General features: G+C 43.2%; 10 protein-coding genes and 3 long non-coding RNA genes across 26 annotated transcripts; 7 read left to right on the plus strand and 6 right to left on the minus strand.

The window, feature by feature from the left end:
• Positions 1–30043: 30043 nt before the first annotated feature.
• On the minus strand, positions 30044–39030 carry GKN2 (gastrokine 2). Its single transcript, XM_043502913.1, has 5 exons — positions 38926–39030; positions 32518–32571; positions 31597–31728; positions 31073–31183; positions 30044–30376 (listed from the first exon to the last, which is right to left on the minus strand). The coding sequence occupies exons 1-5, from the start codon at positions 39028–39030 to the stop codon at positions 30215–30217; spliced, it is 564 nt and encodes a 187-aa protein (XP_043358848.1). The 3' UTR covers positions 30044–30214.
• A 1641-nt stretch (positions 39031–40671) lies between these two features.
• LOC119848572 (gastrokine-1-like) lies at positions 40672–42798 on the plus strand. The gene is made up of 3 exons (XM_038384539.2): positions 40672–41062; positions 41897–42007; positions 42640–42798. The coding sequence occupies exons 1-3, from the start codon at positions 40895–40897 to the stop codon at positions 42796–42798; spliced, it is 438 nt and encodes a 145-aa protein (XP_038240467.1). The 5' UTR covers positions 40672–40894.
• Positions 42799–49872: 7074 nt separating this feature from the next.
• LOC119848622 (gastrokine-1) lies at positions 49873–58694 on the plus strand. The gene is made up of 6 exons (XM_043502914.1): positions 49873–49950; positions 51349–51402; positions 54056–54193; positions 54436–54546; positions 57148–57289; positions 58458–58694. Exons 1-6 carry the CDS (start codon positions 49873–49875, stop codon positions 58556–58558), a joined length of 624 nt encoding a protein of 207 aa, XP_043358849.1. The 3' UTR covers positions 58559–58694.
• A 142-nt stretch (positions 58695–58836) lies between these two features.
• Positions 58837–69628, plus strand: LOC122457519 (gastrokine-2-like). The gene is given in 7 exon segments (XM_043502915.1): positions 58837–58898; positions 63478–63496; positions 64618–64771; positions 67003–67079; positions 67902–67953; positions 67956–68024; positions 69537–69628. Coding segments are annotated over 7 exon segments (525 nt in total).
• Positions 69629–77305: 7677 nt separating this feature from the next.
• On the plus strand, positions 77306–246629 carry ANTXR1 (ANTXR cell adhesion molecule 1). 4 transcript variants are annotated; one of them, XM_043503029.1, is made up of 18 exons: positions 77313–78538; positions 94632–94703; positions 95688–95759; positions 101678–101759; positions 103456–103489; positions 105163–105242; positions 106539–106607; positions 108802–108882; positions 119532–119592; positions 126793–126891; positions 144242–144311; positions 146277–146355; positions 171494–171589; positions 181635–181676; positions 196988–197083; positions 199841–200008; positions 205235–205315; positions 244113–246629. In XM_043503029.1, the coding sequence occupies exons 1-18, from the start codon at positions 78387–78389 to the stop codon at positions 244383–244385; spliced, it is 1707 nt and encodes a 568-aa protein (XP_043358964.1). In that variant the 5' UTR covers positions 77313–78386; the 3' UTR covers positions 244386–246629. The 4 variants fall into 4 exon arrangements, with proteins under 4 accessions (XP_043358967.1, XP_043358964.1, XP_043358965.1 ...); XM_043503030.1 differs by lacking the exon at positions 244113–246629 and adding an exon at positions 210585–210864 and having other exon boundaries at positions 77316–78538; XM_043503031.1 differs by lacking the exon at positions 244113–246629 and adding an exon at positions 206025–206366 and having other exon boundaries at positions 77316–78538.
• A 5520-nt stretch (positions 246630–252149) lies between these two features.
• LOC119848623 lies at positions 252150–289568 on the plus strand. Its single transcript, XR_005290294.2, has 3 exons — positions 252150–252588; positions 287598–287706; positions 289243–289568. It is a non-coding gene; the product is annotated as an uncharacterized LOC119848623 (long non-coding RNA).
• Positions 282164–338993, minus strand: GFPT1 (glutamine--fructose-6-phosphate transaminase 1). 4 transcript variants are annotated; one of them, XM_043503028.1, is made up of 20 exons: positions 330392–330513; positions 313843–313950; positions 313331–313438; positions 308682–308807; positions 306473–306531; positions 304473–304607; positions 302972–303033; positions 301803–301882; positions 301641–301694; positions 296256–296361; positions 294970–295133; positions 294452–294547; positions 293985–294082; positions 292407–292527; positions 289563–289720; positions 286624–286738; positions 286106–286233; positions 285198–285365; positions 284381–284542; positions 282164–282979 (listed from the first exon to the last, which is right to left on the minus strand). In XM_043503028.1, the coding sequence occupies exons 1-20, from the start codon at positions 330396–330398 to the stop codon at positions 282935–282937; spliced, it is 2100 nt and encodes a 699-aa protein (XP_043358963.1). In that variant the 5' UTR covers positions 330399–330513; the 3' UTR covers positions 282164–282934. The 4 variants fall into 4 exon arrangements, with proteins under 4 accessions (XP_043358963.1, XP_043358961.1, XP_038240582.1 ...); XM_043503026.1 differs by lacking the exons at positions 301641–301694; positions 330392–330513 and adding an exon at positions 338443–338993; XM_038384654.2 differs by lacking the exon at positions 301641–301694 and having other exon boundaries at positions 330392–330528.
• On the minus strand, positions 299290–300434 carry LOC122457548. The gene is made up of 3 exons (XR_006277120.1): positions 299997–300434; positions 299463–299747; positions 299290–299428 (listed from the first exon to the last, which is right to left on the minus strand). It is a non-coding gene; the product is annotated as an uncharacterized LOC122457548 (long non-coding RNA).
• A 758-nt stretch (positions 338994–339751) lies between the features above and the next one.
• On the minus strand, positions 339752–362688 carry NFU1 (NFU1 iron-sulfur cluster scaffold). Of its 8 annotated transcripts, none has more exons than XM_038384849.1 (8): positions 362558–362688; positions 359610–359716; positions 355514–355649; positions 352702–352768; positions 351018–351132; positions 348922–348985; positions 343194–343368; positions 339752–341948 (listed from the first exon to the last, which is right to left on the minus strand). In XM_038384849.1, exons 1-8 carry the CDS (start codon positions 362605–362607, stop codon positions 341901–341903), a joined length of 762 nt encoding a protein of 253 aa, XP_038240777.1. In that variant the 5' UTR covers positions 362608–362688; the 3' UTR covers positions 339752–341900. The 8 variants fall into 8 exon arrangements, with proteins under 8 accessions (XP_038240777.1, XP_038240776.1, XP_038240778.1 ...); XM_038384848.2 differs by lacking the exon at positions 362558–362688 and adding an exon at positions 360002–360490; XM_043503035.1 differs by lacking the exons at positions 339752–341948; positions 362558–362688 and adding exons at positions 346600–346981; positions 360002–360587 and having other exon boundaries at positions 343244–343368.
• A 5500-nt stretch (positions 362689–368188) lies between these two features.
• On the minus strand, positions 368189–485624 carry AAK1 (AP2 associated kinase 1). Its single transcript, XM_038384645.2, is given in 27 exon segments — positions 368189–373102; positions 383694–383798; positions 386892–387002; positions 388776–388877; positions 389744–389845; positions 399818–399913; positions 404197–404313; positions 404905–405062; positions 407228–407457; positions 410955–411150; positions 411152–411177; positions 412957–413201; positions 413884–414029; positions 416060–416139; positions 418258–418276; positions 418278–418317; positions 418320–418355; positions 419775–419907; positions 424046–424127; positions 426013–426134; positions 433520–433662; positions 435322–435328; positions 435835–435872; positions 435875–435938; positions 438570–438688; positions 484556–484913; positions 485112–485624. Coding segments are annotated over 26 exon segments (3822 nt in total). The 5' UTR covers positions 484719–484913; positions 485112–485624; the 3' UTR covers positions 368189–371960.
• A 21136-nt stretch (positions 485625–506760) lies between these two features.
• On the plus strand, positions 506761–534445 carry ANXA4 (annexin A4). Its single transcript, XM_038384796.2, has 13 exons — positions 506761–506936; positions 514855–514912; positions 516853–516940; positions 518324–518418; positions 521378–521491; positions 524859–524949; positions 527268–527347; positions 528319–528375; positions 528700–528793; positions 529580–529675; positions 530643–530701; positions 531027–531149; positions 532273–534445. The coding sequence occupies exons 2-13, from the start codon at positions 514904–514906 to the stop codon at positions 532330–532332; spliced, it is 966 nt and encodes a 321-aa protein (XP_038240724.1). The 5' UTR covers positions 506761–506936; positions 514855–514903; the 3' UTR covers positions 532333–534445.
• LOC119848686 lies at positions 534104–536223 on the minus strand. The gene is made up of 2 exons (XR_005290309.2): positions 535787–536223; positions 534104–535697 (listed from the first exon to the last, which is right to left on the minus strand). It is a non-coding gene; the product is annotated as an uncharacterized LOC119848686 (long non-coding RNA).
• Positions 536224–536321: 98 nt separating this feature from the next.
• Positions 536322–569100, plus strand: GMCL1 (germ cell-less 1, spermatogenesis associated). Its single transcript, XM_038384799.2, is given in 15 exon segments — positions 536322–536633; positions 538683–538806; positions 543833–543929; positions 545027–545124; positions 545641–545753; positions 546580–546645; positions 547900–547984; positions 549997–550087; positions 550661–550801; positions 557622–557691; positions 564076–564151; positions 565719–565799; positions 565801–565865; positions 566096–566183; positions 567630–569100. Coding segments are annotated over 15 exon segments (1506 nt in total). The 5' UTR covers positions 536322–536451; the 3' UTR covers positions 567759–569100.
• The last annotated feature ends 7616 nt before the right edge of the window (positions 569101–576716 follow it).

Here is a 576716-nt window from a genome sequence, read left to right on the forward strand (position 1 = left end):
AAAAGGTCCCGTTTTTTGACTGACTTGGTTTATGCAGAACACTGGGCCCTCACCTCTGCCCTCCATCTTTGGCAGTCTCTTGCTGCAGTCTTACCTTCTTGCCATGCCCTGCTTTTTGTATCAGGATTTATTTCAGATATATCAGATGTGGTCAACACCAGGGGCCATGCATAGAATTTGTCAAACGCTTGAAGGCTGCACTGATTTTGCATATAAATGTGCATACATTTTGCAAGGAGGTGAGCATCTACTGAGAGGTAGTGCATGCTCTCAGCTTCCATTGAAGTCAAAGGGTGTTGAAATCGCTCAGCACCTCACAGGACTGGGCCCTAATTGCCCTTATCATCAGTACATGGTCATATCTGGCTCTTTCTTGACAGATGGACAGAAATTGCTGCTAGAGTTCACCAGCAGCAAAATGCAAATCTGCATTTCAGTACTGGGAAGTGTTTGAATCTACGGTTTTGCTCTGACCCATTACAAAGACAGGACTTTGCCATGAGATTCAGAGCTAGAAGTGGGATTTGTGTGTGTGTGTGTGTTTGTTAGGAACCAGTGTTTTGGTTTAGTTCTCACTCTATGGCTGTGAGTTGTGTTTTATGACTCCATCATTTATGACTCTATCTTTGGTCTTTGGCCACATATTGGAACAAATTCTTCTCTCAGTTAAACCCTGCTAATCCAGAGTTGCTGTAGTGGAGTCACTCCAGATTCTGTAGAATAGAATCTCTAGCTTACAGTGCAAGTTTGGTTTATTTGGCTATAAAATCAGAAAGCATGACAGTGACCGTCACATATCGCAGCCAGCAGACACCATAGACATAAGTAAAGACTGGAGTATACAAGGTAATCTGACATATATCTCTGAAATCTATAAATGTGCCGTCTCTCATCAATACCTTGTTACAAGCAGAATTACAGCTCAAACATTCTTGCATTTCCCCTCTTGTTTGAGAGCTCTTTGAACAACTCTCCTAAGGACAACACAGCCTACTGTCTTACACAAACAAGCCACTGCTTAATATCTTAGCTCAAGTGGCTTAGCCCCTGTACAGCTGTTGGGGGGTTGCCAGATGTACAGTACAACTACATGACATCTGGTATAAAAAACAGTTCCCTGTTTCCTTTGCTTTTCAGGATGAAGAATTTAAACCATGCAGCTCTCTTGCTGAATTAAAAGGCTGGATTGCACAGCCTAGAAATAAGGCTGTTTTATTTCACTTTTGCACTTAAAAGAATTAGTTTTTTTCTCATATGTATTCACGTCATATGTGTGATAGAGGTGATTGGAAAAGGAAACTTCCTTTGAGCTAAACACAGAAACCTATGCTAAACAGATTAAGAAGGCTAGCTGGAGAGGGAATATTACTGATCCTTGCTACTATTACCTTTATGGCATTAACAGTGTGCCTGTTTATGAGCAATAAGTGACGTGACAGGTTGGCAGCATTGTAGGAAAGAGAGCATGCATGGAGGCCAGTGTTACATACAAACTAGGCTTCTCCTGCAACCTGAGTCTCCTTCATCTAAAATCAGATTTAATTTACTTTTTATGTTAGTGGTAGCTAACCTGGACAAACACTCTAAGGCACCGTATGAAAGTTCAGGTGAGGGAATAGTAAAAACAGAAAGATTATTTTAATTAGCACTCAAGTGGTAGATATAGCTCTGCTCTTTTGCTGCATTTAATTAACAGGTCATTATTTTGGGATTAAAGCAAGCCAGTGGCATCTCTGCAAACATGGGGCCTGATCCCACTCCCACTGAAATCAATAGAAAGATACCCATTGACTTCAAAGGGACTTGGATCAGAGTCATGGGGTGGCTGATAAGTTCCATGTAAATTTATAGAACTAGCTACATTGTATTTTTATTATTAATGATACTGTAAATTCTCTTTTACTCTGATGTCAGAACGCTTTCCAAAGGTGTATTATGTGATGTGACTGACAATCCAAAGAAGGATGGGATAATTTGTAGTTGTGCATGGTACGGTATAGCGAATGAAATCTCAAACTTCTTTCTGGGCTTAAGCTGATCACAACAGGGTCAGGGAACAATGTCTCCTCAGCACTTGTAGCGTGGCTCATTTGACATTATTTAAATAATATTTTGACCTTCCCTTGAAGATATTGTCCTTTGCCAGAGATAGGATGGGCCCCTGGTCCAATCTGATATCACAGTTCTTATATTGCCATGAAAATCTGGGAACCTGGAACAATCCATAGATGACAGAAAGGATTTCCCCCCCTTTTACTTGCTGAACATGTAAGAGTGATACTGTGCACCCTTAACTCCAGTTGACATCAGTGGGAATTGAAGGTGCCCAGCTTCCGGGAGCAGCTCTGTTTTTCAGAGGGTCATTCCATAATGGAAGTGGCTCCAAAATGGAATCTGATCTCGGGTTGCCCCACACCTTCTGCTTAGCAGCAGCCTCTTTGGGTTTCTTCTCTCAAGAGGCAGTGGAATTGCAGGGGTCTCTGAAGGAATGTGTGAAGCATGCTTGGTGCTGAAAGGCTAGAAAAAGAAGCAGGGCTTTTAAGAAGTGTCAAGGTCGATGATATGCTCTGATTGAAAGGGTGTGATCCTTATTTGTGCAAGAGGAAGTGGGAAAGAAGAATGTGAAGTGATTTTTAATAGGGTCCTACCTTTCTTTAGTATAATTATTTTTAAGTGACGGTCACCTGTTCTTATTACCCTGCCTAGAACTGAGCCTCCCCTGGAGAAAAAGTGTGATATTGTATGTGTGCTATCAAGTTTTGGATTTGAACTTGTAGGTAGTTCTTTTTCAAGTCTCGTAGTAGGTATAATAAGGTCTTAGGTCTTTCTCACCATATGAATCCCATAAGGTAGATTTTAGATATGCAATAACTAGTTCCTTTAGAGAATTCTAATAACTTTTTGCATATATACAAGCTGCTCAGGACATTACTTTTTTTCTTTACAAGATTTTGTTCATTTTTGTTGAAATCTTTCTTTTTTGGTTGTCATCAAAACTCTGAAAACCTGAAAACCAAAGTCATTCAGTTTTCAGCAACTGTAAAGCTATTTTTTTCAGTTTTCTGACAAAAATCTGAAATATTTAAAAAAATGATGCAAAAATTTCTATTTAATCAAAAAGGTATTTTCCAGAAATCACCACCACCACCACCACCACCACCACCACCCAACCCAAATCAAAACAACATTTCAATGAACATTTTTTGATCACCTCTAGTATGTACCACAGCACCTTTCATCCCAGCTAAGGATGGGATGTGTTCAGGTCCAATCCAGCTCTAAACTTTCCCAGAGTATGACAAGGATTGGATCCAGTGTGTTCTCATTGGAACCTTTCTTGTAGAGCTGAGATCAAGAGGCAAATTCCAGATCCAAATCCCAAACATCCTACAAATCCAAGGAGGTTCAGAACCAGTATCTGGTGCATACCTAGCTCCAATCGAAAGATCTCAAAGAACTGTCGCAGTATCATTTAATTAATCCTCATACATTTCTGTGTTATTGTTACAGCTGCTCGCATTTTTCATTGCAACTAATATTCGTTGTGCATGGAATTCATTTTAAAGGTCCTCCTTCTGTTCTGCTTACAAATTGCTCATGAACTGACCCATGTTTCTATTGATGTATCTATTATTTGTAAGTATTCACCATATGAACAAATATTTTATATTAGTTTTTATGTGATAAAAATGCCTAAGGTCCCCAGTTGAGACCAGCACCACATTGTGCTAGGCGCTGTATACATAGTGAGAGGCAATCCTTGCCCTGACGAGGTTACAATATAAATAAGCATGATAGACAAAGAATTGGAGAAAGGAAATATTAGTATCCCCTTTGAACAAATGGGGAAGTGTGGCATTGAGAGATTAAATGACGTGCCCAAGGTCACACAAGGTATCTGTGGCAGAGCCAAGAGTTGAACCCAGCTCTCTGGGGTCCAGCTCTAGTGCCCTGCTTTAATCACTAGCAGATATGCTCTCTGTTCCCAGTTCTGCCTTTCAATACAAAGCACGTTTTGTTTGTGCATTAGGATGTAGCAGCAATTAAAAAACCTCTCACTTTCAAGAATGAGTGCCTTTTCAATGAATAACAGAGTGCTCTAGCTCCCAGTCATGTTGGGCCTTTTCCACTCAAGCAATGTACGATTAATGAAGGTGAAAAGTGTGTATTTTCATGGGACAATGTGCATGCCTCTTACTTTCTGAATCAGCATGTGCAATATTTCAAGGCCCATGATGCCAAATACTGCTTGTCCTTATAAATCCACTAATAAATCTCCTTCTGAAAAATACACACATTTTATCCACTGCAGGATAAAGGCAGATAGAGGATGCTACGATAGCATTCTATAACAGTGTTTGGGTCAGATCTCAAAATCCACATTCAATTCCTTAGCCCAGCCAATATAAAGATAAGGGCCAATTGAAAAGTTCAGATCTGGCAGATTTTGCACATTTCCTTAAATCTGAGGGTGCTCAAATGCAAGGATTCTGGTTCAAGGTCCCTCTCTAATTGGAATGACAACACCTGTGCATGTGCCATTCGGGGAAGTGATGGAGCAATGCGACCCATGCTGGTCTAATGACTGCAGTGACATGTGGTAGGACGTTTTCCAAAATATGGGTAGGAAATTATTAGGAAAATTCCCTACAATGGTCTCCATCAGAAGATGGCTGCGGCATGAGGTAACTGTTGGATGTGATATGGGAGATAAAAAGCGTGTGACACTGACAGTGTGATGAGCTTGCAGTGGAATAACTAAAATTAGTTTCCAATCCCACATCTCGCTAAATCATTATTCCCGTCTCGGTTCATGGCTGCTCTTGGGTTCCTTTCCATAAATGGACTGTTCCCAGCTGGTTTCTGATGTCACTGGAAATGCATAAGATGGTGTTAAAAAAAAAGAAGTCCAGAGGGAGAGAATGTGACAATGCCTAGATATTAAGGATATGCTTTGGCCATATGCAAGTCATTGGGCTCAGTGCGGGGGTAACTGGGCGAAATTCTATGGTCTGTGTTATACAGCAGGTCAGGCTAGATGATCTGATGATCCCGTCTGGCCTTAAACTCTGTGACTCTATGAAACAGGACCACAAGATATCATGAACCCTCCAACCCAGGGAGAAGCAGGAAAATTGTTGTGGGGCCATGTTGGCAGGGAGGGATTTGTGCAGCATGCTATATAACATGATCTTGTGGTGTCCCTTAGAAGAGAACATTGAAACATCCATTACTAGCTTTATGTGGGAAGCCTGTGGCACATCTTCATTTTCAGCTGGGTTCTATGCCTCCCTCTACCACTTAGCTGCGTGACCTTGGCCAACTCATTTCACGTCTCTGTTTAGACTGAACTCTTCAAGTAGGGAATGTCTCTCACTATGTGTTTATGCAGCACCCAGTGCAATGGAGTCCTGACCTTAGCGTGGGACACTAGTTGCTACTGCAGTACAAATAAACAATAATAACAAATCCTCACCCTAGCATAGATTCTGAACAAATGGGTTATAGGTACCATGGGCATGAAAGGAAATTCTAAGAGAGATAGTTACATTAACTGGGTTGTTCCATGGAGATGAGGCTGGGGGATTATGCCGCGATGACAGGGCACCAATGGAGACTCCATTCCTTCTGTGATCCCATAGGTCCCCTGATTGCTATGTCCATAGTAGATTGTAGGTACTTATGGGATATAGATCTGTTGTGTAGGTTCCTGGAAGCACACTGGCTGCATCAAATTCATGGTGTTCGGTGGCTGCAGAGAGTGGGAGGTAGAAGCTGTCCCGCACCGCTGATCATGCTGAAGTTTTAAAGTGCCATGCAGTTATTAATAAATTTAAAATATAAATATTAATCTTTACCAGAGTTTGCAAACAAACAGAAGAAATGGGATGAACTGGGAAACCCAGATTGTGGAATGGCATAGAGGATTTTTTAAATTGGTTTGGCTACGTGCTCTCACTGTCACATGCAGAGCATTCAGTGCAAGCATATTGCTTAGCTGTTATACACAGAGTCCCAGAAAGCTCCCAGGATGCTTGTTTCCATCATAGTTATTTGGAAGAGCAGCTGTTTTGTGGTCTGCTTGGTTCTTTTTTATTACTGTCAATAAAAGGCAACATGTTCTAACGTGGCTCCATTATACATTAGAGAAATCAGCCTCCCAGTGGGATAATGGTGCAGCTAGCACCAAAGCACGGTGTTTGAAATATACAAACAAATCAACATGACCTTATAGAGGAATGACAAAGCAGATCTATGCAATGTCACTCCCTTCTGTAAGCTCCAGCATTAATTTTTCTCCTTCAACCTTTTAGTCCTTTCTTGGGCCCTAATACAGCAAAACATTTGCATATGTGCTGAACTTTAAGCCTGTGACCATTCCAAATGAAGTCAAGTTAAGTGGATGTGTAATAGAGCCCTCAGAGGACCAGGTGGTCTAGTGGGCAGTGCACCCAGTATCCCTTCTCAGAGTAAAAGCCTTTCAGTCCAGTTCCTCCCCCGAGGATGGGGTTAGCTTCACCTTAGGTTGCAGTGACCTTGCCTGCTTCTTAGCAGAAGAGGAGTAAGACTGGAATGTGCCTCCTGCAGCAAGGGCAGTTAGGAGGGGAGACCAGGCCCTTCCAATCCACTGGGCTCCAACCCCAGGCCCTATGAGAGTCAACAGTGTCTGGCACCCTGGGGTGCCCTTGGAAATACTCTCCCTGGGTCACTTCCAACCATCTGCCTCTCCCCCATGGCTCCAAGTCCAATATAAGGTAACCAAAGAAAATGAGAAGACAATTAAACTTTCACTCCCAGCTGGGCTCAGCGTGCGGTCCTGAGGCTTCTTTGGCACCCTTGTCCAGGAGCCCTCAGGGTAGGTCTCTCCTCCTCCCCAGCCGCTCCCTGACTGAACTGGGTCGCTCCCTTGTAATCTTCCTCTCCAGCTGGATCATGATTTGCTGGTCTGGAGGGGCGGGGCTACCTGGGCCCAGTATTGTCCTTTAATCCTTCTGGGCCCAGTGTGGCATTTGTCCACCCCATCACAGGGTGCTGAAGTTAATTGCCAAACTGGAGACTTCATCAAGAAATCGAATAATTGTCCTCAAACTCCTGTCATGCATGCATGTGCGTGTGTGTGCGTGGATGCTTATACCACTGGAAAAGAACATCATTTAAAATTTAGTACCTGCAAACCCTGAAAAACTTCATCTTTCAGCTGGGGGCCTTTTTCTATTTTGGCAAGGGAGGCTGCGTGGACATAGGGCTTAGAGCAAAATTATTGTCGCTACCTGCGTTACATTGTGTGGCCATGGGAAAGTTGCTTGAGTCCTGACTTCTGTAACATAGATCTAATAATGTGTCCATCAGGACACTGTCAGATTTAATCAATTAATATTAGTAAAGTGCCAGCTAAAAGGTGGCAGCTTGCTGTATTGCGAAGTTAACTCACAGCACGGGGCATGTTATTTAATACAACTGTGGCTATTCCCTCTCCACTTCCCTGGGTCAGCGCAAAGTCCTAAACCAAAAAGAACTGTGGGAAGTTCTCATTGGACATGTTTAGAATTTTCTCCCTCATCATCGAGGTCTTTTGTTATAATGGTTGGGTGTTGCATCAGACAAGTCCTTGGGGAGCTGCCGTGACATTGACAAAAGCAAGAAAACTGACCAAAGTCATTTCACAAATTTCCAACTTTGTTCCAGACTCCTGTTCCTTTATCTTCCTCAGCTGTGTCCTGGGGCTATTTCAAAGAATGTCATACTTTTCCTTAATGAGAATTCATTTAAATACTCGATGAACCCTAGAAGGACAAAATTCCAAGGAGCAATTACTAAACATATCCTGTCCTTTCTTAGACAGCTGTGGATTAAAAGGCATGGCTGGAAGAAAACGTAAGAGACTAAAAGTCTAATAAAGAAATTATTTTGTTGATAACTGTAATCCTCTGAAGTTATTTAATTGATGACTTTGATACTAACCCAGGGCTTGATCCTGCTCCTACTGAAATCAATCAATGGCACTGAATTTGGCCATCAAACAATAACTACAAATCTTAACAGCTCACAAGCATCTCAATGAAACTAGAATTAGCAAAAGTAGACAAATATGTCTAATATTTATTTTGATTATTTGTTATATATTTTATTTAACGGTGGGGTTTGGGAGGAAAAAACACAGGAGAAGTAAATTGTATGGGCTGATGTAATATATTGATCAAATGTACACAGTAACCATGCAAGTTCAGCTGCAAGAAGCCCTAAGAACTGAATATATAAAGCTTATACCTTAGGGCTTGTCTCTATGGTCATTTAGTTCACAATAAGCTGGGGTGTAAATCTACCGTGCACTAGTCTGCACACACTAAATGTCTGTGTGGACCCTGGTGCCACACACTGACAATTCCATAGTTCACTTTGATCTATCCCAGTTTGAAATGGGAGCAGATTAAAGCGCACTAGGGAACATTTAGTGCGCAGCAGACCAGTGTAGGGCATATTTATACTCAAGCTTGCCATGAGCTAAGTGTGAGCTAAGTGTTCATACAGATAAGCCCTGAGATTCTGGAAACTGATGCTTTAGAGTCTATGACAGAGAAAAATTAGGGCGGTAAGCTGCCAATTCTCCGTTACCCTTGTCTATCATGCAAGCTAATTTAAAATTTCTCCTTTCTCATCTTCCTAGATAGAAATGTTGTAGAGAATTTGACTTATCTCTGGCTTAAATCACAGAAGTTGATTCAGATGTTACTCAGAACTTTCATAAAGGCTTCAGATGTTATTCTGAACTTTTTATCCATCTTACGTTCACCATGTTGTTTCCTTCTTATGTCTTTGTCTAAAACAGGACAAAAGATCTAGTTTGGAGTTATGTTTATTATCACTGCAGGTGAAATGGGTTAGTTAATATATTGCAAATGAATGAACGAGCTGGGTTTGCTGCTTGTCTCATAAAATTGCATGTAGAGATGTTTGAAAATTGTACATCGAAACTTTTTTCAGTGAAAAATGGCTTTTTGGAATGGAATGGAAATATTTTTATTTTGTCAAAGACTGCATTGTCATAACCCTCCAAAAAAACTTTATAACTGAAAACACTCAGTTGCTAAAAATGGAAAAAATATTCCATTTAGGGAGTGTCATTTTTCTTGTCAAAACCCCGAAACATATCGAAGAAAAATACTGACAAAAACAATTTTTGTGTTGTTTTTGCCAAAATTTTTCACAAGGGAAAAAATCATTTCCTCATAGCACGAGGCTTATTTTCGCTCCTGATTTTGGAAGCTAGCCAAAGTGGTGTCCCACTTTAACAAGGGATGGTGATCATGAAGAATATATATTGGTCAGCATTCCTGTGTTATTGGCTGGTCATACACCAGTGCATTAAGAATCTCCTCCATTCTCTTCATCAACATTTATTATAAATGATAATAATTACTACTACAGCTATTTAACATGTGTAACAAATAAATCCTGTATTTTGAAGGCCTTCCCCAGATTCACCCCATTTAATTAGTGACACCAGAAGAGTCTAAAGCTATAGACTGGGCAAATCTGTAACGTGCTTTACATCAGCCTGCACATCTCCCCGCTTTTCTCAGCGTCGCTTGGCAGATAGGAGTGTCTTTTGAGGCGTGGATGGCAGCTTATCTTACTGAGAGCATGGAACAAGCCCCTAGCAGTCTCTGGTGTTAAAGGGCTCTACTTATCTGCAACTAGTGGCAGAGTGCCCTGGCTTAGCTCTCACTGTAATGCCCCCAGGGACCTCACTTAATGTGTTGCTGTCAAACACCTCAAAACAGGCTCAGAGCAAATTTCTGAAGCATGGAAGTTTCTTTAGGGGAAAGCTGAACCCATTTCACACAGCACGAGATTAAAAACTCACTGGCTACCACTAGGGGCTCAGCCCCAGCCTGAGTCAGCAATGCACTTGCACGCCTTTGTCTAAAATTATGCACATCTCTAAATGCTTTGCTGAATAGGGATGGACTTAAGACGCAGGGCGGAAATGATGTGCTGAATAAGGATTTCAGTGCAGGAATTACTGGACTGTGTTAAGCAGGTCAGGGTAGGTGATCATAACAGTTCATTGTGGTCTTAATACCTATGGGCAAGATTCTGTGCGGTGTATCTAAGAGCTGGCATAACCCACTAGTGAGAGTGCATTAGACGTCCCTCTCTGTGCTGAGGATACAAGTTGGTAAAGCCCCTGGCTTTAGCTCAAGATATCGCAGCTTATGCTTTCAGCTCTGGAGGGCCCTAGTTCAGTCCTTGTATGTTGGCACTCTGGGAGACCTATAACACTTGCCAGTGGATTACAGTACAGAGTAATGGCAATACAGAGCTCGCAGCCTGGGGACCTGTGATGGCTTTAGCTTGGATTCTCCACAGTGCTGCATTCTTACCCCGACATGTCCCCCGTGGTGCAGCCCTACCCCTGCACACCTCCTTTGCTAGCGCTTGTGATGCTGTTTCTGCAGTGCCTGGGCCAAGGGGGAATCCTCTGGCCACAGACAGGGCTTTGGGGGACCCTTTGCGCTATATAGCCCATTTCGCCCAGCATAAAATGCCTGGAGCAGGGGTGAGGATTTCACCGTACGACTCTATGTACCCAATGCACTTCTCTTTTAATGGGAGTGCATGAAAACAAAGCTTTCCACTGAAATTGGAGTTGCTGAGTCACTTGAAGGCTGGAAGCCATGTTACTAGAAGTGAGGAGGTTGGAGCTGGAGGACTAGAGGAAAGGAATGGCAGGACTGGAAGAAAGAAGATGGTGGGAAATGAATGAGGGCATGACCATGAAGAACCCTAAGGCAAGAAGTGCTTTTTTGCAAAGGATAAAGAAGCAGATAAGGTGCAGGGGGATGAATAGGGGGTGTAATGGAAATGGGTTTATTTGTCTAATTTCTTTTTCCTCCATCTGTCAGTTGTTAGTGGGTGACTATTTTGAGGCCCTGTGAACAGAGCAAATGCCTGGGACATTGATTTCATCTGTTCTATTTCCATCTCTGCTATGGCAATGTGTTTTACCTGGGGAAAATCACTTAATTTCCCCCTGCCTCACTGTACCCTTTTATAAAATGGAGATGATCCAATTTAATTTACAGGGATGCTATGAATTTTAATTAGTTATAATCCTAAAGCACTTTGAGATCTTTGGATAATAAGCCCTGGGTAAATGTGAAGCTTTATTGCAGGATAATTATTAATGATTATTTATTACAATACAGAAGTGACAATTGTCCAGGGGTTGAAAAATTTGGGGGGATTCACTGAATTGAGCACTTTCACTTTAAAACAAACATCTCAACTGTATTGAAATAATAAAAAAAATAATTTTGATACCCTGCATCCTGACCTGTGGTTTACTTCTTGATTAATGTGTCTCAAGTTGATCAGATAGTAAAGGTTTTTTTTTAATTAAGTTATGGATTTAATCTAACTTAGTTTTTCACCTAAGCCAATAAGAGCAACACACCAGCACTGACTAATAATAACACTGAACTTGGAAGTGCAATTGAGGAGCATCACTGCTTTGATTACTGTAATCATTTGCCATCTAGTGGTCAATTAAAATTACATCAGTAATTAGTTCCTGTTCCTGGGCCGGACTATGTGCTGTGGAAAGTTCATTTCAAATGACACTTGAAGGCATATATTTATTTAAACATGTAACCTAACAAAGCCTAATTAACCCTCATCTGAGGCCGATATATTCAAAATTGGGTGCCTAAATCTCAGCACCTACATTCAAATTTGGTAAATGTCTCCACTCTCTCTGGAAAGTTCATCCTTTTCTCTCGAACATAGATCTTGCATAGAGAATTTAAATGCAGATGAGACCACCAGACCAGATAGTCTGACCACCTGTATATCACAGACTACTAACACTATCCAGCCACCAGCGCACTAAACCCAACAACCGAAATTAGATCAGAGTATTACAGCCCACAAGAGATTAGACTATCATGTGCCACAGGCAGAGAACAGGAGGTACTGACATGCACCAACGTCCAAGGCCTCTGCATGGCAGGGAATTGATTACATGAGATATACCCAGATGATCCTGGCAACTGGCCCTTGCCATGTCATTCATACCTTCATTGTCTCAAGGCTAGACTGTAGCAAGTTGCTCTTCACTGGGCTTTTTGCAGGCATAGCAACCCATTCAAAATTTGTTCCTATAGTTTCTTTCCCCTAAAGTTTAAGTGTCTGGTATTCTCTGCTGCCTTGAATTCGTGTGATCATTTTACACTTTTGCAAAGAGAATATAAAATGCTATCAAATCCCAAAGATTGTGATTCACAATCACTTTGCTCAGGTTTAAATGACTTCAAAAGGTGCAGGGCAGTGGTGAAATAGACTCAATATTTTAGTTATTAAGTATAACCTATTGGATTTGATTCCCCATCCTGCCTGAGTTCTGTCTACAGTGAGCTTTATACTGGTGGAGATAATCCATACGCAGGTGAAATTCTCCAGTGCAAATAACCAGCTACTTTAATTGCATAGTGCAAAGTGTATTCGGCAGATTGGAGAATCTGGCCCATGTATCAGATGAGATAGGCCCAAACCTGCAGTCTTTACTCACTTGACTAGTCCCATTAATTTAAATGGTGTTCCTCACAGGAGTAAGGGCTTCAGGATCAGCCCCCCAGTTCTTAAAACAATTACAATTGCCCGACATGTTATATATAACACAGTATTTCATATATTGTCTCATATATTTTTATAAACATAAGAGCAATAAAGAGTTGAATTCCACATGATGCATGAGAGAGATATGGAAACTGGACAGGGGGAGTTGTTGTGTATGGGATGGGATGAATACTAAAAAGATCCTGGATTTCTCCATGGCATGTGTGTGTGATTAGATAAATACTTGTGCTTGGCAGTGGATGACCATAGACCTTTACTGCCCCACAGATGAGCATGGAGATGGACAAAGGTTAAACGTAGCAGAGCTTGAGAGATGAGACTGGAATTTGTGCTAGTTCCCACCATGGAATACTTGACATATTTTAAGTGCTTGTCAGTGTGCACTGAATGATACCAGCTCTGGGATCTCAGACAAGCTTTTAATCACCATTCTGGTTTTAATAAGATGGAAATCCATTCTCAGTATTATGCTGATATCTTGGTCTGGGATTAACACCTTCATTAATTAGACCAGTAAAAGCTGCTTGAAAACAGTCCTGATGGGCAAATTCACATACATACACATGCTCTCTCTCCTCTATTATAAAAATAAGTTCCCAAAGCTCTGACATAGCATAGGACTGGGTCAGAGTCAAACTAAATTCAACTCCCTATTGCATTTTGATGGAAGTCGGCAGTCGGCAGGGCTCTTTAAGATAACTCGCAAAGAGTAACAGCCCTGCTATCTTCTTATCCTTGCTTTTCTTTCCAGATTCCTTCCCCAAACTCCTCTTAGTGTTTCCACCTATATGCAATTGCTCACGCCTGCTGTTTTCTGTCTGCCCTGGATACAGGTTCAAATCCTGGTCCGACAGACTCAACCCTTCATCCCTCCTGATGTAGATATATGAACTACCATGCAGTTTTCACTGTGCAGATCTTCTCATTGTGGGTAACAAACCCTCATGTCCTGTGTGCTCTGTGCATTGTTTACATTGAAAATCCTTTGGAAATTTGGGTACGAGTAAGGGATCTCCTTTGTCGAGTCTGAACAAAACTTCCCTCGCCCCACCATTGTGGTGTCTGTCATTTGGTGGTTGCCAGCTGTTCTCCACCCAAAAGGGAGCTGTACGCTGGTGATGGTCTTGGGACCCAGAATCCGTCTCCCACTGATGTAAATGGGTCTCTTTCCATCAACTGCAGAGGAACTGGTTAAGGATCTACATAGAATTGGTGAAACCGTGAGATCCTGCAGTATGAAGGGTACTGTATACCACTAATATTATTGTTACATCATAAGATATGCAACATCAAATGCTTTTTGTATCTCTTGTTATGAAGTGAAGTCATATGTAAAAGGAGAGAGATAAATTTCTTTAAAGTAATCATCGTTGCTATCAGGCTGTTGTTTCAGACAGCAAAAACCTTGTCAGGTTTGAGTCATTAAAGTCTACATGTGAGCCACCTTTCCAGAGGACAACCCATCTATTGTTCCCTTGATCTATCTCCCGAGCCTTTCTCTTTAGCCCAACAACTGGACCTAGTGGAATCTATATATTTTGGAGACTGTTCCTAGGCAGGAAATGCCAATAATCAACAATAATATCAACTTGATACGCTATCAAAACAATCTTACTTATTTCAGTATTTGCAAGTCTGCTTTTGTTTCACACTACAGCTGGGTGTGCACTTGTATTTGTCTAGGTTTTGGTTCTCCCCAGCTTTGCTCTGCAGCCATTTAGGGCCTGATCCTTGCTCTCCTTTGAAGTCAATGGAAATTTTGCTAATGGCAACAGGATTAGGCCTGAAGTTTGTATGTAGGGTGAGAGTGCTTGTTAATTGGGAGTTCTCAGGAAGACATGCCATGGGATCATGATCAGCTTACCCGGCCTATATTACTAAACAGGTGGGGAGTCCCATCTCTGTGGAAGAGGGATTTAGGGTGACCTGGCATGGGAAAGGTCAGAACCCCTGCTGTTAATGATGTATGATGATGAAACGGATTCACAGTCATTCTTTGTCTCAGATAAATGCCTCACATGCTTAGCTTTACCTGGGGAGATGCACTTCTGCTCTATGCCCTCGTGAGGTCAAATGCCTCACTAGGGATAAGTGAGCTTTAACTCCTCAGACACAATTCAGCTACAGGAGAGGGAGTTGGATTCTACTCTGGCTCATGCGTCATCAGCAAATTGTCCACTAAGTTCTGATTGCAGAATCTCTCTGACTGCTATTGGGGTTAGAGGCAGAAATAGTCCAGTTGAAGTTTCAAGGCCAGAATCTTAAATGGGTTTAAATCTGTGTTACTCCATTGACTTCAACAGAACTACACTGATTTTCCCCCGCTGAGAGCCTGCCCCTCAGCTTTCTGGCAAAATTTGGATCACTGGCTATTAGAAAAATCATCTTTTGAGCAGTAACCCCAGCAAATTGAATTGGAAGATGGCTGACATTGATCAATATGACTCTGCAACATCACTTTTCAGATAATAATACACTTAAGCACAAACCCAAATACCTCTCCAACAGGCCTGATGGGTGTTATTTAAGTTTCAAATAAGAGATCAAGAAAAGTTGGATCAAATTCCTTCCATGTTTGAGTACAAACGGAGCAGAACGCAGAACACTTTATCCCTCCTCTCTCCAACCAAACCAAACGGTAGCATGATAATGTATCTAGGAGCTTTCCACTGAAGCTCTTTGTTTCACGGTTTGCATGAGTTCCAAACACAAATCTACAGCATATACAGCACTGCCTTCAAAACTAATAGACAATGTACACTAAAGTCTTGTTAATATTTAATTGGGCAGTATTGCTTTCTCAGACAATAAACCCCCCTACTTTTGAGTTTGCCATTTTTATGAAGAAAAGTACATTTAATGTCGAGAGGAAAGATTGTCTTGTTAGGGCACTAGATGAGGGCTCGGCAGATCTAGATTCAGTTCATGGCTCTGTCAGAGATGAACCATCAATTGGTAGCAAGTTGCTCAATCTCAGTGGCCTAGATCCTCAAAGGATCTTGGTTTCAGTGGGAGCGAGGCACCTAACTACCTTTGAGACTTTGTGCCACTGTTCTCCGTCTATACAATTGGGATAATAATGCTTCCTTCTATTTAGTTTAGTTCCCAGCATCAGGGGAGTGCAAAGGTAAATTTGATGCTATCTTTGCATGTGTGCTCTGAGTAGCTCTGTCTGTTCCTTGGCTATAACAGAGGGCCTGAGCTTCTGTTGCCCGGCATAACAATATCTATGTCATGGGCTGATTTAGGTCCTATTCCTGAACTTCTCATTCAGGCAAAACTCCCATTAACAGGAGAAAGGAAAGTAGGACCAAGCCCTTTGGGAATATGTATCTGCTATCTAGTGGGTACTTGTGAATTGCAACATATGGCAGATAGATCAGTTATTCAGATATGCAGTGTGACTGTGAACACATTATCAGCTGTGCTGTAAACCCATTTTTTTAAACAAAAGCAATAACATTTCATGTTAAAATTGTAACAACGGGTTTGCACTATTTCAGTTTCCTGCTGTGTCTCTCATAATCCCACTATCACTTGCATTGTCTCCTCCAGGACAATAGGCAAAGAGCAGCTGTCAGATGCAGTGAGATTAGCACAGCTCTTACTGTATTGAATCCTGATCCTGCATCAGGGATCTGAAGGCAGAGATGACACCTCGAGGCAGCCTGGTTCAAATCTTGGCTGTGACAATATTCAGAACGCGCAGCAATTCTGACTATTCTGTGAAAGACCCTGCTAGGCATCCAGAGGAGGCAGAGATGAGCGCACTATTAAAACACAGGTAGACATAGTCCAATCTAGTGTTTGACCAGTAATTAACAGCTGTGGTGAGTCAAATTCACCGCTGGGATAACCAGGCACTGCTCAATTGAACCAAATTCAGCCCTGGTCCTACTGGGATTCAGGAAGTGGGAGGGTGGAAGCCCTGGTGTCAGGAGGAACAACCTCCACTGATCGAGATCCACAGGCAAGTTAGGAACCTAAATACTTCTGCAGATCTGGACCTCACTCACTAAATTTGGCTCCCCTGCTTTCACCAGAGCTGTGACCACCTAGGCCAGCAGTGATTCATGCCCCACTCACTTCAGTCATGTTCTTGCACCATAGCCGACGGTGAATTTGGCCTTGCACCTTTCAAAGCAATGTCATTGATACTGCTTGCTGTAATTTTAAAGTTCAGGGAAAAAAAATCTAAAGAGTAATGAACAAAGCCATACTGAGGTGGCAGGGGAACTCCGCAGCGAGATAGCTGGGGAGCAGAGGTCATGCGCTTCTCTCCCTACAATGCTCCAGAGAGAGAAGATAGTGCTTGTTAACAATCTCTCCACCTTGTTCCTTCACTTCTCTTCTGATCCAGGGGAGATATGCTGAAGGGAAACACTCTTCCAATCATTCCATTTCCACCCTGACATTCCCCAGGTCGGCCCATTGCTCTCAGGGCTTTCAGCACCACGCATGCTCTAGACATTCTTTCTGAGCACTACAAACATCTTGCCTCCCTCTGTGCGAACAAAAACGTTCAGCCTGCAGCTTAGAGCAGATCCATCCAGCAAAGCATCTCAGGACACAGTATAGATGAACAATGGTGCATTGCACTGCCTGAATTTTCTTGCACGGCACTGCATAGGTTTACTTATAATTGGAAGCTATTCGTCTGCCTCTGCCATTCATGATTCTGTGAGGGGCACTTCTAAAAAGGTGGGCTCTGTATCCCTCCCACAATGAAAATGTGTCCCTTTTCATTTTTGTATGATTAGATGGAGAAATTTAAGCCAGAGAGAGAGAGGCATGATGTATTGGGCTGAAAATAGAACTAGAAACTCCTGAGTTTTAATCCCAGCTCTGACACTGACTTCCTCTGAAGACTTGATGAAATCACTTAATCTCCCTGCCTCAGTTTCCCCATCGCCTAGATGGGGATAACTGTGTGCACTTATATGAATCCCCTGAGTGTTATGAGCACAGAGTTAAAGCCTATCCCTTCCTAAGTAAACCCACTCCCCTCAAAACATAGAACTAATATGAGATTTGCACTCTGCTTGTGTGTTATATCCCTTTGCCCCACACCATGGCCATCTTGTCTGTTTAGATTGTAAGCTCTTTGAGGCAGGGACCAGGTATACAAGGTCTAACCCAATGGGCTGGATTGGTCCTAAGGCACTGCAGTAACAAATTATGATCATCAACAACACCGTTTGGGAAGCATTTTGAAGATGAAAAGCGCTATATAGGCCTGAACTGCAAAAAAGTACTGACTGACTCCTACAAGGTGCTACATACCCTCTGCTCCCATTGAAGTCAATAGGTCACAGCTTTACTCACTTTACTCAAGCCACTAATTTATAACAGAGATTTGTCTATGTAAGACCCTAGTAAGTATATTTTCTACCTTTAGTGTGATGGGTATGAGGTTACTCATGGGTGCTTTCTACCTTTGGTATGATGGCTATTAAATTATTACTGGAAAGGAATTGCTCTGCTTTTTTATGGCATTTCAATGCTGGGCATCTAGCTCTAATCAGCCAGAGGGATTTGCAAGTCTATTTTATTAAAGTATATTTGTAGTAAATTTAAAAGGTGCAGCCCCGAGAACACTAACAGAGACTGAAGTCATCTGGTTATCTCTAGAGCAGGTGCAGAAACAACACAAGCTTCCTCTCCATTGTCCTCCCAATGGGCCTCAAATGTAACTGGGAATGATCATCCGAGATGGGTAGTTAGTATCTCAGAACCATCAGGGGCAAATAGTTCAGCCCCTTGGTGCATTCAGTACTTAGGTGCTATGTTGATACTTCCAACAAAGGTGCCTGCGGTAGCGCTGTGGTGGTTATTTATGCAATATAGATGCCTGTCCTCTAGGAATTGGACTGCCGGCTGATTTCACATAGAACCCTGAAGCAAGACTGTATTTGAACTGGTAATGGCAGGTCCTGCAAGATTTAGTGTCATGTGTAATCCTCACTCATAAAGTCAATGAGATTATTCTCATGAATGATCATTACTGACGTGAGTGAAGCTGCGAAGGATCAGACCCTTTGAAATGAAGGGTTCTGTGTTCCATTAACAATCACCTGAGCCATCCAAACCTCATCCCCTAAGAATCAGCATGTCTGACTGATTTCCTTTACACGCAGCTTGTCACTGATGTCCTCATGGATGTAATTGATCATAGATTCCAAAGTCAGAAGGGACCACGGTGATCTTCTGCATAACACAGGCCAGAGAACTTCCTTCCCCAAAACAATTCCTCAACAAGAGTTTAGATTCACACATCTGGAGTAACTGTACTGAAGGCAGTGGAACCAGTGTGAGATCAGAGTCAGCTTTTAGATGGACATGGATGCTGCTATGAATTTATACTGCTTGGGCAACACCCTGGTTCTACAAGAGTCAACTGGTGTTTTTCCCTCCATTTCAGTGGTAGGTAGATTTGGCCCTTATGCCTCCCTGGATGCCCACACTGAATAACCACACAGTAATAATTAAAAAACACTAATGGGATATATACTGAGAATGAAGTGAATGTATCAGTTATTCAAATATAGTATATTCTGTATTGCAACATTATTCCAATGTTATGAATATTGTAACATGATACTTCTGTTTTATTTTATATTGTATATATATTTTATATATATATATATTGTATATATATATATTTTATTTTGTATGTATTGTATGTAAAATCTGTGTATTTTATATTGTATATATATATTTTACATTTTTATGCTTGGGTTGCAGGAATTGTTAATTCTATTATAATTATTATGTTAGTTTATGTTTGAGTCTATGTTAAAAAGAAAGAGGAACAGAAAAGAGAAAAACATGGAAATAGGACCTGATCCTCTGATCATTTCAGGGCCAAAGAAGGGTGAGAGGTGGGAAGTAAAAGTTGCTTTATGATACCTTTGCAGCTTGCAGTGCTGGCTAGGGACAGTTTAGTCCCCAACTCCTCACTCCAGTTTAGAGCAGCCTCAGGACTGCTCTAATGTATACTAGTTGTCTGTGGCTTTAATGGACCATTGTGACACCTAGGAAACTCTGAAGTGGAGGGAGTTCTGGCCACATCATTCTTCCTCACCATCATCCCTATGCCAGGGGTGCACTGAACTAGTACCACAGCTGTACACCACCCATGGATTCCCCTTATGCAAGGGGAACTCTTAGACAGCGGGGTCTGCTTGACTTCTGATCGGTTTGCACAGCCAGTCTTTAGATGAAATCCTAGCCCCACTGACATTGACGCAAAATTCCCACTGACTTCAGTGGGACCAGAATCTCATGATTTGGATTAAGTGGAACTTTGCAGATATACACCAGCTGAGGAGCTGGCCTTAAGAATGTAGTCTTGCTAAGGTTCAGTGTTTCAAAACTGGTCTCTAATTTTGGATGCCTCCCTTACTAAGACTTAAACCTCTTTGGGACAGGGACTGTCTCTCACTATAAGTCTGTACAGGACCTACCACATTGAGGTCCTGATGCGCTACTGTAATACAAATAATAAATAATTCTGAATGTCCAATTTCAGTATCTGACCAGATGTTAAAAAAGGGAAGCAGCCAAATTAGAGACTACTTCTGAAAATATCACCTCACTGGTGACATACATTCTTCACAAGTTCCATACACCACTTAAGCCCTCACCTTAATGCATAAATAAGATTTCAGCAATACATAGGCCTTTTGCTGTCTCTCTGCACAGGGACAAATTTCACCCTTAATTATTTGTAACAGCTGGTTATTTAGCCATGTGAACGTGTATTACTCTCAAACACTTCCAACATTAGATCAAGCTTAGAGTCATTTTGAAAGAACTCTTTGCTTTGTGATGGTCTATGAGATGCTACATAACGTGCAGAAATTCCATGGCTTTACTTTGCATGACTTGTCTCTGTTTCAGATAATCATTGGTGCTCTCCGGGAGTCTGCCTGACTCAGGCCCTGGCGGACGATGTAAGTGGATGCAAGTACTTTTCTTTGTCAGGGCTTATCGAAACAAGTAGTAAAATCAATATTTAAACCATAAAAAACATGAAATGAGCAAAGTCCACAATATACTTCTGATCTAGATAAGACAAGCCGGAGAGTAAATGGACAAATTTTGATCATGTATATGCTGGTGTAAATCTGGAGTAAACACACTGGAGCGGAGTCACTCCAGATTCACACTGGTACAAGTGAGATTAGAATCTGGCCTAAAGTACTCATCTTGTGCAACGGGATTTAATCAGTGTCACAGTATTCATATTGATAGGCAGCTCCATAGAGACTCTGCAGGTTTTCCCGCTGTTATCTAAAGTACTTTGTATTCATTTATGGTCTGGCTTTCCTCCCCCTAAAATTACAATATGAAGTGTCCGAGACACATACTGACCTATTATTTGGCAGGGAGAGGTAAATACTGCTATCTTTTCCAGGGCCATGAAAGGCCCCTTGACAGCATCATCATCGTGCTTCTGTCACCCCAAAGAGATGAGGCACACACCAGGCACCAGCATGGAACAGCCCCTGCCTCCTCTGCAGGGACCCCCTGTCCAGCAGAATGCAGAGGATGGAGCAAAGGGAATGCACAAAGACTGAGGATTTTATAGTGGTTGCTCCTGCATGGTGGGGCATGGGGAAACGGGTTGATACATTGAGTCTCACAGCTCCTTCATGGCTTGGGAAGAGGCTTCTTTCCCACCCCTCACGTCCAGCTATTCAGGCATGGCTGAGGATTTGACCCTTAGTGAATGAATATAATTCCCATTAATATTAATGGGTGATACCTACAGGTTGAGCAAAGAATCTTATGCAGAGCTGACCAAATTCTTCACACAGTTACACTGGCAAGACCCACTCATTTCAATTGGCTGCATCTCATGTATCTGAAGAAGTGGGTATTCACCCATGAAAGCTTATGCTCCAATACGTCTCTTAGTCTATAAGGTGCCACAGGACTCTTGGCCGCTTTCACAGATGCAGACTAACACGGCTACCCCTCTGATACTCATTTCAATTTGTGACACAGGAGCATTTGATCCAATATGTACTCTATTAATGAGGTTCCAAAATCCTTACTCAGACCAAATTCCCATTGAAATCCGGTGGGTTTTACCCTGGGTGAGACTGCAGTGAACCTGTATCATTCTTATTCATGCCGTTCTGTTTCATTTAGTTGGTCAATGAAAACAACCAAGGAAACGGTGCTGGAAACAGCCACCAGAACGTGAACATCAACAACCAAGACCACACTGCCAATATCAACAGCTACAATGGTTGGAAGGCTTGGGATGCAGTCTGGGACTACAGCAAAGTCAGGATATAGTAAGAACATGGGTATTAATAATTACATGGAGAGCTTACCTCACTTGTCATCCAAAGTGATCTGCAAATGGAAGGGAAATGTCATTATCCCTGTTTTACTGATGGGGAAACAAGGCACAGAGCGGGAAAGTGACTTGCTCAAGGTCACAAAGCAAAATCAGTGGCAGAGCCAGGATGGAACCCAGGGGTGAAATCCTGGCTCCATTGAAGTGTGTGGCAAAACCCACATCTACTTCAATGGGATCTGGGATTCCTAACTCCAGGTGCATTGCGATATCCACTGTATCGTGCTGCTCTCTATATACCACAGCTGACATATTGGAATAGACAGAGGTTTACCCCCTACTCCTCCTTCACCTATAGGAGCCACTTGTCAATTTCTATATCCCAAGGAGAAATGTATTCCTGACCCCAGCTATTAATCAGTTATTGTTCTGGGGCCTCATCCAAAGTCCACTTAAGCCGATGTAAACATTCTCATGGATATCAGTGGGCTCTGGATCAGGCTCCTGAAATGTAAGGATGCAGTTTTCCCTGGATCAGTGTTTCACCCCTTATTTTATACATCTGCACTTTATATACTTTGGGCCAGAGGTTGATCAGCCCTCGCATGGACATGCCCAGGCTTTGTGTAAATTGCACAGTCTAATCCAAAGTTGTTTTCAGTCTGTGGCTGACAGCATGTTGCACACATGCAAGTCATGTCGGTTGGACGTTTTGTACCAGTATAACTATTTCTGTCGGGGTGTGATTTTTTTTTCAACCAAAATAGTTATATCACTACTACCCCTGTATGGAAACAGCTATATCAGTATAAAGGTGCCATATACTGGGATAGCTTATTCCTCTTCCTGTACACAAATAGCTGTACTGGTATAAAGCCCCTTTATATCAATATAACTATGTCCACACAAGGATTTTATCATGTTAACTATTCTGGTATAACCTTCTAATGTAGACAAGTTGTTAACAATAAATCAAAAACTCTGCAAAAATATATTCCATCACAATGAATTCCTGGAGAATTACATGCAACTTTCAGATCAGCTATAAAATTGAGGTTCTGACCACTTGGAATTATTAAAGATCCCATGGCATTTGTTTTTACATTAAAATTCCAAGTTGGATAATTCCCTCTTTATTTAATTCGGTTAGATGTAGTATTTTTATTTGTTTCCTGTCCTAAACTGCTATTGTAGTGTTGCTATTAGCAGTTAAAGACCCATTTTATTTTATTCCAGTGATGGCTACATTTTAGTGGCAGGTGAAATAATTTCTATATAGTTGGCATATCAATTTGGAAAGAACTTTGGAATCTTTTAGTTCCATGAAATTTGGTTCATACATAGGCATAAAGGAGCACAGAGTACAACAGAAGGAGATTAAGGCAAAAAAGATACCCACTTTTGTCACAGGAGCAATGTTTTAGTTAAAAGGTGCTACACAGAATCAGATAAGTAATCATTCACATCGATGTTATGTAATATACATGTCAGCAGTTTCTTCTTTGTTTTAAAGGAACTTTTTGCTACCAGGCTGTTCAACAAGAGGGCTTACATTCTTGCAAAGATGAATAAAGATGCATTCCCAAGTCTGGAGAAACTCAGCAAGTTCAAGGACCAGAAGGTGAGAGGTCAATACATATGAGGAAATGTTAGTCAAAACAAACTTTTTTAGAAACAGGGCACAATCCAGCTCCTACTGAAGTCAATGGGAGTTTTGCCACTGGGATCAGCGGGAGAAGGGTTGAGTCCATAGCTCTTAAATTCAGTGAATTCGCATTAGTTTAAAACTGGTGTAAAAGAGGGGAGAATCATGTCCAGACTCTCTAAAATGCTCAATGGGACAGAAAAGCATAGCGATCTGGGTTGATGTGGTATTATATTCCATATATTGGGCCTGAGTCTTCTCTCACTTACATCCATGGAAAGCTTCTTCTGCCCCTCTCCAGGCCTGGGTCTCTTGTCCCTCTTGGGCTCTTTTCCAGCTCCCTGTTCCTGTTGCGGAGTATCACCCCCGGGACTGGCACCCTGGAGTGGGGTTTCTTGTTCCAGGAGTTAGTGCCACTCCTGTGGCTCAGGTCTCCAGCTACAACCCAGCGTGACTACTTTAATCCACAGCTAGCTCCTGACTTGGTTCTCTTAAGCCTTTTTATTATGAGGTCCAAGTTTTGACCATATGAACACCAGACCCCATTAGTCCTGCCCACTCAGGCCGGGATGCAGTTAATTATGGTACAGATGGGGCTGACTCTATTTCCCTTTAAAGGGGTCAGTCACCCTGTAGCAAAATTTGTTTTGATACAGACAAATCTTCACTTACTCAATTGCCCACAAAACAAAAATGAGAACAGTCGTGAGGAAAATCATGCAAAATTCTATTCAGAAGTCACCAAAGTATTGGTAAATTGACTCCAAGGAGACTTAAAAATGTGCTTAAAATTAATGACATCCATAAGTGCTGATCTGCACTAAGGTTAGAGCTGGATGGAAAATTGGTTTCTTTTTTGTAGAGAATTTCAACTTTTTTTTGAAAAACCAAAACTGAAAAATGTTGTCCAAAACCTTTTGGTTTCTGGGTAGAATGTTTTTGGCTTTTAGCCAAAAGCTTTCAGTTTTCAGGTGTTCAATTTTTAAGCAAAATGCCAATTTTTTTGGTAGAAAGTGGATGCTTTTCATGAAAAATTTTGTTGAGTCCAAAACTCAGTTTTCAGTGAAAAAGCAATTTTGATCGAACATTTTCAACCCTCTGTAGTAAAGATGCTTTCCTGGGTCAAGTCTAGACATCCAGGTGACACAAATGAACACTCACACATATCTTAAGGATGCCTATCGATTGTATCGTGCACATTCTGCTATGGTATAGCCAGCCAAGGGTATGCCACCACCACCTTTCCTGAGATTCTCGATCACCAAGACCCGCATCAGGAATGTTGCCCAGTTCGGAAGGTCCATTAACATACTCTGTAAAGGAGTCCCTACATACTACGCACAACAGGATCAGGGTGAGCACTTTTGCCTGAGTGTTTAGAACATGATAATGCATGAAAAAGGAGAATGTAGATTATTGCATTAAATGGGGACTGGATGAGATTGATAATGGGCTAGAGAAACATATATTTCTAGGGCATTGTTCAGCTGCTGTCAGAAGCAACGTTCTCACTAAGCAGTATAATTAATTGATCTCTGAAGTATCCCGTTATATTTTAATCATCTCTCATCTTTTCTTTTTCCCTTAAAGGAGGAGCCCTAATGTTTGAGTCTCAAGGCTGTGCTGATTCTGGAATTCTGGGCTTGTTTGGCATTTACCTGTGTGGCAACATCTCAGGTTGCTAAGCTTAGTTGTTGGTCATCATTCAGGATCCCCATTGCTTTGGGCTTTTTATTTTCTCTTCACCTTATCTGTCTCTTTTGTTCTATTTTTAGAAATACACCATTTCAGACTTTCCATTGTTTGATTTCAAGTCTGGCCTCCAACTGTTAAATAAAGTGCTTTCATGAAAGGGATTGTGCCTAACTCTCCTTTTTCCCTCTGAGTTTAATAAAAAGGATATTGGCTGGAAGTTAAAACACCAAGTTAGTGTCATGCCCCACACTGCTGCCTTGTTCTGCTTTTCATTCTCTGCCTTGCTGCAAAAATATTGGCCACGAAGTATAATGAGAGAGGACCTGTGTACTGATATAGACCTAAATCCAAGGAGACTCACAGACAGAGGTTTGACGTCGTTTTGTTAGGAGAACTGCAGCACCCCACAGCCTTTTCACTTTCACAGCACTAGCCTTCCAGCAGTAGTGGGTTTGCTAGTTGTAACAGCCTGGGAGACTTAAAGTGAGTAAAAATACAGGCAGTAAAAATACAAATCCAGTTATACAGTTAAATTCAGATTAAGATAACCAGATAAATGCAAATTAATTATTTTAAAACACTTTTTTATTAAATAATAATCCTAGACTAATATCTATCTATCTATCTATCTATCTATCTATTATTTTTGTGCATCCAGCACATATCTTAGGGGACTGTGCAGGATAGTTTTCCAAGGGCTTTTTTCACTTTTAGCACCATAACAGATTTTAAACCTGAGCAACATAGCCAGAGACTTATAGATTGAATATCCAGTGTAATAAAGTCTAAATTAATAGAAACAACCAGTTTCTATGTCTTTAGGTGACTGGATGGCTCAAGGAATTGGGAATACGTAGCGGACTTTCACATCTACATTATCAGTTCAAAGACAGTCTGTGTCAGTGGTTATAAACACATATAATTAACATTTGGAGGCTGTTTCATGGTGTCATAAATATAAAGGGAAGGGTAAACACCTTTAAAATCCTTCCTGGACGGAGGAAAAACCCTTTCACCTGTAAAGGGTTAGAAAGGTAGGATAACCTCACTGGCACCTGACCAAAATGACCAATGAGGAGACAAGATACTTTCAAAAGCTGGAGAGGGGGAGAAACAAAGGCTCTCTCTGTCTGTGTGATGCTTTTGCCGGGGACAGAACAGGAATGGAGTCTTAGAACTTAGTAAGTAATCTAGCTAGAGATGCGTTAGATTCTGTTTTCTTTAAATGGCTGAGAAAATAAACTGTGCTGAATGGAATGTAGATTCCTGTTTTTGTGTCTTTTTGTAACTTCACGTTTTGCCTAGAGGGATTCTCTATGTTTTGAATCTAATTACCTTGTAAGGTATTTACCATCCTGATTTTACAGAGGTGTTTCTTTTACCTTTTCTTCTATTAAAATTCTTCTTTTAAGAATCTGATTGCTTTTTCATTGTTCTTAAGATCCAAGGGTTTGGGTCTGTGTTCACCTGTGAAAATTGATGAGGATTTTTATCAAGCCTTCCCCAGGAAAGGGGGTGTAAGGTTTGGGAGGATTTTGGGGGGAAAGATGTTTCCAAACAGGCTCTTTCCCAGTTATATATCTGTTAGACGTTTGGTGGTGGCAGCGATAAAGTACAATGGCAAAAGGTAAAATAGTTTGTACCTTGGGGAAGTTTTAACCTAAGCTGGTAAAAGTAAGCTTAGGAGGTTTTCATGCAGGTCCCCACATCTGTACCCTAGAGTTCAGAGTGGGGAAGGAACCTTGACACATGGCCTGTGTAAAACAAGTGGAAGGTCCCAGTTAGAGATGGTCGGGAATTTTCAACTGAAACATTTCTTACTGAAAAATGCCTATTTGTCAACAACAGAACTGTTTGTGAAATAGGGACAGTTTTGATGAATCTCCCAATTTGAAATTTTTTTGGCAAAAAAAGTTTCAAAATTGTTGAAATGAAAAGTTTTGACTTTTGAAATGAAAAGTTTCAGTTTTTCGTGTTGAATTGACTTTTAAGTTATAAATTTTAGCAAATGTAGACAAAAAAGGGTTTTAAAAGTTCAAAATTGAAATAAAACATTTAGAATTTATCTAAGCAAAATGTTTCAATTAACCTGAACTGTTTTTTTTTTGTTTGTTTGGTTTTTTTTGGTTTGTCAGTTCATGACAATTTTCAAGATTTTTACTTTTTATCCTGATTTGGGGTAGGAAAATTTTTCAAAATCTTGGAAAATTGTCATAGAGCGGGAAGACCATTTCTCACCCAACACTGGTCCCAGGCCAGTTTCTGAAGTACAGCTGTTCACATTACAAATTCCACCAACTGAATTGCTCCTCTTGATGGCACCCTCAGGAGACAGCCGAAAGAGTGAGTGGAGAATGAACTATCTTCTCAGCCTTCCAGGTGGTACTTTCAAAGCAATGTTGAGGCACTTTGGCAGGACAAGACGGGGAAGTTTTCTCAGGCTGTACCTCTTCTGTGGATCAACAGAGGACGTTGCACTCCAAGACTGTCAGTCCTGCACTTTTCACCAGCACTGAGTTCACAGTAAAATATTATTAAATAGAAAATCCTATCTCTTGGAGACACACAAATATTCCTGGATTTAATTGCCAGCCTTGAACCCTCCAGATACATTTTTCCGGATCACCAAAGACCTGCAGCCTGTTGTGAATAGGATTAATTTGTCTAACAGAACAGTTTCATCATAAGAAGATAAAATGCTTCTTTAATAAGTGACAGATGGTTTGATAAGCAGCCAGATTTGAAAATAACTAGGTTAGGAAATTATCCAATTCCCTGGACTCATAAGTATGCTCTGCTCACTGGCAGTCCTTCAAGGCTCAGTAGGCTGCATTTCCCAACTTTAAAATATACATTCCTCCCAAACATTAATTCCCTCACTGAAATCTAAGAGACAGGGCTGCAGCTATGCTATGCTACCTTGCGTCATTCAGTTCCCCTTGCAAGCTGCCCTCTGGGAAAACGTGAAGTGCCTTTAGCAATAGGCACAGCTTTTATAATTGGTGCTGAGGAAAGGGAATCAGGGAAGTAAGCTTTTTGGGGCACATATCTTTTTGTTCTGTGTTTGTACAGCACCCAGCTCCTGGTCCTTGACTAGGGTCCTAGTTGCTACTACAACACAAACAATTATTATTAATAATAATAAAGATGATAAATGATGGTGAGATTTCAAATGCTATAAGTAAATTAGGTAGCCAATTCCATTTGACCTAGGCCCCTTTGAAAATTGCAGTCTAAGTCAGTGAGGAACCTGAAATGCACTGCAAAACAAAGTGTCCCATCCAAACTTTTCCCAAGTTGGGATGGTGTTCACACTCAATGTTTGGTTCATCTCACAATAAAGATAGGGGCTGAATGTAAACGTCCAGATCTAAACTTTCTCAAAGTTTGAGAATGTTAAGGTCTGGGGTTTTGGTTCAGACCCATCTCTAAAAGTAATGTTTAAATAAAACATCCTAAAAGGAGTTCTGAAGTATTAAAGATGTGGCTGCTAGTTTGGATGACATCTATCTATCTATCTCTCCATCCATCTCTCTCAGTATCTCTAGCCATCACAGTTATGGAGTGCTAGTCACTGAAGTATCTAGGTGCTGACTTCACTGGGGAGTTTTGTTTGTAAAAAACCCTGCAAGGTTGAGCTCATATTGTGTATGTCACATTGCATGCTGAACAGATGAATGGAACAAGGACAGCTTTATTTTGTTTTGGAGGGAAGCATACAAACACAAAAATAAGAGGAGAGGGGATTCATTTAGTTGTGTGCTGCTTATTTTGCAAAAGAAAAGCAAGGCAGGTGGAATGTTTCATTCTTTTATTGGTAGATCATAGTTTGCGAGAGAGGCTGATAATGTGGAAGAATGAGATTGATCCCAATTTAATAAAGTTGCTCATGGCTTACAAAGAATGAAAGCACCTGGAAAATAATAAACCCATTCCAAGCAATGGCTCTGCCAAGGTTATGTTTAAACATTGATCTTTCCGCAGATTGAAATGTGCAAAATGCCCAGGATTCCTGACTTAGCACAGCCACCAGCTCTTATGGCACCTAAACAGGAAACAAGGACACAAAATATATTTTCAGTGACAATTCTCCAAAATCAATCAAAAAAAAAAGTACAGGTACAGCACCTGATTGTCAGTTAGGGTCCAGTCCAACACACATTTGAGACTCCAACTGATTTGTGTTGGAGTTGATCAGACTTTTATGGTGCAACTCAAATGGGGGACATGCAAATGTGGCTTTAAGCCACCTTTCTGTGCTTCTGGTCCTGGGCCAGCCATGTGTCAAACTAGTGCTCTGGCATAAGTTAGACTATAGCCATTAAAATGTCAGGGGATCATTAGAGAACAAAAGAATCTTGGCTCCCTCCTCCTTCCCATGGCCACACCCTCTATGCCAGCAGCAGGGTGTAATGGAGGACCAGCAGTAGGGGCTCTAGAAAGTGCTACCTTTGTCTGCCTTGCAAGACAGATCCTGGGCCACCACTACAGCAAATCCATCTTGTTACTAAATTGTGGAATGCAGAATTGCTTTAGCACAGATGAGCCCAAGCTGTCATTTTATATTCAGCAAGAGAGGGAGGACAGTACAGTGATTAGGGTATTAACCTTGGACTTGGGAGACCTGGTTTACTTCCTGCTCCGCCAGAGACTTCCTGTGTGACCTTGGGCAAGTCACTTAAGGTAGGATGCTCAAAAGGAGTTATCCTAACTCATTTTGAGCGTTCCACCCTTAGCCTCTCTCTGCCTTGGTTACCCATCAATAAAATGGGGGATAATAACACTGCTCTAGCTCCCAAGAAAATAAGCTAGAGATTGTGAGGTGCTCAGGAACTATGGCTCACATCAGAACCAGAGATAGAACTAGGAAAATTAGCTTCTTTAAAACTCAGCGCCTTCTAAAGAATTTGGTTTCAGTCATGTTACTCACCTTCAACCTTGTGAACCTTGTAGACGGGCACACCTTTGCAGAGTTTCTCAATGGGTTTACCAAAGATCAACCACTCCTTGATTTCACCAAATATAGAATCACTCGGTTCATATTGCACCCACAGGTGTTTTGGGGAAAATATCTTGTTCATCATCTTAAAGGAGAAAATATTAAAATATAGTTAGCAATACATCTTATTCCTTAATCTTCTGTAACATTCTTGTGAGAAAACCCACCCACCTCTAACAAATTTTCTCTAGCCACATACAAAGCATCATCTAAAGAAGTAACAGATTGTTAATTACAAAGAAGGAAATAGTCACAAAGTTCACTGAAGAGTAATTGTTTACACATAGCAAAAATGAACTGCGTTAATCAAATACTTAATAATGATTAATAATAATATACAACAGCTATATAGTTTTACACTTTGGCAGCTTTCACTTTGTTTTCCATATTCACCCTCCTAATCTGTACAGTTATTATAAATATATTAAGTAATTTTGCTATGAACTTTGCTATGTTACTGTTCACCTGTCAAAAAGAGGCCAAATTCTGAAATTCCCACTCAAGCCAAATCCCTATTGATTTCAGTGAAAGTTTTGCCTGTATAGGAACTTCATGGGTTGGCCCAAGTAAACCTATGGCCAGATGTTCAGTTTCGCAGGCACAATTATCTTTAGTGAGTGCATCACTATAGTATCAAAGTCTCTGTTTTGTTATCACCGGTCTAATAAGAAAGACTCCTAAGAATAGAGAGTATTCCAGATGGCAGTACCCTTTATTTCCATCACACCACCTCTCTAACGTGACTTGCTTGTATAAAGTACATAATACTTCAGAGAATAACCTGTTTCTCGTAAGCAAGCCGTCCAATTTCTTCCAGCTCTGGGATATATCCTTTCTCCATTTTCAAGATAAAGCAGGCCCTCCGGGAAAACAGCCTGGTAGCAATGTACCCCTGTGATATACAAGAGCAGGTTTCTAATTTGAAAATAGTTACTGCCACCCACTTGTTAATCTTCTCTTTGTATGCTGGGCCAAATTTTGCTCTGAGCTACAACGGTGTAAATGCAGAGTGAATTCATGGAGTTACTCTGCATTCATACCATTGTAACTAGGAACAGCATTTATATCTCCTTGTTTATGTCTATGTACAGCTCTAAGGGCAAAATTTATCTTTTCTTTGTTTTGTATTTCTGTTGCATTGCATAGACATATGAAGAAACCAAAGAGATGGATGACTAAAATAGACATTGTTTAAGGATTATTCACGAGGAGGAAGGAGAGGTATCAAGCTAGTTTACTGTGTTTAAAAAGAAAAAAAAACATTCAGATGATTTTGAGCCAAGACAGATTCTTAGTTTCACTTACATGTTTGTAGTCAAAAATGGTATCAGAGGAGCACAACCCAGCATGGACATGGATATCAGCAATATGAAGTTCATTGCTAATAGTCACAGTTTGCTGGACATAGTCATCGTTTGTTCCTGGGAGGCTATATATCTGATTACAAAACACAAAATATGCGATAGTCACCTTTTTCACTCATCTGAAAAGTGCAACATAAAAGACAGTATTTTACCTGTTATGATTCCAGGGCTAATGAAGTCAAAGAATTAAAATGAGTCTGATTTTTATTTACGCTATGGACCTTTTGCATCACTTTGGCTGTACAAGGCCTCTTTATGCTACCAGAGTGGTGTAAAGAGGCCTTACTGTAAAGAAGAATCAGGCCTGCTGCATCTTGCTTCACTAAGGGATGATTAAGGAGGGAGATACTATCTATATATGACATGGTGAAATATTAAGAAAGGGAAGACATTTTTTAGAAGGGAGATAACTAGGAACAATGGTTTATAAAGTGAACACAATTATTTAGGATGTATAAAGTAGCAATAATTTCTTCATGGCAAGATCTATTGGATTGTGGCTTATTTTTGCCTCGGAAATGTTGCGCTCCCAAATATCTATACTGTAGGGAATAATCCTGAAGTGATTTAGTGGGATGGAAGGAGGTGACCTCACACGTCTTTTTCTTCTTCAGGGCCTTATCTAATAATCCTTCCTCAGGCAAGTGTCAATGGGAGTTCTTCCTGAGTAATGACAGCAGGATTGGCTCCTTAATTTATAGGATTGTCTGGTTTGGCGAAGATTACCTTTTCCTTTGTGCTCAGCAATAAGCATTTTATTAACTTCCTCAGTGACTTTTCTTCCTGGTTATCCCATTTCTCCAGGGACCTAATGCATTGCAAATGAATACTAGGCAGTACAAAGCATTGGCAGTCTACTTACTTCATATGAAAAAGCTTGAGTCCAGAAGACTCCCAGCACAGCAATTACTGTAGCCTGAAAAAGAAATAACAGCATTCATATGCAATAGAAACACTAAAAACCACCATGACACATGGACAGAGTCCAGGCCAAAACTCAGAGCTTGCAGAATTAATGAATCAAGGGAAGCTATTTTATTCCCAAGGCTTGAAAAATGATACTCTTTGCATTGCAAGTGGATTATCTGAAAATAATTACATTTTCCAATTGTAAGTTTATCCTGATTACGTTTCATTTTGCTTGTATCACTGTGGAACTTTATAAAAACTGCTTAATCTTAAAGGGAACCCAAAAAGGAATTTTAAAAGAATTCTACTTGTGAACTTGTTTACTTTTTTATGGTATTACAGTATCTATCTATCTAGCTAGCTAGCTAGCTACCTTGTGATTGTTTTGATACTTGTTTTTGTCTTAGAAATATTAGGAACCCCAAACCTACTGTTCCCTAGTTTTGTTGGAGGACCTGTTGGTGGGGTTTCAAAGTACATCAGCTCTCATGCTTCAGGCGAAGGGAAGAAGGTATTTAACAAACACTTTCTTCCTCCAGAATGTTAGTCATTGACATTAAATATGCGTTAACAAAAACAAGCAAAAACTTTTAGATGGTCAGACTAAAAATCCCTGCCCCTTTCCAATGGAACTAGAAGCATATCCAGATTTTGATCTCCCACAGAATTTGGGATATTTATATCTGGTGGGTTGATGATTTCCTAATTGACCTAATTCTTGTACCTTCCTCTGGAAAAAATCTGGTGCTGGTCACTGTCTGAGATATAGTCCAACTATGACCATAGGTCAGATCTCGTATGGCATTTCCTAGATTCCCATATTTGCTTGAGGCCTATTTTACTAGATAAAATATTACAAAGTTCAGTCCAAAGTCTAAATTTAAAAAATGAAACTTACTAAATATTTTCTACCAGACATTAATATTCATGTGCATTTTACCATTCCTTGACTGACTTTGTCTGAAACATTTCTTACACTTTTGTCTGTGTAAAAAATTTGTAAATTCAGTTTTCTTAACTATTTCATTCAGAAAATAACAGAATACTTTTCCTTTTGAGAAGTTAAATTTTTCTTGCTATTCAAAAATTACACTGATTGCTTCCTAACATATTTCTTGATTCCTCTAAAAAATTATAACAAAAATTAGCAATGAAACATGCTTAAATTTGGGCTCAATCCTGAATCCCTTGTTAATGAATGATTCCCACTGATTTCAAGGAGATTATTGCAGCACAAAGAATGCAGGACAGTACCTTCTTATTGTACCAGCAAATGAAACATGAAACACAATTATTCTCAAAACAATGCTAACTTCACTGAACACTCTTGCTTCTCGTCAAAAAGAATTAACATTTTTATATAAATAGTAGCTTCTTAAAATAATTATAACTGCAATAAAGGACAAATATACTCACAACTGTGTTCATTTTTCTTTTGGATAAGACCAAGTTGTGGATGAAATGGAAAAAAATTGCAGAGACCGGTAACTTTTATATCTTGCCATAGGTGTGGGAAACACTGGACAGAAATATGCGTTGCGACTTCAGTGATTCCATATCTACATGCCACACCATGGTAAACTGCTTTATCTGAATTTTGGGCCTGATATGTTGTAAGCACTTTAGTCCACCCTGAAAAGATTAAAATTGCTCACTTTGCAAATATTTATTATGTACTAATGAACTCTCTAGAGTATACAAATGCGAGTTTTAATTTTTCATACACAGACATAATTTCAATTTGTCTTTATTAGCAGAAATGGATATAAGGAAAGACTCTACTGTTCTTTCCTACTCTTTACATTTTCCTTTCTGTATCTCCATCCCCAAGCACCCACATAGCTTAAAGATGAACCTGGACAGAAATATCGATATCCTGGCAACCCACAAGTACTGGCTAAATACCAATGAATAGATCATCTTTCTAGGTCAAAGTCAAAATTCTCCCAAGTCAATGTCTCATTAGGCTCGCACAGTTAATGCATATCAGTTTCATAGCCAACAGAACACCAGAGCCTTATGGGGCCAGCATCACAGGTGACCACCTTTGACTGCCCTAACCTGATAGATCAGATACCCATTTTACAGCTGGGTAAACTGGAAGTGGCCTTTTAGTGTGAGATTTATTGAGCCAAAACCCCATACCCTGCAGGATTTTAGTTGAACACCTGAACCACTCAGCCACTGCACTCACAGTTTTTGGCTACTGCCTCCAAAATAGCCCATTAAATAACTACTATAATTAAGATGACTGATTATTATGTCTTTGAATGCATAAATTGGGTAAGTCTTAGTCTCCCTGATATAAAGATGTATGGGGAAACTAGCACAGAGAGGATGTGTGAATTGTGTGAATTGTCACAAAATGGATCATTGGAAAAGTGGGGAATAGTATCCAGGTCTCCTGGTTCCCAGTTACAACTGTTCTTTATTTCAGCTAGACTTCACCAGACTTCACCAATACAGTGTGGTCGTATTGTGAAAAATTACTCTATAAAAATGGGTAAGTTCCATCTATGTTCTCTTAATGATTGCATATCAGCTAGCACAGGTGAAAATAGCATCATTACCTTTTCTTTGTCTTCAGACACTAGCAGGGGCAGACAACACCCTAAGTAAACACACAGGCCCACCATTGCCAATAATATATCAATTCAAAGGGAGTAGCCCTGTGTGTTTGTGGGTGCATGTGGGGGAAGAAAAGGGCAAGACTTTTGGACATTGCTGGTTTCATGGAGATGCATAAGGGAGAGAGAGAAAAGAAGGCAGTTTCCCCACTAATTTCAGAAATAAATTTGACCAACTAATTATATGTGTTTTAACAGAGTTCATTTTAAGTCCAGCAGGTTTATTGTTTACCCAGAACTGGGTTATGCTACAAGGGGCTAGTCCAATTCCCATCAAAGTCAATGGAAAAATGCCAGAGGTTCCACTGGACTTAATCCAGTTTCCACTGGAATCTTCATATAACTTCAGTGGGCATTGGATCAGGTCGTTCACAAAGGACACATTCTGTATCTCAAAAATAATAGTCTGCAATTTTGGTCTAGTGTCTAAAACTATATTCAAAGAAAGAATTTAAATCCCATAAAATTTTCCTTCCTAAATATTGTATTTCCTTATTCTTTACAATAATCCATTATATTTTATTTATATATATTTTATGTATCATCTTTTTTACTTTCAGCATTCTTTCTTTCTTTGCAGTCTCAGCAGATAGATCAAGGACTGAATGACCAACCGAGACTGGACTACAGTATCATTTCAGTGGTGACGCCTGTAGGTCAGGATTGAGGCAGAGCAGTGTGAAAGTAGTTTGCAATGATACTAGATAAGTAGAGGACAAAAAAGAACTAGATAAGATCATGGTGGATACATCCATCATTGGCTATTAGCCAAGATGGTCAGGTATGCAACCCCATGCTCTGGGTGTTCCTAAGCCTCTGACCACCAGAAGCTGGGACTGGACAACAGCGGATTGATCACTCAATAAATTGCTCTGTTCTGTTCGCTCCTTCTGAAGCAGCTGGCACTGGCCATTATCAAAAGTCAGGACGCTGGGCTAGACGGACCATTGATCTGACCCAGTATGGCCGTTCTGATGTTCTCTATCTTCAGGTTTTTCAGTTTGGCAACTGTGATTATTCTCTTTCCACAATGTATGAAATCGCCATTGATTACACTTCATTTAAGCCTGACTGGGACTTTTAAAAGATGTTTGAAAGCCATAAAGACAGATAAGGGACATCTCAGAAGTCACTCCAAAGTGATCAATGGACCAGCCGAACTATCAAAACAACTGAAGTCAGAGCATGCTCACTTGAGTGAAAAAGCCATCGTCTCACTGAAAAAAAAATATAATCCCATTTTGTCACCTGATATAGCAGTATGGAGCATGAGCACTGATGTTGCAGTGGATTATGCTTATGCTTCGCCCCTTGTATGTTATTCATTTTGAAGGTTTTGTTTGCTGTGTTAGTGCAGTGCAATGAAATTAAATGATACTTTAAAAAACACTGTACTGTATGCTTACATTTTCTGATCTGTAGATTATTTGCAATCTCTCTCTCCCTCATGCATATATGTTTTGCTAAAACTAAACTGCAAATTTGGAACAAATTTCTGCAATCTTAGCCATGTGATAAAGAGACAAAAGGGTTCTGTGCAAATCCATCTCTTCAAAAAAGGTTGCAATGGTAAGAGGAAAGGTAAATACTTAGTCTTACTTCACATTGCTTTCCAATAATAATTAATTATATGGATTTGTCACAAATCCATAGCTATAGACAATACGTCAAGTGTCTGTAATCAGATACAAACTGATGAGCATGGAATAGATGTTGCCCTTAAATCAAAAGCTGCCCTTGTCATCTGTTGTCCAATGGTGCCTAGATACTAAGGTGATGAGCAGATGAAAAATGCTTATGACAGACAGTGGCCAGCTAAACCATGCAAACATAGAACACTGATGATAGAACTCAGGTACCAGAAGCACATTACCCTTCTACCACTTGAACTAAAAGTTTAAATTACAGTTTAAATTAGCAGTAGTAATTTTCATATTTTAATTTCTATGTATGAGCCATCAGTATATCTCTGATGTTCTTATAGCTGAGCACAGTGGTACACAGAATAGTAGTCAATGAGGGAGAATTATAACCACTGAAGACTGATCTCTGCCATGTGACCAGGATGTATCCTTTTGATCCCTGTCACATGACATGGGATCAGAAAATAAAAATTAATTGCTAATAAATTGATTTGTGTCACAATCTTATCCCAAGAACCAGTGGGGAACTCATCCATGTCACTGTCACAGCATCACTTTTCAAACTACCTCTGCACTTTAATTCAAAGGTGAGTATGGGAGTCCTTCTAGGCAGGAATAGCATGACTGCTTGGGGGTATATATTCTCCTTTCGGTGTATGTACATATCTCTCAGCAGCTGCGTGGAAACACACATGTCTTCACTGAGTGGAGGCTATGCTATCATCCTCTGAGTGAATAGGTGAATATTTGATCTGTAAACTAAAGCTAGGTAACCAACTAGACAGTAAGGGGTCATAAACTGTTGAATTTCATGGGCCCAACTCTCACTAATGTCAATTCTCATGCAGAATGAGGTTTTATACAAAATGATCACTGCAGGTCTGAGTATCCCTCCGTGAACCTGATCTTTCAGCTGAATATTCACATGTCCCAAAGCTGGCTTCTTGCCTTGATTGCTTTTGGTCTAAGTAAGGGGGTTGCAAGCTTTTCTCTTCCACATCCCCCAGATCAGCCACTTTTTCTCAGCTGGTTCACTCAAGTTCAAACTGGCGACATCTGCACAGAGAATATGGGAGGAAGGAAGGGAGCTGGACTCAGGTGTTGGGACAAAAGAAAATGCACTGTAAGCGCTTGTAATTTCTTGTTGTGAGGAATTGTCAATCTTTGTTATTTTCATAGGTCCAAGTCTGCCCTTATTTACACCAGTGCAATACTATTAAATAGTTTTAATAGTTACTCTTGAGTTACACTGGTATAACAAAAAGGAGAATCTGGCCCATTGTTTTAGCTCCAGCATCCACTGTAGATAACTTAAACAAAGGGGTCTTGAAAATAGAATCAAGGGAAAATTTGTGCAATTTCATTTCAAGACTGATTTCCAATCATCCAGCAAATTTCAATGCATAAGGCTAACACCACATAGGAAATCAAGTCGAACAAATTAAGATGGAAAAAAATATTGATACTAAAAACTCCTCTGTTGAATCATGGTTTCTTCAGGCGTTTTGATAAATATTTGTTCCACTCAGAAGAGATAAGCTACTTGGGGGAAAAAATGCCTATCACCACCTCAAAAACCAACAAACTGTACCACGCCAGCCTTTGCATTCTTTCGTTTTTGCCTTAGCAGGACTTTATGTAAGGGCTAGAAAACAGGCTGTGTCTGGATTCCTGAACTGACCAGGCCTGAATGAAAATTGCTGCTACGGCCATGTGGTGAACAGAAGATCCATTTTGTAAAGGATTTCTACATTTGGCTTCATTCCAAACCAAAAAAAAAGAAAAGATTTCAAAATTCTCTGTGAAGGAAAATTCCAAATCAGTTTTCACTTCAGGCTATTCAAAATGTTTCATTTTGACAGAACTGAAATGTTTTGTTTTGATTTCAAGTTTTTACAATGTTATGTTATATATATTGCATTGTAATATATAATACAAATAGTAAAGTAATTCTAAATGAAAAGTCATTTCAAAATGAAAAATTGAAATGTTTCATTCCCACAATGTTGAAATGGGATGTTTCAACATTGTCGGAGCTTATTTTAAATTTTTTTAAATTAAATTTGGCAAAATGGACCCAATTTCACAAACCATTTTGATTTTGACTGAACCACACATTTCAACGGAATATGGTTTCACCAGAGTTTTCCCAGTTAGCGCTAGTTGCTTCATTTTGATCACATAATACATAACCATATTGGTAATATCTTGATATTGGATCATGATGTGATAACATTTGCCTACAAGAGTCTTTGTTCTGGGGTTTCATTCCCCAAGAGCAGGGGCAGGTTCAGGTTCAGGGTTCTACAAATCATGTGGTTAGAAAACAAATTACTGGGGTTAGTCCAGCCCTAATTTCACTATTTCTAGTTCTGATCCTGCTTGAAAGGATGTGGAAAGTTGCATGAAAAAGCAGATATATATGTATAAAATAAAGACTGTCTTTGGGCATCAGAAATAGAATCTAATTAACTTTTGGTTAAAGTTGGTTCTTAACAATATGAGTTTCCCTGTTGTCAGATAACCTTTAAGAGTCTGTATATAGACAGAAAATATAAGCTTTAAAGCAAAAGCTTAAAAGATAATATTACAGGAAACAATCTGGCACTGGCCAAGGAAAGGGATCTTGTACAGTTGGATCTTTTCCTTCTCTGATTTCTACCATTCTAATTAGTTTCCATAATTTTTTCTTACAATCAATAAGTCCAGCCATACAAGTTTGCCAAACAGACTATATAAACAATGAAAAGCTGATAGGGGATTTGTAGATTCAGACTTCCAAGTGTGACACACTATCTGTGATGGCCAAAATTGCTTTGGTTATTGGACTCTTGGACTAAGGAACTTTCCAAGTTGTTGCTTATGATACTACAGAGATTAGCTAAATGGCATTACGTAGTTCAGTTTCCTTGATCCCTTTCTCATGACCACTACCCAATTTATTAATGGTCCAGAAAAAAAGAGAGGATTTGATTCCGTGAACAATGTACTGTTCTGTGTGGTTTGGATTCCATTGACGGCACACATATGCAGCTCCATTTGCCATCTGCAACTCAGATAAATTAGAAGAACTGTAGATCATTCAACTCAGCGGTCTATTGGCCTGAGTGGTCTCTACTTTATACCTTGCACTAAATGTAGGATTTTACACCTTCTCTGCCTTCACTTAGCACAAATGACAACTCAAGATGCAAGACAACAGATAATGTTGCACTCTCCCTTTACATGGTCATAATGGTTCAAAGTCGCCTTAGTGTAAATGAGAATCAGGCCTGATGCGTCTAAATACAATTGGCTGCTTTAAATTATCATAACTGCATTAAGGTTAAGGAAGCACATAGATTTGCACCACGGGAAGATCTGACCCAGTTGCTTGATTTCTTAGTTTCACGAAGGCCTCTTTAAATCACTCTGGCAATGTAAAGTGGGTGTGAAGTAGAGCTGTTTGGAAAATGATAATTTTTTAGAGAGCGTTTTAGTGAAAAATTTATCTTTAATTTGTGTTGAAACATTTCAAATTTTGAAATGACCCCTGTGTTTACAAATTAGCTCTGAGTTACTACAGATAATTCTTTCCCAAATATTTGACTGGTGGGTCTTGCCCATATGCTCAGGGTCTAATTGATTGCCATATTTGGGGTTGTGGATTAATTGTGGAGGTGCCTTCCTCTGCAACATGAGACATGGGTCACTTGCTGGTTTGAACTAGAATAAATGGTAAATTCTTTGTAACTTGAAGTCTTTAAATCAAGATTTGAGGACTTCAGTAACTAGAGGTTACGGGTCTATTACTGGAGTGGGTGGGTGAGGTTCTGTGGCTTGTGATCTGCAGGAGGTCAGACTAGAGGATCATGATGGCCCCTTCTGGCCTTACAGTTTATGAGTCCATGAGTCTAAGAACCTTTATGCTTTGGCTCAGATAGTTTTAGAATCGTCCCAGCCACTTCCCAAAGTCTTTTTGTTATAACCCTTTAATGTGATTTTAAGGCCAATGATTTTCCATAGCACTGGTTATGGAAATGGATTTATAGAACTGAGCTTTAGAAATCTAAATACATAAATGCTTGTCTTTAAAAAAAACCAAAAACAGAATGTGAATGAAAACAATCAGGAAAACAATGGCAGAAACTCCCACCAGACTGTAAGCATCAACAACGATAAGCAGGTGGCCAACATTGACTCAAACAATGGCTGGAACTCATGGAACTCCGTCTGGGACTACGGCAATGTAAGTGGCAAACATGCATTTTTGGAGATTCCTTGAGCCAATAGCTCTGCGCATTCTGCTCCAGTAGATTGGGACATCAGTCACTAGTAAGTAACTGCACTGAAAACAATGGAGGTACGCCAGTGTAAATAAGACTCCAAAGAGCCTGATTTGCCTCTCACCACCTGTGTTACACTGATGTCAGAGGAACTATTTTTGATTTATGCCTGTAAAAGGGAGAGAAGAAACAGGCTTGGAAAGAGAATTATTTTAGTTTACATTAAAATTCAAAACTGGTAGAGTAGTTCTCACTGAAGCCAAGGAAAGTATGAGCAAGACCAGTTAGGTACAAACTTTCAAACATACGCTTCACTTGCAATCTAAATCTGAATCCAGATCTTCCACGGCAAAAGAATCAAGCATATGAGGAAAAGATTTTCAAAAGTGCCTGGGAGTGCCAATGGAACTTTTACTCCTAAATCCTTCTGGGGCTTTGAAAATGTCCTGGTTAACCTTTTTACAACTTCTGGTACAATATATGCTGCATCAGCATTATCAACTGAGCATCCATTCACATGCCTGAAACAGCAGAGCATACCAATCATATAGTAGCATTGAAATGCTCATTTGCTTCATCCATGAAAAAATGCCCCCGTCATCATGATAGTATCCCTTAACAAATAAAATTCAGAAACACCATTTGCTTGCACTATAGCAAGTCTCTACACAACACATTTCTCAATACTACTTCGTCTATTTTTTGAGCCCCAAGTTCCATTGCTTATTTCATTTGTGACCAAAGAGTGGAGCTGCTTTGAAACAAAATGCCACTCTCTCTGTAATTTTATTTTGCAGGGTTTCATTGCAACCAGGATACTTTCAAAGAAAGCCTGCATCATTGCTAAAAATAACAAAAACGTTATGCCTGATGTTGTAGAGCTTCCCCAGCTGATTAAAGAAAAGAAGGTAAGAAGGAGGGGAAAGGTGGGGATGATTGGTGGGGGTGGGGCTAGGGAGTTTGCTTGTGAAAATGCATCATCTTTAAAATGGTAGAAAGAGGCAAAGGCTGCAGTAGCAAAAGGCACATTTCTCACCATGCATGGTTTGCTTTATTCTGGAGCCTTATAGCCTCATTCTTTGTTGCCTTGCACCTTCTGCCATCATTTACAACAAAACAAAGCGGGTGTAAAATGCTACTAAACGGATCTGGTAGAGTTCTATACTCATTTTGCGCCTCTTAGCAGTCCACTGGTGAAAGTGACTGCCCAGGGTGTGGGTTAATGGTGAACTGGACCCCTAGTTTGCATGAGTAGTGATGAAAGAAAAATGTTTTTACATGGCAGTGGAAATATTGGCAGCATTTCACTGTTCCAATGACTCTTTTCAGTGCACTTTTGGAGTCTTCAGCCCCTAGTCCTTCTTGGTTTCTCCACTTGTGCTCTATGGGAGAGCTGAGCAATGGAGTTGACTCTCAGCTTGCTCCTGATCTATTAAGCTGTACCCACATTGTCACAAGCTGTTCACTCTTAGGAATGTCACAAAAAGGATCATGATTTTATTAAATGCTGTTATTCTGGGTTTGCTTACTGAATGTTTAGAAGGCTGGCTCTCGAGGGCCTTCCCCAGTGGAACTGCGATTCACCGTCTCAAAAATCAGAGTCAGTGACTTGGCCCTGTATGGGAAGTCTGTTGAAGCTATGTGTAGAGGAATTCCAACCTATGTTGCTCGCGAAGCTCGTGAGTACAGATTTAACTAACATTTCATGCCGCAAAGCCACCCTTTGTATTTACAATATGAAACATGGCAAGTGTATCACTGTCCTAAGTGGAAATGGGCCAGAAGCAACCTGGGGTATTTCAGGAAGGAATCAGGATCTGAACCCAGATCTGGATCTGAATTTTGCAGGCAATCTCTATAAGGGGCTGAATCCAAATTCCAGATCCCACCGCACCTGGATTTTATGGGGTTCAAAATACAGAAAAGAATTTTGCTACTCAGGCTCTCGTCTAAAATTTTAAATGAATACTCACACATCTTTCTTTCCACTCCCCAAAGTGATGGAGAAATGCAAGGATTTCTTTATTCCCTCACCATCCTTGCAATCTCCTTACAGAGCAAGTTTAGAGGCTGTTAGAGCTGCATGTAACTTGTCCACTCTCCACTCTATTCCCTCATCTTGTAATATATCACCCAAATCAATTTTGTCTGCTCTCAAACATTGCAACTGCCTTCCAATTAATTGGACTCTTAAATGAGGTTTGATAGCCTCGAAATCTTTCTCTATAAAACAGAATGCTAAAAATCTGAGGAAGAATGTATTTGAGAGCACTAAAGAAAAGGAGTACTTGTGGCACCTTAGAGATTAACAAATTTATTTGAGCATAAGCTTTCGTGAGCTACAGCTCACTTCATCGGATGCATGCCTCATTCCACTTCAGAGGGGAGCAGGGTCATTTTGATTAAGGAAATGGAAGTTTTCGTAGAAATTTAAAGTATTTAAGCTCTGTAAAAATAATATGAAATCATGTAATATTAAGATGTTGCTTATTTCATAGCACTTGTATGGCCAAATTATTGTGATAAACTTCCTTTATTGTTTGAAACAATGGTGGGAGGAAAATGGAGCTGTCTGTGGAAATTGCTAACACATTCATTTTTCCACCACTGGCTTTTCCTTCTTTGTGCTGAACATTGCTCCAATAAATGATAAAGACTGACTCATGTTTGAAGTTGGGAGAAATAAGAAAAATCATCACATTAAAGTAAAAAACTACTTTTTCCCTGATAGACTAGAGCAACACAGCTGCACTGAAACAAATTATTTAAAGAAATTGTTTGCTTAAATCTGAGTTTTTATTAGGTGGCATAATTGCCTTTGTTTTCTCTTCTGCAAATCACGGCCTAATTGTAGATGGGAAAGTAATTGGTCTTTTTATTTTGATGAAGCTAGGTCATGCTAGCTTAGGTCATGTATGTAAATAGGGCTGAGGATAAAGGCTTATATGCCATTTAAATTCCATTTCAGCCCTTTTTAATAATTTAAGTCAGGCTTAAGAGATGCGTGGAACTCGTGCTGGCTCTCTCCACAAGGGTAAACTTCACCTGGATTTGTGAGGACTTAGATGGTTCAGAGGACAACGTTATGGCAGAAGTATCTCCTTTTTGATTTTCAGCAAAGTGTGTTGAGATGCCATGGTATTGCTCTGAAAACCTCCTAGTCTCCCTATTCAGTAGTGGATTTTTTGGTGGTTTTTTATTTTTTTACTATTGATTGGAATACTCAGTAGTTGTCAGTTTTTTATAATGTGGAAATCCAGCATGACTTTAAGACTTCTACTAAACAAATCATGATTCTTTTTCAGAATTACTTGGCCCTATTGCCCACTTTGTTACTCCCATTTTGCACTGGTATGATTGCACTGATTTCAGGGCAGCTGTATTGAACTAAAATTGAACCAACCCAATGTTGAATCTGGCCCATTATTTCCTTTTGAGTTGAATCTTTGCTACTTATTGTTAGCAAGATTTTAAAGATGACTGTAATCAGTACTGAAAAATAAAATGAAAAAAATAGAAGAAGCATCAGGACATGGAGGGATAAACCATGGAGGGATAAACCATTCTCTGTTGATTGCTGACATCACAGTCACACCTGTGTTTATGCAAGGCACTGAATTTAGCCGTATGGAGTGGAAATCTATCAACTTCATGAAAAACTCATACAGATACAGACAGGCATCATCTTCCTCTCCAAATGCAAACAGATGGACATCATACCAAAAGGACTGAAGGTAAAAAATCCATTACAATCTACATACCACACAGACTATGCTGACAGCTTGTGCCACACACTCTCAAAGAAACTGCGGAACCACCTGATCAACATCCTCTACAGCAAACAGGGAAAGATTAAGAATGAGCTCTCAAAGAATGAGCTCTTAAAACTGGATACTCTCATAAAGAACCAACCTTCCACACAAACTTCCTCGTGGCTGGACTTTACAAAAACTAGACAAGCCATCTACAACACACACTTTGCTTCTCTACAAAAGAAAAAGGACACTAAACTATCTAAACTACTACATGTCACAAGGGGCCACAACAGTGGTTCCCTTAACCCACCCAGCAATATTGTTAATCTGTCCAACTATACTCTTAGCCCAGCAGAAGAATCTGTCCTATCTCCGGGCCTCTCCTTTTGCCCCTCCACCCCCACGAACATGATACAGTTCTGTGGTGACCTAGGATCCTATTTTCGACGTCTCCGACTCAAGGAATATTTCCAACACACCTCTGACCAACATATTAACCCACAGAGACCTTCCTACCAACACTACAAAAACAAGGATTCTGGGTAGACTCCTCCTGAAGGTCAAAATAACAGACTGGACTTCTACATAGAGTGCTTCTGCCGATGTGCATGGGCTGAAATTGTGGAAAAGCAGCAGCACTTGCCCCATAACCTCAGCCGTGCAGAACACAATGCCATCCACAGCCTCAGAAACAACTCTGACATCATAATCAAAAAGGTTGACAAAGGAGGTGTTAGAGTAGCAGCCGTGTTAGTCTGTATTCTCAAAAAGAAAAGGAGTACTTGTGGCACCTTAGAGACTAACAAATTTATTAGAGCATAAGCTTTCGTGAGCTACAGCTCACTTCATCGGATGTTGTCGTCATCATGAATAGGTCGGAGTATGAACAAGAGGCTACTAGGCATCTCTCCAACACCACTTTCTACAAGCCATTACCCTCTAATCCGACTGAGGGTTACCAAAAGAAAATACAGCATTTGCTCAAGAAACTCCTTGAAAAAGCACAAGAACAAATCCGCACAGACACACCCCTGGAGCCCCGACCTGGGGTATTCTATCTGCTACCCAAGATCCATAAACCTGGAAATCCTGGATGCCCCATCATCTCAGGCATTGGCGCCCTGACAGCAGGATTGTCTGGCTATGTAGACTCCCTCCTCAGGCCCTACACTCCCAGCACTCCCAGCTATCTTCGAGACACCACTGACTTCCTGAGGAAACTACAATCCATCGGTGATCTTCCTAAAAACACCATCCAGGCCACTATGGATGTAGAAGCCTCTACCAACACTCCACACAAAGATGGACTACAAGCCGTCAGGAACAGTATCCCCGATAATGTCACGGCTAACCTGGTGGCTGAACTTTGTGACTTTGTCCTCACCCATAACTATTTCACATTTGGGGACAATGTATACCTTCAAATCAGCGGCACTGCGATGGGTACCCACATGCCCCCACAGTAGGGCAACATTTTTATGGCTGACTTAGAACAACACTTCCTCAGCTCTCGTCCCTAATGCCCCTACTCTACTTGCGCTACATTGATGACATCTTCATCATCTGGACCCATGGAAAAGAAGCCCTTGAGAAAGTCCACCATGATTTCAACAATTTCCATCCCACCATCAACCTCTGCCTGGACCAGTCCACAAAAGAGATCCACTTCCTGGACACTACGGTGCTAATAAGCGATGGTCACATAAACACCCCCCTATATCGGAAACCTACTGACTGCTGTTCCTACCTACATGCCTCTAGCTTTCATCCAGATCACACCATACGATCCATTGTCTACAGCCAAGCTCTACGATATAACCGCATTTGCTCCAACCCCTCAGACAGAGACAAACACCTACAAGATCTCTATCATGCATTCTTACAACCACAATACCCACCTGCTGAAGTGAAGAAACAGATTGACAGAGCCAGAAGAGTACCCAGAAGTCACCTACTACAGGACAGGCCCAACAAAGAAAACAACAGAACGCCACTAGCCATCACCTTCAGCCCCCAACTAAAACCTCTCCAACGCATCATCAAGGATCTACAACCTATCCTGAAGGACGACCCATCACTCTCACAGATCTTGGGAGACAGACCAGTCCTTGCTTACAGACAGCCCCCCAACCTGAAGCAAATACTCACCAGCAACCACACACCACACAACAGAACCACTAACCCAGGAACCTATCCTTGCAACAAAGCCCGTTGCCAACTCTGTCCACATATCTATTCAGGGGATACCATCATAGGGCCTAATCACATCAGCCACACTATCAGAGGCTCGTTCACCTGCGCATCTACCAATGTGATATATGCCATCATGTGCCAGCAATGCCCCTCTGCCATGTACATTGGTCAAACTGGATAGTCTCTACGTAAAAGAATAAATGGACACAAATCAGATGTCAAAAATTATAACATTCAAAAACCAGTCAACCTGAAACAATTTTCCCCCCCTATTTTTTGGGTTGGCCACTGTACCAGAAAAAGGTGTTATTCTCACAGCTATAGTTATAACCTTCCATAACCCTGAGCCGTGTCAGGAGACGGCCATAAAATAAAGCTTAAGGGTAACTTTTCAAAAAGCACTCGTGATTGCAGAGCCTACGTTCTGTTGACTTTCAGTAGGATTTATGCTCCTAAATCACTTTGGGTCAGATTTTTAAAAGATATTTAGTCACCAAAAGACAACTAGTGGGGTTTTCAGCAGCACATAGGCACCTAACTCCTATTGGAAGGGAAGTATATAGTATATTGCTTTTTTGCGGGTCAACAGCCATATCTATGAATTGACCAGCAAATGGGCATAGGGCCAATATGAGTAAGGACAAAACTAGAAATATCACTAATAGCCAGTCAGATAATCATCTCAGACAGCAAAATGTCAACTCTGGGATACTGTTGGCTTCCCTGGTTAAATGAAAAAAGAAAAGGAGTACTTGTGATATAAAATCTCCCCACTATATTTTCCACTGAATGCATCCGATGAAGTGAGCTGTAGCTCACGAAAGCTTATGCTCTAGTAAATTTGTTAGTCTCTAAGGTGCCACAAGTACTCCTTTTCTTCATACAAGTATGTACATCCTTCCTAGCACAAATACCATTGCTACTTTGGGGAATAAAGTCCCCATTTATTGTATGCACAATTCATCCCAAAAGCACCAATGGGAGATTTTCAATGAGGGAAAGCCATGTAAACCTCTTTTGATTGTGTAGCTGAATACTTGCTATGTTCATTAAAGCTGGGTAAATAGTTAGACACCAAGGGCCATAAAATTGCCTTCAGTCTATGTGAAACGCTTCCACTAATGTCAATCCTTGTGTAGAATGAAAGCAGCTTAAACTAAAGATGGCAGGTTTGAATATCACTGAGCAAATCTGAACTTTCAGCTGATTATTTGCATTTCCTTTTTTGCATCAGCTGCTCCTGGTCAAAGTCAGGGGATAGCAAACTTTTCCATCCGATGGCTGCAAGATCTGTCACTACTATTCTACTGTGTTATAGTGCTCAAAGTCAGACAGGTAACATCACTGCAGAAGAGAGAAGGAGAGAATGGAGCTTGACTAAGGTGTTGGAATGGAAAAAAAGTTCTGTAAATGCTTTGTAAAAATAGACAAAAAGTTGCAGGAAATTGCCTCTCTCCTAGTTACTTTCAGGGGTCTAATTCCTGCTGTAGCTTATGACTGCAATGACTTCAATATCATTGCAGCCAATGGATTTAACACAGATTATATTGATGTAACCAAGAGCAGAATGTTTCAGAGTTCTAGTCATGTTTGTCTGTATCAGCAAAAACAATGAGGAGTACTTGTGGCACCTTAGAGACTAACAAATTTATTTGGGCATAAGCTTTCGTGGGCTAAAACCCACTTCATCAGATGCATGGAGTGGAAAATACAGTAGAAAGATATATATACATAGTACATAAAAAGATAGGCATTACCTTACAAATTCTAGAGAGACCAATTCAATTAAAGTGGGCTATTATCAACAGGAGAAAAAATCAAGTTTGTAGTGGTAATCAGGATGGCCCATTTCAAACAGTTGACAAGAAGGTGTGAGTAACAGTAGGGGGAAAATTAGCCTGGGGAAATTAGTTTTTAGTCCCAGCACCCAATGTCAATCATTTAAATAAAAGAGATGTGGATTTTTGAAAAAGATAAATTTATAAAATTGTAGTTTGAGATTTTTTCTAATTGGCAAAATTCTTTCATTTCAATCATGCAGAAGCAGGCTAATAACACCTGAAAAAACAGATCAAACAAACTCAGATGAAAAAAAAATTGATACAGAAATCTCCCCATGTGAATCAATATTTCTTGAGATGCTTCTGATGAATATTGACTTCACCCACAAGAGATAAGAGGGATAGGGCCATAGAGTTCTATGCCACCACCTAAAAAACTAATAAAATGTGCCACGGTGATCTTTGCATTCAGTCATTACGCCTCTATTGAACTTTCCACCTAAAGCAAATAATGTGTAGCAGACAAAATGTATTTCTCAGTTCAGTACTTGGGGACAAATTCTCTGGTAGGCTCAGAGGAATTGAAGTGCAACACAGTGGGAGATGGGGGGGCCCAAAGGATCAGATTGCGTATCCCCGATGCTGGGGCCAGTTCTATACTGCTTTCCAGCTCACTGCCCTAAAATATTTGGCACCTATCCTACCATCTGCCAACTGGGTATTGCTGAAGTGCAGGAGTTCTGTAGCCATGTTCTCTCTAGCCATGTCATGTTCCTTCTGCCAGGGCCAGTGTGGGGATGAGTAACAGAGCTGAGCGGGGATGGCGGGGGGGAATGTTGGGTTTTTTCCTCCCACACCCAGAAATTTTGACTTTTAGACAAAAATTTAAATCAGAAATATTATGATTTGGAAATACAGCCATAGTGCTTCGTGCTCCCATTCTCCTTTATGAGGTACGCTCCCTTTCCCCATGATGGACCACAGGCAAGTAGGAATAGAGAGGTTATGTATTACTTCTGTATTTGGCAGAGTTATCCCTAGGGTATGGCAAATCAGGGTGACCGCTCCGGGCCCTGCGCTTTGGAGGGCCGTCGTGATTGGCCGTCGCAGTTGGTCCTGGAAGTGACGGGTCGGTCCTGGAAATGACAAACTCTGACCCTTGGTGGGACTGCCAGTTCCTGGGCAGTAGTAACTGGGGATACTCCTGGGCCACATTTCACCCCAGGATCCTGGCCTTGGGGACTAAGGAAAAGATAACATGGTCTTAGGACATATTACTTTTTCTGCATTGTCCCTGTTCCACCTATTCCTGCACTCAGCATGCCTTGGACCTGCCATTTCCCTCAGTGCAGACTCCGAACACATGGAGATCTCCCTTCACAGTGCCAGAGGAGCCGACACATAGCCATAAAAGCAGCTAACTCTCCCTTTTCATGTGGAGTGGGCTAGGCCCATAGGGGTCCCTGGCACAAAGAGATGACATCATATTTTATCAATACTATGAGTTATAGAGAGAAAAATGTTTGCTGGGCTGAGGCATTTGGCATGCACGCACTATTTTGCCCCAGGAATCTTGTTTGACTTTAGGGATTGAAAGTCTGATTTTGATTAAGTATAATTGACCCTTATCTGCTGCAGGTGACTGACTCTATTAGGCCAGTTTCAAATCCCTTTGCTTGCATAATAATTGCACCAGGAGATAATGCTCCATGTCACATATCAATGGCTATATTCTAGTATGATACATTTACTTTCCCCACCTAATTTTGGGAACCCCCAGTGTATATAAAGTGGAAGGATTTGTATCACTTCCTCAAGCAGATCTTTCACCTCCTCTGCTGTAAAAATGAAGCTCTCTGTGAGTATATTTACCATTTGCTTCCTACAAAATAATATAGCATTAACACTCTAGTTAGTCCAAAAAGGGTAGTCTTTACATATGCAGAAATACCAGACATTTCAATGGGAGCTGCATTGGTGCAAGGTCTGTGGGGTCACTAGTGATTTCAACAGGAAATGCAACAGGAAATGCAACTTATCAGACCACATTAAGCTGAATACGATTTAGATGCAAATTGTATTGTATGCAGAGGGCATGGGGCATGGTCCAGTGTTGATTGATGTCAATGGAGTTATACCAGCAGAAAACTGGTGTAACACAGCGATGGATCAAGCCCACTTTCTGTAACTTTTAAATAGTATAAGCATAATCCTGCTCTCCTTACTCAAGCAAAAAAGTCTTTCCAAAGCAAATATGATAAGTGAGGTCTGAAGAATCTGGCCCTTTAAATAATTTAAATATCTGATATATAAAAAATTAAAGCAATGGAGCTGAATCTGATCTCACACTAGTGTCAACAAAGGCATAAATCCCCTTAAGTAATATGCATCCAGTGTGAAAGCAAAATCAGTTCAGATACTTTACATCAATTTGGAGGAAAGGTGTGTGTGAAGGTTCTTTTTACTATATTTTTAGCCATATCAGCCTTTATACTGATATGCTTTCAATGTTTATTTCAGATTGTGATTGCCAGTCTTCTTGGAGTCTTCCTAACTCCGTCTCTTGCTACTGATGTAAGTATAATGATCAAATACGGTACATAATACTCCTCCTATCAATTTGTTTAATTTATGCTTTATGAATTTTCACATTACTGAAAGATGTTTCTGAAGAAAAATCTAAAATGTCCTTTAGCACATAAAACTGCAATATCACAAGACTGGGTTTGTGCTCTAAAGAAAATAATTATTCAGCTAACCTACTCAGAGAATGATTTTGCTATTAACTTTACTACATTTCAGACCAAACATGAAAGGAAAAATTGTATAATATCTATTGCAATGCATCAATATTGTTCTGCCATTGTCAAAATGTTGTGATTATTGATGGAGTTCCTCGTGGGAAAATGAATATTTGTTCTATCAGTGAATAAAATTCCATTGAGATACCATTGTATATATTATGAGCTGGATTCTCATTTATATTTACTCCTCGTTATGCTGCTGTGGTAGTGTAAATAGTGGTTGCAAAGGGCATATATGTAATTTACACCCAAATTAAGGTCCTTTCATACTGCCAGACTGGTGTAAAAAGGCCTTAGCGTAAATGAGAATCAGACCTTAGGAAACTACTGTATATACTAAGAACGCTGGAAATTTGATCACAAAGATACGTCAATATTTAGGAATGGTTCTGACTGCCCCATAACAATAGGTTAGAACAATGGCAAATGTATGTAACCCAATGGTAACCTCACAAGAGTTTTTTGTCCATTGCAGAAACTTAATTCATTATGCTATTGTCATAAATATAAAGGGAAGGGTAAACACCTTTAAAATTCCTCCTGGACAGAGGAAAAACCCTTTCACCTGTAAAGGGTTAGAAAGGTAGGATAACCTCACTGGCACCTGACCACAGTGACCAATGAGGAGACAAGATACTTTCAAAGCTGAGGGTGGGGGAGAAACAAAGGGTCTGGGTCTGTCTGGGTGATGCTTTTGCCGGGAACAGAACAGGAATGGAGTCTTAGAATTTAGTAAGTAATCTAGCTAGAGATGCATTAGATTATGATTTCTTTAAATGGCTGAGAAAATAAGCTGTGTTGAATGGAATGGATATTCCTGTTTTTGTGTCTTTTTGTAACTTAAGGTTTTGCCTAGAGGGATTCTCTATGTTTTGAATCTAATTACCCTGTAAGGTATTTACCATCCTGATTTTATAGAGGTGATTCTTTTTACTTTTTCTTCTATTAAAATCCTTCTTTTAAGAAACTGAATGCTTTTTCATTGTTCTTAAGATCCAATGGTTTGGGTCTGTGGTCACCTATGCAAATTGGTGAGGTTTTTTACCAAACCTTCCCCAGGAAGGGGGGTGCAAGGTTTTGGTGAGGATTTTGGGGGGAAAGACGTTTCCAAACAGCTCTTTCCTAATAAAAAACCTGGTTAGATATTTGGTGGTGGCAGTGAAAGTTCAAGGGCAAAAGGTAAAATAGTTTGTACCTAGGGGAAGTTTTAACGTAAGCTGGTAAAAGTAAGCTTAGGAGGTTTTCATGCAGGTCCCCACAGCTGTACCCTAGAGTTCAGAGTGGGGAAGGAACCTTGACAGCTATAAATGTGATTGAAAACAACAAACCCACCTCCAAACAAGCTTTTAAGCATGATTGTCCTGATTCATGACTGGGGCTTATAGATGCTACAATAATTCAAAGAAACAGATCATTTTTATTACTGGACAGTCCCTACATAAAAGGATAAATGGACACAAATCAGATATTAGGAATGGTAATATACAAAAACCTGTAGGGGAACACTTCAATCTCCCTGACACACATTAGCAGATTTAAAGGTTGCCATTCAAGAGCAAAAAAAGTCAGGACCAGACTTCAAAGAGAAACTGCTGAGCTTCAGTTCATTTGCAAATTTGACACCATCAGCTCAGGATTAAACACAGACTGTGAATGGCTCGCCAACTACAAAAGCAGTTTCTCCTCCCTTGGTGTTCACACTTCAACTGCTAGAAGAGGGCCTCATCCTCCCTGATTGAACTAACCTCATTATCCCTAGCTTGATTCTTGCTTGCATATTTATACTTGCCTCTGGAAATTTCCACTACATGCATCTGAAGAAGTGGGTATTCACCCAGGAAAGCTTATACTCCAATACGTCTGTTAGTCTATAAAGTGCCACAGGACTCTTTGCCACTTTTACAGATCCAAACTAACATGGCTACCACTCTGATACATTTTTATTATTATTATTATTTATTATTACTATTGGTGATGATGATGATTGAGTTCTCTCCTTGTTGAGCACCGTCAGTAGGATCTGGAAAAGTGCAGGTCTGTCCTGCATAGACAGATGACCCCTTACTTCCATGCAGGAAGGGAAAATCTGTTAGGGATGATCTGTGATTGAATGATCTGGCTATCTTTTAACTAGAGCCAATTGGACAAGTTCTGATTGAGTTCTCACTCAGGCAAAACTCCACCTCTAGATTTGTATCAATAGCATTTTGCTGAAGAAGGGCTGCATAAATTAGAATAAGAGATTTCAGGGTTTGGCATGAAAGCTTAAGTAGCCTCCGTGGGGTGGGCGGCTCATTCCATTACATCACTATAACATAATTTTAAGAGCAATGATTTTCCAAAGCACTTGTGATTATGAGAGAGTTGATGGAGAAAAACCCGAAAAACCGAAATATTTGTCACCTTTTGTTTTTAAATCCAAGAATGTGAATGAAAACAACCAGGGAAATAATGGTGGAAATTCACAGCAGACTGTGAGCATCAACAAGGATAAGCATGTGGCCATCACTGACACAAACAATGGCTGGAACTCATGGAACTCCATCTGGGATGACAGCAATGTAAGTGGCAAACATGCATTTTTGGGAAACCTATGGAGTCACTGATTGGAGTAGTGCCTACATGATTAGTCATAATGCATGCAAATTACTAATAATTTATCAAAATTAGTCTAAATGTTGGGGAGGGGAAATCTGTATTAAATGTTATTTAGCTTCAAAAATTAAACAAACCTGATTTGCGTCTCATTTACTGGGGAGCTGCTCAAACAAAACGTCTAGCTCTTTGTAGTTTTATTTTACAGGGTTTCATGGCAACCAGGGTATTTTCCAAGAAATCTTGTATCATTGCTAAAATGAACAAAGATGTCATGCCTGATATTGCAGTCATTCCCAGGCTGATTAGCGAAAGGAAGGTAAGATGGAAGGGCATGCTGGAATTGATGGGGGGAAGTGAGGTTGCCTTTTTCTAAGGGCTTGTCTACACCCCCACGCATGCTCTCATTCACAGTTAAAGTGGCTTTAGTTCACTGTAGTTTAATCCTCCGCAAACTTGGGCCACTTTCTGAGACTGTCCACACTGGGCGGGGGGGGGGGGGGTGTTAACACACTTTAATTTATGCACATTAACTTCACGCCTTTCATGAATTCATCTTAACTTTCCTGAGTGTCCCCAGGTAAACAAGCCGTAGTAGTATAAAGCTAATTGTGGAAATGAATCATCTTAAGATGCTGGAGGTAGAGCTGTTGTAGGTAGGAAAATGTTCATCAGAGTAGTTTTCTGTCAGATACTCCGGTTTAGATGAAACTGAAAATTTTTGCAATATCATATTGATTTTGACAAAATTTTATTCAGAAAAAATATGAAAAAACTTTAGAAGAGTCCTGTTTTGGCATTTTTGGAACAAATTTTTTTGCAGCTTTATATGTGTGTGTGTATATATATGTATATACACACACACACACATACATATATATAATATATGTATATAATATTTTCATTTTGATCCTGCTGATTTTATATATAAAATCTGGCAGTCCACCTTTATGAATGGGCAGGAAGCCATCCTAACAGATGTGCATGAGTGTATACATGCTAGGAAACCAGTACCTATGCAGCAACAGTCTGTGCCGTGTTATATATATATATATAAATATATATAAATATATATATTTATATAGATATAGATATAGATATATAAAACCAGCAGGATCAGAATGAAAATGAAACATTTTGAATGTATTGAAATGAAACAATACAATTGAAACAATATTTTTTCAGAATTTTATTTAATGAAAAAATTCAAAATTTTGGCTTTTCCTCCCAATTACGATGAACAAAAAATAAAAATTGCAAAATTTTTCACATCAGATAAAATCCATGTTCTGACCAGCTGAAATTGGAGGGGATCCAGCTCTGGAAGAAAAGTCTCTGGCCAAACGAGTGGGCCAGTTTTTCAAAGGAACTCAAGGACATATATTCAGTAGCTCAGAACACACAATTGAGGCTAGATCTTCAAAAGAGCTCTTGTTACAATTCCTCCATAAAACTAGAGGGCTATTTCTCAGTCCTCCCTGCTAAATATGACATAACTTGGGGGCTCATCAAAATATTCCTGAAGAACATACTTTCTCACTCTGGAGAAGACCAGATTGCACCGAGTTAGGGACAGATTTGAAGTGTTTTAAAAATTCCTTATTCCGAGATACCCCATTATAGTCCATCACAGCCTTTAGCATTGCTTCAAATAACTCAAGTTGAAAAATAGAGCTGGCTGGGAATTTTTCAACAGAATGATTTTCTGATGGAAAATGCAGTTGCTGAAAAATTGAAACTTTCTATGGGAAATTTAGTTTTTTATTAATTTATTTTTTATTGGGAAAATATAAACTAAATATTTTGTTTTGGATTAGTTTAACCCAAAATGTTTCATTTTGAGTAAGTTCAATTTTAAACCTCATTTCCTATTGTGGCACAATGCTTCATGGGAGTTGTACTTTCGGCCTCCAGTCTCTTCCATGGGCTTGGCTCCCTGGCTGGACTACATCTCCCATGATGCAACAGAGTTTTTCTTCTGGCTGAGTGCCATTACATGTTATGGGAGTCACATCATTGCAGGTGCATCATGGGATATGTACTCAAGTCAGGGAGCCTGCCCACAGAGGAGAATAGGGACATCAGGCAACCTGATCTACAGTTCCCATGAGGCAATGAGCCAGTACAGTTTAATGCTGAACTGGCACAAAAAGACAGCAGTTTGGGTCAGTTCAACAAACTGAAGCAAAACAATTTGATTCAAAAATATCAAAATGTTCCTTTTTGATCAAAAATGCAAAATGAAATTTTACACTTCAAAATAAAAAATTTTCTGGAATTTTATATTCCTTGAATAACTTCAGTTTTTCAACCTTTTATTCTAATTCATGATGAAAACAAATGTTGAAACATCAAACTTTCTTGAGGGATGGAAATTCCAACTTTCACTTACTTCTACCAAACAATGTGCCGTACTATCAATATATTCATTAGAGTTCTCAAGAACAGGTTGTAAACATTTCCAGCAAATGTGTTTAATATACATGTTCCTGCCTTCTCATTGGTTATGGGAAAATAAATTAATAAATTCCCAGCCCCTCACTTCTCCTATCTACAAACCCATGTATATCTGGGGTATAGGATTGAGCATAGGATTAAGGGAATATTTTAGAGAGAGGGCCCAGGTAAATTATAGACAACCTTTCTCTTTTCCCCAGTCAACTTTATGGAGTTTCCAATGCTCTTCTCTTAATGCATGGTTGCGTCTTCAGTCCTCACCTCCACCTTGTGCCCTGGTGTGAGATCTGAACTGAGGAGCTCATTCCCTGCTTGCTTCTGGTCTGTAGGGCCCTATTCAGCCTGGCACACCCTGTGCACTGTGTCAGAAATGTCAGCTACAGGAACACAAACTGTCATAAATGATTCTAGTCATCAGTTTTATTGAATGACAGTGTTCTGAGTTTGCTTTCTGAATGTTTAGAAGGCTGGAGCTCAAGGGCCTCGTCCGAAGGAACTGAGATTTGTTGTCTCAAAGACCAGAGTCCCTGATCTGACCCCTTATGGAAAGAACATTGAAGCTATGTGCAGAGGACTTCCTACCTATGTGGCTCATGAGGCTGAGAGTGAGTGCAAGTTAAAGTAACTATTCATATAGCGAACTGAGTTGTATTTTCTGCATGGAATGAATGTTACTGTCCTACATAGAGATGGACCGGAACCAAGAACTTGATGTGCTTTAGAAGGGTATTAGACTGGATCTGAATTTTTTTGCCGTCAGTCTATACTCTATAATTGTAAAAGCTCGGATTCCAACACTCCCAAACGTCGCGTTGTTCAAAGTCTGGTGCAGAATTTTGTACCTTGGATCTATCGCTAAGATACGGAAGAGAGACAGTGTGGTTTAGTGGAATAACCTTGGTGCTGGGATTCAGGAACTACTAGCTTCTAAGCCATTAACTGCTGCTGACTTGCTGTGTGGTCATGGAAGAACTGCTGAGGGCTCAAACCTACAGCGAGACTACTCATGTGCCTAAAATTAAACATTTGCTTAAGCACTTTGCTGGATCAGGCCACAGTTCTGAACACCTTGCAGGTTCTTGATGGGAATAACAGCTAGTATTTAGCTACCACATATGATTGTTGAGAGGGTTAATTAGCTAGCATTCACTGAAGAATACTAATTAGCTCAAATTTCTGGTCAGTCATTTTCGAGGCAAAAATGCAATTGGCTTTGTTGATTGTATTTTTATACTTTTATTTATATTTTGTATATTATTTATTTCAAAAACTTTTATATTAAAAAGATTCCTTGACCAGAGTAATAGAAGTATATACTTGTATAACAAATGTTGTTGAACTGTTACCAAAAATAGTAGAGGTTACAAACCATGCAGAGATAAATCATCTACTGTCTGATGTGGATGCTATGTCTTGTCCTACTTGATCGCATTAAAATGTTCTTTGTTCTGCAGGAAAGGAATATTTTCTTTGTTACAGGAACTCGGTGTTATTCAAGGAATTAATCCTGTAGAACAGTGAGAATTTTCTGGGTCTGACTCTCCATTGTCTTGCACTTTGGGCAGTTACTGATGTTTGTGTAACGTGGGCATAACATGTTCCCACTCTGATTGGGTAGCATTGTACACCTACTTTGTGATCACTTTGTGCAGGTGTTAGTGGCTATACGAGGTGCAGGGTTCTGTGTGTCTTGAACTGTAGTGAATGTACAGATCTCCTAACATCCACATCAGGCATCACCTGACAATACTTTTTCTTTTTCTTTTCATTAAGGAGTGAAAGGAGCAAACTTCTTCTACTCAGGAAGCTGTTTTCAGGCTAGCATCCTGTGGATTATTAATATTGCCTTCTGTGGTGAAGTATCATTCAAGTAGTAAAATCTTCACTGCTTGGAACTGGTCTGACAAGGTGCCCACTGATTAGATAAAACCAGTTTTGTCGTTATTCTTCCTGTAACACGCCATTTTCTAGCTTTTTGTCTTTGTCTTCCCTTTATGCTTCATGTGTAGAAAATCCTAGGCTGTTACAATGTGTGTCAATTAAATACATTTAGCACTGGAATCAGCTGTGCCTTGTTTCTCATCTTTTATATCCTTAATCATATAAGTCAGGATGTGATGTCACAAGTAAGGAAAGGCTGGACCAGGTCAACATGTGCGTGCGAGATATTCAAAGAAAACCCAACAAGCTGCAGGAAATGAGGTTACTGATGCAGTAGGTGATGCACATCTTTGGGTCAGGACTGAACTAAATCTCAAGCATGGCATAAGGGAACGCTCTCTCCTTCTCCCTAGGGGTACAACCGTATCCCCGTGCAAGAGTACAGACATGGGATCTCACTCCTCCTTTCTCCCCTGCATGGACATCCAAGGCTGCACTACAAACTGTCTCTAGAGAGGCTTTGATGAACTAGATGAATTAGAAAATTTGGAGGAAGTTGGGGTTTTTTAGGCTTCTCAAGTTAAAGGGCTGTTGTGGACAATTAAACTCTTGAGCAGTGGAATTATTTTTAGTTGAAGCACATCATTTATCTTGCCCAAGCTTTAAAAATGTATCTGAAATATTAAGGAACTTCATTTCTTGCCCAGGATTAGAATATCATTATTTTGTATGATGAATATGATATTGCTTATTCAGCCTAATGTAGCGCGTTGTACCTGAGACAGAGAAGAACTGTGGACAGCCAGTTTAAAGCTGACAGAGAAGAGAATAATTTCCACTGAAAACTGAAAGAGGGGAAGCCAAGCCAGAGACATTGAAATAACTGGTTTAGTGGCCCAGCAAATAGATCAGTAGTTGTCAAGATAGTCACTCAAATGGCTATGTGTACCCAACCTTTTATTTTCAGAAAATAACCCTGATATTGAATAAACCATGTTCTTGATATAGGCTTATTTCTTATTTAGCTTATTTTTTCTGTTTAATTTGGCATCACAAAGTGTAGATGTGATGTGACAAATTTTAAAAAATCAGGCCATGCAAGGAATGGTTGCACTTTGCTGCTTGTAAAAGCCTTGATAAATACATGAGAGACAAGGTGGGTGGGATAATGACTATTATTGAACCAATTTCTGCTGGTGAAAGAGACAAGCTTTCTCTTAAATACAGACACACCCCATCGACATCCATAGTTCTCGAGACAAGCTTTATACAATGATTCATACAGTACATATATGTAAAGGGCATGTATGTGGAAGGAGGTTAGGGTACATGGAAGAATGGCTCTTTGATTCCGATAAGGAGAGTGGATGTCCTGAGGGCAGAATTAAGGTGTACAGAAAGCAAAGCTAAGATTGGTATGGAGGTCGTAAATGAAAAATTCCTGATTTGGGGCTTGAGGGGGTTTTTGGGGGAAGGGGCTTATAATTACATTTTTCATATAAATTTAAAGTCCATGAAAGGGTCCAGATTGACAGTCCAAAAGAGTGAACTCTTCTATCCACATGATACAGCACAGATTCCTAGCACATAGTTGTAGTGTATGATTCATAGATCATAAAGCTTGCCTTATGAACTCATGAACTTTATAATCTATGAAGCAATGAATTCCAGGAGAAAATAGCCGGCCACAGACAATTCCTCCATTCCCAGCACATTTTAAGATTTTTTCTAATCCCTTTGGGTTTTTTTCTTCCACCAGTTTGAAAGCAGACTGAGTTTGCTTGGTTATACCAGCCTGCATTTCAAGAAAAGTGTCTAAATGACCACAAATTAACTCTAGTGCGAGATGGACTTTTCGTTTTTTCTTTTTTACTGTTTGAGCTGCTGTTAGCTCTTTTCTTGTGGCTATTTCACTAGCCTTTCATGTTTAATCCCCATACACAACCCCAATTCTCTTCTTACACAGGATGCTGTGATGCAAAAACTGACAGAAAGAGGCAAGAATCAAAGTTCAGCAGGAGTTTTTCATTTATTTTTAGAGGAATTATGCAGCACCTTCAGGAATCTTCAAACTTGTGCCATGACCTGCTTTGCTCTCTTACTGGTATTTCTCTGCATAACTTCCCCCTCTAGCAGGAACTAGAACAAAGATTTTTAGAAGTATTTATTTTTAAAGCCAAAGTTTGCACAAGCTGAAGAATGGGAGGTTTCAGTCACTTATTAAACCCCAGCTCCAGAGAAATGCTGCTCAGCAACAACAAAACAAAACAAAAAAACCCATTGTCCATCCGTCATCTATTACCCTGAGAATGAGGGCCCAAGTCCCCTAAGTATCTCAAGAAACCCCATCCAAAAGAGGATTTAAAGAAATGTAATCCATCCATAGGCCCTTTATTCCATTTTCTGTCCATGGTTGAAACAAAGATCTCCTGTCACTTTGCCCCTTCCCAAAGTTTGTGTACCTTAATGCACACATACCCGTAGCATATATGCAAATGTGCTTCTTGCCATTTCCAGCACTGGTCTGAAGATGATCATTCTAGAGAGGAGCTGACAATTCTGACACAGTGCACAGTAGGTGCCAGGCTGAATAGGTACCTCCAGATCAGGAGCAAGCAGAGAATGAGCTCCTCAGCTCAGATCTCACACTGAATGCTCTGAAAATTTGTATCATCAAATGACTTAGATAACATTTAGTCGAAAGGGTTTTGAAAATAAGACTATGATGAAAACAGACTGAGAAAAGGGGGAAATTCTCCTTTGGTTGCATTGAACCAAACTCTGTGGTCTATTTAATGCTCATGTTTGTGTCATTAATCCTCTCCAACAGAAGGCTTTGATGAAGACTGTTGACAGGGAATATGTGTTACCCAGCCTCATAGATAAATATATAACGCACAAAATATTTAGTTTGCTCCAGTGTTTCACTTCTGTTCGTAGTGAGAAAAATAAATATTTTATCTGGGGGCTTTTGTTCAAATCCAACCTTGATAAAATATATAAGGTCAGTAACAGACAAACAAATTCATTTTCTTCAGCGTTTTGTGTCAAATCAGCATCAAATCCAGGTTGGCTTCAAAATGAAGACACTTGTAAGTAGTTTTGACAACCTACATTTTCTGTTAAATGGTTTGTATTTTTGTACATTTAGGGCCCAACTCTGGGATGTTCTGAGAGTCCATGGTTCCTATTGAAGTCAGTGGGATAGATAAGATAAGATATAAGAAGATGGAAGGTGGGAATGGGAAGGGACTTAGCACCTGACAAGACTGTGCCCTTAGGCCTAATTTTTCACTATTAGTTGCCACTATTTGGGGTGCCCAAATTTTTTGGAGTCCAACTTGAGACCCCGAGGACCTAATTTTGAGACGTGCCAAGCACCCGCACTCAAAGTTAGTCAACTGGACCGAGATTTACAAAGGTATTTCAGGACCTAAAGATGAAGATAGGCATCTAATGGATGTTACAAAAGCTCCTAAGCAAGAGAGGTGTCTAACTTCTATTGAAAGTCCATGGGAGTTAGGTGCCTATCTCAGGCCTTTTTGGAAGGACCCCAATCCTGCCATAATGAATTAAGGTATAATCCTGGTCTTGTTGAAGTCATTGGCAAAACTCCCATTGACTTCGATGGGGCCAGAATTTCATGCCATACTGTAAAAAGAAAAGGAGTACTTGTGGCACCTTAGAGACTAACAAATTTATTAGAGCATAAGCTTTCGTGAGCTACAGCTCACTTCATCCTGTGAAGCCCTTACTCAGTTTTAACTCTTTCCTTGCTGAGTGATAACTGATGCCCTGATCCTGAGAACCAATGAGACTAGGCACATGAATAAACTTAAGCACATGCATAAAGTGTGGGCAGAAACATGACCTGAGTGAGGACTGCAGGATTTGACTCCAGGTTTTTAAAAAAATGCTCTCTAAATAATCAAGAAAGCTGCATGGATAATACTAGCATGTCAAGCAATTAAATCATACTTTAAATATTTTGGGGGACAGAACATGAGACTTAATTGAGGAAGAAATCCCATAGTTCTGTATGTAGGAAAATAGCTATTCAGTTAAGTTAGAAGCATCCCGTTCTACTTAATGGACCAAATCCCAGTCTCAATTACACTAGTATAAAACTGGACTAACAATAGAATCACTCTGGTGACTGAGATCAGAATCTAGCCTAACAGGTGTTACATTATTAATTAGAATGATCCACCTAAGCACAGTTGTAATATGTAGTCCTTGTGAATAGAAAAGATAAAATAAATGAATGATAAAATCCCACTCAATAATTTACGTGAGTTTGTGGAAAATCAGAAAGACTGGGGAGCTGCTTACTACCATGTGATTTTAGTTACATTTGGCAACTAAAAAGGACCTGCAGAGTGTATAGAAATCTCCCTTAATGTTTTCCATGCTGTATTACTGATTCTGCTTCTTGTCTTTCTGGGTATCTTTATGAATCCAGTCTTTGCAAGTAATGTAAGTAGAGGGCAAGTTTTATTTTTCTTCTTTCATGAATCTGCTTTGCCATATTGTTTATGAGATTACCATCCTTATTAAATCAAAACATGGATCTTTCTTTAAGAGTCATTCTCTGCTAATATGTGAATCAATAACACATTTATGACAATGTTTCCATTAAATTTTCCACACTTCTGCTATTGCTTAGCATGTAAAAATCAGTCTCCAAAAGCAAAAAAATTTGCTCATGTTTTATTTGAAAAACATAGCACTGCCAAGTTATATACAAATAAACTTAAGTTGAACTCTCCCAGTATCTTTCTTCATTATAACTTGGCTCATTAGCGACAATAGTAGGCAATGAGCTTGCTTGCTTTAAAGTACTTATCTATGGTTCTTCTAGCTATTGTGTTAATTAATAAATATGACACTATAACACTGAAATCTCATGCAGGTGGCTGAACACCTTCTATGTGGGTAGGGAGAGACAAGCAGGGGGGTATCCTCTATAAGCTATCTGCAATGAACAGCTTCCTTTATAACGATCCTCAAAGTTTCATGCATTTTATTTCTGCAATGGCCTGAGATGATCTTGAATGGGAAATCTAAGGCACCATTCCTTAGAACCTAGTGGAAAAGATAGTAATAGTAACAAATAGGCTAGACTTCCTACATTTTCACAACCAATTGATCCTTTGGTAGTAGGAGTTAGAGCAGAGATTCACCAACTTTTTCATAACATTGGTCACATCTTGATGGAGGGATTTGTCTTGTGGAAGCCTGCTTCCTTTCGTCATTACACAAACCACCACCCATCCCTGGGGCAACTGCAACATTTGCTTACATGAAAAATTTTAATTACATTTAATTATTTTTACTTTCATTTATGTGGAAATAAGGAAAAGGAGTGAGCATCATATGATCAATGAAGCCTTTGGGTACCAGCAGATACTCAGTAGACCACAGTTTGGGAACAGCTGGGTTAAACCTAACCCTATCCCTAAACCAAGCAGTAATCCTAATCCTAGTTTTAGCCTTCAATCAAGGAATAATCCTAACCTAATCCTAATCCTGGGACAAACGGTAAATATAAACCTAACTATAATCATAACCCTAGACTGAATTGTAACCATAACCATAGGGTGAATAGTGGAAGTTGTTTAGAAGTGGACGTAAATCTGAATCGGACCTTTCCCACTACTGGGTAATCGAAGGGTATGTCTAAACTACACGCCAGATCGGCGGGCAGCGACTGATCCAGCGGGGGTTGATTTATCGCGTCTAGTCTACTCCACCACCGCGAGAGGCACAGGCAGAGTTGACAGGGGAGCGGCAGCAGTTGACTCACCGTGGTGAAGACACACGGTTAGTCGATCTAAGTACATCAACTTCAGCTACGTTATTCATGTAGCTGAAGTTGCGTAACTTAGATCGATCCTCCCCCAGTGTAGACCAGGGCTAACTGAGTTGGACTTTTATGTATCAGCTTCCCTGCTATTCTGATGTTACCATTTTTCTCTGTTAGATGCAATTGTCTGAGAGACATTTTTAGGTTGAAATACAATCTTATCTGACAATAAATCTTTGATTTTAGAATATCCAGCTCATAAATCAGGGAAATGATGGGGGAACTGTCTACCAGACAGTGAACATCAATCATGATGTGACTGTTGCTATATTCAACATTTATTCCGGAGCACCCTCCTCTAATACAATCTTCGACTACAACCATATAAATGTCAAAAGAGGTGATCTGGTTGCTTTGTTCAGCTTACATACTGTTCATTGCAAATAGAATAAAAATATGTACTTTCAGCAGCTTGAAAGATGTGCTTTATTACTCTGACAGCTCTCACTGGAAAGGAATGACATTAGACTTGAAAACGAATGGATAATCCATCCACTATTAAAAGATGAAGCAATTTAGCATTTTTTTAAAATCATATGGAAAGAAGCTAGCTCACTGGTTAAATTCTTAAGATCATTTTTGTCTTCCCCAACAGTGGATATTATTTCTTAATAAATGAACAGATAGGCATGGAAGCTGTGTGTGTTAAAAAATACAAAATTCCATTATGAATAGAGCAAAAGACAAACTACCATTTTACACATGTAAATGGTAACACTTATATCAATGTTCCATTTAGAAATAGTTTATTAAGGGTTAATAAATTATTAGTTTAAGTTTTAGTAAATGGTTAATAAATTGTTATAGATTGTTATAGAGTCCAACAGGTCAATAGGCTGCTTATAATAATCTATAGCACCGTCTAATGATGTGCTTACAACCTTCTATAACACATACTACTCAAGTCTGTAACATGCTTATAACACTATTAATCATTTGTTAACCCTTTATCAATATTTTTTAACTGGAACCTTAACATGCAGTGTGACCATGCTAACTGTAATGCTGGATTTTGCTTGACCTCTATATCAGGGCATAAGGTGGGTGTTAGGAGCTTTCTGTTCTGATGTCCTTCATGTTAAGGACTGTTCTGATCTCCGTGAAAGGACTGCAGAAAAGGACCTAGGGGTTATAGTGGACGAGAAGCTGGATATGAGTCAACAGTGTGCCCTTGTTGCCAAGAAGGCTAACGGCATTTTGGGCTGTATAAGTAGGAGCATTGCCAACAGATTGAGGGACGTGATCATTCCCCTCTATTCGGCATTGGTGAGGCCTCATCTGGAGTACTGTGTCCAGTTTTGGGCCCCACACTACAAGAAGGATGTAGAAAAATTGGAAAGAATCCAGCGGAGGGCAACAAAAATGATTAGGGGACTGGAGCACATGGCTTATGAGGAGAGGCTGAGGGAACTGGGACTATTTAGTCTGCAGAAGAGAAGAATGAGGGGGGCTTTGATAGCTGCTTTCAACTACCTGAAAGGGGGTTCCAAAAAGGATGGATCTAGACTGTGATCAGTGGTACCAGATGATAGAACAAGGAGCAATGGTCTCAAGTTGCAGTGGGGGCGGTTTAGGTTGGATATTAGGAAAAACTTTTTCACTAAGAGGGTGGTGAAGTACTGGAATGGGTTACTTAGGGAGGTGGTGGAATCTCCTTCCTTACAGGTTTTTAAGGTCAGGCTTGACAAAGCCTTGGCTGGGATGATTTAGTTGGTGTTGGTCCTGCTTTGAGCAAAGAGTTGAACTAGATGACCTCTTGAGGTCTCTTCCAACCCTGATATTCTATGAACCACCCCAAAGGGGACATGGAAGAGGCAGTGTGGTCCCTGGTGGCCAACAGAGCTGGCAGACATTTGAGTCAAGTGCATATTTCAGTCTCCTAGAGACCTGTGCAATAGATCTGCAAGCTCCTGAAACATTAAGTAAATAAATGCCCTTCTCTTAGAGATATTTACATTTTCCAAGCAGATTTCTGAGCACTTAGTTCTTTATATTAACTTCCAAGAAGTGAAAGCCAAAATATCTCTAATTTAACTGATATTCCCTACCACCACTGCTTTGGAATTCATCTATTTGATATATGTTCAAAATTAATTCATAGTAAAGACACTGGCTTGTAAAATCATACAAAGACCAGCTGGAATCACATTCTGACATTATTCCAGATTTTCATCAGTGTAAATGTAAGTAGATTTTAGCCCAGGTGTCTTGTATCTCTTGCTGGACCTACCATCTGAACTGGGCAGACTGTCATTTGCTACATAATCCTTAAGGCTGTTTGGAGGTTGCATGAATGTATTTTTAGAAGCAAAACACATTGCACAAATGTCTCTGTGGTGTAGCTGCATTGAAATCCATAGAGTTACACAAGAGAAGAATTTTATCCTGTGCATTGAGCTCTGATTCTTGTCAAACTAGAAGCAAAGTGCAAGTGTGATGCAGCTTGTAAATATCTCAAGTACCCTGATTTGCAAGAGTCTTTAAAATAGGATAAATTAATTGGAAATGATAGAAAAGAAGATTTGCTGAAACTTGTGGTTGTGCTTGACAGGGTATTATTGCTTATCACAGTATGTGTTGTTTCCAGGATGAACAGGGCAACCTTTCCAACATTAAACCAACTTGAGGACATTGTCAATAATCAAAGGGTAATTAAGACAAATAATAGTTATATGTTGTATATGCTTTTACACCTCTTTAGGCTAAATCCCGGATTCACTGATGTCAATGGCAAAATTACCAATGAGCTCAATAGGAACAGAATTTGGCCCTAAGGCATTGTTTCCTTACATATTAATCTCACTTAAAGTGTGTATATTATATTTACACACACACACGGGTTGGCAGCCACTGGATCAATATAATACTGTCTTTCAAATGAGTTGTAAAACTGAGCTCCTACTCACCGGTGGTTTTTAAAGTTCCTTTGGAACTTTTTGTAGAAGTATTAATCCTAGTGCCCTAACCAAATTTCAACTTGTCTAAATTCTCCCCGGCATTTTCAATCAGATGTGATTCTTCACTTCCTGTTCTAAACTATTGCACCATGAGGCCAAAGAGACGCCACATTCCAAGACATAGGTGGCTACATTTTAGAAACAGGTGAAACAGGTGAAAGGATCCTTCTGTACATATAGTTTAGGGTCTGGTTTTCCTCTCAGTTCTCCTGGTTTTATAGTGTAATTCGACTGACCTCAAGGGATTTCTGTTGATTTCCACTGGTGTAAGTGAGAGGAGAATCAGGCCTATAGGTTCCCATCATGCTCAGAAGTTTATCTGCAGAGATAAATTGGCCTGTAGTCTGTGGAGTGGTTTAGGGAATCCATCAAGATATTAGAAGCTATATAAATGCATTATCACCATCATAAGTATTATTAACAATACAAAAGAAGCTGGGAAGCCAGCTAGTTGTAAGGGCTGATTCATGCTTTTGGCCAAAGCAAGTGGTTAATCTTCCATAATTTTTTCAGGACCTGAATTCCCTCTACAGAAGCTATGGGATATCCTGCAACTATGTCACAAATGGACATTTGGGACAGCCATCCAGGCAGCATGCGGAGGACTTTCCACCTACTGGGCTACTGAGTATGACAGTGAGTTCAGCCTCAGTTTAAAAGAAATGTATTTATTAATTATTATGATGATTATTGTGGTAGTGCCTAGGAGCCCACTGTGCCAAGTACTGTAGAACCACAGAACAAAAAGACAGTCCCCCCCCAAAGAGCTTGCAATCTAAATAGATTTACTGAAGGCAGCCTTGAAAAGTGTATGTAATGATTTTCTATGTTTTAAGTTGGTCGGAAGAGTACATTCAGAATCTGAAACAATCTTCACTGATTACATTCAAATGACTAGTGGTCAAAACTTTCTAGGCCGGATTCACCAGTGGCGTTATATGTACATCAGGTTGAAATTTTTCCAACCGAATATTTTTTTCATTGAAAAACTGTCTCACCCCCCCCCAACCCCCAAACAAATAGGTTTGAAAAAACCTTTGGCTTGAAAAATGTTTCGTTCTTTGCAAATTTTTATCATGAGATTGTTATCAAAAACATTATGAAAACCATTAGAGAAACTTCTTGGAAACTTTTTTCACAGTAGCAGCCGTGTTAGGCTGTATTCGCAAAAAGAAAAGAGAGGACTTGTGGCACCTTAGAGACTAACACATTTATTTGAGCATAAGCTTTCGTGAGCTATAGCTCACTTCATCGGATGCATCGGATGCATTCGGTGGAAAATTGTTGGAAACTGTGGCACATAATAATTTGGTCTCCTGTGGGCTGTAATTCTTTGGTCTAACTTCAGTTGTTGAGTCGTGTGCAGGTGCTGTTTGGTGGCCTGTGATACACAGGAGGTCAGATTAGATGTTCTGACGGTCCCTTCTGGACTTCAACTCTGTGACTCTGATTATTTGCAATCAATTTTTTTTTAACCAGCTCTAGTTACGCCAGTATAAAACTGGGCTTAATGGTGCTTGATCAGACCCCATGCTTCAATTAAAGAGGGGTACAGTAGCCGAGTATTTAATAAATACTTATATGTACACAGAAGGCCTGATTCTCCTCTCATGTAGATGGATATAAATCAGGAATCTCTCCAGTGACATCACATTGCAATGTAAAAGAGGCAGAAGTGAAACTTTTCAACATACAGCCTTTCCAGTATTCAAGGGACCACCTGAGAAGAAATGTAACTAGTATACATGGGAATATTTTGAGGTGGTCTTTTAAAGACAGGAAGCCATGTAAGGAAAGTGGCTGCTCATACAAGATTCGCTATATATCCTGGAGTCCATATGCAATGGAAATTGACTGACTTCATGATCCAAAAATTAACTTTGTGCCTGGAGTCTCGATTTCATACAGCCTCAGCAGAGACCTTGAAGGACACCTGTTTTTGCTGGTTGCACAACCATTTATTCCACGAGATCAGGAATGAAGGTGGTTGGCATTTTAGGAGATTAATTTTTAAAAGGTGGTTCATGGTTTCTACTAGAATTGCATTTATTTGAAAAATGCATTTCAGACATTTTTATGAGTGCAAAGATTTTTGAGGATTTTGTAGTTCTTGTTGCTGGGATGACTTATCCTGTCTTTATTTTTTAGGAGCACAAAATGTACTTAGTGGTACTGGCTGCATGGGTGTTAAACTCCTCATTCTGGATGTGAACCTGTGTGGCAGCCTTAAGCTCTTCTAACCAAGAGACATAGCAGAAGCTTATAATATTTCAGCCTCATGACTCACAACTATTTTACTCAGTCTCATTCCAGCGAATGGCTGATCTCTGGCTCTTCTTTGTAAAGCCTATGCTAACATGCAGCCACAGCAAACACTCCAAATGGGAATGGGAATAAAAATAAAATGATGACTGGAAAAACATACGGACCATGGCCAATACATTTCTGACAGCATCAATATTTGGAACAGAGAGTGGAATCCACAGCTTTACTTGTGAACGCTCACAGGTAACAAAGGACCCACACCAGATATCACATTTCACACCTGTTCCCTTCTCCGTAAGGAGCTGAACCAACCAACACCCTTGAACTGCCTCCCACTTCCCCTAATCTGAATACAACAGGCTGTTGGAGAGTTTGAAATCTGAATCTGAATTTTGTGGCTGGGGCCTGTCTCTAGCTGAAATGACATGTGTGTTTATATGTGTCAGAAAGGAAGGAAGAAAAATCTGATAACTCTGCTGTTAGTTTCTACAAATGCTTTGCAATAAAGATTACTTTGGCTGATCTTTCAATCAATCAGTCAGCCAGCCAGTATATCTATATCTATCCATCCAGGTACTTATAACAGCATTCAGTAGCATAGTATCTGAGCTCTTTACTCAGTCCTTATCTGCCTAAATTCTTTTGTAGTCTGACTGCCATTGAACTGAAATCAATAGGAATTTTGCCTGAGCAAAGATTGCAGTATACCTTGCAGTATACCTTGTATTATTAAAATAAATAATTTTTTTTCCTTTCCTTGCCCAGTGCTGTCATTTTGTGTCATCAAGCCTTTTACTATGGAAACATAGTTACAGGGAAATTGCTCCAAAATGACACATTTCCACATCAGTAATCAAAGATTTCATCAAGATAAATGCTATTATTTGAAAACCGTAAGAACAAATGATGATTGCACTTTACAAAACCAAACCAAAACTCAGCAATGCTTAGGATCGAGGGCTCATTTTATCTCAATCATCCAACTTCTGGAGTGGGGTGTTCATATAAAAGTTGTTCGTTTTGTCCCACCTGGGCTGGAGTAGGAGGAGAAAAATATTTCCCAGATGCCTCCACAGGGGAGGTAAAAGGAAAGCAGTTCTTATGAGTGCTTTTATATTGTGGTGATCATTTTGTTAGGTGCTCACATGTAGCAATGTTCTGCAGAGTATAAATGAATTGATAAGAGACAGACAAGGTGGGTGAGGTAAATCGGCCAATTTTTATTTGACCAACTTCTGTTGGTGAAAGAGACAAGCTTTCAAGCTACACAGAGCTCTTCTTCAGGTCTCAAGAAGAAGAAGAGCTCTGTGTAGCTCCAAAATTTGCCTCTTTCACCAACAGAAGTTGGTCCAATAAAAGATATTACCTCACCCACCTTGTCTCTCTAATATTCTGGGACCAACACAGCTGCAACACCATTGTTAGATAAGAGTCAGTGACAGAAATAGAACATAGATCTTCTGACTCCCCATCTTGTGCTCTTACAACTAGACCATGATCCTCTCTACTTATTAGTTTTTATAATTTAATATTTAGATTGCAGTAGCACTGGGACAACCAGATCAGGGCCCCATTGTGCTGGGTGCTGTCCCAAAGAGCTTACAGTCTGAAAGTGATAAAGATTAGTGAATAATTCTTTATGTAGAACATGTTTGTCAGGTTTTCTCCAAGTCTATTTTTACACCGCAGTTTGGAAGGGATGAGTCAGACACCGACAATTGTTTGAACATGGGGCTTCAGGCAGAATAAGGTTGTATTCTCTAGTTCTCACCTGACAGTGGAGGTGTTTTTCAGTCCCATAATTGCGACACAAGAACTCTGTGACTCTTCACAAGCTGGTAAAACATTGCAGTTTATTTTTGCTGTTACAAATAAAATACAGTCGGATTTTTTTCAGTCTCTTCAGGATTATGCAAATTGAAGTCTGTAAATCTGAATGTTTTCTTATAGGCTGGTTTGCTCCCTCTTGCTGGGCATATGTGATGAGTCTTTTACTTTAAATCCTTTGGAACATCAATTCAAAGGACCTAATGCTCATTCGAACAAACAGTGCTTTACTGGTCCTGTTTGCATACTCATGCATTATCCCAAAATTAGATGTAAATTGCCTGGTTAAATGCTAATGCCTTATTTAGACTTGAGCATGACAGGGTTCCTCCTATGTCAACAATATCTCCATGTACCAAACATGGGATATGTAATGCCATATGAATTCACTAATCACTGATATTTGACTAGTGAAGACTGCAGTTAACCCAGTACTAGTTGTGTGGGCTAATAATTGAAAGAGGGACTGAAAGTCAGGACACGTGGGTTCTATTCTTGACTCTGTCACACCTGGATCCTGCCCTACTGTAGTTTGAGGCTGGGGATTAGGTATGGCATTGGTGACTAGACACCTAGAACAAGGCAGCAGTGTGCATACCCAGAACTTAGGCACCGAGGGTATTTTTACAGTGGAAATTTAGATGTTGAGTGACTTTAAGCACCTACAGGGTTTGGTGGGAGCTGAGGAGGGTTTTGTTGATTGCAGCGGTGACTAAAACTGGGACTTAGGTGCCTAACCTCCTCTGTGGATCTGGTTCTAGGTCACTGGGTAATCTTGAGTAAATCATTCAAGCCCGATATCACAAGATGGTGTGCTCCTTTGAGGGTCAGTAGCCTGGGGACAGCCAGCCCTATCTGATTATTAGATCCAGCTCGGAAGGGGTCAGATGATCATAGAGTCATAGAAATGTAGGGCTGGAAGGGACCTTAAGAGGTCCCTTGATCCCTATAAAGGGCTGAGATTGGTTGGTTCCTTCCTTCAGATCTCTCTGCGACTGGCCCTGGAGCAGAGATAGACGTGCCACGGGAAAGGCCCGTAGGCCCTGCAGCCTGTCTTGGTCAAGGGAACATCTTTGTTTGTGTTATTTTGAGAGTGTTGTGTGTAAGTTAATAAACTGTGTATTGAGGGCAGGACCTGAAAGAGACTCAGATGTGGCATTAGTCCTTCTGGGTCTGGAAGACACAGGCTGACAGCCCTACACCCAAATTTGCAAAAGCTGCTTCCAGTTCTGAGTGTCTCTGGTTTTTTGAGTGACCCACTTTAGATGCCTGATTTTCAGAAGTGCCCTCAGTTCCCATTAACTACAGCTGGAGTGGTAGAAGCAAGGTACCAGTAGGAATCAACTAGACCCTAGTGATCTCCATTAAGCTATGCAAAATCAGAGGCACCCAACATTATAAAGGCCCCTTTCGATAATAGTGGTCTTAACTTCTGATTTTCTAGTTTATAAGAATTGCTTCACTATATTGCTGTGATGTTGTGAGAAGGCATGAATGCAGATAAAGTGATTCAAAATTGTTGAAATGGAGATGCTAGAAAAAGGAAAGACCTATGAGACCATTCATTTCATTTCCTGTCCAGGGCAGGACTGTTCTCTATAGTTTATTTTCTAGTGTTTTGGCCAGTCTAGTATTACATTTCTCAAGCAATGTGGCTTCCTCCACTTCTTTTGGATGACTATACCACCGCGTAATGCCTCTCACTGTCAGGAAGACACTAAATATACATGCATTGAATTACTAGTATTATTTGACAAGCTCTAATCAATAGAAAGACACTGGACCAGGGGGCCCGGATATTATAGAAGAGAGGCCAAATATTGCAGAAACAAAGTCAGATGAACCGAATTCATCCAACCCATTGGAACACAGGAATGACCTAGAGGGAAATAAATCCACTTGGCCACTGGGTGCCAGTCTTGAACCATATTTTATTTGAATATGATTAAAAAATAAAATAAAAATTAAACAGCAGCCCATCATGACATGCACATTATGGTCCTGATCCCTAGCTGCTATAAAGTGATGTGGCTCTATTAGTGTCCATGAAGCTATGCCGATTTCCATCAGCGCAGAATCTGGCCCAATGAACCTAAGTAACCACTGAATGTTATTACTGTAACCCTCATCCTTTCTCTCCTTCTCTGCTTCTTTTTCTTGCTCTGACTCATGGCCTCGTGCCTAAGCACGTGGATTTATTTTCTTTTAGCAAATTACTGGCAGAGTCAGGGATAAAGTACTACATCTCACGGAATATGCATGGAATGCAGTCAGCAGAAGTGCACTGCCAAATTCCCATGCCTAAGGTCAGGCCACTGGGTCCCCCCAAACTGCTGCTCTGACATGACACTGTTGCAGGCTAGGGAAAGAATCTGTATGAAAGGAAGGTGACAAGACCGTGCAATTGTGGTCTTTTCCAGTACATGCAGAGGCCCGCTTCCACCTCCCAGCTAAGACCCCAGCTGCTCATCTTCCAAGCAATGATGGCTCTTTTTTCTGCTCTAATGGTGCCAGCGGAGATCCAATCTAAAATGGTGGACTGAAGGCACTGAAAAATAGTGGCAGCCTTTCCCTTCCCCGGCCCCCGGCTCCCATTATTTACACATAGAAATTATCTTCACACACAAGTGGCACCAGCTGTAGCATAATTACATACAGCAGTGCAACAGTTAATATGTGTTAATTCTCTCTCCGTCTTACGCACACACATACTGCAGCCCATGAAATCCACTTTCCAAAAATTATTAGGTCTTTAACAAAAAGCTCTATTATGCTTTTCTACAACGTTTTGTGTCTAGCATTTTTAGTGAGTGAGGGACAGAGAGAGGTGGAAATTCTGACATCCTGCCCCCTTACCTCCCGCCCCGGACATGGTTGCCAGAATCTGTAAGAGAGGTAGGGCTTCTTTTTGTAGGCACAATCATCTTGCCACGGTCACCTGACCACAAAGAAAAAAGCAGGCTTGCAAAGAGGAACAAATGAATGAGAAATAGCCCTAAAGGAAGAAAGCCCAAAGCCAAGCCACAGTAGGAACTGCTTTTCACTTTATCAGCTGCTCTCCCCTTCTCGCTCACTTCTCCAAGCTTTCTCAGATGCCTTATTCACTGGCTTTTTCCCAAGCCATATTGAGCCGACAGTCAGCCTGAATCCATAGCTGCATATAGGGAATATGATTTCCTGCCTTTCCCCTCTTTTTTGTCTGCTAGCTTAGCACTTATAGCCAAATTTATTTTCCTGAGGCTCTTTCAGGATTTTCATTGCTTGCTTTTTCTCATCTCAGGGCCATCTGGAAACGAAGCTAAATACATATAATTTTTTTTTAGTTTTGCTTTTCACTTTAAGCTGGATGCAGGTTACAGGCTGAGGGCTGGATTCCAACTGCAGTCATGATGGTACAAGTCTGGAGCTGTTCTTCTAACTTTGGTGAAGTTACGGTGGTGGCCGTGAGACCAGAATCTGGCCAAAGCTTGTCAATTAAAGCCTGCAGATCTCCAGACAAGGGATTTTTTTTTCACCCTTCCCACTTAGTGGAATTTTTGTTTCCTGTATTCAGATAATTTTCTTCATCAAATGTCTAAACTCATGCACGAGCCAGGCCTCCCTCTCCAACACAGTACTGCACCTACACATGTGCATCAGCCTTTTACACAGCTGCCCGGTGTGTTTTCAAAATCGGCCTGACAGCAGAAGTCACTCAAGTGTATTAGATTTAGAAGGGGTCTCCCAGGTGAGACTTTCAAATGCAAGGTCCTTTCTGCTTTGCATGTCCATATACCCTTGTTACAGGAGCTATATCTGCGCTCCCCAGCACCCGGCGGTTATTGTGGCTGCAGAGTTTTGAACAGCCAAAATGCCACACACGGCTTAAACAATATCTAATAATTGAAAATCTACAACTTAAATCCAAGTCTTTTAATCTTCAACTCAAATGTTATTTCTACCTTAACACATTGCTGTGAAACCTGGGAATCCATCATAGGTACAGACTGACATCTAAATGTCTTTGAAAGCAAATGCCTAAAGAAAATACTAGATATTCGATGGGTTACATTTATAAGAAATTCTGAGATTTATCAAAGAGTTCACCAATTTCTTATCTCTAAAGTTCTCCAGAAGAGAAGATGGACATATTTGGGACGTGTTAAGAACGAAACCAAAGCATCTGCCATGGCAGGTGTGCCATTGGGAGCTGGAGGAACACGTAAAAGGGGTTGGGTGAAAGAATCGCGACACTGAAAAGTACTTAGAGAAGAAAAACTCATGGTACTTAACAACACAGAGGACATGCAGAATGACCCAGGATAGACAGGGATGCTGAGGCCTTGTACGTGCCCTAAGCAATGTCTGATGGCACTGGAAGGATTCAGATTGGTGAAAAAATAATAACTAGTTTAAATGAGATCTTTTGAGAGGTCATTGCCTCTGGAAATCAGTGTTGTTGTAGCCATGTAGGTTCCAGGATATTAGAGAGACAAGGTGGGTAAGGACATTTATTTAGCTGCTGAGATATGGTTTAAAAGCCCAACCTTAATAATCCTAGTTCTTTTTATTTTTAGATCGCTAAGAGCTTTACAAAGGAGATCAGTATCATTACTCCCACTTTCCAAATGGGGAATCTGAAAGCAGGGAAGTGATACGCCCAAACATCCCCAGCAGCTCACTGCCAGAGATGGGAAGAGCGCACAAGTCCCCTGAATCCAATGCGCGTGCCCTAGCCACTTAACTATAGGTTGACCTGCTGCCCGCTAGGAAGCCATTGGTGTGGTCAGAAATAGAACTCTGCTCTCCTGATTCCCATCACAGGCCTCCCTAGACCACAGCTGGGTGAGCACAGAACTACCCAGAAGAGATTTCCCTATTTACCACAAGTAGTACCGTCTCAGGCTCAAATCCAGCAGTGGCAGCACAGCAGCAGGTGAGAAAAAAGCCATTCTCCCCTAGCACTGCACAGTTCCCCCGGGGTGTGCCTGGTTATTCCCCAAGGACTGTGGGACAGTAGGGGCTTGCTTGTTAACTTCCCCCCACACTGGAGGTGGAGTAGGGAGTCAGGGACTCCACAAGGTCAAGGTGAGTGGAGGGCAGGCCTCATGTACATGCGGAGCAGGTTCCGGAAGCATTTAGACTAGTACGTTAATGGGGAGGATACCCAGATTCAAGGGGTGACATATTCTGTGAATATTCGGATCCAGATGTAGGTGCCTGTTGCTCTCTCTTAATCCAGCATTGCCAACTTTTGCAATTTCATTGATTATTGAGGTTTTTTCCTTTAAACCCCAACTCCTAGAGTCAAGATATTTATATGAGAATCTCCACTTTCATTTAAAAATAAGGAGGGGTCTGGCCCTCTTGGCTGCAGAGAAACAGTTTAAAAGCCAATCCCTGCACAGCTAAAAGGCTCAGAAATCAAGGTGAAATAAAAAGGCCCCACAATGTATTATTCAAAAAACCTACACCTCATGATTTTTGAATGCTTGGGGTTGGCTCTACTACTACTGACTTGCAAAGCTATTACAACGTCTGTGGTTTAATCAGGCCTAGCTGATGTTTAAACAATAGCATAACACACAAGTGTAATGATCCCACAGGCTACCTTAGTTCTTTCATAATATTCCTCCACCCCACCTATCTCCCTTTTTTAAAACCAGGCAAACTCCCTTATGTCACTCTCCTTAATGAGCTCATTACAAACACCTGAAGCTGCCCAGCCTGGTTGATTAGCCCACAAGGTTCAGCTGCATAGCTGCTGCTTTGCTAATTCTTGAGAGGAATTTGGTAGATGGAGGTTCATAAGTTATCTTGCTGTGTTGCTAGATTCACTCACTATTCCCAGTGGCGGCTCAGCACCCTGTACTCTGACGGTGACAATTTCCCCTAGCATACAAGAACACAGATGAGCTCAGACAGGATTCACCTCTCTAAACCCACAGACTGCCTTTGTAGATTCCAAGAAACCATTTTGTAGCAAAGAATGTGTGGGGCTACTGAATGTTGCTGGGTTTTCTTGGCTAATCAGCTAGGCAGGAGAAATGCTGTAGTCTCAGGTACTGAAATGAGCTTATTAAGGGAAATTCTGGAAAGGCACCTCCTTGATTAGGTAGGGAGATAAGTGTGCTTAATAAATAACTATATGTTTAACGACTAGAAAAATACACTGGGCCAAACTCCACTCTCATTTACTGCTGCTCATTTAAGTCCAGAGTAACTCTGGATTTACACTTATGTGTCTGACAGCAGAATTCAGACCCCTACTAAATGGATGGCAAACACCAGAAACGTATGTGTATTATGTTATGTAAGTGAGTAGTCCCATGTATGCCTGTGCATGAACGTACGCAAGATGGGTCACATGTATGCAACCAAAATTGCTGCAGCATGCACTTTGTAAGCTCAGGGCATAAGTGTTCTAATTAATATCATTTCAGAGGCTCCAGTCTGTTTCCTCAGGACTTCACCACAAGATGGCATTCTCTGAACTTTCTTTTGTAAGAAAAAACAAAACCCACCACCCACAATAACAATAATAATTAAGAGGAAACACTCCAAACCCTCCTTATAGTTTCTGAAATCTGGGGCAAAGCAAGAATTGTCAGGAAGTAGTTTCTCCTGTGGCAAAACAATGATACTGCTTTCAGAGAGCTGCATGAGAGAGTGACGGAGAAGTCCCTTTAAATAAAAAAAGCGAAATACAGTATTGTGCATCTTGAAATCTGAAACCAAGAAACAGAACTGCAGGGGAAACAAGGGGAAAAAGTCTTGCAATTTCAGAGGACAATTGCTGCAAGTGAAGTTTAAGGAGCAAAATATATGTATATACATTTCAAAGCCATTGAATGGCATTTTTGGAGAAGGCTGTGAAATAAAGGAGCTTTGGAAGAAGAGAACTTTTTTTCCCCCTTTCTGGATATAATGGCCATTGCAAAGCAAAGAGTCTTGAGATTCGGCTTCAGATTTCTCTTCTTCGCAACGTTTGTGTTAGTCTGTGATGGACAAGGTGGAAATAAAGAGAATGGAGGTCCTGCTTGTTATGGTGGATTTGATTTGTACTTCATTTTAGACAAGTAAGTTGGTTTGTTTTTGTTTTAGATGAATCCTTCACCAAGGCATGGAAATTTTATCAATTGGCACTTAAAAGAAGTTTGACTTAGAGTTTATAAAAGACATCATGTCTCCAAGGTACCTGAAAAAGGTCCTACAGTTACAGCTTTATTTTTGTTTTGGTAACTTCTACAGTAGGTACAATATGTTATTCTGCAATGATATATATTGTAGATTTGCCCAGCTTTGTGAATTGAAATGTTTTGTTATTGTGACTAGAGTAGATGCTATAGTTGTTACTTTACAGTGTCTTAACATTGGCAGTGGGGAAGGATGGGAGGGAGGGAAAAAAACCTGGTTATATCTGCTTTTTCTCTGACCTGCAAAGGTTGAGGCACTTCTAAAAGGAGATGGCTGGGGAATGTTACCAAAGGCATTAATTTTTAGCTCACCTCTTTCAGAGGAAATGCTAGTCTGCCTGAAGCGTTACTGTTCAACCATTTTCCCCATTAGATCCAAATGTTCCAGTTTAAGTGACTAGCTGACAAAAAAACAGCTCTTTAAGGGCTGAATACTCTGTTTCAAAGAAAATCTGATTTTGGTCACTGTGATGGAAAATATATAGATTTTCTTAAGGCATTTTTTTAAAGTTGGCCAGTTTTTCTCAGCTCTCAGTCAGATTTTCTTTGTTCCCAGTTAATGAAATGCATATTTTTACTGCTTAACTAACCAATAGTATACAGTGAGGATAAATGCTTACTCGTGTTATTTACCACTCACATGATACATCATTGTTTTTGCATTGGTGGCTTCTTGTTGTAATTTAAAGGCCTTCAAATTGTACTATATTCAAGTCAAAAAGATAGGAAGCTCTCCAAAAAAATGTGGAAAAGAAACTAGTTAAACCCATCTATATTTTGCAGTGGCTCCCAGATTCCATTAGTATAAAAGCCCATTCTGAATTACAATCAGTTATGCAGCAAGATAACTTGATTTTTAAAAAAGGTAAATACATTGGATATTTAGGAAAACCAGAATGTTGAATACTCAAGGGAAAAGTGATTTTATTTTCATTTTACTTAGTCCAACGAAAAAGTTCTTCCAACTTATAGCTTCTTATTGCTTTGGTCACCCCTTTCTGCCATTTGGAATAGTTCCTTTTATCACCAGATTTCATAGCAATGCTTTAAAAAAAAAAGTTGAGTATGTTTTCTATTGCAGATTACTTACATACACTAAGTTTCCCCTAAAGTTAAAGTTGAGGTGGCTGGAGGTTTTTCCCCTCTGTGAAGATATGCTTTGTTATACCTCTGAGTTAGTTTAATTTTTATAGACATTCATCTAAATCGAAGGCATCCTCTTATGACACAAAAAGTGTAACCTGCTAGACTTGCTCAGAGGATTGTGAACTTGGGTGGAAAAGTGAAAATGTGCTCAGCCAGTACAAACCTCAAAGGTAGAAATGCTGCACCAGTGCATGTATATCTCTGGTTCATGTTACACTTCTGTAAGCCTCATTTGGCACTGGTGCAGCTTCTCTATATTTGGGTTTTTCACTGATGTGAAATTCTCTAATGTAGAAAGGGTCACAGATAGGGCCTGATTCAAAACCCACTGAAAAATTTCCATGAGCTTTGGAGCTGGTTCACAGTGTTTACGTACTACCATGTTGGATGCTCTGTGGACCCGATCTTGCAAGAAACTGAGCACCTCTGGGGAGACGGGTGTGATCAGCGCCTCACAAAGGGTGCTCAGCACCCTGCAAGAGTGGGCCATCCAAACACCTTAGATAGAGAGTAGCAAGAAATGACCAAAGCTACCACCTCCTTTATGTTTTGCAAAAAATGGGTTATCTGGTCCCCATCAGCCCTGACATAAGTGGATGCAATTCCATCAACTTCTGTGGAGTTGCTGTCAGGCACAATGGGTCTGAATTTGACCCCATGTTCATATGCTGCCTGTTCTCATCCTATCAGGTTAACTGCCCATATATGTTTGTATGGCTCAGTGATCTGTGGTGTACCTGGTGAACCCCACAGTCTACTCCTCAGTTAACATGTTACACTGACAGCGGTGTCTAGGCGTCGTTTTGTTTGGCGGGGGGGGGAGGGCACCGTTTAAAATGGTATCTTTTCTTCATCCTGCTGATTGCAGGGTCGTTCTTATTCAGCTTCTGGACAAGGTTTAGCAACACAATGTCATGTGGCCCTCTGGGAGGCGGGGGGCGGGGAGATCTCAGAAGGATGGGCTTTCACCAAGTATCCATCGCTGCGAAAATTACAGGAAACCATTACACACCCTCTTAGGATGCGTGGGGGAATAACAACTGGCCTCAGTGATTCCCTAGCAGGGTCACCCCACATGTCTTAGGCAATCAATCAGTTTGTTACTCTCATGTTATCATTCTGGGGCATAAAGACAGAAGGGGAATACTGGGATTATTCTTGATCGTTTGAACGATTGGCTCTCTGTGTCCCTCTGGCCACCATGTGAAATGGTTGATTTGCACGCAGGGTTTCAGACCGTTCTGTCTGCAGCCTGGATGCTTCTCCTGTATGTGGTCTGGGGGAACATGTTCAGTTGAACAGTGTATCAAGTGAGTAGCCGGGACCCCATAACAATAATGCAGAGCCCCCTGCGCAAGGACAAGGCATGATGGCACAGATTCTGAGCATAGTCTGCAATGGCCTTTTTTTTTTTTTTTTCAATGCTCATTGTAAATATCTTTTTTTGCTGTAGCCTGAGGAAAGCTCTGAGAGCCAGTCGGGGTTCTGACATGATATTCTGCCTGCAGTACCAACAACAGCCATGCCATGTTGTACAAGTAGCATGGTTAAAGGGCATGACATGGATTTAAATGGATACTATATCTAAACGTATGCCCAGATAAATCTGTTAGTCTCTAAGGTGCCACCTCCCTCCCCCTACCTCACTGTTCCTCAGACGTTCTTGTTAATTGCTGGAAATGGCCCACCTTGATTATCACCACAAAAGGTTTTCCTCCTTCCCCCCCGCCCCCCTCCTGCTGGTAATAGCTCATCTTAAGTGATCACTCTCCTTACAGTGTGTATTATAAAACCCGTTGTTTCATGTTCTCTGTGTGTGTATATAAATCTCCCCACTGTATTTTTCCACCAAATGCATCCGATGAAGTGAGCTGTAGCTCACGAAAGCTTATGCTCAAATAAATTTGTTAGTCTCTAAGGTGCCATGAGTCCTCCTTTTCTTTTTGCGAACACAGACTAACACGGCTGCTACTCTGAAATAAAAGTAATTAGGCACTGAGAAGTCAGTAGAGGGCTCCAGCACTGCTTGACTTCCAGGGCTGTGTCTCGTTTATTTTTTTTAATATTATTTCTTTCATCCTTGAAAATAGGTTGCTTAATATTTTAATGGATCTCTTCCATCATCAAAATTAACATTCCCTGTCTCAGAACGAAACTCTTTCCCGTTCCTGATAAGGGTTCTTTGTCACTGGGGCTTTAATTATTTTTTAAGGCAGATCCAAATGAAGACAGTGAAGCAGATCCTGATCTCATTGCTATTCACATCCGGGTGCACTTAGAAGTACAATCAGGAACTGTTCCCCATTGCTCTGGACGTTGTACAAACCCACATGAAAACGTGCTTCCTGCCTTGAAGAGTTAAGAAAGCAAGGAATTGGCAGACCTAGTCTCCTGTCTTTGACAGTGGCCAGCAACAGATGCGGTAGAGGAATAAGTGAGAATCCCACAGTAGCAGATGTGGGATAATCTACCCCCTTGCATTACGTCTCATCCTGATCTCTAGTAGTTAGAGATGGGCTGGTGATCTGAAGTTTAATATCCCTTCCAAAATGACGATGATGTTAATTATGAACACTCAGAATATTCGTGATATCTATATAAATGTCCAATCAACTTTTTTCTTAGTTGAGTTTACAATCTAAAGCCCCAATCCTACAAACTCTTACACATTTCTTCTGGTGTTTGAGCCTTTAGAGTTCTCATCAGGTCACATTTTCAAACTTTTCTCTGTAACCAGGAGGGCTGGAAAGTTATTTAACAAACAATAACAACACAGCTGAGGTGCTCCTGTATTCACCTGTATCTAAGTAAAACACCGAATATCATGAGACTCATCAATTGCCAGTGCTGGATTTCTTATAGGCATCTTGCAGAAACAGGTCTTAAGAAGAAATTTGAAGGTGAAGAGGGTAATTCAGAAGAGATGAGGGGTGGCATTCCATGCATAAGGGGCACTGTGGAAGAAGGTCCAGGTGGGAAGCAAGCAAACAGGCAGATGACGTTATCACTCCCAATGGAGAAGGAGAAGAGGATCCAGGATGAAATAGGGGAAATAAGACAGAAGGAAAAGTTGTGAAGGGTCTTGATGATGAATGAAGCTTGAACAAGGAACCAAGGTCAAGCCTGAGTTTGTGCTGAAAAAGAGGGAGACAATGGAGAGATTTGAAGTCAATGGAAAGATTCCCAGTGGGTTTTGGATTAGACTCTTGAAGGCAGTTAGAATGACAGGAAAAAAAGACAACCTTATTAGCTGGGTTTTGTGTGGACCAAAGGGGTACAATGAGATGTCAGGTATGCCAGAGAAGAGTTGTTTATGATAATCAAGACAGGAGACGAGGAAGGCTTGGATAAGAGTTTTGACTCTCTGAACAGCACGCAAAGAATTGATCTTAGAAATATTACAGAAAAAGCAGCAACATCTGGATACAGTTTGTATGTGCAGCACAAGAGAGAAGATAAAGATCCCTTAGGTTACAGATCTGAGTGTTGGGTTCTAATTCACTTAGTCAAAACTCCAGTTGATTTCAAAAGGCACACTCCTGAGACGTCAATGAATGTTCTGGGTGCTGAGAGCCACTTAGGATGTAGCCATTTGTAATATTGCTTGAGAAAGGAGGCTAGGCTTTGCATTAGGAATTTTGTATTAGGAACTCAAGCTTTGGTCCAGGGAGAGAAAAAAATTACTTTCCATCGTGGTTTATTTTAATTCTGATATTTGTACTTCTGCAGCGAAAAAGATCAATATCTGAAATCAGGACCTTCAATATTGCCTGAGATGTTCATTGCTAATGGGGTCTGAGCCCTGTAATCACCTGGGCTGAAGTTTTTAAAGCTGTTTTAGGGTATTTATATCCAGATATTCCATTAGTTTTAATGCAGGATTTGGGTTTAAATCCCCTAGACTTTTTTTTGACAATCTCAATTTATACCTTTTCTTCTGGTTTTGTTGTTGAGAGCGGTTACCTAGGCAAGAAATACGAAGTTATCCCAGCCCTGCAAGTACATACTATCACCATATAGTATGCAGTGCTCATTCCAAAAAGTACCATCAGTGAGAACAACTATTTGGATAGAAAAAAAAGGGAATTTTTGGACTGGCTGGTTTACTGTTTGGCAACGTGCTGAACCAGTCAGAGATTTCTCTGACTTCAAAATGTTTTCCACAGATGTGTGCAAGTAACAGGAACTTCTTTTCATCCCTGGTTTTATGGGGTTATTGGCAAAATGTACCCGGAGGCAGATATTTTTGATTATGCAGCATAAACTGCATTACTGCTCGGTGTAGTTAGAGGGGGCTAATGTTCTTTAACACTGGTATTTTTAGATTGTATTGTATTTCCTTTTCGATTAATTAATTAGATCATGCTTTAGTGGAACTCATGAAGAACTCTCTCCTAGTATCTCATTATGTTGGACCAGAGTATTATGGAAATAAGGAAGCTGGGTGTAGTTATGGATGTTTGTGTGAATTAGTTGTTGGGAGAGCTGAATTCTTGTGGCACATCACCTTTTTATTATTTGAATTGCAGTAATGCCTAGGAGACTCAGTCATGGACCATTGTGCTAGGTGCTGTACAAACACAACAAAAAGATGCTCCCTGCTCCAAACAGCTTACAATCTAAGTCTAAGATAAGAGACAACAGGAGACTACAGGCAGATAGGGGAGCACAAGGAAACAATGAGAAGATATTGGTCAGTATGATAGGCAGACCATTCTTTCTGTTGGTTTGTGCCATTCACTGTTATCTAACAAACCTAAAAAAGTTTCGCAGCATATGATTGACAAAGGCATTTATCCATCCTATTTACAATATGTCCAGCACCAGACTACCTGGGCACCAGCCACTTGAACACTGGCAATCAGAGAGGTGAATAATAAAAGCTGGCACTAATATTTTCTGTGTCATTTACAAGCCCAAGGTTAAAGGCCTTATTTTCAAAGAGATTTCTCAGAACAGCAGGCATTTTACACCCCCCCCACAAACAAATGCATGAAACTGATTTGTCGGTGAATGCATGCTGTGACAGGGTTGGGCCAGATGGCTACAGGAGAGTAATAGAAGGCAGATATATTAGCCCCAGGCTAAGTAGGTCCCTTTTCCCTGGGTAAGGTAACAGGGAAGGTTCCAGAACAATCAGGAACTTTCTGGAGACAATTAAGACAGACAGGCTGATTAGAACACCTGCAGCCAATCAAGAAGCTGCTAGAATCAATTAAGGCAGGCTAATCAGGGCACCAGGGTTTTAAAAAGAAGCTCACTTCAGTTTGTGGTGTGAGGAGCTGGGAGCAAGAGGTGCCAGGAGCTGAGAGTTGGAGAACTGAGGAGTACAAGCATTATCAGAGACCAGGAGGAAGGTCCTATGGTGAGGATAAAGAAGGTGTTGGGAGGAGGCCATGGGGAAGTAGCCCAGGGAGTTGTAGCTGTTGCACAGCTGTTCCAGCAGGCACTCTAGACATCTGAATTCCACAGGGCCCTGGGCTAGAACACGGAGTAGAGGGCGGGCCCGGGTTCCCCCCAAACCTCCCAGCTCCTGGTCAGACACAGGAGGAGTTGACCTGGACTGTGGGTTCATGAAAACGGCCCAACTGAGGGCTGCTGTGAAGCTCCAAGGCGAGCAAATCCGCCAACAAGCGCAAGACCCACCAAAGTAGAGGAGGAACTTTGTCACAATGCAAACAGGTATGCACATGCAAAAATTTGCATGAGCCAGATAAAAAATCAGGTGGTAAGAGAACAGTGGTGAATGGAGGCAAGTAATCTGAGCCATTTCCTGTGATCCTTTCATTGTCCATCCAGCCAGTTATTCTATTTTTAACAAACCGCATTGAAATGAACTCCCACTATTAAAAGTACATTTAACAAATGAAGGGCTAGATCTTTCTCTCCCTTATACTAGCTTTACTTGGTGTAACTCCATTGACTTAAATAACTCCTGTAACTCCTCATTTGCACCAGTATAAGTAAAGGGGGAAATGGAGCTCACCAAGTGACGGGAAGCAGACACAAATAAGAAAAAATAAGAAGCATTTGACGTCACACAGAGCAAGACTGTCCTCCAGGAACCCCTTCCTGTGGGAAGGGGGGTGATTCTTCCCTTGGGAGAAACAAAAGCTTTAGCAAAAACCAGCCACAGAACTTTCTGGAATGGAGAGTATTATTCTAGCTAGTCACCAGAGATACAGGGTCGGTGGAATGAAGACACTTTTGCCTCTACGGAACCAATTCAAATCTGTCCCAGGTCACTTGAGACAAAAGCTTTTTACTGTCTGATGACTGGTGACCATTGTGAAAGGTCTCAATCCAGAGTGTAATGGACTGGTGTCTACACAGTTGGCACAGCTGATGGTTGTCTCACTAGGGTGACCAAGGCATATAGGCTGAGCTTCCTGCTTGCTCCCCATTATGTGTGTTTCTTTAACATGAGGTGTAAGGTGTATTGTCAGGACTGTGGAGAAGCTTGTAGTTCAGCTGTCTCTGTACCTGTTCTGTGGATAAATGTAACAGAAGAATGGCCGTACTGACCAATGGTCCACCTAGTCCAGTATCCTGTCTTCCAACAGTGGCCAATGCCAGATGCTTCAGAGGGAATGAACAGAACAGGTCATCATCAAGTGATCCATCCTCTGTTATTCACCCCCAGCTTCTGGCAAACAGAGGCTAGGGACACCCAGAGTATGGGGTTGCATCCGTGACTATCTTGGCTAATAGCCATTGACAGACCTATCCTCCATGAACTTACATAGTTCTTTTTTGACCTTCATTATAGTTTTGACTTTCACAACATCCCCTGGCAACTAGTTCCACAGGTCGACTGCATTGTGTGAAGAAGTACTTCTGTTCGTTTGTTTTAAACCTGCTGCCTATTAATTTCACTGGGTGGACCTGGTTCTTGTGTTATGTGAAGAGTAAATAACACTCCCTGATTCACATTCTCCAAATCATTCATGATTTTGTACATCTCTGTCACATCCCCCCCTTTAATTGTCTCTCTTTTCAAGCTGAGAAGTCCCAGGCTTTTTAATCTTGTCTCATATGGAAGCTGTTCCATGCCCTTAATCATTTTTGTTGCCCTTATCTGTATGTTTTCCCATTCTAATATATCTTTTTTAGAGATGGGGCAACCAGAACTGCAAGCAGTATTCAAGGTGTCGGTGTGCCAGGGATTGGTAGTGTCTGTTGCCTGGTCTACAAAGGATCAGGGATTGTAACAGATTCACTACTAATGAGCATGGTTCTTTGACTCAAAGTGTAAAGACATTTCCATTTAGCTCTGGAGATCTGCAGTTCAATTCCTGATGTCAAACATGATGGCAGCTGTGACATAATCACAGGCGAACTGACTTCAGTGGAATTCTTGTCCTCTTTCACTTGGACTGCATTTAGTCATAAGGACTGAACTCTGTTCTAATTGCACCTGAGCAAGCCCGGATCACACGGATCATGCATCACACAACAATATTTAATGGCTGATCTTTATTAGTGAGTGGCCTCGTGTTAAGTGCAGCTCAAACAATAAAGTTAAATCACTTTGCTAATAGTGATGGGGTATGTCCAAACCTATTGGCTTTTTCCAAATGTCTCATGCAATACTTGGAAGGATGGAATGAAGCGGCCGGCTCTTCCAATAAACCATACTGATTTCTAAAGAGCGCAGTAAGATGCTGCAACAAAATTTCCTAGGCCAAATTCAGCTCTCCTTGACAGCCATGGAAGGAAGTGGAGTGACTCCAAACTTGCACGGGCATAACTGAGAGAAGAATCTGACCTCCATCAATCTCTAAACCAAGCACCTTTCTTTATTTTGTTTTGTTCGCTGTGGGCATATACATACAAGTAGATATGAGCTTAGATTCATAGATGCCAAGGCCAAAAGGGGCCCCTGATTGCATGAAGTCCATGGGCCTGATTCTGTCCTCACGTACACTGGTGTAACTCCACTGGCATCATTGGAAAACCAGTGGAAGTGTAAACAAGTGTCACTGGAATTGGACACTGTGTGTGGCAGGGTGACATTGACGTAAAGAGCATGAATAATAATTTGGCCCCAATTCAGGAAAACACTCCACCACATATTTAAATTTCAGCATACTTTTAAATAGTAAAGTCAATGGGACTAAAGAACATGCTGAATTGCTTTCCTGAATCAGGGCATTACTGAGCAGTGGTAGAAACTCTGAGCCAGATCTGGTACTCATTTATACCAGTGTAAATCTTCTAGCCTCCCATGGACTTCATTTGGATTTACCAAATGCTAATGTCGTTGATAGTGGAATTTACCTACTTGCTACAGGCATAATGGTTTAAGTCTACTCCAAGTATGCATTTTTTCTGCAGTAAAGAGCGTTCCTGGCACTCTCATTATGATATTTCTTAGCTGTTCTGCACACATACAGTACAAGCCATAAGGTTGCATCATCTTGGCTCATTGATCATTTTGTTTCTCTTGCTAGATCTACAATTATAAACATAACAAATTCTGATGTTTTGTTTTATACAGTTAGGCTTTATAGAAATGCTTATCCCATTCAGACAACTAACTTACTGATTCGCAAAAAGAAAAGGAGTACTTGTGGCACCTTTGAGACTAACAAATTTATTTGAGCATAAGCTTTAAGTGAGCTGTAGCTCACGAAAGCTTATGCTCAAATAAATTTGTTAGTCTCTAAGGTGCCACAAGTACTCCTTTTCTTTTTATGAATACAGACAAACATGGCTGCTATTCTGAAACTTACTGATTGGTACTTAAAAAATTATTATAGCATTTTGCAGCAATGGTGCAAAAGACTGCTAGTAGCATGATCATAAGCTATAGCATTTTGTGGTGTTATGGTTGATTATAACATTTGTTGGGTTTGGGGTTTGTATTTTTTTCATGACTGCCCACTGGTTAAATTTGAGACATGGATCCAAACTGCACCAGGTTTTGAGCTTGCAAGAGCAAAACCACGCTCTTCTCTATTTTGATATGAGCGAAACTGGAACCAAATATCTGAACCTCCTGAAAGTCTGGGGGGGATCAGCTAAATGGGACACAGATCTTGTGAACCCTTCCTGGTTTGACATGTGTTTGTGAAGCAAAAGCCAAAACCATTCACTGCTCTGGCTATTCCTGTGTTCTTTTATTAGATTCGAGAGGTCCTTTCAGAGATAACAGGGTCTTTACTCAGGCAAAGCCTCCATTGATCTCAATGAGATTTCCCTCACCCCCACAGAGCAAGAATAATAATAAGGAGGCTCGGTACTCCTTCCATTGAAGTTAATGGCAAAAGTCATATCGCCTTCAGCATGAGCAAGATGAGGTCGCAAGCAGGGATTGAAGGATTTGACCTTTTTGTCTAAAGGAGAGCCTTGAATTCCAGATTTTGCTGCCTTTTGGGTTTTTTTTTTTTTTGAGGATAAAGAGCAAGAGACAAACAGTGCCAAGTAAGCAGCTCCCAATAAAACCATGTCTGATGCAGCTGTTAGGGTAGGACTTGCCGTGGCTAAATGTCAGGATGAAGAAGCTCTGAGAAGATGAAGAATGGAAAGCAGGGGTGGCTGAATAACTGAGGGTATGTCTACGCTGCAAGTAGACTCCCACGGCTGGCCCGTACCAGCTGGCTGGGGCTTTGGGGATGTTTATCTGCTTCAGCCCAAGCTCTGAGACCCTCCCACCTCACAGTGTCTTATAGCTTGGGATCCAGCCTGAGCCTGAATGTTTACACTGCAATTAAACAGCCCCTAGTCCAAGCCCTGCGAACCTGAGTCAGCTAGCATGGGCCAGCTGTAGGGTTTTAATTGCAGCGTAGACATACGCTGAGAAGCTGATAATCAAAGAGGCTTAGTTGTCATTACAAAATAATACTTGGCCTATGCCTTTCATCTGCAGATATCGCTACTCTTTGTGTATTAATGAATTAAGATTTGCAATGCCCTGGTGATCATCCCCATCTCCATTTTAAATGGAGGCATGGAGAACTTAAGGGGTTAGATTTTCATAAGAGCTCAGGTCCTGTTTAAGCGCCAAAATAAGTAGCCAGGTTTTCAAAAGAGCTCCACCCATTGCATGTACGTTTAGGTGCTGAGCTCCGTTGCCAATCAGGCAGCAAGTGCCACAATGAGGGTTGCTTTTGGAAAATCGGACCTTTCTTTAGTTTCTTGGATGGGAGCTGAGCTCCCTGGACAATCTGGCCTCGGTTGTGAGCACCTGGACTAGAACTTGGGAGACCGGCCTCTGAGTCCCCGGCTCTAAACACAGCTCAGAAATGAGAACCAAACAACAGAACAATATGTACAGGAAGGAGAACAGAAAATCTCCTCACTGATGAGGCTGCTGCATTTGCATCTGTAGACACAGTTGTGATGCCCGTTTGCCTGGCTGAAGAGAGCATACTAATAGCAAACAGAAAAGGAGTACTTGTGGCACCTTAGAGACTAACAAATTTATTAGAGCATAAGCTTTCGTGAGCTACAGCTCACTTCATCACGAAAGCTTATGCTCTAATAAATTTGTTAGTCTCTAAGGTGCCACAAGTACTCCTTTTCTTTTTGCGAATACAGACTAACACGGCTGCTACTCTGAAACCTGTCGTTAATAGCAAACAGTTCCACTGTGTCGTGTGGGCAACCCACAGTCCCAGAAGCCACACTATTGGATAATACACGGGAAGGTGGAACTACAGTATTTGGTACTAATGTCTGGGACTGTGGGTTCAACATTAACAAGCTCTTCAATGCATGCACAGTATAATAGCTCTTGATTGGAGTTTGCTAGCACCATGTAACATACTGGCTTTGTGTGTGTGTAAGTTAATGAGGGCTCGGAGAGAGGGTAAGAGATCTGCTACTACCATTAGATAAAGGACTTTTTGATAAGTCAAATGTCTGAGAACAGGTTGGGAAATCAGCAACTACTGATCTCCAGTCCCAGTTTGGATACCTGCTCTCTCTGTCTCTCTCTCTCTCTCAGGCTTCAAGCAAGTCACTTAACATCCCTGAGTCTTTCCCACATCTATAAAAATGGGTATAACAATCCTTACCTATCAGACAAGAGATGTCATGACAATTAGTTACTTGGAGCTTGTAAAGAGTTTTGAAAGTAGAAACGACTGTATAAGAAGAAGGATGATGTATGCTTGCCATGGAGTAAAGCAAGCATTCTCAACATTTTCCATATAGTGACACCACACGCATACATGCAGCACCCCTTTCCCATCTAGCAGGGACCCCTCTCCCATTCAGCAGTAACTAGACTCCCTAATATGTGTTTGTTACCCCAGTAGGGCAGGGGGCAACCCCCCTTCCCCCGATTGAGAAGCCCTATACTAGAGGCAATGGCATGCGGTCAGTTATATGCAAAAGATTTAATTTTGGGGAGCCAGTTCTGACCTCACAGTGGTGTAACTCTGCTGAAGACAATGGATTGACTCTGGATTAACATCTCCCTACCTGAGATGAGAATCTGGCTCTTTTTTTGCAGGGGGCAAGTGAATTGTTTTTATAAATATCATCATAGAGAGAAGGATAAGAAGCTCTGCTAAACCCACATGTGAAATCTCTGCTGGTCTTGGACCTTGTGCTGTTCTTCCCCTGTGTGTGAATATATGTGTGGGAAGGTTTCATGGAAAAAGAAGAGCTGTAATTTTAGATGTTTGGATTCTTGTTCCAAAGGGATGGGGGGAGGGTGAAAGTGAAACTGCAGCTTATGTGGGGAATTAAAAAGCAGTGCGTAACTGAGAAAACTGCCTTTTCCAAAACCACTTAAAACCAAGTCCAGTGGAACAACAATCACACAGGTAAACATTTAAACAGAGAATGTAGTTTGCTGGCATCTGGCATACAACTGGCTCAAGCAACTGGGTTTTAAGCTCAGTTCTGGCTAAAGCTGTGCTTTTAAAAAAAAAAAACAAACAAAAAAAAAACCAACCACCCCAGGACTTCTCTGAGCCATGGAAATGGCACCATTTTATATAACGACATACATACCGTATGGACTCTGTGGCTGTTTCTCATTTGCAGCTGCCTCACTGTGTTTAAGAAAAAAATTGTGAAAACCAGTTTAGTTCAGAGGCTTCTAATAGGAACATAGGAATACCGGATTGCAACAATGGTCAGTAGATGATGATTCTGGTGGAGAGAGAGGGAGTGTTGCCTAGTGGAAAGAGCACTGAACTGGGACTTGGGAGAGCTGGGTTCAATTCCTGGCTCTGCCACTGACTTGTTGTATGACCTTGGTCAAGTCACTTTGCCTCTCTATGCCTCTGTTTCCCCATCTGTAAATGACCCCCCCTTTTTGTAAAGTGTTTTGATATATACCAATGAAAAGTATTGTATTGGAGCTAGGTATTATTATTAGGGTCCAAATTCTGATCTCATGGAAGTCAATGGGAAAACTCCCAGTGATTTCACTGAGAGTAGAAAGAGGGCCCATGATCAAGTTTCATCTGAAACTATGAATTTACATGCAAGCCTGAAAGCACTGCAGTGTCATTGTCTAAACTGAAGAGCTCACAAAGCCATGTAGCAGAGCTGTGGTTCGGGGTCTCAGAACAAGAAAGTAAATCAGGTTTTTACTGACTTGCTGTGAACAAAAATGAAACAAATCTATGAATAATCCATACACTGTGGTTTGGCTTTGCATTGCACTTAGTCAGGGAAGTGATGTCACTTCATTAACAGCCAGGCCGGACTTGTATGCACCAGCTTCTGCATGTTGTGATGATTTCATTTATGGCTCTCAGTCTGGTTTCCCAGAGAAGAGACATAACAGAGAAATGTTAGATACATTTACCTTTTTTTCACAAGATTATCCACGCCCAGCCCCAAACCTCCACATTTCTAGTCTTTTGGATGATATTCAACTCAGCCTTTAACAGGAATATTGTTGCTCTTTCTATTATAAGACTCTGTAACGGCAGAATAAAGAAAAACCCAACTGAGCAGACTGAAACAATGTAAACTCAAGGAGAGTACTTGTGTCAGTGCTCACCAGTGTTAGTGAGGGTTGCACAAATCTATGCATAGGTAGTAAGTAGTTGTTGCGTAGATTCTCTGGCTAACCTCACTTTTTTGCTGTTTATCAATGTAAAAAGGAAAACTCCTGGCACAGTTCCAATCCAATTAAAATCAATGACAAATCTCCCTGTGAACTCACTGGAAGCAGGATTAAGGCCCAATCAGTGTGACCCTAGGCAATAGACCCCTATATTCACACCCTACCCACTACTGCAATAATATCTTGATGAAATAGGTCCTGTTATGTATGATATGAAAGCTAATAACATGCTGGCTATTAATATGACTGTAAAATGCTGTATTAATATTTATATGTGAAGTTGTGAATTCCCTCTGTATGATGTTAGTAGAACATATTTAAGACAAGACAGTCTAGCGTAGGTAAAGGTGATAAACAGGTCTATCCTAGATAAAGGAATGTGGCTTTCGCTCTGTTTACATGTTAGTTGTAACCAAAGCTATCAAACTAAACCACTGAGGGTTATCCTGCTCCTGAATTCACGAGACAGAGAATTAACATGGCTCTGGTACCTCAGAGAGAGACAGAAGACTGAATCCCCAGGAGGTCTTCTTGACTTGTAAGACAAAGGCAACCTCTTTGGGACTATTAGGAGCAAAGAGAGACTCCATCTTTATACTTCATCTTCGGAGACAAAGAAACCAAGTGATTTGATCTCTGTGGTGAGTCATGGCCAGTAAAAAAGCTGGAAAGGAGACTGTGTGAGAAAGAATCCATCTTGAACAAAGACTGTATCTTGCTAGCTCAAGTTTTAGACTTTTGGATGCGTGTTTTCATTTTTATTTGCTTGCAGCCATCTCTACCTTTGTCTCTTTTACTTGGTATCACTTAATCCATGCTCTTTTGTTAATAAACTCAATTTACTTTTATTATAAACTAATTCTGTGCTGTGTTTGAAGGGAAGGGTATATTTACCCCTGTTAAATTAATAAGCTGTGATGTACAGGCTCTTTTTAACAGAGCAGTTATCTGTTGTCAGTGTACAGCAGCAGGGACTGTGCATTGCAAAAAAAAATCTCTGAGGAGCTCGGGTGCTGGCATTCACTGATTGCCACCTGCTTGGTAAGGTTTAGGCCGGGAGAGCTTTGAGGAGTCTTCTGGTGAAGAAGACAGATGGTATGGCAGGCAGCTGACAGACAGTCTAATCTCCAGCAAAACTCACTCTTGCTGAGGTGGATAGATAACTCTGTGGCCCAAAGCTCTGAGTATCCCAGCAGCGTGTTACAGGTTTTTACCACAGTGCTAGAGAATAAACCAGTTATGGCTGAATTATAGGTCTAAGATATTTTACCTCTCATTGTCACCAGTACAATGGAAACAGTGGTTTAGATTTAGGAATCTTTCCCTCCTTCCAAATGCACTATGTTTCCCAAATGCACTCAAGCTGAAAGCTAGGCACAATGACACGGTGAGTAAGCCAGTGGAATCCACCCAAAATACTTTACTTGACAGTGAAATAGATCAGCACTAACCCTGGGTTGTTTGCTTACTGCCAAGTTAAAGGTCTAACAGAGCTGCCATATATTCTTGTCAAAAAGCAGCCTCAAATGCTCAACTTCAGTATAAATTATATGCTTCCCGTTTCAAAGTTGTGTCTGAGATATGATGCGATTTCCACCCCATCTCCCCTTAACCCCACTTTAAGGAAACACCAAAAAAGGAGTTTTGGTTGAAGAAGTTTAGGTGTAGTTTTAGTTGTAAAAGAAATGATGAGATGAACAGATGTATAACAGTACATTAGGCTGGGAAATAATAAAGCCGTGGCCTAACTATATGAAATTAAACTAATATTTCCTGCAATGATTGTTTTCCCAGGTCAGGAAGCGTCCTGCACCACTGGAATGAAATCTATTTTTTTGTAGAACATCTTGCCCACAAGTTCATAAGGTAAGAAATGCTGGTTTTGCAGATAAACCCAACTGGGTGATGTGAGCTGCGAACTCAGGGTCAGTTCCCATGTGGTACATAAGATGTATGCTGATTCATACCAGCTGACAGTTGGACCCTGGGTCACTTTAAGGGATTGAGTCCTGTTTGCTTTTTTTTATGCAAGATGCTCCATTGATTTCAATGGTATTACTCCAGAGGTGAGCAGCAATTGTTGCAAATTCACTGAGCCCCAGAAGATGGGCTAGATGAGCAAATAAATCACTTCTATCTCTAATTTCTATGGGCCAGAGTATACCATCCTGTGGAAGTACCATGGGGACAGTAAAGCTACCTCTAAGGCTCTCAGCTGCCATGCGGTGGAAGAGGGGGGTGGAGTTTGTCTTTGCAGAAAGCGATCAGGAACAATGTCTTTCCAAACCCCTTGAATGTTCCAGTAGCTGTGGGGAGAGCCTGTGGGTCATGAGTCCAATGTGAGAAGTGAAAAGACACAAGCAAGTCTCCTCCCATCTCCACATAGTGGTAAGGAGACACTGAAGTGTACAAACTTGCTTCTGTGGCATAACCTCATTATGGAAATTATGCAAAGAGGAATGGCATTCACTTCTAGAGGGAACTGCTTAGGAATTTCCATGGTTTTGCAAGGAGGAATGAGACTTCACCAGGCTCCCATCTGCTGATTCCAGCCATCTCTGTTTAGGCCTTCATCTTCTTATGATTACATTATTATTATGCTAGCGGTCACAGGTCCCAACCAAGATCACACCCCCTTTGTGCTAGGCGCTGTACATACATCTAGTGAGAGAGAGTCCCTGCCCCGAAGATCTTACAAGAAGACAAGACAGAGAAAGGGTGGGAGGGGAGCCGTGGCACAGTGAAGAGTCACTGTGAGGAGCCAGAAGGGTAAAGCAAGAGAGAGGAGAAGGAATGGAAAAATGGATTGCAAATCATTCACTCTCATTTCTGTCTGTTCTCCTTCTCCAGCCCCCAGCTGAGGATGTCATTCATTGTTTTCTCAACTAGAGGCTCTACTCTAATGAGGTTAACTGAAGACAGGTAAGAAGAATTTGGGGCAATAGCACAGAGCAATGTCCTTCCTTTTGCACTTTTCCCCCTTTTTCTGGCTAGTGCATTCTGGCTTCATATCAAATGACTCGATAACTTTAAATCACTTGGCTGTACTTAATACCTGATATGTATGTTAGGCTCTTAAAGGAAGAACTGGTCAAAAATTTTAATCAACATTAGTTTTTGGTGGAAAATTCCCCCCCCCCCCCCGATGGTGTCTACTTTCCTTGAAAATTTTTGATTCTTTTCATCAGAAAAGAAAATTGGAAAAACCCAAAATTTTCAGCTGAAACCTGAAGAAGTTGTTAGTTTTGACAAAAACTTCAAATTTTCTGTGGAAATTCCCCCCTCCCCCCCTTCATTTTCTGTCCAGTAGTTTGACTTTGTGTCACAAAACCTGGCTTTTGTTTAGTGTTTCAGAGGCAAAGGGCTAAATGGGCCATGGTGATGGGTGACTGGGGAGGAAGGGGAAGCCAGAAATCCTCCCCCACCCCCCGCCACCATTGAGTCCCAGCAAATCCTTTCCTTTCTCTTCTTGCATCAAATTCATGCTGTTTTGTCCTCTTCTTCAAAGTCTTGTATGGTCTCCCCATAATCTACCCTGCTGCTTTAATTTCCCCCTATTCCCCATCTTGTTCCCAATTCCTACCATGTTGTTCCTCTCTTGCTCCTACTCCCATCTTCATACCATCAGTTATACTACCACTGGCTCTTGAAACTGTTTCCCCTCTACCTGGCAACCTAGGTGAAGTCCCCCTCCTTAAATCTGCTTCTTCTAAGAAAACTCGGTATTTGGGTTGCCTCATTGATTATCCTCCCTCTGCCTTCCTTTACTTGAACTGTTCTCCCATGTCTTTGTAATGATCCCTACCATGGGTTCTCAGCACCTGGGACATTGAGCACCAAAGCACAGACCTCTGACACTTGAGCAAAAAGGAGTAACTCCATTAGTTGGCAGCAGTAGTAGGCTATTCTCTTCTATAGAATATTCAGTTACTGGAGAGGGGATGCTTCACAAGTGTATTACATCTTGTCTTGTCCCTGCTTTCCCCATCTATCTGAGACTGCAGATTCTTCAGAGCAGAAAAGAGGTCTCACTCCAGTTTTGTAAAGCATTGTGTAAACTTGTCGCACTCATACCTGTTTTTTAATAACCTTATATTAATAAGGTGATCCAGTATACCAATCTGCGGTCAGTAAAGCAGTTGAATTGGAAAATCAGAAAGACCAAGTTTGGAGCAATTGTTTTGAAAAGGGTCTTCTTTGTGTGGGTAACTGCAAGAATACCAGTAGGAATTCTATTGGGGTCTTGCTTTCTCTAGAGGATTCTGAGTAGAACTAGGAGTGCAGGGTGGGAGTGGGATCTAGCCCGTGGAAGGGTAAACTCTAACGACTTGCCCTGAGATTTTTCAAAGCTATCTAAGGGATTTGGATGCACAGTTTCCATTGTAGTTAATCCAGATCCCTTCAGGCAGCTTTGAAAATCTCACCTTCAGAGAATAACCCTCCGCTTCAGGATCTTATTCTCACCTTCCAGGACCTTTCATGGAGTTTACTCACCTCCGCTCTAGGGGCGAGACACCAAATGGACAGAACAAGAGTGTCTGTTTGTTTGTGCAAAGTGTGGGAACTACTGTCAATCTCCCGAAAAACATCTGTAGGTGGTTCCTTCACCATTCAAAGAAAAAGACCCCCCCCCAATAATCTATCTCCCCCTGCCATAAACCAGAACACCCTGACAGCAGTTTCATAACAGCCTAATAGCAGAGGAAGCACCTGTGTGCCAGATTTGGACAGCTGAATATGTGCCAGTTCTAATCTGTCTGAAGTGCACATGCTAGTTGCTTGACTTTGAGCGTATTGAAAGGGGGAGAAAGAGAGAAATCAGAGCAAGACATTGTTCCCCCATCATAGGCCTGTCCTTTGATTTCCTTGTCTTTTCTCCATGCTGGAAGGGGAGGAGCAGGGTTGCTTTTACCGCCAGTGCAGAGGAGCCCAGTGCTTTTCCAAACATTATTTTTTCCATCTCCAGTTCACCTCTTTCCAGACACTTTGTTAGGGGTCCCTGTACTATTATGGGAAGTGTCTTGAAGCGGATGGGGGTTTGGAATTGACTCGTGTTTATAATTACTTAGAGGTATTTGTGATGGATATTAAGATTAATGAGAAGCCTTTGCAAGGAGTAAGGAGCTATAACATAGGCAAACTGAGGATCTCAGTGGGTTGGGTGTTTTTTGACCAGGCCAGTTTGTAAGCATAACACTTTTGGAAAGTATTCCCATTGGTCCCTCTTAGAAAATCAATGGGAGTCTTTTCATTGACTTCAGTGTAAGTTGGATCAGTCCCCTTTAATCACTACAGTTTCCCCTGTTAACTTCATTGCCACGTGGAAGAAAAAATATGTGTAACACATGTGAATGCTATATGAATAGCATATGTTTTACATATTGGACTTCTCTGAGATTGCATACCAGCATAGCTCCTGTTTATAAACTAATAGGAAACTGGCCACTTTCCTATACTATAGTCTACATACATACCAGCCTAAAAAATGCTATTAAAACTGGCCAGTCAGAGCATGAAATCTACTGCTCTGCCATTAACTATAACAACGGAAGACAATGAGAAAATTAATGGTATTTAACTCGATTATCAGATGAAAACCCACCCCCATACTGAATGGGCAAGGAGACTTTTGCAAGGCTGCCTGTCACATACATAAGAAGACCTGCTACTTATGTACGTGAAACCTTTGTTCCCATATGGGAATGTATAAGCTTACCCAACAGACCTAGATATGGTGTTGATGTCAGGCAGGATGGTAGTGTGGCACCAGCCAAAATCCAGCGTGCTGGGGGGGTGTAAGTCTTCTGTTTCGATTGGAGGACTGACAGGTAAAATGTGGGTCTGTTGGCATGTATCATCAGCCTTCCTGATGTATAGGTGTGTGCAAAGGCTGTAATTATCAATAGCCTTTTCTTTTACTTGGATTTGTAAAAAATCATCTTTGGGTGCTAGTTTGGGTGAGCCCGTTTGGAAAAGGGATGCTGCCGGTGTGTATGAGGTCTCCAGCAGAAAAAGCGGATGGAACACTGAAGCCCCATTTGCAAAGTGCTGACGCTCTGATTCAGGATATCTTTAAAGCACATGCTCAGCTTCCTGCTAAGTGCTCAGCCTCACCAGTGTCCAAGGGCATCTGGAGGTGATGGACCCTCTTGGGAGGCTCTCGGCCTCTTCTAGGACTGAGCTGTTAACAAGGAGCATGAACCCAGAGAACACGCCAGGTGGCAGGAACCTTAGCATGTGAATTTAAAAATCACAATTTCAAACTGAAAAATTGCTGATCGATATTAATGCAGAAAATGTTTTCATCAGCATAGTAACCCTTGGCTTTGTTATTATTTTTTAATGAGAAAATCTCCCCTCACTCTATCCCCCACCCAACTGCATTCTACAACTCCACTTTGCCTTTAGTGTCACAGTTGACAATGACTCATTCAGCCCCCAGTCCTGCAATCTGTTCCACAAGGGCAGATTTCCCTCACCACCCGGCTGGTGCTCTGGATAGATTAGCCGTGTAGATCCAATTGCAGAATCGGGGCCAGGCAGTGCCATGTATATTACAAATCAAAGAAGCTTTGATTACCTGGGGTTTATTAACCACAGTATGTTATCACCAAAAAAGGAACTTTTTTAAATGAAAACATATAGAATACCTAGTGCCTGTAAGAAGCTGAATCATTCTGAAAATTTTCCTTTTGGAAAATTTGTTTGTTTGTTAAAGGATGGGGAATCCAGTTCAGATAAAATAAGATCTGATGTCCTGGAATTTCCATCTCATCCTATCCTAGTTTGAAAGTGCCTATCAATGTTGAGACAAGCTCATCCTTGAATTAACTCCTTTGAAATAAATGGAGATGAATTTGGCCCAATTTATCTAAAGCCAAACTGAATTGCCAGAAGCTGGGAATGGATGAGAGGGGATGGATCACTTTTGTGTATCATCTTGTGTATAAAACTATTCTGTTCATTCTCTCTGAAGCACCTGACATTGGCCACTGTCAGAAGACAGGCGACTGGGCTAGATGGATCTTTGGTCTGGCCCAGTATAGGCGTTCTTTGGTTCTTAGGAATTTTTTAGTGTATTTAGGACAGATCACTTTTTCAGTTCTTGTTTTTAATTTTTCTGTATTTTGTTCCTTTAAGATCCACCAATAGAAGGGCCATAGTATCCTGAGACAGTCTGTTTTTTTAAATTGCCAGCCTTACTATATCGTATTTGGGTGATTCACTATATCCTAAAACTCATGAAAAAGCCTGTATTTCTGGCTGTAACTCCATAATTTTCAGAAATGAGCTCATTTATCAGAGAATTGCTGTCCATATTTGAAGACTCAAATGGTACAGATAGATGGAAGCATGGAAATTTTATCCCCAAATCCTTTTTGGTTCTTGCATTTCTGGAAGAATCTGTGACCCATACAGCAAAAGAGATTTAGGGCCATGTGGCTAAAAATCTTTGGCATTCAAGCCTGCAGAGTTGGTGTGGTCCTGCATACAAATTGATTTAATCTAGTTCCCATGAAGATAGCATTAGTTCATTCAGAGATACCCCGCATACCACAAAGACTTCATCTGGGCTTTATAAAAACATCTAGACTGTATTCCGCTCTTACACGTTGGTGTCTGCAACTCAGTGAAACATGTCCGTCCCCCGCTTAGCTTCTGATTGATCAGTCACTATGCCTAGGTTTCCAAAAGATTAAATGGGACACCCTGAATCTTAAAGCCTTTTCCATTAGCTCATTAATCTTGAAGTTGGGTTTGGCTGGGAGTGGAAGGCATCATATCCAAATATACTGCTGGAGCCTGCTGGATGATCTTATATTATCGATATCACATTCCTGGCTGTTTGATTCAGTTTGTGTTATCACCAAGCACGACTAAAGAATAAGAGCCAGATGTAAGTCAGCAGCTCCACTTGACTAGCCGCAAGATATACCGGCATTATAAAGCGAGTGTGAGTATGGAGAATTACATATGCCAGAATATCAGATTAGAGGAGATCTTTCTGTCATGATGCTTTCTCCAGGCTGTGGGAATAGCGATGAAAATAGACTCTGGTCTAGTTTTCACACCCCTAGAGAGAGAGGCAGTCAAGTGTTCCCCTGTTACCTCATAAAAATAAAAGCCTTTAATTCTTAGGTTACCAAGACTTTGGCCAAAGTTTGTACTTAACTGCCTGACCTGCCATTATGTAGCCAATGGAATAAAACGTTTTGTCGTTATTTAGATTAGCACAGATACATGGACGAGAGGAGGGAACCAGGGGCATTCCCGAAAGTAGCAATTTTCTTTCTCAAATACCTGCCTTTAAGGCAGGGATTTAGATGCCCAGATTCAGCCCCCTTTGGTTCTTTTGAGCATTCCAGCCTTAAATGCCTTGTTGGAAGTGGGTGCATGCTCCAGAAGCCCTATTGACTTCAGTGGGTGGGTGCTGCAATCCATTGCAGGACCTGAGATGACGAGGCCATGTCTACACGCACAGCACCGCTGCAGTGCATGTGGTGAAGACGCTCTATGCCAATGGGAGAAAGCTCGCGCGTTGGCATAAAAAAACCACCCCCGCAAGCGGCATAAGCTGTGTCAGCAGGAGAAGCTCTCCCACCAATATAGCACTGTGCACACCGGTGCTTACGTCGGTGTAACTTATGTCAATCGGGGGTGGAATTTTCACACCCCTGAGCGACGTACACTTGCTGACAAAGGCTGTAGTAGTGTAGACATAGCCTGATTTTCCTCCATGCATGTACCCATTGCCTTCCACCCATCCGCCCGCATGTCAGATCCTGACCAACCTGACAGTTGCTAACAGATCTAAGGGAGCGTCTGTCTTAATATTTCAGGGATCAGATACGTCAAGGCCTAGAAGAGCTGCAGAAAGTTCTGCCGGGAGGCGACACTTACATGCACGAAGGATTTGAAAGGGTGAATAAACGAATCTTAAAGTGCTTCTACAATGTCTTTCGGCGGGGGGGGGGGGGGGAGGGCTCAGAGTGCTTTGCAAACACTAATTAATTCATGAAGCCATAGAACAGCCCCAGCGAGGTAAGTGGTATTATCCATGTCTTAACGGATGGGATCTTGAAGGCAGAAAGATTGAGGAACAGGGCTATGTGGGGATAGGTGTACATCATTCACCCTGCAGACTTTAGGCTGGAATATTATCTCCTCAGGCTATAGTATCTTCCTGTGTCCCTGCCTTCAGTGTTGGATGTTACCTGTTCAGGAGAGGGATAGAGGGCACTGGACAGCTGAATCCTGTCCATGCAGCTCCATTTGGAGCTATGCTGCTAAAGCGGGGGCAAGCTGCAGGAGACCCTGAAGCCGCAAGGGCCCTTGTGTGGATGGCCTTGGCCTTGAATGGATCCTGCAGGTAGTGTTGGCTAGGTTTGAGAGCTGGGATCACAGCCTGTTCCATGGGGTGGCTAAGCCATCCCACCTTGTAGTCTCCTCTCCCTCTTGCCCTGCCCTGATGCAGAGTCTATTAGCTCAAACATTTGCATGCAAACCACACAGGATTTCTTTATCCCTGTCTCCCACCTTCACCAAACATTTTAGAGGTTTTTGGAAGTGATTATGCCCCACAATGAAGATGAATTGCATTCCTGTAATTCAGCACATGGTAAAATTACAGTGCGTTCCAGGGTGCAAGGAGAGCTAGCCAAGATTTGGTTCTAGCCAGAGATGAGCCTGAAAAAACTCCCAGACCCAAACACCCCCAAACCTTGCAGGGGTACTCAAAATCCAAAGCCAGAACCAAATTCAGCAAACAGAATCCCAGCTCCAAAGAGGAATTCAAAGCCCAGATGCAGACCCATCTCTTAATTCCAAACTCTGATACACACAGAAGTTTCTGACCTCTGTCTTGCAAAATCCGCTTGTTCATGTGTGAAGCATAAGATGCAGACAGAGGAATTTCCACCTGAGATTAGATTAACACAACTCCTACTAGCTCACCCCATTTGGATGAGCTGAATTAAAGTGTAGGGCGCACATAGTATCCTTGTACACCCCTGTCTGTGTGTCTCCCTGCATCTCTTGTCTCTTGTCTTATCCTAGATTGTTAGCTCTTTGGAGGCAGGGACCATCTTTCTGTTGTTTATGTGTACAGCACCTAGCACAATGGGGCCCTAGTCCATGACTGTGGCTTTTATGTGCTACAGCAATAGACATAATAATATTAAGAGCACACTAAAATTAGCCCAGGCATTAGGCTGGGGGCTCCCAAATTCATTACAGTCCATGGTGATGCTCCTGGGATAAATTTGACTGTGACACACTAAGTAAATGATGAGGTATGCTATAATGTCCATCTCACTGGTTGGCAAAGGGAACACAGGTACAAAAGAGTGTCAGGATACATGCAGCGTGAACCCCTGGCTCTTGGAACTGAGCCTAAGCAATGTAAAATTGAAAACAAAATTGTGCAGCAAAAGTTTTTTGCATGCGGTTACAGAATTTAAAGGGGACATTAATTTCAGAATGAATGTTACCGGTGATAAAATGCAGTCTCCAAATTTGGTATCTTGCTGCCACTTCCAGGTTGTTAGCAGGTCAGTTAGGAGCAACCACTAAGTATTATTCAGTTATTGCTAATGCTGCTGTTTGGATTTAATTTCAGGCAAGCGAACAGATTTACTATGAAAATGTGCAAGGTAAGAGAGTGTGTTTTCCCTGCTCCCCTCGCTTTCTGTCTGTGTGGTAGACTTCAGTCCTGGAGCATAAACTTACTACAGGACAAGGGTGCGACTGTTGCTTTTTGCAGGAATTCATGGTTATTCAATTCACACTGAAGAGCGATAAAGGACTTTGAGTACATTTCATATTGAGGACTGAGGGCCAGTTGTGTAAAGAGGCAGATTGGTGTTGTGATGCTTAGTGATCCCTCAGTGCTTAAAGTGCTTGATTTGGTGTCTGGTTCCATATGGCAGAGCATAACAACAAAACTTCAGCGTGCCAGTCTCAGACTCTGTCTGGGAAGCTCAGCCCCATTAACTCCCCTGACCCTCCCCACCATATATATAATCTCACACTGAAGAGGTACAAATGATGATGCAATGTGCAAATCAGTGGAGAATCAGATGCACAATTCTGCAAATATAGGCCTATGTATTTTGTATTTTCATAAGGCCCGGCATTCTGTTTTCTTTGTACTCATTGTCTTTTTCATTGTTTTTCATCAAGTCATTGCCCTTTTATTGTTGCATGATTGTGTGAGAGAATCTTTTTATTAGTCTAGGCTGGGATTTTCAAAGGAGACTAAGCGAGATAGGTGCCCAAATCCCATTGACTTTCAGCAGGAGTTCAGTACTTGGTTTCCTGTAGATGCTTTTGAAATTCACAGCCTTACCATATAACACCCTCATTCATTTCTACAAGGACATTCAGTGTCCCATGAGTACAGACTCCTCGTTCCATCTTTATAACTCCCCAAAGTCAGGAACCCTGGCAGAGGCTGTGTAATAGTCTGGTCACAGAAATAGAAGGAAAGTTTGTGCCTGTCTGCAAAAGCAAATGGACCCAAATGGACCCGTTCCAGAAAAAGTTGTGTTTTTTTTCTCTTCATCAGCACAGACAAATGTACAGCTGTTCATAACTGCAGGAAAATCCTCCTGATGACTTAGGACATTTAAAAATGCTGTTAATTAGCCAGATTTTCACTTTTTCAGAAACAACCTCCAAATTATATTTAGCTTTTTCTAAAGTGAAATATTAATGTTCACGTGTAATGCATGACTGCGGAGCTGTTTTGGATTTATACCAAGCGTCTGTTGCCAGAAACCCAAATTAATTCCATTCAGCGCTGCTGTAAATTTACACAGAAAGAAGCCCATACAAACCTGGGCTACAATCGATATTATAAAAGAAGATTACAGTCTTCTTGTTACAACTCCATTGTCAGTATATATGATTGAAAGGATGAAGATGAATTAAGCTTTAAGGGTTGCCAACTCTGACTGAAGCTATTCTGGGAGATTTTTTCTTCCAACATGACGTAATGTCATTTTCTTAAAATATCCTGCTAAAATCTCCCAGATTGCTTTCAATAGTCACCGGGAGATCGATGCCGATTCCGGGAGACTCCAGGCCAATCCTGGAGGGCTGGCGCAGTAGACAGGTGTTTGTTAAAAATGGTCAAAAATTTCGATTGAAACTTGTGGCCTTTTTAATGTAGAGTGTTAAACAGAAGTGAAGGATATAAAGTTTGGAATATATCACTTCTGAACCTTTCAGCCCACTACTGGCTCATTGGCTAGGTGTTTGGTGCACCAGTTTAGTCCTATGTACTCTTTTTTTTTGTGAAAGATTCTTTGTTTAATTTATTTAGGTTACAGAACTGCTAGTGTCATCATTGCACTGACGGATGGCGAACTCCATGAAGACCTCTTCTTTTACGCTGAGCGTGAGGTAAGAGATTCAGGGCCTGGCTATACTGCAATCACAGGGTTTTAATCTAGCTAGCTTATGTACTGGAAAAGAGAAGCTGTAGCAGCATGGGCTAGCCATACAAGTAATTACCCAGGGTTCTGGGTGGGCTTGTACAGCTCATGTTGAAGCCTGTGATGCTACAGCTTCACTGCTAGAGATATCTGAACTAGCTAAATTTAAAGCTAGCTTGGATATATCCACATGTGCTGGAGTCGCATCCTATGATAGCAGTGTAGACGTACCCTTATGGTCCATGCCCTTGGGACAGCAGTACCCGGGTTTCTGTAATTTCTGCCAAAACAAGATATGTATGCTAAGGATGCATGTGTTTGTAGGGATAAATACTAATAGAAGCAAGATTTCTGCAAGACTTTCAAACCACAAGACTTCTATTCAAGTTTTAAAAAAGCACTTTGAGTGCTGATCGCTTCCAAAAATATGTCTGTAAGTGTCACAGTGGGAGCTGCTGAGTGGTGCTGGGCTCTTTTGGAAAATTTGGCCCCCAATTCTTGATGCTCCACACTTGAAAATCTGGCCATGAGCTCTTTTGAAGAGCTGGCCCCAAAAGTCACCAATTCAGTAACAAGGCCTTGCAAGAGAAGTGTTTTCCTAACAGACTTTGAATACCAGAATACTTATAAATAAATGGGTTTAAAAAGATAAATTCAAAAGAGAAAAAATTTTTTGGTGCAAATTCTCCACCTCCCCTTTTAATGATATTGTAAATAACTACCTGCTATAGCTCTGCAATCGCTATTGTACTGAAATGCCTCCTACACTAAGTATGAGGAGATACCATGGTTATCATAGATCCTAGAAGCAATACATACCATTTTTTTCCAGGGCTTCCACTGTCCTTAGAAATTATATAAACTTTGAGGGCTGAATCTGTTTCATTTGTTTTATACTGCACACTTTCAATGGGCAAATATTGTTAAGTTGGAATGGCTAGAAATTGGATTTGTAGGGTACAAGAATGGATAAACGTTGTTTTTGTTTACCATGCAAGTAGCTACTATGGGAATAGACAAACTTCTGCATCTGCCGGAGAGTAGAATGTTAGAGTCAAGATCTGCTATCGAGATGAGAGTAGATTTTTGGCTCTAAGACTTTTAATTCTATCCCTTATCATGCCCCTAGTCCTTGATTTTGAGGAGGGTTGCGCTGGCAGAATGACAGCAGGATGGAGATATTAAAAATATAATTACAAATGTACAGAAATCTGCATCTGTAACATGTACCTGTTTATTTAAAAGTTTTGCACTCTGGTTCCAGGCTAATCGATCTCGTGACCTGGGAGCCACAGTGTACTGTGTTGGGGTGAAAGATTTCAACGAAACACAGGTAAATGAGTCATTCTTTCCATTTGTTTGGAATTCTGGCAAAGGTGGATTATATGCTATCAGTTCACATACAGCAGCTATGAATGGACTTTTCAACTGAGCCTGGCTGGGGCAAGTTCAGGTGCTATTCATGCCCATATGAGAGCCAGAACTTCAGCTAGCATAAATTGATGGGTACTCCATAGAAGTCAGTGGAACTATTCCTATTTACACCAGCTGAGGATCTGGCCCCTACATATCCCTTCTGAGATCTTTAATTGCATTATCAGCATCTGTTAAACTCCAATAACCTTGGCTCCCCCTAATTATTATAAATCTTTCTAGAGTTCTGCTTCCTTTAGGACTTGCCATAGTCCCCAGTCCAAATACCCAGCACTCTTTCTCCCTGAATAATAAAAATGAATCTTGTTAATGAAGAAAGAGAAACTTATCAAACTCATCTCATTGTGAATTTAGCTACAGACCCGGGCTAAGCTTATTGGAAGGTACAGTGAAGAGCCTGATGGTTTCCAATGAACCGGGGCCCAGGATTGAGTTAATGTGGGACAAGTGGAGGTTTCGTTGTTTTGATGTAGGCAAGGAAAAACTCTCTGGTTATTACTGGTTTCAAGTCTGAGTCTTCGGCTTTTCATTTGAACCTCAAATGAGGTTCCCCTCAAGGCAGCTTAAACCCCATGTCACCGCTGCCCAAAGGAAACACAAAGAAAAGCTTTCTACTAACTCCTGTGAACCAAATTTCCTGAGTATTGCACAGCTCTAAAAACAGCCAGCAAGATGCAGAGATAGGCCTGGTCTGCAATGAAGATTGTGCTTGTGGTTGTATTTGGGAGCAGGGCTGTCGTCCTCGTCCCATCCTTAATGTAAGACGAGGCAAGAAAATAAGAGTGTTTGTGGAGGTGGCGAGAAATTAGATTCCCGCTCTGCGGTCTTGTCAAGAGTGAGGATTTTTGCACGACTGTAGTTGTGCCATGATAACTTCCCCATGGCAGACCCCTAGTGGAGATAGCTCACAACTTTCCCTGGTTTGTAACCAGGGTAGACCTGCAGTGGTACATGATACTCTTTACACCAGTGAAGCACATCTATGTTAGAGGTTTGCACTGGTGCATTTACCCTGGATGCAAAAATCTCCAATATAGACAAGCCTTATGCAAAGGCAAAGGGAGGAGAGAGGACTGACCATCGAGAGGGGCACAGCCTGAAGTTATCAAGGCATTGGAGAGGTTAACTCAAGTTCGATGATAAAGCCCCACTGTTATTCAAAACCCCAGAAGCTTCCAGCAGAAAGACCATAGAGAATGAATTCAGGAAACTATAAATCCACCCATTGACTGTAACTGCTATGTCTTGGTTTATGATCCTGAAGCAATTTAATTATCTTGCTTCATAGTAGAGGGAAGTCAATAGCCTGGGCTGTTCCCTATGGGCACAAACCTGGAGGGTGTGTGTGTTTTGTTTTAAGAGTTGTCTATACGTGTTTATTTTAATTCTGATTATACATAGAACTGATCGACAGGGGTGATGGGGCATGAGGCTTAGAGATGAGTGTGTGGCTAGTTTTCTGCCTCCAATTTGTAAAGCTTCAGGGGAGGCTGAGCCCCAAGCTGCTGGGTGATGTTACTGCTGTTCGAGAGAATTATTAAAACCAATGTCACCATCGTAGCAATAAAACTTGATTCTGCTCCAGCTGCTGCATGGAGAGCTCATTCTTCCTGAGCTGTGCTCAACATTCTCCTTAACCCCTAGCATGCCAAAGGTGAATAAACTTGTCTTTCACCTCCTCCGGTGTGGCATTTCTGGCCTCTCTCTTTCTAGCCAAAGGGGACCACAAAATGCCCATTTGCAACCTGTTCTTTGTTTTCCCCCCTCCTCACACAGACCCACTGCCTCCCACTACCTACCCATTTTCCTATTGCTGCTGGCTCTGTGATCATTCACCCTTGGGCATGTGGCCTCTCACCTGCCAACTTCAGGAAACCTTCTCTGACTCCCAGCACAGGTCCCTTAAAATGAACCAGGCCCATGGTATTAACTGTGAGCTAAGTTCCAAAGAGTTACAGCATATTAGCATCCACACTCCACTGAGTATTGATTTTTATTTGCAAATGGATGCATTTGAAGAACTCCTTTTAATTTCCTGACAGCTGGCTAATTTATACCATTGTTGATTTTTCTATTTTTTGCTGTTCTGTCAGCTGGCTCGAATTGCTGACAGCAAGGATCATGTCTTCCCAGTGAATGACGGCTTTGAAGCCCTGCAGGGGATCATAGATTCTGTGAGTATTAATCTTGGCTGTATGTGTGTGGACGTGTATGCATGTGTGCGGTGGCTGGGGGAACCTGTCTATCATACTCTAAGTGACAAGTCATCGTCATTGTATTGCTTTTTAAAGCTTTCTCTGCTTTAGCTGGAGGACAAATCTGATTCTAATATTACCACATTGGAAGTATCTGGTACTTTCTCATCTGATCTGGTTTTAAAAAAAGGTGTGTGGCGGGGAGGGGAGGAATCATGAAAATTTTTCCTGATTTTTTTCCTTCCCTCCGAATCCCCCAAAACAAAGTAACTGAAATTTCAAATGTCAGAACATTTTGCCCAGCTCTAGTCTCCCTATCCCGTACAAGAATTACTCATTCCCATGAGAAGTTGTAAGTATAGCAAGTTCTGGTATTCCCATTTTACACATGGGGGAAACTGAGGAAGTGAGAGGATTAAGTGTCACAGTGGGTCAGTGGCAGAGCTGTGAGTAGAATCCAGGATCCCAGTCCTCTGGCCTAACCATTGAACACACCTGCTTCCTGAAACGAAGAGGGGCTCCGTTCTGCTTTTCCTCCTGCTGCTTGTTGTGTCCTTCCTTTGTTGGCAGATATACTCCACTGCTCTGAGTTTTGGTTCTCTGTGGTATTTCCCCCCCACCATGGTACAGGACTCTACAGTGATACTGCATAGATGCTAGACTTAAATCTAGACAGGACAAAAACACTAGAAATCATTGTCTGTCTTCATTAAAGAAAGCAGAGCATGAAGATGATGGGGAAATAGGGGAAATAGCATATTCCTAGCTTGCCTGAAGTTCTAAAAAGCCAGCCATTCTCACTGAGATGTTCATGGGTGGGCGTCCCTGCAAACAGGCCATTTCTCTGCTTGGCTATATTTCTCCTCTAGAGTTGTTCAGCTGCCTGAATATCCCATGTGTCAGCTGCAGCGATAGGAAGAAGTTGGGGAATTCATAGAATTATAGAGTTTAAGGCCAGATGGGACCACCAGATCTTTAATCTGACCTTCTGTATATCACAGGCCACCAGCACTAAACCAAAAACCGCACTAACCTCCTCTCAGAGTTGGTGACACTCTAGAGGCAACAGCCCCCGTCCTGTTCAATAGGAGTTTTGCCATGTGCTTCCCTGGCAGCAGTATCAGGATCCAAAGAGAGTTGTAGAAAATGGTAATGCAAACCACGGACTAGCATACCGGTCCCAGGACTAATATACACATCCCAGCTACGCTTGCTTCACTCATGCATATATCCCTATTAACTTCGATGAGAATAGGATTGGGACCTGTAGGGCCCTTCCATCCCTGACTACAATGGTTCTGAGTAATCCTGTCTGACTCAATGCATTTCCAAAGCCTCCCTGGGCAGAGGAGGGACTGTCTGGACCATTAATTTAAAAAAAAATGTAAAATTATTCTGAATGTTCTCTAGAAAAGGATCTATTTGGGGATTTTTTAAAATAGTTTTTTTTTTGCTCACTTGCCACACATAGCTATTCTAATGGATTGAGTTTCCCAGGGCTATGGTGCTGGATGGGGAATCCTTTTAAATGTGTGTCTCTGTCCTGGCCATTTGGTAGGTTTTGTTGTTGTCGTTGTTGATAAAACCCCAGAGCAAGGAAAGACAGCTTCAGAAAAGGGATCTAGGATTTCTGTTTTTTACAGTAGTTACGTGCTATCCTGACCACATGGTATCAAGCAAAAACTATTCTTTCCAAGACAAGCTCTGGTTCCCCAGCTCTTTTTCTTGCTGAAGGAAGGTGATCCCATATTTCTGGTTTCCTGATGTTTTGCAAATGTGGAGCTGCTTTCCCCAAATTTTCTCTTGGATGATCAGGTGTTGGCTGTCTTCTTAAAATCTTGGTTTTCAGCCTGGCATTTTCTTTGCAGCTGTCTTTAATGAAATCCAGAGGTGGCTCTCTGACATTCTCTGTGTGGCTGTATATGATAAAACATGAGATATCAGTCTCGGGAGCCTAATTTTGAGCTAATTCAGTTAAGTGCTGCGCCATTTACCAGCTACACCAGAAAGTATAACTGCTGCAAGAAGTTTGTGGTGGGACTGTGAACAGACAATGATAATCTATCTGCAAAACCATGGGAAGTTTCCTGCCAGGTGATTATGCTTTCCGGTGAGTCCTACTGTATAGCCAGAATGCGCCCCAAATACTACCGAATGCCCTGATTATTCATCACTTTTAATGGGGGCATCACCAGAACAGCAGCAGCATGAAGGTGGAGAACTTGGAAAGGTTCAAGCTGAAGGAGTTGAAACATGACTACAAAGCATGAAGAAGCATGAGAAGACAGGTAGTTTAAGATTACCTTTGGGTTCTTATTGCAGTGTAGAACGTAAAGGCTTTTCCTTTGCAGAACAGAACACTTCAGTGTAAAGCAAACAAACAAGGCACCCGTGGTGGGCTGAAACTTGGCTTTGCTCATGGCTGAAAGGGTGCACCTCTGGCAGCCCGGCAGTGAGACCTAGCACTGTGCATGGGCACTGGTTCAGGACCACTTCTGAACAACAGAGATTGACAAATGAAAAACTATGTGGCTGGGGGGCAGGGGAACACATCAGAATTTTTTATTTTCAAACCTCAGAAGTGGGTTTCTGGGTTTGTTCAAATCTCAGGCGAAGCTTTGGGCTGGTAATGTTGCGTGAATGACCTTTCACCCCGTGACGGGTTACCCCCCACTCCAGGGTGCCACCTGATGTACAGGGGTTCCACTGAGCCCGTCTGTTTCACCAGTCAGGGTTCCCTTATGTTGTCATGCTGAGCCAGGCCCTCAGGCCTCCTCCAGTGCACAAAGGTGGGGACACACCCAGCTGCAGAAAGACACACGGACACTGAAATCAGCTCTGCGTGGGAAAACTCAGCTAGGGAATTGTCTTGTCTTGTGCTGCACAGAAAACTGTATAGCGTAAGCTCATAAAAATCTCCCCCCTTCCCTCAATATGGAGGAAGATATGCACAGCTTTTTGCCCCTCCACCCCCCCCAGGTATGGATACCACAAACTGAGTTCGAGAAAACAAAAATTATTTAAGTGATTATAAGGGATAGCAAACAGATGACAGCAGATTACTGAACAAATACAACAAACACACAAACTAAGCTTAATACGTTAAAGAGACTGGTTACATGTACTAATTTCTCACCCTAAATGTTTTAGGCATTTCTTTCACAGGCCAGACCCCTTTTCCAGCCTGGGCTCAGTCCTTCTCTCCCCCCCACCGCCCTTCTCTTTGTTTCTTAGATGTTTCCAGGGTTTGGATTCGGTGAAGAATGAGCCCTGATTAACTCACTTCCCTGCCTTAAATAGGATTTACATGAGGCAGAAATCCTTTGTTTCCCAGTTTGATCCCCACCCTCATTAATGGAAAAATACTAATAATCCAAGATGGAGTCCAGTACCAGGTGACATGATCAGATGACCCTGCAGTGTCAAAACAGCCAGGAGTCAAAGTTTATTTGCAGCATCCCAGGAAGTTCTCAGGAAGGCGGGAGATTAGCATCTTCAAAGTCCTATTGTTCTCCCTAATGGCCCATCCAGGCTGACTGCATTCTGTCTGGCGGGCATTCCCCAGGTGTAAACCCACTTGCAATAGTTACATAGTCAATATTCGTAACTTCAGAGTCAGAAGTGATACATGCATACAAATTGGATAATCATATTCAGTAAATCATCACCTTTCCAATGATACCTCACATGACACATCTTGTATAAAACACATCTTAGTTATGCCATATTCATATCATAACAATATCTCTCTTAAGAAAAGGAGTACTTGTGGCACCTTAGAGACTAACAAATTTATTAGAGCATAAGCTTTCGTGAGCTACAGCTCACTTCCGATGAAGTGAGCTGTAGCTCACGAAAGCTTATGCTCTAATAAATTTGTTAGTCTCTAAGGTGCCACAAGTACTCCTTTTCTTTTTGCGAATACAGACTAACACGGCTGCTACTCTGAAACCTCTCTTAAGAATGTGGGATGTAGTGTGACAATCCCTTCACCTATATGTATCACTGACAAAGGGATTTTTCTGCCCTGGAAGTATCGCTGAGAGGGTGAGTTTACAGAGAGTCCCTCCTAAGAGCTCTGCATACATGCTTCTTTCTGCACTGCGGAGCGACCTTTTCCCTTTCCTCCACACACACACAGATCCCTAGATGCAGTGGAACTAGCAAGGTCCCTGTCTCTGGGGTGGCAGGGCCAGGATTTGGGAGGGTGATATTCTCTGGGGATGACAGTCTATATATATTTGCAAAAAGAAAAGGAGTACTTGTGGCACCTTAGAGACTAACAAATTTATTTGAGCATAAGCTTTCGTGAGCTACAGCTCACTTCATCAGATGCATCCGATGAAGTGAGCTGTAGCTCACGAAAGCTTATGCTCAAATAAATTTGTTAGTCTCTAAGGTGCCACAAGTACTCCTTTTCTTTTTGCGAATACAGTCTAACACGGCTGCTACTCTGAAACCAGTCTATATATTGTGAAGCAGAGGCAGTGGATCTGCAAACACATGGATACACCTGCCTTTGTCCTCCCCGGAGGCAGCCAGCCTGCAGGAGCCATGCATGGGAGTTTATGCAGCCCTGAGGCTTTGGTAGGATCTGTGAAGAGGTCTTTGCTACTGCCCAGTGAAGATTATTGGAGAAGATGATTGACCTGTCTCCTGCATTGCTCCCCAGTGCACTGCCAAGCTGTTCAGGCTGGGCTTTGGGATCTATTTGATATATGCTGCAAATTCAGAGAGACACTATTTAGTTACATGTAATGCTTCAGAGTAGATACTTGCTACAGCAACAGGAGAGGTTCTCCCGTCCCTGTAGTTAATCCACTTCCCTGACAAGTGGTAGGTAGGCTATGGAAGAATTCTTCTGTTGACCTAGCGTTGTCTACACAGGGGGTTAGGTCAGCTTAAGTACATCTCTCAGGGGTGTGGATTTTTCACGCCCCCGAGAGATGTAGCTATTGCTGATGTAAGCTTTCAGTGTAGACCCGCCCTCAGAATAAGCTCCAGGCAAGTCTGCACTGCAAAATTAAGTCGACCTAAGTTGCGTCCATGTCCAGCCACCTCAGGAATTAAATCGCTTTTGCATGTCCAAACTATGCTCCGTGTATCGGTGGTATGTGTCCCCACCAGGAGCGCTTGCACTGATTAACTATCAGTGTAGGGCATTGTGGGACAGCTTTTGAAAAGCAGGAAGAGTTAATGTAAGCAACGCAACGTCTACACTGACATGGTGTCGACCTAACTACATCGACCTTAGCACTACGCCTCTCATGGAGGTGGAGTTATTAAGTCGGTGTAGTGGGTGAGTCACATTGGAGGGAGCTACATTTTCATGTAGATGCTTACAGAGATAGGTCTACATAAGCTGCCTTACATCAACTTAACTCTGGAATGTAGAACAGGGTTCAGCCATGAGATCTGTCCTCACTTGCCAGTGAAATCAAAGGGAGCCAAAAATGCTCAGCAGCTTGCAGGATTGGGTTTGTACAGGCTTTCTAGTGTCTCTCAAATTAGGATGAAATATTGTTATTTAGAGAACTAATTGATTTCTCACTCCTATTGTCCGACAATCACTGATAAAACTACCACTGGAAAAGCCCGTGTAATGGGGGATTTGAGCTTTTTAAGGAGTAAGGAAAATAAGGCAGATACCTGATCCCTATGAGCTGGACAACAATTCAGAGGAACAAAGTATTTTATAGTTTTTTTTGTTACTGTGGTTTCCATGGGAATTTCTGCAGATCATAACTTGTCAATTTAAAGCAAACGGAGCAAGACTTAGAGTGAAAACTTGAAGCTCAAATTCATCAACTGCTCAGGACTTCTTTGTCTGGTATGAGGAGTGCTCCAGGCTGTGAAATATAGAACATCATGAAAGTTAGGATATGTTACCTTTGTCATCTCCCTTTATAGCCTGTAACCTAAACAGTTTAGTAACACAGCTATGATTCAGAAATAGGAATGCTCCCAGGTTTTTGAAGTTTGCTGCCGCTGAAAACTCATTTCAGACATGGAAAAGATTGTATCTCGAAAACCAAAAATGAAAACAAGATACTAACCATACATCACGGTACAAATTCTGTATGTGAGGTTAAGAAGGCAGCTGTAAAAAAAACAAACAAAAAAAACCAACTAGGGAACTAAAGGCAGAATTATATTAGACTTCTTTTAATCTTTCATTGCATCTAGAAGAGAATCTAATCATCTATAATCCTATTGATTGGTACCCTTCCATAATTTATCTCTCCTCTTTAATTTAACACCCTGCTTGTTCATTACATTTCACCCTTATACCCACATAGGATTTATTGGTCTCTACTGCATTCCTAATCTCTCTTCATATCTCAGCTCTTAAATTTGTTCTGTCAGTGTTGCATTTGCCATAGAAAGTTTTAAGACGGAAAATTAAACTCTCCAAGTGCTGTATGTTACACAGGTATCTGAGCTCCTATAGGAAAAAGGATATACCAAAAGGACAAATCTTATCCCAGAATCCACTGAGTTCAGTGAGAATCTCACATGTGCATCCGAAAAGCCAAATTGTTTGTCCTTTGCCAAATCTAAGATGCATCATTATTTTTTCTTGAGATCATAATGTGCTTTTATGGCCAGCTTTTCAAATGGGCCTCTCAAACTATACATGCAAATGTTTCTTGTGTGTCCACCAACATGTACAAGTTAGATGAGCATGCACACATAAAGATAGTGAGAGACAGTTACCTAGTTTGCAACACACGTGTTCTGAACTTGTAAAATTTAGGGTGTGCATAATTTAGAATCCAGTTTGAAAATTTGGACCACGTGTGTACTTTGTGCATTATGATGCGTTTAATGTTTAAAATTGCTTTTCAGCATGATGTGTGGTCACATCTGACACTTCTTTCCTCTTCCCCCAAATCATCTCTGAAGCATGTTGCTTTTTGATGTACCAAATGCTAGTGTTGCTGGAAAGGAAGTACTGTATAAATAGAATTAAATTGCTGTTTTGTAATTGGCAACAGACTTTGTTTTTCAATGATTCACCAAAGCTTGGGTAATCAGTACCTAGACTCAGACTACAGGTCATTCACACTAACAGACATATGCACTAGCCCTCCTCTAAACTTCCACATCCTGTTTGCTCATTAAAAAGCCTACAGTCAATAAAACCTCCGTTAATAGAAAATGTCCTCCAGCTGCTGTGCCAAAGAAGCCTAGTTATAAACTGGTGGGCCAGCTCACCAGCCGGTGCATCAAATAAAGCTCCCAACAGCATCTGAGTTTCGGTTTCCCTTTCTTCAGGGATGGGTTTATTCCTCAGAACAAAACAGTCCAATGCAAGTCAACCAGTTCCTTTTCCCCTGACCCAGGATCTCCTGCAGATCTCCCTCCCAACTGAGCTGTTTATTGGCCTTGATCTAAGGACCAGGTGACCTACAGGCTATCACCTGATCCCTGGCCTCAGACCCCTCACCCGGGAGGCTGTGGGTTAGTAACAGGTAGGGCTAAGCCCGCCTCTCTTAAAGGGCTGTTCTACCCTGTGGTATGAGCAAGCCATGAACAGTACTTTAAATATCAATCTTCTGTGAGAACACACTATACAATATTTACATTTTCAAAGTTCTTTACAAACATTAACTAACTAATCCCTGTGAGATAGGGACCTGCTTATTATCCCCCTGGAATACATGGGGAAACTGAGGTAGTTGAGGCTAAGATTCCTTATTCAGGAGAGCACTTAAGCATGTGTTTATCTCCAATCACATGCCATTGAAGTCAATGGGATGTATACACTTTTTTTTTTCCCCCTGAGGAGGGATGGACTTAAGTATGGGCTTCCCTAAACTGTAAGAGTGATTTATACTAGGTCCTCTGCCTGGCAACTGACTGAACGCTGCCCCACACTATTTCATTGGCTTGCTTGAGCCAGGTTACCTAATCCCTCCAGCAGCAAAGAGCCTTCCACCATCCTGGAAGGGAGGAAAGCAGCTGACCTCATGAAGTCTACTAAGGCATATCTTACCTATATGTGAAGTCCTTTGATACTATTGCTCCTCATAATGATGAAAGGTGGGGACTGTTGGAATGATTACTTAATGCTACTGGGACTTCATTGTGTTTGTTAATGATGTTAGGGTACTTAGAGTTATGGATTTTTTTATTATTATTTTAAAATCTAAATAAATGCAAGCAAATATTATTATAGGTATTCTAGTAAGCCCTATAGGCCAGCTCAGAGGTGGAAAAAATATGATTTTTTTTGTATTACAGAGTACAAAACAATACAGAAATAAAGCTGGTTTCAAAAGAAAGAAATTTTATTATTTTTAATTTGAATTTTCTTGCAAAAGCGTTTATCAAGTTATAAGATTTGTTCCCCCCCTTCTTTTTTCACCTTTTCCCTTTGTCCTCCATGTTTCCATTTTACTGCTGAAAGGGAGGTGTAGGGAAAGGAAAAATTGAAAACCAAAAGATTTTTTGGTTTGGGGTTCCTTTTGAAAAGAGGTAAAACTTTAAGAAGAATAGAAAAAAGTGTGTGAAAAGTTTCCATTTTTGAAACAGAGCCATTTGTCAATGAAAAGAATATTTTTTCCTTGGAAAAATGTCAACTAGCTGTATTAAGTTGATTAGAACCTCCCCTGTATGAATGGTCAGTGGGGCCACTTGTGGAGTAAGCTAGTACCAGAATCTAGTTTTAGGAATGGCTAGACAGCACCCGTATGGTATCTGGCAGGCGGCATATTACAACACCTACCCACCTCTGATCTTCAGTATCCTTTTTCTGATTCTGCTTTCAGAGCCTTCTTTTGCTTGTCGATTGTACTCTCGACTGTATAACTGCTGCTTCTCTCTCTTTCTCTATTTGTTTCTTCCTTGCAGTTCTATCTGACTGGCCTTGTTGTTCCTCCAAAGCTTCTCCTTTTTCCCATGCACTGTCAATCTGTCAGCAGCTCAGAAGGACCTGGTTCTCTTCGGTCCCTGGTATCCCAGAAGACTTTGGCATCACTGCTTCTGAGTGACTAATAAGCCGTTCCAAAAAAAAAAACAATCTCAGACAAACTCGTAACTATATCTGCACCTTTTGCAAGCAGGTATTTCTGATGCATAGAGCCTTAATTACAGTGAAATCCTGGATTGTCTATTATCTTAACGTAATTTATCGTATTAGCTGTAGTTTGTTTCTTACAGATGTTTCAGTTTAAGGTTGGGAAAATAATTTTGCTGCTGAATAGAGTTGTGGTGCTTGGCCAACATAATCTGGCCTCTCAGAGTTGGCTAAAATTTGATCAGTTTATGTGCTGCCTCTCCGATGTCCCATCCCAGAATGGGGCTGGGCAGTCACAATTCCTTGTTAAGGTCCCCAAATCCTGCAAAGACTTACACGTGATTGTGGAACTACTCGCAGTGTGTAGAGCGAAGCATGTGTATCAGGCAATGCAGCATCAGGGCTGTCATTGGCAATGAACAGCTGGATCAGTTCTAACACGGTATTTGAATAGTAATACTCCCAACCAAGAGAATGGCTGGCGATACGCGCAGCCCAATGTTCCAAAGGTATCCGTAGCTTGAAACTGAACCTGTGGCTTTGGGGGTACGTCTACACTGCAGTTAAAAACTCACAGCTGGCCCATGCCGGCTGACTTAGGCTCCCAGGGCTGTTTAATTGCAGTATAGATATTTGGGCTTGAGGTGGAGCCCAAGCTCTAGGACCCTGCAAGGTGGGAGGGTCCCAGCATTTGGCCTGCAGCCCAAACCCCAACAGCTACATTACATAAACAGCCCCACGAACCACGGTCAGTGGTCTAAGGATGACTAATTGCAGTGTAGACATACCCAGAGACTGTTTACATTCAAACTTGTATTGGTTTAGTTAAACTGGTGCAAACCTGTGTAGACACACTTCAGTTTAGCTTAAAACCGTTTCTAATTGAAATAAGAGCACCCACAGGCACATTAGTTTAAAAACAATCCTTAAGTTAAACTGGTGCAAATCTGCATGTGACAAGCTGTTAGACATAGGGTATGTCTACACTACATCTGTGGCAACGGCACAGCTACGGTGCTGCAGCTGTGCCACTGTAGTGCAGTCACTTCTTGCACGGACGGAAGGGGTTTTCCCGTTAATGTAGTCAATCCACTTCTCTGAGAGGTGGTAAGTTAGGTTGACAGAAGAATTCTTCCATCGACCTATCCACCTCTACATAGTGGGTTATGTTGGCTCAGGGTGCAAAATTTTTCACAGCTCAGAGCAACATAGCTAGGTGGATCTAATTTTAAGTGACATTCAGGCCTTAGACTGCAGGCTTAGGGGGCTAGATTCTCATTTGCACCATTCTGGCAGTGTAAATGGGTGTCGTTTTCAGTGTAAAGGGGCATTAAGGTAAATGAGAACAAAGGCCCTTGGGGTCAAGAGTTATGCCTTATCGTAACTTAAAAGTTAGATCAATAAAGTTATGTCACTCAGGGGCATGAAAAATTGCACACCCTTAGCATTGTAGCTATGCAGACCTACCCCCTGGTGTAGACATGGCTAGGTCGACAGAAGAATGCTTCCATTGACCTGGCTACTGTTGCTCAAGGAGGTAGAGTTCCTACATAAAATACCTTCCAAGATATTTTATCACATTTCTTCTTTCTTTCTTGGCTTCTAGATTTTGAAGAAATCATGCATAGAGATTCTTGCAGCGGAGCCTTCCAGTATATGTGCAGGAGGTAAGTTTAAACCAGCCCTCCGTGTTTACCAGTGCAATTGTTTCTGTCCACCCATCCCTGATCCCTAAGGAGCCCAGAATAATTGAGTTAATTGGAGTTAATTTCTAAAATATTTTGCTACTTTCGTGAAATTTCACAAAATGAGATTTTTTTTGACTCAAAATGAAGGAAATTAAAAACAACCATGCTCAGTTCTGAAAACTAATCTTTTTTTTAATCTAAACTATGACCTTAACTTTGATCTAAATGATGACAACTCAAAGCAGCCCATTTTTCATCAAACAGTGCTAACCTTTAAGCAAAAATGCTGTGAAATTTCAAAGCCAGGCTGCAAAATCAGATCATCTTTGTGAAGAGACAGATTTGGAGGTTTTCAGACTTCATTGTGAATACTTCTTACACTCTGCTTTACTATAAACAGTACACGCTGGCAAGCAGCAAACCCCTCTCAGTTAGCCTCGCTTCATATATTGTCAGAGTATAAATCAAGAGTGGGATTTTTTCCAAAGCACTCAGTTAGTCTCACCCTTCTCCCATTAATGTGAATGCTAAAACTCCCTAGCAGAGGTGGGCCTTGAACAAAAGGTTGCATAAAAATTTTCTGGAACCCCTGAGAATGATTTTAAGTGGTCAGTTAAGACACCATACAGTTTGACTGACATTGAATTGTGCTGATCCCTTTTCCTGTGCTCACTCTAATACAGTTATACCATTTACTTTGAGGACTAAAAGTCCCTGGGAAGTATTTCTGTGTTCAGCAAAATCCAACTCCAATCTGTACAATCTTGTATTTAGCTGTGACACTGAGTAAGTTTCCCAGACCTGAAGAACTACTCCGAGTAAACTCAAAAGCTTGTCTCTGTCACCAACAGAAGTTGCTCCAGTAAAAGTTATTACCTTGCTGCCTTGTCTCTTGAATATTATGGGACCAACATGGCTACAACTGCACTCCATATAAAATTCAGCCTCCTCAGACTGGAGTTTGAGAGATGCTCTCAGCATCGTCCAGCTATTCTCCGTATAATTCCAGATCCAGCTTCTTCCCATGAATTTTGTTAATTTTGCAGAGTGGATCCCAATTGTTTAATGCAGAACAGTCCTCTAGATAGAGGGGCCAGGACCAAAGCCAAAATATGCAGAGCAACACAATGATTCAATGATGAACTCTGCCAAAAAAAAATTCCATTTCATAATTTTGTAGCCCAAATAGGAAAGCCAATTGTAATTAGTTCTTTGTGTTTTCAGTTCAGAAGCATCTGTTCGATTCATCTTTCTTGAGTTTCCCACTATTGGAGTGACTGTGCATCTGCATTGCTAACAATGAATTGATGATAAGTTGAATTTAATAAAGAAATGATTGTGTTTTAATAGTGAAGTCAAGGTCCTGAAAAGAAAATGCCCATAACTTTCACATTCACTTATCCTTACTGTCATTTTTCGTTTTAGTTAATGCTGAGACTTAGTTGATCTGAGTTTATTTCTCCAAGGCTTATTACTTTGCTATTTTCCTCCCCCCCGTCCATTTAAAGCATTCTTGCTGAAAATCTGGACTGCATCAGTAATGACCTCTTGCATTTACAGAGATGCATTCACCCAAAAGGACTACAGAGCAATTTTAAAAATGCTGTTCAAATGATATACAGGAAACTCTCTATTCACCACTGAAATGCAATTGAATCTGGGCTGAACACAACAGGAACCTTGACAGAGCATAGTAACAATGTATAAAAGTTTTGGGAAAGAAGAGAAGAAGAGTACTAGGTCTGACTTTATATTCCATTTATACATAGTTTATGACGGGTTAGTAAATACTTAACAGATGATTTATTAACTGATTCATCAATTGCAATAGATTATTATAGAGTCCATTAGTTACTTATATTCATGGCTTATAACCTGCAACACCTTTTATGTGCTTAGAACAATCTACAGCACTACATTTATAAATCATGTCGCTAACATGCTTGTAACATCTATTAGCCACAGGGAAACCATTTACAAATGGAGCAGCCTTAATGTGACTGAATACTGTATCCCGTTGAAACAGCAGAGGGAAAATATAGGAAGACATTATGTAATGACTCAAATTAGAAATTGTCCAGGATGCCACAGATGGAGTGATGTTAACCCTGAAAACTGCCATGGGACTTTTTACTGAGCACAGTTACTCATCCAAGACCGCAGTGTTATGCCTTTTAACACATGCTGGGTACCAATTCAATAATAACACAATGTGCCAGCAATGCTAATTTGAGCAACAAGTCATTACTGCTTGGTGGGTGAAATGGGGCCCAAATCCTAAAGTCTGGGTTCAGACAAAACCTGTATTGAGTTCAAAGTGAAGTGGGAGTTTTCCCCGGAGTGAGGATTTCAAGCTTAAACTCACAGCTAGTAAAAATTTAAAGAATTATATAAATCTTAATAGAATTAGTTTCTCTGAGAATTACAAAGGGACGAATTATGGCAGCTATAGCTCATGGTCTGTGTGAGAGAGGGCACTCTTCCCCTAGTGCGCTTATGTAGAGCGTGGCTGTAATTTGGCTGCAGGCCTGGAGAATGCAAGGTGGGGGCCCAGAAAGGGTCTAGACTAGATCGGGCCATGATCCCCACACCCTGTATGTATTAGAATGGCATCACTGTGAGGAGGGCTGGCTACACCTTCCTGTCCTCTCTTTGGTACCCTGGAGGATTATGATTTAGGATATGTCGACGCTGCCTCAGGAGACACACCTGAGATAGTTAGATGAAAGCTCGCTCACGTAACAATAGCAGTGATGCTGTGGCAGCATGGACAGCTGCAAGGACTAGCCCCGCCTGCCTGGGAACATATTCCAGAGCCTTGCCCATGCTGCCTTGGCTTTACTACTGTTGTTACTAGAGCTAGTTTTAATCTAGTTACCAAAGCTAGCTCGGGTATGACTACATCTGCTGTAGTCACATCTCTGATGACAGGGTAGACATTACCCTTAGGCTGGCACACTGGCTCCAAACACTGCGGTTTGAGTGCTGTTCCTTGTGGTGTTCAGTGATCATGCAGTACTTAAAGTGCTTGCAAGAGCTCTGCTTTATTCTGTTTCTGCTTCCAACAGGCTGTGCCTAACAAGAGCTTCACGGTGTCACTCCCAGACATTCAGTCTGGGAAGCCCAGCCCTTAAAGGCACAGTCCCCAATACCACACACCTCACCCGCCCCCAGCCTCTGTCAGTTCGCAGCAGCAATGCCCCATTCTGAAAAGTTAGTCTCCATACTTGTTTGGTTTTGCGTAAATATAGAAATGTGATAGTCATCACTGGGCCTGTTAATTACAGTTCCAGACTGGATACATTATCACAAAGGTTTTGTACTCTACTGTACTTGGAATCCCATCCCATACGATTTCCATAATTGCTCCTAAGGATTTTACATCCCCCCACCCTCCAGAGCTCAGCACTGCTCCCCCTGTTCTTCTTGAATGATCTTGGACAATACAAAATGGGATTAAAAGGCAGCCTGCTTGGATAGATGTGCTGGGAATATTTGCAGCTGACCCCTTCCTGGCTATAAGAAAATGAGAACTGGAATAGAGCCCAGATTCCAGAGCGAATATGCTATTCTGACAGCTACAGTGCAGGAGTCCCTCAGGGTAATTAGATAAGGTGGTAGCTATGTCAGCAGGTGAGCATCTCCCACTGATGTAGCGCTGTCCACTCTGGTGGTTTTGTCAGTGAATCTTATCTCGGTCAGGGGGGTGTTTTTTCATACCCCTGACCAACAAAAGTTTTGCCAACAAAAATGCTAGTGTAGATAAAGCCACATGCACGGTGAGACTGATTTACAAGTGTCAGTGGGAGCTGAGTAACAATCTCCCCCTATTATTACTGCAGATGTCAGCTCAGCTGCAAAACTCCTCTTGATTTGATTTTTCTCCAGCTTGGGGCTCCGAGGGTTGCCCCCATGTTATAATTTTGTTTTGTTCTGGGACCGATTCCCTTCTATGATGAGATACCTGGCTCTGTGGATATGGGGAAAGCGGTGGACATGATATAGCTCGACTTTAGCAAAGCTTTTGAAATGGTCTCCCACAGTATTCTTGCCAGCAAGTTGAAAAAGTATGGGCTGGAGGAATGGACTATAAGGTGGATAGAAAGCTGGCTAGATTGTTGGGCTCAATGGGTAGTGATCAAAGTCTCGATGTCTAGTTGGCAGCCAGTATCAAGCAGAGTGCTCCAGGGGCCGGTTTTGTTCAACATCTTCATTAACTATCTCAATGATGGGATGGATTGCACCCTCAGCAAGTTCACGGATGACACTAAGCTGGGGGGAGAGGTAGATACGCTGAAGGGTAGGGATAGGGTCCAGAGTGACCTAGATAAATTGGAGGATTGGGCCAAAAAAAATCTGATGAAGTTCATCAAGGACAAGTGCAGAGTCCTGCACTTAGGACAGAAGAATCCCATGCACCGCTCTGGGCTGGGGACCGACTGGCTAAGCGGCAGTTCTGCAGAAAAGGACCTGGGGATTACAGTGGATGAGAAGCTGGATATGAGTCAACAGTGTGCCCTTGTTGCCAAGAAGGCTAACACCATATTGAGCTGCATTGCCAACACATCGAGGGAAGTGATCGTTCCCCTCTATTTGGCACTGGTGAGGCCACATCTGGAGTACTGTGTCCAGTTTTGGGCCCCCCTCTACAGAAAGGGTGTGGATATATTGGAGAGAGTCCAGCGGAGGACAACAAAAATTATCAGGGAGCTGGGGCACATGACTTACGAGGAGAGGCTGAGGAAACTGGGCTTATTTAGTCTGCAGAAGAGAAGAGTGAGGGGGGATTTGATAGCAGCCTTCAACTACCTGAAGGGGGGATCCAAAGAGGATGGAGCTCGGCTGTTCTCAGTGGTGGCAGATGACAGAACCAGGAGCAATGGTCTCAAGCTGCAGTGGGGGAGGTTTAGCTTGGATATTAGGAAACACTGTTTCACTAGGAGGGTGGTGAAGCGCTGGAATGGGTTACCTAGGGAGGTGGTGGAATCTCCATCCTTAGAGGTTTTTAAGGCCCAGCTTGACAAAGCCCTGGCTGGGTTGATTTAGTTGGGGTTGGTCCTGCTTTGAGTAGGGGGCTGGACTAAACGACCTCCTGAGGTCTCTTCCAACCCTGACCTTTTACGATTCTATGCCATGATACAATATGGCTCTGTTCAGCTGTGACACACAAGGGATACAGAACACAGATTGATCTATTCTTCTCGACCTCATGTGATACAGCAGGGCCAGAGGGCAGCAGGAGAGTGATTGATGGGAGGTATATAAACCCCAGGATGGTCAGCGCCTTATTCCCTGTAGACTAAGGAGAGGTTACTACAGATTAATTAGAGCACCTGGAGCCAATGAAGGCCCAGCCTGAGACCTAACAAACCCCCCTGCTTCAGTCACACAGGAAGAAGAAAGGAGAGGCATACTGGTGTTGATCAGAGGATTAGAATACCAAGGGAAGGGAGACTCTGCCCAGGCAGAGCAGAGGGACTCCCTCAGCACAGCAAACAGAGAGAAACCCTGCCCGGGGGAAAGAGGGCAAGAAGCCTGTGTGCCGAAGGGGCTGGGACCGGAATGGGGGTGAACCTGGGTCCCTTCCCTGCTCTCCTTCTCTCCCCCTCCAGGACACTTGAGGAACCCAAGACTAGGGGTCAGGGTGGTGCCGTGACCCACCACACCAAGGAAAAGTGCGGGACCCACCACAATAGCATTGGCCATTTGCCACACTCAGCTACAAGCCAAGGGAAGGTTTGCCCCTTTTCTGCCCATAGCCATGGGCCATATGGAGCTGCAGAACTCCCTAACTCCACCAAAAGATTTCTGGGAGTATGGACAAGTTGTTGTTGCACCCCTTCTGTGTGCGGACTCAGTTATATTGTTTGGTGCAGGAATATCATCAGTCTTTCCCCTCATTGCTACTGTTGGTTCAGCTCCAGTTGCAGCAACACTGGAAGTAAGATTGTAGCCAGGGATCCAGGAGTCTGCTGGTGTTTTAACCACATTATCCAGCCATGCTTGCTCAAAGCAGGTCTCTGCTCACTGTGGGGATAAAAATGCTGGTGGGGCTTAAAATGTCTAAGCTAGCACTCCTTTTGCAGCTACCCACCAGTAGAGCTGAACAGGTGGTATAATGCAGCGGTAGGAAAAACGTCAGCAAGGCCTTGGGGAGCACCGGGGCTGGGATTGTGACTAGCATGTCCATCCAAGCATGCTAGATTTCCCCACCGGTGCAGGACTAGACACAGTCTAGCTAAGCATTTGTGTCCATCTTTCAAGCTAGTATTGTAGTGTGTGGAACAGACACATGGAGACTGGGACAGTTTTGCAGATTTCTAGGGAAATGGTCAAGATTTGACATATGGAAAATTTTCTTTCTCTGAAAAATATGGTTTCATCAAAACCAAATTTTCCACAGGGAAATGTCAGCTCAGGTGAAAACTTTTGATTTTTCCTGCAGAAGATGTTGAACTGAAAATGTTTGTTTCAAGTCCACTTAAAATGTTTCATTTCAAGTTTTGGGTTTAAAAAACCCCAAATTTGTTAAGTTGGAACAGAACAAAAAATTTCATTCCATTTTGAACTGTCAATTCAAAATGAAAATCTTTGTTTTTTGAATCAATTTCAAACTTGACAGGGGAAAACTGAGAACTTTAGACTTAAAAATTTCATACCAAGGCCAGGCCTACGTCACAGGGTAAGATTGATGTAGGCTGCCTTGCATCATCCTGAGTGTGGAAGTGTCTTCACTTAAATTTGACTCCCGATGATGTAAATGCCTCTCTACGCCAGTTTAGTAACACCCCCTCCCCGAGCGACATAGAGTCATGATTGATGTAGTGAGGTCGACGCCGTGTCAATGTAGATGCTACATTGCTTACATCGATAGATACTGGCTTTTGGGAGCCATCCCAAATTGCCCCACACTGCCAGTACAATCGATGCAAGCAGTACTGCACTGGACATGCACTGCTGACACAAGGAGCAAAGTGTAGACACGCACAAATGATATAACTACTGCGGCAGCTATGTGCCGACATAAGTTAGGTCGACTTAATTTTGGAGTGTAGACATGGCCCAGGACTTCTCATTAGAAATTTCTTTCAGGAAGAAAATGTATGTTGTCTGATCAGCTCTAACTGGTCCCTGTTATTACTGATGTGAGGCAAATAATCCATTTCATCTTTGCTTCAGAGTCGTTCCAAGTCGTGGTGAGAGGGAATGGTTTCCGACACGCCCGGAATGTCGATCGAGTGCTCTGCAGCTTCAGGATCAATGAAACGGTTACTGTCAGTGAGTAGTTTGTTGTTATATCTTCACTAGCGGCTGTTTTCCTCCAAAAGACTTTGACAGTTTAGTCCTTTGGGGGTTGTCATCCTGAGAGGGAGAGCTCTTGAATGCAGGGTGTTGCAGCTCAGGGCTAGTACCTGGGTTGCAATGAACTGAAAGAAAGCCACTTCCTGGGCATGGTTTCATCAGGTATTAATGAGCAGGGAGGTGCACATCAATGAGGGACTTACACTGTTTGGTGGACAGGCAGTGTGAATGCAGAATGTTGTATCCCAAATAAAAACACATCTAAGTTTTCCTGGCAACCACGGCAGCCTTTGCTGCATCTCGCATGGGTGGAACAGAGCTGGCCCTAATTGGATTTTAGAGTTAATAGTTAAGAACTGCATAAATTGGCTCCAGATGCACTGAATAGTTCAGCACTCTTTTCACGGCTGCTATGTCCAATATGGGCAAAAGACAAGACGGCCTGTTCTATTGGTTTAAAAGTTAAACAGATTATGCCAAGCAGCAAAATTTGAGAGACGCTCATCCTTCCTCCCGACCCCAGGCCGCAATCAGGAAAATGGAAATAGGACCCTTAGCCTTCCCTGAGCTCCCATGAAAGATTTGATCCACTCTTAGGAGTTCCATCAGGAAGAGATGACATTTATGTCACAGGATAAACCCAGTGTTTTGCCTGTATAAGACCTGTGACTGTGAGTATCTGAATGGAGACACTTGAATTGTGGGGGGAAAAGATATCCTTGTGTATGTATATGAGGGTTCCTGGATAGATATTGTGGGAAGTGTGAGTCTAGAGTGGATCTGTTTCTCCTCTTGCTTTTTATTATTTGTATGCCTAGGAGCCCTAGTCATGGATTGGGACCCCATTGTGCAAGGCACTACACAAACACAGAACAAAAAGACAATCCTGGCCCCAAAGAGTTTACAATCTTAGACCTGCCTTATACCAGTATAACTCCATTGCCTCAGTGGTATGACTCTTACTTTACGCTAGGAGAAGAGAGAGTTAGACCCAATGTGTAACAAGCAGTCAGTGCTTTGGGCTTCACCTGGGTGAAAGGAGCTATTGAGCCTTAAGATATTTTTATTTTCTGTCTGCTCTGGTATTCCTGTGAGCCAACTAGGCTTTGAGAACCAAATGACGTAGCTCATCTCTAACACCATAAGGGAGGGGAGAATTCATCTTGCATAATGTGGAACCAATGCAAAAGCTGATAGATTGAGAACAGAGCTTGACTCTTCAAAGAACATATTTTTTTCTTTTAAAAGAACCGTCTTACAATACATCAAAGTCAAATGGCTGAGCACTGGACTTACTCACTCTTCTTTGGCACAGTTGCATCAAGCTGGACAGCTTTCCTGACAGCTGAGGTTTCCTGATCCTTGTAATAGCCCAAGTGTTGATGATGGCACTGAATGGCGTTGAGCTAATTGGCTGATTCAAAGGAAATTAACACCAAGTACTTGCACGCAGAACTAATCTGAGCACATTAAAGGTCCCACTTCTCCTTTTGGGTGTCTGTAATTTGCTAGTTAAAGCCTAAGAGCAGCTTGCCATGGCTGTCTGCCTTGCAAAGAATGGGGGTAAGAGGTTAGGACAGGTATGCTTGTGGGTCTGAGACTTAAGGACTGTAACTTGTGTCTGATTCTTCCAGTGTTATATTGCTTGGTTGTAAGCAGAATGTTTGGTTGGTCATAGGTTAACGGTTTCCAACCTGGATTTCTTTTCTCTGAGACAGTAGGAAAGGAAGTAATAGGGCTCAGGTGAGCGCTGTCAGTGGGAAAGCTGGAACAATGAGGTGGGGAAGGAGAGGCAAGCAAAAACACTCATGGGAACAGGGTGAGTGGGGCTCCTTGAAGAGGCAGCTGGTCAGCACACAGATATCAGCATCAGTTGTACCAACTGGCCAGCGATGGGAGCTGCAGCTGCATACTGAGTGCAATAGGTGAGAGGTGGGTTTCAAGAGGAAGAACTGCAGAGCCGGCTCTCGGATTCTTGCTTTCCTTTATGAGCCCCCAAAATAAAACTGACACTTACCAGAAAATCCTGGGCTTTGGATACAGGCCACATGAAAGCACTGAGCCTTGTCTGGCTTCTACCTCAATGATGGGGCTAAGCCACAAAGTTTCCTGCTCAGATCTGAAGTGCTCCAAAGCTCAGGGGAGTTCAGATCAAGGCTTTGGTTTGGGCCCCTCTCTGTTATAAAGTCTCACCTAGCTCTGCTCTACAGCTGGGAAGGAAATTACTTTTTTTTTAACCATTCAGATTTAAAGAAAAATGAATCTTTAGTTTCATTTTTTGCTGAACATTTTCTTAGAATCTTGTTTGGGTTTTTATTAAAAAAAAAAAAGAAAAGTCAATATAAAGCCAAAAAAGTCAGGTTTTGGTTGCTGAAAACTGAAAATTGTTTTAGTTTTCCGGTTTTTGCTTTCAATGAAAATATGAAAAAATTCTGCAAAAACAGAATTTTCTCTGTGTGAAAATTTCCATTTTGTCAAAAAATATTGATGGGGAAATTTTGACTCTCTCTTCGCTGTTCCAGGGCCTCATTCCTGAGCATCCTTTGGGCCTGAGAGCCTTTTCGGAGACCCAAGTCCTCACGGCCCTTTGAGTTTTAGAAGAACAGTCCATGTGAACATGTTCAATGACATTCTAATTTTGGGACCCCACAAGGGGAGGATTTACAAAGTGTGTGCGGGAGGGGGGGATTAAGGATCGGACTGGCTGTTTTGTAATCAAGAGGCAGTTTTGTAATCTTATTCTTCCCTCTCTTCCCATGGCTGAGAGGACAGAATCCTTGCTGTGTTGTAGATTCTGAACTCTTAATACTGCTGGGTCTGAACCACCGCTAGGAATCCAAACCCTGTCCCGAGAATTTGGGGTGTTCATATCCTATGTCCACTTCCAAGTTTTATGGCTTGATCCTGTATGGCTTTAGTCAGTAAGTATGATGGCCAGAATCAAGAAAATCCAGAATAACAATGGGCAGAAGTGTGTGTGTATGTGTGTGTGTGTGTAGGGGGGGTGGGGTGGAGAAAACTTGTGTCAAAACTGAAAGTCCAGATGGTGTCTATTTTATATGAGCCATTTCATCGATCCCTAGTTTACAATAGCATTACCAGTTCCACTCCATCTAGCTTCCACAATGGCAGCAATACAGTGAATTTGCTTTGCTAGTTTCCATAAAAACAAGCTGGGCATTGATTGTGCAGAGCTGTGGGAACGTGGTCCCACTAAGTGACTAATGAGGAAGATTCAGTATATTGAGGGAAGAGTGTTTCCATATATGTTCCTTTCTGCTCTTTTCCCCTGACTAGAGTGACGGTTGAAGGGATTTCAGTTTTGTTTTTTTTAATTTTTTGCCCTGAGTTCGTAAGTTTCTGTTTTGAAACAACCTTCTGCTTCAAGAGCTGGGTCTCAGAACAAGAACCCTGAATCTGCACTACAGGGCAATTGGAAATATGGTCCTTATCTTGATGTTTGGACTTTAATTGTTTTTTGAAATATTGAAGATACTTAGCATTTTTCAGCCAAAATGATCAAAACATCTCCAGGAGACAGATAAGTTTCACTACCACTATTTTAGAGATGGGGAACCTGAGGCAAAGAGGGGGCCATGACTTGCCCCAAAGGAGTCAGTGGCAAATCTAGGAGAAGAAACAGCTTGTGCTGACTCCCAGTCTGATATCCTAGCCAGTGGTCTATGGTGTGTCCCTTTTGAAGTTAGTGTTCAGGTTTTCTGAAACCCTTTTTCCATTCCTAGGAGATATCCCATCTGTCTACCTACATAGCTGTCTCTCTGTGAGCCATACTTGCATGGTTCATATTACTGTAAAGAGCCCATGGGGTGATATTTGTCCTTACAACACCCCTGTAAGGCAGAGCAGTGCTATTATCCCCATTTTGCAGATAGGGAATTGAGGCATGGAGAGACAAAGTGATTTGCCAAGGTCACTGGCAGAGCTGGGACTAGAACCCAGCTTTCTAGAATCCCAGACTGGCAACCTAACTGCTCAACTATCCTTCTTCTCCCAAGTATCTGTGAAGACTCTTCAATAATTTATCCCCATTTTCCTCCAGAGCAGACTGGAGAATACCGTCAGCACTGTCTCACAACAGCTGTGAGATCTATCTCCCCTGCGATGTTAACTGTGACACACAATCTGTATTTTAATCTGCCTCTCCTCTGTAATTGGCTGTCTTGGCCGCGGCTCACTCTGTGGCCAGGCATTCCAGCAAACGTCTGAACGTCTTTTATGAAACTGTAATGCTGTCAGTCAGCTTTATGCTATTCAGTGCATTCTGCCCATTGAGAGATAAAATTCTAGCTTGCCAAGAGGAGGAACCAGTTGAAGTGAATGTAACCTCACTCCCAAACACTGTGACCTAGTAGTTAGATGGCTTGAAGAGGATTTCTTCCACCACTTTTGTTTGCTTGCTGTATCTATCTATCTGGGTATTTATAAGAGCATCCATCGTCATAATATCTAAGCAGCTGCCAGAAGGGAATAACCTCTATTATCACAACAACTCAGGGGCCTACATATCTAACATCTCCTTCCAGTGCCCCTGTAATGCGAAGCCAAAGTCCTCTATTACCCAGAGACCTGGTATAGTGACCATAGAAATTGTCCCCTCCCAGCCAATATGGATCAACCCTGATCTGAAGAGAAGTCCTCTGCGGGCAAAGGGTGTAGCTCAGTCTCTCCCAGGTAGTCCTTGGTACCTTGTGCTATTTGCAGCTGATTATTTTGAGGCAGATACTAGGAACTGGGCCGAGATCCGTCAACTAGATTCTCATAGCCCTGGTCTGGATTTGATTTGGTACCCTAGAGGTGAAAGGTCGCTCACCCCACTGCCAAGCCAAGAAGAAAAGCTAAAACCCCTGAGCCAGCCACCTCCTTGTACTGGGAACTCAACAGATTCTGTCTGGGGCCAAATTCTAGGGCCAGATTCTCTACCAGTGTAATATTGGCACAGCTACTGTAGCTTTGAGCTGTGCTGACTTTTACCCAGAGAGGATTTGGCCTGTTGTTATTTTTAATACAGCACTGCAGACCCAGCCTGCTCTTTTGATGTGTTTTTGTGACACTTGGCTGTAACACGTTTAAAATATGAGTTAACTCAGGGTTTGTCTACACTATGAAATTAGGTCGATTTTATAGAAGTCGATTTTTAGGAAACAATTTTGTACAGTCAATTGTGTGTGTCCTCACTCAGCGCATTAAGTCAGCGGAGTGCGTCCACAGTACCGTGGCTAGTGTTGACTTTCGGAGCGGTGTACCGTGGGTAGCTATCCCACAGTTCCCGCAGTCTCTGTTGCCCATTGGAATTCTGGGTTGAGCTCCCAATGCCTGATGAGGCAACAACATTGTCATGGGTGGTTCTGGGTACGTGTCATCAGTCACCCCTCCCTCCCTCCGTGAAAGCAACGGCAGACAATCATTTCGCGCCCTTTTTCCTGGATTGCCCGCACAGACGCCATAGCATGGCAAGCATGGAGCCTGCTCAGATCACCGCTGCAGTTGTGAGCGTTGTAAACACCTCACGCATTATCCTGCAGTATGTGCAGAACCTGCAAAAGCAGGCAAGGAGGCGACGATAGCGCGATCACCATAGTGATGAGGACATGGACACAGGCTTCTCTCAAAGCTCGGACCCAGCAGCTGTTCAATGCTAGAGGCCGCTGGGGATGGTGTAGCAGTGATCAGAGGAGAGCAGAGCAGGATCTAAAGCCTGCAGTAGGGGGCAGGAATCCCAGTCTCCAATCTCAGGGGCTACAGAAAGAGTTGTCTTTCCTGTCCAGGTCTCAAAGAGCTGGACATTGTTATAGCAAGTCCTAGACCAAGGATTCAGCAGGGGCAGGTTGAGAGCCTTTCACACCTGGGGAAGTTTCACTCTGAGCCCCTAGTGCTATACAAGAAGCTGCAGGTGTTTTCTCATTCCTTTTTCCCCTCTGTCCCCTTCCCTGACTTTCTTTACCTCCCTTCTCCCTATCTCTTACTCTCTGTAAGAATCCTAAAAGGACCATGGTTAAAAAGTGAAAGAAAAAGTCAGTGAAACCAATATTCCAATTGTTATTGCTGCTTGCTGTGTGCTCCACAATATCTGTGAGAGTAAGGGGGAGATGTTTAAGGCAGGGTGGGAGGTTGAGACAAATCGCCTGGCAGCCGATTACGCACAGCCAGACACCAGGGCAATTAGAAGAGCCCAGCTGGGCACGCTGAACGTCAGAGAAACTTTGAAAACCAGTTTCATGACTGGCCAGGCTACGGTATGGCAGTTCTGTTTGTTTCTTCTTGATGAAAACCTGCCCCCTTGGTTGACTCTACTTTCCTTTAAGCCAACCGCTCTCCCCCCCTTCGATCACCGCTTTCAGAGGCAATAAAGTCATTATTGTTTCAAATTCATGCATTCTTTATTAATTGGTCACACAAATAGGGGGGAAAACTCGCAAGCTAGCCCAGGAGGGGTGAGTGAGGAGGGAAGCACTGGGTGGGGTGGTGGAGGAGGGAAGGACAAGGCCCCACTGCCCTTCAAAACTTATTGAATGCCAGCCTTCTGTTGCTCAGGCAATCCTCTTGGGTGGAGTGGCTGGGTGCCCGTAGCCTCCCCCCCCCGCGTTCTTGGGCATCTGGGTGAGGAGGATATGGAACTTGGGGAGGAGGGCAGGCGGTTGTACAGGGGCTGCAGTGGTGGTCTGTGCTCCTGCTGCCTTTCCTGCAGCTCCACCAGAGCGGGGCTGGTGGCTGGAACCCCAGACCGGCAGCGGGCTCAGTGGCTCAGCCCGCTGCCAGTCTGGGGTCCCGGCCACCGGCCCCGCTCAGCCCAGCCCGGGGTTCCGTCCATGCCCTTGGAGATTTTGGCATATATATTGGCATTTTGACTTTTGGAACGGAGTTCTGCCTGCACGGATTCTTCTCCCCATACAGCGATCAGATCCAGTACATCCCGTTCCGTTCATGCTGATGAGCTCACCACGCTGGCCAAACAGGAAATGAAATTCAAAAGTTCCCGGGCTTTTCCTGACTACCTGGCTAGTGTATCTGAGTTGAAAGTATTATCCAGAGTGGTTACAATGGAGCATTCTGGGATAGCTCCCGGAGGCCAATACTGTCGAATTGCGTCCACAGTACCTCAAATCCGGAATGGCAATGTCAATTTTAGCGCTACTCCCCTTGCCGAGGTGGAGTACAGAAACTGGTTTTAAGAGCCCTTTAAGCCGACAAAACCAGGTTGGTTATGTGAACGGATTTAGTTTTAATTCAGCCTAACGCAGCTAAATTTGACATAATCGCATACTGTAGACGATGCCTCAGTTAGGGATTAATGGGAACCATATGGGGGCTGGGTAGCTCAGCTGTTTTGTTCGTTTGAAACCTCTTAGCATCTGATTATATCAGGCAAGATACTTATTTTAAAGATAAGATGAAGCCAGCAGTTCCTAAAATCTTAGATCAGCTGAAATGAAACTCAAAACAAGATGGACAAGACTCACTGAGGTCATTAAAGCCATGGAGCTAATAGATTTCAGTATATATTTTATTGGGATTATACACAGAATCGTGGAAATACAGGGCTGGAAGGGACCTTGAGAGGTCATCAAGTCCAGCCCCCTGCTCTGAGGCAGGATCAAGTAAGCCTAGACCATCTCTGACAGGCGTTTGTCCAACCTGTTCTTAAAAACCATCACCACCTCCCTCAGAAGCCTGTTCCAGATTTTAACCACCCTTAGAGCTAGAAAGATTTTCCTAGTATCTAACCTAAATCTCCCTTGCTGCAGATTAAGCCCGTTACTTATTGATGAGGGATGATGGTGAGGAGAGGTGAGAGAATCAACTTGTAATATTCATAGTTACAAGATGAAAAATGAAAAGGGAGAGAAGAGGAACATCCGCTAAAGTTGTGAGCGACCGGCTGAGCTGGACTGTGATCAGCTGTACATCCACCAACAGGATTTTTCTGCATCTGGCAGGAACAGTTAGAAACACTTTCAGATTGTACGGGCTCAAATGGATTTATCCAGAGAGATTCTAATTACAATCCACCCGAATTACCTGTGTTGTCATTCGTTCTTATTCTCCAGGATCGTCTGGATGTCCCAAACAAATTCAATGGACTCATTGTTCAGGGCATTGTACATGCACATAGCAAGAGACGGTCCCTGCACCAAAGAGTTTACAAGCTGACTAGCCAGACAAAGAGTGTGAGGGAAAATAGAGGTGAAGTGACTTGCCCAAGGTCACACAGCTGGTTAGTAGCACAGCCAGGGGTAGAACCTGTGTCTTTTGATGATTAGACCAGCACTTGGCCCACAGGACCAAACAGCTCTTTACCTTAATGCAGCAGAGTGAGCTAGCCATGGCGTGGCACCGGCAACAAGGAAGGAGAAAATATCTCAAGGTACAGACATGACATCCTGCTTCCATGCGTGCAGTTGGCATCAGAAGAGAGGCGAGAAACAATAGGAACAGGACCACGCATGTATGTGCTGTGTACCAGCAGGGAGTGAGGTTTATGGTCCGAACTGCACAGACCAGCATATTCACCAGTTCCTTGTGCAATTCCTCCTGACTTTCTGTCTTCCTGCCTTCCCTCTTTCTCTGGCTGCGTCACACTCACTCACTCTCCACAGCTCCATGCAGCCTGGCCACCATTAGTGCAAGAGCCGTTTGCTCTGCAGCTTCTGTTTTCTAATCTGTGTCTGCTTGGTGGACTCATCATCTCGCTTTAAGCCTTTAATGAATACGTGTCTCTCTTCCCCTGCCCAAGCCTCTTAATTGTCCTCTCTCTCTGCCATGGCATTGTTGAACTCTATAATGGTGTTGTTGAACTCTATGAGCAAACGCCATACCGTGTAATGGGATCCAGGTTGTCTGAACAATGCTATAGGAAATGCAGCTGCCTTTCCCAGGACAGATTACGCATGCATGGAGTTATGGTATTTAGCTTGGAGTAATGCACCATGTCAGGACAGGCTGTGGATAGAGTACCGTCCAGGGTATTAGAAAGTCAGGGCTTGGCCACTGGTCTGCTGTGTGACTTTGGGCAAGTCAGTCCCTCTCTCTCTGTTTGTCTGTGTAAACTCTGGAGGGCAAGGACTGTCTCATGCTCTGTGTTTGTGCAGTGTCTCTGTTAATAATAACAACAATAGATATGGAGGGGCCATGATAGCTGTACAGGACCATTATGGAAATATGGCATTCTGGAGTTCTTAAAGCTTTCTTCTAAGCTTCTTATATAGAGTATGTGCTACCCTTCTAAGCCATCAGCTATTAGTGAAAGCAAATTCACCCAGTGGTAATACAATGCCTGCCAAGTTTCATCAGCAGCCTTTTTAAAGCATGTGTTTGTCATTTAGAATAAAATCTCAAGCATGACAGATGAACCCGTCGGAGTAAACATCCATCCAGATCCTTTTACACTAGCTACAAATCATGCAGAATGTGACATCACAGCTTTACACTTTATCCATCCCCTTCCAAACATCCCCTAAATATCCTCGCAATGGCTTTGGGTTTCAGAGAGCATGGCTCCCTATACAAAGCAGGGAAATTATAGTATGATTTCAGCATGGCTTTCATTACAGCATTAGCAAAACATTCATTTCTTACTGATGGGGTCTTTTAATAGGCAATTTCTCTAGCTCCAAGAACACACCAGTGTCTCTCTTTCTGCATTCCTATCTCCCCACAAACGGGTTTCAAGTAAAAAAAGGATCTACTCTTGGAGGGCTATCCTAAGCAGTAGAATGGGAGGAAAAAAAATCAGCCAGGATAAACAAAGATCACTGTTTGGTAGATGGTGTGAAGATTTCCAAGATATTTTCTTGACCCTCCCCGCCTTTTTTTTAATCTCTGCCTGGTGTCAAAGGAATAGCTGAAGAGTTAAAAGGCTCAAGATAGGCCAATTTTAAACACTTCCCGAAGAAGCATCTAGGATGCAGCACAGAGCAGATGTTCCCGTGGGAGCCTGTTGCTTCAGGAGTCACAGCAGAGACGACTATTAGAATTTGAATTATGGTAGCCCCAGCCCATTGTGCTAGGCACTATACAATAGATGATCCCTGGCCCCCAAACAATCCAGTTATCAAACAAGGAGACAATGGGTCACATCAAGGCTGGATGATTCTCGGGAAGATACGCTTTAGGTAAGTGAAATAAATGAAGACTCAGGCACTAAGACCAAGATGAAAAGAAGTGATTAGTAGGGAGTTAAGACACGGTAAAGACACCTGATCTTCAGAAAGTGCTGAGCTTTCAGGCCTCTTTGCATTGTGTCTCACTCAGAAATAGAGACAACCCAAATCATTCGAGAGTTGTATGCTCTTTGAGGCAGGGTTTTTTTTCTGTTCTGTGTTTGTACAGTGCCTAGCACAATGGGGTCCTGATCCATGACCAGGGCTCCTAGACACCACTGCAATGCAAATAATAAACAGCAACAATCAAAATCCTTGTCTTAGCTTTCATGCAGTCCCCATTCGTTCTGTCTCTACAGAGTTAGCTTCTAGCCCAAACCTGGCCTGCTTCTGCACTGCATGGTTATATGAAAGTAGTTCTAACTTTTTTTTGGTGGCTCTGCTTGGGTCATTTTGCTCCTTTACGTTCCATCAAAAAACCCATTCTGAGCTTCCTGTGAAATCTAGCATGTGTCTGGGATTTTTTTCACCCTAAGGTTACAGATTGAAAAGAGGGTTGGCTCAGTGGAAGGCAATTGGCAGAAGCTCACCAAGGTCGGGAGCAGAAAGGAATGGTCTCAAGTAAGGCTCAGTTGGTTTTACAGGCTGTAAATATTCTTTGAGCCAGAGAAGTGCGGATTAAAGAGAGTAGATTGCATGAGTTTAAGTGCTGGTGGAAGGTTCCTTATTGCATGAGGACCTCTGTGCAGAGAATAGATTTGCATGGGCTGCAGCAAGAAAGCTTCCCATGGACACACTGACCTGGAAATGTACCCAGTGGTGAGCTGGAGCCAGTTCGCGCGAACCAGTTGTTAAATTTTGAAGCTGGTTTAGAACTGGTTGTTAAAGGGGTAGGCAAACTCTGGCCCACTTGCGGCCCGCAGGACCGTCCTGTCCGGCCCGCCTGAGCTGTCGGCTGGGGAGGCTCCCCTGAGAATGCATTTTTAATTTTTACTCACCCGTTGGTGCTCCGGGTCTTCGGCGGCACTTCGGCAGCGGGTCCTTCAGTGCCGCCGAAGACCTGGAGCGAGTGAAGGACCTGCCGCTGAAGTGCCACCGAAGACCCGGAGCGACTGAAGGAACCGGTTCTTCAGCTTCTGGCAGCTCATCACTGAATGTACCCCTCAGTTAAATGGTTGTTTAGTGTCCATATACCCACTGCACCTTGTCTTCTCTACCGAGACTGCCAACAAGGACATTGTGAACCATTGCACTGATTACCGTTTAGATTTGTAAACTCGTAAGCTCAGGAAATCTCTATTATTATTATTTATTATTTATTATTATATGTGGATATAGCATTTAGCACAATGGGGCCTTTAGACTGTACTGTATTAAGAGAGAGTTCCTGACCTTAAAGAGCTTACGGTCTATTCTAAATCAATGAAATGGAGGCTCAGAGAGGTGAAGTGACTTTCCCAAGGACCCACAGCTGGTCTGTGGCAGAGCCAGGGACAGAATTCAAGTCTTTTGTCTCCCATCTAATGCCCTGACAACCTGATTACTCTACCATCAATGATTTTTCCATGTATACTGTGAACTGAGACAAGTCCGAGCCACAAAGCCCAAAGATTGTTACTGTTTGGGCCCGTCTCTCCCTGCAGAGGAATACAGCCTGTTTTTCTGCAGCCTGCAAAGAGGAGCAGCATCGTTTCAAATGCATCCTGCACAGTCAAACTGACTAGCAGATGAAAGGGGTTTTTTGTTTTGTTTCCCAATGCAGTTTTCCAGGAAGGAGTCAGATGGTTGGAGTTATGCAAACCAAATGGATCTTCCTTTGTTTGGGGGGGTGAGGGAAAGTTAAAGTTACTCATTTCTGTGGTGAAACAAAAACATTCTCCAAACAAACAATCCCTCCCCATAGCTAAACCTGCCAGCTATGAGCTTGAGTAGGCCCTGGGGACTAGAAGATGGATAAACTTTCTAGAGGAGAGTAGATTTAATTTCGGGAGAAGAAATGGGAGTGGAGAGGAGAGAAACATAATGCTTGTGAAATATTCTCAGCAAAAGGCCTTGCAAAACGAAAGCAGCTTTAAATGTTGGAGAGCGCATGTTCTTTGCCTTTTAACCTGGTGTTTTAGAAGAAAAAAGTGGCCCATGTAGCTGACATGAGACTTCGTTCTGCTGTCACATGCATTGATGTGATTCATTAACTTCACTAGGGTTACTCCTGATTTACACTGGTATAAGTGAGAACAGAATCAGGCGCCTCAGGGTGTTTATAGTCCCAGGGCCTGATTCTCCTCTGTCTTGCACCTTGTAGGTCCCGGTTACGCCTGTGTGAGGTGAATGTGAAAGGTCACTATTGTGATCTGGTAGCATTGTTCACACACAGCAATGATGAGAATGGCTGCATGAGATGCACAACAGTGGAGAATCAGACCTATGGATTGTATACCATCTGCAGTCCAACTCTGATCTCCACTTGGCTTACACCTGGCTTAAAGGGTCTGTAGCTGGTGTTGAGGAATCCTCTGATGCTGTAAAGCCAGCCTCTATGCCAATCTCCTTCCACTCCGCCCCCACATTCCCCCAAAGCAAGAAGGTTGTCAGTGTATTTCCCTATACCCTGGCAATCCCCTTGGGGCTATGGACAGAGCAAGAGTGGCACCAATTAGCACCCGGTGCGCACGGCATCAGGGGAGAGTAACAGTGGCTTAAAACCATCTCTCATTTGCTGAGGGTGTGCACAAAATCCAGATGCCAAGATCTGACCCACCGCTGAAAATAATGGAGCTCATTGAAATTTTTCTTTCACAACTTATTTTTGACAAAAATGGAAAATGTTGGAAATGTCCAGTTTTGGCAATATTTCTGAGGTTTTGTCAAAAAAACCTGAAAACCTCTAAAACTTGTTGTTGTTGCAGAAAGCCCCCCTAACCCCCTCCCTCCTCCCACTTTTTTAATGAAAACATGAAAACTCCTTAAAAAAAATTTCATGAAAACTAACCTTTTCCCCCATTATTGTTGAAATTTTCCATGGGAATAAAAAGAAACATTTCCCAGATGGCTTTGGAAAATCCTCTTTCAAGATGCTGCCATAGCAGGAAAACATAAGAGGGTGTTGTATGTACTGGGTGGGTACCCATGGAACAATACTGCAAAATAAAATACATTTATCTTCAATCAGAAAAGCGGCCATCGAAATGTCAGGGAGAGAATTCTCTTCTGCTGCTATTTGCTTCCAGCCCCTGGAAGGTTTTATGTTGTTAGCAGCAGGGCCATAAAAACCCTGTGATCAGTATCTGCCTCAACTCCTCAGAACTTCATGGAGTTGCAGCAAAATATGCTGTACTGTCTCATTTCCCAGTGAGCCCTGCTGAGCTTACCACTGAGGAGAGGGCCATGGTTTCACGGAGGCGTCTGCTGTTGCTGTGGGTTGGCCTGCGCCGGGGAAAACAGCGGCAGAGTGACCCAGGAAAGTTTAAACGAGGTCAGAAGCTGCTGAAGAAAATCTTTCCTGGAAGTTCGCAGCACTCTGTTCAGCTTCAGAGTTTGCCTCTTTTGGATGCTGGCATTTCAGTTCTTTGGGGCAGGGACCATCTTTTGGTTCTGTGTTTTGTATGATGTAGCATGATGGACAAAAAGAGCAGGGGTCCTAGTCCATGACTAGGGCTTCTAGGAGCTCTGGTCATACATCTAACAAATATTGATAGTTAATACGGAATTCCAACTTGCCCAAGGTTCCCTAAAAACAGAGGGCCAGATTTTCAAAAGAGCTCAACTCCTACTTAGGATCCTACCTATTTTTTTTTTTAGGGCTGTTCCACACCTACCAGGTGCTGTTGCTTCTAGTGAGAGGTGGTGTGGCCTAGAGGATAAAGCACTAGACTGGGACTCAGGAGCCCTGGATTCAGTTCCCAGCCTTGCTGGGTGACCTTGGATAAGTCTCTGGCCCTCTCTGTGCCTCAGTTTTCCTATCTGTAAAATGGGGATAATGATACCGACCGCCTTTGTAGTACACTTTGAGATCTACTGATGAAAAGTGCTAGGTATTATTAATAGGAGTTGTGGGATGCTGACCACTTCTTAAAATCTGATCAAGAGAGGCCCTCAGATTGGAATGCATCTGATGAAGTGAGCTGTAGCTCACAAAAGCTTATGCTCAAATAGATTTGTTAGTCTCTAAGGTGCCACAACTACTCCTTTTCTTTTTCCTCAGATTACAGAATCTCACCGTTTTGCTTTCCCTTCATTAGATAACACAACAAGATGGCAGAACATCCATCTCCAGTACAAACTGCACTTAATGGAATGGAAACAGCACTTAAATCATTCAGTTCGTGGACATCCTAGTTCATTTACATGAGCTCTTTGACGTGCAATCAGTTTGTTGTAAATTTTGAATGACAAATTGCCATGATTAAGAAGCAACCAGCTATACAGAGAGAGAGAGATGTCCAGATTCTCTCTCTTGCTGAGATCCACCCCTTCCTTTGCTCATCATGTCCCCTCTATGCCAGGATAGGGGAGTTGGCATAGGAACTGTCTTTGTCAATTTATATGAGTTGAGAGCTCCCCTGCACTGGGGGATTCTCAGCTAGCCATTTAGGGCCAGATTCCATCAGGCAGGGCAAAGTGGCCCGAACAGGGGGAGAGAATCTAGCCCATATTGTCCAGTCCTGAGCTGTGAAGACAATTTTTGTGTTCTAGCAATGAGAGTAGCATTCAGTCATGTAGGGTTCAGGCTATAGATGGTGTCAGGTTGAGTGAAATTTCCCATTAAATGGATATTTCCTTTTCCAGCCACTTCTGTAAGCAACCTATTGTGATGCTGGGACTCAATATAGCATTAATGAACCCTTTATAAGCTATGTAAAAGGATACCTTTAGTACACAGCACTTCTGTTTTACTTTCTGTTTGAGGATCTCAAAGCACTTTACTAACCTGAGTGAAGCCCCCAATAAAGATAAAGATTATCATTATAAGGCTAGGGAAACTGAGGCACAGATCATTTCTAAAATTTGCCCAAGGTCAGACCGGTCCCAAACCAGCAAAATGTTTAAGCAGGTGGGTAACTTTATGTATGTGAGTTCCATTGACCTCAATGGAACTATTAATGTGCTTAAAGTTATTCATCTGCATAGCTGCTTTGCTAAGATAAGGGCCACAGTTACTTATTGGTAGAATCAGGAACAGAAGCCAGATCTTCCTACTTCAAGTCGTTGGCTTTAACAGGAATACTAGAGATATTACAGTGATGAGCATGTTATGAATGCCTAGACAGATGCCTGCACACACTGACTGTTTTTTCTCTTGAGCCAGGAAATCAGTTCAGGTGAAATAGATTACCTGAATCTCATTCAAGCCTTCATCCTTTCTGAGGGTTGAAAAAGCTGAAAAACTTAGACTACCATTTCCAAAGGGTCCTAAGGGAATTAGGAGTGTCAATGAGAGTTGGATGCCTAATTCCCATAAGGCTCCTTTGAAAATCCCAATCTAAATTCCCTTACAACCTCTACCATCCTGATTTTATCAGGGATTGGAAGTAGAACCAGCACAGGAATTCAAGAAAAGCTACTCTTGCAGTATTTCTGGTCCAGCTAAAACCAAGGAAGCACCTAGAAACTCAAGGTTTTGAGCCTACTTTTGGTGAGATTTTCTAAGCCAAAGTGTTTGGTATAATCAGCTCTGAACATCTTGAGGTTTGCACATCTCTTAATTATGGGGCAGTTGAGAAGCCTACAATCCTTGATGGGCTGCAACCTCTACAGCTAGAGAATAATGAATCTTTCAGTAAATCATAAAGTAAAGAAAAATTGTTTTGAACAAAATGTTTTGTTTGATCCAAAATGAAACGTTTCATTTCAAGTTTGAGCATTTTTAACACATTTGCATTCTTTTTTAATGCAATTGAAGGGAATTTCGAAAGAAAAAGTCATTTCAAAACAGAAAAATTGAAATATTTTGTTTTGAAAATGTCGACTTTTTCTGAATTTATTTGGTTTGTTTGTCAAAATGAACAGTTCAGCAAAACCGATACAAATTGGTGAAATGTTTGTTTCAGCAAATCTGCATTTTTTGCTGAAAATTATTTTGTTGAACATTTCACCCAGTTCTAGTAACTGCATCATGCGATAGCAGAGAGAGCACTACATAAAGCGCACTTAGGCATGCATGCATGGGGGTCCTCTTAATTAACTGAGCCTCACAACACCCCAGAGGCAGGTAAGTATTATTATCCCTATTACACAGGTGGGTAAACTGAAGCAGAGAAGGGAAAAATGGATTTGCTTAAGGTCATCGCACCAAGTCAGCAGGGAGCCAGTAATAGAATCCCGGCATCTTCAGTACAGTCTGACCGCTAGATTTCCACCCCTACTCCCATGTGTTTATATATAGGTTTGGCAGAATTTGATTTTTTAAAAATAATTTTGAGAGACATCTATTTTTAATCTTCCTCTTATTTGTATCTTTTTAAATTTTTACAGTTGCACAAAACTATGGACTTTAAGCAATTTTTTTTTCTATTTGTATCAACTTAAATTTTCATAGTTGTGGAAAATGAATGGGGCTGTCATCTGGGGGAGGATCAAGCAATAATTATGTAATGACAATTTGATGCTGATATTCAAAAATTAAGGCTTGATAACCATTAAAACACAAATTCTCAACATCGTATATCAAACTATACAAAATAAATATCTTTAAATTAAACTCTAAGAAGTTCTCAAGCACCATATTTCTTACTTTGTTTAACTCTACATTTCAGCTATTATCAGTGGAAATATTTTCTCATCAGTTTGTATGTGTACAGTGAAACAGACATTTACTGATATTTACAGATAAAAATCTAATCCTTCAAAGCCTATTTATATGCTATGAGAGAGAATTAAGAGGTTGTAAACTTTAAGGTAATACTAACTTTTAAATGGTTTCAGAGTAGCAGCCGTGTTAGTCTGTATCCGCAAAAAGAAAAGGAGTGCTTGTGACACCTTAGAGACTAACAAATTTATTTGAGCATAAGCTTTCGTGAGCTACAGCTCACTTCATCGGATGCATGCAATGGAAAATACAGTGGGGAGATTTATATACACAGAGAACATGAAACAATGGCTGTTACCATACACACTGTAACGAGAGTGATCAGGTAAGGTGAGCTAACTTTTAAATGGTGCATTACCAAACTCCTCACACATCAGTCCACTTTCTCTCTTTCTTTCTCCAGATGAGAAACCTTTCGTAGTAGAAGATACCTATTTGCTCTGCCCAGCACCTGTATTACGAGAAGTTGGCATGTAAGTTCTTAGAGATACCCACCAGCATTTGAAATTGACTGATCCCATTTATTGCCTGAGGAAGAATAATTGATTTACCTGATTTTAACTATCATACATCCCTGTATTCACTATTAAATTGGGCCACAGTTACTTCCTAGCCCACAAATTCCATGCAGGAAAGCTGAACCAAAGTCTGTTGGTCATATATGGACATGGCAGGACTGACTAGATCTTGTTTTAATTGTAAAACAGTAGTCTTAGAAGCGCTCTCTGAAATTATCTCAATAGTGTAAAGCTAGACAGTGGGGTATTGAGCCTCCACTGCTCCTGTGACTCAAGATATGATCCAACAAAGGGATTTTGTGAAAATCTGCTGATCTTCGGCAGCTGGGAGAGAGTTAAAAAGGGGAAGAACTGGTTATAAAACAGAAGGGGCCCAATCCTGCTGCTGTTTCTCACTTAGGGCCTGTTCCAGAGCCATTCAAGTCAACTGATTTGAATGATTTGACTCAGTTACCATTGACTCTTCTCACACGTATGTGAAGAAGGACTGCATGATTAGGCTCAAAGCATGGGAGACAATGCTGAATTAGTTTGGCTCTTACTGCCCATACTGCACGGTGATAGAAATTCTGCAGTGCATCATCATTCCTCAGTTTTAAGAGACAACTTTATTACTGCATCCGCTCAGTCACTGCATCCACTCAGTTCTTCCGCACGATGTTATACTAAATGTTGTACTACCGGGAAGCATCGCAGCTGGAGCTGCGAGAAATCAGTCATCATCGGCAGACTCTGTGAATCTGGCCTATTAATAGGTTTAAAAAAATGTGTGTTGCTTTTTGTGTTCCATTGCCTCTTCCCACCACCTCTCCCATAGTAACGTCACCATAATGATAAGGCAGGCAGGTGCATTCCTAGCTTTCCACTGTATCCAAAGATTTTGTACTGCTGTCCATCACCAAGGTATCTGATCTCCTTTCACATGCATTGGATTGGCAATAGCAAGGTCCCTAGTAGAGGTCGTGGAGTGAGTTGAGGAAGGCATTTCTGTTTTTCACTTTGCGTGAGAAGCAAGCAGAGGGGGGTTGATGATGTAAATGTCATTTTGGTTACGGTGGAAATGCGGTATGGTAGAAAGAGAGAGGTTTTTGCAATTTTCCCTAAAGACAGGCAGATTCTTGATTGGTTTAATCTCCTCTGGAAATTCATTCCACAGCAGGAACCCTTCACTAGAGAATGCTTTGTCCCCAGCTCTCATGTGCCTTGTTTTGGGCTTTGCGATCTGTATTCTGCAGTGCTTGACATATTTGTGACTTCCTCTCGTCCGATGAACTGAACTCTATTCACATGAGAGGGTCAGTGTTTTTCTATTCCCAATTGGAATAGAAAGTACAGAGCTCGAGGAAGATGGTGTAATTTTTAATCCAGTGTCAGTTAGTAGAGGGAAAACAGTTCTTTGTATGGGAGTGGAGAATACCCTGTTGTTATGCTGGAGAGGGAGTTTGTATGTATGTTCTGACCCTAATAAACAGAACAGACAGTTGTTAACCCAAAGATACAGACACTTGATGACTAGTGAGATTAAGGAGAACAAGACTTGTCAGTAGCAGGTAGGATCCTAGCAAACCTGGAAGCAGATACTAGAGACACCAGATAATACAGCCAATTAAGGAAAATATAGAGCAGCTCTGAAGCTGCTCTAAATTGTGCTAAGTCTAGGTTGGGCCTAGGACTAAGGGAATGAAGAGATGGCATTTTGCTCTCTTCTTTTCTCAGCAGCGTCACTTTTTTCTCCATATAATACATTGCACAGGTGGCTGAGTGCATTACAATATGGTGGCATGGGGCAGTGAGGATGGGAATTAGCCTATGTTTGAAACCTCAGGTACTGGCCAGAGCCTGACATCAGGATCCCCGATTCAAGTGGGGGCACGTGTCTGATGCAGCATGGCAGATGGCTGTCCTGTTGTTTTTTTGCAGGGAGGCAGCTCTTCAGGTCAGCATGAATGACGGCCTCAGTTTCATCTCAAGCTCTGTCATCATCTCCAGCACACACTGTGTAAGTTTCAACATATGCGCATAAAAGGATTCAGTAGCAAAAGGGTTCTAAACCACAGATAAGCTGTGCTGGTACTTGAGGCTTGGGTGAGTGGCATGCTAAGGAGCCACCTCTCTGCCTTAGTGGTGAGCTCTTACGCATGGCCCTCCTGCACTACCATTCCCCATGTAGTGTGCACCTTAACATGGGCTTGGAGCAAGCAGCTCATGCTCTGTCTGAGATAGAGCATGTATGGAAGATGGTGAGGTGGTTTTGTGATATAGCAGAGGTGTCAGGGTCTGGTTCTCCACTGCTTTGCTCCTTGCACGGTGAGTGCAAATTGCACCAGTGGATCAGATGTGTCCACTCACACCGGTGGTAGCTGTTTACACCCACTTTGCACAGATGCAAATGATGGCACAAGTTGCAAGGCAGTGGCAATCAGACCCTTTGTCTATGAATCGATATGCTCCTCCCCAAAAGTTTGGGGAGCTCTGCAGAAGTGCAGATCCTGCACTGATCCCATGTCCTTCTTTGCTAGCAATGCCTGAGTCACTGGTTCTCATCAGCCTCTTGCAGCAGCCGGAGCAAAGGAAAGCAACTTCTTACAGTTAATAAGACTGTTGTCTTGATGAGGATTTTACTTCTGCTAAAGTGTGACCATTGGGAAGGGAGGCCTCATGATAGTAAGGATAAAGGAGATTTGGGAGGAATTTACTTTGTGCTCATGAAAACAAAAAATATTGGGAATCTCATGAGAACGTGAGATTCTGACTGAATAGGATGTGTACGATTGGGACCCATGTACATAGCATGTGAGATTCATAAGTTTGGTCAAGCCTTTTGGCTGACTTGTGTGGGATTAAGCTAGTAAAAGGGGGGTTCTGTTATATACTGTTGCTTTGAAATAAGCTGTTTTATTAAGGTAAGGTCACAATTATAAGGCACAATCCTACAAGGTGCTGAGCGCCTCCTGCATGATTCTAAGCACCTTAGGTTACCATTGATACCTTGGGGAGTTGAGACCCTCAGCACCTAGCAAAAGATATTCAGAATCTTTTGGGATCTAGCCCTGGATCTCCAAGCATCACTCATTGACACCCGTACTGATGCCATTTAAAACTTCATTCTTCATGCAATGATGTGTTTATGTCTGGCTTTCTTTACAAGGGTGAACTTCATCCCTGTTCAGAGAGAACAACATAAAGCCTATGCCCTACTTATGCCTTGTGCTGGCTTTCTACATTGTCATAAATTTCATACAAAGGACCAATTCCTGCAGTCAGTATTCAGGCAAAACTTCCCTGGGAGTCTTGGCTGAGAAAGGACTGCAGGATTTGACTTGAAGACTTTGATGGCAGGACTCTTTCCCTGCCCCTTTCAAATCCGTCAAACAAAATTGCATCGTGTTTCTATGCGGAGCTAGTGAAAGGCCAAGTTATATAATATCCACATACCAAGACTATTCAGTTGTGGTCCATGAACACTGATGCACAGGCTAAGGGGGGAAAATATCTCCTGTACCATTTCATCTGTCGCAACAACGACAAGATTGTCTGGAGACACCCGCATTGTCTGCATGATTAAATGTCAGTTTTCAGAGCTGAGATGAAGGCTTATTTCTCTGCAGTTGACAAGGGCATCTTTATGCCTTGAGAGGGGGCTTTTATTTCAACTGGATTTGATATTTCAGTTCAAGTTCTCTTTGCTGCCATGGTGAAAGTAAGTGTGTTTGTGTGTGTGTGTGTGTGTGTGAGAGAGAGAATAAACTATGAACAATTTTTCTGCTTTGCCTTTTGAAGCAAGATACGGTTATGATCAACACAGACAGCAAAATGCAGCTGTTTGACATTTGCAACATGCCATGGGGCATATACTCAGTTGGTGTAAATTGTCTTAGCTCCAACAGCACTGTGGCAATTTACACCAAAGGAAGATTGCCCCCATTGACTTCAATGGAGCAGCTCACATAGGAACTGTGAGAGCAGAACTTGGCTCACAGTTATTTCATTCATTTCCAAGAGGGGATGGACACTTGTTCTCACATGCAACAATTAGGATAAAAGCAATGAGCTGTTGCTTTAGCTGGATGATGCTTCGTGCAAGAAGCACGAGAACATTTAAAACACAGGACTTATAGGATACAACATTCTAATTTAAAAAAAAATCTTCCTTTGAATTTCTGGTTTTCCACATGTTCTGTATTGGGAGGCTACTCAGCCAAGACATTCAGAGTAAGGTAAAAATCAGCAGATACGGTATGTCTAGATATCAAGAGGAAAACATAAATTATTTAAATCTGCTTGTTCATTCTATAAATGTGTGTATAGCAGTATAGATTTCAGAGACTCATAGATGGAGTATGGGTCATATGGCACTGTGCAAGTGTATAGTACAGTATATTTTTGTATCTCTGCCTGTTCTAAGTGACCCAAATTTGATCTTAAGTATGGAGTTTTCATCACTTAACTGGGACACAGTCAGATAGAACTCATTGTAGAGACCTTTTCACTGATAACACCCACAAAAAAATTAGGGGAAGTATTTCCAGGCAATGGACTGCGTAATGGTGATCATTTCACCTATACCGGGTGCACAGAAAATGTTTCCTTCTGTTTGAAAGCTTTTGCTGGTTCTGGCAGTAACCCGGGGACAGTCACCTTTTCAAAAATACTTGCTAATCTTTAGCATCCCTGAGTCTGAGTATCCAAACTGTGAAGCCCTAAGCCTGTTTCCCAGAAATGCTGAGGAACCTGAGTCCCAATTCTGATCCATTCCAGCACCCCTGAAAATTTAGTTTGCATGGGGTGTGTCAAGCATGGCGTTCAAACTCAGTGACCTGCTTTGGAAATGTGGTTGTAAACGTCTCTTAAATTGTTTGGAAAGTTTCTCTTGGAGAAGAGAGGGGTTTATTTATTGTCTGTGTTTAAATAGCACCCTGTAACAGGGTTCATGACCCGCCCCTCTTCCTGGGGCCTGCTTGCTGCTCCCAATAAGGCTCAGAGAAGTTGTACAACACCCCGCCTTTATTTACTTAAGGTTATCCCACCAGTGTTTATCTATAGAAAAGCTTTACAGGATTAGTCTCCTCCTTTACAGGCAGAGTCAGCCTTCAGCTAGGAGGCCTCCAGTTCCCTTCCTGACTGATTTCTCCCTGGCTGTCCCCCTGCCTTCTGCCTCCCTCCCAGCCTTTATAACTCTTGGCTGTGGGTATTGCCAATCCTCAGGCCGGCATCAGGCCTTTTCCATCAGCCCCAATCTGTTTCCCCTGATTGGAGCTGACAGGACAGGGGCTAATTAGGTGCTTTTGCACCAGCACCATGCTATACACCTATTGTAGACACAGTGACCAGGATCATTTCTCAGAGTCTGATCTCTTTAAAGAAAGCTAAAACAAGGGCTCCAATCTTGCAAATGCTTACATACGTGCATAACTTCAGGCAATTGATGAATAGATGTACTGGCTTCAAGCTTGAAAGATATGCACATGTGTGTTTGCAGAATCAGGGCCAAAGCCAGTAAATTTGGAAAGCTGCAGCAGGAGGTGACAGCACAGTGCAGAGAGAGCTTCTTTCTTCGCTTTGCAAACAAACCTTGAAAGGGAGGGAGGGGAATAGGTTGTTTGTAAATCTTTCCTCCATGGCACATCAGTGAAGCTCTTTGCAGACGGCATGCAAAAACGGCCCTAGTACCACAAATTCCTCCCGTCTGTGCATCTCCCATCCGGATCACATATAACAACAGCTCACTGTTTGGCACTTGTGCAAACGCCTTAACTCTCAGAACCATTGCTCACCAGAAGTTGCGATTTGTTGGGAGAATGAATCAGCAAATAGAGATTTCATTGAGAAAGTGGTGCCCGTACCGGGGTTTCCATATTTCTTGAGGTTTGGGGACTGGCCTCCAGCAGATTAAAGTGGGTGGCACCATGCTATGTGAAACTTCTAAGGAGCCAGAATGTGTGTATGCTTCTTTAAAATATATGTGTTTGCCCAAGTCTTGAGAATCAGCGAATGGAGCATGGTGCAGCTGTCTCATTTCCCAGTCCAGCGTGACTTGTGAACTGCAAAGTTTGAAATTCTATCAGTAGCTCAAGAAATCATAGTAACACTCCTTCTGGCTGGAGACAGGTTCTAGCCAGAAGTTCAGATCCAGATTTCAAGCAGTCTGAAGGTGAGGAGTGTTTGGATGCAGGGAGCTTTGTTCAGTTCTGAAGACTGGCACCGTTTGTAAACATGGAGTTGGGTTCAGCATTTCCTCCACCCACCTGAGTACCATAGTTGAGGCCATATAGATGTAGGCCCCGCATTAATTACTGAATATTAAAGCTCCAGTCAGTCACACTAGAAACATTATCTAGGGTTTCACAGATGTCTGCACTGCAGCTGGGAGTGAGCTGTGGGTAGAGACACTCGCGTTCATTTAGCTTGACCTAGTGGGCTAAAAATAGCCATGTGGACGTTGCGGCTCTAGTAGACACTTGGGCTAGCCGCCGAATCCAGGCCTACCCAGCCGCATGGGTTTGAATTCAGGTGGCTAGCCCGAAACTCTTCTGGAGCCTCAGTGTCCACCCTGCTATTTTTAGTGCACTAGCTCCCGTGATGCAAGTATGTGGGAGGCTCTCTGCCAGCTGCAGTGTCGGCATACCCCCAGAAAACAATTAGCATTAGCTCTCTTTATAGCAAGCATTTGTCCAAAGGACTGGCCAACATCCAACTCCCATTAAAGTCAAGGGAAAGACTCACTGTTGGATCAGGCCCACAGGGATGAGAGGGGAAGAGCTTATGAAGAAAGATTGGAATAATGTATTATAACATGGCAAAATGACCTCTGAGCAAGGGGACACGACTGCAAGTCTGCAAAGGGCGTAAACATCAGAGATGAGAGTGAATGTCTGAGGCTGTCGCTTGCAGGTATAACTTTCAAAGGGAATATTTATATTCAGAAATTTTCCTATCAGTGAGATTATTAGCTATAGAGTAGTCTCCCAAAGGAGATAGTTAGGACATTTTAAATGTAGATGGCAGAAAACCTTGGATAATAGCATATTAGGAACAAACCTGCAAATAAAGGGACTGAATACTGTAATGGGCTTTTCCACCTCTTTCTTACACGATTCTACAACATAGCAACAAATTCTTACAACACATTCTCATGGCTTAGAGACCTTCAAGATAGACTCTGTCATTTCCCCCATAACTCTTGTATGAAACATCCTTCTTCCAAGACTATCTAAAGTCCATCAATGGAGGGAAAGGCATCTTTATAAAACTCAGAACTGATCTAATCATTTTGAGAAATTAGACATTTTGATTTTAAAAAAGGAATATTTTTTCTGCTGACATTTCTTTTCCATTGTTTGACCAGCAATCTCTCTCTCTCTCTCTCTCAGGGGAGATTTTCAAAGACATCAAGGGAAGTTATGGGTCCAACTCCATGGGAGTTCTCCTCAATAAGTTACAAAGGTCTCAAAGGAACATGCTTTGGTTTAAATCTACAATTGGCATTTGGATGATTCCCTAATTATTTTTCAACAAGAAGTTCTCTTTCTCTCTCCTGTGGAGTTCTGTGCTGTTTGAACAAAATTGCCTGACACGTCTCACTCTATTTGAACAGTATCCAGTCCTATAATGCTAATTTAAACTCTCTCCCCATTGGGCAATGTCAGTCAGACAGAACCCACTAATCTGGGATTTTCAAAGGGGGCTATGGGAGTTAGGCACCCAAGTCCCATTGACTTTGAATGGGGAGTGGGTGCCTAAGTTCCATAAACTCTTTGGAAAATGCCAATTGATGGACCTGATCCTCAGTTATGCTAATGTCCCTTTATACCATTTTAAGACCCTCTATGCTGCCACAGTGGTATAAAGAGACATTATCAGGTCAGAGTTGCCTGGGTGCTTCTAGAGCCCAACATTAAATGTGTTACTGTAACTGTTCTGTGTTTTGTTGTTTCTTATGAGACTCATTCACAAAGATACATTTCTTTTGTTGGAATATACACCACTAACACTTTTGTCAAAACTCATAATCCAGAACATTAGCTCTGAATCTTTCAGAGAATCCAACCCACGACACCCAAGGATTAACTGGTCTTAACATTTCATCGATAATGCTACAACCCTTCTCAAAGAAGAGAAATGAACAGCTCCTAAGGGGAGAACTGTCACTCACATAAACCTGCACTCCCAGCAACCAATTACCTAAAATATACAAGGCATCATAAAATCTCCCTGACTCCTAAATCATCAATGCATTGATTAATGCCGTCATCGGATCACTAACTGAATCTGTCGGCCCCATCACTCCTGCCTGACAAGGCTTTTATAACACCCCTTTGCCTGAAATCCTGGGCCAGGTTCTCAGCTGGACAAAACTGGTGCAGTTTCACTGATGTCAGTGGAGCTAAACTAATTTAACAGTTTAGGGTTTGCCTCCTGTGTCCAGCATCTAAAGACTCCTAGAGAATGGAGACAGACAAATCTAGCCATCCCTGTACTCTATCTATCTATCTATCTATCTATCCATCCCCCAGCCCTGCAATCTCTCTAGATATATAACATTTTATCAAACAATGAGAATACTAGTTCCAGGCTAAAGTTTTCAAAAGTATTTAATGTCTAGGAGCCTAAGTCCCATTTTCAGCAGGGATTTGGAGCCACATTTTCAAAGGTATTTTAACACCTAAAGATGCAGATAGACTCCTAACTGCCACTGATTCCAAAGGGAGTTAGGAGTCTAACTTGCTTAGGCATTTTCGAAAATCTTACTTCGCACCTTTCCCCGTTTTTAGGCCCTGAAAATCTGGCCCTTAGCCACTTAGGGTTCAGATTCTCAAATGTATTGAGGCACCTTATTCCTTATTCAGCAGGAGTTGATTTAAATGGGAGTTAGGCACCTAAATGACCAGATCACTTTGGAAGCGACTCCTGAAACTATGTCCGTGGGTGTGACTCCCCTGCTAGTATACATATAGAATATTAGGGTTGGAAGGGACCGCAGGAGGTCATCTAGTCCAACCCCCTGCTCAAAGCAGGGCCAATCCCCAATTTTTGCCCCAGATCCCAAAGTGGACCCCTCAAGGATTGAACTGACAACCCTGGGTTTAGCAAGCCAATGCTCAAACCACTGAGCTATCCCTCCCCCATACTCAGTCTAGCTCTTCTCAAGCTAGAACAAGCATAAGTGTCTGGGTAGCCACAGTGGCACTAGCCGTGACATGCAGGCACGGCTGAGCCACGCTGACTACATACCTACCACTTTCAGGTAGGTTCGTACTTGGCACAGCTCAGTTGTGCCTCCGCTACTGCTACTAGTGCTATTGTGGCCACACTGCTGTTTACACTCGTGACAACTGCATGAGAGCTAGTGTGAGCCCGTGTGCACGAGCAGGGGAATCACACCCCTAACTCACAGTGTAGACATAGCCCTCGTGAAATATATGCGAGTGTACATGTAACATATATGGAACATTTCACTAGACTGAGGTGCAATTCGCTAGCTCTAATGTTCTCACTATTTGATAAAAACATTTGTTTTGAATAGCTATGATGTTTCAGCTGATGGCTTTAATCAAACACATGAACACCTCATTCCAAATTACTATTATTTAATATTTGTACTGCAGTAGAACCCATGTCCCAAATCAGGATGAGAAGTCCTCATTGTGCTAGGGGCTGTACAAAAGAAACAGTCCTTCCCCCGAAAGAGCCTGTGAACTAAAGGCCAGATTGTGAATCCCTTACTCCCAACAATCAACGGCTACTCACTCTAGTAGTTCCATTAAAGTAACTTGTAGGATTAAGTATCAGGGGTAGCCGTGTTAGTCTATATCCACAAAAACAACAAGGAGTCCGGTGGCACCTTAAAGACTAACATTTACTTGGGCATAAGCTTTCGTGGGTAAAAAACCACTACCCATGAAAGCTTTTGCCCAAATAAATCTGTTAGTCTTAAAGGTGCCACCTGACTCCTTGTTGTTTTTGTAGGTTTAAATAACTGCTCATCACTGTTTGTGTTCGGGGTTGACAATCTGACCCTAATGAAAGACTAGGCTCACGGAGTGGATTTAACAGACAAACAGAGGGAAGAGGAAGGTAACTGCAATGAAACACATGAATTAACGACCTGTACAATTTGCAGGAATTGTGTTTCTAAATGTCAATAAACAACAAATATCAAAAAAAAGAAAAGGAGTACTTGTGGCACCTTAGAGACTAACAAATTTATTTGAGCATAAGCTTTCGTGAGCTACAGCTCACTTCATCGGATGCATTTGGTGGAAAAAACAGAGGGGAGATTTATATACACACACAGAGAACATGAAACAATGGGTTTTATCATACACACTGTAAGGCGAGTGATCACTTACAGTGTGTATGATAAAACCCATTGTTTCATGTTCTCTGTGTGTGTGTATATAAATCTCCCCACTGTATTTTCCACCGAATGCATCCGATGAAGTGAGCTGTAGCTCACGAAAGCTTATGCTCTAATAAATTTGTTAGTCTCTAAGGTGCCACAAGTACTCCTTTTCTTTTTTGCGAATATAGACTAACACGGCTGCTACTCTGCAACAAATATCAAGTGTATCAGTAAAACCTGTGGGCCCCTTGCTTAGTTATTATAACTGCATATGTTTAGGTTAATTTGACTTGCTTTTGTTTGCATTGATTCTATTCGTTCACTCTCTAAGGGGAAAAAATGTAACCAATGCATTCTTTTGGATTGTATCTGATCCTGTAAAGAAAACAGAAACAGAAACCCTAACAAACTTAGCCTTCAAATACTTAATACAAAAGGAAAAAAAACCCTTATTTTTTTTTAATATACTCAGACTCCGTTTTTGCAAAAGTGGAAAATTTTGACATTCCGAGGAAGGAGCCGTGAGTGATGTTGAAAAATCCATGCCAAACCAATTTCCAGTGAGGTGCTGGCAGCAAGTCCAAACCTCGGCAGCCCTCTAGGCAACGTATTCAGCGTGACTGCATAGGAGCTCACAGAGATGCAGGGAGTTCTGTTTATTTGATTTGTTACATCATGTTAAAAAATCATAATTTTGTAGATTTTTAAATCCAGAATGGACCACTTGATCATCCAGTCCAATCTCCTGTATAATATAGAATTTCACCCAGTTGATCCCAATCACCTGTGTTTGACTAAAGCATCTGTTCAAGAAAGGCATCCAGTCCTGATCTGAAGACATCAAAAGATGGAGACTCCACCACTTCCCTTGGTCGGTTGTTCCAATGGATAATTATTGGCACTGTTACAAATTTGAGTCTTATTTTGAATTTGTCTGGCTTCAACTTCCAGCCATTGGATCTTGTTATATCTCTCTCCTGTTATGTTTGCACACCAAAGCATTTATTGGCCATAATGCGTCATTAGCGTCTGAGCTTGCTCCTGTTGAAGTCAATGATAAAACTTCCATTGTGTTCCTTCGGAATGGGCATTTACAGCTGGATTTACCATTGCATATAGTCATTTGCACCAGTGCAAAAGGGGGTGTAAAACACCATCATTCTGGTTTGATAGAGCTTTGCACTTGTGCATGGCAATGGTAAATAAGGCCCTTCGTGAGGAAGTGTGGTCCAGTGAGGCAATGCCCCCTGCCGGCCTGTAGGGAATAGATAGGCCCCTGCAGAAATTCCCAGGTTAGTAGGGAGAGGATGATTTGATGTGCTGTATGAATTTTATGTGGAAAAAACAAAGCTGAAGTCCTGACTAAATGGGACCTGAGCCGGACTCTGGGCATGGTGCCACATCCTCCTAGCCTGGGGAGACAGGCTAGCAGTGTGCGTGCTGTTTTGTGGCTCCAAATACAGTGATCATTGAAATAAAGGGCCAGATCCTTAGCTAGTGTAAATTGATGCAGCCCGCACACTCCCTCTGAGCATAGGCAGAACTTTATATGAGCGCACAGAGTCTAACATAAGCCGTTCCTTGCACTTTTCCACCTGCAGTGTGAAATCTGCTGCAACATTTCAGGGAGTAGAAAACAAGGAAAACATTCTGAAGACAAGGAGTAAGAAGCATATGTGATGACTAGCTTGGTCCAATTCCAAGCCCTTTAGGAAGGCCCAAAATAGATCTCATTTCCAGCATTGAGGGATGGTGCTTGTCAAATACCTGTCAGTCCCAGATCAGTCACAGCTAGGTTGTTTTTGTTTTTTTTTATATAATCATGACAGAGAGAGTTGTTAAGTTATAGAGCTGAAACAACCTCCAAAGTTGCAGGCTGTGTGTGCAATCTCTGCACATGCATATGCAAACAGGAATCTTGTCATAAGGACTGATGCCGTTGATTCTGCCTCCCACAGTTCTCAAGAAATTGTACAAACTTACTCCCTTATGTGTTGGCGAGGGGATAATGTTGCAAAGTTTGAGGGGAACTCAGATCTGGGATGTAGGTCTAGGCCTGCCCCTCCCCACCCAGTAATAATCAGTACTTACTTAAGCCCCAGCTTGGAAACTGCTATGTTGATGGAAGAATTCTTCCGTCGACCTAGCTGCCACCTCTCGAGGGGTGGATTTACTGCAGCAAAAGAAAAATCCTTCTGTAGAGGTCGTAAGGGTCTTCACTACAGCACCACAGTTGTGCCACTGTAGCGTTTGTAATATAGACTTCTCTAAGTGACCATGTGGACCCTGCTACGGTGCACTAAGCATTCCCTACTATATGGAACATTCAGTGCACCCTAGCAGGGTCCACATGGCCACAGAGCATATGGCAGGCTAGAGCACTGTAGATGCACATCCCGATTTACCATTCACGACATCTCTGTGTAGACAAGCCCTTAGTGACTTGCGCAAAGTCAGACAGACCTTGATTCAGGACTGCACTTAAGCATCTGGAGTATTGTGCTCAGTTTTGGGCCCCACACTACAAGAAGGATGCGGAAAAATTGGAAAGAGTCCAGTGGAGGGCAACAAAAATGATTAGGAGGCTGGAGCACATGACTTATGAGGAGAGGCTGAGGGAACTGGGATTATTTAGTGTGCAGAAAAGAAGAATGGGGGGGGGGGATTTGATAGCTGCTTTCAACTATCTGAAAGAGGGTTCCAAAGAGGATGGCTCTAGACTGTTCTCAGTGGTGGCAGATGACAGAACAAGGAGCAATGGTCTCAAGTTGCAGTGGGGGAAGTTTAGGTTGGATGTTAGGAAAAACTTTCTCATTAGGAGGGTGATGAAGCACTGGAATGGGTTCCCTAGGGAGGTGGTGGAATCTCATTCCTTTGAGGTTTTTAAGTTCAGGCTTGACAAAGCCCTGGCTGGGATGATTTAGTTGGGGATTGGTCCTGCTTTGAGCAGGGGATTGGACTAAATGACCTCCTGAGGTCCCTTCCAACCCTGATATTCTATGATCTTATGTGCTTAAATCCATCTTTATACATTAAAGCGAAGTCCCATTGGCCACAGTGGGACTTAAAATATGCTTAAAGTTTAAGCATTTTAAGCACTCTTCCTGAATAGAAACACTTTCCTGAATGAGGATCTAAGGCAGTGACAGAACCAAAAATGCAAGGGCAATATTTTCAAAAGTGGCTAAATCCCATTTTCAAAGTGACTAAAATGGGACAAAGGCTCCTAAGTCACTTAGGATATTTTACTCCCATGCTTTGCTTATAGTCCACTAGAACTCTCTGTCTCTCAGAAGAAATGATGTTGATAATCTCTCCAGTTCTTAATATAGCATAGATAAGCATGGCTTACTGAGTAAAACATTTTAAAAATGCAAAAAAAATATGCATTTTTTTCCAAAGAGAAGCTTTTGCAGTCAAGGGGCTGTCAGTGTTTCCATAATAAAGTATGTTTTTGGAAAAATGTAATAACCTAGAAACAAAACAAAAAGACGTGATCTGGACTGTACAAAGTCTACATTAAAAAAATAAAATTGGCTTAAATTGGCTATTTCCAAGCCTGAGATGTGAAATAATCTGTGGTAAAGAAGGAGCTGTGTCTGATGTGGAATTTCAATACTTTCACTTCTGGACTGACACAAGAAGTGCAACGGTGCATAACAACAAAGCAAAGGGAAGGTTTTAGCCCCAGTAGATGTTTTGGTTCAAGCTTTGAGTGAAGATTGATTCAGGTCTGTCTGTATTTTATGTGAACCATTGCTGTCACTCTGACCAGCACTCCTCATCTTACTCTATGTCAGATCTGCTGGTACTGTAGGGGCCCAAACTACAAAGCTGAGTTCTGAACTTCCACAAAGTTAGAGAGAGAGATTGTATTCAGAGCTGATACATTATTTAAGTTTGGCCCTTAATAGGGTTAGGAGTGAGCTGTGAAATCTGGATCCAAACTTTCCCAAGGTTCAGAGCTCTTGGAATCTCTTTAGCACTGATTCAGGATTACATAATTGGTTATAACAAGTTAGAATGGGAGTTACATAAGGAGAGATTTCCCACTAAATCTCATTATTGTGATTTTAAATTAAATACCCCATCCCCTCAATACTACTTTCAGATTGTTTTTGTTGTGTCTGAATATCTTATTGCTATTCCGATATCTGAGGGCTGAAGTCTATAACAGGAAACCTGGCTGGGCCATGCCACACACTTGCAAGATCATTAAAGCTAAGAGCAGAATTCCATCTGCCAGCAATGGAAAATCAGCGTGTCCTGCAGAGGGGCCAGGAATATCCAATGCTTGCCAGGTTATAAAGTTAGCCTGACCTAATTAATTAGCCAACACCTACCCTTAGTTGGTTAGAGAGAGAGCACTCTGGCCGATCGCAGGGTTGGGCCGAGCAGAAGGAAGTGACGGCAGAATTTGGCTGGGGAAAATGAGATGTTTCAAGAAGGCCTGTATTCTGTTCCTATTCCCCCATCCTCCAGGTGTGCCCAGAGCAGGACCAATGAGCCAAATGCAGCTGGCAAAGTCCAGAGTCAGGGAAGGTCTAGGTATGCTTGGTCCTGCTTCGGTGTAAGAGGATGGACTAGATGATGTCTCAAGGTCCCTTCAAGGCCTATGTTTCTGTGATTGCATGGCCAACCACCAATCTCTCCCTGTAGCTTCAGGGAATAAAGAGGTTTTTATTGCTGGTGAGGTCAGTCCGTATATCCATCTCAGCTCCTCTATCAAATGCAATTCAAACCCAAGGGCATAGATCATTAAACCAGGAGAGTCCGCTGTGATCATCTAGTCTTACCTCTTGCATAACACAGGCCATAGGACTTCCCTGAATTAATTCCTGTTTGAACTAGAGCAGAGCTTTTAGAAAAACTTCCCATCCTTGATTCAAAAATTGCCAGTGATGGAGAATCCACCACAACCCTTGGCAAATTGTTCCAATGATTAATTACCCTCACCATTAAAAATGTACGCCTTATTTCCAGTCTGATGTTATTAAGTTATGGAATGCAGATGAAACCCTTTTGTTCCCAATATGCTGTTACTGCAGTGCTCAGTCTTGCAATATTCGGGTATCCCTGTTCTAATATAAGAGAGAGCCCTGGGGCTGCGGGGGGTGGAGGGAGATTCTGTCTTCTTAAATATTAAACTTGTACCCAATCTTCTCAGACCAAACCCATACTTCTTGTTTTCCTTTCAAGGCTCTGCTAGCTGCAAGCCAAAGCTGAGGATGGCTGTGTTTTGGCTGGCGATAAGAAGCATTAGAAAGTTGGCTTTTTTTCAGTAGCAAGGGGAAATTACTGCGTAAAGCAGGGGGGTTTGTGGACAAAGAGCCAAGTTCTGCCCCTACTTACTGTCATGCAACCCCATTCAAGTTGAGTAGCTGTGGTATGGGTTTAAGTCAAGGTGGCATTTGGCCCAGACTGCATGGCCATTGGCAGCTACCCCATCAGAAAAGGGAATGGCTGGCGTGAGTGCATTATTAAAGTCCCAGAGACAGTGGGCTGTTTGTACACTTAGTTGTGGGATAAGATGCCAGGATCTCCAGTATGACAAGGCTCGGCTGGCTGGAAATATTTGATGAATTTGTTTGTCTTGGAGGTTTTTAAAAGTTGCCTTTTCTAAACTTTTACTTTTTAAAAAAGGAAGCACTGTTTTTCTTTTATTTGAAAATTTCCTGTCCCCGTGTAGAGAGCAGTGGAAAGAATCCTCCCCATCACCATGAATGATTCTAAACTGTATTGCTAGTGCATTACCTAAAGCAAAAGGAACAAAGATGGCCAACATGGGTGAACTTAGTGTTGGGGAAAGGTGCCAAATATACAGCTCTGAGACTTCAGTCCTCTGCATAGACAAAGAACAGGGACAGAAGGAGCAAGAGTAAAGGGAAGAGATGACCCTGTGGTTCAAGCACTAGACTGGGACTCAGGAGATCTGGGCTCGATCCCAGTTGTGCCACAGGTCCCTGTGTGACCTTGGACCTTCATCTCTCTAGGCCTCAGTTCTCCATCTGGAAAATGGGGATAATTATTATTTGTATTACCATAGTGCTAGGTACAGTACAAACAAAGAACAAAAGATGTTTTCTGCTCTAAAGAGCTTCCAATCTATGTCCTTCCTTTCTTCAGTCCTTTGCCTGTCTTGTCTATTTAGGATGTAAGTTCTTGGGGCAAGGACTGTTTCTCACCATGTGTTTGCACAGCACTTGGTCAACGGGGCCTCCATCTCCGATAGGGTCTGTAGGTACTTCTGTAGTACAGATAATATTTAATAATCAATATCCTCTGTACTGCCCCTGGCAATGTGTCTCAACCCATTCCTGGTGGGATTGGGGGGTAGGAAGGAACCTCCAGTTTTCTTCAGCATTTATTATGAATGTATTATTATTTATTTGTACTGCAGTAGCACCGAGAAGCTCTAGGCTTAGACCACAACCCTTTGTGCCAGGCATTGTACAAACGCAGAATAAAAGGACAGTCCCTTCCCCCAAAAGAGCTCACAATCTAATAATTTGGGAGATAAGGCTAGTTTTCTTACATACTAGAATTGCTCTTGGTCTCAGCGGGCTGCTGCCTGCCTGTTTTCCAGTGTCCTAGAAAGGTACATGTCTTCCAGGGTGGGCCTTTTTGTTTTTAGGCCTTTGTTTCCTGCTACCAAGGCCTTTGTGCTGAGAGAAGTCAAAGTATCCCCTGACTCAGTCAAGCCCTAAGTGCTTACAGTTTGGATTGAAGAGACAGCAGGACACAGCTAGGGATAATTTTTAAATATACAAATGGCTTGGGGTATTTTCATAGACCAAGAAAAACTGTGATTTTCTATTCTTATGACTATTACCAACTCCCTCCCTGCTGCATTTAACACTGGGTTTATCCAGGGCCTTTTAATATGTCTGCCTGAGAAATATATTCTTTTATTTGAGATAGAAAATAAGGATCCATGTAGCCTGCAGACCCATAAGTCTGGAACTTGACAGCTGGTATTTATGCTATAGATATCATACTGCTCCACATTCTCCCCCTTTAATCAGAGAGCCCAGAGGCGACATCTCAGGACAGATGGTAATTAATAGTGCAGTTTTCAAAAGTGGCCTAATTCTGCTCCTGTTGGAGTCAATAGATGTTTGATCATTGACTTTAATGGGAGCAGAGTTCGGCATTGTTGAGCACTTTAAAAATCCTTCCTTGTGGCCCCGACGATGTAAGGTGAGCACCCTCAGCAAATTTCAGGATCAGGCCTTACGGGATCATTTCAGCTTCCTTTGGTATGGTTCGAGCTCATTGCCAGTTGCATGCACTAAGTTGTACTGTCGCCTGCAACGTGACAGTGTAAATGGTACGAATATGATTTAGTGCTTCTTTAAATTCCAGCAGCTCAGATGAACACAAATACAGGCAGGACATGCACTGCAGCTGTTTGCACTAAGGTCTTTTGCAACTCTATACTTGTCTCACCTAAGGAGAAATGTAAAGCACTTTTTGGCAAGGGGACAGGATGGCTCAGAGAGTCAGTGAAGGAACGGGAGAACCTTTCAACAGTAGGTGGAGCATTCAGATCTGCCCAAGGTCAGTAACATAAAAACAGCCATACTGGGTCAGACCAATGGTCCATCTAGTCCAGTACCCTGTCTTCTGACTGTGGCCAATGCCAGATACTTAAGAGCAGTGGCTTTCAACCTTTCCCGACTACTGTACCCTCTCAGAAGTCTGATTTGTCTTGCATAGCCCCAAGTTTCTTCTTACTTAAAAACTACCAGTATTTGATTATAAAACCAGACATAAAAATACAAAAGTGTCACAGCACACTATTACTGACAAATTGCTTCCTTTCTCATTTTTACCATATAATTATAAAATAAATCAATTGGAATATAAATATTATACTTATATTTCAGTGTATAGTATATAGAGCAATCTATACAAGTCATTGTCTGTATGAAATTTTAGTTTGTACTGACTTCACTAGTGCTTTTAAGGTAGCCTGTTGCAAAATTAGGCAAGTATCTAGATGAGTTGATGAGCCCCCTTGGAAGACCTCTGCATACCCCCAGGGGTCTGTGTATTCCTGCTTGAGAACCACTGCTTCAGAGGGAGTGAACAGACTAGGGCAATAATTGACTGGTGGTGATCTGCCATTAGTTCTGTGGCCTGTGGGGTCAGTCCAGTTCACAGTGGACATCTTCCCACCTCACAGCAGGCAGTCTCAGCAGGGAGGTCCTGGATTGAATGAGCATGGAAAAATAAGCTACGCTTTCTCTTGGAAAGGGGATTCTGTCAGTTCACGAGTGAGGCACGTTGACTAGAGGCAGCATGGAAGAAGCTTACGTTGCCTCCATACGTGCTGTGGCTGATCTCTTCAAATCTGTCGATCCATCCTGCACTTATAAAAAACCCAACCCCCCGCTCGTTACACGGCTTGAGACTCTGGAGCTGCAAATGGCTCTTTGAGAGGAAAATCATGGAGTGATCTAATGCCTAGCCAGGAAGCGAGCACCTTCACAGCAGCTGACAGTCCTGGGCAGCGTTTCACATTCAGAAAACGGTGCAGTACTGGAATTGCTGGAGCAGCTGAGCCAAGGCAAGCCTTGCTGTGGAATTCAGAACTCCTAGGAACACTGTACGTGACTGCCTGTGACTCCCTGCACCTGACCCCAACTTGGCGAAGATGAAAGACCTTATAGATTAGAGACCTGCCTTTAATGAGGTAGTGGCCACACCGCAGTGGAGGTGACCAGTAACAAATTGCCTGGGATGTCTGGTGAGGAACAAGATGTGGAACAGGCCAAACACTTCAGAAAATGTAAGAACTGCACTTAGATTCCAGTTCTCCCATGGGAGTATCTCTCATTAAAATTAGCGGGAAGGCAGAACTGGGCCTCTTAACCTCTACTCAATTTTAGAAGTAAAACTGGGAGGAAAAAGGACTCTTTGATGCACCTCTTCATTCCAATTGGTTTTGTGGCCATTTGGAAGACAAACAAAACTTAAACCACTTTCAAATGTTACGCGATGGTGGGTGGATTTGATCTTTAAACAACAACAACAACCAAAAAACCCATGTGACTCTGAAAAGCACTGCAGACTGTATTAAAAACAACAGGCCCCCTTCACTCTGGGGTTATTTTCTTCAATACAGTTCCTTTCTAAATGCATTTTTCAATTCTGACTCTGTTCTGGACTGTAGAATGAAGGCTTTGCCAATTATCAGTGTTCCTAAGTCTACAGGCAGTTAAGGTGAACTGCACTATTGTATCAATAGAAGCTTTGTGAAATGCAAACTACATTTAATGAGCATTTTACTAGGCCTTTGACCTGTATCTTAGTAGTTGAGGGAGTGCTTTATGGGGACTATAGGGCATATGGTTTCAGATTTGTTTTTAAAATAAATTGATCTTAATTACTTTACGCTGCAAATATAATTTGCATTGACCTTTTCTGCTAATACAGATCACACTAGGAGTTGAATTGCTGAAATTGTTCTGTGCACTAATATTTCTAGGTAGATTATTTTATTAGCACCCACAAGTATGCTAGGTACTCCACAGAAAGCATGCTCATGCCCTGTGCCACTTACAAGCTAAGGTCCTGATTGGAGCTGGTCTGAATTAGAATTAAAAGTTAAAATTTTTCATGGAAAAGATATTCCCCCCCAAATTGATCCAGAAACCTTGAAACATCTTGCTTCTATGACATTGAATAATTTCATTTCAATCATGTTCAGACATAAAAGATGAAATTTGCATACATATAATATTTAATATATTAATATAACATTATAGCAAAATACTACTTTTAAAAGTCAAAACAAAATTCATGGAAATGATAACATCAAAACAAAACCTTTTTACTGACAAACAAAATGTTTCAACACTATCAAAACAAAATGAGAAAGTCATAATGATTCATTCTGAAATTCCCCCATCTAAATTTTTCTTGAAATCGACACATTCCAACAAAATGTTTTAACTTTGAGACAACTGCACTTTCCATTTAAAAAAAATTATTTTAACCAGCTCTAGTCCTGATCCTGCAGGTGGATCATGCACTCATGTGGAGTTCAGTGGGGTTCCATGCAGGCAAACTGGGCCACCAGCATAGATCCAATTGCAGGACTGGGGCTGCAGGAGTGAATCTGAGAGGCAAGCAAGAAAAGATTATTTTGAAACTTTTCCCATCATTCCTCTAGTACAGTTTCTAATTTACTTGGTGACACATATGACTATGGAGAGACAAGACATTCAGAACTGTTACTTTTCTTCTTTTTGCAGCCCACAAAAAATAAAACCCAGCAACACAAACACTGACCATTGTGAGAAAAATCTGTTCTTCCACTGTCATTTCTATAGCTTCTATAGCTTCAGTTGATGCCCAAAGAAATATATGTAGCGTATTTTTAGAAAGGGTTGGCCTATGCACAAACTTGCATCATAAGACCTAAATGGGTTTTAATTCATACTTTTGGTTATTTCGGTGCAAGTGTGTGTGGACAACAGACTCTGATTTCTAAATGAAAGTCTAGTATTATCCAGAGAGACAAGGGAGGTGAGATAATATTTTTTATTATTATCCGCTTGAGCAAGATCAAAATACATTGATTTTGTTCCAAAATAATAATGCCCACACCCAGACTTGCATGGAAAAGATGTTAGTTATTTCAGTGCAAGTTTGTGAGTAGACTGGCCCTAAAAGAAGCAAGTCGCTGCACAGAAGTTCTCTGCATCCATCCCACAGCACTCACCTTATGCCAGGATAAAAGGAATGGATTGGGAAATGTAACAACCTCTGTAAAATAAGATAATAAAGATACTTCTCTACTGCTGCAAGCAAAGTGCTGAAACTTAGCAACTGTGAGGCCCAGCTCATTTTGATCAGAGCTGCTCCTTGCTGCAAGGCTGTTAATCTTTTAGAACTGTAGCACCTGAAGTCTTATTAATCCCGATAAAGTAACAAGGATCAACATCATTAGAGTTGACACGTGTGCAGCTGCTCACTAGTGCATGGTCCTGTTTCAGCCTCTAGCATAGAGAGAGCGGGGTTTTTAATACTGGTGCTTGTGTGACAGTTGCTTTGCAAGAGGAATATAGCAATTACTGAGCACTCTCTCCATTAGAGTAGTGGATGGTTCTGAGGTTGGAAAAATGGAACATGAAGTCATTTGCCCCTAGATGACTAGCTTGTATCCAGGCCAGGTGGAAGTCAGTCATGAGCCTGATGTAAAGCCCAGTCAGTGTGAGTCTTTCCATTGCAGCAGGCCCTACATCTGAGGCCTGTTCTGTAGCTAACGTGGGAAATGTCTTGGTAGATCTCAGGGTATGTCTACCCAGCAATCAGAGGCGTGACTGCAGCATGCGGTGACATACCTGAGCTGGCTTTGTTCTAGCTAGCTCAAAGAACAATAGCAGTGGAGCTGTGGCGGCATGTCCATTCTGCCCTGGCTTCACTGCTATGGTTACCTCAGCTAGCTAGATCAAAGCTATCTTGGGTAAGCTGCCGTCACACCTGACTGCATTGTAGACACACCCTCAGTTGAGTTCTCACCAGAGAAGTGTCGATCTCATGAAAACCACCTGAAAATCTATAGAATTCATCATTAAAGCCTTTAGTCTTTAATAAGGAAGCTGAGATTTGTGTAGGTTTTTTGTAACCATCCTACCAAATTATATAGCAGAGATGCAATTCCTTATTGAATTTAATAGGCAGGAGATGTGGGGGGAAGGATGGTTTTGCGGTTAAGGCATGGCCCTGTGACTCAGAAGATCTGGATTCTCTCTTAGCTCTTCTACAGACTCCTTGTATGTCGTTGGGAAATCACTTAGGCACTTGCAAAAGCTTAAGCACATGCTTAATTTGAAGCTTGTGGGCAGTCTCACTGAAGTAAGTAATATTAAGCCTGTGTAAGTATTTGCAGGATTAGAGCATTGTCCTCTCTGACCTCAGTTCCCCATTTGTCTCGTACTATATTTTTGTACCGTACCTAGCACAATGTGGCCTTGATTTCAGCAGGGTCTGTAGCACTCTCACAATACAAATAACAGAGGATGCGCCAAAAGCCTACACAAGGGTCTCATCTTTTAAATTCAGTTGGGTTTTTCCATAGGGCATATCACTTCATAGCAAGGTAGACTAGATTACATGCACTGCGTGAGCCTAGAGCAGGTATTTTATGGTCATGTCCCTCACCGAGTTGGCTGCCACTCAAGAAGATGCACGCAGCATGTGATCAAAGCAAACTGGAATCTAAAAAGAGTTTTCATTTCCTTTTTATTGGACCAGATTGTTTCACCAGATTGTTTCAAAAGTTAATACGTATGTGATAAAAAGAATGATAGATGTCAGCTTTCACTTCCGTAATGAAAGCTGTCCCCAGTGAAGTCTAATGGAAAGGGGGCTTCACAATAAGAACCGTCCAAATCTGTGGTGAGAAGAAGGCTCACCCCATTATCTTCCCTTCCCTTGTACATCAAAAAAGGAAACTGAACAACAGAGAAGTTTCTCCTTTCTCTCCAGAGAAAAATCGCTGGGAGTTCATTCAAAGCTGTGTGTGGGATTTTCAGAAACCCTGGCCTAACTCTGCTCACACAAAGCCAATGGTTAAATTCCCATGGACTTCAGTGAGTGTTGGAGTTAGGCCAATTCTAAGTGTTGGAGGAAATCCCCCTCGGTGTCTAAGGGTATGTCTGTGCTGCAATCAGCTGTGTGACGGAAGCACATGTGGACATACCTGAGCTAGTTTTGATCAAGCTCGCTCAAATAACAATAGCAGTGACGCCTCAGCAGCATGGACTGTCAAAGCATGGACTGTCAAAGCCCTCCTAGGACTTTGGGTACATATTTGAGTACCTTCGCCATGCTGTAAACTTGCAGTTCCTCCGTTTTCTCTCTCTCTAAAATTGTGATAATACTTATCTCGATGACGTATTGTGAGAGTTTAGAGATAAGACACAACTGTTGAATATGGAACTGAATTTTCAATCCACTCTTAAACCCAAATCTGAGTGTGAGGCGAGCCAAGGTTCTGGTTCAGGTTCCTCTCGTATGAACACATCTGAGTACCACAGGATCCTTAAAGACCAGTACTTAGATGACAAGTTCTTTGTTGCAGGGACCATCTTTTTTTTCTTTGTTTGTACAGCACCTAGCGCAAAGGGATCCTTGTCCGTGACTGGGGCTGATAGGCACTATGATGATACAAATAATAAATAAGTGGTTGAGACCTCAGTTTTACTTCTTGTCTGATAGATGGGCACAGCACCACTAACACCAGACTGAAGTGTTGATGCAGAATAGAATACCAAAATAGAACTCAAGTGAAAAGTTTCCCTTATAGAAAAAACTTCCACAGCTACCCTGCATTTATGGATCCTGCCATATGTTTTTAACATGTGTGCGCTTTACTGTAAAGTGCATTCTTTCGACTACTGATATCGCTAAGCCAAGAATTCTTGGATTTTATTATGATTTTTCAGGGGTGGGGGGAGGAAGGAATCTATTAGGAAATGCCTCCAATATGTTTTCTATAAGATTTCCTATTAATAGAGCAAATTTATGTTTTAGAATATATTCCAGTGTTTGTTTTCATTGTCCTTCCACAGCCAACAACACTCTGCAGCAATTTCTGGCTTCGCTGGGCACTTCGGCAGTGAAAATATGGCTTCATCCCACATCTGCCTTGCTCTCTCTACCAACATATTTGTTTCAAAGTCTGGACATCAGAGTCCTACCATGTAAAATCTGCAGGACATTAGAGGCAAAAAATTTTTTAAAAATTATTTGGTATCATAGCAAGACATTTAAAACTAAAAGACCACTCCAAGCATAGTTGGTGCATCTCAACAGTTGTCAAGGAGTAAATTACACAAGTTTTACACCTAGGCTAGTGTTTGGCAGAGGTTTTATAGCTGTCTCAGCAGTCTGGATTCACGCAATCACTCAGGACTGATGTAGTTTTAGACAAAAGGCTGATCACTCTTATTTTTAATGTATTTTGTGTCAGAGTACAGAGTGCACAGTATAAATAGGCTGAGAATATCAGTAAATTGGTAAAATAAAACATGTATTTCAGAAATTGTAGTCACAAACTCTAGATTCAATCTTTTGAAGTTTGTAAAAATTAAAACCAACATTTTTCAAGGTAGCGTTTTTGGTGAGTACATCAGATCAAATCCTGCAATCCTCACTGAGACAAAGCTGAACTTCAGTAAGAGTAATTGCCTGAGTAAGGACGTGAAAATGTCGCATACAGAATCCTTCCAAATCTGTCAGGCTGATTCTTTGCTTTGAGATACAGTATAACATCTGGCAACTTAAGATGCCTAGCACAAAACCAGATGTGATAGAGTAATGTAGCAGGGTATTTACAGGCAATTGCAAAAGAAAAATCTAAAAACAAATTGTGGTTAACAGATAATTATAAAAAGCTCTTTAATTTTTCTTTGTTTTGTAGCAATCAGATTGTAGGCTATTGTTAATTAAAAGACGCTTTTGTGAGCTACGGCAGCAAAGAAGTGATGGGAGCAAAGAGCAATGAGACTAAAGATTTCCCGAGTCTGTTTTTTCTGTTTCAGAGTAGCAGCCGTGTTAGTCTGTATTCGCAAAAAGAAAAGGAGTACTTGTGGCACCTTAGAGACTAACAAATTTATTAGAGCATAAGCTTTCGTGAGCTACAGCTCACTTCATCGGATGCATTTGGTGGGGAAAAAAAACAAAAAAACAAAAAAAAAACTTTCTTTTTTCCACCAAATGCATCCGATGAAGTGAGCTGTAGCTCACGAAAGCTTATGCTCTAATAAATTTGTTAGTCTCTAAGGTGCCACAAGTACTCCTTTTCTTTTTGTTTTTTCTGTGCGTCTGTGGCAGCTAATGCAATGGGGGGGCAGGGTACCTTTTCTGGAGTGCCCAGTACTCAGCAGCTCCCAGTGATGGCACAATGGTGAGATTCTGTGCTGTGCCTCTAACTGTGAAGTTAAGAACACAAAGCGTAGGGAGTGAGCGGGGTGCGCTATGGTGGCTTTAAGCCAACTTTGTGCCCTTCTGATCCGGGGCTACTGCAGGGATCATAGGGATCCCCAGCATATATTAGAGAGTTATTTGGGGTCCCGTGAAAGGTTTGGGGAGATTTTTCTTTTGCCTGAGTTGGCCGTCTCCATCTCTCTGTGTTCGGGGGATTGGGTTGCCAGCTTTCTAGCAATTATTTCTAAATTCCAAATGGGTTTGAGAAACCTTCCTGACCTGATTTTTCATTGGTTGAGCTCACACTGCTGACGATAACATTGTGATCGGTCAGCCAATGAATGACAGCTACTTAAATAAACACCTGGATAACAGAACCTCCAGAACCCTCCAGTTCAACCTGATATCATGAGAGGCCTCCATAAGAAGTTGTAATCTTGATTTTTTTTAAAAAAAACCGGCTGGCTCTTAGACCAAAAACATCTCAACTGGACTCCAACCAAAACAAATTGCCTACTTGCTGATCCCAAAGCCTGATGATAGAAGACAGGAATGGCATAGAAACACTGGCTTATCTCAGGAAGCTAAGAGCTTATCCCTCAAATTAAATCTGGAAGCAATGAGACATGTCATGTTCAATTTTGATCGCTGCAGTGAGTGGGATAGTGCAGAAGTTCTCAATGTGGGATTTGCAAACAAGTGTAACGGGGCTGCAATTACCCTGTCCTTCCCATACTGCTAAATGGGAGAGGGGTTCCAGAAGGGAGGGGAATCCTTACGGGGGAGATAGGGTTCTGATATGGAAAAGGTTGAAAACCCACTGGGTTACTGTGTGTGTGCACCATGGCTGTCTACTGATTGGTTTCAGAACTGCCCAGCTCTGTGATTTAGTCCCTACGCTGTTAATAGCTAATGCACTACTGAAAAAAGGTTTTTTTGCGAATACAGACTAACACAGCTACTCTGAAACCTGGCACTACTGAAAGGTGCTGCGATACTATGCTGATGAGCACTGTCTAAGAACCAATATAGAATAGAAGAAAAGAGCTAATGAGCTTCATCTTTAGTTCCACCTTTTGGAGCAGGAGGATCAGAGTTCTAGTCCCAGTCCTGCCAATCAATTCCCAGTGGTCATGATATGTAGTTGGATGATAACTGCAGAATCCCATGTAGCTATGGACCGTTTAACTGGTATTTTGAGCTGCTTCTGAGCCAGCATAGCCTTTTACCTCAAAAAAGCCACTGTCATGAACTCATCTAGATGTGACAGATAAATCAACTGTGGGACTGGGTGGCTTAAGGCCTTGATCATAGAAGTCAAACACCTCCGCCCTCTAAGGTTAAATCGGGTTACCATCCGGCTGCTGTTCAGAGGTCTATAAGAAATGAACTGGTGGTCTCAGTCCATTGCAGAGTGGGCAAGTGTCCACATCACTCAATAAACCAGCTCTGATTGGTCCCCCTTGTTGTCATTCTCTGCTGAGAGGCAAAGAACTCCTTTCTTGCCCCTGGAGGTGGATCCTTTTGCATAGCTGCTACACCTGTCCTCTGAATAAAGAGATGCTCTCCTTCTGCAGGGCTATGAGGGCATCAGCTTCCACTAGCACTGAAGAGATTAAGTGATGATGTGGGTGAGAGGAGGAGGGAAGGTGTCGGGGAATGGGGGGCTGGGAAATTATGCTTTGTAAGTGAAAATAAACTCAATGTGCAAAGGCCTATCAGGGTAATTACTGGGTGCAAAGAACCGTGTGCACACATACAAATGCAGGATACTTCGCAGGTGCTGGGGAAGGAGGAGTTTGTATTTAGCTCCTGCTGCGTCTAACATTCTCTTTGCCTCTTCTCCTGGCAGTCTGATGGGACCATCCTGGCCATCGCCTTGTTGATCTTATTTCTTCTCCTGATGCTGGCTTTGCTCTGGTGGTTCTGGCCTCTCTGCTGCACAGTGGTAAGTCCCCACTTCCATCCCCGACTGTCTGCATTGTAGCTGTAACCACGCTGTCAGGGGCATGGAGTGAAATAATAGCAGAGGTGCTGGCATGGACAACAGACATAGAAAGCTGACAAGCAGTAGCCTCTGATAACCAAACTACAAACCGAGAGAAACTGCTGTGGATTCCAGCCCAGTGATAATTTAGTGTGCATCTGGGGCAGTGAGGGCGAGGATTTTTATTACCAGGAATAAAAGTATTTCTGAGTGATAAGATCATTTCTAAACACTTAAGTTCGTCTTGGCATATTTTTTAATTAAATAGGAATGACCCAGGCAACATATCAAGCCAAATTCATCTCTGGAGTAAGTCTGCTGAAATCCATGGACTTGTTCCAGGGAGTCATCTGGCCCACTGTCTCCTTTGGCCTCCACCCATATAAAAGCAACATTGTTTCCAAATGTATCCATGTTCATGGGTCTCCAAAGGATTCTGGGATGAAGTGCACAATTCATCACTCTATTTACAGTGGATGCAAAGGTCACTCAGTGCATCAGAACAGTAAATAGGTCATGGAGTTACAGAAGAGGCAAAACTCCCCTTGACATCAGTGGGAGTTACAGGTATGGCAAGGTTTAGGATGAGGCACTAACATAGGAAAGGGTTTTAGGAGATGTATACAGGAGCAGGTTCCGAGATGAATGAAACTAACCCAGGGTGCTCTGCTGAATCGACATTTCGACCTACGTGCACTTTAACAGAAGGATGGAAGATGAAATGCCAACTACAGTAAAATGACCTTTCGGGCCATGTTTCCAAAGGAGGATATATTTGGAAAACGCCACGGATGAAATTCTGTCAGAATGGAAATCAGTGGGAGTTTTGCCATTTAATCCGGTGGGACTAGGATTCTGCCCCACGTTTGCACGTGCAAAGTGGATAAATGAAAGTGCAAATGGACAGCTAGGTGCATTGTGTGTGCAATGGTTGGTTGTGCACACAAGAGCCTAGCTGTGCTGAATACAAACCCCCCTGGACACTGTGGCTACATATTCAAGGCAGCTAGCCGCTGCCATTGCCCGTTGCTACACTGCTACTTTTAGCACAGTTGCTCAATGAGTCCTTGCGCAAGTTTGTCTACAAGAGCTGGGAATCACATCCCTAACTCCTAGTGTAGACATAGCCTGAATCTGACCTCACTCTCAGCATGTGCATCCTTCTCATTTTTGTGCAGTAGCTTCTTTAAATACAGGGGTGGGGACAGATTAAGGAGAAATACTGCTTTAAAACTGGGTCCTTCCTTAGGCAGTTGGAGCATAGCAAGGCTTGCTGGATCTTACAACTAGCGATGACATTTTTTAATTTTTGTTTCTGCAAATGGATTTCACTTAGATATTCATTCTGAAGAAAATGGGTTAGACATTTGGGGGCAACACCCATTGAACCTGGCCCAATTTGTCTACCTAATCGGTTCAGAAAATCAGCCTAGGAAAAGGGAGTGCCCTTTGCAGATTCTGGAATGCCATTTGCATTCCTTGTGGAATTGCATGTCAGCTCCATTCATCTGCAAACTGCATCACAAGCCAAGATGAGGTTAATTAATGGAAGGTTTTGGTTCTTAATCTGTGGGGTCTAGTCTCCCATAAACACATGGAAGAGTTTGGCATGAACCACAATTAATATTAAACAAAGTGAGCCACATATCTGTTTTTGCACTTCAACGTGAATATAAAAGCCAGACACATTCTCAGATCTGAAAGCAGACATTGTTTCCCACCCCAAATTTTAGAGGGGTTCAGATTAAGATGCCTAGATTTCATCTCAACCTCATGGAATTGGTTGGATTTAAATGTGGACTTATTGGCTTCCTTGCTGGGACTGATTTCCGATAAGGTACAATTGTTTTTTCTCTCCCCTGAGAGATTGGAGAGGGCTCTAGTTAAGGTAATTGTGTGGGGCAACTTTCTAAACCTCAGGCTTCTACTCTGATTGGAACCTTAGAACCACAGCCAAGGTTGTCAAAAGTGTCTGTGATTTTTAGTACCCGAGGTTTTGGGTCCCCAATATAAGACATGTCAAAGGGGCCTGACTTTTCAGAAAGAGCACAGCATCCACTCTCAGGCCCCTGAACATGTCTTTGGTTGGACACCCAAAAACTGAAGGAACATACATGCTGAGAACACCTGGCATAGACATTAGAACTGAAACACACCTACTAGGTCCAGACACCCAATCCATCTCCTCTAACCCCACCAGTGCAGATTGGTCCCTACAATCCATTCTCTGGTGCTCTGTCCTGTCCAGCGTTAAATGTCTTGAACCACCGGGCTTCCACCAGTTTGAAAATAATAATAAAAATTAGGGTTTTTACAGTGGCTACAATGTATAAGTGTTTTATAACTTTCCGTATGAATAAGGGTCAAATTCCCCCTCAGGTAATATCATTCTCCTTGCATAAATTACTGCTATACTTTCAGCTAGATACAGCTTCTTCACTTCCTGCCTTAAACTGTTTGTGTAGCTATGAAATAGCTATTGTGTTCCACCCAAGAGGCAACAGTAAATGATGTGATGCCTCTATAGCACTTATTTATCACCTAGCGCTGTAAGGAGTTAGTAAGTATAGCACTCCAAGCAGGTGGAGATCCTACTCAGCTTCTGACACTGTGAAGACACACTGGATAGGATTCAGGTTTACCCCCAGTTCCTGGAGTTTGCCTTTATTGCTATCCAAATTAACAATGATGCAACTCGCATCTCTTCCAGAGCACGGCTAATTGTAGTGGAGTGTTTTTTCCTGTAGACCTTCCTCTGTCCTAGTCCTGGTTCCCTCTGCCTCAGCAACTCAGGGCCTGATTTTCCAGCTTCTTGGAGCCATTTACACCTGTGAAAAACTGGTGTAAAATTTGGATTTAGTAGGATTTTACACCCACTCCCCCTAGGCAGAGGAGAATCAGACACTCAAGCTCTTTTGTACTTCTAGCTTGTAACTGATCGTGCTTGCCTGCTCTAACAGAGGGCAGGTCAGAGCAAGAATTGCATTTCTCTGCATGGTGCTAGCACCTGACACCAGGGCGAGTCAGCAAAGAGAGCTCTGCATCCATCAGTTTACAAGCATGTTGAGATCATTTGGTGAAAGATGGTATAAAGACAAAGAATCAGTTTATTGCCCTGAATTTTCACAGCTAAATGTGCAAAAGTGCTGACAGCAAATCACAAAGATTCTTCCTGTGCCAAGAAAAGTCAATGACCACACTCTCCACCCACCCTTGCTACCTTTCAAACAAAATGGCCATAAAGTAGCATTTTTACAACATGATGATGAAGCAAAAGCCCTCAGGTGTCTATGGGCTAACAAGCTAATATGGTCGATGAACCATGGGGTCATTTCTCCCCTTCCGACACAGGGGAAGTGACACCAAGAAAGAAGAAATAACCTGGGGTTATAAAAACAATTACAACACACATGAACAAACACTTCAGCTTTGCCAAGCTAAACTAGGCTAAGCGTTTTGCTTGGCCAGGCACTCTCCCAGCTGATTGCATTCTGCAGGCCCATGTGGCACACACTGAGAGAGAGAGAGCGAGAGCTACACTTCACAGACCCGTACAAAACACAACAGGCTCGACCCTCCGGTCCCAACACACAGAATTTGCACCCATCAGCTACACGGGCGCCCTGTTTCTTCTCTGTATTGGGAAGTCCCTTTATGCTTGAGCAAGTGTAAAACACCGCACCTCTGATTTGGTACCACTTTCAATCCATTTTGTGTGTGTCTGTGTGTCTGTGCACACAATGAGGGGTGTGTGTGTGTGTGTGTGTGTGTGTGTGTGAGAGAGAGAGAGAGAGACTACATATAGCTCAAACCCATCGCTCTGGATTTCCAGCCCAATCTGTCGTCCCAACAGTTTCCGATAACTTCAGCTATGCAGATAAATGTTTGGATACTTAGCTTGGCCAAAGCTCCTGGGCCTATTTGTCCTCAGACATATACCAGTGCAAATCAGGAGAAACTCCACTGAACTCAACCGGCTTGCGCAGAATAAACAATGTGTGAGACAAGCCTAAGGCATCTTTCAGTGGTCATGAAAAGCTGCAAATTTTGGACCCTGATCTGAACTTCCACAGGTTGGATCTGGGGTTTGGGGTCTGCTTCGGCGCTTCTCCCACAACTGTGGCCAGAAACCCAAATATTTCTGATAATGGGGCTAGGAAAGCCTCTGCTGTCAACTTTGGAACTTCTGCATGCACGGTCAGCCTTTATGCTGTTAAAAGCCATTTTCCAGAGGTCTTGTTGTCTCCATATTCTTAAAACAAAAAGCACCACTTTGAATAAACCATCTTGCTTAAACCCATAATTCCATCTCCAGAAAGCAAGGTTCTGTTTGATGTGGGCTCCTTCTCACCCACCAGAAGCTGAACTCTTTCACCAAGGCACTTTGTTGGTTTAACCCTCTTGGCAAACTATGCGGTGTCCTTTGCTACACTCAGAGCCTGACTATTCGAAAGTGCTGTCTAATGGAACCCGTGATCCTAGACGTTCCAGAGAATAAATACACTCAGGTTAAGCAAGCAACCTCCTCCGAGATCTTGTGCCTTTGTGCCTTGGATCCCTTGCAGGATTGGAAATGTGCGTGTTTGTTCTTTCTCTTTGTCCTCCCTGAGCCATTTAGCAAACCTGAAAATTCCTACCACTTGGGGGTGTTTTTTGAGCTGTGGAGAAATAATAAAAGGAAGAACCCATTCTCCTTGAGTATGCTTCTAATACAAATAACAAGCCTAAATTGATAAATACAAGTGGATTGGGTAGTTGATAGGTACTCACGGGGAGTTGAGTTGTATTCCCAGCTGTCACTGACCTTGGGGAAATCATTCTCCTTGTCTATTCTTATCTATATAGGTTCTTATACCATCCTTATCACCATAGTATCTGAGCACCTTCCAGCTGTGCATTAAGTGACATGATTAGCATCTGTTATAACAGTTCATTCTTTCTCATCCTCTCCCTAGAAGGCAGAATTGTTTGTGGAGTATAGTGATTTGTTTCGGTAAGGTTTTTTCAGGAGTGGAGCGGGGTGTTTTTATATATACACCCACCCCCACTGCTCTGTGTTTATGTTAGAGAAGGCAAGTCAAAGAAGTGCGCCTGGCACTTGCAGTGGAAGGAGGTAAGATCAGACGTTTGTCTGCCTTTTTTCCCCCTCCTACCTTTTGCCCATCTTGCTTCTTTAGATTATAATCTCTTAATGGTGGGGACAGTCTCTCATTATCTGTTTTTACAGTGCCTAGCACAATGGGTCCCTGATTATGACACCTAATACACATAACAATAATACATGATCACACTTTGCACTTTTACTAACAAATTCATCCATCTCCTTACATGGTTCCCATCACTGCAGAATCTCATAGTTGTTGATGCATTGATCCTCATGAAGTAGGGAAGCATTATCTGTCCCATTTTACAGATGGGGAAACAGACACACAGAGATCCAATTGAACCTGGTTCATTCATGACTATTTTAAGACCCCTTTGCATGCTCCCAGAGTGGTGCAAAGGGAACTTAGTGTAACGAAGAATCAAGCCCTAAGGCCTAAAGGTATTTAGGCTTCTAATTCCCATTGAAATTAATTGGAGTTAGGGTCCCAAATACCTTTTCAAATCTGGCCCTAATTGCATTTCCAAAGGTGCCCGGATACAGGATTCTATAGCATGGCTCACAAAAAAAAACTACAGAAGGGGGGGATCTCATTCTTTATTCAATTTCTATAGAGTCCCATTTATTTACATTCCTTACATGACTTTTCCATAAGGGATCAAGGAGGGTGAGAGGAAAGTTCCTGGCCCCCGGACAGGGTGGGATTCCTGGAAAGACTCACCACCTCCTACGTAACCTAACTCCTAATGCTCAGAATGGGAACATGCATGAGGGGCTACAGGAGAAGGAAGAACCCAGACGGTAGCAGAGGAGTACAGGAATGTGAGGCTGCTTCAAAGGAAGGCATGTTATTGTGCACAGGAGGAGCCCAGGGAGATGGGAAGGGACAGGCATGAAGGGGAGTCTTGTTTCTCAGTGACAGGCCAATACAAAGGGTGTTAGCGCTGGGCAGCTGTATTATAACCTTGTTTCCTGGCTCAGTTACAGTATATTCATAATACAGTTTAAATGGTGCTCCAAGCAACAACTTTACTCCATATTTGGTTCCAATGGATCATTTCATCAGATTCTCTTCCAAGAAGTTTTCCAGGATTTTTTCTTGTAGCTTTCCATGCAAACCCTAATGATTTAGGTGTAGTTACGCTGACAGAAATCTGGCTTGTTTATCAGATAACAGAGTGAATTTATAATCCTGCTAAGCCTGAACTTTTTAACCCTGCTGAGCAATCAAGTCTGACTGATCTCACTCATCTCCTCCTCTCTCTTTATGGTCTGGATCAGTGTGATAGCAGAATGCAATCAACATACAGTGTAAACAATACAGCAACACACTGTGCGACCAGTATGAGGAGCAATTAGGGTACAACCAAAATACAGTGCAAACAATACATTGTGAAACTAGAATACAGTTGACATACAGCACAAACAATATACAGTGCAATCAGAATACAATCAACATGCAAATCAAACAATACAGTAACACACTGCAAACTATATAGAGCAACCAAAATACAGTCAACACACTGCAATCAATATACAGTTCAACATGAACACAGTCAGGACAGTGCAAACAAGATAAGTACAAACAGAATGCCGTCAACACACAGTATATACTATAAAACAACATCAAGTTGAAACAGCACCCTAACATGCTGTGCAAACAACATGCAGACCAACCAGAGTACAGCCAACACACAGTGCAAACAGTACAGCAATGTGCAGAACAAGAGGAATAGACAGAGCAACTGGAATATAACCATTACCCAGTGTCAAGCTGTCCCTTGCAAGACAATTGACTGGATAAGCTGTAGGTCCTTCTCATCTTTAACTCTCATATGACGCTAAAGAAGAGTAGTGTGGATCACTGAGCGCTATCTTGTTGCTTTAGGATTATTTGATTTGCTACCAGTCAATTTGTGGAGGGAGAAGGTGCATGGAAACTTCCTGAGCCTCTCTAAGTCCAGTCACTATCATGCTGAGGAGTGCACAGACACTGTCAAAGCCAGGATTCCCGAAGGGTGCAGGGAGAAGTGGAGGAAGGCAGGGCCTTCTGTCCCTGCTATGTTTTGGCTCATATAATTCACTGTGCTAGACTCTGTCGCTATGTCTCCCATATTTGCTGGCTCCAGGGACTATGGCCTTGTTTACATGAGAGAAATGTAGCATGCTACCCACCATGCATGTAACATGTCTTGCAGCCGCACGTATGTTAGTGACTCCCCCTCACAGCAGTGTTCAAATCTGGATGTGTGAGTGTGGATTAACCTTGCCTCTGGCAAGCCTACCCACCATGTCAGTCTGTGTGAGACAGTGCCATTGTGGGCTGGTGCCTGCTGTTCTGAGCCGGTCACAGCTGTGGCCGTCCTTTAGCTCAACCATCAGAATCCATTATTGTTTCGTGAAGGACCTTGGTTCAGTCCCCATTCATGGCACGTGATGTCGACATGTGCATGACCTCGGATTTGCTGGGCGCATGTATGACAGCTGCTGACACACCAGGAATTGAACCGAAGACCTCCAGAGCAGAAAACGTGAGCTAAAGAGACAAGGCTCCACAGCTGGGGCTGTAACAGACTCAGAGCCTCTTTGGATCGGGGACACTGGGTTATACTTGCTGCGTCCTTTCAATCTTTGCTAGCTCCAGCCTGCAGGTCAGCCGGAATTCCTCCAGGGATTCCTGCGTGTGCTCCCTCCCCAGTAATGTGGCCAGCGGCTTCACCGCCACAGCCTGGCCCTTGGGTTTGCTGGTAATTCCTTTAATCCTCTTCAGATGTCATTGCTTCCTTCCAAATGGCCTTTTTGCTTCTAAACTCAAAACACAAAGGGTTGATTTGGTTTCAGTGCACACGCATAAGCTCTTCAAAGTTCTACACAATGGCCAATTAAACAAACGGCAGCTACTGTGCTCAGGGACAGGTAGCTGCAGTGACTCAGAGACACCCCTGCTCCGAGTCAAGCCATGAACAAGGGGATAACCCTGACCCCCTGGCCAGCCCCTTTCAACATCGTTATGTTACATGAGGGCACATGCTCCTCATTAATGACCACATTGCATGAGTCGGGGCTTGCGAGAGGAAAATAAAATCAGTGAGCTCATTGGAGAAGCAAAACAGGGAACAAGAGGAATTTTCATAAATATTTATGTCTCCGGGACTCTTGTGCAGCAGCCATATTTTTCCTTCCCTTTCTATTTAAACAGTCAAGTTGTTTGTGGAGCCTCGCTTTTAAAAATGACTAACGCCAGGGCTTAAGCACATCTGCAGCAAACCTCCAGCAGCTCACACATGCCCCAGAGCCCAAATCTGCAACATGTTAAAGTCAGGGAAACCGAGGGCATTTGCCACCGTGCAGGAGGCATTCCACACCTTGTAGCCTCTGGCCCATTGAGTGCAGTTTAAAGAAAGGATTCCTTCATTCAGGTAAATGTGTGGCCACGGGACAAAATGAATCCCTGGCGTAGTCGCATTGATGTGACTGGGTTTACCTCAAGGTTGGATTTAGCCCACTGATTTCAATAGCCATGCCCCAGGGATGAATTTGGAGTTAGGAAGAGATGTTTGACATGCCTATATGTAATAGCTGTCCCTTTGGATGGCTTTCTATTGCACTTGGAGTGGAGAGCTGTAATAATAGCCAGCTATTTGTTGAGTCCTAGATACAAACTTCATGCATGAAATAATAGCCTCTCTCCCACATAAATGTAAATTGTTTCAATGGAGAATACACCCGATCAGCCCAAAACCTCACCCCAATTGCTTTATTAGTTAGAAATTCTGGGAGAGCCTCCAACTTATATGGTCTTTTTTTAAATTAAAAACCTCATGAGAGATTGACTTCTTAGCCCAACAACATGAAGGATAATAAGAAATAACTGCTTCCCTTCCTGTCGAGTTTGCACAGAATATGAGATGGCAATGTGGTCTGGTGAACCGGGCATTGCTTTGGGGTGCAGGAGAGCTGGCATCTATTTCTGCCATAGACCTGGTGTGTGACCTCTAAGCAAGTCATTTCTCTATGCTTCTGTTTCTCCACTCTGCCTTGTCAATGTAAACGGTGAGCTCCTGAGGGCAGGAACCATCTCTTACTGTGGGTAGTGAAGCACTGGAATGGGTTACCTAGGGAGGTGGTGGAATCTCCATCCTTAGAGGTTTTTAAGGCCCAGCTTGTCAAAGCCCTGGTTGGGATGATTTAGTGGGTGCTGGTCCTGCTTTGAGCAGGGGGTTGGACTAGATGACCTCCTGAAGTCTCTTCCAACCCTAATCTTCTATGATTCTATGTACAGTGCTTAGCACATGGGGTGCTGATCTCATTTGCGGCCTTTAGGTGATACAATAATCTTCATCTGTAGTTAATACACCTCCCTAAGACACAGTAGGTAGGTTGACAGAAGTATTCTTCCATTGACCTAGCGCTGACCACATGGGATCTTAGGTCAGCTTAACTACATTGCTCAGAGGTGGGGATTTTTCACATCCCCAAGTGACATCATTGGGTCAATCTAATTCTCTAGTTTAGACCAGCCCATTATTACTCAGCTGAGGGGTTTTTTTAGCTGCACTGAATATTTTGCTCCTAGTTCAGAAAGCTGGATGTCAGTTCCAAGATTGGTTAGATTCACTTTGACGTCACGATTGGCAGCAATCAGAGCTACAGGTGATATAAACGCTAATTTAGAACTATAATTAGGAGGTTTTTACAGTGGCAGGGTTTTACAGTGGCTTATTAGGAATCCCCCTGGTTATCCCGACAGCATTAGCACACGTGGGAACCATGTACACACATGCATCACAGTCGCGATCAGAGGAGCTGGCAGGGACAAATCCTCTATTAAAGTGGCCTTTGCATCATGCTGATGAACAAAGTGTGGATTTAAGGTTGTCTGTTTCTGTTTGTTCCTTCCAGATTATCAAAGAGCCCCCTCCACCCCCTGAAGAGGACAGTGAGGTAAGTGACACCGGCCTTACCAGCTCTCACTGTGCCTGGCTTTCCAGACCTGTAGCAAGTAGAACATAGCAGGAGGCAGGAGTTAGCATTTCGCATTCACCATCTTTGCTCTTGCCCCCAATAGGCAAACAGGGCTGTTTTAGCCACACATGAGGTTTGGGGCGCACTCTGCTTTCTGATTAATGTCTTCAGCGCATGTTTAATTCAGTCAGGGATAGGTCACTTTATTTTCACAAAGTGATGCGGTAACGATCCGCAGCCAGCCAGAGCGGGGCCTCAGTGGCATGTAAAGGGAACGGGAGGGAGAGAGACTGTTCTCTGCTTTGAATAGTAGAGCAATGTAGCAAATCAGCCCTGTTCAGGACAGCAGTTAAGTGCATGCTTAACTTTTGACTCAATCGGAGGACACAAGCACACTAGACTATGTCATCTAGACAGATGGGTGAGCACTAAGTCGCACCACGTCACCAGTGTGAGTAAAGGCTGTACACGCTATTCCTTAATGTTCCTTTCTAGCAAATTAGGTCTGAAGCCCAAAGGCCAAATTATGAGCTGGTGTAAATTGGTGTAATTCCATTGACTTCAGAGGAGCAGCACCACTGTACACCAGCGAAGAACTGGGTCCACGAGTTTTACTCAAGACAACAGAAAAGCAACATTAAAACTCTCATGTGAAAATCTTAAACTTACTCCCTACTTATTCTTTCTGTACAAATCCAATCATGTGTGATAATTAAATCTGGATCATTATTGCTTTCCTGGAAGAGACTCTTCCCTGCTATATGACAGGGCTTTCTGTGCCATATTCACTTTCAGCTAGCAGTGAGAGAGATCATTCCTTCCCTTCCACTGCTTTGCACTTTGGTTACTAGACTAACTAGACCTTATCCCGAGCCCACTGACATCAATGGGACTCTTAGCATTGATTTCAGTGAGGTTTGGATCAGCTCCTCCTTGTAGCAGGATAAGTGAGAAGAGACTCAAGCCCATGGTGCAGTGGGTTTGTTCCCTTGTCTTTTGCTGCGGGGGACGTATTCAGGACTCTCATCCAGCTCACGAGTGAAAATGTGTTTGCTGGATTGAGCCTTACCCCACACCCCATGAAGTCTGGCCAGAGAGCACTCTCTGCTCTAAGGCAGAGCTGTTAAAGCTCGGGGCTGAGAAGCATTAGCCGGGTGGAATTCTGCTCAGCTTCTGCCTATATAGTACTCACAGGAAAGCCAGTGAGCTTCCCATCAGAGGAATGGCTCAGAAAAGTGGAGCCCAAGCCAGGAACGGAACCTGAGACTTTGTAGCTCTGAAGCAGAAACCCAAGTCTTAACACTCCCAAAGTCCAGGAAAGTTTGGATTTGAATCGGCCTCCAGATCAGAATGCTCATCTCTCATGACACCGTTGTCAGTTCGTGCCTCTCTTTGCAACCATTTGACATACTTTCCTAATCAGCTCTGTCTGTTGTTGGGCCCGAAGTAAACCCAACAACTTTGTCAGTTTCCAGCTTCAGAAGGAAAGGGAAAATGTATTAACTTGAAATTGCATGTGGCTCATCTGCTCTGCACTGCACATGCCTCCAAGTCAAGGGATTCAATAGCTGAAATCATTTAAAATACATCGGGCTGGAATGCTAGCTCTCTGCTCAAACACTGGGAAGGGAAATTACATCTTGGTGTAATGGGGGGTGTATGTCTTGCACATAAGGAGGCATTAGGTAATCCTGGGAGTGTTTTGCAGATAAAGCAGCATTTGCTTCAGGTTCTGTTTGGTTCTATTGGCCAGTCTCTCTTGGCAGAAGTTGAACTAAAGGACAAGAGACTAATTAAACTGCTGTGAAGATGCCTTTTCCCTGAGTTATATTGTTCCCTGATCCTGCTGGCCCTCCATGCACAGAGCAAACATGGAGGAGGCCTTGCAGGATTGGAGCCCTTTGCTAAGAGAGTTTTTCCTTCTCCTGTTATTTTCACTGGAGATTTTTTTTCTTCTAATGTTGTGTTTGTTGTTAGCATTTGTTAAGCCTCAGACTAAGCACACCGTCAGCACCTTGGAAGGTGTAGGGAACTTGTACATAAAACTTGGGGTGGCTTTTCTCTCAGAAAACCTGCCCCCTCTATCACCTACCTGTGTGAACTGTGATTACACAGACAGTTTCACCATGCTCTATAGGGGAGGCCCAGATAGCCAAAGGTATCTAGCTCCTTTGAGGATCTGGGCTTGGAGTCTCTTCCATTGGGACTGTCTTGGTAACCCATAGAGAGACAAGAAAGGTGAGGGAATATCTTTTATTGGACCAACAGCCGTTGGTGAGAGAGACAAGCTTTCGAGCCACACAGAGCTCTTCTTCAGGTCCGGGAAAGGAACTCCCAGTGTCACAGCAAAATGCAGCGTGAAACAGATTGTTTGGCATAAGTAGTTAGCACATATTGTAAGGGACCCTTTATGGTACACTGCCTATTGGTAACCCACGCACACTCAGTGGGTGGCTGAGCTGTAGGTAGAGGCTGATGAGCTTGCTACAGCATTGCTGAGTAAGGGTGGCTTTACTTTTTATGCTTTTCATGCTTTTTACATCCAGAAGTCCCAGGTTCTGGCCCTACTGCTGAATACCCAGCCAGGGGTAGGGCGCTACACTGTGCCTGAATAAATGTGCTCCTGTTTCAGAGTAGCAGCCGTGTTAGTCTGTATTCGCAAAAAGAAAAGGCACCTTAGAGACTAACAAATTTATTTGAACATAAGCTTTTGTGAGCTACAGCTCACTTCATCGGATACATTTGGTGGAAATTTCCACCAAATGCATCCGACGAAGTGAGCTGTAGCTAACGAAAGCTTATGCTCAAATAAATTTGTTAGTTCCACCAAATGTATCCGATGAAGTGAGCTGTAGCTCATGAAAGCTTATGCTCAAATAAATTTGTTAGTCTCTAAGGTGCCACAAGTACTCCTTTTCTTTGTGCTCCTGTTTTTACCTAAACCTGTATCTGCAGCTTATCTGTTTTCCTACTGACACAATGGGACTCACACAGCATGTCAGTCACTAGAAGCATGAACAGCTGAGCGGCTAGCACCACTGAAGAGAATCCTTGAGGGGGAAATGTGTCCAGTGAACTTTCTGTCACAGCTTAGGGCAACTGCTGCTGTATTTCCATTCAGTGATTCAGCAAGGGCCCCCCAATCTTGGCTTTCAGCTCCCCAGCTGTTGCCCCTTTGCGTGGAGACATATGTCACTCTCCCTTCTGATTGGAGTATTCCCAAGCAGGACAGTTCCCTCCCTTCACTATGTCATTCCCAGCACAGACAGGTTGCCCTAGGACACCTGCTTGCTTTCTCTTTAGAGATGATAACATTGTAATTTCTACAGCTTACCACACAGTTCTTTCTAAGCAAGCCTACTTTATGCATAAGGTAAAAAACATTCCAGAGAAAACATATTACAATCCATAAAAGAACCTACACGTATGCTAATAAGCTTACCAGAGTTCATCCCAGCTCTCGCATGGGTTCTGGAAAGTGCAGTCTTTTAATACTCCACCCTAAAGGAAACCTTGTGGTTACAAGTTCATCAGAGTTGCAGCTCAGAACAAGTCCCCTCATAACATGATCAGTTCCCTCTTTATACAGTTCAGGGGTCTTTGAACTGGAGTTTCCCAAAGCAGGTAGTTAGTATACAAAAGGTCTCTCACCTCAGGGAATATCTCCGAAAGGCTGGCTTCAGAGCGGGAGAATTTGCATTCCCCTCACTTCAAGGTATTTCCTAAGGAAATCCACTTCACACTGTAGCGTTCCAAAAAGACCTTTAAACTTCCTCTGCCCTTCCAGAGATTGAATTAATCTTGTCTTTCTGGTAAAGCAGTTCAATACAATTTCACAGGAGCACATAAATATTTGCATTTGTAATACAATGAATTCCAAAGGTGTTAACCCTAATTCAGTAAGGTTTAACATCATTCAGTAAAATTTATCTTAATTTCATAAGGTTTGTTTGGGATATTGTCAATCTGTCACACTTTCAACCATCCCAAACCAAAGAGAATTCCAGGGATGCATTCAGTGTTATCCAAAGCTTTCAAAGCAATTGCTGTCTGGTTTAAATTCAGAGCTGGTTTGGAGACATAACTACAGAACTTGTAACCCTGCGATCAGTATTGTCCAGCAAAGGTCTGAGTAACCTGATTTCTCCACACAAGTGACTGTTGATGGAGAGGATATATTCTCACATAGTTGAGTTATTGGTAGGACCCAACAGGAAGTGATAGCGCTGGATATTTTTTAATTTTGCTACTGTGAATTTTGGCTCCCGGGTCTAAAGAGCACGTAATGGCCATTGTACATGCAGCATCTCTCAACGTGCTCTGGCAGAGAAGCACGCAACATAACTCAACAACTTCAAAGAGCTGCTGAGATTAAGAAGAAAGACATTCTGATGTCTGGTGTTTCAAATCCTGCAATTACTTTAAATGCAAAAATACAGCTAATGTGAGTATGTGCACCAGACAAAGCGATGTACCAAAAAACAATGCGTTTTCCCCACCTTTATTTTATTTATGCAGGTGCATGAGGCACTGTTGGGCTGGAAGTTGTCATGATTGATGGCGATTTGATCTGGCTTGCAGTCTAGTAATTATAGCAGCATTCTGAGAGTCAAAGACTCCAGGAGCCAGATCCTCAGCTGGTGTAACCTGGAGCAGCTCTATTTACACTACACAAGTGGAGGATTTGACTCCGGGGTTTTATTCCTGGCTTTGCCACAATTTACCATGTGTTGATCTGGTGGTCCCTTACAGGCTATGTCCACACTGCAGCAGGGAGCATGCCTCCCAGTGTGGATAGACAGACATGCACTAGCTCTGTTCGAGTTAGCCTGCTAAAAATAGCAGTGTGTACATTATGGCATGCCCGAGTACAAGCCCAGTCAACACTTGGGTGGCTAGTCCATGCCGCCACGTCCATGCTGCTGTTTTTACCATACTGGCTTGAGCGGAGCTAGTGTGAGTCTGTCTGCCTGGGTTGGGAGGCTTGCTTCCAGCTGCAGTGTAGACATAACCAAATATGACTCTGTGATTTAGGGCAGATCTTGTGGGGCATAAGTGTTTAGGTGCTGGGGTTTTGGGCACTAAAAAGGGTGTCCATATTGTGAGTGTCATTCTTATGTTGGAAAATGCCTTTGATAAGATAGCACTTTCCTCCAGAGCGTAGAATTCTGTAAACCTGATTCTCATTTACCCAAAGACCACTTTACATCACTTTAGCAGCATAAAGCGGCCTTAAATAGGGTTTCCTCCCACCTTGGGTCCCCTTTACACCACCAGAAGAGTGTAACATTGCCTTAATTTTAAAGAGAACCATCGCCCTCTGTCTTGGAATATAATTGACATAAATCTTTTAAAGTTCAGAATCTGAAAACTTCTTTAAGAAACCTTTAGGAAATTCGTGGAAGTTGAGGCTGTGCTCAGCAATTCCCAGGATCAGGCCCAGAAAAGAAGGCTGACATTCTGACAAAGTATATTTCATTGGACTCCGTTACCATTATAGAGCCCAATCCTGAAAGGGGGACGGCCATTGGAAGCAACACATTGCCTGCAGAGAGGATCGGGCCCCCTTCTCTCTATTTTTCTAAAAATAAATGGAAGATGGATTCAGTCTAGTTAAATCTGATGTTTTTAGTGTGCTGTAGATAGCTCTCTCCCCCATAGAAAACCTGGTAACCACTCATCTCCAGCATGTAACAATGCTAATCCCTTAAGTGGCAGCATTACATTTACAGTAAGAATTTTTCCCCCCAAACTCTTGGCAAAAATAAGACAAGAGGAATTCTTGCATCAGCAGATTTAAAAGCTGAGGCCAGATGGCTTTGCATTGCAAGGACAATGCATTATACTGTAACAATGAAGAACTAGCAGCAGTGCTTTCAGAAATCTGCCCAAGGTTTTATTTGAAAGGACTTCTGAGGCAGATTGGAGACACACTCGCTGTTGGTGAAGGAAGACTTTTATCAGCTCAAGATTTCTGATTGATTAACCTCAAGATCCCCAATGCTGTCCCACGGGTAGTACAGAGCACGGGGGGGCCTGGATGAAGGACCGATGGTTTAAAATGACAAAAATCTAAGTAATACCAATCAGAGGAGCTAAAAGGCTTGATGAGCTAGTAAGCATCCGATGGCCCTCTGATTGGAATATATGCCCTTCAGCAATTTAGGTTGAATGCACTCGTGCGGGTATGCCAGACTCTTTGCTGGCCTTGGTGGATCAAAAACACACATGCTTCGACTCCAGCTGGTAAGAAGGCTCCAGCTATTCCTGTTGGATGAACACCTGGCTATTGGACTTACTGCAACTCCCTCTGATTCAGACCGGACAAGAAATTCACCAGGGAGCTGAAGCTGGCACAACAAGGTGGTCTGTGTCCTACATAGGACAAACCAAAGAGAATGTGTCATGCCAGTAATACGCCACGGGTTCCCCATTCACTACCAGACCCAATGTGCTGCTACTGATCTACAGGGGGTAGATTGTGAATACAGCCACAGAGCAAAGGACAGAGTGTAAGGAGTAACCCCAAGAGACATTGTACCTCCTAGAATCTGTTCCTTCCCTGCTCTGGAGGTGGGGAAGGAGAGATGTTATGATGTACTTCTGGCATTTGATTTTGGAGCTAATTTTTCCCAACCATTGTGACACCTTCTCTCCCCAAGGCGTTCAGGAACACAAGGCTCTGGCACTGTCATTACGACACTCAGGAAAGAGAACCAGAAAGAAGAAAGACTGCTACAGTATGCACCCTCTCCCCAGAGCTCCGACCTGTTCTCTCCACACTGCATCAGCCTTTTCACCCGAGCCGTAAGGTCATTCCCGGCACGGCACCAGGGCCAAGCCACCAGCCAGCCCATAATTGGATAATGCTTACGTCTGTTGTCGTCTTACCCACATTCACCAAAACAAACACACACAAAAAAGTCCTGGAAAGAAAGGCGCATTCAGCAGCACATTTATGACAGGCTGAAGGTGATGATTATCACTGTCAAGGGAAGTCTGCTTGCAAACCACGCAGGCTCCTATGTCCTCTTCTTGGAGGAATTTAACTCACTACATGGATGCTGCTGTTGAGCCATCAGATGAAAGCTTCTGTTCATCTTTCCCCCTTGAACTGCTTTGCTCTGCCCCAAACCATCTCCCAGGCACTTGCTTGTGCATTCCTGGAGCCAGAGAATAGCTGGTAGTGGCTCCTCCACAAAACCGTTGGCACCAGCATTTATTAGTGTTTATTGACCTTTTCCTGTTCATTTCCTCTCTCTTCCTGAAAGGGCTTGTTGAGAGATCGTAAAATAGACCCTGAGAGTCTGCTCTGAATTTTTTGCAGACGCCCAAGCAGGAAATGTATTTCTGAAAAAAGCCAGGTGGCAGTTGTGCACCTGCATATTTCATTCAGCCCCCTCTCTAGTAACCAGGGATTGCAGAGTGGGAGGGAAAGGAACTTTCCAGGAAAGAGAAGGAAGAAAGACATGTAAAAGAAAATTGATTGGGCGTCTTTGGAAACGGAAGAAGTGGGTTTTATGCGGGGAAGATGAGGATTTATATAGCCAAATTGAATTTGAAACATATAGGCAGAATGGCAGACCAGTGCGGCAAACCTGATTAAAGCAGGGGATAGCGAGAAGTCAGCTCCCCCTTGAAGTTAGAATTTGCTTAGACACTTAGGGTTGATTCCTTTCACATCTGTAGACTTATTTTATTTGCTGTTAATTATATTATACCACCATGGGTGTGGCTCTAGCAGCTACAGTCTCAAGTTCAGCAGAGTTATCTCTTGTTTGTTCTCGATCTAGAGCTCATAGGAACACATGAAATCATAGGCAAGTAACACAGGCAATCACACAAACAAAGTCCCCTAGCTTTTAGCAGTTTTATTAAAGTTGCCAACAACGTTATGAATGTCACAGCATACACAACTCCTAAATATATCCATGCACCAGTTAGAACTACAGACATACTGACATCCTCCGAGGTGGTGTTAGAGTCTGATGGCTCTCTCTTGGATTGATCATCAATACAGGGATGGTCCCTGCTGGAGTTTTCCCATAGGAAGCTTAATTTTCTGGCTCTGGGTACCTTTTTTTATAATGTGATTCTGTCTATACCGACATGCTGCGCATGTACATGAAAGTGTCAGCCCTCTCTTTTCTTATTGGTCTGTGTCCCCAGAAACATAAAGAACCCCGAATTCTATAGGCTGTGTAGATTCTCTTTATTCTCATTAACATTGATACCCCACCTGTATCCTGTGGTTAAGACACATATTGGAGACAGATGTGCTTTTACAGCATTTTTATCATTTAAAATTAATCTTCCGACTAAATTTTTGCAATATTACCACTTGGTATCTCTTTTCCCATAATCTTAAGGCACTGGGTTATTCCTCGATCATTTACTTATGTCAGCATTTCTTATCTCCAAGGCCTAAAATAGCGAAGCTAAAATTTTGCAGGCCTCAGCCTACAGGTTCTTGCACTTCAGCTTGTCATACTTATATCTAGTACATAATTCCCTCTAAATACTGATCAATCTTATACTTCTATAATTCTACACATTAACTCTATTTAACGTACAATGAATATCTATAATATAACATGTTAATTAATCATAACATCACACAATAAATAATAAACTAAAATGATTGGCTACACATCATAGAAAGGGCTATGGGATTCATAATGAACTCACATGTCAAAGACCACCGTTTTTATATCTCAGCTAGAGACGGCATCTCCAGCAGCACAACACACTTCTCACCACAAGGGGGCATTGGTTGAAAGAGAGGGCACATGACTTTACAGTTAAAGCAGTGGACTATATAATCCAGGGTCTGGATTCAATTTCTGGCTCTGCCACAGAATTACCTGCATGACCTTGGGCAAGTCTTTTAATCTCTCTGTACCATAGTGTCTCATCCGTCAAATGGGGATAATAGCATTTCCTTTGTCTGTCATATCTGTTCAGATCTGGTACTGTCTCTTCCTATTGTGTGTTTGTACAGTGCCTAGCACAGTGAGGTCCTGATCTCAGCCGGGTCCTCTAGGTGTTACTCTAATACTGCAAATACAAATAAGAATACTAGGGGGTCTGTCTACCTGCCATCAGAGATATGACTGCAGCACACGTAGACATACCTGAACTAGTTCTGAACTAACTAGATCCAATAGCAATAGCAGCGAATCTGTGACAAGCCCACCCGGGTCCCTGGGTATGTCTAGCGGGTGGCTAGTTCATGCTGCCATGGCTTCACTGCTATTGTTATTGAGCTAGCTAGATCAAAGCAGGACCCCTTTGATTTTACAGAGAAGAGTGCTCCCTTGTAAATCACTGATATTACTTCATGCAGTACCTTGCATTTCCCTAACAGTCTCCCATTCAATTATTGACCTATCCCGACTTGTCTTAGTTTAGGAGATCTAAGAAGCCCAAACAGTAGAGCTGAAGGGATGGAAAGTTCAATGCTTTGGGTTTACTTTAGGTTAAGGAGAACACTTGAGTGACGGAAGCTGCCGGTCGGTCAGCAATTTTTTTTAAAGTGATATGAAGAGACAGCCTATAAAAAATAAGCTAAAACAAGCACGAATTACGCAGCCTTTAATCTTAAGTGTTTTCTGATCTTTCTCAAGACAGCCAGGTAACTGAGAAATATGGCATCCAGCTCAGTTAATAGGCACCATATGTTCCATGCTTACTTAATTCTGCCCTCAGCAACATAAATCCATTTGTCCAGAGCCAGCTGGCCTGGCTGAAATATATAATATTACAAACAAAGAATTTCTCCTGAGCTAATTCTGTAACAAATATATTTGTTTCATTTGCTATAAAAAATCCTGAATTTTCAGATTTAATTCAGGAGAAATTCTCTGTTTCCAAACAGCAGCTACGTTCATGCACAGGAAACTACGGCAGGCAGCAAGTGATGGAGTTGAAAGTCACCATCTGCGTTGCACAGGCTGGCAGCCAGAGCACAGACAGCAAAGGGCGAGCAGACCTGAACCCCGGTCAGGAGTGAACCTCAGGAGATTCATCCCGACACTGGGCTTGTGCCTTACCCATCTTGGGGCAGCTGGGCTTCAGTTCGGCCCCCAGCACTGGTTAGGGCATCATTTCTATGGGACTTGTGGCAAATGGGGAATAGTGAGTGCAAAGGACTACTCACTAGGGTTGCCACCTTTCTAATTGCTGGTAACTGGACCCCCCTCAAGGCCCCGACCCTGCCCCGCCTCTTCCCCTCAAGGCCCTCCCCTGCTGTGCCTCTTCCACAGGCCCCGCCTGTTGCTCCGCCTCTTCTCCCAAGGCCCCGCCCCCATCACGCGATCCTGCCCACCCCTCCCCTCTTTGCTCACTGGATCATCTCCACCTCCCTCCCCACCCCAGCTCAGCTCCCTCTGCTCAGGGCTGGGACAGGAGCTGCTGCAGCCTGACAAGGAGCCTGCCTGCAGGTAGGAGGCAACCCAAGGTGAGCAGGGGCTGGCATGGGTTAATGACCCAGCACCTCCCCCTGCCCCGCAGTAACTGGGCTTTTGGTGTCTGGTCAGTACATCTGACCGGACACTGCCAGGTCCCCTTTTCAATGGACTTTCTGGTCAAAAACTGAGCACCTGGCATTCCTACGACTCACACATGCCTCTTCCTGCCCCATATGGCCCCTAGCATGCCTCCTGCCGAGGGACTGCAAACACAGTGAGGATATCTTTCCATGTGCTGGAGAGACCCTTGGAGTCAGAGCTATTTCTTTAGAGTGTCTCACTGCCCCTTTGTGCCCAGAGCACAGGACAGAATTTCCCACTGTGGACTGCTAGGGCAGGTAAACGCAAGAGCGTGGGAGCCCTCTGCCTGCAGAACTACTCCCCAGAGCCAATGGGTGCTCCACCCATCCAGGGCTTGCCGGCTTGGGTCTTGGATGCTGAGGAGAATCTTATGCCAACTGTTGGAGTCTGCAAAATTGAGCAAAAAGTCTCTTGAGAACAGGTTGTCTCGCCGGATTGGTAGGGCTGCCCTCTTCTGGTCACACCAGCACTCCCATGAGAACAGCCTTTCTCAAGGCAATTTGGTGCTTTGAGGGAAAAGAGGCAACGTGACTGGAAGATGTTGGGAAGGAGGAGATAGTGAGTTCTAATCCAGGCTCCGCTACTGGCCTTCCACTAGCCATATTTTGCCACTCCGTGCCTCAGTTTCCTCTGCTGTAAAATGGGGATAATAGTGCCCAGTCATGTGGGGTGGGGGGGAGGGGGCTGTCAATGTCTATACAGTGCTTTGAACGTGGAAAGTGGTGCATAAACGTTATTCTGGTGGGGCTCCCGCAGTGCAGAGGCCACTGTGAAAATAATTATTAAGGCAGGGAAGAGGGGAAGGTGTCCAAGCGTTTTCATATCTGTTCAAATTCAGTTTGAATTCTTGCCCTACATAGTTCAGATGCCCCTAGGGGAGCTTGACTTATCCTTATGTCAACCACAAATAAGGTTCTCTCAGGTCAGGGTTGAAGAACGTGGAGCCGAGTACAAAATATAAGACAAAGATCTTGATTTTTTTGTCATCCGGAGCTGGATCTCTGGCTCCAAAAATGTATCTGTGTTGGCGTCTTCTTTTATGTTTAATTTAACTCCAGTTCCATCTAAAGCAGATATTTGGGGTGGAAAGATGCCAACTTTTAAATAGTCACTTTCCAACTTCCTGAAATGCACATGGATTTTCAGGGTTCCCATTTTCCTATTGCTGCTGGGCCAAAGCCTGAAAATCCTTACTCAGCTCTGACTCCATTCTTACACAAGAAAAATTCCCATTACCGTCAGTGGAAGGGTGGTCTGAACAAGGACTGACTCATGACTGAGCAAGGACTTCAGTTTTTGGCATTATTAACTGAGAAGAAGGAGGGATGGGGGGGGGGGCTAAAGCACTGCAGTGGGACTCCTGACCTTTGGGCTCTATTTGTGACTCTGCCATCAACTTGCTGTCTGAGCTTATTTATGGCCTGTGCTATAAGGGAGGTGAGACCAGATGATCGCAATCATAGAATATCGGGGTTGGAAGGGACCTCAGGAGGTCATCTAGTCCAACCCCCTGCTCAAAGCAGGACCAATCCCCAATTTTTGCCCCAGATCCCTAAATGGCCCCCTCAATAGTAACCCTCAAGGGTTAAACCCTGGGTTTAGCGGGCCAATGCTCAAACCTCTGAGCTATCCCCTTCTGGCCTCTCAATCTATGAAAGTCACCCCTCTGTGCATCAGATTCTTCTTAGCGTATGCCTCAGAGGGCACATGACCAGGATTCACCACTGAATTTGGTCTGCTGGTTGGCTCATTAGCTTGTCCGGCCCAGTGCAGTGCGACGTGAATGCTGATTCATGCCCCACTGTACCTCAGATTGTAAAATAGGGACAGTGATACTAATGGGCCCAGACCTGTGATCCTGCCTTTCTCTGTATATATGTGCTTCCTTTGTTTTAGCTACGCATATGTCCTGTTGAATTTCTGGCCAAGTCTGAAGCACATCAAGGGTGTTTTCCGAGCTTGTGTTGCAAAATCGTCTGTGCCTACGAATCATGTAAACAGCCCCATCCTGCTGTGGGCTTGTGACTCTTGCTTTCCAAGCCTATGCTGTAGCCTTTTGGGGCGGGGGGGGGGGGGAGGGAGAGAGGGTGGTATTTTTGTTGTTGTTTTGGCAGACACACCTCCTTTCAAGGTCTGAAAAGACTCTCAGAGCTAATAAGGGCTTGCGGGGAAGATTTCTTAAGTCTTGGCATTTCCTGTTGTGAGAAGTCCAGTTTGTGCTGAAAGAAAGAAAGAAAGAAAGAAAGAAAGAAAGAAAGAAAGAAAGAAAGAAAGAAAGAAAGAAAGAAGTGCTGAAGGAAAATATTTGGATGGCTTTGATCCCAATTTGAAAAAATAAAAATCCTCATGGAAAAATTCATGCAGAGATATTAAGTTCTTATGTTTCAGCAAAGAGAGAGAGGCTTCAGCAAAGAAGAAACTTGCAGTTGTTAGTTAATCATTAGCTTTTCTTTAGAACAGGTCAAAATTTTTCAACTGAAAAACAAAATTGACAAAAGAATGCCTGTGTTTGGAAATGAAAAATTTAGTTTCCTTTTAAATTTTCTGCTTTTTCAATGAAAAACTAAAAATGTTGGACTGGGTTTTTTTTTAGTTTAAAAATGTTTTTTTTCTTGGTTTTTGATTTTTGAAAGAGGAAGAGTTTTTGCTTTTTGATCAAAACCCTGGGAAATTCTTGTGAACAATTTAGAAATAAAAGAGAGAAATGTTTTCATGGAAAATTCATCCTTTTCTAACCAGCTTTGCTTTCCTGCTTTGCCAATTCACAGCCCAGTTTGAGAATCATGGAAATTATAAACCATGAGGGTCATATAGTGCATTGCCCGGAGACCAGTGCAGGATTGTCACCTACTACATCGGGGTTCTCAAACTTTTGCATTGGTGACCCTTTTCACACCGCAAGCCTCTGAGTGTGACCCTAAGACCCTTGTAAATTAAAAACACATTTTCATATTTAACACTATTATAAATGTTGGAGGCAAAGCAGGGTTTGGGGGTGGAGGCTGACAGCTCATGACCCCCATGTAATAACCTTGCAACCCCCTGAGGCGTCACCCCTCTAGGGCTTTCTCCAGTTCGTTTTTAAAGAATTAAGGCAATAGAGTCTCAGTCACTTACCTTGAGGGAGACTTTACCATGCTTTAATAGAATTCACTGGGCCAAATCCTAATGCCTTTACTTAGACCATGATTCTGCATGTGTTTCCCTTTCACAGTGAACAGTCCCACTGACTTCAATGGAACTACTCACTGAGTAAAGCTAAGCATATGCTTAAGTTTTTGCAGGATCAGGATCTCCATTTTTACCCAGTGGGCCAAATTCTATGCTGGCATAAGTCCAGTAAAATCACTGAAGTCATGCCAGCAGAGTGTTTGTGTCTACCTTTAAAGGGTAGCCTCTCTAGTGGATTACACAAGTCAAAGATCATTATTAGGACTGGCTTCTAATATTCAGCCTACATTTGCTCACTTGCATCCTGGTCTTCTTGGTAAAGTCATCTTGAACCCCTTCAGAGCATTCTTCTCCCTCCTTGATATTTACACCCGGTAGTTATTTTTTATTTTCGTTTGGACAAGCAAGTTGTTTGAATCCCTAAAAGAGTGAATCCCTCTTGCCTCTTAGTTTTTTACCCCTTCTGTTCTCTGAAATCCTTAGTTTGCTGACACTTGTCTTGTATCGAATGTGCATAGTGAGCCACTCTGGTATATGTACCCTTAAGAACATAAAAACAGCCAAACTGGGTCAGACCAAAGGTCCATCTAGCCCAATGCCAATGCCAGGTGCCCCAGAGGGAATGAACAGAACAGGGAATCATCAAGTGATCCATCCCCTATCGCCCATTCCGAGTTTCTGGCAAACAGAGGCTAGGGACATCATCCTAACCGATCCTAAACAGACTTATCTGCTGCAGAAGGGTTCCACCAGCATTGGAAATAAGTCCCCCTGATCTGCTCCTTGTTGCCACTGACAGCCAGCATAGGGACCCAGAGCAGCACCCAGAAGGCCCCAGGATTGGGGGAGTGCAAAGATGTTTTAAAGCCACTTTCATGCCTCCTTCCTGAGCTATGTTGAGTGCTTTTTGGCCATACCTCAGGATCTGGCCCAGTATTCCTTCTTCTTCTTTCTTCTGTTTTAAGGAGGTCTCAACCAAATTTCAAGCAATGATTTTGCAACTTGAAAACATTGTGGGATCAACCCATTTACTTCTCAGAATTCAGAGATGATGCAAGACAGATTCTCTTTAAAACAAAACACATTGTTTTGCTGGGGCAGGATTGTACCTGTCAAGTGGTGTTATTTCAGGAATGCACATCCCCTGAAATATAACCACTAAAAGACCTAGACCCCTGTACAGCTCTCTGCCACTTAGGGCATGTCTATACAGCAAAAGCTGTGCATGAGCTGGCTTGAGTCCAGCTAGCCAGAAATATAACGATGAAAACCACATAGTGCAGGCTAGTGAGCCGAGCATATATCCAGGGTCCATGCCGGGTTTACACGACCTGCATTGAAGCCCACACTGCACTGTTTTCACTGCTGTTGCTACCAGTGTAAGTTGGATTTAAGTGAGCTTCAGTAAGCTAAGCCCTGTACAGCTTTTGCTGGCTCAACATCAGCTGTGTAAAGGCGTCTTACAGTCTCTGTTTGCACTTTACTGAGTCATCCATTTCCATATGCACGTCATTTGCGTCCAATGACAACGCAACCCCGTGATGTATCTATCTCCTTTCTGTTTGATAGGAAGAAGATGACGATGGCCTTCCTAAGAAGAAGTGGCCAACAGTCGATGCTTCTTACTATGGTGGGCGAGGTGTTGGTGGCATTAAAAGGATGGAGGTAAATCAATATTGCTTACGTACCTGGAAAACTCACTTGTAAACTCAGCCACAAGACTCTTCTGCCATTCTCCCAGAGGGAAACAAAGAGGAGGTATGACCTCTCTTTCTGGGATGCCAGTGTTAATTGGAAGTAACTCCACTGAGGTCAATGCAAGTATATGGAACCTCTGAAAATCAGGGCATTTATTCAGGAATCCCATTGAAATTCAATACGAGTTAGGCACCTACCCTTCTTAGGCTCTCCTTTGAAAATTCCAACTGACATATGGGTTTAGGAGCCTAACTTTAGATACTCATCTTTAAAAATGTTGGTGTAAGTCGCTGATAGTTCTTCAGTGGGCTCTGTGAATGCTTTGGTTTGGTCTCTTGGGTTTTGTTGACTGCTTATCTCTACCAGTGACTAGTTTCTGTTCATAAGGGATGATGAGATTTTTTTCCCCGCCCAAAATGGCTTTTCTAGTAAATGGAAATTTCCATTTTCATCAAGATTTTTTTTTTCAAACCCTCCCTCTCCCAAAAATTCAAAATGGAAAATTTGAAAGTTTTTCCAAACTCTGAATTTTTTCATTTAATTCTGCTGGGGAACATACCACTTTCTCTTGCTTTTTTGTGACTGCCTCCTTTGAGAGGAATTGGGACCAGCCCTCCCTGAACCATAATGACCTGCCTCCCAGCCTAAAAAGGCAGAACTAATTGGGATCAGATGACAGCCTGAGAAATACCTGGGTCTCATAAAAGGGCTGAGAACTCCAAGTTCTCCACAGGGAGAAAATTTGGCTTCTGTGGAAAGCCCTGAAGTAGGGTCTGAAAGACGGAGGCGATTTCATGGAAGCAGCCTGGGAATCAGGGCTCTGTGCCCTCTTGTATGACATCTAAGGCCTGATCTACACAAGGAAGTTAGTTCAGTATAACTACATCGCTCAGAGGTGTGAAATAACCCCCTATATAGACAGCAATAGGCCATTGGGAGAATTATCCTGTCAACCTTGCTACTGCCTCTCAGAGAGGTGGAGTATCTACACTGACGAGAGAACCCCTCCCATCGGTGTACAGGTAGTGTCTTCACAGAAGCACCTCACTGGCGCAGTTGCAGCATTTTAAGTGTAGATAAGCCCTAAGCCACGTTGGTCTGCAGGAGTGCAAGGTACTTTCCTTGTCTTTATAAAACACTGTATTGGTTCTTCTGGAGCTGACCAAAGGGAATTCCGCGGTACCGCACTGTGTTAGATGCATGTCAGGAATCAATTTTAAAAAACAAAAACAAATGGAATTCGTTTTTTTTTTAATAAACTCACATTGTCAATAGCCCATAACGTTCAGTCGTGGCAGGTAATACACTACCTTTCCCGTTTGCTCATTTCTCAGTGGAGCACAAAGGAGAAAGAGCCTTGAGAGTTTTTGTCTTTGATGGTCTATAGATGTTAGGGCCTTGTTGTTTTCTGTTACCCTTCAATAACTTAACGCCAGTGCGAAATGAGTGTATTGGGGGGAGGAAAACGCTATCCAATCAGAATGGTAGCATTTTCTGCTCACTTTGCACTGGTGTCAATGACAACTCATGTTACAGGGCAATGAGAATGAAGCCCATTGACCTCAAGGCCGGAAGAGACCATTATGGGGCTATTGTTATGAAGGGCTAGTCTGACCTCCTGCATAACACAGGCCATAGAGTAGCATCTGTAACTTGTGGTTGAGCTACAGTGTATCTTTCAGGCTATGTCTACACTTATGGGGGAATGTAGAGTACAGGCACTACATGCGTAGCTACATGCCACACTGAAAGGCAGGCTGCATCCACACTGGTAACTGCCGAGTGTAGCTGCATATCACAGTGAAAGGCTCCGGCAGCGGGGATCTACCAGAGCCTTTTCCCACAGCCAGAGTCTTTCACAAAGGTGCTGGCAGCAGGGAGTCAGCAGGACATTTCACTGCTAAAAGTAGCTGTGTAGACATGGGAGGCCCTGCTTGGTGTGCAGAGAGCTGTGTAGGGTGCATACCCTGGGGGTTCAGCTGTTTAGGGCAATCCACTTACCTAAGCCATGCCTTCCCATCTACACTGCTATTTATACCCATTTTAGCTGGGCATGCAGTGTATGTACTCTACATATCGCCGTAAGTGTAGACGTAACCTTAGAGAGACATCCAGTCTCAACGTAAAGACTTCTAGTGATGGAGAATCTACCCCATCTCATGGTGAGCTGTTCCAATGGTTTAGTAACCATTGTTCCACTGGGCAAGTGCAGAGCATCCAGAATATACCTAAGGAATGGGACCTTGGACTCTCGCAGGGGTGTAGTTAGCCCTTTGAAATTGCATTTTCTGATGCTTCTACCAACCCCAAATCAAGCAACTGGTCCTGTTGACTCCAGTGGGACTATATGCATGAATGAGGACTTTTCACTTGATTGATGGTTTCAGAATCAGGTTTTAAGTAAGGAAAGACATCTAGATTCTGTACAACAATTGTCTTCTCTGAGGCAAATGATCTTCTCCATTTCTAGAAAACCCAGCAACTACATGTGCCAAAATGCCCAGAGTGGGAACTCCTTGCAGCTGCAATCAGGAGAGATGGAAATGAACAAATGCCCCAGATCCCAGCACCCAAAACTCCAGTGTAGACCCAAACTTTGCAGCTTGTCTCTCTCTCAACAGTGAATCTGAACAATGGGGAAATCTAGATCCAGATTCAAATGTTGCAGCTCTACGTTCAACAGCAGATGCTATTTTAAGATGCCACCAATGTTTTTCTTCTTAGGTCCGCTGGGGAGAAAAGGGCTCTACGGAAGAAGGGGCTAAGCTAGAGAAAGCCAAGAATGCCAGAGTGAAGATGCCAGAGCAAGAATATGAATTCCCAGAACCCAGGAACCTGGGAAATAGCATGCGCAGGTCCTCTTCTCCCAGAAGGTGGTACACGCCAATCAAGGTAGGTCTTATGCAGGTACATAATCCATAGAATGATTCCAGTAGATACATGTTAAACACTCATACAGCCTTATGGAGAGTTTTCATGTGCGAGGTTAAAGCAGTGAGAGTGACTTTGTGTTAGGTTCCCAGTCCCAGACCTGAGAATCCATCCAAAAGCTGTTCTAACTTGCACCAGATGCCTTTGCCTCAAGGGGTTGTTCGGTATAAAGGAGCCCCAGTCATGCTTCTTTTCTCCCACCAGGCTACGTGCAATGTAAAAACCACTGCAGCATCTCTCCACTGCCCAAATATTCCACTAGGCAGTGGAGATCCTTAAGTGGCTGGTTAAGCTGCCTTTAGAGCTGCTTTGGAGTGGCACAGAGCAGCCAGAAGGCACTCGAGGAAAGGGGCCCTGGACTCTTGCAGTGGCGTAGCTAAGCCTTTGAAAGTGCTTTCTCCCCTGTTCATGCCTGAAGCCCTCACAAAGTCTGCAATGGCAGGTCTTCCATTTCCTGAGTGCAGAGAGACAGAGAGAGAAATCTCTTTCCCGCTCTTACTTAATAAATAGGCTGGTGAAGAAGAAAATAATTCTTGCCGGATGCCACAAGGGAGAGCTGCCCCAGGAAATCAAAGACTGATTCTGTTGCGCAGAGAGCAAATGACTGCCAATGACCCTGGGTCAGCTGGGCTCGGAACACCACAGGGCATCATGCCCATCCCCTGGGGAGGGAATGTCCTGCAAACGCTCTCTGGCTGACTTAGAGTAGCCTCGGCAGCTAAGGGCCAGATTCTCATTTATGCCAAGGCTGTGGCAGTGCAAGACTGTGGAACAAACTCCAACAAGACCTAAGGACCATCCCAAACCTCACAACCTTGCACTCCAAGTGCTAGGGGCAGTTCTCTGACCTGCCTTCCCTAAGATAAACACAGAGCAGCACGTATTTCAAATCAACTAACAAAAAGCCCGACCAAAACAAACCACTTCACTGCATGCACACTTCTCCCCCTCAGAAGGGGGTGAGCAAGAGAATGAACCACAGGGGACAGAGGATAGCCATGCCGCTTAACGCATGGCTGGAAGGTGTTCAGATATTACCATGATGAGCAGCTTGAGCCCATCTGTAGAACAGACTTTACCTAGTATTAATCTCCATCACACCCTCACTGGACTACCCCCAAAAGAGAACATATGCGGACAGAATAACTGCATGCAAAACTTTCCCTGAACACAATCCATGAGAATTCGGCAGAAAAGAAGGAACAATTTCTGTGAACTTGATGATCTGCTACTCCCCTTCCCATACAGTAAGAAAAATTTCCAGCACCCCACTCTACTCTGGGCAAAATCTTTTCCCTGGACGACATGAACGTATAGAGATGAATTTGCATTGTGTCATGCAGGGAAGTTCTCACATCATCACAAAAGTCAGAGGCAGGAAAGACCTCTTAGGTCATTGAGTCCATGTGCCCACCCAAAGCAGGATTGCTAACTCAAGTGTATCGTTCAGTGCTTTTTCCAGTCTGCTTTGAAAATAACACACAACTATCCACAGTTCAGTGTGGGGGAATATTCCATAGACTCACTGGTCTCACCCATTGGAAATGTCTTCTGGTGTTCATCTTAAATATTCCTTCATCCCAGTGCTTGAAGTGCACACAACTCTATTGGCTAAACAAGACATACCATTCCCTCTGGTTTTATTACACTGCTTAAAATACCTCCTCACTCAGTGGATGGAAGGTAACTAATGCGTATGTTATGTTACAATCTAATAATGAAAAAAAAAAGTCCTCATAAAGCAGAAGTCCTCACAAAACCAAACCTCAGGACCCATGCTGGAGGAAAGTTAAGCAGGAAATTCATCTTTAAGGGGTGATCATCTCTCTTCCTTTGCATGTGATCCTTCGCTTCACACATTAACACAAATGGAATTTCCTGGCTTTTGTCACTTTATCTGATGGAGTTTTTCTTCCCTTTACATTTGCTTCCACATTGTCTGTTCTAGGAGCGACTATCCGGTAGGTGGATGGCCCTTCGTTGAGAGTGGATATATTGTAGCTTGAAATACCCTGGGCTTTAAGTGCTGTCAGACAGCAGACTTTTGTGTTGTTACTAATTTGGATGGTACCAAATGGATTTTTCCCCCTTAAACATTCTTTTAGATGTTTAAAAATGTATCACCTATATAATCCAGTTTAAATGGATGGATCCATTTGATGATTACCTGTTCTGTTCATTCCCTCGGAAGCACCTGGCATTGACTGCTATCAGAAGACAGGATACTGGGCTAGACTGACCCTTTGTCTGACCCAGTTTGGTCTTTTTTTTATGTTTTTAAATAATTCAAGGAGCAAAGCAAAACAGTGCATTTAGAGCAGTTTGCTAATCCCTTTGCCCAGCTGAAAAGGAGAAATGCAGCAAACTAGAAAATTCATTATTTGCATAGCTCTGAACCCCAGTCTTCCCCACTTCCTCCAGACTCATGATCCCTGCTGTCCTTATACAATCCTTAGCCCTCTCTGCTTGTCTGAGCTTCCAGTCTGGCCCTTCGCTCCCATACAGGTCTGCAGCTACACACCAAAAAATGTTCTCTTTCCTCCAAAATTAAATTTTATTTATTGATTTATTTATTTGGAAAACTGAATATTTTCAGCCAAAAATTACACATCTTTCAGTTTTCAGAAGAAATTTTTGAGGCTTTTTGGGTTTTCAAAAACTAAAAAAAAAAATTGATTTTTTTTTGTAAAGTCAATTTTTTTCACTGACAGTTCTTACAAAAATGAAAACTTTCTTTATTGTCTATGTTTTTTTTGGGGGGGGGGATTCAAAATTCCCACCTGTTCTACTGTGAAAGTTGCCAGCAAGGCAACAAAGGAGAAGATCATCTGAACTGGCTCTCTCTTTAGCCTTGAGTGTTTGTGCAGTCCATGTGTAGCCCGATTCCAGCAAAGGGGTTTCTACTGATTTCCCTGAAAAACTGTTCCACACTTTGTTGCTCTGACTATGAGAACTTTTTTTTCTGATGTCCACCTTAAGTTTCCCTTAATTTAATTTCATCTCACAACAGTTAAGGTCATTTCAAGGCCATTATTATTATAGTAATGTCAGACCACCCCAGCCACAATCAGGGCCACATTGTGTTAGGAGCTGTACAAATGTAGAACAAACAACAAGTTCCTGCCCTAATGACATAGATAGCAAATGGGTCTGATCCTGCTCTAAACCAGGGGTATTTTGGTCTGAGGTTCAATCCTATTTCAAGTAATTAACTAGTAAAAAGAGTGGGATGTCTTTAACTATCCTCAAAGGCAATTCGTTCCCCTGGAAATACATTGCCTGGTGCACAGATAAAATGTACTGGATATGTACTGCTGGCAGCTATTCAGTTAATCACAAGCAGCATCCAGGATTGACTGTAATTTTATTGCAGATGTCTTCAAACATCCTTCTGTAGCAGTACACAAAAAATTCCAGTGTCATGCATTCAGCCTGGAGAGGTTCAATTGGCAGAAATGCAGAGCGTGTTTGATAAAGATGCTAGGTATACTTCTGGGCGCTTCCATTTAGCCGGAAATTAAAAATTCCAACATGCTGCACTCAGGAAAATCCTTCTTCAGATCTCAGGGAAGCGGATTCATTTTTGGAGTGGAACAGTGGCCCCTTATAGAAGGGACAGGAAGAACATTACAACAGTGTGGGGAAACCCTGGGCAGTAATATATGTTTCTGCGCACATGGTGCTGTGCATAGCTGTATACTTTTTCTGGCCTAGTTAAACGCATCTGGCAAACAACCACAGTATTTGCGTCTTTTCTCACTGCCTCATTCCAGTCAGAAATTGAGGAATGCCTTATTGGGATTGCACAGATGTGCTACAGAGGCAGGAGTTCCCACATGTCAATCTATCGCCTCTAACTCGGGGCTGCTCAAAAGCGTCCTGTTGAAACTGTTTTTGACAGATAATTGGGGGTTTTGACAAAATGATTTTTATTTTTTTTATTTTCTGTGCACAAAGTGTCTGCTTCCTATGGAAACTTTTGTCAGAAAACTGAAAGGCCAAATTCCAAAAATTTTCCATTTTCAGCTGAATACTGAAAAATTTTTGTTTTTCAATGGAAATTTGACATTTTCTGTAGGGAAAAAATCCATTTTCCAACCAGCTCTATTCCTAACTAATTCCCCTCTTGAAATCCTTCAGCTAGATGTGAAATGACAATGGCACGTAAGATTTCTCTTTAGCTAAGGCCAAAGAAAGTCCACACAATGAGGTTAATTGCTGCCACAAACAGTACTATACCATGAGGCTGATAGCTGCCAGGAGAATGACACTGAAGATACAGGAATACAAGGTTTTGAAGGGTGTTTGTGATTGCTGGGAGAAGTCACAGACACTGACTTGGCTTAAGGGACAGAGCTAGAGAGACACAAGCACACGAGGTTTGGTAACCTGATATTCTGTTAGCAATCTGCAGGTAAATGAAAGATGAAATGGATTTCTATACAGCACACTGTTGTGACCAAGCTGTCTTGGGAAGGATGGGTGGTTGGATAAATAATCTTTCATTCTCTGCTCCATTAATGAATCCAAGGCGGGTTATTTACACATATCACAATGCAGCCATCAGACTGATCTGTGTAGCGGAGTGGAAGCAGTTAGAATCAAGTTGGCATCGGAAACCCATCGCTACTTACAAACCCACTATCCATCCCAGTTAATGAAGAGAAAAAGGAACTGGTGGGGAATATCATGTATAAATGCACCTGATCGGTTTCCTTTATTTATACAGCATTGCACCAGCAACCTCAGCAGAGATTCCAGGGAGTGCATGAGACCCTCTCAATCCAACATGGTGCCCATCCAAATGAGAGTTAAGGCTGGGGACAGAGTGGGGAAGTTTGCACTAGAATGGCGCATGCTTTAAACACCCTTTCAGGTATTTAAGCGGCCCGTAAGATTTGAGGGAGATTTTCAAAGGTACAAATGGAAGTTAGTCACCCAGCTTCTGTTGATTTTCAACAGGGCCCAAGTCCCTAATTGCTCTTTGAAAACCTCACTGTTTAGAATCTGCAGTAAGTTGAGAGAGTACCTCCCGCTCCATGACTGATGATCCAGCACCTTTCATAAGCATGGCATTCAGCGGAATCAAAACAGAGGGTCCGGGCTGCGCTGCCCCTGAACTGAACTATTCACTGGACACTTGTTGATCATATCAAAAATAATTTGCTGTATTTCTTGTAATTACAGGGCAAGTTGGATGCTCTCTGGGTGCTGCTGCGGAAAGGCTATGATCGTGTGTCTGTCATGCGCCCCCAGCCTGGAGACCAGGTACTGTCCCTTTTATAACATTTATTGTACTAAAAAAAAAACAAAAAAAACGCCACCTGAACCACAAACTTTCCAGGTCCCTTCTCCAGTGGGACTGAATGGTCATATTGCCAGGAGATGTTTGTCCCTGTTGTCATATACCAACATGCCATCTCGGAAACAAAACCTTAGCCACTTGCATGAACTTTGTTTGCAACTGAGATTCATAAGCATTCAGGTTCCTTTGGCTCAGAGGCCTGTTGACACGGTTAAGTCATGTAGATCACGTTGCAATAGCAATTGTCCATCTACACAGAAACTATCAATCTGATATCGTTTTGCTGTTACAATTTTATGGCCACTTTCAATTAGCTAGAGCCTTGGATGCGGAAGAAAAATGTACATGCATTTCTCATTGCTCAAAGACCAAGTTCTCCGTCTTACACTCCAGGGGTGAAATCCTGACCTCATTGAAGTCAATGGCAAAACTCCCGTTGACTGCGATGGGGCCAGGATTTCACTCCATAATTTTAAAGTCGATTGGAGTTTTTCCCATTCATGGATTGGAGGATGAGATCCAGGTTTTGTGTGTCTTAATTTGGAACCTCATAAAGCTGTTGGTTCACCAGTATTAATTTCTAACTGGTGAAAAGCCTCTCCATAATGGAAGGGGATAGGTGTGAAATACAGTGGGGTGGGGTATCTGTTCTCATGTTTGCTCTATCTACAGCAGATCCTGGGCTCAGAGCTTCATGAATAGTATAGAATAGAAGGAAGGAGCACAGATAATATGTCTGCATCTATTCGTGTGTTCGTATGATTACACACATCTTCAGAGAACAGGATAGTAAAATCCATTAAAATCAATGGACTTGTGTGTCCTACTTGAAGGTGAAAGGAGAAATTGTACAAGCTGAGGCACCAATACCAATGTTAACTGTTGCATTTCATGTATAATGTGTTTTCTATTCCTATTTTTCTTCTTCTGCTAAAACACATAGATTAATATATGTAGTATATGTTCTAAAATACATATCAGAGTACATACAAGACATGCAACATGGGCAAGCTGACAAAACTGTAGAAACCATAAGTTTTGCATATACTGACTTCTTGTGACTTTAATTGTGCAAACTTGCAACATTAACAATGCACTATCTTAGTTTGGGTGTGTATCTTTATATGTGTGTGTTTGTATACATACACCCACACAATCATATGTCTATCTATAGCTAAATCAGCAGAACTGAGTCATCTATGAATTGTACTAAATATATATACAGTTAGTAGACAGAGGGCCAAATTTATCCCTGGCATAAATCAGCTGAGTGCAGTAGTGTTACATAAGAAACATATTTGGCTCAGTTTGTTCATATTGGTGTGTAGCATTCAGAAGATTTCAGGAAACTCAGATAGACAAGAAACAGTGCTAACAGCCATGTAATATTTTTGATAGTGATCCATAGCTCTGTAATATTTGGCTCCCTGTATAGTTTTCCATTGGCTGCCAAATGAATTGTGAGGGTTGTGAATAAAAGTATTAATACTTTCTGCCTTCAAGACTAAAATTTGCAAAAATGGCGTAGTCGTCTGATGCCCATCTCTCAGAGGAGTTCACACTCCAAGAATTGCTAATGCCAGGCAGTTAGTGTGAACTTTTTTCCTCTTAGAGCTCTGAGTACAAGTGGTGCTTTTTTCTTCTATGGATTTATCTCATACGTTGATAAGCTAAAACTATGCTAGTTGAAAGATTACACCTGAGAAAATCCAGAGTAACTTCACTGAAGCCTATGGAGTTAGTAGCGATCTACATTATTATAACAGAGAGCAGCATCCAGCCTTCCATGTGCATATGAGCATAGAAACGGCTATACTGGCTCAGACCAATAGTACATCTAGCCCAAGATCCTGTTTCTGACAATGGCCAGTGCCAGATGCTTCAAAGGGAATGAACAGAACAGGGCAATTCCAAATGATCTGTCCCTTGTCGTCCAATCCCAGCTTCTGGCAGATGGAGGTTTAGGGAAACCCAGAAAATGGGGTTGTGTCCCTGGCTATGTTAGCTAATAGGCATTGAATTTATCTCCATTGAACTCCATGAATTTCTCTAATTCTTTTTTTAAGCCAGTTATACTTTTCACCTTCACATACACTGCGTTGATCCTGCTTTTCTTTTACTGGTTTTGCATCCAAATAAGTCCATGCAGTGGAGCAATTGGTCTAGACAGGGACACTCTGAAAAACGAATCCAAATTAACTAAAGGTGTGAATTCAAAGAGGATTACTTAAACCATATTAAACCCCTTTGTGGATGCTGTCTTTCAGAATTAAAGTGCCCTTCATTTAGTTTAGTTTAATTCACTTGCAATACAGAACAAAAAGACAGTCACTGCCCAAAAGAGCTTACAATCTATGTCGTCTTACCTAGTAGTACTTGTGGCCCAGTCCTTGGCTGCATTTCCAGTTGTGCCAATGGGAGCTGGGTGCAGGGACTGTGGGCCTGTTATGGGCCTATGGCAGACCAGTGAGTATTTTATGGGCATTTCTGCGGTGACCCTTTATCGAGTGCTTAGTGAAGCCTGCGGGGCCATTTCCTGAAGTTCGTGCAAATTCGCCACATTTTTCAGCTGCAGGCTCAACCTAAAGTGAGGGGGAAATAGCCCTAGAACTTGGGTGTTGAACAAGTGAGAGCACAATAGATGTTGCAACTTCAAGAAAGAGTAATTGAATGAATGCAAAATAAATTCTCCTCCTTTGGGAGTTTGAGTACAGCCTAGTGACTAACAAGGTAAGCAGAATTAGGAGTCGTGGGATACATCTACACAGCAAAAAAAAAAAAGAAAAAGAAAAATCCCATAGCGAGTCTCAGAGCCCAGGGTAATTGACTCGGGCTCGCAGGACTGGGGTTAACAAATAGCAGCATAGACGTGTGAGCTTGGGTTGGAGCCTGGCTTCGAGACCTTCCCCCCTCACTGCATTTCAGAGCCCGGATTCCAGCGCAAGCCCAAATGTCTATACTGCTATTTTTAGCCCTGCAGCACAATCCCTGTGCACCCAAGTCAGTTGACCCAGGCTCTGAGACTCGCTGCCATGGGTCGTCTTTTGGCTGTGTAGACATACCCATGGGCTCTATGGCCACTGATTAGTAGGTGATCTAGAGCAAGTTGTTTACCTTCTCTGTTCTTCAATTTCCTCCATCAGCAAAATTAGGAGAATCATAACACTTTGCTACCTATAAGGGAGGTGTGAAGCTGTGAGATACTCAGACAAAAACCCCTGTAGTGTAAAGGCCTGTAATGTTTTGACCTTTGGAGGAAGGATGGTTAAAGAACTGACCTGGGAGTCTTAAAACCAGGCTTATATTCCTGGCACAGATGTTCTGTGTGACCTCGAGCAAGTCCTTTAACCTCTCTTTGCTTTCCTCATATGTAAAGTATAATTGATGATCACTACCCCATCCTGTGAGGCTAAATTCACTTGTGTGTGAGGGGCTCAGAGAGTGCAGTGAGATGTCACTTAAATTAAATTTTAAAAGCATGCAATTAAAAATTATTTGTAATCAATTAATTAAAACCAATGAATAAAACAAGCCCTTTGAGATCTCTTCAGAGCTCCCTCCATTGTTCTCTGGTCACTTTTCCGGTGGAGGAAGTGGAAGCGTATGGCCAAGGCTGACGTTATAAGCCCAGAACAGTCTAGGTTACCTTACAGTTAGCTTCTTTTCATGGGCCAGCACACATCAGACACTAACTCATAAAATACATCCCCGCCTTGGTATGATTGGCACCCACGCTGAAGAGAAATCCAGCACGAAGGTTAGTGCTGAGTTGCTTGGATTGGCCGTGTGGAAACAGCCATAAATCCAGGCTGCAGCTCTCTGTGCCTCCCAGATACCTAAATACAGACACTCCAGTGTCAGTGTTAATCGTTTACGTTCCCTAAAGAGAAAAATAAAAAATTAAATTCCCCTTCTCAAAATGAAAAGTGGGGAAGCCCTACAGAGGAGCCCTCACAAGGAGGGCTCAAAGTGACACAGAGAAGTTCTGCTTAACCAAAGGATGTGTTTTCTTTGCAACACATATCGCAACACAATGACATAAAATTTCCATAGATGTAAACAAACCCTACAGCAAGAGTCCCGTGGTCAGGAAGGCAGGACAGTTATGTGGTCTGGAGACTGGCTGGAGAACTTTGATCTGGTTTCTTCCTTTGAATCACCGTCCTTATGTCAGGGATAGCTCCCCTTCAGAAGTGGGCAGGGAAAATGGTACATCCTGTTTAACATTCTGTTTGGCAGTTGCATGCAATTGTTGTTTCAGCTGAGGCCACTGTTTCAGCATCATGTGTGTGCACAGAGCCATATGGCCACACCTTCATCCACCCCCATATCCACTTCTCCACACAGTCACCCCACACCCAGACACCCCACAGTCACACACCCACCCACCTCCCCACACAGACACCCACACATACACTCTCACCGTCACGTGTTTCTTGCTTGGGGTTTGTGAGCACTAAACGTTAGCCAGCATGGTAAGGTTGAGAGATTCTTCCTGGCGTGAGCAAGTTGGGCTGTGGCATGTGATTGTGAGTAAGACCTCAGACCAGCCAGTGCAGTGGTGGCTAGCAGCAGCAAGGACAAGCTTTGTTCTTAGCAGGTTATGAAATCTTTGGCATGGCTTGGTGATTTGCAGTCGTGGGGTATTTCACAGAGATCTAGATGTCGGATTTGTTTTTGGTCCTGTTTTTGTCCTTTGTGCTGACAGAAGGGGCTGGTACTTGAATGCTCCAGCCAGCAGGTCAGTAAACAGACCCAGGCTGCTGGCATCAATGATTCCAGGGGATCCTTGTGATTTTAAAGCAGAGCTGCAGCTAGTTTGAAACAGCAACCCTGCTACGCTGGAGCCATGTGTAAAAGCTGGGCCTTGCCAGCTTCAGAAGGCAGGAAACTGAAGGCAGTCAAACTCTCAGGGCTTAGCGTTACTGCTGCATGGGGCAGGTCAGCCGCTGGCTTAGAAATTCTCTCCTGACCCTCCTGCCCTCCTCTAAAGGACCTCCCCCCCATCAAAAAAAGCCTACCCCACTTTCAAAGATAATCACCTGAGCTGCTGTAGGTGAGCACATCCAAACTGCAAGCCTCAGGCAGGTGCAGAATTTGCCTCCGACCCACAGTCCTGTTGGACTCACTAGAGTTGCTCCCCCACTCCTCAAATATAGAAGTCGAACTACACCTACATGAGCACGGTGTCCCCCTTGTCCAGGGCAGTTACTTTGTCCCTTATGTCTCCAGGCAGAAGCTCCCTGGGATTTCCACATTGCAGTACACTGAAACTGTTCACATACAACCCCATCGACAAGAGTTCCAATAGACGCGAGGTCCGCATCAGCAGCTTTCACTGTAACTGCACACTCCCTAGAGCTGGGCGCCCCGCACAACATTCAGTGGGGTTGCTGGGGTCCAGACCTGATCTTTATAACTGAGCGGATCCCCCAAATCCAAACTCTGCCAGACATGGGAAGAACTCCAGTTCTGATACAAATCTGAGACGGTGCCTATCTCTCATTGGTCTGCCGTCTCCTGCTACCCCCATCTGCTGCGCCACTTGGAGACCTAGAGTCAGTAGCCTCTTTCATTGCTGTCCGGTCCGGATGCTATGTAGTGAGCGTAGGCAGCACGGACTCCGTCAGTCAGTCTGGGAGTGAGATAACTAGAAAGCCGCACAGGGTCCCTTCTGAGTCCAGTAGCCTCAAAATGAATCCATTTTATATTCATTACCACTGAGCCCTGTCTCTCCTCTACCAGGAGAAACGCTGCACTGTGTATTCTCAGGAAAGGCTTAGATAAGTATTTGGAGCCTTGCAGGCAAAAGGAATGGCTTGTAAAGAGTCACTTGAAATTTGCGGACAGGAACCCTTGAGCGTGTGTTATTTCTAAGAGCTACAAGGGGGCCCTTGTGAAAACAATTTGCACCTTATTTCTCTCCATTTTCTCCCCCTCCCAAAAAAGAGTTGATGCCCAACCCCTTGGTGGGCACATTAATACACCCACTCGGTCAACATAAAAGTATAAAGCTAAATAAATAAAGCAAGATGCAAAGTAACTGAAAAGAATCTCTGTTTATTTTGGAGGCTGAAAAATAATTGGACTAGATCCCAGGATGACACCACTTTCATAGAAGCAGTCCCTTGAAGGAATCAGTTCCTTTAAGTCAGAGGTGGGCAAACTATGGCCCGTGGGCCACATCTGGCCCACGGGACCCTCCTGCCCGGCCCCTGAGCCCCTGGCCCAGGAGGCTCGCCCCCACTGTTCCCCCTCCTCCACAGCCTCAGCGCAATGCTCCGGGCCGTGCAGCGGAGCAGCAAGATCCTGAGGCAGCGGAGCTGCAGAGCCCGGCCTGATCCGGTCTCTGTGCAGCGCGGTGAGGGGGTAGGGAGCGGGGGGGGTTGGATAGAGGACAGGGGAATTTGGGGGGGTGGTCAGGGGGTGGGGGGGCGTGGATAGGGGTTGGGGCGGTCAGAGGGTGGGGAACAGGGGGGTTGAATGGGAGGAGGGGTCCCGGGGGAGCAGTCAGGAAGGAGAGGGGGGGTTGGATGGGGCAGCGGGCGGGGGCAGTCAGGGGCAGGGGTTCTCGGCGCAGTCAGGGGACAGGGAGAAGGGGTGGTTGGATGGGGCAGGGGTCCCGGGGGGGCAGTAAGAAAGGAAAGAGGGGGTTGGATGGAGTGGCGGGGGGGCAGTCAGAGGCAGGAGTTACGGGGGCCGTCAGGGGACAGAGAGAAGGGGTAGTTGGATGGGGGAGGGGTCCTGGGGGGGCCGTCAGGGAACGGGGGAGTGGATGGGGCAGGAGTCCGGGGCGGGGCTATCAGGGGCGAGAAGCGGGGGGGTGGGCGGATAGGGGGTGGGGACTGGGCCACGCCCCGCTCCCCTAACCGTGCCTCGATACAATTTTCAAAACCCATTGTGGCCCTCAGGCCATAAAGTTTGCCCGCCCCTGCAGTAGAGGGACGTAAATATGGCCAGGGTACATGTGGATGCACAATGAGAAGGAAGCGGAGTGGGGACTGGGAGACAGGAGCTCCTGGTTCTCCTCTGAGTTCTGCCCTGTCTCTCACAGGGGTCGGTGCTCCTGGAACCAAAGTGGCAGAGGTCAGTATGGAAATCGGGTCACCATGCATGGGGGATCCTTTGGGGCACTGAGTCAGAACCTCCAAGGGGACTTAGGCTCAGCATTGCAGTGCCTAGCGTTTAGGCGCCCTGGTGCCTAGTTGAATCTGCTGCCCCAAATCAGGTGCTCAGGCTCCCTATACAATGCATGGGGAGAGTTAAGCGCCTAAGAATGGGATTCTCAGAAGCCAGCATGCTGAGCGGTGAGTTCCTTAACATTAAGTGCCAATGAATTATATAATGAAATGACTTCAGTACTTGCATTATTCAGAAAGACGGCAATCTTTTGTTCATCTCCCTTATGAGTAAATCCCGATTCCCTCAGAAATAAATCAAATGCTTCTTTAAATCTTTTCCAGTTTTCTGAATCATTTCTCAGCATTTTTAGAAATGTGGGAACTCTTAATTGATCCTCTTATTTCATTCAAACTAATTTTTCACTAGTTTCCTTCTTCCAGTTCTCTTTTATCACATCCTTCAATTCTGGTACCATGTGTTGATTTATATCCAAGTAATCCACTAGTCTTAATAATCAGTTACTGCTAGTAACTTAACAACAGTCTATTAGATACATGGTTAACATATATACAGAGCATCTTAACTCCGGTCAAATTATCAGTCTAACCTAAACCCAGCCGCCTCCTCCCACTGTCAGCTCGCACACCCTGGAGAACTTATTCATTCTCTTTAGGCCACACTCACCCCGCAGGTCAAAGGGAGTTAGGCGCCTGACTCTGGGCCAGAGGAAGGAGCCTCTCTCTGCTTAGGATTCAGAAGCATGAACCCTTTCCTGGAATTAGCCAGCTGAGCCAGATCAGTCCTTTCTGATAAAAAGAAGGAGGCGCCACCCTTATACCCATGGATGTGGGAAACATAAGTTCAAATCCCCTCTTTGCCTGAGTCAGAAAAGGAACTTGGGCCCTGGTCTTCTACCTCCTAGTTGAGTGCTCTGGGTATTGTGAAAGGGGGGCGGGCACCATCTCCCTCTTACTTTTTATGGGTTAGGTGAGCTCTGAGAGCACCTATCAAGAGTGAACCCTGCAGGCAAGATAAGTGGGGGAACTCCTAGTTTGTGAATCCTCACGATGGCTTTGCACATGCCCACTGGCAGACAGGTAGGTCTGCCAAGGAATGTTGGGCACCTACAGGGTGAGGTAGTAGCTGTACAGGGGTTTGGAAGAGCTAACGCTTGGACTTCGATATCTAAATGACACTTAGCTGCCTCCATCCCTTTGTGGATCTAGCCCTTAGTACTGGATCCAAAGCCTACTGAAGTCAATGGAAAGACTCCCATTGGCCTTGATGGGCTCTGCAGCAAGCCCTTAATCTGCCCATGAAGGTAAGCATACTCACCTCTCATGGGTTTGTGAAGTGTGATTACTGTTAGCAAGGGACTGTGAGACTCCTGGATGGAAGGCACTGTAGAACTACGGCAGGGCTCAGCATTATTACGATGTGCCGATGTAACACCGACAGATCCCGATCGTCGGCGGGCGAGATCGAACCTGGGACCTCTGGAGCTTAGTGCATGAGCCTCTACCGCATGAGCTAAAAGTTGGCTCTTAGCTAAGGCTATAGAGCAGACTCATTTTTACCTCTCTCTTTCAGTGGTCTTAGTGCCACCTAATGGGACAGAACACCACACACCAGAAGATGTCTGGGTTACACATAAATATCATGTGATTATCAGAGCCCAGTATTTCTGGAAGCTGTCTTTTTGTCTAATGGCCCATTGAGGCTCTGCCAATTGACATCAGTTGAGGATCCAATCCATGGTATTTATCTATGCCTTGACAGGTCATACATCCCACTTTGTATCCGCAAGAACGAAATGTGCAGCAAGCTCTTGTTTTCAAAAACAGGGATCTTTCTGACGTGTGTTTTTCATTGGAAAGCAAAGGAAAAGAGAGGGTCAAGCAAGACCTGTTTTGAATTCACTCAAAGAAGCTGAGATGCACAAAGAAGTTGTGAAATTCTTTCCTCAGCGTCAAACCTGGAAATGGTCTGAGGTTACCAGCAGACACAGCTGTTTCTAATAAGGCGAGGAAGTCAGGGTAACGTGGGATTCCTGTGGTCTTCTCGCATTCTAGAGAGACTAGGTTTGCATTTTTGTCTGCATTAATGAAGTTATTTTTATAGTCAAAACATCATCAGATGGGATTTTTTTAAAAAAAACTTTGGGCCCTTTTATCATTCTGGAGGAGAGCTCTCATTAGTGCAAAGGATCCTAGTAATTAGAGTGGCGCCCACTAGTGGCACTTGAAAGTTGCCAGTTGTGTTTCCATGTTTTTCAGGAATTTGGGAGTCGATTGTAAAAATAAAAGGAGTACTTGTGGCACCTTAGAGACTAACAAATTTATTTGAGCATAAGCTTTCGTGAGCTACAGCTCATTTCATGTAGCTCACGAAAGCTTATGCTCAAATAAATTTGTTAGTCTCTAAGGTGCCACAAGTCCTCCTGTTCTTTTTGCAATCTGGGAACCTGCATTCCGCTCTCAGCTCTGAGACTGACTCTTTGTCTGACCTTGGTCAAATCACTGAGGGCCAGATTTTTAAGGGCATCTAGGTGCCTCGCTCCCCAGAGAGCTTAGAAGACGAGACAGCAGACAGACAGATGAAGGGCACAAGGACACAATGAGATAATATTGGTCTGCATAATAGGCACAGCTGCCTTAGATACCGATGCCGAAGGTGTTTATGCTGCAGAGGAATCGTAGAATTATATCACAGGAATGTAAGGCTGGGAGGGACCTCAAGACGACATCAAGTCCAGCCCCCTGCCCTGAGGCAGGACCATGTGTTCCTCGACTGTCCCTGAGAGGGTGTTTGTCCAACTTGTTCTTAAAAACCTCCCATGACAGGAATTCCCTAACCTCCCTTGGAAGCCTGTTCCAGAGCTCAGCTCCCTTTCGGTGAGCACATTTTCCCTAATGTCTACCCGAAATCTCCCTTGCCACAGAGTGAGCCCGTTACTACTTGTCCTCCCTTTCAATGGACTTGGAGAGCAATGGAGCCTTGTCTTTTTATAACAGCCCTTTCCATATTTGAAGACTGTTTTCAAGTCCCCATTCAGTCCACTTGTCTCAAGACTAAACAGGCCCAGGGTTTTAACCTTTCCTCACCGGTCAGGGTTTCTAAACCTCTGATCATTTTTCTTGCTCTCCTCTGGACTCTCCAGTTCGTCTACATCTTTCCTAAGGTGTGGTGCCCAGAACTGGACACAGTACTCCAGCTGAGGCTGAGTGGAGCAGGACAATTACTTCCTTTGTATACACCCCAGAAAATTAGCCTTTTTCACAAGTGCATCACATTGTTGATTCATATTAAGTCTGTGATCCACTGTAACCCCCAGATCCTTTTCAGTAGTACTACCACCTAACCAGCTATTCCCCATTTTGTAGTTGTGCATTTGATTTTATCTTCTTCAGAGTAGCACTTTGCATTTGTCTTTACTGACTTTCACCCTGTTAATTTCAGACCAATTCTCCAGTTTGTCACGGTCATTTTGAAACCAAATTCTGTCCTCCAAAGGTGCACCCCTACCCAGCTTGGGGTCATCCACAATTTTTATTACTCTCCACTCCATTGCTGAAGTCATTAATGAAAATAATAAATCATATCAGCCCCAGAACTGACCCCTGCAGGACCCCGCTAGATATGCCCTCCCAGTTTGACAGCGAACCATTGCTTAGAATACAGTCTTTCAACCAGTTGTTCACCCACCTTGTAGTAATTTCATCTAGACCACATTTCCCTAGTTTGTTTAGGAGAATATCATGTGGGTGTATGTCAAAAGCCTTACGAAAATCAAGATATATAATGTATACCACTTCCTGCCTACCCACTATAGGCCAATAATCCTGTCAAAGAAGGAAATTAGGTTGGTCTGGCATAATTTGTTCTTGACAAATTCATGCTGGCTATTCCTTATTACCCTATTTTCCTGTAGCGCTCACAAATTGATTGTTTCATCATTTGTTCAAGAATCTTTCCAGGGTATCAAAGTTAGGCTGACTGGTCTATTATTCCCTGGGTCCTCTTTGTTCCCCTTTTTAAAGATACGTGGTATGTTTGCCCTTCCCATGTCTCTAGGACCTCACCCATCCTCCATGAGTTCTCGAAGGGTTCTGAGATTGCTTGAGCTAGTTCCTTACATACCCGAGCAGGAATTTCATCAGGCCCTGCCAGCTTGAATACATCTAACTTATCTAAGTATTCTTTAACCTGTTCTTTCCCTAGTGGCTTACGTTCCTTCCCCCTTGTTGCTAATAGTAATTGTTGAGTATCTGGTTGCTATTAACCATGTTAGTGAAGACGAAAGTGAAACAGTCATCAAACAACTCAGCCTTCTTCATGTGATTTATTATTAGTTCTCCTTCGCTACTAAGTAGTAGACCTGCACTTTCCTGTGTCTTTCTCTTCCTCCTAATGTATTTAAAAAGCCTCTTCTTATTGCCTTTCATGTCCCTTGCTGTTTGTAACTCATTTTGTGCCTTAGCCTTTCTGATTTGTACCTTCATGCTCGTGCTATTCTTTTGTACTCCGCCTTAACAATCTGTCCATATTTCCACTTTTTGTTAGATTCCTTTTTGATTTGCAGGTTATTAAAGAGCTCCTGATAGAGTCACATTGGCCTCTTACTGTTCTTTCTATCTTTCCTATGATCGGAATAGTTGGCAGTTATGCATTTAATATTGTCTCCTTGAGAAACTGCCAGCTCTCCTTACGATAATAACTCAGTGAAAGTGCCTCTGTGCAGCATGACAGGTCAGTCTGGCCAAACAAATATGAATAGAATCTTAGATGAAGTCCTGCCAAAAAAAAAAAAAGCCAAAGAAATCATTCAGTAAGTGCTCAGCTTCTAATAGCTTGGTGAAAAATATGTAGGGGATGCAATCAAAGCAGATGCACCCATGTAACATGAAAACTTCAGCACAAAAGTTGCAAGTTGCCAATGAAGGAGGGCAGTTGATCTTTGTGGCTTCAGTGAACTTGTGCATAAGGGAATGTAGGAGCTAACCTATAAGAGAAAAGAAGACTGGGGAAGGCGGAACGGTTATGTTTATAGAAGATTAAGGGCTTGACTCAAAGCCCACTGAAGTCAATGGGAGTTGGGGCTAAGTATAAATTAAATCCCTACCCATCAGTCTCATGCACTCTTCACACATGGCATCTGTGTCATCTCCAAGCCCCACCTTGTGTGCTAGCCCCCCAGCAGGGTTTGGCCAACTGAACCTAGATTTCAAATATAGGCTGTGTAAGGGGATTTGGGGACTGGTTCCCGCTCTAGAAGCAATTTCAGGATGGGGTCCATAACCTTGCACTCTGCTCTATTTCAGATATACCTCTTATGAACCTAATGGTGATTTTAAAGCCAAATTTTACCCCTGCTCTAAACAGCTGGCTTCAGTGGAGTTGTGGCAGCTTACCCCAGGGTTTAATTTGTTCCAATTGGCCCTGGTACAAAGCCCACTGAGGTCAATGAGAGTCTTTGCACTGAGCTCAATGGGATGTGAATCAGGCCATAGTGTCATAAGTTCAGTACAGCAGAAGTCAGCAGGACAACCATCTATGTGAGCCGGCTGTATTCCATCCATCTATCTTATGTGTTTAAGGAGCTAGTGTGTCCTGTGGGATAGAGCACTAGGCTGTGAGACAGAAGACTTTGCTTCCAGTCACGCTCTGTCCTTGTGTGACCCTGGGCAAGTTGTTTCATCTCTCTGGATCATCGTTTCCCCATCAGTAAAATGGGGATGACGACACATCCCTTCCTTTTTAAAGCATTATGAGATCTACAGATGAAAAGCGCTACCCTTAGATGGTTCACCTTTTGGGGGGCAGGGACTATTTGTTATGTGTTTGCACAATGGGGTCTCCTAGGCAGTACTCCAATACTACCACCACTAATCATAATACTTATTAATAATAAATAATAATGAATAGCTATGATTATTTCTGAGTTACCTACCACCATGGCAGAGGCAGAAGGAAATCAGAAAGGGATACAAGAATCAATGGCTTTTGGTAGCTGGGACAGATTCCTTTTCTCTATCCTACTTCTTTTCGGATTTACCCACCTCATACCAGCCAAGCCTCCGCAGGCATGCTGACATTTGTTATATCAACAGTGATTTCTTTTGTGAAATAGGTCCCCTCATCTATGCACCCAGTGGGAAAATGTTCTCATGTAAATGCCTTAACACTTAGAAACCTCCTATAGTCAGAGACAGCGCCGGCCCCCTTGAAGACCTTGCAATCTGAAGAGAAGACAGACAAGACGAGCAATCATCATCATCCCCAGTTTAAAAGTAGTTTCTCCCTTTCCTAGGAGTTTTACCCATGCTCACACATAAAGTCTGTGGCAGAATGGGAAATCAAAGCCCACTCTGCTAAGTCCCAATCCAGTGCCTTAATCACAAGGACAGCCTGTCTCTCTACATCAACCTCCTGTCAGTACCTCTCCCATGAAGCCTCTGCCAATAGGGACTGTCCTGAGCTTGGCCAGAATGTGATGTCACCAACTGATAAGTGCACATGACAAGTCCCTGTACCAGAATCATATCCTCCGTGGATCAGCCACAGTGGGGGACCTGTAACACACATTTCCCCGTGGGTTACATTAACACAGCCTACCCCATATGGAATCCTTCTCAGTGAGACAGGAGTGGTCCACAGAGTGTGTAAAGGAGGGTGCGAAGTCTGTAGAAAGCTTTGGGGTTATCAGGTGAGTGACAATACATAGAAGCAGCCACTACGGGCTTGTGCCTTCTCTAACGTGGTACTATCCTATTCTTGTCCCCCTCCACGTATGTCTGCACTGCAATCCAGAGTTGTGATTGCAGCCATATAGACCTACCCAAGCTAGCTTTAGTCTAGTGAGTCTGCATGAGTATGTTTGTACATGCAGCAATCACATTTCTAGATTTCAGTGAAGACATATTCTCAGTCTGGTTGCAGGCTCATATGTTTCCACTCCTTTTCCCTTCCACCCCAAACCTGCAGTTTCCACCTCTGAGTCATTGTATAAATGCCAGCCACTGTGGGGTTTTTTTACAGCACCAAAATTATTACACCAGCCAACTTAGGTGCGACTTTAACTGGAGCATGCCCCATCTGTGCATTTAACTGTGAAATTTCCAGTGTCGTGAGTTACTAGGAAAATGTCTTAGTCTGGGAAGGTTTTTATATTTCTCAGCAGAGCTTAGGGAAAGGAATGATGCCTCTGAATGTTGGGAAGAGGAGCAGGTCCATATAATGAACTGAAAAGTATAAAGGGATTTCTTTTTTAAAGTGAAGAAGGCAAAAACCAGGCAATGGAACGGTCTAGTCAAACTTTCCTTCACATGGAGTAAGTAGTTCTGCAGCAACTTTCCAAATGGACTAAAGGCTGGGAGTAAATTCTCAGGGTGGAGCTGGTTAGAAAACAGGAAGTATTTTCAGAGACAAATTTTTGGAAAGAAATAAAAAAAAAAGTTCATTTAAAGAAAGAAAAATCCACGAAAGGTTCAGGATTTTTTGATGAAAAAACAGACTCTGACAATTTTTCCGTTTTTCCAAAAATGAAACATTTTTATAGCAAAAAAAAAGGATAATTTCAAAAGAAATTAAAATTTTCCTTTGGAAAAAGGCAATTTTGGCAGTGATGGTTTGAATGAAAAATTATGAACAGCCCTTCCTCAGGGATGTCCCATATAGTGCAGTCCTGCAGTCCTTATTCAGAACAAACTCCTAGCGACTTTAGGGTGCATCTATAATGGCTATTTATTTCCCCTCTCTTATCATAGTATCTGAGTGCCTCAGAATCTTTAATGCATTTATCCCCACCACACTCGGTGAGGTAGGCCATTCCTAGGGCTTGTCTACATTGCTGCGGCGATCAATACGTTGGCAGTCAATTTAGCGGAACTACGAAGACCTGCTAAATCGACCGCCGATCGCTCTCCCATCGTCTCCTGTACGCCACATGATCGAGAAGATTAAGGGCAGTCGACGGGAGAGCGCCTCCCATCAACGTCGTGTAGTGTGGACCCTGCAATAAGTAGATCTAAGTTACATCGATTTGAATTATGCTATTCATATAACTCAAATTGCATAGCTTAGATCGACTTTTCCCTTTAGTGTAGACAAGACCCTATTTTACAGGCAGAGAACTGAGCCACTCAGTTGCTTGGGATTACACAGGAAGTCTGTGGCAGAGTAGGAGAATGAACTCAGGGACCTAGTTTACTGCCCTAACTACTGGACACCCTTCCTCTATTGTTAGGGAAGATACTACAAATGATTTACAGCACCTCAGACATGATAGAACATGACCTCAGATCAGACATGTCACAAGGCAAATGTTAGGACTGAAATTCTAGTTCCACTAAAGGCAATGGCTAAACTCTCATTGACTTCAGTGAGGCCAGGATTTCACCCCGGGTAGGACCGCTGTATGACACATCAGCTGGGAAAAAGAGGAACTTGTCTACATTATCATGAAGGGAAAGTGAGATCATTGGGTCCTGTGGGACTGGAGTAAATTTCCAGAAATATACATGAGAAAAGAAGTGAAAAATGTGGATGCAAATTCTAAACTTTCTAAGCCCCTTCCACAGAGTTCATGGAGCGTTTGGCCTCCAGGATTTTGGTTAGGGCCCGTCTGTGTTGGAAACTTTTGTATTATGCTCAAAGAATCAGGTGTTTCTGATTGTAGGGTTAGGATGGAACCTGTGGCGTAAAATAACCCCAAATCTTGTAAATGCCGCTATGATGCTGAGACAGGAAAAGAATCTGATCAATTGTCCTGAAAGCCAAGGACAACAAGCCACAAGGATCGTGTTCACATGAGTCAAGTAAGGCAAACGAGTACTAGCTCCCATTGACTCTGCATACACCTGAGCAGGCCAGCTGTTTCACCAGTGGTTCATGTATCCCTTGGTAGTAAAGCTCAGGGGACCCACTTAGCGCTAGGGTTCACAAGCACCCCAGAATCCAACTTCAAGGAAAAGGCTTGGGTTGAGCTGGTCAGATTGTTAGGTGGTTAATGGTGACATATTTGCTCTGCGTCCATTTACAGGCTTCATTTCACACCGGGCACCTGGTAAGCCCATGCAATTCTAGTCAGGCCACCTACATCATATCAGGTTATGGGATTTTTGGCCATATAACAGAAGTAGGATTGAACAGAACTGGACTTTTCTGATTGGCGGCCAGTGACGATACACGTCTGTAATCCCCAGTAATTGCCTGGACCTGCTTTCCAGTTTTTTTTTAATATGCACTACAAATTCCATATATATAAATGGAGTTTCATAGCAGCAATAAAGCCAGCGCAGGTGGTGTAGTTCAGAGCAATTATTGTACTTCTTGAGTGGCTAGAATAACTCTACTTGGCTTTGTGCCTGATTATGTAACACTACCCGCAGAGGGTGCCATAGTTCCCCATATATACAATATATATCCACATACATTCTACCTCATTCCAATGTAACTATAAATACAGAGCAAAACTCCATCCCCCACCATAGCACTTAGACACTATGGTCCTGAGAGGACACAAAACTCATCAATAGAGGCAGGCAAGCAAGCAATGGCAAAACTCTCACTGGGAGTAAAATAGGAATTTACCAAGTGCAGAGAGCTCCCGCCTCAAAGCTGCCCTCCACTCCAACCACACACATATCTGTTTCAGAGTAGCAGCCGTGTTAGTCTGTATTCGCAAAAAAAAAAGGAGTACTTGTGGCACCTTAGAGACTAACAAATTTATTAGAGCATAAGCTTTCGTGAGCTACAGCTCACTTCATCGGATGCATTTTTCCACCAAATGCATCCGATGAAGTGAGCTGTAGCTCACGAAAGCTTATGCTCTAATAAATTTGTTAGTCTCTAAGGTGCCACAAGTACTCCTTTTCTTTTTACACATATCTGTGTATCTTTGCTGCTAAAAGGTGACCTCCCAGGTGACTAATAATCTGTGATTTAATCAGGGTGGAATATCTTTCTTGGGAATGCGGAGCAATTTGTTTCAGTGTTAATCACCCACTACTAGATTTCAGCCATTATTCACTTGCCATAAAGTCGGTTTCCAGCCGGTTCACAAGGAAACATAAAGACCATTAAATATTGCTGGCACACCAGAGTACATTTTAAATTGTGGGGACACCTTATTAGTGCTCCCTCAGGGAATGTAGCAGTTAGCAGCAGCCTTTACCTGAAGTGCATGGATCCAATTAAAAGATCATGAAAACACTACCTATTTGCTAATAGTATAGAAGATTATGGGGCAGATTCTGCCACACTTACATTGAGTAATACCTTCTTCCTCAAGTGGTCCTATTGAAATCAGTAAGGTGTAAAGGTGGAAGACTTAGTCTGTTTCACTTTTCTTCTTCCTTGCATTAATCCTATCAAATGGGGTCCTCTCTAGGAGGCCATTGCAGTGCCATTCACACCACATGCTAATGTGTCTTTCTTTATGACTTCTCACCATTTCTTCTTGGCTCGACCTCTCTGTCTTTTTTTCTTCTTCAGTCTTGATCTGTTGGACTTTCTTATCCACATAGTTGTCTAGGACTGCGATTTATATCACCAAACCATCTGAGCCTGGATTCCCTTGATGTTTTTGTTTAAAGGTGTTACTTTGAGCATGTCTCACATGGTCTTTCTTGCTTACACCAGCCACCTATCTCAACATTCACATTTCTGTGGAGCAGACCATTTGCGGCTGTGGTCTTCTTGTTGCCCCACACTCAGCACTATACATTAAAACTGGCTGGGCCACCATTTAATAGACTTTCCCATTTAATCTTACTGATATCTTCCTGTCACATGATATACCACTTATCTCTCTCCGTGTGAGCCAGGCATTTGTTATCGTAGCTCCATTTCCCCATTTTCCTGGAATCTGGAACCCAGATACTTGAAATTGCATTTTTGGTATTGCCTAAGCATTGTACTTCAGTGTTCACGTTATTGAAATTACACACTATATACTCGGTTCTTCTCTGCTTATTTTGAGCCCAAGTCTCTCCAGCACATCTCTCCATAGAGTCCATCAGGCTATTTCACTGCATAGTCAAATTAAGCATTAACATGTGACACAGGTGTGCTTTCCTAGACCAATCACATATGCCCAAAGTAGCAGATCAGAGCCATGACTCAGTGAAGTGTGTCTTCCTGGTTTATTGTTAGTATATAAGGTAGGCATCTGTTTTACAGGTGAGGAAGCTGTGGCATAGGATAAGTAAGTGACTTGCCCAAGGTCACAGAATCAGGAATAGAACCCATGTGTTTTTAATCCCACTCTTAGCTATAAACACTACATCACACTTCTTCTAAGAGCTGAGACCAGAAGCTATGAGTTCTGACTCCCAAGTCCCCTGTTTTTACCACTTGACCACACTCCCTTCCAGACCTGGGATTAGAATCCAGGGGTCTGGACTCTCACGTCCTCGATGTTTTAACTACTAGACACCACATCTTCCTGCAGTCTTAAAAAATCTCATTACATACACTCACGACATGCTAATTAGAAACTATTGTTAAACTTGCCTTCAGAAAAAGGTATCCACCGAAAGTAATAGGCTTATGCTGACGGGTTGCAGGGTTTCGGAATGGAATTGTAACCTTGTCTCTGCTCATGTGATTGTGTTGTGGTTTTCCATTATATACAGTCATGGAAAATTAATCTAAACATTAGCTCTTTTCCTGGAACTAACAGCTCGGTAGCCAAAAGCTCCACTGATCATCTGCTCATCAATTTACAGAGCTACAACAGAACAGAGTGCTCATTACTCTCTGTCTCTCTCTCTCTCTTTATATATATATACACACACACTCTCGCTCTCTATGGCCTTGTGTTCTTGAATTCTTCCTGGCTGGATCAGTGTTTCTGAAGGGGGAAGGATGGGCCAGCTCATAAAACATAGCAAGCCAGCCATCAATATATCAGGGACCATTCTAACCAGACAGAACTGAGTTCACTCCTTAAGCTCTGTATGCACTCAACTCCCTTTAAAGCCAATGGAAGTCCTGCAGACAAAAGACTTGTGGGATTGGGACTTGTGTCTCATTTAACAGGAGAAAGTTAAGAGACTCTATCCAGGGATGGAGAATGTGGTTTGTGACAAGGGCCTTCTGAGGAGATGGCATTGCTAATGTATAGTTTACACCCTAAACAGGTTCCGACTGAAGGAAAGGGGAGTGAGAGCGACTGACTAAATTAGCTATCATGCATTAACCTTAAGGGCCTGATTCTCATTACACCCCCTTTAGATCACTCTGGTAGCATGAAAGGGCAAAAAACGTAAGCTAAATTAGCAACCCTTGTAGCCTAGTGGCTAGAGCACTGTACTGGGACTCAAAAAATCCAGTTTCTCTTCCTAGCTTTGCAGCTGGGTGACCTTGTGCAACTCACTTCCTTGATCAGTATCTCAGTTTCCCCATCTGCAAAATGGGGATAATGATCATGACCTCCTTTGTAGAGCAAGTTGAAATCTAGTGATGAAAAGCTCTTTATAAGAGGTAGTTATCACACTGAAAGAAGGCCATCTATACAGGCTTTTGAACTGGTTTAGCTAAATCAGTTTAAATTAGACTGGTGCAATTTCTTGGCCTTGGCAAGACCAAACTGAGGCCATCATTTACAAGTGCAAATTCACCATAGAAAAATATGGTCTTCTATAAACCAGTCTGCCATAAGCCTTCTCCTAATCACCAGCATCAGGCCAGGAGCTCTTCTCCCCAAGCATCAAACGTTATCTTCTTTCCCTGTGTATGTTGGACCATTTCCTAAAACAGCAGCCACTTTCTTTAGTGTTTTTAGAACAGTGTAACTGGTTAACAGGCAACCGTGCATGACTAGCAAAGGGGTCCCCAGTTGGCTTATTGGCAAACATCTGAATCCATGAGCTGTCCACTTCCTCATCATTATCTGAATCTTCCCCCAGCTTGTGCAGCCGGAGTGTAACGGAAGAGGCTTAGTGGGGCTACAGCCCAAAGTAGGTTCTGCCTCTGTATGGCCCTAGTGTTAATCTTAATGAAAAAGGTTCATGATTTCTTGGGAAACTGAACCCCATGCAAAAGGGACTGACTGAATTTAAACGGGGATTTATGTTTGGTATCCAGCAGCCATTGTCCCACAGCATGTCTGTGTAGGAGTCTAGTTGTGCCGAATGCTCCCATTTCTATCTATGCAGGAGCTGGTCACGGAGTCTAATCAACTACTAAGCTCCAAACAACCTACTTCAGTCTTATTTCCAGGATTTTAGCCACTGGTTAGGAGCAACTTTCCCCTCCTTTGCTAAACAAGCATTATCGTGGAGGAAAGTACTCCTTTCTGTCCAAATAAGACACATCAGAACTCTTGGTCTGGACTAGACCTTGTTCTGCAGTGTCTCTGTCACCCCCGTTAACGGCAGCCTGACTGTAAAGAGGATGCAATTCACCCCCTTGCAGAGGGCCAACACAAGGCCTATGCATTGCTCAAGTCCTAAAGATGGCTTAAGTGACAAGAAATCTTCATGCTGGCCCTTCTGGACAGGGGCGAATTGCACCCAAAGAGAGCAGAAGGAGAACAGCCCTGGCTGAGCAAGTTCTGCAGTACATGATCCGTAACTCTCTCTTCTTTTCCAAATGCATATTTGTGTCTCTTTTCTCAGATGGTTCCATAGTCAAGTGAGACCAAATGCAGCTCCAAGCCCATCATGACTGGAGCAGTTTGATGCACTGTCATTTCCTATTAAAATTTTCTCCCAAGAGAGCAGGGCCAACACACGATATTTTTGGTAGTGGAAAGCTTGAGCTTAAAATACTCCCTCCTATTCCAGAAGGGGTGACTGGCTGTTCACAAACATAAAGACAACTAAAACCCTTCTGACTTATTCCATAGTCACCACTTTGTGCTTAAATACAGTAATGCTGCTGGACTACATCAACTCAGCTTTTAGGGCCAGATCCCCAGCTGGTGTAAATTGACTTCCGTGCAATTCAGACATCCAGCCCTAAGATGTCTGATCTCTTGCATAACACAGGCCATAGAATTTCACCCAGTAATTCCTGCATCAAGCCCCTAATTCATGGATGATCTAGAGTGGATCTTTTAGGATGAGATCCAGCTTGATTCAAAACTTCCCAATGATGAAGAATTTAATTTATCCCTTAATTACTCCAATAATTAATCACTGTCATTTTAAAAATGACAACTAATTTACAGTTTGAATGTTTCTGCCTTTGCCTTCCAGCCATTGGAGTTGGTTATGCTTAGTAGTGGCACATGCTCTAGTTAAAAACTCAATATCCCGCAACAATCCAGAAGCTCTTTTTTCACATGGTTTGGTGTTTCTCTAAGAGTAGCTGCATCTTTCCAGTAAGACAGTGGGAAGGAAGACTAAAACTTCCTAGAAGTGACAACAGTAATGCTGTGAAGATCAGCCAAATATGGCTGCAGTGAAAGCAATCAGGCCTCTCTCTCTCTTTTTCTCTCTCTCTCGTTCTGGATGAGCCATTTCACCCCAGTTCTACTGGCTCTGGCCAGTAGCTGAGAAACGAGATTTATTCTACATGGCAGCCTGTGACATGCTGTTTCACTTTTCATAAGCAATGGAGTTTGTTCTGCTGCCCTTACCCACTGTTTTCTTTTCATGCTAGCATTGATAGGTTTCCAGCTGGGTTGAAGCTGCAAAATGTAGACCCAGATCTCAACCACACCAGAGTGTGGCAGTGTGTGAATGAAGGGTTTTGGTTCAGACGCATCTCTCACTTGTAAAGTATTGTGTATTTATTATCTGTACTGTGGTAGTGCCTAGGAACCCTCGTTAGGGACCAGAACCCTCTTGTGCTAGGCTTTGTACATACACAACAAAAAGTCCTTGTACCATAGAGCTTACACTATATGGTCCTAAACCAAAGTGCTCTGGGGGCTGTCAAGGTGAAAGCTGCTGTATACAAATACACTACCATGATGCACATCTTTGGACTAGCTTTTCAGCAAACTAATGTAACTAAGCTAGTTTCCTTGCAACCTTTTGCTTTTTCAGAATCCCATGAAAAGTCTGAGAAGCCACATTATGTTAATGAGTTAAAAGTATTGATTTTACATCTGCCATTTATTATAGACAGGTGTCTTATGTCAACAAGAGCATCAATTGCAAAGCAATAGAAGAGACTCCCTCCCCGTAGGTGTCTTGGTCTTAGGTTTGTTTGAACCTAGCAAGATAAAATAAGTACAAATACAAACCATTACCCAGAATTTGAACTGAATCCAAACCAAACCATTTCTGGGACATCAAAAAGCTTAGTTAACTTTTTATCTTTTTTCCTTCTTTTTTTGCCAAAATTTTAGATGAATGCTGATCAGCTGTGGAGGAAACCTCTTACCCTGATCCATCCTCCCATCCATATGTAATGCACTAACTATCTTCCTGTTGAGATTCACTTGTCACTGAGTTGGATACTGTGCTTATGACCTTCACTGGGATAAGTTGATGTAGCTCGACTGCCTTCAATGGAAGTGTGCCAGTTTACACTGGGGAGGAGCTGGCCCACTCTTACCAATGGCCACAGTGTAAAGCTCCCCCTTCATTTTGAATGGTTTCTTGCAACTTGTGTTAACTCCTTAAGCTTAACTATCTGCCCCACCTTGTAGTTAGCTGTGAAGCTCTGATTCCCTTACCCGGACCCAAAGAAAAGCTCTGTGGAGTTTGAAAGCTTGAAACGGAAGTAGGTCCAGTAAAAGATATTATCTCACCTACCTTGTCCGTTCAATATTCAATGAAGCAGGCATGAACCCAAGCTGAAAAATTTGGATCCATTTCTGAACTTCCCTAAAGTCCAGAGATTTTCTGATTGAAGGTTTTGCTTCAAGCTCATCCCTAATTTGAAGTGCACTTTTTACGTGCTAGAAATGCAGGTAATTTGAGCCTTATTTAGAGCTGGATCCAAAGCCCATTGAGGTCAGTGGAAATCTTTTCCTTTTGCTCCAAAGGCGCTTTGGGTCAGACTTTTAATATATAATTTATTAAATGCCCAAGGTGAATGGAATGCCATGGAAAATGTTTTCCAGGTTCTTATAAATGACACTTAGTACAAGGCCCTGTATTCTGTAATGAGAGCCAGATGGATGTGGTTTCAGTGCAGGGATATTTTATCTTGAAATAAAACAGTTGTAACAGTTGCCTGCTGACCAGAAGACGTGGAGGTAACCATATGATGACTGTACTTTCTGCACAGGCATTGTTTCCGGGTATTACAGAGCACCCTCAGCCCAGAGACTGAACTCTCTTTGAAAGGCTGGTTCCTACATCCGAGAAGCTAGTTTCCTAAAACTGTCTCCAGATGCCATGATGTGATTTCAAAATGCAGCACCGCCAGCCCAAATCAGTGAACCAGGCATGGTTTGAGCATTCGGAGTCTGATCATGCGCCAGGAACCAGGCTAGCTCCTGAACAGATTTAGGGGCCTGGAGTGGGGAAACTCCATGAATCCAAAAACTCAACAATCCTTCATTTCCCCAGACTGCAGAGTGGTGGCCTATCCAGTAATAGCATCTCCTCTGGTTGTGGTCTCTTGCTAGCGTAGCCACCCACCTGCTCCAGTCCACGCCCAGTATCCCCACTTCAGTGCCTCTGTAAAGAGGAACTCTGTTGAGCACCATCTGCAAAGGCTCCCGGCCTTGTGATCCCCCTCCCTCTGCAGCAGAACTGCACTGGATTTGCTGCAGAAAAGGCTCTCTACAGCTGCAGAGGAGGTGGCAAGATTTCTTCTTACAGGGTCTGGTAGCCAAGAAAAATGCCAATTGGCCACCCTAGGGTCTGGAGACACTGTGCTGCTTTTGGATCCACTGAATCTTGATTTTACTGCCCCCCCGCTTTGCTCCCAGAGATGTTTGTGGAAGTTCCACTCATGGACTGAGTTCAAATCAAGCAACGGAGCTCCAAAGGGTGGATCCAGGGGAAGAGTTTTTTGTCCATACAATTTAGCCTAGGATTCCCTCAACCTTCTCAATGTAGGTGCATAGCTTTTAATGTTAGCTACATTCTAGTCAATGATCTGTTTCCAGAAATGAGCAATAAGGGTTGCATCTATTTAACACCTGCCTATGTTCATTTCATGACCAGTAGATCCAACAACTTTCTGTGCTTGGTTCTGAAACCAGGAATCAAATCACAGTTCTATAGCTTGCCTTTCTTTCTTTCTTTCTTTCTTTCTTTCTTTCTTTCTTTCTTTCTTTCTTTCTTTCTTTCTTTCTTTCTTTCTTTCTTTCATCCATCCAACAGAGTAACGGGGAATATTGTTTATGAAAAGCTTTAATAACTAATAAACCCTGCAAAATGGAGTTAAGATCAAACCTTTTCAAATATCTCTTAAAAAACTCAGGAACACAGAAGCCAGTCCCACTATGTTAGGATCTTAAGAAGTTGGTGTTTTTCCAGGTGGTTATTTCCAGGTTGATGTAAAACCAGGGCAAAAAGAGAAACACTTTTCATCTCTACTTAAGAAAAATATAGTTTATCTTTCTCTTGTTCTTGCTCTTCAACCTTATCAGGTTATTACCACGGAAAGCACATAACTTTACATGCTTTCAGGCTACTTCCCTTTCCCAAATTAACTTTCTATTTGTGCAGCTGTATGAACATCACCTAAAACAGCTGGAATAATAGATAGCAAGGCAGATACTAAAAAAGGTGACAACCCAAATGTAAACATATAGATACTATAGTGATGGGACCCAATATGGTAAGATAGTGGAGGGGAGAGAAAAATACGACAGCATTTCAGAGAAATGGCCCAAGCCATGCTGTGGTGAACTGTAGTGTTTAAAGTCAATATTACAGAAGGTCTCATGCTAATCCACACGGATGGACACTTGTGTCTATGCAGAGCCCCACCCAATGAGATACCATATGTGTGTAAGAGTCTGACTGCGCAGCTCAGAGTGCAGGATCAGGACTGCAGAGTGTAGCATTTATAGTAAGGGTGCGGAGGAAGATCCTGCTATTATTGTTTTTATTACAGGAGTGCCTGGAAGGCCCAGCAAAGATTTCGGGTCCCATTGTGCCAGGTGCTGTATACAAACAGAATAAATGGCAGCTGCTGCCCCCAGGTGCTTAAGAATCCAAATACACAAGGCAGATAAAGCATGGGAGGGTCAACAGAGACATCAAGTGATGTGCCCAAGGTTGCACAGAGTTTTGAGACCCTTGGACCAAGGTGCTGTAAAAGTACCAATTATGGTGCCATTATTTGGATGGAGCATTCACTATTTTTCTGCAGTCATGCTTTCCAGCCGGGTGAACACATGCTCTCTAATTAAAGAAAAGAGATTGTGACCAAACGTGGAGACACCAATAACTTGCTGAGCCTCCACAGAGTCCGGTTTAATTCTAAGCTGCTTCCACACGGACCTCTACACACACACATGCTAGCAGCAATGCACTATTAACAGGACCGTGAGTGACAAACAAAAGTCTTGGTCAAGCAAATGCCCCCCTCCATGTAACTTCCAGGTGTTCTGCATGCTGAGGGCTTCTTGGGTGAGGCAGCTGTCTCTTAAGAGGAGACTTTCTAGCTTTCTATGGGAGCATCTGAGTGCTTTGCTATCCTGATGTTGTGCTGGCTGGTTTAATGCCACAGCACCTAGCAGAAAAAGGGGAAGGCGCAGGAATGCTACGAGCAGAGGAATTCAGACTGCCCTGTGCCTGAAAGCAACGCTGTCTAGAAAAACAATAATGAAACGCTAGAGGGGAATTACCACCTCCATTTTTGCTGACCTGACTGAATTTCTGACCTTAATATGTATCTGTATTACTTCAGTTGTCTCTTCTAAGGCTCAGCTGTGATTCTGTCCCCTGAAGCATTGCAGCTGTGGAAAGGGAAATAAAACATAGCCGAGTAGTTGACAAGGCTTTAACTTTAACTCAAGGCTTGTTATCTAGGTTCATAAACTATGCCGGTCTAACTACTGTCTCCCTGCTAGAAACACAGATGAAATTTGCTCCTTTTATATTCAAAGCCATGTTGCTGAGGTACTTGTAAGCTTTTCCTGGTATGATAAAAGGCAGTCTTGTGTTTGAGGCACTGCTGTGGGACTGAGGAGACACGGGCTAAGTTCCTGTCCCTGCCAGAGACTCCTACTGTAGGCTTGAACAAGTCACTTCTTATTATTTATTATTTATATAACTGTAGAGTCCTAGTGACAGACCAGGACCTTAACGGGATAGGTGCTGTACAAACATTTAATCCGAGTGCCTCAGCTCCCCATCTGTAAAATGGGAATAATAATACTTCCTTTCTCCCACCCTGTGTCTGTCTTCTCTATTTACATTTTAAGCCCTTCAGGGCAGGGGCTATCTCTTATTATGAGTATATAGAGTACCTAGCATAAAGGGGCCCTGATTTCAATTGGGTGCCTCTGTTCAGCATAGACTCATAGACGCCTAGGTGCTATTGCAATACAAATCCCCCCAAAGTGAAGAACTCAGTAATGCAGAGTGGCTGGTCCTCCTGAGGGCTGTGCTTTGTACTGAGAGGGGCACTGTCTGTCAAAGAGGAGTTCTCCTACATAGTTGTCTGGAGGGGAAAATAAGGGTGGATTTCATATTCAGACCAAATACTCTTAGACTTTAAGGCCAGAAGTGATCATCATGATCATCTTGCCTGACCTCCTGCACATCACAGGCCACAGAACTTCATCCACCCACTCCTGTAACAGATCCCTAACCTCTGGCTGAGTTACTGGAGTCCTCAAATCTTGATTTAAAGACTTCAAGTTACAAAGAATCCACCGTTACCTCTAGTTCAAACCAGCAAGTAACCCATGCCCCGTGCTACAGAGGAAGGCAAAAAAACAAAAACAAAAAAAACCCAACCCAGGGTCTCTGCCAATCTGACTGGGAGGAAAAATGCCTTCCCAGCCCCAGATAGGGCTTTCAATTAGTCCCTGAGCATGTGGGTGAGACCCACCATCATCATAGAGAAAATGAATAATAATTAATGTGGTAGAACTGTACTGCCTTATACTGTTTTTAAGTGTGGGAAGCAGTCAAATATTATGGTGATGGACACCAATGTAAGTAGGTAGGTAGATAGACTGATAGATGTTGGGGTGTATGGGTATAGATTGATCGATAGATCCATCAATCTCCATCCAAACAATTTACCAGTTGAAATGACTAAGAACCAGGGTATCATTATTATTTATTAATTTGTATGGAGGTAGTGCCCAGAAGCCCCACTCATGGAGCAGGACCCCACTATTCTAGGTGCTAATGGATCTTTGTGTGTTGCTTATCCTACCGTTCCATTGGAGGCAGCCATGCCGTCCCATGCTATAGGATTAAATAACACCCTGCTTGGCTTGTGGTCACATTCAGGGAAGCACAAACCTCAGCGCTTCTGTGTCCGTGATCAGATTGTTAAACACAAACTGAAAGCCATGTTTATTTTAACATCCCGCTATTTGGTCGAAGCAGCATTTCCCACCATCACCGACCACCCCCATCCCCACGGTCAGCTTTTCATGTTTGCTCACAGCACTGTTAAAACATTCTCCAGCTCTCATGTGAAATAGTATGGTAATTTTCCCCAGACTTCTCCTTGTCGTTCGATCTGACAGTTCCTTCCCTGGGAGATGTTGGCTTCTCCATCTTCTATGCAGCTGCAAAAAGAGCCAAAATCCATTCTGAGATGAAAACTGCCATCTGGCTTTTCCCAATCACAGCCATGGTGAGCGAAATTTCAAACAATGAGTTCTCTTCTCCAATGAGACACACAAAGAACTTCCTCAGCCTGTTCATTCACTTGGAATAAGGAGAAAGCTTGGGCTATATTTCTGCCCTCCATTCATGCTGGATGCATTGCAGAGTTATGCACAATATGGTATCAGTAAGTGTGGACAGTCAGCACCCAATTCATTACACAGAGAACTGCTGATTCAAATAGCAAAGGAAATAGTACAACATTGTGAAGTTGTCCATTTCACCCAGTCATCACCTGGTGTAAATGGATGCAGTCTCAACTGAGCATCTGTTTATACCAGCTAAGGACATGGCCAGTTCTTTATCCTTAATTCTTTATTAAGGGATGGAAGGATTGAGCTTTAAAGTTAGGATCACAGAACAAATAAGGGACATGTGGAACAGGTCTTTAATGGGACTTGAACTAAGTACCTTCTGAGAACAAATAAACTCCAGTACCTGAGCTGAAAAACGACTCTCCAGCGGCCATTTGTAGGAGCACCACATAAATTTTCTCAGATATTAGACCACTAGAGAAAGAGTCCATGGAATGCATGCATGTTAGCAGATACTTCTTCTGCGCTTTTCAGAGACTTCTTCTGCATTTCTGGGAGTGAGGTCAAATCCTTAAGAGGATCTATTATAAAGCTGGTCGTTATTATAGAGCTGGCCAGGAATTTTTCAGCTGTCTTTTCCTTAAAAAAAAGTGCTGATTTGTCAAAATCAAAACTTGCCAAGGTGAAGGGTAGGTTTTCATGAATGTCTCAACTTGAAAAACTTTTGGAAAAAGAAGTTTTGAAATTGTCAAAATTGGACTTTTTGACATTTCAGAACCAACACATTCTGCTTTCCTGGTTCAAAATGACTTCTCATTTTGAAATGTAAACTAATTAATGTAATAAAACCAAATTTAAAAAAATGGTCAACATTGAAATGAAACTTTTCAAAATTATCAGAACAAAATGTTTTGATTGACCCCCCTCCCCCCCAACCGTTTTGTTTTGTTTTTTAGTTCACAAGAAATTTGAAGATTTAAAAAAAATATATTCTGATTTGGGTTTGGAAATTTTTTGGAATCAGGAACATTTTCACAGGATGAGAAAACCATTCCCCATCCAAGCTGTAATCTATTATCTGGTGCGGTATATTAGGAGCACTGGGATTTGTGATTGTTATGAGATTTTATACCACTGTACCTCACAGACTTGTAGGGAGTCATTTCTGATTTAGATGGGTGTAACTGAGATCAAAAAGAGTCTGGAATTTGAGTGTTCCATAACCACAAAATCACTTATTGCCCATGAGAATTAATTTAATTCTGCTGGTCTCTGAAACAGAGAAATGGTCATACTTAGGTCTGTTGTTAAGTAGCACAAGGTTACAAGGATCTTTCATTTGATACCTTAAATCCACTCTGCATATCCTGATCTTCTGTGGTGGTGAGTACCCACAGCCAACCTCTGAAATCAGGCCATAAATACTCCTGATACTTTCTGTGAGAGATCATTGTTTGAAATTTTCCTTTCCCCATCCCACTCAGCATGTTGTGGACTGGCAGGTTGCTGCCCACCCCCCCAGAGATGGCTGTGTTTTATTGTTGCTCTATGAATCCAAAGTGTGATAGAAATGCAGAACATTATTAATAATAGAGTCCATTTCTTGAAATAATCTCCACTGCGGTTAACTTTGCATTTTAATTACATTTTGAAAGTCCAGTTGTGGTCACATTAGTCAGGTACCCATGCAAACCCATCCACTGAAGTCAGTTGAATTACACCCGGGATTAATCTGAGTCATCATGTTGGGATTATCTCTGAATAAAGACCTCCAGATCTGCATGAGAAATAAGATCTAGAAATATGAAGTGACTGGCAAAAAGGAAAAGTCTCAACTTTTAAAAACAATCTCAACTTTCATAATTTGATGCCTGCATGAATAGAATACCAATGAGACTAGCAGATCTAGCCGCAAGTCCTCCTGCGTAATTATAAATGCTCTTTAGACAGGAAACAGCAGCTTACAAAGTCACTCATATTCAGATGAGTAAATGACATCAGCATCTGTTACCATTTTCCTTCCACCTCCCACCATACTCATGGGGGGTATTTCTGCTGACTTAGCTCCTTTTCATATAGTTTTGCAAAGCTGAAGCATTTATTGTTGTTGTGTTTACACAGCTGAAGCTCACACAGCACATTCTGCCTTTATTCATGAATTCAGCAGGCATCGGTCCATATGGAGAGCATGGCTGCTGGGTCTCAAAATGAAAGCACGTTCTAGCCTAAATTTGCCATGGTTCTTTGCTTTCACTCCTTAGTCTTTCCATACGACTTCACCAAATCCAGGACCATGCTCCCTACTGCTTTACACAGTCAAGGCATCGGGCAAATATTAACTAGCTCAGGTTCTGGAGCAGTAAGTCGTGCCAGCACATGCTTCAGTATGCGCTGTACAAGCCTGCCTGGAACCCTGGGTAATTATTCAGCTTCACTGCTCCAGGACCTGGGCTAGGTAGATTAAGGCTAGCTCAGAATGGGCTACAGTCATTGGGCTACAGTCACACTCCATGATTGCAGTTGTAGACATAGCCTCAGGCAAAGAACTGGAGCACATGCTTAAATCCATCTGTATTAAGCAAAGTGCTTATTAACACTGGGATTTTCAATGGAGCCTAAGGGAGTTAGGTGCTCAACACCCCTACCTTCTCTTAGGCTCATTTGAAAATCCCAGCGATAACAAACACTTTGCTGAACAGAGATCTACTTAAGCACGCTCTTAAAGTTAAGCTCATGCTAAAGTGCTTTGCTGAATTGGAGCCCAAGAAAGTAGTAGTATAGCTATTTGATAAATGAGGCTGGGTCTTTATGCTTGGTGCAGCTGCTGAAGCAGGCGCAAGTTGGTGCTCAAGTGCTCCAAAGGGACCCTAAGCAGGCCAGTGATCTGGCCCACAGAAAGGTGCAGGTGAGTCGCCCAAGGTCACGTGATGAGTTCATGGTGGAGATAGGATTAGAACTCAGGAGTTAAATGCCACCTCTCAGTTCAAAACTGAGAACCCAAGACAACACTGCCTCTCTAAACTAGCAGGCAGTCATGCAGCATGATGAAGAGCACATGGAAAGCAGCGGTACATGTGCCATTAAGAGCAACAGGACTTCAGGACCGATGAAGTGGGTTCTAGCCCACGAAAGCTTATGCCCAAATAAATTTGTTAGTCTCTAAAGTGTCACAAGGACTCCTCGTTGTCAGTACTTAGCGTTTACTGAATCACAGCGGGGCTGCCCCAGAATGCTTCAGCATGCAATGGTATAAGCAGCTCATTTGAGATCACGGGGATGCTCTCTTCTGTACTGAGACAGTATTCCAGCTATGACATGAAAATATATTGCCAGCCTGCCTCAGCCTGATTTCTGAACCCTCCATGGTGATGTCATGTGGCTTCACTGACATTCTGAGAGTAGATTCTGATCTCCTTTATGCCAGTTCAAATCCAAAGTCTGCAGAAGTCAATGGAGGTACTTCATGTAGGTCACTGGGGTAGCTGATCAGAAACTGGAATGAGAGCCACACACAAAAAAAAGTCATGACTCAAGACAAGTTAGCCCTAGTGATTTGGCATTCCTATCCAGAGCCAACTCTGCATTGAAAGACACATGGGCTAGGATGTTCAGAAGTGATCACTTAGGACGGAAGAATCCCATGCACTGCTACAGACTAGGGACCAAACGGCTACGCAGCAGTTCTGCAGAAAAGAACCTAGGGGTTACCGTGGACGAGAAGCTGGATATGAGTCAGTGTGTCCTCGTTGCCAAGAAGGGCTAACGGCATTTTAGGCTGCATAAGCAGGAGCATTGCCAGCAGATCGAGGGATGTGATGATTCCCCTTTATTCGGCATTGGGTGAGGCCTCATCTGGAGTACTGTGTCCAGTTTTGGGCCCCACACTACAAGAAGGATGAGAAAAATTGGAAAGAATCCAGCGGAGGGCAACAAAAATGATTAGGGGACTGGAGCACATGTCTTATGAGGAGAGACTGAGAGGACTGGGATTATTTAGTCTGCAGAAGAGAAGAATGAGGTGGGATTTGATAGCTGCTTTCAACTACCTGAAAGGGGGTTCAAAAGAGGATGGATCTAGACTGTTCTCAGTGGTAGCAGATGACAGAACGAGGAGCAATGGTCTCAATTTACAGTGGGGGAGGTTTAGGTTGGATATTAGGAAAAACTTTCTCACTAGGAGGGTGGTGAAGAACTGGAACGGGTTACCTAGGGAGGTGGTGGAATCTCCTTCCTTAGAAGTTTTTAAGTTCAGGCTTGACAAAGCTCTGGCTGGGATGATTTCATTGGGGATTGGTCCTGTTTTGAGCAGAGGGTGAGACTAGACGACCTCCTGAGGTCCCTTCCAACCCTGAGATTCTACGATCTGCTCCCAAACGATGTCAATAAAACTTCTAAGCCAGCGCAGGAACCTTTTGAAAGTCCCATCGGCTGTATCCTAATTTGCTGCTGTTGATGACTGTGTTATAATACCCGGTACTTCTATAGCAACTTTCATTGAAGCGCTTTCTGGACAACTAAGTAAGCCTCAGATGCTTGTGAGGTAGGTAGGGGATATGCCAAGATGGCTTCCTTCTCCATGGGACTGCAGCCACCACAGGGGTTCAGTGCAGCACGTGAGCAACAGCACAAGGCAGTAATTTAGGACACAAAAGGAATAAGCAAGCCCATACCTGACTGAGACTGCGGGGAGGCTTTAACTAGGCCAGATACAATGGCCTGTATTGGAATTTTGCTCACATGTGTTGGGGTAACATCCCTACAATTATGAAAAGGGCTGTGGGTTTTAAAGGACTACGGTATTCCAACACAGTCACTCCTGTATCAGTAAGTGGCCATGAGATAGTTTAAGGGAGTCAACTGATACCTCATTGCCTGTGAATTTGGCCTCTTAACTCGCGGTTTGGAGCAAGAGGAGCTGCTCAACTGACACAGGCAAATAAACCTGGGTGGAAGGGTTCAAAATTCAAACTTTCAAGTGTGTGTGTGGGGGGCGGGGGGGAGGAACAGGATGAAATTTGTGTGGAAAACATTATTCTGTTTTTCAACTGGCTCTAATTGCAAAGGTGATCAGGGTTCAATTATCGTTTGGATTCACCCACATGGGACCCCAGGGGAAGTAAGAACCCTCCCTAGGTCTCTGCGCAGCCTCCCCAGATCTTTGGCGCAGCTGTGAAGGCTTCAGGCCCACTGTTCCCCAGAGTACGTGAGCAGAGAGTGGGTGGAACCATGACTCTGCCCACCCAAGGGACCAGGTATCACAGAGGAGGAAGTAATTTCTGACTGGTATAGGCCAGTAGCCAGCTTTCTTCCCTCCCTCCCTCCTCCCCCCAGAGCATGGAGGAATCAGGGAGGGAATCATGCTTCTCCTAGGATTGAGTTCTTCTCTGTAAAATGACCATCTAGTGCTGAACTGGCAAAGAAACAAAATGGCTTTGAGGACACAAGCCCTGGGTCTGGACTTGGCCCCACTTGAGCCAAAAGAATATCTGATGCCAGCAGTGTCCTAATCCAGAGTGCAATTTGTGTCCTAGTCAGATCCACAAAACTATAACATCACCAAACTCTTCGGGCAAAATAATAATCACAACCCATTATTTTCTGGCCCAGTTTCCCATTTTTAAAAAAATAAATACTTCAACATAAATAAAGAAAATAAACAGAGAGCGTGCAAGTGATAGTCTGAAGCTGCTAAAGTTACATTGCAGGAGACATGGAACCAGCACAAGGAAAACATTCGTATGGGGTTTTTTTTCCTGAAGAAAATTGGTTAAACTTGGGTTCAGACTTTCATTCACTCAGCAGGCCTGCCCCACAGTACTTACTTAAAATTTCAGCAAAGTGCATTAAAACAATGTTAAAGATGAGCCACCAACCCGCAGAGAGAAAATAAAACCAAGGACACTGTGATTTAAGACTGGGGCATGCTTGGCATCCTCGATTCAAATGCTTCTGCTGCTTTATCATCTGATGCCCCTTAGTTAGCCAGCGTCACAGATGCAGTGAAGATCTTTGCAAAAGAGAGTGCAATCTTTCAGAGTAACGTCCCAGGTTAACATCCGGGGGGCAGGTCTTATAAATATCGGGCCCCATTCTCCATTGCCCTAAACCGCATGCTGTCATTTATTCCTGTGCAAAGTGGGCAGTAAATGCCATCAGATCAGAAGAGCAGTGTCTCACGCCCTGGTGGCACAGATGTAAGGGTATATCTCTGTTTCAAGCTGGAGGCATCAAGCCGATCAAGCTAGCACGCTACAAATAGAATGGATCCATGGCTGTGCGAGGGATTAGCTGCCCAGAGCATGCGTCTGGTGTCTCGGACGGGCCTAGGCTCAGGACAGCTAGCTCCTCCCACTGCTTGCGCCACTGCTGCTACGCTCTATTTTCAGCATGCTGGCGCGATCAGAGCTAGCGTGGGTATATCTCCTCCAGCTTGAAGTGTAAACATACCCGAAGGGAGGAGGAAGGGGCATGATTCCCAGCTCGCGTAGACATACTCGAGCTAGCTGTCCCCGAGCTGACACACCAAAAATAGTACTGTAGCCACTGTAGCGTGGGCACCATAGCTAGCCGCCCCGAATACAAATCCCCCTGAATCCCATGGATACAGACTCGGGGAGGCTATCCCATCCTGATGCTGCCCATGCTACCACAGTTACACTGCTATTTTTAGCATGCTCGCACGATGAAAGCTAGCGCAGAGCAGGTGTATGTGACCTGGGAATCACCCCCACCCTCCAGCTCAGAGCGTAAATGTAGCCTTAATGACAACGCATGGGGCAGAGTAGAGGGAAAGAGGGCTCCTTGTATACTGTAATGCTGTCGTGCAAGTCTAAACAGGATCACATTTGAGACCAGGCATGAATTACAGGCATGTTAGTGGGAACTAGTTTAAAACACTCACTGTGCACTGATGGCTCACTTCTCAGACCCACCGTTCAAGAAAAGCAAAGAGGCTGCCTCGTCGATTACAACAGGTAGCTAGGAGTTCTGCCAAAAGGGCCTGGCCAGAGCCTGGCAAGCTTCACCAGTCTCTTACTGGCAGATGGCCATTGCAGCCATGACACAGTTTAGAGCCGCCTCGGGGTGTGCACTATATGTGCAAGACAGTGTTTCTGCAACCCCATTTTCTTTAGATGACCTCTGTTCACACAAAATAGCCTGTCCTCAACTGCAGGCCGTGCAGGGTATTTTATAATCTCAGAGCAGAATCCACTTTCCTCTACTGCTCGTCTAAGATTCAGACAGCTGTTTCTTAATATCCACAAACAATGATGATATCTTTGGCAGCACCCTTGCATAGAAGCTGTCTGAAGCTATTTTCACATCAGTCTTCTCCCCTCAGCCTCCATAGCCCATCAAATCCTATCTTGCAGCCTTTCCAGCCTGCCGTCAGAGCAGGAGGAGGGAGGAAATGGAACATTTTATTTCTGATTTATTGTTGGTACATGTATATTCAGCTACCCACTAGAAGGCATCGAAATTAAAGAGACAAACCCAGCAGTTGAAATAGACACACCGTCTGGCTGCCTGTTCCGATGCAACGAATCAAACAATTACCACTGAATTAAAAGCTACGGCCTGATTGCCTAAGGTCCTAAGCACCCATTCCTCCCACTGGACCAGACTGTCCCCAGTGGCAACTTGGCACCACGTGTGGTTGTATACCCCAATCTCATCTGGTAGCATTCACCACCACTGACCCCTTGTGTAAATGACTGCAAAAGGTCCAGGGCACCAGAGCATGAGACCCAGCTCAGCACTTCGGAAAATCAGGCCATTAGTATTTAAAAAATGCAAAGCGTCTGGAGTGGAGGGACTTCTGATGCAAAACTTCCATGTAGCTCGCTTGCATTTGGTTTTGGGGATTCAGTGGTGTCTAGTGTTTAGGGTGGGGGACTGAGAATCAGGACGCCTGGATTCTAATCTCCTTTTATCAGCAATGTGATGTGATGGTGTGGACAAGCTGTTTATAATCCCTCTTCTTCAGATTACTTGTCTGTAAAATGGGTATAATAAGACTACCCCATGGCACAGAGAGGGTTCAGAGCTCCTAATGTAGTTGCCTCAAATCCCACCACATTCCTGTGTGTTGGAACCACTCCCATCTGTCTGGGATCATTGTTCTGTTTGGCATCTTTTCACCAGCACTAACATTTACTTTGAAAAAGGAACCAGAAAAAGCAAAAAAACCCCGGCCCCCCTCACCTCCCAGAGCTCCCCACACACCAACACCCTAAATGGAAAACAAACTGTGGGCTCAGAAGCCCTCCAGTGTCTCTTTGTATGAGTTCATATCTGGAAGAATGAGCCTGTAATATAATAACTTGGATTCCGACAGTAGAGAATTTACTGGGGGATCTTTCACAGGTGGAAATTATTAGAAAAAGCTAAACAGCTTAGAGGGCAAAGGTTTTGTTTAAAATACATAACAAACTGTAACTTAGCACCATTTTTATAGCAGAGCTACAGAAAGCAGTTTTTTGGCTTGACATGGGCAGCAGGCTAAGGATACCTTCTACTTAACAGTTCGTCTCTTTCAGGAAGGATACGGTACAAGCAACTAGCTTTGGTAAATAATACTCCCTCTCCTGTCTAGTTGATAAATGGTTAGAAGCAGGACATGAGTGAAGAATATTTGATATAGATGCAAGATGCAAATTCCAGATTTCAAGCATGGGGAGGGGGGTCGGCTCTGGAGTTTTGTATCAGCCAAAGATGGGGGCGGGGGGGACATTGCTAAAATTCTGAGCCAGAATTCTAACAGCAGCAGGAAAGGGGCAGCATGAACCATTGTTACCAGTTCTTGAGATTTTATCATGAGTCGTGTGATATTTGGTGTGTTTCTTAAAGCCCCAGCTGCTGGAGTCAGGTGATTGCATGAGAATCTCAGCTTTCATTTTTTAAAAGTTCATTTCTAGCCCTCTTGGTTGCAGATAAAAGCTTGAACCTGTAACCCAAATGTATCCTAAAGGCTCAGAAAGCAGAAGGCAAATATAAAACCCCCCAAATATATCCCTCTCATGATTTTGAAGCTATCTCCTGATTTTGAGAGCTGACTCCTGCCTCAGTCTGGCCATATTGTTGAATCCATGATTTGACTTCTCAGCCCATTTCTTCTCCTGGGCTCGTCTCTGTGGGATCAGAGGACTCAGACTGGGAATCACTTGTATTCTGCAGCAGGGTCAGTAGGTTCCGTTGTTACCTGTGGCAGATCTGTAGGCAGAATATACTCCAAAGACAAACTCTGAAGGTGAGAATTTTGCCTTAACTCTGCTAAAATGAGAGCGGTTGTGCAAAATCTGTTACATCACACGATGGCACTGATTGTAAATTCAAGTGTAATCTCAGAGGCTTGCCACCCACGGTCTATAGCACCCGTGTGTACAGATGTGGTGGGGGGTGGATACACTTCTAGCAATATCTGACAGTTAAATCTGGCTGTCACTCTCACAGCTGTCTTCCCTCTGGATTACATTGTAGGGGAATTCTTACTGGAGTTATTGGTCCACTGCTGAATAATTGCACTGATTATTTCCCATCCTTTGGATGTGTTGGGAAAAAGCATGCCTGAACTCATAAGCAAATGTCTGGTATGAAACTGTAGGACATCTGTGTAGTATTTTAATAGGGCTGCATCTGTTTTCAAGGAGGGCAAGTGAGATCCTAGAGTGATAGTAGTCATGCATATACCTGGACAGCTAGAATGAACCACGGTTAGCACAGACAGCTGCATGAGTGGACTGAGCTGATCATAAGGCTAACTGTCCCGAGAGCCTGCAGAGACACCTCTAGATTAGCAGATATGCCTGATTATCTAGATATCCCGCCATAGTCCTCAATATAGCCAGGTTGGTCTTGCCAAACTCTGTGGCCATGAGGTGGGCGTTGTGCGAAGAAACAGTTCATCCTCCTCAAATACAAAGCCGTAGAACTCCTTTACTATGCTGGCATTCTAACCACTGGTGCCTCGGCCCTGGCTGACATTCATGTATAAGGCCCTACCAAATTGACGCTCGTGGAAAATGTGTCACGAACCGTGAAATCTGGTGTCCCCCATGAAATCTGGTCTTTTGTGTGATTTTACTCTATACTATAAGGTAAAAGTATACAAAAGTACATCCCTGCCTTCAGAGCTGGGCACCCGGCCAGCAGCTGCTGCTTTCCGGCCGCCCAGTTCTGAAGACAGCGCAAAAGGAAGGGTGCCAATTCTGTCACGCCCCCCCCCAACAGATTTGCGACCCCCTTTTGGGTCGGGACCCCCCAGTTTGAGAAATGCTGGCTTAAGGGCTTGACATGTTTTTATGTTGCCATTTTTAAAATACATATTCATATTTTGTTATAGCATTGTGAAATTTAAGATTTAATTATCTGAATTATATGAAATTATATGAATGATAAATTATATGAAATTTAAGATTTTTAAAATGCTATGACCGTGAAATTTATGAAAATGGACCATGAATTTGGTAGGGTCCTATTCATGTCCCTCACAGGATCTTACAGGCTATGACTGCTGGCTATAGACACATGCTGGCTGGAATAGAATCAGCGAGCAGTGGTCGCAAGGATGGTTGTGTGTGCACTTTCACAATACCACGCAAGCTGGAGTCACAGATGAGGGGCTGGTCCATCCATGATTAGTCATTTGCTACTTGCATTTGCTACTGCATGGTTCACTCCAGATGTGAACCCTTTTGGGTTTCTCAGAGCAGCCACAAGGATTGGGTTAAGAATCTGGCCCATAAAGGGGCCTTGACTCCAACCATGCACCCAGAAAAATAAACGTAGATGGCCGATTTGTGAGTAGGAATACCACTTCACCCACCAGCCTGACTTCGGCTCCTACATCATCGCCACGCTCAATAACCTTTTTGTTTCTCTTTTAGGGCCGCTGTATCAATTTCACCCGAGTGAAGAATGCTGAGGCACTGCCGAAATACCCACTCAACCACGCACACCCACCCTCTTCTCCACCCCCTGCCCCGATCTACAACCCTCCACCCCCTGCCCCGATCTATACCCCACCTCCTCCCAGTTCTCCCACTCCTCCCACCCCATCCCCATCATCCACTCTTCCTCCACTGCCCCCGCCTCCCCAGGCCCCGGCCCCCAACCGAGCCCCTCCTCCCTCCAGGCCCCCCCCTCGCCCTTCCGTCTAGGGGTTCAGCCTTGTCCCTCTCTCTTCCAGAAGCATTCAGAGGGTTCTTTCAGCAGTACTGTAACAAACCTGTCTTGGGGGGGTTATAGGAGGCCTTTACATTCTGAAATGGGTGACAGTAGAACAAACCACTTATTAGTCTTTTTATCTATTTATATATAATCCCACAATGCATCAAGCGTCGCCAAACGAGCAAGGAGACAAAATCCAGGGGGCTGCAAAAATGAGGCCACTGGAGAAACATCAGTCACTAATGTTCGCTTCAGCGGGATTCTTGCCCCCTCCCATCCTCTGTGAGTTACCACAGTGATCCTGGAAGAAATTGGAAATTAGACTAGCTCTTAGAAAATTCAGAGACCACAGGGCAATCCTCCACGGTGAAGGGCACAGCTGAAAGCTTCCTACAGACCATGTGGACATCACAGTGGACTACTTTGCCACAACTGCGTGAGTTCTCTTCTTGCTGCAGTGCTTCAGATTAATATGGAAACCTGATTATTCTCACACACCTGTGAACAGCAGGATACTATAACGAGGAGTGTTAGACCATTGATTTTTAATCTGGAAAAAAAAAGCAGCCATCCCAATGGACTTTGTTCTAGAGAATGAACGGGGCCATCATCCTTTAGTTACCAGGAGGGTGTTGGAGTAGGTGTCAGGCTTATGGATTTGTGTATGTTGTTATGTGGAAGTATGGGTGAACGAGGCTGAAGTACTACTATAAAAATGAATTACATGTAAAATAAAAAGAAAACCCACAGGAGGGCTCCAACCCCACACCTGAAGCGGAAGAGTTAATGAAAGATCAGCGTTCAAAGTTTTCAGCAGGCAGTAGGGGTCCGGAGACCACGGAGCAAAGGAACCTGTGGAAGAGAAGGTTGAAAGAAGAGTCATTACGCTACTCTTAGCTAACGGTGCCTGTCTGATGAGTGCAGCAGAGTCATTCAGGGACCGTTTCCATTTTAAAATGAAAGTTTCTGAAACAGCTGAAGTGGGAATGAGTGGTTGGTTCTATTAATTTTTTTTTAAAAAAACTGCAATCCCCTTAGGCTCCTTAAATCTGTTATTGTCGTCAGTTTCACAGACTCTCACCGCTGCCTTTTTTGTTTGTAAATTGCCTTCTTCTGCCTTACCAACTTCTCTGCTTTGATTTTTGTTTTCCTTTCCTGAATAAGCACTGGATGTCTCTCATACACTTTGTCAAAGGGACACAGTGCGGCTACACCTTGCTCTTGTCACTTCCATTAGCAGTTGTCGGCCAAGGCGAAGTCATGCACAAAGTTGCCTGAGATGGGAATCAGTCTTCCAAGAAATGCACTGGCTGCATTTCTCCATGTTTTCTCCTTCTTTTTTTCTTTTTCCCAGTGGGACCCTCCCCCCATAGTTTACAATACTGCGTATGTACACGTTTTAACCTATAGTAAACTTCCTGAGCACCTGCCTTTGTAACACAGTGCTAGAAATAGATAAGATCAAAATTAAAGTAAAACCTCCGCCTCCCTAGTTTACTTTTACGATCAGCTCCCATGACATGAATATCTCCCTGGAAATTGCCACGTCATAAAGACAAATCATCTTTGTAGCTACAGTTCTATGAATATCGAAGGGTTTTCATACTCATATAAAGCAAGTGGTTTTAACCACAGATACGCTTTGCCAAGTAGTTACTCCAGTGTTGTTAGAAATATTGCTTTTCCAGGGGAAAAGGCTATACAAGAAAGAGGAACAGAGCAGATATAAAGATAAAGACCCAGTCAAGGAACGAACTGGGATATCTTTTGTTAGGGACCTTTATAAACAGTCCCTTTCTATCAGGCTCAGATTCATCCCGGTTGGCACTCACTAATCCTTTGGTCAGTGTGTCTTATGTCATATGGAACAAATGACTTCATACAGGGATCACAATGGCTCTGAGGTCTGCAGCCAGGTGCGGGCTGTTCTGTGAAAGGGCCGATGTATCCACCATCACAACTGTTTTGTCTGCAGGCAGCACAGAGCAGGCCCCACTTTCGACATTCACTGGGTTAGATGCTACTCAGACTGTAGCAGGTACTGGTCAGTTCAACGAGACAACGTTAGGATTGTCAAGTGGGACTGGAAATCTTGGAAAGCCCTGCAAAGGTTTGGTTGGACTTCCCCTTGAGATGGATGCCATCTAGTCAAATAGCTGAAGATGGAAAGTGTAATAACTGGGAATAGTGTAATAATGTCCTGCAGGATTGCTAGGTATTTCTCTTAACAGATCCTCAACGGTACAAAAAAGTTGGGAAAGAAAATTACTTTTTAACCAAATGACATTAAGAATATATTTTTGTCGTGTCAACCAGTAAATCAGAACAACTGCTGGGGAAAAATAAATGAGTTTTACTACTCTCGGACTAAAAGTAGCGTTTGCAGATTCCTATAAAAAATTCTTTACCACAATTTAAGAGGGAAAAAATCCCCAAAAAACAAACTTAAACAGAGTAACAGAAAAGCTCGATCAGGCCCCCAAAAAATAATTTTAATGTATCCCTGTACTACAATCCTTCTCATGAGTAAAAGCAAACTCCAAATTGTTGTTGTATATATTGTTATTGCATGCTTACCATATGTTAGATGGAAGCATTTCCTGTCCAGTGTGGATAAAAGAACATTTTTCAAGTTGTAGTAAATTATTATAAAGCCAATGATATTTCATGGCATGTTATTGTATCAAGCTGTGCTTGTTGTATTTTTGTTCTTTATGTTTGTATTGCTTTTTATAAATGTACAAATATTTCCTGTAGTGACGAATACCTGCTTTACATAGCATTAATTGAACTACAAGGACTATGGGCTATATGTGCCCCTCGATCTGCTGAATGGGAGTCATGCATATGGATCTAGGGTAGTCTATAGCCATACTGCAGTGGGTATGTATAGGGATAAGCAAAGGGCTATTTTTTATTAACCGAACACAGAATCATTAACTGGTTATTGACCAGTTATTTACTAGACATTGAACATGCTGGTTATTAACTGGACATAGAATCTGAGTGCCCACGGGCAATCTAAGTTACTTGTTTTCAGTACTCAGCAAAACCAGAGCAGATGTTGGCTAGCAGAATTTACCTCAAGTGTCGTATTTAAAATCAACCTATGTGTGCACAATTATGCAGCTTTGGAGCCTGGTGCCACTGAAGTCAATGGAGGTTCTTCAATTGACTTCAACAGGTACAAGACCACGGCCACATTTTCTGGGGATGCAATAGGCGCATGTACTAAATTGAAAGGGACATGGCAAACGCCAACCTTTGTGCATGTATGTAGATGCCCATTTGTGTGTTCTGATGAGGCTTTGAGCAGGTGCAAAACATCTGGGTGCACTGTTCTTTGCAGACACGTGCTCCTTCAAATGCGTGGCCCTAAGTTTCCAAAGAGATGGTCCTAAACGGCAAAGCTCTGAAATGACCTTTCTCAAAGGGGAGAAGGTTTCTGATGGCAGATGGGTGTTTAATCTGTAGCAACCTGCATGAAACTTGGAGGCAGGAGCAGAGATTGCAGGAAGGAAGTGTTCAGAGAAGGCTTCAGGAAGTCAGCCCGTGTGCACGTGGCTGGAATGCTAGCGGCAGTTTCAGCATCTCTGTAAATAGTTCTCTTAATAAAGGGCCAGTTTAGGTTTACAAGCATGGAGTCCTTTTATGTATTAGCCAGCATGTGGTATACGAATCTAGCAGACAAAAGCATAACAAAATCCAATGGCAGGAAACTGAGGCTAGACAAATTCAGACTAGAAATAAGGCACACGTTTTTAACAGTGTGGGTAATTAACCATTAAAACAGTTTACTTAGGGATATGATGGATTCTCCATCACAAGAAGATGGGATGTCTTTCCTAAAGTTGTGCTTTAACTCGGCCAGAAATGACGGGCTTGATGCAGAAGTGACCGAGTGAAATTCTGCTGCCCGTGTTAGGCAGGGGGTCAGACTAGTTGATTGGAAAGGTCCCCTTCTGACTTCAGAACCTGTGAATTTATGAAAAATCAGGCCCTGGGGAACCACCCAGGTAGCTGCGCTCATATCTAAATTTCATTGTATTGCATTAATATGAAGAGAGAAAAAGAAATAACTAAGGTGCGGGGGGTGAAGAGAGAGGGCAGGGAAGTGAAGGCACCTTTGCCAAAGCCAGAATCTGAATGGAAATTCAGACCAAAAGGACATCTCTTCAACTGAGTGGGACTTTGCTGATCGACGTCAGCTGAGGCTTGGCCCAAAACCCATAGAACTTGTGTGCCTAAAGTTAGGCTCCTACTTTTATTTTTGGGCACTTTAGTAGAAGCGAGCTGAGTTTCCAAGGTGCTGAGCCCCCACCAACCTCATTGAAGTCAAGGGGAGCCACAAGTGCACGGCCCTTTTGAGAAAGAAAATCGGACTCCTTTTGTTGGGGTGGAGTAAGGGGCCGAGCAGAGAAAGGTGGCTGGAAAGGGAAGCTGGAGAAATTCAGACTGACAATAAGGTGGGAATTCATAATGATGAGAGTAATTAACAGGGAGGATAATTAACCCGTGGAACAATTGACCAAGGATTGTGGTGGATTCTCCATCACTGACCATTTTTAAATCAAGGTTGGATGTTTCTGTGAAAGATCTTCTGTGGGAACAATTTTGGGGAAGTTCTCTGACTTGTGTGAGACAGGAGGTCAGACTAGATGATCACAGTGGTCCTTTATGGCCTTGGAATCTATGAACTTGTCTACACTCGAAATGCTACAGTGGCACTGCCAATGCTGATGGGAGGGGTTCTCCCATCAGTATAGGTAATCCACCTCCAAGAGAGGCAGTAGCTAGGTTGATAGAAGAATTCTTCTGTCCACCTACCTCTGTCTGCACTGGGGTTAGGATGATTTAACTACATTGCTCAGGGGGGTGGATTTTCCATCCCCCTGAGCAATGTAGCTGCATTAGCCTAACTCTGTAGTGTTGACCAGGCTCATGAAACTTTAGGCAACCAGGTTTGACAAAGTTGGCCATAATTTCACATCGCCTTCCAGTGACAATTAATGCTATGCAAACAAGGTTGAATGAACTGGTGTACTGTATACAGACATATGGTACCCTATGTATCCTCTCCCGATAGAACTTTCCTGTTGTACATATTACAAAGCTGTCGTTCCAAGCTAGCCATTTGGAGGCAAAGGTTCATTGCAGAACAAAAGGAAGAAGCTGAATGGTGAAACATCTGCTCTGTATTTCAACAGGAATTAGGGTTTCATTTTTTGTATCGTTTTTACCACTTGCACATGCAGAAATATAGAAGTAATAGAATTGGTCTTGATAGCAATGAACAGCTCTGAGTCATTTGCTCTGACTAGGACACTCAAGCCCGGGACTTATATTATTCTTTATTCATGTACATTTTTTATATTCAATGATCTACGTCAATCTGTGTCCAACAGCCTGAAAGAAATATGCAGTAGCATTTGATGAGGATTAAGAACATTTCAAAATGCTGAAAAGTTCCAAGCTGCTGCTGGCTGTAATTTGAAGCCTTTGTTCAGATTAGCCTTGTGATCTTCCAAATTCTCCAGATACTCCATGTCGTGTCAAAACACGTTCTGTCATCATTTAGATGATGGGGAGTTGGAGTGGGGGGGGCTGCCTAGTTTCTTTGAGAACTCGAGCAGTGTTCGAGTCAAGAATACTGCTCATAGCTGGGGATGATGCAGCAGCGGAAAGGAAACATGCTTTATATTTTGATATTGACTTCAGTGTTGATATCCCAGGACTGGTTGGAAGGAGACAGTTAAGCCAGGTTTAAATGATGATGTTCTACTCCCTGTGTTTGTTGCATGTGTCATTTGTTAAATTCAGTCATTACCCTTGCTGATCTTGAGGTTATTATTAAAGAACTACACTAATTCATGCCTGTTTCCATATGTTTTGTTTACTAGACAAAGGCGAATGCACTAGGAGAAAAGCAGGAGAACCTGCTCCATGTAAAACTTCCCTTTCCTCAGTGTGGAATACTAGTGTTCTGTTTTTGTGGGTTTCCAATAGAATATTTCCTTCCATGGAGGAAATGAAGGGAGATTGATAACGATGGACGCATAAGCAGCATCATTAAGGCCCCGATCCAGCAAGGCTTAAATTTAAGGACGTGCTTGAGTCCCGTCGACCTCAGCGAGTATGTCTACACTGCAAATGAAGGTGGGCTTGCCTGCCCACTCTAGCTTTAATCGAGCTAGTGTGGGTAAAAAAGGCGGCGTAGACACGGCTGCTACTCTGAAAAGCATAGACATGATAGCACAGAGTTCAGCATGGGCCAGTAACCCAAGTACGTACCCAGGGTCCCTGGTGGGCTTGTATTCAAGCAGCTAACCTGTGCTAAAACCCATGCCAACCATTTCTACACTAGATTAAAGTTAGAGTGGGTGTGCTTACCTGTGCTACAATCAAACCCCCCTTTGCACTGTAGACATACCCAATGGGACTTAAGCAACGGGCCAAAGTGTTTTGCTGAATTGGGGCCCTCCTTCCACACGGTGTGCGAATAGGAGCTTGCAAATTGACAAGCCACAACATTCTTTGCCAGATCCGTCTCTCCATCTGTCTTGTTGCCAGAATTGAATTTGCTGGGAACATGCAAATGTTCTCCTAATCCATTCAGCAGGGTGTAATGCTTCAGGTTGTGTGCTGCACCTCATTGCAGACTACCTGCCTGAACCAGTTTTCCAACCCACCTATCCATTCGTATCCTCCTAAAGACTCACTTTTGCCACAATGCCCACAACAATGAATTAAAAGCTCTGGCAGCTTTTCCAGTGCAACTTCTATTCAATACAGCCAGCCTTTTGTACTGCAAACTCTTTAGGGTAGGTAATGCCTCTGTGTTGTGTCCTGTACAGTGCTGAGTACACACACACACACACACACACCCTGCCATTGCTTAACAAATAGCACCCCAAGTTACTGACAGCCCTTCCTTCTGAGTCCTCTGTTTTGGGGTTCCCTTCCCAACCTGAGCCACCAAAAACCCGGTTTTCTGAGATGCTGAGGACCCCGCTGCTCTCACTGAAATCTGCAGAAAATCAGGCCTTAGGCATCTCATGCAGGGACTCAAAAATGGGGCATCCAAAATCAGTAGTCATCCCTGAAAACGTGGGCTCTGGCTGGTCTTCGATGGCTTACCCCCGACTTCCTTCAGCATATTTAACACTGCAGGCTTAGGCCCAAAGTTTTTGCTGTTGGATCTAACCTACCTGTCCCTAACCACTGCAAGGAAATGAGAGGAGACTCACTCTGCTTGCAGTGTCTTGCTCTTCACAACAGAGCAAGGAGCCTTATTTCTGGGGCTTGTCAAGGGAAAGACAATGGAAAGTCACAACCCTTCCCCCTGCAACGCAGTACAGCACAATCGCAAGCTGTCCTCGTCTGTAAGAAAAGGCTATCAAAGATAGCCCCAAAATTAGCACGAGATTCAAACTCAAGGCTTTTCATCTCTGCACTGAGCATCGAGGCCAACAGGTGGGGACTTCGGGGGCAGTGCATTAGAAATTGTAGTCGCTTCCTGAGGGACTCAAAACGAGAGCACAGGAAACAAAACCACAAAGAACTGTACAGTCTCAAATAAATTCTCTCCCTTCTATCTTAGAACATTGCCCTACCCTAACCTCTCTCCTGGGGAGATGGAGCAGCTTCATTCTCAGAACCAAGTCTGACTAGTAACGTCAGGTGTTAAAGCTTAAAAGGGGTCTGGTTTTCAGAGGACCCCCTGCAAGGTGTCTCTGCTCAGGTTCCCCAAAACATTAGGAATTTCCATAGAAGTTAAGAGTCTAAATACCTTTGAAAAATCTGTGGCCCTAACTACTTTCAAAAGCCTGTAGCAAGCTACTATGCTTTGTGAGGTCTGCTTCTTGTTAGCCACTGCTGATTACTCACCTGTGTCTCTTAATTAACCCCAGCTGGGCTTGCCTCTGCCTAGTAGCCGGGAGTGGTGCTTTGTTTCCCTGGTACAGAGTTTGCCTGAAACTCCCAGAAGGTCAGGAAGCTGCTGTTTTTTCCTAGGTTAAGCCGCTCTGGGCTAGGTGAGGGAATGTCAGAATAGTTCAGTGCAGGGTTTTGCCTTTCAGCTGGGAATGTCAGCCTGCAAAGAAGCTAACGTGCAGCAAGAGATGGTCCCCATTCTGCTTGGGGGCGAAGCGGAGAGCAGAGTGCTGGAGCTACCTGAAAGAGGGAGTGTGAGTGGTGAGTTTAATTCGTATTATAGCATTCCTAGCTTTCCTAATGTATCGTTCCTAGTTTCTCAGAGCAGGTGAGATTACAAGGAAAGGAGATTGTTTCCTCTGGGTCCTAGAGGAGGAGACAGATTGGAGCCATTAGCCTCTTGTTTTAGGAGCAGCTCCACACATTGCTGAGGATTTACCATAACATATGAAACCATTGTGCCTTTGAGTCAAATTTCTGCCTCCAGCAGCAGCCATGTAGGAAGGCAAAACAAACAAACACACACCCTTCTCACACGGGCACACAAACTAAGCCAAAACCCACTGCAGTAGGAGGAAAGACTCCCACTGACTCGAATGGAGTTGGATTGGGCCCATGATCAATTTGCCCAGTGATTCCCACGTGGGTGTGAAAGGGAATAATTCTTTCCTAACTCCTGTGTCAATCTTCTAGGCTGGAGTGTGAGAGCTGATTACATGTATCTTGGCATGCAAATTGTCTGGAGACAGCCCGAGCTATATAATTTGAACACCCCCACTCCCTAAAGTCAGGGGCCTTTGAATTCACATTTTTGCTTTGGAGGCATAGTTATGAGAGTTATCCGGAGTTATAAATATTCTCCCCTTTAAAAGCCCTCCAGGATATTTGACTCTGGCCTCAAGAACAGATGAATTCTACACTGGGCAGGAAACAGGATGATTTTTTTTTTCTAATTCTAATATATAATGTGTTTTAATAACAGTTTGCATATGCTAAGCTCATACCTCTTGAAAGGAGCACAATGAAAATCCCCTGCTGGATTCAAAATGTGTTCAGAGTCTTTGCTATTTTTTAATTTTTAAGACCGAGAGGTTTTAAGTGGTGCTCATTCCCTTTTTAAAGGAACACGTCTATACAACATGTACTGGAAGATAACCTAATGGCAAATAGAAAAGATTCCCACTGCCAAAGAAATTCTGTTGCATACTGGAGGGGTGGAAGAATCACTGAAAATCAGGAGCAGTTTTCCCCAGCAATGTGTGGGGTGCGTGTATGTGTGTGTATATACACGTGCGCACACATGCTTTTATATATATATTTGAAGAAGAGCAAAGTCAGACTTAAATCAGAACTCAGTGCTGCCAGCATCTTGTACAATAAACAGGTTACTGTTAGGTCAGTGTGGATCCTGCCTAAATGAAATTACATGAAAGGGGGAGGGGGGAGTCTCTTGATTCAAGGATGTGCTGGAAGGCTGATATTTTCCTCTTAATTTTAAAAGCGTTTGTGTGCTCTGAAGCTGCTGTACATATGGTGCTGTCTTGGCCCATGATTTGAGAAAATCTCCTGAGCTAAGCATGCCCTAGCCTAGAGTAACCAGATGTCCTGATTTTATAGGGATGGTCCTGATATTTGGGGCTTTGCCTTATAAAGGTGTCTATTACTCTCCACCTCCGGGTCCTGATTTTTCACACTTACTGTCTAGTCACCCTACCCTGACCTGAGCAGGAATTTTCAATGCTTTTTACAGACTAATTAATTACTGTAGCTCCCAAAGATTCTTTGGGGTATTGTTGTACCCATTCTAAAGATAGAGGAACTAAGGCGCACAGACGTTCAGGGAAATGAATATGATGCATGGCATAATTTGCAATCCTCCTAGTCTATTAGGAATTGATGTTCCACTGTTTATACGCACTCAGAATCCCTATATCATCTCTGTTTTGAGGGCCTGATTGTGTCTGTCGCTATGAGTTTAGGGCATGTAGCAGCTTTCAGAAGATGCTCAGCAGTTGGCAGGGTCAGGCCCAGCAGGTTTTTGTGCTTGTATGTTTTTGTGTTGTCTCAGTACTGCTTCAGGGAGATGAAACAACATGAGATCTGGTTTTGGTTATGACATTTCAGCTTCTAGCTGGAGACTTCCTTGGAAAGCAAAAAGCATAGAGCAATACACTTGCATGTTTGCATTCTTGTATCCTGATGTCAGTGACAGTGATTGCTGAATCAATGTAAATGTCTTGCTAGTTGTGGTGTTTACAAGGGCTTCTCTACAAGAGGAAATTGACTGGCATAGCTAAAGCAGAAACATTATTCCACTATAGCTATGATGCTCATTTTCCCTGTGTAAACAAATCCATACATTTAAGCAATTGTTTTAACAATCCAATGAGAAAAATGGCCTGGGAAGTTGTATCTTCTTGGTTCCCAAAGTGCCTCCATTCAGTTAGAATTAGAACTTCTGCAGATCTGTCACACTCAGGCCAAATAGCAACAACACTGTTTCTAAAAGAAGAAAAGGAGGACTTGTGGCACCCTTAGAGACTAACACATTTATTTGAGCATAAGCTTTCGTGAGCTACAGCTCACTTCATCGGATGCATCCGATGAAGTGAGCTGTAGCTCACGAAAGCTTATGCTCAAATAAATGTGTTAGTCTCTAAGGTGCCACAAGTCCTCCTTTTCTTTTTGCGAATACAGACTAACACGGCTGCTACTCTGAAACATATATACATACAGAGAACATGAAAAGGTGGAAGTTGCCATACCAAATCTAAGAGGCTAATTAATTAAGATAGCCCATTTCAGACAGTTGACAAGAAGGTGTGAGGATACTTAACGTGGGGAAATAGATTCAATTTGTGTAATGACCCAGCCACTCCCAGTCTCTATTCAAGCCCAAGTGAATGGTATCTAGTTTGCAAATTAATTCCAGTTCAGCAGTTTCCCTTTGCAGTCTGTTTTCTTACGCTCAAATAAATATGTTAGTCTCTAAAGTGCCACAAGTACTCCTGTTCTTTTTGGGAATACAGACTAACACAGCTGCTACTCTGAAAACTGTTTCTCAACAAAGTTTGTTGGTTTTTTTCCCCCAGCTGTTCATGAGCCATTGGTTCTTTTAACTAGACTATAACTTCACCTCTTACCTTAATGCTGCCAGGATTTCATTGCATTTATTGTGGTATTAATGGGGTGTTAGGGCTCAGAGCCTTGATTAGGTGTCTTTTTATTATCTTAAATCTAAACAAATAATGCTTCCTTGCCTCTAGACTGCTCAGTTAGGCCTTGATACTCGTAGACTTTAAGGTTGGAAGGGACCATCGTGATCATCTAGTCTAATTTCCTGCACGTGGCAGGTCTCGGAACCTCACCCAGCCACTCCTGTCATAGACCTCTGACCTCTGGCTCAGTTACTGAAGTCTTCAAATCATGGGTTAAAGACTTCAAGTTACAGAGAATCCAACGTTTACACTAGTTTAAATCTGCAAGTGACCTGTGCCCCATATGGCAGAGGAAGGTGGGGTCTCTTCCCCCCCCCCACCCCCCGGCATCTCTGCCAATCTGAGCTGGGGGGAAATTCCTTCCCAACTCCAAATATGGTGATCAGTTGGACCCTGGGCATGTGGGCAAGACCCACCAGCCAGACACCTAGGGAAGAATTCTCTGTAGTAATTCAGAGCCCTCCCCATGCAGTGTCCCATCACTAGCCCTTGGGAATTTTTGCTACTGGCGGTTACAGACCAGTGAGGGGTTGTCACCGCCTGCCCCACAACCTTGAATCCCTTGGGGTGCTTTGCTATCGTAGTATCTGGGTATAGCTACAGCCCTGGTCCAACGACCTTTGACCCCATCAGCCCGTTAGCTCTGGCTTCCACCAGTCTTGGTTACTACTTGCAGGATGAGCCCAATATACTCGCAGTCCCGAATTTTCCCAAGACAATGGGTTCTGCACGGTTCAGCCCTCTCCAGGACAGTTCAGATATTAAAGGTTCATTGCTCCTGTACAGGGTCAATATGCAACAGGTTGCTACATTAACTGGAGTTCAGTTTAAACACAATACTGGATTGGTTTAGATAAAATTTAAAACAAGTTTATTACTAAAAGGAGATAGGATTGTCAGTGAATTTGAGTATCTGAGATGAAGATAGAAATGGTTACAAGCAAATGCAAGTGAAAACAGGAATCAAAAAGTCTGAAACTTAACCTAGTAAGTTGTGGTTCAAGGCTTTATTTAAGATGGCCTTTCCCATCCCCACTCATCCAGCAAGATGGTGTCTGACCCTTTCCTTGGTCACAATCTCTCCTGGGGGCCAAATGTGCGACTGCCTTTGTTTTCTTAGGTGAAAGAGAGAACTTGGGGTTCTCTGTCCCTTGAAGTGGATTTTTCTGAAGATTATCCCTCAAAACAAAGTTTATTCAAATGGTTAAGGGGGTGACATGGAGTCTGGTGCGGAAGGAGGTTCCATGCTCTTTCTCTTCCCCTGTGTTTGCTTAAATGCACGTTTGCTTTGTCTCCTGCCCTTTCCTTCCCCTGCTGTCTGGAGGACCCTGTTTTCTACTTGCACTGAAGTAAACACACACTCCTCTGTTTAGGATAGACCAGTTTAATGACCTTTGCCTAGGCAGGACTGGGTGGTTTTAAACATGTGCTAATAACATCATATGGGGCGGTGGGGAGGGTGTTTCATTACTTTACATAGTGTTGCTACACGCTTTTCACCATGCTGCTATTGAGCCGTGAGTTATTAGTTTTAAAATGATGCCTCACAAGGTGTATTTTGTGCAGCTGTCATTGTAGGATGTGAATACAGGAGTGCTTTCAGGCATTTGCAGGATCAGGGCCTTTGGGTCTGTCTTTACTGCATTGTAAACCTGGGTCTGTGGGACCTGGGTTTGTAGACTGTGTGTTTCCAAGCCCGCACTTGAGCATCCACACTGCATGATAAACATGGGTTTACAGTTGCTAGACCTGCATCTTGCAGACATGCTAAAGTATCCACACTGCACTGCGCAGACCTTGTGATCTGGGTCTGCATCTTGAGCTGCATCCACACTGCAAAATGAGGCTTAGAAGCGAGTCGCAGTGGGATTTGGTCTCTGACTCTCCCGTCCCCCATTCCAACGGGGTCCTAGGACCTGGGTCCTGAATCCTCGCTGACCCAAGTCAGTCTGATTAGTGTGTGGACAGAAGGGAGGTTTGGGTTCAAACCTGAGTCCAAACCAGGCCTTGGTGCATAGTATAGAGATACAGGGTATATTCACACTGCAAAAAAACCCAAAAACATGGCGTCTCAGAGCTTGGGTCAACCCTTGCTCTACAAAGCTGAAAATAAGCAGCCTAGATGGTCCTGGTCAGGCTGGAGCCTGGGCTCCGAGACCCACCCCCCTCGCAAGGTTTCACAACCCAGGCTCCAGCCCAAGTGAGAATGTCTACCTAGCTATTCTTGCCCCAGAGCACTAGCCTGGGTCAGTTGCCCCGGGCTCTGAGACTCAGTCCTGTGGGGTGTTTTTTGTTGTGTAGATTTTTCTCACCCTTACAGGCTAGAATGTTGTAATAAACAGACTAACGCCAGGGTGCCAAAACTTCTTTGTAGAACAACAACTTAATAAGGATGCTGTCTTGTGACCACCTCCTCGGCCATGTGAATTCCCCACCCCATTCACAGTGGCAGAACGTCTCTCTCTCTCTCTCTCTCTGGTAGCTACAGCAATGACTGAGGTGGGAAAATAATAGGCAAGTCATGAATGTATTTTTAGGCCATGCCTAATGCAACGTAGCAGCCGGGAGCAAAGAGAGCCAGTGCTGTGTGACTGGGAGGTTTCCCACTGACTGCCAGCAAATGGTCCATCCGCGACTTAAATCCTGTCCCCACTCATAGGCATTTTGCTGATCCCCTGCAAAGGACTGAATTTCACCCTCTATGTACAGGTGAGGGAAAGTGCCTTGTGGTTAAAGCAGTAAGCTGGGACTTAGGAGACTGGTTCAATTTCCGGATCAGCTACAGCCTTTCCATGGGCCCCTTCAGCAAGCCTCTATGTGCCTCAGTTTGCCCAACTGTAAAATTTGGGTGATCTTTCCTCTTTCTGTCTTGTATCTTTAAATTGCAAGCTGCCAAAGTCAGAAATTCTCCCTCTTGCTGTGTGTGTGTATCCGTGCAGCACCTCACACAGTGGGGCCCTGACTTCAGCTGGGACAGCTAGGTGGGGCTGGTAATGCAAATAGGAACTGGCATGCTAGAATAAACGGTCAAGTCCTGCTTGCTTCGCTCAGGAAAGCAAGCCCGTTAAGTTCAGTGGAAGCAGGATCTGGCTTATACCGGTGTGGCTCCTGGGAGGTATTTAGGAAACGCTTTCTCTCGAATGCTGTTGGAATGGGGCGAAACATTTGGGTGACCCCTGTGCGATTTGCCTGGGGCACAGCTGGTTGGAAAATTGACAAGTCTGTTAGCTCTGATGTGAACTGGTTTGGAGGTTTCACACCAACAGCACGTGGCTCCCGATTCTGTGGGCCTGTGCAAAACCATCCCTGTCATGGTGCGCAGAGGTCGGCTAGAATTCTAGCTCTCCAGCTGTTCCACGCTCAAGGAAGGACCATGGTTGGCTGGGGAGCTGGCTGCTGGCACTGGGGAGTTGGATGAACCAGGCTGTAAGGCCAAAGACCACATGTAAGAGACGCCCCTTAGCTCCCTGAAAGGCCCTCTGTCATCTTCTGGGCGCTGTTGGCAGGAGGCCTCTCAGGCCGCTGCGATGCACCTCCACACCCAAACCCATGGTACTGTTGCCACCACCTAGTCCTCAGTGAGCTGCTTCAAATCCTGGAGGCTTGTCTGACCCTGGGGCTCCAGGAGCAAGCTGAGCGGTGCACCCACCCCTCACGCGGATAGAGATGCCTGGGACATCAGGTTCTTTTATCTAAGTGCCCCACCTCGTACTGGTCTAGCAGACAGGGCTCTTTGCATGCAGTGATGCGGAGTGAAATCTCCCTGATTCTGACCTGAAGCCCAGGCCAAACAGCTTAGTAAGGTACTGCCAAGGCCCTCCTGCTTGGTACTTCAAATATGTCCCCTCCCAACCTCTTTTGCACCCCATAAGTTCTTCGCCAACCACCTCCTAGACATCCTCCATTAGCTCCTCTAGTTAAGAATCGCTCATGCTGAGTAGGGAGCGACTCCTAACAGACGCGTATTTAAGGCCCAGATCCATGGGGGAAGACTTTAGGCCCCACAAGTGGATCTACCTGGGTGCAAAACTCTTTGAGGCAACAGCCCCAGCTTCCTTTTGAATCTCAGGTCACAGCTTTCCACTGAAGTCGGTGGGAGCAGAACTAGAACATGGGGAGAGCAGCAAGGTCTCCTGTAGAACATATTGCTCTTTCCCAGGGCATCCCGCAGGGTGCTCTATGCCCCACAGACACAAACTAAGGATGTGGAACCAGATGCTCGACTGGTTTAAATATCTACAGTTCCATCTAGGCCCCAGTGATTGCTCTGAGGAGCTTTCCGTGTGCAAAGGTGGTTTGGAAAGAGGTCACCGCCACGACAATATTGGAGGTCTTTGGAAAAAGAAACACAGTGATCAGTCCCCCTTAAAAGTTTGCCAGTTCTTTAAATAGCTCGGCATTCTCTATTGCAAGCAGAGAAAACTTGGTAATGCTCCATGCATGGAAGTAACTTTATCTATTTGTCGGAGGCAAAATTGGCAAGGTTTGAAAGGGCGTCCTTTGTAAATGGAAGACATCGGAGATAAGGACCAAGAAAAGCCCTGCTCTGACTGCTAATCATCAGAGGTATTTTGGGCTCGACTGATACAAAAGGCCGTCTTGTTTCCATCTGAAGACTGAAATTCCCTGGGTTTCTTCCCTGGGATTACACTGTCTACCTCATGGGAACAAATGAAAGGAAAATGCTAGTGTGTTAAAAGTTGGGGCCTTTGCAGATTGCTATGGATTGCTTCTCCCAAGCATGAGAGGCAGCATGGGACCCAGCATGACACTCTTTATCAAAGGATCTTGACATGCTCTGAAAACAATGAGGATCTCTGTCCATTCTAAAGATTGGTAAAGTCAAGTTAAGTTAATTGCCCAAAGATTACCCCATGAAGGAACCAGAGGATACACCTTAGGTCCTTTCTCCCTAGGTCATGTGCTCCAATCAGCAGACTGTACTTTCTTTAATCAAAAACCCAAAGAAGATCATGAACTAAACATACAGAAATACACAACGGAGATTGTGTGTGATGGTATTGTCTCCCCTCTGCTGAGCAGTAGCTGATACTGGGGCCAGGCAGATCTGTTTCTTTGAAGTGGAGAAATTAGTGGCACAGCTACTGAGTATAGTCTTAGTGTAAGTTGTTTGTTGCATGTTATATACACCAATCCTGGAACAGAGATGCTCAAAAACAGCACACAGGCAATTCCTTTGTTCTGGGATCTCACTCCAAAGCCCAGTTCCCAGAGCAGCTCTGCCCCACAAATTGACTCTAGTTAGAAACATTAAGGCAGACAAACTCCCTTGCTGCTTGCCACAGCTTCCCCCCCTCCCAAAGAACCTACCTCACACAGCTAACAACACAGTATTGCTTGAAAGACGGCATCTCTCTCTCGACCTTGTAGGACTACATGTCCTAGCACCATCTGGTAACTCCTGCCATAACAACACGTATGGCTCTCTCTGGTCTTCTGCAGCAAATGTTTATAGGCTCAGGGGTTAGAGCCATGTGTTTCTCATTATCAGCTGTGAGGACCCAAGGCTCTGTGTATTTACAATGGCCACAGCAGTAAGGAATATTGGCCATGAAGGCCATCTCAGGGATGTTATTTGAAGGTCCCTTATAGCCTTTCACGTGTAGTGTTTTTGCTTTGTTTTTCCATGCGGGCTCCCTACGTGTAGGGGCTTCTGTGGATGATGAACTATTCCTTTTCTCTGTGTAGTTCAGCTCAGCGCAGGCCTCTCTCTGCAGCTCGCTTAATAAAAACAAGCATGGACCTTTCACTGGGGCTCCGAAGTGTTTGGCTAAATGGGGGTTTCCCGGCATGCAAGTTGCACTCCTGGGTCCTGAGTAGGATCGGCAGTGCTGAAAAGGAGACTGTTCTTTCAAGCTTTCTACCCGAGACAGGAAACCGAAGCACCTGGGGCTTTGGGAGAGAACACGTTCTCATGATTCCCAGCCCAGTCTTACAGACTCCCTGAAACAGAGATTGGAGCCAAACAATTTGCTTGGCCCTTTGCTGATTTGAATTCCCATTCTGAGTCCAGGTTCACAGCATCCTCTGTAACCGGGCGGTTTTAGAACAGGAGGATTCATTCATGGTTACCCCTGCATATGAACAAGATGCTATAAACACCGATGTCAGGGGAACGCTAAATATGCCACAGTTGTTTGAAAGCTATTATCCCACAGTGATGCTCACAAAGCCGGGCACCAGGGCCATCCAACAGAAAGAGCCTGATTGGTTTTCTCTTAGGCTGAATCTTATCAATGACATGCTGGCCTCTTCTATGTTACTGGGAAAGTTGTTGGAGAAGAACAGGCTTCAAAAGTTCCAGGCACTGATATGGTTTCATAAGCAGAGCAAGCATTAGACTATGGGCTTGTCTATATGGGGAAGTTGTTACAAAATAAACTAGTGTTTGGGTTTGAAGTACAATAGCTATTCAGCACCAACTCCCATGTGGACATGCTTCTTGTTCTGCATGAAGAGTTATTCCAAAGTAGGTAATCCTGATTAACTCCATAGGTGGATGTTCTTATTCTAGAATATGAATGCCTTATTTTGAATTAGCTTAATCCTAATCAGAAATAGTTAATCTGCAGTATAATCCCCATTTTACAGCTGGGGAAACCGAGGCACAGAGTCTAGGCAACCTACCCAAGGTGTCTCAGGAGGCCTGCGGCAGAGCAGAAAAATGAACTGAATATCAGGCTAATGCTCTAACCACTGGACCACCCTTCCGCTCCTGGGTTTGAAGTCACTGCGAGTTTTGCCTGCTTAAAGACTGCAGGATTTGGCCTTTGCTTTTTCTCTTTTGAATTCAAGTTTTACCAAAAGCATTTGGCTGAAGCGCCATGCTTTGGTGGAGGCCAGCTGCTGGCTCACCCAGACCAGTGGTCTAATCTACTGGGCACAGTTTAGGTTGGTTCTCACAATGTAAATATTAAACAAATGGAAAACAGGCTGGAATATGGGAAGCATAAAGGGAGGCCTGAATTGCTGGAAGCTAGCCAGAGGAGAATTGCTTGACTCGATGGGTTAACCGCTGAGTTTGATCAGAACTGTAGGCAGAGATGTTGTTAGCCTGGGGAACCTTTAATGTGTCCATGTTAGCGGGAAACGTTAAGAGTTTACTAATCTCCATTTAGAGGGAGAACCACAATCTGGCAAACTCGGATCGTTTCTTAGCTCCCTGCCCATCCACCCGTTAGCAGGACCACCATGAAGACAGAGGACAAGAAAGCTAAAAAATTGTCCCATTCAACTGCCAACGCGCCAGGAAAATCTCCCAGCTTCTTCGAGCTGCTGAGAGCAAGAGTGACTTTCAGGAGAAGCCTGGTGCATTAGGATCTTGATACAAACAGTTGAATATGTTGGCATATGTGTGAGCCAAGGCTAGCAAGTTGGAGAGATTCAAAGGGTACGTCTATATTCCAGTCGCTGGGTGTAATTGCAATGCAGCAGACGTACCCGACGTAGCTTTAATCTAGCTAACTCGGGTCCCAAACAGTGAAGCTGCAGCAGCAGTGAGGTCTAATGGATAGAGCACTGAACTGGGGCTTAGGAGACCTGGGTTCTATTTTTGGTTCTGCCATTAGCTTGCCGATCACATCGCCTCTCTGTGCCCCAGTTTTCCCATCTGTAAGATGGAGATAATGATACCGATCTCCTTTGTAAAGTATTTTGCGATCTATGCGTGGAAAGTGCTATATAAGAGCTTGGTATTATTATTAGGGCTCCACACCTGAAATTGAATTATATGCTTCCTTACTACACTTTATTTTCCATCTTCTCAGGTAAATTAGTTCATTATTAAAGGGCTTGTCTTCATGCAAAGTTGCACCAGTTTAACTTAAGATGTGACTTTTTTTTTTAAATGAGTTTAATTAAACTGGCGCAAAAGACTGCGTGGATACTTGTCCTCTAAACCAGGCTTTCTTCAGTGTAGCTTAAGTCAGTTATGGCTTGTCTGCATGGGGAAGCTACTGAAAAATAAGATAGGGTGTGAATTTAAAGGGCAATCGCTATTCTGTTATGGCTTGATCCATAGTGAAATATCCCATTGGTATAGCTAAGAAGCACACCCCTGACTGACACAGCTATGCCAACAAAACTCACAGTGTAGACACAGCTATGCTGATGGAAGAGCGCGTTCATCAATTTAAGTAACCTCATTCCAGGAGGTGGTGGTCCTACTCCGGCAGAAAAAATACCTTCCATCAGTGCTGGCTGGATCTTTGCTATGGGACTGAGTTGCCTAAGGTTATGTCTACACCATGCACCGTTGGCAGCTGCATGCAGGGTATGCGTAGCTACACGCCACAATGAAAAGCCAGCTGGGTTCACGCACTGCAGTGTGTAGCTACACGTCTCGGTGAAAGGCTCTGGCAGGGGGAGGCAGTAGAACGCTACATTGCTAAAATAGCAGTGTAGACACGGCAGCATGGCTTAGGCGAGTAGAGAACCATGTAGGGTAGGTACTCGGGTACGTACCCACACCCTTCAGATGTCTTTTCTCGCCCAAGCCAAGCCTCACCATCTACCCTGCTATTTATACCCGTGCTAAGGGGGAGACCCGTGTGTGTACATTGCACGCCGCCAAAAGAAACGTGCAACGTAGATGTACCCCAAAAGTGTCTGCTTCCAGAGAAATGAGGCCTTCAGCTGCAGTGTACCCAAAGAGTCAGTCTTTCCCCTCTACTGTTTACAATCTAAATAGACAAGACCAGATAAAGAAATCCAGATCTGTGCAGTAAGGGCCAGATCCAACCCCCGTGGGAGCTTTTCCATTGATGTCACTGGACTATTGGATTAGATACTTACACTGGGCAGATCCCACAATGGAACTTTCTCTCACTTCTTTCAGTGGCTCCCACTCAGTCTTTGAACTGAGATTTGCAAGTGGAATGATACAATCCCTTCCCTATGCTCAGGCAAGTGTGTGTGTGTGTGTGTGTGTGTGTGTGTGTGTGTGTGAGGGAAATTAATAGCCCAGAACTGCACAGATGGCAGAAGCTTTCTGCACCCATGAGGAGCTCTGGCTCAGCCAGACTTTACACAGCTGAGTTAGCCGGTCGGGTGACACATACGTCGTGTGTAATATATTTCCCCTCCGCTCACACAGTGGAAAACCACACTGCCTCCTTATCTCCATCAGTCTCGCCAGGATTAAGCTCTAGCAGCAACATGCTTTAATAACTAAAAATCCGTCGCCCTCATTTCTGGCAAGGACCTGGGCATCTCTGAGCCTGCACAGAACCTTTCGTCCAGGGATCGCTGAACACTTTCTAAACATGAAACTGATTTAGGCTGTGAGGTAGGTAAATTGTTGTCCCCATGAGCAGGGAGGGCTCACAGCTTGTTTGCTCTGGTTGACAGTGTACCTCTAGGGGTGTGGTGTATTGGAAACTGTGTTACCATTACAAGCTATCACTTTACATTGTGAGGGGTTTCCTGATCCTGCTTGAAGGCAAGAGGGCATGCGATCTGGGCCTTCAAAAGGGTGATCAGTCCAGAACAAGGTTGCTTGAGCTGTACCTTTCTGCCTTCAGGACCAGCCTGCTTTTGTGTCTCTCAGTAATTGGTTGCTGTGTGTTTTCTTTTCTAAATTCTAAGAGATAAAGCAGTGTTCGGTTGCAAGAGTGTAAATGGTTTCCTCCTCCACCCCCCATTGCGTGTGCTGTGAACATAACTATTGTCAGCTCTGGTGATATTTGGTGTTTTCTTAAAGCCTCAGCTCCTGGGATCAGGTGACAATGTGAGAATCTCAGCTTTCAATTTTAAAAAAAATAATTTTAGTCCCATGGCTGAGGAGAGAAGCTTGAAAACTTGACCCCCTACTGTTGGTGACCCCACAAATAAAAAGATTCCCAAACTCAATTTAACAACAAATCTCCTAATTTTAAAGCCAATATCATGATTGACAAGTGTTTTGGAATTGGAAATTGTGCATAATAATAATACCTAGCTCTTACAAAGTGCTTTTCATCAGTAGCTCTCAAAGCATTTGACAAAGGAGGGGTGTCAGTATCACTTCTATACAACATCAATACCTAATGCTAGTAACTTACATGGCAGAATGCTCTGTCCAGCCCAATCCTGTTTGCTTTATCCAAGTGAATAACTCCACTGCTTTCAAGAACAGCAAGATTTCTGCTTCTGTGTTTGTATGCATTTCTGCTTGCGTGATCTAGTGGCTAAAGCACTGGACAGGGACTCGGATCTGGATCCCAGTTCTTCCACTGATCTATTGTGTGACTTGGGGCAAGTCACTTCTCGGTTTCCCTGCCCACCTTCTGTGTGTTGTGTCTATTTAGATTGTAAGCTCTTTGTAACAGAAAATATGTCCAGCCTCCCACACATTTCATTGAGCATCACCAGGCGTGACTAGAACTCAAATGACTTGTAGGTGTGGGAACTCAGCCCCCCTGGAAATTGAGCCTTAAGTCTCTTTGCACCTGTTTCCTCCTCTACACCCCAAACTTACCTGCCTGGGTACGTCTACACTGCAATGAAAGACCTGCGGTGCTGAGTCTCAGAGCGCAGGTCAATTGACTCGGGCTGCGGGGCTAAAATAGCAGTGTAGACGTTCAGGCTGGAGCTTGGGCTCTGAAACCTGGTAAGGGGGTGAGTCACGGAGCCAGGGCTCCAGCCTAAGACCAAATGTCTGCCCTGCTATCTTTAACCCTACAGCCAGAGCTCCATGGACCCAGCCAATTGACCCGGGCTCTGAGACTTGGTGCTGTGGGTCTTTTATTGGAGTGTAGACATACCCTGAGATGCTTGGGACGTGAAAGCCGGGGCTTCAATTCCCAGCTCTGCCGTGGACTTCCTGTGTCCCTTATGTCTGTGCCCCCTCAGTTTACCCCCGTTAATGGAGCTAATAGCACTCAGGATAAATTAACATTCAGATGGTGAAGTGCTTTGAGATCTACAGATTGAAAGTGCTGTTTAAGAAATAGGCTTTAGCCTCTTTTTTTTAATTTAGAGGCGATGAATGTTTGTGAAGCTCTGGGCCATCATGAATTAGGGAACGCCTTTGAGAAGGCACCTAGGTAGAGGGTCCTATAAAAAAGCTTTTAAAACTACCTGGCTGCTGTTTGGTTTAGTTTAGGGGAATAAGCTGGGCAAAAAGCAAGGTGTGGAGGTTTCTTTTCTTAGCTGTGGGTTTTGTGATCTGATGCGGTGGAACCGTTCAGGAGCGGAGAGGAACTCGGGCAAACGGCGAACTTGGAGCTAAGAAAAATAACAGCTGCTTTTCAGGGTTTTCCCTCCTGCTTTTTGGAAGAGTTGTTTTGCGCATCATAGCTCAGCACAGGCGAGCTGAGGTCACCGGGCTGATGCAGGCGTGGTTGCTCGAGGGCGATCAGTTCCAGACTAGTTTGCAGTGACTTGAGCCACGCAGCTCCTGCTGTTTTCCTGGCGAGTCTGAGGGCCGGGCTGGGCTCAGGCGGAGAAGAAACAGTTGAGGCTTTGGAGTTCTCAGTATAATCGCAGACTTGGTGACTAAGTGAGGCTCAGATATGGTGAAAGCACAGACAAGACAGGGGCCTTCTCTGATTTTGATTAAATGCCCCTGCTCATCTGCTCCAGGTGATTCTACAGCGCCTTAAAAATCCTTCTCACACAATGGCTAAAATGAGATTAAAATCCTGCGACTCCTTACTTTCTCCAGCTAATCCGCCGGGACTGGCCTAACCTGCCTGTATCGGTGGCCATTTGTATAATGGGAGCGCCTAAGGCCCCAACCAAAATGTGTGCTCTGTTGTATTAGGAGCTGTACAAATGCATGAGAGTTCCTGTCCTGAAGAACTTGGCCTAAATAAACGAGAAATGAAACCTTACCCCCATTTTATAGATGGGGAACTGAGGCACAGAGAGACATGCTTTGGAGAATCTTGGCCTTAAAAGCACGCAACTCCTGTTGATTTCAATAGGCGTTAAATGCCTAAATACTTGTTGAGGACCTGGGGCTAAGTGATTTGCCCACAGGAAGTATGGCCGGGCCAGGGATCTCCTGCATCCCAGCCTAATGGCTTAAACACAAGAGCATTCTTCTTCTGTCTCTCGTTACCACTGTCTGAACTTGAGGTGTGCACAGTAACTGCTCCTTTCCCTTCCCAAGAGCTTGCCATAAATTTTCCAGCTGTGTTTCTCTTGCCATGAGTGGAGCCAGGGGGCAAATCACTGAGTGGCCTTGGATGACTTTCAGAAGGCAGGATCTCCTGGTAACCAAAAGAAATGGCATCTAGCCTGGTTTTCTTCTGTAGAAATGTTAGGAGTTCCTTTGGGGTTTTTTCCGTCTCCCCAGCCGATTGTGCAACACGGAGTGATGGTAGACCGACAGACAGAATAAATCTAACCCCAAAGCCAGTAAGTGACTCAGACAGATATTCCGAAGGATTTACAGTGAGGTTCTGCACAATCAAATTTCCCTTCCAACGCAGCTCTATTGGTCTCTGATATTCCTTGTGCCAGGGTCTTTGCTGGGTCGTTCATAGGGCTGGCACTATGATTCGGAGCATGCCCACTGAGGTTCTCTTCAGGGGCACCCCCAGAAATGTTCCCCTGGGTATCCCCATGGAGCCAGGCAGCGGCTGGCCCCCGTGCTTTGCCCACTGAGTCAATGCCAGGCTCAGCCCTTGCCTTTTAGCCTATCCTCATAGAGCAGTGTGACCTCTCCCCCCGCCCCCCCCCCATCCCTGAGAGGGGACATAAGTTATTAAAAGTGAAGTGAGGCCAGGTAAACCCCTGCGGGGAAGCCCTCATGCAGGAGCTGGTCCCACAGCAGTGGTGTTGGGGGGGGGGGGGGGCTGCTCTTTCAGGTTTGGCCATGACATTTGCATGATTATCGTAGTACACTTATACAGGGCTTTCCATCAGAATGCATTTTACAAAGGAGAGCAGTAGCATGATCCATTTTATTGATGGAGAAACTGAGGCGCAGGGCAGAAATCCAGTTGCAGAGCTGGGTGAATCCAGGACTCTTAGTTCCCAGTCCAGTCCCTTATCCACTAGGCCACGCTGCCTCCCATTGCAGCAGGGTCTGCCCCGTCTCCTTTCCTTTGAAGGCAGCCCCTGCTGCCGTCACCCATGCTCCTCTCGCCGTGAGCTTCGGTCGCTGCAACGTGCTCCACGTCTGAGCTGGCCACCGATTTGGTTCCCAGGCAGAGTTTTTGAAGCGTTTTCTTGTAGCAATAAAGCCCCGAGTGGTCAGGAACCTGCATACCTGAGAACGCCTCTTCCCCCCCCCCCCCCCCCGCCCTCCTGCCCCCACCCCGCCATCTGCTGATCCGTCTCATTGCAGAAAGGAGAGGGCTGCCCACCGGGCATTCTCAGGGAGGCCCTTTAGCTCTGGAGCCTGGGGCCCTCCTTGGTGTGAAACGGCCTGAATCGACTGACCTTTCGGGCATGCTCGGAAGGCCTCTGGGGGAGTGCAGAGGGTCAGTTGGGAGAACAGGAGGTGTTTACTGCTTTTAAACCAACATTCCTGTTGCATGATAGAGCTGTTTGCTTATCTCCCTGTCTTAGGTACTTACGTGGCCCCAATAATCATTAACATGTTTATCCTCACGGCAGGGCTGCAAGGCAGGGCAGGGCTGTTGCCCCTGCTTTACAGATTGGAAACTGAGGCACGGAACGACTAAATGACTTGCCCAAGGTTACGCAGTGGAGGAACAGGGAATGAGTCCCAGCCTAGCCCCATAAGCCCTCCTTCCTCCCCGGGGTGGCTAGTGCAGTGGATTGCTTGGGTCTTTATTTGAACAGGAAAAAAGGAAATCCTTTAGTTGTTCCCCTCAGGGATGGGCAACCTGAGAACGCCATGAAAACCTCCCCTCCATCAGTTCAGGGCTGGTGCCCACTAGTGGAGGAAATGTGGATTCATTCCCTGCCCCAGTGCTGCTGATAAACAAAGGAGTTAGATCTCCAGGGTTTCCTTTCATCTCCAATAAATTCATGTAAACGGAGGGTGAAATCCTGGCTCCGTTAAAGTCGATGGGAGTTTTGCTGCTGATTTCAAGGGGGTCTGGATTTCACTCCTGGATTTTGCAGTGACCTCTGGTTACCTCTTCCCCGAAGAATGTGGAATTGTTTTGAAGAACCCGTTCCAAATTCTCACACTGAGATGATGTCACGCTGATTGGAGTTGATTTTTCCTTTAGCGAGGCAGTCTTTGCATTTCAGCTTTTAAACCAGTAATACTTGAAGCCCAAGAAAGGTCCGCATAGGCACTTCCTGGCCATTTCAATATGGGGAAAGGCATGAAATTTAAACCAAGGCACAAAATTTAGTTATGCACCAAAACCATCTACATTCCGTCTCTGCCCTCGAATCTCATTGCATACTCGTCAAACAGTTCTTGACCTCGGCTATGTTTCTTGGGCGCTGGGAGCCAAGACGGGTAGGAACCAGCCAAGAAAGATGCATTTGTAGCTTCCAGCACAAATGTTCTTCATTTTCTTTTTAAAACAATCCTGGCTTTTTAAATCCCATGGTGGGTGTTAGGAGTGGGGAATGGGGAATGTTTATCTTTAGGCCAAGTTTTTCAAAAGTGCCCAGTGACTTCTGTATGCCTTAACTTTGGAGATACCCACCTGAGATGCCTTAAAAGGCCCTGATTTTCAAAAAGTGGTCTTTGAAAATCAGGTCCCTGTAAGGAATATCAAGCTGGACCCCTTTGAAAACCAGGCCATTAGTGGCGCTGTGCGAAGCAGGGAAGATAATGCACTATTTTGAAGCTTTCTGAGATCGGAGATCTTCACTGGTTTTAATTCTTTGCTTTAAACAAAGGAGACCTTGGTATGCTTGTTTCCCTGTGTCGAAGAGGAGAATAATTCCACTTTTACAGTAATACTCACTATGTAAGCTAATTACAGAGAACTGTGCCGTTAGAAAAATATTCCCTTTTAAGGAGCACTGTATGTGCTCCGTTCTGGTAGAATGGACATAATGCGACAGGAATTCTGGGGCTAAAATGTGCAGCAGACCAAGCCGTGACTTCCTCTCCAGCCAGAAATAGTCCATGTATCAGTGCAACTAGGCTAAACAACCCTTCTCCATCCCTGGGACGGCAGTGGGAGTTTTGCCCAAGTAAGGACTGCAGGATCAGGCCCTAACCCCCCCCCCCCCCCCCCCCCCCCCCACAAGTTGTCCACAAAAGAACAAGTCTCGGAGGTATGATGGGGAGACCATTTTCCTAGCCAACTGGGGCTACGGGGGTGTCGCACAGAGGGAGAGGTGAAATTTTAGACCCTTGTTTATTCCTAAAATGGCTACATTCAAAAAGGGTCTAATTTAGGTAAGGGTCTAATCCTGCTGCCCCTGAAGCCCATGGCAGTTTCACTACTTATATTATTAGCCACAGGATCAGCTCTCCAATCTGCCTGTCCAGCTCTTCCTCTTTCCAGGCAATGAATGGAAAACTAGTGGAGAGTGTGGAACCAGCCCCTCCCACAACCCTACAGGGAGAGTCATGAAGCAAGGCCCAGATGTTTTTCAGCCTTCCCAGCCCTTCTTCCCCCGGGGTTTTGTCTCACTCAATACTCCATGCAGATGGATCTTCAGCTCCTGGGACTCCCTCGGTGAATACAGGCTTGTATTTCAGTTTGCACGGAAGCCGGGCAACCTTAGGGTAGCGGTTGTGTCAGTCGGCTTTGGAGATTTCCCATTAAGTTGTGGGGCTGTCCATTCGGCATGCAGAGCGCTGCTGGCGGGCGATGGGAATGTAACAATGCAGGTGGGGATTCCAATGTGACTCCACTCCCTCAGGCAGCTTGTTTAATACAGCATGCATGTGCACACGCATCCGAGGCTCCGAGCCCAGTTACTAGAGATGGAAAACATAAAAATTCAAATTTGGAATCCTTTTCTGTAAGGGGATGGCAGGAGGGGAAGACTTGGGTTCAAGGAATAGCATAGGGAATAGAAGTCTTTAAACTATGATCTAAGGACTTCAGTGACTCAGCCAAGGGTTCGGGGCCTGTTACAGGAGTGGGTGGGTGAGGTTCTGTGGCCTGCCACGTGCAGGAGGTCAGACTAGATGATCATGATGATCCCTTCTGGCCTTAAAGTCTGAATCTAATGCCCGACATTTGATAAGTCGCTTCCCCATCTGTAAAACAGGGATGATCCTTCCTTTTATAAAGTCTGCCCCAACGTCACATTTACCTCTTTGTTCCCTTCTCACTAGGGGCTTTCTTGAACCAACAAGTTAAGGCTCACCTCTAGTGTCATTTTGAAAGGCTTCTTTTCCATGTGCAAAGAGCAGCCCCATACCTGGAGTCGAAAAGGATTCGTTTCAGAGCAATGGTCCATGAGCCTCCAGGTATCCATAGAGTGCCGGCTGCTGTTCTGCTGAGCGCATGGTTCTGGCTCTTCTTTGTTTCCAGCTGTTGTTAAATTCAAGGCCACTCTGAACACATGACTTTTCCCTATTACTTTTCCATAGAGTCATTGGCTGTAGTTGGGCATGTGGTGATTCCAAATGGGGGGGGGGGGGAAGAGTGTCAGGATATATGGGATCTTTCTTAAAGGATGTTTTAAAAAACACACCACCAGCCATAGCAACACCAGGCTTGTGTCCCAGCTTTGTCTCTCTTGTTTACCAGGGACTACCTACAGTGACATCTAATGGCTAAACAGAATACTGCAAATATAAATTGGGGGAGGTTTGCAGGAGCCAACTGCCCTACTAAATTGTGGTCCACACTGTGACAAAGTTCAAGAACTCCTGGCTTGCTTTTTAGAATAAGGGAAAGAAGCATGTGATGAGCGAGAGCACAGTGTGTGTACCTCCTCTAAGAGACTGCAGCTGTTCTGGAGGGGGAAATGGCTGCTGTATCTGCACACAAGCAGTTATTAGAAAATTTAAATGAGGAGTATTGAAAGAGCGCACTGGACTAAACCATTTGATTTAGTGTGCAGGTGGCAGGGTGGTGGTAGTGCCCTTTGCTATGCAAGTGGTCAGATTAAATGATCTGATCTCTTCTGGCCTTAAACTCTGACTGGGACTCAGGAGACTTGGGTTCTATTCCTAGCTCTGCCACTGGCCAGCTAGGTGACCTTGGGCAAGTCGCTTCCCTTCTTTGTGCCTCAGTTTCCCCATCTGTAGCATGGGTATAATGAGACTGACCTTTTGTAAAGAGCTTTGAGATCTACTTGACATATTTGTAGCTACGCGCATCGCAAGTCTGAGCCTCAAAAACTAGTTGGTGGTGGGTTCTGTGACTCTGGCCAGGGCCTCATTTCTCATTCAAGTTACTCTTCGCTGAGCAACCCAACAGCCCTGGATTCAGGCAGTCGCGTCTCTGCTGACGCTGGCACGGTGTGCGTCATGCCATTTCTCTGCCCTGTTCAAATCCCGCTCTCTGCGGCGCGCAGAGGGAAGAGCTCCGAGGTTGTATTCATGCACCATTGCTAGGTCGCTTCATGTCAACCGCCCTAGCCCGGTGCAGCACCCAGACTGAAATGGCCTCGCCCACGTACAACAGTATTTTCAAGCTGAAACTTTTTCAGCTGTGTTGGCCGTTCCTGCGGCACAGCTTGGGATGGTGCACAGGTCCACCGTGTGACCCTGGCAGACCGACTGACACAGCCGGAACAGCGCAGGTGCAGTTCGCGGGGGATTGATTATACCTTACCCCCAGGAACCAAAGGAAGGTCAGAGATGTAGGAAAGGGTACTGGAAATGAGGAGAACCTCTGGAGCTTGGTGTTTGATTTAGTCATATAAACCTACAAGCCCTTTTCCCCCCACACGCACCCCTGATCCGGTGTTCAGAGTCCAAGAAGTTGAGCCAACACCCTTCTCTTCCCCCACAAGCTCACATTGAGTTTGGGTCACTTATTACTTTGTGGCTGGACAGTCCAGTGCTAGGAACTCCTGCCGGTCTTCAGTTTATTGGCATGCCTGCCACGTTCGTTTCACCTCGGTAACGTGTTTGCCTCCCCTGCCCTAGGTCTGGCAATACCCCGCAGAAGTGGCCTTTCTTGAGCTGATTCATTCATTCACGTTCTGCTCTGTCCTTGAGCCCTTCCTGAAGGAAGCCTGCCCGTCAGACTAGGTTCTTACATGGTGCGGTGGTTCTGTAAGCCAGACTGTGATCTAAACAAACGCTGTCCTCTGATACCCCGCACTTAGCAAAGTGATTAGTGAGCAAAGCCCCCTATTTTGCCTTGTGATTCAAAAAAATCTATGGCTGTTGATTTTTTTGGTGAGGGTAGGTGGGGATTTGCACGGCGTTCAGCAATTCCTGGCATGGGACAGCCCCCTCAATCCTTTCGGAATGGCTGGCTTCGCAGGGTTAATGTTGCATTAATAGAACTGTTTGGCTACTTGATTAAGGAAGACTTGGTTGGCTTTTTTGAAAGGCTGAGCACGGCTGTAAATCTCACAGACCCGTCCAGCAGCGTCCATCCTCAATTGGGAAGATGCTTCAAAAACTGCTTTCAAAGGAATACAAAAGGAGTCTTCCCCCCCACCCACCCAGTTGAGTGAGAGCTGGCTGGGCATCTCCTGCCGCTGTCTCTGGGGTGGCTGTCCTGCAGTTGGTTATTGTATGCGCTGGTGCTTTTCAATTTCCCCTCCTTTTGGTTTCAGCGATCCCTGTGTCTGGCACGAGCTCCACAGTTAGCTGGCTCTGCTAGTTGCACGCCTGCATGCATCCCATCTTTCCTGCTGCTACTAAAGCATATTGGTTCCCGTTGCTGCTCGTGTAACAGCTCCAGGAGGAGACCTGCATGGCCTCAAAGCTACCAGGTCTTTGCTCGATTCGTAGCGGGCACCCACCGACAAACACCAAGGGCAGCCAACAGAGTTCGTTTACTGCGCTAAACAAACCCGGAAGCTAGTTTTGTCAGGAAAAACAACAACAACTCTTTTTCCATTTGGGAGAACGGACACATGCTTGTTTTGTTTTTCCCAGTGAAAACCACCCCCAAAATGCAATGAAAATGGGGTTTTCATGAAAATGTGCCCTGTCAATAGGGGAGCGGGGCACAAAAGAGCTGTGATGAAAAAGTTTCAGCCAGTGTTAGAACCTAATTCCTGGAGGACCTCCCCATGGGACTAAGGATATTGTGCAGCAATGGAATCTGGAGTCCTCAATTAAAATGCCAGGGGGTGGATTGTTGTGATCTTTGCTCTGTGGCTGGGGATATTAATGGGAGAGCAAGCAGCTGGGGTCTGAACTGTGTACAGCTGATTGCTGCTGGCTTGTTGCCTGCTCTGCTTAGGAGGAAGATCAAAGATTCAAGCAGGAAAGAGAGGGTCAAGCATTTATTTAGAAGGAAGAATAGTCTACTATAGAGAGAGGCAGGCTGTGCTGAGCAAAAGGTTTAGGTTGGATGTGTCCGGTGGCATTTTGCTGGTAACTGGTTCCGCTGAATTTTAATCCGCCCCTGTACAGGTCAAGTTTCAAGACGGTCTGTTTCCCCTACCTGCCCTTTCCCCTGCTAAAGCGGAGTGTTTTTGCAGCGAATGTGGAATTCTGCCCTGTGGCAAGCGTTGCATGGAGACGGCCTCCGAATTACTTACACACACACAGAGCCACGTGGCAACCCCCCTCCTCCTGAGGATTCTAGAAATTGAATTAAACCATATTTTTGGTAGCGTAGGCCAGTAACCATCTGTGTTTTCTCCAGCCAAGGAAAGATCAGGCGTTGCAGGAGCTGTGATTTGATAACCGGGGGTAATAATGTATAGGATGTGAAATAACTGTCAGGGCAGATCCTGTGGTGTCTGCTCATGACGGAGGGGTATGAGTCATGTCTCCGATAAGCCACAGAGGAGGTGAAGGCGAGCGCTCACTCGCACGTTGCGGGCGCTGTACAGGCAGAAAGCACCCTAGGAATCCAAATAGTAGGCGGTACACTTGAACAGGCCTGTAAGGCGGTGATCAGAGTGTTTCTCATCCGCTTCTTTGTTTTTTAAATGACTGGTTGGTGCATGTAACAAAACCCTGCTCCCTCCGGGAAGAGACGCTGTAAAAACCTGCCTGAATTAGTTTTACCCTGCAGCATTGTCCTGTTTCCATAAACAAGTTTTCCCAGTGTTGCTGGGGGGCAAAGAGGTTCATAAAGCTGGGGAATATAGCCCCAGCCCCCAATCCCAAGGAGCATAACTCCAAGAGCTGTGTGTGTATGTTGACCTACACCCCCTCTCCTCCGTACCTGGGACTTGCTGTTCATCCAGTTGCATAATTTAGAGCAGCCTTCTGCTTGCTCTAGTTTATAGCCCAAGGGGCTTATGTGGAAGCTATAAAGAGCTGAGAAACGGGGATCTCCAGTCACACCCCTTATGCTGACTGGAGGGATGGGGACTGGCGCTGCTACATCAGCTCTGTGCTACCAGAAGATCTATCCCCATATACCACGTGCACCTATGGCTGGCTGGTTGGCTACACCAGCTTTAGCAATGCTGTGTTCCGGTGAAGCAGCACAAAGCTCCGCTGGTACAGCAGATGAGTGGGACTTGACTTGTTTTTCAGTGTATTGCATTATTGTGGGCTTGGACCATGAGTATAATGCATTGTTTTGTGCACAAGCCAGTCTCCGCGGTGTTTGGTTTGTCACTAGGGCAGAGATTTGCTTAAACTGTTTACATCAGCATGTCGTAACCTGTGAGGGCTCTTTCATCTTGCATTTAAAAACAGCGTGGGTGAGGTTCTGTGCTCTGCAATGTGCAGAAGGTCAGACTAGATCAGTGGTTTTAAACATGTGGTCCGGGGATCCCCGGCCGTCTGCAGATTAAGCTTCCCAAAGGGACCCACACCTCACTTTGGAATTTTTTAGGGGTCTGCAAATGGAAAAAAGGTTGAAGCCCACTGGATTAGATGATCCTGATGGTCCCTTCTGGCCTTAGTGTCTAAAACTGAGTCTAAAACACCCCTTGTAGAAGGTACCATGCATGCCTTCCCCTTTTGTTATGCTGAAGTTACTACAGAATCTGATCATGCACCTAACATGACCAGATTGTCTCTGTTTTTAGAGAATCTTAGGGATCCAGATTTTACGACTTGTGGCAGTCTATGTAAAAATGCCAGCACCCAAGTTGAATGGAATATTAGAAAGCCAGGATGACAGGACTATCCATGGCCGATCTCAGCATCGAACACTCTTCACATGTATTTATCTCCACAATAGCCCTGTGGGGGAGGGATGTGCTATTATTCCCATTGTAGAGAGGGCAGAGCTCAGGCCCAAAGACACTGAGGATCCTAACTCTGTGACTTCAGTGGGAGTTAGTTGCCTAAATTTTTGGAGGATCTGGACTTCGGTGACTTGCCCAAGTCCTACCGAGAGCATGGCAGAGCGGGGGAGGGGAATCCAGGGCTCCTAAATCCCAGGATAGCGCTGACCACTAGCCCTTCAGGCTCCAGCAGTTGTTAGAGGTACAGTTTGTAACAGAGTAGGATAAATGAGGGGAGAATTGGAAACCCTCTGATTTAAGGTTTGGAATACTAGAAGTGAAGGTGGCAAGGAGTAGCATGCGGGGGGGACCAGTGGGCACCATTTTAGAAGTTGTAGATGAATAGGAAGGACAACTCCCACATACTCTTAACTTGCGGGTACTCAGGACAAATCAGGCTCCCGAAAGGGGTACAGTCGTCTGGAAAGGTCGAGAGCCACTGCTCTAGTATATAGCATGAGGGTGGCCTGCTCTTGGTTGTGGCTTCTAGATGTTGCAAAATCTATAATGCAAATTAACGAGAACTACTCCTACAAGTTAGTGACCTGGCAATGTTGCTAAGCTGGTGTTTGGGGGATTTGTCCATTTTAAATCCATGGAGTTGGGTTAGGAATGAATTTGGCTGAGAGTCAAAACAGCCACTTGGATCGTTGCTTGAGCATAAGTTTCATTTCTTTTGACAACTGTTAGTGCTTAAGGCCTATATTCACAGGCTAGTGTGTGCATCGCTGCCCTCCACTAGATGCAATCGGAACTACAGCTGCTGTAAGAGACTTTCCATTAGGCCAAGTGGCAGGACTGGAGGGTTTTTTTTTTTTTTTTTTTAAATCATGGTTACGGTGACCAGATAGCAAGTGTGAAAAATCGGGACGGGGGTGGGGGGGGGTAATAAGAGAGACCCAAAAATCGGGACCTCTGGTCACCCTAGTCATGGTGTGAAGCGTATTGGCAACCATGTTTTAGATTCCAAGGTTGGAAGGATTACCCAGTCTGACTGCTTGTATAACATAGGCCAGAGAAGTTCCTGAACATAATTCTTTGGATGTTCAAAACTGGAGTAGGTCTGACTCCATTCTTTAGAGCTCTGTCGCAAGATATCAGTGAGGCCAAGAGCGTGGTAGGATTCAATCAGCGTCAGTCACTTCTGGGGAGGGCCTGGGGCATATTTTGCTGCTGTATTTACAAACTTTTACTGTTATGCCTCCTGGAATCAGTTCAGTTGCTGTGTACCTACAACTCGGGTTTTTAAATCCTATATTAAAATATGGATAACGAGCACAGTTAGATTGGAAGGGATAAAAATGCTCATGCATTGGGGCATGAATCTATGTCTAAGTGACATGGTTTAGGACAAGCCTGCCCCTTAGGAAAGCTTATTCTATAATAGTTCATTGTGGAGCTTGTTATATTTCCAACTGGGGCACTGAGTGCAGGGCCAGATGGATGACTCTTCTGATTAAGTATGGCAATTACTACATTCACGGAAGTTACAGATGCCAAGATAATTCCCATCATCCTGCTGCCCTAAGGGTGAAGCTGTATTCCTAAATCAGTAGTGGGAGTGTCAGATCTGCCATCATATAATGAATATTTGAATTCAGTTAAAACTTTAGAGAATAATGCTCCTTCTACGGATCGTTTTAGCAGTAGAAAATTTCACATGATGGATTTAACTAAAGATGACATCTCTCCACTTAATGTTGGGCACTTCATTTTATTCAAAGGGTGAGATACAAAACTCAAATTATAAAATACGACACACAAAATTAAAACATCTTCTGCAGACAGCATATAACAAGAAGCAAGCTACCGAATGGTCCCCATAAACCAACTCAGCTGGATATGTACATGCAAAGGAAAACAATGGTAATAGTTGCCACTTAAAATGTCTGTTTACACACAGTGAAGAAGGAAAGGAAACTAAGTTAGCTTTCAATTCAGATAGATACCAATGGCTTTCTGTCAGTTTTCTCCCACTGGGGAGGGATCCCATGTCTTGAGGTAAATGTCTATTGGGTACTTGCTTAGGGCCTAACCTTTGCCACAACTAAGCGGTCACAATCTGCTTTAGCGTGACTTACTCTGTTTGCAGACCCCTTCATCTTCCATGTTGTCTGCCTGTGCTCTGAAGGACTAGCAGGTGACTTCTGGAGGAGGGAAGAGCTGTACAACATCCCATACTAAAGGCATCACCAATCCCAGGGTATGTCTACACTACAGTCAGTTGTGACTGCAGCACATGTAGATATAACAGAACTAGCTTGAATACTGTTAACAGTGAAGCTGCAGGATGCAAGTCCTGGATGGGCTTGTATAGCCACAGCTTCATCACTATTGTTACTTGAACTAAATAGATCAATAGCTCAGGTATGTCCTAAGTCACACCACTGAGTGCAATACACACAAACACCTTTAGTCTCCCATTTGGCAGCATAGTAACCAGGCTTGACAAGACTTGCTTCTGGAACATAGTCATTGGGCTCTGTTTTTCAAACATTCCTGTGTTTTAAATGCAAGTTGAGTGAAGATTTTTAAAACCGACTTCTACCCCCACCCCTGTATTTGAATAGTCATTTTAAAAGTGTACCTCCACTTTTTTTTGCAATGAATTGCCTTTGAGCAAACCAAGCGTACTTCATTTAACACACCAGTGCCAGAAGCACATCAACATTATTTCTAGGTGGGGATTACAGTGGAATTTGTTAATCTTACCTTTGAAAAACTGTTCAAATGTTTTTAGGACAACCTCTTTATTGGCACATAATTTAAACTAGAATAGAGGCCAGGTTTGTTGCCTCTGGGTCTTTCTGTTCAGTAAAAGTTGAGGCCCAAAGAATATCCACACTTGCAGAGCTTTCCTTCTGAGCAAAGTACAGATCAGAGTAATTTAGTCCATAAATAGAGAGGGTGCTAGTTAAAACCATACCCTGGCAAAACCCATAGCGTACTAATCATGGGACACGCTGTAAGTGCCATTGTATTGGTAAATATGGCAAGATTTTAAACACACACGCTGTCTCCTCTTGCAGTCTTTTATGCAATACTCTAACAACGGGCAGCATGGATTAGCAGGATAGGGGAGACCGAATGGCTTAATGCAAGTTGACTCCTGGAACAGCTTTGAGTCCTGCTTAGCAAATACAACAGCACTTCCACAGGGAAGAGCAGAGTTCTTTGTCTGAAAAATTGTCTAGTTCTATATTTCAGTAAGTTAAAAACCACTCTGGATTTGTTAAATAATTGGTAGGAAACCTTCAATGTCTTCTCTTGAAATAGCAGCAGGAGTTATTGTTTAACTCTTTATGCACACAGACTAGGAGAAGAGTATACGCACTAAAACAAAAGTGAACATATGCTACATTCTTACTAAAAATTCTTTTCAGACAAGTTTAGGCAAACTGACTATCAGCCATATACTAACAGCAAGGGTGAGCCTATGCATTTGATTGATCTGAGGCTCAATTTTAAGGAGAGGGCTACTGAATTTTTTTAAATACATCAATCAGTTAGGAAGGAATTAATGTTACTGGCTCAGTAACCTAAACATTCATTTCAGAGAGCACAAGACATTCTAAAACTTCCAGGTAGCAGCAGGAGGATAAACTAGTTGGAGGGGGAGACAACACTGTTTCATCAAACTAGCGAGATAAGAAAATCCTGTATACACTGGCATGGCAATTGGCAAAAAAAAAAATGACATGCTTTAAGGATATCCTACCATAATCATTCAAAAAAAATTCTTCACAGTGAGCGTGTTCTATAACTTTCTTTTTAGGCATTGCAGTATCTGATACTCTAGTCACATACATTTCGATTTTAGCAGGCTGAGTTTTGGACCTTCATGTAGTTCCCTGGTTTAATCTCTTCCTCTGCAATTTTCCTTAGTAAGCAATTGAGCTCAATTTTGTAAAGTCTTTGGCACTGTCCATCCTATCAAACTAAATGAGTGACTGTGCAATTTTATAAATATTGCAAGGTAAAACAGCTTTGTAGAAACCATCAGACCTACAGCTCTTTAATTTAGTATCCCGTTTCTTTGGTCCTTTATATCAATGTAGCTATTTTCTTTTCATAAGTAGTAAGCACTTGATGACGTTCTCAATCGGATTTGTACCATGTAGCAATTCATATTTAAATATACCAGCAGAGAAGCAGCTGCCCTACTTCTAAAATAAAATCTCATCTGTACAAACCTAGACTAGCACTTCTAGCTCACCTTCCAAGTTAATTAGGGAAAAAGAGACCTCCAAATCCATTCCTCTCCCAGAAGTCGATGGGTACAACAGCATACTCAGAATGCTTCCCCCTTTAAGGGTCTCACTTACGTTGGAATCACTGCCAACAAGGACATAGGATCTTAACCTGCACATTCTCCCCTTGACTTCAGCCCTTCCAAGTTTAACGGCAGCTCCCTCCCTTTTAAAAATGAAACTAATCTTAACCTTCCTCCTGATGCGACTTGCCTCAGCTTATGTTAAACTGTCTTTAGCTAACATGTAGAGCTTGCCTATACCAAAAATGTTGCTTGTTTGTAAATCATTGTGGGGAAGTCTCAATTGTCAATTCAGGCTGAGGTGTCTAATGAAATTAGCATCTATTGTAATACTGTAGGAATTAAATTGCTATAATTACTACTTCGTTCCTAAATTCAAATTAATAGCTCAGCACAAATCATGGCCCCCATACAATGCATTAACAAGTGTACTCAAGTCTGTCATTTTAAAGAAAAATCAAACTCTTGCTAAGATAGTCCAACTAAGCAGGGAACAGACTTATGAATAAGATACAAAAATGCAGGAAGTCTAAATTCAGTTAATATCAATTTTAAGAATGGGAGATGGCATTGCTATAGCTACGGTCCTTTGAACCTGTATGAGCAACTGACTACAGTATACTCAGAGAGCCGTGTTCTTACCCTAGTGTTTGACAGGCCCTCTGGTAAAGCAGACTTCTACAAGGTCAAAATATTACATCTTGTGAAGAAGAAAATCCCTAAATATTGCGGAGTGACCTTCATGTTCCATTAATAAGCTACAGGCTTCACTTTGTCTTACAGTACTATGTTCTTTTATATGCCTTGCTTATAACTCTGGCTGTTTACTTCAAACCCACCAATGACATTCATCCTTTTGCAATACAAGACTTTTGCTGAAGTTCAAGCTACCTTTGCTATTTAATGTCTTCTGCTTTTAATCCAATGCAAGCTACTTAAAATATTGTTTTGCAGTCTTGGGAGTGAAGCTTTGTTCACTTTTCTGGTCTAATTCTCAAACCCAAACTATATATGCCGCGGAAACTATTTGCTGTCACTAGCACTAAGTAACAGCAATGAAAGCCATGCATTTGTTCCCTGCAACTCTCCTGACAAACAGTCAGTATCCTTGATAGACTGACATCTTTGTTAAGGGACACTGTCAAGTGTAGCAAGCCCCGACTAACTCTGTGCACATACAAGGATCCTGTTCTGAGAGCAAGTTTCTTGTACATGTTCCAAATCATACTTGCTAACCGCAGCAGTAAAATAAAGCCAGCACCTAAATTGGAATTCTCTATAGTGTTGCAATGGTCACGTAGGAGCAATAGATTTCTCCTTCTTCCCACGCAACAAGGGGATGATATTGTTTGCGAACATTGGGTCAGCTGCTGCTCTCATTTAGAATGAGCTCCAACAACTCTGGAGTTCTGTTGTCTAACAGCAGATTTTGGCCCACTGTCTCTGCAGGATTGTCAGTTGCTAGGCATTTGGCATAGACCAGATTCTTTCTGAGGCTAATTTTCGGCATGCTAACCAAATTACATAAAGGGAAATCCAGTGATTGATCAATCTCTCCTTAAATCTTTTTATGTAAACAGGGCACAATCTCTTCTAAACCATCGTGTCTGTATGCTCATTTATAGCCTGTTACAGCTCTAATTTCCATGTCAGTTGGTGGCACCTACCTTCACTAGCTGAGGCACATGCAATTGACTAAAGTATCTGCATAGATCAGGGAGGTTCATTTATACCTAACTTATCTCACCTCTTTACCAAGTCTCCTAGTGAGCACCTTTCAACAAAACAAAGCTAATGACAGGGCATATGGAATCAATTTGACAATCACTAATGTAACAATTATGGTGATTTGATCTAGGGGACTTTAAAATCAAGGTATTTTGGTACCCCAAAAGTCTCTTCATTTACTTCCCCATACCCCTAAGATTCAGATGCGCTTTTACTCTACAGTTACAGATTTGGCCAGATTTCTCGGGAAATCAACCTGTAAAAAGAAAAAAAAAAAATGCATTTTTTGTGAGCAAGACCACGCATCACTATTTTACACTTCATGAAAGACTATATTAAATTTACTGGCATCTGTTAAAAGGCTTTTGTCCAAACAAGCAAACAACATGTCATGAAAAAAAATCATATTAGTTACAATTTGCAAAACTGCTCTTGCTAGGCCTCTCCTGCACCAGCTCAAAATATTAGTGTTGTAAAACTAAGGCGTAAAGGTAGGAGTCGGTCACAGATACATAGTCTTCCTTTTAAAGAAGGGAGAAGACACAAGTTACTGCAGGGAACTATTCAGTCTCCCTTAATTTTAGCATGAAAAGGTAATCAATGTAACCACAACCCCCTGTACTGAATGTTGACATGCGTAACTAAATGTACTACGCAAGTCCATGCAAGTTCATTAACTCTTACAAAGTCTGAGAACTTGCAGCTCTAAAAAAAGTCACATTTTGTGGCACCCTAGAGACTAACAAGTTTATTAGAGCATAAGCTTTCCTGGGCTACAGCCCACTTCATTGGATGGAACATATACACACATACAGAGAATGTGGAAGTTGCCCTACCAACTGTAAGAGGCTAACTAATTTGTGGCTGTTTCAGTTTGAAAAACTATTTCTCAAACATTCTTTATTAGGGTTTGCTAGTAGGAAATAGACCACTCTCCTTTTGTTAAGAGCTCTGGAAATAGTTCGGCCAAGAGAATTGTTGTAAATAAATCCGAATACAGGAAACTTCTCTGGGCCCGGATCTAGCTCAAGTGACAATTAAGCTTAATTTTCTGCACCCCCGGGGGGCGGGGAGGGTGTTGTCTACACAAGACTTTTTGTGGCAAGCCAGGACGTAAATCGACAGTGCTCTAGCCTGCCACACGTTAAGTAGCCGTGTGGACCCTGCTATAATGTGCTGAGGTTCCCTAGTGCACTCTGCAGTTTTACAGCCTGGCTCCCCGTGCACAAGGTCTCTGTATAGACATGCCCCGAGATGGGAGAAAAGCAGAGGGACAGACAGTGTTCTGCAAAAACGACAGCAGTGAGTGCGATCAAGCTCATGAGTGAAGCATACTGCATTCGCCAAATGTTCTTGCACAAGCATTGTAGCAATATCTAAACCATAGTTGTTTTTTTTTTTTTTTTTTTTTCCCCGAACAAGGGACGGATGATTTAACTTCCAGCAGCAGTGTGTGAAGAGGTTTATGTTCAGGGAACAAGTCTTATCTGCCATAACTGTTTCCCCACTGACTTAAGCATGAAAACCCTATTAGATTAAAGGTGCTAGTAAGTTCAAAGAACTGTATTGGGTTCTGTTCAGTATAATAGATCTACTGTAAGTCCTTTTGGAGAGTATATAGACGAAGGAAGGTATTTAAAGGTAGTATAGTACTTACATCATATCCTCTGAGAACTGCAAGATGGAAAGCCAGAAGCTGTAAAGGGATGACACTCAGGATTCCCTGCAGACAGTCCACAGAATGAGGAACTTTGATTGTCCTCTTATTATTATTTATTGTCTCTGTGTCTTCCTTATCACAAATCACTACCGGTCGCCCCTGGAAGAGTCAACAAGTAACAGGCAGAGTCAGATATGCAATGCTCCAGAAAGGTGGTCTGATAGGGCTGCTTCTGTTGAAATCCCTGGCAAAACTCCCACTGATCTCAAGAAGGGCAGGAACCTTTCACTTAAAAATAATCTAGAATAGCAATAGTACTTTAAAAAGCAATATATGGCAAATGTAAAAAAAAAAACCTTTAAGCCTAACCTGCATTTTCCTTCATTACTTAGATGATTCTCTCTATGTGGAAGTTCTATTTCGTTTTAAAAAATTGCAGCCGTCTTCACAAAAGATGATGCATTATCTTGTTTTGGAATTTCAAAATAAATCTCTTTAAGCCATACTCTAGACTATATTATCTTTAGGTATCTTGTAGAAACTGACACTTGAAAGCCCCAACAGACTATTTACTTCAGAGTGCAATTTTTAGGCAGTAATTCTAACTGGCCTGAGACTACTGAACAGTCATTAGATGGTAATAAAGCTGGACTTGAACTTGCATTCTAAAATCCCACAAAGGAACCGTAAAACTGCTTACAGTAGATCTAGCGATCCAAATCTTAACATTTCTTGAGCTTTTTAGCGATAAAGGCAACCATTTAAACTTCTCGATTTAGGATGATACCATTCACCTCCATCTCCAATTACTCACCTGCCGTGCTATAACCTGTTGGAGAGCATTCTGGCACTTAGCATAGGTATGGTCTCTCATGATGATCATGATAACAGGCATCAATTTGTCTACCAGGGCGAGGGGACCGTGCTTCAGCTCACCAGCCATTATGCCTTCGGAGTGCATGTATGTGATCTCTTTTATTTTCTAGAGAGGAAGGAGGATAGCCCTGTTAATCAAGCTACCGTCTGGCCCTTGTTCAGAACACGTATAGGGACGTGTTTCTTCCTATGATGATGCATAAACTAGCTCTGTAGTTAATCACCCTTCCCCTGGAACGTGGAGGTAGTTTATTTGTGAACTCGTGCAGGCTGAAATCTGTGTCAAGTGGCTCAGAGGCCCTCAGCCCTCCTGGGTTCGATCGATATCCACACCCGCCCATGTCACTAGGTCAGTGTCTCTCTTTAAACTCTATCTGTAAAACGGATAATACCGACCTTCCTTCCCAAGAGCACTAAGGCTTAAAGTTTGTATTATGGCTTGAAAAGATCACCCTTACTCTGTGTGAGAAGAGGGAATATTAAGTGTCAATAGTAGCAGCATGTAACTCCTGCTGAAGACACGACACAGGGCCAGATCTTCAATGGACATTGTAGGGTGTGCTAGTCAGTTTTGAAAATCTGGCCCCAATTACATGGGTACTGAGCACTCTTGGAAAAACAACCCCTCAATCATTTAAAAGGAACTCAGCCAATGGCATAGCTTTAGTGCAGTAACATCATGACTGAAAAAGTAAAAGTCCTTCCAGCATTAATGGAGGGCAATGAGGGTTAATAATGTCAAGAGGGTACCCATGTTTAAAGCTTGTAACTTGGATCTGAGGATTGTAAGTGCTAGTGGGTGTGCATTTATCATCCAGATCTACCAAAGGCAGTTTGACTCCTTACCAAAGCTCCCTCCAGACATGTAGCGTAGTGATAGCCACGTCCCATAATCAAGACAGACTTCTGATGGTAAAGCTCTGTGGCCAGTTTCTGGATCTCATCATCCATGCTCAGCACTTCTTTAATCAAGTCTATTAATTAGGAAGAGGCAAAGGGTTAATCCAAAATACAACACTGAAGTGACAGACACACACATTTACTCAGTACCAGGAGCAAACAAACACGTTTGCCTTCCTTCAATATTAACTGCAACTTTACAGAGGTGATATATTGAGCTTGATTTTTTTCCCCTGCACCAAAGCCCCTTTACACTGTTCTGCCGATGGATGCTTCTGAATGAGAATCAGGTCCAAAGTTCACGCTGAAATGTGGATATACCAGCTGTCTTCATCTTGCCCTGATGCCCTATTTTTCAGTGGGGCTTAAATGCTGCATAGATCTTGTGCTGGCCCTCTACCAAGAGATGACTTTCATTCAGCAGCAAGAGTGTAAATGCAATTTTAAGAAAAGATGCTTCATACCTGGTAGGACCTTTAGACCTCGCATGATTTCTTTGCGTCTTTCTTGCATAGAAATCCTATCATCACACATCATGAGGGCAAACATCACCAGAGAAACAAACTGGCTAGTGTAGGCCTAAAGAGGAGAGAGATAAATGCCATCATGTTTAGAAGCATGATTGACTCTGATTGTGAGGATTAGGAATTTTTGCCTAAAAATTTTTTACCTGAGAGTTTAATCACTATATTTCAATCCAAAGAATTTGATTAAACATTTCCCCTAGCCTGGCTTTTATAGATATGAGTGAACAATCTCATCTTGCAATTTTTAACTGACTTCTCTTCTTTAGGTTTTTTTTTTTTTTTTTTTATAAGGACTGCTCAACTACAAGCATCATAAGGTAAATATTTAACTGCACAGCATGAGCCAGGGAAATGCAGATTGAGCTTTTACATCTTTCCTAAACTGTGTAATAAAGTAAAACCCACATTTTACAAATAGTCAGATGGATAACTTGCATTTCTGGCTGCAAAGCAAGCCAGGAATTAAAACTATGTGCACTTTCACTAACAAGTGAACTCATAGGTTGCAGCTAAATTTTCAAATGTACATAATTATCCCTAAACAAGCTTCTGCTTCAATAGCGTAGTAGTTTTTTTCATCTGTGAAATCCTTGAAAGAAAGGTGTAATATAACTGCCCCCCCCAAAAAAATAAATCAATAGGGTAGCCTGTGTTGACTTTTTGCTAGTCAGACGTTCTACTACTACATAGTTAAATACATTTCTTGATTCTGCTATCTAAAGTTCGTACAAAGAAAAATTTTATAACTATGCATCCAGCATCATGTATGGAAAACAAGTTTATCAATTAATTTGCTAAGTTTTATATATAAGACTCTACCACCATTGCACTTGGCAGCATACAGCTGAAGGTTAACGTTCTTCTGTATTAATTGGTACAGTTAACAGTGCTTGGATTTTTTCTATCACCAGCAAAGGTGGCCTTTTGGATTCTTATGTTGTCAAATTTGGATTTTCTGAGCAATGTCTTCTACTGCTGATCATTAGTTATCAGTCTACGTTGGAACTGCGGTACATACAGGTAAGTCTCAGCATCACTAGAGAGAAAATACGTTTTCAGTGACCTACAAATGGTACAGTTTTGGCAATGCGAAAACAGCCTCGGGACAAATAGTTCACAGGAGTTTTGGCAAGAGAGTCGTGAATTTTCCATGATCAAATTCCCCAGTGAACTGTTAAACTCAACCGTCATTTTTGGCTGAATTTATGTAGCAGATTGACATCATCTCTCTCCTAAACTTAACTAAATCAAAGCAGATTTCACAGAGCAGAAGTACTTTATCAAGCAAATGCAGCAAAGCAAGTATCTTACACTGTACCTTGGTCTATTATACCCCATAGTTAGTAGACAGAGATGCACTTTATTTAAAAAAAAAAAAATATAAAAAAGCTATTTACTAAAATGACTACTCTTTGTATGTCATTAAGTGAAGCTATTTCCTTTCATTGGAATAATTCAGACAATTAATCCTCTCTTTTTTGTGACCTGGAGCACCTGGGGCAAACTATGAGAGAAATGTTGGAAAATTTTGCCCTGACAAAAACCAGAAAAACTTTCAAAACATTTCTGCCAACCAGCTCTGGAAACTAACCTGAGAGAGCAGTTTGTGGAGTAAATAAGCCTGTTTCTCTTACTCAGCCCACGTGAAAGATTGGGCAGGTATTGTATGAGCATGAAGGTGATATACAAGCTATAACGGCCACAGAGAACAGGAAGAGTAGAGATGCAAGTGTCTACCAAGGGCTAAGACCACTGCCTTCAGTGTGAATTATGCAGCGACCTTCTCTTTCCTTGTAATATCACAGCATTTGGCTTTAATGGGAAGGGGCTGAACACATGGAGGTTAATGGGGGTTCTCAAATTTGGAACTTGTTATTTCACCACAGTCCCAGCATGGTATAATTTGATTTACATCTCTTGTTTCATGGAAGAGTCCCTGAAGAGGCAGCTAGGAAGTCTTAACTGCAGGAGGGATTAAAGGAAATACTAAGTGGATCACAGTATGATTTTAATGTTAACAGGACTAATTCTCCTTTCACTTCTACAAGTGTAACTCCATCAACTTGAATGATTACTACAGATTTATAGCAGAATCTGGATTGTACATGTGCCGAGAGCCACTAAATTAGCACATTTTAAACAAGCCTAAATAAAACTAGGGTTCCACTAACTTTTTCTATAAAAAATAGTCTCTTTAAATATGGACAGATTTGGAAGGAAAAGCAAGATGGTGGTTAGCCACCCACATAGTAACAAGGTGTTCCACTTTGTGTGTTAGCAGCATGATTTTCTCTCTCTTTCCTTCTGTTAAAACTCCCTTAAAAATGCATAGGTAGGCTGTACAATAGATATGTTCTTTTGGTTATGGGCAATGTAAAATCTTTGGCTGTGTATATAATCAGGATTTCCTGTTGTGTACAGAGCAATTTTAGCTCTTATTTTTAATTCCTTTGACTCGTGTACTAAGATTGAAACAGTTGAAAATAAAATGCTTGGTTTTAGAAACTAATATGCCTTATTGTTCTTTAAATAGCTTTTTTTTTTTTAAATCTACAGATCCTTGGATCAAAGAATGAATTTGCTTTGTTCCCTGACATAAAATATTAAGACTAAATTCCATCATAGCATTCTGTGGCTCCATGGAAGTCGGTAAAAGTTGAATAAGACTAAAACTACTACAAACACAACTGGGAGGTTTTTTTGTTTTTTTTTTGGAATATGCAGAAACTGGCTAATACATAAACTGCTAAAATCTCAAAATGTGAAGTACCATGCAGTCTAAGTATAGTTGAAGAGCTTCAGTTAGTTTGTTCAGTTAGAACAAAAAGCACAGTCCGCTATACTTCAAATGAATGTGAGAACTATCTGATATTCACCTTTGTGCTGGCCACACCAATCTCTGGTCCTGCGTTGATATGGACACCGCAGTCTGTCTCCCTGGATATGGAGCTGCCCACGGTATTAGTTATTCCTACAGTGAGGGCTCCCCTTTCCTTACAGTACCGAAGACCCATCAAAGTATCTGCTGTCTCGCCTGCAAAGATTAATTTACATAGTCACAATTTAAGTTCAGTTATAGGCAAGATCATTACAAGCACTGGAGGACACAAAGTCAAATAGGTCAGTGGAAGTTTCAGGATGACACTGTAGTTTGCAATATTTGGGTCTGAAGAAGATCAACAATTACCCTATGCTTGGAGTGCCATTAGTTTTTAGTGTAATGGAAAGTGTTCAGCAGGAATGGTAAATGTCTTGTAAGTTATAACGAAAATAGATCTCTTTTGCCTTGGTTATAAGTAATTCACCATGAGTAAAGAACACTATACTTCATCAAATTATTTTTTATATATATATATATATATATATATATATATATATATATATATATATAGTTGCATGTTAATTTGGCCCAAGTATAGTAACTATGCAATATCTTAACCATGTTAACAATTAGATGCAAAGGATAAATATCATACAGTTTAAAACACCCTGCTATGCACCAATTCAAAATTATCTACTACCAACAAACTCTAAAAACAAGATGAGGAGAGGGGCAGAGTTCGGCCCATCATATCGCACTTATTCCTAGTCATATTTGAATCCTTATAACCCCCCAAAGCCTCGAATATTCTTTATTACAAAGTTCTGCTGCAATCTGTCAAAACTACATTTTTGGTTGTTTCCTCCAGAAAGTTCCTCTCCCCTAAAATACATCGTTTTGTATCTACCGCCTGTAGAAAACTATGGGTCTGGCCTAAGGCAGGGGTATTCTGGTCTCACAATCTGGCCTGGGTCTGGCTTAAATGCCATGCAATTTTAACCCTTTTAAAAACAATATCTCAAAGGCCAAAAGGTGTGCACTATATGAAATGGGGCTGGCTCAATCGATTGTTTACATCAGAGGGGAAGAAGAGAGTCAGGGATTCTTTGGAGACAAAGTATGACAATTCTGCAGCTAGTTACAGCCTCTGAACAACTTGATTCAACTAAGGAGAAAATTGTATTGATGCTCCACTTCTGTTGCACACAGAGCTAAGCCCCGGAGACAATATTAGAAAGAAAAATTCCTTAATTTGGCCATGTCTTACTGGAATGTGTTAATAAATAATACCCCAAGGAGCATTCTCTCCAACTGTACCTGTACAGTATAAGTCATAGAAACATAGATACTAAGGTCAGAAGGGATCATTCTGATCATCTAGTCCGACCTCCTGCACAGCGCAGGCCACAGAATCTCACCCACCCGCTCCTACGAAAAACCTCACCTATGTCGGAGCTATTGAAGTCCTTAAATCATGGTTTAAAGACTTCAAGGAGCAGAGAAGCCTCCCTCAAGTCAACCATGCCCCATGCTACAGAGGAAGGCGAAAAAACCTCCAGGGCCTCTCCAATCTGCCCTGGAGGAAAATTCCTTCCCAACCCCAAATATGGCAATCAGCTAAACCCTGAGCATATGTCGCATCAAGAGGTAATAAAAATAAGGTTAAATCAGTAGATTCTACTTTTACTAATGATGTAGCAATATTCAGAAATCCTTGTCTGCATGCTATAATGCTTAGATCACCACCAGCGTGAAGCATTTTTAAAAAGCTAAATAACTATTTAGGGAGGGGTATTTGTGACCTCAACATTTACTTCGGTTTTCTAGCATCTGGAGATATTCAGCAGTGTTCTGCTCTCAAGAGACACAAAGAACAATGCAGATATCAGAGCAATCCTGTACATTTGGTTACATCCAAATTTCAAGGGGACGTGTGTGCCCGTAGTGCACTCACAAACAAGAACCAGGCTAGAAACAGATGGCATTGTTCCTGGAGAAAAACAGCAGCTACATGTGTATTCAAAACATGAGTGAAAGTTGGAATAGTCAAATGGGCTGACAGATTAAATTATCAGCACATACACCCAGGAAACACACTGCGGAAACACGTTAATCTTTACTACCAGAAAACCCCACTGACTGACTAAGAATTTATTAATATTTTAAATTGGCCACTGGTGGCTTTTTTATTTTGATAACACAATTTAATTTCACTGCCTTCTTTCCCCCTAGCATATAGTGATGGGAAAGAAGAAAAACAAAAACCAACCCACTATTTCTTTCCCAATATGCCTTTTCATATTAAAGTTCAAGATAACAGGACACCACAAAAGAGAATAATCACCTTGTTTTGTTGCAAGTGCCCTATAATATTATTCATCAGGTTTCAGTGTAATGTAGCCCACTAAGGAGACCATTTACTCTTTAGCCTAAGTGTATGTTTTAGCACATGCTCCATTCCATTGGGTGATTTATTATTTTATATATTCTTGTATAATTTCTGCATTAAATTATGCATTTCATTTCTCTCTCTGGACCTGATGGATTTCAAAAGCTATTAGATAAGGCCCCTATAGGTGTTTGTTTAAAGGAACAACAAGAAAACATTTAAAAAGGGGAAATGTGGCCGTGTTTAACCTGATATTCCACATTAGAGCAAGTTCTATTTTATTAGGCTGGGGAAAGTTCCCTCCAGAATTTTTGCCACATTTGCGACTGGACTAGACAAAACACACTAGTACATGTACAGTAGGAATCAATCCTGCACTGGTATGAAGATGGATGAGATGAGCCTTTCCATCTCTATGGGCCAATTTCTACAGTGGTGTACACCCCATGCAATCCGACAGCAGAATTTGGTCCTATGGATTTCTCCTTAGTAGTACAGGCGTGACCCTACCTGACTGGCTGATAAAAAAGCAGACGTCATCTCTGAAGACTGGAGTGTTTCTGTCCAAAAAGTCACTGGCTAGTTCAACCATAACAGGCAATTCAGTCAATTCTTCTAGCACTTGACGAGTCTGGCAAAATAGAGATGTCCGGAAGTTACAATGTGTTTAAACACATTGTAACAAAAGAAGCCTTCAAATGCCAAGCACTTGAAAATATTACAGTCAAAATACCATTATGCAGGTTAATGAAAATATAACAAGACTATTCACTAGACCAGTAATAAGAAAGGTTACTTATGACCTTGACACTGCAAAAAGATGTATGGGGCAGACCCACAAACTGGAGTAGAGAAAGTACTATTGACAAACACCCACAAAGCTGCTTATATCAAAAATTGTTTAAAAAGTCCAGTTAGTTTACAAAATCTGCTTGACTGCAACCTGCCTGAAGAGGACGTATAGACTCCAACCTGGGCGCTTATGCTCAAATAAATTTGTTAGTCTCTAAGGTGCCACAAGTCCTCCTTTTCTTTTTTGCGAATACAGACTAACACGGCTGCTACTCTGAAACCTGTCATTAGGAAATAACATTCCTGAAGCACTACTCAGTATGGGGGCAAAACTGAAAACCTATTTCAGCCCTTCTATAATTATTTGTATTACAGGAGGGCCTTGGGGCTTTAGCCATAGACCTGTACCCCACTGTGCTGTACAATACAGAAGACACAAACAGCCCCTTGGCATAGGGACCCTTACCCTGGATCATGAAACTAGCCAGATGAGCATCCATTTCATTTTCAGGTTCTCATGAACTAATTTAAGGCAGCTCAGTTTAAGTTTGATTTTTTTTTTAAATGTACCATCATCCTTAAAAAAATTAAATTCCTTAGCAAACGTATGGAGCCTCCTGCATCCTAGGCATAGGGGCTATCCTGCTGCCACCCAACTATGTTTGAATTAGAGCCGTACCTTTGGGCCCCGCAGTTATATCACGTCAGAGAAGCAGGGTTACACATGGTTTGAACTCGGCCCTGAATCTGCAGGTGTTTATGAAATGCTGTGGCATAAAGCAGAACCGCTGCATTGTGAATAGCTCCCTCTGATAATGTTCCAGCAAAGCCTGCACAGAGTCAGAGATTCCAAGACCTGATGGAACCAGGGTGATCATCTAGTCTGACCTCCTGTACAACACAAGCCATTGAACTTCCCCTAAACAAACCCTAGAACGTATATAAATGGCAAAGGAGCAAGTCAGATGTGCCCCTCGGGCAGCTTTTAACTTTCTGAAGCCTTGTCGCTATTATTACATTGTCCCTTTCCTTGCTAATTTTACCATATGATAAGAAGTTTTGTTTTCAGAAGTTTTCTATAGGACTAAAGAAAACTACTGGTAAAATTTTCATAAGCACTTAAGTTCAATTTTCAAAAGTGACTTAAGCACTCAGTCACAGGGACTTGGGCTCCTTAAAACACCACTGAAAATCTGGCCCCAGAGTATATATTTCTATAGTACAACTAACTCAATATACATAATACCAGCAGCTAATTCAGCCAAGGTTTGCAAGGAAATAGTGACAACCATTTACCGCAACTCCGGCGTGGTAACTTGTCCCACAAGCAATCAGGATTAAACGTCGACACCTCTGAATCTCCTTGATGTGATCCTTCAACCCGCCCAGATTCACTGTAACGGATGAAAAAGTAACAATGGCAAAGTCGCTCAAGATACACATAACACACTGATCTCCGGGGCCCCTCTGATGGCTCTGTATCATCTTAGGTTAAAAGAGCTGGAGTGTCTCAGTCCGTTTCTAGCAGAGAAGGTGCCCACATAGTAGAAGCCATCATATGGCTTTGTCAAGTTTGTCAAGCAGAGAGAATGAACTCTCCTGACATGGCTATAGAAGGCCCCTTCTACGTAACGGCACTTCCTCTTACATAGATATAGGACTTCCTTCTCTTAGGCCACACACATCTACTCTACTCCACTCCACCCCACCCCAAGTTTGGCAGGCGCTGGATTTAAAACTGTAAAAGGATTAATTTAAATTACCAGTGTAGTCATCAAAGTTGACTCTTCCTCTCATTGTGTTAACAACAGATTCTGGTTGCTCAAAAATTTCCTTCTGCATAAATGAACTGAAGTTACCTTAAAAAAAAAAAACCCAAAAAACAACACACTTGCACACAATGGAAAGAAACTTCGTTATACCATTAATACAATGAACAGGTGAACACATGGGAGCGAACATGCTGTTTGTCAGAATGGTCTGGAGTGATTTTTCTCACTCCTGTACATGACTATGTCACAAGAAAGGTGCATGATGCTGTTATTTCACCTTTCACCAAAACATCAGGAATTAGTCACTGCTGGAGATCAGACACCGGACTTGATGGACTTATGGGCTGATCCAAAATGGCAAGTTCTTGGGGACCCATCTGGGAAACAAGGGATGCTTCTGAATGGGAGAGAGAATCCTCAGCTCCACAGTTTCGGTTATTAAACCACCGGTTCCCGATGGCAGGGAATGGTCTCATATTTAAGTGGAGGAAATGGTGAAGAACTTTTACCCTTCATAATCTGCTGAAGTTCCATCTGCAGGGTCTGGACTGCACGCCCAGGGTGGTCACCTGCTGTGCGTTTGATCCGGTGGATAGAAAGACGACCATCCACCACAGCTGCTACATCATCGTCTTCAAGGAAAATCACTCTGTTGGTGTGCTCAATGACAGCACTATAAAGAGAAGAGACCAGTTGCCATAGGACACTTCTTCACAAAGGGGATGAGGGCTAGAGCTGAGTCCATAATCGAACATGTCATTTCTTTAAAGAAGTTGCACAGTTCACTTTTTAGTGTGTCATTATTAGATTAATTTAAGGCCCCACTTTAAGAAATCTCTATGAATTCCTTAGGCAAAGTGAATTATGCAACAGCGTAGTCTAATCATTGCAAGCCGCGGACTGGGAGCCAGTATTACTGGATTCTGTTCCCATCTCCGCTGTTGACTTGGGCCATTTTTACACCAGAAAAATAGGTTTGAAAATACAAGCTTTTAACTGATGTGATTTTAAACATGACCGTGTCCCTAAACATGTCTTTGGACAGGGCAAACCATATTTAAATAACCAGCTGGTTATAGTTAACCCTGTTGACCTAGCATAGAAATGGCCCTGGGCAAGTCACTTAATCACACGGTAAAAATGGGGATAAGACACATGGGTATCCTAAGGCTGTATGTGTAAAACTCTTCAAAACCCTCAGATGAAAGGAGCTGCAGAAGTCAGTTATGGTCACACTTGCATGTGTTTCTGGAACAAACATTGTTACTTGACTAACATACTAAAGACCGACGGTTTCAACAAGGTTAGTTTTTTACCCTTCTCTTTTACCCTCCAGTAAGGTTAACATAAAAGACTTTTTAGGGGATACAGGGAATCAGACATGCACAGAGTCCTTAGAAGAACTGCACAACTCTCCTGATAATTTCTGGGTCTGTCTTTTTAATTTAGGCCACTGTCTTCACAAGATTCCCATTACTCACCTCTGGAATCATATTAACTGAAGAACTTGTACTAGGACAATGCCACAGTGGTAATATAAGCTTTCATTTCTTTAACAAAGTCTTATTTAAGCTCCCTTTCACCCCCTCCCCGCCATCAATAGAGAGGGGCACGCAATTTATGAATGGCAAGTATGTGACATCTAGCTGATGTTTGTAAGACACTATGAAAGTCGTTAAACACCCTTTGCGAAGTATTGATAAGTTGTAACCCAGGTTACCCAGTAGGGCTCTGAATTTAAAGGGCATGTCGACGATTGTCTTGGAACCCACTACAAGACGCTGAAGACTCTCACCTCGCGTCAGAAGCAAAATAGTACTCCACAGCTTTCTCTTCAACAGGGAAAAGACAGGTGGTGCTGTCGATACGGGAGAGGCTGCAGCTTCCTTTCTTGTCTTTACCTGTAATGTTATACACGGTATTAGCAATCAGTGTCACATACTCTTCCACAATAAAGAACACACGCTGAAATACGTCAATCTTGATCACAGTTCCCAACTCACAGTGCCAACATGAAGCATTATCCTGAACACTTAACATTTTGGTTGAAAGTCAAGGGGCTACAGTCAATTTAACACCGATGAAAATAGGCTTAGCAAAAGCAATTCAGGATTTTTTTTTCCTGGGCAACATATTATTTGTGCCCATCGTCGAGCCCTTTCTTAGTTTGCTTACACGGCACGGAAAGCTTTTTGGATTAACTCTAACTTGACATTAAACATACTATAGATGTGTTCCATACTTGTATTGAAGTTCTCTTTAAACATACTTCAAGAACTAAACTAGGAAGACTCTGTACGATTCTACTCTGAAAAATGACTCAAAAATCATTTCACAAAGTTTCACATGTGTTAAATACCAATATTTGTTCACTCACTCTGTCCTGCCTACAAGTCTAAACTTTTTTCTTTTTTTAACAACTGCTGTGCACACTCACCGTGGTGTTTGAGAGGCAAGCGGGACTTTCTCTACTTTACATCCCCATGTTTAATAAAAATTCTCCACACCACATTCTTCCCTCAGTTACGTCTGTGCAATCACATTGTCCTCAATGTGTCTCAAAAGATGTAACCCAACAGCAAACTCTCTTTCTCCTGGTCCATTTGCTGTTCGCATTCGTACAAAGGCCACGGAGTACAAGAGCTCAGTACTGTTTGTGCGAGACCAGAAGTAGCGCTGCTCATAGTTTTGGTCAAAGCTTGTAACATTGGCAGCCTGCAGTCTGGGCAGTCAGATTTAAAGGCTCATAGGAATTATTTCTGTTGGTCCAAGGAGGCGTGACTAACAGCAATGAGCCGTCAGGAGACATTTTTGGGACATGGGTAGAAATTTTTCCAAAACCTTAACATTTCACTGAAAATTCTCTCCAGGATTTCAACATTTTTAACCCTGCTACAGAATTTTTTTTTCTTAACTTCAAGAAATTATTTACCAGTGAAGACTAAGACTGTAGTATAGTCCGAGAGAAATGGCTAAGACTAACATCTGAACTTGGACAAAACACTAAACATGCCAGAGAGAGCAACCTTGCATCGGCAGGGGGGTGATAAAGAGAAATCACAGAGGATAGATGGGTTATCCTACAAGTTCCTCTTTTCTATTCTGTCTAAAATTAAAGGATGACAAATTTTAAGTTGACATATTCTACAAGGAATACACCCTACAGGCTTGATTATTTTACTTTTACTAAAATAGCATAAGCTGGGTAACATTTCAGTTACAGAACATGTACTTCATTTATTTAAATAAACCCCTCCAACAATAGCTAATATTCAAATCAATACAGCTTCAATTTAGTTAAGTTTTCCAAAACTTTTTTTCTAAAATCAAAAATATTGCTTTCATGTTGATACTGAGGAAAAATAAGGAAGTTCCACGAAACCAACAGTTCAGAGCGCTTCAGATTTCTATGTTCCTTTCAGTTTGCAAATCAGAAAACAAAGAACACAACCACCAGAAAAGGCAGACAGATGGTGCCAGTGGCCATTCTCCAAATAAACTGCCCCGCCCCCCTGGATTGAAGCATGCAGATTTTCTTTCCCCAGGTAGGACATTTCACTGCATCATCTTTACTATGTTGGCATTGCTTTCCATTAGATTCAAACTTTTAGTCGTCAGCACTTAAGTAGTTCAGTTTCAGCAAACCAAAGCCAGCTGCATATCATCAGTGGATATATGATAAGGATTGCCTGGCTGCCACTTACTAGAATCTAAAAACAACAAAGCAGCAATTCCTGGCTTTCCGAACAATGGCTGCTATTGCCTACTCAGGGCTTGCACCAGGGGCAAAAAAATAAAAGGAGATTTTGCAGACAGTTGGGGGCGGGGGAGAATAAAACCAGCACTTCAAAATCCCTCCGAGGAAAACCTGCTGAGCATATTTTGATACCACATCAACTTCCAATGTAGCCATGTTCGGCATATGCTAGTTTTAAAATGCTAACATAGCACAGCCTATGTTCTACTTAATAGGAGATATTCTCTATGCTTACTTGAGCAAGGCTACATTTGAAATTGCTTTAAGAGGCATTTGCAAAGACAGAGTGGCATATGTTAATGTCACTGTCCGACTAAAACCACTGTCCATAGTTGCCAACTGTGTCCACATATCTATTCAGGGGAGACCATCATAGGGCCTAATCTCATCAGCCACGCTATCAGAGGCTCGTTCACCTGTGCATCTACCAATGTGATATATATCATCATGTGCCAGCAATACCTCTCTGCCATGTACATTGGCCAAACTGGACAGTCTCTACGTAAAAGAATAAATGGACACAAATCAGACGTCAAGAATTAAAACATTCAAAAACCAGGCGGAGAACACTTCAATCTCTCTGGTCACTCAATTACAGACCTAAAAGTGGCAATACCTCAACAAAAAAAACTTCAGAAACAGACTCCAACGAGAGACTGCTAAATTGGAATTAATTTGCAAACTGGATATAATTAACTTAGGCTTGAAGAGAGACTGGGAGCGGATGGGTCATTACACAAAGTAAAACTATTTCCCCATGTTTATCCCCCCACACCCCACTGTTCCTCAGATATTCTTGTCAACTGCTGGAAATGGCCCACCTTGATCATCACTACAAAAGGTTTCCCGCCATCCCCACTCTCCTGCTGGTAATAGCTCACCTTAAGTGATCACTCTGGTTACCGTGTGTATGGTAACACCCATTGTTTCATGTTCTCTATGTATATAAATCTCCCCACTGTATTTTCCACTGAATGCATCTGATGAAGTGAGCTATAGCTCACGAAAGCTTACGCGCAAATAAATGTGTTAGTCTCTAAGGTGCCACAAGTCCTCCTTTTCTTTTAGTAGCTTCAAAACCCTCAAAAACTTCCTAGCACCGCCATCTTATTGAGGTCACTCGCTATTTAGCTGGTGTTAGTCCTGCTTTAAGCAGAGGGTTGGACTAGATGACCTTCTGAGGTCTCTTCCAACCCTAATCTTCTATGATTCTATTCCAAGCATGTGCATCCCATTATGACGTACCTACATAAAATTACATTCAGCCCTATGCAACTATGAAGTCTTATCCCCTTCCCAGCACCTTGTGGAGTCAGCACGCTGTACTTCTAGGTCGGTGCTACACTGCAAATCTTAGGCTTACCAAATTTGCCCCCCTCAATATTTCTCAGAGACAGCACTTTCACCAGAATTTGGTTAGTTCTGGGATGTTCCCTCCTCCCCGTCTATTTTAACTTGAGGATTTGGGTAAAATTGTTAAAAGTCAAAGACATTGTCTAAAGAAACTAACTCCCATTTAAAGTTAATGAACTTTGTTTTTTCAAAAAAAAGAAAAGGAGTACTTGTGGCACCTTAGAGACTAACACATTTATTAGAGCATAAGCTTTCGTGAGCTACAGCTCACTTCATCGGATGCTGCTTTTTCCACCAAATGCATCTGATGAAGTGAGCTGTAGCTCACGAAAGCTTATGCTCTAATAAATGTGTTAGTCTCTAAGGTGCCACAAGTACTCCTTTTCTTTTTGCGAATACAGACTAACACGGCTGCTACTCTGAAACCTTTGTTTTTTCAAATGCCTATGTTACTTTAGAACATGGGACGTAGGCAGTTTTTACCCATTAACACCAACTTCCAGGGAAACCTGTTGAACAACAAACTTTTGCACGCCACCTCTCCTTTGGTTTGCATTAAATGTAATTGTAACCACTGTCTACTCAAATAATCAGTTGTTCCCAAGTTAAAAGGGGATGTAGTTAATAAAGGTTACCTGGGTGAGCTACTGGTACAGGAAGAACTTTAATAGCATTGAGGTTCAAATTCTCCACTGGCACAAGCCCACACATTTCAACCATGAAATGACTATGCTTGCAACCATGTACCAATGCCAGCACATCGAGGGAAGTGATTATTCCCCTCTCTTTGGCACTGGGAGGCCACACCTGGAGTATTGCGTCCAGTTTTGGTCCCCCGCACTACAGAAGGTATTTGGACAAGTTGGAGAGAGTCCAGCGGAGGGCAACGAAAATGATCAGGGGGCCGGGGCACATGACTTACGAGGAGAGGCAGAGAGAACTGGGGTGATTTAGTCTGCAGAAGAGAAGAGTGAGGGGGGATTTGATAGCAGCCTTCAACTACCTGAAGCGGGGTTCCAAAGAGGATGGAGCTCGGCTGTTCTCAGTGGTGGCAGATGACAGAACAAGGAGCAAACGGTCTCAAGTTGCAATGGGGGAGGTTTAGGTTAGATATTAGGAAACACTATTTCACCAGGAGGGTGGGGAAGCACTGGAACGCGTTACCTAGCGAGATGGTGGAATCTCCTTCCTTAGAGGTTTTTAAGGCCTGGCTTGACAAAGCCCTGGCTGGAATGATTTAGCTGGGGATTGGTCCTGCTCTGAGTAGGGGGTGGGACTAGACGACCTCCTGAGGTCCTGTCCAACCCCGACATTCTGTGATTCTGCGGACAATGAAGTCCTGCTGATTTACACCAGGTGAGTACCAAGCCTCATCTTTTCCCTGCAACACAGAACTCTCCTAATTTCGCTGAGCACTGTCAGATCGTAAGTGAAAGGTTATTTTTAAAACAGAAATGGAGTACTTGAGAAAACAGATGAGACAGTTAATAAATAATGATTCATTGGAGCTAAAGGCACACCCCAAACTTAAAGCGCACAAACAGGTTTTTGTAAAAGAGTCAGGATACAAGGAGCAAAAGGGAAATAAACCCAAGCTGCAATTCGAACCTCATTGTATCCGTGATGTGCTGTAGATCAGATGAACTACATTTTGCTCAACACACTCTTCTGCTTCAGTGACAAGATTTCCCAGCATAGAAGTGGTTTCTAATTCCCATGGGGTTTAATGTCACGGTTTTTACTTTAAAAAAAAAAACAAAAAACAAAAAAAAAAACACCTTATTCACTCTTTCGTGCAGTGAATAATGCCGCATGCAATTTATGAAAGAACCTCTACCTAAAACATCAGTTCGCTAAGTTAATGCTCACAATGTACTATGTACAGGTTTGTTTTTATTTGTGGTGTTCAAAGAGAAAAATCCTTATCTTCTGGTTTGTTTCATTTTGCTACATGAAAAGCAATAACCACATACTAAAGAGGCAGTTCTAATTTCCCTTATTTTCAATTCTTTTTCCAAGAAAAAAAAACAGTAGAACTTGTAGTATTAAAGGGATGTCTCAAGTAGGCACCTTTCTCCGCTTCTATGGATATTCCATCAATAGAATGATCCATAGATTGCCCAGCTGAAAGTGTAACAAGAAAGAAAAATAACTTCACGCAATCAGTGAAAATAATCATTTTAAATAGTGTAACAATATAAATTAAAAGAAAAACAGTCACTTCTAATTTACCTGTTCTGTACAGGATTGGAATGTGGTCAGTGGAGAGCTTGTGTTCACTTCGAACCCCAATCAGCAGGGGGCTTCCTCGTCTGCAAACGAAACATGGAGCTGTAACTGATGACACATGGAGCTTCAACGGAAAAACCTTAAACTCAAGGGGACCGTTGTTCGACACCAAAGTATCTAAACCACTTAATCTCATCCAGCTTGTTTTATTGAATCTCTTCACAAACAATCAATCAATTAGTTAATAAAAAGTGAAGGAGGCTGCAAGATATAGGACAAAATTCTGATCTCAGTTCCATTAACCTTCCCCAAATTAAAAATACAAATTTAGCCTTCATCCTTTCCAGGTAAAGAGCTAGACAATGGGATATGAAGGCAAAGGCTAAAAACAACATAAAGACTTAAAACTGGGGCAGATTTCCTAATATAAGCACTTAAATAGTGCACTGAAATCCTGCACTTGCATGCTCAAGCCGGTACTTTGAATGGTTATTGCCCATTATATACGCCTAATGGCAGATATTAAAATTGAGGTTTTCAAAGTTTATTAGGGATTTAGCCACATGATTTTAGTCTCTTGGTTGGCTTTTGAAAGTCTAAGTGTGGTATTTAGAGGTCCTATTAAGGCATTTGCGTGATATACTTGAAAACCAAACTAGCCCACTTTATTAAAAAAATAAAATAAAAATAAAAGGGGTGTCCATCCAAGGCTTTAGGTACCACTGCCATACATTACAAAAACAAGTCCCCAACCCACAAATCTGACTTCTCTCTCCAAGGCCAACTTCCACAGCAGCCTTGACAAACACATTTGCCTCGTGGCGTGCCCCAAAGGCCAAGACACCTAGGTTACTTCAGACCAATTGTACATGAGTATAAGTGAGATTCTGACCACGAATCTGGTATTGAAGTATTTCTCAAAAAGAGACTTTTTGAAGAGTTTCGTGCTGAGATGTAGAGATGAGGGGAAAGAGAGGAGAAAAAAGTAAACAACCCAGAAAATTCAGATTCTCTCTCAGTGCAGTAAGAGCATCCTCCATGTTACTTGCCTCTGACTGATGATATACCAGCCATCATCAGCCAGAAGGGAGAGGAGTTGAAAAACTGTATTGGCTATGATCGTGATTAAAAGGGAAATACTATCTATTGAGAGAGACAATATCAGTCTTTACCTGGTGCCAACTGCTTGACCATGGTAATGGACACTTTTAAACACAAGGGCAAAAGCACCTTCCTGGAAAGAAAGGAGAAATATACAAATTATTGTACCATTTCAAACTGCACTTACAGCCACATTTTTCAAACACCAGCATGTAACCTGCACCCGTAAGAACATTCTTGTTCAACCCAACAACTGCCCGTTGGCACATATTTCATGGTCACTGATCATTTTGGACGCCTAGTTTTGAAACTGTCCCCCTTAATTCGCTTGTTCTAAGCCAGTTATTTTTTAAAAACAGGACTGTGCACTGCCTAGGGGTGCTGCCATTTTCCTGTCATTCAATGGTTATTAAAGTTAATTCTCTCCAGAACAAAATAGCACCAGGTGGAAATAAATTAACTGTTTATACGCACAGGCCTGTGCATAATATTAATTAAAAAAAACAAAAAAAACCCTCAGGTGGTGGGACCAATACACCCGTAGCTAAACATACATGCTTTACAATAAAGTTGCCACAAGAGGTCAGCGTTCCTTTCATTCCTGGAGTTTTACAACCAACCAACCTTAGGTCCAGATTCAGCAAAGAAAACACAGGCTTAACTTTAAATGACATCAATGGGAGTTAAGCACAAGCTTAAATGCTGTGCTAAATAGGGACGCTCTCCTAACACAGGGCTTCAAATTGTGACTTAGTGAAGAAATATGCGTACTACTGCAAACACGCACGCTATGGAGAGCCCTTTTGCTAACAATAATCTTATGTTTTGTTTTTTTTTTTAAACACACAATCCATACTTGAACTGTGGAACTCGTTGCCACAATATCTCATATCTATAGCCACATCTCCGCTAGAATCGCTTTATCAGGATAGGAATACCAGTATACTATACCAGTTAAGTACTGCGAGTAAGGACACAGCTATACAAGCAAAGCTGTGCTTCGTACCAGTACAGTAAAACCATCCCTGCAGGCACAACAAGCTTTCCAGAAAAAAAACGTAGTTTTGCTGACATAGCTGCGCCTCCACATTAGGGGCTTCTGCTGGCACAGCTAAGTCCATCAGGGATCCCCGTACCTCATCCCACTCCTGACTGACAAAGTTATGCCAGCGAAAGTTCACAGTGTAGATCTGGCCTACGAGCTTAGCAGGATTAAACATTTATATGACCAATATCCATAGTTACACAAGATAGGAATATAAATTCTTGCGCTTCAGGGCATAAACCAAACACTGATTGCCTGGAAGAAACATCTCTACATAGATTATTCTTTAATTATCCATTGTGGGATTTCTTGCACTACTCACTGAAGAACATGGAATATAGACAGGCTATTGGACTAGACCGACCATTAGTCAGGCTGAGTACTGCAATTCCAGTGTTCTGACTTTCAAATATTTTAGCCTAGCTTTTATTTTCATGTGCGACACCACCAGAAGCATTGCCTCTGGGCCTTAAAAAAAAAAAAAAAAGTTTTAATAAACAGATTTTTAAAATTAATTAATATATTACCAGTTGCTGGATAACCCTCTCCACCAAGGTGGTGAAGCTGATGTCATCACTTTCGCGGTTGTCGTACATGTACTTGACAAGCTTGGCAATGGTTTCTGTGTCGGTCTCAGACTCAAAATCATACCCTTTGCTTTCCTGAAAGCAAACCAAAAAACCCTAGGTTGTTATTATTGTTCATTATTTGTAAAGTCTAGAAGCTCTAGTCATGAACCAGAACCCCATTGTGTTGGGCACTGTACAAACTCAGGAGAGAGAGAGATGGTCCCTGCCCCCAAAGAGCTTACAATCCAAGTGTAAAACAAGAGACAAAGATTGATACTGACATATAGAGGAGTACAAGGAAACGAGACAACAACGGTCAGCCTGATACACAGCGGTCTCAGCACAGCAGCACCTTAACCGTTGTCAAGTTTTTTGAGGGAATCATGGCAAAGGCAATTTTAAGGAGGGTTCTGGAGGAGGACAGGGAGGTAGCTTTGCAGCTGTTTACAGGGAGCTCCTCTTAAGCACAAAGGTGCTAGCTTGAAAACGTAACAAGTGGATGCTGGAATCATGGGCTGATGGCAGGTGGGAGTCGATAGTGAATGAAAGAGGATAGTTGGGTGGAGATAAGCAGTGAAGGGCCTTGAAAGTGAAGACAATTAGCTTATGTCTGATGAGATGGAAAGAGGGGAAGCAGTAGAGGGATGACATGGTCAAAGTGACAGGCTAGAAAAAATGATCTTTGCAGCAACATTCTGAATGGATATGAACAGATTCTGAATGGCTAGAGACAAGAATGTAGTAAATCAAGACATGAGATGACGACAGACACTTTGCTGGGAACAGATTCAGTGGAGTGCAAGGGGCAGAAACAGGAGCGGAGAAGAATTCTAGACAGTGGTTGTACACAGCAAATTCAATGATCCTAGAGATGAAAGGGAGAGGCAGAGATGGGGAAGTAGTTGGAGATGCAGATGGGCTCAAGGGTGGGGTTTTTTGTTTGTGGTAAAGAAGGGGAGACTAAAGCATGCATGTATTGTGAAGGGCAGGAGATGGAGCAGAGTGAAAAATTAAAGGAGAAAAGTAAGGGATGGCATCAGAGTGGGTGCAAGGGAGATCTGTAGATGAGATGTGATGGGGTTGTTCGCTGTTAATATAGACAACAGAGGAGAGTCTTGCAGGACACACAAAAACAATAACTGCATAGACTGCCCCTATTTAAGAAGCTCACTAAGTAAGGAAAAACAATTCAGCCAAGAATTCATAAGTCATAGATTAGATTATCAGAGTTGGAAGGGACCTCAGGAGGTCATCTAGTCCAACCCCCTGCTCAAAGCAGGACCAATCCCCAATATTTGCTCCAGATCCCGAACGGCTCCCTGAAGGATTGAACTCACAACCCTGGGTTTAGTAGGCCTATCAGCCAGTCTCGTACACAACAAATATCTCCACAATGGTGTTTTCTTGCATGATCTGTCTCACGCTACCCATAGATCAGGGTGCTCTGGATGTATGAAAGTGGGTACAGGGCACCCCATCAATAGCAAAGATCAAAGGATTATGAAGTTCTGTCAGCAGAACGGTCCGCTAGCAATGCAATTTCCATTACTCTCCAAAGGCCAGAGCATCAAAACAGATCCTTCATCCTGAAAAAGAAGATTCCCAACCTCATACACAGGCGGGTACGATCAGTCCAGGAGACTTGAAGATAATTTCCATCCCTTCAATTTCTACTCTCCACCCACAAACCAGATCAAAGCATGGACAACCACATGAGCTGAGTTTATCTCCACCTGAGATAATCCCGTGGTCACCACGATAGCCATGAAGTCTTCAGCTGTCTCAGAAGAGTCTCCAGCTTTGTATGTTAAAAGCACTGGGCACTATTAGCACCTGTGGTTTCCACACCACAGCTGCAAGAAATTTAGGTAGCTAATCAAGGACTTTGAGATTTAACCAGCACTCAGTGCCATTATAAATTTAACCCAGAGCTTAGACACACAGCTAGTTTTACTTACCAAAAATTTTCTCAGATCTTTGTAGTTGGTTATAATGCCATTGTGGATAACAATAAATTCTAGAGAATTAAAAAAAAAAAGTGTTAATTCTAAAGATATGTGAATACTTTACATACCTTAAACAGCATCTGAAATATTTTATTCTAATAAGTCTACTTACACAGCAGTAGAAGCATCAAAATAGTGAACAGCTTCTATAATTCAATGCAATTACTTTCAAAACAGATTGCTCCCTTTTAGCAAGGACTGTTCTAAGTTGTATGCAGTAATACCATCTAGGATTTATGCTATGCCTTTCCATCAATAAATCTCATTGTGCATTACAAAGATGGAGAAGTATTAACTTATTTTACAGATGGGGGAACTTAAGGTACAGAGACATTAAGTGACTTGCTCAAAGGCCTGTGTTAGCAGTAAACCAGGAGTAAAATCCAAGAGTCCTGATTCCTGGTCCTGGTCCCTATCTGCTAGACTACAGTTGCCATTCCACTGAATAACCTTTTAAGAGAAATATTTCAAAGAAAACTCACCAATCTGTCATCTTTTGAGGGTGGCTTGTTTAACTTTTATGGATTTTTTAAAAAAATGCATTTAATGCATCCAGCTGCCATGATGATATGCCGCATATTAGTAAATAGCGATTCCCATGGCAATGTTTTCTTGGTATCATTTTCTTGGTATCATTGTATGCAATACAGAATAGAGATAATTTTCCTAATGTGAAAGGAGAGAATCTAGGCCAGCCTTCATGCGTGCATCTCCCCTAAATTGCTATCCATGCTAATCACATCAGATCTTAGTGCTGAGGACGTCAAACATGCACAAACCATTTTCAAGTCAATGGTTGTATTATTTCCGTTTCAAGCATTTAGAATCACAACACATTTGAAGAAGTCGACAAAGTAGTTTTGCAGAAGTCTTGTAACCGGAAGATTACTGATTTAATATGTGCCTGTAAGAATTTTATGTGCAGTGCTCATCTAAACCATATACACTTAGAGATGATCCTTTTCTAGACGAGCTATTATTGTATCTCAGTTGATTGGTTTGTTTTATTTTACAATACAAAAATCAGATGGTTAGAGCCAAAATTGGTTCATTTCAAAATCTTCATAAACTGGTTGGTAACGTCTCCTGGAATTCTAAATATCTTGGGCTTGTGTTTTAATCCAATCAGTTTTCCCTGAACCACCGTTTGACATAACACTTAAATCACCCAGGATGAGTTTAACAGGATGGAGGATGGTCTTGTGTTTAAAACGCAGGACGGGGAACAGGAGACCTGGGTTCTATTCCCAGTTCAGTCACTGGCCTGCCAGGTGACCTTGGGCAAGTCATTCACCTCCCCACCTGTACAGTGGGGATAATGATACTGTGCTCCTTTGTAAAGTGCTTTGAGATCTCGGAATGGAAAGTTCTGTAAGAGCTAGATACTGTTATTATTACCCAGCTCTGCGACAAGCCACCCATGCAACCACTCTCTCTTGTTCTCATTTGTCTTCATCTGTAAGTGAGAATGCTAATGATTACACAGGTAGCGTGAGGATAAGTTCATCACAGTCCGTAAAGCATTTGAGATTTTGGCTGGTGCATAGTTATAAATAAGAGCCAAGCTGCCTTTTACAGCAATACAAACAACAAAGCAACCTTTACCAAATGATGGCCAAAAGCGAGAAATAAATAAACAAAGAAAATTGCATTATAAAACAAACACTGTTTGTTAGCAACATCCTATTTATGATGATGGTTGGGAAAATTCCTGTACAGAGATTTCATGCAACTGTAGGCCTTGAGATCTTACTTTTTCAATCAATATTGATTTACTGAAGTCCCGAGGCACTATCACAATGCAAATAATTAATACGACTGCCTCTTACTGCAAGTGATTCATAACAACAACAACAACAACAACAAAATTCTCTGGTGCCGTTCTCAATGAAGTCAATGGCCAAACTCCGGTGGAAATCAAAAGGAGCACGGTTAGGATCATAGCTTGAAATAGAATGATGATTTATACGCCCTGCCTCCAAGCGCGTGCTCTCACAGAGGCATAGGCAGCACTGTACCAATGCAGTTTTAGTATGAACACCCTAGAAGTACTGAATTAATGGCAATTTGCAAGAGCATATTCGCCGCTCAGAATTCCTAACAGCCATTACTCTCCCCATTCACGCAAATAAATACTTGCCCATGCAGTGCAGGGTCTTACCATTGTTTTTATCTGAGCGCTGCGGGTGGCTATTGACGGGACTGGGCTCACCATGGGTAGCCCATCGGGTATGTGCAATGCCAAGATGTACATCAAACTCAATGTCCAGGTCCATATCCTGTTGTTCTGCAGATGGAAGTATAAAAATGTTACATTATTAGGACCTGATCCAATTTACATTGAAAAAACAACAAAAGAGAAGGGTGAGGCTTTCAGAGTGTAACAGGCAATGCAGTGAATTACACGGAGACTGAAATATTCAAGTAAAAATATAATCAGAAAATTATTAGCACAATGTAAGCAAAACGCCAGGTCTAGAGTTATTGGCAGTCAAGACCACGTCATGGCCCAAACCAACAAAAGTGATGATTTCTCACGTGATGAAGGATTTTTCCATGTGAGATACACAGCCTGATCCTGTGAACCCTTTCCCCTGAGCCACTTTACTGATTAGTGCCACTGATTCATGTGTAAAGGTTTGAAATATCAAAGATCAAAGGTTTCATTTAACTGCCAATCTTTTAATAAATTCACCGACACGATTTTCTTCTCGGCTCTCCACCAACATGAAATTGGAGCATTCTGAGTATTGCCTGTTAACACCAAAGCTGTTCATGGACAGATGTGACTATGCTCCAAGCTCTCCTTTGGGCAAAAAGTATCGCAACACCAGGGCATTTCCAACAAGTTCACAAAATCATTTCAGGTTTTCAGCAAGAACATCTTTGTCTCAGGATTTCACTTGTTTTGCCACACTGAGTCCTCAATAAGAAGCAATCAGACGGCATCATTTGTTTTTACTGGATATAATTTTCTCCTGAGAACATTTTCAACTCTGATCATCTTTTCTCCTGCACACTGAGGACATAACTATGAATTTTACTTGGGTAGCTTTCGCATGCTTTTATTAAGCCAATGGGAACATGATTGTGCATCAATGGGATGGTCTTACAAAACTGGGATCATAATTCTCAAATGTACACTTAATGAGCTATGAAGAAGTTCATAGCACTTGTTAGTAAAGAATAAACCCGTTATGTTAGACAACGATTTACTCAGCGTTCTTCTCTATAGGTTGGAAACAGACAATCAAGCCTTCTTCACGAAAGCTTGAGTGAGAAGAGGCTAGGAACCAGTAAACTGAGAAAAAGCTCACATACCAAGTAGTGAATTATTGTACAGAATAGCCTCCCATTCTCCAAGTAGTTCTGTGACATGCCTGTCAGAGAACTCTTACTGTAGATGTCCATGACAAACCTGTCTATCCCTCCACCTCAACCCTGTCCAGCTTACTATATGGCCTTCAGTTTATTTCACATACCTACAAAGATACATTGACAAAATTATTTGTGTGGCAGTTTTTAAGTCTCACTCATCTGGCAATTCCATGCCTTTTTATTCTCAAAAAGAAAATAACCTTTAACAAGTCACCCAATTTTATTTTTATCCCTTGTGTTGGCCCATCAGCTCTGATGCTATTGAAATATTAGCTCTGCCTGACCAAGCATAATCGCCTTTACACAATATTAAATTAGAATCTCCAACAGTAACTATTTAGTGCCTGAAAAGTATCAAATTAATCTTCTCTTGGCAGAAGTTCATCCTTTTGTTCAGAGATTACCTTTTCTGTCTCTCTGAATAGCTTTTCATAGACAATAATATAGTTTTTCTAAATTGTTTTTAGTTGGAGATCATCATTTTACCACAAGTGCTTAAATCTTACCATTATTCCACTGTCATTCTTTTTTTATTCAATATATACAGTATAACCTTGTTTATTTAGACTTTGGTCTTAGCTGAACTAAGGTCAGATCCACGCATTTCATTTGGATCAATGAGGTTTTACTAGAGACTTGAATTTATCTTAGCAACGGTAAAATTACATTAAAAGGCTACAGAATCACTTTCTCGTAAGTTTCATATACGAGAATCCTTTAAGTTAAATAAAAATGCTGTAACTGAAGTTACTAACATCTGAAAATCAGGATATTAACTAGAAACAGACAACCATCAACTATGGTGGCAGATACCTTCAAGTTCATGCAGTGCTTACCCATACTTTACACAAAACAATTGTTTGCAGTTTTGTTTCCTGCAGAAATCTGACTAATTCAAAATCGGACTCTATCCAGGACATATAAAGAGTTTAGAAACAGAAAGCAGAATACCTCACTTCATGCTTTCTCATCAATTTGACAGTTCCACTTAAATAAATAAATAAATAAATAAATAAAATAATAAATAAATTTCAAATTATTAAATATTTTGGATGCGTTTCTACATTTTCGAATATATTGATTTCAGTTACAACACAGACTACAAAGTGTACAGTACTCACTTTATATTATTTTTATTACAAATATTTGCACTGTAAAAATGATAAAAGAAATAGTATTTTTCAATTCACCACATACAAGTACCATAGTGCAATCTCTTTATCGTGAAAGTGCAACTTCCAAATGTAGATTTTTGCTTGTTACATAACTGCACTTAAAAACAAAACAATTTAAAACTTTAGAGCCTACAAATCCACTCAGTCCTACTTCTTGTTCAGCCAATCACTAAGAGAAACAAGTTTGTTTACATTTACAGGAGACAACACGGCCCACTTCTTATTTCCGTCATCTGAAAAAGTGAGAACAGATGTTCGCATGGCACTTTTGTAGCCGGCATTGCAAGGTATTTACGTGCCAAATATGCTAAACATTTGTATGCCCCTTCATGCTTTGGCCACCATTCCAAAAGACATGCTTCCATGCTGATGATGCTTACTAAAAAAATAATGCGTTAATTACATTTGTGACTGAACTCCTTGGGGGAGAATTGTATGTCTCCTGCTCTGTCTTTTACCCCCATTCTGATATACATATCTCTTGTTATATCAGTCTCGGATAATGACCCAGCATGCTGTTCATTTTAAGAACACTTTCACTGTGAGATTTCTAAAAATAGCTACAGCATTTGACCCAAAATTTATGTGCCTTCCAAAATCTGAGAGGGATGAGGTGTGGAGCATGCTTTCAGAAGTCTTAAAAGAGCAACACTCTGATGTGAAAAATCCCAGAACCTGAACCACCAAAAAAGCAAGTCAACCTTCTGCCGGTGGCATCCGACTCAGATGATGAAAATGAACATGCATTGGTCTGCACTCCTTTGATTCGTTACTGAGAAGAACCTATCATCAGCATGGACGCATGTCCTCTGGAATGGTGGTTGAAGCATGCAGGGACGTATGAATCTTTAGTGCATCTAGCAGGCACAGGCACCAACTTCTCCTGGCATCAGTGGGTGCTCGTGCCCCACCACCCCCTCCCGCCCCACTGTCATTCCAACCTCTTCCCCAAAGTCCCCACCCCAACTCCGCCCTCTCCCTGCCCCATTGGACTCCTTCCCCAAATCCCTGCCCCGGCCCCGCCTCTTCCCCTGAGCACAACGCCTTCTCACTCCTCCCCTCTCCCTCCCACAGCTTGTTACGCCACGAAACAGCTGTTTCACGGCGGCAAGTGCTGGGAGGAGAAGCGGGGACGGCGCACTCAGGGGAGGAGGTGAGCTGAGGCAGGGTGGGGAACTGCCGCTGGGTGCAGAGCACCCACCAATTTTTCCCTGTGGGTGCTCCAGTCCCGGAGCACCCACGGAGTCGGTGCCTATGCTGGCAGGTAAATATCTTGTAACACTGGGTACATCAGTGCCATGAGAATGCCTGTTCTCACTTTCAGGTGATGTTGTAAACAAGAAGTGGGCAGCATTATCGCCTGCAAATGTTAACAAACTTCTTTGTCTGAGCGATTGGCTTTACAAGAAGTAGGACTGAGTGGACTCTAAAGTTTTACATTTTTTTATTTTTGAATGCAGATTTTTTTGTACATAATTCTACATTTGTAAGTTCAACTTTCATTATGGAGAGATTGCACTACAGTACTTAAGTGAATTGAAAAATGCTAATTCTTTTATTTTTACATTGCAAATATTTATAATAAAAATAAATATAAAAAGTGAGCACTGTACACTTTGTATCCTGTGTTGTAACTGAAATCAATATATTTGAAAATGTGGAAAACATCCAAAAATGTTTATATACATAATAGTCTATTATTTCTTAATCATACGATTAATCACGATTAATTTTTTTAATCACTTGACAGCCCTAGTGTGAAATTAAGCATATGCTTAAGTACTTTGCGGGATTTGAGCCTTAAACTGTACGGATCTGAAAATTTCCACTTAATAAATACAACACAGACACTAATTCAAAATAATCAGTCAAATTTGTGAATTTCAGATTCTATGATGAACAAACCCTTAAAGAATATTTGAACTCCCTTGCCCTAGAAAAAACCCTAAAATGTTTATTAATACTTTTTCAGTTACATCTTCCACTATTAAAGACGTAAATTTTTCTCCCACGTAAAACAGCACTGTGCCATTGAGAGTAGAGCGGCATGCCTACAGATAGCTGATGGTTTTATTAGGACTCAGCTTGGCAGATCAAAGACTTCCTTGTTCAGAAATTACGACGCTGAAACAATACTAAGGACAGAATATACACGATACATAATATATTGATCCATATACATGAGATTACAGTTAAAAGGTACTTAACATGCAAAGAATCTCAGGATATTTTTGGAAAGGGGAAGTGTAATACATACTGTTAACCTCTTCATCCAGAGCCTTCACTTTCCCCTTCTTTTTGATCAGTTGGATTTTGCCGGCATTAGTCTCCCAGTCTTTGTCATTTCCTCCATCGATTCCCACACCTAACGGTTTCCCGCAAAACACAACCAACAAATTGTGAAGCACAGAAACTGATGTTGCACCATCTGTGTTTCATAGTCAAGAAAGCTGAGGGACAAACTTCAGGAATAACGGTACAAAATCCCTTAGATTAAGACTAAATAACCCCTTGTTATATTAAAAGGCATACTCCAATTCCTGAATGAAAGGCATTGAGACTATTTTTAATGTAAATCTGCACTTACTGCTCAAAACTTTTTACGTATTCTGGTGCAACAATGTAGAACTGTCTGTTTTCAGTTCCCGAAAATGGGAGTGCAGCAGAAAGCAAAGACTTATTTGTGACCACCTGTCTAATAAGCATACCGGAAAAATGGCAATTTATAATATAAAAGAAAAAGAATGGTTACTTTATCGAATGACCTACCTGCAGAATCATATCCTCTGTACTCCAATCTCTGAAGCCCTTTGATAAGGGTCTCCAGGATCTCCCGTCTTGTCCGGGGAACATGGTAGTTTAAGTAAGCAAAGATGCCTATAGAAAAGAAAGTTATATTTTAAGAGTGGTCCATTTAACTTGATGACAAAGCACCAAATGACAGAATGTTGTGTTGGATTTCCATGGGCACAAAGTATAAGCTGCAAGATCTGCCATGCTGAAGTGAACCCTTGCCAATGTACATTACAATTCTCTTGCAGGAAAGTACCATTAAATTCTTATCCTTTCCACACCTATTCCAAGTTCTCTGAGGGCAGCGACAGTGTTTACATTTGGGAAGCCGAGACTAAACCCTTAGCCCCACTATTTACATGGCACTAAAACCAACTGAACAAAGTAGTCAACCAGTAGAAAGAAGCTTGGTAGAGTTGGCGACTGAACTTTCCACATGAACTATGGAACTCACTGCCCTAAGACAGAACCACTACTAATGAACTATTTCAGAACTCAAGTTCAGATTCAGGAAACTGCGTAAGCAAATGCTTAATTTAAGCACATACTTAAGCACCGTTCTGAATAGGATTTTTTTTCCCTAAACTGGGACCCACATGCAGAACTTATTTATTCAACACAGCTTCCCCTCAATGAGTTCTGCACACAGACAGATAGGCCACACACCCATTCAGTCATACACGCTAAAATCCTTATAAATGAATCAAGCTATTTCCCCTTTAGGTTGGAAAGGAAGAAAGAGAAATTGTTATTTCTATTTTTAAACACTTGGCAGGCACTCAGATACTATGGTGATGGAGGTCTACATAAGTACTTAGCTCTATAATGAAAATTTAATTATTTGGATCTTTTTCAGAAAGATTCCATTTGCTACTGCGATAAAGCAGCAACCCATGATGACATTTATTGGGATGAAGATCATTTGTTCTAGAAACTATTCCTTCACCTTGCTCCATCATTTTAGCAAAGAAAAGACATCAGCAAGTACAAAAGCGCAACAAGTTTGCAAATTTAAAACATACACCTATACCCGTACACAGTGTAAATTTCCAAAAGAGACTAGTGATGTTGAGTTCCCAACATGAGACACCTTAGAGGGTTTTTCAGAAAATGGATGCTCAATTATTGACAAAAATTTGGTTATTTTTAAGATCACTCAAAAACGGGCACTCCAAATTCACTTTGATTAAAAATATAGCCTACTTTTTCTAATGTGTCTCCATCTTCCTCATCCATACTCAGGTAAGTAGTCTTTACATATGTAAGGAGACCACAAAGACTATACGTCTACTTATATACATAAGGACTATTCACATAAGTAAGCATCTGCAAGATCATGACCTTAAACGGCTTGTGTTACTGACATTATCCTAGATCATTTGAAACCCTCTAATCGTTTTCTTTTTTATACTGAGAAGTATAAGCAGAGAATTCTAGGTTTACAGATGCACCGAATCTCATGTTCCAAAGCCCTGAAATGTTTACCGGGTACCTATTTCCCTGAAGCAGACAAGCAGATATGTGGGACTTGCAGCAAGGTAGTACTGTACCCTAGACCTAGACCCTGATGACCTTCCGCCAATCTTCTCTTCTTCTTTGATATAGACCTCAGTTTGTGGGTGTTAGACGAGTTTGGAGCTTTCCATCCCCAAGCTGATGGCACGCGAGGGAAGCTTTGTCTTCTCATTTCCAGGGCCTCAGTTCCAAACAGAGGAGGGAAAATGACCAAAGAGAAGGGAGCGTCTCTTCTTCTTCTTCTTCGACTGCTGCAAGTAAAGCACCTCTATTTCCTCCTCATCCCCTCTCAGTTGTGGAAAAACCTGGATGAAGAGAGGGATCCTCTTCTTTTTTACTCAATCCCTTCAAGCTACTCGGAAAGAAGCAGCAGCTTTCCACTTGCAACCCCTCTTCCCTGACCACTTGAATGCCCCTGTGGCTACTCGGATCTTGTCTACGCTTGAGGCCGCACGATAGGTACATGTAGCTACATGCTGCAGTGAAAAGCAGGCTGTGTCCATACTTATCACTGCGATGTGTAGCCACACAGTGATACTCTGGCAGGGGGAGGCAGCAAGGAAAGGCTCCGGCAGCTCCCCGCTGCCAGAGCCTTTCACTATGGTGAGGAAAAGCTGTCAGCGGGGAGACAGCTGGAAGCTGCTGGAGCCTTTTGCCACAGCTGGTGTCTTTCACAGGGACAGGGAAAGGCTCTGGCAGTGGGACATTACACGGCTGAAAACAACACTTGGGTGCATACAGAGCTGCGTAAGGTACCTACCCTAGAGTTCAGGTGCGCAGGGCACGCCACCCCCCTAAGCCATGCCTCACTGTCTACAGCGCTATTTATACCGGAGCTAGCTGGGCCTGCAGTGTCTGTACTCGACACATCACCCTACCTGTAGGGGTACCTTCAGTGTTCAGAGCAGGAGAGTGCAATTTACAACCGCCCAGTCAGTTTCACTGATTTTGCTCAGAACATTCTGAACACGATTCTTGTAAATTCCACTCTGCTGCTGCCAGCTGGGATGGGGTGCCGCCGGGGGAGCTTCCTGTAGCCGCTGAGTGAGTAGGGATGGGCTTTCCACAAGCCTTGCAAGCCAAGAGTATAGACATTGCAAGCAATCATATCTGCAGTTAAATAACTCTCTCTGCTGCAGTTCAAAACATTTCATTTTAAGAATCCCTTCCTGGCCCTCTTCCAATCCCATCCCACCCATTTGTCTTAGAATTTTACTGTCTGCTAATTAAATATATTTGCTTTCTTATATTTCCAGAACTGCATCCCTCAAGCACACAACCACACCCCTCTCTGCAACTGAACAGACGGCAGAAAGTTGCCATCTCAAGACACTGAGGCTGAAGGATAGCACATTTCAACTACATTCTGGATTCCTAAAAACCTTTAAATAACTTCGAGTCTTACAATCACCAGTGCTACTCAGATCACACTTGCTTTGGCCCAGTCTACCCCTAACACTCAGGTCAACCTAGCTACATCGATCAGGGCTGACACAAATTTCCTACCCTCATCACCACAGTCAGGTCAGGCTAACCCCTGGTGTAGAAGCAGCTAAGTTGGCAGAAGGATAAATCTTTCATCAGCCTACCTACTACCTTTCGGAGATACGGATTAATGGTAAAACCCCTTCCATTGATAAGGGAAGCATCCACACTACAGTGGCTCAGCTGCAGCACCTTCACTGTGTGGCTGCAGCGTAAACACGGCCTTCCTTTGTTATTGCTAATCAGTACACTTGTAAGGCTGGACAACAAAGCCTTACTTTAGTAAACTCCTAAAAAAGCCACATGTAATCCGAGGCCATTTCACTACAGAGAAAGTGCTAGTGTCAGATGATCATTCCTCTGTATTTGACATTGGTGTCCAGTTCGGGGCCCCACACTATAAGGAGGATGTGGAAAAATTGGAAAGCGTCCAGCGGAGGGCAACAAAAATTATTAGGGGACTGGAGCACATGACTTATGAGAGCGGCTGAGAGAACTGGGATTATTTAGTCTGCAGAAGAGAAGAGTGAGGGGGGAATTGATAGCTGCTTTCAACCACCTGAAAGGGGGTTCCCAAAGAGGATGGAGCTAGGCTGTTCTCAGTGGTAGCAGATGACAGAACAAGGAGCAATGGTCTCAAGTTACAGTGGGGGAGGTTTAGGTTGGATATTAGGAAAAACTTTCTCACTAGGAGGGTGATGAAGCACTGGAATGGGTTACCTACGGAGGTGGTGGAATCTCCTTCCTTTGAGGTTTTTAAGGTCCGGCTTGACAAAGCCCTGGCTGGGATGATTTAGTTGGGGATCCGTCCAGCTTTGAGCAGGGGGTTGGACTAGATGACCTCCTGAGGTCCCTTCCAACCCTGATATTCTATGATTCTGATATGAAATGCTTTCTAATTCTCTTCCCAAGCTAGGGAGAGAGATTCTGAAGACCAAAGGGTGCAGAGGGGAAAAGAAATTTGCAGAACGTAGAATGTGGGGATCAGATAATTCAAACTCTTTTGGCTTCCAAATCTCCCCAGGTCAAAAAGACAGCCTAAATCAGTAGAAACTGAAAATTACGATGTAATGGCTGTTTAGTTTCCATTCATACGCAAAATGAGTTGGTGGTCTCATGATCTCTGTCCAGTTTCTAGTGGACAGGTATCTACACCACAAAATCACAACTGCTATAGCATTCTTAACAAGATGCCAAGGACTGAATGAGCACCAAGACCAAACTATCCTCCCTCACTTAGAGATGGTTCATCTGGAATAGGCTTGAACACATCGCCACCTATTTTCTATTTGTTCTGTAGCTAAAAGGAAACTTTCACCTGTAAAGCTGTCAATCTGGCACTTGTCTTGAGCGCTAAAAATGTTCTAAAAATAACAAACAGCTCACGCAGGAGGTTAGCAAAGAAGAAATCTGGATCCAAGCTAAAAATGTCACAAGAGGCAGAGAAAAAGGCTGAGAAGAAAGATAGCTCTCGGCACCAGAAACGTAGAGTTCGCAAATCAGAACAGTCAGTTACAGAAAACGCAATCATTAGAACGAATACAGACTAGGTCAAGAAATTGAAGCAATGTTCCGGAAGGAAGAGGATACAAAGACAGAGATTCAGTTTCGGTTGGCTTCAGCCTTTAGCTTTATCCCACTTGGGAGGATAAAGAAAAGGAGTACTTGTGGCACCTTAGAGACTAACCAATTTATTTGAGCATAAGCTTTCGTGACGAAAGCTTATGCTCAAATAAATTGGTTAGTCGCTAAGGTGCCACAAGTACTCCTTTTCTTTTTGTGAATACAGACTAACACGGCTGCTACTCTGAAACTTGGGAGGATAATGGAGACCTTCACAGTAAACCAAAATTTCTAAAACTAAGCACGGCAGAGGAAAAGTAGGAGAAACGGGTTTCAAAACCCTTCTGAGAGAGGGGAAAGTGGAACGGTTATGCAATACAAATAAAAAGGCAGCACAGACTGATTAATCGCTTTACAAATATGATATACCGGGTAAAAAATAAAATTTCCTTACCTATGTTACTAGCAAAACTAGTGGTTAAAAAACTAAATATTTGAAAAATCCTTTCACCATTTATGCTGTTTGTCCATGCTGAGTGATGTATTAACAATAAAAAATAGACTCTTCAATTTCACTTTTGTTTGGAATAAGTTTCTAGGCTTTTACTTTCTGGTTTCCATGCACTAACACAGTGAACCTTTGGTTTCACAGCATTGCAAGGGAAGACATCAATCGAAATGTAAAAAATATTTTCATTTGAGATTTGTTCTTGTAATATTTTTAAAAAAGGGGTTTCTAGCAAAATTTAGGTTCTGTGTCTTTTTTTGTTTTTAAACATAGTTCTGCATGGTGACTGATTAAAAAAGAATCAGAATGGAATTCTGTGTTTGTTGTTTCAACTGGTTTCTCTATCAAATTTGCTCCATTTGCAACTGAAAGGTTTTTTTTCCCCCTAACCACCAGGTTCTGCAGATCAAATTACACCCTCAGGTGTACTTGTGCAACCTCACTGTCTTCAGATCACAGCTTCAGTTATACCTGTGCAAGCCCAGGGAAAGGAATGCCATTACGCTGGTATAACTAAAAACACACTTTGAAGACAATGAGGCTGTACAGCCATATCTGAAAGAATAATTTGACCTACAGAACCTTTGTTTCTGGTGATAACGAGTGAGATGAAGACAAGCCATTTCTCTCTCTCTGAGCCCAGGGTCAGGTCTTGGGTTGGCAGCTGGGGAAAAGAACATCTTTTTACTTGTAAACTGAGCAAAGAGATCATTTCAATGAGCACCAAAATGCTGCCTCTTCTATCATACAACTCGAGTGCAGGTTATTAAGTACCAGAAGCATGCCACTTTCACAAAAGCAAAGCCCCAGTAGAGACTTTCCCACTCTCTGATGGTCAGTTTCCCCCACCCACATTCAAGCAGATAAAAAGAGAACAGCTGTTTGGAGTGTTATGGGTGGAGCTGGTCAGAAAGGAGTGTATTCTTTTGTCAGAAAATGCTAATTTTGTTGAAATCTAAAGATTCCCCGGGGACATGTCAATTTCCAAGCAATTCCAAGGGAAACCAGACAGGTTCCACCCCACCCGCCTGGTTTCCTGCTGGCTCTAACCTGGTGCCAGGCTGGGAAGCCAAGAGCCTGGAAGCCTTGAAACTCTCAACTTTTGCGGCTCCTAGTGCCCCTGGGAACCTGCCAAGCAAACTGCACTGATTAATATATTCCAATGGCTAGAGGGGACCATTGTGACCATGCAAGTATAGGTCACAGGGCAGATATCTCCCCCAACATCATTCTTAGAGCATACATATCTTGTTTTAAAAAATCCAATCTTCATTTAAAAATGGTCAATGATGAAGAATCCACCATGATCCTTGGTAAAGTGTTCTAATTACTCTCAGAGTTAAAAACATGCGCCTTATTTCCTGTCTGAAATTATCTAGCTTCAACTTCTAGCATTTGGATCTTGTTAGACCTTACTCTGCTCGACATGCGCTTAGTACAGGTTTCTAGTACTCCAGTCCTGAAACAGAAAAATGCTTCTTTGTGGCACCCACCTAACTATACACTGCAACACTTTTGAGTAGACAAGCATCGTTGTCAGTGCACACTGTAGCAGCTGGCATTATTAACGGCTAGGCTGTGTTGGCAAGGGTATCATACAAACAAACAGACTTCTTTTGAGATCATTAGCTCATTCTCACAGGACAAACTACGGTGCAACAAGGAAACAAGAATGAAACATCACAAGGGAGTTAATCATTGCATTCAATTCAGAATGACAAATTATGTTGCCTGAAACCAAGCTCTTTTCCTCCTCTTATTCATAATCAAAAAGAACACTGCCAAGAATACTGGGAATAAAAAAAAAAAATCATCCAATTTCACAGCACTCCTTCAGGTAGCATCTTCCAGGAATTTTCCAACAGATCCTTGCAGGCACATTAAAAATGCATCTACATGATTTCCTGAGATGAACACTAGCATTAATAAGTAGGTGACTTCAGCATCACAAATCAATAAAAAACAATTAAGCCTGATTAACGTATGCATCATTTCTCCCCAGGCAATTACGACGATAGTACTGCAATTTTCAACCAAAAAAAAGTATTAGGAAAGGGACAAATTTCTGGCTAGGATTACTATCAAGGTAGACCTCCCAGCGCTCTAAAAAACCCATCTCCATGAGGGGTGTGGATCCACCGCTGAAGCACTGTGTACACTGGCGCTTTACAACGCCGACACTTGCTGCGCTCAGGGGGGTGTTTTTTCACATCTCTGAGCGAGAAAGTTGCAGCGCCGTAAATTGCCAGTGTAAACAAGCCCTTAGAAATCTAGTCTAATAAACTGAGTCCACATTTGTTCTGAAATAAAAGACAAGTACTAATCTGACTTGCAGGAAGTTGGAACAAATTATTTACTGCAGAGCTGTTACCAGAGAATTCAAGTCTCCTATTACTGACTAGCAGTAGGAGCAAGGGATGGGACGTTAGGACTTTTGAGTTCTATGCCTTGCTTAGCGCTGCACGACCTTGAGCGAGTCACTTGATTTCTCTGCGATGGGTAAACTTAGTCTATAAAGTGACAGGTTTCAAAGTAGCAGCCGTGTTAGTCTGTATTCGCAAAAAGAAAAGGAGGACTCGTGGCACCTTAGAGACTAGCAAATTTATTTGAGCACAAGCTTTTGTGAGCTACAGTGAGCTAACCAATGAAGTGAGCTGTAGCTCATGAAAGCTTATGCTCAAATAACTTTGCTAGTCTCTAAGGTGCCACGATCCAACAGAAGCATTATTTATTTCTAATAGTGGCAGCAACGTGCTAAGCACTTGTACAAACACAAAAAGAAATGCCCCTGCCTCAGACAGCTCACAATGTAAACCTTTATTGCTACTGCAAGCAGCCAAAGTAGTAAGGACTGTCTACACAAGAAGTTATTCTGGAACAGGACTTAACTCACTTGGGTTAAGCTAAATAGGAACAAGGCACTCTTGTTCTACAGTAGGAGTGTCAACACATGGAGTTATTCAGGAACAGCTGTTCTTGAATGACTTCATGTGTACATAAGCTCTAAGCCAGGGGTCTCAAACTCGCGGCCCATCTGCAGCCTGCGAATCTCCCCAGTAAGGCCCGTAGGGCTAAAGCAGTTTTGAGGCCGGGTCTCTGCCTTGCCCCCTACCCCCCCAGCGATTTATAATGACCCAGGGCCCCGGCAGCGCAGCGGAGCTGAGCGGCATCTGCCAGCCCCTCGGCGTGGCGGGGCTGTGCCTCTGCGCGCTGCTCTTGCCCCTGCCCCGAGCACTCCTGGAGCCAATGGGCAGCCACGGGGGCAGTCACTGGGGGCGGCAGCGCATGGAGGCCCCCGTCTTGGAGCCCCACATAAGCGCCACACACCCCGACCCCTTCCCAGAGCCTGCACCCCCACCCCCTCCCCAAATACCCCCTCCTGCCCCCAAACTCCCTCCCAGAGCCTGCACCCCCCACCCCTTTCCCACACACACCCTCCTGCCCCCAAACTCCCTCCCAGAGCCTGCACCCCTCCCCCCTGCACAGAGCCTGCACCCAGCACCCAAATTCCATCCCAGAGCCTGCACCATCTCCCACCCGAAGTCCCTCCCTGAGCCCAACCTCTCACCTCTTCTGCACCCAAACTCCCTCCCAGAGCCTGCACCCCAAACCCCTACCCCAGTCCTCCTCCCCGACCCAAACTCCCAGAGCCTTAGGCAGGTGGGGGAGTTGGGGGTGGGGGAGGGCAGTTCTGGGCAGCATGAGTGACATTATTGGCCTGCTGGGAGGACTTGAGGACTGGCACTGGCCCCAAGGTAAATTGAGTTTGAGACTCCTGCTCTTAGGCAATGTTAATTTACTGTATATTTGTACCATGCTGTAAGGGTGCCTTATATTTTTTAGAAAAAAGAAAAGGAGTACCTGGGGCACCTTAGAGACTACCAAATTTATTTGAGCATAAGCTTTCGTGAGCTACAGTGAGCTATCTGATGAAGTGAGCTGTAGCTCACGAAAGCTTATGTTCAAATAAATTTGTTAGTCTCTAAGGTGCCCCAAGTACTCCTTTTCTTTTTGCGAATACAGACTAACATGGCTGCTACTTTGAAACCTGTTATATTTTTAGAGTAATTCCAACAGCCTATCCTACCAATTCATCCATGCACTAACATCAAAGGACTCCTTTGTCCTAATGATAATGATTAAGATCTTGAACTTGGAATGAGCTCTGTCTGTGCAGAATTTGTTGCAAGAACAGGGCCTAAATTAGATCACACACACACATACCTGGTTAAATAAAAACACCTTACAAACTGGGAGAGGGGAGGGAAGCAAGGACTTCTCTACAAATGAAACTGATGGAGAAACCAAATGCCAAAACATGTTCTAATATTAACCACGAAACCTAGGCACCAAAAGAAAGTAGTACGCAAGGTAGGTATAACTTAATCGTACCTCAGCACAGGGAGATGGACTTGATGGTTTCTTGACATCCCTTCCAGCCCTATATTTCTATGTTTCTTTAACCAATGCTCAATTCTGTGAGATGCCAATCACCCTGAATTTCTATTTACTTCACTGGGAGTAGAGAGTGCTCAACATCCTGCAGGATTGGATCCCTGTCATTTACCTGCTGGTTTCAACTGGAAAACTCTGTGAACCACTGAGTGCCAAGATAATGCTAAGTCTATGCAGCGATACTCAACTGATGGACAGAAATGAGCAGATGATTATTATTATGGCTGCAGCCTACAGATAGGATAGTTAGCTTACTTTTACATCATCAGCTTTTCAAAGTACCTAAGAAAGAGAGCAGGAAAAACATCCATTTTGTGGAGGAACAATACTTGTGCACCGGATGGCTTCTTTACTGCTCATATACACGTAAGTGTCCTTATATATGAAAGACTCGATTTTTCCAAATTAGAGGAGATTATTGTTCCATCAAATCTAGCATCCTACCTCAAGTAGTTGCTGTTAGCGGACGCCTCAGAGAAAAGCACCTAACTAGTTGTGCAATGGTGTTAATGGGATAAAAAAAACAACCCTCCTTCATGACTCTTGCAGCAATCATCAGATAGATTACATCCTGAATAACTACAAATAATATTAGACCTAAAATTATTCAGCCTTTTAAAAAAAAGAAATCCAGCTATAGTATCTCACTGGTTTGATTATTTACAGACTATTAGGCCTGACCATCTTACAAAACCTGTTTTCAAACTATTTTTGAGGTCAGTCTGAACTGGTTAAGGGCATCCACACCACAGACTCACTTCATCCATCCGGATTACAGCCAGCAAACTGATTTGCCCTGTGAATACTGCATTACAGAAGCCTTGTATAACCAAACCTTACCAGCCCAACCACCAAATCTGCACATCTGCCCCTTGCCATGATAATTGTGATGAATAAAATATTATATTTGCCCTTAACAAAAACGAAAAACAAACAAAAATAAATCTTACTTGCCCCAGGCAAGAAGGGAATAGCATTACAAAGGCTGAATCATTTGCTATGGGTGCAACCGAACAGGTTCAGACTTCCTCATACAGTACTTGCTCTAAGGTATTTGAACTTCAACTCATCAGTGCATTCAGATTTCAGGACGATTATTGCCAAGAGAGCAGAGCTAATAGAGTGAATGTAAAGTTAACGGCAACTGTTATGATCTATTTAGGTTCTTATTTATATTGTCCTAATATAACAATGCCTTCTAAACCAGAGGTGGGCAAACTACCGCCTGCGGGACCCTCCTGCCTGGCCCCTGAGCCCCCGGCCCCTCCCTGATGTTCCCCCTCCCCCACAGCCTCAGCTCACTGTGCTGCCAGAGCAACGGCAGGGCTGCGAGCTCTTGCCAGGCAGTGCAGCTGCAGAGCCGTGGCCTGACCCGGTGCTCTGTGCTGCACAGTGGTGTGGCTGGCTCCAGCCAGGCGGTGCAGCTGCCTGTCCTGGTGCTCTAGGCGGCGCGGCTGTAGCGCCGCAAGCCACCGGTGCTCCAGGCAGCGTGGTAAGGGGGCAGGAGGGGTTGGATAGCAGGGCAGGGGAGTTCGGGGTGGTGGTCAGGGGGCGGATGTGTGGATTAGGGTTGGGGCGGTCGGAGGGCAGGGAACAGGGGGGTTGAATAGGGGCAGGAGTCTGGGGGGGCAGTCAAGAAGGAGGGGTGTTCGATGGGGCTTTGGGGGGCAGTCAGGGGCAGGAGGTCCGGGGGCGGTCAGGGAATGGGGGGGTTGGATGGGGCAGGAGTCCCGAGGGAGGGCGTTCTCAGGGGGTGAGAAGCGGAGGGGGGGGGTCAGATGGGGGCGGAGGCTGGGCCACGCCTGGCTGTTTGGGGAGGCACAGCCTCCCCTAACCGGCCCTCCATTCAATTTCAGAAACCCGATGTGGCCCTCAGGCCAAAAAAGTTTGCCCACCCCGTTTTAAACCATTTAGTGAATTAAACTAGTTTAAGAAGTCACAGGTGAGATATTAAAGTAGATAAATGTCCTCAGTTCTTTCAGGTTGTATTTTTAGCTAGCCACAATTTTTACAATAAATCAGGGGCCCTGTTGAACTTTACAGATATTGCCACGTTGAATATCATTACCCCTCCGAACTAGAGCTGGCTGAAACACAGGGTGTCATTTTCACTCAGGAGCTACCCAAGTTCGCAGGGGCAGCCCCTCCACAAAGACTATCCTGAGCCCTGAGTCTCCCAGGCCAGCTAGCTATTCAGGCTAGCCAACTTGCAAGCAGGTAGCCTGGGGAGAAGGCTGGCTCAAGAGTCTGGAAACCCTGGGCTCCCTGGCCCAGGGCTGTTACAGATCCACAGACACTGGAAACCTGTCCCAGGACCTCCAGGCTCCTAGCTCTGTGTCAGTAAGTTTGAAAGCTCTGAGCCCTCTCCCTCCCCGCAAAGATTTCCAGCCTGCAGGACTGGAGGCTAGATACAAAGAGCCCTGGCTAGAGCCAGGGTTCCCAGTGCTTCCAAATTTCTTGCTAACAAGCTGGGAATCCTAAAGTCCTGAGAGCCCCACCTCAAGCCGGGTCTCCCAGGGCTTCCCGGGCACCAGAAATTTCAGATTCAATGACATTTCCAACCAGCGCTACTCAGGGTAGGAACAGAACTCAGGCCCTCCTGCTCCAAAAGCAAAGGCCCCCGTCACTTGACCTACAGGAGAAGCTGACGGCTGCTGTTAGCACAGGACCAAGAACATGCAACTAAATAATTTAGATTCCATCCAACAGAGGAGAGTTGTCCACAAAAGCACACCAATTCAACATACAGCGGTTTCAAGTAATTTAGCACCCCACCCTCTCCACACACACGCAACCTTAATTTTCTACCTTTATGCATTCCCTGCAGCCAAAGCGTCCCTCACCTTTAATTCTGGTTATGATGATAATCTATAACTTAACTGTTTCTTTTGGAATTCAGCATAGCTTTCTCAAAGTTAGCTTGCCTCCGATCTTTGCTTCAACGTTTGCAGCAAGGGAGGGAGAAGATCCTACTCTGCTTATATTTTTACTTTACATCATAACCCAAATGCCACAAGTACTCCTTTTCTAACTACGCTAATGCTTCTTTTGTACCCTGTTTTCGATTCTTCGGACAGGAAGTCTCTCCGCTTCACCAGGAACAAGATGCAAAGACACTGGTACTGCCAAAGCTCTGACACCTTTCGTATCACCGAACAAGACATTCCAACATCCAGGAACAGTTTTGCTTGTATTGAAACAGGGGGGAAATATTTGTGCAGGTATCCAGATCCCAAGGGCACACACTAAACACCGACCCAAAGAATTTTCAGGGTCACCACAATTTTAAAAAATAAATAGCAGAATACTGCACATCTCAAAGGCTGGATTTCCCAGGGGAGAGACTCCCACTGCACCAAAACTAGCAGCAAGCCATTTATAGTAATAATTGTCTATTCTATTCTTAGCATTGTTCCACTTGCCACTTTGAGACAAAATTAGCATAATGTAAGATGGAACACACATTACTGACTATAGCCCTTCATACCCCTTATACTCCCTCTAAGCTACATAGCAACCTTTGTGATAACACTTCATGAAAAATTCAAAATCCTCTATTCCCAAGCAGGATGAAGAAATTGTGAAGGCGTGCAAAGCACATATAAAATATATAAAAGCTAATTTAGTTCAATAACAGGATTTAATTTAAAAATAAAGATGCAGAAAAACTAAAAGGTGGAAACCAAAAAGCAAAAAATGCAGCATAAATCTCCAGAGAGACGCAACTCGGAAACTAATGTGATGAAAGAAAAATTGGAACAGAGGGACTTTTTTCTACTCCTGTGTCCAAACTATGGGGGCCAGGGCAAGAAAGATGTTCCCAAGTATCATCTCATCGATAAGGGAAATCTGACTACAGATGGGATTTTGAAAAGCGTCTAAGTGCCTTAAGAGCACAAGCCCCATTGACTTATTATTTATATTACCATTGCTAGAGCCCTGCACGGATACAAATTTATATCAGTGGATATGGATATCCGCGAATAACGGCGGCGAAAGGAGCAGGATATGGGGCCGTCGCTCCCAGGAGCCAGTGCCCCGCGCCGGCAACTCCTCTGGCAAGGCTGTACCGACCCCAGCCCTTCCACGCAGCTGTCTGAGTTTCCTGTCTGGAGTCGTTCCAGCATGGGATGCTGGCTCCTGGAAGCAGCGGCCCCACGTTCTGCTCCTTTCGCCACTGCGGTTCCTGGGAGAGCCCTGCAGTTCCGTGGATACTGATTTACATCCGCGGACATAAATTTGTATCTGCACTGGGCTGTAACCATAGCACCTAGAAGCCATAGGTATAGACCAAGACCATATTGTACTTGGCACTATAGGAACATAGATCAAAAAAAGACAATCCATGTCCCGCAAGGAACTTACAATCCAAGTATAAGACGAGAGATTGATACAGACGGATGGGGGAACAAAAGTAAACAATGAGACAACACCGATCATCCTAGAGGGCAGTAATATCAGCAAGCCAGCTTCCTAACCATTCTCCGATGTTTTGTAGGCATCACGGCCAAGGAGAGTTTCGAGGAGGCATTTCCAAGTGGATAATGAACTAGCTTTGCAGATGTTTACGGAAAGCGCCTCACAAGCCTACAGGACAGCATGGGAGAAAACTTGAAGGTCTTTGTTTTCAAATGTAACAAGTGGGCAGTGGAGGCTGGCATTCAGGGCCAACTGGAGATGAGTTTCGAATGAGGGTGGGGGTGCAGGGAATGACTTGTACTCTAAGAGTATGTCTATACTGCACCCTAAGCCCAGGCTCTGACTCAAGCCCTGTTCTCTCCACACACAAGTCAGTCTGACCTGGGGTCAGGACACAATCGGAACCAGGATCCTAGGATCCCTCTAGGTGAGCGGGTCAGAGCCCGAGTCGTTCAAGGCCTGTCCTTTTGCCGTGTGGACGCAGCCCAAGACGCAGCCCCTAATCAGAAGGTCTGCTGCAGCGTGGATGTATTAGCATGGCTGAGAGACCCAGGTCCAGCAACTGTAAACCCAGGTTTACAATGCGGTGTGAACACTCAAGTGTGGACTCGGAAGCACCGAGTCCACAAGCCCAGTCCCACAGACCTGGATTTACAATGCAGCGTAAAAAAAGCTTGTCTACACACCAGAGCTGCACAGAAACTAGTTTAGTTGAGCTGGTGCAAACCCATGTGGCAAACCTATTCTAGAGAGTCCACCCATGGGTTTGCAGCAGTTTAAAAATCACACTTTTAGTTAAACCTGTGCAACTGTGTGTTTGGACCAGGCCTTAGGTGCTTTTGAAAACCCTAGTTCCACTGACTTTCACGGTGCTTCTAGCTTTTGAAAATCCCACCCTACAGCCCCAGACAAGACAGAGGAGAAAAGTAGCATCACCCTTCGTGCAACCTGCCGCTGAGTCAGATATTGACAAAACCAACAAATGGTCATAGGGTGTAGTCCTCTTGTGCACATGCTTGTTGTTCCGCAACTACTCGCTTAGGTACTTAAGGTCTCAGCCTTTTTATACTTTGGGAAAGCATTGCGGGCATGAAATGCTATACAAAGTCATTTAAAGTTACAGATAATGACAGGTAAAATAATTTCTGATCTGGGAGGAAACTATTGTACACGTATTTATGGTCATCTCTAAAATAATGGACACGTCTCCGAATCTTGAAACAAGCGAGGAACATTTAGTCAATGCATCATTCTCAACTTCATTTTTATGCTGAAATTAGCCGCACACAGTCCAACTAGGGAATGTACACAGTCTGGTGATTGTTTTAATTGTGAGGGTAAAAATTTGCCGGTATGATCTGCCTATTAGTTCTATTCCCTTTCAACAGACTTGCAAGGAATCTCTTTCCAGCAAGGATTAACTGGAAATTTCCTATACCTCTCAGACCCAAAAAACTGCCATGCAAAGGACCCCGACCCCATCCCCACTACAAGGAGAACTGGGATGCGTGAGCGATAAGTTAAACACAGACAATCTACAAAAAGAAAAGGAGGACTTGGGGCACCTTAGAGACTAACACATTTATTTGAGCATAAGCTTTCGTGAGCTACAGCTCACTTCATTGGCTGCATCCGATGTAGCTCACGAAAGCTTATGCTCAAATAAATTTGTTAATCTCTAAGGTACCCCAAGTCCTCCTTTTCTTTTTGCAGATACAGACTAACAGGGCTGCTACTCTGAAACACACAATCTAGTTGCCAACCCTGACTCCTCCCACTACCCCATGCTTTACTACAAAGCAGCATGTAAAAGAAACATATGCCCTGAAGCAGGAGACTTGCACATGAACATTAAAGAGCCAGATTTTGAAAAGAGAGAGAAAGAGAGAGTGTGTGTGTGACATATTCATTTAAATGCATCCGATGAAGTGAGCTGTAGCTCGCGAAAGCTTATGCTCTAATAAATTTGTTAGTCTCTAAGGTGCCACAAGTACTCCTTTTCTTTTTGCGAATACAGACCAACACGGCTGCTACTCTGAAACCTGTCATATTCATTTAAAGCTCATGTGTATCTGCCCTGCCCACCAGAGCCCCCAACTATCATCATCCACCAACTTCCTAATGAGTCTCACATTCTTGGCTACACGCTCTGTTTCATCCTATACTAATCATTTCTGGGCTCCCCCCATATTTACTCCTTAAACTCTCTATATCGTCCTTTATCCTCCTCATCACTAACTCCTGCCCACAGTACTTTCTCCAGATCATTCATCCCCTGCTCGCCATGCTTCCCCCAATATTTCCTACTAGCTCCCCCAGATCCCCACCCCCCTCCCCCGTCCCTACTCATTTCCCCCTAAATCCCCACCCTCGCTCTCCCTTAATTTGCCTTAGATCCCCCATGTCCCCCGAGTTCCCCCTGCACCCCAGCTCCCCATACATCCCCCCACCCCCTGCTCCCCAAAATATCCGCCATGTCCACCACACTCCCCACCCCTTTGCTCCCCGGACATATCCCCCCCGCACAGCCCCCCCTTCACTCGTATGGCCCCCCGTACACCCCCCCGGCGGGGTCCCTACCGCACATGGCGCCTGCGCCGCGGGACGGGACGGGACGGGACGGCTGCGCTGCGCTGGGCTCTGCTCTGCGGGCCGGCGGGGGCCGCTCTTCCTGGCGGGGCCGCGGCCGGGGGCGGAGCAGGCCGGGCCCGAGGGCGCAGGCTCCCCGCGCTCCCTGCCATTGGGCCCGGCCCGCCCCGCCCCGCCCCGCCGGCCCCGCCCGCAGCTTCCCCGTGGCGCTTGGGACGTGGCAGGCCGGGGCCGGATCCGGATCCGGATCCGGATCCGCCTGGGGGGGAGGGGAAATGGGGGGGTTGGGGAAGGACAAGGGGAGCAGAGGGGGGAGGGGAAATGGGGGGGGAAGGACAGAGGGAGGGGTTAGGGAGGAAGGAGAGGGAGGGGAAATGGGGGGGTTGGGGAAGGACAAGGGGAGCAGAGGGGGGAGGGGAAATGGGGGGGTTGGGGAAGGACAAGGGGAGCAGAGGGGGGAGGGGTTAGGGAGGAAGGAGAGGGAGGGGAAATGGGGGGTTGGGGAAGGACAAGGGGAGCAGAGGGGGGAGGGGAAATGGGGGGGTTGGGGAAGGACAAGGGGAGCAGAGGGGGGAGGGGTTAGGGAGGAAGGAGAGGGAGGGGAAATGGGGGGTTGGGGAAGGACAAGGGGAGCAGAGGGGGGAGGGGAAATGGGGGGGTTGGGGAAGGACAAGCGGAGCAGAGGGGGGAGGGGTTAGGGAGGAAGGAGAGGGAGGGGAAATGGGGGGTTGGGGAAGGACAAGGGGAGCAGAGGGGGGAGGGGAAATGGGGGGTTGGGGAAGGACAAGCGGAGCAGAGGGGGGAGGGGTTAGGGAGGAAGGAGAGGGAGGGGAAATGGGGGGTTGGGGAAGGACAAGGGGAGCAGAGGGGGGGAGGGGTTAGGGAGGAAGGAGAGGGAGGGGAAATGGGGGGTTGGGGAAGGACAAGGGGAGCAGAGGGGGGAGGGGAAATGGGGGGGTTGGGGAAGGACAAGGGGAGCAGAGGGGGGAGGCGAAATGGGGTTGGGGAAGGACAAGGGGAGCAGAGGGGGAGGGGAAATGGGGGGGAAGGACGGAGGGAGGGGTTAGGGAGGAAGGAGAGGGAGGGGAAATGGGGGGGTTGGGGAAGGACAAGGGGAGCAGAGGGGGGAGGGGAAATGGGGGGGTTGGGGAAGGACAAGGGGAGCAGAGGGGGGGAGGGGTTAGGGAGAAAGGAGAGGGAGGGGAAAGGGGGGGGTTGGGGAAGGACAAGGGGAGCAGAGGGGGGAGGGGAAAGGGGGGGGTTGGGGAAGGACAAGGGGAGCAGAGGGGGAGGGGTTAGGGAGGAAGGAGAGGGAGGGGAAATGGGGGGGAGGAAGGACAAGGGGAGCAGAGGGGGGAGGGGAAATGGGGGGGAAGGACAAGGGGAGCAGAGGGGGGAGGGGTTAGGGAGGAAGGAGAGGGAGGGGAAATGGGGGGTTGGGGAAGGACAAGGGGAGCAGAGGGGGGAGGGGAAATGGGGGGGTTGGGGAAGGACAAGGGGAGCAGAGGGGGGAGGCGAAATGGGGGGGTTGGGGAAGGACAAGGGGAGCAGAGGGGGAGGGGAAATGGGGGGGAAGGACGGAGGGAGGGGTTAGGGAGGAAGGAGAGGGAGGGGAAATGGGGGGGTTGGGGAAGGACAAGGGGAGCAGAGGGGGGAGGGGAAATGGGGGGGTTGGGGAAGGACAAGGGGAGCAGAGGGGGGAGGGGTTAGGGAGGAAGGAGAGGGAGGGGAAATGGGGGGGAGGAAGGACAAGGGGAGCAGAGGGGGGAGGGGTTAGGGAGGAAGGAGAGGGAGGGAAATGGGGGGTTGGGGAAGGACAAGGGGAGCAGAGGGGGAGGGGAAATGGGGGGGTTGGGGAAGGACAAGGGGAGCAGAGGGGGGAGGCGAAATGGGGGGGTTGGGGAAGGACAAGGGGAGCAGAGGGGGAGGGGAAATGGGGGGGAAGGACGGAGGGAGGGGTTAGGGAGGAAGGAGAGGGAGGGGAAATGGGGGGGTTGGGGAAGGACAAGGGGAGCAGAGGGGGGAGGGGAAATGGGGGGGTTGGGGAAGGACAAGGGGAGCAGAGGGGGGAGGGGTTAGGGAGGAAGGAGAGGGAGGGGAAATGGGGGGGTTGGGGAAGGACAAGGGGAGCAGAGGGGGGAGGGGAAATGGGGGGGTTGGGGAAGGACAAGGGGAGCAGAGGGGGGAGGGGTTAGGGAGGAAGGAGAGGGAGGGGAAATGGGGGGGAGGAAGGACAAGGGGAGCAGAGGGGGGAGGGGAAAGGGGGGGGTTGGGGAAGGACAAGGGGAGCAGAGGGGGAGGGGTTAGGGAGGAAGGAGAGGCAGGGGAAATGGGGGGGAGGAAGGACAAGGGGAGCAGAGGGGGGAGGGGAAAGGGGGGGGTTGGGGAAGGACAAGGGGAGCAGAGGGTGGGGTTAGGGAGGAAGGGGGAGAGGAAGGACCAGGGGAGCAGAGGAGGGAGGAAGGGGGAGCATCAGCAGAAAGTAGGACCAGCCCCCCAACCCTGATGAACATGACCCTAGCTGCTGGCCCCCCCCGTGAGATGAGTTTGTCAGGTCTCAGGACACTTCCCGCCTCAGTGGAAGGGCCGCACTTGGCACTGACTATGCACCGGCCTGGAGACTAGGGTGACCATTTTATAGGGACAGGCCCGCGAGTTAGGTGGTTTTTTTTTTTTTTAATATAGGGTCCTCTTATACCCCCCCCCTCCCACCCAATCCCTGTCCTGATTTTTCACACTTGCTCTCTGGTCAGCCTACTGGAGACCGAACTCCCCTCTTTCCTCTGAAGAAGGGTTTGTTTGTTTTTTAACCCACAAAAGCTTATGCCCAAATAAAGCGGTTAATCTTTAAGGTGCCACCGCCCGCTTCGGTGCTTTGTGGATACAGACTAATACGGCTACCTGTCTGCTATGAACTCCCCTCTGCACTTTCCAGCAAGGCTTGGAGGGCAGCATGGGAGAAGTCTACTCCTAGCCTCTACTAGAGCAGATGTCCTCACCTAAGAAAAGCTCTATTTTTAACCAGGCCTTGTGGACACCTGTGACTGGGTGGGCAGGCTAAGCTATGCCCAAGCATGCCCTCCATGGCAAGGGAACAGCATCAGTATCCCCAACAAAAGCCAAGAACTATTCAGGTTTCAGAGTAGCAGTCGTGTTAGTCTGTATCCGCAAAAAAGAAGAGGAGGACTTGTGGCACCTTAGAGACTAACAAATTTATTAGAGCATAAGCTTTCGTGGGCTACAGCTCACTTCATCGGATGCATAGAATGGAACATATAGTAAGAAGATATATATACACACAGACAGACAGACAAGGTGGAAGTTGCCATACAAATTGTAAGAGGCTAATTAATTAAGATGAGCTATTATCAGCAGGAGAAAAAAAAACTTTTGTAGTGATAGTCAAGATGGCCCATTTAGACAGTTGACAAGAAGCTGTGAGGATACTTAACATGGGGAAATATACTCAATATGTGTAATGACCCAGCCACTCCCAGTCTCTATTCAAACCCAAGTTAATGGTATGTGGAACTATTCAGTCACAGCCAACATCCAGTGACAACACTTCAGATATATTAGACACCACATGATCAAGAATAGGAAGAACCAAGACCAGGACATTGGGGGGGGGGGAGGGGTCAGATTATTATTAAAGTCCAGGACTGATCAAAGCTTTTGCTTTATTTCAGAACACAGCTAAGGGCCATGCTATACTGTAAACTGAAATCACATAACTATGTTAGGGGACAGCAGAGTTTTGGAAGGTAGGTAGGGATCTTGTTGCAACATGCCGAGTCTGCTACTGTGGCCATCATGGGCCACCTATTGAGCAACATTTGAAAGTAGTAAAATACATTCTGGGGTACGCATAAAAGAAATAAGAGCAGTCAGTTAATCCTAAATGAAATTGCTGAATGTTTAGAAGAGACAGAAGTAATAACATGTTGAAGACCTTAACTAACTCCCCCCTCATAGACTACCTGGCCCTGCCCATCCTCAGTGAAGGACTTGATACACATGATTAAAAAACCACAAAGTCATGTGACTGCTAGGAAGTCACAGTCAGATTTCTGTGCACTCAGGCACAACCCTAGCAACCAATCACACTTTGTGCATTGTAAATCCCTGGGGATTGGAGTTTAGAGCTCAGGTTTGGTAATTAGCTGTAACACTGACTGCCCGATTTACCACCTTTATCAGGGTGGAACTTTGACTAGATAGCAGGGAATGAGAGAAGTCCAAACACACTGAGTGGCAGGTGAGTATGGTAGGAGGACTCCTATGACAGTAAGAGAAGAGAATGTGTGTGTTTTTAATGACAGGTTTCAGAGTAGCAGCCGTGTTAGTCTGTATTCGCAAAAAGAAAAGGCGTACTTGTGGCACCTTAGAAACTAACAAATTTATTAGAGCACAAGCGTTCGTGAGCTACAGCTCACTTCATCGGATGCATCGATGAAGTGAGCTGTAGCTCACGGACGCTTGTGCTCTAATAAATTTGTTAGTCTCTAAGGTGCCACAAGTACACCTTTTCTTTTTGTGTTTTTTAAGTCAGGGATGGTGTTAATGGTGATGCTTCATCAAAGCATTAATTAAGCCTCGACGTTTATTATTTGTATTACCCCATTTTATAGATAGTTAAACTAAGGTACTGAAAAGTTATGCAATTTGCTTAAATTCACAGTGACTGGAACTCCTAACTGCCAGTCCCCCCTATTCTAAGCCCTAGATAACACTGTAAAATAAGGATAAAGTTGAAAATAAGTCGTATATTGCTGGCAGAAGAGCTCCAGTCTAGTGACAAAATATTAAACATCTAAAAGAATAAACAATATGCATCTAAAATTTAAAGTCTCTATCAAATACTACACAAAAGAACTATTTAAAACAGCAGTAAATGGAGACCCTACACTGCAAAAAGCTGAAGAAGCCGTTCTTGAAAAGGACAGGCAAGTGTCCCTATGTGTAAATTCTGAAAAAGCAAGCTTTTGGCAAGTACAAAAGTAAAAGAAATTTCCTACAATTTAAAAAATTCCAGTGACAACAGTTTTATTTAAAAAAAATAAACAACGCCATGCTGATTTTGAAAACCAGTCTTGCAGCTCTAAGTTGAAACTGACTTGAAAAATACAAAAGTAAACACCCAGGATACATAACAAGTAAATTGCATGCTCCTTCATCAAGTAGGGTGAAACTAGTAACCTAAATAAATTACACATTTTTACAACATGATTTTTCAGTATTTATTTAAAATCAAGCTGTTTAGTCGTCCCCCACCCGCCCCTTCTAAAGGTAGAGTGTTGACCTTAAATTTTTATTTTACTCACTTTTTTCTGTGACTCCATGTGATCCTACCTTAACAGATTTTAATTAAGGGACAACAGAAATGGTGCGCCCTTTGACAGAGCAATAATCTAGATTCTGAGTGGGCAGATTACACGACTGAGTAGTTCCTGACAATAAAAGAACTGGTTTCTAGAGGGGGGAGGGAGGGGACGCCAGAGGAATCTACCAATATATCATCATAGCACAACTGAGAATGAACAGAAATAAACTCTCCTGTCCCCTCATAACTCATCGACATTGTAGGATCTATTTGGCCAATGAAACATGAATGATTTATGAGGAGAGGCTGAGTGAACTGGGATTATTTAGTCTGCAGAAGAGAAGAATGAGGAGGGATTTTGATAGCTGCTTTCAACTACCTGAAGGGGGGTTCCAAAGAGGATGGAGCTAGGCTGTTCTCAATGGTAGCAGATGACAGAACAGGGAGTAATGGTCTCAAGTTGAAGTGGGGGAGGTTTAGTTGGATATTAGGAACAACTTTTTCACTAGGAGCATGGTGAAGCACTGGAAGGGGTTACCTAGGGAGGTAGTGGAATCTCCTTCCTTAGAGGTTTTTAAGGTCAGACTTGGCAAAGCCCTGGCTGGGATGATTTCGTTGGGGATTGGTCCTGCTTTGAGCAGGGGGTTGGACTAGATGACCTCCTGAGGTCCCTTCCAACCCTGATATTCCATGATTTTAATGTCATCCCCATTAACCTCAAAGCACCACCATCCACATTTTTGCAGCCAATGTGTGAAACAGACTCAATCCATCCCCTTCTTTCTTTCACAGATGTGCTTTTTTTTTTTGCTGTTCCATGCTGACTTAGGCTGCAAGACCATCCCAGCATTTTGCAGTTCCCCATGCTGAAACTCATTGCTGAATTTAATACGAGCCAGTGGTAACAATGAATTGAGAGGTGCCTAGATTTATTTTTTTTTCAGTGACGTCAATGGGAGTTTTGTCAGCTTGAGTGGGAGCAGGGTCAGAATTAAATCAAGGCCTCCAAAGCACCCAAGAAACGCATACTGTATGTTCATTGGCACCACGGTAGATCATGAGTGTTTTTACTCCTAAAATGCTACCCACATAGGTACTTTAGAAAAACTATAGCCAGATGTCATGCCAAGGGTATTCTAAGCCAAGATTCAACAGGCAGGAGACATAGGTCACGTTTCTGTGTGTGTACGCCCCAGGAACTAGTAATGGACTTCGTACACCAATCCTTGTGCAGATCCTTAATGGTACATATAACTTTGTGGACTAGGTTACCTAAAGACAGTATACACATACGACGACGTTCAGGGTCAGTTCTAGGGTGACCAAATAGCAAGTGTGAAAAATCAGGATGGAGGTGGGGGATAATAGGTCCTGTATAAGAAAAAGCCTGAAATATCAGGACTGTCCCTATAAAATCAGGACATCTGGTCACCCTAGTCAGTTCTAAGGGTAAGCAGGGCAGTTGCTGTGGGTGCCAGCTTTCAGGGGGCACTGTACAGCTGTACCACTTGAATCTTTTGGCTGGTTTCCCTGCTCAACCACTTCAGCCGACTCTGCTTTTGCAAGCTGTATGTGCGCTCATTCTTGAAATTGTTACATCCCTTTTCCCCCCCAATGGCCAAAATTAGGCCACAAGGTTTTTTGTTCTTATTCCAAGCCCTGCTCTGCACTCTTTTTAAACCAGCATAACTATTTCATCTGGGGGGGGGGGTGATTTTTGACCAAAATAGATGCATCACCTACTGTGTACACAGTCATACCAATATAAAGATGTTTGATACCAGCATAGCTTATTCCTGTACAGGAATAGCTAAACTGGTATAGTTTAAGTGGTATACCTTTCTAGTGGAGATATGGCCCAAGTGTATTACCAGCAGGAAAAAAAGCAAACGAAAACGTTTACATAGCTGTCTGACAAACGCAGAGTTTAGAAATATAACATTAACTGCAGTGCTCTGGGTAAAACCCTGAATGGAGTAATCTTGGCATATAAATTTTGTCTAAAGTCCTGAGCTTCAGATAGCTATCTACGCACCTGCTACCTAAAAAAATCCAGAACAATTTAGTCTTTTGCAATCTTTGATGACACATTCATTTTGAATAAGTGACTGTTAGGTACTCTGAGCTATTTCTTCCTGTTGCTGGGCTGAAAGTACCTGCTTCACGAATCCCATCACAGAGGGTTATGTGTGCCGATTGTTTCACATCATGCAAAGTTCTATGACCAGAGATACTGCCATATAAAAAGACATGACATAAGCTAGTTTCCTCCAGAGGCCTGGAATGAATCACATCCTGTGAAAAAGCAGGTATTCTATCTCCTGTGAACAGTTTCAAGATGACAAGCATTTAGAGAGCTGTAATTGACTGTCTATAAAAGAGGAGAGCTATATTAGCTTAGTTTGCATATGTGGATTTTTTTTTTAATCTTGTGGAATATTTTGAATGTACAAGTATCTGCAAAGTAAGTGCAAGTGAAGGTGTCAGTGACAACCCTTAGCTCTTGAATTTTTCCACAGAATAGTAAATGTACTGATGTAGGATATTCATATTAGAGATTCGCTAGCAGAATCTTATTTTCATTTGTAATAAGTATTTTAAATATATTTTTATTCCGAGCATTATCCCATAGTACCACTTTGATTTTTTTTTTTAAAGTCCAGCAATTCAAAATATGGCTTAAGTGACTGTCAGCTATGGCACTTGGAGTTGTACTTACGGCACACTGTAGCAGACCTATTTCAGAAGCCAATGGGTTTGGCACTCCTACTCTTGGAAAGTTGCAGAAGCAGGGTTCTTTTGAAGGAGCTTGACATTTTTCATGCAGAACTTTGAATGTCCAGAGTGAAATTCCCAATGATCTGAACTGATAATGTTACCAACTTTTAGCTGTCATAAAATCAGAATGTACTATTAAAGATTTATATTAATGTATAATTTACTTACACTGTAAACTCTAGGGGGCAAAGACCATCTTTTTTTATTCTGTTTGTACAGCATCTAGGACAATGGGGCCCTGGCCCAAGACTTGGGCTTCTAGGTGCCATGCAATACAGGTGGTTATGTCATTGTTAAACTGCCGTCTAACATTTGTTTTATTCAGTTTCATGAACCAATGCCTTTTTTCAAAGAAATCTAACGGTGAGTGTCGTTTTTTTCTTTTTCTTTTGCTAAGTGAAGATTCATTTGTAAGCATCACTTTGATACTATTAAATTTACATACTAATGCTTACTAACAGAAATTTAGAATATGAATGGACAGCCATCAATTACTTTTTAAATGGCTGAAGCTGTGTTTCATAAATACATTTTTCCACATATGCACGCAGGTTTTTTTTAAGTAGCGAATAATACAGCGACCTCAGTTATTTTTGTCTGGGGATACTTTATTGGGAAATGTTGCCCAATGGTTACAGCAGGGTGCTGTGATCAGGATTTATTTGCAGGGCCGAGCTCTCTTATTGACTTGCTGTGTGAACTCGGGCAAGTAACCGCCTCTCTGTACCCCTAGTTTATCCAGGGTTAAGCAGCAGAATATTTATTTGTATTACAGTAACACCTAGGGGCCCCCATTGTGCTGGGTGCTGTACATGCAGTGAGACGATCCCTGCCCTAATGAGCTTACTATCTAAATAGACAAGACAGATAAAAACAGGAAAAAGCAAATATTATGCCCATTTCAAGAGGAAAAAAAATGAGAGAAACTCAGTGAGTTGGCTAAGGTCACACAGGAAGTCTATGGCACTGCTGGAACTGAAATTCAAATTTACTGAGTCCCAGTCCAGTGCTTTAACCACAAAGCTAAAAGGGATTTAATGTGTCTTCATTAATCTTCAACTACAAGTGTACAATATTAAAGGCCAAATTCAGCCCTCGTCTGTGTACATACCATTCCCACAGAAGTCACCACTGGTTACACATCCATAGCAGAGGCAGAATTGAGCCCTTATGGCGTAGATGGGTTAACGCTGCTTAACGAAGCTAATAAAAATTCTGACCAAAAGAGATAAAGCACATTGACAGACAAATGCAGAAGACATGCATTTTATTTAATTCACAATAATACACCTATTTCGCATTTGAGCATTTAATGGTTTATAAAGGTATTCAGGAAACTGACCTGAAATCAGGCTAAAATAGCTCAATTTTTGAGAAATCACAAACATTACCAGCCATTTTGGACTTTGCTGCTGAAAGCATGAGCATGGTGTTAGCCTGTGCACAAGCTGGTCCTCTGAAGAGCACACGTCTGCCTCCAGGGTGCTTTTGTTATAAATACATTAGCAAGATTAGACATTGTTTACTTCGAAGAGGGAGGGGACAAAACACACGGGAGTTCCAAACTCCAAATCCTGTTTATTATTTCTAAGTCACTGCATTATGACTCCAAATCAGAGTTCCAACAGCTGTTTTGTTAAAATAAATATTTATCCTTAAACTGCACACACAGAGCATAAAGTCCATTGTTATCACATGCTGCTTTGTGCCCTGTGGGCCAAATTCTCTGCTGGTTTATTCATGAGATCCAGGAAATTGGTGGAGTTAAACCAACCGAGAATGTGTTCCTTACTACTTCACACCGTGTACTTATATTGCCCTACTTGATACTCAGTTGTGATTAGGCTGTACGTAGGCATGTGCTTATAATTACTGAAAAATCTGGAAGAGTAAACCAGATCTTGAATTTTCTAAAGGAATCACAGCTCCTCAAAAATGATCACTCAAGACTACTCTGAGCATGGATTTCCAAGGCTGTTTTTCTTATTCAGAGATGTCCACTGCGTTGCCCCAAACCCTGCCTACTGATATGAAAGGCTCCGCTTTCAACAGACCTGCTCTGGTTCCATTGTGCATGGGATGGGAGGAAGGCAGAATTTCAGGGGTTATGTACTGCTCACTCACCATGAAGCCTAGCACTGTGGAAGCTTCCTGCATGGCTGTGGCTCTTAAAGGGAGATGGGGCATGTGCAGCAGGCAATCAGTTCCTGCATGTGGGGGAGAGAGCATAAAAACCATGGGAACTCTTCCAGCCACGAGCCCAAGTCGTGGTCCTACAGCAACTCATTTGTGGACGCAGCCAAAGGAAAACAGAATCCCTAATACCCAAGTCATCCACTCAGGATGGGCACTGGTAACAGGTTATGCCTCTTCATACCCACAAAACAAATGTTTTACTCTTGAAAAGCATGAGTGACATGTTCCAGTTTCAGAAAGTCAACCTTTTTCCTTCCCACAGTTTCTAAATGCTTGTAAAACTGACATGTTCTCTGCTGCCACGTTTTTCTGCATCCTGAAATACTATGTTAAGGAAGGACGTATTGCAAATTTAAACAGATTAATAATATATGATGGATAATCTTTAATTATAAAAAAGTGCATTAGGGTCTCCAGCTATCATGGCTGATAAGGATCATCTAATGAACTCTTTTTAAAAAATGGTATTATTTTCTTAGCAGTTGATTCCCATCTGTAACTAATTGTATTTGATTTTGTTGCCATCGTCTATACAATGGTTGGAAGGAAGGGAATAACAATCACAAAACTAGACAATATTATTATATTTAACAACTGGGTATAATCAACAACAAATATTTGAAGTGACCAGGTTAACTTTAGTCAAAACTCATACACAGTAATCAAGAACAAATAAATAATTTACTTCATAAAAATAAACTCTACATCTCGGAGCTTCAGAATATGATTGCAAGTCATTCCAAAAGCCCATAAGGCAGAATGGGGAGAATATTTGAAACAGATATTATGTAAAATGCACAACTTTCTTTAGAATTTATTCTAAACAATTTCACTAACTTTTTTCACTTCCCACTTTTATTCTCAAGCCTTTGTGTTTGAAATAGAAATGGATGGACAAATCACTGTTTAAAAATACTTTTCATTTGTTTCTTAACCATGCGTAACAGTTATGAAGTCTACAGGAGAAGGAACAAGTTCTCTTTTGAAAGCAGACCATATAGTAAGTCACTGGAAAAGGCAGTGTATTATCTTTAAACGGGGGGGGGGGGGGGGGGGGGGAGGGAGAGGAGAGAGAGAGAGAGAGAGAGAATTTTAAGAGATGAAAGTAGAGAATGGCAATTTTTGTTGTTCCTCGGGACATGGTTAAGTTACACACACCCTTGGGAAAACTTTGCTATTTAGAGTCACACACATGCTGTTAGCTCAGGTAGAGTTTGCTTCTTTCTCCACTCCATCTTCATCATCAACAACCTAAAACCAAAACCCAGAAGTTGTTTAAGTAATTATTTTCAACTTTGCTTCACTAGGACAACACAAGAGCTCAAGAAAGAGACATAAGTATAAATGACAACATTTGTTATTCAGAGACAGTAAATTACATTGAACCTGATCTTAAGAGCTACTTAATTCCCGGAGAAAGCAATGGGAGTAGCAATTGTTCAGCACCATTGTATGATGATGGTCACATGAAAGAGGTGAGCCACTCACTTCAATCAAAATGACATGAGGAAATTTGACCGAAACGAGGAGGTTGAGTAATGCTAAGGGCAGACCAAGTGGTTACGAAAGCATTGAGAACATTCATTAACACAGAGCAGATGTTTAATTGGAGAATGTATCTGAATTTGTATTTTTGCAGACCCAGACTTATCTTAGTACATACAGAGCTAACATTTGTTCCTAGTTTATTATACATATCAGAAGAAAGTCCCCAACACCCCAAAATATTGTTCACTGACCAAAAAAAAAAGTTTTTCCAAAAACTTTCCAGTTATAAAATCCATCACATGTTTCCGAGACTAGAGCGAAGCAATACATTTGAAACTGAGTCAATAAAAAAAGGAAAACTAATAACCTTCATGTGCTGTGTTACTGGAACAAAACAACATTACAAAATTTAGACTACATAGTACAAATGCACAAATGAGGAAAAATAAAACCAGCTGTAACTGTGTGAGGAAAAAAAAAAAGTGTCAGGCTTTTTTCCCCACCTTATTCCAACAAAGACTCGATCTGCCAAACCACGCTAGAAAAAGATGGATGCTAGGGATTTAATCTGACTCCTCTAATTCATTAATTTATGAAACAAGTTTTCCCATTCAAGGTTGATTTGTGGTCCAAGACCCATGCAGGTTGCAGCTTCTAAAAATGGAAGTTTTGCAGGAAGCAGAAGCATTTAAAAGCATCCAGTCCCTATAGAAATGAAGCTTTTCTTCAGTAAATTTAAAAACAAAACAAACACACCCAAAAGTAACCTGTTGTAAGTATCAATAACTCCCAATGCCATAGATGTTTCTGGGTTAAATACTGTTATTTCTTTTATATTGCCCCATTATCCATTTGCTTAAAATACTGTATCATCGGACTTGCAAAATTATGTACTTTTAAAAAATTGTGTTCTAAATTACTTGAGCAGAACTCACCATGCCTCCGAGGGGAAGGAGGTCCTGTCTATACATCAAGAACACACCTGTATATTCACTAGTATTCACATACCTGTTCCACACCTTCCACTTCTGGAATGTAGAACTGTAGCATGTTCTGTATCCCATTCTTCAGCGTTATGATAGAACTGGGACAGCTAGTGCATGAACCCTGCAACTTTAACTGTACAATCCCATCTTCAAAGCCTTTATATATGACATCACCCCCATCTTCCTGAACTGTTGGCCTGAGGAAACAGAAACAGAAAATATTACTGCAGGAAATTTTTGTTCTAAAAATTTGTAAGAGTTCATTTAATGCTCACGTAAGAGTGAGTTCTAGAAACTAAAGCCCTTTCTTTTTACACAAACTGGTCTAACATGGGCAATGACAGAGCAAACGTCTCCTTAGAGTGCCCCAGGTCAACATATCCCGTCCCTGACCTGAAGGACCAAAGCTCTTTCTCTGGGGTCGTAGCTACACTACCACTTACGTTGGCAAAACGTACGTTGCTCAGGGATGTGAAAAGAAAAAAAACCCCGAGCAACGTAAGTTTCACAGGCATAAGTGATAGTGTGCGCACAACATGCTGGCAGGAGAGCATCTCAAGCCAAAACAGCTACTGTCACTCGTTGGGTGTGGTTTAATTATGTAGCCGGCAGAGCTCTCTTCTGTTGGCATAAAACAGCTACATCAGAGATCTTACAGCAGCGCAGCTACATTGGTACAGCTGTGCTACTGTAAGCTCTACAGCGTACACATTGGCCAACGAATAAATAGGCCTTGGGCTATGAGGAAATGTGCCAACTTTGACGAGTTTTGTGACTGGGAGCTGGCCTGCAATCCCTCCCAACCCATGTCACACAGAACTAAGAGTTAGCCATCAGATAGCATCAACAGTTGACAACTCCTGACTGGGGCTAGTGACAGAGACAAAGGCTTGACAATTCCCTAGCCATCCATTCCTATGTAAAGTTTGAGAATTCCATCATGTGTTCTACTAGTGTAAAAAAAAAAAAAAAAAAAAAAAATTAGCACCAAGTACTTAGTGAAGGAGGAGAGCAAGAGTCCGTTTTAAGTTCTGAACTGGTATTTTTGCAATTGGCAAGTTAATATGGAAAGAGAGAGCTACAAGCTTCTAAAACATTTGTCTGGATTTTTACAACCAAAAACAACTGAGTAATCACATTTCTTTACATTATAGAACGAAGTTATAATTAACTCCCATGATAAACAGCCTTCATTTCAACTCCCATAGCAACATCCTGAATTTTCCAACAGGCATAAATTTTAAATGGTCACCAATTCACTCTCTTCTCTGTACGGTATGAAGGCAGAATCCTCAGTAAGCTGTAGAACTGGAGGATTTTTCTTGCTAAAACTGTCTTCTGTGTATTAGAGCTCGTCACAAACTGAATGTAGTAGTATGGGGAATAATTATGACATATTCTAGAGGGTTCTGAATGTTTGTTGTGCTTTGTATACAGACCGTATGGAAGAAAACAAAGTATGTATGGACCTGATCTGATTAGTTGATGAGGGACACAGCATCTCATAGGATTGGACGCCAGAGCTATTGACAATTCCCCAATCTAGTCTCCTGTCACAATGAACAAATGACCAACTTTATAAATGCATCCCCATAGCAACGTTTTTCCAGATGCCAAGCTAAAAAGCATCATGTTACTTGAACAGAAGCTCTTTATACCAATTCCCAGAACAACACTTGAGAACTTCACCCCTGCTGGAATAATTTAGGATTTGGTCACATTTATCATCAGCCGCATCAACAACTTACTCTAAACGTATCACCTCAATTCCTGGAAGCCAACAAACAAAAAGCAACTGATCGAGAACTCATTCTTCCTTTATTTGAAAACAAGATTTTAACATGTTACGGCACAATTCCAGTCTTTCCTCCCAGAGTGCAGCTGGCCTGTGTCAGCTGACTCAGGCTTGCGGGGCTCGGGCTAGGGGCTGTAAAACCGTGGTGTAGATGTTCAGGCTCAGGCTGGGGCTGGAGCCTGAGCTCTCCAGATCCCTGAGCTCGGGCTCCAGCCTGAGCCCAAACCCAAACGTCTACACCACAATTTTACAACCTCATAGCCAAAGCCCCGTAAACCCAAGTCAGCTGACATGGGCCAGCCACGGGTGTTTAATTGCAGTGTAGACACACCCTCATAAGGCTTCTGATTTCTTTGCTTCTATTTTTGATGTTCTTCAGTGTAAACAATGAATTCTCTGTATGTATCACTGGGCTTATACAGAGCTCCTGGAAGCTATTCAATAAGGATATTGACACAACAACATAGACTACTGCAAATGGTCTGTTCAACAGCCTCCTGGCCAACTGAGAAAAAGGACAATTTTAAAAGAACTTCTGTGGAATATAAAAGAGGCAACTGTGAATTTTAAGGCTAATGTACCATGGAGGTTTTAGGCAACCACATAACCCATGACAGCAAAGCTTACTTAATGCTGTCTTTCAAATCATTACTACATACCAGAAGTGCCCAAACTTTTTTTTTGCTGAGCCACCCCCACGACCATGCACACCTCTCTTTTTCTAAGCAATGAGGGGAGGAGTGCCTGGTGTCACAGTTTCAGGGCAATTGCATTTGTGCTCCCCCCTCGCGGTCCCTCAAGGGCACCCACTCTAGGCTCCTAGCTCCTCAGCCATCACCTCTCTTGGGCAGAGACCTGAGTCTCACTCCCTCTTGCCCAGGCGATTATTCAGGCTGCATAGTTCCCTGCCTACAATGCGATATCTCCAGCTGCCTAAAAGGCCAGCAACTGCACTCGGCTTTCTCTCCAGAGGATCTGACCAGGCTCAGACCACAATTTTAACTTACCACACAGCTTTTTCTAAGCACGCACATTTATTAAGGTGAAAGCATTACAGAGAAAACATGTTAAACAATAAAAGAACCTACACGCATGCTAAAAAGCTTACCAGAGGTCACCCCCATTTCCAACCTTAGGCTCCAGTGGGTTGTTTTTCCCCTGTGGTTACAAGTTCGTAACAGTCTAGATTCAGAACCAGAACCCAGGCTGGGCAGTTCAGCTGTTTCTTTACGCAGCTAAGGCCTTTGATCTCCAGTGTCTGTGAACTGGTACAAGTCATTCCTCAGGTTGTAGCTCCAAAGGCTCGCTTTTTGCATAACCAGAGGTGGGGAATTCGCATTAACCTCCCTCTAGGTATTCCCCAGGAAATACTTCACTTCACACTTATTGTCCCCAAAAGTCCATTCCCGTCTAGCACATTTTCAATATAGTCCTTTGAACTCCCATGCCTCACATCCCATCTCTGGCCTGGAGAGTGACATACCACCCCAGTCCACAAACGTTGCATTTAACACACTGGACCCCGAAGATACTCAAACTTCACTCAATCTGGTCTCCCAAGGATTTGCAGAAGATTGCCACGTGCGTCACACCTGGTACCTGTGAGGGCCAGTTGGGGAGAGGGAGTACTCGCCACATGGCAGTTGAGGAAGCCTTCTGCTCCCTGAAACTGCCAGGACTTGACTCCCTGCCCAGCTCCATTACCCCTACGCAGGGGAAGCAGATGGGGCTGAGCTAAAGGGCTAGGATCAGGAGGAGAGCAAAAGACGGCACTGACCTCCCTGCCGGACACAGCCCGCTCCTGACCCTGGCACTTCAGCACGACCCGATTCGCTGTCCAGCAGGGGAAAGAGACAGCGCTCCTAGCCTTGGGGCTACGCTGAAAGGCTGGGATCAAGAGAAGGCTCTGTGTGGCCGGAGGAAGGGAGTGGCGGTACTCCTGGCGTGCAGCCTTCAACTCCCCACTCGCAGAGCTCCCACCAGTCTCTCCTGCCAGTTGGTGGACACAGCTGCAGCTGTGAGGGAGTAAGATGGGCAAAAAGTCTAGTCAAAGCAGGCAAGACCACCCGCTCAGAATTGTGTGTGCTTTCCCCTGCCAGACAAAGCCTCTTCCTGACCCCAACCTTCAGCCCAGCCCTGTCATGTCCTCTGCCCCCCGTGATAAAACTTGGCATGCCCCCAGGGAGAGAGGAATCAAAGGGGGACACACCCCCCAGTTTGAAAACTTCTATATATATACACACACACACACACACACACACACACACACACAATACATATAATTAGATAAGATTTTCCTCCTCCCCTCTATATCCCTTCCTCTTCTTTGAGAGATGAGTTTACTGTCACTATATTTCAGCTGAAAGATCTCCCTTACAATTTATTTTTATAAGAGCTTTCAGAATGCAACATTTTATAGAAATTATAAATAAAAAAAGCCCAAGTTGGTGCATTTTCTTGAGAAATGTAAATTATTTCTATTCACTTACACCGTATGTAAGAGTGTTTGCTCCTGGAATGTGTGATTTGTGGAAGAAGCCACAGTCGGTGACAAGAGGACTTCTGAAATACTTTAGGCATTTCCCCACATCCACATTTCTGTATTTCTTATTTTTTTCTGTTCACTCTGGGAGGTAGTTAAAGAACTGTAAAGGGGGCTGCCCGCTGTAAATGAAGTAAATACAGCATTCCTGTGCCAGAACAGGTAGTCCCAGTCTGATCATTTAAGAGGGTGGAGCAGCACTTAGGGGCTATACAAGATTAGGGAGTGAGAGACCAGTCAGGAATATTCAGGATACTAGAGGTCTCTGGGAAAAGCTGCAGAGAACAGAAAGCTCGCTGCAGGCCCTCCCTGAAAAGAGGGATAAAAAAGCCTAGAGGAACAGGGAGCCAGCGGAGAGGCTAGCCAAAATTGTCCTTCCTGAGCCAAAGAGTGCCAAGGCCAGAGAAGGCTGAGAGCAGCAGAGGGAGATGCCAGCTGGCTCTTGGAGTCAGAGAGCTGGAGCCATAGAGGGTTGTGCTGGAGAGCAAGGGTATGCTGGGGTTGTATTCGAGGTATCGCCTGGATTATGGTGTTGGAATTTATGTGCATGGGACTTTCTTTTGTAATAAATTAAACCCACAAGGGCTATTTACACTCAGGGGACTATGAAGGAGAGAAACAGAGGCAGTTGTGCCTGTCCTGCCATGGCTTACAGCAGAAGGATGCTCCAGATCGGGCTGCCTTATGACAAGAACTGAAAAACATCTCTTAACTGCTCTAAACACTAGATTAGTGACTACCAGATTCTTATTTCAAGCTGTGTTAAAGTCCAAATATAATTGCTGTAGAAAAAATATAGGGATAAACGTTTATTGAAGCTCAGATGACTTCTGTGCGTGAATTTCTGATATACACATTTGAGATGACAGAGGTTACCCTACTTTACTGAACATGAAATATTAAATTATTTAAAATTCATCTGAGAATAGCAAGATGTGAAAAACAAGGGAGATGAATATATGAAGGGGGGGGGAAAAAGTGCTCACCACAAAATCTTTCATGTTATTTTTATTATTATTATTAGAGATTTAGACTGCAGTAGCACCTAAAGCTATAACCAGGTTTGTCCCAACGAACTCATTTTAAAGAACACACTCTACTATGGGCTGCAGGATCCTACCGTCTCCTAAAATCGTCTAGGAAAGTGAAGTTTGAATTGAAGGGGTCAGTTTGATTCAGTCAGATCCTTCACCGAACTGGACACTGTTTAGCACAAAGCTAGTTTTCACAGGGAACCTCAAGGTGCAATTTTCAATGACAACATCTGGCTTGTCTGTGCACCAAGCTGAAATATGCCATGTTACCCATTTAATTTGTGTAATCCTAAAAATATTTAGAATTGCATCACTCTGAAATAATCCAAAACACCCCTACTGAGTGGCAATGCTTTAAACTAGCAATGTTTAAAGTTACCTTATTCTAGTATCCAGAAGTTCCTTAATCATCAATACAACTTCGTCGTCATCTTCTGATGCAGCTTTTGGGGAAAAACAAATGCAAATAAAAATGTTGACAGGGCCTTATTATGATTAATACTACTGTGGTAAAATACTTGTAAAAACAATATTCTTTTTCCACGATTAAGTTGTACCAACAATACATCACCAAAGGACGATTCTGAAAGCTAAACTCACAGCTAAGTCTAAGCTGGTGTAATTTACAGCACATACATGACACTTTTTAGATTTTCCTCAATATTCTCTCTCTTACTCACACAAGCATAACAACGGTTCTTCTCAAAGCACAGAGAAGCCCTCTGACAGATCAAGCTGGTGTTATTTCACATGCAGAGAAGAGTAGCAAGAAAAGAAATTAACAGGATGGGATACAGATGTGTGGGCTAACACAGGCAGCCCTGTATTACAACCTACTCCTCCCTCTGGCTCCTCAGCATGTAAGTTACACCAACACAGATTTCTCAATAGCCACACACAGGGCTGTCCCTAGCTTTTCTGGGGCCCTACCCAGCACTCACCAGCGGCGCAGCTGGGGCCGGGTCGCTGCACTTCCCGCTGCCGGTGAGCGTAGGCCTGGCTCTGCTGCAGAGCTCAGGGAAGTGGAGGCGGAGCTAGGGCGGGGCGAGGGAAGAGCAAGGGTGGGGGCCCTGGGGAAGAGCTGGAGCAGAGGCACCAGGGTGGGGGCACCAGGGTGCTCTATGCAGCTGCGTACTTTGCGTATGGGTAAGGACGACCCTGCCTACACGTCATCTCTTTCTATAGGATCAGCCATGAATCAGACGGCAGGAACGGTGGGGGAAAATGGAGGATCCTTAGGGCTTTTGTACACAATTCTCCTCCTGTCTAGGATTTATTACAGATATATAAATTGTCTCCAAATTCCTAACAACTGTGAAGTTTATTAGAGTATCAAGATCTACATTAGTTGCTTGACTGACTAATTGTCTTAGTAAACCTTCATTAAAGCATTTTTAATTTTATGTGAAAGACAGAGGGCTACTTTTTCAGCCGTAGGGCTGAAAAGTAGCTATAAAGATGGTTGTTTTTTCCTTTAGAAGCATCTTTGCAGTGGAACTGAAACCTATAAACCTCAAAACTCTTAAATTACTTAACAGAAGTCATTACTTTCAAAATGACACTCCAGGCAGTTCTCTGGATAACATACTGAAGGAACAGCTGACGGCAACAGATGGGCTACCAGGACACCTCAACCCAGGCAGAGTTTCCCTCCAGCTCAGTTTAGCAACTCTTCTCTGCATTCTTGTTGGAACAGTATTGCAATTTTACAATTAATCCATTAACACAGGGCATTTCAACACTCTACAAAGGAGACCAGTGATCTTTATAGCGAGCTTGTAAAAGCCAGACTGTGTGGCAACCTCCAATAGTTTTGTATACACAGAAACCCAAGCACTGAAAAAAAAATGTTTCAAACCAAAAAAGGCTAGAACAGCCTTGGCCAAATCCTTTGCTGGTGCAAAGTCAGTGCGATGCCACTGAAGGTTGGAGGTTTTTCTAAAACAATGGTTTTCAACCTTTTTTCATTTGCAGACCCTTAAAAAAAAAAGTCAAATGAAGGTGCAGACCCCTTTGGAAATCTTAGGCATAGTCTGTGGACTCCCAGGGGTCAGCAGATCACAGACTGAAAGCCACTGTTCTAAAAGATATGCTCTCAGAATTCTCTGGGGGAAGTTCTATGGCCTGTGTTACACAGGTCAGACTAGATGTTCACAATGGTCCCTTCTGGCCTTGGAATCAATGAGTCTATAAAATTTGGCCTCAGCATTGCACTAGCTGAGAATCTGGCCCCATATTCATAGTCAGACAAGTGCTTTAAACAGTTTGTGTATTATTAGTTTACTTGCACCTTAGGCAGACCACTGAATCTTGCGTGTTCATTTTAGCCATTTATACTGTTTCAGTTATTCTCTTCTCACATGTTTTCTGTGAGGCAAGTTCATTTCCTCTGAACATGATCTATCAAATACATCAACTTAAGAGAGGACTAAGACCACATACAAGCATAAGCCAGTTGTGACGAGTTCCATTTACCTGTGTCTGTACGAGGTGCTTCTTCAGTAATTACAGGTAAACCAGAGGCAAAAAAATCCATTATGGTTGCATAAATATCTGGTTTCAGTAAATTCCAATCCCAATCTTCACTCACCTATAAAAAATGTAAGAAAACCAAATATAGTGTTTCTGCCTCATTCCAAAGATGAATCTTATAGATGGCCCTTTGTCCATCTTAAAGGCACCTTGCTGGGCATTAAGGCCTGAAATTTAAAAGTTTCAACCGTTTTACCAAATCCAATATGAAATAGAAAAGTTTTCATAGAATTATATTTAAAATATTCAGTAAAGAAGTCTAGCTGTTTGGATTTAAGAAGTTGCCTGCAATGTTTGCAAGCCAAGTGCTGTATAAAATATCAGTGTATAAAAACAAACAATGCAAGATGAAAAGAAACTAAAATCAGAGATGTTCTGCTAAGATTTATTTCTGCCAACAAACTGTTTTTGAAGCCTGTTTATGTTTTGGTTATGTGTTCTATTATTGATGTCTCGTGTGCTGTCCACTAAATGGCATAGCGACTATAGAGTATTTATGCAGCTATGGATTTATTACACAATACCTCCTAGGCTGGGTGAACTCCTGAGTCCCAGATGAATAAGCTTTGCCACTGGGAGGCAAAGGAAGGATTTTGAGGCAATTTGTAATGCACTTGCTTGCATTTATGTGCATCACTGTTCTTTGTTAGACAGACTTTCACCTTCACGTGTTTGTAATTTTGTTGTCTACTATTATCTAGCCTAAAAGGATACGAACTTTAACACTACTTAATATTTAATGGAACTTCACTTTTAGCGTGAGTAATAAAAGGATTATTTCTGGAGCAGATGCTTCCAAGCTCTATTCACAATGCCACGTGCATGCTAGATCAGACAACAGTGATGCCTTTAGCATGCCAATCCATTTGGATTCCCAAGATCTGTCCCTGGCTACAGAAACTTACTTAACCTAAGTATGCCATAGTAAATACGCACATCTGTAAAATGTGAGGCTTCTTTTATTCAAATTTAGAGGAAAGGGAACCACAGAAGGGCAAAATGTTTTATTAAAAGTTTACTCAACTGACTTCTAACATTTTGATTAGAACTGAAAAAGTGCTGAGCACCTACAACACTTCAAGTCAAGGTAAGCAGTGACCTTCGGCGGCTCTGAAAATCAGATTCAAGAGACAATATTCTCAGAAGCCATAACTAGAACACAGTGCCCTTCACAGCTTTATGGTAACTATATTTCACTTTGACAGGTTTCAGAGTAGCAGCCGTGTTAGTCTGTATTCGCAAAAAGAAAAGGAGTACTTGTGGCACCTTAGAGACTAACAAATTTATTAGAGCATAAGCTTTTGTGAGCTACAGCTCACTTCATCGAATGCATCCGATGAAGTGAGCTGTAGCTCACGAAAGCTTATGCTCTAATAAATTTGTTAGTCTCTAAGGTGCCACAAGTACTCCTTTTCTTTATATTTCACTTTATGAGAGATTATCTTGAAGAATTAAATTAATCCCTGTAGTGAATATTTTGAGGAATTTCTCGGTAGAGGTCTGATTTCTAGTGTACGTTATGCAAGCCAGGGAAGGATCTGCAAGGAGTCTGTTCCTTTCACCTCTCCCTGCAGATTGGATATGCATCAGCTCATGTTTAGATCATTAGAAACTCTTTTCCGCTTACCTTCGTGACTGTGATGAAGTCTGGCCCAAAGAAGACACTTTTAACTCCTTCAATCCTGAACAACTGTCTGCAAAAGAAAGTGAACCACAAGTCTGCAAAAAACACTAAATTAAAAGTTTCTATCAATCATGTTCCACTGTGTTTCTTGCTTTCCTACTAGAATACATTTCTAGAGGGCAATAATCACTTAAGAAAATAAAACCATTAAAGGAGATTGGCAAAAGGTTCTTCTACGGTTTAAGTGCTTCTATTCTTTATCCATGCTCATGTAATTCTGCAGCTTGGCATAAGTAGAAAACATCACACCATGGCGTGCGATACTGAACAGGGAAAAGTAACATGCTGTAGAAGTGTGAAAGATTTAATGCTCATGTCTCTAGCTCCTGTTTGAAGCCATGAGGTATTCTTTATCCATAAAACTACTGAATCAGCATCACGATGACCGACACACACCCCAACATTCTTGGCATGCAACTGTGGAAGGCCAGGGACTCTTCTTTAGAATAGTAGATTAGGTTGCTGAAAACTTTTAATTATAATCAATCTTACTAAAAGCTGTTCTGAATTTTATCATCACACAATTTTGTTTTTACATAAATTCAGACCAGCACTCTTAAAACTTTAGAACCAGACAGGAAACAAGAACTCACTGATTACAAACGATTTTAATTATAAAATAACTGAATGAGAGAGTTTTAAAAGCAATCTCAACAAATGCTCAGTTTTGTTTGTGTGGCCCCAGGCGTCAGTGATTTCAAAACTATACAACCTTAATACCTAGACCACAGATTAAATGACTGACTGTTGTCACACACAGGGATATGATAAAGAATAGCTAGAACAACCAGAAGTTAAATCTGGCATTTTCACACAAACCACCATTGGTAACCCTAATCTTGAAAACAGAGACAGGATACATTTTCAGTAAATCTAAATAGCTGAAAAATAGTCTTTCTTGAAGGGGAAATCTATACAACTCAAGAGGCACAAATCAGATACCTTACCACAGGTTACGTATAGCAAAGGATATTTAGGAGAGGAACTTTCCTACATATGTAACAAACAATTTTTAAACGTTAAAAATGTAGCAGTGTGTGCTGTGTGTTTTTTTTAAAATATCACCACTCCCTAATTTGCTTGATGGACTAATGGTCCCAAAATTTTACTTTAAAAAAATACTTTGGAGTTACACATGCACTCCAAAACATCTAAAGCTAGCATAGCTGATATTATTCTTTGGAAGGATTTGTATTCTCATACCAAAGCAAATGGGCATCCCAGTTACAAAGCCTGGAAACCGAGATATAAATGGTAGTGCAATAAACGCTTTACTCTAACTGTGCTGGTAGGCAGGGCAGCATTAAACACAGAATCACAAGATGTGAATATTCCTTGTACTTCCTATACAGAAGTTCATTTTCAGACATTTTGCAACAAAATCATTTTCCTCCAGTTATTTGTACTCTGCAATCTAATATAATTTGATTTATACACATCCTGGTATTTCAGCACTCTGCTAATGGGATCTTGGATTGTAAACAATCTCTACTGGATGCACTGAAATACCTTTCACACTGCATCTGCTGTTCTATACATATGGGCATTTATACTACCTTTGAGCTAAAGAACTTCATTTGAAAAGTTCCTGTTTGGTTACAAATCAACTATAGCATTCTGGAAATATTATAGCAAAACACTGGATAACGCTACATTTCCCAGAGAGGACTGCATTAGGCTGCTTTCACTTGTGTGCAGTATTTCCATCACGTAAAAGAACAAATTAAACTATGATCTTGGGAAGGTGACACTATGACATTTCCATATCTCACCCTCCACTGCAGCCTCTCCACCCACATACATAGCAGGCATAAGGAGCATTATCTCCAGAGGCTGCTATTGATGCAATGGCAGATACCAGGAGCATTGCTCACACCCACTTTTCCCAGAAAGCAAGTTTGCAACAGTTCTCCAATGCATCTCATCACCATCAGCAGGCGAAAGACTCCTAAAACTCCTTCCCATCCCATTCCCCCACTTTCAGACAGATTTTTAATGGTGTCCCAGCCCTTTTTTTTACCCAGTGAAAATACAGCAAAGTATTAGATGGAAAATAAACTGTAGTAACGATCCATAGTCCAAATGGATTGAAATGTATTAGTCCAAGTAAGTTTTACGGTGGATACTCCAGATCTATGGTACCAAGGGCCTTTGCAAAAAGGTTATACATGCAGACTAGAAAAAAAAGGGTTCATTACAAACTTGAGTAATTTTAATTTTTCCACTGTACTGTTTGTAACACACCCATATTTTAAAGGGAGAAAAAACCCAATGCCTTCGAAGCTAAGGTTAACAGTATCAGAGTCGTTTCAATTTCACATACCACATTTATGGACACTTCCTTACGTTGTCCGTCTCATTACACTGTGAGATGGCATGACTTTAATGTGACTACTAGCGTAAGGACTACTCACCTGAGTAAAGCTTTGCAGGATCTGGCACACAGGTATGAACCACAGTATATTTCCTTTGCAGGAATAATGAATTCGATCATGATTTGATTCAAAACAATGAAATCGATTACCAGGAACTTAGTTATTACATTGACAGGCACAGTATAAAAATCTCGATAGATTACTTTGGTTATCTGTAGGCATTCAATCGACTGTATGAAAAAAAGAAGGTTCCACAATGGAAAGGCAGCAAATCCTCTCTTTAACATTCAGCTGCATTTATGACAACACTTGTATATACATGTGTTTCAGTAACTAACACAGCTAGTCCCTTGAACAAAGTATGTAATGCTTTAACACACCTCGCTAAAGGTGAGCAAAATGCTGCAGCTGGTGTGGAGAAATCCATGGTCCTCGATTCCAGTACTTGTCTTCCTGGAATAAACTTCAGACTATTTGGATTTGGAGTGTCCTGAGTCTGAATAAACATGCATCTTACTGAAAAGAGAAAGAAGGAAATAAATGTTCAAAAGAGAAGTGGCTCATATAAGGAATAACAGAGATCCTGTTTATTTAGCCAGGCAAGGCTTTGTTTGCACAACACAGATTTATTAAAAAAAAACAGAGGACTGTGGAACACTGAAATTTATCAAGCATGATTCAATGAGTTCCATCAAAGTACCCATATTGACATAAAGAATCAACCAATTCAGTAACTAAATTTAAGACACAGATGAAAAACTTAATGAAACCCCGTCCCAGCTAGTTTTAATCTCAAACTAGTTTTTATTCCCTGAGCAATTGGCTGCTCACATTCTCTGTATTAATCTGAACAGAGCTAATACTCTGCCCCTCCTTTTTCAGAGGCTCTCTTTTTAACATCCACACTAAGATAACATTTGTGCCCCTTCTCTATTCTATTCAGGTTGTGTTATTCCATGCTCACCACTTTGGTACCTGAGCACCGTGTGGGCTCTCCACTCCAACATCACCACCCTCCTATTAAGAGCACTCCAGATGCAGGATTTGGGCAGATGTACTAACCCTCTGTTGTAGATATTCTAATGTTAAGATCTTTTTGTTCCTTTTCCAGCATTATTGAAAAGGAAAAAGCATCACATAAAATAACTATAAAAAATGAACACACAGCCCGATAAGGAGTGTTTGTGACATTCTGGTGTGGACAAGAAATTGCAGTAATCTGGAAACCTGCGTAGCCTTTCAGAGCAAGCACAGAATTCTTTTTAATCACCCAAACTACCTTATCTGAATGGACAGCTCAACCAGTTTAATTAAGTTGGCTCCGATATCGTGCTTATTAACTTTCAGCAAACATTTTGTATTAACAGTTGATATTAAAATCATTTATAAAAGCTGGTAAAAATATACCCAACATTTATGAAAAAAGTATTTAGTTGTTTACTCAGATAATATTATTTTAATAGGATTTTGCTGGACTGGCCAAACCTTAATAAAAAGAAACAGAATATACTTTCAGCCAAGGATATCAAAGTACTTTGCAAACATTATTTAAGATTCACAATGGAGCAGTGCAGTCGGTATTACAATAATCATTTTACAGATTGGAAATTTGAGGTACAGGGAGGTTAAAGGACACATGATGTCACACAGAAAGTAAATGTCAGAGTTGGATATACAACCCTACCTCCTTATTCTCTACTTTAACCACTAGATCACTCTCCTGTCTCTTCACTGCCATATTTCATTGCACGATTAGGATTCTCAAACCAGCACATCACTTTCAGCAAAGGGAAACGGATTTTTTTTTAATTAGAAAACCCTAGAAATATGTATAAATTCTGAGTATGATATTTGGGAAGCTAGCTTATTTAACTTCAGAAACATATATGGCTTAAAGTTAATTATTTTTGTTATTTTTAAAGCAACAAAAAAATAGCTGAAGCTTTCACTTCCTAAATGGCAATTTTGATCACGACTCCTAGTATTAGATGACAAATCAGGCTATTTATAAATCGACAAATTTCCTCTGCAGGTGTCTGTCATGACAACAACTCCTCACTTGATTTTAACCCACAGCATCACCACACATGCAAGCTCTCAGGTTTCGGGAGAAAGAGTAAAAGAATTAGCATGGAGATGCTCAGTGTTAACATGCTAGAAATAGTCCTGACTTAGCAACTAAAAGCCACTCTCTGTTTTCAGAGTAGCAGCCGCGTCAGTCTGTATTCGCAAAAAGAAAAGGAGGACTTGTGGCACCTTAGAGACTAACACATTTATTTGAGCATAAGCTTTCGTGAGCTACAGCTCACTTCTTCAGATGCAACACAACTCTGTTTTGTCACACAACTCCACCCACAAGGGCGAGAAACATCTCCCTGATTAGCGTGGCAAAGGAAGCCACCTCCAATGTGGCAATATGACAAACAGCCTATAGCGATGGAACTGGATGTGGTCAACTGAACATGCCCTACAAATATACCGACTTCTCTACTGCAAAGGACAACTCTACAGTCAAATGGCTAGCCTACAACACAACAGGATACATCATCCTCTCACAAAAGTATTGATGAGGGTTGCTATTGTACCCAGGATCTTCTGAAGTTAGAAACATTGGTTTTTGAAAAGAATCCGTTTTCCTTTCTCATTAGTCAAACTGGAACTCTTTGTATATACTGTGAATAACCAAGTTTATCATCATCTACAGTTAAGTAGCATCATGCACGCAGAATAAACACATTGCTTCTTTCAAGTATCTGACCAATAGACCACGTACTTTCTTCTGTTTGATCATTTACTGAAAGAGAAAAATCAAGATGAAAAAAGACAGAATTTAAAGGACATTTGTAGATCCCTATGCAGCTGACTAGAACCCTCAGAGTCAACCAGTCAACTGCTTGATTAAATCTGAATTTCAAAAAAAATCAATTCCGAGTTGGGTAGGTGTGAGGCCCTCTGGAATATGCATCAAAAAGCATTTGCTGCAGTGGGCACTGAGACGCTCATTAAATAATATTTGCACTTGTGGTTGGTTCTATACAACAGGCACCTGCATAATTAAAAATGCGTATACACACAAATCTCTTTCTCCACAGCATGGCAGAGTTGTCGTTGAATCCACCAGGCAGCTGCAGAAGCTGATCTGCAATTTTCAGCAGCACAAAAGGCAACAGAATCCTTTTCTTTCGGAGCACAGAGTCGTACAAAATTTGTAGGAGCAGATACAGTAAAATGGAGTTCCAGCCTTCGTTTTTTCAGATTACATTTGCAGATAATATTAATTTGGCACCGTACGTGAGAGTTTTAGTGTTAGTGAAAGGTGCTGGACTGACAGACCTTGTTATTGAAGTCATCTATACACACACACATACAATATTTGCAGTGGCAGTTCAAACCTCTCTGGGTTGCCCTTCCAATGTCCCTCAAATCTGTCCTAAAGGAGGGGCCCTCTCCATCTTCATGACCCAAACACCCTCTCTCCTGAAACTGCTTAATGGCTAATGCCAATTATGGTGAATGTGTATTACACACCCTTTTCTGTGACCAAACTAACTTTATACAGATCACTGAAGAGACGCACGAAACTAAAAAATTTTGATAGCTAACAAAGACTGGCTTTGAACCAGAAATCCAAAGCTGAAAAATCTGTATACGTTACTACAATCCCACGAGCTACATAACTACAAGTTTTAGTAGCTGAAGTGTTTTTCAGACAAACTAATGTTAAGAGGTTAATACTAAAAACTGCAAAATAGTAATTTTGGTCCATTTTAATTTCTCAGTGCCTTAATACGGCGTTAGTCAAATTAAAAGAGAATTGGGCAACATGCCTAACAAACTGACAGAAGGAAGAGCAAAATCATTTCAAGCCTCAAATCTCCCCAACACCTACAATTAATCAGACAACTCAAAATTAAAACAAAACTTTTAAATTTCTGCCCCAAAGATGGCCAGAGACGTACAGAAGGATACATTCAGGAGCAGACTGCTCCTGATGGTAAAGGCCCTACACCTCCACCCTTACAAGATTATATCTTGGGATGGTCAGCAGTTCCAGTTTTGCCGATTTCCGCTGTTGAACAGGACACAGGATAGCAGGAGGTCTCAGAGTGATCTTACACTAAGGAGTTAAACTAATATATATAAGCACAAATATAGTGACTTACATCTTCAAAGCTCTTTACAAGCCTCAGCATCCAAATGAAATATCTCCATTATTATACAGATGGGGAAACTGAGGCGCAGAGTGTAATGGACTTACCTGAGGTCATATAATGACCAGAAACTGGAATACAGTCTCCGAGTCCTGGTTCTAAACTCTGACTGCATGACTTAACTATCTTTCCACTAACAAAAAAATCACCCAGAATACTGCATATATGTGAGAATTCAGTAAAAAGGAGAATTTCTTCTTTCAACATCTTCTTGAGACAAATCTCATGAGAGCTTTACTTACTTTATGACAAAAATTAAATTTACCTGTATTATGTGCTATGGTGGATGGAAGAAACGGTTTCCTTCGTGCAAATTGGCAGAGAGGCTGTTTAGTTGTTAAGTTAAAGTCTTTTAATGTCATGCGACAGAACCTAAAGACAGACAGATTTTACCAACAATATCTCAATTAAGAATTTAGTTTTTCCCATCTCTCAAGAAAAGAGAATTTTGTATGCACCCAATACCACTGGATTTCAGCAAGTTGCTTAACCAGTTTTCTCCCTCTTGAAGGATAACAGGTAATGTAGAGTAGCTATCAGCTACAGGCTTATTTTCCCTTCCTCTCCACATAGTTGTTGGAAGAGAAGGGAAAATGGGGTTTCAACCCCTTCGCCCTCAATTTCCAGGTGGCCAAGTAACCATTACACAGCAATCACCTTGATTTAAAATTCACCAGGACACTGCTGTGGAGAAAGGACAGCAGCTCCATTGAAGCAGTGTATCAAGAGAGCTATTCGTATCCAGCAGCGGGAGACCAGGACCCTGGAGTGGAACCAGGCCAGCTATAACAGAAAATTCTTGTCTATGCTGGTCAGGTAAACCACACCATCCATCTTGCTGAGACACACAGACTTTGAGTGGACAAAACGGTGAAAAATACACTGAAAAGAACAAACTCGAAGAGGTGAAAAGATGGACTAAACTGATTTTCAAAAGTTTAGGTGCGTATTTGTACTCAATAATTACCATGATTATATAGGTAATAAACAGGAATACCAAAAATACCTATTCATTTTCACATATAAATTCCTGTTTTGTTCAGTCCCTATAATCACATGCACAAACTTGGCATGAAAATATCCAACGTTTGAAAATCTGAGCTTTGACTTCTAATTTCCAAGAATCTTCAGACAAGGACGTTATAATTATATAGTGACAGATATCTTTATCTGTTACTAACAACCACCTTGAATTATTACAGCAAAAATATTTTAAGATCTAATCCAGATTCCTTTCTTTACACTGCTTACTCTTTGCTTCCCTCTCTCTGGGTTTGGACAAAAAATAAATGAAGTCAGTTTCACTTAAGAGTCAGGTTTCAGAGTAGCAGCCGTGTTAGTCTGTATTCGCAAAAAGAAAAGGAGGACTTGTGGCACCTTAGAGACTAACAAATTTATTTGAGCATAAGCTTTCGTGAGCTACAGCTCACTTCATCGGATTCAACTGACTTAAGAGTCAGTTTCCCTTTCAGATCTCAGCAGGAGGTTGTTGGTTTTTTTAAAACAACTTTTGTATGAGTTTACCAAATTTAAGCAATTGGGATAATTTTAAGTTACTGGGGTCCTTTTAACCCTCTCCTCATTGTAGAGATGTAGAAGTTGCTCCCTACCCAGCCTTTCAGTGATAGGTCATAGGGAACATACTAGGGATGTAAATAAAAAAGATAAACATTTAAACGATTAAAAATATTTCATTTCAACAGTTAACCGATTAAAGGGCCGATCCGGCCGGCGCAGTTGCGGTTGGGGGAGCTCTGGGCAGGTGGTGCTGCTCCAGCCGGGCTGGCCAGCCAGCCCGGGACTTAACGGTTAAGGCTATGCTGTGTTTGCACCTTGCCTAGCACAACAGGGTCCTGACCCATGAGTAAGGTTCCTCTACACAAGGACAACACAAATAATAAAACCATCTTCCCAGTCACACGCTGGGTGGGGAGAGGGGATCAGGTTGATAGTTCATAGATTTTTTTTTTTTTTTTTTTTTTTAAGGCCAGAGGAGACGGTTGTGATCAGCTAGACTTCCTCAGCTTCTCCACTGCATATGGGGGGGAAGGGAGGGAGGTTTAACTCCCAACACCCCACTGGAATGGAGATTAACCTGTGCCCCCCCCCCAAGCCTGGCCGGGGTGGGGGGCGTGGGAAAGATGACAGGAGATGACCCGCAGGGAGAGGGAGAAGGGAAGTTAACCTCAAAGCCTGGCCCATGAGGGAGAGAGGGATTTGAAGGGGGGTGACCCACGTGGGGGGGGAAGGGGGAGACCCGTGAGGGGCGGGGAGATGAGTTGAGGGAACATGACCCGCAAGGCAAAGGAAGAAGGGGGGACCCGCAAGGGGGGGAGTTGAAAAGGGGTTAACCCCCGACTCCTCCCAAAGCCCAACCGATGTGGGGGGGGTGACCCGTGGGGGTGTGTGTGGAGAAGATGGGGGGGAATTGGGGGATGACCCGAGGAGGGGGAAAAGCACGGGGGGGAGAGAAGAAAGGGGTGAACCGCGGGGGAAGAAGGGGGGTGACCCACGGGGGGAGAAGACACAGGGGGAAGTTGGGGGGTGACCCGCGGGGAGAGGGGCATGGAGAAGACGCAGGGTGACCTGCGGGGGGAATTAGGGGGTGACCCGTGGGAGGGGGTGGAGGAGAAGACTGGGGGGGGGGTTAGGGGGCAACCTGAGGGGGGAGACGTGGGGGGATGAAGTTGGAGGGTGACCAGAGGGGGTGACCCACGGGGGGGGTAGAAAAGAAGACTGGGGGGGGGAATTAGGGGGCAACCCGAGGGGGGAGACGCGGGGGATGGAGTTGGAGGGTGACCAGAGGGGAGGGGGGTGGAGAAAACGGGGGAGGAATCGGGGGGCGACCTGAGGGGGGGGGAGTTGGGGGGCGACCCACGGGGGAAGATGTGGGGGGATGGAGTTGGAGGATGACCCGAGGGGGGGGGCAGGTAGAAGAGAAGACTGGGGGGGGGGAGTTAGGGGGCAACCCGAGGGGGGAGACGCGGGGGGATGGAGTTGGGGGGCGAAGATGTGGGGGGGGGGAGCTGGGGGGCGACCCGAGGGGAGAGGGGTGGAGAAAACAGGGGGGATTTGGGGGGGCGACCCGAAGGGGGGGGTAGAGAAGACGGGGGGGATTGGGGGGTGACCCTCGGGGACACCCTGGCTGGAGAGGAGTTAACCCCACCCCTCCGGCGGGCGGCGATGAGCCGAGCCCGGGCCGGGGTCACCTACCGGCCGCCCAGCCCCGCCGCCGCCCGCAGCCACCGCCCCGCGGCCGCCATCTTGGCTCTCCCGAGGCGCCGGCGGCCGGAGTCAGGGACCCCGCGCGCGAGGCTGCCCCGCCCCCTGCGGAGGAAGGAGGCGCCGGGGCGGCCTCTGCCGGCCGCAGCGGGGAACTGCAGCAAGGGCGCCGCGGGGCAAGCGGCGGGGGGCGGGAGTTGAGGGGGCCGCAGAGTCCCGGGAACGGGGCGCGCGCCCCCCACCGCCTGGCCCAGGGCGGCCCGCCCCCCCCCCGCCCGCTGCAGCAACGCCCCTGCACGCGGGGGGAGCAGCACGGATCCCTGGCTAAGCCCCAACAGTGCGGGGAGGGCCCCCCCCCCCGTCCAGCTTGTCCCTTTGCTGGGGTACCTGGCCCGGGAGATCCATCAAGGGGCTCCCTACACGCTGCCCCCGGTCCAGTTTTGTGAGCCCAGGCTCCTGCCTCTTTTATTAGCAGGACTGAAGTAGCAAGCCCCAAGCTGCTGAAAAACTCAGCCACCCCATGCGCCCCCCCCCCCCCCCGGGCACCCAGTCGTTGGCTTAGCAATGGTTACAAGCCCTATGCCTTTAAAAAAAGGACCACATATTTACCCTTCAGGGTGCAAAACGCCCTTAGTTATTTGCAATATTTCCAACCCTAAGCGTTGAAAAATCAGGCAGTTGCTCCCCGGAAACCATAAGGGTAGTTTAAAAGTAGTGGAGTTTAAAAAAAAAAAATGCAAACAGGCTTGGGTTCTTTTTATTTACCTTCCAACGTTGGTGCTTTTAGCATTTATACTGCTCCAGCCCTGAGGAGAGTGAGAAATGCACTGGGTTTTGTTTTGTTTTTTTAAATTAAATCTGTAATGTAAGATACGCGCATCATTCCAGGAGCTCTGGCTTTAAAAGAACCAACAAAATCCCCTGACTTGGGACAGGTTTCAGAGTAGCCGCCCTGTTAGTCTGTATTCGCAAAAAGAAAAGGAGTACGTGTAGTACCTTAGAGCCTAACAAATTTATTAGAGCATAAGCTTTTTTGTGCTACGGCTCACTTCATCGAATGCATTGGGTGGAAAAAATGCATGTGGTGGAAAAAAATCGTGTTTTTTTTTTCCACCAAATGCATCCGATAAAGTGAGCAGTAGCTCACGAAAGTTTATGCTCTAATGAATTTGTTAGTCTCTAAGGTGCCACAAGTACTCCTGTTCTTTTTGACTTGGGACAAACAGTGCGTTCATTATTTCTGTTACAACACTACCCCTAGACCCCAGCTATGATCATAGTTCCCCTGGGCTGAGCGCTAGTCAAATGGAGGGAAAGTTTCTATTCCAGAGACCTGATCCTTTCTGTTTTTGCCTGACGCTTGCTTGAGCACTTACTTTGTTTCAGTTTCATCAGTGGCCCTTTCAGAATGTGCAGCTCTTCCCCTCTCTGTCTTTCCCACTGCCCTCTCTTCAACTGAGACCACAATACATACCTGCTCTCGTATTTGCAGTGCTGTAAGGCCTAGAGGAGGTAGTCCCCTGCTCCTAGGGCTATAATTAAAATAGTCCTTGTCCTACAGCACACAACCTCAGTCTAAGAGAGGTGACAACAGAGGAGGGTGGTGCTGGCTCACACTGTTTTGCAGAGGTGTGTGTATAAAACAGCCAAAGACCAGCGAACACCCAGAAGGCAGTAAGGAAGCACCAGCTTTTTGAGTATAGCCCTTTGAATAGCTACAGGGAGTTTTTTGGGCCGAGTGCTGGCTGAAGGTGACTTGACACCGTGAGCAAAGAAATTGGCTCCTGCTGGTGGGTTCCTCTTATGTTCTCGCAAACAGCACTTTATACATTCTTAAATGCAAACAGGAACACATCAGAGATACCCGTTTCCATCATCAGTGTCTCCCCTGATGGAAACAACCTGCAAGGTCCTGGACTTTGGCTAACTGCTTGGATCAAAAAGAAGTAACTGTCCTTCGGCAGTAGCCCAGCACCGTAGACATGTTGCACACATCTATGATTGGATTTCATCATCAAGAATTTGACAGACTCTACTCTCCTCCAGGGTGCTTGCCGGAGATGTATTTGGTCTGAGAATAGCGTATTGCATTTACTCCTTTAGATTGCACAGTCTTTGACACAGAGGGTGTCTGCTGTACAGATGTCACCTACTGGGCTGTACCATGTACAGCTATGCTGCTGAATAAGGGTGGGTGTGTCTCTCTCTCAGGGTGGAGTACTTGAATCCTCAATAATCTCACCAAGATTAGCACAGTCTACGCACCTGTGATTAATTTAAAGGGCATTACTGTAAAACTTGGCCTCTTTGATATATCGTATCACTGCCAAATTTGAACTGGAGAGCAGCTAGGGTTGGGCTAATCACATCTGTTTTTTCTTTTCAGACCCTTCAGAAGCAAGCAGCAATTCAGGGGTACAAAAATTTTGCCCAGACTTTTGTTCTTCCAGTGGAGAAAATTCCGTTCGCCCATCGCTCTAATTTCTTATTAGTTCTTCTGCTTGCTTCGTTGTTCTTTGGCCACCATTTGTGCCGACACACAGCAAGTCCGCCGTGTAAGCTTCGCTAAAGCCTGCTTGTAAGAGGGTGGTCTGCCCGTTGATGGGCCTGGGGCCAGGCCACCCTCTTCAGTTATCAGACCAACGTGGAAAGGGATCAGTTATGAAAGCGGGCAAGTGGCTGAGGGAGGGAGGGGAACTGCAAGAGAGGGGTTGATTTGGTTCAGTTCAAGGGATTGGCCCTGGAGGAGAAAGAGGGTGCAGAAGTAAAAGGTCTCTGGGCCCCTGCATCTCAGGGGCATAGAATGTTCCTTTGTGAGTTTTGTGTTTGAATTCAACAACTCTGCCCCAAGGGAAGAGCCTGAAAGAAAGACTAGGTAGGGTAAAAAGCAAAGGAGTACCCGTGGCACCTTAGAGACTAACAAATTTATTAGAGCATAAGCTTTCGTGAGCTACAGCTCACTTCATCGGATGCTCTAATAAATTTGTTAGTCTCTAAGGTGCCACGGGTATTCCTTTTCTTTTTGCGAATACAGACTAACACGGCTGCTACTCTGAAACCTGTCATTATGCAAGACTAGGTGGGGTAGTAGATTTTTCCTAAGCTAGAGGCTTCCCTTACCCGCCTACACTGCTCTTCTATATCTTTGCACTTTCTTTGATCTTTCTTTTTAACGCACATTTACACAAATCATTAAGGTCAGTGTCACATACTAGCTGGTGCATACTTGTGGGTGTTAGCTACCAGGTAGTGGCAATGTACGGAAAGCAAAAGCGCTCTACTTCCAGGGAAAGAAGAGTTTGTCTATCGTAACAGCCTTTGTTTTTGCAGTGAGGTTCTGGGATCCATTGCCGATGCTGAATGAGTGCAGATTAGCTCAACACCATGATGTGTGCATTCTTTATGCAGCCCTAGGTTAGGCAAATCAAGATCACTTTAAAATAACGTGAGGCTTCCACTATGTGACTCTGCTCAGAGAGGCCATGCCAGTTTGACTTTCCTGGTCCAAAACCTAGAATCCTACATCTCTCTTCGGTCTTTCTAGAGGCACCCAGAACCTTGGTTGCCGAGCACCATGGTATACCTGGGCATGCAGAAATTCAACCATCAGGAAATTTTCCTTTAACACCAGCGTGACGAAAGAGACTGCGAAACCAAATGCTTTGTATCCAGCCCCGAGACGATTTCATGCTAACAAGAAGGAACACAGAGCAGGGAAGGTACATTTTGTTCAGATAAGGTTTTTAATAAAATGGACATAAGTTTACAGCTCTAACATTTTTCCATCAAGACTATCAGCAACATAGCGGAATCACACCTGGAGTGCAACAGGACTCCCGTAATCTGCAAGTCCGAGGTATTTCCAACACCATGCCGATTTCATCCTAATAAAAATGGGATTTGAATGAAGCTCTGGTCTCACAATACACAGCCTACAGTGACATGCAGATTGTATTCCCAGTTATCTGACATGTCCAACTCAGGCTCTCTGTTCCTTAAGACAGACTTTGCTGTCTTTTTGAATGTCACATTAAGAACGTCTTTCGCTATCTTAGTCAATGCTTAGTGGAATCTGCCTCTTTCAGATCCACTAGATATTTCCTCATCAGGCTTCTTCATATAGAACATAATCTACCCTCCCTCTACCTGCATAAAATTATTAATCCCTTTTTCTATTCTCTCTCTTTTTGGGAGGAGGGAGAGAGTAATCTGATTACCCCTCTAATTTCACAGGTGGCAAGTCTAGATTTATTTTAAACAGTAGAACATTTACAGTACACAACACAAAAACTAAAGGCTGTGGTTTAGCAGGATCACCACCACTGCTCATCATAATTCAGGAATGTGTTTCAAAAGCAGAATAGAAGATTGCACAGTGAAAATACCTAGAGTAAAAATACTTTGGAGTCTTTGGGTGTCCTAAAGAGGCCTTGATTTAAATAAAAATCCAAACAATAACCAACTCTCCAGCATGACAATCTTTGGTGGAAGCTGAGTTAATGTAACTGATTCCAGCTTTGGAGTGATTGAAAGTCTCACAGTTAGAGAGCCCACTCAGTATAAACTTGCTATATTAAATGTAGCTGAAAATATACCCCGCTACAGTGTTTCAGGATTGATTACATGGGTTTCTTGCAAGTTTAGGATCTTGTGTGCTCCATGCATATTGTAGATTGCAGATTGAGTGCATGCTGGCTTCAAGAGAATAAGATTGTAAACTCAACATTTAATCACATATACTATAGTACTGAGCTGGTTGGAAGGGAGAGCAGATGCAGTTATAAGCCGCTCTTATGGCTATGGTCTTTGTAAAAATGCATGGGGAGTGAGATGCACAGAGCTGAGCTGATTGCCTGGCTTAAATTTGCGTGTGCAGAAGCTCTGATTAATCCTTTCCAAAGGAAAGGGTTTAACCAAACTCAAAAATTTAAATTGGCAGTGAGCTGGGAAACGATGCCACCACATCCACAGTTGAGAATTACAGAAGCTGAAGATTGTCACAGGACTGATTGGTACTTGTCTACACAGGAGCATGAAATGATATTTGGAGTTCTTTCTGTGCTGTGAGTGCATTTGGAAAGGGGGGTCAACCAGAAGAAATCTTATGTGATTTGTGGTATGACATCTGTAGTATGGTTAATGTCAAGGTGGGCAGGGGAGAGGGAAGAAGGAGAATCAGAACAAAAATGACATCCCCTCATCCTGCTGCTGCTATCATTAAGGGAGGAATTTTCTCCTCCTTCCTAGGAAATCAAATAGCAACAGCCACTGAGTTGCAGAGCTTAGAGAGAGCTCCTTGCTCTGCCGATTGCTTAAGGCCAACCAGGAAGTTCACCAAGACCCTGTTTTGTGCAGGTGACCCCCTAAACCAGTGACCATGATGGGATTCCAGGTAGGCATGGTCTGCATTGATCCAATTGCAAGACTGGAAAGGGTACTATTCTCAAAAGTGCCCATGTAGCTTAGGAGCCAGAGGCCCTTGAAATTCAACCGGTCTTGGTTGCTTCTGAAAAGGGATCTTTAACATTTTTGGCCAGAGCCAAAACTGAAAACTGATTGCTGCAATTTTCCTGGCTACTGGGAAGTGGCAGAAATAAGATATTTAATAGAATTTTTTTTTACAGTTGTGCGTACGTTCAGAAAAGTGATTTAAATAGTCACATTTGGATTGTGTAGCTCTGTCTATTGAACAGACGAAAAGTCAAAGCCTTATGTAATCAGGGTTGCCAAAAAAAACCCAGAAGCTCCATAGTGCATTCTGCCACGTACATTTAAAACAGTGAAGTTTAGATGATACAAGGAGATCACAACTCCATTTTTAATTCATCAGGTTGAGGTTGTCGTGCTGGCAACTTGAGAGGGGTGTGTGGGTGGGGGAAATGAGTTCATCTGGAAAAATCAGATTAGTAGGGCAACAAGATGGAATTTTCAGAGTTTTCTGATCATAACCAAAATTCCAGTGGTTGGTAGATTGAGCAAAATGAACTCATCTGAACTGAGTGCTCCTGTACGTAGTTAAAACTATTCACCTGTTGGGTTTACTAGCAGGATTGTTAGTTTGTGTACAATTTTAACTTGCTTTTCATAAAAATGCTTGAGAAATGAGATGTCAAACTGCCAACATCCTGGTTGGAAAATTCAATCCATAACAAACCTAAATAAAGAAATTGAGGAAAATACTCTCAGCTGTCAAAACTACTGTACATTTCCCATTCTCCCTTTCTATCCAGCCTGGCAGTGTAAGATAGCTAGATCTGACTTACCGGTAACTCCAGTCTTCATTACAGACACTAATTGGCAAGAAAGCAAAGAGCTGGATCCTAGCAGGAGTTTGAAGAAGGATTTGCTAATACTTTTCCATCAGTACTTTTCACAAAAGGTCAAGCATTCCAACTAACAGACATTAGAGCAACAGAGCTCTATAGTAACTTTTTCAAGTAAAAAAAATATATGACACACCCATAAAATAAAGAACCTAGGTTTGGGAATCCAGTTATCAGCAACAATGGGTCCAGTTCTCATCCTATTTATGCTGGTGTAACTATTTACTGCCATGGAGTAGCTCCTCATTTATACCCCAGACTAAGTCCCATAGTACCTACATTTCTCCTTCCTTCCCTCCACTACCTCACCAAGTGAAGTTAACAGTTCAGGGCAAAGTTCTGTCTCCGGGTTCCACAAAGGACCATAACAGGGGATTGCAAAAGTGCAGGAATGAATTTGTGCCCGAATGCTAAACCTCATCTTGTATGCCGTGTATTTCACTGTTTGACATCGCAGATGTTCCAGGCATTTCGCATTCATCTATTCCAGCAGTGACGCATTTGATAAGTTATTTAAAAAAAAAAAAAAAAAAAAAAAAAAACCAAGCCACCCACACACAAACTATATCCTCAGTTTAGCTGGGGGAAAATGTTATATCCAAGAACTCAGAAACGGGTCTACAGTACTTCCGTATTCTAGGATGGCTGACAGATTTTTGTAGCTGTGGTTTTTCCTAGGCAGACCCTAACTTGAAACACAACAGACAAGCAGCAGGAAGTTGCCCACCTTAAAAAAAAAAAAAAAAGGCTCTACTTAACCTGAGCTAGACTAACCACGTCACTGACCACCAGCAATCTATGCTCCTTATTTTCAAGTATTCTTCCCTCCCCTACCTGAGTATTTAGCACATCAGGTCAAGTTCTTTACCCTTGGTTACATTTGTACAGCCCCGCTGAAGTCAGAGCTGCACCAGTCCACCAGCAAAATGTGGCTTGTGTCATTCTGACTGCAGTGTGGGTTGGGCAGGGGAAGAGGAAGTGCGTTTCATTAATCCTCTCCCGTTTTGTGGCAGACCAGTTTGTTCTAATTCTCCCTCTCTGGCTGTGATGTTAACAGTGAGCCGTAGGACTAAACGTTTTGCTTTGCATAGCAAAGATCTGCTCATATGTAGTTTCAATGTGCCTTTTATGTTCCTTGAACAGCTATTTGGGCACCTGGCAGCTCAAAGTCATAGGTCTGAGTTTTTGCAAAGCAGTTTCCCCTGAGCCTGGAAAGTCTTGTGTTTAAATGACTGGACCCGATTCTACCCTCATTTACACCAGCTTTACACTTGTGAGACTCTGCTGGATTTACAAGTCACACTCTGATTGACACCAGCGAGAGAGGAGAACACCCCCCCCGCTACATACTCTGTTCAATAAAGCTCAAGGTAACAGTTTCTCAGAGCACCTGTCTATCTTGTAAGATGGCAGAGCCTAACACCAGTCCCACACCATCTATTTACAAACTTTTAAAACCTCGGCAAACCAACGCTGCCTTAAGATTTTCCCCCGTACAAGGTCAGAGAATTCAAGGAGATGTTGAGAGTGTAACCAAGGGCAGCATTTTCCCTTCGTTTTCAGTGCAAAGCTCTAGGTCATTTTTATTCAGTTGTCAAATTAAATTGGAAACAAAGTCATAGCTATGTTTTTAAGAGCCGGCTCAAAGACTACTGGCATCAACAGGACTGTCTCCATTGACTTCAAATAGGCATTGGATCAGGCTCTTAGAAAATGAGAGTCATGGAGACCTTCCCGAGATCGCCCTCTTCTAGGATGTCCACTAGGAGAGTGGCTTCTCTGGATACACCAGACATTTAAAAAAGGACACCACTATTAATGATCAGTAGCCAAAAGCATCCCTACAGTCTGACTTTTAGAAGCGTTCTCTTGGGTGAAATAGCTTGAACAACAGAAGATTTGGCAGGGACTGTTTTGCTACCTGGTACTTCCCATTAAATATGGATACTTATTAAGGATACTTGCCTTTTTCCTTTCTTTGTGAAAAGACACACGGTGAGACTAACAATTCCTATGGAGGTCAACTGTGCTCCTGCTCAGCCACCAACAGCAACACATGACAAATATCGCAATGAACTTGCGCACTAAACAGCAACTACATTTTCCTCTAAACTCAGGTGTGATAGACTAACATTTTAAATTATATTATAAATACTAAGCGACTGTCCTTTTCCTCACTAACACAGTAGGATCATGGTATTTCTGGAGCATAGCCAAATGTGACCGGAAGAATGTGTCTGAAAGATTGCTTTGCCGATACTTCCATCCATACGTACCTGGGACCTGATCCAAAGCTCACTGAAGTCCTTCCATTGACTTCAACAGGTTTTGGATCAGGTCCATAGAAAGATATACATTACACCTGCAGACAGTGATAATTGCCTATTACATCTGCAATGAGTAAAAACTGCCTAGAGGCAAGAAGGCCAACAGAGGGCCTATGCAATACCTAAAACAGGACTTTATGGTGCAGACGTCTTGTGGTAGACTAGTGGTATGTGTCAATTTTACTCCACGTGCATATGATACACACACACACACACACACACACACACACACACACACACACACACACCCCATCATCAAGTTCCCAATCTACAGCTCCTGGTTTTGTGATGACCTTGATTAACAGTTGGGAAGAGTTGTCCTTTGGTCTCTTCCAGAATTCCCCTTGGTAAGGGGTGGGGAATCATGACAACAACCTTTCTACTTCAAAGTCATTTCTTCTCTAGAGCATTAGCTTGTCCAGATTGATTTGCTCTGGCATCCTAACTGTATGCTAGTATCAGTGGTAATTCATTTTATCCCCACTGGATTTCCCCCCACTGAAGCCAGAAAGTATGGAGAATTACTGGTTTAAATAAGAATCTAAAAAGTATTGGGGAAAAATAGCAACTAAAAAAGGATGGGAGAAACCGAGAGCCTGGCCTTCAATATCCTGAAACTATCTAACATAACTTAAAATGATTTAACTAAGCTTTGAACAAAGAAAATATTGCTATGTTGCTTATTTCGACTAAGAGATTGAAGGTCCTGTGAGAAATGCACACCCCCCATTTCTCTCAGACTGTTTAAGGCTTTTGCTTTCCTGATTTGGAAGGAAAGGGTGCTGAAGCAAATGGGTCAATGCTGGGTAGCTCTTTAGTCCTGGAAGACGGAGAAGCAATAGAGACAGATCCTGCGATAGCCTGTTTGTTGGTCTGAGAAACCACTTTGTATGCTGCTATGGGTTCGACTTCCAGATCCTGCCCATCTTCCGGACTGTAGTGACGGGAATACTTTGATAGAGACTGTGGACGGAAAGGCTTACTAACCACTGAACCCAAGACGGCTTCTTGGGGGAGTGTATGTCCTTGGTTTTTATCATTAGGAATGCAACCACGATCTTTAAATGTACCTTTGGAAGGAATGCCTTCTTGGGTCTCTACTGGTCTTATGGAATGAGACGGAAGGTTGGCTGGCTGAATAAACCCTACCCTGGAGTACTGAGCGCTAGACGAGACAGACAATCCACTTGTTCCTGTATCCAAGTTTTGGAACTTGAAGTTATCTACATGTTGGACATCGCCAGTTTGACCTAGGAAAGAGGCTAGAGTGCGAGGCTCTTTAGAAACGTTATGAGAAGTCAACTCTTCCAAGCTTTTCTTTTTTGTGAAAGGGGCACGCAAGAATACATCTGCCTCTTCTGGCTGCCTGACAGACACATTGCTCTTGGAGATGAAGGGAGCTTTGGTAAAGATGTCCAGCTCATCATGCATTATCCTTGAGCTTCGGAAAGGAGCCGTGGCAAAGACATCTGGCTCATTGAAAATCTCTCCGGAGTGCTGCTGAAAGGCTGTAAACAGAGCTTTCCCCATCCCGCTCTGGGAAGGCTGGGGCTTTGAATCTTCTTTGGAAGCCATACATTTTCCCTTGAGTGTGGATTGCAACTTACTGGACTCCTCCTCTTCTTCCGAGTCCATAAGTAAAGGCCTAGACCCACTACAATCCAAGATGTCCACCTCGTGGTCTGTCCCCTCTCCCTCACTGCTGTGGAAAGAACTGTTGCTTGAAGGCCCACCTCTTGTGAAGTAATCAGATTCCGAATTGTGCCGAGTTTTCACTTCGGGCATCTCAGGCTGGCCTTTGTACAGAGGAAGTACATCGGTAGCAGCAGATAGTTTACTGCGCTCAGTGGTTAGGTCAGGATATGCAGCTTGTTCCCTCTGCAAACCTATAAGAACAAAACAAGAGCATTACTCGAGGGGCTATATCCACAGTCATAAACGCAAAAGAAACAACCACATCAGAAACGTCACGATGATCCGCTATGAACTGCCACAAATGGAAAATGGGAAAATAAAATAAAAATCATCAGACAAGGCATTCACTGCACACAAACTGGAAAAAAAACAAAAAAACAAAAAACTCAGCACTTCCTCACAATTAAGGACACCACAAGTAAACCATGTTAAAAAGAGATGTGAGATGTTAGATACGCATACATTCCAATTCAACATTCCCTCCTGATGCCGTTCTACGAGGATCTTTTTAGGTCACCCACAAGAACCACAACTTATGTGGGTTTTTGTTTCAGAGAACTGCTGTCTAGAGTGAAGTACCAGTGAACAGACAGGTCTCAGTATAATCAACATTGCATATTGACATAACAGCCCCCTACATGCAAATAGCAGTAGAGTAGAACCTCGATTTTACAAATACCAGTCTTACAAATGACTTCTTATATTAACCATCTTTCCTGACCGGGGGGTGGGAGGGGGGGGGAAGAAATCATGTAACAAAAAAATGTCAGTGAAGAACAAGTTGACATCATTCACATTCTGATGCGTTCAGTGCCTTGCAAATCACTTTGCAGTGGCTTGAAGAACAAGGGGAAAAAAAACAAAACGTAGTGCACCACACTGCAACTTATACATCATACCTATTCAAAGTTGAGATATTCAATTTTATGAACTCTTGGATTTTATGAATGCCTCAATTTCCAATTAGTTCATCAAATAGGGATTCTATGGTATATCGTTGGGCATTTAATTTTAATTTCTGGGAGCGGACTCACAGAAAAGTGGCGTTACACTTAGGGCATGTAAAATACACACATGTAAAAATACTACTTTCACAGTAAGGGTAGGTGTTTTAAAAGAAATAAATGTGTTTCCTTTAGCAAGGATTTTGTATCAAATCTGGTAATTTTCACAATGGTACTCAAGCCATTGCAAAACAGACAGACAGTGCTAAATTTAAACAACCCTGTATAGTGATTACAAATGAAATATCTAACATGACCCTACTGGACTAGCTTGGTTCTAGGTGTTAGTAAGACATTACTAATAAAGAGAGAAGTGGAGGCTTACTATCCTGCTGTCTTCTAGTTACAGAAGCCCAAGAGTTGGCTTGTTTTTGCCTTATGCATCACACAGACAGTTATCAGAATACAAGATATCTTACCTTCAAAGAACTATTAGCAGGTTAGAAGTATGTCATTGGATTCATGTTAGCAAGAGGATAGGAAAAAGGCACATGAAAAACTAAGCAGTATAGATTCCAGACAAAAAGATTTGCGTTTTGGTAGGTGATATTCATCGAGCGATAGGACAGAAAGATGCACTAACACTTCCTTTTGCTTTAAACAAAACACATCTCACAGTTTTGCAAACTTGCATGATCACCCCCTCCTCCTGCCAACCTCTGCATATATTAAATATGTAAACACACACGCTGAACTGCAGGGCATGAAACAGGTAATAGCTTACACCCATTTCTCATAATTATAGACAATACTCAGACATCCAAATGATTGTTTATTGGGAAACTATTCACTTAAGATACATTACACTGTAAAGTAAAACAGTGTAGATATAGGTGAGCATTTTATCAGATACTGTACAAAAATACTATCTACCTTCTCTGAAGCGTACGTTGTCAGCAATGATTTAAACTTAAATACTAATCTCAGTTCAACTATAGTAACAAAGAGGCCTAATTATGTCGACTTTTTTTCCCCCTCTTTCCAAGAGGAGGATTATATATTTACTGAGTTCCCAAGCTGGGTGCTATTTTGTGATTTTCAAAGCAGCAGCTGACAAAGACCAAGACTTGGAGAAGCTTTTCTGAATTATGCAGTTACATGATAATATGATGATGTGGTACAGGAAAAAAAAGCGGGGGGGGGGGAAGAGGGCCATGAGCATGCATCATCACAGATGTAACATACATGCAAATTACACTATAAAGTTATAATGCAAGCTATTCAATATTTCATGAGAAATCAATCATTTTACCAGAATGATTTTTCTTCCTTCAGTGTTATCTGCATAATAAGCATGCATCTACAATCAGCGTATACAGAGTATGATCTATAAAAAAGGTAGAGATGGGAGGGAAAACAGGTTCAGTATGATTTAAGCACTGATCAATCAGTTAAGGACAGGAGCAGCAACCATCTGAACAGAATATGGAGACAGCACCGGATAAGTACATTGGCAAGGTTAGGAAGGTAGCATAATTTGTTCCATGACATTCTGCTCTCTGCCCTTGTTGTTAGCTTCAGATAGGCAAAGCAGCTGCTCTGTGGCAGCTATTCCAAACTATGGGCTGTCAGGGCAGCTGCAGTTTGTGCACATGTCCTGTGCAGGGCTTTCAGCCCATGCCAGACCAGTGGCTCTGGGCTAGGCCTACATCCTGCAGAGAGGCATGCAAGGGATGTAGAAGCTCTCCTGGGTAGCCACTGCACCTTCCACGCCTCAATACCTCACTCAGGCTTAAGTGTGGAGGGCCTTGTACATTCAGGAGTGAAATTCACCCTTTTAGAAGACCAAGTCAAGGCCTCTGCACCATTTAGTGAGACTTAAGTGCCCAAAACAGTGCTTATGCAGAGCCTAGATCTTGTGCTGGCCTCTTGCACCGGGGACAATTTTACCCCGAGCCTATGTAATAACTGCTGGAAGGTACTACAAGCATTAGACCATACTAAAGATTTTAAAGACAAAGTGGGTATAGGTGTGCCACTTGAGATGCCATGTGTCGACAGAAGTGGAGTTCTATGCAAGCGTACGGTGGTTGCCATCAGAATCTCAACATTTGCCAACAGTTACCACACCAGTACCTATGCTACCACACTTGTTTCCTATTCTAACTACAAGTGGGGGAAACCTAGCTCCCCAACACCATTATGAGTTAACGGTCCTCTGATAGCAGCTTTTCTTTTTTAAATGGCCAGCCACTGTATCCTAGCATATTGCTATCTTATGACAAAGGAAGACTAGCAGAAATGCAGTAAAGTTCTACAAGTCTGAGGTGCCACCTTTGCTTAGTTGGGACAGCACTGTCCAAGAGAGGGGCCAGCCACCCGTCAGTGTAACTTCTGATGGTTCAATGCTATTACAAGGTAATTAACATTTTAGTCAGGAGGGCGATATTAACAGAGAAGGACAAACATCTACCATAATTCATCACCCAGGGAAATTTTCCTGCATCTTTTCCTGAAGGAAGAAAGAGTGAAAATTTTGTAGCGGTACCCTTTTAAAAAAAAAACAAACAAAAAAAAACAAAACCAATCACTTGGCCCCACAATGGATTCAACATTGATGAAGGATCCAGGCCCATGTTGTTATATGTTCTCTGGTTCTCTCTGTGCATTTCACCAACACTGAGAGAAGAGTAAGGATTAGTTACAAGAGTAGCAAGTGCACCACTCCCGTCACGAACAAAACAGGAAGATGCCAAGCTTTGTTAAAATATTTAGGGGTGTCCCCTTTTGGGCAGGGGCAATAAACCAATTGCTTTGTTCTTACAGATATATAAAAACTATTTAAGCGAGTTTAAAAAAATATAGGCCGATAGGCTAAACTTAAAGACTCTGAAGTGGTCAAGGTCTGCATGAAGGTGGTGTAAAAGTTAACAAGCTACCCTATGACAGGAATAGGGAGGCAATTCTATTCGGCCCAAGCCCCAGGTTTTGTCGCGGATTAGTCTGGAGGAGCATGCCATGTCAACATTAGTGCAAGTGGATCCTTTAAGTTAACTACTGTAGATAGTCTCCAACATGATGGGTGGTCCAACAATTCCCATTCCAGGTCAAAGAGAGAGAGAGAGAGAGAGAGAGAGAGAGAGACACCCCAATGTGACTGATGTACTCAAGGGAAGGAGATTTCTATTTTAAAAGGGTACCAGCCATATCATTCTATGTCATGGGTGAAGGGCAGAAAGGACTATTCCACAAATAGCTGTGGTTAGAATGTAAAAGGCAGACTTAGTGAAACTATAACAGTGCTGCTAGCTTTGAAATCCTACCCATTCTATTTCATGGCACTGTTTCCAGTCACACTATTGGTAAGCAAGCTAAACAAGATGCCTGGTTGCATTTTATGAACATATGGAATGTCCACGAACTCCACACATCGGTTTCTTGGCTTCCTCTACAGGTCCAGTGGCCAACCTCGATGAAGTTGTGCAAGAATGGGATGCATGCAATCTCTTTTTGTTGGGAGATAGTCCTCTAACACTTTAGCATGCCAAGAAATACACTGCCAATGGGCAGCTGCCCTCACACAAAAGCTAGAACTATGTTTAGGTAACTTTTCCCCCCGCTTTTACACAATACGTAATAGAAATTTTTAGACAAACATTGTACTAAAGAAAAACACTTCAAGAAAATCGACTTGCTTTACCTTCTTCAGGGAGAAGGTAAATATTAATATACATTCTGGGATAGATCTGGATCTGCACAATGCCACAGTGTAGAAGATGCACAACCAATAGATGTAGTGCACATTGCTACAGTAAGTATAGACACACACACACACAAAAAAAATCAACTAAGTGATAACTGCTGCTTTGAGACTTTAGTTTGCATAGATTAGCAACACACAAAACCTGTAATAACCTTAATGCTTATAGTGGGCGAGAGGGAAGCGACAGCTCCTTACAGGTTAGAATATCAACACTTGAACAGTTTTCTTTTTATGAACCTTGCGGAGTAATTGCAAGATACTAAAATTAAGGCAAGAAAACGAAACATATACTGAATAGCTTTTGCCATCGGCTATGAGGGCTGACCCAATACACGTTCAAGTCAATGGGAAACTTTCCATTGACTTTAATGGACACTGGATCAGGCCGTACAATTAGAACCTTTGAAAGAATATAGGTATTGCCAGAGCAGAGGTTGCCATTCCATGGAGTAATTCCGCTCGTTTTGTCCCAAACATTTCATCTAGACAAAGCCATAAAGATACTATCATCTGATGTTGACTGCGTAAAACTAATACAATAACTGGAACACATGGCTATTGTCTAGGTTTGTGACTTTTTAAAAAAAAAAAAAAAAGGTGATCAATGCTTCCCTTATTCACCTTCATTGAGGAGATGGTGGATTCTTTCCTTGTACTCGAATGCCTCAACTTGCTACACTCACCTGGGTCACCCGACTCTCATCTGATCTTGTATTCCAGTGACGCAGCCTTTTCAAATGGCTTTACGGAAAAGCCATTTTAGGCAGAGTTAGCCCCTGACTGGTTGTGAAGGGGTGGAGAGAAGAGGGGGAGTTTCCTCACTCCAGTTAAAATAGGTTTTTAAATGGTAGCCCGGTCATCAGTACAAGAAGTCCCCTCCACACAATTGCTGGGTTCCATGGAGCGATTTGCCAGAACTGCCACATGCGCATTCCAATGTGTAGGAATAGAGCCCAGAAGCTCTGACACAGTCATCTTTGCCACTGGAAGATACTCCCACCCATTTTGATCAATTGTTTTCAGGGGCTCAACTTTTAACTGTTCACCAATTTGTGCAATAACTTGGAACTCCACAAATAAATCCTGCTCCTGATGTTACAACGAAGGATGCGACGTCCTACATCGGCCTTGAAAGGGGAGTTGCTGTGACTTTTGTATGGTGGCTACAGCTGCAAGTATAATATCCTGGTAGGAGCATCGATTAAATTACAAAGGAAACTCATGTCAAGAGCTGCACTAGTGACCCAAGTACATTAGGATGTGATGGTTCCTTCGTCATCGTTATATGAATCAACAGCATGTACTAGCAGAGAAAGGAGAATCAACTCATGTCACTTCACTCAGCATAGATTCCTACCCATTTTGGGACAACAGACAGATAAGAATTTGACTTGTCTCCACCCCTCATTTTCATGACTAACAGAACATCTTTATGGTGGTTAGTAAACCTGTATTCTTATGCCACTCAAGGGACCAACATTTTTTGGCATAGAAACTGGATGACAGTTCACTCGGTGCCTTTCCTTCTTGCTAACCATTTTCACACAACTTCTTCCCAATTGGGCAGTTTAGACCACATGAACCTAATGTTTCCTGGCTGACAACAGTTTTAGCTATTTTTAAAATTAATCCCCCATCTCTTTTAAAGAAATGGAAGTCTTCATACTTTACTTGCATTTTCCATTCCACAGATCTCTTCTGTAACATTTCCTTAACTATCAGTGTCAAGTCTTTTCTTATGACCTTTATAAAGGATTATGCTTCCATGGTATTGTATTTCCCTCCCAGACCCATGAATAGCTATTTTAAAAACAATAAAAAGAACATTCATCGCTGCTTATTTAATAGCATTATTCCAAAACAACCCAGTGCTTTTATAATGTTGATTCCAGAACACTCGAACAAACTATTTGACTTAAAATCTTAAACATTCTTTAAAAGTACTTTAATTCACAGAAATCTCTTGGTTTCTAATATACAGTAGACGGTTACTTTTTTTAAACTCCATTCCGTTTTCATGTATTTTCAGTATCTGGCTATACAATAACTTTCTATCTAAAGCTTTTTCATGTTCTCCAGTCCAATTTGCCTGCTTTAGGAATAAAAAACAAACAAAATGAAAATAAAATTCTATTGACAATTTTACTAAGATCGTTTCCATAGTTCTCTCATGTAAAGCTTCTTCTGGAAAGTGCAGTATTACACATGTAATGATACAACACATTTAAGCAACACTTTTATTATGAAGTGTAGATTTTAAAAAAGAAGATTAACGGAGAGCAGATAATTGATTAACAATTGATGGTTAGTTCTATTACAGAATTTGTTAAACTAAATGTTTGTGGAGGGGGGAGGGAATAGTGGGGAAACTGGAAATAGGAGAGAAATGCTCACAGACTTTAATGTCATCTTTCCCTCTCAGGGAGAGATCAATACATCTATAATTTAGTCATTCATACTTTCGCACGTGAGAATCTTCACTTTTACTAATACAGCTACATACACATACACAAGGTTAGCAGTAAGCTAGTAATTATTCCACTACAGAGGAAGAATCCTTTTATTCAGGAAGAATTTTCAAATATATGATAAGAGTGCTGGAGTTTAAGATCATAAGCCAATGAAAACAAGTTTAGCGTATCCAGTTAGTTGACAAACTCAGCATGTCAAGGTAAAAAGAAAAAAGGTAAATGCCATCAAGTTGTATCTAGCTTGTCAGCACTCATTTCCAATTGTTTGAGGAGAGTGCATGCTTGTTCTACAAAGACTGAAGATCTGAATAAAGTTTACAGTAACTTTTCTACTGAAAAATGGTTCCATACTTAACTATGTTGCACTATATGTAGTTACAAGGGAAAAGAGGAAAATCCAGAACAGATACGAGACATTTGACTAAAACCCAGGGTTAAAAAAAAAACAAACAAAAAACAAAAAAGAAACAAAAAACCACCATTGGACAATTTGGTTTGTACACAATTTACAGTTTGTTTGTGGGTTTTGTTTTTTGTTTTTTTTTTTAAACACACACACCATACACACACCACACACACGTGCGCAAACAAAAAGAAAATACATCCTTTGCTGCCACATTGCCCTTTTTGGCCAACAGTTCATTCAATAGAAAGACACTACAGCCATACTCGCATGTATTTGGTTCTCAATTTTGAAATATTTCACTTGGGGTCATTTTTGTAGCTTTAACATTTTGGGGTTTTTTTTTGAGAAAGCACAATCTTTTCATAAGCAGGATCATTTTAGAGGGGTTATGGAAAACCCTCTCAATTTATACGATCGCCATATTTAATGGGCAGCTGCACTGCAGCAAAATCAAATTTAATTTTTTTTTCCCCCTCTGAAGCATATATTGCCAATTTAAAACCACCTTCTCCTAATTTGTCTCCTACCTAGGAGATGAACAGCACTAGTGATTTTGTGCGTCCTTTCCTTTTGCCTGTTTGTCGGAAATCCTCCCTTCTCCCCTCAAAGGTTAAACACTTGCGTTAGCACTCTAGCCTAAGGAAAAAAAATATCTGTTGTGTGCCATTTCTAGCAAGGATCATACATAGACTACAATTAATTCATTCATTTACAGGTAAGCTTTCAGTGGAGCTATGTGTAAATCTCAGCAGAGTGGATAATGATAAGTAGCGTTTCCTTTAGACATATGACAGAACAAGGAGTAATAGTCTCAAGTTGTAGTGGGGGGAGGTTTAGGTGGGATATTAGGAAGAACATTTTTTCACTAGGAGGGTGGTGAAGCACTGGAATGCATTACCTAGGGAGGTGGTGGAATCTCCTTCTTTGGAGGTTTAAGGTCAGGCTTGACAAAGCCCTGGCTGGGATAGTTTAGTTGGGGATTGGTCCTGCTTTGAGCAGGGGGTCGGACTAGATGACCTCCTGAGGTCCCTTCCAACCCTGGTATTGTATGATTCTATGCTAGTCAAGACAGATGTATAAGCAACCATAGCAGATTGTACCAGGGATGAACTGAAGGACTGACTATGGGAGTAGGTGGGACAGAAATAGAATCCGTTCCTGGGCCAGGAGATGGGAACATAGGGGTTTGTCTCCTTCTGTTTGCAGATTTGTTTATTTATTTAAAACAAAACCCAAAAAACCTGAAGGTTAACTCCTCTGGAAATGAAAACGTAGATAAGGTATGTTACAGAAACTGCGTCTGCTACTGGGTCACTGCTACAGGTCTATGAGCTGATCCACCAGCAGTAAAGACCTGGCTAGGTTGGGAAGACTGGATTCAGAGCTTCCACCGTTGTTTCTAGAATGCCCACCTGAAAGGGTGAGAGATAGGAATTCAGTATTGAACAGGACACACACAGGTTAGTTTCAGATGTACAAGCACAAGCAAAGAAAGAACAACCAGAGAAAGCAACTTTAAGTTGAGCTCAGCTATTCTATGTTACGGGTACTATGGTATGCAGTCTTGTTATAGCCGTGTCAAGGATATTAGAGGAGACAAGGTGGGTCAGGTAATAGATCTTTTATTGGTGAGGGAGAGAAGGTAGCAGCCACCGCCAAGACTTACACCCAATAGGGCCTTCATGGAGAAGTCTAACAGATAATTTTATCAGAATCAAAAACAATGGGATTCTATAGGATTTTTAATGATCTATTTCTATACTTCTATAAGAAGAGTTACAAATTCTACAGAAAGGATGTCATTCTCTGTTCTAGATCTTTAAGAGTAATTTCTACAAGACACCATTAAGTCATTTATAGCCATTTCATAGGCTTTTTAAGTGATCCTGTAAAACCCCCATTGCATTTATATCATTCTCTATACAAAGACTTTCTTTATTTAGAGTGGACATTGCAAAAGCACCTCAGCATTGGCCCCCCTTACTTTCATTCAAGTCAGTGGTGAACCCTCCATTGACTTCACATGGGAGCAGAGCAGACTTAAACCTGCGTTGAGGGCTTTTGAAAAATCCCCCCCCCACCCAAATGACTTAGGATTTTTCTTAACGAGGGTCATTCTTTCAAAGTGAATATTAGCAACAGAGTAGGCCTGCAGTACACTCCATGCTATGAAAGACAGGATATAGGCCAATTACAAAAGGCTAAGGTTCCACTGGCCAAAAAGGAGTAACGGATCAGGTTATAAAAAACTGTTATTTCACCAGGAACTTCAGAAACATTTTCACTGCAGTCAGACTACAGAAACGAGTCATATTTGACAGGAGTTGTTCCAAAAAGCTGCCTGCCTCTGTCCCTACAAAAACCATTAATGAAGCATCATTCACCAATTTTTATTTTTAAAGGGACAATGCCTCTTAATATAAGTATGAACAAAGGTCTGTAGATAGGATGGCAACATGAACATACAAGGCAGGAACTCAAATAGACAGGAAGGCCGCAAAGTCCTAATGACTGAGGCTGGAATTTGCAGAAGCGCCTTAGGGATTTGGGTGCCTGTCTCTTACAGGAATTCTTTGGAAGTTGGGCACTTAACTCATAGGCACTGTTGCAAATCCCAGCCAGAAATGATGAACTCACTTTCAAAAGAGGTTTGAAGACAGATCAATATCCTTTTCTCTTTCTTGGGCCAGGGCACTGGATCAGGGCCTTAGGAAGTAAAGTTACACCATAGAAAAGTTTGTGTGATCTAGTCGATACAGCCTCGTGGCAGGGCACGTACAGGGCATGGGATGTGTGGCTGACTCCTGGGATGACAAGATATTTGAATTACTACCATTACCATGGTCCTGTCTCAGAAGTTCTCAAGCAGTGGGGCACAGCAAACCTTCCAATTCATGACGGTGGGGCAGCCAGGCCAAATCTGAGAGAGTGGCATTGTGACCAATTGGTGAATGAATCCTTCTCAATATTGTATTATCCTATCTCACTGGGCCTGATTCTCCTCCCCCCCCATGTTTGAAAATCAGGAGTAACCTAAAGGACAATGCAGTAAGACAAACTGGCATAAGCCAGAGGAGAATTCGGCTCACTGATCACTAAGGAGATATGATTTTGGTGTAATTTATGTGTATGGCTTAGCATGACTACCCAATCAACTGGTTGCCATCATGTGTGTTCTTTTTAAAAATCCTGGCTTACCTTGTGAATTTTTGGATATCAACACTGGGATAGGGTCAAACTCATCTTCTGCCACCTTTGCAGAGCCCTCAGGAACATCAAAGCCTGATATCAGATTAGTATCTTCTGCAGTGTAAAGGAGAAACGCAGGTAAAGAAGCAAAGTTATCAGAAAAAGCATGTTAGAATTGCCAAAAATGTTAGGGTTGTTTTATTTTGTTTTGTTAAGTGGTTAAAAGAAAGTTTAAATAAAAGTTGAAATAAAGTTGGTAAGTCTAAGAAGGTAGTAGGGGAAGAGTCAATTAAACTCAAAAGCAAAAAAATAAAAACCAAACCCAACACACACACAGCTGAGTCAATTAATGAAAACCAAAATAAAATGTGGCCAACCCAATGCTTTAGAAATTAGTACATTTCCTAGCTATGCTAGGAACATGGGTTTGAGGTTACACTGGCACACTGGCACGGCCAGCAAGGATTGGGGGACTGGGGGCGAAGGCAAAGAGGAATTTAAAATGTTCCTTTGCATCATCTTATTGGTGCTCAAAAAACACGAGTACAGTCCCAGAGAACAGTCTACCTCTTTGGTCATGGGGCCACATATATAAAGGGGGATTTGAGGAGAAAAATGGCAGCCTGGCACACGGGAGGTGTACAAAAGATCCAAGACTGCTTAGTCAGATGAGCCAAGACACGCGAGTTACTGCCCACGGGAAAGAAGGCAAACAGTGGCTTGAAATCAATGGCAGTTAGGTGCCTGAACTTTGGGATTTTTTTTTGGGGCGGGGGAAGATCCCACTAAATGCTCCTCTGCTTCTTTAAGCAACTAAGTATCTTGGAAAATCTAGTCCACAAACCTTATGTGAAGTATATTCTCTTGCTATGGCTCAGGGAATCAGAATAAATAGGTTCATCTAAAATCCCTTTAGATGAAGTTGATAGATATCCTATTAGATTTTGGCTGTGCTGGTGAAGGAAGCCCTGGGAAGACACATGGCTCTTAGGAGGATGAAGGGAAAACCACACATTTCTACAGAACGCATCTGCAGAAAATCCAGGATCATGCAATTGGGCTTTATGGCTTGGAAGTCCTAAGTTCTTCAGCAATAAGACAAAATAGCTGAACGCCTTTTTGAGTCAACCGACGTTCTTTTCTGCTCTATCCATAATTGTCGATAGCTTGGAGACAATTGAAGTTTGTAATACATTTAGCCATCTCCATCTGTAGCCATTAAGGGAAGATTGTTTAAACCTTCACTCATTTAGGCATCTTCTCAAGAAGAGAAAAAGCAAGCAAGTACGTACTTTCGGATGGGTTTCGTTAGGAGATGCTTTTTGTCTTCAGTTCACTGTTTCAGCTATTTATAGTAACACACGCTATTCCGTCAGTCTCTCATCCCACACATCCAGGATTCAGTTTTTTGTTGAGTAAATGCAAAGTAACGACAACCAAGATTTGAGGGGCTCTAATTTACAGCCCACAAAACACAATACAAATCTAGCAACGCATATTGTGTCAATTTGCTAGTGTGACTTGCTGAATAAGACAGTGGTTTGGAGAGAACAACAACTCATCTCTAGATATTATCGTTACTGATATAAGCGTCCACCCCATTTTTAACATCTTTCTAAATTTATCAAAAAGTTCCTCTGAGCCAATAGCTGACGCGATTAAGGCAAGTTTGTGGTATCAACGATATCTTGTTGCATTGAGTTCTTCAAGCTGATTATTCTTTTGCACACAGTGTACAATTAGCCTGTGCAACTTATTGCCACAGGATTCACTGAAGCAAAGAACTTGGAAGGATTTAAAAAGATTTGACAGCTATATGGATAAGGAGATCATCCAGACCTGCTATAATAAAGATTTTGAAGAAAAGCCAGACAAGAGTTTTGGAAAAAAAAAAAAAAAAAAAAAAAAAAAGATATAAATCTGTGTGTCCAATAACCTTGATGAGGAAAGTGAGATTTCCAAGTTTGCCTTCAAGGCAATGAAAACAACATTACATTCTGTGGGAAATCAGGCAGAATTCTCTCAATTCATTCTCTCGTTAAAGTCCAACATTTTGAGCTTCCATTTTGCCAAGTTCCATCACAAAACAATAGCCAGTGAACATACATTTCAAGCCATTTACTCAGATTAAAGTGGCAGGGAAGTTTACTGTTGCAATGAGCAATTAGGAGAATTGCTAGTTTAAATCCAAAAGCTTTATGAAAAATGCCATCTCATTTTAAAATGCCATTGAGTGTAAAAATTGCATACAAACTATTTCTACGACACTTCCTCTAGTGACTGAACGTTTTCTATTGCCATAGGGATGCTTATCAACTGAGCCAAGCAAAAAAAACCAAAAAACAAAAAAAAAAAAAAAAAAAAACCAACCACTTAGTGTGAACAGACACCCAGAGGTCTAATCCAGGTTAGCATTCGCTCTTTGGGCCTGTCCTTTCAATGCAATAAACAAAGGAAAAACCCCTGTAGAGAGGTATTTACCATCCAAGATACACTCCACATTTTATTTGCATATTACTCATTGCCTGGCATTTTTCTAATAGCTCTTGCAGCGTGCACAGATGTTCCAGTGATCGCTTCAGCACAGAGCAGGAAACTGGAAGATCACAGCAGGGAAAAAACATCTTAGAACTTGTGCTTGAAGCTCTGAACTGATGAGTGATAGTGAAACATCCCAGAGCCAAATATAATGAGGACCTAATTTTCACCCACATTGATTTCACTGGGGGGGTTGGGACGCCAAACCATGCCTCAAGGTCTTGCACAACACAGCAAGAGAACAACTGGGAACAGAACCCAGATGTCCTACACCAAGGCATGTGCGTTAGCCACTAGACAATGCTCAGGTCAAGACACACTGGCCAAGGTCCAGAATTGCAATTCTTCATAGTCACAATATGTTAGCCCATTGTTACTCTGCAGTTCAGGTTCCCCAGCCCACCTCCCACAACTATACCCCCCCTAAACTTTTCAGTTTGTACATTACATTTTAACACCTAGTCACTTCTGTAATTAGTGTGACTTGGTTCATGAGCTCTTTCTAGCTAAAACACTTCAGGGAAAAGGATATGTTCCTCAAACCTGGCAATACTACATCACAGAGGACTTACGCTACAAACAAGTCAAACACTAGCTCTTCGAGAGGGGAAGCACAGGTTACAACATCATCAGGTACAGGTATGACAAAAACGCCCAGTGGCAGATTACCTTTGTGAGCTTGAGCTGAAACAGCTATAGGAGCAAACTCGTCCAAGAGGTCAGCAGCGGGGTTAGAAAGCAGAGAACAGTCAAGTAGAGAATCTTCCCCAGTGAGAGAGTCTGAATCCAGATTAACAGCCGTCAGGCCACAGCAACGACAGCATTTAAACAGCACACACAAGACCATTAGGCTAATATAGTCACAATCCCGTTAGCCTCCAGTTAGTATTGAAAGGGCAGTTTGCAAAACCTGCATGTAGCCATATCTAACATTATCCCGGGGGGAAAAATTTTCCACCATTAGAGAGCTTTGAAGGATCCTGAAGTGTTTTAACCACCTACATGCAGAAAACCAGATTCACCCCAGGAAAGCAGCCACCTCTGGAGCGGTGAGAGCAGCAGTCAAGTCAGAATCTTGCACAATAGAATGAGCTAGACATTAGTCAAGAGAACAGCGAGAGTCCCTCCCTCTTGCAAAAAGCTCCATGGGATCTTTGAATATTGTTTAAGTCAAGACTGGAATGAGGAGGCTTTTGCTGTTGTTGGCCTGGTTTAAGGTCTTGTTGGAAAGACAGACTGTATGGTAATTATTTATTTACTTTGCAAAAGGAGAGAGTTGCTCATAGGAGCATTTGAAATCATGGTTTCAGGGAAGCAAGGAATTGCAAGCCTGATATTTTAGATGCAGCTGACAACCTTTTCGAGATAAATAAGTAGCTTAGCTCAACTATCTGAAGAGGCTTGTCAGCCATAGACCCAACTAGATACAATTAATTTCTGTGTAAAAAATGTTAAGTAACATTTCAGATATCTTAAAACTACTGATGTCCTGTGGCACGTTGGGACACTGTCAGCTGGGGCCTATCCTGAGAAGTTCTAAACATCCTGTTGAAGTCAGTGGGGCTCTGAGAAGGTATAAGGATCCACCCGTAGGAGCAATTTTCAGGATCAGGGCTTACGGGGTAAGGAAGAGGGATGAATTGCCAATTATAGAACACAGACAAGATACAGGTGACACTGAAGGCTGGCATTCATCAACATCCACAGGAGATCTCAACAGGAAATTGGAAATTACCAGGGAAATTTCACATTCATATTGGCAACGCACCACTAACAAGTGTCTATAACTAGAGACACGTGATTTTAAGGGAAGCTAATTGGGGGGGGGGGGAAGAGGAGAGAAGGCAGGGACTTTTTATTCTAGTGTGAAAGAGACATTAGTGGATTAACAAACCATAAGGACATGGCCTGTCTACTAAGCAATTGGGGGTGGCGGGAAGACGATTGCCACATGCGTAGGGATACCCGAGTTACCTTTGATCTAGTTAGCTTGCAAGCACGGGCTAGCTACTCCACTGCATAGCCAGGGTCCTGAGCGGGCTTGCACTCAGCAACTAGCCTATGCTCCCAGTGCTTAACTGCTATTGGCACTCGAGCTAGCTAGAACACATCCAAACATGCTGAAGTTCCCATCTCGGACTGCAGTGTAGACATACCCACAATTTTATGCCCTCAAGATTCGGAGGCCTCTCTAGCCATATATACTGGAACAACAAACCAACAAAAAAAAAAAAAAACCCTATATCTACAGTGTCACCCTCAGAAGACCAGCACTTGTCAGTCTATCGTAACACCTCCTCTGGAACAAAGAGGGTGCTGGATGAATAACCAAATGCTTCTGTAAGATTCTTCTCCAGCAGGCTAACAGTGACCTTTAAGGAACCGGCTGAAATTAGCTTTATAAACACATGGTCAATTTAAACTGCAGGTGAGGTTATGGGGAGGAGAGAAAACAGTTTAGTCAAGTGGATAACATCTTTCTATTCACTATAAAGAGGTCCTATGGATCACACGAACGCTACCACCCATTTCAGTTTGGGGCATCTCACCAACCTGTTCTGTTGGAAGCAACTGATTCGGTCTGGGAGGCGAGGTGCTGGGGCAGTGGGGCCTCAAGGCCAGGTATGAGACTCTCAACAGCTATGTCAGCTTTTCCTTACAGAATGCACCCGTGATCAGAGCAGAGAGAAGGGAGAAGTTAGTTTTCCAAATACAGCACAGGTAGAAGTCGAGAAGGCAGTTGTCTGAATCTATAAATACCTCTTTAATACATAGGTCAGCTAGACCGGCAGGAATGTGGCAGCTCGATATTACACTCAGGTTAGCATAACAGCAAATCACTGAAAACAGACCACTCATGAATAACCCAGAGCCTTATTAGTCTTAAGTTTTTGCTAAGAAAACATTAAAAATTCCAGCGTTCTTTGGTAATAGGGGACATACAATACCTAAGTATCCGAGGCTTCTCAACCTTTAAATGTATTTATCCTCCCACGCTCCTTGAAGTAGTTCAGTGCTATTATCCTCATATTACAGATGGGAAACTGAGAGCCAGAGAGGCTAAGTGACTGCCCTAGCTCACAAAGAACTCTGTAGTAGGAGAACCCTGAATCCAAGGCTAGTTCCCTAACCACCCATCCTCGATAGCGTCCCTACATTCATTCCCCTCACCCAGCACACCATCCTCCCTCTACACCGGGATCAAAGAACCCCCTCCACCACCACAGTAGGGACACCACACTGTCAAAGCTCTGCCACATTATGATGACAACAGGGTAAACCTCAAGCATTTAAAGCAGTGCTGAGCTATTCAGCTGCGACTCCCCTGGAGTCAAGGGGCACGGTGCCTTGAGAGGCAAATTCGGCCCTTTGCATATACTCTCTTCTAAGCAAGGTGTGTTTGCGATGGCCTGCTGGCCTCTCTTTCACCTATCCTAGCCCCAGCCGCATAAACATGCGCAGTTGTCATGTACATGGGCAGGAGCAGAACATGCCACACAAATTACAGTTTGTTGTTTTACCATTCACAGCATCAGAGGTGCAACCGAAGGGGTCAGCTAGAGGCAGGATATCAGGGAGCAGAATCGCAGTCTCAGGAGATTTGAGACCCTCAATCAGTTTTTCTGGGTTAAGCAGAAAGGAAGAAAGGAAGGAAGCAGAAAAAGCAAAAAAAGGGAAATAAGAGCAAAGACGTTTAAACAGCTGCTCATCTGAGCGATCAATCATCTCACATTACACTCTGTTGGTTCATATTAGCATGGCTCTACGCAGGTGCAACTTAGACAGCGCCCCTCCAACAAGGATCTCAAAGCACTTCACAGGAGTACCTAACTGATCCATTTTACTTCTAGCTAAAGGACACCTACAGAGGTTAAGGCCTTAATTCAGTAAGTATGTAAGCATGTGCGTAAGTACTTCACTGAACTCAGGGCCCTAACTGACTTGACCAAGGTCACACAACAATTCAGTGGAAGAGCAAGCGTTCTAACCCCCCCACTGCCTGCTTTCGAATACCAGGCTATGTCGCTTCCAGGAAGTCACCATAACAAAAACAAACAAAACAAAACCCACAACACACACCCCAACCAAGGTCTTTCAATAGCATATGAAAGCATTAAAAAAAACAACGAAAACAAAAACTATAAACCCATGAACTGTAAAAGTATAAAGCTCCCTTAACTCTTCCTACATTAGAAAGGTATTTGGTTATATTAGAATCGTCATATAAAAAGAAAGAAAAGAAAGGAAGAGAGTACTTGTGGCACCTTAGAGACTAACAAATTTATTAGAGCATAAGCTTTCGTGAGCTACAGCTCACTTCATCGGATGCATTTGGTGGAAAAAACAGGAGAGATTATATATACACACACACACACACCCAGAGAACATGATGTGTGTGTGTGTGTGTGTGTGTGTGTGTGTGTGTGTGTGTGCGGTGTGTGTGTGTGTGTGTGTGTGTGTGTGAATCTCTCCTGTTTTTTCTACCAAATGCATCCGATGAAGTGAGCTGTAGCTCACGAAAGCTTATGCTCTAATAATTTGTTAGTCTCTAAGGTGCCACAAGTCCTCCTTTTCTTTTTGCGATACAGACTAACACGGCTGCTACTCTGAAAAAAGAAAAAGGACACAGATCTTCAAACCCACCCAAGGGAGTTAGGCATACTATTTCCATTAATTATTACGGAGAACTGCATACACAAATGCCTTAGGTAGCTAAATAAAGTTACTAACACACTACAAAGCCAAGCCTCACAGATCTAACGTTGGTTTATACAGCTGTCCAGTCACCAATAATTATTTTTCAGCTACCAAATAAATGTTGCGAGCTACAGCTCACTTCATCAGATGCATGAGACCCAGAGAGGCTAAGTGACTTGCCCTAGGTCACAAAGAACTCTGTAGTAGGGCAGGGACTTGAACACAGATCTACCGAATCCAAGGCTAGTTCCCTAACCACCCATCCTCGATAGCGTCCCTACATCCATTCCCCTCACCCAGCACACCATCCTCTCTCTACACCGGGCTCAAAGAACCCCCTCCCCAAACACCACACTGTCAAAGCTCTGCCAACATTATTGATGACAACGGGTAAACCTCAAGTGTTTAAAGCAGTGCTGAGCTATTCAGCTGCGACTCCCCCTGGAGTAAAGGGGCACGGTGCCTTGAGAGGCAAATTCGGCCCCTTGCACATACTCTCTTCTAAGCAAGGTGTGTGTTTGTGTTTTGAGCTGTAGCTCACAAAAGCTTATGCTCAAATAATTTGTTAGTCTCTAAGGTGCCACAAGTATTCCTTTTCTTTTTGCAAATACAGACTAACACGGCTGCTACTCTGAAACCTGTCAAATAAATTTTTAAAACAGATGTCGAGTTCTCGGCAATGGTATGCCTATTCTTTCCATTGCTGAATTATACTGCCTTAGCATGGGCAGACAGTAAAGCTGGCTTAAGTTGCATTTACCTAGAAATCAACCTGGCACACACAAAACTGTGGAGAGTTATGGATCAGGCCCCTTTTGTGGTGTTCAGATTCGGGAGTTTGGTTTGGGCCCCATTTCTCATTTAGCTTTTACACTCCCCATAAAATTCAGCTCTTTTACTTAATCACGTACAAGCCTTACAGAGCACAAGAGTTAAAATTACAAAGTTTGATACTTTTAAAATAGATCTGTAATTTTAGTTATTCATATTTGAGACCCGCCTTCCCGGGGCCTGATTCCGGAAGCACTGAACCTCTGCCCTCTGAAACTCAGCCCTTTGCAGAGGGTCTCTAGTTGGACACCCAAACTTTCTGAAAGCAACCCTGGTTGTTTGAAACCATTCTCCATCACCACCGACCTCTTAAATGCATCTCTGCTCCACCCTCATGTTCTTTAGTGAAATGTGTTCCTCCTTCATTTCCGCCCCCGACCTCAAAAGGGATCATCCATTTAACCCTCACATGCAAAAGGATCTCTTTGGTCAGCCATATGGCAATAATTTTAGCAGACATGCAATCAAAACTGACTCACTGCAACATCTTCTGTTGATTATTGTGGGATGAGCATGTTGGTGAGTTTCTAATCCCTGGGTAGCTGTCTCCAGAGAGAACGCTTGGAGTTGGAGAGAGCCGGACAACATTCTTCAAAAAAAACTGGGGTTTTTTCGATGGGAAAAAACAAAAAAACAAAAAAAAAAAACAGACCTTTCCCTACCCCATCTTCCCCACAATCAAGTTTTAAAATTTTCCGTGCAAGTATCATGGAAAAACTTCAATGGTTCTTTGCCATAATTTGCTGGCAGTTTTTAATTTCTTGTTTCTTTCATTGCCATCTTTTAACGGTCAGCATGGTCACTTAGCAGTCATAAGAACTTAGACCTGGACACGCTTTTAAAGAGGACTACATCCCTTCAGAATAGAGCTTACAATCCAAGCTAGACAAAACACATACAGGGTAGGGAGCAGGGAAAGGAAGTTCACCAGGAACGTGATTGCAGCGTCCTGTTTGTTCCAACTGAAAACATATACAGAGGGAGATTTTCGAAAGCTCCCAAGTGACTTAGTAGCTTTCAAGCACGTGGGTCCATTTCAACAGCCCTACCCAGAGTTTCTAATTTTATGTTGTACTCGGTCCTAAATGTAAGGATTGTGAGATAAAGCATGGTAACAGTACTGGTGAAAGCCAATACCTGGAGCTTGGGACGGAGTGAGGGCTGCTTAGAAAGTGCTCAGTGACCTCTGTGTACACTGATCTATGGTTCCGCTTTAAGCGGCAGGAAGCGCTGCTATATAAGAGGGTGTCTCTCGGACAGTTAGATTAGGGCAGTTTCTCAAAACAACATGCTATGAATAACCACAAGCTTAGCTTCTGACATCAAGATCACTCGGCACAAAAAACAGTTCGTGAATCAAACTCTTCAGAGTAACTTCACCAGATGCCTTTTTGACCACAGACGCCAAAGAAAAAAAGACAGTAACAGAAGGAAATGATGTTTTAGCTTAGGCCGCTTCCCCATGCCCTGATCTTAGGCAGCTGCAGTTCAATGGTAGGTGTGCCTGGAAAGGCAGAGTCCCTGCTCTTTTAGCCTCTCTAGTTATACTGAGCTGCCCTCCGTCCAAGGAATAAAATAATTCAAGCTAAATGCTAGTTTTTATTTCAGACAGGAAAGTTACTTCATTGGAGCGGAACTGAGGTCACTTATTGGTCGGAGTAGAAACCAGCGTTGTCAGATAACTAAGCTGAAATTGAGAAGACTGTTGTGCACGAAGAAGCATTTGTGGGGAAAAAGTTACGATGGAGATCTCAGGGTCCCATCCATATCTATACAAACACGGTAGCCAAAGTACACCCGGTCTTCCACATAAATTAAGGCGGCTGCTTCTTGGGTAAGCAAATTTCATCCTCATCATCAAGCCTTCCATACATGTCTTGGGTTCCATGTGTGATGTGACAAATCAATTGCCAAAACACAAACACACAATGCTTAGTGCTAGCTGCATCTTCCATTATATTGCATGGGATGGATTCTATAACCCCAGTTTTCTTTAGGCTATTTGACAGATCTGTTACTCTCCTAGACAATAAAATCTTCTCCTAGAAGATAAAGGGAGAAATTTTCAAAACTACAAACAGCAGTCAGGCACCCAACTCCTGCTGACTTTCAGAGGGAGTTTATCATCTCTGCCATCTGTGCTTTGGAAAAAAAAAAAAAAAAAATCTACCTCTGCAACAAGAGGGGGAAAATCTATTTAAAATCTGATGAAACTTTAAACTTCTGATTATTCAGCCTCAGAAGCCTCTGACTAATCAAAGGATGGGCCTGGACTTTAATGCTCCTAATGGAGTTTCTGCAGACCTGAAAATATTTGATATTGCAGAACAAAGAAATTCGGTGATATTTTTTTATGTTACAAGAAATTAGTAGAGTGATGTGTAATAAATAGGAAGCCGGTCCTTAGCTATGGAAGGTGGGTTTTTCAGGTCTCCTAGGGGGCATAGTACAGGTCACTAAGCTTTTAAATGGGAACTGAGCATCCAAGTCCCTTAAGCCTGACCTACTCAGTGTTTGTACTGATGTAAACATGTTGAGTGGGGGCGCAATTTCTCTACCAGAATAGTTACACTGGCACAACCCCAGTGTCGATGCACTTACACCAGTATGAAGGTGCTTTACATCAATACAGCCTACTCCCATAGAGGAAGGGGGAACTAAGCTATACCAATAGAAGGCATCTTTATACAAGAGTAACCGCCCAAAGTATGGTGGTTGTACTGCCTTATCCTACCAGGATAGGACTACTACATCTGTGTTTAAAGCAGGCTTTAAGCAGCTTTGAAAGGCTGCTCCCTATGCTTTTGGCTCCAGGTTTGCCAACTCTAGCAAGTTGCACGATTCTTGGCATTTTTTCAAGCTCCTGGAGTCTTGTCATTTCAGGTCCCTCAACTCAAGGCTCAAAACCTAGAGAACAAATAAGAAGAACCCAACATTTTATCATCGTTTAAAAATCTCATGATTTTAAAGCCAATCCTGATTTTGCGCATGGGTGTGCACAACTCTTGATTTTTCCCCACACTGGGGTTGGCAGTACACAACTGCAATTCAGCTGCTAGCTAGCTGTATCGTCTCCGAACAGTGCTGATCGGCATGGTGATCCTGTTGCTTTGACATTCCTCTTGGGATAAGAAAATATAGTCAAGGAAGAGAGCCTGCCTATTTGAAAAAAGGCAGAAGACCTTTGTGAAGAGTTAGCTGTAAGCCTCCAAGAGATGTACAATAGATAATTTCTCTTTAAAAAGCAACACTACTTGTTGGGCCATATGGGAATCTTAACATTGGCGATCCCTTCTGCTCATGGATACAGATGGCACATTCATTCTCTCTCTCTGCCTACTTTCTCCCTACCACTCTTGCCTATTTAGACTGTAAGCTTTTTGGGGCAGGGACTTTCTCCTACAAGGTCTTCTATAGTACCTGGTACAACAGAACCCTGGTAGCAGTTGAGGCCTGCAGGCATTACTATAAATACGTATCTAATGGCAGAATTTGGTTCTGTCTCATTGGGGGTGGGGAGTGAGTTATTGTATGAAATTAAAGCTATGCAGACAGACACATTCATTATCCTTCATGGATGGACAGTTCTCTTCTATTCCCAAGACAGAGGGTACTTAAGAGGGGCACAGCAACTGAAGATAAAGGCTGAGGTCCATCAATGCCCACTATCCTGCAGTCCTAAGAAGTCAACCAAGCATAGAATAATGGGGGGAAGTGCAGCTCCCCCTTCGCTTCTGTAAGCACAGGTATGCTACCCCCGCTCTCTCCACCTGGACTGTTGCTTGAGAATTCTCTCTCTTTTCAATCTACCGTAACCACTGACCTGATCCTAACAGATCATTCAACTCCGCAGAGGAAGGAGAAAATAAGCCAGGATCCCTGCCAGTACATCATGGCTGGGGGTAGTCAATTCATTTTGGAGGAGAAATTCAATTTAACCCATGCCTGTGAGTAAGAATTACCCTGGCTAAATTTCTAGCCCCATTCATGCCCACAAGAGACCACTGATAACCAGGTGACTGTGTATTTCAGTCCTGAATTACTGAAGCTTGGATTGTGTCAGTGTGACCAGAGACCTTGAATCTCTTACACTGATCACTGGGACCGGTCAAAATGTTTTGTTCAAACCACTGCCCTCCCTTGCAATGAAAAGTAGCCTTAAAAAAAAAAAAATTGTTCCCCTGAAATTTTTTTCATTCTTTTGATGACAAACAAGAAACCCCAAAAGTCTTCAGTTTCCATTTTATCCGTTACTGTTTCCCCTCACGTGCCAGCACTCCCCCGTTACCCTTTTTTCAGTGCCAAAATTGCAGGGGAGGGGGGAAAACGAGAGAGAAAAGGGAAAATAACAAATGAACAAAATTTGGAGAAGTATTTCACTAGCCTCCTATTTCACATATTCATAAACGCTTGTACGTCTGGGTATGTGCGTTCAGTAAAGATATGGGTAAGCATTCCAATATGCCCAAATATTGTCTGACTATGGAACTAAGGCCCTCGTTCAGGTGCTTAAATTTAAAGCATGTCCAGAAGTTTGTCCCTATTCAGCCAAGGACTTGTGCTTGGAAAGGACCGTTCACATGCTTAAAATCAAGCATGCGCAGAAGTACTTTGCAAAAGCGAGTCTTAAGGGCTGTTTTGGAACTGACTGTTAGCAAAAGAGAAAGATGAATAAACTCAAACTGTATGTACAGGTCACATGTAAAAAAACCGATGGAAGGTTATTCTAGAAGAGGATTTTTTTTTCTTTTCCCCCCCAATGAAGCAAAATCTGCCTTCAAGTTTCAAAACTCAGTTTAATTTATGGCTTCCAGACTCTCGTGCAAAAATTCACTTCCAATAATACAGTGGCTACTTGTTCACTGTAAGCTAGATTTGTACTGATAGGACTCAAACAGCCACACGCAGCAGAAAAATTAGCATTCTGATCAACCGCTCCATGATGATCAATCAGCTGTGAAGCCCTAGAATAAGCTTATTAAGAAAACCTTGGCTCACTTCCCTACACAGGCACAAAGAAAAACATTTTTGGCATGAATTTCATTTTCCAGTATTTTAACAGATGTTTTGCTGTATTTTTATACCTCGCTTGCCAGCCTCTCTTACCAGTTACATTTCCACTAGTGATTGCGCAGAATAAAAAGGGATGTGTTAAAGCAAATCCAATTTCCACTGGACTGTTGCTTTAGTTTTTAATCTCAGGTTTCTCCATTGGACACTGTTCCCCATTTTCCCTAGAATTATTCCTAATTTGAGGTAACTTTCTTAATGTTAAGTTATTGAAATGAAAACAAAACCCTGCCACTAGGAGACTGTGCATCTCCGGAGTTGATCTGAGAGAGAAGATAAGAGTACCTTACACCGGCTATCTAAGGCTCTCTCTTCACTGCAGGATTAACTCAGGTGATCAGAATCAGAGTTAACCGAGCCCAGGTGGGAGCAGCCGCGCTTGTAAAGCCCTACTCGAGTTACTGGGTCCTCCCTGTTGCGGCATTCCCGTGTGAGTGAGAGTGAGAGTGAGAGTCACTGGGACGTCCAGGGGCACATCCCATCATTCCCTGAGCTACAGGGAGCTGAGCCACTCTGCGATTCTTTGCCAGTGAATTGCGGGAGAACTGGTCTGTCCTTCCGGGAACACAGAAAAATTGTGGGAAGGTGTTGGGGGACTATACAAGGACTCAAGCAGCTTAGCCTACCTCCTCACTGCAAAGTGCGCACATTCCAGCCCACGTGAAAGCAGGACCCGGACTCTAACCCTCAGCGGCTATGTCTACACTGCATCTGGGAGCAAAGCTCCCAGCTCAGGTCCACAAACTTGGGCTAGCACACTCAAAATAGCTACATAGACATTGAGGAGATGATGTGGCTTGGGCTGGTGTTGTCAAGCCCACCCCACACCCAGACCCAAGCCACAAGGTGTACACAGCATGAGCCCCACCAACACAAAAGTCTGTGGACTTGGGCTGGGAGGCTCATTCCCAGATACAGTGTAGACACATCAGCCTGGCCAGTTAGTTTGGGTTTAAAGCACCACCCAACTCAGGGGAGAGAGCGCGTCTGTGGTGTGAATGGGAGGGGGATTAGGGGCAACATCTGAAGAAGCAGCGAAGCCTGCAGTGAAAACAGACCCTAAGAGAGTTATTCCGACAGCACAAGCGGTACAGGTTCATGCTTTTAGTGCCGAAGGCCTCTGACCAAAATTGACCGATGGGCCAAGCAAGCAAGGTGGTTAAAACAAATAAATATTCTACAGCTGGCCAATTCTTGCTGTACTCTCCCTCCTTCCCATCCCTTTTGGAAAAAAATTTAGCAGACATTAATTTAAAGCAAATATTTAATCAGTGGCTGTGCTCTGCAACTGACCCTCGGCAGAGAAGTTAAACGAACTCAGTACAAAGTACGTAACCAGAATCTCTTACAGTCAAATAAGGAGTTTCTAAAGCAATTTGTCCATGCACATTTAAAGAGATTTATACACAAACAGGTGCCTACAGGTATCGCAAGTCTGGTGCTTCTTGACAAAAGGGACTCTATAAAACGGCTGTCTTCCAGCTAGACAGTATCCACTCCCCTCATGCCTAAGCCACCTATGCTTAGTTAGCAGATGTGGGTTTGCAGGAAGTTCTGCAGAGGCAATGCAGATATGGGAGAGCAAGCAAGACATGTCCTGCCTGGTGGATCTGTGCAAGTTATCAGCCAAGTTCAATTCCAGAATTCTCTTCACTGCTGACTTTAGAGAGACGCGGGCAGCCATCTCCATTTTCAAATCGCAGGACGAGTTTGTGCCAGAAGCAGTTAGAAAGAAAAATTCCAGAAACATGCGACCTGGGCACATTTGCCATCTAAGTCAGAGAGAAGACGTCACTGCCGTCTGAACGTAACCGTTCCAGGAGCTTGAGCACCAGATGCAGACCGGAGCGTGCATCCTGCAAACACTTACACCTATAACTTCATACGTGCATGCAATGGATTAGTGAAGGCAGGTTCGGGCTGTAGCTTTAAAATATATGGCACACATGGGGCTAGCACAGTCCAACAGATCAGAAACTACAGTCAATCCCTCCTCTGATTATTGTCACCCAAGGGAAGGCAATTTCCTCGTAATGGTTTCTATAAAGAGGCTTAAGAGCTGCCTAGAGCCAAGTCTACCAATGCTGCTTGCTGTATGGAAATTCAATACGCAATAAGGAAAAAAAAAAAAAAAAAGCTGGCTCAGCTTGCTAGCCCCTGCCATTTGTGTTGTGCGTACTGGGCAGGGAGTTTTGCAACGGCTTCTGGCTGACAGGCCAAGAAAGCAAAGTGCTTTCAATAGCGTTTGGAAAAAGGGAAAACGCATGGGGATCCCCTCATAGAATGGGGTATCAACTCTTGACGTGCGCTCATTTAGGGGAGGCAGGGTTTGGGAAAGTATCTATTGCTGTTGCTGCATTAAGGCTGCATGGCCCAAAATTTAAGCCCTGAAAGTGACCCAAAAGCATGAGCTGCCACAGCTTGAGTTGTAGCGCCAGGGTCTGTAGTTGGGCACTAACAGCCTCACATCCTCTGTGGATTGGGCAGAGACAGGGATCTAGAATACAGACTGACCAGTGGGTTACACAGCAACCCAGGGGCAGCACATTTGTACAGCAGAACTAGTGCTAAGCAATGAGCCAAAAGGAATCAACCGTCTTGTGGCGAAGGTTCCGAGTTTAATACCTAGAAGTCTTATCTAAAATAGCCTTAAAAAGTATGCTTAAATAGCCCCAAGTATTCTTTAAATTAAATTTTTGCATACACTGAACCCTTACATACATTATAGAGAAAAATTCCGTTAGTAGTAGTAGTAGTAGTAATAATAATATCTCAATAGCACCCAAGGATTGAATCAGGAATCACTACTCCATTGTATATCCATCCCTCCACACCTACACCCACCCAGTAGGGCCAATTTCCAAAAGGTGAGGCGCATCTGTCACTCAATACATCCTGCAGGCTTTTGATATCAGCCCCACTTTTCAAGTTTCCCAAGGCATAAATCTGAAAGTGACAAATATTTATATTTAAACACCACATTCTGTTCTGGTTACCTGGTGTGTCGGATAATGGAAGCGGAATGAAAGGATCAGGCATAGCCAGAAGTGGAGGGCTAGTGTCCAGACTCAGAATGTCTTTTGTTTTTTCAGCTGGAGAGGCAGCAAGAAACAAGAGGAGAGAAAGAAAGAAAAAGAAAAAGCAAAAACACGTCAAGCAGAAAAGGTGCAGCACTGAGACACAGATCGACCTTAACAGATTTAAAACCAGGGCTGGGGAAGCCAGCTTATTTGGTTATGGAAAAAGTTAGTAATAAGACCTCCATGGAGCAGATCCATTGCGCTTTTAATTCATACATCTCAAAGTGCTTTACTAAAGAGCTATTATTCCCATTTTACAGGTGGGGAAACTGAGGCACAGAGCAATGAAGCGACTTGCCCAAGGTCACCCAGCATTGGAGCTGGGAATAGAACCCTACTCTGCTGAACCCCAATCCAGTGCCAAAACCATCAAACCTGACTGCTCCCGCCCCAGAATCCACCCTATTAGGCATCATATGCTTCTCACGCACTGACAAACGCAAGCAAGTTCACTGGCACTCCCTCCTTAGCGCATACTTTAGAGGAAAGAAGGAGAAGAGATGGAAGTTTCCAATCCCTGTGGAAGCACCAACAAAACTTCTGTGAGGCATGCCCAAAACAAAACAGATCTTAGTGCAGGGAAGAGTCTATGGAGGAAGGAAACCTTATAGAGCACAAAAGCCAAAAAAGAGATCCACAGAACGATGCTAATTTTTTATTTGTATTGTAGTAGCCCAGATCAGGGCTGTACAAACAACGGGAGGAGAGTTTGTCCTGAAGAGCTTACGTTCTGTGGCTAGAAGACAAAAAGGTGTGAGAAGGGAAGTTATTATCCAAGTTGTACTGACGGAGGAAATGAAGTAAAGAAAGAAAAAAAATCGCCTAAAATCTGCGCAGCAGCAGAGATGGGAATTAAACCAAGGTCTCCTGAGTCCCTGTTCAGTGCCTTACCCACAAGGCCCTGCTTCCTCTTGTAATATTAATACTAAGCTTGTTCATAACACTTTTCAACCAAGAATTTCCAAAGCTGTTGAGCAGTGATTCTCAACTGCGGTCCACCGCTTTTTCAGGGAAAGCCCCTGGCGCGCCGCGCCGGTTTGTTTACCTGCCGCGTCCGCAGGTTCGGCCAATCGCGGCTCCCACTGACCGTGGTTCGTCGCTCCAGGGCAACGGGGACTGCGGGAAGCGGCGCGGGTCGAGGGACTGTGCTGGCCGCCCTTCCTGCAGCCCCCATTGACCTGCAGCGGCAAACCACAGTCAATGGGAGCCGCGATCAGCTGAACCTGCGGACACGGCACGTAAACAAAGCAGCCCGGTGCGCCGGGGCTTTCCCTGAAAAGCAGTGGACCACAGTTGGAACCACTGCTGTAGAGAAAACGTTGAGCCAACACCTCCCAACCCTTCAAAGTGGGAGAATATTACACTCATACTTGTGTTGAGAGGGCTGAGCAAGCTACAGTGTTATGGGAAAAAGATCTAGAAACTTGTGGCCCAATGGGAATTAAGGACACTTTGTACCTGGAATGACAAGGCCTTATGGGATGTGTGTTAGGGCATTTAAATAATAAACTTAGAGGACCAGCACCTCAATGGGTACCTCTCCGTTAAAGTCGATGCAGCAACACTGATGGACACTAACAGCAAATCTGACCCACATTGTGTCGAGTGGCTAGGAAATGTTAACTCACTAAAGCTTCCACAGCTCTCTAGCTAGCAGGTACAAGCCACTGCAAAGCTACTGAGCTCTATCATAAACTTCTCCAAGTACCACTTATATTTAGAAATCATCTTAAAATGGATTTCTTCGTTTTCTCCTTCTGAGTAATTAAGATTCTAGGGTGATCTAAAATCTGACCTAGCCCCATAGCCTGGTTCTCTGATTAGCACATTACGCATGCTCACAGCTAAATTTACGATGCAGAATGACTGCCTGCTCTCCTGGAAGCTTGCTGACCCCTGTGGAAGTTTTAACTCAACAAATCCAGTTTTTAAAAGGTAAAAAGGTCAGAGTGGAGTTCGGGGGGCGGGGAGGCTGACATGCCGAGCTAAACATTTTGTTTTGTGTTACTGTGGGTATTTTCCAGAGTGCTGGGATTTTCCAGGTGCCCCCATGGCTTGAAAAAAAAAAAAAAAAAAAAAATGACAAGACGTGCAGTGGCATCCAGCCAGAGATTTCTGAGCTTGAAGAAACTGGATTGGGTTTTAGTTGAGAGCAAGAGAAACCAAATTTTAAAGAGGCCCCGATCCTGCAGCCGCCGCCATTTGGGCACCCGGGCGGAACCCAGTGGTGCTCCACACCAGGCTCCACACCCCAGATGTGGTTGCAGGACCAGGTCCCAAGGAATTGCTGATCTGTGGAATCCATGCTCGTACCATCAGTTCCCACTTTCTGCATCCACCGCGTAGTTTACATACTATACTTAAGAAACCGTGCACTCCTTCTCTGCAGCAGGGAAACGTCTTCCCTGCCCACATACTTTATCTTTCCTAAGTGCAATCAGCATTTTTCCCTTCATGCCATGGCAGAATCATGCCGTCAGCCTATCCTCTTTGACAGTCTAGACAAGAGAAGACTGGCGGGGGAGGGAAGGAGGGTGGAGAATAACAGTCTTCAAATATGGGTTTCAGAGTAGCAGCCGTGTTACTCTGTGTTCGCAAAAAGAAAAGGAGTACTTGTGGCACCTTAGAGACTAACAAATTTAATTTGAGCATAAGCTTTCGTGAGCTACAGCTCACTTCATCCGATGAAGTCTTCCAATATGTAATAGGTTTTCAGAAAGAGGACAGTGATCAATTGTTATCCATGTCCACTGTGTGTAGGCTTAATTTGCAGCAAAGGAGATTTAAAGAAGGTTTTCCTAATATCTAACCTAACTAGAAGAATCATAGAAGATTAGGATTGGAAGCAGAGGTGAAAGCAAGCCGGTACGGTCTGGTCCGGCATGCCGGACCAGACCGGCTTTCCCAGGCCAGTGATTTAAGGGGCCCCAGGCTCCAGCTGTTGCGGGGAGCCCCAGGCCCTTTAAATCTCCACCCGAGCCCCGCTGCCGGGCTCCTGGGGTAGCAGCAGCAGGGTTCCGGCGGTGATTTAACGGGCCCGGGTATTTAAAGGCCCTGCCTCTTCCTGTTGAGGCCACGCCCCTTGCTCAGGACTCTGGAAGTACCAGTAAGTCCTTTAAGTTACTTTCACCCCTGGTTGGAAGAGACCTCAGGAGGTCATCTAGTCCAACCCCCTGCTCAAAGCAGGGCCAACCCCAACTAAATCATCCCAGCCAGGACTCTGTCAAGCCAGGCCCTAAAAACCTCTAAGGATGGAGATTCCACCGGTTACTCTCTAGGTAACCCATTCCAGTGCTTCACCACCCTCCTAGTGAAATAGTGTTTCCTAATATCCAACTGAGACCTCCCCAACTTGAGATCGTTGCTTCTTGTTCTGTCATCTGCCACCACGGGGAACAGCCGAGCTCCATCCTCTTTGGAACCCCCCCTTCAGGTGGTTAAAGGCTGCTATCAAATCCCCCCTCACTCTTCTTTTCTGCAGACTGAATAAGCCCAGTTCCCTCAGCCTCTCCTTGTAAGTCGTGTGCCCAGCGCCCTGATAATTTTGGTTGCCCTCCACTGGACTCTCCAATTTGCCCACATCCTTTCTGTAGTGTATATGAAAGCACTGCAACAGGTTACCATGGGAAGTTGTGGAATCTCAGTCACTGGAGGTTTAAGGGCAGGGTTAGGCAAACACCCCTCAGGAACGACCTAGGTAGATTTAGTCTTGCCTCAGCATGGAGGGAACGGACTAGATCACCTCGAGGTCCCTCCCAACCCTGTATTTCTAGGATTCTATATCCCATCATAGCCACTCGAAGTGGAATCACCTGGCACATCTGTCGGATTGCTCTCAAGGAGTCAGGCAAGTTTTGACCAACAAATTCCCCTGACCCCATCCGTTCCAGACTATGTCTTCAAGCATAGAACAGCTACCGTATGACGCATGATGGCTAATAGGGAGAGGCTCCGACTTTCCTATGGACTTTAAGGAGTCTATCCAGTGTCTAACTTCCCCAAAGAGCTACCTCATATTGTGTCTATTAGCCAATTGAGATGAACTAAACAAGTTTCCCAGGCTGAGGTCTTCCATCACAGGGCTTGTCTTAGTACACGTGCCCTCCTTTTTCAATTAAGGTACCACGGCTGTCCTGTATTTGCTACTGAGATGCCCAAAGAGGCGACAGCCTGAAGAAACAAGGTCGGTTAAATGGATCTAGGCCTCAGGGGGGGCTGCAGAAAAGCCGCCACCACCACCTACCACTGGTATTATCTCGAAAGGAGGCTCTTTCAGGGTACGCTCACATGCTTACCCGATCCAGCTGTAAAGGAAGAGGAACTGAAAGCATCTGCCTGTGTTGTCGATGGAGCTGGCTGAAAGCCTGGAATCAAGTTCTCTGTGGAGCTACCAAGCTTTTCTGGAGGTTTACCTGAAATTCCAAAAAATGTCAGGTTACACTCGACGGTAGACAGCTCCCATTTTGAAGCTGATCTACTTTTCTATATTTAAAATAGCTTTAAAAATACCATGGCAGAACATAACATTTACTCATACTTCTTGCAAGCCATCGTTCGCACATGAAGCAATGTAACTTAATCTGTGTGCTGCAGTTCTGTATGCAGCAATATAACTGCTATACCGTGGTAGGCTCATCACGGCCAGAGCCTACCATCCTTACGCACGGGGAGCACTACCTGAGGCCTTCAGTCATCTCCCTGACCTCCACACTGAGAGGAAGGCACTAGCCAAGGTGACTGGGGTGGCAGACTAACACTGCATCCTGGAGGGCTTGTGCAGGATGTCACATGCCCCGTAGAAATAAGAGACAAAAGCTACTGGATGCACAATGTTAACAGGTTAGTTCTGCAGGTTTTTGCGCTCACCAAAATGCTCTGTAACTGGAACATTTCAGAAGCCTCTAGCTACCGTCCTCCCCCACCTTGTGCCACTCCTGCTTTCCCAGGTCCAGAAGGGAGCAACGCCAGTCGCTAGCGGACGCCGAAGCTCCCGGTAAACTCACCGTCGCTCAGTTTTGCAAAGTCCTTGTTTAGCAGCTCCTCCGCCGTGAGTTTAGAGAAGTTATCGTCATCGAACGGGTTCCACGTGGAGACGTCCGGTGGGTTGTAGACATTCTGCTGCGAGGTCCTAGGGGAGCCGGACGGTGTCGTGGATGCAGACCTAGAAGCATCCCCCCCAACCAAAACATGGACGTTAGTAACCAGGTGAGTCAACTGGAAATTTTCTGAGCGCAACTGGATGAAGGGGTTGCTTGAGATGGTAGGGGGTGGGGCTCAACAACCCTGGGGCTCACTGCCAGCTTATGTCTTGTTATTAAAGCACATGCTTCAGTCAGCCATCAGCAGCAGCCTGGAAGGGATTTTCCCTGCCTGCCCCTCCCATGTGTTCTGGGAAATTTTTTCATCTCCTTCCTCTGCAGGATCAGAGATGGCCACGGCTGGAGATGGAACATTGGGTGAGATGGGCCCGGGCTGTGCGGTGGCACCGAGCCTTCTCCGTCTCAGGTGTCAGCTGGCTGGTTCTCGCTCACATGCTCAGGGTCTCACTGATAATCATGCATGGGGTCGGGAAGGAAATTTCCCCACAGGTCAAATTGGCAGTGATCTTAGGGGCCTCTTGACTTCTTCTCCAGCATCTGGGTACATCCCATTTAATCATTTTCCTGCCACTGAGGGGCCTTGAGCGTTGGTGCACCTTAATCCTGCCTATTCTCTGTCTGTGGCACATAATATAGTTTAGTCTCCTAGCAGTCTTGTCTCCATTGGTGGGTTTAGCGAGCAGGCGCCGAGTGGTATTGGTGGCCTGAGATGTACAGAAGATCTGCTAGAGGACCTAGTCCTCCCTTCTGGCCTTAAACTCCGACTCCCTGCAATGGAGGTGGTCAGCCCCGATGTTCATAATGGTTCCTTCTGGCCTTAACATCCATGAACTTTTTGCACAAATTGCTTTTCCTTTTAACTCACACTACATGTGTTCTTCCCCCCCCCCCAATGCAAGTCACAGCCAGGTCCTTGACAGCCTTCATAAGAACTGGAATTAATTTGGTATCCTGGAAATAGCTGCAAGACAACAAAACATGGGGTGGGAGGGAACAACAGGGCTTTAATCTGACAGCTGCACCGTGGGTGGTGGTGGTGGCGGCGAGGGCGGAGGGGCTGGGGAAGACAAGCAAACAACGAAGTAAACAAAACGGTGGAAGCCAAGCACTCCCATGTACTGCAGGGCTGGCACCTACACTGTTCTATTTAGAGTTCAGTGATGCAGGGACTGGGTTCTTCTGACCTGCCAGTGTCGTGCTTAGTGTACTACTCGCACCGGGGATACAAACAGACACATATTAGGACCTCTGTGCTGTTAGAGCAGAGGTTTTCAAACCATGGGGGGCACAGAGGAACATTTGGAGGGCCAGCAGCAATGCCAGGAAGCTTGTGCCAGCCCCACATGGCGGGGAGGGTGCACCACCTCCACCCCTGACTCACCTCAATGGGCCAGCATCAACATCTGCCACGGCCAGGCGGATTTCCACTCCCAGCAGCCTCCGCGCCCTGGCTCCGCCCCAGAGATCATTGCACTTGCCTTCCCCCACCCTGAAAACCCGAGGCGGGGGCAGTAATTGGCCCTGCCCTAACAGTGCAGCCTGGCCTGCTGCTGAAGAAACCTTGGCTGTGCCAGTCGGTATCTGTGTATTTGAAACTTCTAGATGTAGGTAAATTAAAGCAGTGTTAAAGTCTGTTAGGTTTACGAGTAGGCTATCAAGTAGACTTTGGCATGCGTCTATTTTTGTCTGGGTTTACGGGATGTGGGGGGCTCAACCAAAAATTGTAACTCAAAAGGCAAACCGCTTTGTTAGGGAACCCTGTCGAAATGCTGTATTGCAACATGCAATAAAAGACTGTATTCAACATGCCATGTGGCAGCCTCCAGATTTTACAGGTTTGATGGTACGGATGAAACAGAGCAGACCCTTTGGGGGGAAAGCATTGCGTGTGCTGTGTTCATAATAATATCGGTCAAAGGATTGCTGGGGTCCCATGCAAAGGAAGATCCTGAAGCTACCGATAACCTTCTTGCCCACCGTGTAGTCCGTAGTGGGCACGGGTCCCAGTTTGCTTGGCACACCGAGCGAGCCAAAGCAGTTGGGATTTTTTTCCTCCTCTGGGCAAGGAAGAGGCTTTGGGGAGACTTTCGGGCATGGTAGGGGTGGGAGGTACTAAACTGGGGTTCCCAGATGGGCTGACTCAATTTCATTTTCTGGGCATTCCGTTCAAGAGTAGGACAAACAGCATCTCCCCTCCCTCCCCATCATAAAATGAACAGCCACCTACTTGGACTTGTTGAGACTGGCCTCGGCAGCAGCCGCCTGCAGGAGCTGGGTAGATTTGCTGACCGGGACCCCGAAAACCGCGCTGTGCGTCACGTCGCTCAGAATCCTCCTGTGTCCCGCGCGCTGAGTCTTGGGGGAGGAGGGAGGGGTGAGGGAGCCCAGCTTTTGCCCCTGGACAGCTGAAGGCGGTGTCGTCTGAGGCTTTTGCTGTTGCCTTATCGGGGCCTGCTTCTAGGAAGGGAAGCAAACGTATAAGCTACTCATCCAGGAACAATGGCTGTGTTTGAAGAATTACTGTAGTCCAGGGCCCTGATCTCACGCAGCACAACCGAACAGGGGAAAACTCAAAGAGCCTCACTGACGTACAGTATTAGGGTCCCATTTAACCATAATCACAAGTGACACCACTTCCCTTAGCTGCGCTGGCGCTCTGGGAGGGAAGATGGATTCGGCGTGTGCTGCTAAAAGAGAAAAGTGGCAGCCGCCACATAACGAGGCATAATGGTTCACAACCAGGGCAGAAAAATTCTCACACGAGAGGCCAAAAGTCTTGTCGGCTGGGCAGACGGGTTAGAGGTTGTAGCGGGACAGGATTAAGGAGCAAAATATCTGCGAGTGCTAGCTGTTTAACAGGGGTTGGAACCCCCTGGATTTAACGGGATTTCCACCAAAACCTTGGATGCAATAGTTTCTTCGCACCTCTGGATACAAATTTCTTCCAAAACACAAGCCAGCCACATGTTTCAAGCCCTCATCCCTAGGTGGTCAGTGAGCACAGAACCCAGAACCTCCAACACTGAAACCCACAGCCCAGCACTTGAGCTAAAGCAATAACTCCATTAGCTGGTAGCAGAGGTGGGCTCTTCTCTTCTGTGGCTCAGACAGTCGGGACATAGCCACCATGACACAAAACTGTCCTTCAGCTATGGGAACCAACACTATTCAACATAACCAGAGTACACAGAGCTTGACCAAGGAACAAGGAAGGGCTGGGCAGAAGGGAGTGGGGTAACAAAGTGCATGAAAGGTCTTAACAGCCAGAGGGGTAGGAATTGCCTAGCAAAGTTCAAGGGTATAAATGCCAGTCCCTAATGTTTTCGATACAAAACTGAAGACAAGATGGGTCAGTTCTGAAGCCTTTGAAATGAGAACTTCAAAAGGTTTCAGAGAAGTAGTTGTTTTCTGACCGCCTCACTCCTGTGAGATATATACATGTACCCCACTAAAAAGACTGTGGTGTTAAATAATTGTACGATTTGTCACCACTTGGTTTCTAAGTCAGCCTGCCAAGCTGGACTTCACGATCCAGCTGTAGCTCAATCCCGATTTTAAACAGGGGAAAAACTGGGGTGTGGAAAGAGATGGGAAGTCTGTATTTTATGCCCCAAGTCTGGGCATTTCTGTTCTGCCTCTGCTCCAGTATGCAGCAGCATCTTGGTCCATCTTCAGCCAGGAAGGAGACATTTCCTTTTGTCCCTCTGGAACAGAAAAACCCCCACACGCAGCATCGAGTTTGATTGCTGCAGGGTCACATGTGGCAGGGAGGAAGGCAATCAAGAGCAATCTTTTCCTTCACCTGCTTCATTTTAAGCCTCGTATCGCACTACAGCGAGAAATGAGTTGGTCTTGACCATTTCCAGTGCACCCACCTTATGTTGTTCCCTGTAGGTCACAGTAAAACACAGTGTGCTCAGGGAGGGAAGAGCTGTACTGAAGTCTCGACAGAAACCTACGTGGCTAGTAATAATCCAAAAACTTTATGCAACCTGAAAAGGCCTCGACAGGGCCACGCCTGCCGAGGAAGCCTGCTACCGAGAGATGTCATCTCGCTGCTCATTTTTCAAATGAGACACTTAATGCTTTTTCCTGGTTGCTGTAGCAATGGGAACTACCGTGTATTTAGCCTTTTGGGGAATGCGGGGGAATTTTCTCGCTGGATTGTTTTATTAAAGTTACGATTTTCACGTAATTGAATTGTGTCAAAGGATCTCCAGGCACCTTCAGAAAGGCTCTTTAATAAAAGTCTCAGGAATTTTCTCCTCTAAGAGGAGTGGAATCATTCATAGATTCATTTGTAGATTACAAGGCCAGAAGGTACCACTGTGATCATCTAGTCTGACCATCCGTATAATGTAGGCCAGAGAATGCCCCAAAATAATTCTCAAGGGCAGTGACTTCTGATTTTGGATGCTTCTGTTGGCAGATGCCCAAGTTCATGGCCTGCGTTTACTAGATGATCACAATGGTGCCTTCCTGCCTTGGAATCTAGCAATCTACAACTCCTTAACGTGGACTGATTTTCAGGGAGTGTTTAGCACTTGCCCTCTGGGGAGAATACAAAAACAAAAACACCCCCACACCCATGTCCCTAAAGCATCCGCTTGGGCACTCAATTCTAGTCACTTTTGACAATCTTTGCTTCGGAGACTAATGCTGGCATGTTTTGTGGGCGACAGCGCTACCCACTGACCTTGGTCAGCCCACGCCAGGAGAGAACACAGTCAGTTTTATGCCATACGTTAGCATTACCTCTGCAGAAACATGTCTAGATGACCTTGTAGGAAAAAACCTTTGCCGGCTCCTCATGAGGCACATCGTTCAACCAGATTTTCAGAGCAAGGGGCTAAGAGTCAGGAATCCTACGCTCCGCTCTAGTCGTAGATAGTACCCCCGCTGTAGTATCGGTGTACCTCACAGAGTTGTAACGACAGTATCCTCACACACTCCTGTGAAGCAGGGCTGTGCTATTACCCCTACTGTACGGGGGGGGGGGTGGAGGGAACAGCGGCACAGAAAGGCTCAGTGACTTGCTGTGCCACAGACAATCTCTGCGACTTGGGCAAGGAACTGAACTCAGATTTCCCAAGTCCCAGGCTTGTGCCCTCACCACTGGACCATCTTTCCTCTCCTGACTTGCAGTATCCATCTCTGTGCTGCAGTTCCACCCCCCCACCCCCACCCACCAGTGACATGCGTGTGATGCCTCTCATGCAGGGTTGAGCAGCTTTGTCGTATGTATTCAAGGACACTTAATGCAGGTTAAGTCTATTCTGTACAAGAGAGGGAAAAGAAAAGGAGGACTTGTGGCACCTTAGAGCCTAACCAATGAATTTATTTGAGCATAAGCTTTCGTGAGCTACAGCTCACTTCATCGAATGCATCCGATGAAGTGAGCTGTAGCTCACGGAAGCGCGTGCTCAAATAAATTTGTTGGTCTCTAAGGTGCCACAAGTCCTCTTCTTTTTGCGAATACAGATCAACACGGCTGCTACTCTGGAGAGAGGGAAAGTTATTCTCCTCCCTTCTCTCAGCTCAACCTACACCGCTCTGTTACAGAAGACCAAACTTCAGCATACCCGGGAGGCAGTTTCCACAGAGAATGCAGCACCCTCTGGCAGGGAAAAGCCCAAACAAAACCTGTCTCTTGGAAAGCACCTTAGAAGCAGCAAGACTGGCTCCCACAGCTAGAGCTTGGTACCAAGTACTGGAGTTGCAGGCCTCCCGAGAAGGCCTTATTCCCTAGCCCCTCCGGGTTGAATCCTGGGCGACATAAAAACCCGGATTATATCCCCCCACACAACTAGCCAGGCAGGTGGTGAGCTTGGTTTGTGCCCGGGGGAAGTGCTTCGAGTCCTCCAGGGAGCAGCACTTGGACCGCACTTTCAGTCCTCCCCCTCCCCACCACTCACTCCCTTCTCTGCCGCTTTCAAGGCCTCGCTAGTTCTTACCACTTGCTCCTGCGCAGGTGCTGGCTGGGCTGCAGCCTGCGGCTGGGGCGGCATTGGAGCCGGTTGCTTTGGCGGAGCCGCCACTAGCCCCGTCTTCTGCTGCATGGCAGCCTGCTGCGCCATCAGCTGCTGCTGGTAGTAGCTCTGCATCAGTTGCTGCTGCGCCGGCGCCCCCTGCTGGATCACTTGAAACTGCCACCACTGGCTGCTGCATGGCTTGGTACTGCCGCACCGTAACAGACAGGGAGGGCCATGGCAATTGGGGAAACAAAAACAAGCCATGACGACTTCGAGGCCAGCTGCAAAGGGCTACTAGAAAACCGGATTTGTGATCTAAAACGTAGCAACATTTTCTATGCCTTCCCACCTTTAATCAAAATGTTAAAAAGATGAAGGTCTCCTCTTTCCTTGTTTGGCTGGGGATCTTCGTGGCATGACCCCGAGTCAACACACCTATCTGTTCAACTTTAAGAAAGGCTTCCCTCAACCACGTGTCAATTAGGCATTAGGCTTATATGGAGGTTATATTGGGTACATCTACACAGCAAAGAAAAACCTGCAGCTGGCCTATGCCAGCTGACTCGGGCTCACGATCCTTGGACTTGGACCCACCTTGCAGCTCTAGCCCCGAAGTCTACAAGCACTGAAACAACCCTGCAGACCAAGCCCTGCTAGCCTGACCTTGCAGCTGGCACAGGCCAGCTTCAAGTGTCTAGTTGCTGTGTAGACATATCCAGCATAAACATCCCTTCCCTGTTTAGCAATCGGGCCCTGTCTTGAATGGGGAGTTTTGCACCTGCACTGGGCCCCATTTGACATTAATATCCTGTGTCTATAGCATGGATAATTACAGCAACCTTGTCACAGAGTACGAAAATAGAATTGAATACATATCGCTTGGCCAAAGGACAAGCCAACGGGACTATAACGCTCCATAGGTAGCTGCATAGATTGCAAGCAGCAGCCTTGATGAGTCAATGGATGGGTGCTTTTCTCATGCTGGGTCGAATGACGGCAATTGTTCACCAAAACACCCCACTGTTCAGATGGGCTAATGCTATTTGTTCGGTGAATTATCGGTGAACTTTTTCTGGCTAGTTACGGAAGCGGGTGATTGGCTGAGAAAGATCTTCCAGTGTTGTATGCAGTGAGGTTATAGCCACACTGGTCCCAGGAATTTAGAGAGACAAGGTGGGTGAGGTCATATCTTTTAGCGGGCCAACCTTGTTGGTGGGTGAGAGAGAGAGAGAGAGAGAGAGAGAGAGAGAGAGAGAGGAGAGAGACACACACACGCTTTTGAGCTTGCATGGTGCTTAACACAGACCAGAAGAAGAGCTCTGTGTGGCTTGAAAGTGTGTCTCTCTCACCAACGGAAGTTGATCCAATAAAAGATATTCTCTCACCTTACCTCATCTCTCTAGTTGGAAGAGAGACTTTCCCAAAATGGTGCAATCAACTGACCCCCGGTGAACGTTCTTTGACCAGCAAATCAGTGTGCAGCACTAGCAGTCGCCGTACTATGGAAAAGTGACACGCAAGGCCAAGGCAAGGTCCTGCCACTGGAGGTCATGAAGGCCACCACAGCGCTTTTTTGACGGAGTTCCAACTTCACTAATTCCAAGCAGCCTACTTAAGAGTTCCCTGGTCTGTTGGGTAGGGCTCTGGCCTCGGCGGCAGACCCAGGTTCTGTCCCCAGCTCTATCAGTGCTGTGACACCCTGGGCAACTCACTTTGCCTCTCTGCTCCTCATCCTGCCTCCCACCCTTTGCCTATTTAGCCTGTAAACTCTTCAGGGCTGTTCCCCGCTCAGTTACACGGCACAATCCAATGAGGCCCCGATCAGCAGCTGATGACAAGGCACTAACAATAAAGAAACCTCCTCGTTCCTCTCACCCTTTTCTGTGCCTCTGCTGAGAATAGGCCGGAGACACTTGTCCTTGTTACCTTGTGGCACCGTGGCCTAGCATAGGCGCTAGACGCAATGAGCAGCGGCCATGCTTACCGGCTGGGCTTGCATCACCTGTTGCTGCTGCTTCAGGAAGAGCTGCTGCTGATGCGGAGGCATGGCCTGCGGCTGAGTAGAAGGGACTGGCGACGGGGCTACTGGGGTCTGCTGAGGAGCGGGCGGCTGCTTGGGCTGGGGCTGAGGGGCAGGCTGCGGCTGAGCTTGCGGAGGTGGCACTTTAGGCTGCTGAACGCTTGCAGGAAGGGAGGGCTGGCCACCACCCAAAGCAACAGGGCCTGCGACTAAGAGGGGAAAGACAACGTACGCAGAGGTCAGAGCATGCAAAGGTCCCGCTGCCCGGCAAAGCTCCAGCAGGGTCCAGGAACAATGCTTGCACTCAGCCTCCCCTTAGAGAAGAGTCCTAAAGAAAGAGGGAGCATCCTAGGGGGACGTAATAAGGAATTGTATCCCTGGCTATAGAATGGTTCCAAAAATCCATAGGTTCTCAGCTAGACTGTCCAGGGTCTCAGAGCAGGTCAGACAGCACCAATGATTTTCACAGGAAATTTAGGGTTTTGGGAAGTTTCCTGTGAAAAATTCTATTTGACCAAAAAAAAAAAAAAACTTTACCAAAAAAGTGTTTTCAAGATTTCATCTAAAAAAAAAAAAAACCCCCACCAAAAAACATTAAATACAAACTGTTGGCCAGGATCAAAGAGTTCTGCAAAAAGTTTCGATGCCTGGAAAAAACCACCATTTTTCCCCTCCATTGAAAAAGGTACCAGCTAGCTCTAGTTCTTAGACTAAACTTCCTTAGAAGCCTGTTCAATTTCTGTAAGACTATCGATTCGCTCTGTACTCAGTTTTACAGAATTTTTGCCATAGGACTGAAGTGTTGGAACGAATTTTATTAGGCAAATGCAAGGAGCTTCTGAGCATGCTCAGGTTCTGCTCTGTGGATTTTGTAAGGAGGCCACGACTCACCTTGTGGTTGGATGGCTGCAGGCCTCTTTCTAGGGGTGAGGGCTGGCTGAATAGGGAGAATTCCAGGGTTGGGTTGTGTCTGTCCTGCTTTAGGCCTCTGACGTGGAGCTATGGATGTTTCCATTGGAGGAATGGGATCAGTCAGCCTGGGTCGGGGGGAAAAACCAAAACATGAATAGAAGATAAGCTGCTTCCAATTAGCTGCTTGAATGAAAGATGTGTTTTACTGAGCTACTGAACACCATGGACAGCGATTCCCAAGGCAGGACACTGCTATGGTTACATGGGTCTGACAGACATAAGGTAACCATAAATCAGAGCCATCTACATCAAAAGCCTGTTAACCTTACTTAATGGGAATCTAAGGAACAGAGAATTAAATTTACCTGCAAAGTTCAGGCAAACCAACGTTCTAGCCCAGTGGCCAGTAACAACAAGATTATTCTGTAAAAATACTATTACTTAATACTTATATAGTGCTTTTATCAGTAGATATTGAAGTGTTTTACCAAGATCGGAGAGTATCATTATTCCCGCTTTAAAGGGGAGAGTAAATGAGGCCAAAAGAGGAAGGGACTTGCCCAAGGTCACCAAGCCAGGCAGTGGCAGAGAAGGGAACAGACTCTATACCTCCCGATTCCCAATCTGCTGCTTTACCTGGTTTGCAGAACTCCCTCCATGACCATGCAAACTGGGGAGGGTAGCACATTGCATTGCTCCGACTGCTGCCAACAGTGCTTAAGTAGCAAGTGAATAATCAAAGTGAAAGACACACACTGGAGCAAATATACATGAGTCATTCCTACACAGGCTACTGCAAGTCATTTGGAAATTGAAACAAATGCACTTGCAAAATTAATCCAGCACGGTCATTTTGCCTTCTCTTGCGATTATGGCTTTTCATCTTGCTGGACAGCTGGAACTTGTCAAAAATCGCTTAATGCATTCAAATGTTTGACAACATACTATTTAAATTGGGACTTTTTTATAGATTTATCGAAGAGCAGATGAAGGGCATAATGAATTTGCTTTATGGCAGCTGGCATCCTTCAGCAGAACTATATAGATTGGCATCTTAAAAAAGTACTCATAATGAACTGTGTTGGCTTCAACCAAAGTATCAGGTACTTATACTTTTCCCTTCATATTTCATCCCGTAATAATGCAAACCCGCAGGGCATTTTTGTACCATGAGGCGCTCAAGACATCCTAACATCTTTCAGTTTTTTTGATCGCTGAGCTAGATAAGAAATTATTGAAGATCAGGTATAAAAAAAACAAACAAACATACTAAGGGAAACTTCTGGGACTAATTGCCAGTAGGTAGATGATATCACAAAAGGCATTCTTTCAGAGTCTGACTGTTATCTACATAGGGCTATGAATATACTAGTCACTCTGCAGTAAATATAAAAGATGTACTCAGGGCCCTGAGGAGTTTACAGTCTGAGCCGAGTCATGACACAACAAACGAGGCTATTAGAACGTCAAGGAGCAGGGGGAAAAAGAAAAACCACATGCATTACAGCAATATGCTCCCTATGTGGTAGATTCTCAATCCCTGGCAGACTCCAGATCTTCACTGATTGTCATTTCAAGTGAGATGTGCTAGCTCCAGCAGAAGCTCTGGGTGAAGTTGTCAGGCCCATGTTTTGCCGGAGGTCAGACTAGATCATACTGGGTCCTCCTGGCCTTAAAAAAAAAAAAAATCTACCAAAGTTGATGGGATTGCTCTGCAGGTTTATACTCTGGGGGCCTGACCCAAAGGCCACTGAAGTAAAGAGGAGTGTCTTTCTACTCATTTCAATAGGCTCTGGATAAAGCCCTTAGTAGGGATGCTGCAGTACAGACTGAAAGCTTTGGCATATGCACTTCAAGCTGCTACACTGAAACAGTGCCATTAGTTTACAAAATCTAGCAACTGACTCAGACGCAGCATTGTGCGTACGAGGAAAGAACTCCTTCATCTTACCATTTGCTGCCTTTCACTTTAATGGGCATTTTTGATTTAAATTACAAGTCCCAGGATCACAGTTTAAACCTCAATCTATTTCTACAGGGTGAGCCAGAAAGAGAACACATCGGTGGTTTTTTTTTTTTTTTTAAATAGAAACACGGTTCAAAAATCTGAAAAGATACAGATGAAGAGAAATATGTAAAAGACAGATGCTCTTACCTGGCCTTTGGCTGGCTCTTTTTTGCAGCTGCTTCACTAGCTTTCACTGGTTCTGGGAGCTTAGCAGGCAGCAAAGAATTCTGAAAAGCCAAAAACCACTGGGTTTACTACACAAAGTGTAAATCATGCATGATTGTACATAAAGTTTGCAAAAGAGCCACAGCAAAGTCAATGGGATTTAGGATCCTAAATCCGTCAAGTTAGTTCATTTTTCGAAAATGACAACTACCCCGTCATTAATGACCTAGGGAAATGGAGCATGGAAACCCTTCCAATGTTAAAAGCGACAGACCACCTTATAAATCAGGAGGACCAAGTCAATTTTAGAACGTGTGGTTACTGTTTGTGGAATTTGAACACAATAAATATACAAACAGAAGGTTGACATGACACAAATGGGTATTTTAAAAAGGTAACAAATATAGATTAATGAATAAAATTTGTTAATATTTGTATGGAAAGTTCATATACACATTAACCATGACAAAATAAAAAGTTGAAAATATGCTCCAAACAAGAGAAATGTAATCGGAAGCTGAATGGAAAAACCAGAAAGTCTCCAAACCATTATCTTTAGGCGACTGGATGAAAGTTTTGTACCCCCAAATATTCTTAATACAGTATAAAGCGCCTGTAAACCAATGTTTTGAATTGGATTCTAAGAAAATATACTAAACAACATCATCAGGTGACTATTACATTTACTGTACATTTTAAATGGAATTTGGCTACTCTCTCAGGCTATAGTCACAAACCCAACTGCAGTACAGATTACATACGCTATGAAGAATTAGCCTGGAAATCAGTTTCACAAGCATGGTCTAGTTTGCCATGTACACAAACACCGCTACAGAAGTTCCCCATGACAGCCTCGTACTGGTAAACTGAGCGTGGTAATAAATAAGTGATTTGCCAGGGCTGGGGTTGGGGGTTCCCCCCCTCCGCGCGCGCGCGCACACACACACACACACACACACACACACACCCCCCCATAGGGAGTGGAGAACCAAACGAAACCAAACCAAAAAATCAGCATGCGCTTCTGGGCCTGGGAGCCAATGATGCAATAGGCCAGTTTTCCTAATATTCAGGGTCGCCCCCATTTTTCACACAAATGACTGTAGCACCATGCATTGTTTGTGTAGTAGCCCTGCAAGATTTCTATTACGACTTACACTCATGTAAATACCAGGAGTATGTAGTCATTTAATGTTGCTTAAGTATCAGCTGGAAAAGGTGAAGGCCTAAATTTCCTAGAGGAACTACTGATTTTTGGGGCACCCTAACTTGAGCCACTCCGAAGGGTCTGATCAATCACTTTGGAAAGTTTCAACCCAAGTTTCAGAATCGATTCTGATATCTATACTGTGAACTTCCCTACTTCCCTCAGACCTGCAATGAACAGGCTTCCAATATCCACAGAACAAACATGGGCAGCATCCCAACCGTTCCCCACACACCCCACCTCCCAGTACCACAAGACATTAATGACTAGAGAGTCATTGCTCATGTAGTGCAATGCACAGAAACGGCCCCCCTACACCACTCTCTTGTACTTTGCAACCTTCTTGGAATCCCATGGGCTGTCCTCTTTCTGGTTTGAATCATTACTACCTGCCTCTGTTCCTGTACCAAAACTGAAGCGCACATAAAAGAAGGGCACTTAAATGCATCCCCCCTTCTTTCCCACCCTTTCTCCTTCCAAGAGACACGTTTTCACTGCCTCCTTTTATAACACTCAGCCGGAGAGCATTTGTCGATTTTTCTTGGGTCTGTAGAATCAAACCTCCAGAGATTTATCCTTCCTAGCCTCCTGCATTTTCACATCATATAAAAGCTGTCAAATCTGATCACCCTTCTGCTGCTGCTTTTAAGACATGGTGATGGATGGATGCCACCATGAAAACAGCAAAATTACTTCCTTCCTGCACTTTACTAGTTATCTTCCCCAGAAAGCTTTTAATCTACCATCTACCTGTATTACTCACTAGGTATGACTTGTCATGTCCTTTGTGCAAGCACCGATTCCTAGTTGTCTCTGACAAGGAGTCTGCCATTCTTATACCCCAGAGCCACAAACTAAATTAAAGCAATGGGTTTCTCCAGCAGCCTAAATTAAACGGGGATAAGGAATAATAGCGCAAAGAACCTGCAGATGGATTCAAGCCCCTCCACTGAAAGGGTCCATGGGTACTCACCTGTACATTTGGGACGGGGCCTCTTTGTTAACTTGAAAGCAAAGTAGGAGACCTGGTAATATCAGGTCTCTTGTCAGGGTCTGGTTCAAGCATATAACCTAAAAAAGGAAAAAAAAAAAAAAATCATCAGAAGACTTGGGTGCCAAATATTAGAAGATGCACATTCATGGATAATCATGTAGCTCATGTCTGCCATATACGCATGGTACATGAGCCATACCTTCCAGGTCAAGTTTGGATTGCAAGACAGCAAATCTCCAACAGGCATCAAGAGACTGTGTACTTATTCTGCTCCGATCGTATGTATTCTACACATATAGAGCCAAGTACCAAATCTTGCACTGAACCCGATGTGGTTATACAGCATACATATCGTGGCTCAGGGCGTCCAAGAAGTCTTTAATTGCAATCATGGAGCCTCACTGAAGGCAATAGCAAAAGTTCTTCTTGACATCAGTGGGAGCAGGAGCAGTCACCGTTCCTTAGTTAAAATACCAAGTCAGTTTCCTTTCCTAAACAAGCCAAGGCAAGTATATTCATCTACCAATGGAATTTAATGGTGCACCGACAGTAAAAGTCAGCAGACTTCTTGGTGTGTCCTTGGGCCAAGTTACTTCCCCTGTCTATAAAATTCAGTTCTCCAACTGTAAATCAGGGATATAGATACTTTCTCCTACCCTTTATTTCGTCTATTTAGATAGTCAATTGTTTGGAGCAAGGACCAGCTGTTGCTATGTGTACGTACAGCAGCTGGCACAATACAGCGCTGATCTCAGTTGAGGCTTCTAGTCCCTACAATAATGACAATAGTAAACAAACACTTTTTAATGTTCTACCCATCTCTGCCCGAGAGAGTAGCTGAAGGACAGACATCTGCACAGACTTGTCCCCCACATAAAACTTGAAGTCAGTTTAATATCTGCTCAAACCAGGGCATATGGAGAAGTATCAGCTTATTTTGAAAACATGTCAGAGTCTGCATTACTCACATTCATAGCTGGCAAAACCAAATGCTCTACTGAAAGCAGGCAGGATATTCCAGCTTTGCTGAGAGTAATGCACCGTATCCTTAATTACACAGTCACTTGAGTCAGTGGTTTATTTGTAATCGTTTTACTTCTGTTTCTCAGTTCACAGAAGATGAAATCTTATCACGAGGCTAAATCACTGTGGCTCCTTATGCAAATAAACTTATTACTGGAGAAACATTTTTGCATAAACAGGCTTGTGCAAATCTCAGTAGCAATCTTAACCCAAATGGTTGTCTATTTCCCTAGTTTTCCACATAGATTATCACAGTCCATCCAAATAGAAACTCTGCTATTATAACCATCTTTGGCACAGCCATCTTCTAAATTACTGTAAACTCATTTGCTTCATCCTTGCATGTGAACAGGTCTTTTTGAAAGAGAGAACATACTCCAGTTCCTTAGCTCTAATAATTGGGAATTAGAACAATAGGAACTTCATTTGGAACATGGAACCAAAACTCTGCTATTGAAAACAGATATACTCACGTATGAGACAGTGCATGTCTTGGGAGTAGCGAGAGTTGTCTGGAATGGTGAAGTTTCCATCACAAATTGCCACCTGACTCTCCCCAAACGGTAAAGTAAAGTAACACAATTTGTACAGTAAACAACCGAGGGCCTAAAGAGAGGAAAGAACAGAAAAATATTTAAACAGTAACTACTGCCATCATAGATTAAAAAGAGGAAGGGTGGTCCAATGGTCAGAGCACTAGCCTGGGACCGGGAGAACCAGGTTCAATCCTTGCTTTGCCACAGGTTTCCTGCATGACCTTGGTCAAGTCATTTAGCCACTCTGTATCAGAGTTCCCAACCTGTAACATGGGGATAATAGCACTTCCCTACCGGACGTGAGGATACATACATTAGAACAACATGAGGTGATCGGATACTATGAAAACGGAGGGCAGACAAGTACCCAAGATAGATCTCACACATTTTTAGCCACACCGCCGCCTCAGTCCACATATCAATAAATATATGGAAAGAGATTGAGATGTGGCTACTTGGTCCCTGCTTCAAATTAATTTAAATAAATATACTTCAGATGCGTTGGGCCGGGTAGGAGCTTCAAATCATATAAACTCTTCACCCACATTTGCCATTGTCCCCCATTGTGAGGAAGGTTGTTTGGAGTAGAAAGAACAGTTTCAACAGTACAGAGATTCTCTTATGGCAGAGGATTTTGTCTACAATGATTTCTCTGACCAGAGAAATTTCTGTTGTCATAAACCAGACCGATTAGGTCAAGGTCTAGTCACAGCTGCAAGCTACTTTTAAAATGCTCCACTCAGTCCCGAAAAGAGGTAGGCCTTATCTACCCTAGAAAGCTTTAAATGCACTGGGATAAACAAACTGGCAAAACCCTTTTAGGGCTTATCTACACGCACATTTAGCTGGAGGCAAGCTGGGGTGTGAATCTACCCCACGCTAGCCTGCCTTCCTCTAACTGTCCGTGGACTCTGCTGAGGATCGAAGCAGATCGACAGACTTAGTCCTCTTATCAAGAGGGACTAAATCAAAGTATATTAAACTGCTAATGCGCATCAACTGGGTCCGTATAGATGGTTAGTCTGCAACAGGCTAGCCCGGGATAGATTCATGCCCAGGCTTGCCACAAATTGATGGTTTGTGCAGACAAGCCCGTAGCGTAGATGCAGTTCTATGAATATACGAGTTCCCTGAAGCTATACCAGTATGAGCACTTGGATACTGGTATCAATTGAGTCCTTACTGGGAGTTGTACCGCTAGAATTGTACTGCTAAAATGTGACAGCCCTAACCAAAATAGTTCTGAATCCGTGTGTAGACGAGGCCAAAGTAAATTTGTATTCGTTGAAAACACAGAGTAGTAAGTGAAGTACAATGGAAAGGAGGTTAAACAAAGCAGGATGGTCTCAGGGAATTGCCAGATTATAATCAGAAAAATGGTCCATTCAGTCCCGACCCCATTTTTGACAGAAGCCAGGATTAGCTGCTTCAGAAGATGCAAAACTTCACACAAAAGGGGCAATTTTGTAACAAAATCTGTACAGGGGAAAAGTTTCTTCCTAACCCCAAATGCTGCATGATTGGCTTTTGCATATAAAGAATATGAAGGAAGGTATCGTCACAAAATCGTGTTCTTCTTTAACATTAATTCTGCACTTTTTAAATGCAATTTGTGAAATCGCTACACGAAATGCATGGAGTTTATGGCGCACAATCATCATCATCACCACCACCACCACCACCACCACAACACTTACAGGCTCCATTGTGCTAGGCACTGTACAAACACAGCAAGACCACATCCACACTAGAAGCCCTTCACCAGTATGGGAATGCCAGTACAGTATACTCCCGACTATCCAAATAGCGGGGGGGAGTTGAACACAGATTGTAGCAGCAGGGTGGCTTCTTCTGTGGACAAGGGCTCGTACTCACAATCCTGGCCAGTGGTCTCTGCTCTGCCTTGCTCACTTGCTCCTATGACGAAGGGGCTGCAAAAGGCTGGCTGCCACAGGAGGACTTCCCACACAGCCACAGACTCATTGTCCTCCTTACAGTCCTGGCCCTGGGTCTGTTCTATTATCTGAGCCTCTGCATTATCCAAATCCCTCATTCGCCCCCCCCCCCCAATGTATTTCATGCATCTCCTGCTCGGGGACAAGGAAGGGTTCAGAAAACGTGGAAATTTCACAATAGGGTTTGTTAAACAGGAGTATACTGTACACTAGACTGGCAAAGTGCTCCTAGGACAGCCGCAACTATATCAGCAATGCCGCGCTTCGTAGGGCATGCCCGTTCCTCCCCAAGCCAAACAGGGATTACACCTCATCACGCCCCTGACAGAGCTATTCTGGCAGAGGTCTGAGGCAAAGACCTGCCCCAAGAGCCAGGCCCTGACCCAGAAAGGATATGCTTTGAGGAGACAGGCAAGACAAAGGATGGTAAGAAAACAGACACTAAGGGTAATGACTGGGCCAGGGTCAAACAGCAGGTTGGTAGTGGAGCCAGGAATAGAACCTGGGGAGCAATTCTGCGCAGGAGGGTGCTAGGGTGGCATTAAGCTTTGTGCCCCCTGCTTTCCATCTACTGAAGGGGGCCATTTTAGGCTGCCTCTGGCTAGCAGAGCCACCCCAGGACTGCCTCTTATGCTGTGGCTTGCAGGGAGCTGACCTGCACAGAGCCTGCATTGGAACAGTTCTCCCCGGATTGGCTCCCTTTTATGCTGCCACAGCCATGCAGTTTCCAGTAAATTCCCACTCCAGTGCCCTATCCACTAGGTCACACTGCCTCCCAAGCCAGAGGCTCCTCACGACACACAGGCCCCAGTCCTACAGCAGCTCCCATTAAACACAGCAGAATGAAAAGCTCAATAGGACTACGGGTGCACACAGGCTTTTGCTGGACGGTGCTCGTAGCAAGGAAAATGGCCTCTTGCATATACTGTGCCCAGTTTTTCTTCCTCTCATATACATTGAGCTGTACATGTAGAGCAGTTGTTGAGGCTACAGTTCAACGCTTATACACTGGTTACTGCCTGATGGTTACCTAACTCAGAACTTTCCAAAGCATTTAGCTACACCCAAGGGCAACGTTTAAACTAAGCCATTCCATTCATCACTTCTGAGGAATCACCATTCTGCTGGGACACCAGAGACAGGATTCTTTTCTCTTCCCCCCCCCCCCACTCTTTCTGATGTGAAGATAAGCTGCCTTTATTTTATTAGGTTATACGGCTGCACATTGCTCAACCGTCACATTGCACCTTCAATAGGACAGCAAGTCACAAACAGGTTTGACTGTCATTGCCAGAAACCAAGCACTGCAAAACCTTAACGAGGAAAAAATCTGGCCGGGTTTGGGAATCCAGGGCCAAGTTATTGTCTTGGGTAGGAACCCGTGTCAGACTTTAAAAAAAATAAATAAATATGTATCTCACACACACACACACACACACACACACACACACTATAGCTTTGATTTTATGTGGTTGAGACCCAAAACCAGGTGCAGCTTTGGATCTGTTCCAGTCAGGGGGTGGGGAGGGAGTATAACTGCAACCAGTGAATTTCATACATCTCTGAATTAAAGCATCACCAGAGGGTGCAGAACAGAGATGCAATCATGTTTCATGGACTGGCCCCCATCATTTGAAATAACTCAACACAAAGATCAAATGGAGACTCTCTCCATGTAGAGCTTAGTCAAAAAATATACACCTTTACCCCGATATAACGCAGCCCTCAGGAGCCCCCAAAACATTTTTTTTTACTGCGTTATAGGTGAAACCGCGTTATATCGAACTTACTTTGGCCTCGAGCATTTCCATTATTAATAGCCACTTCCCGTCCGACTGACCCCTCAGAACCCCTGACCCATCCCGCTCCTTGTCCCCTGACTGCCCCCTCCAGAGACCCCCTCCCCCTAACCACCCCTCCCAAGACCCCACCCCGTATCTAAGCCCCCGTGCTCCTTATCCCCTGACCGCCCCCTCCCTAATCACCCCCAGGACCTCACCCAATCCCCCTGCTCCCTGTCCGCCCCGACCTATATCCACACCCCTGCTCAGAGCAGCGTACCAGAGCTTGCAACCCCGCCCCCCCAGAGCGTTGCTTTACCATGTTATATCTGAATTTGTGTTATATTGGGTCACATTATATCAGGGTAGAACTGTTTAGGTATATCCAATAGTTATCAAGTAATCAAAAGTTTTTTTTCCTCCTCCCAAGGCTGCAAGTCAATTATGTGACTTGAGTGGGTTTCATACATACCCATATATCTGCTTTTGTAGTAATAAGTTTGCCGCTATACAGGTTGACCATTTCTGGTGCTCTATAGGACAGTGTCGTGTACCTACAACAAAAAGCTTTGTTAGTTAATTGAAGTCACAGGGTAGCGAGTTGGGGAAGGAAATCCATCTGTTTTAATTGCAAAGGATTCCCTTCCCCACACTCCAACAATTCAAATTTCACTTTTCTATAATAGAAATGCACTAGGTGCTTAAGTTCTAAACCAGCAAAAGGATTTCTAACGCACTTTATAGGTGGAAGCATTTTACAGGATAGAATGAAGCTGGTTATAAAAAAAAAAAAAAAAAAAAAGAAAAAATCAACTCCCACAAACTTTCCAGGGAAATGAGGGCTACTGCAAGATCCTTTTAACCGCCAAGAGTTTGCTCTCAAAAAGTCCAAATCTCTTAAAAATCAGAGCTAGTAACATTCAAAAATTCAGAACGTTAACTTGCTCTTCCGCATAGGTTGTTAGCTGCATGTCCCTTGCACTGTCCTCACTCCCGGGGCTTTGGAAAAATCCAATCTTTGTAACTGAAAGCGTGGCTTCTAATAAATAGGCTTCCATGCGGAGCTCTGCTCAGAGGTATTGTGAACAGGAAGAAAATTACTTTATAAAAACAAATGGTCATTGAAAAACTGCAGCACTTGTAACTAAAAGTACTGGCAAAAGTCAGACACAGTCTAAAAGATCCCTAATAACGAGGTTTCGTCTGAAGGTGGTTTAAGGACGCTGTGGTCTTGTGTGCTATTTACCTCTATTATGAAAGGGTGTGGCAAAGGGCTGGCTTCTTTTGCAAGCTTAGCAATAAGTGTGCAAACAGGCTTGGACAGCTTAGCAAGACTAGGAGCACTATAAAATCTAAGTCAAAAGCTGTACATATGAGAGGCAGGAAGGACTCACTTTTCATAGGGTTTAGTCATTCCCATGCAATTCCTAGCACGTGATTTATAGTCAGGGAGTGTTAGAGTAATCAACGAGTTTTAATAGAGATTTTAAGCTATGAGACCCCAGGTCTCCCGTTCTCGGTCCCTTCCTTTCCCCCACATATCTGCCCCCACCACCTCCTCCCTGACTCAGGATCACCCAACTTTTCTCCCCTTTTAACAGCTTCCTTGGGACCACACTTTGCAGCCACCACCTTTCAAACCTCAGAAGAGCACTTGGGCCTCTTTCAGAGCCCAATGCTGCATTTTTTTTTTTTTTTTTTAAAGGCAACTGTAAGAGTCACTGCTGAGTAATCTATGGTGATCAGGGATTATTTTGTCATATTCATTGCCTCGCAGTGCGGGCAGCCCCGGGGAGTGAGGAGCTGAGACATACTGACTCATGATACAGACCACTGAGCTGATCAGTATCTATCAAAACAAGGATTCTATTAGTCCTAAAGCCATTTCCTGGCTTTCTGCAGTAATACGTTTCCTCATCCGCAAAGCATCCAAACTACCATGCTTAAACCTATGCACAGGTTAGCATCACCACGCGGCTAAAATCAGGGCCCTATTGTGCTAGGTGCTGCATAAACACAGAACAAAGAGACAGGCCCTACCCCAAATAGCTTATAGTCTACGTTTAAGACAAGAGACAACCGATGGATACAGATCAACTGTCGGGGAAACAATGAGACAATATTGGTTACCATGACAGACAGCGGTCCCAGCACACCAGCAGCCTAACGGTGGTCATTTTATTTTGGTAGGTATCGTGACAAAGGAGAGAGAGTTTTAAGGAGAGCTCAGAGGGAGAATAATGAGGTAGCTTTGGGGAGGTTTAGAAGTGTGAGGGGCAGCATGGGAGAAAGTGTAAAAGGAGTTTGAAACTTTAGCAGGTGGGCGACGGAGGCTGGCATCATGGACCAATGGACCAAGGCGGCAGTCAACATCTTGGTGTAGAGAGAGAGAGAGAGAGAGAGAGAGAGAGAGAGAGAGAGAGACAGACAGACACTTACTTCTTGATCTCCTCTTCTACCGCGTTCACTCCTTCGGTTTGAGGGTTCTGGAATTTGTTGGTGGCACTTCCGAAGTCACACAGGACATAATGGCCACGATCATGTAGCAGGATATTTTCAACCTAAAAGCATTGCACACACAAACACATCCATTTCTTTGCATTAAACAAGATTTCTCCTCATTTTCTATAGCCACAGCAACATGAATATTGGGGTTTTTTTTAGATTCTACAGCACACTCCGACTCAAACTTTAAGATCAGAAGGGACCATTAAGAATAGTCTCGTATGACCTCCTGCACAACGCAGGCCACAGAATCTCATCCACCCACTCCTGTAACAAACCCCTAACTTATGTCTGAGTTATTGAAGTCCTCAAATTGTGGTTTACAGACTTCAAGGTCCAGAGAATCCTCCAGCAAGTGACCCGTGCCCCACGCTACAGAGGAAGGCGAAAAACCTCCAGGGCTTCTGCCAATCTGCCCTGGTGGAAAATTCCTTCCTGACCCCAAATATGGCGATCAGCTAAACCCTGAGCACGTGGGCAAGACTCACCAGCCACCCACCCAGGAAAGCATTCTCTGTAGCAACTCAGATCCTATCTCATCTAACGTCCTATCATAGGTCATTGGGCATCTTTACCGCTAATAGTCAAAGATCAATGAAATGCCAAAATTAGGCTACCCCATCATACCATCCACTCCATAAACTTATCAAGCTTAGTCTTGAAGCCAGATACGTCTTTTGCCCCCACGGCTCCCCTTGGAAAGCACACGTACTAGATAAGTTTGAAATAGAATCAGTTATAATACAAAAAAGAGGGGAAGAATAGCCATTTAAACCATCAAGACTCATGCACACATCATGGGGCCGGGGGGGTGAGGGAATTAATCACACAGTTGCTGCTATAACACCGTCTTCCCTTCTCCTTCATGTCTCTTCTCTTTCCCCGCAACCTCACACACAGATTGTATTGTCTCTATTAAGACCGTCAGTTCTTCAGGACAGTGACTGTCTTAATTGTCTAAAGTGCCTAACCATATTTCAATTGCTATGATCTACATTTTCAATAGTGAATTTTAATTGGGTGTGCTCTACAGGAGATGTCTAAGAGGGGCCAGATTGTCAGGAGGTGCTCAGCACCTCCTGTCTGTGGGGCAACAAAAAATCAGGACCCTTTTCAAGGTGCCTCAAGTTGTGCACCCAAAAATAAACTAGTCATTTTTAAAAATCTGTGTTTACACAAGTTCTGCATAAAAAATAAAGGGTACCAAGTATGGTAAAACTAAAGAAATAACATCTGAGCACACAATGTATATACACCTTAGATCTGCTATTAGAGCGTATCAGCCAATGAGCGACACAGACTCCAACCCTCTCGAGCATCGTCTTCCCCACAAAATAGCTTGCAGAACTCGACCCATTAGATTAAGCCCAGTTCCTCAGTTTCTTTCTCAACCAACGGCTACATCGATCACAGGATTGCCACTGAATTTTATCCAGCTTGATTGTCATGCAGGCTGTCAAAAGGCTTAGCACTTACAAGTGGTATTTGATAGGCCAAAGCCATACAACTGGATACTGAAACATCTATGACGGGCACAGGGTTTGTCTCTGGCTACCCCCAATATTTAAATATTGCCAAAATACTACGATTATCCAGGTGTTATTTCAAACCAGTAGAGTCGTTGCCTTCCCTCACACTTAGCCCTTTCAAACACAGATGGAAGGAGAGAAAGAAGGATAGGCCAGGGTTTGGACACTAACCTAGGTTCAGGAGACGTCTGTTCAATTCTCCACTCTGCCACAGACTCTGTGAGACACCTTGGGAAAGTCACTTGGCTTCTCTATGCTTCAGTACCCCATCTAGAGCAATGGGGAGAGTAGCACTGCACCACCTCACAGGGCTGTTGTGAGGATAAATATATTAAGGGGCTCAGATACCTTGGGACTGGAGGACATATGGATACACAAGATATACTGCTTTAGACATCCAATGCCATTGTACAAATATTGGCTAATAAAAAAAACTTTTAAAAAGGGGCTTCCCTTCAAAGATCTATAAAAAAAATGGAGCATTTTCAGCAACTGAAGTAAATAAAGCCTACAGCAATTGTGGCTGGGAAAGAAAGAGTGCTGGCTTGCTTAATCCATGCTCTTAACACCCGCACCCCTCCTCTTACAACCATCCGCTTTGAATAATGCGCTGTACACAGTTGTTCTACCTAGTAGAGCTACATTAGAGTTATTCCTTTTTACAGGCAAATGCCCTGAAAACATTTCCTGGAGAGCCCCTCCACTTCAGCTTGCTGAGAATTCCTACGCTGTTGTGCACTGAAGCATCTCGCAAGGTTGATTATGGTGGCATCGGGCTCTTAACATGCAGGTTTCTTCCGACCCCCTTTCAATAACTTCCAAAGCAAATAAAGCAATTCTGATGAGAAACGAATGACTGTTGCTGACTGGTGGGCCAAGAGAATGGACCGTCTGTTTCAACACCAAGCAGGAGGCGCTTTCGTTCAAGTCAACGAATTCAACAACCAGGGCCAGATTATTACAGACGCTGAGCACTGAACTCTAGATGAAGTCAGTGGGAGCTCAGCCGTCCTACCGTCAGACGTTTACATTCCAAAACCGAGACAGATGCGGGAAAGCTGTGGGTTGCTTTGGCCTCATTAGCCGAGGGACATAGCCTTTGACTTTGATTCAGAGGCAGCTACTGCTCCCTGCTAATGCAGCGAGAGAAAAGGTAATGGGGCAGAGGAAGTGGGATAGATCCGTATTTTCTTTAGTTGACAAGTAACAGGCACCTATTGCCTACATCTCTAAAGAAAGCCATAGCTTCAGACCTTTCATGTTGCACTTAATATAGCCTAAAATTTTCAAAGCTAACCAAGTGATTTGGGGTGCTTTAATTTTTGGGTACTTGACTGAGACACCTTGAAAGGGGCTGATTTTCAGAGCATGGGTGCTCAGTGCTTTCTGAACGGGGCCCTTAAGGGGTCTCAAGCTAAGGACCCAAATATTAACACGCCCCAAAAAACCCCCACTAGTTACAGTTTAACTAATATTTTATAGCAAAAACACACTGCACATCACCATAGCCTGTGGAAATATGATTTTGGCATACTATCACCGTGGCCAAGATGATGAGTAATGATTATAGTAAAGTTTCAACAAACATACATCACTAGGCTGAACACAGAAGCCATAAAAAAAACCCCCGAGACAGATTTTTCTCAGTGGTGAGCTGGGGAACGGGGGATAATAAATCAGATGCAGTGTTGTCCAGCAGACTCTCAGACTGCCTAGTCACACTGCATTGGAAGTACGACATTCAGAGGATTAGTGTTACTATATTTAAAACGAACAAACCAGAAATCCATAATATTAGTATGCCAGCAAACAGATTCCAATTATTCCATAGCTCAATAAGGCTGAGGGAGACTGTGTTTAGTTCATCATCTGAATTGATCAGAGCGGTGTTTTACGATTACCTGCTGCATCTCTGCTACAAGAGAAAACAAGCGGTGCCTCTGTCAATCCAGCCTCCTTTGCAAATCTGGAGTTTGGAATGGGCTTGGACTAAACAGAAGCATCGTTTGGAAGAGCATGTGGCTTATCATTAAAATGGAGCGTGGAACTGACCTGTGCTTTAGAAAATGACTGTCACACCGAGCTAAAGAAGAAGGGGAGGCTGAATATTGACAAGTTATACAAACCATTGCCTGTGGAGGAACTATGTAAATCAGAGGTTCTCAACCTTCTTTCTTTTTAAGCCCACCCCCATATAAAAACTCCACGGCTCACCTGTGCCACAACTGGTTTTCTGCGTATAAAAGCCAGGGTCGGTATTAGGGGGTAGCAAGTAGGGCAATTGCCCGGGACCCCATACCACAGGGGCCCCCACAGAGCTACATTGCTCAGGCTTCAGCTTCACCCCAGGTGACGGGGCTCAGGGCTTCAGCCCCATGTGTTGGTGCTTTGGCTTTCTATCTTGGGCCCTACCAAGTGTAATGGTGGCCCTGCTTGGCAGCCCCCCAAAACCTGCTCGTGGGCTCCGGACTCCTAGTAGGAGAACCATGCTAACACTGGTGATATCATATCGGATTCTCCTACCACCCACCTCTTCGGGTCCCTAAAACTGAAGTTTTCAGGGAAGACATTTTCCCTAAACAGGTTTCACTGTAAAACCAGGGGGGTCTGCAGCAGAGAGATAATAAGAAAACAGAAAGCGTTAGGGAACACCCAGTCCAGTCTGCAAGTGAGCTGGATGTGAATGAATGCCTCAGGACCATGCTGGAGATACTCTTACTCAAATGGAAACTTGAAACATCTTTTGAAATGCCCGGTGGTAATAAGTATGCACCTATATCAATACACACACAATGCCAGTTATTGTATTATATGCAAGTATACACAGTACGGCCGTAAACGTGTATCACAAATACAAAGATGCCTTCGTGCCCCACAGCAGCCTGCCATCCCATTGGGAACTAATAGCATTGACAAAGGACACAAGGGCTCCAACCCCCAATACAGTGTGTTTCCCTAACCTGAGGGGGTTCAGGGTCACTGACACCCTTTGGGGGGGGGGGTGTCCTGTCTTCTCCTACACTTTGGCAAGACTGGTATAACTTGCTGTGCCAATGAAGTCTCATTGTATTCAGCTAGAATTGTGTTCACAATATGGAGTCTTTAAGAGTAAATACATTCATAGTACCTAGCTCATCTGTAGATCTCAGATTGCTTTATGAAGGAGGTCAGTATCATTATCTGGGGTGCTAGAATAATTTATATAGTGGGGTGTTGAGAGCCGTTAAACCAAACTGTAAACCCTCTATATGATGGAAAGCACTTCAAGCCAGAGGGCGCGGCAGCCTCCCTAGTTCTAGCACCTATGTCATTATCCCCATTTTACAGATGGGGAACTTTTAAAGTTTTATATACGGTCATGTTCGGACACCCTTACCACACTGCAGTCAACGAGACTACCTTGAGAAGGATAGTGCTAAGCAAGTAGTATCAGAATGTGGTGCACAGCATCAAATGTGACGAAAATATGAGCATCATCGTGAAGCATCATGCACTACTAAAAACAATTAAATACTTTGGACAGGCACCCTGAAGTCTTGCACAACACAATGGTTGACGTGAACCAAAAACTTCATGAGATGAATAAATAGAAAGATCAGAAGGAACAATTTGATCATATTGGTGGATTGATCCTGCTTTAAGTTTATTCCTCTTTTCTTAAACGAGGGCGCCGCCCCCCCCCCCCGACTGCTCTTCCGTGTCATTATATTTCCCCTCCCCCAAGTGCTTTGACTGAATATTGTATCATCTGCACTGTGGCAACACCTAGGGACCCCAGTCATGGCCCAGCATCCCACTGTGTTACATGCTGAACAAAACGCAGAACAGAACAGATGGTCTCCGTGCTAAAGAGTTCAGAATTTAAATAAGTGTTGTACCACAATGTACCTTTCACAGGTTTAGGACTGTATTCACTGCAACTGTGTACTTAGACATTTTACAGGCTCATTGCTCTTAAATAAAAAGACTTTTTTAAACTGAAAAACCCCAAAGACTGTAGGGACACTGGATATGCAGTAGCTGGAATGGAGGTATCTTCTTCTAGGTTGAAGACTAAATTTTCCTGTGTTATTTCGATACCCACACAAATCGAGATTTCTCCAAGTGTTGTTCTGCAAGCTCTTTGGGGCAGGGACTGTGTTTGTGTTACATTTATATGTTTCTGGTCGGCAACTCTGATTAGTGCTTCTAGGGGCGAAAGTAAAAACTAATATTAAACTTCGTGTTCATGTCCCAAGGCAGAGGATGGCAGATGGTTTCCTCAACCCATGGGAGTAATCTTATCATTAAAGAGGAGCAAGGTTTCTGATGTAGAAACCTCACCCATGATCTAGTGATATTAAACCAGCTCATAGCAGTCAGTTTCAATTGCTACTTTCTGTATATTACACACACCTCTCTGTATACTCTCCATTAACTCATTAATCCAGTAGATCTCATCATTTATTCCTATGCTATATACCGATAAAGAGTTTGTTTGTAAACACTAAAGCCAAAACATAAAAACAGCAGGTATGAGATTAGTCACTATTTAACAGGATCCTCTTTTTATATGCATTGCCTATCCAAGCTACTGGAAGATTCCCATGGACTTCAGTGGGCTTTAAAATCTGGCCCTAAATTTGTCAAAAACCAGAATCAACTCACCCCAATTTAAAGCCATCTACAAACTGCATTCACTAGATGTGTTTCACACATTTCAACTGACCGCACCATAGGTCACAAATACATTAAGTGCCCTGAAGCATAACCACACCACTTAGCGGACTTAGTCTTATGACCTGGTTCCTTTTGGTGCCCGCGTTTTGTTTAGCTTCTCTACAAAAGTGGCCTGTCGCATAGAACAAACATCTGTTTAAGGCTCATGGAAAATGACCCATGAAGTATATTTGAATTTCAAACATACACGGATTCTGCTTCTTGGCTAAACACGTCATTTGGGTATTTTAGGAGTTGGTTGAGAGGAACAGGGAATTTATATTTTGTTTCATGATCACAAGGGTGGCAACTTCAAAAGCATTCAGCGTTGGCCTGACTCTGCTCCCACTAAAGTCAATGGGGGTTTGACAATAGATTTTGACAAGCTTAGCCCAGCAAAAGGAAGGGCGACGGGATAGGATCGGTCTCTATAAATACATTCGAGGTAGGAGGGGGGGAAGAAAGAGGGAGAAAAGACCTATTTAAGCTACAGGACAACAAATGCATATAAGCTGGCCATGAGTAAAGGCAGGCTGGAAATGAGAAGGATTTAAAAACTATCAGAGGAGTGAGGTTCTGGAACGGCCTTTCGATAGGAGCAGTGGGAGCAAACCAATTTTTTTTTTAAATTGGAGCGCGATACGTTTATCAGCAGGATTATACAACCGGTTGCCTTGGACAGCAGAGTACTGGCCTCCTTGATGGGTCCCATCCAGACCCATGTTCTTAACAGGCATCAGAGCCAGGTGAACGTTTCTGGAAATCTCATCCCTACCCAGTGGTGTTTTGCAGCATCTAAACGAGGGTCAGAGTTGCATGCTCAGGCAAGGTCTGTTATACAGAAAAACCCACAGGCTGAACTCTCCACTCAAAAGGTGGCTGGAATTCATGGTGAACAATTTATCTCATGAATTTTGGCAGGCTTTTTGTGACAGCTGTTCACAAATGGCTGCATAATTTGAGCAGACCTATAGATGGTTGAACATCTGGCAAACAAGGTGACTTTTCTGCCAATAGGCCAAAAATTTATTCATGAACAATTTTTCTCATCAATATAAATGTTCTGGCAATACAACGAGTCCCTGATCAGGAGCGAGGACCCATTGTGCCAGGCATTGTATAGAGGGTAGACCCCGTCCTTGCCCAGAAGAGTTGACCATCAAATAAGTTATTCGGACAGCTCCACCCCATACCATTGGTATCTACAAAGTTACCTTCAGATCCCTGTGGATTATAGGTGTTTTACACTGGTGCAACCTGGCTACGGCTTCACAGGTGTCGCAAAAGATCTGCAAGACTTCATTCTCTGTGAATCCTGTCTGCAAGCGTTGGTTCATCAGGTTCACCACCTGGCCTCCTGAAAGGAGGAAAAAGCAAAATAAATTAGACCCGCACATATTGCTAAAGCACAGACCAGTCAAAAGGAGCCACCTTCTCCAAAGGGGTCCAACATGCTGGGTTTTAAACTGCCTGGTATTGTGGCATGTGTGACCTTATGGGCACAGCATAATCCTGGGAACAACAAACTCATGAGTTCCAACTCCACTTTGGACAAAAATCTCTCCCTGTGGCCGTCAGCATCTCACTTAAGCAACCAACGTAACCTCCCGATCCATTGGTAAAATCAAACGTCTTATGTACCTTACCTGTCAGGAGGCGCCACATGGAGAATTTATGTTTGGAAAGTGATTTGAAAGGAGTTATTGATTTTAATCTCTAAGATTTAAAATTTCCACTAAGCACCCCTTTCCAGAGTACCGTACTCCTTTCAGTAGTCTGATTTGCTTGCATTCCTCCAAGTTTCATCTCACTTAAAGACTACTTGCTTACAAAACCAGACATAAAAGTACAAATGTCACAGCACATTACTGAAAAATCACTGACTTTCTCACTTTTACCTTATATAAATTATAAAATAAATCAATTTGAATATAAATATTGTACTTACATTTCAATGTATAGTATATAGAGCAGTATAAACAACTCATTGTCTGTACAAAATTTTAGTTTGTACTGACTTTGCTACGGCTTTTTATGTAGCCTGTTGTAAAACTAGGCAAATCTAGACGAGTTGATGTACCCCCTTGGAAGACCTCCGTGTACCCCCAAGGGTACACGTATCCCTGGTTGAGAACCTCTGGGCTAAATATAGTTCCCCAACTTTTTTTGCCCGTATTTAGGCAAAAAAAAAAAAAAAAAAAAAAAAAAAAAAAAAAAGACAGACATCTCATCCATGTTGGCCAGAAACACATCTCAACGATGAGGTTTTTTTGCGGTGGAGATATGTGGGGGGGAGGGGGCGTGCCTTGAGAAAGTGACAGACCGGAGAGTGACAGACCAAAATTTTCAACGGGACCAATGATTTTTGGTGCCTCACTTTGTGTACGTGTCCTCTGAAACTCTGGCTACTTCCAGGTGTTTGAGTTGAGCACCCAAAAATCACTAGTTACTTTGAAAACTTTGGCATAAAACTTGTAGAAAGAAGTGTCATTTAAGTCATAAATATCAGAGGTGTCAAAACCGTCTAACACCAACATACTGTACAGCAGTGGCAATTAAACTCAGTTTTAAACCGTTTGTGCTTATATCAGAGAGTGATCTCTGCCACGTGGAGGCAGAATGACGGATGTCCAATATTTTTAAAGATTGTCTCTAAAATGTTCAGAAGCGTTTGCCACCTAGGCAAGCTAGGCATTTTCAGTAAATTGTTTTCATGACACTACAGGGCATCCGGAGGCGGGTCTTCTCCGTCCCTATCATCGTTGCGGGAAACAAAGCCTCAGCCTTCCCTCTAAGCCCTATGCAACAGATGTCTCTACAAATCTAACAGATGTATAATTGCATCCATCTCTCTCTTGAATAGCACACTGGCAGATTCCTTTTCAGATGTGTGGTAATCAAGTCTTCATAGGAGTCTCACTACTTGACAATGCTCACGTACTTCTGCCTGACCTAGGGGATTATTCCAGAGGCCTGAAATCCATATTGTTTTTGTACAAAAAGTTACTTTATATACCCCTTCCCTCCCGCCCGGCACTTAGTTTTAATAACGTCCCAGCCCATTGGAGGCTTTGATCTATCTGTGGTTAGAATCATTTGAAGTTGGGGAATTTAGAAACCGACTTATGCACTATCAGAATGCGACTCGCAGAAAAGTTCATACACAACATTAAGCAAAGGAGCCATTGTTTAGTCTGGTGGCCTCAGAAGCCTGAGGTTATTTCACGTGGAAGCAGCAGATGGAAATAAAACACAGAGAATTAGGCTTAGCAACTTAAGCAACGAACATCTTTGCCAATGGAAGAAGGTGCTAGCAGTTCTATATTCTTATTCATGTATAATGGAGGCCTATTCATTTTATTGTGGGACAGGGTTCTCGACTGGCTTGGTTACCAGTTATTCACTGATGCCAAGGAAGGGTTGGGCCTAGCAGTAGTTTTCTGAAAGAAAAATGATATAGTGCCTTGAGAGTTTCTAAGAGGGATACTTGTCTCAATGAGCAACACAGTGAGCGAACGCTTACCTCGGCAAAGTCCATTAGAATCAAGACTTCCCACACATCACCATGCTCACAGAATTTATACTAGAATCAATGTATCCAACAATGTTCTTGTGTCCCCCGGATAGATCCCTCTGTAAGAAAAGACCATTTAAAGCACAACACAGCCAGGTATACAGCAGTTACATTTTAAATAGGTTGATCTGTACAGTACAGATTTCCCAGTGTTGACCTGTCTGGTCCCCATATTAAGGAACGGGTCACTTTACATTTGGCACCACACAGAAGAAGTTAATCAAATGTCAGTTCTGCCTTTGTCGGTTTCCTGTCCGGTGACACTTAGGGCAAGGAGTCTTGAACAGCAAGTCACCCAGCCCCATGAACCATCTATTGTGACTCTGCTCAAGAGGCATGCCCATGATGACAGCTTCATCCAGATTCAGGTCATCCCACTGAGCGGGTGCCCCGTGGTGCATAGCCTAGATCAAGCACTTCTATCTGCACAAGGCAGACTGTGCCAGCAATAGCCATTTCTAGAATGAGCTGCATTTCCTCTTTGCTCTTCCCAGATTCAACTGCATGTGATTAAACTAACAAGTTTGACCTTTTAAAAATGCAGCTCTTCTGTAGAATGACAGTAAAATGGCTTTCGGGGGTGGGGTCTTACATGAGATGCTTCATTCTAACGCCCAGGTTGGCAAACATGCTGGGGATGCGACAGTCGAGGTGGGTCCTGTCCTTCTTGCGCAACCTCACCAGTAATAAAGATGCTTCACATCAAATTTGGCCTTCACTTACATCTGTGCAACCTTGTTACCCTCAGCGACAGCTATTCGCTTCCCGGAGTTAACACAGGTGTAAGTGAGGGCACAAATTGCAGACAATGGCGTTGCAGGGTGGCCCTGCCATTGGAACTTGATTAATGAGTCCACTGATGATGTGCAGGCTAGCAGAGAATCCAGTTGGCTCTCCCAATGCGGTGTCAGTTCTGCACATCTGACACGAAGTAAGAGTTTCACATGAACAGATAAAACAATGCAGAGAAGGAGCAGACCTGCTGAATAAGGCTTTACTCCTTTTACAGTTGCTTTTCAGGTTTGGCATGCTAACATGAGATCACGCAGATAGTTTTCTTCCACAGTCAAGAGAAGGAAGTGGACAAATAAAATGCAAGCAAACCAACTTTGAGTATAAACTGGGAAAAAAAAAAAATCTAATACAAGATCCAATCTTAGCTGTGTCCCCAGATCATCTAGGGCTAAGAGGAGGTCTCCTTGAAAGCTGTGCTACATCATCGTGTGGTGTGGTAACTCCTGAAACTCATGCTCAGAGTCACAGCTGTAAAAGTAACACGCGAGTTACTACAGAGAATGCCACTTGCTACTGTTGCAGGTAAGGGATTCTATCCTATATGTCCCTTTCCAAGGCTACACTTAATTTGAATTCACAGTGGGATAAGGCTCAAACTTTTAGGACAACTCAAGGAAAAAGCAAAAAGCCTTGAATCGCTATTTCAAAAAAAAAAAAACTTTAGTGCCCAAGCTGCTAAGTTCAAATGAGGGCTAAGAGGCCCAGATGAAGATCCCTGGAAGCAGCCCCGCAATGCACACAGAAACACCCTTTGAACTTGTGTTTGCATTATCCAAACAATAACCAGCCACCCTATTTAAATTAGGTCTGCAACTAGCCTCCAATACGACCAATTACTTTTAATATTGCAGACTACTCTTCTAGGCCATTACAGACAGTTACCTTTATAACGGCTGCTCAGCATACACATTTTTACCAGACGACATCCATATCAACATTTGTACCAACTCCAACCTGAAGGTTAGAGGCTGCTCTCAGATTCATCTCTACTTGGATGTCTCCCATTCAAGTGCTGATCAAGTTCAACCGTGCAAAGCTCAGTACTGCTAGCCTCCAGTGTTCAGAAACTTCGATCAAACCTTATGTTCCCTCTAAGCTGCATGGCCATGCAGCAGGCTATCAAGGGCCGCACAGGTGGGGAGCGAGAGGGGCCTCTCCCCAGACCCAGGCTGCTGGGGCAAGAGGAGTCCTCTCCCCCCGCTGCAGCCCCAGGGCAGCCTGCACCCCAAACTCCTCATCCCCAGCCCCATCCCAGAGTCCATCCATGCAGCCGGAGCCCTTACCCCAACCCTGATGCCCCCCGTACCCTGAACCCCTCATCCCCGGCCCCATCCCAGAGCTCTCGTCCCCCTACTCCTCTGCCCCAGCCCCGAGCCCCTCAGTTCTACCCCGCTACACATCGCCTCCACATTGGTGGACGTAACAAAATTCGTTCCACACAGATGTAAAAAAAATTAGAGGAACATTGGTCAAGCCCTCACCCAGATCCCCAAAAAAATCAGGAGGTAGGCTTAAAAGATTTCATGAGATTTTATAAATAAATTCTTTAGTTCCTTGATTTGCTTTCTGGATTTTGAAACTTTAGGATTCACATGTTCAACAGCCACAAGGGCTAGAAACTTACTTTGAAAATGATGAAAGCGGAGATTCTCACTTAAAAAAAAAAAGTCACACGACTCCAAGAGCGCTCTCTCTCTCTGTGTGTGTGTGTGTGTGTGTGTGTGTGTGTGTGTGTGTGTGTGTGTGTATATATATATATTTTAAAAAGAAAAAACCCCACAAATATTGCAAGACTTGTGATAAAACTAGGAGAGTCGACCACATTGACAGATCACAGCCCCAGATGACACGCCTTTCCATAAACACTTCAGGACCCCTAATGCAGCATGACTTACCATGATCTGAATCTCTCTTTTGCAGACTTGCAAATCGTGCTCATTGTTGACATACATTCGTTTCAGGGCACATTTCATCCCATTGTTAGTCCTCACCAGAAACACGATAGCAAATCCACCTGCAAGAAACAGCTCATTCAGTAATGGAGAAACGCCTTGATCCTTGCTTCCAAGCCTGGTCTTTTGGCTTCTGGCTGTTTTCACAGCCTCCTTGGTGTACACGGAGTAAGGAGGGTATTCAGCAGCTCTCTTCAGTGCCTTAGTGACAGTATCTTTGATCAGCCCAGCACCACAGCTTGTATCTCTACTTATATGGTTATTTCAGGGAAATAAGCATCGGAAGGGGCAAATTTTCAATTAAAGAAATCGAAGTCAAGAATATACGATAGCAACAAGCAATTATGCAAGTTACTTAGCATGCCACATGGTCTTTTATTGCACCATTAGTTTCCATCAGAGAGGGGAAATCTGGACTATAAAACAGCAGCATTGCCTTCTACAGAAGCCAGAACCACAAAACATCCACAGCCTTCACTAAATGCCGCAAGCGGAGCACATTTACAGCTTTGGAAGCACTTTTGCAAATTGCATTAGAAGCCCAATTCCTGCCACGCAGAACACGAAGCAATCTCCTGTGCATTGTTGGAGGGTATTGCTTTAAAAAGCATCACACAATTCATTTTGTGGTCATGACTATTAACGAAGTCAGGGCCCCTACAACCTACATTGTTGGATTATGAGGAAAGCCTTTCATCTTTATTACCAATGCTCAGAAATAAGAGGCCAGTACTGCTTACTTGGAACACTCGACAAGAATAGGACGACTATTCTCTCATCAGAATTCTGAACCTGGCTTTTAGAGATCAAATAAATTTGGACACAGTGATTCCAATCGCCGTCAGTGTATTGTTGAAATGATACACAAAGATTAAAAAGGAACATAGCAGCATACTCAAAAATGACAACCTAACAGCAATGTGTGGACATTTCCTTAAAATATCTGAGCTAATAGTAATAACGTATTATTGGACATTAACTCAGTATCTCCTTTAGCCCACCCCAAGAGAAATCAGGCTCCAATGTGCTTGGGGATGTACTTAGTACAGAAGAGACCATCCATGTCCCCAAGAGCTATGATCTAATCCAGGGGCGGGCAAGCTTTTTGGCCTGAGGGCCACATCGGGTTTCCAAAATTGTACGGAGGGTCGGTTAGGGGAGGCTGTACCTCCCCAAACAGCCAGGCGTGCCCCCGCCCCCAGCACTCCCACCCCATCCAACCCCCCCACTTCTTGCCCCCTGATAGCCCCCCAGGGACTCCTACCCCATCCACCACCCCCTGTTCCCTGTCCCCGACCGCCCCATCCAACCCCTCCTCTCATTCCTGACTGCTCCCCCGGGACCCCTGTCCCATCCAGCCACCCATTCTCCCTGTTCCCTAACCGCCCCCAGAACCCCTGCCCCCGACCACCCCATCCAAGCCCCCCTCTCCTTCCTGACTTGCCCTCCATGACCCCTGCCTCCATTCAACCCCCGTTCCCTGCCCTGACCCCTATCCACACCCCTGCCCCCCCCAAACTCCCCTGCCCTCTATCCAACCCCACCCTGCTCCCTTACCATGCTGTCTGGAGCACTGCTGGCTGCCGGAGCTATAGCCGCGCCACCCAGCTGGAGCCAGCCACGCACGGTGCAGCACAGAGCACAGGGTCAGGCCGCGGCTCTGCAGCCCCACCGCGCAGAGCATTGTGCCAGTGGCACAGTGAGCTGAGGCTGCAGGGGAGGGGCTAGGGGCTAGCCTCCCAGGCCAGGAGCTCAGGGGCTGGGCAGGAGGGTCCCACAGGCCGGATATGGCCTGCGGGCCGTAGTTTGCCCACCTCTGATCTAAAAACAGAGAAAGGTGGAAGGAAGAGGACAAAGACAGTATTGTGGTTAGAGCACTAGCCTGGGGTTCAGACTCCTTGGGTGATCTTGGCGAAGACCCATTGTGCCTCAGTTCCCATCTGTCAAATGGGGATAATAGTAACTTTCCCACCAATGGGGTGTTGGGAGGTGTATGGTGACTGGGCCCCACACAGGGTATCTAGATTATAATCATACCTAGATATTTGTTATTAACCCCATTTTATAGAACGTGGTATCCAAGACACAAAGGGTATGTCTGTACAGCAATTAAAAAAAAAACAACAAACAAAAAAACCCAACCCTGCAGCTAGCCCATGCCAGTTGACTCAGACTCGCGGGACCGTTTCATTGCAGTGTAGACTTCTGGGACTCTCCCACATGTCCAAGTCCTAGAGCCTGGGCTCCAGCTGAGCCCCGACATCTACACAGCAATGAAAGTCTCAGTCGAGCCCGAGTCGGCCAGCCTGAGCCAGCCGTGGGCGTCTAGTTGCTGCGTAGACACACAGACTAGCGAGCAACGCAGCCAAGTACTATTTACATGCCTGACGTTAGGCATGTGCTTAAATGCTTGGTTGGGTCAGAGCCTTAAATGACTTGTGAAAAGTCACTGACTGAACCAAGAGCTGAACCCAGACCCACCCCCTCCCAGCGCCTCGCTCACAAAACCCCAACGTATTGATAATGAATTCCTTATATTAGCAGCACATGGTCAAAGCATTCATTTTTGTGGATTCTGGGGGTAAGAGGTTTGGGGGTGGGAGGAGGAAAGCAGGCCTTCGGATACAATTACACTACATAAGTGGACATGCTAAGTACAGAACTTATACTAACATTATTTTAAAAAAATAAATAAATTCATTCATTCTTGGGTACAGAACCACCTGTGTAGTAAATTCCCAATCCACTAGCTAAAACATTCCTCCATGTTACTGTGGCTCTGAAGTTTAAAAAACAAACAAAACAAACAAAAAAAACCACCACACCACACCACCCACCCAACAACATTTGAAAAGAACCAATTCAAGCATTAAAATGTCATCTAATCTAATGGGGGTTGGGGGAGCAACACAATCCTCATTGCAAGCCCGATTAATAAATCCAGAGAACTAAGAGTTTCATCACCACTTTTGTGTTTGTACAGCACCTACTACAATGAGGGCCTTGTTCACAACAAGGGCTTCTAGGAGCTATGGTAATATAAATAAACCCACCACCACCGATGCTACGTGCCCTTTTCAAAAGGGACAAAAAGAAACATTTGCTTGATGCATTCTGGAAGGACTCAAGAACTCTCTTCCCTTGGATCTTGCACAGTGCGCGGTTCACCCTAGGGTTGGAGCACAGAGAGTGCTTTCAGTAGTCATGTGAAACACAGGACCATCAATCGTGCCTTGGAGTCTTCAGGTTTCTTCTGGGCAGGGAAACCTCTGGTTACTGCGCCTCAAGAAGGGTCCAGCAGAAATGTACTTTTCAGTAACAGGCTCTGTAAATAGCAGCTTGGGGTGACCATCCTGGTTCTCAGAGGGTGTTTTCCCCCCACCAACATGTGCAGCTTTATTGATAAGCTAGTGATCTGAGCACACCTCTCTGTGGGCATGCTACTCTAATCCTCCACAGATGCTAAATGGATGGCCTTTCATGAATGGAGACAGTGCTGGTGTGACCTCCTGTGCCAACTTCTGTTTGTGAACTTGAATAAGGTTCTACAGCCGCAGCAAAAATCTGGAATATTATGGAGGAAGGCAGTGTCAAATATAAAAAGGGAAGGCTAACCACCTTTAAATCCCTCCTGGCCAGAGGAAAAACCCTTTCACCTGTAAAGGGTTAAGAAGCTAAAGATAACCTTGCTGGCACCCGACCAAAATAACCAATGAGGAGACAAGATACTTCCAAAGCTGGAGGGGGAGAAAACCAAGGGTTCTCTTTCTGTCTCTTTTGCCGGGACAAGAGCAGGAATACAGGTCGGAACTCGTGTAAAGAGTTAATAAGCAATCTAGTTAGATATGCGTTAGATTCTCTTTTCTTTAAATGGCTGATAAAATAAGTTGTGCTGAATGGAATATATATATTTCCTGTTTGTGTTTTTTTGTAAGTTAAGGTTTTGCCTAGAGAGATTCTCTATGTTTTGAATCTGATTACCCTGTAAAGGTATTTACCATCCTGATTTTACTGAGGTGATTTTACTTTTTTCCCCCCCCCTCAATTAAAATTCTTTAATAACCCGATTGCTTTTTCATTGGTTCTTAAGATCCAAGGGTTTGGGTCTGTGTTCACCTATGCAAATTGGTGAGGATTTTTAATCAAGCCTTCCCCAGGAAAGGGTGTGTAGGGCGGGGGGGGGGGGGGAGGGAGAGGGGGAGAAAGAAAGACAGACATTTCCAAGTGGGCTCTTTCCCTGTTATATTTGTTAGATGCTTGGTGGTGGCAGCAATAAAGTCCAGGGACAAAAAGGAAAAAATTATATAGTTTGTATCTTGGGAAGTTTTAACCCAAGCTGGTAAAAATAAGCTTAGGGGGTTTTTCATGCAGGTCCCCACAACTGTACCCTAGAGTTCAAAGTGGGGAAGGAACCTTGACAGCCAGTAATTTAAAATTCATCACTAGGACACCCAAGACAGCTTGCCCTCTTTTAATACACTCTAGAATGAAACCAAGGCTACATTGCTTTTTGTTCTGATGCCATGGACATTTTAAGTACCAAGCCCATGAAATCTCCCCCCACTTCACCATAATAAGGAAGGCAAGGGAAGGATACTTTACTTCCCCATCAAAGACAGTTATAGTTACCAGCCCCACGTGAATGGCATTTTTAAGGCCAAGAAGCCAACCAAATACACTCTTGAAAGTGACAAAATCTCAACCTGTTCAGACTCCAGGGTCATGAATTTATTTGCAGGGAGTAGAGGGAGAACAACAACAACAACAGGTGGAATGAAACCACCGCCGTCTTGTAACAAGTAGTAAAATGGATTCCGTCAATTTACATAATTTAGCAGCAAGCATCTTCCTTTACAGGGCTTTCAAAAAGTTTACGGATACAAAGGGAGACAGAACACTTAACTCAGGCAGGCTCTTTGTGAAAAATTCATCTTTGCCTGGGATCATTTACAAACCTTATCTGTGAAGTTAAAGGCAGATATAGTACCTGGGGAAGGCAATGAAAAATGAAGTAGCTTTCATAGAGCAGAAGGTATCTAACAGGGGCTGGCACCAGACACCTCAGAGTTAGGCCTAGATTGTTTATGTATAGGTAGTAATCACATATTTGGGACGCAACTCGTGTATATGGGTTTCTTCATGTTATGTTGCATAAAAGATACAACAGCCACCTGCTGAGTAAAATTTAGCATCAAAATCACTTGGGTTTGACAGGCTAACAATTAGTGCTTGCAGGTTGTTTCCAAATTGGATGTACATGCAGTCTAAGTCTGGAGCAATAGCTCTCAACCTTTCCAGACTACGGTACCCCTTTCAGGAGTCTGATCTGTCCTGTGTACGCCCAAGTTTCACCTCCCTTAAAAACTACTTGCTTAACACCACACACACCAGTCAAAAATACAAAAAAAAAAAGTGTCACAGGACATTTATTGCAAAATGGCTATGCTCCCCTTAAAAATGCAATTATTCCTGAATGTTGCCATGTTTATTAAGTCAACCACTCCTAGAGCACAGCTGATGGAAAATGTATATCAGAGATACCTATTCTTACTTTTGTTGGAAGTGACCACGCCAACAGGCAAAAAAATAAATAAATAAATAAATAAAAAAAGCAGCAACCTATGCCCTGGACAATCTCAATTAGATTGACCCCCGTGGTTCAAGGGTAGCAGACAACAGGAGTCTAGAATAAATTAGAAAGTTACTTTCTGACAAAGTAAGATAAAAACTTGGCCCATAAGGGCTTGACGCGTTTCATACAGTGGACTGTCTTTTGCATCGAGCAATGAGAGTGGAGTCTATTTGGTGGAATTGGCACTCTCTCCCTAGCCCAAGTTCAGAAAGACGGACTTTTTAAAAAAAAAAAAAAAAAAAAAAACAAAAAACAAAAAACCAACATTAATGTTTATTACAACACAGCTTATCAAATGCGCTGTGAAGTTGTATCCTTGCACCCTTTCCTCAATCTTCAACTACTGTCAACTTCAACCAGCAGGATTGCAAATTTAAGCAATTCAAAAGAATTTAGGTGCATTTGCAAACAAAATAAGGTATCAAGAGAATGGACTTGCTACCCATAACAGTGGCAAGCTTCTCTCAACAGGAAATGAGTTCTGGTTTAATCACAGCGCAAAACAATAAAATAAACTAATGGAACTAATTACATTTGCTATCAGACACAGAATATGTAGTGGGCCAGAGTCCATTCAGAAGGCGTCAAAGAATTTAAAGGCCAGAAGGGTCATCATATCGTGTCATCCAACCTCCTGACAACACAGACCACAAAACGTCACCCCGTTACCCCTGTATTGAGCCCAATTTGTGTCTGGCTAAACCCTATCTTCTAGGAAGCCATTTGGTCTTTATTTGGAGACATCAAGATATGAAGAACCCACCATTCCTCTTGGTAGTTGGTACCAACAATCACCCTCACTGTTTTTATTTAAAAAAAGCGTGCCTTGTTTCTTAATTTTAAGTTGTCTGGCTTTAACTTTCGACCTTTTGTTCTTATGTCTTTCTCCACTAGATTAAAGAGCCCTTTTCTCCCTGGGAAGGAATTTACACACTAATCTTGATCGTTTGGATAAGCTAAAAGTATTGAGCTCCTAGTCTCCCATTGTTCTAAGGCATGCGTTTCCAGCTCAGGGTTCAAGGTTGTTTCCACTTAGCCTCTCCTGCATGTGCACTGCACCCAGGTGACGTTTACTACAAAGCTTGATCGGAGGCCCAGGAACGCAGAAACCTAGAGCTCAGTAAGCGTCACCTGGCTGCCAGTGGAGTGGGAATGAGAACAGAAAGAGAAGCACTCAGCAAGCTGAGGCAGCAAAGGTGAGTGACCATCAGAGACCAGAGATCAGGTGACCCAGAAAGCCTGCAGGCCCCAGAACACAATTGCCCCATCGGAGTGGAAGACTGCTTGGATCAAGATGGATCACGTGGAATCCCCATCACTAGAGGTTTAAGAACATGGTGGGTAAACGCCTGTCAGGAACGGTCTAAATTTAATTTGGTCCTCACCTCACCACCAGGGCCTGGATTTAACATGTCTCAAGCTCTCTTCCAGCCCTACATTTCTAGGATTAAGACACGGACATGCTCCGTGGATAATTAGAGCCCAACTTTCACAAGTGCTTTGCAGCCACAACTCCAACTGAAGTCAACGTGAATTACGGACCCTCAGAGTCAGCGCCAATGTAAACTAGGCCCCTGCCCGTCCACACATGCTGCAGTTACACCTCCAGCTGCAGTGCAGATTTACCCTTAGTTACAGACTAACCCATTAAGCTACTGAAAGGAGTAAAGTCCGGTCTCTCCTGCACCTTGAAACAAGCTGCCCAGTCACCCGCCCGGATGTGAATGGGTTCGTGGCAGAGTAAAAAGCAAGGGAGGAAAGGAGTCAGAAAAGGCCCACCTCACTAAACAGTACTCCTTGGAGAAGGTTGGTCTTGCAGGAACAGCACCAGCCTGGGACTCCAGACACTTATGTTCAGCTCTGGCACAGACTCCCTGCCCAAATGTAGACAAAGTCACTTTCCCTTTCTGTGCCTGGCCTGCAAAGTAGGGGCAATGCTTCCCCGCCTTCCAGGGGTGGTAGGAAGATGAATTCCTTTATTAATGTTTGTAAGGCGCTCAGACAGTCCAGCGATGGAGGGCTAGCTAGGTATCATACAAATTGGATGTCTGGTTCCAAGTGCTGGGTACACAGGAGCCCCAAACAGATCCAAGGGGGGGGGGGGGGACACACATACCACCAAACCAATAGCCATGTGTCTTTCACCTTGTATCCCTTACACAACTTTGAATGGCTTCAGTGCAACTCCCCTAGGAAGAGATGATCGAAGCTGAGTTACAAGGCATCTGGACTAGGTTTCCAAGAATGCTGAACATCCACAGCTCCGAACTGGACTTGGAAAGGAACCAGCTCAGCGATGTGAGGAGAAATTGGGCCACCGCTTATGCAGCACAAATATGCACACCCCTCTGCAGTTTGTTTGTCTCCTTGTGACAGAGCAAATCAGAGCCACCACAGGACTGCTCTTTTTTACAGGATTGCAGAGGTCATTCTGGTCCAAGGTTGCTTGTATGCATGTCTGTCTACGTATTTCTACTGCAACTAGCACCTGGTGTTCAAGTGCCTGGAAAGCCCACGGGCACTATCAGCTTTATAAACCTAGGACCTGCCTTTTTTTTTCTTTTGGCGTGCTATTTTCAGTTTTGTTTTTTTGAACCAGAACCCTCCAGTTCTCCTAGACAATTGCCCACAGCTCCATAGGCTCAAGAGGTTCTGTGACAGGAGGCCTCTGCTCGTCAAGCCTATATGGCTAGTAATGTTCCATTCGTAAGGCAAGCCTCTGTGGAAGGGAAGCAAGTTTACAGCACCCAGCTAAATATGGCGTTTATTATAAGGTTGTGCGTGCTCTTAATGGCCAAAAATATATGTATCTCCTCTTCTCATACAGGACATCCTCTGAGGGCAAGAGACCCGTGTATCTCTCAAGCATTTAAGAACTATGAAGAGATTACACATGTACGTATATAATCCCAGTGTGTAATGGGTGGAGTGAACTATTTACACAGGTGTGTTCTAGTTTTTCTCACACACACACACACACACACACACACACACACACTTCACTCCACCCATCGTTGAAATGCAGCCACCTCTGGGGTGAAGAGCAGTAGCAGTACACAAAAACAGTTTAAAGGCAAACACACAATACTATGCCCAATTAATATCACAGGGAGAATTTACATTCTGCCTTTGTATATGCCACAGTGAGCCAGGCTGGACACCAGAGTAAAGACATCAGACCTTATAAGAAGTGCCATGAGATCTTGAATCATCAGGAGCTGGTCAGGATATTAGTTTTTAGTTCACATTCAAAAGGTTGAATCTGCAGCAGCCCAGCACCAACCAGCATGACATGAGTTCAACGTTTAAGAAGGAAGAATGCCACCTGTCCAGCCAACGCCGCTTCCTGCGGTACTTTGGTTTTCATTGAAAGCCTCCCTTTCCAAGTAGAAGCCTAGTATGGTCCTGTGTGCAATCCGAGTAAGACACGGGCATATTTTAAAACAGACGACTGGAAGACACAACCTCATATTATATCTCCTCTCCAGAGGAGAGGCATTGATTTTGGAGGAGGTCTATTCGACTTCTCCCCATCTCGCAAACGTCTGCCTTGCAAAATTTACTGTCGGCCACAAAATAAACACCAGCTTTCCACTTTGTCACTTGGGTGCTTCATGGTAAGTAGTCACCGCATCTTGCCAAAGAAGGGATTTTACACACATTTTTCCTTTTTCATCAAGCAAAAAAGGGAAGATAGTACTGCAGCGTCATCATTTTAAGGTTATAAATTTGTGCGCATAAACTAGCAAGTGTACTTGATGCATGGTTTACACTTTTATTGCGAACTGTGGAATAATCCAGTTTAATGGTAAAACAGTAGCTCCCGAAGGACTTTCATTTTTTACAGGTTTAGTGCTGGCTTTTCAATAAGTGACACGCAAAACCCGGTGAACATTTTTCGGCAAGAGACTAAAGGCTGTAACGGGAAGCCCAATGGATTGCTGAAAGTTTATCGTGGCAGCTTCAGACTGCACAGAAGAGTGATGCTGTTTGGCAGAACCGACGGAGAAGTGAGCCAAGTTACTGAGCAGCTGGAAGGCAGCCAATGCAGCCTTAGGAAGACATTTCCAGTAGACTGTGGAATATTGTTCCAGCAGCATTACTCAGCGGAATTAGAATAGGATGGCCTAATTTTCCAAAGGCACAGAGTTCATATTGATTTCCGGGGGTGTTTGGTGGCTCCGAGTATCAGGCCACCAATATTACAGCCCAGGTAGCCAAAAGTGTGGCCATCTAGGATTTCATGGCTATTAGACATTGTGGCAACTCAGAACATCACAGCAACAGGGAATATGCGAAACAATCATCCAGAGTTGTAATAGTAAGGAGATTGAGGATTTTGAATTGGATGCAACAAGCCTCATGTTTCCGGGCTTAAGCCAATTAAGGGTCAGAAACAAATTCTGTGGGGCAAGTTATCCCATAGCCATCAATTGCAGGGTTTCTTTCACCGTCTTCTGAACCGGCTGGTGCTGGCCACCGTCAGAGACAGGATATTGGACCAGCTAGACCACTAGTTTTATTCAGCATAGTAATTTCTGCATTCCAGATTCTTCTCAAATCCAGGCTCCTAACATCTGACCTAAAGAAGTACATGAGCAATATATGGCCTATGGCACACAATTGAGCAGCGAAACATATACACAGGTTCCCAATACTATCTAGCTGTGAAATCTTGGCACATGAACGAAATGCACTCAAGTTTAGACACAAGAGCTAAATCAGCTTCAATAAGTTCCTTCAAATCTTTTACTAGCAAGTTTTGGTCTCAGACAAGGTGGCCTGGGACACTGGATTTTCAAAAGGTTAGGTCTCGTTGTGCTCAAGAAAATGGGGTCTGTCTGCAGTGAAAAGCCTTCCTTGCAAAGCAGCGCATCAGAACGCTAGTCTAGTGTTACTACAGACTGCGACCTAACTGATCGCATGGACTCCGTGTGGGAAATAAAATGTTACAAGTCATCAACAGAGTATTCCCCCTCCACTGACAATACAAGTTGGTTTGAATTTGGGTCGAATCCATTGCTTCCATTTACTTTTTAAATTGTGCATTCTGAACAGCTAATATTTACTGGTTTCAGAGTAGCAGCTGTGTTAGTCTGTATTCGCAAAAAGATCACGAAAAAAATATATTTTTGCTAATATTTACTAAATCTCTTTGGCTTCCATTATTTGCCCCCTCATTTCTGTGCATGATACTTTTGCCCCTTGCAAGACAAAACCCCTGTGGTATTAATTTTTGGCCTGGGAGTTGCAATATTTTAGGATGACAACCAATGTTTTGCCCTTCGTGCCTTTCAACCAACCAATGTGCTTTAAACATTAAGCTTCACAGCAGCCTTTGGGCAGTGAGCCTAATGTTGACAGATGGGGGAAGGCGGCACAGGTTAGTTAAGTGATTTGCCCAAGGTCACAAAAAGGAGTTCGTGGCAGAGCCAGAAACAGAACCCAGGGGGAAGGTTCTCAGCCGATATCCATCGTCAGCTCCATTGACATCACCTGACCCCAGGAGTCCCACCTCCCCTGTTGTAATGAAGAGGCCACACATTCCAATAAAATACAAGCCTGGTACATGGATTTAACAGAAAGAAGGGAAAGCAGAAACAAGTGGCAGGGGATATCATACTTTTCAACAGTAAGTGGTTTTAGAATAGACTTAGGGTGAGCTATACATTTACCCACTACTGATTAACACAGCTCTTCACTCAATTACACTGCTCAGCAAATGGATTCTGGTTACTTTAATTGCCCACCATGTGCCATTTAGAGAAATCCAGTGCCAACCGGGGCTTCTGGTGACAAGGAGGATCTTAGCTGCATATTAATTCAATTCATTTTGACTTTTTTTACTCTACAACAAAAGAGCATCCATCCAATGTTAGTCTCGTACCACCACTACCCAGCACCCTACTCCTGATGGAGAAGAGAGAACAGGCAAGCCCTTTGGCATGCCCTGAAGGCTGATGAACTCTAGCTGCTATGGACTTGGAGGAAGCAAGTGCCAAAGGTCCAGGGGCCCCAACACAGAATGCTCCGCTAGCCCCCGACTGCTTATACCAACAGGCCTTCAGCTCAACCCAAGCAGCATTTCACGGGGAGCGGGGCAGCGTCCTAGAGACAGGGTGCCCAGGCTGTCTTTGAAAGCTCCCAGGTAAAAGGAAGCCAAATTCAAGTTTGCCAAGTGTAAGAGCTGTATTTTGAACCCACCCCATGGCGGGCAGGGAACAGCAGCACACAGATCAACTCCAAAACAGAGATGGCAAAGACACCACTCCCCGCTTCAGTGCTTTTCTTCTGACCCTCACGAATCAGTATGAACGGCAGCTATCAGCAGCAGCCATTAGGGGCCAGACTTACATTGGTCTTTAACAGTTTAAATTGACTGTCAGGCTAAAAGTCATCATTAAAAGCAGTTCCCATTTTCCAGTGTCTACCACTGTTCCTGATTTAATGCTGGAAAGGCCATCCAAACCCATAATTTCTTTTAATCATTTATGCACTTTGAAATAATAATATTTCAAATAATAATAATTTAAAAAAGGAGTTCCTGGGGAAAAAACAGAACGTAAGCCACTCACAGTCTGGTTCTTGCACATTAGCACAATGCTGCAATAATTGCAAACACTGCAGGAGATTGTTTAAATCTAGACCCAACAACTGTTCATTGAAATTGATTTTAGGAACCCTGGAACACTGACATTAAGATACCAACAAATTTATTTGAGCATAAGCTTTCGTGAGCTACGGATAAAGATACCAACAACCTTCTAACAGAGAACTAGAGTTTGGCACAAGATACTCAGTTCGGTCCTTGCAGCGATACGCCACAGTTTCAAGAGAAATTACTACTATTTCTGGTGAGACTATAGCACTTACAAGGCTCCCTGTTGAGATCAGGGCCCCATGGTACTGAGCACCATAAGACACGTAGTAAAAGACAATCCCTGCTCTGAAGAGCTTACAGTTGAAACAGACTCAAAGGGTGGCAGGGGAAAAACAGAAGCACAGAGATGTGCATGATTACACAGCCGGTTGGTGACAGCGCAAAGAATAAACCCCAGAACTCTCGGGACAAGGTGGATAGTTTTTCCACATTGCAACGTGAAGCAGCAACCACCAGCTTTAAAAACCACAACCCACCAGAAATGTTCTTGTTCCTCCCCTTGGCCCCTTGCTTCCCCCTCTGGCTCAACAAGATGTTGAGGAAAGCTCGACTTTCACTATCACAGCCCTGGATGAAGCAGAGCATCCAGAAGAAAAAAAAAAAAAGTCTGCTTGGAGCAGAGAGAGACCCAAGACTACAGCAATAAATCTGATTTTGCTTTGGCACAGCTCACTTTGAGCTGAACTTGGGACTCCCAACAAAAACAAAAAGAGTCACCCTTACGAACCCAAAGATTTTTCATTCTAAACCTAACGATCAGAATGAATTAAGAGTCGATTGTCTGGCTTGTTTTGAGCACCTCGCCGCGCCGCTGGAGCAATGCTCTAGGCACAGGGCTCTTGCGGAGACATGGCCTGCCCTGGCGCTCTGTGCTGCGCAGTGCATGGCTGGTTCTAGCCGGGCAGCACGGCTGTCTGTTCTGGTGCTCTGGGAAGCGCTGCTGTAGCGCTGCCAGCCATCGGTGCTCTAGACAGTGTAGTAAGGGGGCAGGGGGAGTTGGAGAGAGGGCAGGGGAATTTTGGGGGTGGTCAGGGGCCAGGGAGAAAGGATGGTTGGATGGGGCAGGAATCCCAGGGTGGCCATCGGGCAGGGGGAGCGGGACATGCCAGGCTGTTTGGGGAGGCACAGCCTCTCCTAACCGGCCCGCCATACAATTTCGGAAGCCTGATGCAGCCCTCAGGCCAAAAAAGTTTGTCCACCCCTGATCTATCCAGCCTCAGATAGCCAGATATTGCTCACTCCAAGATCATGCACATGTGCGGTGGGATCTGTGTAGCACCAAGCCAGCCATGATCTTGAGAGCTTCTGCTGCCCCAAGTGAAATTAGATTGACGTGCTTGCTATAGGGTCAGAGGGAGTGGCCCTTACCACAGGAAAGTTTCAGGTAAAGGACCTGTCAGACTAGGAACATGTTCACTGACTGTATTGGCAGACAGGCATTTTCCTACTATTTTTGGCATTAGGGGCGGGAAGAGAAGAGAGATTTGAACCTCTGCGTCAATGCAGGTGAAGAGATGCACAACTTGCCAGCAGCCGTTTGAAGCTAAAGGGACAGAAGCAAGTAAAAGCTTTCAAGAGGAACAGAGCTAATGGAATCTACACTACGAGCGCCCCTTGTTCATAGGCACCGGTGTTAGCGTGCTTCTGAGCTTGCCACAGGCCAACCTGGTAGACAAGTAGAATTATATGGGCTGAGGTTTTCAAAGCAGTCTAAGAGAATTGCCTTCCATTCAATTTCATAGAAAAACTAAAGCATAACTTTAGTTTAAGGCGGGTGTGTGTGCGCGCGCGCGCACGTGTAAAAAAAGAAATCTAGGATGCAGTGAAAGCCTTGTGAAGTCAGTGCATCTCATGATCATCCATTTAGGATGAACATTGGGCATGTCAATCTTGGCAAAGTTCAACCAGGGATTTTTCTTCCCACATCAGCTCTTCCAAACAACTGCTGCACCCCATCTCCGCCCTTAGCTGGGTTGCAAACCCAGCACGTTTGATTTAGGGGACTGAACACTTCATTAAGCCTCTTATGCCAGCTACCCCACGCCCTGCAGCTTATTCTTACAGCTAGTTTCCTTGAGACCGAGCTGAGAAAAACAGGATGACCTGATAATTTGTGGCCCTGCCAGAGGCCATGGGGGTTGGTATTCCGGCCTCAATGTTTTGGCCAAATCCCAACGCTCATAGTTAGTCTCAGCATCTCTGTAGTTTCAATAAGATGCAGGATTCTTCCTAGCCTATCAAGTGCTGCTGAGTACTGATAAACAGCTGCATTCCAACCTACAGGTGATCCCTCTCGACTCCCCTGATGATGGTGGGGTGAAGTAACTTTTTAACGTGATCCCCATTGGGTGAAAGGAACTCTATGCGTTTGGAGTGTTCTTGTAACTGGCAATCACAGGCAGTCAGTGACAGCCGTGTAATAATGGCCTATTTGAGACAGGTTTCCCAGTAGGCAGTTGGATTAGCTGGTACTGAGACCACACGCAAGGCGGCCAGAAAAGGGTCTGGAGGCATTTAGCAACCAATGTCGTGATTTACACTGAGGAGTGGAGCCTTTTACTCTTTACACAGAAAATGTGATACGAAGGGACAATGTGGGCACAGTGGGGCTCAATCACCTGTGTTCACTAACTATGTGAAACAGGAAAGGCCACCCACAGAGAGAGACAAACACACAGACACACACACTCTGGAACACAGTGAGGACTCCTAGAGTGCTGACAAACCACTTAAAGAGGTGCTACTGGGAGAAAAGGCAACATTAGAGTTTCTAAACAACATAGGTGGTGTCTGTGATTTCATGTTGTTTATGATGACTAGTGACTTCCCACGTAGAGAGCCCTGAGGCTTGGTACAAAGAGGGAACAGAGATTCCAAGACAGCGTTCAAAGAGGGGGAACTGCGTTGCATGGGGACTGGAAACCAAGAGGAACAGCGACAGCTGCCAACACTTGGTAACATAGCATTGCCTCGTATTCAGTGAGGGAGCCTCCATCACCCTTCTGGCCAAGATCTGTGAGAACAGGGACTTAACTCTCTACTCAGACCTCTTCAACCACCTGCCAGTTCGGTCTTCTAGACGCCCTTTGTGGTCGCTTATGCCACCGCAGGACATGACCGTGGAATCTGCTTGGTGTGACGAGCAGTCAGCGATGACAGTCATTAATCGCTCTCTCGTCACCAACCCAACTATATGCCCACCGCACCTGTAGTCATCTCTGAACCGGTTTCCAGACAGAACAGGGTAATTCTGAGGCCACTCTCTTCAAATGGGGATGTAGATGCGGTCAACTTCCGACTGTCGCGTATCCTTGACGAGTTCCCACCAACTTACTTGGACGGTGGGCTCTTCACCTGGCTGAAGATCATGCTATCAAGTGGCTGGGCACACTTCAGAGTCACAGAATCAGCTTTTTCCTGTGTTGCAGGGCAATGGTGAACATTTTGGGGTGGTCTGCATTTTGGGGTGGTCTGGGCTTAAGGTCAGAGTGCTTGTGTATGCAGGATAAATAAGTTACGCTATGCCTTATTCCCCGTCACTGATTTCTTTCAGCAGAAAGTGACCCATTGCAAGACCCCTGAAAGTCACTGCAGATAAGCAGCGGGGCAACAATGTTAGGTCTCCAGAAGCTCGTATTTTGAACGTCAGGCAAAGCACGAGAGCTGCAGGTTGCTCTAAAACACTTTATAGCCGACGAAAACTCATCTGTTAACACTCACACGGAGTTTGCTTTGTTCTCTTCATGCCATACAATTTCACTTCCATAGGACAAGCGAGGGATAATTGCCTTACACTGCAACAGCTGATTCACAGGAGACCATATGGTCCAGTGGTTTGATCAAAGGACTGGAAATCAGGAGGTCTAGGTTCTAGTCCTGATTCTGCCACTGACTCACCATGTGACCTTAGACAAGTCACTTAAAGAGACAGAAGTTAACATTCTCCTCGGTAAGATGGGGATAATAATGCTTATGAACCTTTATGAAGTATATGGAGAGCTTTGGATAGAAGACATAATATGGCAATATTCCTAACTGGGGATCTATCTCAGAAAAACAGTACCTGAAATCTTTAGTCTGTAATGCTTTTGATTTCCTCAATCTTTAATACAGTCTAGAAATCAGAAGACTTCAACACATTGGAACAGGAAACCTTGAGATTTTATACAACGCTGAATAAAAGATCCGTTGAATCAACAGTCCAACTTGCCTCAAAAATTAAACAACTTTAGTAGCAATGCAACTCAATTACTCAACCTTAAATGAAACTGAATGTGCCCGTTGAAACAGATTTAAAGTTCTGGTTTAATGAGCGTCTCTTATCGGAAATACAAGAAAGGTGATCTATAGATCACGCCCAGTCTACACTTCAGAGTAAAATTCTTTCCAGAAGGGCAGCATGACAGTACCCTGAATTTTAAATATCTGTTGTAAATAAATCAGTGGCAATGGGTTATAACTATCAAGAATAGCCAGTGTTAATTTAGGAGCTATGCTACTGGGAACGTAACCTGTTCAGTTCAACAACTGGAAAGTACAACCCACACCTTCTATTTTGCTGTTCAGAACCTTCCACGTTGGCACAGCTCTAAGGATGGTCTTATGGGTAAGGCACAGGACTGAAACTCAGGAGATCTGGTTTCATTGGGTGACCAGACAGCAAGTGTGAAAAAAAAAATCAGGACAGGGGGTGGGAGTAATAGGAGCCCGTATTAAAAAAAAAAACCACCACACCACACACACAGCCCCAAATATCAGAATAAAAATCTGGACATCTGATCATCCTAGGTTTCATGGACTCCCTGTGTTACCTTGGAAAAGTCACGGAATCTCTCTGCGTGTGTGGCCAGATCTAGACCGGGACTCAGTTTGAAGTGGTAGTCTGTCAAAGCAAAGCGACAGGAGGTTATTGTGCAGCCAGGTGGCATGCCAGAGATTCACCCCCTGGCATGCCACACACTAACATCCTGTGTGGACAGACCCTTGTTATTAACCTACATGAAGAAATTGCATTGACTTAACTAAAGGTGGGATTTTAAACCAATTTAGTTAATCTGGTGTCAACCCCTGTATGGACACTTATTTTACTTTAGCTTAAACCTGTTCCAAAATAACCACCACAATAAGCCTGGGTTTAAAGCAAAATAAGAGAGAGTGTCCAAACAGGCATGTGCACAGATTTAGCCAAACTCATTTAGCAGACACACATAGTTAAACTAGGCTTCAGAATAGCAGCCGTGTTAGTCTGTATTCGCAAAAAGAAAAGGAGTACTTGTGGCCACAAGTACTCCTTTTCTTTTTATAGTTAAACTAGTACAACTTTCTTCTCATTTGCATTTACCATTCCCTTTAATATCTTGCATTGCCTATGCAATCTGGATAACTGAACCAGAACTGGCGAGTGGTTTCCCTGCAGTTGTGTTCAATTTCACAACACCGCAGGGGAAAAAGGATAAAACCCAAACAAAACAAGTTTCCCCTGTAATTTTCAAGGAGGTTCTTCAGACTGATTTTGCTCTGCATCTTAGATCAACCAGTTTACTTCCAGCTACTCAAGTAGAGCAAGACTCAGGAATAATTTCTTTCCCCCCCCCCCCCCGTCAAAGAGACGGCTTAGCTACCAGGTGGTCATGTTGCCTTCTTGCACAACTGTTTATTCAGCCATTTTTGAGGCTTGTAGCTGTGTGAATACGAGGTTTTTATGTATGTTGTGAGCCTTTTAGAGTGACGTGCAAAGACAGTGCTTTGAGCAATCTTAAATTGCTGCTGGTTAGGAGCAAGCCTCACATGCTGTAGACTCACTCGCTTGTGGAGACTGTTTGTTCGTTCTCCGAGGTTGTCTTTTCATACAGAATAATTCAGCCACCCAGATTGAAAATCCATTTGCTGTCCCTCTGTGGGAGAAAAGCTTTTCATTCCCATTTACCAGAGTTATTTCATACGAGAACCTTCCAGGGTTAAATGCAGTCCCAGGAGTCATTAGTGTTTCCAAAACACATTACATCACACACAATGCCCTGCTAAACTGATCTATCACCCTGAAAAAGAGTCATCAAGGAAAGTAAAGAAGCAGGAGTGTCATCATCCAAATGCAATTCGATCATGATTCAGAAAGCATCTCTATAAAAACTATGGTGAAAGCACCTTTTAGAAAGACGCAAGTGCTATTTATGTGTAAGTAAATGAGGCACAGGCCACAATCACTTTCTAGCTGCAAGTTTTATTCTTGTAAGATTTACTGTACAGAGATTGCATTAGCACAACGCTATGCCTCCTCCCCAATCATTTCAGCTTCCCTATGGAACATTCCTGTCATTTTTCCAAAAGAAAAAAGTCGGATGATCCAAAGACAGTTGTGCTTGGGGAGACGACATCACCTTGTCTCTATCCAAAGAGAAGGAAATTATGATGCTAGAAACAGTCAAACCACTATTAAATCATGGATTCCAACTGTGTAAAGCAAAAGCTTCCAAATAAAATATGCACTCGGTCTCATTTTGTAGACGCAATCTTAGATTTATGTGCGCGCAATTCTGATCTCCCATGTTTGAGAAAGAAGAATTCAAAGTGGAACAGGTGCAGGAAGAAAAAAAAAAAAAAAAAAGAGCTACTAGAGCCATCAGAGAAACGAAGAACCTATCTTATATGAGGAGACTTGAGACTTAAGGAGCGTGGCTTGTTTAGCCTAAACAAACAAATGCTATGGGGAGATGCAATTGCTCTCTACAAATACATCACAGGGATAAACACCAGGGAGGGAGAGCAGTTATTTAAAAGTTGAGGGCCAATGTTGGCACAAGAATAAATGGATATAAACTGACCATTTGTGCTTTGCCAAATTGGGCCCTAAACTCTTTAAATTTACAAAAATCAAAATAGTTTGTATCAGAGATTATGATGCCATACATCATGTAAGCTAGCAAAAGTACCTCACACAGTTTGCTTTCCTAGCTGTGCTGGGGCTTGCTCCCTAGACCACATAAGATTTGGTTTTTTAAAAAAAAAACAAAAAACAAAAAACAAAAAAAAAGGGAAGAGACTGGTGCAATTTGAGATTTACCAGCTCAGACTGGATTTCAGACTCCACTCCTATTTCTTTGTGTTGGTGACTGGCAGAATTTCCTTTGACATAGAAAGCACACTGTATTTAGGGGAAACGCCTATGCTACTAGTCTCGGAAAGAAATAGTTTTACCCAAATATGCGAGAGGTAAAGTAGTTAATTAAGGAGCCGGCCACAAAAAGTGCTGATTAGTTGACTAGTATAAGAAGTTCTTGCAGTGTTAAGTGAAGGCCTGCATAGAAAGTACACATCACGGATTGATTCCTTAGTTCTGGTTGAAACAGTTAAAGCGTGTGCTGTGTGTTCAGAAAGTAGGTCTGCACAGTGAAGGGGCCTTTGGATGTTCATATGGAAAAATCTATCAATAAAAAAAAAAAAAAAAAAAAACTCGCTTTAAAGCCAAGTCAGCCAATTTGTTTATTCTCCCACCAGACAAGGAAATGACTCTGTATTAAGATAGTGCCTGCAAGGATACACTTTCTTGCACTAGGGAAAAAGTGATGTGGGTTTGCATTCTGAGCTCCAGTTCCAGCTCCCGCGTTCTTCAGACACAGCTCAGCTGGTTCCCATCCCTTTTTTGAAAACGTGCTGAAGCCTTTTGCCTACCTAAACGTCCCTGCAGTCACAGGTTCAAATCCCAGCACAATCAGCTCAACTGCGTGTCCTTCTACGGTAGAGAAAGCTCTCTCACGTTGTTCACTTTAGGGGTGCAAGTCTCAAATTGGAGCTCCTGCTGGCTGGGCATGGATAGTAAAAAATGAGAGATGGGGTCTTTGAAGAGGTGGGGTTTCCCCAAGACCACTCCCACGCCTGTTAGATACAGCTATGCTGCCCTTCCCACTTTCAAAAGCTTATGGTGCTTCTATAGTTTAAGGTACTTTAGGATGAAAAGAACTATTCTAGAAGGTAGGCATTTTACACAACAGCTATTTCCATAGCAGAGTGGGAATGAAGGTTTACCCCAGGAGTTCTGCCTGGTTAATTTTTGGGGAGGCTCAATATATTGCTGGAGGAGAAATGGATATTCAAGGGTGGGGGGGGGAAGGCGAGAGAGAGGTGTCATTTATACCTATTTATGCTGCCAGGGTGGCATGAAGGGCCCTCCCTCTAGCTGAGCGCTGTAAAATGAATTCTAGCTAGATTGTCCGCCCATATTCATGTTGTGTACACAGTTCTGCATTGTGGTGAACAGACAGCAATTAGTAGCAGCGTGCTGTATACACACAGCATTTCTTCCCTCATCTATTTGAGAAACAAAGCAGTTTGTCCGTGTACTGGAAACGCCCTGTGTAAAAAAAAAAAAAAAAAAAAAAGCAGCCAGTCAGCTAAACAGCACTCTCATCCTTTCCAGGATAGGATACATGAGCCATCTCAGCCGAACACAGAAAACCACAGGACTATTTTGATCTAACCATCTTTAGCCCATCACTGCCACACGAGAGAGAGACAGAGACACTGTACGAGTTGGAGGCTCTCTGGCTTTTCTCCCACTCTGATGGCTGCTGAAAGCTTTTTGGCCTGCATTTACAATTTATACGGATAAGAAGATTTCCCATCTATGCCACAGAGAGCCCAGATGAGTGAACCTGTAAAGGATCTAGTTGAAGTGACAAAAATCTAGGAGTTGAGGCAACTCTCCCCTCCCAAGAACCACTTTTCCCTCCCTTCAAATTGCAATAAGCTGCTTGCCCTTTGGCACAACGCCACCCAATGGGGAAACAAGTAGATTTGTATTTGTATTACTTTATTACTAGTTATGTTGGAACAGAAGGACACTAGGATCCTCGTGGTTTAGGACTTAAGTACCTGCTTCTTACTCCCAACTTGATGTCATAACCCTCTGGTTACAATGGCCTATTTATTTGTATTGGTCTAGAAGAGACTCTCAAAGATCTGCTATGTAACAGGGGATTCGGTATGTACCAAAAAAAAAAAAAGGCTTACAGTACATCCTGTGAGCACAGGCTGTTACAGAACAGGCCATAGGATGCCATGGCGCTAGATGGTTGTAACTGGCATTTGTTACCCATAATCGAGGCTACCAAAGGAAGATCTGCTGCCCAGATGCCTCTGATGTCAGAGGACCGAGACCTCGGGGGGAGAGGGGGCGGGAAAAATAGCAATAGACAAGGTTTACAAGAGCCACAAATGGCAACTGGCTGCCCAGTGAACATCTGTGGAAATCTGGTGCCCAAATCCTGCTTGTACATTTGAAAATTTATCCTAAGAGAATAAATAAATCTCTTCTATAAACACTGCTCAGCCATAAACCTGAAGTGCTTTCCAAAGGCAGACAGGTATGCTCTCCACTTCATAGAAGGGAAACTGAGGCACCGAGCCATGAAGTGACTTGCCCAGGTCACACACCAGGTCAGTGGCAGAGGCAGGAAAAGAAGCCAGGGTGTCTGGAGTCCCAGTCAAAAACACCCCATCCGTTGGGCCATATTACTTCCCAAGATATGGTGGATCAGCAGGAGCATGGTCAGATCAGAAAGAGTCCAATATACCAGGAAGGATTCATGCAGCCCAATGCATTCAACCAAATATGAATTTCCGTGCATCTCTGGCGACTAGAAATGCAGGAAGCATGCCTTTTTATTGCTATTCCAGTAGCACTTAGAGCCGGAGCCATGCGGCCCATTGGGCTTGTTGACATACGCGCAAACACTTTCCAAATTTTGTCAAGTTCTTAGGAGACCCATGTAGACACAGATCTGGAGGGAAAGAGCAGCAATCATCTGGTGCAAGAGAAACCAAAATGGCCACCTCAAACCTCAAACTCCATGGACAACTATAGATTTGCCAATAGACAGAGACTAAAGAGAAGTAAAGCAATGAATCCACAGCACTGAGGTTGCTGGCCGCAAAGGAGCCACATAACAATTCGCCTGGCCGGAGACCAAAGACTGATCTCATGATTGAATAGCAGCCCAAAGTTCTATAACTCTGAATGCTCCCAGCATTTCATTTAAAATTTTTTTTTAAATTAAATAAACCAAAAAAGCCCAGTTCAGAACCCAAAAAGCCCATCTGTTGCCAATGGACTATCTAGCTGATAAAAAGCAGATTATGAAGTATGCTAAACTGAGATCTATGCTCAGAGACTTTGCTCCTCAGAGGAAACGAGCCTCGGCAACTTTGATGTGAAGGCTGCTTGATTTACGTCACGTGCTGGCAGCACCCAATAGGAACACAGTGGTGTGCACATACCCACTAGCCATACTTCAACAATAAAACCTTCCAAGAGAAAATGCAGAGCTACAATTCATTTGCAAATTTAACACCATTAATTTGGACTTGAATAGGGACTGGGAGTGGCTGGCTCACTACAAAGAAGCCATTTTCCCCCTCTGGGTATTGGACTTCCCCTCAATTATTGGGAGCGGACCACATCCACCCTGATTGAATCGGCCCCATGAACACCCATTCTCCACTTGTAAGGCAACTCCGTTCTCTTCAGGTATCAGTATATTTATGCCTGTACCTGTAATTTTCACTCCATGCATCTAAGGAAGTTGGTTTTTACACCCACGAAAGCTTATGACCAAATAAATCTGTTAGTCTTTAAAGGTGCCTTGTTGTTTTTCCTGGGCCCAGGAAGTGGACATCTAACACTTGGCCAGCTATAAAAAAAAAAAACAAAAAAAAAAACCACACATTTGTTTAAAATCTGATAGATTTAGAAAGCTTTCTGTTGTGGTTCAGTTTGAAATCTTGGAGCCGTTCCCACTATTGGTCAACAGCACTTCAAAAGTTTTAATACTGAAGCAGTGAGAACTGCATTGGGACACTTATCTTCAGTATCAGATCTTTAAAAAAAACTAAAAAAAAAAAGTTTTCTTCAAGTTGGCGTCAGAGCAGAAGAAAAAACCACCACCCACTATTTCAAGTTGAAGGTCACATGTCTGTATAAGCACACATCCTAAGTGTCACTCCAAAACCCAAAACAGAAATTCGTCTAAGATCTGAAAGCGAGCCTTTTCAGACATTTAAGACTGGCAGAATTGTTGGAGAACTACACAGACATATCCGTCCAACCCAAAGGAAACACCTAAGGATCTCAGATTCAGGTCTGCCAGTTAGACACCCTGGAACAGATACCAATCTCCCAGCAGGGTCAATTTAACTCTTCACTTCCCTAAATCAGTTCCTGGGCAGATAGCTTCAAACATAAACTTTCACTTACGAGAGTAATTTAAAAGGTAAAAATACATACAAGAATGTTATGTCAAGTTTGGGGAGGGAGGGAGAAAGGCGGCGACAGGTTAAAATACCATCCCAACTAAACATCATGAAACACCAGGAAGTTCACAATAGAGGCTAAAATTATGAAGGAACCCAGAACATTTCAAACTATGGACATGCAAATCCAGGATCTGTCTGGATTAAGGAAAAAGGGGGGGGGGGAGAAAAGGTTGAGGTAGCTAATGTGTTAGCTAACCCCAGCCTAACCTCATCCTCTTTTCCTAAACGAGACAAACCAACAAAATGTACCCAAATTATCTTAAGACTCCATCTTCCCTTTAACGCATCATCTGTGTGCATTCCCCCCCCCCCCCCACACACACACAGCAGGAGTAGATGTTGCTGATTTCCAGGCTTGCTTCCATTGGAGGAGAAATCAGTGATGAAGTCTGTGGGTGCATTGTTAATGGAACTCATTTACTTACCATGTATACACCAGTCCTGGAACAGAGGTGGTCACGAACAGCGCACAGACAAACAATCCCTTCTTTCAGGGATCTAAGCCCAAATACCAATGGCCAGAGAGCAACTCTGCTGCAGGAATTGACTCTAGTTAGAGAGATTAAGGCAGAAAGTGCACCAGGAAATAATGCAGCTGTGACCGTCGGGCACCCCATATTCACACCGGACATACTACTGCAATGATACCTGTATAGAATATGCCTTGTGAGACATCATTTTAAAACTAACATCACACTGTGAAATGTATGTGATGTTGCTGCGTGTGTGTGGAATCATCAACACTCCCTGATAATTGTGCCTTAAAAGGGCTCGCCTTCACTGCCTTGCTACATCGGCGCAACTGGGCCGACGTAGCACGTCTGGTGAAGATGCGCGCCATCGACAGCGAAGCGCTTTCCCGTCAACATAATGACACCACCTTAACGAGAGGAGAAAGCTATAGCGCACTGTAGACAGCGCTACAAGTCAATGTAATTGACATCACTCAGGGCGGTGGCTTTTTCACAGCCTTGAGCAACACAAGACACATCAACTTAAGCAGTAGCGTAAACAAGACCCAAGTCCGTGACTAAAAGATGGGAGTTGATAAACATGTATTCTCCAGACAAAGGAAAGAGACCAACACTTCAAACCAGATGTGACCAAATTCAAAGGGCTAGGCATTTGTATCAGATGTTGCAGGAAGAAGCCACTTGCACTGTCAAAGTCTCCAGTGGGAGGTGACGGAGGAAGAGCTCATGGTATCCACATGCTGCAGGGAAAAGGAATGTTATCTGGGAATACATTTCAGAACCACACATTTCAAAGGTTTACTAGACTATAAAGAGGTGGGGAGCTAGCCCCTAAGTTACCCTTCACTTGAGGACTCAAGGAAAACCAGCACCTTGGACTCTGAGGATCCTGGCTAAGAGCTAGTCAACTGTTGCTGGAGAGTGAAGATTATTCAAGGTAGTTTCCTTACCAAAGACCGTAACTTGGTAAATTAGGCCTTAGCTATTAATGTTGTTATTTTTAAAACTTTTGTTTATTTGTACCCATCTATCTTTATTCCTTCTACTTGGTGTCACTTAGCCCATGTCCTTTGGTGAATAACCTCGATTTTTATTTTTTTAGTTTTACTATAAACCAACTCAGTGCTGTGTTTGAAGGGAAGGGTGTGTTTAGCCCAATTAAATAGGTTACAACTTATTAACTGACTCTTTAAAAACAGAACAGCATTCTTAGCATCTTCTGTGAATGTGAAATGGCAGGACCTGTGCATTGTAGAGAAACATCTGAGAAGGTTGGGGGCTGAAGTTCATTGATGGTCACCTACTAGGCAAGATTTGGGCCCAGAGAGTCTGGAGGAGTTTGCTGGCGAGGAAGACAGACCGGTGTGGCAGGGAGCAGACAGTCTAATCTCCAGAAAAGCTCACCTCTTCCTGAGGCAGAGAGGTAACAGTGGCTCCGAGCTCTCAGCACCCCCAGCAGATTGTTACAGCCGTATTTTCTTCCATGACTAAAAACTTGCTCAAAACACTGAGAAGAACTTGTGAGACTGTGGAATCGCACCATTTGCTCAAACAATAATGGCCTCCGATACAGTGGAGGAAAATGGAGTGTAGCCAGGACTCGGGATTTAAAAATAAATCAATCAATCCTACCTTCTAACTTCACTGTTTATACTACAGTATCTACAACTGCTACCACTGTAAATTTACAGTGGTAGGGCAGTACGGATCCTAGTTTTCTGGGTGAAGAAGCCACCAGTAAGGCTCTCCCAGTAGAAGTACTTAAATCCAGGGTTTTGCTTTGTGAAGCCACAACCTTGTTGGTGGCACACTAATCGATAATTGTGGGTGTCATGGTAGCATTTAGAGGGCCCAAATGAAGGCCCCATTGGACTGTACATAGCAGGGTTGGGGAAAAAGATCAGTTCCCCCTCCAAAAAAGCATTAAAAAAGAAATCTAATCTAAAGATAGTTTTAATTAAGATATCTTTGAGCTATAATGCATCTCATCATAGAATAGGGATTCTAAATTCTAATTCTATAATAGGAGAATATATTCATGTTTAAGAAAAGTTTTGTAAATGAGTTGCAATAGTTCATGGATTAGGGACCCAATCTTATGGGGTTCCACAGGCTTCTGTATAGTTTATTTAGGTTAATCTTTCTATCTACCCAGTGGGACTCAGCACTCAGTCTAGAAGATGCTTTGTTTTGCAGTTCTCAAACTGAGAATGTGTGTCTCCAGATGCAACATATTTAAAAACATTTTTGCTGTTTAACAAATATATAGAGGTGAGAAACAACAGATCTCAACTCTTCTCCCTCTGCAATCTGTGTACACAGAGTCCACCTCTTACCTCTCTCTAAAAAGTACAAAGTTTCAAAGAGTTCAATGAATAGAAAAGATTGTTGGGGGGTGGAATAGATCTGGACAATAAATAAATAAAGTAAATGACACATGAGGGACATATGCTTTTTGTTAAAATATTATAGGTTTGCTGTTGAAAAAAAAAAAAATCCAGAATACTTAACTATGTTGTTTCAGTTAAATACTACAATTTAAAATGTCTGTTTGGTCAGGTTATCCTCCTTGCCATGCTGTATTAGAAAAATCCTCCAAATATTAATGGATTAACCTGTTGAATTGGAGATATTTATGAAGTCATTGGGAGGTGAACTATCTGCTTCATGAAATGAAATAACCAAAACAATTCTTTTTCAGATACAGCCGTAAAACTAGTCTGAAAAGTTTTCAAAATAAATCACTGTTTAAAAAAAAGTATATAGCGTGTACCTTCTAAAAATGAAACCTACATCGTTGAGTGGTGAAGAATATGTATTAAGGTTATAACAACCAACAAGAATGCCCTTATGTAGAAAACCATGATTAAAATAGAGTCTTCCTGACTAGTGATTTAAATCAAATCCACCCTGGTATGTAGACATTCTATGAGCTTGTCGATTTGTAAGCTTTCTGTGGTAAGGATAAGACAAAGAGTGTATTACTAAACCCAGGTGGGGCACAGAGAGCTAGGTCTATACTACATACCGAGGTTTGACTGCAGCACGGGTAGACATGCCCACGCTAGCACGGATATGCAACGACATAAATGCAGCAACATGGTCTTGAGCATGGGCTGGCAACTTGAGAATGGACCTGGGGTCCACAGCATGCTTGTGCAGCTACCTCTGAACCACTATCTGTAGCCATACTAAGGCAAGTTAAACTAACGCTTCAGTGTAAACATGCTACAAGAGACTTATCCAAGGTCACCCAGGGAGTCTCTGGCAGAGATGAGCGCTGAACCCTCCTCTCCTGAGCCCCAGTCCAGTGCCTTAACTACAAGGCCACTCTTCCTCCTTGTAGCAATAGCTGTTAAAACCAGATAGCTTGTTATACAATGGGCCCTGAAATTACCAGCACAGATGCAGCCAGGGTGTGACTTACAAAGCTAGAGTTTCTTTACCCAGTTTCAGCTCGGACACACATGTCAGCCTCAATTACATAATTTATTTAAAACCTTTCTGAATATGCACATCTGGTTTGGCCCCACACAGCTGACCTGTGCAAAGGGGGTGAAGGAGACCAAGACAGTGGGATCTGTACCTCCTATTAGCTGAAACCAGAGGAGCCCTGACTGCAGGCCAGAGCCAGCGTGCTAGACGACTTCATATCAAATGAGTTAGCTGGGGGGGGGGGGGGGGGGACGGGAAGAGAGAGAGAGAGAGGCCTCATTGTGAACTTTGCACTGGAGCACAGAGTCTAACTGCAATCGCTGGAGTGAGGAAACCAGATTACAAAAAGGGGTTCTAGCACCCCATGCAGCCAAGAGAAAACATGGGCCATTCAGGCAGATCTAACACACTTCCGATTCTGCAACACAGCCGCAAGCCCTCTCCCTGCTGGTCATTAAGAATGCCTCTCATAAGAAGCTCAAGGAAGCCGCAGCAGCCCACCCAGCTTTGACTGAAGTACTGATTACTTTCTAGTCTTTAAACACCACTAGGCACTTTAATAAAAGTGTCTAACATATTTAACGTACTAAAAGGATTTCATCTCCCTAGGTACAACAAAAGCTCCTGCTTCTTTGAAGTTGAAGGGCCCAGATTCTCAGCTGGCAGCCAAGTTCTGCTGACTTAAATGTCCCTCTGTGCCAGTTCCATGTAACTGAGTGTCTTCATAATCGTCGGGGGGCAACATGTCAAAAAAAAAAAAAAAAAAAAAACAAACCACCACCAACAGCACTCCCTCAACTAAAAGAAAAAGCTGAGCTGTAAATCATTAGAGAGAAAAAGAGAGGCGGCTTGTGTTTTTGGGAGGCAACACGATCATTAAGATTCAAGTCCCGAGACATTAGTGGGCAAAATTCACCTCTGTGCAGGCAGCCAGCACGGCACCCTTGGCATAGGGCATAAGTGGTGCGTAACCGGTGCTGAGCCTTCCTCATAGGGGCTATTTACACCTGTGAGAATGCACTCTGATCTCCAAACCCTTCTAGAAATACACTTGCATCAGGGAGGGACCCTTTCTGCGATGTTTTAGAGTGGCAATCAAATCATCCAAAGGAACGACTCGAGATTGCAGGACTCGACCAGAGCAGCAGCCCTATGTGTAGCAAGCATGCTTAGGTTTTTCACCCAGTTACATTTGCTAGGCGTGTGTTCCATTTCACGGCCTTATGCATGGACATCAGCCTTTCCCCAACGGAGACAGGCTTGCTGCACAGTAATAAAATATTCCTCTGTCAGCTTTCGGTTGTGCAAGATACACTGCCTCCTCCTAGATTACTTTGTAAAGGAGCTTCAGTCCCTCTCTGTTGTGAGAACTTCAGTCCCTGAACCTCCAGCCCAAGACTAAAACAATTAAAAGGTCACAAATAACTCACAGGGCCAAACACACACCCAAACACACCATTTGTTTGGTTACCAGTCAGCCCTCTAAGAAGGGCGTTTCAGCTGCGATTATTCCACACGGCAGCTAACAGCATCCGAGAGGCCTTGTTCATCACCAAGTGAAATAAGCAGTGGCACAGTGGACCGTGGCTGTTTCAGAGTGATCATGACGAACTGCCAAGCCAGCAAGAAACTGCAGCTATTGGATACAGCCGAAAAGGCTTTTACTGCAATGCAAAGCAACTGAGAATTGTGTCCGGTGGGGTCGGGGGGGGGGGGGGGGGGAGGAAATAATGCTAGCAGAGGAGAGAACATCTCTAGCAGGGGCTCATTGCCACTGGGGCAGCAGAGGGGCGGGGGGGAGGGGGGGAGAAGAGAAATCAATGCACAAAATGATTTGGAGGCCTCAGATTTATAGTCTAATGAAAACCAGAACTGACGACTCAAAAACAGACCAGGAAGGTTTAAAACCTTCCTCCTTTCCTTGCAAACAAGCTTTTGCATACAATAAGTTTATTCCAGGTTCTGCCACCCGTGGGCTGCGCACTTATTTCAGCAAGACACCCCACTGTGCCTGTTTCCCCTCCCACCCTTGTCTATTTTGATTTAAAAAAAAAAAAAAACCCTCCAGGGCAAGGATGGTCTCCCAGGGTACGTATATACTTAGGGCGGTGTAGAGTACAGACACTGCCCAGCAAGCACAGGTAGAAATAGCAGTGTAGACGGTGAGGCATGGCTTAGCCTAGTAGAACGCCATCCACACTTGACCCCCCGGGGGGGGTGCGTGCACACACACACACACACACACACACACACACACACACACACACGACACAGCTCTCTACATGCCCAAGCAGTGCATCCCATGTCCACACAGCTATTTTTAGTGTCCTGCTGCTGAAACTGTTCTGCACTGCCAGAGCCTCGCCCCGCTGCCAAATGTGGCTACGAACTGCAGTGCGGACATAGCTATTCTCTTGTATGAGGCCTAGCTCTCAATGGGGCTCGAGGGCGTTTCAGAGGTATGGTAATAAGGATATAAAAAAAAAAAAAAAAAAAAAAAAAAAAACTTAGTTATGGAAGAAATTTCTTCAAGTGTCATAAGACAGCTTGTAGCAAGAGAAGAGTTAAAATATTGTTATGCAAGGAGCTTTGATTATTACGGTAGCTCCTATTGGCCTAGGTACTATATAAACATATACTGAGACAGTCCCCTGCTCTAAAGAGTTGATGAACTAAACAGGATAAAAGTTGAAAGCCAATATTTTTGAAGGCTATAACATGGTATCCACTGTTTTTTCATTTTAAAAAAGGGGATGTATTTTTGGCTCAACCCCAAGAATTCCCCCAGATTCCTGGGTTCTAATCCCAGCCCTGCACCCTTGTGTGCCTCTGTTTACCCATCCGAAGAGTCCATGTTCCTTATGGAAGTCTTGTGAAGCTTAATTTTGTTAGGAGGAAGGTTTTAAACCTTCCTGGTCTGTTTTTGAGTCGTCATTTCTGGTTTTCATTAGACTATAAATCTGGATTTTATTTTATTTTATTTTATCCTAGAGATAGGAGGATGAAGGAAGAAGTCAGAAAAGTGACCGGACAAGGCAGCCTCTCACAAATAATCTACAAAAGACAACGACATCAGTGGCTGGGACATGTGCTGAGAATGGAAAAAGAAAGCTTACCAAATGCCGCCCTTGAATAGAAGCCAGAAAAACACAAGAATGAAGACAGGAAGACCATGAACAACATGGAAGTGAACAGTTCTGAAGGAAATCAAGCACCTCAGCATGAAGTGGGAAGATTTGGAGAGGAGCGCGGTTGACAGGCAATGATGGCAAATGTGGGTAGCCCACTGTGCAGCAAAGCGCGGGATGGACCAAGTCAAAGTAAGAAGGGGTAACTAACATGTTCCTATTCACTTGCTCTACACCGTTCATGATTTTATAGACCTCTATCATATCTCCCCTTAGTTGTCCCTTTTCAAAGTTGAGCAGCCCCAGTCTTTTACTCTCTCCTCATGAAGAAGCTGTTCCATGCCCTTCATCATTTTCGTTGCCCTTCTTTGCACCTTTTCCAATTCTAAAAGATATCTTTTTTTGAGAGGAGGTTACCAGAACTGCACAGTATTCAAAATGATGGAGTACCAGGGATTTATATAGAGGAATTATGATATTTTCTGTCTTATTATCTATCCCTTCCTAACATTCTGCTAGCATTTTTTTTTGTTTTTAACCTGCCAATACATATGGAGCTGAAGTTTTCAGAGAAGATCTCTTTCTTGAGTGGCAACAGCTAATTTAGATCCATCATTTTAGCTGTATAGTTGGAATTATGTTTTCCAATGTGCATTACTTTGCATTTATCAACATTGAATAGCTGCCATTTTGTTGCCCAGCCACCCAGTTTAGGGGGGATACCTTTGTAACCCTTTGCAGACAGCTTTGGACTTGCTATCTTGAGTAATCTTCTATTATCTTCAAACTTTGTCACCTCACTGTTTACCCCCTTTCCCAGATCATTTATGATTAGGTTGAACAGCACAGTTGCAGTACAGATCCCTGGAAGACCCCACTATTTACTTCTAGAGTCCTGAAAATCTGCACACATCTGTGGGTATCTGCATCCACGGATGCATTGTTTACCATCTTTATGGATTGTGGATCAGATGCAGATCCAAAATTTGTGTGTCTCCGCACTGTGAAGCTGACCATTTATGCTAACCCTGCCTTTCCTATCTTTTAACCGGATACAGATTCATGAGAGAACCTTCCCTCGTGACCCCATCACTGCTTAGTTTGCTCAACAGCCGTTGGTGAGGGACTCCGTCAAAAGGCTGTCTCAAAGTTCAAGTACATATATTGACCAGATCACCCTTGTCCACATGTTTGTTGGACTTCCTCAAAGAATTCCAATAGGTCGGGGAGGCACGATTTCCCTTTACAGAAGCCGTATGGACTCTTCCCCAACTTATCTGATAGTTTTATTCTTTACAATAACTTAAGCCTAACTCCAGTATCAGGCAAACTGTCTGACTAGCCTATAATTGTAAAGTAGATGGTGTTCTGTAGAATCACATGTGTGTCCAAGATGCAGAATAGCTTGTTTCTTCATCTGTCAGTCACTTCAATGACTAAAGGAAGAGGAAAAATAAGCACTCAGTTAAGGACTGCATAAACATTCCTATAGAAGAAAGATATGTAAATTGACCCCTGAAGCCAGCAATGACCTTTTCAGTTCCTGATTACATTGCAAGGAACTTGGAGATGATTCTACTGTCACAATCTGTAGCTATCAGGGAATTCAAACCAGCAGCTCGATAGTCAAGAGAAGATGTTGCTCATCACAGTCAACACCAGCGTATTACTATTGCACAAAGAGGTCCAGGGTGATGGTTACACACCCCAATGTATTATGATTACACAAAAAGAGGTATAGGTTTGGGGCATGACTCTCCAGGGGTTAGCTGAACTGCACTGAAAGGTGTCTGTGCAGCATGCTTCTTGGCAAGGTTTGTGGAGTATGCATGGTTGGCTTTAAAAATAGTGAAACTTAACTCCAGTCAAGATCCAAAGAGATAGACATTCTCCCCTAACAGGTACCAATAACCCTGCTACATCCCTACTCCAAGTACTTCTGGAATAAACATCCACACCCCTAAACACTGTCTAGAAAGGACTTGGACATTTTTAATGCTTGTTCTCAAGGTCACCTAACCATGACGGAAGTGCTAGGAGAACAATGGACAGGCAGCATGGATTAAGGGTTCAAGGAGGGGAGTGGGAGCCACAACTCCTGCAGTCTTTCATGAATTCCCGGTTTTACCAACCTTTGGCAAGTCAGCTACCTTCGCTGTGCCTCAGTTTCCTCTTGGAGCGAGGAAACGATCAGGCTTAGCGTCTGTAGAGTGCAAAGGAACATAAAAAAAAAAAACATATCCAAAATTTCTCACACACCCTGCCCAGTTATTAGATTGTTCGGTTAGGGATTTAAGTCATCATACCCCAAATACATCATCTTTTATATAAATACTTCAGTACAATCCATCACTGAATCTTTACACAGCCTGGCTACACCAAACCTTAAAGCCCATACAGTTTGATTATTTAAAAACTCTTAGAGTAACTTTTAGTTGAACAAAAAAACCCGTAGGTTCCAACAACAAGAAGCAGTATGTGCTCTGCAAATATGAGACCAATGCACAGATACCTAGGACATGCAGAGGCAAGATTATAGCACTTTGCACTCAGGGAAGCATATTTCTGAAACTGACCCCAATAAAGAGGGAGCGTTAAGGTGCTCTTTGATATCAAAGGTAAACGCTCACGTCTCTGTGGGAACGGGGAAGACAGTGTTGCTGTTAAAGCACTGAACCATGATTTGGTAGGTCTGGGGTCATTTCCCAGCTCTATCAGACTACCTGTGTCATTTAGGCAAGTCACTTCATCTCTAGGTCTCAGTTCCTCATCTGTAAAACAGGGTGAATAATCCTTCCTTTCTCCCATCCTTCCTCTGTCGTCTATTTAGACTGCAAATCCTTGGGGGTGGGAACTGTCCGACCATGTGTTTATACAGTGCCTAGCACAATAGAGCGATAGCGTTGGCTGGGTTTTTAGATGCCACCATAAAAGGAATAAATAAATAACTGGTTATTGGCTTGGATGGAAAGATATTGAAACTAAAGGGGAAAGGATTAGAAGCCACAAGGAGGGATCCAACTGTGAGCCAAAATTTCCTCCCTGCCAGCAGCTACTATGCTACACTCAGGCATCCCTACCACCTGAAGCTGATCCAGCATCCAAGTGACCCCCACCACTCTTCTGGCAGCTGCTCTTCCCAACCATGATAACCAACATCCTTCATCTGAGTACTACCTGGTATACATTGTTCACAATCAGAAGAAAAACCTTAAAATGCACCCAATAAATGATTGGGGACTGATTAGACCTTGCCAACTCTGATCATGCTCAAGGACTGCTCCTTTTGCTTGTTCAGTGATGTACTTAAGACTGAGCCACACCTCCATTCTGCCTGGCTTGAGCATACAAACATTCGGTGCTCCTATGGAGCAAGGTTTCACAGCCCATTTGTAGCCAGAGAGGGATTCTGAAAGCCTAGTCGGCAAAGCCCTTGGAAATACCACCTTCCAGAGATCTCAGAGGGCTTACCAGGCATCAGTTATGCTTCACAAGCCACCCTTGAGGAAGGCAAGTAGCGGTTATGCCCATATTACAGTGTCTCAGTTGGGGTACAAGTGCCTGATGTAGAGACATCAGACAACATTGGATTGCCTTGATCCTACAATGCATTTTCAACACCTTACAGCGGGGCCAGGCCTTTTACAAGTATCCTTTGTGACTCCTAGGTGGTCTTGGGCTCACACCTGGTGCAGTCTATGCTGACTGCTTGTGGCCACCAAGGGGAGCATTCTGTCTACACCAATCCAGCTGATGCTCCCATAATGCAGTGCCCCAGAGAACCTGCTCCAAGAAGCAGGACCTCTTGGGTGGGGGGGAGGGGAAGCGGGGGAAGAGTGCGGCAGCCACTCTTACTTTCTGTTGAGTCTCATTTTTTTGCTGCTTCATGAATAGAATAAGGTGGAGCAGCAGAGCTGGAGACGCTGTGGGAAACCATCTTCACCTAGAACGGGTGGGGTCCCACAGCAATCAGTTCTGGGTGCCACGTTTCAGGAAAGATGTGGACAAAAGTCCAGAGAAGAGTAACAAAAACAACTGAAGGTCTAGAAAACATGACCTATGAGGGAAGGTGGAAAAAATTGGGTTTGTTTAGTCTGGAGAAGAGAAGACTGAGGGCAGACGCGAGAACAGTTTTCAAGTACATAAAAGGTCATTACAAGGAGGAGGGAGAAAAAAGTTATTGTCCTATCCTCAGAGGTTAAGGAGAAGCAGCAATGGGCTTAAATTGCAGCAAGGTTTAGGTTGGACATTAGGAAAAAAACACCGACAGTTAGGAAGTTAAGCACTGGAATAAAATTGCCTAGGGAGGTGGTGGAATCTTCATCACTGGAGATTTTTAAGGTTAGACAAACACGTGCCAGGGATGGTCTAGAGAATATTTAGTCCTGCCTTGAGTGCAGGGGATTGGATGAGATGACCTCTCGATGCTATGAAACACATTACCCAACAGCATTTGCAGACACATCTATGGTATTTACATGACACCTATTACCATGGAATCAGAGAACCTCACAACCTTCAATATATGTATCCTCAACACCTGCATAAATTAGGCAAATACAATCATTTTACAGATCAATAACTCAGGCACAGAGAGACCAAGTAACTAATCAGGGAGTCAGTGGCAGAGCAGGGAACTGAATGCCAGGCTAATCCCCTAACCACCAAGCCATCCTTCCTCTCTTTTGCCCACCCTTTGCCTGTTTGGATCAATGGTTCTCAAAATTTATTTTGTCACACCTTGGTTCTGTGTGTCTGTAGTAGTTTATGCCCCACCAGCACATATACTGACAGATTAAAAAAACCCACCATGAAACTCACTAAATATTGAAACAGTAAGGCAGTAATTCAAATGGTGCCAACAATCCATTGTAATAAGAGCAAAACTGCAATTGTGATCAATGCTCACTATTAAACGTGCACACAGTGTCGTAGCAAATAGATTAACGTACAGATGTCAACAACGTTGTACAAGAGAAATCCATCAAAATGCACAGCGCCATCCAAGAACCTTATATGTCTGGAGAAATCAGCTTTGCTAGTTATTCATTACTGCATACAAGTCCCTGTCACCCCACCCCACACCTGCCCACCCCTCACCTCATGCCCCTTCAGAATACATTCTGCACCCTCCCAGTGAGAGCGCCTCTGGTTTAGACCATACCTCTTTGGGACATGGCTGGTGTTTTACAATGTACTTCCCTACTAAAGATTCAGATAGGCCCCTAGTGGGATTTTCAAGAGCACCTAACTCTTATGGACTTCCGTGGAATTTAGGCACTTACGTGCTGTTGAAATCTCACAAAGCATCTTTAGGCACCTAAATACATTTAAAATGATGGCCCCTGGTGACTAGCACAAGACCACACAGTCTGCAAGGGAATGGGAAACTGGACACAGATGTCCCAAGCTAGTACCTTAATCATTAAGTCATCCTATCTACTTCTTGCCTGCCTCAGTCCCCTCCTATAAGGGGAGGTTTCTCTGTAAACTACCCCCCCCCCCCAAGAAGAAAGGCAAGCATGTGCCTCTGACTCATTTGTACCTACATACAGCAGTGCTGGGTATTTTGGTCTGTATTTATCTATGTATCATGAGTATTTCCGACTCTTTTACAGATCGCTCATAACAGTTTCATAAGCAGTTTGCAGAACTCCAAGGATTGAATTTTGAACAAGACTTCCCTACATCTCACATGGAATCAGCCAAAAATGTTCATGCAATTGCTGCCTAATTCACAAGTTTACAATAGAGTTAAGATCACAAACTTAAAAAAAAAAAAAAAAAGAAAAATCACAACTCATGAGTCAACAGCAGCCCCAGGTATATTTAGTGACTAGGCAAGATTTCCCATAGATCCATTTTATTCCACTGTGGCAGTGATTACATTTTGGAAATAGCATCTTAAGAGGGCTTTCTGCTTTCAAATCACCTTACAAACTGTCAGTAACACATCCTTAAGATATGCCGGGGAAGGGAAGTACAAGTTATCCCCATTTTACAAGTGGGAGAGTGGTGAAGGAACATATCCATGTTTCTGCAGAGAATTAGATCCAGAGCCAAAAGGTAGGAATACAGGAGGTAAATTCCACAAACAAGTGCTAAAAGCATAGAGCAACAGGCTTATAGGTGTATTGCTGACATCAGGACAGAGGCATGCAAACATTAAGGGTCTTGTTAATGGAGTTTCTTTTGGACCGTGTTTTCCTGGGAAGAGGGAGAAGGAGAAATCAATAGATTTAGCTACGTCTTAGCATTTGGGGATGAGTGGCCGCATAATAATTTCAGAGTGCCTTCCATGTAAAATAGTGAAGTCCCTGGCACTTGTCCCTTTATGGGGGTCACAATTCTGCTTGGGGTTTTTTTTTTGTTTGTTTGTTTTTTGATTGTCAGAGATAGTGGAGTAGAAGGGGATGTCAGTGTTAGGAGTAAAAAGAAAAGGAGTACTTGTGGCACCTTAGAGACTAACAAATTTATTAGAGCATAAGCTTTCGTGAGCTACAGCTCACTTCATCGGATGCATTTAGGAGTGTCATTCTTATGATGCAAGTTCAAGTGATTTCCTAAACGTGACAGAGACCCATTGGTGCCACCCAGCAAAGGGGTCACTGCTCAATGTCAGCAACTCGCTACACCCAACACATTGCTGTCATAGTATTTATCTATAAAGAATGTCATGTAAGATCTTAAATGAAAACCAGGATTACACAGACCCTCAGTTGCATGATGGATGATATTTAAGAAAGTGTGTCTATGTACTAAACATAGGTTTTAAAACCTATGTCCCAAGCGGAGCTGACAGACAGACAGGAGATTATTTTCATTTGACAGAGACACACACAATTTAAGCATTATAAGCCAACACAATGGTAGCCAGATCTGCATATGGAGTAAAGAGAGGGATGAGAAGACACAGAAGACTGTCTCTGGGGTCATCCTGTCTCTAGGGTGCAAAAAAAAAAAAAAACACACCACACCCCAATGACCTTTGGGGAGCTAAGTAGCAGGCAAAAAGGACAACATTTTATCCTGCACCTAGGGAGTAATCCAGCAGCATGATTACACGCGTGAAAATGGAATCTCAACCAGAGTTCGATTGAAATCAGTCGAGGACATTTGGGTAAGAGAGATTTCTTTAGACAAGGGCTTAGATTGTTCAAATTAATACACAATAAAATGTGTACAATTCCTTTTGTTTTTTTAATGTAACCTATTGTTCTTATCATCCTTACTCGCTCTCAATCTTTGTAAAACTTATAATTGCTTCACTATAACTATGCCAGTGTTATGTTGGTATACAAGGCCCTGATCCTGAGTTGTACCAATCAAACTGTGTTTACACTGCTCCTTCAGGGACAGCTTAGCTGGTCATTTCTGCCAGTCACAGCATTCTGGATACTACAGAGGGAACATTCAAGGAACTCGGGGGCGGGCACGTGCCTATTACTAGTCTGAACTGAGAATGCAAGGCCATATCTGTGTGGCCAGTTGCCGTTGGTTTCAGAGAGCTGAACTACCGCAGACCCAAACGAGACTGCTTTACGCAAAGGGTAAGTAGCGGTGAGGTTCCTCAGACCCCTGGATACTCCTGGGGAGCGTCATACTAACTATTTCAGAAGATCCAGGAAGACAGTCTTCTATTTGGCCCTCACCATTGGGTCACTTTTCTTGTTCCCGTAGCTTGGGGTTTGGCCAGTATAATTTAAACTGGGGCCGCTAGTCTCTTGGCTACAGAAATTATACGGGACACCAGGCAAGAAGATCACAATTGTCCCTCCTGGCCTTATATCAAGTCTCTCTGAACAGCAATCCTAATTACTTTGGAGTTAATGCCCTATCCAGGGCTACCTGCCATCAAAACAGTTGGTACGACCAGCAGCAAGTTCTCCATCCAAATAGAAACCACCACCTCTGGCTTTTAGTATACTGGTCTATAGTTAAACCCCCCCACCACACACACACACACACACACACACACACCCTGCCAAGATAGGAGACTCCATCTCCCCAGTCACCTTTCCTCGGCATAAGACCAGATTCAAACACTAAAGCCCACGTAGATGGGAGTACAAAGGATGAGGAGCTCTCAGCTGCTGCTTTTCATCTACATGTTCATTCTCATCACCAGTACTTAATTTGTTCTTCAAAATGATTTGATTGAAGCCAGCTTCCGAAGAGCACATTATTCCAGAGGAGTTTTAACCCAATACTGTTACAGTAAAGAGGGTTTTGGCCCAAGGTCAGCAGGAGGCTCTACTCCTGCAAGATATGCCAGTGACTTCCACATCATGGTCCGCAGAATAGAAACAGGAGAACTACAGAAGAATGATGATCTTGTGGAGAAGGCCCTGGACTAGGACTTGAGACCCAGCTTTGATTCCCGACTTGACCATTGACTTGACTCCTTGTGCAATTTTAGGGATGTTGCTTCATTTGCTTGTTGGGGGGATAATACTCCCCCACCTCACAGGTGCGTAGGGGGGAAATGAGTTTAATATTTGTGCAGCGCTCTGATACTACAGCGATAGAGACCCTATATGTGCTCCTATCGCAACAGAACGTTGCGTAGGCCTGCTCCTGGTTTCCAGCTGTAAATTGAAGACCGCTATTAATCTGATTAATACTTCATCTAGAGGTAACTCCTGTGCCTGCCACAGGAGAGGGCAGACTGCAAGGAGGAAGTCTGAGAACCCCAGAGATGTGCCAGAGTCACCTGGGGGGGGGGGGAACAAACAGGTTTCCCCTTTGATCTTGCCAATGCTTCCCTGCCAGTATCATAAGCAAGAACCTATCACCTCATTAGCTGTTCTAGTGGCGTATTATTCTTCCTTCTGCCACCCCCAAACAAGTGCAGTAGCCAATCCCAGACTTAAAAGATAAATAGGTTTCTTACGCATATCTGAAAGATCTGTCCCCACCCAGCAATGAGTTCATGCTACACTGGTCAAGTTATTTATTCTATTACCTTCCATTATTAGCAAAGGCTTAGTTCGAATCAGTACTTGTGCTTATAACACCTCTGTCAAAGATATCCAAACTCATTACAAATATTAGTTATGCCTCACAACACCCATATGGGCAGGCAAGCATCGTTAGACCTCACCTATCCATCTGCCAAATGAGGCCGAATGGTTAGCCAACTACCCCAAAGCATTGCAGTGAATCAGAAGCTAGGAGAAGAACTTGAATTTCTGATCTGCAGTCTGCCCGCTAAACCATGTTTATCCCTTCCACTTGGCAATTCCATTCAAGAGCTGGAAAGGGGCTTGTCAGAGGGAAGTTCCACTTTCAGGTTAGGTTAAGCGAAGAAAAACTGCACCATGCTCAAAGACCATACAGGACCTTATCTAAAGCCAATGGGAGTCTTCCCACTGACTTCAGTGGGCTCTGGGTTCAGGCCTCCCACTTTGTACAGTTGAGCCAGAGTTAAAGGGGACCAGAAAACCCCACTTAACAGACCCAGTTTCTAGCCCTGATGCTACTGTAGTGCACCTGAGCAGTTTGGAACCCTTCATTAGCCAGGAATGAATACAGTGGCATGCCTGGAGTGTGGCAGCGCTGCATACACGCAAAGCCAGATTTCAAATCCAGCCAGCCTTTGCACCAAGACTGTCCCCACACACTTTGGTTTTGTTTGAAGGATATTAAGGTTATGAGGGCAGTCTGTCCAAGGGGAATGTGGGACGGTCACAGTTCAGCAATGGGATACGCAGTCTTTCGTTTGTAGGTTGCCATGTCAAACCCAGACCAGCTCTGCTGGTCCTAAAGCAGTTCTATTAGCTGGTCCATGGCATGTGAGTTTCTTGCTTTCAATCCCGTCCAGGTGTCCACACCAGAGTCCTCTCTCACCCCAGGGAGTGGAATGACTCTCATCCTTGTAAATTGCAGAGGCCAAGAACAGAGTGGGCTGGGATGCTGTGCCCCCTTGCCCATGGAAGGGGTCTTCCCCGAAGAGGAAGGGGTACACTGTTGTGGCTGGGGTGGGGAGGCTTGCCTTGACACTACTTGCACTGGGCCTATTCAGTAGTTAAATGGAGCATTTGCTATGTATAAAAATTTTATTAAGATGTTTAAAAAAAAAGCAAACAGTACAGAGTTTAAGCATAGAAGTTTCTGGTTATCAGGGAATAACATACAGATTATCAAGGGGTACGAAGTTCAGTTTAAGATCAGATGGCATAAGTAGTAATCTGCAATATCCCCAATTGGTGGTAAAAACTTAACGGGTCAAAATACAGACATTGAGATATGAAGGTATGTTGTTCATATAATAGCTATGTTCACGTGTGGAGTATGATGAGTGGATACGATGAGGAGGATAGATTGACCCTCATTTGGCGAGATTTAACTTTCAGTGAGTATATTACGCAACACCCAATAGCTCCAACTACAACCTGGATCCCACTTTGCTAGGTACTACATAAACACCGGGGGCCGAGGGGGGAGAAAGAGAATTTCAGTCTCCAGGGCTGTCAAGCACCTTTCCACGAGCACTGTGCACAGAAAAAAAAACAAAACAAAACACACTTGTTTAGAACACCTTCTGCAGTTCAGTCCATTGGCTTCTTCCCCAACACCCCGATTATATCTAGGGATTATGAATGCACCAGTGGCCAGAGCAAGTTGTGCTAAAAGAGAAGAAACACTTAGGCGCTTGTGAAATTTATACAACAAGCCACTTGAGATTCCCCAGGCTCCTGGAGTTACATATTCACTAGAGTTACGTAGTTCCTTCATGCTGAGCTCATCTTGTTAAGAGCGTGCTGTGTGTCACAAGCTTTAGCTCAGGATATCAAAGTTCAAAAGGCTGATGGCTAGAATGTGGACTAGCCAGCGCCCCATCCATACTGCTCCTATGCAAAGGCAGGCATGTTCCCCATTTCAAGTAGATAAAGGGATTAGTGTGCAACCCAAAAACGTCTGGTGTTCAGAACGAGCTGAACATGGATATTTGGTACAAAGCAACCCATAGAGGCCAACAAATCGTCTCAACTAGAAATAGTTGGGCTTTACTCCGATTCCTGCTCAAGTCTTCAAAAAACTTCATCCAAGCTGGGTTGTCTGAACTGCGTAAGTGGGATCTATGCTACTAGAACAATGGTACCCGAGAAGTTACAAAGCTCGTCACTTTTAAAATATCCTTTTGCAGGGTTGGTTTCGCTAAGATCTAGTAAAACACAAAGCCTACACAGTCTACACTTAATTGTTGCAACAGCTCATTTCCATAGGTATTCTATTCCGTATCACTGAATGTTAGGATCTACACCTTGGTGAGGATAATCTTTCTAGTTATCGTACACACTCACCAGAAATGGCTGCAAAATTTGAGTGAAGAGCCCAAAAACCGTTAAGCCAACTCCTCCGAGTTACACGTTTCTACAAAATCAGCATCACAAAGCAAAATAAACCAACACATAGAAGTTTTTAAAAGCAGATGTACATAGAATGGGAAGAAATGTCTTTGGCTGCTTTTAGTCAGAGGCAACAAGTGGGAGGTTAGCTTTGATGACATGAGCCTACCAATATGCAAACACGTCTTTGACCAAATTCAGCCCTCTGTTACACCCATGTAGTTTCCGCGGTTACACGGGGGTAACGGCACAGAACACGGCCCTTGGTAACTTAAGCCATTACGTACGAGCAGGACACTCATGCAGTCTGAGGCACAAGAAGCACAGACATATGAACTCCTTTGCAAGTCTGTTACTCCCTTTAAACTAGGTTTCCACCATCCCAGCCCTCTCCCATCACAGCCACATCCCCATTGCTTCTAGCTCCAGTCTTCTTAGAAGCAGAGATGAAGAACTGCACTCAATTCTACTGTCCTTTTTTTGAGAGCAGGATACTCGTGGGACTCATTAGCCGCCATTTGTGATACATCCAGGGAGAAATTCTGGCTTCATGAACATCAGTGGCAAAACTCTCATCGACTTTAGGAGAGACATTCTGACCCCCTTGATTTTAAAGCAGGCCTTGAAGGGTTCCAAAAACAGCATTAGCCTTCTGGAGTACCTAACTCTCTGTAAGCTTTCGTGGAGAAACTCTTCAAAAACTGGGCCCAACACCACAATTGGATTAAAGAAAGATGGCGGTTCATAGATCAGGTTGCCAACCCCCCAGGATTGCTCTGGAATCCCCAGGAATTAAAGATTAATCTTTAATTAAGGTTATGTGATGTGATGAAACCTTCAGGAATACATCCAACCAAAACTGGTAAACCTATTCATAGAGTGACTGAACAAGTCAGCCTTTAAATTCACTTTAACCACAGAATAGAGAGTTATCTGTATTAGTACTCTACCATCATCATCCAAGTTCCTCACCCCATCTACCTTATTCCCAAAATTAAAAAAAAAAAAAAAAAAAAAAAAACCACAGAATTTTTTTGTTGCAGGAAAACAAGAGTCCAAACATAATTCGTATCTGGAAAGGAACACACATTTTTATGGAGAAATCCACCCTAGGGCAGGGGGGAGAAATAGAGTTTGGAAATATCTGCCATTGGGTGCATTCCAAAGTACTGGCTCTTCCTGGGTTCCTTTATGAGCCAGGGATAAGTCATCCTCAGCAGAATTTGTTCAGCAGGATCCAGAAGGGGCAACTAAAAGTCACACTAGGCAGAGCTCCTGCCACTTGAGTTCCAACAGTGCTGGTTAAACTAGTTCCTCGAGTTTGCAAGGTGCGTACACACACACATTATTTCAGACTACAGTTCTTCAGTCACTTTTGCAAAAATTCCATCTTGCTTTGACTTTCTATGCCTTGTGCCACCCCACCAACTTGACATCCTTAGATAAGCAATGGGTAGGAAAGGCTGTATTCTTACCCAGCCAACATCTTAGTTCACCTCCACCTAATGGGTTTCTTCCTCTAGCAGAGAAGCATGAGGCTTCTGGGCTCAGCCTTTCAAAATTGCCAAGCAAGCACACGTACCCAGTATCATATGGGTGCGAGCAAGTTTTCCATCCGAGATGGATCCAGATTGCACCTGCTCAAGGCCCGGGTTGCTAGGCTGCTCTCCAGATCCCTAGCGCTGCCAATGCGACTCGCTTCCTTAAACACCCCTGACTGAGCATTGCAGTGGCACATTGAATGCAATGCCAGCCGGCAGGCAAAATGTGAAGCTGCAGTATGTTTGATCTACACTGCCTCCCATGTGACCCAGATTTCCTCAGCTGTACCCTCTGCTTATGGAGGGTGATCTCCTCTTTTCCCCCATAGCAGCATGATCTCATGGGCCTTCACTAAGCCATTAGCCCCATTAAGTGGGCTGGTGAACAGCAAGGCCTTTAAGACATGCACCAAGTAGGAGATGCTCTCAGCATCCTTAGGGATTTTTGACCAGTTGTAGCAATGGTCCCGTTTGAGGGAACGGACCCAGGCACCAGCATCCAACAGAAGAACTGACTTAGCTCCTCTCACATCCTGGTAGCTTTGCTCCAAGGCACGCATCATACCTCTTTTGCAGGCTTAGCTGTGCCCTGTTTACTTGTGCAAGCAGGTCGATGGCAGACTCGGGACCAGGAATCAAACACCGGGTCCCAGTCCCCTCCCCAACCACTAAGCCATGTTTAGAACCCAGGAGTCCTTAAATCCAGGCCTCGCTCTCAGCACAGACATTCATTCACAAAGGAGCTCCAGCAATAGGTTATTCTGCAGAGGTACAGGGCTATCAGGATAGGATTTCCCCCTTGCCATGCTTTCTCCCTCCATCCCAGCCCTCTAAACCGTGGGCTACAGCACAGATTAACTGAAATGCATACAAATACAAGTTATGAGGGCTGATCATGAGAGGTCCCAGAAGCATGGAAGCTTTCTTCGGGCTGCTATCAGCATCCCGGGTAGGACTTGCCAGCAGCGATTATTCACGCATAAAGAAGTCTATTTTTTCCTGTGTTACAGGGATGAGGCCAGAGAGCAAGTTTTAGGCCATGTGTGTAATGACAGCAGGATCAGGTGGTAGTTAGCCCAGTACCCGAGCTCCCACTGCAAACAGGGCCTTAAAGAAATAGGCCAATATACAGTCTGTATATTTAAAAGTCTGTGCCTCAGCAAGCAGGAGCAAAATCACCATTGCTACCAGTTTGTGGGTTGTTCTGGATGATACATTTGGCCTCCTCCCTATCTCAGAGTCAATGGCGTGCCCGCACCACAATCAGCCTTTCAGTCACCCTCAGGTAGGAAGCTACAGATCAACCAGGACTTGAAAAGGTTATTAGAGGTTTCCAAAACACCACAGTGAAGAAAAGAAGGGAAGGGGGAATCGGGGGGGGAGATAGGACCTAGGGAAATACTCTGTCCCTTCCAGCTGGCATAGCCCCCCGCCCCTCCACCCAGTTCTGATGCACCAGCTTCCATCTCCCTGTTAAGCTTATTCCACTCAATGCATTTGCAGAACCCCATACAATTAACTAAACGCTGCTCTCTGATTGAAAATTCAGAGGCTGTTGTGCAAAGAACGGCCTATGAGTAGGTCTAGTTAAAGGCAGCATTATTCTGAAGGTCGAGGGTAAGGTTACTAGTGAGAAACATTCAGAAGGTTCTGTTAGTGCCTTAGCATATGACACGCAACATTCTAGTTACACCAGCAGTGCTCCAGATCAAATAATAGTGATAATTTTATATTTATACACACACACACACACACACACACACACACACCAGCTTTCTACATTGCAAGCACTTTACATCCAGTTTAGAGACACCTTTAGGATTCCAAGCCCTTACTGTCAGTTTTTTTCCCCCCCCCTTTTTTAAAAGCACTTTGCAACCCAAACACGTAATCTGGATTCCAGTGTTCTTTGCAGTAGCCCCACATCCCGTACCCCAACCAGAAGTTTGCCCTACTTGGTCTGTAAAATATGCACTATAAACAGAGGGGAAATTTCCTACAAAGGTAGGAAAGGAGGAATCTGACTGAAGAAAGTTAGAGAAAAAAAGACCATTGCTTTCATTGTTTATAGGTGCAGAGCTCCTCCACTATAACATGCCACGATTTTTGTTTTTAAAGCATTCCAAGTTTCAAGCTGGGAAAAATCCAGTCCCTGCTGTTTTTATGGTGTCCTTTGGGATTTCTAAAAGGAATCCCTATTACCCCCAATTGATTTACATATCTGAAAAACCAAAAAGCTGTCTGCTGTAGATGCCATCAGATCACAAACCCCTCCAGGGCAATGAAATCTTGGGGGGGGGGGGAGGGGAGAGAATGGGTGATTAAAGAAAGGCCACAGCTTCTCTGTTCATAGTAAATGGAACAGCTTTCGAAAGGAAAAATAAAGACATTGCAATCTTACCTTCAGCCAGCACTTCATCCACCGTCACCTGGTATCTCCCAACATGGAACACTCTGCCGACGTACCCACTCCCTGCCACTGTGTTACTGCCACTTCCTCCACTGGTACCAGAACCAGGGCCAGAACCGCCCTGCTCTCGACGAGAGTCAAAAAACTTCTTCATCTCGCCAGAGATATAATTGTATTATGATTAAAGGTGAGGTTATTTTTCAAGGTCCAATTTCCCCCCCCCTCCACCCTTCTTGATGCCGGCCAATAAAAATAATCCACTCTTACTGATGATTTGTTTGAAGTAGGGCAGATGCTTTTTTTTTCCCCCCCCCCCTCTCCTGGCAGGCACAGCTGCTCAGATTTAGACCTGCAAGGAGCACATAAAAACAAGAAGAGGGACAAACGATTACAAACACTTGGCAAATAATCAGGAAAAAATAAAATAAAATAACCCCCTTGTCAGATCTTCCCACCATTCCCCTAAATCGAAACTCGCAGAATCTTGCCCTTAATCACCCAGCCCCCAAAAGCATTGCAAGCAGTTGATTATAGAAGGATGATGTACCTCTTCCCGGGCAGATAATAATTCCATGTAACCCCCCCCCCACACACACACCTAGGAGCCAAAGGGGCGGCTGTCCCAGCGCTTTACTGCAAATAGGCTGGAGCTAGCAGCGGCACCGCGGCGTTAGCTCTGCTGCAGCCTCCCTGCGGGCACTGCACGGAGCATGGTTATAAGGTAACATTGCCACTTAAAGGAGGCGACCAGCAGCTGAGAACCAGAGACCATTACAGGGCTGCGCTGCCTCCAAACACCCCCTCCACCCCCGCCTCTCCTCCAGCTCCATCCAACCAGGAAACGAATTGTCACAGGAAGTCCCTGCTGCAATAAAGCGGGGTGGAGTGGGGAGAGGGTGCATGGGTGATTTCCCAGCCTCTCCCCAAAGCTGATCTTTTTAACCCCTTCAGGCCCAGCCTTATTCCCTCCCGCCTCCCCAGTAGATTTCAGCTGGGGAGCAAAAGGCTGGAAGGGAGGAAGGGGGCTGGGGGTGGTTCCGAGCCCAAATTAAAGCAGCAGCCAAGTAAACTGGCCATCAAAGAGTGGTGGTTTTTTCGTGTTTTGGGGTTTTTTTTTTTTAAACTGCCACAGACCGTCCCCGTCGCATGGCGTTCTGGGAGCGGTAGTTCTCCCAGGTGGCTGCCCTGGCCAGCTGTGCAAGGGAGGGGGGACTACAGTTCCCAGAATGCACTAGGAGAGGAGATGGAGGGGGTTGGAGTAAAGCATGATGGTGCGTTTAGTTGTCGACCTTATTCGGTGCCCCCCTTGGCTGGGTGGCTGAGGGGATGGAGCCTGGGCTGTAGGCTGATGGGTTTGATTAATAAATTAGTATAAAGAAATCACACACACACACCCCCTTCCCTCCCGGGCTTGCAGCAAGGGCGCCTGGGAGTTGTAGTTTCTCTGTACCCTACGGAAGCCGCAAGAGGGACATCATTCTGGCCAGAAGAGCAGAGCACCCAATAATGTTTTCCAGTGGAGCTGATTTCCTGATCCCCCTCTCTCCCCTGCTTGGTGGGAGTCTGTATACTCAACAGGTTTCAGAGTAGCAGCCGTGTTAGTCTGTATTCGCAAAAAGAAAAGGAGGACTTGTGGCACCTTAGAGACTAACACATTTATTTGAGCATAAGCTTTCGTGCATCCGATGAAATGAGCTGTAGCTCCCGAAAGCTTATGCTCAAATAAATGTGTTAGTCTCTAAGATGCCACAAGTCCTCCTTTTCTTTTTGTATACTCAACAGTCAGCCAGCCGCTTCACTTAAGCAAAACAAACGGGCTCTGCTGGGAAAAGCGGGGCTGGGCCGTAGCCCTGCTAGTTGTTCGCAGTAGCCGTGCTTTTTTTTTTAAAACAAATGTCGCTGTAATGATCATAAATATTCAGTGGGGGGGGGGGACTCCCACGCTTGTCTCCGCATGTTCTGGGGGGTTGGTAAAACCCCCACTCTGGGAGCATGTGATTAGGAGAGAATCTCACTCTTTTTTCAGAGTAGCAGCCGTGTTAGTCTGTATTCGCAAAAAGAAAAGCAGTACTTGTGGCACCTTAGAGACTAACAAATTTATTAGAGCATAAGCTTTCGGCATCCGATGAAGTGAGCTGTAGCTCATGAAAGCTTATGCTCTAATAAATTTGTTAGTCTCTAAGGTGCCACAAGTACTGCTTTTCTTTTCACTCTTTTTTGTTTTTCTTTTTAATGAAAGCCAAGTTGCTCGTCTTCCCGACGGCAGAGGAAAGCGTGAAGATGGGCCCCCGATTGTGCCCCAAAAACTCAGAAGCCAGGAAGCAAACAAAAAGAATCCCATGTGTATTATTTTTAATCTTATGATTTTTTTACGCCAGTCTCATGATTTTTTGGAAACCTGATTTATGAATGTTTGGGGTTGGCAAAACTGATTATTTATTATTCTGTTATTTCTTTTTCATAAAATCACAGAGTTGAAGGCCAGGAGGGACCACCAGATCACCTTGTCTCGCCTGTATATCAGAGGCCACTTTCTCCTCTACCCCGTTCCCCAAGCAAGGCATGGTGCTTGGGGATATCGCAATGGGCACAGTCTTGCAAAGTGCTGATTGCTGGGTGCTCACCTCTGTTCAGGATTGGGCCTGCAGTCCTGGCACACCTCAAATCCTCATTGATTACTCTGGATTGATTAGTGCATAAAGCCTTTAGGATTGGAGCCCTCAGACTTGCTTCTATGCTGTACCCCTTTGTTGGTCTTGTATATTTAGACTGCAACCCTGCAATGAGCTCCACACAGGCAGCGGAATTGCCAGTCCAAAGCATTCAAAACTCATGGATCGTGTTTCAAAAAATCATGATACTGACTTAGGAATTATGAGATTTTTTCTAATCCTTGAGCCTTTAGATCTCACGACTTCACAAGTGTTCTCTGCAACCATGAGGGCTAAAAACTTACTTAAAAAAAAAAAAAGAAAGAAAGAAAGGTGAAATTCTCATGTAATCACATGATTCCCGGAGCTGAGGCTTTAAGAAAAATGAGATTGTCGTGAGAGTTGGCAGCACTGAGGCACACCAGTGCATGGTTTGGGATGTAGGGTGTGAGCGGAAGTCAGTGGGAAGATTCCCATTGATTTCAATGGGCTTTGGATCAGGCCCTTTAAGGCAGTGGTTCTCAAACTTTTGCACTGGTAATCCCTTTCACACAGCAAGTGCGACCCCCCGCTTATAAATTAAAAGCACAGGTTTTTATATTTTACTTTATTATAAATGCTGGAGGCAAAGTAGGGCTTGGGGTGGAGGCTGACAGTCATGACCCCCCAAGTAATAACTTTGTGACCCTCGAAGGGGTCATGACTCCCAGTCTGAGAAGCCTCTGCTTTAAGGTATGCCTACATTGCAGCTGGGAGGTGTGACTCCCAGCACAGGTATACAGACTTGCGCTAGCACACTAAAAATAGCTGTGTGGACTTTGTGGCTCGGACTAGCTGCCCAGGCTTGGACCCGGGAATCAGACAGGCTTGGATTTAGGGGGCTACCCCAAGCCGCCACCCATGCTGCTATTTTTAGCATGCTAGCTCGACCAAAGCTAGCGCACGTCTGTCTACGCAGGCAGCGAATCACACCTCCCACCTTTAGTGCAGACGGACCCTTTGATTGTAAGCTATTTGGGACAGGAGCTTAGCACAATGGAGCCACCATTGATTAGGCACCATCAGAATATAAACAAACAGAAGTACGGAACCGAGTTTACAAACCTGTGCTTTGCTCCTGCAAATAAGTTCCTTCTAAACCCCCGGCCTTACTCATCTAGGGCTCAATGATGCCTTGCATGGTGGAGGTAGGATGGTTTGGCGCCAGGCTTTCTGGGAGCTCCTGGCATATAGGGGGAGCTGCCTGTGGATTAAATTTATTGGGGCCCTGGACACAAAGAACATTTGGGCTCCCCACACCCTGGGGGTCTAGGGATGTTGGGAGCCAGGGGGGCCATGGCCCACCCACTTTTTAACATGGGCGTAGTAGCCTCGGGAAGGCAGGGAATGGCGGCGGCAAGGGCTGCGCTTCGCGGCGGAGGAGGCGATCAGCTGTCCCGCCGCGAAGTGCAGCCCCTGCTAGCAGCGCCAGCCCCTTCCCGCTGGGGGGCTGAGGTGGCCCTCGGCCCCTCTTCGCCACAGGGCCCCATCCCCTGCTCCTCCTCTTCCTCCTGAGGCCCTGCCCCCTGGCCGGGCCGGAAACCAGAGCCAGGTCATGGCAAGAGCCTCCCAGGGAGCCTGGACCACAGTGGACTCTCCACCTGCCCTGGGCGGGACGTGCTAGGGAGTGGGGACGCAGGCTGGGGGCTGCTCTTGGGCACCCTGGCACCCAGGGCAGGTGGAGGCGGGGCCGGATTTAGGGGCAGGTGACCCAGGGGACCGCTTGGAGAGCGGACTCAGGGGGCTGTTTTTGTGGTTAGCGACAGAAGGGAAAATAGAACGTTTGAAGTCGCATGTTTCAGCTGTTCCGTGTGTGGATTCGCTTTTCACTAACCGCCGAGAACGTTCTGGGCCTTTGTAGAATCTCCTGTAACCTTCCAGATTTACCGAGAACGACGTTTTCCGTTTCGGCGCTCACGAAAACGTATCTTTGAGTGACGATGGCCGACGAGAGACTGACATTGCTGCCTGTTTTATCGCTTGAAAATGCCACTGGCCAGGCTGTGGATCTCTCCGACCCTGCGCTTCAGTTCACGAAGGCAAAGGTGAGAAAAGCGACCTTTTGAAATAAAGGACTAGGGTTCGTAGTCTACGCCTGTCACCTACTGTAACGCTACTTAATACTGGTCCACCCATGGGCGGCACATGAGCCCCCTGTTCAGGGAGGCTAGCCCCTTGCCCCGCCCCTTTTGCCTGAGGCCCCGCCCCTTCTGCCTGAGGCCCCGCCCCCCCCGCCGCCCGAGCCCCTCACCGTAGCTGGAGGAGCCCCAGTCCAGCCCGCCCAAGCTGCCCCGAGCCTCAGCCCACCCAAGCCACCGCCAGCCCGCCTACCTGAGCCACCCCTGACCCACCTGCCCGCCCGAGCTGCCCCAACCCCCAGACACCTGGAGGAGCCCTGAGCCTCACCGCGGCCACGGGTGGGGAGCATTAGTGGAAATCTGGGGAGGTTTAGCCTCCCCTAGCCCCCATTAGTGCCACCAATGGGTCCACCCAGTGTTGGTGTACCGTTCAATTTCTTGATGTTAGTACATTTCAGTTATTCTTAACATTAAAAAGTTTCTATAAGCTTAGAGGAAACCATTTTTTTTTATTTGTTTATATATGGCACCAATAAATACGGATTTACATATCCTAGCGTGCAAACTGATCGGCTTATATGACAGGGATAAATCACGCATGCAAACCATACATCCAAGTGGCGAAATGGGCTACAAATGCAATAAAAAAATAAGGTATTCAAAAGTTGAACAAATGCGGGGTGGGCCGCCATTTGGTCTAGGGCCGGCCCTAAGTGGAGGGTCTGCTGCTCTCCACAGCGCCCCCAAAATCCACCACTGCTTCCTGCTACTCTATAGCTTTATAGAGTTTTGAACAGTGGAGTGGGCGCTGGACCTTTAATTCTTTTCCCACTTTTTATTGGTAATTTGCTGTGTAATCCTGAGCAAACCATGTCCCCTCACAAAGTCTGTGTTTCCTGTCTTCCACCCTTTGTTTGCTTTGTCTATTTACACTGAAAGCTCCTTGGGGGCAGAGGGTGTCTCTCACTATGTGATTTTACCGTACCTACTACAATGGATCCCTATCTTGGCTGGGGGCTTTAAGTGCAATTGTGACGTAAATAACAACAATACATTAATAACCTATTCCTCTCTGCGTGCAAGTCTCGTTCTGCAGGCTGGGGTGGGGTAGAGTTTTTTGGTTTTGTTGTTTTAATGGATTTTCTGCTTAATGTAAATATTCCTTAATACTCCCATCGCCCAGATTTCATTGTCCTTGAGGAGTTTGCAACCTGATGGCATCTGCAGCTTTGTTAATAATCTTTTTGTTTTGACTTTCATATTATATTCAAATATTTAATATAACACATACAAATATCTAATACACAACTAATATTTGAATATAATATAAAAGTTGAATTAAAACAACAATACAGAAACGAAATATTTCAACAGTATCAAAGCAACGTTTTTCAGAATTTTTATTCCTCAGGAAGCTTCAAAATTTTGCCTTTTCATTCTGAATCAAAACAGTTTTCTGCCCCAAAATGTTGGACTTTCCCACAGAACAGAAATTCTGTTTCCTGACCAGTTAAACCAAAACTGGAGAAAGGCTTCCATTGACTTTCATGGGCATTGGAACAGGCCCTAAAACTTTTCCTAATATCTAACCTAAATCTCCTCTGCTGCAGATTATGCCCATTCCTTCTTGTCCTACCTTCATGAGTTTAATTTTTCACACTAGGCCTGATCGAGCTCCACCGAGATCAGTGACAGTCTCTCTGTTGACTTTTCTGGAAAGTGGGTTGGATGCACCGTGAGTCGTCCCATTAGCTCATATGGGACCACTCACAGTGTGTAAAGTTAAGCACAAAGTGAAGCACTTTGCAGGATCGGGGCCTTCGCTGGTAACTGTAGCAGACTCACATCCCCTATGGATGAGCTACTAGAGGCAGATGTACAGTGCACGCTGAACAGTGGGTCACATATGTACAGCACCAAGCACAATGCCCCTATCCACAAAAAGGTACTTAGGTGCCTGACCCCCCAGATTTAGGTGCCTAAATCCCATTTTTAGGCACCTTTGCCCTTCACAGAACTCCCACTCGGCTGCTGCTCGGCAGAAGCGCCCTTGGTTCCTATATTTCTGCCTCTGAGTGCACCGCTGCCTCCTTCTAGGCACCCAGGAGCCTTTCTCCCACCTCAGCCCCATAGCAAGCCAGGACCTGGGGGAAGGTCGGCGCTCAGTCACCCGTAGCGCCTGATCTGGTAGGCGTGTTCAGTGGCCACTTAGATCTATGCGAGTCAGGGGAAGAAGTTTCCTTATAACCTTTAGTCTACTGGTTAGAGACCACCAGTTCACATCCCCCCTCTGTCTGAAGAGGGGAAGGGATTTGAACAGGTATCTCCAACCTCTCTGGTAGTGCTCTAATTCCCGGGCTATGGGATATTCTGAGTGGGGTTCCCTCCATCTCTCCTGTTGGAGTTGTTCAACTTGAACTAAATCATTGAATAGCTAAATGCTCACTGAGCCAGAAAATGAGTTAGAACGACTCTAACCTGGGCAGTGGGAGATCCCTGTTTAAGACACCCCACCCCACCCCGGCCCCATCTGCCTGACGAGAAGAAGGGTTTTAAACCCCTTTCTGGCTGCTGGGGCCTTGACCTTGATTGGAGCCTTTGGGAGTTGCTGTAATACAGATAATCTGTGACAATAATCCAGAATGCAAGTGACTGTCTCTACCACACTCTTATTTGGCTGATTTGATGGAAAATTCTGCGTGTAACTGGGAGCATTTCCAGCAGATATATATGTGTGCCTCCAATTTTTGTTTTAAAGAAGAGATGTTTACTGGAAATACAGGTGTGTAAACAAAATACTAAATCAGATATGTTTGCAAGCAACATGCAGGCAAGAGTGATTAAGCCCCTACGGTCTTTGGCACCGTCTTTTCCTTTCTCTTAGCTTGTTTGAACAGGGCTTTTCAGCCTGGGCTTCAAGTACTGCCTACGAAAAGTTTCGTGGCATTTTGTGAGGGTGCCTCACTGTTTTTCTCAACCTTGGATGCATTTTTCAAAAGTTATGATTGTTAAATTGGATCTACAGGATAACCAAATAAAATATTCATAATTGTACTTAGCACATCTCATCCATAGATCTCAACATATTTCACAAAGGTCTTTATCCGCATTGTACAGGTGGGGAAACTGAGGCATGAGGAGGGGAAGTGATTTGCCCACGATCACACGGTGAGTTAGTGATCGAGCCAGCACTGGAAGTCAGGTCTCCAGCCTCAACTCTGGTGTGCTGGGTTAGCTACTGGGCTACTCTGCCTCTCCAAAATATTTAAGTATACACTGATATAGTGCCAAATTTGGCCATCCTTACATTGAATAGTCTCATACGTCACAAGTAGTGCCACCAAAGCCAATGAGAATATGGTACCATATGAGATGGGTAAGGATATCACACAATCTGGACCTACAGATGCCAAGGGCCTGATTCTCTTCTCACATATTTTATGCTGGCGTCCTGACTTCTGTGGAGTTACTCCTCATTTACCCAGTGTGAGCAACATGAAACTCAGGTCCTGTAGGATCCCAACACCGGTAAGCTAAACATTTCAGTTAGTAGGCGCATAAATGGAGCTCTTGGTCAGTTTGAACCATGTAAATGCATGATCGATCACCACTGGTGAATATGAAAGGTTCATCTGCAATAGACAGCAGAGTGCTAATGGGGGTTCTGGAGTTGTCCCAGTATAAATGAGACCAGAATTTGTCCCACTGTACAAGGTTGCTCAGCATTACTAAATCCACTAGTGCCAACGCCCAGCGTCAACATGAAACAGGCCCAAAACGCCACGAGATTGCCTTAAAAACTGTGAGAATTTACACATAATAGAAACTCTTTTTCTTCACCTCTTTGGTATCAGAGGGGTCATGTTTTCAAGCTAAATTCTTTAGAGCACAATTAGGGGGTTTTTTTCTGTGTTTGTACCGCACCGAGCACAACTGGGTCCCATTCCATGACTGGGGCTCCTAGGCGCTACCACAATATAAATAATAATAATAATAAAATTTTCTTCACTATAATGAGAGCTAGAAATTAAAAAATGTAAGCTGCAATTCTTAGTTTTCACATGATTCCAGAAGCTGGGGCTTTGAGAAAATATTGCAAGACCTGTGATAAACTCCTGAGAGTTGGCAACACTGTATATCAGAGGAACACAAAACATACGAACTTAAGAACAGCCATACTGGCTCAGACCAAAGGTCCATCTAGCCCAGTATCCTGTCTTCGGACAGTGGCCAACGCCAGGTGCCCCAGAGGGAATGAACAAAACAGGTAATCATGAAGTGAACCAACCCCTGTCATCCACTCCCAGCTTCTGGCAGTCAGAAACTAGGGACACCCAGAGCATGGGGTTGCATCCCTGTCCATCCTGGCTAATAGCCATTGATGGACCTATGCTCCATAAACTTATCTATGTTCTCTTTTGAACCCTAGTATAGTTTAGGCCTTCACAGCATTCCCCGGCAATAATGGCTTTGTAGTAGGCCCACAAGAGCGACTGTGTCCAGGTGGACCAAGGTGGCCACAAGAAGAACCTAACCGCAGCATTCCTGACCAGTTCGGGGTGGAGCAACCTAACCTGGAGCCCATGCCTGAGGTGTGGGGCCTGATCGCCTGGTTGCACGATACTAGATTTTCATTACGGATATATAAGGGCGTAGCTCTAAGCTGGATCAGTGCTGTTGTCACTCTGCTGGTGTCAGGATCTGTGGGGTGTGTTTTGCACACACAGTGTAACTCCACCCCATGATGGTGGCATTTTAAAGGGCACCTGCCTCCTCTGTGTGGTGATATTATGCTGCACTGAATCAGGAGCCAGCACATTGAGGTAGGTGGCCCATTAGTGATGCTAGATATCCTTTTCAAATGTTCCTTTGCTAGAAAGGAAGAGGAGGGTCTGAGGAGCCTCCTGGGGAGTTTATTGACTTGCCCGCTGGGCTTCCCCATCTGAATACCTACCCCACATGCATATCTACTTCAGTTGAGGCAGATCTTGTAACTCTTGCTCATATAAACTGAGTAAAAGCTGCCTGATTAGCAATCCTTCATTAACACTTGTAAAGCACTTTGAGCTCCTCAGATGAAAAGTGCTAGAGAAGCGTTATTGCAGCATTTTTGATGATCGAACTTTCCAGCCAGCTCAGCATTCTGCAAATGAAACCACATGGCTGGAGTCATGGCATGTGGATGACCTAAAAGTGGGAGAACACAGACCTCTCCTGGACATTTCTACACATTACAAGTGACACGGAGAGGCAGAAAACAGCTTTTGTAGTCAAGCTAGTTGAAATTTTTTTGATTAAACGTTTTTCCACTGGAAAATGCAGATTCAATGAAACCGCTTATTTATTTTTTGTTAAATCGCATTGATTTTGGTGAAATTTCACATTGACCAAAATTGGAAAAAAGTTTCAAAAATGGTGAAATGCCTCGTTTTGACGTTTTTGAAGTGAAAAGTTTTGATTTTTCATGTCAGAACACTTGTTCTTTCAAAGTTTACTTGGTTTTATACAGAAAATTGAAAATAAAATAAAAAGGGTCAAAATCAAAATGAAACATTTTGGCTGACCTCAAATGAATTTTGAGTGGGAAATTTCAATCCTTTTGCTTTTTGTCCCAATTCAGGATGATTTTTTTTTTCGACGCCTCAAAATTTTTTGCCAGATAGAAAATCCATTTTCCAACCATCTTTACTAATGGGCATTTTCACACACATTTATCACTTAGATGCATATAGATCTTCCGGATCAAAGGGTTTGTCTGGGTTTTGTGTGTGTGTGTTTTAAATGCAGTTTTAGTGCTCACATTAAATGTCAGGACAAGAGGTAACACAATCAGCATGAACTGGCACCTTTATTAGCAGTCTCCACAGAGAAGACATTAATATATTCTCAATTCACCCCTCCAAGCCAGGGTTAAGATAGAGTGGCAAAGCAATGCTCAGGGAAGCTTGCAATGCTGCTGTATATACTACAGCTGTTCTACAGAAGAAGAACATGTGTCAGTTTCCAGGGTCTGGTAGTCCCCACTGCAGAAGCTGATATCATGTCCACTGTCTTCAATGACAGTTACTCATCTCCTGCAAACAGGATTGTGAATCTAGCATCTTTCACCAGCGCTAAGAGCTGGTTTATAACAGACTCGCACTGAAATAACTAAATCAGTTTGAATTCACTCCCCTTGTTATTTCGGAGCAGATCCATGTGTGGACACGTATTTTGGGATCAAAGGGTCTCATTTCAATTTTGCTTAAGTCAGTAAAATAGGACACAAAATCTAAACAAGGCACTTTTATCCCGGAATAAGTGTCCACGCGTAGACTTGTGCGGAAATAATAAGAGATCTGAATTCAAACAGATTTGATTATTTCAGTGCAAGTTTGTGTGTAGATCTAATCTTAGTAAGGATTTAAAACACACACACACAGCTGCAAGTATCTAAACTGAAAACCTGGCTAAAAAGCTACTTGGAGCGGTATGTGTGTCCAATCCTGCATGTTGCTGAGCCCCGTCATTCACCATAAGAAGGGGTTCCTCTTCTGAAACTAAACATTTCCCTGCATGATCAACACCTAACTGTTCTCATGACCCCACCAATGCAATAGTTTCTGTTTACTCTCTGCTGGTCACTAGGTGGCACTAGATATCACTAAAAATTAATGAAGCATAGCAATCAAATTGGCAACCAAAAGCTTAGTTCTTCCTGTTGTCTGGTCTCTGCTTTGTTTAGACTAACAAAACCAGAACTGGATTGTGGCCAATGCAGTTTTATGCTATTACATCTGAGAATTAAAGGATGTTTTGTTAGTACAATCGGTATCACTAATTATATAGATAGATACGTTATGCAGGGCCAGAGGGTGAAAAACTAATTTTAGGAAATTCCTCAAACTAAAAACTTTGTTAAAATGGAATCAATAACTTAAGAAAAAATAAGAAATTGGCAGGATATTTATGGTAGGTTTGTGGGAGGGTTTCTCTCAGAAATAATGAACAAAAGGAAACCAAGGAATTCTAAGCAAAGATAAAACATTACCATCATTAATAATAATAGGGTTGTAAAATATGGAAATGCTGAGTTGTTAACCCAAAAACCTAATCAACTAGAATGTATGCACCACTTTGCAAGTGTCAGCTAATTACCCAGTTGACTGAATTTCAAAAATGCATGGAGTCAACGCAAGTGAAATTGATGACACTGTTGTTTAGTCTTCTAAGGGAGACAGTGGAAACCCCGGAGTTAAAATGAGACTGGAAAAGGGCATTAGACGCCACACAGTCTATTAGGGACCTTGCTCTGCAGATCTACTTTACCTGGGAAGCACATAAGTATTACAGTGATGAGCACTGTAGAAAACTCTTAGGTAATAAATGCTCTGGAAAATATATCACAGGGAGCAATCATGCACTGACAGGGGCATGAACTAGATGGGAGCTACCAGGTCTTTGTCAGTTTTGAATGTGCTGAGACTGGAAGCTCTTTGGGGCAGGGACCATCTCTTGGTTCTGTGTTTGAACAGCGCCTAGCTCACTGGGGTCCTGATCCGTGACTGGTGCTCTGAGGCGCTATGGCACTGCACACAGTACCAATGTGGCTGACCCGGAGAGCCTAGATGAATGCTCTGGGAGGACTCCCGTTTCAACGTTACGGATACGTTTGAGGTTGCCACACTCTTTATGAAGCGGTGTGGAAGCCTGCACAGGGTTAGGGATCCCGATGTGCATCGGGTGGAATTATTCCATAGCAAGCACCGCCACACCCTCTTCACACCACTGATGCTGCTAAAGCAGCAGCTCTAATGGTTAGAGGAGGGGGCTAGCTAGAGGACCTGGGCTCGGTTCCTAAGTCTTCCATTGACCTCCTTGTGTGAGTTTGGGAAGTCACTTCACTTCTCTGAGTTTCCCCATTTGTAAAATAAGCTCCCACCCTGTTCTTTCTGTACATGCACACACTGGATACAATCCAAACATGCCCCCTTCCTAAGGGTTGGCTTCACTGCTAACTCAGATAACAGATTTCAGAGTAGCAGCCGTGTTAGTCTGTATTCGCAAAAAGAAAAGGAGTACTTGTGGCACCTTAGAGACTAACAAATTTATTAGAGCATAAGCTTTCGTGAGCAATAAAACCCATTGTTTCATGTTCTCTGTGTGTATATATAAATCTCCCCACTGCATTTTCCACCAAATGCATCCGGTGAAGTGAGCTGTAGCTCACGAAAGCTTATGCTCAAATAAATTTGTTAGTCTCTAAGGTGCCACAAGTACTCCTTTTCTTTTTTCAGATAATAGAGTTCTCCCCAAGCGTGGCCTTTCTTAGGCCTTTCCTGCAAACCCTCACTCGGGTCCTCCCCTAGTTACCTCTTCCTTAGAGAAATAGGAACTTCACCCTCCTTTATACCCCCATATTGGAACTAATTGCAAACTCCTTGACTAACCTCAGGATAACTCAGCACAAATACCTCTGCATCTCAGTACAGGGTTCCAGCACAGGAACTTATGACTAGCTCAGTAGAAGGAGCCCTGTATTCCTTCCTGTGCTGGGCTCTAGAAATCATCCCCCAGTTACAAGCACATCAGGACGTCAGATGGTAGGTGCAAAGTGCTGCTATTATATTGTTATTGAATGACGCCATTCCGGCCCCAGATACCTGCCGCTATGGAGACCTCCGTAATTGGAAATGAAGGACTGCAACATAACTCTGACAACTGCATCACAATGGTAGTGTCAAATATCCCCATTCTGAGAGCCTGCCTGTCACACACTACTCACCAGCAGCCATGCATTAAAATGAAGTGGCACCCTCACTAGGCATGAAATTAATCGGAGACACATATATCAAGCTGGGTTCTCTTCTCACTGCCCTTTCGTATCATAAGAAAGATTCTGCAGCTGGAATTTAGCAAACAATGCAGGAGGCAGAACTGAACCCAACTCATTTTTCCCATTGTCTTTGCAGGTTTAGAAGAAATACAAAACTGGGTTGATGAGTAAAGCCAATAGATATGGCTCTGCAAACAAGCATAAGGCATTTAGATACCAAGGTGACAGTACATGATAAAAGCTAAAAAGTAGATGGGACAGACGGATTGTAGACAGGGAATCCTTGTAAAGTTTGTATTTTGATGGAGAAGTTATCTTATGAGGCTGTCTCTTGTTACTTTATAATCTTTGATAATTTAACAAAAACTACTGAGTACTGCTCCGATTTTCTTTTCGTTATGTAAACAGAGTCTTACCAGGAGTTCTCGTGGGCTGGAGTCTGAGATTGTAGCCTGGATATCTAGCGGCATGATAAAAATCTGTATCAGTCTAGTGTGATTTTCTGCATTACCCAGCAATAGAAATCAGAAAAGGCCTCACTAGCGCAGTGCTTGGATCTCAATACTTTCCCAGTGGACCACCAATGAAAACACCGAACCTTGATTCTGATCTCACTTTCTCTGGTGTAACTCCATTGATGTCAAAGGAACCACTCTGATTTAAACTGGGGCAAGGGAGAGGTAAATCAGGACTGTTGTCTAAAGACTGAGAATCGATCACAAGGCTGTTAAATAATGGTGTTTGGCTAGATGCAATAGTATAAAATAGACTATTCCTTTGAGTGCATGTGTAAAATCACAATCCTTTTTCAAGCGGGAGGAATCTGTGATCAGGCTTGTACACTCATTTCATTTATTCATTAATATGTAGAATGATGATGAGGCCAAAGGAGAGGAGGAGAATCCAAATTCTGATGCCCTTACTCAGGTTGAGTAATACCTTACTCCACAAATAATCCCATTGGAATTAATAGGACTCTTTATAGAGTAAAGGGCAACTCAGAAAGAGGAAGAATATGAGTGTCTTCTGCAGAGAGTACACAGTTTTGCAAATGGAGCATGCATGGCCTTTTGCACTCTGCTCTCTCGTGGTGAGTGAAGCAGGTGTTTGCTTTGGAAGAAAACTCAGACATGGAACTTTTCCTCAGGCATTCCATTGGACATGTATTTGCTAAGGTGCCCAGAGAGCTCGGGACATGAGCTTCTGTAAATTAAGACCCAATGTTTCAAAAGCAGCCAGTGACTTTGGGTGACTTGATATTTGGAACCCAACATGAGACACCGGCGGTCTGATTACCAGAGGAGCTCAGGGCCCGCAACTGCAGCTGAAGTTAATGGGAACTGCACGTACTCAGGGCTTCTGAAAATGAGGTGTTGGGTGTTTCAGGTTGGAGTCAACCAAAATCCCTGGCCGCTTATGGGAGTTGGGGCCCAATTCTTCAAAAATTAAAAGAACAGAAGTGTAGGTTAGTGACTGGAGCAGGGGGTGGGTAGTCAGGACTCCTGGGTTCCGTTCTTGGCTCCGCCACTGACTTGCACCCTCCTTTCTTCTGACATCTCAGTCTGGGACGGAATTGGTGTGGGGAAGGTTCCTCACCGGCAGCCAGGGAAGAAGTGCAGAATTCCGCTGGGCAGCACTTCTGTTTCAGAACTCAAAGGAAAATCGGTGCAAGATAGACAAGTATGACCACACCTGCTTCTTCATAGTGACGATGGTGAGGAGACACTGCATATCACTGATCAGAGTGCAGGGGAATCCCGAGCCAGAAGGCTACTGCTTTGGAGGGGAGCAAATGCCACAGATCCACGGAAGGGAATTATTCTCAGAGCTAGCGGACCTCCTGCAGGCTGCATGCCCTAGGTGGGGAAATGGAGCAGCTCACGTGAGCAAGGAGCTGCAGAGGTGCCCGGATGCAGATAACTATAGCCAGACCCACAAAGTACTTAGGCTCCCAACTGATTTCAGTGGAAGTTAGGAGCCTAAATAACACTGTGGATCTGGATCTACTTGCCTAAGGTCTTCCTCCTTCCCTCCCCGCCCCCCCGGCCCCACCCTGCAGAACAGCTTTGCAACATTTCAGTGCAGAGCCAGTTTTGTACAGTTTGTGTATTTTTCCTCTAGGGCTCATCCCCTTTGTGATGGAGCAGCCCTGCCTCTGAATAAGTCAGAAGGCTACAGAGCCAGCATGTGCAGCAGTTTCCCAGGGATTGAAGGGCTGGCTCTGGGGAACCAGAATAAATTTCATTGCAAATGACTAGATTTGGGGCACCATTGCACATTCTAAAAACACTTTCCATCTTCAAAGTGCTTCCCAAATGTTAACCAATCAACCTCCCAAGCTGGAATCTGTCCCTGGCGGGGCGGGGGGGGGGAGGGGTAGAGGGGGGGTTTCCATTAGACAGAGTATGGATGGCAGGAACTACACAGCATTTTCAGAAGCTGAATAAGATGAATAACATATGTCAGCATGAAATAATTATTGCTTCTAACCCTGTTGGTTTAAAGGGCCGAGCCATCCAATGCTGAAAAATACATGGGCTGGAAAGCAAACAGCAGATGCAGCTTTCCAAAGGGCATGTGCTAAAAAAATAAAAAGCAGCTGCAGCAACATAAGGAGGAAAGAATTGGCAGCACCCCCTGCAAGTAGTTCAAAGGGGCTTTGGAAGAAGAAAAGTGTTTGTGAGCAGAGAATAAGATAAGGCCGATCTGAATGAGAAGTGAAAACAGCAGGAGTGAAATGCTGCAGTGCGGAAGGGAATGGTTGCTCTTGGAATAAATTGTCGGTGTATTCCCGGGTGTGTGCCCAGGAATCAGGGTGGTCAGATCCTCAGCTGGTGTAAATCAGCATAGCTCATGCAGATCCTCCAACGGAGGATCTGTACTGACAATACTCAAAGAAGATGAGTATTTTGCCTGGCTTGGGGGTGGGGAGGAGCACTGGGCTCAGTTCTGGAATTACTCTAGATTTACGTCCGGGGACTTGAAAGTCAAATACAGCCCATTGGATTATTTGTTATTGTTGTTGTTTTTCACCCCCCTGGGATCTTTGGGCCCAATTCTGCAAAGAGGCTAGTGTTCTCACTATCCATTGTACATCCAAAGCTTTGTCTTAGCTACATGACATGATGGGTGAACACTTTGGTCCTGTTGAAGTCAGTGCCATTTGAAATCAGTAGTGCCAGAATGTCACCCAATGACGACACGTTGGTCCCATTCACACTACAAGTTGTAACCCTATTGTAAGCAGGGCCTGGTCTCAGATACTGCAGAGTTGGGTTCCATATAAATTGAAAGATAGATAGAAAGATAGATAGATAGATTAGATTAGATACGAAGGATATCAGTGTTGTAAGTGGGATCCTTGTCTCTGTGTTTCTATGGTGTATTTGTGCCGTGTATCATTTTCCCTCTACAACCTCTTCACTCCAATGAAACAGTAAGTAACTTTATTTTTTTAAACTTCAGGAATAGCACAAGAGCTCAGCCTCTGCTGGAAAAGAAACTGCTGGAGCTCAGGCTGCAATGCAAACAATAATAAACTAGCTGTACAGACATGCTCTTTGAAACACAGCTTGCCTTAGTTCAGGCTGCCAATCTGAAGTCATGGTAACGTCCTGCAAGAGGGCGGATTGCACAGGAGAGAGATGAACAAGGTGTGGCCGCCCACTGCACACACTGGCAAGGAGAACCTGAGGATTTCCTGGTGAGCTTCCTCACATTGCACAAAGGGCCTGAAGGTGAGGACTGTGAGCAAAGGGAATGACCCAACACTGTTAAGTAGAGGGGGAAATGCTAATAAACAACATGGGGATGAACTTTTTGTTCTAGGCATTTGTGCTCTTGTACCCCTGAGCTACAAAGGGGAGAGGCCCTACACACAAATGATAGCTAGCTGGATTATTTAGTTACTATTTGCACAGTGATAAACCCTAGGAGCCCAGTACGTGCACGGGGAGCCCACTGGGCTAAGCGCTGTACAAACACTGAACGAAAAGACGGTCTCTGGCCCCAAATAGTTTACAATCAGTGCAAAGGAATGCACATTGGAAAAAGCAATCCCGACTACAGATATATAATAATGGGTTCTAACGTAGCTGTTTAGAAAGGCATCTTGGAGTCATTGTGGATAGTTCTCTGAAAACTTCTACTCAGTGAGCAGCAGCGGTCAAAAAGACTACCAGAATGTTAGGAACTACCAGGAAAGGGATAGAAAATCAGACCGATAATATCATAATGCTACTATATAAATCCATGGTATGCCTGCCTCTTGAATAATATGTCCAGGTCAGGTCACCTCATCTCAAAATGAATAGAGTGGAACTGAAAAGGTTCAGAGAAGGACAACAAATATGAGCACAGATCTGGAATGGCTTGCAGAGAAGATGAGAGTAAAAAGATTAGGGCTGTTCATCTTAGAAAAGAGAAAATTGCAGGGGGATTTGATAGAGGTCTATAAAATCATGAATGGTGTGGGAAAAGTGAATAGGAAAGTGCTGTTTACCCTTTGCTACAATCATAGAATCATAGAAGATTAGGGTTGGAAGAGACCTAAAGAGGTGATCTAGTCCAATCCCCAGTTCAAAGCAGGACCAACACCAACTAAATCATCCCATCCAGGGCTTCGTCAAGCCAGACCTTAAAAACCTTTAAGGATGGAGATTCTACCACCTCCTTAGGCAACTCATGCCAGTGCTTCACCACCCTCCTAGTGAAATAGGTTTCCTAATATCCAAGCTAGATCCCCCCACTGCAACTTGAGACCATTGTGCCTTGTTCTGTCATCTGCCACTACTGAGAATAGGCGAGCTCCATCCTTTTTGGAAACCCCCTTCAGGCAGTTGAAGGCTGCTATCAAATCCCCCCCGCACTCTTCTCTTCTGCAGACTAAACAAGCCCAGTTCCCTCAGCCTCTCCTTGTAATGTGCCCCAGCCCCCTGATCATTTTCACTGCCCTCCGCTGGACTCTCTCCAATTTGTCCACATCCCTTCTGTAGTGGGAGGCCCAAAACTGGACGCGATACTCCAGGTGTGGCCTCACCAGTGCTGAACAGAGGGGAATAATCACTTCCCTCGATCTGCTGGCAATGCTCCTACTAATGCAGCCCAATATGCCGTTAGCCTTCTTGGCAACAGGGGCACACTGCTGACTCATATCTGGCTTCTCATCCACTGTAATCCCCAGGTCCTTTTCTGCAGAACTGCCGCTTAACCATTCAATTTCAATTTCAACCATTTGAAAACATTTTTTAATTTTTACAAAATAAAATTAAAGTTGAGAAACAAAGTAGTTTCAAACCAAAAAGATTGAAGGTCATTTCAAAAGTGACAAAACAAACTGTTTGATTGGGGGGAGGGGACAGAGGGAGCAAACCAACAATTCAGCAGAATCTACACAAATGTGCAAAATGTTTTGGTGTCAGCGAATCTGAAATTTTTCGCCAGAAAGAGTTTCAGCTGAAAATTTTTGCTCAGTTTTAACTAAATTACCCAGAGATCTGGGAAAGAAATTCTAATTTAGGGTTCAGATATTTAGGTATAGGATTTACTCTTCTGGTTTTAATGAGCATGTCCTTGAAAAGGCTCAGGGTTCTGCACACGTTGTCTGAGTAGTTGCAGTTAGAATATATAATTCCATGAAAACCCACAGCTGGAACTTGCTTTTAAAGCTCTGAAAATTCCATAGACTGTTTAGTTGCCATTTCCCAGTTTTTATAGACATATTTATTTCTGTTTTAATTAAGGAAGCCTAAAAACTATAAATGAACATAATCAAAAGCTATAAATAGCCTTTCCCAAGCTCACTTATTCCAGCTATGGGGAGGGGGAAAGGAAAAGTCATAATCTGGCCCACGCATTTGAAACAAGGACTCACATCTTGTCCATGTCAAGAGCTACTACTCTTACGGTGAATAGCACGTGGAGTTCAATGGAGCTAGTACAGAGGCAAAATGCATCCGATGAAGTGAGCTGTAGCTCACGAAAGCTTATGCTCTAATAAATTTGTTAGTCTCTAAGGTGCCACAAGTACTCCTTTTCTTTTTGCGAATACAGACTAACACGGCTGCTACTCTGAAAGTACAGAGGCAGCAGAACTATCCCCCGGAGCCATTTCACCTGACTGTTACAAACCCAGCGGTGCTGTGGGATTATGCTGTTTCAGCAATGTTGATTCAGCTGCGACTTTTGTTGGTGTTTGTGAGAAGTAAGGAGGCCCCATGTGCCGGATTATTAAGAAACACTAGATTTACAAGAAGGAAAGACTAGGAGTTGAGACACAAGAACCCAGATCCTCAGCCGGTGGCAGCTCCATTAAAGTCAATGCAGCTAGGCTGATTTACCCCAGTGGAGGATCTGGCCCATATAACGCTAGCTGAATGTTCTCTCTCTTCTTTGGTTCCATAGTTATTGCAGACATATACAATATTGACCACGGCAGCTTGAAAGGACGAGTTAACCGTGATGATAAGGCTTAACTGGAGTGTTGCGTCCAGTTCTGGGCACCGCATTTCAAGAAAGATGTGGACAAACTAGAGAAAGTCCGAGGACGGCAACAAAATTGATTACAGGTCAGGAAAACATGACCGATGAGGAAAGATTGAAAAAACTGGGTTTGTTTAGTCTGCAGAAGAGAAGACTTGGTGGACTTCTGATAACAGTTTTCAGGTACGTAAAAGATTGTTACAAGGAGGAGGGTGAAAAATTGTTCTCTTGCACCTCTGAGGATAGGACAAGAAGCAATGCTGCATTCAGGTTCATTAAGAACAATTTTCCAAAGCGCCGGAGTGACTTAGAATACGTCTGCACTGCAAAAAAATAAAAATACAAACCCGCAGGAGTGAGCCTCAGAGCCTGGGTCAACTGACTCGGGCTCCTGCTACGGGGCTAAAAACAGCAGTGAGATGTTCTCGCTCGGGCTGAGACTCGCTCGGGCTCGGAGACTCGCTGAGACTCGCTCGGGCTCGGAGACTCACACACCTCGCAGGGTTTCAGACTTGGGCTCCCACCTGAGCAGGGATGTCTATGCTGCTATTTTAGCCCCATAGCACAAGCCTGAGTCAGCTGATCCAGGCTCTGAGACTTGCTGTTTTGAGATTTTTTTATAGTGTACAAAACCATTTAGGCTCTTAAGTGCTCTTTTCAAAAGTGACATGGACACTTAGGAGCCCGAGTCCCATCAACTTTCAATGTAATGCATTCACTGCACTGAAAGACCATGGGAGTCAGGACCCTAAGTGACCAAGTCACTTTTGAAAATGGGACTTGGGAGCCTATGGACAATCGCAGAGGAGGAGATGGGCTGGACCGATGATCATGCAGGACAAAAATATTCAAAGATTTTTGAATGAGGTGAAAAACAGATGAATGAAAGCCATAACAGAAGAAAATTAACTTATCCACAGTTTCCAGAATTAAAAAAGCTGATCTCCAACTTCCATTGATTAAATGCACATAGACCGCCCACTCAGGAAGTTAGAAGTAATCTGGAGACTGATTCTCCATTGACTTGCACCTGGTACAGGTAATTTATATTGGTACAAAGTGGGTGTAGACTGCTACCATTGATTTGGTAACACACACACCCGCTTTGAACTGGCGTATGTGACTACACAAAGTGCAAAGCAGTGGAGAGTCAAGCCCGTAACGTCCTTTTCACTGTTCTGACCACATTGATTTATTTTTCATTCTGCAAGTGGAGAGGAATTAATGGAGTCAGTTTCACTTTGGCTAAGTGACCCAGGGCTGCAAAACGTTTCAGGGATGAAACGTTGATTTTTGTTTTAAGTGAAAATTTCTGTGAATTTTATAAGTAACTTGAGGGAAATCTTCAGTTGGTATGGGGTTTTGCAAGACTAAAAATCCAAATGAAGAGCCTGATTTGAGTTGCTTTCATCCCTTTTAGCAAGACATTAAAAAAAACACAACTTCAAAGTTTCACAGAGGTTTTTGTGGCCCTTGCCCCTTCTCTTCTGCAGACTAAATAAGCCCAGTTCCCTCAGCCTCTCCTCCTAAGTCATACAGAAACCCCTGGGGTCACCCAATTAAATTAATAAGCAGCAGATTTAATACAAAAAACAGGAATGCACAAAATGCCATTAACCCGTGGAACTGATTGCCATGGGATGTTGTGAGTCCTAGAAGTATAACTGGGTTCAAAAAGGATTACTGATAAATTCATGGAGGCTAGGTCCATTAATTATTGGCTATTAGCCAAGATGGTCAAGGATGTAATCCCATTCTGTGGGTGTCCCTAAACCTCTGACTGCCAGAAGCTGGAGGGGAAGACAGGGGTGAATCACTCCCCTAAAATAGGATACTGGTCACAATAGGGCAGCACTTATGTTCTGAATCTAAGATAGATTCTGTAAATGGAAGGAATAGATGCTCTGAGAGGAATGGCTAGATAGGTGAACCCCAGTTGTAAGAGTCTCCATTTAATTGTGAATACTAGACTGAGTGCATGCCCCTGAATTTAGTGAGGGGGGCGTCCTTTGGTGCTCCCCTTGAGTGATACTGATAACCCAACCCCAGAGCTAGGGAGAGGAGAAATGCATCCCCCTGCCCTGCGGGGAAATGCCTGGCTCCAGAGAGCAGGAGAGGATTCCCTGGCCGCTCCCCCTCCCCCGAGTGAAAGCGGAGCTAGTGACGAGTTCTTTCCAGATCTGCAATCCGATGAGTCCCCATCCCAGAGTCAGGGCGTGTCCTGCCTTTTTGTCAAGCCCAAGAGGGCTCGAGATTAGCCTCCCCGCCACACTCGAGAGCAGCGGACGCCGCGGCCTCTGGAGCAGCGGGTGAGTGGCCCTTTTTCCAGGCAGACCCCCCCGCAGGGGGTTGGGACCCGCGTCTCCCGGTGCTGCGGCTGGCGGCGCCCGGGCTCCCCAGCGCGCCACGGGGAACTCCGCTTTCCAAACGCGGCAGCGCAGCCAGGGCGGCTCCCCAGCCCCTCTCCTCGCAGCGTTGGGGACTTGGGGGGACCCCGATCCTGCATCACAGGGAGCTTGGGCGTGGGAGCGCACCCAGGTCCCTTCCCCCTGTAATAAGCGCTTGGAAGGGCGCGCACAGCCTGGCCCAGGGGCGCACAGCAGGGCCCAAGGGCGCACGGGAGGGCAGGGCCCAGGGCGCACAGCCTGGCCCAGGGCGCACAGCCTGGCCCAGGGGCTCTGCCAGCCCACAGTGGGCTCGGGACCTGGATATTCTCCCCCCTTCTCCGCAGGCCAGGCAGGGCCCAGGGCCCTAACGCATCGGAAAGAGGAACCTGACTCGGAGACACCCTCCACCCCTGTCCTGTTGGGGGATGGTGAAAAGTTTACTTCACCCCGCTGCTGCCGGGACGCCCCAGGAATGGCCCAGCCCGCCTGGACTGCGGGGTGGCAGCTCGCATTTGGCTAGGCAGGCGGTGGGGAGTGGAGATGGGTGGGGAGAAGGAAGGAGTCTCAGCCGTCAGATAGGGCACCAGCTGCGGCTTCTAGTGAGCTGAGTGGGTGGGGAGGGGCTGGAAGGTGTCAGCTCTGGGAAGGAAAGGGGAGCTTGGGGGCCAGAGTCTGCTCTTGCTTATGCCAGTGTGAGTCTGGCATCACCCCACGGAAGGCAATTAAATCCTCCCAGAATGACCCCATCCGAACTGAGAGGGGACTGGCCCATTGCATAGAAAGCAGTTAGTGGTGGCAGAGCCAATTTGGTGGGGTTTGGAGGGTCTGTTTGAGGAGGTGGATATGGCAGGCGAGAAGCAGTCAAGGAAATCCTGCACCTGCTCTTCCAGATAGCTGATCCCTGAGACTTTCAGTGTTTCCATTACAAACCCTAGGCTGAGCCCTAACAATGCCATGGAAAGGGCACACCTGGTTCCTGCTCTAATTCATTGATTTACACATTCAGAAAAATCCAATTATAGGCATAAAATGCAGGTTTCAATGTGTACTTTTCCCCTTTAAAAGGGCTTGTCTATATGGAGAAGTTATTCCGGAATAAGGCTGAGTGTGAATTTAAAGTACAATAGCTATTCCAGAATAACTGCTTGTGTGGACACTCTCTTATTCTGGAATGGGCCTCTGAAGGAGAGCTTTGTGTGGCTCCAGAGCTTGTCTCTTTCACCAACAGAAGTTGATCCAATAAAAGATATTGCTTCACCCTCACTAAGTGGGGCTATGTTGGCAGGCATACAGGGATTGCTGCTAGTGGATCCGATTGCAGGTTCAGGGGTTCGGCTCACTAGGGCCCCAATCCTGCAACCACCGAATCCAATAGTCACTTTGACTTCAGTAGGACTGCTCATGATAGTATAGCGTTAAGCAGGGACAAAAGCATTTTACAGGATCAGGCTTAGGGCTCTCATAGAGCTGCAAATGTTGCCTTTGGTGATCAAAAGATTATGGCATTCCTGATTATCTGTTGGGTAGAATAGTGAGGGTGGAATCTAAAAATTCAGGCTGAACACCAAAACGTCTGTTTTTGGTGGGAGGAGCTATCATGGAAGTGTTCCGCTGGATTTTCTGCTTTATTTACCAGGCACTAAATCCTACTATTGCTTTTCAGACAAATTTTCCATTGGGACTGGTTCTCCTCTCATATCTATTTAAGTCATTAACTTTGATCAAGACACTGATGTGAAATCAGGAGTGAAAGTGAGAGGAGAACTGGTTCCATTAAGTTCAACAGGACAGAAGGTCAGTGGGAACTTTGCCTGAATACAGGGTCTGAATCACCAGTGACCTACACCTTGTGGTTTCAGTTACACCAGTAAGGAATGGATGGACCGTACTTCCATTCTGATTTGGTAGCATTTTACACCCACTTTTCATGGATGGAAATGGTGAAGCAGGCCCAAAGTCAGCGGGATTTGCCCTCTAGTTTTTATTTACTTCAGGCCTGACTCTGGATCATTTCAGACGGAATTAAAAATCATTCTGAAGGGACTCTAGCAACCTGTTACAGACCAAGTTAGATTCCAGGTAGTCTCTCTGAAGGTTCCAAAAGTGCATAAGTTTCAGTGGGAGCTGTCAGGAGCAGTTGCCCTAGATCTTTTGGGGATGTCTCTGCCTTATATTCTTTGTTTGGTTGGGGTGTTTGGTTTTTTTTTTTTTTTGGTCACCTCATTTGTTTTTAGGCTGTCTTCCTCCGTCTCTTTGTTTATCTAAGAAAAATTCTGCTTTTGTTATTTCCTCTAGTCAATTTGAACACAAACATCTGTGTTACTCCTGCTTCTGGATACAAACAACTTGAGCAGTGTTTTCCAGTGCAGGTGGAAAACCTCTGTGGAACTTCGAAGTTGTGGTTTTTTTAATTAATGTCTTGCTAAAAGGGATGAAAGCAACTCAAACCAGGCTCTACATTTGGATTTTTAGTCTCGCAAAACCCCATACCAGTTGAAAATTTCCCTCAATTTACTTTTAAAATTCACAGAAATTTTCACTTAAAACAAAAATCAACGTTTCATCCCTGAAACGTTTTGCAGCCCAGGGACACTTAGCCAAAGTGAAACTGACTCCACTGATTTCTCTCCACTTGCACAATGAAAAATAAATCAATGTGGTCAGAACAGTGAAAAGGACGTTACGGGCTTGACTCTCCACTGCTGTGCATGTGACTACACAAAGTGCAACAGTTCAAAGTGGGTGTGAGTGTTACCAAATCAATGATCGCAGTCTACACCCGCTTTGTACCAATATAAATTACCTGCACAAGGTGCAAGTCAGTGGAGAATCAGTCTCCAGATTACTAAGGGCACATCTTCACTGGCAATGTTAAAGCACTGCCGTGGCTTGTGTAGTTGCAGCATGAGGGGCATAGCTCCCAGCACTGATGCACTGTCTACACTGGCACTTTACAGCACTGAAACTTGCGGCGCTCAGAGGGATGTTCTTTCACACCCCTGAGCGAGAAAGTTGCAGTGTTGTAAAGTGCCGGTGTAGATGAGCCCTCAGAATGTAAGGTGAAGTCTGTGGCACTTCTAACTTCTTGAGTGGGTGGTCTATGTGCATTTAATCAATAGGACTTGGAGATGGTCTGTTTTAATTCTGGCGACTGTGGATAAATTAATTCCGTTCTGTCATAGGTTTCATTGATCTATTTTCCAACTCATTCAAAAATCTCTGAATGTTTTTGTCCTGCATGATCATCGGTCCAGCCCATCTCCTCCTCTGCGATTGTCCATAGGCTCCCAAGTCCCATTTTCAAAAGTGACTTGGTCACTTAGGGTCCTGACTCCCATGGTCTTTCAGTGCAGTGAATGCATTACATTGAAAGTTGATGGGACTCGGGCTCCTAAGTGTCCATGTCACTTTTGAAAAGAGCACTTAAGAGCCTAAATGGTTTTGTACACTATAAAAAAATCTCAAAACAGCAAGTCTCAGAGCCTGGATCAGCTGACTCAGGCTTGTGCTATGGGGCTAAAATAGCAGCATAGACATCCCTGCTCAGGTGGGAGCCCAAGTCTGAAACCCTGCGAGGTGTGTGAATCTCCGAGCCCGAGCGAGTCTCAGCGAGTCTCCGAGCCCGAGCGAGTCTCAGCCCGAGCGAGAACATCTCACTGCTGTTTTTAGCCCCGTAGCAGGAGCCCGAGTCAGTTGACCCAGGCTCTGAGGCTCACTCCTGCGGGTTTGTATTTTTATTTTTTTGCAGTGCAGACGTATTCTAAGTCACTCCGGCGCTTTGGAAAATTGTTCTTAATGAACCTGAATGCAGTATGACCTTCTTTCTTTGTTCGGTCTTCTCCTAAGCTCTTCAGAGCTGTCTTTTTTTCAGGGGGGGCCTAGCACTTTTCTGTATGCAGTATAAATGATTCATTTATCAATGCAGCCAAGTTAGAACATAAAACTCTTGCAGTAACTTCTCATGTTCATCTGGCAAGACATCTTTCCACAGAAGTCGGTCCAATAAAAGGTATTACCACACCCACCTTTCTCTCTTCCACGGTAACTTCATGTGTCGTTCCACTGTGCCAAAAGACCCAATATAAAGATGCTGTAGGCAATTCTGCCCCCACCGAAGTGAGATGTTGTCTGCACAGCTTTGCTCAGCTAACTATCGTAGACTGATTCCCAACTGGAACAAGGGTTTTGCAACAGATAGTATGCTATGGCTGGCCTGCATTTTCAAGGGTCTGCTCTTTTTTTTTGGGGGGGGAGGGGGGTTCTGAGTGTCCAAATGGAGGCACTACTTGGTGCCTAATTTTCAGAGCTGCTGAGCACCCTTGCCTCTCATTGAAATTAACTGAAGATATGGGTGTTCAGCACCTTTCAAATCAGGCCTTGAGAGAAGTTGTCTCAATTGGAGTACCCAGAAGCTAAGACCCCCGCCAAAGTAAGTGGACACTCTGGGAAAACTCAGGCCGAAAATATTGATCTCTCAACTTGTCATTGTCCAGGGACACCTTTCTGGGTCCATGTAGAAAAAGCCAAAATGGGAGAAGTTTTTTAAATGATGTGGAATTAATTTTTTAACCTCCCCAGCTCTTGATAAACTGAGTGGCATGATCATACATGGGTGCAATAATAGATAGCTTACACTAATAAATAGGGGAATGTCAAGATTGTCTGGAACGGAAGTAAGGTCTAGAATGAGAGAAATAGAGAACGTCACAACATAGAATCCTAGAAGCGTAGGACTGGAAGGGACCTCAATAGGTCACCTAGTCCAATCCCCTGCACTCGGGGCAGGACTACATAATAACTAGACTATTGTGGAGAAGTGTTTGTCTAACCTGTTCTTAAAAACCTCTAATAATGGAGATTCCACAACCTCCCTAGGCAATTTGTTCCAATGCTTAGCTTCCAATGCTACCCAGACAGTTAGACATTGGAAAACACTTCCTAACTAAAATCTCCCTTGCTGCAATTTAAGCCCATTGCGTCTTGCCCTATCCTCAGAGGTGCAAGAGAACAATTTTTCACCCTCCTCCTTGTAACAATCTTTTACGTACCTGAAAACTGTTATCAGAAGTCCACCAAGTCTTCTCTTCTGCAGACTAAACAAACCCAGTTTTTTCAATCTTTCCTCATCGGTCATGTTTTCCTGACCCAGACAGTTAGACATTGGAAAACACTTCCTAACTAAAATCTCCCTTGCTGCAATTTAAGCCCATTGCTTCTTGCCCTATCCTCAGAAGTGCAAGAGAACAATTTTTCACCCTCCTCCTTGTAACAATCTTTTACGTACCTGAAAACTGTTATCAGAAGTCCACCAAGTCTTCTCTTCTGCAGACTAAACAAACCCAGTTTTTTCAATCTTTCCTCATCGGTCATGTTTTCCTGACCTGTAATCAATTTTGTTGCCGTCCTCGGACTTTCTCTAGTTTGTCCACATCTTTCTTGAAATGCGGTGCCCAGAACTGGACGCAACACTCCAGTTAAGCCTTATCATCACGGTTAACTCGTCCTTTCAAGCTGCCGTGGTCAATATTGTATATGTCTGCAATAACTATGGAACCAAAGAAGAGAGAGAACATTCAGCTAGCGTTATATGGGCCAGATCCTCCACTGGGGTAAATCAGCCTAGCTGCATTGAATTTAATGGAGCTGCCACCGGCTGAAGATCTGGGTTCTTGTGTCTCAACTCCTAGTCTTTCCTCCTTGTAAATCTAGTGTTTCTTAATAATCCGGCACATGGGGCCTCCTTACTTCTCACAAACACCAACAAAAGTCGCAGCTGAATCAACATTGCTGAAACAGCATAATCCCACAGCACCGCTGGGTTTGTAACAGTCAGGTGAAATGGCTCCGGGGGATAGTTCTGTTGCCTCTGTACTAGCTCCATTGAACTCCACGTGCTATTCACCGTAAGAGTAGTAGCTCTTGACATGGACAAGATGTGAGTCCTTGTTTTAAATGCGTGGGCCAGATTATGACTTTTCCTTTCCCCCTCCCCATAGCTGGAATAAATGAGCTTGGGAAAGGCTATTTATAGCTTTTGATTATGTTCATTTATAGTTTTTAGGCTTCCTTAATTAAAACAGAAATAAATATGTCTATAAAAACTGGGCTCTGGGAAATGGCAACTAAACAGTCTATGGAATTTTCAGAGCTTTAAAAGCAAGTTCCAGCTGTGGGTTTTCATGGAATTATATATTCTAACTGCAACTACTCAGACAACGTGTGCAGAACCCTGAGCCTTTTCAAGGACATGCTCATTAAAACCAGAAGAGTAAATCCTATACCTAAATATCTGAACCCTAAATTAGAATTTCTTTCCCAGATCTCTGGGTAATTTAGTTAAAACTGAGCAAAAATTTTCAGCTGAAACTCTTTCTGGCGAAAAATTTCAGATTCGCTGACACCAAAACATTTTGCACATTTGTGTAGATTCTGCTGAATTGTTGGTTTGCTCCCTCTGTCCCCTCCCCCCAATCAAACAGTTTGTTTTGTCACTTTTGAAATGACCTTCAATCTTTTTGGTTTGAAACTACTTTGTTTCTCAACTTTAATTTTATTTTCTAAATGTTTTCAAATGGTTGAAATTGAAATGACGTGTTCGTTCAACCTACATCAGTATATTTTCTCTTCAAAATTGCCAGCAAACCCCAGCTCTACTTACAGTACCTTTCAAAGGAAGATCTCAAAGAGTTTTGCAAAGCTTCTTGAGATTATTATCCAATTGTATAGATAGGTGAACGGAGACACTGAGAAGTTAAGGGCCAATGGGAGTTAGGCACCTAGGCATTTATGAATATTCCAAAGATGCCCATCGACCTCTTTAGATGCCTAAATATCTTTAATAATCTGCCCCCAAGAGACCTGTTCAAGGCCACACAGTAAGCAGGTGGGAGGTGCTGGGATGAGAATCCATCTGTCCAGACTCCCTAGCCTATGCTCTAGTTACTGGACCATACACCTCAAGGAGCTAACTAGTTATTCTAGTGATGGAACAGAACCTTGTTAATTCTCCCGGTGTGAGATTTACCCCCGGAGCAGAGGGCTGAAACAAGACCGAGCAACACTTACATCCTCCAAACAGGGTTTAAGTGATACCTAGGCTATGGGCTCATGCTCTGCACAGGGCTGAATTCCACCCGCTTGCTGACTGACCACCGTGAAGAGTCTCGCACACAACCTAGCTGAGAGAGATTGCTAGGCTAACAGCATTCCAGTGAGTTCTCCTCTCGCTCAGACTTCATTATTTGTGCAATATGCACTACAGTACAATCCATCGCTTCCTCTCTATCCTGGCAAACCCCAAGGGTCAGAATAAACGAATATATGTTTTGTAACACAATGCTTTTTGTTTAAATCAAGTGTGTTCTCTAGGTATTAACTGTGTGTTATGCTACAGATCTCCCATTCGTTATTATTTATTATTTGTATTGTAATAACACTTAGCAGCCCGAGTCATGTTTATGTCACCAGCATATGTTTAGTGGCTCAATCTGATGTTTGAAGTCATGGATAGCTATAAATATCCAAATGTGGTAAGTATCGCTGTAATTCTTAATCTGCCTTTACCTGTTAATAATAATAGTTTGTTCAGTACAACTTGGATGTTAGTAGTTATCTCAGAGGTGAATGTAACCTATTGGAACAAGAATGTTGGTGAACAGTTATTGACTTTTACCTTGAAGAATGAAGCAGTTATGTTATTTCTTTACAGTGTCAGGAAGAACCAGCCCCATTGATTTAAATCCCCTTGGGATAGAGGCAGAGAGAGTGAATTCTGTCAATTATTTTCTAGGACACTTCCTTTTTATCAACACTCCCTCTTTCTTTCTTTTTTTTATTGCAGATAACCATCTGTTTGGGGACCTTGACGTTTAAAATATTAACTGAATACTATGGCAAAGGTGAGAGTATTTGCTTCCAGGTACCAGGCTGTGCTAGGTAGAGTCAGTCCCTGCATTGACTACATTTATCTGATTAGTGCAATTATATTTACTTAGAAAAACGATGTAGCAAGAAGAGGGCTAGCGCTGCCAGACACAGTGGGAAGGACTCATTGCTGCCTATTTCCTCATACTAGAATGTGGATTGTCTTCAGTAATCTATATATTTACTAAGGGCCAGGTCTTGCACCAAAATCAACGAGTTTTGCTATCGACTTATGGAAATTTAGGGCTGGAAGAGACGTCAAGAGGTCGCTTAGTCCTATGACAGTAAGCCCAACAAGTTCCTAAGATCTCTACAGTGCCCATCCAAGTTGTAGCCAGCTATTCATGTCAAAGGCCTAAGATCTTCCTGCCAAATTGCCCCTGTTTAGGCATTAAGGCCCACATCCTGAAAGGTATTTAGGCATCTATTCCCATTTATTTCAGTGTGAGTGAGGTGCCCAAATACCTTTCAGGATGTGGGCCTAATGGCCTTATGCATTGAGCATTGAAGTGAATGGAAAGACTCTCATTGTTCAGTAGGAAAAGAAGCAGGCAGTGTGAGTCAGTGGATCTGGCCCTGGGTTGGGTGTCAACATCCAGGTTCTAATCTCTCTGACATGATTAAGTCACTCCAGCACCTCCCTGTGCCTCTGTTTCTCCATCTGTAAAATGGAAATGATGGTATTTTCCCACCATTGTAAAAAATGCCATGTAGGAGCCTTATAGGGAATTGATTCTTTCATGATGATATGGGTAACGATTGATACTAAAGGGAGATGCCACAACGGGATTTAACAAAGGCGCCAGATTGGCAGGCCAGGAGAATAGAGTCGTTTATTGAATTGCAGAACAAGTACGGTGCAGGCAGCAGCCAGGGGTTTCCCATGCCAATGTGGCTTACTCCTCAATTGAAAGAGAAGGCCCCTGTAGCAGTCTCTCTCTTGCAGGGGGAGGTGACGGCTTAGGGCAGAATGGAAGCTTGTCTCTGCAGTCAAAAAAGCTAACAGAATGTTAGGACCCATGAGGAGAAGGATCAATAATAAGACAGAAAACGTCATAGTGCCACTATATAAACCTATGGTACGCCCGCACCTTGAATACTGCGTGCAGTTCTTGTTGCCTCATCTCAAAAAAGATACATTAGAGTTGGAAAAGGTACAGAGAAGGGCAACAAATATCATCATGGGGATGGAACAGCTTCCATATGAGGAGTGAGTAAGAAGACTGGGACAGTTGGGCTTGGAAAACAGATGACTGATTGGGGGAGGGTGGAGTATGATAGAGGTCTACAAAATCATGAATGGTGTAGAGAAAGTGAATCAGGAAGTGTTGTTATTTACTCCTTCACGTAACACAAGAACCAGGGGTCACCCAATGAAATTAATATGCAGCAGGTTTAAAACAAAGATATGCACGTTTCTTCATGCAACGCCCAGTCAACCTGTGGAACTCCTTGCTAAGGGATGTTGTGAAGGCCAAACGTATAACTGGATTCAGAAAAGAATTAGGTAACTTCATTGAGGATAGGTCCATCCATGGGTGTAAGCCAAAGATGGTCAGGGATGCAACCCCACGCTCTGGGTGTTCCTAGCCTCTGTTTGTCAGAAAATGGGACTGGATGACAGGCAATAGATCACTCGATAATTGCTCTTTTCTGTTCATTCCTTCTGAAACAAGTGGCATTGGCCACTGTCACAAGACCAGTTACTGGGCTAGATGGACCATTGGTCTGACCCAGTCTGGCCATTCTTATGTAACCTGCTGTACGGCTAAATGGACTCTCATCTTATCGAAACACAAACCAACTCCTCAGTTTTGTAACTCGTCTCCCCTCCAGGAGAATCTGTATATAACTGGGATTTTTCATGAGTTCTTCTCTGGTTCTCTCTTTAATAATTGATGTTCTGTATCTTTAGGCTGGAAACCGGGGCACAATCAAGGCGGCCTTGGGCTTCAGTGCTGAGGAAGATGCACAGAAACTAAGGAAAGCCATGAAGGGGCTTGGTGAGCTTGTATATATTTTTAAGATTCTAACCCTCTCGCCTCGGAGTGCCAGCATCCTGCACGTTGTACAGCTCACTAGAGCAAAAGTTTGGTAACTTATGTTTCTCTACTGACTCCTGCCCCCAAGCTCTCTACAAACCGGAGATGGGGGTCACCTCATCTGATCATGAAATGCAGCCATTTCTGGGGTGGAACAGGGCAGCTGTTGTGTAGTATATAACACTACAAGGCAGCTTTGGCACAAATAAAGAACACTATCCAAATGGAAGGCATTTCAGTTTAACACTATCTGAGCAGAGGGAATATAACGGGGCAGAATGGGAAAGGACAGCACTGCCTCAAACCCTACAGGAAGGGGGTGGAGTTTATTTGTCTTCTGGATGTTTGATCATGGAGAGCAGCAGAAGCCTACCTGTCTGTCACTATACCATCTCACTTCATCGGATGCATTTGAAGTGAGCTGTAGCTCACGAAAGCTTATGCTCTAATAAATTTGTTAGTCACTAAGGTGCCACAAGTACTCCTTTTCTTTTTGCGAATGCAGACTAACACGGCTGCTACTCTGAAATATACCATCTCAGCGGCTCATTCACACATTGATAATAAATCTATCCCCACAACACTCCTGCAAAGTAAGGAAGCGACATTATCTCCACTCTCCAGATGGGGGAACTGAGGCACAGAGAGGGATGCAGGGATTCCATCCAACGTCACCCAGGAAATCTGTGGCACAGCTGGAAATAAAACCCAGCTCTAAGCCCTGGCTTTAACCACAAGACTGTCTTTAATCAGCCTGTGATTTGTCTCTCCTGGAATCGGGTGCTCCCAACATCCTATTGAGGTACTATGTCAGGACTGCCTCTGTGGGAAGAGGGCTCTCTTGTAAACTGTCAGTGTCCTCTTCTGTTTTCTTGGAGGTCTCCCATCCAACTGATGGCCGGGCTTATGACGTCAGACTGACTCTCAGCCCAAGGTGGCGTGGTTGGAAGTCATGATAAAATGCATTCCTAACAAGGGGATGCTAAAAAACTTCCGAAGTGTGTAACCCACTGACAAGTGAAAGTTATAAGGCGCCCTCCATGCCCAGTCCCCAGAGGATGGGAGCCCGTTACAGCCCCACCTAGGGAACCCTGTCTCTTTAGAGAAAGCTCTAGCACTGTATGCTCTTTACTATGGAGGTTCCCCATTCAATCCCCAATATGTTGGCCAAGATGGTAGCCAAACGTACTCTAATGCTAGTTCTCTAGTTGCGTAGAAAATCAGGTTTTAGAAGGAATAAAAATGGTTTGTGTCACCTGGCAAGTCAGCTGAGTTGCCTGCTTCAAAATTAATACTTATTTATAATAATAACAACCTGGCTGGCTTTCTTGTGTCTTCCCCCAGGTACAGATGAAGATGCCATCATCGATATCGTGGCCAAGAGGAGTATATCCCAACGTCAGCAAATTCTAATCACCTATAAATCCACTATTGGCAGGGTAGGTAGCCTCTGAATTTGATGATTATGATCTAGACAATTCCTGGACTACATGATTTGTCTGGAAAATTACTGACTTCCCTCATTCCGTTGTGGAGAGGCAAGACAAAACTTTTGCTGGCCTTAGCGTAAAGCTCACTGCAATCTCCATTCGCTTCAGTGCGGTTGCTCGTCCAAAGAAAATTGTAGGGTATCTGTTAAGATTATCCACCAACATATAGCAGAAATTTGGTCAAGCAATCTATCCACACGCTCGCCTTTATGCTATCTAGTGGATGATCCTTAATACCACATGGCCTTAAAGCCCAAATCATCAAGTCTCCACTAATTTTCAGGGTTTTAGGTTTTTTTTTTTTTTGATATTTAAGTTCAATTTTTTCAGAGGTGCTGAGTACTAACACCCGCAAAACTGAAGTCAAGGTGAACTGCTGGTGTCTGGATGCCCAGCAAACTCTAGATCTCAAGCTGAGCACTCCAATTTAGTGGCTCCTCTGACCCTCTGGCCTATGCGCATGGTGAAAAGGGCTGCTGAATGTCCGGATCCCCTGGCACCAAGGGATTAATGGCTGATTCAGTTTAATTTGCTTAACCTGACATTAAAGCCTTGCCTTTTATCTTGTGTAAACATTCTGAGCACATGCTGGTTATTTGTTGAGCAGGATCGTCTGCGGCCTGTAAAGAAAGTGGTTCCAGGGGAACACATCTGCTCACTGGAGGCCACCGCTAATAAAACTAATGGCGGGGTGAACTACTGACCCATCTTAATAGTCACCTGCCCACCTGGTAATTCACCCCACTGTGCCCTACCCCTCATACTCCATCCACGGACAAGCACATAAATGCTGCTTTTCAAGGATTTAGTGCTAACTGCCATTTAATCTACTTTACTAGTTTACTTTAAGGCTACCATACCTACAAGATTGTTCAAAAGTACTGCAACAGTCTGATTCACAGGCTTCAAAGAGTGTGACAAGCATTAAGAAAACTAGCCCAGTTTCCAAATAAGGGTCACTTTGCAGTGATCTGCTTAAAGGTGTGTTTTTGTGTTGGTTGGTTTTTTTTTAATTCTTCCTGCTTTTTATGGTGCCTTTCATTAATGGGTTTTTAAAAGGCTTTCGGATCCTCAGATGAATCCGTCCTCGTCACACCCCGGTAAGGTTGGTGTATGCTATTGTATTCCATTTAGATCAGTGGTTCTTAACCTTTACTGCAGCCTGCACCCCTTTAGGTCTCAAAATATGTTCTCGCACCCCTTATCAAAAATAGTTGAAGTAGGTCAGTTCTTTAAACCTAGATATATTTTTTTTGTATATTAAGTAATCATTAAAAAACGTATAACGTTAATAAATACATAGGTTTGATGAAACAAAGTAGTTGTACTTACGTACCTGTGCTTAATTTGTGTGTTTGATGATTTACCTTCTACAAAAATCTGGCATGTCTGGCACCCCCAGAAAGGGCATCTCACACCCCCAGGGGGTGCGTGCACCCCAGGTTAAGAATCACTGGTTTAGATGGCTAAAAGGAGGCACCAAGAAGTGAAGTCTCTTGGGGAGGCTTCCAAAATGATGATCGGCCTTACAAAGCCGACCAAGATATTATTCTAAGGCCTGGTCCACACTAGAAGAGTTATACGGCTATACCTTATGTCCTTTAGAAATGTATTGTTTATTGAGAGTTATACCAGCGTATGAAGTAGTGTGGACTCAGTTATACCAATATTATTATTAATTTGTATTACTGTAGTCTTAGGAGCCTCAGTCATGGACCCTGATCCCATTGTGCTAGGTGCTGTACAAACACAATAAAAAGATGCCCCAAAGAGCTTACAATATAAAGGTAACCTTTGCTTACTGAACCAGAAACAGCTATGGCAGACTAAGCACCTTTATACTGGTCTAATTACATCCCTACTGGGAGATGGGGAAGGGTTGTACCACTAGCTATACTGGAATAGATAAAGCGGTACATCTTTCTAGTGTGAACCAGCCCTGAGTTGCTGCCCACGTTCTCCTCTGCCTATGCCCACAATGATTAAAAGCAAAACGTGGAACGAAAATGGCTTTAGACAGAAATGTTAAACACCCACATGAACAAGTGAATGGCGAAGCTGCTAAAATCAGGCATGGATGATGTTGGGAGAAGATGTGAAAAATAGCCTCTCAGGTATCATCATCATTCCCAAACCAATCTCTCACGTAGTGTTGTTCATCTGTGGAAATCAAAGCGCTTCACTATCTTTAATGTGTTTATTCCCACAACACCCCTAGGAGGCAGGGCAGTGCTATGATCCCTGTTTTACAGCTGGGGAACTGAGCCCAGAGACTGAAGCCTTGTCTATGCTACAGATGCTATGACACTGCAGCTGTGCCCCTCTAGCCCTGTAGAGTAGGCACTTGCTACAGCAACAGAAGGGGTTTTCCCACTGCTGTAGTTAATCTACCCCCTTGAGAGGTAGTAGCTAGGTCAAGGAAAAATTCTTCCTTTAGCCCTAGTGGAGACACCACTAGGTTTAGGTTGGCCTCACTACATCTCTCAGGGGTGTGAATTTGAGCGACATAGCTAGGTCAACCTATATTTTAGGTGTAGATCTAAGTCACTTGCCCAAGAGGATGCAATCTGTGGTGGAGCAAGGGATTGAACCTGGTCTCCCAAGTCATAAGCTAGTGCCCTAACCACCGGACTATCTGAATGCAGAGCAGGAGTTAGACATGATGAACTGGAATTACCAGAGTTGGAATTCAGCTAGGAGTTTTGTTTAGAATAGCAGGAGTACTGGAACAATTTGCATAGCAGGGGTGCTGAAAGCCATTGAATCAAACTGTAAACCGTGTATATGATGGGAACCATTTTAAGCCAGGAGATGTGGCAAAGTGCCAGCACTCCTAGTTCCAGCATCTACGTAGAGGAGTGGGGCTTTCTGTTCTCATGGCTATTTATCACCTTCCCTGGTTTTCTAGCATTTGATTGACGATTTGAAGTCTGAGCTGAGTGGGAATTTTGAGAAGGTGATAACTGGATTGATGACTTCCATCACACTGTACGATGTGCAGGAACTGAAGAGGGCCATGAAGGTTGGTAAATATTCACTGATGTTACCAAAACACCAGTGAGTTCAGTATGTGGCATGAATTAAACATTCCCCATGCAACTTCTCCAGAAGGAGGAAGAAAGAATGTGTGACAGGGTGCTAGTTCACGTCACTTAACACAATTCTGGAAGGTGCTCTCCGCTACTAAGCTAATGAGGGTTGTATAAGAACCTGAATAGAACGTGTGCATTAAATCTTCAAACACTTTCTGGACTGTGTTCTTCCATTTTGTTCTATTGGTCAATAAGAAAATGAACATGGTGATGTGTTCGGTATAAGACAGCTAGATTGTTAAAAGTTGCAATATGAATTACGTTCACACTAAGGGCCATGCATAGTCCTTTATCCTGCTACCCACTTGCAAAATCAGGCTTGACACTGAAAGAGGTACACGGTCTATGCACTAATAAGAACATAAGAATGGCCACACTGAGTCAGCTCAGTGGTCCGTCTAGCCTAGTAACCTGACTAGTAACAAGAAAAGGAGTACTTGTGGCACCTTAGAGACTAACAAATTTATTAGAGCATAAGCTTTCGTGAGCTACAGCTCACTTCATCGGATGCATTTGGTGGAAAAAACAGGGGAGATTGATATACACACACAGAGAACATGAAACAATGGGTTTATCATACACACTGTAAAGAGAGGTTTCAGAGTAGCAGCCGTGTTAGTCTGTATTCGCAAAAAGAAAAGGAGTACTTGTAGCACCTTAGAGACTAACAATTAGTCTCTAAGGTGCCACAAGTACTCCTTTTCTTTTCACTGTAAGGAGAGTGATCACTTAAGATAAGCTATCACCAGCAGCAGGGGGGGGAAAGGAGGAAAACCTTTCATGGTGACAAGCAGGGTAGGCTATTTCCAGCAGTTAACAAGAATATCTGAGGAAGAGTGGGGGGTGGGGTGGGGTGGAGAAATAACATGGGGAAATAGTTTTACTGTGTGTAATGACTCATCCATTCCCAGTCTCTATTCAAGCCTAAGTTAATTGTATCCAGTTTGCAAATTAATTCCAATTCAGCAGTCTCTCGATGGAGTCTGTTTTTGAAGCTTTTTTGTTTAAGGCTAGCCACCCTCAGGTCTGTAATCGAGTGACCGGAGAGATTGAAGTGTTCTCCAATTGGTTTTTGAATGTTATAATTCTTGACGTCTGATTTGTGTCCATTCATTCTTTTACGTAGAGACTGTCCAGTTTGACCAATGTACATGGCAGAGGGGCATTGCTGGCACATGGTGGCATATATCACATTGGTAGATGCGCAGGTGAACGAGCCTCTGATAGTGTGGCTGATGTGATTAGGCCCTATGATGGTGTCCCCTGAATAGATATGTGGACAGAATTGGCAACGGGCTTTGTTGCAAGGATAGGTTCCTGGGTTAGTGGTTCTGTTGTGTGGTGTGTGGTTGCTGGTGAGTATTTGCTTCAGATTGGGGGGCTGTCTGTAAGCAAGGACTGGCCTGTCTCCCAAGATCTGTGAGAGTGATGGGTCATCCTTCAGGATAGGTTGTAGATCCTTGATGATGCGTTGGAGAGGTTTTAGTTGGGGGCTGAAGGTGATGGCTAGTGGCGTTCTGTTATTTTCTTTGTTGGGCCTGTCCTGTAGTAGGTGACTTCTGGGTACTCTTCTGGCTCTGTCAATCTCTTTCTTCACTTCACTTCACTTCAGGTGGGTATTGTAGTTGTAGGAATGCATGATAGAGATCTTGTAAGTGTTTGTCTCTGTCTGAGGGGTTGGAGCAAATGCGGTTATATCGTAGATCTTGGCTGTAGACAATGGATCGTGTGGTATGATCTGGATGAAAGCTAGAGGCCTGTAGGTAGGAATAGTGGTCAGTAGGTTTCTGATATAGGGTGGTGTTTATGTGACCATCGCTTATTAGCACCGTAGTGTCCAGGAAGTGGATCTCTTGTGTGGACTGGTCCAGGCTGAGGTTGATGGTGGGATGAAAGACCTAAGAGTGGCTATCCTTCAACAAAAAAGCTTCAAAAACAGACTCCAACGAGAGACTGCTGAATTGGAATTAATTTGCAAACTGGATACAATTAACTTAGGCTTGAATAGAGACTGGGAATGGATGAGTCATTACACAAAGTAAAACTATTTCCCCATGTTATTTCTCCCCCCCACCCCCCACTGTTCCTCAGATATTCTTGTTAACTGCTGGAAATAGCCTACCTTACTTGTCACCATGAAAGGTTTTCCTCCTTTCCCCCCCTTGCTGCTGGTGATGGCTCATCTTAAGTGATCACTCTCCTTACAGTGTGTATGATAAACCCATTGTTTCATGTTCTCTGTGTGTGTATATCAATCTCTCCTCTGTTTTTTCCACCAAATGCATCCGATGAAGTGAGCTGTAGCTCACGAAAGCTTATGCTCTAATAAATTCGTTAGTCTCTAAGGTGCCACAAGTACTCCTTTTCTTTTTGCGAATACAGACTAACACAGCTGCTACTCTGAAACCTGTCTAGTAAGAGCAGCTGATGCAAGATGCTTCAGGGGGAATAAACAGAACAGGGTAATTTCAAGTGATCCATCTCCTGTTGTCCAGGCCCAGCTTCTGGCAGCCAGCGGTGGAGGGGTCCCCAGAGTATGGTCATCCTGACCGTCTTGGCTAATAGCCATTGATGGACCTTTCCTCCAGGAATTTATCGAATTCTCTTTTTAACCCAGTTATACTTTTGGTCTTCAATAACCTAGCATTTATATAGCACTCTGCATCTTCAAAGCACTGTACAAACATCTAAAGCTGGTTGGGAGCTTTTTAACAACACCTTTTTGTTGTTGGAAAATGCAGACTTGTCCAAACCAAGTATTTTTGTGGGGATGGGTCTAATGGGATGAAAAGGTTTCTTGGGTCCAGGATGGAATGTCTGGTGAGAAAACTAGTCAATAACCTGGGATGTGAGAGACCCAGGTTGATGTTTCTGGTCTGAATCATACAGAGCAGGGAGCTGAATGTGGGTCTCCCGCTTCAAAGGTGAGTGCCTTAACCCTCTGGCTGTTCTGGGGAGAGTCTGTGCCTCTCTGCTTCTTTGTAAAAACTGTCCAAAGGTCTCAGTTTCATCCTGTTGCATAATGGGACTTTTTTTAAATCTCAGAATGTTTCATGAGACACCCAACTCTACAAACATATATCACTTCATCGCATGAAGTCTGTAATGTATCGACATTGAACAAGTGGTGAAACAGAGGCAGAGAAATTAAGTAATTTACCCAGATGGGATGTGCCCATCGGATCCTGGACTATTACTCAAGCGAGTTGATTCTCCATCCTGTGTTGCCATCACGGTGCCTCTCTTTGCTGGTAGATTGAAAGCTGCTTTCATTCTGATTCTCTGTTCCGCGTTTAGGGTGCCGGGACAGATGAAGGCTGCCTGATCGAAATTCTGGCTTCTCGTTCCGGTGAAGAAATCCAGCGCATTAACGAGACCTACCATAGTCGTAAGTAGTATAAATTGATGTATGAGATCCTATGACGTTAGTGCATTGAGAGTAACCTGTACTGGGAGAGCAAGTGGGGAAGCTTGCAAGAGGTCCCAACTATGGCCCAGATCCAGGAAAGCACTTTGCCACGTGCTTAAGTTCCACTGATTGCCATATCTATTACACATGTGCTTAGTGTCCTATAATATCTTTGGGAGATCTCACTGTATTAAGTTTATGTATCATTGTGGGCCAGGGATTGTATGCAATTCCATGGGGGAGGATGACCACCGCCTTCCTGGAACGAACAGTGGGAGGTAAGTTCACTTGGGTTGTAACACCTCCGGAGAAGTACCACAACCTGGAGACGCTTGCGTATCCTGCATCAAACTGGATTCTCCAGAGACCAACAGACAAAGAAAGGACTTTTGGTTTAAACTCACTCACGACCAGGGGCGTGTGCAGAAATTTAACTTTGACCCCTTTTGGGGCCAGAAGGAGCTTGCTCTCCATGCAACTCTGGCCCGGGGGCTGAAGGAGTTCTGTGCCCCTGACGATTATTGGGGGCGGGGTAGGGCTGTGTCCCTGCTTGCCCCTGCTTGTGCATGCCCCTGCTCACGACCTTGTTTCTGATCCAGCAAATGGACAGGACTTTTTGTCTAAGGATAGCCCCAATCTTTCCTAGGAAGGATTGGAACTTGCAAGGAATTTGGCCTACTGAGGCCCCATAAGACTGATGGGTGACCTGGTAAGATTATGAGCATGTGCAAAGGAACTCTTACTGTCTTTAATGCTTTCACCTTAAGAATAAATGTGCTTGCTTAGGAAAAGCTGTGTGGTAACTTTTAACTGTGGGCAATTACCACAGTTCATAGCCTTTGGGGAGAAAGCAAAGTGCAGATGCAGGCCTGTTCAGGGAGTCTGGTTTGCTGGGGAACTGGCAGCGTAGGCAGGGAGCTGTGCAGGCCTGGAAAAATCCCTGTCAGGAGGGAGAGATGCATCTCGGCACTAGAGAGGTGAAGACTGGGGAGCCTAGAGTTGGTGCTTTTGGTGGACATGGAGGGGGAACACAAGTGCAGTTGCCCTGAACTGTGGCAACATACTTAAAGCTAAATATGTGTTTAGGGGTCTTTTCCTGAACTACGGCTTAAATCACCATTTCCTAAGGCTGCCTAGTGATTTATTGGCAGAAGAAGCTAGAGAAATTCCCTACTCCTCTTGACCCCATAAACATTTAAATTTCCCAGCCAGCAAATGTGTTTTCCCCAGTTTGTATCATTAATGGTTAAATACTGTATGCACTACTTATGTTGATCTAGAGGTAGAAGATATTTTGTGAAATCTCTCACTCAAAAACACACACACAGCTGTAAAGGTTTTAAAAACTGTATTCTATGAATGGCATCTTACCCACACCGCATGATTTCTCCAATAGCTTTAGCTGCTAGCAGTTCAACCAAACAATAACTGAACCATCAGCAAGACATCTTGTGAAACTAAGAAACATCATCGTCAGAGCAAGAGACACTGTCTGTCTTTCACTTGATTGTGACCTAGTGTGCCTGCATAATTATGCTCAGTGGACAGAGACTTAAGCCTTGTCTAAACACAGAGGGTGAAATCCTGGCAACACTGAAGTCAATGGCTAAACTCCCACCGACATCAAAAGAGTCAGGATTTCACTCAGAAGTTGTACTGGGATCCTGATCTGTCACTAGGGCCCCTAGGTGCTGCAATAATACAAATAAGAATTGTTAAAACTGTTTTTTTAAAAACAGACTTAAACTGGCTCAAATCCCTGTATGGACAAAAGTTTTAAACTAGTTTGTCTCCTTTTTCAGCTTGTGTCTATATATTTGCAGGGTCGGAGGGAGGGTCATACACTGCCTCACTACATAGCTAACCCAGGGTTCAAGTGATTTAAGTGTCTCCATATAGAGGTTTGCACCAGATTAACAAAACACCTTTAGTTAAACCAGTGCAACTTTGTGTGTGGAACAGACTTCAGATTTATTTTAGAGAGAATGATCCAGATTGGCTTCTCCTCCCTTACAACTGTTTAACTCTGTTGATTAATTTCACAGACACTGGCCTAAATCCAGAGCAACTCCACTGAAGTCAGTTACATTGATGCAAAGGGAGAGAAGGATAAGATCCAGGGTCAACATGGCAATTCCTAGGCAGGCAGGTTCAGAAATTGAGGGACAGAGACATAATCCGGACACCTAGGTCACAGCCAGACATGTAGAAGACTTCTCTAAGATGAATAGTGTTTAGGTGCTGAACTTTCTCTGTTAAAAGCAAGTATTCATGTATGTCTGTGCTCTCTTTGCTAGAATATGGAACTACCCTTGAGAAGGACATTGTCTCAGATACATCTTCCATGTTCCGGCGCGTGCTAGTGTCTCTAGCTACCGTAAGTGCAGTTTAAGAAAAAATGTCTGATTCTTGTTGCTGTTGAACAAATCCTCTAAGGGCAGGTCTACACAAGAAACTGACAGCTGTATAACTACATTGCTCATCTTGAAAAATCACACCCCTGAATGATGCAGTTATACCAACCTAACCCCCCAGCGTAGACAGTGTTATGTTGAACCGGGGAGCGAGGGGGCTTCGCCCATCAACATAGCTACTGCCTCTTGCGGAGCTGGATTAATTATGGCAATGGGAGAAGCTCTCTTGTCGGCATAGTATCGTCTTCACTAAAGCAGTACAGCACCTTGTTTTGTGACAAGGTCTCTTTATACTAAGTACCATGAATGCCTGATTCTCCTCTCTCTTACACTGATCTAGGTCAGGAGTAGCACAATGGAAGTCAGTGGAGTTACACCAATGTAAAAGATCAGACAGATTTGTATTAAATACTAGTACTAATCCTCCCTCTCATCTGGTTCCTTCTCTTGCTCTCTGCTTTGCAACTTGCTCTTTTTATCCCCTTCCTAGACATCCTTCCCCCTCTCCTACTGCTCAGCCTTCCCCTGCTGATCTCCTGCAGGACTGTCTCCATGCCACCTTGCATTTCAGTTGATATCCTGTGTATCACATTGGTTTGACTCGAAGGGCAGGCTGCTCAGGGGGTGGGCCAGGAATCAGGGTGTGTGTGTGTTAACACCATGTGCTTTCTTAGGCCCCATGGCTCCCACTGACATCAGATGGAGTTGAGTCCTCAGCCTCTCTTAAAAATAAATAAAATCAGGCCCTCAAATAATATTTCAGAGCTTTCTCCACCACCCCTCTTGCAACAATCTATTGCACAATTGCAGCTGCCTTCTCAATCGATCCTCATATATGCTTGGTAACTTGTTTCAAACAGCAAACTTGCTCAACTCTGTTCCATGAGCCCCTCTGAAAGGCTGAATTTAACACAGCCCTCTTGTGTTTCTGCAGGGAAACAGGGACCAGGGATACTATGTGGATGAAAACCTTGCTCAACAAGATGCCCAGGTCTTTAGCTCTTTGTACTCTTTAAGAAAAATCTGCCCCACCGCTGTGGGTGTTTGCTGATCCCGGTCCTTCCATCCATTGTTTTTTAAAGGCCAGTAAAAGTCATCAATCATTTAGCTGGCATGTTTGTAGCTGGCACTGGACTGGGTCCCAGAAGATCTGGGTTTTAGTCCTGGCTCTGCTGCTGGATGACCTTGGACCAGTTTCTGCACCTCAGTTTCCCCATGTGTAAAATGGGATAATGGTCTTTTTGGAAGACCCAAGCTCTCTGGCTTTACTTGAGCTTTTGGCTAACCCTTATTTCATGTGCTTGATTCTTTCTAGTGCTTGTATGAAGCCGGGGAGAAGAAATGGGGGACAAATGAGGGACAATTCCTGACTATCCTCTGTTCAAGAAACAAAAATCACTTATTAAAGGGTAAAAGTCTCAGCAATTTTCTACGTACTTTTCTCTCTCTCTCTCTCTCTCTCTCTCTCTCTTTTTTTTTAAAGCCCTTTTTTTAGGTACATCTCTTGACAAATAGAAAGGGACCCTTCTCAAAGGCACACGCCTACTCTGGAGTCTGGTCTTATGTGTCTGCTTTAGAGTATTTTAATACAGGAACCTATTCTTGTGAGCCTAAAAGGAACTCTAGAGAGACAAGAATGACCTTGTATGGATCACCTATGCTCCAGTCTTTATACCAGAAATAGTAAACTGGGACTTTGGCGACAGTTACCAAGGATAGGAGTTCAGGAGCAAGCTTCTTGCCAACATTCCCCCTACAGGGAAGAAAGACAGGCACCATTCTACTGGATCAGAGGTTCTCAAACCACAGTCTGTAGCGATCTTGTTCGTGGCTCTTGCAGAGCTGGCTGGTTGCAAATACTGATGGCGAAATGGCAAACCTTCCCTTGTGGCAGAATGTTTAACCAAATGGGAAAGCAAAGCTACTCAGCTTGACCCCATTAAGTAATAATTCATCACACTGTTACCAGCAGTTGACTGACCAATTAGAAAGCTGATGATAGTTAAAATGAAGATAAACTGAATGGTTTCCAGGACAACTGCAATTGTCTACCACTTAAAAAAATAGAGGCAAAAAGTGCATACAAAGCACTCAGCTGCTTGACCTGGCAAACTGGTCCTTGATAGTTAAGTCCTTGTAGACAGCACTAACAAATCTTGCTTGATGACTTTTCACTAGTGTGTGTTCTTTTCCAGTCTTTGATGAATACAGAAGGATCGCTAAGAAGGACATTACAGAAAGCATTAAATCTGAGATGTCGGGAGACCTCGAAGATGCCTTATTAGCTGTGGGTGAGTATTCCGGTTTTAAATCTAGGGTTGTTTAGTTACACAACAGACTGTCGGGGTGTAGAATGGGAAAGGATCGCATCCGATGAAGTGAGCTGTAGCTCACGAAAGCTTATGCTCTAATAAATTTGTTAGTCTCTAAGGTGCCACGGGTACTCCTTTTCTTTCTGTCAGCCTTGAGCATAGAAGCCATGGAGTCGAAGCTTGGTTAACCTTAAAATCCCTAGGTAGTCCCTGAAATAGAGGAGGATGGGAGGGTGGACGGGGATGAAACGCAAGGAGCCTGTGATGTGTGCAAAGTGCCTTTCAAAGCAACAAAGTGTGTGACCCTGGAGTTAAAATCACTTTCTCCATTGAAGGAGACACGGGCATTTTATCTAAAGTATTAGGATTGCTTCACCTTGGCATAGTGAGATCTCCATCTTTAGCTGCGCTGTCTCTCTCTTGCCCACTGTCTTAACAGAGCAACTGCAGGGGACACGCTTTGTTGATGGCCAGTAACTGTCTCCATTTTTGGCACAGGTCACATTGTTTTACCCCTTGCAAATATGGGAAGTGGCTGTGAACAAGATGGCAAAAGTTCCACTGCTTCCACTGTCTCATGGTTTACCTTTGCCACCAGGTGCTAAGGGTGCTGACGCTCATCAAAGAGCATTGCAGACTTTAAACAATTGGCTGTACTGTGATGGACAAGACTTCAGGTTAATTTTGAAGGGGCTCGTTCTTTTGCATTTACCCTTGCTGTATTTATCAGCGTGTCCAGTCGCCTCTAAGTTCATACCTTGGAGCTTCTTGGACTAATAGTCAGGGATGTGCACGTTTTGGCCCCGATTCTGCAAATGGATCTGCAGAAAGACCTCTGCATCCTCCACTGACCTCCCATACAGATCTGATGGGAGCTTTAAGCAGTAACTGCAGCCTTGAAACTTAAAAGTTTTGGAAAATCTCCCTTGTTCTTTTCTCTTCACAGTAAAATGCATAAGGAATAAGCATGCATACTTTGCTGAAAGATTATATGGTTCCATGAAGGTAAATAGCTTTTGTGTGCATGTGGTTCCCCCCACCCCCAATGGCATGCTAAAATAAATAGCAGCTGGATTTAATACAGTAGGGGGAGAGGAGAGAGGACAGCAACCCAAGTGGTTCATAATCGTCATGAATCTCCTATCCTCCTCTGCTAAGGGACAAAACTGGCATTGCCCCATTATATGCTGAAAATGGGGAACTCTGTCACACTCAATGCAAAATGCGTTGGGCTAATTTCCCACTGAGAAACTAAGGATGAAACCTTAACCATTAATAATGATTTACCCATCATGCACAATATTTGTACAAGGATTGCTTTTTTCTTTAGGGTTTAGGGACGGATGACGATACACTCATTCGAGTGATGGTGTCGCGCTGTGAAATTGACATGTTGGATATCAGGCATGAATTCAAGAGGATGTACGGGAAATCTCTCTATTCCTTCATCCAGGTAAGCTTTCCTTACCTAGAAACCATGGGGGGTCTTGCTGCACACAGCACCAGCCACTTTGCCCTGTAGTCTGATTAGTGACTGGTCCACACTTTTCAAACAAGAAGCTATTATTCTTGAACAGCTTTTCGGGGAGGAGGGTGTATGAAGTTGTCCATTCTTGATATATATATTTTTGTGTTTTCACTAGGCATTCAAGAATTTTTTTTTTTTTTTTGAAAATGACAAGGGAAAAGGAAGGAGGAGAAAACAGAAAGAGGGAAATACACAATAAGGGAAAAATCAGAAAAGACATTCAGAAAACTTCCGAAAAGATTGAAAAATTGCATGCATCTCAAACCCCACAAAATGCAAACTTTAAAACATTTTTGCCTTGTATTTTAAATTTTGACCCGCCTCTAATCCTGACTTGCATTGTCCTTACAAATTTTGGTATTAGGATTTTTTAACAGTTTTCCAGTAATGCCAGATTGACTGGTCCCAGTGATGAATACTCAGATAACACCATCCAGCCCCTTTGTACTGGCTATCCAAGCAAGATTTCTGCCCTCACCCTCCGTGAGTTGGATCTGAAGCACAGCTTAATGTCTTGTGGTCAGAGGACACTTATTTGTCGACCTTCTATAATTATAAACTGTGCGTCTTAGAAACATTGGCTTGGATTCCTCAAAGGGTTAATGGGCAGGTGTGGTTTTTTTGTTTTGTTTTAAATCTCAAAGAACTCCTGTAGTTGGATTTCATATTTTAATACTGTAGTGGTTTCTCATTTGATTGATCCTTGTTGCTTGATTTTTGTTATCATTTTTGCATTTTCAATTGGATAAAGTATTACCTTTTGTCTTAAAATGGCTGTGGGATGTTGTCGCACATGGTAATAGTTCCTGCATTCCATGTTGCTGCATTTTAGTGGTGGGCAATGTGTCCCTATACATGATCAATGTGTGTCAAGTACTCTGGGATGAAAGGTGCACCTTAAATGTTATCAAACCTTAAGTTGGCAAAGCTAATCAAAATCTCATGAGGACAACTCCTACAATCAGCTCAAACTGGTGTAAATGGTACTGTACAATCTTTTCTGAGAACGCGTATTACACATCTAATCACGTGTTTGTCTTTCTTTCAGGGAGACACTTCAGGAGACTATAGGAAAGTCCTACTCTTGCTCTGTGGTGGTGAAGACTAAACCATGTACAACTTGTTGTCAGGGGAAAGGAGAAATAGATCACAAGATCCCCCCCTCCCCTTCAAATAGGTTTAGATAATGCTATTAGAATTGACTTAGGCTAATCAATGCCAATTGCCTCTTATGATATGCTTTTATGGCTTAGCATATGCAATGGTGCACTAATTGTGTTACCAGAGCCAGTCATGCCTTTAACTAGTGTGCAGTGCAGAATCTCCTGGCTGAATTACTTCTCCCAGCAGGCTTTGGAAAGACATGTTGGGAGAAACAGGAGCACTAGATGATTTGTGTCTCCATTCTACAGTTGGATTATCTGTGCCAGAGAACGGCATCTTGCTGCAAAAAGGAAAGGGATAGCTAACATCTGTCTTAGACTCTGAGCAAGGTTCTGTTAAGTGAGCCTGCAATGAGCTTCATATTACCAAGCTCACATCTGTGTTGCCATACAGTGCAATTGCGAGGGTGTAACAGAGGGCCGGATTCTGACCACTCGTACAATCCATACAAAATAGGTGGAAATGAGGGGACAGTTTAACCAAAGCCTTTACTGCTACTGTAACTTGATCTATCTGCATCTACTACATGAATAATTCTTCAAGACTTGTGACATCCTACTAACATTGAACTTACCGACCAACTGAGGCAGGCTTAGGCACAGACTGTAAAAGACTCTTCACAGGAAAACATTAACACCGTCCATGTGGGAAAAGTACAGAATACAAGCTTTATTACTTTGACTATATTCCAGCACAAAGAAAATCATTAGTCTAAAATGCAAGGCGTGTCTATATCAAAATACTCTAACTATCAATATTCCACATCACTATGGCTATTTGTTTATGTAGATCAGAAGATAGGAACAGGATATGATTCATAAGCAGCAAATTAGAAACTCCAGTAGCCTTAGGCTTAGTCTACACACACACATTTTGTATTGGTATAACTGTTGGTTAAGGGTGTGACTTCACTAATATTGTTACACTCATACATCCTCTACTGTGGATGCAGTTATAATAGTATAGAGGTGCTTTGTGCTGGAATATCTTATTCCCCTTTCCATACAGTAACTGCATCCACCAGTTATGCACCTTTAACTACACCATACAGTAAAAGCAGTACAACTTTTGTGCATAGACAAGGCCTTCCACTTTAATGCCTTTTCTGCAGCGAGCTGGTTGAAAGAAGCCATTCTGTTCAGAAACCTAATCCACATTCTGTTTGGTCTGAGGTTATATCTTCACTGCAAAAAGTGTGTGTGTTTTACAGCAGAATAACTAATGCACCTTAGCTTTCCCTGTCCTACAGTAAATTCCTTATGGAGATCAGGCACTGTGCTCTTAGGCCATGTCTATATGTACAGCACTGCATGGCACAGTTGTACTCTGCAGCACGTCTGGTGAAGACACTCTGCTGATGGGAGAGAGCTCTCCAATGGGCATAAAGAACCCACCTCTGTGAGCGGCAGAAGCTATGTTGGTGGGAGACGCTTATGTTGATGTAACTTATGTCCCTCAGGGGGGTGGTTTATTCACGCCCTTGAGCAACATGAGTTATGCCGTCATAGCTGTAGTGTAGACATAGCCTTAGTGTGAGTTAAATAAGGGGAGGCCACGCATGGGCAGAGGTATAGTGCTAATCTCATCTACCTCATGGTCAAAAGTCGTGTCTACAATTTTACAGTAGGAGAGAGCTAGCTAATTAGCATTAGTTGTCCCACATTTTGTAGCGCAGTCATAGACTGAGTGGTGCAGTAATTGTTTTTGGAAGGGAGCAGTGTAGGTTAAGCATGGAAATGGAAGGCAGGATCTACTGTGTTGTAAACCCAACTTTGCCACTCGCTTTGCTCCCATTGATTTGGCCAGGTGCAAAACTGGACCCTCTCTCTGGCCTCGGACAAGTCACTTTGCCTGTGTTCCCCTGTCTTTATGCTCCCTTCTTCAGAGGAGGGTTGTTGGCAGTAAGTCTAAGCACTACAACAATCTGCTGCTCAGTAAGAAGAAACCACTCAGCCTTATTGCTACAGCAGGTTCACAAGTGCCCTCTGGCTTTACCATAAAAATGGCTTGCTGGCCAGGGCTCACTTTTTCAATGTAATAAACCAATCATTTCTTTACTTTGGATTCTAAAAGGTGTCTTTTCTGAATGAGATGAAACCGTATAGGTGCATTGCCATGTTTTAGTTAGGCTTGTGTTTTCTTGCTCATCCCACAACTTCACATCAGCTGCCTCTCCAAAGTGTGGCCTGGACTGCCCCCGCCACAGTAAAACCCAGCGGAAGGTCCTTGGGAAGAGGAAGTCTCCAATGATCCTCTGCGAGATTCCCTCACATTACCAGGAGAGGGGAGAAATGGGGTTAATCCTTCTTGCAAAATAAGAGTGGGAGGGAGACCCGCCTACAAGTCCCCTCAGATCAGCTAAAGTCAAGGCTCCCACAGGAAGATCCTGTGTTTCAGCAATAGTTTTGGCTCTTGGTCCCCCCATATGTGAAAATGGGATCCCCACTGTAGGGGAAGCAGCAGACTAGACAACACAGCTCCAACGCATCGTTCCTTCTGAGCTAAAGCAAGTTCAAGCTCTTTGTCCTTGTTTGCAGGAATGGTAGTTTCTTTTTGTCTAAGGCTATGTCTCCGCTTAAAACACTACAGTACTACAGCTGCTGTGCACCTGTAGCACTTCAGTGGAGACGCCCACTACGGTGACAGCAGGGGTTCTTCCACTGCTGGAAGTTAATCCACCTCCCTGAGAGGTGGGAGCTAGGTTGATGGAAGAATTCTTCTGTCAACCTACTGCTGTCTACACCAGGGATTAGGGCGGCATAGCTACATTTCTCGGGGGTGTGGATTTTTCACACCCCTGGGAAATGTAATTATGCTGATGTAAGTTTTGAGCGTAGATCAGTCCTAAGTCTGCTGCCGGCTGCTTTGATCCCAACTGCACAGCTCCCTTGTGTCTCATCCAACTATCTTCCCGCTTTCTTCCATGACACTCCTTACAACTATTTTTATTTTGTGTTATCACAGCACAGAGGAGCCTGCCACAGACCAGGACCCCACTGTGCAAGGCACTGCACAAATACAGACCAAAAAGACAGTCCCTGCCTCTAAAGGGCTTACACGTTAAGTATAAAACAACAACAACAGATAGGCATGAACAAATGGGGGTGGGGCGTACAAGGAAACTGAGACAACGTTGGTGTGGTCTCCGCCTAGCTGTAGGCTATTTTTTTGTAGGCCTCACACCAAAGCATTTTATGGAGGACTTTGAAGGATGAGTTACTTTTGCAGATGTCTATGGGTAAATACCCACCTTTCCTGAGCTGGTGCATAAACTCACTGCTTTCATCACAGTCAAATCCTTCGGAAGACCTTTTGGAGAATGATACACGAAGTTAGCTAACTAACAGTTAAAAGTGTGAGTAGAAAGAGGGTTAGTCGAAGTGCCTCAAGCAACTTACGAAGAGGCGTGACCCGTCAGCACCCCGGCCACTTCACATCTGTGCTCTCCTTCTATGATTCTACGAACAGGTTAAAGGGTGGGGGAAAGATCAGGGCTGGAAGAGCGCTCAGGGGGTCATCTAGTCCAACCCCCTGCCTTTTTTCAGAGTGGCAGCCGCGTTAGTCTGTATTCGCAAAAAGAAAAGGAGGACTTGTGGCACCTTAGTCCTGTTAGTCTCTACGGTGCCACAAGTCCTCCTTCCCCCTGCCTTTTGCAACAGGCGCAAGATGCAAACCAGGAGCCACTGCGGTCACTGGGAGCAGCTTTGCGGCACGGCTCCCCGGGGGCAGCCGGGCTCGCGCTCATCCCCACAAGAGAGCACAGCGCGCATGCGCTAATCCCCTCCCCTTCCGGTGGAGTGTCGCAGGGGCGTGCGACTTTCCCTGGCGCATGCTCCAATTCCCTCTTCCCCCTCCCCTCCGTAGTTTCGTCGGTGCATGCGCCGTAGGGTGACTTTCCTAGCGCATGCGCCGCTAGTCCCGTTCCGCGCATGCGCCGCGGCTTCGGCCTCGGCCTGTGTGGCGGCGACAATGGAGGCGGCTGGGCGTCGCTAAGTCCCCGCCCCCCGTTTTCCTGGGCGCTCCGCGCCGGGCGGCCCCATGAGGAGGCGGCGGCCCAGCCGCCATGGGCTCGCTGAGCAGCCGGGTGCTGAGGCGGCGGGTGGCGCCCCCGCGCGGGGAGGGGGCGGACGGGGACCGGGGCAGCCGCGGAGGGAAGCGGAAGCGGGGCGGGCCCGAGGGCCCCGGCGAGAGCGACAGCGATGGGGACGGCGAGCGCGAGGAGCAGCTGCTCAACACCCCCCGCAGGTAGCGGAGTGGGGGGGCTGGGCTGAGCGGGGCTTGGGGGGTGGGGTCCCGGCTAGCGGGGGGGGGCTGGGCTGAGGGGGGCGGGGGGAGTCCTGGCTAGCGGGGGGGGGGCTGGGCTGAGGGGGGTTTGGGGGGTGGGGTCCCGGCTAGCGGGGGGGGTTGGCTGAGGGGGGCGGGGGGAGTCCTGGCTAGCGGGGGGGGCTGGGTTGAGGGGGGCTTGGGGGGTGGGGTCCCGGCTAGCGGGGGGAGGTTTGGCTGAGGGGGGCGGGTGGGGTCCCGGCTAGCGGGGGGAGGTTTGGCTGAGGGGGGCGGGGGGAGTCCTGGCTAGCGGGGGGGGGCTGGGCTGAGGGGGACGGGGGGAGTCCTGGCTAGCGGGGGGGGGCTGGGCTGAGGGGGGTTTGGGGGGTGGGGTCCCGGCTAGCGGGGGGGGTTGGCTGAGGGGGGCGGGGGGAGTCCCGGCTAGCGGGGGGAGGTTTGGCTGAGGGGGGCGGGGGGAGTCCCGGCTAGCGGGGGGAGGTTTGGCTGAGGGGGGCGGGGGGAGTCCCGGCTAGCGGGGGGAGGTTTGGCTGAGGGGGGCGGGGGGAGTCCCGGCTAGCGGGGGGAGGTTTGGCTGAGGGGGGCGGGGGGGAGTCCCGGCTAGCGGGGGGAGGTTTGGCTGAGGGGGGCGGGGGGAGTCCCGGCTAGCGGGGGGAGGTTTGGCTGAGGGGGGCGGGGGGAGTCCCGGCTAGCGGGGGGAGGGTTGGCTGAGGGGGGCGGGGGGAGTCCCGGCTAGCGGGGGGAGGTTTGGCTGAGGGGGGCGGGGGGAGTCCCGGCTAGCGGGGGGAGGTTTGGCTGAGGGGGGCGGGGGGAGTCCCGGCTAGCGGGGGGAGGTTTGGCTGAGGGGGGCGGGGGGAGTCCTGGCTAGCGGGGGGAGGTTTGGCTGAGGGGGGGCGGGGGGAGTCCTGGCTAGCGGGGGGAGGTTTGGCTGAGGGGGGCGGGGGGAGTCCTGGCTAGCGGGGGGAGGTTTGGCTGAGGGGGGCGGGGGGAGTCCTGGCTAGCGGGGGGAGGTTTGGCTGAGGGGGGCGGGGGGAGTCCTGGCTAGCGGGGGGAGGTTTGGCTGAGGGGGGTCCTGGCTCGCGGGGGGGTCTTGGATGCAGGGGTCCTGGCAGGCGGGGGGGGGTATTGGAGGGATGTCAGGGAGGCATAGTTATGGGGCCTTAAAGGTAGGGGTGGAGGGAGGGATTTGGAGGGTGATTGGGGAGGGCAGAAGGGAAGGGTTGGTGGAGATGAAATGTGTGGAGTTGGGGGATGTCTGAGGAGAATCCAGCTGGATGTGGCGGCCAAAAAGGTTTGGGGATGTAGGGAGGGCTGAGTTCCCTTTGCTCTCTGGAGGCTTGTCACATAGAAAGTGGGGGTGGGGGAGAGAAAACTAATTCTGGAGAAAGGGATTTTAGCCCCATGAAAATTGGCAGGGTATGTTTGTGTGCAGGGGCAGGTGTGGGCTTTGGGACTTCTGTTAGCTCTCCTATTCGCTCTGGGAATGTCCTGATAACTACTTAGCTGTAGACAGGTTTCAGAGTAGCAGCCCTGTTAGTCTGTATTCACAAAAAGAAAAGGAGTACTTGTGGCACCTTAGAGACGAACAAATTTATTAGAGCATAAGCTTTCGTGAGCTACAGCTCACTTCATCGGATGCATTTGGTGGAAAAAACAGAGGAGAGATTTATATACACACACAGAGAACATGAAACAATGGGTTTATCATACACACTGGAAGGAGAGTGATCACTTAAGATAAGCTTTTCTTTTCCTTTTCTTTTTACTTAGCTGTAGTAAACAAAAAGAAAGTAAACTTAGGGCACATGACCTCTGTCGGCAGCATATGGGGGGAAATGGTCTATAACCGTCTAATGACTAAGGGAAGAGAAGAAAATCTTGCTAGCCAACTTCTGAGATGGTGCTGTAAACAATCAAGTGCTTGACAAATATTTTTATTTTCTTTGTGACAGAATTCCACAGTTTGTGTATGTCTTTGGGTTGTTTGTTTGTTTTTGTTTTTTTTTAATCCAGGAAAAAACTAAAAAGTACATCCAAGTATATTTATCAGACTCTGTTTTTGAATGGTGAAAATAGTGATATTAAGATCTGTGCTCTGGGAGAGGAGTGGAACTTGCACAAGATATATTTGTGTCAGGTAGGTGGTATTTCTTTTTTGCAGTAGAAACTCATTTTGGAAAAATAAACACTATTCTGTAAATTTCAAGTATAGATCTGTTTTTTCTTCATCTCTTTCCTTCCCTTCACCCCCCGGTTTCTAATTTTATTTTTTTTGTTTCTATGCAAAAATATAAAGCACCTTATCTTGTGCTTCAGATGCTCTTGACAACAGCTCAGTTGCCAATCTCTGATTCAGCCCTCTCATCCTTGTGTAAACTTTCTAAAGATTTGTAGACTTGTATGGGAGGTGTTCAGATAATGAATGAAATATTGTAATATACGTGCTAATTCTTTCAGCTAGAAAGAACAGTTAATGGCCAGTCCTCTGCAGTGATAGTAAATGACTTGCACTCATAAAAAAAACTTAGAGCATTTTGAGTGAAGGCAAAATGTGAACATTTTTTTCCATCCCTCAACTTGGATGAACTTGCAGAGAGTCAGTAATACATTGTTTACAGCACTGTGTGAAAAATGCATATAGGAAAGCCTTTGCTACAAAGGAACAGGGCTTGTGAAGAACGCTGGACTTCAAAAATTTATGTCTTTTTTCCTTTCTGTACTAGTCTAAAGACGTCTGGTTTCAAAAAGATGAATGTGAAAACTGTTACTTCGTTCACTATCTACTTATGCAAAGGATGCTGATACTCTAGGTTTCTGTTTCTAAAGTAGAGGTTATGTTTATCACCAGTGGTCCTTCTGCTTTGAGATTATGTTGGTTTTTAAGCTTTCCTTCTCGAGATCTCAAGCAAGCAAGGAAACTGCTCTAAACAAGCCAAAAAAATGTATGTATCTTGTTTATGAGTAAGGCTGCATTTTAGTAGTGGGCGTTCTTAATAAATGTCGCGGGCAGTAACCAAAAATTCACAGCCCTTGACCTGTCCGTGACTTTTACTAAATACCCCAGACTAAAACTGGGGGGGGGGCTGCCGGCGGACACCATGGATGCTAGGGGAGGGCAGCCCAGGTGCTAGGCGGAAGGGGGGGCGGGTGGTGGCGCATGGCCTGGGACCCCCGCTGGTGCTGGGGCACGGCTGGTGGCAGGCTCCCTACCTGGCTCCGCACCTCCTCCTCCAGCAGCAGCAGAGTTTGGATGTGGGAAGGGTTGGGGCATAGGACAGGGTGAGGTGGGCTCTGAGCAGCGCTTACCTGGGGAGCTCCCCGCAAGTGGCTACATCCCCCTCGCTTAGCTCCTAGGCAGAGGTGTAGCCAGGCAGCTATGCACGCTGCTTCTGTCCACACGGCTGGTTTTGCAACTCCCATTGGCCGGGAACTGCTGCTGGCCCAGGGGCTGCCCAAGTACTTGGGTAGTCCCAGAGCCAGCCACATTGGCTGCTGCAGAAGTCACGGAAACTCACGGAATCTGTGACTTCCATAACCTCTGTGACAGACATGCAGCCTTATTTATGAGTAGTGGTTAGGCTGTGAAAGAGGTTCTTTCATGCTAATAGCACACTTTGCTTTTAAACAACACCTTTTTTTACAAGACTGCATAACACCAGCCCCAGGTATTTATAAAACACGCATATTTAAAAGTAATAAATTAAGAAGTTCTGTGAATAAGAACTGTATCTTCTGTGAGTGGCTTAATTGTAAATATAAGCTGCATGTCCAAAAGAGCTCACTAGTGAACTTGGATGCCAGTTTACTTAGAATGGCGTTGTCTTTCGGTGCATGTGCATCAGCAACTAACCTGGTTCTCAGACAAATACCTAGATGGCGAGTCTGGGTAGGATTTCTCTGGCTGACAGTAGCAGATGTCTTTTTTGTGCTCAAGCCCCATCTCCAACTTAATTTGAAGCTCAGATTTCAGTGAGCTGAAAGCAACTTCAGCCTCTGGACTGAGATACCATTCAGCTTTGTGTTGCATTCAAACCCCCAACTGCATCAGATGAAATCGGGCCAAACTTCAGCTTCGTTTTAGAACCACCACTTGTCAAATAACTCTTCCAGAGATTACTGTTGGGTTGACACTGTTATACCTGATGCTTTCCTCTGGTGCTTCTACAAAAGACAACGCTTCAGGCTGTTGTTGACTGATAGATTTGTATAACAGGTTTCAGAGTAGCAGCCGTGTTAGTCTGTATTCGCAAATTCTTTTTGTATAACAGGGTAACATCCAGATCTCTGCCAAACAGATCTTGAACACATGGAGTCCTGGATAGGGTTTGATGTAATCAGATGACTGCTTTTCGTGTGATGCACTGTTGGTGTGGGCTGTGACTATGTTCTGTTCCAGTTTCTTAGATTTAAAATTAAGACTGTTGAGCATTTAAAACAAGAAAAAGCACACACCCCAAATCTACAGCAGCTCTGATTAAAAGCTACTGCCATTTCCATTATTTTGTTTTCAGATTAATGTTGTTTCATATTCAGAAACTATGCATGACCCAGAGTGTAAACCAGTGGCTTTCAAACTTTCCAGACTACTGTACCGTTTTCAGGAGTCTGATTTGTCCTGCTTATCCCCAAGTTTCACCTCCTCTAAAAACTACTTGCTTACAAAATCAGACACAAAAATACAAAAGTGTCCCAGGACACTGTTACTGTAAAAATGCTTACTTTCTCATTTTTACCATATAATTATAGAACAAATCAATTGGAATATACATATTGTATTTATATTTCAGTGTTTAGTATAGCGAGCAGTATAAACAAGTCCGTTGTCCGTATGAAATTTTAGTTTGTCCTGATTTCACTAGTGCATTTTATGTAACTTCTTGTAAAACCAGGAAGTTATCTAGATGAGTTGATGTACTCACCCAGGGTACATGTACCCCTGGTTCAGAACCACTGGTGTAAATAATGAGGACATGAGAGGTTAAGGAGAATAAGGTACTGTACACTTCAATGGGAATTCTACTATCAAGGGATAGTATTCATACAAGTAGTGATTTGCATTGATAAGAACAGCTTTTTGCCATGGGGAAAAAATAGGAGAAACGATGGCTGCTTCATGGCAAAAACTGTGAAAGACAAAATTCTAGTTTGAAGTCATAATATGCAATATTTTAATTAGTATTAAAATAACAGTCATCTTGAAATCTAGTTAGCCTGTAAAGAATTAAAAGTAATTTCATGTGCTACATCTGAAAATCCCCCTACCAGTTTTTTGTGGTACTATTGTACAAAATCAGCAGACAAACTTTAATCAGAGGCACTGTAGTGCCTCGGTGGTTGAAATAAATTTGGACAAACATTAATTTAAGGTTCTTTTTCTTTATATCTGTGTGCTGTGGCGTAAACAAGTCTATAGAAGTCATATTTTTGGATAAAATATATGGATAATAGCAAGCAGAAAGAATAAACTCACTGCAGTTCCCAGTAAGAGGTGAAAAATTTACCTAATCTTTTTCATGTACTTCCTAAAATAATCCCAAACAGAACAGTTTATTTTTCCCTGTGGTTCTGTTGTTTACTTTAACCACAAAAGCATTCTTCCTTTCTAGAAAGTGTGTGCCAGAGTTAGACTTGTGTTCTCATCTTGGCTCTGCCACAGACTTCCTGTGCTACGCTGGGCAAATCACTGAGTCTGTCTTTCTTTTTCCATTCTATCTTTGTCATTGTCTTGTAAAAGGTTCTAAAATTTCTCTTAAAATCTCGATGTGGTTTAATGCGAAAGCATTTAATGTTTAATTTAAAATATTCAATGCATGTTAAATTCCAAAGTTTTTTGAGAAGGTGGTGGATTTTGCACCATATTGACCTTGTCTCTTAAGTTAAGAGACATCATGTAAGGGGGAATTTTGTTGAATTGAATCTCAAAATTGGTTCATGGAAGTGACTATCACCTTTAATTGGAACTAAATCAGTAGGGTTAAACTGTTTTCTCAATATTATACCGTATATCTGTAATTTTATTATTGGTGAAGCTATCGTTCCACCCTTACATATTGGACAGATTACTTCTGTGTCTTGATGACCATCTGTCAGCTTTAGCTCTCCTAGCTAGTGCATTAGTTCGTTAATTTTTCCCAGTAGATGGCACTGAGGTACTGAATGAGAGATGCAATATATATGAATGAGAGATGTAAATTAAGCTTTTTGGTGCTGCTTATTAAAACACACTATTCTCCATGAAGTCTAGGCATTAGCCCATGAGTGTACTAAGCTCTCCACCAGTAGGGAACAAACGATCCAGGTTCTTGATTACAAAGCAATAAGCAACAGTGGTGTATTTCTTTGCTCATAAATAGTGTGTGGTGTGGGAATACAGATTGATACTTTTGATTTTAGATACACGTGCTGCCACCAGTGGAAATATTGGGTAATAGTGCAGAAGGTATGCTGTTGTACAAATTAGACTTTATTTTTTTAATCTCTCAGGTAAACATCACTGAGTGATAGCATCTCATAATGGGCTCTCCTTCTGCTGAGATGGAAAATCATGAATCCTAGTAAAGCAGTATTTTTCACTTCATTTGGATGGAAATCTAGCAAATTCTAGTTTTATATGACTTACACTTTGTTTAAAAAGGTATACTAATGTAAATGGTGTATGTGTATGTGTTTGTATGAATTTACCTACACACAATTTTTAAGATGTATATGTGTCCTTAGTCTGAGACCACAATCTTGTAAATTAATCTGTATGTCTTGAATTCTTTTTTAATTGACTTAAAAAAAAAATCAATACCTGCAGGATTTTTTGTCTACAAAAATCTATAAGGGCTTAAATTTTGGACATGAGTACATGCTGTGGATACCATGATTTATCATGGAAATTTTTTTACAGTTTTTCTGCCTATTTAAAATCGAATTGATTGGGGAAAAATAACTTGTCTGTACTTTTATAAACAGAATTGAAATGTGGGTCAATGTTTGTAAATATTTCCACATAATTGGAAGAAATATTGTTAGTTCTTCTTGACATGGAAATATGTCACAATTATTTCAGCTTACTTACCCTATAATTTACTTGATTTTATAGCTAAAGATGATTAACAATTTTGGCTTCAGGTTTTCATTATTTGAATGAAATGATTCCTTGTGGTTTTTTTTAATAGTCTGGCTACTTTTCCAGTATGTTTAGTGGTTCTTGGAGGGAGTCTAGTATGGACATCATAGAACTGGAGATTCCTGACCAGAATATTGATATAGAAGGTAAGCAAGCACCTTTTTCCTGAACATTGTTAGTTCACTTAATTTCAACCTTTGAATTTTTTAAAGTACTGTTATGCTAAATCTCTAACTTCTTTGTTTGAAAAGAGGGTTTATTTTCAAATAAGTGAAAATGAGAACTGACAGATCACTAAATAACCACAACTACCCCAAGAGAAAACATGAGTTGTTTATGGCTTAGTTTATTCTTGGATAATGACAGGAACTGTGGTGAAGGTCCAGAAACTGGCTGAAGAAGCATAATCTAAAGCAGTGATTTGAACAACATACAACTCTTGTGGAGATCCAAGTGTTCGAATGAAGCACCTCTTTCTCTGTGTTGTCTTGGAAAGACAGCCAGTCAGAGGAGTGCTCTTCATGGTTCTCCACTCGGGACAGATTTGAGGATATGCATTGGAGCTATTGGCATCCTTTCCTGACCTCCAAGCAGCCAGGAGTAAAGAAGAGCGAGAAGAGGTATTCTGTTGGAGGACTTGCAGAGAGAAAGACACAGTAATTCCAGTTTGATATCCTGACATTGTGTTACTGTGATGGCGCGGTGGGATTATAATTCATAGGCATCGCCCTCTGCGGTGTTATGGTTCCCTGGAATTATTTGATGATGTAAGAGTTTTTTCAGCTGTTAGGATGAATACCAGTTGTTTAAACAGCAAAGTAAGTAATTGTATTGTTCAGGTATTACTTCTGCTTTTAAAAAATATGAAAGTTCTCAAATTCTTGTGAATCAAAATATGGAACTCTCTCTCCTGGGTACAGATTCTGTGTGTAGTTAGAACTACGGTGCTTATAGAAGTGATACATTTGACACAAATATTTTCTAATGACCCAGTTGAAAATAATCACCACATTTGTGGGTGTGGGGTATGTTTCAGTAGTTCTGATGTTCTGTGATCAGTCCATTGGCTTTCTTTTGATTTAACTTTTTTCAATTTAGCTTTTTTCAAGATTAAAGAATTTAAAATTTTAGCAACAGCGTAAGTTGAAAGGAATCCCTAGTGTTTAAACATTGTGTACTTTAAATTACTAACTGTGAGATTATAGCTATTTTTCTTTAGATTTGACAATTTGTGCTTTTTTAGCTCTGCAGGTAGCATTTGGCTCCCTATATAGAGATGATGTTTTAATAAAGCCCAGTCGTGTTGTTGCCCTTCTAGCAGCAGCCTGCATGCTGCAGCTGGTAAGTTCTATATAAAGTAATGGACTTATTTAGATAGTATAGTGGTCTTATCATTTATTTAGATTAAAATAAAAACTCGGAGTGTAGTTAAAAGGCACACACATGAACAAATGTTAAATATGTTCACTTTCTCCTAATAGATTATAAAAAATCATTGGAAAAAGAGTGGGCTGCTTAGTACTTATTTAGCACATATATCGCTGAAGCAGTTTTATATAAACATGCTAAGACTCACTTTTAGTTGAAATATAAAATTGCTTATTGAGGCTTACTTGAGGATGTAAGTAGGATTAAATTACCTGTTATAACAGCATTGTGCATGTTGCTGTTAAATATTTTTAGCTATATTAGTTTCCTTACTCTGAAAGAGTTTGGTCGTATTATTCTGGCACATAACTTTGAAAACTTAATGTATTTATAAATGGTTTTTCCTAAATTATCAGTAATATCCATAAAAATATATGGTTATGTTTAAAAAAAAACAAAAACTTTGAATGTTTGTGGATTTATTCACAGGATGGTTTAATACAGCAATGTGGCGAGACTATGAAGGAAACAATTAATGTGAAAACTGTGTGTGGCTATTATAATTCAGCAGGGACCTATGGATTAGACTCTGTGAAGAAAAAGTAAGAATTAACTTTTTTCTCAACTATTTTTCATGTTTAAAAGAAAATTTACATTTTAATTAAGATGGAACATTTTTCAAAATATAAATTTGAGCAGTGACCGATGAGTTAGTCCGCTGAAATTTTTTAAGTGTATAACATGGATCATGTGTGTTTTAATTCTCCTGTTTCTACTATTTTGAAAACAGTGGGCCTCCTTAAAAAACTGTAGCTTAGAGGATGTAAGAAATTAATTGTAAATTTGAAAAGAAGACAGATTAATTTTGTAGAAGGAGAGTAAAATATTAATGTAACTGGCTGTTCTGTTCTAATTTCGTTGGATATCGGTGCTCCTGGAATGTTCAATATGAAATAAATGTAAATTCTGAACTGTATAGGTCTTGGAAGAATTGGTGAGCAGGGTGCTCCAGCCAGATCCTTCTTCCCCAACAACAAGTGGTCCCGCAACCCCTTATGTGATACGGAGCTACTTTACTTCACCTTCTCAATTCAGACTTCCCACCTTCCCTTTGCTATTACAGAAGATAACGTTTGAAAAGTTTTCTGTTAGCGTCATGCTTATCTAAGTAAACCTCATACTTTGAAAATGTCTTAAAAGTTTCTTTAATCTTTCCTAAAGTTTACGATCATTCAAATTAAAGTAGTATGAAAGAATAAGATGTATTGGAGTTTTTAAATCCAGGGAATCAGAAATCAGATAATCAGATCAGACATTCTTCAATCAACTACAATTGTGAAATCTATTTTAAGGTTTGATCAGTTGTTTAATAGTCCAACTTGGATATCTGAAAATCGTGAATAACCAGCTGATTTTTTTTAAATCTAGGTGCCTTGAATGGCTTTTGAACAACCTGATGACTCACCAGAGTGTTGAACTCTTCAAAGAACTCAGGTATTCAGATTTCAATTAACTTAGGTAATTGAGTGGTTAAAATAGTCTGTATTTTTAGGTAACGTAACTAAAACGTGTTGCAAATGGCATATTAGAATATTGATGACCATTACAAGAACTAGACCATAAACTTTTTTTTTTTAATGTTATGAGACACTTCCAGGGTTGGCTGTGTGTATGTGTGTGATATAACTTAGCTTTAAAATTTTCTCAGTTGATGTTTGACAAGTTTTTCTTCAGATATTCATGATTTTTACTTAACACTGTTGGTATTAAGCTTTTTTGGTATTTGATAGTGTATAGTTAGTGAGGATCCTTAGTCCCTCGATTGTTAAGGTTGAAATTAACTTCAAAATATAATTTATAGTTTTTGGCTGAGAGTGTTATTTTCTGAATGCTTGCCTAGTGACTAGTCAGTTCCTTTCTTCTTCAGCTCCCACCTTTTCTTTTCATATTACCAAGATCTTGTGCACTGAATCAGAATATTGTGTGTGTCCTGGTGAACTTAGACTGAATCCTTTAATCTTTCGCTTATCTATGGTCATAGGGAAGGAACCTCCTTTCCTCTTAAATTGTTTTCCTTTTCCACGCTGGGTCAAAACTGAAACCTTTCAAAAAATTTTTGAAAAAAAACTCAGAGAAATCCTCCCCAGAACAGCTGGTTAGGGCACTCACCTGGTATAGGCGTGTGGGGAGGCAAAGATTCAAGTCCACACTAAGCTTGATTTGGCGCAGGGATTTGAACATGGGTCTCCCGTATGCCAGGTGAGTGCCCTTCTAGTCCACTCTCTCCCTGGCCCAATGAATATTTAGTTTATTTATGCAAAGGGGAACAGTTTTAATAGGAGAGATTGTAGAGACCCATTCCAGATTTGCCAATAGCCTGGTAATTAGTGAAACTCACCTCATCCAAATCAGGCAGAGCAGGGACTTCTATATCCCAGGTGAGTGTCCTAACCACTGAGCTAATAGTAATTCTGTGCGCTCTCTGTAACCAGAAATTCCATCCAAGGCTGGAAAAGCCTTCCAGCTAAAGTTTAGTCAAAAGCAGCCCTTTTAACAAGTTTCAGCTTTGACAGAGCGGCATTTTCCAGTGAAAAACTGCTTTGTTGGAAAATAGCCAACCAGCTTTACGTTTCACTTAGCTGTGGCAAGAGTGAATTAACTTCCTTCACTCTTTCCTCTTTGATATTACTGATTACTTGATCGACTTACAAGTTTATACGTACCATCTCATAGTATTTTCTTTTCCAGCATAAACCTCATGAAACAGCTGATCAGCTCTTCTAATCTATTTGTAATGCAAGTGGAGATGGATGTGTATACTGCTCTCAAGAAGGTACTTGCAAAGGGCGCAGGTTGTCCATTGCTTAAGACTATTGAAGCCAATGAAGTTACACCAGAAATGAATTTAGCCCAATTTGTTTAACATTTTTGATACTTCAGTGTTGTAGTGTAAAGAAATATTCAGATTCTGAAATGATTATATTATTTTGACTTCTTGGTGTTAACATTAAAATGTGTAGAGACAGAATTTTAAACTTTACGGATAATTGTACTGTGAAAATAATAGGGCAGTCGATCGCAGTTAACTCATGCGATTAATTTTTTTTAGTTAATCACGATAAATCGCAGTTTTAATTGCACTGTTAATAGAATCCCAATTGAAATTTATTACATTTTTTGATGTTTTTTCTGTATTTTCAAATATATTGATTTCAATTACAATACAGAATACAAAGTGGACAGTGCTCACTTGATATTATTTTTAGTACAAATATTTGTACTTTAAAAATGATAAAATAAATAGTATTTTTCAATTCCCCTCATACAAGTATTGTAGTGCAATCTCTTCATAGTGAAAGTGCAATTTAGGAATACAGATTTTTTTATTTATTTATTTTGGTTGCATAACTGCACTCAAACCAACGTAAAACTTTAGAGCCTACAAGTCCACTCTGTCCTACTTCTTGATCAGCCAATCGCTAAGACAAACACGTTTTTTTTGCATTTATGGGAGGTAATGCTGCCCGCTTCTTATTTACAATGTCACCTGAAAGTGAGAACAGGCATTCGCATGACACTTTTGTAGCCGGCATTGCAAGGTATTTACATGCCAGATATGCTAAACATTCGTATGTCCTTCATGCTTCGACCACCATTCCAAAGGACATGCTTCCATGCTGATGGCGCTTATTTAAAAAAAAAAATGCATTAATTAAGTTTGTGACTGAATTCCTTGGGGGAGAATTGTATGTCTCCTGCTCTGTTTTATCCACTTTCTGCCATATATTTCATGTTATAGCAGTCTCGGATGATGACCCAGCACGTTTTTCTTTTTAAGAACACTTTCACTGCAGATTTGACAAAATCCAAAGAAGATACCAATGTGAGATTTCTAAAAATAGCTACAACACTTGACACAAGGTTTAAAAATCTCCAGAAACTGAGAGGGACGAGGTCTGGAGCATGCTTTCAGAAGTCTTAAAAGAGCGACACTCTGATATGGTAACTGCAGAAAGTGAACCATCAAAAAAGAAAATCAACCTTCTGCTGGTGGTATCTGACTCAAATGATGAAAATGAACATGCGTTGGTCCTCACTGCTTTGGATCGTTATCGAGCAGAATGTGTCATCGGCATGGACGCGTCCTCTGGAATGGTGGTTGAAGCATGAAGGGACATATGAATCTTTAGCGCATCTGGCACGTAAATATCTTGTGACGCTGGCCACAACAGTGCCATGAGAACGCCTGTTTTCACTTTCAGGTAATATTGTAAGCAAGAAGTGGGCGGCATTATCTCCTGCAAAATGTAAACCAACTTGTTTGTCTGAGTGATTGGCCGAACAAGAAGTAAGACTGAGTGGACTTTGTTTTATTTTTTGAATAGTCATTTTTTGTACATAATTCTACATTTGTAAGTTCAACTTTCATTATAAAGAATTGCACGACGGCACTTGTATTAGGTGAACTGAAAAATACTATTTATTTTGTTTTTTATGATGTAAATATTTGTAATAAAAAAGTAAAGTGAGCACTGTACACTTTTTGTATTCTGTGTTGTAATTGAAATCAATATATATGAAAACGGTATTCTGTTGTTTAACAGTGCAATTAATTGCGCAATTAATTTTTTTAATCGCTTGACAGCACTAGAAAATGCCCTTTTAATCATAAATCTATTAATTATACCAGTGTTACAATTACAAAATTAATTTCTAATAATTAGAAGTAGAAATCATTACTTGTTTTGATCAGGAGTAGCTATAACATTAAATATATTTGTCTTGGATGTTTACATAATATTTTATGAATCTTAAATAAGCTTACAAAAATTTGTTTTTATTTAGTGGATGTTCCTTCAACTAGTGCCTTCTTGGAATGGACCACTAAAACAACTTTTAACTGAAGCTGATGCCTGGTTTTCCAAGCGTAGAAAAGGTGAGCCTATTTGTAGGGATGTAGTGTTTGTGAAAAAGGTGCTGGATTTAGAACTTCAGTGCTCAGTATATACAGCAGCAAGTACAGTGCAGTTGTCTTTCAGCTCCCTCCAAAAACACTGCCCCATGTATACCAAAGAGATGCATTCATTTACTTCACCTCACCTCTTATTCTCATTATACTGTTAAGGAATCTTCCCTTGAACTGTTTTGGCCGTGCATGTCGAATCTAAATCATTTCAGGTTACGCTGCTTTATTTTTGTTGTTGACTTATCTAGTGAAATTTTTGTTTGATCTTCTGAAAATTCTGGCCAAACTCTCTTGTATTTCAGTGGATAAAATAATTTGATCTAATAGTTTTACCTTTACAATTATTTGAATGTTGTTAACTTCCTTGGAATTGAGAAATCTATTCTGTTTCACACTGGTAATTTTGCTTGCAAAATGTAATTTGCCTTTCTCTATTTGGAGAGCTTAGGACCTTCTCTTAAATGTATATATATTTTAGAAGATGATCAAAATGAGCAAGTTCTAGGAAACCCGTAATGGTGTATGTCTCTTGTAATATTGCAGATTTTGAGGATGACATTGCATTCTTAGAATCTGAACAAGGAAGAGCATTCTTGACAGTATTCAAACACTTGAGATTGCAATACATCATCAGTGATTTGGCATCAGCAAGCATTATTGAGCGAGATTCTCTAGTACCTTCAGGTAAGAAAATATTTTGATTGGCTATTTTGTGTATTTTCTGATTAGTAGCTGAAACAAATTGTGAATGAAACTTTTGGGCTTATACCCTTGTTCCCATCTATCTGGTTTTTATTCATTTACATTCTTTTCTAAAATATTCATAGGGCTGTCAGTTATGTCAGCAAGGTCAGCAGAGCTGTAAAACTGCCTTGTATATCTGAATTATTGGAGTAATGTAAATATTGATAATGAAACATGTAATAGAATGTAAATATTGATTTGATATACTTCATGAAAATCATCTATTTCCTAGAAAGAGAATTGGCTAAAGCATTAAATTGAAAGTTAGTGATTTAATAGGTAGGTTTTGGACGTAGATTAGTGTTTGAAACTGAAGGAGTTGCAACAGCTTGTCGCTTTGTTCTCTAGCATCTCAGAAGGCATCTGTTACTTTACTAATAGATAAAGTTTGGAAAGGAGAAAGGTCTTGTGTTATCCTCAGCAAGGCCATTGGGTGGCTGGCTGTTCAGATATTCTGTTTGCATTTTCCAGGGTGTAAAATGTGCCCAACTTCTTTTGATTTGGGATGCACATGTGAATATTGAGAGAATAATCAATGTTGATGAAAGAAAATCAGGTTGAACCAAGAATTAAAATGTCAACACAAATTGCATTATAAATAGGCCCCATCCTCACTCTGTTGGCACAATCCTGAGTAAGCAAATGGTCTTTGCTCCTTGCTCTGAAGCTTAAAAAACTTGGGCACTGCTAGATGAACAGAAATATTAATTCTCAAAGTCGGGGGCCTAAACTGAAAATGCGCTGCCACCAGGTATTCAAATCTTCCAGTAGATGGAGCACTTGCCTTTCTAACTTCAGCTCCACTTCCCTCTTCCTTTCACTGCTAAGTTAATTGGGCATACCTGTTACAAAAGTTGCCAAATGTGATATATGCCATCATGTGCCAGCAATGCCCCTCTGCCATGTACATTGGTCAAACTGGACAGTCTCTACGTAAAAGAATAAATGGACACAAATCAGACGTCAAGAATTATAACATTCAAAAACCAGGCAGAGAACACTTCAATCTCTCCGGTCATTCGATTACAGACCTGAGGGTGGCTATCCTTCAACAAAAAAGCTTCAAAAACAAACTCCAACGAGAGACTGCTGAATTGGAATTAATTTGCAAACTGGATACAATTAACTTAGGCTTGAATAGAGACTGGGAATGGATGAGTCATTACACACAGTAAAACTATTTCCCCATGTTATTTCTCCCCCCCACCCCACTCCCCACTGTTCCTCAGATGTTCTTGTTAACTGCTGGAAATAGCCTATCTTGCGTGTCACCATGAAAGGTTTTCTCCTTTTCTCCTTCCCCCGCTGCTGGTGATGGCTCATCTTAAGTGATCACTCTCCTTACAGTGTGTATGATAAAACCCATTGTTTCAAGTTTTCTCTGTGTGTGTGTGTGTGTGTGTGTGTGTGTGTGTGTGTAAATCTCCCCACTATATTTTCCACCAAATGCATCTGATGAAGTGAGCTGTAGCTCACGAAAGCTTATGCTCAAATAAATTTGTTAGCCTCTAAGGTGCCACAAATACTCCTTTTCTTTTTGAAAAGTTGCCTTGATTTCCTCTTCTCCAGCTCTGTATTGGATCCTCTTGGATCTGTTTTCCACCATCTTTATTCCACTTGAACTGTTTTCACAAAGCTTTCTGATGATCTCAGGATCTCTATTTTATCTTCACTGACCTCTAAGAATATGACATGTTTCAGAGTAGCAGCCTTGTTAGTCTGTATCCGCAAAAAGAAAAGGAGTACTTGTGTCACCTTTATTTTCTTTTCTTCTGAGAATGACAGTGTCTAAATCTTCTCAAATCTTATCCACCTTAGGTTTTTATGATACTGTCCTTTCTGGTTCTCATGCTACGTTGTTGTCTGCCCGTTCCATGTCGTCTTTGGCGTGGCCTCCTTTGTCTATGGGGTTGCATGTTGCTCTGTCCTTGAATCCCTCTTCTTTTTGTGTTACTCTCTTTGGGTTTCATCCTGTACTTTCACAGCTTCATTTACAATGTCTGTGGTGATGCACAAATCCATCTGTCCAATCCTTATTCATCTCTGCCCACCCAATTCTGGATCTCAGCCTCCCTGACATCTTCTCCTGGATGTTACTGAAAAGTTAGACTTACGCAGTTCAGTTTTAGCTTTTTTTATCTTTCCTCTTAAACCCTCTTCACTCTCTCCATCCTCTCCCTTATGACATGACCTTCATCCTTCTTGTCACTCAGCCCTGTATACTAAGTGTCATCTTTGATTCATGCCTCCTCGTCGCCCATGTGTTCAAGCCATGTCCAAATCCTGCTGTGTCTTCCTCCAAAACATCTTGAGGAGCTGTTTTTTTTCAACAACTAAAATGCTCTTTCAAGTCCTCATGTCCCATCTTGATTACTGTAATCTCACTAATATCCGTGCTCAGCCGCATCCACTGCATACAATATGAAGTTTCCAGCACCATTTAGCCAATCAATTTGACCAAGTAATTTGCTCCTTTTTTAATCCTTTCCTTTACTTCATCTCCTGCACTGCATCAGGTTGAAGCAATGAACTTGACCCTACATTCATGGCACGAACTGTGCCCCTTGTTTGTTCTTTCTTCTTATTGTGTTGCCCTGACCCTTTTACCTTGTTAGTGGTGTCAGCTTCTTCAGTCATCTCCTCACCTTTGACTCCGCACCCTAAACACAGAACGGACCTTGAGCAGGATCGTTCCTGAAAACTTGATTCTGCTGTGACACCTGCAAGAAACTAAAAGGCTAATTGTGGCTAGATTTTGGGTACTTAGGAGTAAAGTACTTCTCCAAAAAAAATTATTATAAATATGATCAGTTACCACCGAAACCACTTCACTTAAATATTGTACTACCTTCCCTTACTGCTGGTTATAAAACCAGTCTCCAGTTTGTTCCATCTTCATCACGCCAGCGCAACCCAAGAACTGAATGTTTATCTGAATGGTCAGAAGGTGAAGCATGAAGTAGAACTGGCCTATCTAGGTGTGACCTTAGACCGCACACTGAGTTACCATGTCCACCTGAAGAAGACAGCAGCTGAAGTTAAGATGCATAACAATCGTCTTAGCAAACTGGCAGGTTCGTCATGGGGTGCTCGTGCTCCAACTTCGCGGAGTTCAGCTCCTTCCACCTTGTATTCGGTGGTGGAGTACTGCGCGCCAGTTTGGAGTCGATCGTCACACACCAAACTGGTGGATATGCAGTAACATGCCACAATGCGTATCATCTCCAGCACCCTGCGTCCGAATCCACTCCCCTGGCTTCCAGTTCTGAGCAATATTGTCCTTCCTCATATCAGATGAGAGGTTGCGACTGGCAAGTTACTGGAGAAAGTACGTGCCAACCCATGCCTGCCACTGCACAATGACCTTTTTAACCCACCAGCTGCACATTTGCTGTCACTTTGCCCATTATGGTCTCATCTGCCATTCCAAGATGTTAGGGCAGAAACCCTCTGGCGAGAGCAATAGATATGTTAGAATCCCCAACCAGTCCCTCATCACCGACCCCACAATTTGCCCGCCTGGTTTTGACCTGCCCTGTCGCCAAAGGTCCCTGTTGAACAGGTTCCGGACTGGGCAAGGTCTCTGTGCAGCCAACCAGTATCGCTGGGGCCTTTGTGACAGCTCTTTGTGCTGCTGCGGTGCAACACAGACAGTGATGCACATTGTCGATGAATGTCTGCTGACTAGGTTCAGCGGTGGCCTAAAAGGACTGCATCACGCCACTGAAGATGCCATCGCTTGGCTAGATGACTGCACACGCTAAGTAAATAAATACTGCTTGTTTGTTTGTTTCAAATTTATTTGAAAGAACTTTCAGAACCCTTACTCTCTTAATGACCCTCCTCTTCCCTCCCTTCCATTACTTTGTCAGGATTAGTGCAGAGGAAGTTGGAGAAATCCAATTATGCTGTGGTCCTGTAAGTTGTTGTCTTTTCACAATACACCAAGGTATCTTGATTCCTGGATGTGTAATATATGGTAATATTGTATATATATATATATATACAATAGATAATATGATTTCACTTTTTTATTTGGGAAAATTTAAAATTAGCTTCATTTAAAATCATTTTATTTTAATGAGATCTATTTCAGATACTGTAACAGAATTCCAGCAATTGGATCTGAGTAAAATAAGTGTTATAAATACATGAACAAGATGTCAGCATAACATAGTGGTGCTCAAGCATGGACCACACCAGTCCACATTAATATTTCTTATCATGGAGTAAGATATCTGTACTAGAAAAACCTTTTCAGCATTTTCTTGTTCATTCTAGAAAAAGGGTGATCTGAACACAGAACTAGAAGTCACTTCTGTGTATCTGTTTTGCTACAAGAAGGAAATAGGTTTCCTGAAGTCATTACAAGATATGCTGCTTGTGGGGTGGTTTTTTTGACATATTGTGTGTTTTGATCTTCTCACTGAGAGCAAAATAGAAGGAAAACAATATTTATAAGAAGATTATCCTGGTTTCCTTTATTAGTCTGGTAAGAAAGGTGATAGGCAAATGATTAATCCTGAGGTTGGGTCGTGCAGGATGTCAAATGGATGAGAACTTTTAGAATAAGCTGTTCATGATTTGACTAACATGACTTGACTGAGCAGTTCCTAAACTGTGGCCAGCAATTGCTGAAGTTGATGTACAAATGTGTATATGACTGCAGATGGGAGGGGAATTAGTCTTTGAGAGAACTTCTTAGGATGTGGTCCACAGTGAGAATAAGTGTGAATCCTTTACTCTCTAGTTTCGTTACGTGAAGACAATTGTATTATGTAAAGTCTGTTTCAAAAAACCAAATGAAGAAAGTTTTTTTTTCCTTAACCATATTACAAGTCTATAAATTTTATCGTAAATGCAGAATGAAGATACATTTGGGGACTTCAACATTTCTTACATTTGTAAGCCATTAATACTTTTTACTCGACAACTATCTCACTAGGTTGTTTTTCTTCTCATTTTGAGAAGAGGTTTCATAAATACACGTGATGTGTGTTTGAACAACTTTGGTGATTGGATGTCATCACTAAATTTTGAAGTTATTGTATGGTACCTGAGGAATACTTCTCTGAGTTCAGAAAATATATTTTTGTAATGTAAATCTTTTTAGATTAAATTCTGTTTAATGTAAACAATCTTTTGTTGAGTGGTTGAAAGATATGCTACAAATTTTGTTTTGTGTACTGCAGGTGTCCGGGCACAATGAGAGGCAAAGGCAGTGATGCGTTTGCCACTCAAGTTTTAGAATAAAATCTTATCTTTGCTGTAATACAAATGCAAATCTGTTTTAACTGTTTTGCTATTGTAGTTCATCTGGTAACTTCGCTGAAGAGTTCCAGAACAATATTTTTAACTTACAAAGTTCCCCTTGTTAACGCCTTTCATGTGCTAAGCAAGTCATTTAAAATAAAGTGAAATATAAAAATGAATAAAATATTTAAAAGCAAATCCTCTTGTTTCCAAATTACCCTTGACACCAAATTGCCTTTTTTCCCTCCTCCTCTCTTTCTCCAGAACTCTTCCAGAGTTGTTTTTCTTTTTGATTGTGGTTTTGCTGAAATCCTTTTTATAGCTTTCAGTTTCCATTGATTATATTTATTCTTTTTGGGTCCAGGCTTGCTCCCTTTTGAAGACTGAGTTTTGTCATTGAAGTTAGTAGAGGCAGTATTGGTCCCTTATCAGTCCTAAATCCTTTGTGTCTAAAATTTTGGGGATCCTGAGTGCTTTTTTCATTCTTCCCTTCCTTTTGCCACCTTTGTTGACTCCCTATTTAAATCATTGAATTGTTCCCCCAACTCCCCTTAGACTGTCTTTACCTTACACCTGACTTCACCCACCTGCCTCTTTGCCCCTTCTCTCATCTCTTCCCAGTGGAACTTGTTCTGCTCTACATTGAACTTGGTTCCTCTCTTCTAGGTCATTGAGCTTTTAACTGTCTCTTTAATGTTTGCCTTAGAACTGTCCTGTTGTTCTTGTAAAACTGGTAGCTGTAAAACCTTCCTCTTGCTCTTACAACGAAACCCCACATATCAGTTTTCTCTAATTTTCCCAATAGTTGCATACTTGGTCCTGTGGTTAGGGCATTGGCTTAGGGTGTGGGGAATTCCCTGTTCAGCTGTGGACTTGTTGTGTTATCTTGGGCAAGTCACTTAGCCTCTCTGTGCCTCAGATCATCTGTAAAATGGGGACGATCATGCTTTCCTACCACACAGGTGTGTTGTGTAGATAAATACATTGAACATTGCGAAGCACTGTGAGATGTACGCATGAAAAGCTTTATATAAGAAATAGGCATTATCCTTCCATTTCCTTTTGAGTGTAGTTATATTTGACTCATTTGATGCATTGTGTTAAGAATGCTATATACCAGTAAGGTATAGTTTAACTGCATTTCAACCCCTTTGTAACCGTTTTTTTTTGCATAGGGGGTGAAAAAAATCTGTTCAGTCATATGGTTATTTCAGAGGGAATGGTGCTGATTTGAAAACAAAAAATGCATTTAGTGTTATAAGTGACTTGGTCATTTTGAGCAGAGTTATTTTATTGGTACTTGCAACTTAAAATCGGTTAAGTCTTAAAGATGGGAATACCAGTGAAATATCAATTGACTGGATGTGAATTGGCTATTTAATTAATGAATACAAAACTTTTTCATCTCAGTATAATTTTATTTCCTTATTTTAAATGTTCTACAAATACCCCCTTTCCCACCTCCAAAGAAATCTCCACGTATATTTATATCTTTTTTTAATTTTAGAATGGCTGTCCTCTGTTTACAAACAGCAGTGGTTTGCCATGCTCAGAGCAGAACAAGACAATGATATTGGGTAGGTATATTAAAGGTTTTCTTTTATTTCTTATTTTAAGTAGAATCTTTCTCTGGTATAGACTCTGATATGCATAAATGTTTATATCAAAATGAAAAATTAGGCCTAAATCAGTATTTTAAACTTCAGTCATATCCAATTCTTCGTGGAACAATCTATTTCATTCACTTTCATCTGGTCAGTTTTTTGTCATCTGCAAAATTGGACTATAAGAACTTTGTTTTCTCTAATATGCCTTTAAAGGTGGACATTATTTTGCAAGTTTTTTTTATACTGGTCAGTATTTGTCACCACTAGTATTGCATATGTACTTTGAGGATGTGAAAGAGCGATATAGTAATCAATTTTGAACATGGAGTAAGAAAAAATGAAAACTATGCAGAAGCTAAATTTATCTTTCCTGTTTGTTTTCCCCCTTCCATGTGGCTGGATAGACAAGGGAAGGTGTATAGGCTGAACAAGTTTGTAGAACTATCTTTAATTAGGTAAATAGTGGAGAGAGAACTCTCAACCTTCAAATGTGTATACTGAGAAGCATTTTTTCTGTCAACTGTTGTGACTGAAAATGCTTCTCAGTATACACATTTGAAGGTTGAGAGTTATCTCTCCACTATTTACCTAATTAAAGATAGTTCTACAAACTTGTTCAGCTTATACACTTTCCCTTGTCTATCCAGCCACATGGAAGGGGGAAAACAAACAGGAAGGATAAATTTAGCTTCTGCATAGTTTTCATTTTTTCTTACTCCGTGTTCAAAATTGATTACTATATCGCTCTTTCACATCCTCAAAGTATATATGCAATACTAGTGGTGACAAATACTGACCAGTATAAAAAAAAACTTGCAAAATAATGTCCACCTGTAAAGGCATATTAGAGAAAACAAGTTCTTATACTCTGCTCTGCTCCTTTGTATTCTGTTCCAGTTTTTCTTATTTTCAAAAATAAATCTTTAGATTCTTATAGAAAATAGTATGTTGCGTCTATGCAAGTCACTAGTGATAGCTGCTTTAGTCGGGAATCTTAAAGAGCTTGCATAGCACAGAAGCCAGATATCTTTTTTTTTTTTTTTTTTTTTTTCTGAATTGGCTCCCAAGTTATTTGTTTTGTGATTGTGTCACCACATATTGGAGTTTTGAACTGTGTCCCTAGCCTTTTCCTGTGCAGTCTCTTTCCTAGCCATATTATAATGCTGTTTGCAATGCTGTAGTTCGTTTACCTGTCCCCATTTGCATTACAGACCCAGTCTTATGTTGGCTCCCCAGGGATAATACATTTTATTCAGATGCTTTCAGTTACATGGAGTTGATGGCCCTTCCACCTCAAAAATAAATTGGTTAATCCAGGATTTAGTCTGAGTGATTAAAGTGTCCTTGTTCTGGCTAACCATCTAACGAAATGGTAATTACTTTACTTTTCCCTGTAGTTCAGAGTGGGAGAGTTCTTTGATATGGAGTGTGTTTGTCAGAATAACAGATATAAAATTGCTAGTTTAGCATAACACTGATCATTAGAAGCTAAAAAGTGTTAATGTGCTGTCCCTTATAATATTATAACTACCATTGGGACAATCATTTCAGTATCTGAGCAAATTATATGGTAATGTTTGCTGCAGTCTAGGGTGTGGAGTTGCAGGGCTGGAGCTCAGGAGAACTGCGTTCTATTCCTTGTATTCATTGACTTGCTGTCTGACCTTCAACAGGTCATTTCATTTCTTTATAGCTATGATAACTGAGGCAAAATAGGGGGAGAAGGGAGAGGATAATGATGCTTTGTAGCCTGTTTAGAATTAGAGGGCTTTCTAGGACTGTTGTTATTTGTACAGATAACTAACACTCTTTTAGTTTTGTGGCCTGCCTTTTGTCTCCCTTTTTACTTCGGTTTTCTTGCATCAGTTCTGCCAACCCAGCATCTGTCATTTTAGAAAATACGTGCATGTACTAGCTAGGCTAGGGGAATGCTTGTTGTTGTTTTTTTTAAACTTGCTTTTCGGGATGCCTCTTGGCAACAGCATTATCTTAGGGCAAATGAAGTATGCAATTATGAGGTCTTTTTTACTACTCTTTAATTTTACATTAAATAAAGTGTATTACGAGAACTGAACATTTTTCCAAGTAGAAAATGCCAGAGTTGTAGTGTATGTGGCATTTAGTAAAGCATTGCACAGTGAGTGTTACAGCTGTGTTATTAGGCTTGAGACATCAAGAGGAGGAGCAGAGCCAGAGCTTAATATGAAGTCAAATATTAGACAGCGAAAACAAGGCAGATAAAGCTAATCTCACTTAGGAGTATTTCAGTGCTGCTGTTGCTATTGAAGAATTTACTTTATTAATATTAATGTCTATCTGATATGTACTGCTAAACAAAGGCTTTTTGATACCTTTCTCGGTCACATCCAAAACTAAAGTGAAAAGAGAAGTTGTTAGCTTAACATTTTGAAACAATTAAGCAGTTTAATTTAACAGAAAAAATTGTGTTCAAGTCTTTAGTACTACTGTCTATGAATCCAGATGTGTCGGGACAAATTTAGATTTTAGTTTTTTCTGCATCTTTATCCTGTTGATAGCTTTCTTATGTTGTATTTGTTTAATTTTGGGTAGAGCTGGAGAGTGATTTGGCAAATATAATTTCTTAGCTTTATCACTGAAAATTGTGTAGGTTTGTAAAAGGAAATCAGATGTCCCAGGGATTTTTCAGTGGTTCCCTAGCTAATTTTATTGAACAGTGTTTTGTCCAGGTTTTAGTAAAACTAGCTAATCTCTTCTTCCTATCCCCTTCTGCCCTGGGATTGTGTAGGAGGGAGATACTGCCCTCGGTGCTATGTTTTGGTACTTCCTCATTTCGGGATTTGGTCTGTGACATTACAAATCCCAGAGAGAACCAGATTTTGATTTGCAACTCCAGAGGCTCTGCTGCTTGTCAGCAGAACACATCCACCTGGGACCCAGGACAGAGGCAGCTGGGGTCCTTAATTAACATTTCAAATAAGAAAAGAGATGCCAGGTATTGCTACGTAGGAAGGAAGGTATCTGGAAGTTAAAAGGTAAATGGGTGAGTGAAAGAATAATTTGATCAGAAATTTCCCCATATTTCATCCAGGCCAGTTGCCCTGCTCCCAGCTCAACTTTCTCTCTTTCTCTTTCTTTCTTTGATAGGTGCAGCTATAAGACACTATAGTATTTGACATTTCCTGAAGAGTTAACCAAAACCACAAACCCAGTAATCTGAACAATATGTGAAAACTGTTTGTCACCTACAGAGCTTCATGAAGTGATGTAGTTTTATTTTCATATCCCATCTGGTGCATGTTTTAATGGGGCATGTTCTATTTTGAGACTTCAGAAATGAAAATGATTTTGCATTAAAAGTGTATTTTACTTTTCATACACATTACTGCCCCTGTGTGATAGAGTAATGCTGCATAATTCAACATTTTGCTATACTTGAGAGGCCAGAAGTAACAACCCTTCCCACTTCAGTAAAGTAGTTTCTTCTTGAAACGTTTGAGCTGTTATTACATAGTACTAGATCCATTCATCAAAACACGTCAGTAAACCTGAAGTAGGCTTACTTTTTATGTTAGCATTAATGTAGTTGTGTGCTGAAATAAATCTTTGTGCCTACAGTAGTTCAAGGGACAGAAGCTGCAGATTAGTCTACTTTAATTTTCCACCTTAGTTTTTTATCTGGGTAAATATTCAAAATTAAATTCTATTATACTTTTTGGTACATAACAGCCATACTGGGTCAGACCAATGATCCTTCTAGCCTGGTACACTGTCTTCTGACAGTGGCCAGTTGCAGGAGTTTCAGAAGGAATGAACAGGGCAATTTCTGAGTGTCCACTCCCAGATTCTGCCAGTCAGAGGCTAGGGACTCCCAGAGCATGGGGTTGCATGCCTAATAGTCAGTGGATCTATTCTCCAGAAACTTACCTAATTCTTTTTTTAATCCAGTTATTGTTTTGGCCTTCACAACATACCCTGGCAATGAGTTCCACAGGTAGTGTGAAGAAGTACTTCTTTTTGTTTGTTTTAAACCTGCTCCCTATTAATTTCATTGGGTGACCCCTGGTTCTTCTGTTATGTGAAGGAGTAAATAAGGAGTAATGCTGTCTAAGTGGTTAGTTTAAACTGTTGAATCATTAAGCTTTTTGAATTTTTGTAGCTAGTTGGAGGGACTAGTAAAAAGAGCTTAATGTATAACTAGAAACTTAATTTGTTGTTAATTTTGAAAACTAACCACTATTCTGCCAGAAAGAATGAAATTCTATATCCACAGTGCATGTTTTCATTGCCAAGAATTAGTAACGTATTTGACTGACTGACTCACAGGGGTGGGCAAACTTTTTGGCCCGAGGGCCACATCTGGGTGTGGAAATCGTATGGCGGGCCATGACTGCTCACAAAATTGGGAGTTGGGGAGCAGGTGAGGGCTCTGGCTGGGGGTGCAGGCTCTGGGGTGGGGCCAGAAATGAAGAGTTCAGGGTGCAGGAGGGTGGGAGGGGGAGGAAGACTGGGGCGGGGGGTTGGGACATAGGAGGGGGTCGGGGTGCAGGCTTCAGGTGGCACTTAGCTCAAGCAGCGGAGGTGCGGCCAGGCAGCTCTGCATGCAGCCCTGTCCACTGGCGTCGCCCCTACAGCTCCCATTGGCTGCGATTCCCAGCCAATGGGAGCTGCAGGGGCAGCACTTGGGGTGGGGGCAGCGTGCGGAGCCCTCTGGCTGCCCCTGTGTGTAGGAGCTGAAGGGGGCACATGTCGCTGCTTCTGGGAGCTGTGCGGAGTGAGGCAGGCCCCAGACCCCAGTCCCCTGCAGGAGCTCAAGGGCCAATTCTATGGCTAATTGTGTAGACTTTTGTTATGTTTATATCCCACTTAATTGTCCCAATTAACAATCTCTTTATAAAGTATTTAATCTCTTATGACTAGTGTTCTTTATAAAATCTAGAAAAAGGCCACAAATTACTTAGTTGATATTTTCAGTGCTGTAGGTACAAGCGTGTTTACAATGGCAAGAAATGCAGTAAGTGGCCTATTACTATTTTGATTGCTGTTTCAGACTGCTTTTGAATTTTTAATAGTAATTTAGCATATGTATTCCTTTTTTTATAGTGATTTAATTTGTTTTCAATGTACCTTGGAGACATGCTGAATGGATAACACTTGTATAACTGACTACATTATAAATGTTTAAAGCCAGACCATAATATGACTCTTGATGACCAGGGCTTAATTTTTTGAGGCCTGATCTACGTATAGTTTTTGAACCTGTATAGCTATTTTGGTTACGAGTATGATTTCTTTAAACTAAAATAGTTCTACCAGAGCAACCCATAATATGGGTGTAATTATTCCCTTTCCCATATGGAAATAGCTATAACAATATAAACCATCTTTATACTGGTACAACTGCATCCACAATACGGGGGTTGAGCCACTTTGTACTTAAAGCGATAAAGTCAGGACTCCTGGGTTCCAGCTCTGCCACTGAGATGCTGTGCAATATGTTAAATGTTCTTTAAGCTTTATAGTTAAAGTAGTACAACTTTTTGTGTGTAGACAAGCTCCTCAACCATCCACCTACACATGCCAGGCCCCCCCTCCCCGTAAGTGCATCTTGATTACGCTGCTTTTCTGTGAAGTCCCATAGTCAGATGGCAACAGTAATTTATATGACCTGTTAGTTTGGAGGGTCCAATTATTATTCTGGTAGATGATCTGTCTGTATGTAGTCCTTCTGAATTGCAGGTAAATACTGTCCGTGTGTGTCTACATTACAAAAATAACAAAATCAGAGAACCCATTTGCGTCCCATTTGTCCCACCTGACCTCCTTACAGTACAGGTAAAATGTAATGTGAATAGATCATGTAATTTAGCCCCTTTAGGCAGCAACATGGTTAGACTCCCATCAATGCTACAAACTTCAGCTGAATTGTAACAGGGTTGCTTGATTTGAATGTGCCCTCAGGGCACTTAACTTGTTTTATGAATCTATATATGTTACTAAAAATATTCAATATTTGAGGCAGAAGCTTTCAATGTCTTATTTTTCATTTGGCTGGAGAAATGCAAGAAACTGTTCTTTTTTTTAAATTGGGTGGTTTTCAGTCAGGTTTTGTCTCCCTGACATGTATTGGCTCAATTCAGAAGCAGAACTGAGCTAGAAGCCAGAGCCAGACAAAAACTGAACTGGAAGACTTATATTTAGTAAAAGCATATCCAATCAATACAATAAGAATATGACTTGTTTTCTGATTCAGGAGCTGACTTATACTGAAATTCCACAGAGCGTTTTCTTGCTGCTGCTACGATCTTTCTTTCTTACAAGTAAACAATAAATTGTTGAATCATTCTCAAAATGGTCTACTTCATACCTTCATAGGCCTCAAGAAATCAATAAAGAAGAACTTGAAGGAAACAGCATGAGGTGTGGTAGGAAGCTTGCAAAGGATGGTGATGTATGTATAAACTATACCTTAATTTGTACAAAACTAAGCTATCTCAAAAGTGTTACATATTTTCAGAAACTTTGTCTTCAGAGGCTTTTTTTCAGAAACTGCACCAAAAAGGAAGATTTTAATGGAAATTATACTTTCACAAATAAACAAAGCTCCTTCTTATTGAAATGCTTGTCAGCTTTCCTAGTTTCTAGCAAAATATACTAAAGTCATCATGATAGTGCTATAAACAAAGTCTCAATGTGTAGTGTTTTTAGAAGGGGGGGAATGAAGTTGTTGTTGTTTGAAACTCCTGAGATGCTTAATTATGACTTTTGCAAAGTAATAGAAATCATTCATTTTTTTAAAATATAATTTTAAATATAGTGTGCATAACATCATCTGTAAAATATTAGTTCTACTCTGAAAAGTGACACTGTGCTGGAGAACCAACACACCTGCAAAGATGTATGTAATTTCTTATACAGAATTGTTTGTTTAATTCTGATTATTTACACCTGAGCAAAGCTTTTGAAGAGATTGAGGCTGTCCAGGTGTGCCCGAGAGGATTTTTGAAGATAATACAGTGACTAGGTGTCTGGCCTAATTTGGCTTCAAAAAACTTCATTGGTGACGGGGCGTGACAAGGAAATAACTTCGCTTGCCTCTCAGGTCACAGATTGAGTTTTCAGGGCTGGCAGTTGGGCAAAGATATATTTACATCCATAAACTGAGCATATTATGCAAATCACTGACATTAAACGTGGAACCCCACAGTGCCAATTTTGGTCACCTTCTGCAATAGAACTCATTAATGCTCAAGATTACATCACAATTTGGTAGTAAACATCTAAAGATTAGTTCTAATGCAGGATATTGTGTTTATAGCAGGCCTTACGGAAGAGCATTAGAAAGATGGACTTGTTTCCTAACTGCACGCTAAAATCATTTAACCGAAGGATCTGTTGTTTGAAGTAATCACTTCATGCGTATATTTAACCCATGGTCCAGGGGGCTCTGGAGTTATGTTGCCTAGAGATCCTCTGGCAATTGGGGCATTATAAAATCTTTTATGGACAGATGGTTTTAAATTGAAACCTGATTGTGTATAATTCCATGGCTCTATGTAAGAATTAGGTGGCTGCTAAAGCTTGTGCCGTAACCAAATTCCATTGCGTAATATTGGCAATTGCATAACTATAGGCAATTGCGTAACTATCCTATCTAAACGCCTCTTCTGTTTCAATTGACAGTGCTCCTATGAGGTGTACAGAAACTGTTCTGTAGGTTTTGTTATGAGAAGTAAGATAGGTGTCCAGAAGTGGCTGCATTTCAGTGGTAGGTGAAGTAATCCCTGATTCTTCAATCACATCTGTCTGAGCGGACACTTGCACCCATGCAGAGTTCACTGTTTCCGTAGGACTTCATGCAGAAATTGGGATATGTGGATCAGATGCAGATTTTGGGCCTTAGTATGTATGTAAGACTATGAAGTGCTTTGGGATCCTTCAGAGTGAAATGTGTTATATTTTTAATAGTATAGCCCATTGAAATAAAATAGGTCTTACATGTTTTCTCTGTTCTTTAGTACTGCTGGCGATGGACTGGATTCAACTTTGGCTTTGATCTGCTTGTCCGTATACAAAATCGCTACATCATTTTCAAACGAAAACACACTGAATCAGCCATGCAGTGGATCAGTCAGTCTGCAACCACGGAGAAACATTGCGTTCAGGTGAAGAAGGGCTAACCATTCATTTCACTGAAAAATATGTTTGAAGCCAGTATTTCAACTGATTTCGTACTGGAATTGGTTCATTAACAGATGACAACTTCATTGGCACAAAATATGCTGTATGACAATGTGGGCTCCTGTCTCCCTGTGAGAAGCTGGCTTCTTCCTTTAGCCTCAGAAAAAAGTTACAGGAGGCTAAATCAAGTATTTAACTTTCATTATACCCCTAGGCTACGTCTAGCCTCTTTTGATAACAGTGGAAAACTTATTTGCAGTAGAACCACAGGATATCAGATCCTGACCCTTGAGAAAGATCAGGTATGTTTGTGTGTGGTTTTTTTTTTTTTTTTTTTTTTTTTTAAATCTAGTAATAGTCTAAAGCATCAAGAACACTGAGAAAATCAGCAGTGACCTTTAAAAAAAAATTCAATTACATTTTGTAGTTGCAGACATGAAATTTTAAAATGCTTCTGCCACATATAATGGAATGTAATATACTAGTTTAAATGGGAGAACTAAATCAGGATATTTAGTTGGATTTTCGTCGTGGCTGTAATTGAAATTCTCAGGGGCTCTGCTGAAGCTATATACCATTATCGTAATGTCTTTAAGAATGATTGTTAACCAGAATTCTAACGCTTGAGAAATTAACCGGGTTTGATTTTAACCAAGCTAGTGAAAGAGGGAACCTTTTCATAGCTAGCCAAAAATAACATTAGGCTGTTAACAAATTTGTAGATATAATTGGCAAATTTTTTCCCAATTTTAGTAGCAAGTAGCTTAATATTAAATCTATGCAGATCTTGTGTTTTAATCACTACAATATATTACTGAGTATTGAAAATAACTGTCTGTTATCGCCTACCTGTGTAAAGGACAAATTTAGGACTAATTTGAAATCTTGCTGTTAGGAATAAGTTCAGAGTTTGGTACATGACTGTCATGTGGACCCTGGTTGGAATTCATTGTCTTGTAACCTTGTTGCTAAGGTTGTTTTCTTTTAAAGATAACGCAATAGATCTCCTTTGGGAAAATAGCTAGGCAAAGGAGCATGTTTTCATATACAATATCGTACTATTGGTTCCCTTATTTCCTGATTATGGCAATGTCTGTGTGGCACATGCACACAGGTATTGTTTCCTTGTAAATTTCAAATATTCCTATAGGTATACATTTCCAATTCGGTGAGTCCAGATTCCTTCTGAGGAGACAGCCAAAAATGTTTTGGTTAGTTCCACTACCAAGAAATTTTAGCCCATCCTAGATATAATAAGCTAGATTATCCAGTCTGCTGAAACCTCTAAATGGCAGGCAATTGCCAGGGGAGACTCTCTGATGGTAGAGATGGTTTGGCCACCGCCTGCACTGGCTGATCCTTGTCCCTGATTTAAGGGGAGTGAGATAGGGAGAGGCTTGGCAGGGTAGAAAATGTCTTGGCAAAGCTGAGGTATGATAAAACTATTCATTTTCGGTTGGCTAGTCATGTGTAGTGAAGGAGAGGGAATGTATTATATAACCTTGGATTCATTATTGATTTTTTTCTTCATACCCAGTGCTATGAATTTATAAAATGTTTTAAGTTCTGTGATGTTTTCCATCATCTTTTTTGGAGGTAACATAAAAATAAATGGAATCTCCAGTCTTTTGCTGTTTCACTCGAATCTGTTCTAGCACTTCTAAATCATGTACCACTTTTTTTTGTTGAGCAGTATGAATTATTGTTCTAAACTTGTTTGAAAATGTTCCTTCATATTTGCTTTACAGGAACAAGTAGTAATGAACTTGGACAGCAGACTTCTGATCTTCCCTCTGTATATCTGCTGTAACTTCCTATATACATCACCAGAGAAGAGAACTGAGAGTGATGGGCTGCTAGATAACCCAGAAAACTGAGAGACCTGTTTAGCGGAACACAATAGCACTTTTATAACTGTATGCTTGCTTTAAGTTAATGCCCTGCTTACACACAGAGCTATGAGAAATAAACAAAGGCCTTATACTGTAGCAGATAAATATATACAGCTACTTTTTTTATCCTCAGTATATTCCTATGCATATCTGGAAAAAAAGATCTGAAACCACATAGGCTAAAACTAGTTATACCATACATTTTTTCACTTGTATTTTCTGTTCTACATTAGCAGAGAACAGTCATTCCAAGTTTGTATGAAATCTGTTACAAGTTTGTTTGTTTCTGGTTTTTTGTTGTTGTTGGGGGGCGGTGGGGCAAAATCTGAGCCTAACTGATAAAAGTGAATCCGTGTGAATGAAATGTTACTAACCTCTTTGTAAAATTCCCGATTACTCGTTAGATTTGGGTAAAAAAAAGCCTTTCCATTGCTAACCACTGGGTTGTGCTCTTTGTAACAGAACTGTAAATAGCAAGCTCCAAATTCCATTGACTCCAGTGGCCCTTACATCAAGGCCACATTTTCCTTTTATTTTCTTTATAGTTATTTAACTGTTGTACAGTTTTTCTGATCCATTTTAGTTTTTAAGCCTTCCACATGTCATATGTATATTTGTTTTTCTTGGTCTTAGGCCATTTTTTTAAACTTTGTGGAAAATATTTTTTAGTAACAGTAAGAAAGACAAGTCTGAAATTTTCAGACAAGTTCATTCCGAAATGCATTTTTTTGATGTAGTGAGAAGTCTACAAAGGTGTATTGTCCCCCCCCCTTATGAGTCTTTCTGTTGACATAACCACAATTTTCAACAAGAGTTCAGTTGACTCCTAACATATTTGTGTATACCAAATATCAGGATGTTTTTTTAACTTTTTGGCTTTCTGTAACATCTTGTTTTAACTTTTAATTGGGAATCTGTATCCCACTTAAGCTCAGGAACTTGTGACCTTTGAGTGCCTTTTGAGTTATACATGCTAACACAAACTTCACATCAGTTAAGCCAGGTCACAGGATGCAGAATAGGAGCTGAGAGCAAGGGATTCATTTCCAAGTTGGTGTTTAACTGATCCAAATCAAGGACAAGATGCACACTGTTAGTTTTGTACGTATTTGGTTTGTTTTTTATGTTTTGTCTATTGATACCTTGAATTCCTACTTACAGATTTATGGAGGCAAAGCAAGAACTTTGCCTCCTTAGGAACCCTATTTTTTTAATGTTAATATTGACAGAAAAAGATTGAACCTTTGTACACGGTAACAAGGATGCAAATACAAGTTTAGCAAAATGACAACAACAGTGACAACTTGTGAATAAATCGTTGAAAATGAATTTAATAGTGCAGTGCTCATTAATCTTTATTTTCTGCCAGAAATATTTTCTGAGTCACCCTGAAAATATTGGATATTAGCTATATGACAATGTCAAAAGTATTTTTGGACAATACCAGAGAGAAAATCAGTCAGGATTTTATTCTGCTGGAGCCTGAAGAAAAAAAGTCAAGCTTTGTGCTTAGTTGGGAACCTAATTCCTGTTTAGGCACCTAAATAGGTGGCTAGATTTTTCAAATAGTTGAGAACCCTCAACTCCCATTAATTTCTGTGGGAATTGTGAATGTGCACTATCTTGGGGTGGGCGTGGGGGAATTGCATCACTTATTTGTGTCTAACTTTAAAAGACTTCTTCGTTTTGAAAATCTAGGCCTGACTTGGTAGGTGTCCTTTCCAACATTGTGGCACCTTAGAGACAACGCATTATTTGAGCATAAGCTTTTGGGGGCTACAGCCCACTTCATCAGAGACATAGAAGGGAACATACAGTAAGAAGATATATATACATACAGAGAACATGAGAAGGTGGAAGTTGCCATTACCAACCTCGAAAGAGGCTAATTAATTAAGATCAGCTATTATCAGCAGGAGGAAAAAAAAAACTTTTGTAGTGATAATCAAGATGGCCCATTCAGACAGTTGACCAAGGTGTGAGGATAATTAACATGGGGAACTAGATTCCATTGTGTAATGACCCAGCCAACAAATTGAATCTATTTCCCCATGATAAGTATCCTCACACCTATATATCTTCTTACTATATGTTCCATTCTATCTGTTCTTTTTGTAAGATACAGACTAACACGGCTGCTAGTCTGGAAACCTTTCCAACATTGATTTATTTTCTATTCAGGTTTTGGTCATCCTGGTTTATGTTGTACTTTGATTTGTTCTTGAGCCTCTGTGGGCCTTTCAGACCACAGCAGCTACAGATAATTTTCATCCAGCATTTTTTCTTATATGCCTCTTAAGAGAGATAAATTAGCTGTATTTATTAGAACTGTGTGTTCAAAGTAATTGTGTGTAGTCTGAAGAAGGGACATGGAATTAACCACTTGATACCTGGGAAAATGTCTAATACCTTGTGTTACTTCCTGAAACTAATAAATAGCAGGAGGAGGTAAAGAATAGATGAATCTTTTGAACATTAAATGCTTTTATTTATAATTGCTTTTATAGTAAAAGCATACTAAAGGATTAGCTTCTATTAGCATAATTGAAGAAAACTGCTGTAAGAAACTCTTGGAAGGGAAGGAGAAGACATGAGTGCCAAAACGTATTATCTCTATATTAATGTTTGGATTTAGCACTCATTACAAGAGGGCACAGCAACATATACTTTGAATATTACCATTGCAAGTAGGGAAGAGAAAATAAGTTTGAGTCCAAACATAAAAGTGAAAGAAATCACGTTACATACTGCCCTAATTTTTTTTAAGTATTCTTACTGTGAAAACTTGACAAAATGAGGGAACTGTAAGAAGAAAAGAGAAAACTAAGAACTGAAGCTTGAATTCCAGTCAGAGGTAGTGATTTTGAATAGCCTACATTTTATTGAATGTGATGAAAATTAGTGTAAGGCCAACATTTGCAAAACAGAACAAGAAAGTAAGGAGGGATGCTTGTATGCAAGAAGCAACGGAAATCCTTTTCCTGAAGCCTGAGGATTGGTGCTGCTATGCCTCTGGTATAACAGTAGTTGTTAAACAGACGCCTAATCTTTTTATGAACCTTACTAAGTAATGACTGTATAATGCCATGCTGCAGTGATATTACTGAAGATATATTCCCTGTATACCCTACATTTCTTACCAGTTTTAAATGTATTGTCTTTCAATTCAGAGTTCCTTTGTTCTTGCTCAAATTAGGAAAAATTTCCTAATGTTAATCTCTTTTCTCCCATTTAACCAAGGATTCAGTGGGACTGTAATAAGAAAAAGCAGGGGCTCTGTTTTAAAAAAAAAAAGCTTCATAAATACAAAAGTGATCTGCACCATGTATTTAAATTTCAGAGTCAGACCTTTAGCAATAATGCTATAAACGTTGCTTCTATGAATCTGACATTCCATAGACCTAATTACAACTGATTTTGGTAGTCAAATGCAGTACCCAAAGCACTTGGCAGCATCTTCCAGTCCTAGCTAAATATTACACTTTTAAGGTGAATTATTCTGTCTGATTAGCTAATGTCCTGGGCTTTGACTTTTTATTAATGCCCACTACCTACAAAGTCAAACATGCAAAGAAAGTGACCCTCAGCCAAGCTGTGGATTCATTTTTTGTTTTGTGCTAAAATGGAGTGTTATCCTTAGATGCTAGGTAGAAGGCTGTCAGGAGCTGAAGTTTAATGAAAACAGAGAATATCTTCTGTAGGGATGTAGAGGATTAATATTTGTGAAGCACTTTGTAGATAAATGCGAAGTATTACCACATAGTTACTTGTTTGCAGGAGTGAACCTAATTCAGTTAAATGTAACCTCAGAGAAATGAAACTTCAAGTCTTTTATGAAAGGCAATAAAATATATTTTAAAAACTCAGTGTTTGTTGTGGCGGTAGGTAACTATTCCCCCATTGAAAAAAGGAAAATCTGATGCTATTAATCTAATACATAAATATATTCCTGTAAATGAAAAGCAGATTTTTTTTTAGTGGTACAGCTAGTTCAACATCTCTCACTTTACAAGTTACTAAACAATGTTCTCGTTATTTACAGTAATAAATACCTGTGGTGAAAATATTCTTGAATATAGAATCAGGAATATTTAACAAGAGGTCACAAAACTGAGAGCATAAGAACCCTTAGGGCACTTGTATACATGTTGCGTAGCGCCTGCCTATGTGAAACAAAGGGGACTAAGTGTATTGTGAGGTATTACTTTATGTGGGGAAGGGTAGCACAGTCTGGCCCTTAGTTGATGGACAGCCTTTTAGTCTCAATTCCTGATCCTGTCCGTTTAAAGGTTTCAGAGTAGCAGCCGTGTTAGTCTGTATTCGCAAAAAGAAAAGGAGTACTTGTGGCACCTTAGAGACTAACAAATTTATTAGAGCATAAGCTTTCGTGAGCTACAAGGTGCCACAAGTCCTCCTTTTCTCTTTGTCCGTTTAAAGTATTTCTCAAATACGGATGTTCTGAATGTTAAATGCTCAAAGGCATGACAAAGTCAGGCTGGACGGCGGTAAGAGACTGGTCCTGTTGGGTTCTGGGAAGTGGGCGGAGTAGCCTGAGGGGAGGAGCTACTGAGCCCCGGACTCATAAATATGGGGGATGACAGAAGAAAAAACAAGTGCAGGTGAGAGGGTCGAAAGTAGGAAGGCAGGTATGTTAGCCCGAGAGCGATAAAGGTATTTTTTTCCTACAAGCTGAGAAGGGGTTACCTCAGGTCAATCAGGGACACATGAGACCAGTTATGGGCTGCCTGAGACCTTTTTAAAGCTCCTTTTGTGTGTGTCTGGGGGGAAGCGGGGGGCAGGAGAGAGACAAGCGGCTGCCAGGCTTCTCCAGGGTGAGAGGCTGCTCTTCGCCCCACACGGGAAACAACTGGAACCGAGGGCCTGCTTAGGGGAAGCCCTGACCCCCGGGGCCAACAATAGGACGAGGGGGCAGGGAAAGGTATCCCCCTCTGGCTTTGTGTTTGTAGATTCGTTTCTTTTGGTTGGTGGAGGAGCACTCCTCGGGCCTGCCCCAGGCCTACCTTGAAAATCTGGATAAGTAAACACAGAGGAGGGGAAGACAAACAGTCTGGAGTGGGGCTGATTTATCTCGGGCCGCCACCAGAGGAGGAAGTACTAAGTCTGCGGAGGAGATGCCTTGCCACAACGGGCACTAAACTCCTTTAGCCACGTTGAAGCGTTGCTGAGGGCACCATGTTCTCGACTGTGGGGGCAGGAATGGTTGTTTGCCGTACACTTGTATAGTGTCTAACACAACAGCATCTCCACTTCTAGGCGCTATTCTGCAATATAAATGTTAAATCATCATGGGGGGGTGAGGTTTTCAGTATTGAGCAAGACAGATTCCATGGATGCCTAATGTAATTGCTTAAGTTGCACGCTCTGATTATAGAATCATAGGACTGGAAGGGACCATGAAGGGTGGTCTAGTCCAGCCCCCTGCACTCATGGCAGGACTAAGTATGATCTAGACCATGCCTGACAGGCGTTGGTCTAAACTGCTCTTAAAAATCTCCAATGACAGAGATTCCACAAAAAGAAAAGGAGTACTTGTGGCATCCGATGAAGTAGCTCACAAAAGCTTATGCTCAACTAAATTTGTTAGTCTCTAAGGTGCCACAAGTACTCCTTTTCTTTTTGGGAATACAGACTAACACGGCTGCTACTCTGAAACCAGAGATTCCACAGCCTCCCTAGGCAATTTATTCCAGTGCTTAATCACCCTGACAGGAAATTTTTGCTAATGTCCAACCTAAACTTTCCTTGCTGCAATTTAAGCCCCTTGCTTCTTGTCCTATCCTCAGAGGTGAAAGAGAACCATTTTTCTTTTTCCTCCTTGTAACAACCTTTTGTGTACTTTTATTTGCTCCATTATCTTTCCAGGTACTGAAGTTAAGATGACTGGACTGTCGTTCCCCGGGTTGTCCTTATTTCCCTTTTTATAGATGGGCACTATATTTGCCCTTCCCAGTCCTCCTGAATCTCACCCGTATTCCATGACTTTTCAAAGATGATCGCTAATGCCTCAGATATCTCCTCAGTGAGCTCCCTGAGTATTCTAGGATGCATTTCATCAGGCCCTCGTGACTTGAAAATATCTAATTTGTCTAAGTAATTTTTAATTTTTTCTTTCCCTATATTAGCCTCTGATCCTCTTTCATTTTCACTGGCATTTGTTAAGTTGGTGTCCAATTGCTACTGAACTTGTTGGTGAAAACTGTAACAAAAAAGGCATTTAGCACTTCTGCCATTTCCACATTGTCTATTATCGTTTCCCCCACCTCATTGAGTAATGGGCCTACCCTGTCCTTGGTCTTCCCCTTGCTTCTAATGTATTTGTAGAATGTTTTCTTGTTACCCTTTATGTCTCTAGCTAGTTTACTCTGGTTTTGTGCATTGGCCTTTCTAATTTTCTCCCTACATGCTTGTGGTGTTTGTTTATATTCATCCTTTGTAATTTGACCAAGTTTCCACTTTCTGTAGGATCCTTTTTTTGAGTTGCAGATCACTGAAGATCTTCTGATGATGCGTAGATTTTGTTTCACACTAGTCTCTGTGTTCTGCATTAGAAGCTTGTGTGCCAATTGATTTCACAGTTCTTCCATTATTTCCTTTATCATGTCAGGTAATTACCAAAACTGTGTGTTGCTTCCTCAGACTATGGGGTTCTCCCTATCAATGCTGCTGTTGAGAGTCACTTTCAAAAAGAAAAGGAGTACTTGTGGCACCTTAGAGACTAACACATTTATTAGAGCATAAGCTTTCATGAGCTACAGCTCACTTCATCGGATACATTTGGTGCATCCGATGAAGTGAGCTGTAGCTCACGAAAGCTTATGCTCTAATAAATGTGTTAGTCGCTAAGGTGCCACAAGTATTCCTTTTCTTTTTGCGAATACAGACAAACACGGCTGCTACTCTGAAACTTTCAAAAAGGCTTTTCCATCCAGCTAAGCTCTTTCAGTTGCAATCGTAGCATAACAACGTTGCCTGGGAGCTAACGTTATTTCACACAGTAGTCAGCTGATGTTTTCAGGAAAATGATCATTTTAAGTAGGAGTTTGTAAACAGCAAAGACTAGAGCTGGTCACAGAGTAGCTGCCGTGTTAGTCTGTATTCGCAAAAAAGAAAAGGAGGACTTGTGGCACCTTAGAGACTAACAAATTTATTTGAGCATAAGCTTTTGTGAGCTACAGCTCACTTCGTCGAATGCATTCGGTGGAAAATACAGTGGGGAGATTTATATACACACACAGAACATGAAACAATGGATTTTATCATACACACTGTAAGGAGAGTGATCACTTTAAGATGAGCTATTACCAGCAGGAAGAAGGGGGGGGAAGGAGGAAAACCTTTTGTGGTGATAATCAAGGTGGGCCATTTCCAGCAGTTAACAAAACCTCTGAGGAACAGTGGCGGGTGGGGTGGGGGGAGAAATAACATGGGGAAATAGTTTTACTTTATGTAATGACTCATCCACTCCCAGTCTCTATTCAAGCCTAACTTAATTGTATCCAGTTTGCAAATTAATTCCAATTCAGCAGTCTCTCGTTGGAGTCTGTTTTTGAAGTTTTTTTGTTGAAGGATAGCCACTCTCAGGTCTGTAATAGTGTGACTGGAGAGATTGAAGTGTTCTCTGCCTGGTTTTTGAATGTTATAATTCTTGACATCTGATTTGTGTCCATTTATTCTTTTACGTAGAGATTGTCCAGTTTGACCAATGTACAAGGCAGAGGGGCATTGCTGGCACATGATGGCATATATCACATTGGTAGATGCGCAGGTGAACGAGCCTCTGATAGTGTGGCTGATGTGATTAGGCCCTCCTGATGGTGTCCCCTGAATAGATATGTGGACAGGGTTGGTAACGGGCTTTGTTGCAAGGATAGGTTCCTGGGTTAGTGGTTCTGTTGTGTGGTGTGTGGTTGCTGGTGAGTATTTGCTTCAGGCTGGGGGGCTGTCTGTAAGCAAGGACTGGCCTGTCTCCCAAGATCTGTGAGAGTGATGGGTCGTCCTTCAGGATAGGTTGTAGATCCTTGATGATGCGTTGGAGAGGTTTTAGTTGGGGCCTGAAGGTGTTCTGTTGTTATAGTGGCGTTCTGTTATTTTCTTTGTTGGGGTTGTCCTGTGGTAGGTGACTTCTGGGTACTCTTCTGGCTCTGTCAATCTGTTTCTTCACTTCAGCAGGTGGGTATTATAGTTGTAAGAATGCGTGATAGAGATCTTGTAGGTGTTTGTCTCTGTCTGAGGGGTTGGAGCAAATGCGGTTATATCATAGAGCTTGGCTGTAGACAATGGATTGTGTGGTGTGATCTGGATGAAAGCTAGAGGGATGTAGGTAGGAGTAGCGGTCAGTAGGTTTCCGATATAGGGTGTGACCATCTCTTATTAGCACCGTAGTGTCCAGGAAGTGGATCTTTTGTGTGGACTGGTCCAGGCTGAGGTTGATGGTGGGATGGAAATTGTTGAAATCATGGTGGAATTCCTCAAGGGCTTCTTTTCCATGGGTCCAGATGATGAAGATGTCATCAATGTAGCAAAGTAGAGTAGGGGCATTAGGGGATGAGAGCTGAGGAAGCGTTGTTCTAAGTCAGCCATAAAAATGTTGGCATACTGTGGGGCCATGCGGGTACCCATCGCAGTGCCGCTGACTTGAAGGTATACATTGTCCCCAAATGTGAAATAATTATGGCTGAGGACAAAGTCACAAACTTCAGCCACCAGGTTAGCCGTGATATTATCGGGGATACCGTTCCTGACGGCTTGTAGTCCATCTTTGTGTTGAATGTTGGTGTAGAGGCTTCTACATCCATAATGGCCAGGATGGTGTTTTTAGGAAGATCACCGATGGATTGTAGTTTCCTCAGGAAGTCAGTGGTGTCTCAAAGATAGCTGGGAGTGCTGGTAGCGTAGGGCCTGAGGAGGGAGTCTACATAGCCA

Source organism: Dermochelys coriacea, chromosome 26 (assembly GCF_009764565.3).
Source record: "Dermochelys coriacea isolate rDerCor1 chromosome 26, rDerCor1.pri.v4, whole genome shotgun sequence".
In the NCBI taxonomy this organism is placed as follows: domain Eukaryota; kingdom Metazoa; phylum Chordata; order Testudines; family Dermochelyidae; genus Dermochelys; species Dermochelys coriacea.

Excerpts from the sequence above, each read along its gene's own strand:
- GKN2 (XM_043502913.1), bottom strand. The coding sequence starts at position 39,030 with ATGGTTATGTATTATGTGATCAAAATGAAGCAACTAGCGCTAACTGGG. Across the intron at positions 31,729-32,517 it reads CTCAAGCTTTTTCATATGAA|ATATATAGCCTCCCAGGAAC; the intron begins GTAAGTAGACTG and ends TTTTGTAATCAG. Across the intron at positions 31,184-31,596 it reads CCATTTTTGACTACAAACAT|GGGTACATTGCTACCAGGCT; the intron begins GTAAGTGAAACT and ends TGTATATCACAG.
- LOC119848572 (XM_038384539.2), top strand. The coding sequence starts at position 40,895 with ATGCTTGTCTTTAAAAAAAACCAAAAACAGAATGTGAATGAAAACAAT. Across the intron at positions 41,063-41,896 it reads CCGTCTGGGACTACGGCAAT|GGTTTCATTGCAACCAGGAT; the intron begins GTAAGTGGCAAA and ends TTTATTTTGCAG. Across the intron at positions 42,008-42,639 it reads AGCTGATTAAAGAAAAGAAG|AAGGCTGGCTCTCGAGGGCC; the intron begins GTAAGAAGGAGG and ends CTGAATGTTTAG.
- LOC119848622 (XM_043502914.1), top strand. The coding sequence starts at position 49,873 with ATGGCAAATCAGGGTGACCGCTCCGGGCCCTGCGCTTTGGAGGGCCGT. Across the intron at positions 49,951-51,348 it reads CGTCGCAGTTGGTCCTGGAA|ATTGTGATTGCCAGTCTTCT; the intron begins GTGACGGGTCGG and ends TGTTTATTTCAG. Across the intron at positions 57,290-58,457 it reads TGTGGCTCATGAGGCTGAGA|GAGTGAAAGGAGCAAACTTC; the intron begins GTGAGTGCAAGT and ends CTTTTCATTAAG.
- ANTXR1 (XM_043503029.1), top strand. The coding sequence starts at position 78,387 with ATGGCCATTGCAAAGCAAAGAGTCTTGAGATTCGGCTTCAGATTTCTC. Across the intron at positions 181,677-196,987 it reads CCCCTGAAGAGGACAGTGAG|GAAGAAGATGACGATGGCCT; the intron begins GTAAGTGACACC and ends TCTGTTTGATAG. Across the intron at positions 197,084-199,840 it reads GTGGCATTAAAAGGATGGAG|GTCCGCTGGGGAGAAAAGGG; the intron begins GTAAATCAATAT and ends TTTTCTTCTTAG.
- GFPT1 (XM_043503028.1), bottom strand. Across the intron at positions 294,083-294,451 it reads CAACTTTGATGACTACACTG|TGAATCTGGGCGGGTTGAAG; the intron begins GTAATTTAAATT and ends CATCCGTTACAG. Across the intron at positions 284,543-285,197 it reads AACAGGTTATAGCACGGCAG|GGGCGACCGGTAGTGATTTG; the intron begins GTGAGTAATTGG and ends TGACTCTTCCAG.
- NFU1 (XM_043503033.1), bottom strand. The coding sequence starts at position 360,054 with ATGGAGCTGCTGTCCTTTCTCCACAGCAGTGTCCTGGTGAATTTTAAA. Across the intron at positions 352,769-355,513 it reads TTTTGCTCACCTTTAGCGAG|ACAGTTGTTCAGGATTGAAG; the intron begins GTGTGTTAAAGC and ends TTTCTTTTGCAG. Across the intron at positions 346,982-348,921 it reads CTTCTGGATACTAGAATAAG|CTGCAGCTGTGTCCACCAAC; the intron begins GTAACTTTAAAC and ends ACTCCCTCACAG.
- ANXA4 (XM_038384796.2), top strand. Across the intron at positions 521,492-524,858 it reads AACTGAAGAGGGCCATGAAG|GGTGCCGGGACAGATGAAGG; the intron begins GTTGGTAAATAT and ends TTCCGCGTTTAG. Across the intron at positions 530,702-531,026 it reads GATTATATGGTTCCATGAAG|GGTTTAGGGACGGATGACGA; the intron begins GTAAATAGCTTT and ends TTTTTTCTTTAG.